The sequence below is a fragment of the Pholis gunnellus genome (genome assembly GCF_910591455.1).
Source record: "Pholis gunnellus genome assembly, chromosome: 5".
NCBI lineage: Eukaryota > Metazoa > Chordata > Actinopteri > Perciformes > Pholidae > Pholis > Pholis gunnellus.
Genome location: NC_136531.1, coordinates 12,922,701 through 13,475,115, shown reverse-complemented (window position 1 = coordinate 13,475,115; position 552,415 = coordinate 12,922,701). Strand labels below are relative to the sequence as shown.

General features: G+C 41.5%; 33 protein-coding genes across 55 annotated transcripts in view; 20 read left to right on the top strand and 13 right to left on the bottom strand.

Annotated features, from left to right (window-relative positions):
• Nucleotides 1–22,016, top strand: part of LOC306696270 (endonuclease V-like) — a 63,209-nt gene extending 41,193 nt beyond the window's left edge. The window contains exon 9 of the mRNA XM_079159848.1: nucleotides 21,696–22,016. The gene's annotated coding sequence lies outside the window, so the exon portion shown is untranslated. The remainder of the gene's footprint in view (nucleotides 1–21,695) is intronic.
• A 19,962-nt stretch (nucleotides 22,017–41,978) lies between these two features.
• On the bottom strand, nucleotides 41,979–45,319 carry LOC306695959 (neuronal pentraxin-1-like; the record flags this gene model as incomplete). Its single annotated transcript, XM_079159406.1, has 5 exons — nucleotides 41,979–42,200; nucleotides 42,833–43,012; nucleotides 43,401–43,642; nucleotides 44,306–44,513; nucleotides 44,891–45,319. The coding sequence occupies 5 exons, from the start codon at nucleotides 45,317–45,319 to the stop codon at nucleotides 41,979–41,981; spliced, it is 1,281 nt and encodes a 426-aa protein (XP_079015532.1).
• Nucleotides 45,320–65,743: 20,424 nt separating this feature from the next.
• Nucleotides 65,744–198,835, top strand: rptor (regulatory associated protein of MTOR, complex 1). 3 transcript variants are annotated; one of them, XM_079159845.1, is made up of 36 exons: nucleotides 65,744–65,829; nucleotides 67,167–67,341; nucleotides 78,241–78,343; nucleotides 79,892–79,974; nucleotides 106,571–106,729; nucleotides 107,309–107,455; nucleotides 113,922–114,097; nucleotides 125,393–125,452; nucleotides 134,843–134,943; nucleotides 136,778–136,922; nucleotides 142,706–142,781; nucleotides 144,557–144,658; nucleotides 149,228–149,311; nucleotides 150,394–150,504; nucleotides 151,618–151,692; nucleotides 151,853–151,918; nucleotides 154,529–154,720; nucleotides 156,986–157,126; nucleotides 158,074–158,194; nucleotides 158,431–158,571; nucleotides 161,336–161,491; nucleotides 167,511–167,629; nucleotides 172,350–172,453; nucleotides 173,064–173,241; nucleotides 173,340–173,450; nucleotides 177,352–177,457; nucleotides 180,463–180,577; nucleotides 180,717–180,841; nucleotides 181,868–181,969; nucleotides 185,132–185,179; nucleotides 191,115–191,221; nucleotides 192,742–192,869; nucleotides 194,246–194,332; nucleotides 194,420–194,536; nucleotides 195,222–195,351; nucleotides 196,075–198,835. In XM_079159845.1, exons 2-36 carry the CDS (start codon nucleotides 67,174–67,176, stop codon nucleotides 196,141–196,143), a joined length of 4,053 nt encoding a protein of 1,350 aa, XP_079015971.1. In that variant the 5' UTR covers nucleotides 65,744–65,829; nucleotides 67,167–67,173; the 3' UTR covers nucleotides 196,144–198,835. The 3 variants fall into 3 exon arrangements, with proteins under 3 accessions (XP_079015971.1, XP_079015970.1, XP_079015972.1); XM_079159844.1 differs by having other exon boundaries at nucleotides 181,868–181,993; XM_079159846.1 differs by lacking the exon at nucleotides 185,132–185,179 and having other exon boundaries at nucleotides 181,868–181,993.
• A 1,491-nt stretch (nucleotides 198,836–200,326) lies between these two features.
• On the top strand, nucleotides 200,327–215,935 carry pecam1b (platelet and endothelial cell adhesion molecule 1b). Of its 6 annotated transcripts, XM_079159066.1 has the most exons (16): nucleotides 200,327–200,462; nucleotides 200,578–200,613; nucleotides 203,523–203,822; nucleotides 204,047–204,328; nucleotides 204,415–204,684; nucleotides 205,150–205,422; nucleotides 206,128–206,406; nucleotides 207,148–207,426; nucleotides 208,504–208,605; nucleotides 208,726–208,759; nucleotides 209,777–209,856; nucleotides 212,143–212,196; nucleotides 213,259–213,348; nucleotides 213,839–213,895; nucleotides 214,557–214,579; nucleotides 215,786–215,935. In XM_079159066.1, exons 1-16 carry the CDS (start codon nucleotides 200,420–200,422, stop codon nucleotides 215,885–215,887), a joined length of 2,304 nt encoding a protein of 767 aa, XP_079015192.1. In that variant the 5' UTR covers nucleotides 200,327–200,419; the 3' UTR covers nucleotides 215,888–215,935. The 6 variants fall into 6 exon arrangements, with proteins under 6 accessions (XP_079015192.1, XP_079015194.1, XP_079015191.1 ...); XM_079159068.1 differs by lacking the exons at nucleotides 208,726–208,759; nucleotides 209,777–209,856; XM_079159065.1 differs by lacking the exons at nucleotides 213,839–213,895; nucleotides 214,557–214,579; nucleotides 215,786–215,935 and having other exon boundaries at nucleotides 213,259–213,553.
• Nucleotides 215,936–224,640: 8,705 nt separating this feature from the next.
• p4hb (prolyl 4-hydroxylase, beta polypeptide) lies at nucleotides 224,641–236,007 on the top strand. Its single transcript, XM_079159441.1, has 11 exons — nucleotides 224,641–224,988; nucleotides 226,752–226,958; nucleotides 228,912–229,045; nucleotides 229,430–229,567; nucleotides 231,163–231,267; nucleotides 231,372–231,497; nucleotides 231,660–231,860; nucleotides 231,948–232,068; nucleotides 232,600–232,781; nucleotides 233,570–233,683; nucleotides 234,494–236,007. Exons 1-11 carry the CDS (start codon nucleotides 224,850–224,852, stop codon nucleotides 234,563–234,565), a joined length of 1,539 nt encoding a protein of 512 aa, XP_079015567.1. The 5' UTR covers nucleotides 224,641–224,849; the 3' UTR covers nucleotides 234,566–236,007.
• Nucleotides 236,008–237,551: 1,544 nt separating this feature from the next.
• On the top strand, nucleotides 237,552–239,035 carry ppp1r27b (protein phosphatase 1, regulatory subunit 27b). Its single transcript, XM_079159877.1, has 3 exons — nucleotides 237,552–237,947; nucleotides 238,076–238,226; nucleotides 238,480–239,035. The coding sequence occupies exons 1-3, from the start codon at nucleotides 237,725–237,727 to the stop codon at nucleotides 238,601–238,603; spliced, it is 498 nt and encodes a 165-aa protein (XP_079016003.1). The 5' UTR covers nucleotides 237,552–237,724; the 3' UTR covers nucleotides 238,604–239,035.
• Nucleotides 239,036–239,573: 538 nt separating this feature from the next.
• On the bottom strand, nucleotides 239,574–240,710 carry anapc11 (APC11 anaphase promoting complex subunit 11 homolog (yeast)). The gene is made up of 3 exons (XM_079159582.1): nucleotides 240,560–240,710; nucleotides 240,317–240,434; nucleotides 239,574–239,853 (listed from the first exon to the last, which is right to left on the bottom strand). The coding sequence occupies exons 2-3, from the start codon at nucleotides 240,423–240,425 to the stop codon at nucleotides 239,708–239,710; spliced, it is 255 nt and encodes an 84-aa protein (XP_079015708.1). The 5' UTR covers nucleotides 240,426–240,434; nucleotides 240,560–240,710; the 3' UTR covers nucleotides 239,574–239,707.
• Nucleotides 240,711–242,699: 1,989 nt separating this feature from the next.
• LOC306695922 (THO complex subunit 4-like) lies at nucleotides 242,700–245,889 on the top strand. Its single transcript, XM_079159360.1, has 6 exons — nucleotides 242,700–242,981; nucleotides 243,570–243,731; nucleotides 243,816–243,963; nucleotides 244,068–244,134; nucleotides 244,524–244,791; nucleotides 244,885–245,889. The coding sequence occupies exons 1-6, from the start codon at nucleotides 242,787–242,789 to the stop codon at nucleotides 244,897–244,899; spliced, it is 855 nt and encodes a 284-aa protein (XP_079015486.1). The 5' UTR covers nucleotides 242,700–242,786; the 3' UTR covers nucleotides 244,900–245,889.
• A 593-nt stretch (nucleotides 245,890–246,482) lies between these two features.
• Nucleotides 246,483–253,750, top strand: LOC306695982 (rho GDP-dissociation inhibitor 1-like). 4 transcript variants are annotated; one of them, XM_079159446.1, is made up of 7 exons: nucleotides 246,498–246,567; nucleotides 246,764–246,814; nucleotides 249,250–249,438; nucleotides 250,372–250,455; nucleotides 251,131–251,207; nucleotides 251,544–251,607; nucleotides 251,882–253,750. In XM_079159446.1, exons 3-7 carry the CDS (start codon nucleotides 249,252–249,254, stop codon nucleotides 252,079–252,081), a joined length of 612 nt encoding a protein of 203 aa, XP_079015572.1. In that variant the 5' UTR covers nucleotides 246,498–246,567; nucleotides 246,764–246,814; nucleotides 249,250–249,251; the 3' UTR covers nucleotides 252,082–253,750. The 4 variants fall into 4 exon arrangements, with proteins under 4 accessions (XP_079015571.1, XP_079015572.1, XP_079015573.1 ...); XM_079159447.1 differs by having other exon boundaries at nucleotides 246,499–246,567; nucleotides 246,729–246,814; XM_079159445.1 differs by lacking the exon at nucleotides 246,764–246,814 and having other exon boundaries at nucleotides 246,483–246,567.
• A 629-nt stretch (nucleotides 253,751–254,379) lies between these two features.
• Nucleotides 254,380–266,801, bottom strand: ppp1r12c (protein phosphatase 1, regulatory subunit 12C). 2 transcript variants are annotated; one of them, XM_079160339.1, is made up of 20 exons: nucleotides 266,463–266,801; nucleotides 265,202–265,376; nucleotides 264,955–265,085; nucleotides 264,459–264,577; nucleotides 263,543–263,702; nucleotides 263,279–263,423; nucleotides 263,009–263,083; nucleotides 262,853–262,917; nucleotides 262,482–262,594; nucleotides 262,331–262,392; nucleotides 261,516–261,646; nucleotides 261,257–261,344; nucleotides 260,426–260,540; nucleotides 259,643–259,758; nucleotides 258,125–258,177; nucleotides 257,676–257,715; nucleotides 257,290–257,403; nucleotides 256,784–256,834; nucleotides 256,412–256,462; nucleotides 254,380–255,511 (listed from the first exon to the last, which is right to left on the bottom strand). In XM_079160339.1, the coding sequence occupies exons 1-20, from the start codon at nucleotides 266,669–266,671 to the stop codon at nucleotides 255,425–255,427; spliced, it is 2,100 nt and encodes a 699-aa protein (XP_079016465.1). In that variant the 5' UTR covers nucleotides 266,672–266,801; the 3' UTR covers nucleotides 254,380–255,424. The 2 variants fall into 2 exon arrangements, with proteins under 2 accessions (XP_079016465.1, XP_079016466.1); XM_079160340.1 differs by having other exon boundaries at nucleotides 257,299–257,403.
• Nucleotides 266,802–268,128: 1,327 nt separating this feature from the next.
• On the top strand, nucleotides 268,129–271,865 carry LOC306696296 (nicotinate-nucleotide pyrophosphorylase [carboxylating]-like). Its single transcript, XM_079159878.1, has 5 exons — nucleotides 268,129–268,185; nucleotides 268,820–269,073; nucleotides 270,349–270,659; nucleotides 271,208–271,339; nucleotides 271,453–271,865. The coding sequence occupies exons 2-5, from the start codon at nucleotides 268,821–268,823 to the stop codon at nucleotides 271,660–271,662; spliced, it is 906 nt and encodes a 301-aa protein (XP_079016004.1). The 5' UTR covers nucleotides 268,129–268,185; nucleotide 268,820; the 3' UTR covers nucleotides 271,663–271,865.
• A 1,570-nt stretch (nucleotides 271,866–273,435) lies between these two features.
• On the top strand, nucleotides 273,436–288,512 carry LOC306695907 (integrin alpha-L). The gene is made up of 31 exons (XM_079159340.1): nucleotides 273,436–273,485; nucleotides 275,454–275,571; nucleotides 275,919–276,010; nucleotides 276,151–276,218; nucleotides 276,345–276,459; nucleotides 276,592–276,722; nucleotides 276,823–276,965; nucleotides 277,130–277,277; nucleotides 277,552–277,687; nucleotides 277,802–277,875; nucleotides 278,953–279,070; nucleotides 279,258–279,400; nucleotides 280,006–280,152; nucleotides 280,528–280,725; nucleotides 281,166–281,296; nucleotides 281,836–281,993; nucleotides 282,084–282,250; nucleotides 282,861–282,977; nucleotides 283,667–283,737; nucleotides 283,814–283,955; nucleotides 284,354–284,452; nucleotides 284,615–284,694; nucleotides 284,838–284,918; nucleotides 285,038–285,113; nucleotides 285,350–285,457; nucleotides 285,561–285,602; nucleotides 285,696–285,821; nucleotides 285,915–286,025; nucleotides 286,166–286,198; nucleotides 286,314–286,424; nucleotides 286,599–288,512. Exons 1-31 carry the CDS (start codon nucleotides 273,437–273,439, stop codon nucleotides 286,821–286,823), a joined length of 3,558 nt encoding a protein of 1,185 aa, XP_079015466.1. The 5' UTR covers nucleotide 273,436; the 3' UTR covers nucleotides 286,824–288,512.
• Nucleotides 288,513–290,045: 1,533 nt separating this feature from the next.
• Nucleotides 290,046–296,664, bottom strand: LOC306695908 (uncharacterized protein). Its single transcript, XM_079159341.1, has 10 exons — nucleotides 296,277–296,664; nucleotides 296,113–296,191; nucleotides 294,551–294,925; nucleotides 294,103–294,216; nucleotides 293,861–293,975; nucleotides 293,625–293,734; nucleotides 293,386–293,522; nucleotides 291,457–293,234; nucleotides 291,256–291,360; nucleotides 290,046–290,652 (listed from the first exon to the last, which is right to left on the bottom strand). Exons 1-10 carry the CDS (start codon nucleotides 296,357–296,359, stop codon nucleotides 290,324–290,326), a joined length of 3,225 nt encoding a protein of 1,074 aa, XP_079015467.1. The 5' UTR covers nucleotides 296,360–296,664; the 3' UTR covers nucleotides 290,046–290,323.
• A 1,391-nt stretch (nucleotides 296,665–298,055) lies between these two features.
• LOC306695552 (group XIIB secretory phospholipase A2-like protein) lies at nucleotides 298,056–300,455 on the top strand. Its single transcript, XM_079158813.1, has 4 exons — nucleotides 298,056–298,422; nucleotides 299,314–299,402; nucleotides 299,675–299,840; nucleotides 299,972–300,455. The coding sequence occupies exons 1-4, from the start codon at nucleotides 298,149–298,151 to the stop codon at nucleotides 300,088–300,090; spliced, it is 648 nt and encodes a 215-aa protein (XP_079014939.1). The 5' UTR covers nucleotides 298,056–298,148; the 3' UTR covers nucleotides 300,091–300,455.
• A 966-nt stretch (nucleotides 300,456–301,421) lies between these two features.
• On the bottom strand, nucleotides 301,422–307,380 carry LOC306695758 (uncharacterized protein). The gene is made up of 7 exons (XM_079159092.1): nucleotides 307,237–307,380; nucleotides 306,580–307,104; nucleotides 306,293–306,436; nucleotides 304,116–305,609; nucleotides 302,310–302,909; nucleotides 302,050–302,152; nucleotides 301,422–301,765 (listed from the first exon to the last, which is right to left on the bottom strand). Exons 2-6 carry the CDS (start codon nucleotides 307,060–307,062, stop codon nucleotides 302,078–302,080), a joined length of 2,796 nt encoding a protein of 931 aa, XP_079015218.1. The 5' UTR covers nucleotides 307,063–307,104; nucleotides 307,237–307,380; the 3' UTR covers nucleotides 301,422–301,765; nucleotides 302,050–302,077.
• A 1,007-nt stretch (nucleotides 307,381–308,387) lies between these two features.
• On the bottom strand, nucleotides 308,388–312,399 carry LOC306696741 (uncharacterized protein). Its single transcript, XM_079160424.1, has 4 exons — nucleotides 312,277–312,399; nucleotides 310,811–311,471; nucleotides 310,621–310,722; nucleotides 308,388–310,166 (listed from the first exon to the last, which is right to left on the bottom strand). Exons 2-4 carry the CDS (start codon nucleotides 311,429–311,431, stop codon nucleotides 308,964–308,966), a joined length of 1,926 nt encoding a protein of 641 aa, XP_079016550.1. The 5' UTR covers nucleotides 311,432–311,471; nucleotides 312,277–312,399; the 3' UTR covers nucleotides 308,388–308,963.
• Nucleotides 312,400–313,261: 862 nt separating this feature from the next.
• scrn2 (secernin 2) lies at nucleotides 313,262–342,594 on the bottom strand. Of its 3 annotated transcripts, none has more exons than XM_079159881.1 (8): nucleotides 342,489–342,594; nucleotides 321,207–321,369; nucleotides 319,901–320,082; nucleotides 319,297–319,496; nucleotides 318,051–318,266; nucleotides 317,738–317,903; nucleotides 315,718–315,898; nucleotides 313,262–314,610 (listed from the first exon to the last, which is right to left on the bottom strand). In XM_079159881.1, exons 2-8 carry the CDS (start codon nucleotides 321,366–321,368, stop codon nucleotides 314,458–314,460), a joined length of 1,260 nt encoding a protein of 419 aa, XP_079016007.1. In that variant the 5' UTR covers nucleotide 321,369; nucleotides 342,489–342,594; the 3' UTR covers nucleotides 313,262–314,457. The 3 variants fall into 3 exon arrangements, with proteins under 3 accessions (XP_079016007.1, XP_079016008.1, XP_079016006.1); XM_079159882.1 differs by lacking the exon at nucleotides 342,489–342,594 and adding an exon at nucleotides 324,485–324,503; XM_079159880.1 differs by lacking the exon at nucleotides 342,489–342,594 and adding an exon at nucleotides 322,078–322,144.
• sp6 (Sp6 transcription factor) lies at nucleotides 330,567–338,107 on the top strand. Its single transcript, XM_079159645.1, has 2 exons — nucleotides 330,567–330,716; nucleotides 334,910–338,107. The coding sequence occupies exon 2, from the start codon at nucleotides 335,029–335,031 to the stop codon at nucleotides 335,950–335,952; it is 924 nt and encodes a 307-aa protein (XP_079015771.1). The 5' UTR covers nucleotides 330,567–330,716; nucleotides 334,910–335,028; the 3' UTR covers nucleotides 335,953–338,107.
• cwc25 (CWC25 spliceosome associated protein homolog) lies at nucleotides 339,357–343,048 on the top strand. The gene is made up of 9 exons (XM_079159884.1): nucleotides 339,357–339,495; nucleotides 340,170–340,342; nucleotides 340,438–340,674; nucleotides 340,765–340,834; nucleotides 341,015–341,166; nucleotides 341,269–341,341; nucleotides 341,462–341,667; nucleotides 342,155–342,322; nucleotides 342,504–343,048. The coding sequence occupies exons 1-9, from the start codon at nucleotides 339,478–339,480 to the stop codon at nucleotides 342,613–342,615; spliced, it is 1,209 nt and encodes a 402-aa protein (XP_079016010.1). The 5' UTR covers nucleotides 339,357–339,477; the 3' UTR covers nucleotides 342,616–343,048.
• A 741-nt stretch (nucleotides 343,049–343,789) lies between these two features.
• On the top strand, nucleotides 343,790–346,755 carry psmb3 (proteasome 20S subunit beta 3). The gene is made up of 6 exons (XM_079159610.1): nucleotides 343,790–343,906; nucleotides 345,038–345,222; nucleotides 345,500–345,607; nucleotides 345,750–345,927; nucleotides 346,352–346,446; nucleotides 346,527–346,755. The coding sequence occupies exons 1-6, from the start codon at nucleotides 343,904–343,906 to the stop codon at nucleotides 346,573–346,575; spliced, it is 618 nt and encodes a 205-aa protein (XP_079015736.1). The 5' UTR covers nucleotides 343,790–343,903; the 3' UTR covers nucleotides 346,576–346,755.
• A 707-nt stretch (nucleotides 346,756–347,462) lies between these two features.
• Nucleotides 347,463–358,489, bottom strand: LOC306696098 (phosphatidylinositol 5-phosphate 4-kinase type-2 beta-like). The gene is made up of 10 exons (XM_079159608.1): nucleotides 357,885–358,489; nucleotides 354,819–354,916; nucleotides 353,519–353,615; nucleotides 353,250–353,402; nucleotides 352,756–352,902; nucleotides 351,815–351,853; nucleotides 351,286–351,399; nucleotides 350,096–350,357; nucleotides 349,746–349,849; nucleotides 347,463–348,661 (listed from the first exon to the last, which is right to left on the bottom strand). Exons 1-10 carry the CDS (start codon nucleotides 358,026–358,028, stop codon nucleotides 348,581–348,583), a joined length of 1,239 nt encoding a protein of 412 aa, XP_079015734.1. The 5' UTR covers nucleotides 358,029–358,489; the 3' UTR covers nucleotides 347,463–348,580.
• A 2,875-nt stretch (nucleotides 358,490–361,364) lies between these two features.
• On the top strand, nucleotides 361,365–367,968 carry LOC306695619 (polycomb complex protein BMI-1-like). Of its 2 annotated transcripts, none has more exons than XM_079158912.1 (9): nucleotides 361,365–361,479; nucleotides 361,661–362,256; nucleotides 362,691–362,787; nucleotides 362,884–362,939; nucleotides 363,034–363,163; nucleotides 363,418–363,457; nucleotides 363,554–363,652; nucleotides 365,440–365,520; nucleotides 366,789–367,968. In XM_079158912.1, the coding sequence occupies exons 2-9, from the start codon at nucleotides 362,025–362,027 to the stop codon at nucleotides 367,167–367,169; spliced, it is 1,116 nt and encodes a 371-aa protein (XP_079015038.1). In that variant the 5' UTR covers nucleotides 361,365–361,479; nucleotides 361,661–362,024; the 3' UTR covers nucleotides 367,170–367,968. The 2 variants fall into 2 exon arrangements, with proteins under 2 accessions (XP_079015038.1, XP_079015039.1); XM_079158913.1 differs by having other exon boundaries at nucleotides 361,381–361,479; nucleotides 362,129–362,256.
• Nucleotides 367,969–368,303: 335 nt separating this feature from the next.
• Nucleotides 368,304–370,489, bottom strand: LOC306696085 (uncharacterized protein). The gene is made up of 3 exons (XM_079159583.1): nucleotides 370,210–370,489; nucleotides 369,451–369,567; nucleotides 368,304–369,366 (listed from the first exon to the last, which is right to left on the bottom strand). The coding sequence occupies exons 1-3, from the start codon at nucleotides 370,294–370,296 to the stop codon at nucleotides 369,181–369,183; spliced, it is 390 nt and encodes a 129-aa protein (XP_079015709.1). The 5' UTR covers nucleotides 370,297–370,489; the 3' UTR covers nucleotides 368,304–369,180.
• Nucleotides 370,490–371,405: 916 nt separating this feature from the next.
• Nucleotides 371,406–373,574, bottom strand: LOC306695714 (uncharacterized protein). The gene is made up of 3 exons (XM_079159022.1): nucleotides 373,389–373,574; nucleotides 372,777–372,893; nucleotides 371,406–371,765 (listed from the first exon to the last, which is right to left on the bottom strand). The coding sequence occupies exons 1-3, from the start codon at nucleotides 373,464–373,466 to the stop codon at nucleotides 371,577–371,579; spliced, it is 384 nt and encodes a 127-aa protein (XP_079015148.1). The 5' UTR covers nucleotides 373,467–373,574; the 3' UTR covers nucleotides 371,406–371,576.
• A 304-nt stretch (nucleotides 373,575–373,878) lies between these two features.
• On the bottom strand, nucleotides 373,879–394,045 carry LOC306695637 (protein AF-17-like; the record flags this gene model as incomplete). The annotated part of the gene is made up of 20 exons (XM_079158936.1): nucleotides 373,879–376,653; nucleotides 376,742–376,936; nucleotides 378,044–378,143; nucleotides 378,320–378,690; nucleotides 379,329–379,405; nucleotides 380,210–380,410; nucleotides 384,068–384,216; nucleotides 384,581–384,647; nucleotides 384,862–384,979; nucleotides 385,495–385,694; nucleotides 386,164–386,973; nucleotides 387,078–387,225; nucleotides 387,322–387,411; nucleotides 387,769–387,876; nucleotides 388,326–388,419; nucleotides 389,073–389,176; nucleotides 392,467–392,576; nucleotides 392,680–392,734; nucleotides 392,850–392,929; nucleotides 393,937–394,045. 20 exons carry the CDS (start codon nucleotides 394,043–394,045, stop codon nucleotides 376,618–376,620), a joined length of 3,222 nt encoding a protein of 1,073 aa, XP_079015062.1. The 3' UTR covers nucleotides 373,879–376,617.
• Nucleotides 394,046–396,659: 2,614 nt separating this feature from the next.
• On the bottom strand, nucleotides 396,660–405,867 carry LOC306696731 (zinc finger protein Aiolos-like). Of its 2 annotated transcripts, XM_079160412.1 has the most exons (9): nucleotides 405,820–405,867; nucleotides 405,588–405,714; nucleotides 404,632–404,696; nucleotides 404,201–404,311; nucleotides 401,851–402,267; nucleotides 400,757–400,924; nucleotides 400,229–400,345; nucleotides 399,104–399,214; nucleotides 396,660–397,823 (listed from the first exon to the last, which is right to left on the bottom strand). In XM_079160412.1, the coding sequence occupies exons 3-9, from the start codon at nucleotides 404,681–404,683 to the stop codon at nucleotides 397,195–397,197; spliced, it is 1,605 nt and encodes a 534-aa protein (XP_079016538.1). In that variant the 5' UTR covers nucleotides 404,684–404,696; nucleotides 405,588–405,714; nucleotides 405,820–405,867; the 3' UTR covers nucleotides 396,660–397,194. The 2 variants fall into 2 exon arrangements, with proteins under 2 accessions (XP_079016538.1, XP_079016537.1); XM_079160411.1 differs by lacking the exons at nucleotides 405,588–405,714; nucleotides 405,820–405,867 and adding an exon at nucleotides 404,955–405,053 and having other exon boundaries at nucleotides 399,104–399,217.
• A 2,809-nt stretch (nucleotides 405,868–408,676) lies between these two features.
• LOC306695477 (insulin-like growth factor-binding protein 4) lies at nucleotides 408,677–423,454 on the top strand. The gene is made up of 4 exons (XM_079158731.1): nucleotides 408,677–409,565; nucleotides 417,007–417,170; nucleotides 418,296–418,421; nucleotides 419,957–423,454. Exons 1-4 carry the CDS (start codon nucleotides 409,208–409,210, stop codon nucleotides 420,092–420,094), a joined length of 786 nt encoding a protein of 261 aa, XP_079014857.1. The 5' UTR covers nucleotides 408,677–409,207; the 3' UTR covers nucleotides 420,095–423,454.
• Nucleotides 423,455–425,648: 2,194 nt separating this feature from the next.
• On the top strand, nucleotides 425,649–432,231 carry LOC306696690 (SWI/SNF-related matrix-associated actin-dependent regulator of chromatin subfamily E member 1-like). The gene is made up of 11 exons (XM_079160360.1): nucleotides 425,649–425,713; nucleotides 426,492–426,542; nucleotides 426,839–426,882; nucleotides 427,149–427,253; nucleotides 428,105–428,185; nucleotides 428,517–428,648; nucleotides 428,872–429,043; nucleotides 430,736–430,908; nucleotides 431,029–431,130; nucleotides 431,593–431,854; nucleotides 431,949–432,231. The coding sequence occupies exons 2-11, from the start codon at nucleotides 426,536–426,538 to the stop codon at nucleotides 432,152–432,154; spliced, it is 1,284 nt and encodes a 427-aa protein (XP_079016486.1). The 5' UTR covers nucleotides 425,649–425,713; nucleotides 426,492–426,535; the 3' UTR covers nucleotides 432,155–432,231.
• A 2,269-nt stretch (nucleotides 432,232–434,500) lies between these two features.
• On the top strand, nucleotides 434,501–437,293 carry ccr7 (chemokine (C-C motif) receptor 7). The gene is made up of 3 exons (XM_079160231.1): nucleotides 434,501–434,522; nucleotides 435,554–435,603; nucleotides 435,885–437,293. The coding sequence occupies exons 1-3, from the start codon at nucleotides 434,507–434,509 to the stop codon at nucleotides 436,977–436,979; spliced, it is 1,161 nt and encodes a 386-aa protein (XP_079016357.1). The 5' UTR covers nucleotides 434,501–434,506; the 3' UTR covers nucleotides 436,980–437,293.
• A 1,512-nt stretch (nucleotides 437,294–438,805) lies between these two features.
• Nucleotides 438,806–448,943, top strand: LOC306695655 (tensin-4-like). Its single transcript, XM_079158958.1, has 13 exons — nucleotides 438,806–438,861; nucleotides 440,307–440,592; nucleotides 441,700–442,030; nucleotides 442,287–442,597; nucleotides 442,693–442,788; nucleotides 442,979–443,110; nucleotides 444,364–444,456; nucleotides 445,145–445,222; nucleotides 445,339–445,401; nucleotides 445,961–446,132; nucleotides 446,250–446,318; nucleotides 446,996–447,025; nucleotides 448,017–448,943. The coding sequence occupies exons 2-13, from the start codon at nucleotides 440,337–440,339 to the stop codon at nucleotides 448,147–448,149; spliced, it is 1,764 nt and encodes a 587-aa protein (XP_079015084.1). The 5' UTR covers nucleotides 438,806–438,861; nucleotides 440,307–440,336; the 3' UTR covers nucleotides 448,150–448,943.
• An 80-nt stretch (nucleotides 448,944–449,023) lies between these two features.
• krt222 (keratin 222) lies at nucleotides 449,024–466,660 on the bottom strand. Its single transcript, XM_079159527.1, has 10 exons — nucleotides 466,399–466,660; nucleotides 465,957–466,160; nucleotides 462,515–462,597; nucleotides 460,922–461,075; nucleotides 458,242–458,529; nucleotides 455,498–455,623; nucleotides 454,977–455,197; nucleotides 453,275–453,495; nucleotides 453,088–453,190; nucleotides 449,024–450,808 (listed from the first exon to the last, which is right to left on the bottom strand). Exons 2-10 carry the CDS (start codon nucleotides 466,152–466,154, stop codon nucleotides 450,595–450,597), a joined length of 1,608 nt encoding a protein of 535 aa, XP_079015653.1. The 5' UTR covers nucleotides 466,155–466,160; nucleotides 466,399–466,660; the 3' UTR covers nucleotides 449,024–450,594.
• A 7,788-nt stretch (nucleotides 466,661–474,448) lies between these two features.
• Nucleotides 474,449–479,076, top strand: krt97 (keratin 97). Its single transcript, XM_079158910.1, has 8 exons — nucleotides 474,449–474,928; nucleotides 475,274–475,356; nucleotides 475,643–475,799; nucleotides 476,381–476,545; nucleotides 476,646–476,771; nucleotides 477,066–477,280; nucleotides 477,881–477,945; nucleotides 478,035–479,076. Exons 1-8 carry the CDS (start codon nucleotides 474,524–474,526, stop codon nucleotides 478,148–478,150), a joined length of 1,332 nt encoding a protein of 443 aa, XP_079015036.1. The 5' UTR covers nucleotides 474,449–474,523; the 3' UTR covers nucleotides 478,151–479,076.
• Nucleotides 479,077–482,921: 3,845 nt separating this feature from the next.
• On the top strand, nucleotides 482,922–551,225 carry rims1b (regulating synaptic membrane exocytosis 1b). 8 transcript variants are annotated; one of them, XM_079159593.1, is made up of 35 exons: nucleotides 482,922–483,280; nucleotides 500,433–500,646; nucleotides 505,507–505,527; nucleotides 513,204–513,499; nucleotides 514,046–514,950; nucleotides 520,906–520,946; nucleotides 521,168–521,278; nucleotides 522,132–522,231; nucleotides 523,154–523,277; nucleotides 523,377–523,433; nucleotides 523,746–523,792; nucleotides 523,968–524,083; nucleotides 524,727–524,857; nucleotides 525,087–525,258; nucleotides 526,002–526,155; nucleotides 526,396–526,452; nucleotides 528,219–528,372; nucleotides 529,828–529,944; nucleotides 530,935–530,997; nucleotides 531,507–531,584; nucleotides 534,136–534,255; nucleotides 535,077–535,166; nucleotides 536,260–536,337; nucleotides 536,852–536,917; nucleotides 538,302–538,415; nucleotides 538,951–539,057; nucleotides 539,644–539,747; nucleotides 539,863–540,023; nucleotides 540,267–540,419; nucleotides 543,024–543,241; nucleotides 546,260–546,404; nucleotides 547,026–547,138; nucleotides 547,870–547,971; nucleotides 548,237–548,376; nucleotides 548,506–551,225. In XM_079159593.1, the coding sequence occupies exons 1-35, from the start codon at nucleotides 483,114–483,116 to the stop codon at nucleotides 548,722–548,724; spliced, it is 5,055 nt and encodes a 1,684-aa protein (XP_079015719.1). In that variant the 5' UTR covers nucleotides 482,922–483,113; the 3' UTR covers nucleotides 548,725–551,225. The 8 variants fall into 8 exon arrangements, with proteins under 8 accessions (XP_079015719.1, XP_079015721.1, XP_079015720.1 ...); XM_079159595.1 differs by lacking the exons at nucleotides 523,377–523,433; nucleotides 534,136–534,255; XM_079159594.1 differs by lacking the exons at nucleotides 523,377–523,433; nucleotides 536,260–536,337.
• Nucleotides 551,226–552,415: the final 1,190 nt, after the last annotated feature.

Genomic DNA, 552,415 nt, shown 5'->3' with positions numbered 1-552,415 from the left:
TCAGCAGTGTTAGTTAAAGTTGGCTAACATCAGCCACCATAAGCTTCACCAGACCACATACGACTATGACAGCAACACCCCTAAGAAGTTAGAACGGTTAGTTTTATTGCTTATGAATTCAACTTTTAATTTCTAAGAGAAGTAATGTTTTAATTTAGATTTAAAAATGTAAAAGGGTAGAATTGATTGATTATGGTTAAATACTTACTATAAGTCAACCCAGTATCTCAAAGTCTACTAAAGCATTTTGTGTGTGCGTGCGTGGCCCAGGTGCTCGGCCCAGACTGACCCAGACTGTGGAGCAAACCGTACGGATGCCAATTCTGTATCAAAGGGACAGTAAATAAAACATGTCCAGGTGACTCAGGGGCACAAAGCTTTAATAATATTTTCGCTCTCCGTCTCTCTGTTCTCCACTCCCGTTTTTGTCTCAAACAGCTCAGATGAGAGTCAGTACCTCCAAGTATGTGGCCATGGTTCTCTGCCGGAGAACGGTGGTTTGTACCCGCTGTGTTGGGAGTGAGTCACTGCCCAGAGCAAGGGCGTTCCAATTTCCCTTGGTCTTGTTCATGAGTGAGGGTAAAATGGAGCGTGAGATGGACAGGCCGTTTAGTGTGGCTCCACCAGTGATGTGGGTGTTTTACCGGACCGTACGGCAAAGCTCTCGATTTACCAGTCTATCTACTTTCCGCCCCTCACCTATGGTCATGAGCTTTGGGTAGTGACTGAAAGAATGGGATTGCGGATACAACAAGTCAAAATGAGCTTCCTTCGGTGGCGGGGCTTAGCCTTAGAGATAGGGTGAGGAGCTCAGGAGCAGAGCCACTGCTCCCTTGTGTCAAAAGGGGCCAGCTGAGGTGTTTTGGGCATCTGATCAGGATGCTTCCTGAACGCCTCTCTTCAGAGTTTTTATTATATGTGAGTCAGATTCGAATACCATTGTCACATAGTCCCAAAGTCAGAACACGCTGGAGGGATTGTATATCTCGTCTGGCCTGGGAAACGCCTCCGGGTTCCCAAAGAAAAGCTGGAAAGCGTTGCTGGGAAGAGGGGTGTTACCCTGCTAAGCCTAATGCCCCTGTGACCCAGCCTCGAATAAACGGAAAGATGATGGATGGATGGATGGATGGATGGATGGATGGATGGATTGGGGAACAATGAAAAAAATAACAGTAGATCAAATGACTACATATCAAGTGAACAAGGTCATTCGTAGTGACGAACCTACAGAGAATCATCACAGAGCTTTGTGATTCTCCACAGGTCTCCCAGGACCCTATTTCCAGCAGCAACACGCAGCTATGTTCGTCGAAACAACTTTATAAAGCCAAACGTTTGTGGTATGTGAAGCTTTTGGTGGCAAAAAACACTAATTAATGTTGCTTTGAAATAATTTTATTCAAGGGAACATTTCTGCCATTGAAAGTCAATTTTTGTTTGTTAGTTGTTCTTTTTGGAGTCTCTTGAATTAAAAAGCAAAAACATGGAGAGTCCATTTATTCTGGCAGTATCAAATCAAACAGTTTTATATGCTGCAGTAGCAACACTGTAGCAAGACAGCACAGCTTGTCGTTGGAAGAGCCCTTTGCTTTTTCCTTAGACCCCGGGATCCTTGTGTGAAATGCATTTTATCACATGCTGTTTGTGCGCCATGTGCAAAGTTGTTTTTTTGTTATTTTATCATAACTGTTTGCTGTGCTGTTTCCTCCACAGTTATCTTGTTCTCGTTCTCTCTGTATGTGCATAAACATAATGCAGAAAATGCTCCTTGTTTCATTTGGTGTCGAAATCGAAGCTGGAGCTACGATAAAGCCGTTTTCTCCACTTAAGAATCATCCTGTGTGTTATCTATTGTTCTCTGGTTTGCGTTTCTTACTTGTCCTTGTTATACCTTCTTCACCTATTGTTTCCCCGGTTGTTCCCGTTTCACTTCCTCGGCTTCAACAAAACATGTCTGTGCTTTGTATATATTCAGCCCTCTTTAAACAGTTGTGTGTGGCTCCTCCCTTATCTGGCAGCAAGATAAAATGTTTGGCACATTATGCTTTCTGTTGAGATATTAACAGATGGAGTCATCAGTAATTTTGAACTGGTGAAGGACAACTTTCAGCCAAGAGGATTTTTGTTTTTTTATTAATCAGCTCCCCGGGAATTTTGGTGTCCATGTTTTTGTCCTTTTTTTTTTTGCAGCTTTTTATCACTTGCCATGATGCATCTTTCCCACCATGTGTCCCTCCCAGTGGAGAGAGCTCCACAGTGTGCCTGAGGCAGCTGCAGGCAACGAGTGGGGGGCCGGCATAGTACAGCTACTCTGTTTGTGTGTGTGTGTGTGTGTGTGTACACGATATCTGTGTGTACTTGTGTGTTTATGCAATGAAGAGGTGGTTTGGGAGAGGAGATGATATGGAAGGAGGTATATTGCAAAAAGGTCAGAAATCATAGGGGCGGCAAGAGGGTTTGTGCGTGTGTGTGCTGATTTAGGGGGTTGAGAGCACAGGTAATAAATAGGGAGGAAGATTAATCAAGAGATGGTTTGAAAGTTAAAGGAGCGAGGGGGAGTGTTGACATGGCATCATTGGACTGTGAAAGGGTTTCATTCCCTGTTTCGGCATTCTGTCATCTGTTTCCACGCCAACAACAATACAAATTACACAGGAAAGATACAAAAAATAAAAAATAAATGTGTGCTGCAAGAGCAAACCCTTTAAAGATGGACTCCCTAGGATGAGAGGGGAAGGAGGAGGGAGATGGGGATGATGTGGAAGGAGTAGCTGCGGGAGAAAATCCCAATGCTTGATGTGGAAGTGGAAGCCTGCAGATACAGGAAAGACCCTTCCCCCTCCCCTCCCCTCTCTTTTTCCCTCTTCATCTATCCTCCCTACTGTCTGTCTGAGGCAGCGGAGGAGAAACCGCATCCATTTCATCATGCCCGGCCTCACACAAACCCTCAGTGTCGTGTTTTGCGCGGCCTCGCCTCCCTCTGCCAGAACGCCGCTCAAGTGTTGATGAATTGCCACCAACTGCCTCATTTTTCACCAGCGCAGCCTCGTCGTCAAACACATACGCACTGACACAAAACCCCCGTGCACTCCTCAGCGATAACAAGAACAATCGCTGAGCCCCAGGAATGAGAGATGGGAAGACAGAGGGAAGGTAAACCGGGTGGGTGGGGTCTGGTGAGTGGGCAGATGGAGAAAACAAGCGGCAGCAAACATTGCTTCATTTAGCTTTTGACAGACGGGTAGATGCAGTTTGCCAATGAGAAAATCACTGTGCGCTGAAGAATAAGAGCTAATCAGTTTTATTTCAGTGGAATAAAGTTTAAACTCATTTTCAGTTCAATATACTGACAGATACTTATTCCTTCAGAAGGATTCCAGTAAACCTCAAGTAGTCATGCTGAGACTCAGGTATGAAAAAGGTGGAAAGCAAGAGTATTACAATCATTTCTTTTTTAATCCCTTTAGCTGCTCATAGGCAGTAGAAATGGTGTCTCTGTTTCCCACCAGCACCCCATCACAATGATGCCGTCATTTCCTGCAGCCTTGACTGTAACCACTGTGAGGCAGCTAGGGTTAGGGTTAGGGTTAGGGTTAACCCTAACCCTAACCCTAACCCTAACAGCCTAACTCCCGGCTAATCCAAAAACAGGCAAAGAGGTGGTCAGTGGAGCTTAGGCGGCTTGGGTGCAGCAGAGCAGACAACTAGCGACCTGTGACAGCCCCCACCTGTCACTCAAAACGGCCACACGCTAATTATGCCTAACTTTAAGCCTCAAATATAATTTCAAGCCCTGTACAGTTGCCATGAACGGGGAAATTAGCTATAGAGACTCAACCCATTTTTATTTCTGCTGTTAAGTTGGGCATGGGGGTCTATAAACTGCAGTTTTTGTCACTCATTTGTTGGCTTCGTCTCTCAGCACCGAGGGTTGCCACTTAATTAAAAACAATTCTAATTCCCATTTCTTTTTTTGTTACATTTCCAAAGTTCACTTAAAATTGGCTTGACAGTGACATCACTACAGCAGGAGAAGTGTCTGTAGATGACTCAAAGCTGTAGAAAGACACATGGATGAGTTAATCAATACAGTGTTCACTTTGTCTGCACTCCCATCATGCATTGACCTTTTCCTCATGACTTTTGTATCCTGCTGGCAGATGATGTCAGTGAGGGGTAGTCATGCTTGGCCTGGAGCTTTATGTACTGATGAACCACTCTTTCCATTTATTGAGGGGAAAAATCTTAATTGTCTGTTGAAGTAAAAGATGGATTATTATATCGCACCAACATGATTTACTTCAGCCATATTCAGCATCCTGTCATTTGCTCCTGTCTCCCAAAAACAATAGTTTCAGAGCCAATAATCTCCAGAGTGGGTTTAATTATAACTGAGAAACTCTAAACAGTTGAGAGAAACAAGCTGTAATATTGTCAAAAAGTTGTTACACTAGGCTGAAGTGGAGAAATTGGCATTTAGAGAAAGAGATGTAGTTATAGTTGGCCACAGCAGATTTTTCTAATACACTTTGACGTTATGGTCTAACTGCTTCTGCTCACTGTACTGTAGACAAAGCATGAATGTCATGTAGCCACTCACCGTTACGTACCTCAACTTTGCCACAGAGTATAAAGAAGAAAGAATCCAGGACAAAGAGGGTCCCTTGTTACATGACACCCCTGTCATAACCATAGCGGCTGACAAAAACAACACAACAGTGACATTCATTTATAAAACATAAGGTGTGAAGCAGCAATGAAACGCTTTGATGCATCAGAGTTTCTGGTTAAATATGTCATCTTGTCACCTCCAATATATTCTATAAAGGTGTACTTGATGGAAACGCAATGATTCACTTTTTAGTGGTTAACAAACAGGCAACCTAATTGATTTAATTTGATTGTAGGCAGTGGTCGCATGTTTGTTACTGTATTATTTACAGTAATATTTGCAGTACATACTGTATATCCTTAACATGACAAACTCCTTTCATGTTAAGAAAGGCATATTTTTAGAGCAGTTTTTTGTCAAATGAAAGGGTCAATCCACATTTTAAACGTGAAGGTCAAGGTGTGAGAACAGTTGTATAATGTTGTATAATGTGTCCTGTGGCTCTGAGAGAGCTTTGATTTTTCTGAGAAAATGAAGTCATCAGGGTTTTCTTAAGTTAGGCTTGAGAAATCCTGTGCTATAAACTAGGGGCATGGAGAGAAAGATGAGGATATTTTAGAGTAGGGGAAAGTCTAATGTTTCTCAAAGTTTCTGTTGAGTTGCATCATGATTTTATGGGATTGTGATTTCAGTATTCAACAAACCGGTCGTGATGATCTGTTTAGCTATTACTGCTCAGTCCCTCACAAGGGAACTGATGCTTCGGTACTAAGTCAATGCCAAAATTCAGAAAACGTAACTGTTCTCATTGTTCTATGGTACCACAGGTACAGTAGGCATCAGGGCTAGAGACTAATGGTGTAGCCTTCTGTCTTCATAGAACATTTCTCTGATGCTACATTGTAAACAACAGATCTCTTTTAAAAATCGGCAGGAAGAGAGCTGGTTAACGTCAGTTGTTAGTGGTTGGTGGGCAGCACAGTCCTGCTTGGCTAAATAACAGAGCTAACCAATATACAGAGGTTGCATTGAGTTATATTATGATGCATTCAAGCTCTATTCAGTGATTGTGAGTATTGAGTGAAGGTAAATTACCACATTATCATGTTCAAATTTAATGAAATGTAAATAATTTAGTTTTTCGAAAGAAACTTGAGGCACATCATCAGGGATTAATAATACATTATGCAAAGTATGCAAACGGTAATAAAGGGGTTGATGTACGTGTTATTTATTGTTTTCTTTTTGTTTGTAACTTGGCTGTGAACTGATTGGCTTTCGAGAGTTTTGGAATTTCATTGGTATTGGTATTTACTACTAACTTTCTGGTATTGTGACATCACTAGTCCTTCCCAATAACTTCCATACTGATGCAGTTGTTGTGTTCAATGTCATGTCACTCTGGCAAGAACCTTAGTCGCAGTTGCAACAGAATGATGATGCAAATGTAAATGTGTATTGGAGTAAGGTTAAATTGAAGCTTAGCATTCATTCATACACTTTGAGGCACTTTCTGCAAGGTTAAATCTGAACAGAAGCACTGTGTGTGTGTTTTGTATTTCTATTCACTCTAAAACTGACAAAATGTGTCTCCGGCGACGGTGTATCTTCACCTTTTGTCAGCAGCGCCTTGTTCTGTTGTGGCATCCTGACATGTGTGATTGATAGATGACCGTGCCGACACCGCCTGGCACTTGAGTTATAATGACAGGTGAGCCGCTGCAGTACCAGACAAATGGCCTTGTTTATCTCCAATAGAAGCCCTGGCACAAAGCACACCCATTTAAACCATCAAACTTGTGTGTCCTTCCCACTGCAAACAAGCTGAACAGGTGTCTTTGCATCCACAAACTTCTTAAATGCCCTCGCTGTAAACCAGAAAATCAATGGGGCCTTTTTTTCTGTGAGGCTCCTAAAGATAAATCAATTGGGGCCGATCTATTGTAATAAGGACGCGTCATCCTTGGACGAGGCAGAGGAGATGCTGCGAACATCGGTTATTAGATTTTTCTGCAAGAAGAGAGTCTCAGCATTCTGGGCCAGGGCTTTTGTTTTCATTGAGTGGCTGTTATGTGAAGTCTACCCCTGCTCAGTAACTCCATCGTCGCTGCCAGCGGGCCACTGCGCTCCCGCTTGTGAGGGGCTTTAGTCAGCAGCGATGCTCGGCTTCGTCAGGAGTGGGATTAACGCTCTCAGAAGCCTTTCCCACTGGCTGGAGTGTTAAGCCATTAATGACCAGCTTCTTTGTGTAATGTTTAACTGTGTGTGAAAGCTTGGCCAGATCTGAATTGTAACCATGATCGGAGTGTTAAATTCATTTTTATAGGAACTGATAGTATGTAGGGTGTAACAAAGGGTACACAGTCCGTGTATTGAGTCTAAATCAACACTTTAGTCCACAGCAGGATGTCCTCATTGCTTGACTAACCTGTTGGGGGGGGCCCTGGGGCAAAACATGTGCTGCTGGGCCCCCACAACCCAGATCAGAAAATAGTCTAATATCATTGTAATTCTAAATGTTTCCCCCAGGATTCTGTGAGAATGCGGTGGGTGAACCTCTGACCCTCTATGAGGTTCTCTGGGTAGAAAATATTGCACATTTTAAAGTTAAATGAATCAATCTGGTGCACTTTGGGAGCAAAATTAGGTGGCTAGATCTATGTACTTATTGCACTTGTTCTAGCAGTGGTGGTATATAACTAAGTACTTTACGCTTCTCAAGTGTTGTACTTAAATACAATTTTGAGGTACTTTAATATTTTAATTTCTTGCTACTTTATATTTCTAGTCCGCTACATCTCAGAGGGAAATATTGTACTTGTAACTTCACTACATTTATTTATTATCTACTAGTTAGGCTATGACGTATCTGTCAGAAGGATATCATTATAAAGTAGTTAAAGTAGCTTCACTTTTAACAGCTGCAACAATAAAGTCATGCATCAATAATTATACGTAACATTTTGAAAGCAGGACTTTTACTTTCAAAGGAGTATTTTTACTTTTACTTAAATAAAAGATCTGAGTACTTCTACCACCATTGTGCTCTAGTAAACAGTTTAATCATAAACCTATTGATTGTCTAAATATGAAAGGTGATGACGCGAATGATGAATTAATGGAAAACACTGCACTGTATTCCAATGATGAAATATTACATGACTCCAGATTTGTCGTGTCTTAATTTGACAATATACCACATTTAAGCACAAAACAAAAATATAGGACGTCTTAAAACTGTGACTCAGTGGTGCTTTTCCCAAACAAAGTTACAATTACCTCAGTTGCTACACAATGAACCTGTGGCTTCTGGGGATCTGGGGTATCCAGGGCAGTTGGCCTCTTTGCCTTATTGGTAATCCAGCCTTGAAGAAGAAGAAACCCCACAGCTACAGGCAATATTGTGATTCTGGTGTAATTGGTTCCCACTTTCATTTTGATTTTGGTTACCTCCAGGCCTTTTCCTCAAGTACCACCCTCAGGAAAACTTAATTAATTAATTAACTTTATTTCATCCAAAAAATAATTGTGGTGTTTAATAAAGCCAAGGAACTGTTAGCAAGAGTTTTTGTTGATACAGTATCCTCCCTCAAACTGCTTTGGTTTGAGAATTGTCAGACACCATGATCCATTAGGATTGCTCAGGATTCTTCAAAGCCCTGTTTCTGCTTTTTGTTCCATGAAAAGTAATCAGCTTCTCTTTTAAACTCCCAGGCTCATTCACAAAAATAATAACTGGAAAGATGATTTGTTTATCTTCATGCGTATGTTTGTGTAGGTGTGTATTTGTGCAAATTGATCAGAGTTGGCTGATGCTGTTGAATACTAATAATCCTACAGAGAGCATTAGATAGACATCTGCCCAGAGCACTTCAGAGCGCCTTAACACAGTGAACTGAGCCAAGCATCACTCACTGAATAAAGTACTGTTTGTCTATTCATCTGGTTTTCTAGTCATGTTTTTCTTTCTGTCTGGTGGAGGTTTGCTCAACTAGTCGAGTAGACGAGTGCTAAAATCACTGGTCTGCATTGTGGGCAGTGGTCCCTACTTGTGTTTAATATCATTATTATATTAGCTAATATCAACCAGATTTACAGTAGTTGTAAACACAGTAATTTGTTTTTTCGCTACGTTTATAACAATTCTTTGTGCATAATATTACCTAATTTATCAGTATTATAAACATTGTATGGAATGAAATGGATCACTTTTGGATTTATGACAAAGCATGATTCAGTTAATTTCAATTCAACTTTATTTGTATAGCTCAATATCACAAATGTTCCTAAGTGGGCTTTACAATCTGTACATTTTCAGTTATTATGGCCACAATTAAGTTTTTACTGCAGTAAAAAATAGTATATTAGAGCTATGTTGACTAGCCTACTGCTTCAAAACCTCGCGACTAGTCAAACATGTCTGTTACGAGCCCTGGGTTGGTCTGTCTCGGTCTTTTTCAGGCTGTCTTTGTGTCTGTGTAGCATCTAAATACGTTTCTAATTCAGATCAACAAATTGTTGAAAATAGCACACTTATATTGTTGTATTGTTAAGTGAAAGCAGTCATCAATAATTTGACTAAAACATAGCTTGACCATGTCATGATTTCCTACAGAAAACTGCAGATGAATATTTATTTACCAAAAATACATGCAAAAACGGTTATTTTACAGGCTTATTCCGGTATTCTTAGGCAAAAAAAACTATTGTGTAAAATGTATCTAAAAACATTATAGCTATATAATTGAACAGTCAAGTGAAGGCATAATGAATATATTTGGAATCTGGTCAGAATTGTCTGAGGGAAGTGGTGCATTGTGACCTCAGTATGACCTGGCAAGCTCTCTGTCTAGCTATTCCACAATCTGCAGTTGCTTTTCTTTTTTTGTTCTGGATACCTGACTTATGTCTGTCATATTTATCCAAAGACACACCCACGCACTTCATTGTACTATTCCTACTGCACATTAAAGCACACACGCTTATGGCCACAAACACACATGATAACCCCAGAGCAAATAATGAATGCAGCTCACAGCAGGTTCAAGCCCTGGAATAATCCCATGCTGATCTGCAGCATCAGCCTCTTATCTCACCCCTCCATCAGCAGCTCCAGTGTCGTTATTCCCCTCACACGTGTGCTCATTCACTCGCCTTTCACACTCTGTATGTATGTGTGCGCTCACGGGTATGTTTTTTTTTTGACAATATGCTTCTCACTCATTACTGGAGGAAAACCAGCAACTCCTACTCACAAAGACCTCCCCTCACTCACTCACATAATTAATCACTGCAAAGAACCAAGGGCCTCTGGGCTCTTTCACCGCAGCCCTCCGTAATGCCTCGTCTCCCAGGCCATTCATAAGCATTAATGGGCATATTTGTGCAGTGTAGATTGACATGAGTGGCGCAGGCTTGTATCGCCTGCGAGTTTTCCCGAAGATACTCCATCCAATTCCATGCCTCACACCCGCTACAGCTCATTTGCATCGGAGTAATATGGTGTCTTACTACAGGCGAGGCAAGACTGTGATTCGTTGGCGAGATGAGCTGTGAATCAGTGATGTTGATATTTGACTTCAAACTCAAATGTCACACGAATCTGTTTATTTTTTTCTCAGTGCATGCAAACATGTGCTGTGTTCATACATTTATGAATGACACCCTGGCATAATGTTACGTAGTTATAGAGCATACGACTGTACACAAGGATTAATCTTGGCTGCTGAGAAGGCAGTGGTGCAGATTGTTAGGTGCACAGATTGTACTATTCGTTATGTCAATTCTCTTCACTGGCGGGGTTTAACAAAGGGACCTTGCATCTCGTCACCCCTTCCTCCTCCTCATCCCACCCTACGGTGTCGAGGCTCAGCTGCCTTTGAAAGCCTGCACTTTAATGTCAGGCAGCTTCAAACATCCTTTCTTTCTCTTTCTGATGTTCTAATCCCATCTGCCTTTCTCTCATTCTGAACATCTCTTTATTCTTGCTTCATTTTCCTCTCTTCCTCCACTTTGGTTCACTCCTTCTGTCATCACACCTTGCTCTTTTTTGGACTCCTGCCCCCCACCCCCGGAGCTGCTTTAATTACTTTATAAATTGTTGGATAACTAAAATACGTATTGTATAAGCAGATCATATACATATTTGATGTTAAATCAGTGTACCTTATACAGTGATTTAGTTGTACTTTATTACTTGAGTAAATGTACTTGCATCTACTGCTACCCTTAGTATTACTGCTCCTATAAATGTCTGTCATAAATGTTCGGCAAAAGCGTCAGCTCCTATAAAATGTGCTGTGGATGTCATGTTGAATCATGAAGGCACAATTTCTTAAAAACTCACCCTGTGATCTTGACTTTCGGCCTGTCACCACACTGCAGATGTTGCCCATAAATGTAAGTGTTTCCGTGTTTTTTTCTCTCCAGAAGTAGAGCAGCAGTTTGCGTAGGTAGCAAGTGTCTCTGTCCCTGTCACCCTGCCATGTCCTCATCAGTCAGGTCACTGCTAACGTCACACGGTATAAGTCGGGGAATTGATGCTGAATCTGATACACTCATAAATTCTATTTCATTAAGGTTGGCGTCTCAGTGGTCCCCGCACTTTAATTTGCATGCGTAGTTAAACCAAAGATGTGACAAATCAAGAGTTTTTCACATTCTTAGTCTTCATATATTTATGATTCAACCCAATATTATGTTTGATGTGGTTTTGGGCAACGTAAATCTACTGCTGTTATAAAAACTGATAAAAAAAACTTTGAAAAGGTGCATGTGAATATGAGACCAAACCAGCCGCCTGCATTTTCATGAGATTCTGTTTCATCAGACTGCTCTCAGATGAAGCAATGAAAGAATATAGATCGCAGAAGGAACTCACTGTGAGTTAGGTTTACTCAACTTATTTCATTAGTTGAAGGTTGAATAAAAAAAATGGTGAACTTTGATGAAAGGGGAAAGGTTTTGGAATTGTATGAAAGGAAAAGACCTTGAGGTCAAACCCTGCTGTGTGTGTTGTATGAATCCACCAACTCAGACACACAAATGCAGAGATGCAGATCTGTGCAATACACGCATACATTTTATTTAAACCCCAGGTAAAGAAGGAGCCTGGTTGCACTTTGAACGTCAGTGTGAATCCTAGCGAGATGCCACTTAATATTCTGTTGTGCAGCAGAGCCACGGTTTGGTTTGCACATATATTATGTATGTTCCATGTAGTTGGAAATAGTAATTCTTTTTGTATGAAATTCACAAGAGGAGTAAGAACACAACAATAATAATACATTATCCGATCTGAAAGATCAGATTCTTAAAAGTACTGTATTCTTTTTTACAGACAGACATTTATCGCCTTTACTTGAACAGTAAAATATCAGCCTTGAAAAGGGCTTGTTAATCAAATTTCAAGGTATGTTTTTGTTATTTTCCTTCACCTTTTAGTTGTACATAAAACGCTGTGAATCCAGGGTAACCTCGTCTGCGTCAGTATAAACAGCTTTGCACCTTCGGTCTGCTGACAATGTTTGAATAAGATCCTTGGCCTCTCTCTCTGCACCGCTGAATCCACACACACACACACACACACACACACACACACACACACACACAAAGGGACACACACACTCACACACCCAAGGGCCATAAAAGCTAGCCTTCGCATGGCACATCAGGGCCCCTTTCCCCTCTCTCACACACAGTGACACCATCCACCATGATTCATCTCTCTGGCAGTATGAAGTGTAAAGGAGATTATTACCAGTGAAGGGCTCAGCCCCCCCTGAAGATCTACTGCTCTCCCGTCTGCCCTGCAGAGGAAATGGGAAAATATTGCTAATGTTTACAGCCCCGTGAGCGTGTGTGTGTGGCTTCATGTTATGTGCACTAGTAATGCCTGAAGCCTGACCAGCATGGCTAAGCAGTTCCCAGGCTTGTTTACCATCTAGAAATGTGCTGACTTCAGGGGGTTTTGTGTGCAAATGTTTCTGTATGCATGCATTTGCAGAAGTAGCTGTGTGTGTTTGTGTCCATGGGTGTGTCATCATGTGTAAATTGAGTTTTGCACATCAATAAATCCAGAAGCCAGCTGCTGTTGAGGCCTGTACAGTATGTTGCACAGGGTTTCTTTGTGTTTCCTCCTGTGTGTTGGCCTCACATTTGCTATTCCGAAATAGGACTGAGGCCCATTTGAAATGACCAAACAAAGAGTAGCCTAATGATTTTGTCATGATTAGTAACTGTGCTCACTGACTAATATGCTAATCTAAATGAAAGCCTATTTGCACATATCATGTAAATTATCCTGTAGGTCACTCTCATTATTTCTTAATGAGTTGTATGGAAGGGGCATTTAAATCAAGACTGCACCAAGTTCACCGATTAGCATAAAGATTTTGCAGAAGTACTCCGTACAGAACAGTTGCTATGAGTGTAGCTGCATGCAGGTGGTGCAAGGAGGTATGTGCAGAAAAGGATTTGCATACATTCTTACAATTGACATTTGATGTGTAAGACACTAAAACCAATGCAAGTCACCATCTCAACTTAATCTTATCGATTATAAAAATCCCCATATCAGCACCTTTAGTGAGATTTGAGTTTCTTGGCCATGTATGCAGACAAGTAATTTGACTCAGGTTTTTACTTTGCTCTCAACGTACATACACAGAATATACAAATTGTGTCATTTGAAAGGACCATTGCTTAAAAGTTTTCATACATTAAAAGAAAAGGTCATCCATCCATTGTCTGTAACTGCTTATCTTCAGAGGGTTGAAGGGGGCTGGAGCCAAACCCTGGCAGCTGACATTGAGCGAGAGGCGGGGCACGTCCTGGAGAGGTCGACAGTCGATCACAGGGCTAGCACAAGGAAACAGACAACCATCGACGCTAGGTAAAGACTTTATAACCACGCTAGTGGCTTTATGAGGCGGAACTTTGAGCGCAAACATCAGCAAGCTAATATGCTCATTATGACAATCTTTACATGTTGATGTTTAGCAAGTATAATGTTTACCACTGTCACCATCTTAGTTTAATTTAATTTAATTGTGTAATTAGCGCGAGACACAAAGTACAGCTGAGGCTGATGTCATTAGTTTTATATTACTTCAAGGTATAAACTACATTACACACAAAAGGAAATCACAAGTGCTCTTATGGGAAAAGTAGATATCTGTACCAAATTTCATGGCAAACAAAAAATGGCGACTTCCCAAAGAAGAAATACTGGCACACTACCGTCTTTTTCCCACTTCTTTTATTTAATGTGGAAATGAAATTTGAATCACAGATGGTCCACTTCAGGTTAAGTGAACGTACTCCTGTATTTGTGCTCAGTCTGATTCGATGATCTGCTACACATCCACCTCCAAAACGTCCTAAATCTGAAATCCTATTTGATCTCAGTTTATGTTTTTATGTGTTATATTTTTGGTATTACAGAAACAGGTTTCCTAAGTGCTATTAGGAAAACCTAGTTGCTACTCAAACTGCATGATGATGTTTTAAATTTCCCAGACCATGTAATAATGGGTTTGTATTGACTGCCGAGACGTGCCAAGACGTGCCAAGAGTATAGGAATTGATGAGTTAATAGGAAGATTGAATTTTTCCTATCTTTGAAACAAGCAGTGAGGACATTTTTATATAATATAATATAATATATAATATAATTAAGGGCGTGGCCGCTTTGAGTGACAGGTGGATGCCGTCTCAGCGGCTAGCTGACTGCAAGGTGTCACCTCAGCTAATTCGAGTCACTAATCTTGGCTTCTCTGCCATGTTTGGGTTTTTGCTGCCTTTTTGAGACTTTCCATGCAATATTGGACATGGTATGGCATGCTGAGGGGTTAATGTACACATTTCATTCTGCCGGCCAATGTGCCGGCGTTGCATGATGATCTGGATGACCTCCGTGCCCGCATCAGTTTCTAACAAGATAGCAGGAACTGCTAATAGACAGACGTTAATAGACTGTGCCATTGGACACATGCTCTAAATACCAATCTGACAGATCAGAGGAATTTGGAGAAGGCTGTGCTTCATGGTGAATAATGCACAAGTTGAAGTAGCTGGCGGGATTGTGTTTCACTGGAGTTGTACCTTGTAAGATTTCATACAACAAATGAATTGTTTGATTGATTGAACGTTCTAGTATTTTATTTATAAAAGGGAACATTACTAATTGTCAGGTTTTGGTGTCTGCCCTCACCATACATGGCTTGTTAGCTTAGGTTGTTGTAACATTACTAAAAGACATTCTAAGGAGGAGGCTGTTCTTTTTTGTGTGTTTTCCGCTATAGCCATATAAGTTGAGCTGAGCTGCTTTCTCTCTCGGTTACATGTCCATGTGGTCTGATGGACAGTTGGACTGTAGCAGATGAAAGCAGAGCTGACCGTGGCTGTCCAACACAGACACACGGGTCATGATAGTGCACCTGACTGCTGAGGGTCAGAGGTCAACCCTTTCTTCACTTTCTCTGCTTCCACAAGCCTCCAGGACTGCTTCATGAAAGTTAACTCTAATCCTCCAAGTGTCTGAAACTATCTTGGAAAGGTTTAACAGCGTCTTTTAATATTGTATTTTTCAATTTAAAGTTATTTTTAATAAGCACAATTTAATTCAAATGCAATTAAAAGTACATTTGTGGGAAATAACACAATAAAAGGACAATACAACAAAATACATAAACAAGATAAATAATGCTTAATTGTACTTTATGTGAACAATAAACTGAATAAAAGGGTTGCTTTTTTTGTAAATGGACTTCAACACAAGACAAGATAAAATGCATACTGTACATACAATCTGGCCTATTGTAGTCTAAATCTTAAACTCAAACTCTGCATATAGGATCAAAAAGGATGCTATTAAATCATTTAAGCTGGTAAAATTGCTTTCTTGGTGAAAATGTGAGACTTCAAGCAGTTTTTAAATATTGTTCAAGCTCCTCTAAGCTCGATGCTAAATGCTCTCATCAGTTTAGTAGAAAGCTCTAGTTAGACTAAGAAGATTGGTAACTTGAGACCTGAAAGATCTGCTGGGTTCATAAACTAAGAGCTTGTCTGATATGAGGTGTCGGGCGAGGCCATTCAGAGCTTTGAACATTGAATTGAATACTGAAACAAGTTTATAAGTTTATAAGATAACTCTAAATTAGCTGCGGTCCATGAGTGTTTTTAGTTGGAAAATGAATTAAGAAGGAAATGCAGTAATCCAACCTATTCTAATCAGGCATTGTTAGTTTTCGGTGTCAGATTAGGCGTAAGAAATACTTCCTAGCAGTGATGCTATTAGGGTGAGATCATACATTTTAAATTACTGTATTTCCTGTCTTTGCAACCACAACCAGAGATGCAATAGCAGTTAAATAGAGAGTCTATGGGATTCTTACCATTAGGGAACAGTGAAACAAAACGTTGGATGTTGCAGCATAAGCATGAACTGATGTGATACAAGGGTTAGTGCATACAAAGTAGTGCCGGGAAAATCTAGTGTTACAAAATGAATACACCATAGCAAAGGATCTGAAACTAAGGATCGCAGTGTTTTTGTCATTTATATCTACATAGAGGGAGCGGGTCGTCTTTGTTTCTACATGTTTCTAGCAGCCCAGAACGGACACTGGCTCTGATAAGAGCCGTTCGCATTTTACATTATCTTTGCGAAACCCGATATTAAACAGGCCCTGGTGCTAAATTACCAGAGTATTGATAAACCCCAATGTTACTGGTGCTTTAATTAGTACTGTTGAATGTTTTGATGTCATTTATCATCACGCTGCAGCGCGCATTTGTTCTGCTCTCTCTGTCGGGCTGAGCTCCTCCAACGATACTCACACACACACACACACACACAGGCATAAAACACACACACTTTATCAATACATCTGTTCAACAAGAACAGACAAGTAAACAAAAGTGAAACCTAAGTCAATCGGCCACCTCCGCTGTTTACACAAGCACAGCACGCACATCCGGCCAAAAGCTATTTTTATTGTTAACGTTTCTGCTTTCTGAGACAAAGCAGCCAGGAGGACAGAATGACTGATATTGACTGATGTCTGTGTTCTTCATTCTTTATAAACTTCACTCAGAAGTGTCATTTATTTTATTAACATTTTACAGCTGTTTCCAGTGAGATATGATTTATATAGTGACTTTGTTGTTGTATAACACAACCGTTCCTGCTTTATAAACAATATTTACATATATCTAAAATATATAATAATTCAGATCTTAATGTATTTGTTTGGAAAAGGAGGGGTGAGCAGAGGGGTATTTAGTTGGTTTGCAATCTGCATCACACCACAAATGCCAGTAAATCGTACACACTGGGCCTTTTAAGGCGAGCTCTACGTGGACAATCAGCTTGGTATGTTTCTAGGACTCGTTATTTCAGAAGTCACCTGTAGCTCCGACATCAATATTTTGGGACTCAAGTTGTCCACCTCCTTCATCCATTAAGAAACAAGAGGCCTGCCTTTTAGAGGAATGGTACAATATGGCTTGACACTGAGCTCATGGTGTGACAGTAGAGTGAGGAGTGGAGCAAAAAATACAGAAACAAGACTAATGACTGAATGTGAACATGGCCCCAAAGCTTTTCATTATCAATCGGCTGAATCCCTTGGGACTGAAAAAACTCCTGTAAGAAACTAACATTCACATATATGAGTTTGTAAATACGTAAACCTTGAATATATTTCTAGAAATTGAAATGTTCCCTGTTTATAATTATAGTTGCGTCCCTGCAGTACCACCATCATGTATCATTATGTCTTAAAGCTAATTAGAAAAGATGCATAATAGCCTGTTAGAGAAACACTCCGCAACTCTAATTGCCTGAGTCATAAGCCATCAAATCCCCACTGTGAACTCTATTGGTTCCAAACTCTTTTATTAACAATAGGCTTATAATAGCAGCAATGTCAAAATGTGTTGTAGGAAGCAGTGGGGGTACTATACTATTTTAATGTTTTAATATAAATACTGATCATTTTAAGGGAGACCAGATAGGACTGCAGGGAAATATAAATTGGAATGGGTAACATCCATTTGTTTAACTTGTTGGTGCCAATCTCACATTATTTGTTCCGCACATTTAAAAGCAACGATTTGCAACATAGTCTCTAAAAAATTATAATACATCGGTTACAACATATTGAGTTGAAAAGTAAAACATTACATGTAGTTCTTCTATGAAATGTACAGATCTCTTTTAAAAAAAACACACATCCTTGGTCTCTGATCACGTCAGATTCATATTTCACAGAGGAAGAGCAGGAAATGATGCCTTCGCCTTTATTTTCCACTTTGTACTTTCTCCTCCTGCATTCTGTCAGTTCAGATGCAGATCAGCTGCAGTGTCTTTATTCTTTGACAACAGGAATTGTTTGGGGAAACCACTACAAAGGAACAATTCCCCTCATAAAGTATTAATCACCTTTGACAGAAGTTAGTGTATTTTCGTTTAAAGATCTATGCTATTTGCTTGATTGTTTACGAAAACATTTGTGGTGACGAAGGCCTTAAAGGATCATTCTGGTTTAGTACTTCCTGTTTTATAGTTCTAGTTATTCTTCTTAGCGGTTGCGATAACGCCGTACTTATGAATGTAACGGATAACAACTGGTGTAATCCCAGAGACAGTTAAACTCTCTCCTCCCGCTCACCTGGCTTTGGGGGTCTGACAATCTCACTCCGTCCATTTGGCCTTCCTCAGGAGTTCATTTTGGTTATCATCTCAGCTGTGTACATGTTTCCAATACAGCTCTGACAACATCAGTGAAATCAAAGCAGCGCTGGTCAACTATAACATCCCTATGGTGACTGTACAGTCATTCCTGAACCAGAAACCAAAGGTTGATGGATCCATCCTGCTGTCAGATGTGTGGAGGAATGCAATGCGCCGTCCTACATGGGCTGTTTATACAACCCGTTCTACCTCCAAGCTCGTCATATATCAACACTTGGTCAGTTGCCCGTGGCATCGGATACAAAGGCACTAAGGACCCCTATCGGATTTGAATGCGACGATCCTGGTTTGAAACCAATTCCAACGTAAATCCATCCACATCATCATTAGACAGTCAGAGCAACTGACAAAGTATAAAGAGTGAGAAAGATCACGTAGGGATGACACAATGTTTCACCCATGTGTCCACTGTTGTGTCTCATGTGAAACCAAGTCAGCGTTGACTTATTTTACCTCACTTTTGTTACATTCCGTGTTTTTGTTTAAAAATCAGCTCAAGGTATACCTGTTTAGTCTGGTGTTTGGACTTTTAATCTGTTTCAATTGTGCACTTTCTGTTTATTGTGCTTTCTTAAATACGTTTCATGTTTTACAATCTGTTCTTGTAAATTATTGGCCATTGTATGGTCACATTGTGCTGTTTATGTTTGAAATTCCGCTCCTGTTAAGCACTTTGTGACTTTTGTCTGTGAAAAGCGCTTTATAAATAAATCTTACTTACTTACATAATTTACATAATTTTAGTGCTAAGTAACAAGCGTACTTATTAGGTATTATTTATCTAACATACTTATTTGAACTCTAACCACAATCTTTTCCTAAACCTGATAAAGAAGTAAACCTAAAAGCTAAGTGAACCTACGTTGGAAGTTCATTTTGGATAGACACCAATCACACCATGCACGTAACGAGCAGAAAGTGTCACGCCATCGCGGACATGTCCAAACGTCGTAGCGCAGAGCCTCTGACTAAAATGCAGTATTTGATAAGTTGGGTTGGTTTATAAGCAAACTATTAGTTTTTATTATTATTATTATTGAACACTAGCACTTTACCACATCCTCCAGTATGCTCTGCCCCCACATTTCACTGCACATATTGAGAAACATGAGTATGTGAAGAATAAATCACTGAATATTGAATCAGATTGGTTGTAAACAAGCCAATTTAACCATGTTATCTAAAATACTTTATTTGATGGAACAGTAAAACTGAAAGTAAGTGCACCCAAAATGTTGGTACGAGCTCCTCGTTGTTCAGAAAAACTGTGCATGCCCAGCTATGGCAAGTTTGGTGGGTCCACGTTGAAATATAAACTATTTACAACTAGAGTTTGTGCGTTAACTTTACTGTACACTTTTGTTTTCACTTCGGAATACGTTTGGTTAACACGGGGATCTGGATGTCTTCCTGCTGGTGGTTCTTGTTATTATTACTCAAAGAGACGATGGCCAAAGCCAGTAAAGACCCTGGTTACAGTAAACTGGAATTATCTTTTAATCCCGGCATTGAACAACCCAGATCAACCGACTGAGTTGCATTGTCATACAAGGCAAACCAAAACAGCCCTAATTGACTTTTTCCTACAAAGCTTGCGCAAACCATCAGTTCTGCACATAAAATCCCACCAGCAGAACTGATACCTCTCCACAATGACCAGCCATGACATAGTGTGTCCATATCTAATAACTAATATTAGATATGGACACCTTACGGCTGCACAGGAGGACACGGCCGGGGGCCTCATCTCCTTTCCTCTAAAACTGATCCTGAGTCAGCCTTAATGTAAAGTCCGCTCTCTTGCCATTACAACTCTATTATGCTGTCCTTTTATTGCCCATTCAGCACCTTGAACGGCACTGTGGCCGCCTGTAACATGGTAATAGCTTGTCATCTCATTCTCCATCTGGCTCTTTTAAAAAAATATTTATCCGTCTTTCTCACGAATTTCCTGATTCTAGTTTCTCCCCGCTGCTCTGTCGCTCAGTGTTGCTCTCCTCCAGTTTACGTGCTGTTGCTGATTGCTTCGGTAATGCACTGACTATATCCTGGGTGGCTATTCAGCGCAAATTGCTTTGTGTTCTGTTGCTGTAGGGCCCAAACTAACTGGACTGGGGAGGCAGACTGGGGCCTCCACAGTTTGGGGTAAAATAATGAGGGAGGCTGCTAATGGGCCTTGCTGTTAGGCTTTAGTTCTTACTACTACGGCACAGAAATAGCAGTGGCGTGATAGTATGATGTGTCTAGTACTGCGTTGATGAAGCCCCTTGGTGTAAACTCAACTCTGAGTTAAAATGCATCTTCTATGCCGTCAGATCTGTATGCTTTCCCGTTAACGGATCAAGGCCCGTATTTATCAAACGCCTCAGCATAGGAAAAAACTTCTAACTGGCCAAAGATCCTCAGAGTGAGGCATGTTTCAACCGGGACTAAGAGCATTTTATCAACTTTCCTCATCAAGGAAAACACTCCTATCTCTGCTGATATGTTTCATGGAGATGGTGTTCTATGAGAGGAGAGATGTTTTGGGGATTTGAGACCCTGTGCAAGATGTAGAGGAGAACTCATGCTCCCCTTGGCTGCGTCCTCACAATGTTGCACTTTATTGGAACAGTGATGATGCTGTCAAGGCCAACAAAACTATAAATAAAAGTATAGTCATAAATCAAACTTTGATCACACACCATAAAGAGAATGTGCACGGCGAGGGTCCTTAGTGACAGCAGATTTTAATGTCTCCCTGGCTGGTAATGAAGGATATCGCACTTAATTACAACAGGTAAAATATTTTTATAGGGTCTTATATCCTGTTATTTTTTAATCCGGCTATTTCAAATAATAGCAGAGCTATAATATTTGAGAGAAGAGGATGCATTGTAACAATATCTGGTCAAATTATTTATTTTAAGTAACACATTTTCCTCTCCTGTAGAGCACCGAAGTTAACAAAGAGTGAACTTGAAAAGGACAGTGGAAGAGGATATTTCATGTTCTTCAGGGATTTGCAGCATGTGCCTGTGAAATATGTGCAAGAGGCAGCACCATAATAAGAGCTGTACATGTTGTGGTTGGATGAGGCTGATTTTACTCAGCTGAGTCTAATTTTCTTATTTTAAACCACTTAATAGGCTAAAATAACCTGGGACCCATAGAACAAGACCCGACCTGGACCCGATTCTAGGGCTCGGGTGAACTTGTGAAGACCTCTAACACAGACTTAGGCTTGATTTTGTGTCTCTGAATGCTAAATAAATGCCATTTTCAGGTGACTTTGTCCTTGAATACTGTTGACAGTGTTATATGTATCCTCTTCTCATGTTTCAGGCTGAAAAAGATGCAACGAACGATCTCAAGAACTCTGAAGACCAGCAAGTACAGAAGACCACTAAAAGTCTGTCGTGTGTGTGTGTGTGTGTGTGTGTGTGTGTGTGTGTGTGTGTGTGTGTGTAGGAGAGAGAGAGTCTGGGCTGTTTTAGTCTGGGCCAATATTAAAACAACAAGATAGAGTTAATCTATCTTTTTATGTACTTGCCCCATATTCAGACTGGATATGGGTCGGACCGTTCCTTTTTATACACTGTTCTCATTACATTTTTGGGTCACTCAGGTTTTTACACTGGCAGCCTCATGAATAAATCATAAATGTCCCTGGTATGCTCCAGAGTGCTGGTCATCTGTGAATATCTCTTGGTTGTGTGAATTGTGCTTCATTTTTAATTATACAGTGAGCTGTATGGGAAAGGGAAACAACATAACACACACACAGTCCCAGGCCATATTGTGTCCAATGTGTTGTCACTGAGTGTCTCTCTTTAAGTGAGTCAGACTTGGCAGAGGGCGCCGATGTGCCAGGCTCCCAGCAAGGCGAGCGGAAAAAGAAGGGCAGGGGGGGGGGAAGGGGGCTGACTCTGCAGGGATGGTGGCCAGGAATAGAAGTGGTCAGATGGGGCAGTACTGATCAGCAGGAGGGGTCAAAGATCAGCTGGTAGAAACCGCAGACTGGCCCCACGTCAGAGGGATGTACAGAGCGTAGGACACTCTGCAGATACTTTAGATACAGTACAGTAGGGACAGATTGATACTGCTGAAAGCACAAAAGATGTTTAGTAACTGATACAAAATAGAGACTAAGAATACTCTCATCAGGCATTTTTTTACGACCATCACCCATCACCAGATACCTTGTGAACACTTTAGCATTCTTCACAAGTCATACAAAGCGAATGAATAAGCAGTATTAACACGACAGGATTCTACCTCACTGGTCTGGCAGCTTCTTCCTCCTCTGCTGTTCTCTGTTTGCACCACAGTTTTACCCTCTGCAATCCCTCAATCTTCTCCTCCATCTCGCCTTTCACTCTCTGACTTTCAGAGGCCCTGAGCAGTTGAAACTTTGGTGGACATCTTTGCTTTTTTGCTTTTTAGAGCCTGAAGACTCTGACAGAGGGCAGCGATCCGGCTACCCTCCTCTGACAGCTCTGCCTCTGTTCTATCAGCAGCCTCTCTGTATCCTCCCTTCTCTCCCCCTTCTTTAAAAAAACAGGCTTATTTTGGTTCACCATCAACTCTGACCTGCTTTTATCTTGTTACAATGTTCTTAGCTTTATAATTGTTGTTTCTTTTCCCCCAGGTTTCGTTTGGTGTTGCAAAACGTTGATTTTCCCATATTGTGTTTTACAAAGCTGTGGTCCTGTAACTTGCTGTAAAAAAGAATGAGAGTCATTTAACACTTTATACAAGAACAAGCATCACAGGTTTGACATTTAGTTTCTCACTTTTGGAGTTGAATTCACCAACATAGATTTATCTATATAGATATATAACATTAATGATTGTAAAACAGTGATGTCCTTAATTAAACTAGCCAAGTAGTCGTCTCCCATGGCCAGACCTACCTCCACAGCGCTGTGTCAGCGCTAAAGAAAGGTCTGTCTCCTCACATCATCATTCTGGTAAAGGGGGAATAAACGCTCTGGCTTGTTTGTATTTCTTGAAACCAATCAAAATCGGCTCGCAAAGCTCAGGATGTAGCGACTTTAAAAATAGATAGCGGAGATGGCGGAAGGGGAGGAGAATGCCGGCCGATACCAACAATCTGGAGAGTCAAAATGATTCTGCATTGTTGACGATTGCTTCTTGGCTTAAGTAAACAGACTTTTTATAGCTGCTTCTTTACATTATGTTACATATTGGACATTAAGACATATTGAAATATAGCAAAAGAAGAGGCAGAACAATAATAAAGTGTGTTTTCTCAAGGGAAAAACAATGTTTGCCTTTGCAAAGAGAGAAAGAAGCAAGAAAGAGAACATGAGGGAGAAACTGAATGTGCTGGACCATTATTGTCTTCATCATTGGGAGCAGTGACATCTCCCATCTGTATCATTCCTGAACATCATGAGAAGAAGAAAAAGTCTGAAAGCATGGAACGAGAATCAAAGAAACGCTGAAGAAATCCATCAGTTAAACTCTTGAAGCTCTGACCAGGTCAAATGAGAAGATGCTCCACAGTGTGGCTGCCCTTGAGACATTTCTCTGAGCAGATGTGTAGCAAAGCCAAAGGACGACGAGCGAAACGTCCGAGGGCCATGATAATCTGTAAAGAGAAGAGCAAAGTGTCGTCTTTTGATTGGAGTCGACGAGCTCCAGAGATGGACAGAGAGAATTTAAAGAGGAGTCCACAGCTGGATGACGAATTTCTTTAGCTCTTTAAAGAGACGCAACAACAATGTGGAGACACAGAGGAGAATTTAAAGAATTACAGAAGGTACGTTGTAATTAATCTCTCAATGCTCTTTCTTTGTGAATTGTTGCTTCCAGTATTTCTGCATCAGTTTGTGATTTCTTACATTATACACAATGGCCTGATAATCCCTATAAAAGGGGCAACAACTGAATGTATACTGTATACCGCTAGCTGGCTAACTCTGGATAGCTAGTTCATGAACATATTAACATGTCTCTGTGTGCAACTGTGTGTATTTGAACATTTACCATTCAAAGCATGTGTTTATGGTGCTTTTCTCCATATCTATGACAAAGTCCTTTCAGTACAGTAGGCCTAATCATTTCATATTTAAGATGTGTGGCTATGCAAGTCAGACTGGCCTTGTTCTAAATCTGACTCAAGTCTCAATGCAACGCTAAGTCCCAGACATTTGATCCTGTATAACAGATGGGATTCACCTGTTTGTAGCTTAGTTTGATGAGTTTTTTTATGAAACACAAACAAAACGTATCCACGATATGTAAGTAAGTATGTAAGCAGACACATTGTCACAGATACTAGACTGCACAGAATCACAGGGGCAACGTACAGGTTTACAATTTCCCTTTTTTGTGCTCCAAAACGATCTCCTATTCTCTCAGATGAATACTTCCAAGAGAAATAAGAGACAAAGTGCCTTCGGTCCCTTTCATCTCAGGGGTTTCCTCCAGCTGATTTCTCACTACTTGGTTTAACCATCAAACAGTGTTTCATGTGGTCCCAAACTCTTCGTGAGCTGAAAGTCTCTGAAGGCATGAAATATTAACTGTATGTCTGTCTGTGTCTCCCTCCTGGATAAGCAACAGTATACCTGGGCCCTGTGGTGGTTTTCAGCTGGATGGAGATTAAAGGGGCCAAGGCACAAATCCCGTCATACAGAGCTTCAGAGAAGATGAACAGAAAGAATACGTTTCCTCTGTAATTTGCCTTCCTGACTGAAGGTAACTCTCTTTGATGCGTTAGGGACACCGTGTGATCATGTACAGGTGAGTTTGTGTCTTTGTGTGTATTGGTGTGTGTGCTGGAGCGGCTGAGAATCCCCCAAGGTAACGTCAATCAACAACAATCAACTCAATCATTTTTGGACCTCATCCGGAATCTCCATCCAACCTACTTCCAATGCAGAAAGAGTTGTGCCTCACAGTGAAGCGGAGCGTTTGGGAGGTTGGGTTGATGGATGTGCATGCTGTGCATCTGACTTCCATGCAGGAAACCAGAGTTCTTGTTTTGTCATAAACTTGCAATATACGTTGACTTTTTGATTATCAGTAGCAATATTTTCCCCTAACTTTAATAAAGTATTTAGTTGCCTAACCTTAACCAAACCCAAGATCTATTTAAAAAAGTTCTGCACAATTTTCCCATATCAGTGATCTTGTCCATTACAAAATGACTGTCACAAAATGATCTATATGACAGTTTGCAGATTTGCCACATCTTTGGTAAAGCATCAAATGATTTCATGGCCATCAGGGAGCAGCGGAAAACAAACTGTAAACACGACAAATATTCCCAGTCGATCCATCACCATCTTTTAAGTTGAGATGGTAAATGTATCAGCAGAGAGTTGCTTATTTGCACGACCAGCAGATACTATGTCCATTATAAGTAATTAATCGATACCCTGCAGCCAATAGGAATAGAGTATTCAGTCAGTCCATGGTATAATGCTCGTTTCATTGGAACTGGGAACTCTGAAATTCCAACTTCCCAGTTGGAAATTTAAATTGGAAACTAATCACATTCAATAGAGTTGCATTAATACGCCTGTGTTTTTCCTGCTCTGACAATTGAAAATGGACACTTTTGAAATCCCTCTTAAGGAATATTATAATATATTGGCTAAGTTTGATATTTCACCATCTTTGCACTTGTTTCTTATTGCATGTATTACTTTTTATAGTTAAGTTTATGCCAAGACTTCTCATTACTCACATAAGAACTCACTGAGCTGCAAAAAAATGTGCCCTGCTAAAACAGTACATGACAAAATGTGTGTTGAATGGTGGTGGATGCCCTCATAAGGTGACTCCTTTGCCTGTTCTTCAATGTCCACGTCAGTTTTTTTGTACCAGTTAAATGAAACAGGGAGGAGAAGAGATTCTCAGAAGTCCCTTAGGGGAGACGTGCACATGAGAGAAGAACAGAAGAAGGGTTTTTAATGAATCTCTGAGTTACCTGTGTGTGATTAGAGGGAAGCGAGGGATTTCTGCAGTGTGCATATAGGGCTCAAGTTGTCTTTCTTTGGGACATCAGTGCAGTAATTGGTAAGCGGGTCTGGGAGGAAGCCACAGGGAATGGGTTGGCCTTTATCCCATGAGGTCATATTCTACTGCAGAGCATCAACACACTTCGTTTTTCCCTGAAGGACGATTGCAACATGACTGGATCTTTTTTCTTTTTTAGGATTTCAGTCCATTTGATTTCAATCTGAAATCTTTACATGCACCACAGTTAAAGATATTTCACTGATAGATGGATGGATGGATGGATAGAAGGGTTCCTATGATCTGCAGGACCCCTCTATACAATGGGCACATACCATACTTGACTTAACTTTGACTGTCATGAGGTCTCTTGGGTCCTTCGCTTTTGAGTGATCAGGAGGGTCATAGTAACCGCACATGTAAATCTCAATTATAAATATTTCAAACAATAGCAAATGTCCACACCAATACCCTTTGATTAAAGGATAAAGACGTGGAATCGTGACGAGGAATCTTTTATACTCTGTGCAGGTTTGCTTGGTCGTGTTTGGTCCGACCGATTTGGGTTGGTAGTCGGAAGATGCCATGGGCGGTGATCGTCTGATGGTTCGCCGCACTTATTCCAGTACGTTTCCTTTTCCGATGTTGATTAGTGTGCATCTCTCATATGCCATATTTGCTCCAGTAATAAACACAAAAAGATAACGGATTAAAACAAAAAGAAAATGTAGGGAGGGTCATGGGCCGCATCTACATGCAACGCCACCAACTTCCCTGGCTGATCTTTTTGTACTGAGCCCCAAGGCCATTGGTTCATGAGAAAGCAAATGTTTAAAATCCGGCCACAGATATATAACTAACTTTCTTTGAAGGCCAAATAATGTAATAACAATTTTAAGCAAACGTTACCCAAACAGGAGTTAACAGTGCTTTTTGTGGACTATTTTCATACGCGGATTAATACACATTGATCAAACTACAGTGCCCATGTTTATCTTAATGTAGTAACATGGCCCCTAGCGCAGCTGTGTGACTCACTGATGTGTTTTTAATAGTTTTTGGACAACAATGGCGCTCAATGGCACAGAGGAGTCAAGGCTTTGGCTACAGAGGAAATACTTCAGGATCAGTTCATTGTTAGTCATTACAGTGAGATACAAAGTGTTTGCTGAGAAATGCTGAAGCATCTTGAAAACAATATTCTCTAGTTACAGTGATGTAAAGCACTAATGAACTGCAAAGATCTCACTGTAAAAGACTATTTCCCTCTCCATCATCTTATGCTGCCTCAAATCAACTTGTCATACATGCAGCAATGTTGTTTACAGAATAGCACGCACGCGATAGAAGGCACACATCAGTATAACATCACTAGTTTCCACTTCAACTTTTCTGCGTTCCTCTTTATTTTCTCTCCTCTCATGTTTCCATCTCTCTCCCAGCATGAAGCTCATCTAACGCAGGAGAACCCGGGTCCTTTCCTCCTGGTTGCATTTGAAGTCTTCTCTCTCTCTCTCTCTCTCTCTCTCTCTCTCTCTCTCTCTCTGCCTTGTCATCGTGAGCTTCGCAGCCACAAGCCTTCTGCTTAGCTTTCACTCAGCTGCTGAATCATTGCTTTGATTCTCTGCTTTCTATCTGTTTCCCTCCATCATCCGCCAGCTCTCAGTCCCCAGCCGCTGATTCGAGAAAAAGTTGCTGCCTCTCTGTGCTTGCTTATGTAATTCAAACTTATTTATATGTTATATTATGTAATGTTTTTTTGCTGCAGTAGCAACACTCAAAACAGTGTCCCTGCCAGTAAGGCTTTATGCAGAATGGTGTGAATGATGTGGACCAAATGGTCCTTACTACTAATGAGTAGGCTAATCAGCAATGTGCTTGTTTATGGCCGTGAGGGCATTCATTAGCATTATAACAGCACTGGTGGGCTAGCTCTCTTGGCTCTGCTATTTTGATTAAGCTTGCTAGCATGCAGCCAGCATTTAGCGGCAGAGATTTTGCTTTCATTTCCCTAATTGTTGGCCTTGCGTTACCATTTAAACACAACAGATGTCTGATTTAGAGTTACATCTGTAGTTGCGGTGTTGCTTTACACTTTAATGCAGCACCTTCTGTTCAGTTTACATTCCTAAAAGGACCAAAAGAAAAGGACCAAAAGAAAAGGGACTCAGTTATATTTGTGTTCACATCCTCAGTTTATTTGAAAGAGGACTCAGTTCTGTTTCTGGTCCACCTCAGCTCTGTTGGGACCTCAGCCCTCTTTATGTTCACACTATAGTTCCTACCTTCATCACTCTGCTGGTCAATGCTTTTCCCTTCAATTACATTTCTAGGGTTGGCTCCGGCGCTTCCACACAGAGTACTATCCAGTTCGTTGTAAAAGGGGCATTTGTGTCTTTTAGGTCAGCAGATTCTCTGCTTTTTCTAATTCACTCCCTCTGAAATATCTATTTTATATTATTGTGAAAACATCACCTTCAAAAAACTGTATTTATTCAAGTTTCTTGCCAAAAACTTTTTTATTTTTTACATTTGAACAAATCATGGTAACCTTATAACTTTCACTTTCTGAATAGAGCCTGAATGCATCATAATGTATCTTAATGCTCCTCCTGCAGATTTCAGCATTATCAGGAAGTGGCGAAGAGAAAGCATTAATGCTGATTTCCCGAACGCATCATTTTACTGAATATTGGGTGATAACAGTCGGTGGCTGATTCAACGGAGCATCCCTAATAGCAATTCGGAGCTTGTAGTGTTCACAATACACAGGTTAATCGAACCGCATCGCAGACTTGAAGCGAAGGACCACCTCCCGTCTTTTGTCTGCCTTCTAATTACGATTAGAAGTGAATAGGATCCTTTCATCTTTCTCTTGCAAGGCCCCCTACTTCATGAATGTGCAGTTCTACATTCTTTGAGAGACCCTTTAAGACCTGTGGGCTATACTTTTTTCCACTGTGTGTATTACAAAGTTCATGTATATCATTAAGTCCGATCGACAGGTGTGTACAATCAAAAACTGTGACTGTGAAGAAAACAAAGAAACTTGCACACAGTTGATCACATGTACTCACTTTTAATAAAGTTACGATCCTCTGAACTTCATCGGGTAAAATTCGTATCGTCTAATAGCAGGTTTCAAAGGTATGCAAGTAAAATGTTAGTCATGAAGGAGTGTGTGTTAGTGTATACCATATGTATATGGATTAAACAATTCAAGGTTGACCCAATTATTTTCTGCACGTTCGTTGGCTTTGTTCCCAGATGGAGGCACGGGGTGTGTGTGTGTGTGTGTGTGTGTGTGTGTGTGTGAGAGAGAATGTACGAGATTAATATGTCACTTATGTTGCTTCTCTCCCCGGAGGCCACATGGAGGGGCGAGAAACAGGGCCTCACAGAATGGCAGATTTGGGCCAATTAAACTGGAAGTGGAGCATATATACACAAATTCAGACACGCGCGTGCCGTAGCTGTGGCTCTGGCCCGATCTGACAACACCCAGTGGATACACCCTCCTGCTCTTTCATACACACACAGTCACAGTTCCCTTCTGTTCCACATCTCACAGGCACTTAAACAGGTACTCTGTACACACACACACAAACACACACACACACACACACAATTACACACAGACTAAGTATACACATCTACTGCAGCTCTCTGTCCCTCCCTCACACACACACACACACACACACACACACACACTCACATCCACTGCAGCACTCCTGTCTCTTCTTTCCTCTCCCAATCAAAACACACATATGTCTTTCAGTACATGTCTAACTTTTGTCCTCCTTTTCTCTCTCTCTCTCCATTAGAAAAAACGAATTGATTCGATTCATTCATGGAATTCCCTTCCGTGGAAGTCTGCTCGTGAATATTCATATCAAACATTCCCTGTTCTCTCTTGCTCTCAGACTGTGACTCTGAACACCAGCTCAATGTCATACAGTACAAGGCTGAGAAAGGCTCCGGTACATCTGTAGCTGAATATTCTCTTCTTTACTCAAATCCCCACAGCGAAACAGCAACACGGGCTACTTACTCTGATCTAGCCGTGTGCATTAGATAGCGTGTGCGCGCTTATGTGACACAAGTGTACTCTCACATTCATTCTGATGCAAAGAGGAAAGTCAGGGATTGTGTTTGTATGTTTTTTTATTTAGTTTGTCTCATGAATGCCTTCATGCCTGCCGCACCAGCAGACACAACCGCAACAGAAATTCTCAATCCCAATTCAGGCTCGTTCAATTATTCATACTGCTATTGCGGTGCTCTGGCAGAGAGAGAGAGAGAGAGAAGGAGGGGGGGTATCAGTGTTTCCATGTGTGCACCCATGTGGCAGCATCTACTCTGTTTCACTACCGTCCCGTATTGCTGCGCCTGCCTTTCATAACCTCCCCCGTCTCGTTACTTTCCTGCCTCTGTCTTTTGTCTGCTTCACTTTGCTTCATTTGATCTGTCTTTCTCTTTCACGACTACCCGTTTTTATTTCCCTTCTTCTTTTCCAGCATCTTTCCTGTTCACCTCATCTGTCGCTCTCTATCTACTTTATTTGCAGATCTCTCTTCCACCTTCTTCCTCTGTGACACTGTATCTCTTCCCCTCCTCTGGGCATTGATCACAGGACGAGCCTTACCATTAGAGTCCTCAAAACTCAAGGGAGAGTCGCGGTGTTAATCTTGATTAGGCTGCAAAACCATCCACTTACTACAGTGCTAATATTGCTGACCTTAAATATGTGATCAGTCCCTATACTTAGCCCCCTCCCCCCAGGAGGTTACGTCATCCCATTTGCAGTTCTCTCTCACTTCACTGGACCCTGTGGGGGGTGGGGGGGTCTTTAAAAGACATGTCCTGGACCTATATTTGGACCAAATGCTTTTTTTAAAACCTTTTGACCTGCTCGTCTCCAGGTGACTCATTTTCTTTCTCTTGTCACCTATGCTTTTACTTTGTATCCCCTCTGTGATGTTCTTGTCCACACCCTTTCTTCTCGTAGGGTTTCTCAATGCAGCAGACCTCCATGAGCTCCCGCCCCTGCCTCCCCCCCCGTTATGGAAATCACTGGCCTCCTCTGGTGGATGGCCCGTTTCTGTGAGATATCGGCTGTAACTGGCTCCCCAGAGACGGGGAGGGAGAGAGAAGGAAAAGAAAAAGGCAGTGAGGGAGGAAAACGAGAGCGAGAGATAGAGAGAGAGAATGCTTAACGGCAAAATAAAGAAAAAGCATACGCCTGCTGAGTTGGGTTCACAGTGAGAGTAATAAAGATGATGAAGGACGAGGGAATATGAGAGAGAAGGCTGGAAAAAGAAAACCATGGGATACAGGCTTATGAAGAACACAGTGCAGAGGAACATTTGGAGGAACCAAAAGCAGTGTGACTCCTTAAACTGTGCTACTCTATCCTTCTACCACCACCCTTTACAAATGGGGTGTTTGCTTTATTATGGGTTAATACATCACTTACTAATTTTAAATACATCACTTATAACCCATTTAAAGCACCCAAAAACGTTTTGAGGCCACGTTACTTTACTTTTCTTTTAAATCACAAAAACATCTAAAACACATTTGACTATACATTTTCCATTGACAACAAGGAAGCATAAAAAAAGATCCTGTTCCATTAAAGTGCTAAATATTTAACGCTCCTCTAGCATGACGCTTTGTTTTTCTAGTTAACAGGAAAATTCATTTATTATTTGTTATTTTACAGCAATTTAATAACATTATGACGTAGAATTGAGGGATTATTGTAAAAACTCCTTCATTAATTACTTGCTAAAACTGCAGACTTGGTTGTTAATTAGAAAATTAGACACTCATGACCTATTATTAATGACAGCATCCAAACAGCAGTGTTACTTGATTGTTAGAAAGGGAGACCCCCATGTGCATTTATTAATGACCAACATTTATAACTGCAGACTTGATGGCTTGTAACTGATTTTTACCGACCTGGCAACCCAAAGTTGTTCTTATTAATGGCCTATAAATAAGAATATATCAAATGATGTATTAACCATTGACAATGCCATTATTTACAAGAGATTAAGTCAGCTATAAATCTTTCAAAAGAGTTTCTTTCTGAGAATGTATTCTATTAAAGCTAATTATCAATTATTTAGGCCATATAAATGAAACAATGTAATATTAAACAGTGCCACGTACCGAAGTTCTCTCAGAAGAAAGGTAATGCTTTGCCACCTTCTCACCTGAATCACTCATTTACACTACAACCTAAGAATTGACTTGACTTTGTCTCCTGCATTAAGACAATTTCACAACGTACCACCATTGACAATAAGCACAGAGCCAGGGTCAGTCCGGCTCTTATTTTATGATTGTACCTTAAAAACAATGTTTCGGACAGGTGTACCGGATTTTATTAAATCTGCCAGTTATAAGTCGGGGGGGGGGACATGTGTCTGTCTCTCCAGAGTTAATCTAGCACACTACTGGACCCATCCGCTTCATACTTGTTGTGATCATTTATGACTTTATGCTCAAGGAACTCTCAAGGTTGCAGTGATCCACACTTTTTGAAAAACATATTTTATTGACGTTTATTTTATACCGTCATTGACTGCTGACTCCTCACTCCTCTTAACCACATCTGCTTGAGTTGCAAAAGGCATTTCTGGCTATCGGCTAAGCTTAAAAGAAAAGCCTCAGCTAGTCTGTCTCCGGCCTTTGCTGTGGCTCAAAAACTGACATCCGTGGAAAAGTGTTGTCACATTTTGAGATATCTGCAGATAAATTCCATACCTGATGTGTTGGGATCCACACAGCAAGATACGAGATGAATAAATCCCTGTTTTTGTTATCTTTGCCTGTATCTTTGACTGTAAAGGAGCTGAGGGGGGCAATTGAGTAAGATGCTTTGTTGTGGGAAAGGGAGATCATCATACATTTAATTAGTAAATGTAAGTCACAAAAAAGTGTACATACATTACTGTATAATGCAAAGTTGTTTGGTGAGTCCTCCGAACAATTTCAAGTTCTTCTTTTACTTGTTTATTTAGTCTCTTGTAAGTTGTAAGTATACTTGTTTTATATTACTTCTATATAACCATTTTTAATGTAAAGTATTCAATTATTTTCATTTGAATAAAGCCTTCTGGTGAATCCGTCACATTTGTCTGCCTCACAGATTCTGATTTCCACGTGGGAGTTCACCCGGGACAAACCTTTAAATGAGATCAGGCCTCCTGGCGACCATGACTCCTCCCTTCACCTTCCTCAGTGTTGCCCCAGCTTCCTCTTTCACATCCTGCTGTCGTGCGTCAGCCATACATATTTCATTGAGGATTCAGCGAGGGGTAAGTGGCAGTAGGTTAGGGCTAGGCACATTAATAAATCAAAGCAGAACAGAAGTGGCGTGGGATTTCATACAGGGTCGGTGTTGATATATCAGCGGGCATGTGTGCTGAAGTCGTGGTTGTTTTTATTTTCTGTTTGATTGAAATGAAACTTTATGTTTGTTTAATAACCCTTGCACACTTAAACCTAGCTGAAATAAATTTCAAAATGACATAATCAAGTGTAAAATAAGCACCCATTCATGTCAAACACACTTACTATAGAGAGGTCCAGTGGCCGGGACGGAAGCCTGGAATCACCTGCTCATCAGAAACAGAGAGAGGAAACACCTGAGAGCCCCCAGAGCCACAGACAAGAGCATCCAACTGTGGGTTATAACTCGGCAGGGTTTCAGATCAAACGCACACTTCAAAAGGCTTCTGCATCACGAAAAAGGGCCAGAATTAACAGGATATTCCAGACTTGTTTGGGATGAAGACACACTCACATACTGTAGATACCGATACCTCAAAGAATTGCTTATTCCTCATCCACACAGTTTGCTTGTGGATTATTAAATGAGGGAGGCAGCACTCCCGCTTGCAACACTATGAATGGTCTTAATGAAAAAGAAGCACAGCTTGATACAATAATATGAGGTGTAAAGTTTAATCAAACCAATAGATAAATGCTCTGACAAGTATAAAATAATATTGGTGGCAGAAAGACCAACCACAGTGAAGCTGTCTGGAGCTACAATGTTGACTACAGACCAAGTCATCCAAAGTGAACACATTTAAAGTTAGATTAAACACTCTTGTATTCCTGTGCCTTTGACTGAATCACCTATCTTCTGCACTGTTAATTCATTTATACATCTTTGGCTATTCATTATTAAAGTCCGAGTTCATCGTGTGTGTTTTTAGTTGTCAGGCTTGTGGTCAACCCCCTGTGGGGATAGTGGAGGCCGTGAGTCTCTGGCATCAGGGTCGGAGACAGAGGGGTAACATTGGATCAATTGTCCAGGGGCCCGAGCAATACACATGGCGGGGCTGTCTGGCATCATTATTTCAAACTGAAAACTTTGAGCTTTGACTTGGCTCGTCTATGACATGATGGACGTTTCTCAGACATTTCTCAGACATTTCTCGGCTCTCGGCTGAGATGGACGGCGTAGGGCTGCAACACATATCTTGTTTCATCATAGACATTCATTTAAAAATGTTGAATGCTAATGGTAAAATGGACGTGCATTTATATAGTGCCTTTCTACTCTTCCAACCGCTCAAAGTGATTTACACTGCTTGTCAACATACACACACACACACGCGTTCATTGATTGATGGCAGAGGCTGCCATGCAAGGTGCCACCTGCCCATCAGGATGTGAACTAAATATGAATTTACGCACACTCTCACACAGCAATGGCACAGCTTTTGGGAGCAATTTGGGGTTCAGTATCTTGCCCAAGGACACTTATTAGATATAGGGAGTGGAAGAGCCGGGTATCAACCCCCCCCGGTTTTCCGCTTAGAGGACAAACAGCATCTGTTGTTTTCCATTATTGTTGTGTACCATTATTTGTAATCAATGAGAAGCATTTTAAAAAAAAAGCATATACAAAAAAAACCCACGGCCGTTTTAAAGGGACGTTTTTGTTTGTCTTCCCGGCCTGGTTAGTGAATTGCTGATGCTGCCCATGAAGCCCACTGAGACGTGTGTGTGTTTGTGTGTGTGTGTCTGTGTGTGATATTCAGGTTATATTTAGAGAGAAATAACACCTTCTTTGTTCAAAGTAACAAGTAGTGAAAAAGGAGTGGGTCCTGTCTGTATAAGGCCTTGACAGGTCTTCGTTTAGTGGAGCGTTTTCATCCCACACTGAGACATGACCAGTGAAGCGGCCTCCTGTCATGGCCTACATTGACCTTGATCCCAGCCTGCCCAGGAAGCCCCGTTATCCTCCCTGCATCCCTCCTGGAAGCTTCTGCTGATCGGTAAATGCCACGAGTTCCACTCCCTGCTGTCTGTGGGAGCTCTCACCATAGGAGGAGAACGGAGAGGAGGAGAGCAGAGGAAGTAGACGAGACTCTTTTCTTTCTTTCTCACTCCTCTCTCAGGAGGAAACTTAATGTTGACGCTCCACTTTCAGGTATCTGCTGTGAGGCAAATCCATGAGACCATTTCAAGTCTTGGAGCTCAATGAAACAGCTCCAGTGACAGAATTAAGCAGGCTGTCAATAGTCCAAAGGCTTCACCATTTTGCTGATCTTCGAAGGAACACTCTTTCAGCAGGCGTTCTCCTCAAGTTTTATTAGTTGAGCATGGCACCCCCAAACTCTCATTACACGGTGCTACTTTGTCGCCACAATGTTAACGAGAGAAATTGCTGCAGTTCTTAACTGAAGCATTATTCCTGTCTTGTCTCAGCCACTAGGGACAGCTTATGAATTAATGAGATGTCAGCAGAGATGTCATGTCTTTATTCACTCAATCTCTCCAAAAGAAAGAAAACACCTCCATGGAGGAATTGATGTAACGTAGCACCATGATTCTTGTCTGTCTCTGGTGGCTTGACTCAGGGGGCCCATCTTTAAAAGTGCTCGCTCCTTCTGTTTTGTTACGGCAGATATACATCCTCAATAAAAGAAACAGGAAGGAATCAGTGGATCCCACTTATTTTAGTATCAGAATCGAATAAATCCCTGAAGGAGATTGGATTTGGTTTAATGTGTAGCAGCTCTTTGTGTAGTTGTTGAAAGGGTTTGTTGTCATTTTAGCCATAGAGCCTGCTGTGTGCGGCTAGAAAACCTGGCCTACTTGGTTGTTGTTTGTTGCATGTCTTTCCTTATAATCATGGCTTGTTTAACCTTCATGAGTCCACAATGGACTCGCTGTTGATGCTCAATGTGCGTAAGGTTTGCTTATTTAACAGTATGTCTCAGACATATTTCCTTAGCTTAAACGTTTAAAGTCAAGATGAAATAAAAAATGCATTTGTAACTCGTTAGGATCATATCCACGGTCATATTGTGAACCTATTTCACAATACAGTATATGCCAATGTTTTTTACAAATATCTATTTGTATTTTGATACTAAAATCGAGTCAACTTTTCCTCCTGCAAAACAAAATATAAAGTACACTTATTGAAGCTACTACCAACCAATTTCAACCAATAATATTATGACATCCATCCATAAGTCAACTTTTAGCGACGAGGGAGGTGTGTGTGAAGCCACAGTGCTCTGTAGCTCCGCACTGCGCTACACTCCCGCCCACTTGTAAATGTACACCGCTTCAATATTCAGTTTCGCTGGGTAATACTCACAGTACATAAACTAAAGACGCCTTAACTTCCATTCAGTGTGACTTTAAGTTGTTTTATTGCTGATATTTAACAGGAAGGTTGAGAAAAGGAAAATGAAGAGGTGCTGGTAGGTAGGACAATTCCTCACATGTTAGTGAACTTTAGAGGTGTCGGTCAATGGAATTTGTTATCTTTGTTATCTTTGGACATAGCCAGGCTAGCTACAGAGGTGGTATCGACCTTCTAACTCTTAAAAGCTAAGGTATTTCCCAAAATGTCGAACTTTTCTTTTGAAGCACTGTTCAGACCACACCTGTCTGTTATTTGAGTAATGTAGCATGTATTAGAGATGGCAATGTCGGTTGGTCAGTCCGCTTCTTTGGTCGAGACTCCTGACTGAAATATCTCCACTACTAAGCGACTGAATGGATCAAGTCAAAATGTATTGTTGTCCAATACTTTGTTTCGGTGGTAATCAGCAAATATTGGTCAACACTCTAACCTGAGATGGTGAACATGGTAAACATTATACCTGCTAAACATCAACGTTATAGTATTATCATTGAGGGCATGTTGGCATGCTGGCATTAGCATTTAGCTAGTCTACAGCATAGCTCTTAGTCTTGTTGAAAACTTCCTCAAGATATTAGTTGATGTGAAAAAAATAAACCAGGACACCGTCTCCTAATTTCCATCATGAACCTCCACGTCTGTTTACATTGCCAGGTGAGGAGGTGCCCTAGGATATGTGCTTTGCCAGCAAAACATCATGCAGTGTGCTGTACCTTAGAAGCAGCAAATTACTAACAACCCTTCAGAGGTTGCTCTGTACTCAGTTTCCTTCAGCCCTGTGCCTTCCTTAGCGCTTATGTCAAGGCTTTATGGAACAATTACTTTGTAATTAATTTCCTTTCTGAGCCATCAAAGGTGGGTGTAACTCGAACATTTCATCATGTCATGTCAGTCAAAATTGTTCATGAAAGAGGAGGCTTGATCTTTGTGTCTTATGTATAATCAAGAGTAAGATCATCCTTCAGGCTGCCTGGATCTATTTTAGTCCGTCCGCTTCAATGCAAAGCTTGTTCTGGAGCACAAATGCATTTGCACTGCAGAAATATATTCGGTCAGGATTAGCAGCACTTCGCCGGGAGGGTATTAGCTGAGTGTAGTAAGCAGACCACCTACTGATCATGACTGTGTGCCCATTGACGGATGTTGTGTTTGGTGGCGTCAAAATAAGATGCAGGATTATCTGGCCATGGTTGCTCCCCTTCCTGGCTGAAGCAGTCGTAGAATAACCTGCTGGTCTCAAAGGGACACAAAATAAGGTTCATCAAAACAGTTAAACTTCTTAGTTAAAAGACTTTTACACTTTTTTCTTCAAAACTTTTCTTGTAAATCACGAATATAGTTGGAAAGTTCTTCTACAATGACAGCCACTTTGGCAAACACCTCCACTCATCTTTCAGCTGTCCTGGTATTTTCTATAAATATAATTGGCTGATATACCCAAGTGTTTTGGGACCCATCTGCCAACGTGGCTAAGGGATAGAATAAATTGTTTTCTGCCTCTGTTTTTCATGCTGCTACAGGAATTGTATTGATGCCTTGTATTAATGCCATGTCATTCTTTTAAAATGTTCCTGACCCTGGCTGCGTTCTGCTGTGCATCATGGGAGATTAAGGTGATGCAGACTCTCTCTCTCTCTCTCAGCTAAAGAAAATCCCCTTCAAGGTCAAGTTAAGATCAACATTTATTGAACAGAACAAGGGAAAACAATTTTGCCTTTCCCCAATAATGTTTCAGTCACGGCTCAATGAATGTATTCATGAGCTAACCACATTAAGGAGTGGAATTTCATTCCATAAAATGGATGGCAAAAGCTAAACTTGCTGCTGAATATCGCAGGTGCAAACACAGGAAACAAATTGAAATTTCTTTAAAAATGAGTAAACGATAAAAGTTTGCATAAGATGTTGTCTGGGAGTTGCAGTGTAAAGGAACTATATAAGATAGTCAGCATTAATAAAGCAGCAAACTATTTTCTATGTAAAGATATAGTGGAGTAATGTATACCTGAGCAGAGAAAGAAGTCACTCTCCATCTGTGTGTTATCTCAGCTTCTCTGTGCTATGTGTTTAAGCCGGTGTGGCTGTACGTCCATGTTAGTGCATGTGAGTCCCTGTGTGTGTGTGTGTGTGTGTGTGTGTGTGTGTGTGTGTGTGTGTGTGTGTGTGTGTGTGTGTGTGTGTGTGTGTGTGTGTGTGTGTGTGTGTGTGTGTGTGTGTGTGTGTTGTGTGTGTGTGTGTGTGTGTCCCACTGCCTTCCTAATCGCCACCACTGCACTAGCACAACGCCCAGACCCTCTGGTTCTCCCTCAGGGGAACACTGTTAGCTCTGTCAGTACGGCTGTCAATGTTAGCACCGCCGGCTCAGCCATCTCCATGTTGAGAGCCATGTGGATGCAATCCTGGCTCAGAATCTGAATCATGGATGCTCTGTATATGTATACTACCCCTTTAAGTTGAGGTAATTATATAAGTTGAAGTGTCAGATGAATTTGAGGTACGGAAAAAAATAAAGTGTTGAATGGGAAGAGTTGAAAGCAGTTGAAATGTTAGTTTTAAATTGAAGCCCGGTAGTCAGTTGAATTTTCAGTGTTGTATCTGAACATTGAAAGCGGTTGAACTACACATGAAAGAGTAAGCTATGAGAGTTGCTAACATGTCAGATGAACAACAATGAAAGCAATTTAAAGCAATCAAAATTGCAGTTGAAATGTGTGTACTGTAAACAATCAAAGTAGTCCAGACAGCTGGAAAATGAATATCGGTTGAAGTGTCAGTTGACATGTTGATGCTGAAAGTAGCTTAGGAAGTCAGTTGAAGAAGAAGTTCTCAAAGCAGTTGAGTTATTGTTTAAAGCATTAAGAATGTAATTCCTCCTGAGCCAAACAAAGCCCACAGTGAGGTTTCTAAAGAGCAGTTTCAGCAGTTGAAGCGTCGGTTGGATTTGAGTTTCTATCAAAGTGTAAGAGTTGACAGCTGTTGGAATTGTAGTTGTATGTCGATGCACTGTATGCAAATGAATTGTCCGCTTGTATGTAAACACTAAACTAAGTCAGGCATGAGTCAAACCTGCGAAGACCTACAACTTCATCTTTCCCCAGTAATATTTCAGTCAAAGGTCAATAAATTTATTCAAAGGAAATGTGGTGTTTATGAGCAGAAATTATTCGGCACAACATGACTTAGAGGTTTTCTTGATAAAGAAAATATGAGTTGAAAAACAAAGACAACAGCTGCACACTGTGAGGACCTTTTCTAAAGTGTCTCATGGTGAGGAAAGAAAGGTGTTCTAATAGCAGGAGAACAAATCGTGTTCTTCTGATTTATTATTCTTTCACCACTTGACGCTTGAGTAAGGGATTAAGTGTCTCATTTAGATGCAGGAACAGCCCCATCTCTTCAATGCTAATGTTTGGTGCTCCAGCAACAAGTCAACTGAGCTCGAATTGCTGTAGTTTTAGTTCAGGCTACTCTCCGATGAACTGAGCCACTGAAAGCATGATATGACGAAGCACTTTTCCCCTTTGACAGCCTCGCTGTCTTTAGTGCACGGCACTGCATCTAAGAACAGCAGCAACAAAGCAGCAAGTGGGTTATCTTCTGCAGTCAGCTTAAAAAGAGTCAGAGCACACAAACACACAGGGACCCACGCAGTTTCATCTCTTTTCTCAAGCGCCCTCTTTGTGACCTTCACTGCCTTTGGATATTTCACTTATCTGGCAGTTAGCTTTCTGTCTTTACTGTTTGACCATGGTTAAAATGTACTATCTGATCTCCTGCACCCACTCGCTCTGCATCACCTTTCCCAGTGCTCTCGCAGCTTCACATATTTCGATACACATAACCAAAGCCAGGAATGCACTGTGACATTAAGTATCACAATTTTATTACAAAAATTAAATTCTTCATCTCTCAGTTTTGCCATGCTTGGAGCATATAACAATACAGTAAAAAACCCAGACCCAGAGAAGATAGTAAAGCAGATTTCAACAATGCTTTCACAGCACTCTGTCATTCATGCTGTTACTATACACACACTGTAACATTCCTAATACAGAGTAGTACAAACACCTGCCGAAACACGTCATGTCAGATAACAAACTGTAATTAAATAACATTTACCAGAGAAACAAGAAACTAAACCCAGCTCAGAAAGGAAAACATAAACCAGTAAACATTGAATTTGCAACTTAAAACATACTGAATGTGCTGAATATTTGTACCAGCCCAAGGCACCCAGGCTTTGTAGCAATGTTGGCAAGTTAACGACATTCTTACAGGAACACTTGAAGCGAAACAACAATTACAAATTGACTTGTACCAAAGCCTGACTTTGCAATGTCCTTCAACATACCCTCCTCTCCTGGCGATCTCTTAGTCAGTCACAGTGCAAGTTCCGGAGGGGCAGGGCAGAATGAAAGAGAGGTAGGGGGGGGGGGGGGGGGGGGGGGGGGGGGGGGGGGGGGGCAGGGAGCTGTACCGCGCCAGACATCACTTCACAGCGCCAAACACTGATAAGAATTGGATGGACAGCGTAATCTCCCACTTTCCAGAGGGAAGGGGGGTGGGAGCGGTTATGTAATTCCTCACTTGGATTGTGAATCGTCCAAACATAAGGCGCAGATTGCCAGCTGCCAGTCCAAGTAGAGATAAGCCAAACGAAAAGCTTAGGTGTGCTTTCAACTGAACGTCCAAGAAAAAAAAAATGAGAAACAGATACCGAAACAAATACCACCACTTTCTCTCTGAGGTTTCCATGATGATTTCTGTTTTTTTTCCTCAAGATGAAAAGTGTCGTTTTGCACATAAATATCTAAGAAAGATAGAAATCCCAGATTTAAGCTTACCAACAACTCAAATAGTCTCTAACAAACGTCAAATGAAGACATGAACGACAAAAGCTCAGAAACACAGAGTGGCCTTTCTTGGACGGATGAAATTGCAGTTCAGTTGAGCGAACGGCAAGGCTCGAAGGTCCATTTGGTCGCTCCGCCAAATATTTCGATGTTGCTCTCCGTCCAGACGAAGACGATGCCAGCCGTCGGTTTGCTGTTGCAGGTCGCCAAGTTGTAGATCTCTGTGACAGAAAGTTTCCTATTCCAGATGTTCAAGTTTGCTAGTTCACCAACAAAAGCTTGTGTCGCATCAAAGCCTCCTCCCAACGTGTCCTGTCAAACAATGCAGACAAGTGTCAATCGTCACCACTTCAAGTGCACATCAAAGTGTTAAGTGGTCAGAGAAGTTGGAACAACTTCGTACTTTGTCCTTTGGAGAAGTCTTAGATGTATGTGCATTTGAGCAGAGGACTAAATATGATCACATTTTATTATAAGTCGCATCAACTGAGAGAACTTTTGTTCTTAGATTAGTTAAAAAATGTGTTTTTAATTTTGATTTTACTGAACTCCAGTCTGGGAAACATTTCATTTATGTTTGCATACATGATATCATTTGATTTAGTAGTGTCATTTGGCAGAATGCTTGATTATATACAGGTCTCATCATAGTAGATATGTCTTGCTCTGTGCAACAAAGGGATTTTCTTTGTAAAATCTCAAATGTTTCCCTGTCAATATTCACACCAAATGACTGAAGCACTGTTATTTTTTCCAATCCTGGGATGATCTTTTTTCTAAATTGACTTGAAAGCCTCAATTGGCAACCTCTGCAATGTCTTCACAGTCTCATTTCATAGCAATCTTTGTCCAAAATTAAATGCATAATTCTCAGGATTATTTCCCAATTTGTGAGGGATTAAAGTGCAAAAGTTGCAATTGCTGATTTGAAAATGAATATCCACCTGCTCTTGTCCCAGGACCAGCACTCCATCTGGTTTGATGGGATGGTATGGTGCCAGATTTTCTCCGCTCCCCCGCATCACTCCATCCTGGAAGGCTTCCCACATCCCGTCACGGGTGGTCCACGTGATGCAGAGGTGATGCCATTTCCCGTCATTGATGAGGAACGGCAGCTTTGCAACCTGCAGCAGAGACATTGCAACAAAAAAAAATCACATCCTTCTCTATATTTCACACTTAAGTAGCAGAATCAAAACGCATCGCTTCCACACCTTCTCTTCCTGCCGAGTCACTTCCCCAATCACACATCGATTCCTCTATAATAAGGCCTCTGTTGCACACCTCAGCATCTATTTTTATTCCATTTCCTTCTGGCGCATGAGAAATTGTCTGGTTACTCTGAGTCATCCCAGCACAAAGTATTGTAACTTTTTCCTACCGTTGCACCCACTGTAATTTATTCTGAATATTTACATGACACATGTAAATGCAAAAAGCCATTATGACGCCCTGCAAATGTAAACAATGTGTGAAATCCATCTTTATCCATGATAATCACTTTATCATTACCTTGTCGTTGATAAGAATCTCCATAGGGTTGTTCCCCCACTCGATCAGCACCAGCTCGTTGGCCTGGCCCGGGACAGCGTACGAGAAGGATGTCCCCACGCCAGGCGAGGCGTTGGACTTGATCCACAGACACACGCTGAAGGAGTACATCTCAGGAAGGCTCTTCTTGGCTTTGGCGTACATGTAGTTGGTTCTCAGGGGAAAGGTGAGCTGAAACGTATCTGTCGGCCTGCCGTCTTTACCTGTAGATGTAGATGTTATTATAGAGGATAAGTGATAAACCCACATATGGTTTTACATGAAGTCATGATTACGATTAAGGGATTTATATGATTAAGTACAAGTCAGTTAATGGAAGAAATAAAAAAAAAAAGCTTGTCTTTGTACCATTTTAAAATTACAACCATCTCTAATTAAAGATGAAACACTGTGTTTTCAATGATTTTCGGTCTTTTGCTTGTGTATTTGGGCTCTGTCTCCCAGCTCTCTCGTGCATTCAACGTACGCACCCACATTTGCAAGTGTTGAAAAGCGCCAATGCGAGGTGCACCCTGCAAAGTTTCTCTGCCTATGACCTCTGCATTTGCAATAAGGATCCCATGCAAGTTAGGTGCTCTGGTTTTGCCTTTGAAAAACATAAACTCAGCGAAGCAAAGTGCTAACAGGTCTTGAGATATGCAAAGCAATGCAGCTCTCCTCTCCTCCCTCACACACACTCTGTGCGCAACGTGATGATTGCGGCATTGTGAACGCTTCCACAACATGAGCGATGCTGAAGATTTCAGCTTTTTTCTAAAGACTTAGGCACCCTTGAGCTTAAAAAACAATTAAATTATACCTAATCATGTTTAGAGCTCCCGTAGAGTGCAAAGTGGAAGTCTTGTGCGCGCACAATTCAAACGCACCTTTCTCCAGGTCCGTGATCCGATGGTGCAGAGTGGTGAGCGTGGACTCCACTCTGTTCCGCTGGTCGGTGTCATTCCTGGTGCCGGGTTTGGTCTCCTCTATCGTGTTGACCCGGGACAAAACCTGCTTCTCCATGTCGTCTATCTTGTTTTGGAGCAGATCTTTCAGACTGTTCGCTTGCACGGTGTTGTTCCCTCGGCTGTACTGCTGCATCGGACAGAGGGAGACAGACACTGGGTTAAAAGGGCACAATTAATACTTTCTGTGGTGTTAAACTCCCTGAAATATGTTCCTTTAAAGCCTATGTGAAGCCTTCAGTCTGGTCCCACTGCACTGCCTGTTTATGTGTATGCTCTGCGCCACATTATTCAAAAGGATGCTGGTTTACTTTCTATGATGCTTCTTTCTCACTGTCAATTAAAAGATTAACTAAAACACATGTGGCTCCAAGCAGGGACTTCACACAGCCAGAAAAATATTGCAGCAGTATATTAGAAGGGTAACCCTCATTCAGATGAACAACCGGGGAAGCTACAATTTAATTAACTTTTGACCTGCTGCGCTGCTCTCCTCTGCTTGCCTACCTCGAGATTCTCCAGTCTCTGTTTCAACGTCTGTAAAGTCTGTCCCAGCTGGGTCAGAGTGTCCGTGGTGCCCCGTGATACATCCCCCATCGTGTTCTTCGACCCCGGCCGTCTCCCACCGGGTCCCGCCGCCGGGAGGCTCTGGCTCTCGCAGCGGCTCAACTTGGACGTTAGTTCCCTGATTGTCTCCTTTTGGTTCATAATTGTCTCTTTTTGCTGTAGCACGGTCTCCCGCAGCTGCATGACCGTAGTCTTCAGGTCCTCCGCCGGACCGCTGTTCTGCATCGTGGCCGCGCACAAGTCCATATCCTTGGGCACCGACGTGCAAATAAACTGCGTCTGTCCGAAGTCTTGCGCAGAGCTCTCCACAACAACCAGGCAAGAAAGTAGAAAAAGTTTCCACGAGAATCCGTCCATGGTTCCAGTCATGTCTCGCAGCTTGAGGGAGTTGGTGAGTGAGTGATCGTTCTGAGATTTCAGCACCACGGAGCTGTCCACTGAAGTTGTGAGCTCCGATCGCTGTGTGCAGTTTATATAGCGGACATAACGCAGAGCAGATTCACTGCATCACTGGGGGGAGGCAGCGGGTTCTGCTGTACCTACATAGTCCAGCCCCTTATTTAAGGTCGTCCTCACTGTTTGCAAAGCACCCAAGCAGTCAGCCTCTACAGTGACAGAGAGCAATTCTGTATAGTTGAGTCCTAAAATTCATATTTGGCTGCACACAACGTTTTTGTAAGTTCAAAGCAGGCCCTAGAGTTATGAAAAGTTTCTTTTTTAGGAAATTACACCGAAATCACTTTAATTTGATGAAATTAGGTTGAAAGGACCCCAGTCTAATGACTTGATGGATGCCTAATAATTTAGAAGCTGATTTTATGTAAATCATTCCCCAATATATAGAAAATAGCGAGAACTGTTAAATTGGATGGAATTAAGTTTTTGTTGAGTGTGATGTTTCTTTGTGTAAAAGCCTAAAGTAGCCACTCAGCATAAAAATAGAAATGCTCAAGGCACCTCAAAATTGTACTGTGTACATTTTGAAATAAGAATTAAGAAGTGAAAAGTATTCTTGAACGATAAAAATGTCCACTTGTTGGATTCAATACACTCAGAGGATTTACTGCTACAGCCGTGGTCTGATAGGCTGTAGCTTATGGTGGCTAATGTTAGCCAACTTTAGTAAAGTTTTGGTATATCCTAAATATTGCTCCCTAACTCAAGTTTACGATCAGAACTTTTGCCATCATCAGGTACAGTAATTGACCCTTGGCTAAGCCACGCCCCCCGCTGGTACTCCGTCAAGCTGTCAGAGTTACCATAGAGCCCACACTGTCATGAAAAGCACTCCCGGAATAAATATTATCTACATTTTGGAACTGTATTCACTGTTTGAATTATTTAAAGCTAAAGCAGCATATACATTCAGTATACCTTCAGTAGCTAGCGCAGCATAGAAGTCAGTCTGGATCACTTTAAGTAGGCCATTAGGTGCACTTGAGTACATGTTTATTGAGTTTCTGAGTTTTCTACCACAAATGGAGTTTATATGACAAATTTGGTTAGTTCAAATGATTTGGTGAAATTATTGGTCCACCTTAAATGAAATACAATCCCCATCCTCCAGCGAAGCCTGTCCCATGGTCGGACTGCCATTATCATCTCTCTCTCTCTCTCTCTCTCTCTCTCGTTCTCTCTCTCTCTCGCTCTCTCTCTTTCGTTCTCTCTCGTTCTCTCTCTCTCTCTCTCTCTCTCTCTCTCTCTTTCTCTCTCATTCTCTCTCTCTCTCTTTCTCTCTCTCTCTCTTTCTCTCTCATTCTCTCTCTCTCTCTTTGTCTCTCTCTCTCTCTCTTTCTCTCTCGTTCTCTCTCTCTCTCTTTCTCTCTCTCTCTCTCTCTCTCTCTTTCTCTCTCGTTCACTCTCTCTCTCTCTCTCTCTCTTTCTCTCTCTCTCTCTTTCTCTCTCATTCTCTCTCTCTCTCTTTCTCTCTCTCTCTCTCTCTCTCTCTCTTTCTCTCTCGTTCACTCTCTCTCTCTCTCTCTCTCTCTCTCTCTCTCTCTCTTGCTTTTCGCTCCACTCATAAGTCTTTGAATGTATAGACTTGTGTGTTTTCTTCCACACTTTTGAGTGCAGCAGTGAAAGGTGTTGATTGTCAAAGAAGAACCAACTCCGTAACGCAGTGCACGCAGCCTTATAGAGATGCTTTGCCCTGGTAGAAACCATTACAAGACAGAGGAGCTAAAAGGAAAGAGAAACATTTCCAAATAACTAAACAGACTGTTTTGTAACTACCCCTGCGGCTCTCGCATTAATAAATAAGACAGAATACACAGTGAGGGAAGGGTGGCAACACTCTGACATATATCATGTTAGGATAACAAATCACCAAAGATGGCAGTGACATAGGAAGGACACACAGCTGCGTGGAAACAGTTTGACCTAAAGTGAAGTGGATATAAACTTCAGTAAGACTTTTTTTTACCATTGCAGTGCAGGGTAAAGAAAGGGCAAAAAAAACAACAGAAATCAGTAATCATCTCTGAAATAAAACATTTTATGGTGCATTCAGGTCCAAAGTTTCCCCTGAAGCAGTATCTCAGACAGTAACTAAGACTAATGGTAAGAAACTAAATGTATATCTGCAATACAAGATGTTTTCCCACAGATTTTCTTAAATCTTTTCACTGTGAAATACTGAGAGCCGGCTGTAATAGCAGTAAAGAGTGCTGCAGGGATGAAGTATATTTGCAGACCAATCCGGAAGTTAGTGTCGCCCTGCTTCCCTCAACAAAAGGAACATTAGCTCTGCGGCAAACACAAGTTTATGATACTTACACGTACTTACACATGCTTACATAATCTTCACAAATGAACCCCGCTGTTACTACACCATGGTCGCATGACTTCAACGTCACCACGACTAAGTTAAAGACAGACTAGGGGTCGTCATGATGATGTATAGTCTCATTTAGACACTTGTTAGCAACCTTCTTTTTAATACACATAAAAGCTTCAAAATTCACCAGAGGGGTATTTAGTGAACAAAACATTAAAACCATAGACCTTACTTCAGGCATCTCACCAAAAGCCCGTTCAAAGAACCCACTGACTTCGAGTAAAAAGAACAGAGGTAGAATTGCTGACTCATTTCCAGGCTCAGCGGTGGGGGCCCCAAATGAGGGAAGAAAACGCATATCCTTTACTCATACTATTTAATTACAATCATTTAGAAATATTTTCAAAAAGTCCACAACAACATAACTACGTATTTGCCTGAGTTGCCCAAAGCATCACCGATGCAAGTTCACTTTAAATTACATTATAGGTGGTGTGTGATGTCTTTTCTTTTTACATTTTTCAAATTAGGTACAGGTAAGAAATGTTGGACTTGTTATGGAGTTATAAAACCCCATAAACTCTCCACATATACTTAGTATTTTCTGTGTATTCTTGCTACTTGAACCCTTATATAAGTAAAAAAGTAGCTTAGAAAATGCAAAAATTGTGTCGTGAGTGTCGTCCATTGTCTTTTTCCATTTCTGCCAGTAACAGCAGACCATGTTAACAGTGGCCAAAGTGTGCAGTGCTTGTCCGAGAACAGAGTCTTTACATAAAAGTCACAGGTTTAAAGCCAACTGAAGGGTTACCGCCTGCTTTGAGACACATTACGTCTCCCTCCCTGTCGCATCAGTGTGGCGGAGTGCTGCATAGAACTGTGTCATCAAATACAACCCTGCAAACAAGTGTGCAGTCCAAACATTTTAGCAAGCCCTTCTTTTTGTGCTGTTGCATTTCAAGAGGGCTTTTTTTATTAGTTGTGCATGACGTCGCTGCAGCCAGTGGCTAAGATGGGATGAAAATTGACCCAGCAGTCCGCTTTAATTTGTTTAATTATCGATCCAGTGTGTTGTAATCAGCAAGGTGCCAAGCTGAAGGCGAGAAACAGCGGATATAACAAATGATTAACGGCAGAGCGTAATTGCTGGGCCCAAGACAGGAATGTAACAAATGTTCCTTATCTCAGCACATGTCCATTAAAAACTGTGCATAGTCCGAACAGATTAACAAGCAAAGCCATTCATTATCTTCAGCAGACAAACAGTGATACAGTGCTTGTTTAGCAAATGGAGCAGTTTTCAATGCCTTTGATGTGCAGAATGTAACGTTAATGATCAAGCTTAGCAGTGGGAGAGAGCCCACCTTTAGGGTTGTAAAAGGGGCGACTGTGGCTGAGTGGAGAGCAGGGCTGTCTTTCAATCAGAGGGTTGGTTGTTCAAACTCTGGCTCTGGCTCCGGCACCACTAGTTGCAAGTCGATGTGTCCTTGAGCAAGACACTTAACCCTGAAAATTGCTCCCGTAGCTGTGCCTACGGTATGATAGCATCTAAAATGTAAGTCGCTTTGGATAAAATCGTCAGCTAAATGACTGTAATGTAATGTAACGGAATATTATGTTGATGACGGTTTTCATACCGTGTACATTTGCTCATACGGTAGTAATAAGAAAGGGACATAAGTGAGTGTGTGTGAGTTAACGGTGCAGACAGGAGCAGTGTGGCTGCGCTATCACGCACCTAAAGTACATGTTAACTGTTAATAATCATAGGACATTATTTTAAAAGCTCACAGCTGATGTAATTTTTTATTTAGTAGTTCATTTAACATATAGTGCTGCTTACTTGTAAACTGCTTCAATCCTTTAAGGATCACTCTAACTAATAATAATAATAATGATAATAATAATAATTACATAAAATACCGTGAAACCATGATACATTCTGAGACAACTATCGCACCGTGCAAATCGCATACCGTTACAACCATACCTCCGATGCAGTCAGGTGACAGTAAGGGATGAGCAGCTGCCAGATCCAGCATTTCTATTCAATATTCATCTCCCATACGACTCATAAAAGAGTGCTGCACAACTGTATGTTCAGCCATGATCTCTCACACCATGTTGGTGCCAGTCAGTCTGCTATTTCACATCCAACTCTGACGGAACTTTGGAAACGAGGGCACTGTTGCAGGCATATTGTTGACTTTGTTATTAACGAACCCCTTCTGTCTTTCTGAAGGCAAAGTATGCTGGTGGGACTTAATGGTTTTTTTAGTCATACTCTGGTATGTTCTGCTTTAATGTTTGACGAGAAATTCACACGCAGTCTCGAGCTGACCCCTACCCTCTCACTCAGCGTGTTTGGAGTGCAAGGTCAGATCTACTGTACGCATGCATCAGCCAGCAGGCAGAGCTGGACTCTAGGGGCTGGTGTGGAAAAGGGCTGAAATCCATAATGATCAGTCTCTCAGGCTCACTGAATAATGCAAAGCTTTATAATAGAACCCACTCTCTAACGGCAGAGATACATAAGGACAATTTCACACACTGGCAGCAAACGACTTGTTATTTACTCAGCATCTGAGAAAGAAATGATGTGGTGGTATGGTTTGTCTTCAGATATACCACCACAATTTGTTTGTTTTTTTAATATTCACTGCTGTACTACATTTAAGAAAAAATACTATTCTGCTTTTCAATAATCCAAATCCCATTGTATTCTCTTTTTACAGTTTAATTGTTAAACCTACTAACTTGCTTTCTTAATTTTCTCTGTCCAGGTTCCACAAAGCTTTTACTTTTACCCCGTGCATAAACTTCCCTGCTTCACTTCTGACTGCTGAGAATCAAGATGTGCTGCCAGGTAACCAAAGCGTCGGCGCAGCAGCTTTGCTGCACTGACGTCTCCATTTCAACCATCCTACAGAGAAGAGATGAAGGGGGAGTGAGGAGGGAGTTGTCCTACGGGACGCCTGCACTGTGGAGCGGTCTGCTGCTATGCATGTATTCCCACTGGGGACAGCACTGAAAGAGAGGAGGAATGAAGAGCAGAAAAAGATTAAAGTGTATCCATTCATACATGCACACAGACAGTCCTCCAGTCTTATGAGCAGTAGTTTCAACTCAAGTACGAACAAACACAAGCATTGTAAATCACTTCATCTGGGGCTATTATTTCCCTCGACATGTTTGTAGATGCGTAGGAAGATAACTTCTCAGACCAGAACATTGTTTTATTGGTGTCCAGTCATACCAGAGAATCATTCACTAACTTATTCCCATCTCATTAAAACCCAAAGTGACATAAACAAATACCGTTGGCATTATGTGTTCCACTGGGCCCTAATCTAACCTCATCATAATTCTCTAAAGCCTGCACATTAAGGCTTTTGCTACGACAGCGCTGTTCATCAAGCAGCTTGTGTTGGCCTTGTTGGACTCCCTCCAGAAACGACATTTTCCCATTAGGCCTTTGCCTCAACAAGTTTACAGCCAAATTGTGTCCAAAAGAGGAAGTGGGTTAGCATCAGACTTGAAGTGATGGTTCTGTTTTTCAGAAGGCCTGTGTGAAAGATTTGTGGGAAATGAGATGTTTAAGTCGCTGGGTGCTCTTGTGCTTCCTGCGCTGTATGATTTTGGGAAGAGCAGTGACAGCATGTCCTGCCTATCAATTCATAAAACAGCATGTATTCCAAAAAGACTAAAACCCAGTCACCAGAAAAAAATATTAGCATTGTGCCTTTCTGCAAACCACAGGATACGTTAAATGGCGACGTTTCTTTTATTCGCACGGTTCATCTCTGCTTTGCATCATGCTTGCAGAAAAGCTCAATGCCACGTAGTAGTTGATGTTGTGAAAAGATTGTTTAGGTTTCGGCAACAAAACTACTTGGTTGAGGTTAGAAAAAAGCTCATGTTGTTAAAATAATAATGTCAAAACATGACAATGTAACTAACATAAATAAATAACAACTGGCCTTAAAGGACATTCTTGCATAACATTACATACAAATGTAACAACGTTAAAGTGTATAACAACCGTACATTTCTTTTGTTTCACATGAGACACAAACAGCGGTATCCTGGGTGAAAGTCCTGTGTTTGCTTTATTTATTCATTTCTCTTTTGTGGACTTTCTTGCACTTTATACTCGTTACCATACCGCGTAGCTTTCAATAACGATTGCTCCGTATACCATTTCACTTGCTCTGAACTTGTTTAAAGAATCAGCAAAACATTGGGGGTGTGACCTAAAGCACAAAACAGAAACTGGGATGATGTGTTTGTCTTGTCGCACTTGTTTGTGTTCGCAAACGTGATCATGCCAACTGCAGCCTCGCCCGGTGTGCCTCGTGCTTACTGGTGATCTGGCAGACGATGTCTATTTAGAGATAGTAAAAAAAATGTATAAGAGCCCTAGAAATAAGAGAAAAAGGGAGTTTCCATCGATTACTGGGGGACAATTGGTGAATCTGACAGTTTATTTTTCCATCCAGAGAAAACCCTTCGTTCATGCAGAGCTCTCTCGGTCCCTACGCCGCGCTGCCTTCAGGAGTCCGACTCTTCTTGCTTTGAACAGCTGGCACAGAATGAGACGGGGGTTCAGCGAATGTTGGAGATCATCCTGTTTACACTCAAACCGCTGAGAGAGATGCTGTTAACTCAAGGTAACAAAGATCACTTGTCCCCTGCTCTTGAAAATGTCACAGTTTGTGTTGACTATTAAACACACACACACACACACACACACACACACCTAAATCAGGCCCATTTGAGATGTACTACATCATCCAGACAGAAATAAACATTAAGCCTTCTAACATTTTATATAGTGCTATAATGGAGCAAAGGTTCCCATGGAGCTTGCGGTCTTAAAGACAAGCATGAGCACTTAGCGTTTCGTGGCAGAGCGAGGCCGTTGCACTGTGGGAGCAGGTGTGTTTTTAGGACTCAATAACAATGTGAAGGTGAAACCCTGTAAAGCAAGAGGGTCTGGAGTGGAAGAAAGAAATAGGGAGAGTGAGCTCTCTGCACATCCCCTCTCAATTACATCAAGTGACCAAAGCTTCCTTGTAAAATACAACTCTCTCTGCCGCAGCCCTCCTTTGTGCTGGATTATTTCTCCCAAAAGGAGATTACATTTTGACAGAGGTTGAAGTGAATTTAGTTTAGATAGAAGGATAGAAGTGGGGGACATGGTTAAAAAATGTTGTACCTGTTCTAGTTTCAATATTTTTGAATAGACGGTTACTGTAACATTTCTCTTGATTAAGCCATGTTTTCTGTCACTTTGGTGATGATTGTCTCGTAGTAAATGTGGCTCTTTTTCATCTGTGTTTCTAAGAGGAAGTGGGATATTTCATTATATCCGTGTCAATGAAATGTCACATTATGCTCACAGTTAATTAAAGCACAGTTTTGTCGTCATGCACATTTGTTTTGGGGGCATTTCTTAAAGGTCTACATTATTCATAATGTTGGAGCAAAGCTTGGGGATCTCAGTGTTGTACTACACAGTTTATTTATATACAACAAATGAGGAGCAGCAGCAATGAACTGCACATCAATAATACAGATGCAAAGGGTTTCTTGATGAGTCTGTAATTGTAGGCATGTTTGGGCTTTTAAACTCACCGCTTAATAACCACAATGTTCTCAGTGATAATAATGTGAGATCTCCAGATGCTTTTGGTTTTCTTTGGAATCACACCGTTAGGGATTATTTATCATAGCAATCCTTTTTATAGACAGTACGTGCCAATTCTACTTCAAATGTCTCACATTTTACGCTCAAGTGTCCTGATAGATCTTTACTTGTCAAGTTGTGTGTCTGAATGTGTGAGCATTTCATATTTACTGTTGACAAGCAGTAGCATAAAGCTAGCTATATTTAAATGAATGTGAAACATTTGTTAAATGTAGATCAGTTAGTGGATATGAAACATCCTGTCATCCAAATGAGCTTAACAGTCGGTTGTTAAAGAATCTAACTTCTACTATGAAAGCTTGTTCGAATCAGAAAACCCTCTTCTGTGATATTGTATCTAATACCCCTTTTCACACCTAATTAGCACATAAATGCAGGTTTTTTTTAAACAAAAGAAAACTCACTAACAGAAAGGCGATAGACTCCTTTACCATTGCCAGTAGAGGAGTATGCCCTTCTGTTGTTTTTGTTGTTGTCATAAACGCGTTAGAAAACAGAGTTAGTAAATAAGGAAAATGTTACTTCTTTACTTTGGTTCTCTCAGCGTAAAGCTGTCGTGGCGATTGCTGGAACAGTGGAATGACTAAAGATGGTTTTCATGAGTTTTATTCTTTTTCTATCCAGTTGAATCAAGTTTGTAATTGCAAAGTTGGAATGAGCCACAGTCTTATCAACATCTGGACAGGTTTTGTGTTTTTTTTTATTATTGTATGTGCTGAACTCATTGTTAATTTGTTATACACACCTGTGCTTTTCCTACTGTGACATCAAAATAATCCATCCATCCATCTGTCTGTCTGTCTTTCTGTCTTTCTGTCCCTCCCTCCATCCGTCTATCTATCTATTATCCATCCATTACAGTTAATCTATACAGTTGATCATTTAATACTGGCTATTCTTTCATAACATAATAAATAAAACAAAAAGCTTCTCAGTCAGCTACAGTGGTCTGTGCTCGTTTGCTCTCAGAACCAGGCACTCCACATCGCCCACAAGCTCTCAGTGTGTTCGGAAAGGTGAACAGCGGCAGCAGCAGCTTTTCAGTGTTCTGGTTAAATGCTCCTCACGCTTGTAGTGCAGGCTCTTTCAGTTAATGAGTGTGATCACATGGCTCCAGTCTTCTTTAAGGGACAAAGGCTGGGCGCCGGCCTCATCACATTGCCTGTATGTCTGTTGTGACAAGAGCTGAGCCTGATGTGTGACAAATCCTTCCAGCGTCTGCCTTGTCAAATACAAAGTGACATCACCATTATAGAGGACATCACTTCAGAACTCAATGTCACTCCTCTTCCTCTTCTCCTCCCCCACGAGCTCTCTTTCATGTGTGTGTTCAGGCAAAATGGGAGATCAGTGGAAATAGGGCTGTTTCTAATAATATAATAATAATAAAAAATGCTACCTTACAGTAAGGAAGTGAGTTTATGAATAAAAAACAAACACATTTTGCCTCCCTTCCCTAACATGCTGACGCTGTGGTAGGTAATCTCTCAGTGAGCATCATACACATTCATTTTGCTGGGAAGTAGACACCCACATTCATTCAATTGACTGGGTGTCGTCTAGTCTCACATGAACTCATTGATCAACAGTAAATGGAGACATGTCTGGAGGATGTGTGCTCCATGGTGCCTGTACGGTCATGAATGAATAGGTACCTGTGTAAGTGGCTATCGATTATCTTGTCAGGAGAAGCTGCTAGCGATTACAGAGGAATTGCATGAACACAGAAGTAATTTACACATCTCTCAAAGCCAATTATTGACAAAGCTTTTTAGTTTTAATAAGAGCGCGGTTGTCAGATACGGTTGTGATTTAAAATCTGTGCTGAAAGCATTTCTGTGGCTTCTGCATGTTGATGGAATATTCCACAATGCAACAGCAAAGTCATCATGGACATTACATGATTGTATTACATTTATTTAGCAACTTACAATAAATGTATTCATCCAGTCGCAAGAATCATTGAAGAACATCAACTTCAGTGAAAAGTGACACTTCTAGAAAAAAACAAGAGATGCAGTGGGAACAGATATGTTTTCAGTCTTTGTGTACAGTTTCAAACAGGTTTTGTTGAGAGTTAGCTGGGCCTCCCGGCTCGTAGTGAGCCTGAGCCATTTGCAGCACGGTAGGCAAGTGTCAATGTCTAGAATCTAATTTGAGTAGCCGGTGCAGAGGAGCGGCATGTTGGAAACTTGTGAAGGTCAAAGATCAGCCAGGCTGCTGCATTCTAGATGAGCTGAAGAGGTTGCATGGCGCATGCAGGCACACCAGCCCGGAGCGAGCTGCTGTAGTCTCAACAAGAGATGAGCGACATTGGCCTTCATTTATTTTCGTGCTTCTGTCCCAACCGTATGCTGTCTCCATCGAGGCCCACAACTGATTTCTGCCCAGAGGCCCCCGAGTGAATTATACCAGCTCTGCTCATGTGTTTTGAAAAGTTCATATATGCTTTGTCAGTGTTGCACTGTCCTGCTATTCTGCCAATTCATATTAAAAAAGAACCTCAAAAAATGTTTAAGAATGAAATCAACTTCAATCTTTGATTGACTTTAAAACGTGATCCTCTTGTGTCTAACATCAGTGTTTCTTTTTCATTATTTAGCTTTTTTTCTGAAGAGGAAAATTACAATGTTTACAACAATAATATTGATAATTATCATAATAGTAATAACTAGAATAATAGTTTTCAAATGAAAAGATCCGTTGAATTCAGATTTCACACATTTAGTCTCATTTGAAAACTAACCTGCTAACTGCATGGACCTTAGCTTTGTCCCATTTGTTGTGAACACAAAATTAAAACACCATAAAGGCAAACTATGTTTTTTGCACCTCCATACATCGACGAATGCTACGAGATGTGGCCGAAAGCTTCGGAAACAACAAGTAAGTCTGGGAAATGACTTAGAATTGATCTGATGAAACATCGGATCAATGTTGAGTATTACAGCTGCAGGTGTTATCAGAGTGAACCTGAGGTTCCGTGTTGCTATGCTTTGTCTCCAGGTGTATCATTTTGACACGTCCACATTCAAACATAAATAAAACCTCAAGTCCCGACTGGTGAAGAAAACCGGTGTTTATTTGTTATCACATTGTATTTTGCCATTGATAGTGACCGCCATGAAAACCAGGTCTATTTGTTCATGGTATTGATCAAACTTGGCAGCGTTTTATCAAACTACATCCTGTAAAACCCTCAACTCTTTACACATGGCTTTACAACAAGAGCAATATCTGCGACGCCTCAGCTCAATATTTCTGTTGCCTGAAGCTGGGACTATGGATGGAAAATGTTATTCCCATATATTTGAGCCTTTTTGTCAATTAATATAAGATGTAATATCCAGCCTGTAAACTAAACATTAGTTCTCCATTAATGTGGATTTGTTTTTATGCAAAACAAGCACAAGATTTTTAGCAATTTAATTAACAATGTAGCTACATTTTCCTCTGGGAGGCAACCAAGTGAGCTTTCTTTGGTGAGATGTGGGTGTTGGTCAGACCAGGGCTGTTCAATTGTTCAATCGTATGTTAGTGTAACTTCATTAAGCACAAATTAAAATTCAAGTGAAATGCACAGGGTAAACTCTAAATACTGAAACTGAATTATTAAAAGCCTCAAAGCTAGATTTTAGATCAGGGCCCCTCTATAAGATGGGGCCTTGAAATCATACAGGTGTTGACTTGAGACCCCAACACTTATAGTTTCAAACAGTAAAAACAAACTAATTAGCAAATTATTAAGTCATCACAAACTAATTGTACCACTGAGGCTCTGAGGCTCCAGGGCAGCAGCCTAATTATTACATTTATGTTTTTCCTAAAAATGCGTAAAAGCAGTTAAATGAATGCCATGCTGGAAATGATGCGTTCCTTTGCTGTTTAAAAAATATTTATCACAACTATATAAAAAATATGTGTGGCATCGCATATGAAGATATTGTGAGTATAAGTTAAAGTACAATGAGTACGATTTTTCAAAATGATGTATGAATTCAAAGTTATTCCTCTCATTCATCACTTGAACAACTGGAAGTGCAGAGACTGCCCTCTGCCTGTATTTTGTTATTTGACTTTGTTCGGGATATTTCTGGGCGTCAGCCTCTATAAAATAGTAGCAATCAGGTGCCAGATCATAAGCATGCAGACAAGGGGAAGGTACAAAAATGGTGGAATGTTGTGTTTACGAACTGCAACAGACAAATCCTACTCATTCTGCCTTTAAGTGCTTGCTCTCAGTTATTTCCAGCAGATGCACATAACTGTGTATATATGACATGTTTATGTCATGCAAAATAATGCATGTCCAAATGTTTGCAGAAAATAGTGAATTAAATTCACGTTCTACCTTATTTGTGCCTCAGTCTACCATGTATACTCTATGTATTGTTACAGTGTTGCATGCCTGTTAACATGGAGGGTAAGACTCCAAGGAAGAGGAGGAGGATGAGCCTGCGTCTGGATAAACCGGCAGGCTGCAGTTACCAGGTAAAATGTCATGGACATATTGTGCATTGAAGTAACAAGGCCCTTAGTGAATAGAAATGTATCTAAATTTAAATGCACTTACATGTAGCCTACTCATACAGGTTGTGGAGTGGAACAAATGTCATTGAATATAAATGGCTGTCCCTGTAAAATGGACAGAAGCAGTGAGCAGTGAGTCTTTTTCATTTTACCCAGTTTTTCCTCTACAATGTGTCAGATACACAATTACTGTAAATGATGCTGTTAAAAGTGTGCCAGAGCCTGACATCTCTCCAACAGCAACTCTATGCTTCTCACCTACCATAGGTCCAGGATTTCATTTCCTGGTCCCAGCCTTCAAGCCCTACTTTTAAAGCCTGAGGTTTGACCCTGACTCCCCCAGCCTTCCATCGCTACTCCCAAACATGTGCCAGTCCAAGAATTCATCCCCAAGCCTGAACCATCGACCACTTCTCCTGACTTTTCCCCAGGTCCAGGGATTGGACCACATTCCAGTCAGCCAGCAGCAGCCAACCCCTCCTGCATGCAGGTCCAGTTATCTAACTGCAACCACAGCCTCAGCCTGCAGCTCCATCCTCAGCATCTGACAGCTAATGCCTTCAGTCTCTGGCAGCAATCTTCAGCTCTACAGCCTCAGCCTGTAAGTTTATCTCCATAGCACCTTTCAACAACACCGCTGTTCAAAGTGCTTTACATAAGTCATAACAGGCATTACCACAAGGTATAAAAGAAACACAAGGCAATGTGTGTGTGTGTGTGTGTGTGTGTGTGTGTGTGTGTGTGTGTGTGTGTGTGTGTGTGTGTGTGTGTGTGTGTGTGTGTGTGTGTGTGTGTGTGTGTGCGTGTGTGTGTGCGTGTGTGTGTGTTTGTGGAACACGAGAGCAGTGGTTATTAATGATTGTATGACATTTTAACGGTGGCACTCATGATTCTATAGCGGTGGTGCCCCGAACATAGGGGAAACACTGCAATTGGAATTCCATTCACTTCCACTGTATTGAGTTGGTGGGTAGCCAGTCGGGCTTGCGCACTTGCATTATGAAAACCATTCTCAGCCCTAGCATCCACCTACAGGCTCAGGCACTCGGCCTCAGCTTCAACCATGCAGCTATCACAAGCCCCGACTGCAGCTTCTGGCATCCAGCCAGTGTTTGCAGCCTCTGCAAGCATTAAATCAAACCTGCAATTTCTGTCAATCAACAACAGCCACAGCATCTCCCTGCAGCTGATTGACAGCAAAAAAAGGTATAGTATTGACCTTAATGCCATTGAAAGCATATTGCAGCAATCATTATCTTACAGGTTTTCGTTGGGGACTTGATATATTTACAATTCATATTCTCAGTCAACCTTGAGTGTGAGTTATGCAGTCTCATGCTTGCATTGGATAAATACTGATCATCATTATCCAATGGTGAACAAAACATTAATCACTGCAGCAGTGTTTTTATCGATGTACTGTAAACTTGGCTTGGAAACAGCAAAGGGATGCATGATTAGGGCAGAAGACAAAAAAAAGCTCAGAATAACCTTTTGTCATTCTTGAAACTTTCTCAGAAGAGTTTGAATGAGTGTTTTATGGGTTTTAGCTTTAAGTATCTAATTGTAAAACATTTAAATTCTTGTTGAATTTGATTTATTATGGTGGTGAGTAGAAATAAGTTTCTAAATGAGAAGGTTCCTGTAAAACATTATCTTCATGAAAAATGAGAGTAGAGAAGAGGATTAATGCTCCTTCACAGCTCGTATGTCTCCAGTTTCCTTCTTGAGAGGAGTCACTGGCATGCCTACGTTTTTATAGAAATGTGTATGAAAAGCCTGACTTAAACCAGACAACACCCCATCTATAGAAGAAGGGTTTGAAAGAATTCATGAAATCTTTGCAATAGAAAGAATCACCTTCTCCATGAGGCTTCTGGAAATTACATTTTAAGAAATTTGGGAGAAACTGAAAATGTTTAATTCCTAGAAACACAGCCTATGTTTTATTTTAGTGTTTTATAACTACATTGTAAAAAGCCTAAAATAAAATGGATCATTTTGTAACTAATCTATCAGAAAGATAAATGTGTGAACTGCTGCTGTAATGGGAACCCAAATAAAGAAATCCATCCATCCGTCTCTTTTCTCTCGTGCCTTTTCTCATGCTTTGTTGCAATCAATCCATAGAAACAGGATTTTGAGCATTTTCCTGCCCCTGTCTGATTTCACTCTGGGAGCAGCTCCAGCTTGCAGGATCCAGCCCAGTTGATCATGTCATCCTGTTCCCTACATGACGGAACGGCGGACGAGAAGGAAAAAGTAGATTAATCTTCCCTTTCTTGTCCTCTTTCTGTTAGCCATCAGCAGTCGCAGGGTCCCAACCTTGATCACACCTAGGAGATTGGATTTGTTCCCCCCCCCCCCCTGTAGTGGACACTGGGACTGGGAGGCGAGAGGAACAAATTTAGTCAGATGTGAGTTTCTCCAGATTGCTCCGGTGCTGTGAGTGCGGCAAGAGGCCACAGCGATGACTGCTGCGCTGCTGGATGCACTGAGCAACCCTGCCTCCTACAAAATCACGTTCCCATACAACTTAACGGCATTCTCAATTACCTTTCGAAGTAAACAGATTTTCTCCTGGATAACGGGGTGTGAGAAAAAATGTTGCACTTGAGTTTTTGGCATTATGTTTTGGGATACTTTTTTGATTCGATCAGCAATAAATCGCCTTACTTACAGTATCACAATATAGTGAATCGTAACCCTTGTATCATGATGCTTATTGTATCACCAGATTCTCGCCAATACAAAGCCCTACAGATTACAGTTGCAGTTTTAAACATGTGATTAACGATGTCAATTTACACAAAACAAAACAAAAATGTACGATAACTACTTGGTTAGGTTTAGCTAAAAACATCAAGCAAATAAGTTATTTAAGTAACTGAAGTAAATCAAAATAAGTCAACGTTGACTTTTGGATTCACACGGCACACAAACAGCCTCCTGGGTGAAAGTGTTTGTTTGACCCGTCCTCATCCCTATACAGACTATGAAGAGAAACCTTTTTTTGATATGTCAAAAACAAAAGTAATCCGGGTGAAAAAATTGAATTGACAATGGATCCATCCATCTGGTCTAACATTTCATGTTTTGGTTGTTGTTCTGTTGGTCATCTCAGCACAGCATTGTTCTTCGTGCCTGAGGCAGAACGTGTTGTGCTTGATTTAAGTCATAAAGGCCCGACAGCAAATCTCTTTGTTGACCAAGAACAAACTGGTAAACATGTTGATTGTACTCTCCCAATTAAACGGCTCTCAGTAATGTCACGGCCGCGTGTTTGAATGAATACACGCAGACTGGTGTTAGATTTTGTCTCGGGGACATATGGGACAGCTTTTTCTCTCTGTGACTGTGCTTTCAAAAACAAACCTGTAGCTCCTGCTGTTTGAGAAATGAGTGTGAAGCCTGACAGCAAAGGATGTTGAGGACAAATTACTTCAATCTATACTCTTGACTCATGCAGGCGCTGAGAAAAGCAAGGCTGTACACAGCAAACGTCACCATATTGTTGGACAAGAACATGTGGAAATCATATTATTCAAAGTAGCCATCATCCATTTATATTTTGGCTTTGTTTCAAAGAAGACACTTGTTGTTAAAACGGCAATAATCAATATTCTTGTAATATCAAATTATTACAATGTGAAAACAATGTGACAAAATGAATGGGGTCAGTGATGAACCAACAGAGATTAATGACCTGAATCTGCCGTACCGGCTTTACTAGTGAGTTTCAGCTCACTTTTTAGCTGTCTGGCCCACAACTTTACCGTTCTGGTTCACTTGCACTGCTCTCAAAGTGTTGTTTTCTGTGAAAACGTTCTGAAAACCCACTGTACACTACTTGCTCAGCAGCAAGCGACAGACAGATAAATTTAGCAACTAGCCGGTTAACATAATGAAGCTTTTAGCAGCTGGAGAGCCAGATATTTCCCTCAGGACTTGGTAGAGTCAGAGCTAAAAGAGAGTGACTATCGGACTTATTCACAAGGTGAATAGACTCATGACTCTAATTTAATGGTAATGTTGCTCTGTATCTGCTGGATGCAACTGTTTGCTAACAAGTTCACATTAACTTAAAAACAGGAATCACATGTCCATCAGGACTGCCGTCTCTCCTGCACTGACTGTGAGACCCACAAAATTAAAACATTTTCCTCATATTTTAACTGTAAAAAAAAAAGAAAATCTATAGGTTTGCTGAACCGGGTAGCCTATAGGGACTACGGGAGTAAAAGCTCTTCTCCCAGGCCTGTCTAGTGGCACCCGGTTAGCGTCATAGCTATGATGATAAATGCCCTTCGAGACAGTTTAGTCTCTCCCAGTTCAACCAGCCTGGACTGGCTGTTAGTCCAGCAGAAAAAACAAGTCCACCACCCAGCAGTAGCCTATTTAAACCATACATTTACATAGAGTATCTTTCTCACTTTCCAAATATTTTTTTACACCAGCACTTAAATGCAGCATACATTTGTCTGAAGCTGGAGACCGTGAAAATAGTTGCGAAATAACTCCATACGCAAATGCAACCTTATCCGTGCGTATCAGGTGATCCGTATGCACACTTTTAACAATCTGTAAATAAATACAAAAGAATGTCACAAATATGTTTTGACATTTGCATGATCAGATCTGTGAAGTGTAAAATCTGATTGTGATGTGTGCATTTGTAAAACTGTTTTACACATGTTCACATGTCTTGGTATTTGTGTGTAGATTGTAACACTGTTCTGGAATTCACAGTGTTCTGTGTTCTGCGTTCTGTTCTGTTTTAAGTGAACTTTAGTTTTTTTACATCTGCAGTAGCGTTACTACTGTGTTAATTTTGCTATCTTGTCGTTTTTATGATATGGTTAATATTGTTTCCTCTGATGTGAATAATATTTGAATGGTGCCCTCGAGTGTGTGGCGGAATGTGTGTTTTAGCGCTGCAGTTTTGCTGGAATGTGCAGATAAACCCATAAACATGAGTTCTGTTGAATCATGTTTATAGGTTTTATGTTATTCTACCTGCTTTGTTGTCATATAAATATATGTGACTGGTTCTTGTGAGTTTGTTCTTGTGTGTTAATTACATAGACTTTGACTATATGCATTGTCCGTTAATGACGAAGCATCCCGTCATGCTGGAGTCATAATGAGGTTATTAGGAGGTGGTTCAACTGTAGTAGCACAGCACTGAAGGCCCAGGTAAAATTCATGGCCTGCCACTGCATTTGGACCATATTGAGACGAATGTCACTCCATACTGACACAACCCTCAAAGTAATGCTGGGGTCACGCTGCTCCGTATTTGATTGATATGTTAATAGGCAACTGTTAAGAAATGTATTCATAAACTTAATAGATGATAATATGTCAGATGCTCTGTTCATTGCACCTAAGTTTAAAGGTTCTCTATACAATAATCAGAGCATTGATTGAACAGCAACAAACAAGTATTTGTAATGTAAAGATATAATGGAGTAATTTCTAAATGAGCACTCTATGTTTGTTGCAATCAAAGCTTCTCTGTGCTTTCTTGACACAGTGAGGGCCTTTTAGTGCATGTTTGTACACGTGAGCATGCCCCACTGGTTAGCTCATGGCGGGTGCTCTGCACTGCTCTTATATGGCTGTTACAGCTGATAACGTCACCACGGAGTGGTGGAAGCAATAGAAATGCTCTGAATCTGGAATTTAGCACCTTTAATAGTTTAATAAAGGTAATTATAAATGCATAAGAATGGCCCTGAAGAACAGTGTATTATTTTAAGATTGTGAAAATGTCAGAATTCCTAAAATTTGGGCCAACATCTGTTTTTTACAGACCCTCATCTGGTGTTACTGGGACACCATTGTGAGGGCACATCTGCATCTTAAATAAAGCACAGGCTACTTTTAAAACACTCCCACATGCAGTGAGGGATTTTAGAACAGCTGCTCGCCGGCTATTTTTTGATGGATGCAGCTTTCAGATGAACTGGCTCAGAATCCAACACATCACACAGAGGGGAGACATTGTGCATCTCTTCACTTTGCTATTAAATCAGCCAAACTCCATATACTTGGCACTAACGATAATGCTGCTCCATGATTAGTACCAATCATGAAACGACAACTGTGGAATACATTCTGTGGAATATCACAGCAATATGTAATGTCATTTTGTATAATGTTTCCTGATGCTGAACTTTTGTTAGAACAGTGACAGTAAACTTTGGCATAAAATGTGACATTCAAAAAGACCTGAACTGAAAATGGAAACATTGGCATCGAAACAAGTTTCACTAAAAAATAAAACACAGGCATTACAAATGATTTCATTATATTTTTTGCATCGGGATGTGTTTTTCACTCACAAAATTCTGTTGTAATGTTAAAAATAAATCCTTTGAAGTGACTTTAATGTGGAGTGAAGCTTTTCAAATTCTATATGGTCAAAGGAACTACCTGGGGGACATGGCCATAAGTCCAGAAAACACATGTAGACTGGATCGGCAAAGCCCCGTAACCCCCCAGCAACTCTGCAAGGGTAAAGAGGTGATCCACTGGCCAGAACGGGATTCCATGTTGCTCCTCCTGGATCTAAGGGTTGGAGTCGATCGGAGCCTCCTTTCCTGCACCCTGGAAGGAGCTTTCCCCGGGGAGGCTGAGCAGTGTGATTTTTATTTAAAAAATAGGAACCACCCCTGCCAATGATTCTGCCACTCTCAACTGTAAATAGGCTTTATGTATATGCAAATTTGCAGTATTTATCGACAGGCAACATTTACTTGGGCAGCTTCTAATGGGACACAAAAAACACAAAACAACAACAACATTTAAATATGCGGTGACATATTATGGCTAGTTGTATATAATTGTGTCGATACTATTGTTTAATGCAATTTTGAAGAGTTCCACAAATGTCAAGTCATTGTAAAATATTAGTTTTAATCGGTGTATAAAATAATTACTCATTCAGATTATTACAGTAACAAAAATATCTCTGGGTCCCATTTTCATACTTTTAACCAAAAACTAGCAATACAATTTAAAATGTTAATTTTCAGAATTTACATCCATATTAGTAAAGAGTCAAAATATCAGTAGATATAAGATATACTTTAATGTTAACTAAGGTTTGAAAAACATTTAAATATACAAACATTGCAGTCATGAACTCAATGGTACAGAGAAACTGGAATATCTATTTAGATAAATAATAACAACACCAATAATAATAATAAAGAATTGGGATAAATAAACTTCAATGATATAAGATCACAATAAGAAAAAAAAGCATTATTATTCTGGAAAGAGTTCGCCGCACGGTTGAACAGTTTAATTACATGTTTAGTGTTTATACGTTGAAGTTAGTATGTGTTTCGGTGTGTGACAGGAACAGGCCGGTGACGTTTCATGACAGCCTCGTCGCCCCAACAGTGCATTCTGGGTGCAACCCAAGATGGCTGCGCCCTTGCAGAAGTGCTGAAAAAGTGCCTCTCCGGAGAAATTCTCGGGATTGTGTGTGATTTCCAAGAAAACCGTCGCACCAAATCAGCTACCAGGGTCGCTGGTTTGTAGAAGAAGACCCCACGATCCCAGTCATCGATAAGTGTGGCCGGTGCTTCGTGTGGCTGTGGCAGACTGTCTGCGTGAAGATGGGCCTCGTCTCCAGCCCCTTCCCATAGCGAAGAGCCGTGGGGAGAGGAGCCGCAGATTCCCCTGCAAACACTCACCCGTCCAACTCGGACTTGACGGGTTTGACATACTATACAGGTTGTGGACGCTGCCCTACAATTTTCTGACCAGGATTGTTTGTGCGACCGTATCTGTCATCGTCCGGAGACGAAGAGGTTCTGCTGCCCGGGTTGATAATCCCACCGCACCAAGGTCTCGCACGCATCTGCACACTTCTATGCCACAACTAGCGCCATTTCTGCACATCTGCCCGGTTTCACTTATCTTATATTATCAGGCTCTGTTCATGTGGCTTCGCTTTAAATAGCACTAGCTTCTCCTGCAGTGTGACTGCTGACTGCAATAGCCAGAGCCAGCTGTCAAATGAGAGCCGCGGTAGTGTAGCTAGCATTGAGCTAGCTGGGCTAACGTTAACTGTCCCGCCGGTTGCTCGCTAGCAAAGAGCTCCAGCTGTGAACCAAGTTAATCACAGCATATCCGTATTTACATGGTTGTAGGCGCACGCAACACTTAACCAAACTAGCTCCCCATCTGTGGCTGGAGCAGTGCTCACGTGGTCAGCGGTTAGCCCCACCATGACATCATCCAGGTGTTGTTCTCTCCGTGACGGAGTGATAGTAAGCGGGATACTACACTGCAGAGCTCCAGAGAGTGGGTTTGGTTTCAGTTGTTGTTGTTGTGATTCTCCTTCATGCAGCAGATTTACAGCGGTGCATTAAACGTGACTCATAACCACCATCACATGACCTGACGGGACTATTTTTGGTTTAAGGTCATAACACTGGAAGCTCAGCAGCCATTGTGGTTTTTCAGATAATCAATTTTCAGTATTGCAACTTGTCCACTGGTGTCTTTTTGCTTCTACAGTTACTAAGTACATGCTTCACCAGTATTGTAATATCTGCACACTTACATTGGTTGAAGCATTTCAAAGCTCACTTTCTCTGCAGGAAGACTCTTATGCTCGAAACATCACAACGGCACAAAAAGCTCTTTAGGTGGAAGTTAGGTAATGTGTTGTTTAAGGCCTGTGAACCTACTTTTTTTTTTTTATATCCTTTAAGGATCAGAGAAAATTCAAAACCCAAGCAGCACCACTTTTATTAGTCTATTTTTACCATTTTATTAAAAATGATGTCAGTAAATAAGGTTACTGTCATTACATGGTAAGGTGTCCAGTATGTAGTTTTCACTCTCATGGATTATTTGTGATCCACCACCACATTTAAGTGTCTCATGTTGGTCGAGTCCCTGTAGCGTGGCTACACAGACTCTTTGGTTCTGCCAATGCCTTCCTTATGTATACACATGCTTTCAGGTGGTCTTTTATTTTCAGGTTTATGTTACACTGATAACAGTTGAGTAGTGAGGGACAAATGTATCGGTCATTTTCTTTGTTATTGTGAGAGTAAAGTACGAGCCGCAGCTAAAGTTATCATATTGTTGGTTAGCTTACCAACACGACTGCACAGCATGGAGCGACGGAAATTCATCAAATGTGTGTTACTAACGAGAGCTCTCCCCTGCAGGGCCCTGATGAAAATGGACTCGGATATACTTCATTCTCCGGCCGTGGGCCTCGCCGAGGAAGAGGAGGCCGACATGAATGACTGGAAACTTCCCCTGGCCTTCATGAAGAAACGGCACTCTGAGAAGATTGAGGGCTCCAAGGCTTTAGCACAGAGCTGGAGGATGAAGGACAGGGTAATGTTTCTGCTCATCTATGGAGTAGTTCAGCATGTTAAGGATGTGTGTTGTGGAGGCTGTGGCTCTCTTTGTGCTGGTTCGCCCTATTTTCAGTCTCAATGCTAAACTAAGCTTACCGACGTCTGGCTGTAGCTTCATATGTACCGTACAGATGTGAGAGATATGTGGTTTGTAATGTTCCTGTGGGAGCTGAGCAGCCAAGACACCAGTGTTGATAGATGACTGAGGTCATCCCAGTTGGTGCTTGATTGTGTAAGGTAAAGGGTGACGCTTAGGATTGGTAAATTGGCCATCCACAGTGTCACTTCTCTCAAATCTCAATCCATTAAAGAAACAAATCAAATGCACCAATTCTTCACACTTCACTTTAAGGCAACATCATTCTTTTAACAGCCAGGACGCAGCGACAAATCATTGCCTACCCTCGTCTTTATTATAGTGCCAATTCATTTCATTCAGCTGGAGGCTACCCGCACTACGCTTCGACAGGGGAACCTCAAAGCTGAGTCCCATGAATGGTCACAGTGTGTTTCAGCTCTCATAAAGCTGTCGTTTCATTCACCGCAGTGCTACCAACCTGATTCTTTCATTGCCTCGTGGCTACAGAGCACTACCATTATAATGATGGCAAAGGCTACGCTGTCGTACGTTACCCGAACAAACTCTGCACTTATTGTAAAAATTCACCAAACGGAAATGTATCACCTCGCTGCTGTTAAGACACGAGTGGAATTACATCACAGTGCCTGGCAGTGTGAAGCTTCTGGCAAATGTTTAATAAGACGACATCATTAAATGTGACCCTGGTGGTGATTTAAGGGGTAATAGGAGCCGGCTGAAATGGGCCTTTTTGTCAGGAAGTCATGCTAAATCAATGGAGTAACATTTTTCATTGCTCAGAGCATTTCCAGGGCCGTAGACCCTCATTTGTACACTTATAGAAGAATGCGTCCTTCAACATTTCTATGCTCAAAGAGCTGCGACAAAAGAGAGCTTTTTGTGTTTTATACAGGTAGAGTTTAGCTTTGAATGTAATGCTGGCATGGGTTCTAATCCATTGTTTAAGATGGTGGTAATTGCAAAATGATGGATTTGAATGTTGTTCTTTTTTCATTATTATCTTTTGTTGAATAATATGAATGGCCATGGATGCAGAACCAGCTTGTTGTTGACTTATTTTTGTTGCACTTTTTAGCACAAATAATCACTAGTAAGAAAATTGAGGGTGGTTCTTAGGATTAGTGTTTAGTTGTGTTGTCATCAATCTCTGCATCGGCTATTAGTGTTGAGACAGATTATTTCTGTTTTTATTTGTCTTGGCCAGCGCATATCCAGGCCAAGACTTCCTTTTCCATTTGCTGCTCATTGTTTACAGTCCTATTGCCAACTTGAGACGCTAGACTGGAGTTGGAGTTGAGAATCAACAGGATTACTTCTGAAGTAGTCGGTTTACAAGCTCATTTTTAAACCCCCCAAAAAAGCGAAATCATCATCAAACGATAGCGCACCTCTTTTGCTCTCCTGCATGCAACCAAAGCCTGTTCTAACGTGATTGGTCAACGCTTCCCAGACGACTCACCGAAACCAGAATGCTTCCGATGCCAAAATTGCCTTGCCTGATATCTGACAAAATTGAGAACTGCTTTTCCATCTTCAGCCTGACATTGCCTCCAGGACCTTTTAGGACCTTTGAATCCGCCCACTCCAGTGTAACGACAGTTCTGTCTGTTATCAGGCAAAGAGCGGAGCGGAGCAAAGTAAAAACAAACATGTTGTGAATTATTAAATCATATCTTAACATGTGATTCAGCAGCATTTGCTTCGTAATGCATTTCGCAGAATATTATAACTGACCGGTGTGGTTTGTGTCTTTACTTTATAGCAGTCTGATTCAATGAATGTCGTGCGTAATGACACTGCACTCTGCTGCGTTAATTTACATTTTAAGCTTTATTGTGTTATTGTTGTGGGTTTGCTCCTGTTGACAAAATCAACAGAAACACCACGCAGACGGGAAGAGTAAATTTCAAGGCCCAGAATGTTATGCTGCAGTTTTATACTTTTGTTTTTCATGTGGGGATGATCACATAACTGCTTTGGATGATTTAAGGTGATGGGCAGTATCTTTCACAGTGAGGATATCGAGCACGTTGGTATGTGGACAGCTGATCGTGGTGAGAGAAGCGTGCAGCTTGAGGCTTACAAGTGGGCTGTAAATGATGTCCTGCACTGTGGGAAATCATAGGTCTTGCTCTTGTGGACATATACACGCACAATTACAATCTCACACACACTCAAAATCCCACTCAGAGTTATCTCTGGGTGAAGACAGGAGGAGAGAGGCTGTACAACTACAAGGCTCATTGATCAGAATGGTGCGTTTATTCCCCTCTTGGGCCAATGAAAGCTATTCAGATGTGTGTGTATGTGTGTGTTTGTGTTGCAACTGCTCACTGCTGTTTGTGTGTCCCGCTGTGTTTGCAGCAGGATTGTGTGTACCTTTGCTGCTCCTGCCAAGTTGAATAATAACAGTTTTTAGATGTACTGCATGAATAGCTGTCATTGTTGTACATTAGACTCAAGGTCAGGGCTTACTTCAGAAGACAAGTGGCTCCTTTCAGGAATAAAAAGCTCCCTAACTGTTGATTAGACAGCTATCAAGAGGGCATGAAGTATTATTTCTGACTGCATTGTTACGTGCAGTAAAATAAATTAAGATCAGAGGTGTGGTTCTAATTATCCTGTTGACGGCTCAATAAAGGCTGCAGTGTGGAATTAAAGCAGTCGGCTTGACGGGAAGTAAATGAGCAAGATTAGGTTTGCATTGATTTCACTTGGTATTGATTTAGTCCCCATCACGAAAAAAAACAAACACATTTGGGGTATTTAGTTGTTTGAGGCACATTTTCATTCTCAGACTCACAGTGAACATAGAACAAGATGTCACCATGGTGCTAGCAAACCAACATGAACCCGAACCTGATAAGATAAGATGATTGCAGCACAGGCTTTCACCATCGTCGATCCGCAGGTGTTACACTGGTTTTCAGCCCGATCGCCTTCATCCACTGACATTGTAGTCAGTACAAAGTTAGAACAGGAGAAACAGCCCTGTGCTGATTTATGTTGACGTCAGTGGCACCAAGTGTATTTTTTGTAATTAACAATTAAGGCTAGGTTTGGTAAATGTCTTCAAAAACATTTGACAGCCGGTATCTGTGGCTGTTAGAGGACTGTAATAAGACTACACACCTGCGCACTTGTTCCACAAGATGCTAGCGTGACAGCTGTGAGTGCGAACGTAGCCATGCTCGTTGTTTACGTCCATTATGATTATTCTGTGGGAGTGGCTCCACCCGCAGAATACCTCATCATGTTTACTAACAGAATAAAGGTCTATTCAATGTCCCAACAAAAATTATAAATCTGTGCCTCTTTATCTTTCCGAGAATATACAAATGCAAAAAAATAATCATATAAACAGAAAAATCAGAAGCTAAATCTGTAAATGTCATATCTCTAAAATAATCAAAGACTCAAAACATGGTACACTATTGTGTCTATACACATGTTGTATTCCTTTTTTTTTCTCACTATCAGACACACAACAAGGCTTTTCTTTAACTAGGATTCATAATGTTGTTATTTTAGTGTTTCAGTGGCCTCGTTGTTGCCTTTCTCTTCCCTGGTGCCCACAGCGGTGTTGTAATTACCACAGAAACAGCACATTGTTGTTGACACACTTAGTTATAGCAGAATGTTTAATTGTTTGTACAAACATGTTCTTCCCTGAGATTTTTTTTTTTTGACAAAATGGCTCAAGGCAGTCTTTTGTTTTTTTTAGCAGGACTGTGATTTTAACTCTGTTCATCTATTGAATGTTAGTTGAGTTATGATTTATCATCAGGTGGACAATCGTACTTGATTTATGGAGGCGGAGTGAGCCACTGTGGCTGCCGATGGTTCCCAGATGACCTGTAACTTGCTCTCATGCGTTGCCTGCTTGGTTTCTCCACTTAGGAAAAATGAAATCAATAAGTAATCAATATCCAAGCCCATTGTAATAATGTGGAAATGAGACGGGTGGTCTGTGCCACTTTATTGTTTACATCATTAGTTGAATTGAATCAATGTACACAGTTCATCAGGCAGAATATAGACTTTCAGCCACAGAGCCGTAAAAACAGAATGTATTTGCAAGGGACCAGAAATAATTACCAGAGGTCGACCGATAGACCAATCAACCGAAAATATATTTTACCGCCGTGGCCAGATAGTAACGCTACCAGCAGGCGCCGGTAAAATGTGTGCGGCACGGTCAGTTCGTCGCTTTTCCGTCGTGTGCGACCCTTCAGTGGCGGTGCGTCGTAAAACACACTTCATTCATACTCGACAGAAACAAAATAAAACTCGCCAACATTTTTTTCTTTCCACTGTTTCAACAATTTGATCGAAATAAACTCTTTATTCATCAAGTTAGATTTGTGCTTGTGTAGCGCTTTTCTTCAGACCACTCGAAGCGCTTTAACACTACATGTCATTCACACCCATTCATACACTGGTGATGGGGGCTACCAATTTTTGGGATAAAGTGTCTTGCCCAAGGACACATCGACATTGACTAATCGAATCACAGATCCTCTGAATGAAGGACGACCCGCTCTCCCACTGAGCCACAGTTGCTCCTTCCGTAACTTCTGCTACACGTCCCTTTACATCGTTAAATGCCACTTTAACAAACCTTTAATGTTCATGCATATTCCTGAGCTGAAGAGGTCGAGGCATCGTGTCCTAGTTGAGGCCGTTCATTTCATCGTGGCCAAGGGGAACAGAACTGGCACATAGGTTTGTCACTATTAATGCATCACTTCATTTTTCCTTTGTTTTTACATTCAATGAGAAAAGTTGTCTCGAGCACAGGGGAAATGCAGGGTTCAACGTTAATATATATTTTTTCACTTTCTAGCAAGAGGTCAAATTGCTTGAAGTCAACTTTGACTTGCCTCTCTTCAAATTGTTTTATTTCTAACACCTATGTTAATTGTAACATTATACGTTTTGCTCATTTGGAGATGATTGTCTTTCAGTATTTTAATGTGTGTAACGATGTGAGGAAGGAGTAGGGCGGTGCCTGAGAAAGTATGCAGTGTGTCTGCTGTACAGGGCCTCTCCTGGGAACTTTCATGAGCAGTCTCTCTCGGCTTTCAGCTGAAGCGTCCAATATCTGACTTGTTGCTGCCGGGCTATTTATGGCACGCCTGGAGGAGATTGATGCTCTCCACCATTTTTATGACCTTCATTTATTGTGGACCTAACAAATGGAATAATCAGGGGCCATTGATCGACGCAGCAAGCGGTGCTGGGGGCATTAAGGGAGTCCTCAAAGGGCGTAGAGGGAAAAGTCTGTAAAGTCCCCTGGAGTCCCATGCAGTTATTAATGAGAGGAGGAGGGCGACCAATTATATGCACAAACAGGAAGACATGCATCCACACCACTCGCATGCAGCACATGCATGTCTCGTGGCTCTACCTTCTTTCTACTCGCACAGATTCATTAATTACTGTAAATCCATCAGGTCTAGAATACTTTCCTTTAAGATCTGATTGGTTAAATTAACAGACTTTGATAAAATGGTCACGAGGTGTTTGTTCACAGTGGGAACCCTCGCTTTGCTCTCCTTCTACCCTGCTTAGCTTTCTTTATGTTTGCAGTCCTACTGTCTCTGGGTGCTTTTTCTAGTGCTGCAGATGATCATTTCATTGTTGATTAATCCATCAACTATATTTTTCATTGTTCAGAATAGTGAAAAAGTGTCAAAGTATTTAATTTTGTCAATCCACTAATCAATTTCGGCTCTATTTCTTTCTTTAAATTCCTTTCCAACGTTGTATAAAAGGGTAGAGAATATACAGTAGATCTGAAATCAAAGCTCTCCCAAGCAGACTTTGTACGGCTCACTTGAGAAACTAGAGAAACTAGCAGGCGTACCCTTGGTTTTTCAAAATTATCTAACTGAAAAACCCAGCCAACCCTTTCCCAATGAAAGTAGCGAGCAGCACTCGCTCCAAAAGTCACTAAATCTAGCGAGAAAGTCGCTAAGTCAGCAACACTGACACCCCATCCTTTCAGGCCTCCCTCCAAAGCCACTTTCCCAAAAATGATCATTATGGATATAACTGTATGTATGAATGTAAACAACTATTGTTAGTTGATGACACTCATGTGACAGGCAGTGAGCGCATAAGCAGAATACGTGCAGGCAGGCAGGCAGGTAGCCCGTCCAATCATTATTTGAAGGCTGAAAGGAATGATTGGAGCATTTTTTTTGTAAGAGCATTTGATTTATTGAAGGCTGTCTGGATACAAGGGGATTACCAACTGTAGCTCTAATTTCATCAATTTTACAATAAAAACAAAGTTGTTGTTTCCACAATTTTAAATTCAGTGGCTTGGGATTTATGAAGCTGTGTGCTTATCGGTTGATGTGAGTTAGCAAGATATGACTTGCAGTGAGTCAAGCAGGTCAGAGGGTTCCTAAGGTTGGCAGACGAATAAAGAACGTGTTACCTGTGTGGTAGAAGGTGAGCACTGAGACGTGTGCTGCTCACTACTCGAGCCTTCAGTAACAACAACCTGAATTCAAGTCTAATTTGAGCGAGAAAGTTCATTCTTGACCTTGGAAAATAGCAGTTTATAAAAACAAAACTCCCAAAAAAATGTAAAGTTTCCACCGACTAGCTTTAAGAGTTTTGCATCTCATGGTTTTCATCGGCGGATGAAAACCATGACAACCATTTTTTCCCACAATTTATGGGAAACACAACAACTGTGGATTGTCAATGCCCAAAATTGGAGGAAATAAACTTGACAAATAATTTGTTTATACACACGGCACATTCAAACAAAGCAGATGCATTCAAGGACACAAGCCGTCCTGTATTCCTGTTTGTATCTTTGACAACTAATCTTAAAGTGCATTAGTCTTTATTAGACAGTCTTTTAGACTACAGCAGTAAGATCTTTGTGATTTACAATCCATGGTAGTTTTGCCAACTTACTCAGTGGGAGGAATCAAGTCTGACGTGCTCGAACTAGGGAGTCAAGACTTGTTAAACACTCGACATTAGCCGTCAGTCTTATGCTTTTTAGCCCTCATTTGTAGCAGGTGACTCCAAATTACACCTCCATCGGCAAATCTCCGCTCGCAAAAACCTGACGATCCTCAGCAGGTGACGTTATGACTTAAAACATCACTCATGTGCATCAATATCAACAGTGACAGGAAGAAGGAACACTCGCACTCCACTCAATTAATGTAATTACATTCGACTTTTTCATGAATGAAGTCGCGTGGTTTGTCTTAGAGTTGTCGAGCCAGGCCGAACCGTCACGAGGGCCAGTTTTCCCTCAGGGTAGAAAGCAATTCATCGTTTACCACCTCGTAGCCAACCAGCTTTTCCCAAACCTTGTTGATAAATGAACTCCTTGTTTTTGTTTTCACTGTTTTTATTTCCATTGTGCATGAAGGTAATATGTGGAATAAACGAGCAGATAAATCAACGGGGATAATGTGGACCACATCTGTGTGCCGTCACACTCAAATGCCACGTTGCACCACGACGATAAGCTGGAATAGAAAAAAACCCTTTCCCTCATCCATCTGTATTATTCTCATGCAAATTAATATCAAATTGATTCTAAATTGCTTGTGTTGGATGCTGGTCGGAAACAAGTAATTTCATCAGGGCTGATTACGTTAAGATTTTAATTGTCCCGCCATCTTGAGTCACTTAATTGTAATCATGCTCAACACATGATGCCACTGTGGTGCCATGAGTCTCTCAAGTCACAAGTTCCACTTCTACTTAGTGAAGCCCTGATTTCTGTAGCTTTTGTGTATATTGAGTAAGAAATACAGTTTTTAAAATACACACACAAACGTCTTTCTTTGACATTTTAGCTGCCATCACCGTGACGTCTTTCCTCTGGTCTTTAGTGTAATAACTTTCCATGTCCTCTCGAGAGTCAACCGATTTCTTTGACATTTTATCTGCCAGAACAGTAACGTCTCATCTCTGGTTTAATTTTAAAGGGCAAACCTGTCCTGGTACGTTCTTCCCACTTGAGTCTGTGTCTTGGTTTTTTCCCCAAGATATTAGTGTAGATATTTTGCAGCCCCTGCACACTAATGGAGAACAGGCACACTAACATGCGCATTGCGTATTTATTCCAATGACAGATACACTGGATCTAACTACATCACACCTTTCTTTATTTGATATAAAATGGCAGTAGGGCCCCCCTTTGCCATGCAAAGAGCTCGAGTCTTCATTGAATTCTCAGTCACAGAGGTCCTGCACTGTGTGTCGGGGGATCATTCTTGAAGGAAAGCCTCCAGTTCTTTAAAGGATGAAGGAAGTGAACATCTTTAGATGTGGTGACTGGGGGGGGCCATTGATGGCTTTTAGCCTCTTTTTGGTGTTCATGAAACAACTCTTGAGCTATCATTGGATTTGCAGGTACCATTACAGATCAATAAGTTGGCAACAGACGTGTGTATCTGAGGCATCCTCTGGCTTTGCCTTGATGTGAGGGTTAAAGTACTTATCCTGCCATATAGAGTGCTGCAACGATGACATCTTTTTTATGTAGTAGAACAAACAAAGTCACTGAAGCTTGTGTTAACCACAGACCTTATGTCAGTCTTGCGTTGGCCTTCGTTGGTTTCTTTATTCCATTTCAACTATAAATGCCGTCTTTGGGAAGTAAGTTCACTGGCTTCTTGGACTATTCTTGACTAAACATCAGATGCATAAGCAGGGATTCTCAGGCCTTTGTTAAAGCACAGACTGCTAGTGCAAATCAACAATTCATTGAAAATCATATTTTCCATTGGCTGGCTGTGTTATTTTGTCCACCAACTGTAAAAGTTAGCACTTAGCTCAAAGCACTGCTCTGCCTAAGAAGAGCCTCACAGAGCTGCTAGCATGGCTGTAGACTGTTGATGTTGTTGGGGAACATCACGCTACTGTAAGCAGTGTAAGTTATGTGATGGACCGGTCACCATAGTTTCATTTTTCACAGTTACAAGCGTACGGCTTGTGCACATATAGATGTGTACCCGAGCAGAAAACGTCATTGGAATGGGTTCATGAGGTACACAATGCAGACGGGAAAAGGGTGAGGGTTGAGGAGGTCAGGTGAAAACAAAGGTGTGTGTGTGTGTGTTTGTGTATGTGTATGTGTATGTGTTTGAGTGTTTTTTGAGGATGCATGTCTTGTCCCGCCGAGTCCCACTGGCACGCTGACCTTTTACTCTGTTGGTGAGAAAGCAGAGGGCACCTTAATTACCTTCACAACAACAACTCGCCTTGCTCAGCCATGGGATGTCACGTTACCCACTGTGTACACATGTGTGCTCTATAAGTCTACATTGCACTCAGAGACGGTATCTCACACTACCTGTGAAAGGTCACTTGGCCCTCTTGCATTAACCTACGTGACAGTGTTGTACGTGTACAGTGTGTGCACAGTTGTTGTCATTTCTGAACCCCAGTATTGAGATTTTCCAACTTTGAGCTATGGACAGGGAATGCATCATTTCGACTTTTCAGCCATGTTAGCAGTGTCGCTTTCGGGATGGCTCTGTTGGTCCATCGGTCTGTCCACTGTTTGTAGTCCAGACTTAACTGAAATAAAAATTAGAATAAACTTTTGGATTGATAGCCTTTTGAAATTTGTATTGACATCACGGCCATTTCTTGTTGTCCGTCATTGGATCGGACTGAGCCACTCCGATCAGCCCTATTGGCAGTACCTAATGTCCTGTTTTGTTTCGAATTTCTTTGAATTTGACTGAGACAGCGGCACACATGGCGTCAGCGCTCGCGGTACTGTATATGTATGCGAAAACAGCGCTTCCTCCGCTCCGCTGCACCAGACCAGGTCTCCAGGCCGTCAAAAACAATATATTGATTAATCTGACGACTATTTCACCGATAGTCACGTTTAAACAACGTTTCAGATATCCCGGGAAAACGAATGTCGTGGTGTCTGGGTCCAGATCATCATCCAGAGATGTATTCACTGCATCTAGCAAGCCACATGTCGGCTGGTTTACTACAGCTGTATGAACCCAAAATAAACCGATTTTGATGTGAAGGATGTGGCAGGAGTGGATGGAGAGCTTTGTTCTGCGGTGCAGCTTCAGGCCCCGCTGCCTCAGCTGTCCGTGCTGGACCCACAGTGGCCAACGTGCTTTGTGCACTCCGCTCACCCGGGACTTTATCCTGGTAATAGGCAAGAGACTGCTGCTCTCTGCTCCCCCCTCTTTGCACCTACTAGGCTTCTAGTGACACTTTGCAACACATCTACTGTTAATCAGAAATGTTAATTTTCATGACCCGGCCCGCCTGAACCTCCTGATGATTTACAGCTTTTCTCAACGCTTCCAGTGAGAGTGGCACGACTCTTGCACACAAAAAAACAAGGTGCTGCCTGTGAAGATGAAGTAATTGCTAGCAGGACACCTGTGTTTCCTCATTATATGTGTGTGTGTGTGTGTGTGTGTGTGTGTGTGTGTGGGTGGCTGTGTCAGGACATGCCACATCACCCTTGGATCAATGGTTGAGAAAATGTGGAAGGGAAGAGAATAACTATCTTTTCAGTGACTACTGTTGAGTGTCTCTTGGGCGAGACACTTCACCTTCTCTGCTCCACTGGAGCGTGCTTCGGTTGCCAGCAGCAGCAGAGTGTAGTTTACTTTTGAATAAAGATGTAATGTGGTTTTGAAAAGCATTAAGAATGAATCCACTGGTCTGATCCACTGTTGTGATCCAGGAATGATCCACGTGAGTGATGTGAGGATAATGTGTGTTCTGTGTCTCCTCCCCCAGATGAAGACTGTGAGTGTAGCGCTGGTGTTGTGTCTCAACGTGGGAGTGGACCCTCCTGATGTGGTCAAGACCTCCCCCTGCGCCAGACTGGAGTGCTGGATAGGTGAGTCCACACAGACATGCCAACATGAATGCAAAAAGGTCGTCAGGTAACCTAAAAATGCGAAAGGCCAGTGTTTGGTTCATTTGGTTCATAACTAATACTACAAATGCAGAGTTTTTTAATAATCAAAGCAAGTATTGAAATAAAAGGCAGTCTAACAGCACCATAAATGACATTAATATAAACGCAATAACACAAAATCAGACGCATACTAGCATGTTTTAACTTTTTTATAAACGCTACAACAATGCAGTGAAGCAAAGAGAAAGCAGGAGAAAAAGAGACAAAGACTGAATATAGCGCAATATTCACAACAGGTGTCACATAATTGCATTTCCTTCTGTTATCGTGGACATGTGAGGGACCGCACCTGTTTGAGCCGTCCACCTCATCCTGAAAATACCAACATAAGCTATGCCTAGTTAGGACGTGTAGTGACTATATACCAAAGGCCTGTAAATAACAAGTGTAACAATGAGCAGGAAAGCTTAGGGTTGTTGGGTTGTGGTGAACCATGCAATACTAGTGTGAACTTAAAGTTGATAGTAAAAGTTAGCTGCTACTTTGTAACATTTAGGGACATTCTCATGGGAACTCAATTCATAAGGCCTCTGTCAACTAAGGATGAAGCAGTCTGCCCCCACCCACCAGAAGCACAACATGACACAGAACAAAAACAAAAGTAACATCTCCGTTGAATGGGAACCTCAAAACCATTGTTTAGCTCTCCTGAGACTGCTTGACTTTTTGGAGTGTGGAGAACACATGAAAGAGGGAACTCTGTTCAAAGTTTCTGAAACTTTCTCGGTGAGAACGCTGACATTGTGCAGACCTGCCACTTGGTTTTTGAGACGGTGTTTGAGACATTTAAGTGGTAAAGGCAGAGGTGATGTCCTTAAATACACCGTGTTGTTTAAGTTAATACATAAACCAACAGCTACATGTTAAGAGAAACACGCACATCTACTTTTCAGTGGCAGTGGTGTGTGTGAAAACCTTTTATATACTGGCATCGTTTAAATTTCATAATAATAATAACTGCAGTGTTATGTGCCATATATAGGAACCTTAAAGCTGCCATTTTTGATAGATCACCAAACATCTTTTCTTTTTGTTGTGATAACACATTTTCATAGGCCTTGTTCATCATAAGGGCAGTGGTTTAATGTTCAGCATACAGCTTACCAACACATTCTTCTCTGCCTGCTGAGCACAATTTGAGCTGTCCTGAATTTATATTCTGCTATTCTTTATGCCATATTGATTTACTCTCATCATTATGTCAACCTCAGAGGCTACTGCTTTTTTCTCTCTCCAAACTTACCTCTATAATCATGGCATGCAAGTGTCTTTTTACTCGAATGTTGAATATTGATAAATTGATTATTTGGATGACTTAATTTTACTGTAACCAATTGACAGCAATGGAAAGGTGTGTGGTGAATAATATTTTGATCTGTCAGCTCCAGATTGAACGAGAGTGGTTTCGCTCAGCTGTGACTGTCGTGTGCGATCGCAGTGTGTTTACACTCTGTGTTTTCTTGCCAGATCCTCTGTCGATGAGTCCACAGAAAGCCCTGGAGACCATCGGGGCCAATCTGCAGAAGCAATACGAAAACTGGCAACCCAGGGTGAGTCGGTTCACATGAACCAGCCTCCCTCCTTTTCTTGAACGTGCTTGTAATGATACATAGACCACATCCACTAACTCATTCCCACTGTATGACGCATACAGAGAATCAAATAAGGCTTCCAATAAAACACTGAGAAATTAAAAAAAATATAATTATATGCATTCCAAGACTTGACCGTGGTCATATCATATGATTACTTATGTTTTTTTGGCTTCCATTGAGCCATTCTCATGTTTTTTCAACAGTGTTTCTGAGATTGTTTTATAGATGTTGGCAGACTATCCAGAGTATCCGATTTTTGCCAACTCTGTGAACCTTACTAATGGTAGTCACCCTTCCCAGTACTTTATCATAAGGTCCTTTAACACACAGTGGCTTCTATCGATTCTAAACGTGTTTTCTTTGGATATCGCTTCAAAGGCATCTGTTTCTAGTCTCTGGGTTCAAGTGCTACAAACACAATCCCGTGCAGATCATTCCTACGTAATGCTGTGAGAACTTGGCAGACAAAACATTGTGATGTATGTGAGAAAGACAAGACAGTGACTGCAGCTGTCATGGTAACTCTGTGCCTCCTACCTTATTCCCCGTGTTTACATTTAGTAATCATTTGAAGATGTAATGGGGTGAATGGGTTTATTATAGATATTCAATTGTGTCAGCTTTAATGGACTTCCTTTATGCATTTTTCCAACAAAGCACAGATGCATCATTTGTTCTTGTAAATTCAGCTGTTAGAAGTTTATTTGTTTACATGCATTCAAATCGATGCCGGCAGTTGCAGCTGTGTTTGAGCTCAGTGTTTTCCCAGAGGCTCCTGGGTCTGTTGGAAAAGACATATTTTGCTGAAGAAAAGACTGACTTGTGCTCTAAAACTAGGGAACAAGGAAAAGAACATAACTGCTCAGGCAACAGCAAATCTTATCTATGCAGATGACTGTCCACTTTCTAAGTGGAGAGTGTTTTATAGCGCTTTTGTAGAGTGCTGCAAGAATGAGTAAATGAGTTTGCACTTACGTTAAAAAGGCTAAATCATATACGCAACATCATCGCGCTGAACACTAGCTTTGTGGTGGTGGCATTAAGGCATGCGACTGTTGACTAGTAGTTCTCTTGAATACCTATGTGGAATACACTTATTGTAAGTCGCTTTGGATAAAAGCGTCTGCTAAATGACTGTCATGTAGTGTAGTGTATTTCATTTATAGCCTAAAGTCAGCTCTTTACTTCTAACGATCGTGTTTACGCTTCAAATATCATAAAAAGTGGAGTTCATTTGTGGAGATTATTTGGCTGAACAAACTTGGAAGTTTAATAAACATTTGTTTGCCACAGAGCTACATGCCGAGGTGGCCTGGTTCACATAAAGCTCAGAACTCTGTGAGAGCTGGACAGCATACGGGTGGAATCCGAACAGTTTATCAAATGTACGTCCTGCAGCCTCTTCCTCTCCCGAGCAAGAGCAAACGGGAAGAGAGGAGAAAAACGGTTCCGATCCGGCGCATCCGATCACAAAAGTCCCATTTGAAAAGTGCCACCACAACTTTTGTCCCGCTGGCTCCTCAAATTCAAGACGTTTCTAGCTGAAGGAGAGCTTGGCAGACACACACACACACACACACACACACACACACACACACACACACACACACACACACACACACACACACACACACACGCACACACATTGTTACAAACAGCAGGGAGACCTCACTGAAGCTCCTGAGTGAATGTGAACGTTACCACTTGAGGATCCACCATGAGCATCTTAGCATTTAGTATTTAACATTAATGACAAACCATTGCGACCCGATTCACAAAACATTTTACGCCGGTATATAAAGTTAGAATGCAGAATGTATTTGTGGTTTAAGTCGATGGCGCTGCATGGTGGTGTTTACCATGTTAGCTGGTCCTGGCCTAACATTTTGACTGTCTTTCATATCCTTTTCTCTCGTCTTTTTGCTATTTAAAATATGTGTCTTGTGGGAAGTGACGGGGAAAAAAAAAAAAGCAAACACTTGAAATCTGATCCGAGCGGTTGTTGCATTTGCAGATATTGGATTTGAATTGCATTTCAAACCACCTGCGAATATGTTTTTATATCCGGTCAGAAAGGATTGGATTTAATCATGCCTTTTCTTCTGTTGAGACTTTGTAACAAAAACCTCTTATTGCTATTAGAAAGTCAGATCTCAGCTGTATGTGGGACAGGTTGATGATGATGATGGAGGGTTCTTTTAAAGCAGGTCTAGAGGCAGAGCTGAAAGGCAGAAGGTGGAAAAAGATACAAGTTTGTGAGGAAAACTATAGCGCCATCGTAGCTGGTGAGTTGTGAGATCTTGTTGCCATGTTGCTTGGAACCGTAGAACGCTCCACAGCTTATAATGAGGATGTGAAAGTAAAAAACACAAACAATGTTTGGCTGTTTGGTAAGATAGTACAGAAGTAAAACATGAGGTAAGAGGAGGTGGAGGAATGGACGTCTCTGGAGAGAGCAGCCAAAGGAATGTAGGCTCGGTTGACCCTGGAGGTCAGCAGTGAATGGTGATGGGAGTGCAGGAGGAGGAGTGGGAGGGTGAGAAAGCTGTTCCTTTTTTCAGCCTGAGGATTCACAGCTCTGCAGCATCTCACCACAGAACTGCGTTCGCCAACACACCCTTACATAAACTGATGACAAAGCAATCAATTACACAGCAGCTATTTACCTGCTTGGCCACCGCAATGAGAAATGTTGTTACAAGTTGGTTTTGGGTGGGTGGAGTTGCTCAACATTAGACCTAAGAGCAAATGTTGAATCTATTTTGTCGCATTTTCCTTGTGTCGGGATGCAGTCGAGCTGCCCAGAGAGTTAAGCTGTGCCAACCTGCCGTCACGAATCCATTTCTGAACTCTCGCATTAACTCTCATGGCCAAAAAACAGTCTTTGCTTCTGTCCATTCACTTTCTTCACCATCACTACATCACTATATCTACCTCTTGTTGGCTTGAAGTTAAGAGTTCTGACAGCAGTCCAACATACTGTCCAGCAGTCTCTGTGATGAGACCCAACTTGAATTAGCTCAGTAAACCGGATACAGCTCCTCTTCATAACACCAGAAGCTCTGTTATTTTATACTTGTTATTGGTGCAAATCACAGCATGACATGGTAATGCTGTGTGGTTATCCGTTCATAGTGTTGTTTGCAGTCAGTGTGTTAATTTATCAATACATGTTCTGTTTGAAGTGCTAAAGATTTTCATTTCAACAAACCCTATTTTTGATACTTAATTATTTATTTTTATTGATTCATCCTAACTCAAGAAAACTCCCTATGTTGGGAGTAACAAAGGCCATTTACATCATCGATAGATATGACAGAACAGTCATAATCCAGTGGACCCTTTATATCACAATTATACACTATATGTGTGTGATTGTACTGCAAAGATTCAAGAAACAAACACAAGATAAATCTAGTATTAATTAAAAAAAACAATAATAATCTAATACAAGAAAGATAGACAACTTATTGGCACTCAAAATAAAAGAATTCCTAATGTCTCCTTATGAATGACATTAGCAATCAAGATGCTGGAAAGGAAAGATGCTCCACGTAATTACTGAAGGGAAACTAGACTCGTTGACATTTTAAAGTGATACATTTAAGGCAGGGATCTCAAACTCAAGGCCCGCGGGCCGGATCGTCATTTTATGTGGCCCGCGAATCCGCCAGCAAAAAAAAAAAAAAACGTTATAAAAAAGAAAAGTTAGACTTGATAATAAAAATATCCCCATAGTCGAAATGATGATGAGATAGAAAGTCGAAGTTATGAGATAGAAAGTCAAAATTATGAGTTACTTAAACACACAGTCATAGAAGCAGCTCTCTGGCTGGTTACTCTACATTTGAAATGGAAATGTATTGAGATTACATTGCAGACAACACATGAAATACTTCACGTGGGATTGTGAAAACGCACCCTTGAAAGGATTTTAAGCATCGAACAAAGTTATTGTAATAACTTGTGTTTGATATTTGTCTTTGCTATTTTCTTTAAAAGTTCGATAGAGTAATGTGGGTTTCTTAACCCTGAATTAAAAGGATTTAAGTTATTATAACAGAAATGTGCTTACATATATTTTGACATTTATATAACTGCATGTACAATATTTTTACACTTGAATAAACAATAATCAAATGCAGAGACAGAGACGGCCCTTTGCGGGCGACCATGATGCTGATGTGGCTCAGAGTGAAAATGAGTTTGAGACCCCTGACTTAAGGTGAACCTCAATTTGAAGACGGATCATGACTTCTTTGATCTCTTGTGTCAAAGCAGGAGGACAGGCCGCCTTCCAGCAAACACAGCTGCTTCTAAATCAACCAAGAAGGGAATCTCCAGCATTCTCACTTTAAAGCAACTTAGTGCAGCTTTGAAAAGGACGCCCATGCTCTCAGCCAGCCTTAATGCTGCCTCACAATCAGGTTCTACATGGTTTGATTTTTTGATACCCAAATATCATTGTTTTTTTTTACTTTCGTGTTTGTTGTCTCCTCATTTTTCTTTTTTTTTTAACCTAATGGGCAGTGTCAGTCGGAGCGGGTCAGCATGGGTGTCATTGCTCCACAAAGGCAGCCAGATGTCTTCAGTCTCTTACTGACAAACTGCTAATGTTGCCGGTCAGAAACATGTGATTGCTAAGATGGCAACATGTGGTGAAGTTGCAACATATAAAATTAAAAAAAACAACAAAGAAAACGTGCCAAACTGGTTTTAAAAATAGCAAAACCAACACACATCCACTCATTTGTACAAGTGTTGTATTTGTGATTAAGACTACTTGCTCTGTCTTACACCTAACTATAAAGCAAAGAATCTCCTTCTATACGTGGGGTTGTCCTTCGCTGAGCACAAAGGTTGGCAACCTTTTTTTATATGAAGAGACCTTTTACAATTCAAATTGGGTGCTGTTGTACCGGAGTAGTTTTACAAGTAGGAGTCTATGAGCACAGTAACGCATTGATACTCGATATCCGATACCAATATTGGTACGTTCCCATTTCAGTGTGTATAAATTCTTCACTCAGTTTATTTGTCTTTGTTGTTGTTGTTGTTGTTGTCCAAAGACGGTCTTTTCTTTGCTGCCTGTGCACACATTACGGAGTGTGGCTGTACAGTGTTACATTATGTCCCAAACTGGATTCAACCTTGTACTGCTTTTGTTTCACACAAGACGCATCAACAAAGACGAGAAGCTATTCAGATGCTTCTCTTTGAGCTTTCCGTCTCAACAGGCCTTCTCTGCCCTCCGATTCTCTTTCAAGCGTGGCTTGTTCTCTTTCATTTTCTCTCTCTGCACGTCACCCCTTTTTTTTCTCACTCTCTTTCTGCCTTTTGTGTTATGATTGAAAGTTGTGAGTTTACAATTCTACCCTCTTGGCCTGCCAGATGTTTGGTAGTCACTGAGATGAAAAGCGGCGTGCTTGTCTTGTCAAATGGTCATTTCAAAGTCACGCAGTAGTTACTGAACATGTTTGAGCTGTCAGACAGGTTTACGCCACATCTCTGGCCATCTCTCCTTTGGTCTGTCTTTTTCTGTGTTACTGCGGTGTCCTCCATATCTCTCTATGTATCTAACTCTCATGTCTGGCTGCAGCCGGTGAACCCCTGCTGTCCACTTCACTGACTGTCTCTGCATTATGTATCGGTGAGCTGCAGCTCAAACACTTGGCTACTGATGAGCTCTGAGGTCTTCTCTTATCCCCCTGGAAACACCACGCTTCACAGCGGAGGAAGAGCACGAGTGTTATCGGTAACAAATGAAATGCATGCTTTAAGCTGGTGTAATGTGACGTAACACAGTTGTCATGCACAGGATACTGAGAGGCCATGATGACACTTTTTTTACAATGATGAACATACGTCTGTGGGCCAGCTGATGTGCCAAATGTATCAACGGTTACAATTGCCACACGCATCAGTAACATCATCCACATATTATTTTAGGGTCCAAGTACGGAGGGCGTCGAGTGCTGTGCAGATTGTAAAGCCCCCTGAGGAAAATGTGATTTTCCGTATTAGGCTTTATCAATAAATTGACTTGACTATCTGTAATGGCAGCATGTTGACACATTTTACTGTGTTTATTTGGTCTTTTTGTGTTCAACCAAATGGGGAAAGCGATAGAACTGTTGGCTACGTTCGTTTTTTATCAGTACAGGTGTTCATGAGGAGTCCTTCTCAGTGTGTGAGAATATATTAACTAATGACATTGTAGATGCACATGGATGTGAACTGCAACTTGAATGGCTGTTAAAGGCATACAACCATGAGGCGGTCATTGTAGTTCTCCCACAAAGCAAGACGCAAACAGCTGGAATTGGCAGAGGAATTTCGAGCAGTGACGCACCCGTGTGACTAAAGACGATCCCCGTCTAGAAGAGTTTGTGACTGTCTCGTGTATTGTGTATTGACCCTTTTATTTTGGACAGTGGATCCAGCAATTAACAAGGTGTCGATGAAAGTGTGACATGGAATTAGGAACACGTACACCGTGTAATGGCTGCTTGTAATATTGTAAGATTGTAATAATTATATTTTTAATGGATACTGACGCAATGATGAGATTATCATTTTAATTTCTAAAACGTATGTTTGGTGTTTTGTGTAAAGGACTGTTATATTTTTATGAAATATCACAGTCTAACAACAACGGAAGAATTTCCCAATGCCGGTCCTTGATGACAGAGATAATGATTATTGGTTGAAGTCTCTGCATCATGTGGAAAAGAAATCATGTGAGAATAATAACAACAACTGAAATTATGTGAGGATAACAATGTGTGGTCTTGTGCAGCTGTTGTCCGACCAGCAATAGGGAAATGTGGTTTACTCGCATCTAGTCAACCCGAAGATTGTCAAATTGATGTGGATCATTTTCACACATTCTTATTTCTGTTATTCATTTTGCAAAATAAAAACAATATCCTGGCTGATGCAGTAAAAAAATATGTTGATATTTTGGCGGTTCTAGAGCTTCAAGCTGAATAACCAACGCCACACTACCCACTACATTATTCCCTCGGGGGGACCCCTGACAGCTGCCAAATCACCTGAATCCCATTTGAGTTTAATTGATGACCAGCGTGTGCGGGAAGCTGCGCCGTGAATAACGCAATGCACAAACAGTCTTAATGGTCTCCCCGAACTGCTCCTCATGCCCTGAGTCCAATAGGAGCCACAGAGTAAACCATTAGCCCGCTGGAAGACTTATGGACGGCCCACCAATGCATCGATAAACAATGTGCCTTTTGGGGGGGGGGGGGGGGGGGGGGGGCTACAGGTCACCGCTGCCATATGCTGGTGTGTGTGCGCCATATGAGAGGGAGATTATTGATCAGCTCTCTCACTGCTGCTGATCACCTCCTAAATATCCCACTAAACTATTGTTTGGACGCCTCAAGCCATCTCGTGTTGATAGATGGATTGAGATTAACTCCAGTTTGTGGTGATATTGAGGTGATGCAGACCGGTTATTGTTCTGCAGTAGAGGTATATGATCCACAGGGTTTTTCCCTGTGGACCCCTGAGACATTTACTGTCCCGGGAACATAAGCACACCACTCCGGGAATCCTGGAGAATCCAGAGCATTTCGCCCTCCTTTGCTGGTGGACTATAAACAAATGTTAAGTGTGCATGCCGCGACCTATTGTTCCGCACTCCTGCTACTAACACTACTAAACAGCCCAAAGAGCTGGACAGCCTGACTCTGGGTAGTAAAAAGAGATTAATATATTACTTTTAAAACCTCATGGAGAGTTCGGTAAAAGCCTGATTCTGGACAGTAAGGGATCCCTTTAGTGCTAGCGTCACAGCGGAGCGTTGTCAAAACTAAGCAGCCTTTGTTTTGCTTGTTCAACAGTGTGATAAATGGTTATCAAACACATTCGGATACGATTTAAATTTATGTTTTTATTCTCAGTTCTTATCATGGTGCTGACTAAAACACTGCTCTACTAAGCTCGGGGTTGGGACCCAAAGTAGGCTGCAGTTTTTTTATTGTACCTAATCAATAACTGTGTGAAATGCACATTATCATGGTTAATACACAGACCTCTAAATATGGCACATCGGTATTGTACATGGCATTGTAGTCTTTGTTTGCTTTTAGTAATGTTACGAAGCGTAGAGTCTGAGGAGAGAAGTGTTATGTGTCAACGTGACTGTATCAACAGCTGCTGTGTCCACAGTGACTCACCTCTCTGTGTCTGCACTCAGCGAGCTAAAGTCTCTGCTGTGCTCAGACACTGATGGCCAGTGTTTTTCTATTATTATTATTATTATTATTCTTATTATTACTATATCCTGATGCTCCTGCGCAAATATGTTGAAGACCGTATTATATGTGTGCATGTGTTTGCATGGACCTTGTGGAGAGGATGCAGAGCAGGAGGCTAGGATGTGACTCAGCAGATAGAGATTAAAGATTCACCACCTACAATTCATTTATAATTAATTTTATTCTAGTGAAAATGTGTGGCTGCCTGACTGCAAGTGCATGCCAATCCAGCAAGCTTCCAGTTGGGCAGAGTGTGGGCACGGGTGCATTGTTGTTTTGAAGGACGTTGGTGCAAATTGGAAGCGGATCCATTCAGAATCTGACTTTCTGACTTTAAACTGTGGAGGAGCAGGGTGTCCTGGATGACAACAATTGCCCGTCCCTGCAGACATTTCTGAGTTTTATTTTTTTATTTAAAAGGGACCATGTACAGTTTAAACATAAATGTCACCATTCGATGCACTGTACCAGATTGTAGTTTAAGCTAATTAGCATCTGCAGTCCCTTGGCAGGTCAAACAAGGACAAGACAATAACACAGTAAAAGGAAAAGACATAATACAAGATATACCATACGGAACATACAAGACACTCAATACAGCGCTACACACAAATAGCATATCAGAAATTAATGTTTGTCAATAAAATCAAGTCAGGAAGACCACAAGAATTGAGGTCAGTGTGTGCAGTGTTGTGCAGCTTTTAAAATACCTTTTAAGTTGGATTTAAAAGTGCTAATAGAGCTGCAGCTCCTCACACCTTCAGGCAGGGTGTTCCACTGATGTGTTGCTTTTACAGAGAAGGCAGATTGTCCCGTCACCCCCGACACCCTGCTTTACCCTCAATGCAGTGATCGTCCAGAGCTGCATGGTTTGCATGTTTCTGTTCTTTATTTTTAAGGAAATTTGACATTCAAATTCTCTTCTCTTCTGTGCTTTGAGTTCAAATGTCTCTCAAAACTGTCCAATCCCCAGGATACCGGCCAATGAAAATGTTGGTAGTATGGTGGTATGTTGAACTTGCAACATCAAGGTCAAACTTGATTGGTCAGTTTGTTGAAATACGGACTTGTCACTAAAATGAGAAGAGCTGGCCCACCTTAAAGGTCAGTACACATTAAGTGCGTCTTAGCCGATGTTGTTAAATTTGGGGCTAACCCCCTTCTCTTAATTCAGCAGTTGGCAAGCAAGACACGGTCACTTGGCTTGGGTCTTGAGGAGTTGTAGCATCTAATTAATCAAGAAATAGCCTGAACTGTACACTGGCAGTGAGCGATAGTGACAATATGTCTGTACATCACAGGTCACCGTGAACATTTGCCCTGTCAAGGAACTGATTAGTACACACAGAAGTTTGACCTGTCCTCATTCTCTGCATATCAACCACTGAGTCAACTGTTACACATATAGATGAATGCACATGTTTTGTAGCCGGAGAGCTTCTCATTTCAGTATGATGACTTCATAAAGCCACTGCTCCACAACAAAGTAACATAAACTGTGTGAACTTATTGTCTGGTTAGTAACTAGCTAACCGTTAGCATGCCGGCTAGCTTGGTAAGCTATTGTGACTGGCTAGTGCTAGCATGTCCAGGGTTGTTGAGAATGCTAGCGGTCCCTGTCACCGGGCCTCTGACACCACCTATTTCACGAGGACATGTGGAGGAATTTTTGCCGCGCCACTTTCTGGGGCGACTAGTAATTCCTGCGTGATCTCGTGAGAATCCCATGTTCCCATTGCCAACAAAGCATCCTATAATAGGGATTAATATCCTTGCTGCACTTGCACTGACGTACAAGAGTCTGTGTAATCATTATTTATGACACTGAGTGTACTGTAGCTATACAGCAATGGCGAGCGGGATGTTAGTCCGTTTTTCCTGTTTTGACCTGAGAAAGAATTGAGAAGTAGCTTCTGCTGCTGCTGAATAGCGTGACTAATGAATTGTAAGTAATGAGCTGTTTTGTCAGTCAGCTTGATGTAGATGTGGTGTTCTTTATTGCTGTAAACAATGATTGCTGTCGACACAGCAAATGTGCAGAGGCCTCCTCCTTTTAACGGCAGTTCAAATGATCAGGCTGCACGGATTGATAATGATTAAGTCTCTCTTTTTCTTTTTAAGCCTGAAGTGGCTTCAATTAAAAGAGTGAGTTCTTCCAATTATGCACTTCGCAGATTGTGAGATCAGTCTTCGCGTCCCTCTCGAGTGCAGAATAGAAAGTCTTTATGTCACAACACTGAGACATGACGCGCTCGTTTAGCTGCTACCCAGCATCCTTCACTCCCACTGTCACTCAACTCGACTGTCCTTCACTTTGGCCCTGATTGCTAGTGAATGTGGGGACCTGCACCTCTCACTTTACACTAATTAGTAGGACAGCTGTCTGTGTAGATCATTAGTGTCCCCCTCAGTCTTCAACTAATGGCTCCACTGTCCCCCCATTCTCGTTCTAATGTCCAGCTCTCCTTTCACGCTTCCTCTCCTCGGGCCGTGTGGGATGTCTGTATCAACGACCTGACCAGCAGTGGCCTGTTAATGGGCTCATTTTATAACACGATTATCCTGCAATTAAAAAAAGAAGAAGCTTTTTTTTCATTGGCAGATGGTCACTGCTTGTGGATCCATAGATGTTGTTAGGCAGATTTCATTACTTTTTCCATGGAGGCAATCAAACACACATCTGGGAAATGTTAAATTATATGACAAGTCTGCTTGTGTATAGTGTGGATGCTCTAAGTGTTTTATTTATTATTTATTTGTATTTCACCAGCACCACACTGGAATCAATGAACATCTCTGGTCTTGGTCATTTGTTTTCCTAATAGGATTAATGTTCAAGGGAAATCTTACATGGGTTCTTATTTGTATACTTGGAAGAAAGAGTGAGTCTTGCTAATATTTGTGTGATTGTCATTCTGGAATATCCAAATTGTAAATTGTCTGGAGGGAACATTTAGGGTCACGTGAATGATCTGGCTCAGTGATCTGACTCATAGACTTGGAGTTCTGCGAGTCACCTTCCGGCCTTATGTAAACCCTTTTTAACTTACTTTAGAAACTTTTTTTTTTTTTATTGGGGGGGAACAAAAGTTTAAAACTCTTAAGAACACATTGCAACATTGATATATTGTCCGTTTCACACTATTCTGCACCATTAAGTGAAGAAGACTGACAAGTAAACAAATCAAGATGTAAATTAAAAAGAAAAGTGTCACAGGTCAGTTAGTTCCCATATTCAGAAAGACATACATTTTACCGGTTATGGAATCCATGGACTTGAATTAGCAAGGCCCTCCTGATAACATTCACTATATAACATTGATTCTTATGGTGCTGATTCAATATATATTGATTCTGTATGTGCAATTTGAAATCGAAAGTTTTTCCAGTGTTATTTCTTTCTCTTTGAAACACATTTTCATTCGGGGGATAGAAAAGAAAAACCACTGCGGATGAACTGTTGAAATGCTGAATAGACTGTGACTCACTTGACTGAATGAAATACACTGGTGAAAAGCTTTTCTCAAGTCTTTGTTCTTCCTGTAATGCTGTCATGCATGGCCTTGATTTCCAGACTCCCCACAGTCGCTGATTTAAAGTCGTGCTCAGACTACAGGAGTTTTTTTAATCACAGTTTTAGAATGAAAACCAGTTGCTGCCCATTGGTGGTGATTGTAAACAATACCCAAGTAAGATGGCGGACGATTATCCCAATAGTTCTGAATATTATCCACTGTTTTATATCTGTGGAGCGATCCACCACCTCACATGACCGCGCATGACCTCATGGGATGCAGATGTAAACAAAAAGGAGACTTCTGTGGTACAACAACTTGTGGTAGTAAAGCTTCGCAGTGAGGAAAAAACAAAAGCAAACGGCTAAGCGAGTCTGGATGAGACAATGTTTGGAGAGATGAGGGCAACACGGGTTGTCTATTCTTCAGAGAGGACTGGAGGTGAGACTTGAACAGTCGGTGTATATATTTGTCAATATCTAGCATGCCAGCTAATGCTAGCCTCAAGGGCTACAATGTTTACAGTTGTTGGGCAATACCGTCAGCTGCTCCGGCTCGTCTCTCTCATTGGCTATTGTGGTCCGGCTGTAATAATACTGACCTATCATCCAGAATAACATCGCAGACCAGATTTCTCCCCTGATTGTGGGGTAGTGGTGACGCTCCTGTAGTCTGGGCTCGGCTTAAGCCTCCTCTGCAACCTTTCCATGATAGTGTGCCTGTAGTTATGCCTTTCCTGGACATTATGCTGATTTTGTACCTAATTAAATGTGTTCACACCCAAGAAACAGCACCCTGCTGAAGAGCTCAAGTCTGTGAACCATATTAGACCTTCTTCTAACATAAGGGAGTCAGGAAAATCCTCCCCAAAACCATAAAGCCCAGCCATGCAGTGTTTTACAGGGTTTCTTTCTTCTTCCCTGTCCCTCAGCTTCATTAAAAGGAAGGGAGAGTCTTTTTAGGATTACAGGGATTTGTAGACTGCCACTGGCAGTGGACAATTGATCATTATACATCTTCTCTGCACTCCACTACTCCGCTTCCCCCTCCTCTCTCTCATTTTCTCATTGTGCTTTTCTTTTAGGCCACACACCCACTGAAACTCTCATCTTCTCTCCATTTTCTGTGACTGTGCCATCTTTTCTTCTCTGTGGAACAGCGACGGGGCTTAAAAGTATTAATGAAGTAATACATGAAGCTCAAAAATCTCAGAGGGCAAATCTCCATGAAACAACAACGCAATGCACAAAGTATTATGAAACAGTATTTGGTTTAGACGGGATGGGCTTTTCCAGTAGACATCACACTTTAAGTTATATGATGCTTTTAATTGCAATAATTATTTTTGTAGTAACATTTTTAATAATTGACAATTCTTTTAGTCAATCAGTATTCATTTTCCTAACCCTAACCACCCAGAGCACTATAGGCCTGTAAGATTTCAATGCCCTTCCAACGAATGGGAGAACTTTAGGTCAAACATTTTCTGTTTATTGAGCTTGAAAACAATCGATAAGCAGGCTAAATACAGCATGACATCATCATGAGCATTTTCAGTGTTTGATGAACAAATATTGATTTACAAATTAGAATTTTTACAGTCAGGAGAAAATATACTGCCGCAAAATCCATTACAAAGTCTCATAAAAACTAAAACATTGAATAAATTTGACTAAAATTCAAAACTGAATCTAAGCAAAAAGACAATTTTCAGAAAGTGACTAAGACGAAAAATAAATGTAAAATTTAAACCCTGGTTTCAATTCTAAATTATGTAATTTTGCTAAATTGTATTAAAGTTGTATTGAGTAAATGACAAGTAACTAGTGGCTTCCAGAGATCATATCTGCTTCATGCAACACTTAAATGATCTACGTTGTCTGAGCTGAGCCACCGACCGTCTTTCTCCTGCTTTATCGACAGATATCCATTTACAAACTGCCCTCACTCTCGTCACATGTGAGATGGGCTCAAGTCAAACCGTCAGAATTCATAATTGGCCTTAGAGTCTTGTTGCTTTAGTTCTGTGAGAAGAGCTGTTCAGCTTCAGCTCCTCCCAAGCTGTGCCGCCGTGACTCGAGGAAGTCTCATTTGTCAAACATGCCTGTCATCGGCAAAATGCCTCGTCGACCGTGTCACCCTGGTCAGTGAAACTTTGCAGTGTCTGTCAGCTGTGTGTGTTTGTGTGTGAGTGTGTGTGTGTCCTAAATAAAAACCAAAAGAAGAACCAGATAGATCTAGTTTCAGTTTCTCATCCCACATGAGTTCTACCTGAATCAAAAGATACATGATCTTTGATGTGTAACCAAAAACAAACTACATTTCATGTCTGCATGTGTGCGTGTGTCCTAACTGCTCCTCCAATGAGCCTTCTGTTCTGGTGTCGAGGTATAAATGACACGCAGCTTACGCATGGCTTCAGAAAAAGTTTGGCCTTAGAGCCAGGGGAGTTTAAAACAGTGCAATATGTCTGGCAACGTTATTTAGAAAATATATTTTGCTTCTGCCCAGCAGAAAATGGTTCTTGGCCAACATAATAAGCTGATTTCATTGGTCAGCAAGCTGGTGAAAAGGCCCCTGATAATCGTCTCAGAGTTGTCAAAACAGACATATAGGCACCTTGGTTTGATGTTCATAGAAAAAAAGTGGGATTGTGTTCCCAAAAATGAAAGCGAAGAGAAAAAAGGAGAGTACAGAGGAAGCCATTTATCACAACCAATCCAAGAGAGCAGCCAGCGTAATGAAGACAGATAGAGGCTCTAGCTGTCAACACGAGCAGCTTATCTCTATATTAAGCAGTCCAACCATTAGGAACACACTGGGCACGTGTTAGGAGATTGATCTGGAGCATTTAGCGACTGGGTGAACACCCTAATTAGGCTGAGGTGTGACACCAGGACTAGTTCTCCCCTCCCAGTGGTGAAATAACCTTATCTCTTCAGTCAGAGGAGCAGAAATAGTCCTTTTATCTCCATCGGGAAAACTCGAGATCAACTCCTCTCTCACTTGCTTAAACAGCTTTCTTGTTACTTACCTTCTACGTCTCTTCTCGTAGCTTTGTTTTTACTAGTGCAGGGCCCATTCACGGCATGGCCTCCAGGAGTGCGTGCCCGTTTGGAGAGATGTTAAAGGGTCACAGAGCACGGCTCACAGGATGATCTTTCGTATGTCTGAGTGTCCTTGGTGTCATGTGGTACTGTATTGATAGATCTGGGGCTGTTTTGGCCTGTCAGAGAGAGGTCAGAGGTCAGGTACACAATAGTGTCCTCTGCACTGGCAGGAATCCATCGTCTCGCTGCGGATAAGGGAACTTGGCGAGACGCTTAATTTCCCGTTGGCTAAAGGAGATTCATGCGGTGACCCTTTGCTCAGACCTTTCCGACAGAGGGGAAGTAGGGAAAAGACCGGTTAGGTAAAGAGAATGATAAAAAACAAAATAGTCATGGTAATGTAATGTAGATTATTTGCTATTCAGTGAGTATGGCCACATGGGTAGCAGTGCAGTTTCCAAACAAAATCAGCTAACTCTCCAAAAAGGATCCACTTTTGTGTTGAGTTCAACTTCGACATGCAAATGTGCCCCTCTGTCCAATAACGAACCGTCTTGACAGTGCTGACAGTGGCAGAAAGTCCAGCAGCTATTATAGCCTATTAGTTGTGTTGTTTTTTTAAAGCCTGCTCTGCCGGGTTGTAAACTGCTCCACAGTTGACAAATTGTTTTCAGACGAGACAAGAATCGACTGAATAAATACTTCTCTTGTTTAAAATGTAAAGTTATTGTTTTTTTTTAGCGACCACACTAGCTAGGACGTCCCCTCAAGACGCGTTTTAATGTATCTAAATATACTATTCATATTTTGCTTGGCGTTTTTCCACATAAAAAGCAAAATAAACTGGACAGTGATGTCGAACGAGTTTTTTTATCTATGGTTGTGACTCCTCTCCATCCTCTTCTCCTCTACCACCGGTTAAACGCATCATCTAATCCTCGCAGATGATCAGTTTTCTCCTTCAGGATGTTGGACGCAGAGGACGATGATTACTTTCCTCCGGTCCCTCCCTTCAACCCTCCTTTTTCCTCTTCACCTTGTAGTTTTCTCATATCTCTCTCAACTTTCTCCTTCCTTCTTTCCACCCGTTATTTGTTAGTCCAAACATCCCCCTCTGTCTGCTTTGTGCTGTGTGACTAGAATCTCTCACACACACACACACACACACACACACACACACACACACACACACACACACACACACACACACACACACACACACACACACACACACAGCCACCTTGACCAGTGGCTGCAAAATACGAAGTAAAGACCTTAACAATTTTGCTGACTTAGGCTTCCCTCTCATCTAAATTCATTTTAATTTCCTTGTTTGTCGGTCATGTGATGATAAACAAATAGGAAAATTGAAGCAACATCTTAGGTCAAACTGAAATTCATGGACAACATTAAGGATTCCTCTGCTAGACTGACCCACCATCAACCCAGAAGTCTGCTGTTGCTTAACGGATTATTGGCACAATATGAAAACTTCAGGGGATGTAAAGAAGTGTCGACCCGATAACATATTATAGCGGTAGTGTTTTTCACTAATTAAGTTTTGAGGTGGAAAATGTGCTATAATCCTAAAAGTGAAGGTAAAACCTCATGCCACCTAAACAACCAATCTTGTAAAGCTTTCTGATGAGCATAAATAGTGAGTAACTTCTGTATGCGGCGAGAGAGAGCGGTCACTCTTGCCGGTTTATTGCTGTGCCTTTTGTTCACAACACACTCTCTCCTAAAGGTCAACAATGCACCAGTAGTTGTTTTATAATCTGCAATTCACACAGAGCTTGGTGGCTGTTTTTATTTTTTTGTTTGGCTGCGGGTCATATAATATAAAATTGCGGAACAAGCTGTCCAGGGGTCCGTGAGAAATGTCCTGTGAATGCTTTAACGCTCTTTTCCTGACGTAACACAGTGCCAATCCAATAAAGTCATCTTGAGCCTTTTGCGCTATGCAATTGCACTTAATGCAATATGAATGGAGCCTCCTATGCAACCATTACTCCAATGAATGGAGAGAAATGCTCTCGCACTCATTGCTGTAACACTATAGCAACATCTAAAAACGCTATTAGATTTGATGATGTGGGAACTATTTTAGTGATAGATTCCGCCTTCAGTTTTCCAGGAATAAGGCAGGAAGGTAGTAAATAGACTTTAATGTCCATTTCCCAGTGTGGTAGGCCTCCGGGCAGGCGTGCGTGGAAGTCGGGGAGTGTAGTCCAGAGCAACATGTGTACACACACACACACACACACACAACCTCTTCCTCCTCCTGCATCGCTAGCTATCGCTGCCAATGCCTTCTAACCTGATGCCGGTGACCTCCCGTCCTGTCGCATGATCCGGCCACAGTCACATAACGTGGCTTCTCGCAAGCAAACGTCCGTAGACTGTAGAGCGGCGCTATGTGATCCCGACTCACCCACTCATGATGGACGTAGCAGTGTTGTGCCCAGGGTTTACGAAGCGGTGACGAAACGTGTCAAAACATGGCTCCGCCCTGCAGAGAGAGAGAGAGAGTAGCCCTGGCGTGGGATGTTAAGACGACTAGACCACCAAGTCGAATGTTATTAGTACGTCACACCACATCACGACACCACAACACGAGAGCCGTACAGGCGGAGCTACTAATAACGTAACCTGGAGGAATGGGACATAGTGACTGACAACTTTATTTAATGCACTTTATTTCACATGATGTTTATGGCATCTACTTGAAAGTTAAGAGTGGTCAGTGACAAAATAAGAAAAGAATACAGCATGTGTTTCATTTTCAAATTAATTTATGGCAAGTGCATTTTAGTAAAACGTCTTAACGCGTTTGTATTTAAGCTTGTCGCGCGAAAAGCACAAGGCTGGACATTAGACGGGTAGGTCTGTAATGTAGAGAGTTGTTGGATCAAAAATCTGGCTTGTAACTTGATTGACATTAACATTGTCCCTCAGTAGCTACGATCAAAGTGCTCTTCAGCGTCACACTGAGCACCAGATTGCTCCGGTGCAGATATGTCGAGTAGCGTTAAAGGAGCATTCCAGGACACCATGAGTTACCCGTTTGTAATAGCCCTGTTTGTAACAGAATAACAAAAACATCTCTCAATAGAATGCTAGTCAATACAAAACACTGACTGCAGCCCAATGACTGTTACTTAATAAAGTCTTTTGTCAGTGTAGACAAAGACTTTACCTCAGGTGGTGACGCATGCTGAGCCATTGACACTGTGAGTGAGGTGGTGACGCATGCTGAGCCATTGACACTGTGAGTGGGAGCGCGAATACGGACACTGGGGAAACACACATGCAGGCACAGATTACAAATGCACTCGCACAGTAAAGAGAAAAATAAACAATGAACAAATGCACACAAACGGGCACAGATTAGAAAATGTGTGTGTTGTAGCTGTATTCATTCTGCAGTTATGTCGGTACCTACATGAATGAGTGTGTATGTGTCTGTGTGCATCAGTGACAGAAATCCTACCACACTCCAGATGACACCTGGGATTGAGAAAATGCATCTTTTACTGGAGCTACGACTTGACAGACTTCCTCTGTGTGCCTTATGTCATTTGTCCTATTCACTACATTGTTGTATTAATGAATCACTCCTCGTAACTCTTTAGCTTATTTATTCTTTCAGAAATTCTTTATTATGCATACCAGGTACAGCTGAAATCAGGACTCTGGATGATAATGAAAAGATTTTAATAGAACTTAAATTTGACTCAGTAGATCCCCTGACTAGAAGTACATAGACACACGCTGTCACGACATCACAGTCAGAGACAGCAGCAGTCCCTATGCTCTGTCTCCAGGCTAATGGTCTGTGGCATGCTTGCCCGCTCCGATCCTTCCTCAATCACCGACTGGTGTAACTCTCCCTGCAGGGGGCTGGAAATGAGGGCAGCAGTTGATTAGAGCAGAGGAGAGCGCTGTAATAGGCAGCCGGCTGCGGGACGAGAATAGCTGCTTCAGTGCATCAATTGGACCACAGGTTACTGTGACTTACTGACACTTTGAGTATTTCCACCAGCACTTCAAGAAACATTCAACATCTAATGTGTGCCCTTCTAGTAGTAGTATAATCGTGTGCAAATTCAAAAATCTATTACATGTGTATATATTTTGGATATTGAGACGACCTCACCTCGTCTGACACGCAGACTTGTGACAGAAAACTAGGGATGCCCCCCGAAACCCGGTTCTAAGCGGGAACCGTCTCTAAATGAGTAAAACCCAGAGTATGGATGAGGTCAGGAGTTAACGGTTCTGCTATCGGTACTTTATAGGTTACGGAGTGAGATAGCAGCATAACAAGCCTCCTCACTCTGTCTCTGTGCCTGTGTTTGCACGAGGGGCGGAGTCTGACGCGCACACACACACACAAACACACACACACACACACACACACACACACACTCTGACATACACACACACACACACACACACACACACACACACACACACACACTGACATACACACTCTGACACACACACTCTGACACACACACACACACAGACTCCGGCTCAGTACAGCGTGAGACACACATCATGTCGGAGAGGAAAAAAAGATCCACAGTGTGGCTTCATTTTCCTCGAGTAGATGCTGATCACTCTCGTTTTCACAAATGAAATAAACCCTCACAAGTACAGTTGGTAATACCAGCAGTTTATGACTGTTTGGCGGACAGCCGTCCATCCTCGTCCACTGCAGGTAACGTTAGCGATGACGTGCGGAGTTTGCTGATAAGAATAGGCGTTTAAATGAAAACTAATCTCTTAGCTAATTGTTAAGCTGCAAATGTATTTTAAAGATTTTGGAACTTCTTGTGTTGCTGCTCAAGACAGACTATTTGTATACATACAAGAATAATAAAGCAAAGTTAATCGTCTTCTTACAATATAATCAAAAAGAACCGTTAAGAGTATCGATAAGAAACCAAACTGATAAGCAGTATCAATAAGAGTACTAGTATCGCTAAAGTCCTAACGATACCCATCCCGACAGAAAACGTAGTATTTCTTTTATAAAAGCTTAATGTGTCACATTGTAATGAAAACAGACGTAGCAAATAAATCATGACGGACATCAAAGAGATGGAAAGTGAGCGTAGACGAGCACATCAGGTCTGTGTGAAACTGAGCTTTGCTGCATTTTTAATCTAATGTGTTAGAGCCAAACCAAAAGATAAAGTGTCAAAGAGATATCCCCCCCCCCCCCCCCCCCCCCCCCCAGATACGGTAAAATGACCAAATTTCAAATACACACACACACACACACACACACACACACACACACACACACACACACACACACACACACACACACACACACACACACACACACACACACACACACACACACACACACACACACACCTGGGAGAGCTGCTGGGAACTCAGCTTTTAATTGGACTGGCGCTTTAGAGGTCTCTCTGCCCCTTCTCTATCACACACATGAACACTACATACACAAACACAAGCACACACAACATGTTCACAGAGCTTTTAATCTAATACAGCCTATTAAAGCTTCCCGGATCTGGTACTGAATCAGTCGCGTATGACCACTGTGAACATATTACAGCCTCATTTGTTTCGTGCTTTTTATCAGTTTTGGTGTCTGTAATTACTCTGAAATATGAGCTGAATGTGCTGAATGTGTATTTTTCAGAAAGACACATTTTTTGGTTGTGAAGAATGAGTCACAGGACATAGTGTGGATAGAAATAGAGAGGCATGATGTGACAAAGGTCCCTGACTTGAACACAGAACTTAAAGGTAATATATGCAACATTGTTTTACCTATGTTGTATATTTTGTTACGTTGTGTGCTTAGATTATCTCCAACAATGTTCAAACCGAAAGAAATCTGTACATTTGTTCAATTTAGTGTGTTTCATTTGGTCACCTGCCAATGGCATCCTAGCCCCTCTAGTTGCTCTAACTTCTGGGGAAACATCAGATCATACGTCAGTTAAATAGTTCCACGTTCCCTAAGGTACCACACAGCCTACCTTTTCATTAATCGCATGTCATCTTACAGCGCAGTAATCCAGCAGAGACTCAATGTTTTGATATATTTCAATACGTTAAGGGGCATGTGGGTGTGATTGGATGTGTAAAGGAAACGTCAGAAGAGGAAGGGAAGGCAGCATGAAAGCATGCAATGTCATACAAGTTTTCGGGAAGTGAGTTTTGTTCCCGTCAGAAGAGAGGAAGCCTCATAAAAAAAACAAAGTCTGAACACGGAGAAAGATTTGAGAGTAAGGGTGCGTTTCAATAGTTCTCAATAAGTCTTATGATACAGTTTCTTCACTCGTGTTTGAAGCTATTTGGATTTTTTTGTATTATCTCGTCCTGTTTAACGTACAGTACACAAGCACTTAGTGTATTTGGACCTTCTGCCAGTTACATAACCCATGTCACTTAGTCAGCTGTGGCAGCAGTGTTCTGGCTCCTGCTGCTCGCTTCCAGCATCAGACTCGTCCTAAACACAAGAACAGATGAAGAAAACATTAAGTCGTGAGTGTTTCTGTACCGTTACATATCCGACATTTGGAACACGCGATGCCTTTACAAAGTATCAGCAGGTCAATTTGTTCTTTTCTTGACAACATCATTCAACTTATTCAAATGTCTCTGTGGTGTTTTTGACTGAAACTCCTCAGATGTGCAAGCATTGATGCTTCTAAATCCACCGTTTTGTGACTGATAAATGGCTGAATGGGTAACATAGTCAGGAGGGGTGTGCTGGCAGAAGAAAGGAGACGTGTCATCGCTCCCTCTGCTCCATCCGACCTGCTGGGAACTGACTCAGCCGGACACACTGGCCCCAGCGGGACTGCTGTAACTGGGGAAACGACTACCGCCGCACAGGCCTGCTATTTATCAGACTGGCTTTCTCAGCTAAATTTGAATAAGTATACTTTATTGATCCCTGTGGAGAAGCTGTCTTTTTGCTCGCCTCCTTTCCAGATCAGATTGCTTTGCTGACTGTAGATTAGTATTGTTGGAATCTGTAAGGTTTAATATCATACATAAATCCCCAAGCTGTGTACTTTTTTTTTTTTAAATGAATGAGATTGAACAAATGTAGAGAAATCCTCTCCATTTCTGTCCGTCTTATGTATTTTCCCTCCATGTCTTCATTTTGCTCTCTTTTCCTTTCTATCTAAACAAGCACAGTGTTACAGGTTGGTTAATGACTTAGAGGCCAGAGGTTGACTTTACTCATTTCCTCTCTTTGACAACAAGTGGCCGGTGCTGTCATCCAAGTTCACATTTAAGTTTTTTTGTTTTTTTTTAACCTTCAGCTTAAAAAGATTGCCTGCATTCCATTAAGCTAAACTCCCTATTACATTGCATACTTCAAGATTATTAAAACATTCAAGGTTATTTATTGTCATTGTACAACAGGGTTGCACAACAAAATGCAGATCTTAGTCACATTTTGCAACATGAGAAAAACGCACACACACGCACATACAAAAAACCCAATAATATATGAATTAAGGAGCCTCGCAGCCTAAAAAAGGAAGAAGCTTCTCTGAGGTTTGGTGGTATCCGTCTGTTTCTCTTGTCAGATGGCAGCAGGGTGTGGCTGGGTGGGTATTGTTTTTTGAATATCTTTTGGTCTCTTCGCAGGCGCGTCTTCTCACCAATATCACTGATGCTCAGTAGATGGGTACCAATCATGTTCTGTGCGGTTTTAACCTCCCACTGTAGAGCCCTCCTGTCCTGGGTCGTGCACATCCCATGACAGATTGTAACGTTGATGATCGTATTTCGTAGTTCGGAGACAAGCTATCAGAGTATTAGTTTTCCATGGAAATCTCCAAATGATGAAGAGAGATCGAATGTATGTCCACAGGCGGATTTTACCTTTAAATAAACAAGTGCTCTGTCACAATGGTAACTCTAAATGTTTCCAACTTGCGTATTGATTCTAGTTGTTTGCTGTCACCACAGACATTACCTTTTGTGTTGTCTAAAATGTAGCCTGATGTGTGTGTGTGTGTGACAGCCAGAGAGGCTCCAACTGGACCTTACGACTTAACAGTCTGTATTTTAATTGCATTCTGAATGCTTACGGTACTTTGAAAAGGTCGCCTGCTCTCAGGATGTGACATGATGATAAATGGCGACGGAGCGAGCACAGAGCACACCTTTTTAAAAAGAGTTTGTTTCCAGTGGCCTTGATGGGTATAATGGAGGTGTTTCATATTGGCGGTGTGAGGTAAAGAAGAGACAGGTAGACGGCTATAGATTGCATCAACCTCTTGAGGGAGGTGGTCCCCGCAGGAGGCTGGAGCTCCCCCCTCAGGTCAAGGCGTTTAATGTTAGGAGATCAGTCGAGTCACACAAACTCAAGCCTCCTTCTCCCAGAATATTGTGATTGGTATATATATATTTAAATTACTCCTAAGTGTCTTATACATATGAATCTGTCTTAATCTCTGTATGCCACTTTAATTAAATATGCCTGACTGTCATGAATGTAAATAAAAAGCATCACCAAAGCATCTTAAGACAATTGGGATTCGTCTGAACTAACTACTACAAGCAGGTAGTGGAAACACTTGTCCCACCTGCCTGTTTCCCTCTGCCTTTCCCCCTCTCTCCTTTCTCTTTCTCTTTCTTCATTTAATTTGGCACTCTACTTCCCAAATGATACCCCCCCCCACCCCCCAATACAAGCTCTGATTTCAAATGCTATACCTCCATCACTGCAGGTCCCTCAGTAACCCCATTATATTGTCAGAATGAGTGCTGAGTCTCTTGGCATTCAGATGCTCCTATCTGATTATGCCCAAATTGAATCAGCCTGTCAGCTCTGCTATCACGCTGCAACTCAAAACTCATGTAGGTACGGGAAGCTGAAATATGGCGTCTTTGATCACGGTGATCTGTTCAGCTTGGCCTCTGTAGGATGTGTGATGTTAAGAACAATAAGCAAGTGATAGTTTTATTCCGCAAATCAGGATTAAGAATTAGCATCATTTAGATAATGATCCCACAGCTGTGGCATTTAAACACCAGGATCATAAAGTACTGTATAGCTCAAAGAGTCATGAATACAGCCTTGATGGATACAAATCTGTTGTTCTATAAATTCTATGCATTGGACACAGGGAAGACTGACTCTTACAGGACGGTTTGTTCTTGGTATACGTTGTATACTGTAAATTCTCAAATATAAGCCAGTATTTAATGTCGCGAATAATCTCAAACTAGAGACCATCTTTCGATGCGATCACACGGGCAGATAGTTCATTCCTATTATCACATTTCGATTTGATGGATAAACTGTTCTCTCAAAACTGTCGAGATTCAAGGCTGTGTTTTTGTCTTGTTAGTTTTCATCAGTTTGAGAAGTTGGAAGTTTTGCAAGTTGAGGTTAAAATATGGCTTCTCCTGTGATTCAAAGCCATTTGTCAGCAGGCCGGCTGTTTAGTAAAAGGCATGTTAGTTATGTAACAGAAGGGCCTTGGTGAGTGTGATAATGATTCAGACTGGTCTAACCGGGTGCCTTTCTGTTGCATAACTAGTTGACACCTCTATGTCCCTTCCATGCACACACACACACACACACCTCTTCATTTAATGAAGGCGAAGGAACACAAACAATGCACACGTCCTCCGTCTCCCACACTTATCCATTTACAATTTCTCCAGCAGCTCACACACACGCACGCACGCGCACACGCGCACGCACACTCGCACGCGCACGCACACGCACACCCGGCTACAGGCACGAGTATCACGCTGACTTGACTCTTATAAAATCACTGAAACTGGTGAAGTATGATCTAAAGTAAGAAGTAACAAGTTGACAGCAGTAAAGCAACAAGTAGCAGCACCTAAAGTCAGCGTTCTGTGTTTGTTTACGTGTAGAGTATCGGCTTCAAATCTGCACTCAAAAAGCGCTGCTCTGCCTGATTTGTAAAACAGAATTATACAAGAGATTTGCACGACTGGTACTATATGTTACATCCTTCATAACAGCTTGTTTAAAGTTCACACTCTGAGGTGTAAAAGCGTCCTTGTTTACCCTCAAATTACACTTTGCTTTTGTTACATTTCAGTCTATCCTACAAAAGCTATCAGCCTGTTGTTTGAAGTCTGGAGTTTTTCAATCATTATTTTTCAAAAAAAATGTTCAGGCTTTTAAAAGGTTTGACATCTTTCAAAGCACAGCGTCTTTGTATCAGTCAACATAATATTGGATCATTGCAAACAAAATGTCTCTATCAGCTCTGCCAGCTCCTCATGAATGAGTCAGATCCTTATTTTTGGGATGCTCAAATAGAATGCTTAAAACCTCCAAGAAACAAACGGCTTAATGTGTAACAATGTAGTTTATTGGTGAAATATTTAGAGACATGGCCTGGGTAACTGTAAATCATTTAGGATTTCACAGTGGTACATAGTAATGAGTACAGATTGGTGGCAAATTTCTGGAAAACCCAACCTAAAGTATTTTGAAAAGATTTTGTTCATTCCTTCTTGTCCGATAGTCTCCAATCTGAAGAACTCTACAGGAGGGAACAACAATATTCTTCCTAATAATCTTCCTTCATTTGGTGTTTTTTAACCGTGGTACCACATTTGTACATATTTTGTGTCATTGTCCGTTTGCAGTTTTAAATTCCAGTTCAGTGCTGCCGAATGAGTCTCTTCAGTTTGGCAGAGGGTTGCTTTCTCCTCTGTTGTTTACTTCAATTATGGGATATCTGAGCAAGAAGAACATCTTATTCGCCTCTTAGCTGCATGCAGGTCAGCTTGACATGTCAAGCCGTTAACCTTACTCACCACTTGACTGACAATTAACGTCATACTGTACCGTTCAACTTAAGAATGTATAAATAATGTGACGTGTCAAAAATAAAAATAAAATCATTTTTCTTTATATTGTAGAGCCATGGTTAAAGTGTAAACCAAGGACCATTGTCCTCAAAGGAAGTCGGTTCTCCTGCCTGTTTCCAAGTTGTTGATCATTGAAATGACTGTTAGAATCAGAACTGTTTATTGCCAAGTATGTTTCACATACAAGGTATTTGAGTTAGTGAATGGTGCACAACAAGAAACAAGACATCATTTAAAAATAGAAAAATATTAAAATGTACAATAAAATATGGTAAACAAACTGATAGCAGTACGTTAAATTAAGTATATTATAAAAGCGGCAAGTTTATTTTATTGTAGAAAGGATGTGCGGGCCGTGTGTTTATGTAGAACACAGTTGGATCACGCTGACGTACCCGCTCTCATAAGAAGCCTTGTGATGCACACAACATGAAGCCATCCAGCCTCGTGTCTCATAGATGTTTGTACTCTTCCAAGTATTTCTCTTTTCCCGTGGCATTATTTGCTGTATGTTACATTAATTTAAACGCCACCAATACCAGCAGGTTTTGCATCATTCAACATGATGAATAGGGATGCAATGCTTGGTCTGCTCTTCTCTGATGATCAGCAGGCATGATAGGTCAATGTGTAAATATATTATGTGATTAGTTTTTATTAAACGCCTTTTGCTATCTGAGCACAATGGCCAAATGTTAATATGGAATGGAAAACACTACGTCACATAAAGTCAAGCTTGTTAGACAGAACGTAGTTCCTACTCCCGTATGTAAGTGTAAAACGATCATGCTGACGCCCTCCTCTCTTCCTCCCTGCTTTCCAGGCGCGTTACAAACAGAGTCTGGACCCCACGGTGGACGAGGTGAAGAAGCTGTGCACGTCGCTGAGACGCAACGCCAAAGAGGAGCGAGTCCTCTTCCACTACAACGGCCACGGGGTGCCACGGCCCACTGTCAACGGAGAGATCTGGGTTTTTAATAAGGTACCACACACAGACAAGAAATATGCTCCCACATTCATATACAGTAGCCGTGGACTTCTAGACCTTTACTGCAACAAGGTTCCAACGAAAACTTCATCATCTGTTGCTGAGATGCTATAGGCCGTTTACAGTGAGTGGGATTAAAGGGACTCATGGACGAGGCTGGTGTTTGTGACATCTCAAGATGTAAACATTAACAGCGTCCTCCTCGGCTGAGCTGTAAGGTTAGCGAGCTCAGTGGTGCTAGGTGAGCTAGCAGTATCTGTTAGCTATCGTCCATAATTAAGCATTCCTTTAGAGCATTTTAGAGTTGATTTTGCAATGTAATTATGAACGCAAACAAGTATAACACCTTTATAGCATCAAGATTATTAGTTTTATTACTCATTGCCTCTGTATGTTTCTGACCATCTCACCCTCCCTCGTTATATTTTTCTCTTTTCAACTATTTCTCTCCCCCTCTCTTCTGCTCACGCTCTTCATCAAACAGATGACTGGTTAATAATTAAACACAAATCTATAAAATGTGAGTTTTCAGCAATAACATCTCATCTCTCTCTCCCTCTTTTTCTCTTTCAGAACTACACCCAGTACATCCCGCTGTCCATCTACGACCTGCAGACGTGGATGGGGAGCCCGTCCATTTTTGTCTACGACTGCTCCAACGCGGGAATCATTGTCAAGTCGTTTAAACAGTTCGCCCTGCAGAGAGAGCAGGAACTGGAGGTGGGCAGCTGCACCGACAACACACACGCGTGGTTTACGGCATGTCACAACACAGCAGCCAGGAAATTGTAGTTGGGTTGTAATAAAAAAACAAAACACTTTTAGGTTAGTCAAACAAACGCGCACTGTGTGCAGGCAAACATAGTCATTCATTGAAAAGTGGGAGATTTCTCTTTTGCCCACACACACACACTTATATATGCTGTATTGATAAAGGAGACCTAAGTGGTGTCACTGAGTGTCCAGTCATGATTCTCCGCTTGAATCCTCTCCATGAAAAATACAGGGTGTCATCAGTGCTGCGATTCAGCCAATCAAATGGGCAGCTGGCTCTAAATTGAGTTTTGGTTTAGTCTTTCAAGTACATGCACGCACACACACACACACACACACCCTATCAAACAGATACATACCTCTTCCAGCCCCAGTCCCTTCCCCGCTTCATCTTTTTATTACGTTTTCTCTCTCTTTCTCCCTCCCAGCTATGGAATGTTATGTGAATCCCTAATGAGATGGCGCTGTCATTCATCTCAATTATTCATGGTGAAGCTTCAGCCAGGAGAGAGAGGGAGCGAGAGTGGGGGAGAGAGGGTGGGAGAGAGGGAGAGGGAGAGGGAGAGGGAGAGGGAGAGAGAAAGAGAGAGAGAGAGGGAGAGAGAGAGAGGGAGAGAGAGAGAGAGAGAGAGAGAGAGGGAGAGAGAGAGAGAGAGAGAGAGAGAGAGAGAGAGAGAGAGAGAGAGAGATGCGTTACCTGTTAAAGTAAAGGTGAAGGCAGCAGCTAAACTGCTGAGTTGCCGCAGTGTTCGACAGAGTTCGTCTCTCCATCTTCAGCTCGTGCTGCTCTTTCTGTTAGCAGTTTGTAACGGGTGACTTCGGGGCTAAAATCACTGCTCTTATTTTGCTAATTATCAAGATTTCTTTAACTGCTTTCAGGAAACAAAAGTAATTAATTGTGCCTTTGACCATATATTTTGAGTTTGGTCATTTTTTATTCTATATTTTTATTCTTGACATGGTTTTAACCTATTTCCGGTTCTTTGCATCAAAGACACATGGTTCTTTATGAAATTGTATACTAATTTCAGTATAAAATAAAATTATACTTTTCATTTTAGTTTTCATCATTGAAATACCTAACAAACAATGGTAGCTCACCTGTCACTGAACTATACTTTAGAATCTAAACAAAACAAAAACGTATTTAAAAGGCAAAATATATATTTATTAGTATTACTATTCGAATATGTATTCAAATGATATAGTATTATAGAGTATTTATTTTCAGCCCTGCAGTAAAATCCCTGTCTGGGCGCTGCTCCGGAATGTGACCCAGTGGCACCATGGCAAGCTTTAAGAATAACTACATAGAAATAGACAATCATCTCGCTAATGGTCTCGTTTACTTATGTATGTCATAGGCATCAGTATTAAATTGAGACAGTTTCATAACCAGTAAAAAAGTTCTTCGAAGTCACTTTAAAGGTGGGAACGTCAGGGTTTAACTTTAGTGTTTTGTTAGTGATGTAAACAGAGGAAGTGCCCCAGATAAATGCAGAGGGAAGTTGCATAACATCCATGAGGAATTCCACTTTTCCACCTGAGTGCTTGCACTTCTCACCACCTCACACAGGAAGTGTATAATGGGGGGGGAGGTAATGGAAAGATAAAGAGAGAGGCGATGCCTTCCAGAGACTTTTTAATCATGCAGGATATAATCCAAGCAGGGAGTCCCCCACCTTGCCAACACACTCTTGCACCTGCATCCCTCTGTCGCGACACGACACACACACACACACACACACACACACACACACGCCCCCCGCACACACACTTTGTCAGCCACTTTTAAATAGACACACTTGCAGGGTGAGCACGATTCACATAGCACGACAGGCCTGATCTCACCAGGGATTATTATTTGGAGATGCAGATGAAGACCAGAACATGTAGACGACGGCTGAGGAGGAGGAGGAGGAGGTGTTTTATCACTCCTCCACACCGTATCAACCTCCTCCTGCAGTCCATTCATTCAGTTAGTCAGTCGGTTAGTGTGGGGGTGGGTTGGGGGGTGTCTGTTCTGAGTGCTCTATTATAGGGCCACCTGCTTCCTTTTAAATATCTAATCACTTCCTGTGTGCACTCAGCAAACATGTTCACTGCATTAGCTGCAAGGCTTAAAGAGATGTGCATGTATACTGCACCCTGCAGCACTCACAGCTACAACACGCAGGACTGTGAGAGCTTGTGTGTGTGTGTGTGGTTTGTGTGTGTGTTATAGCTTAGATGTTTGTGTTGGTGGCGTTTCCAGGATGCTCACATCAAGCCTCCATCAGGTCCTTCTATCATATTAATGAATAATTAATGCTAAGGCTGTAGAATGTATTGCTCGAATAGTAGCTGTCAGTGCACGTGCATAACTGCATATGATTATTTTACCATCTGAAATCCCCCCCGTAATATTAGTCTCATCAATTAGTGTCACTTTTTGAAAAAGAAAGGAATTCTCAGCATTTAGATCACACCCTGGTATTCCCAGTGGAAAAGAGAGAAAACAACGCTGTCATGGTGATTTTCATGGTAATTTGCGAGATTACAGTATGCTAATGTTATAATTACAGTGGATGCTTGGCATTAATCAGTTTCTGTTGGCAATGTTGTCGTCGTATTTACCGTTCGGATTACTGCGGCGCGCCGTCACCCACTTGATTCATGGTTTCTTTCAGGAGACAATGTTCTTCTTAGGTTGACATGACGAGAGGCTTTAGAAACGCACGCTGCTTTGTTTGTGATGTCTGCCTCTGCGCGCGATTCGACATTTTCCTCATTAGAGAGAGAGAGAGAGAGAGAGAGAGAGAGAGAGAGAGAGAGAGGAATTATGTTCCAGGAAGATTGGCACAGATCCATCTGCACGGCAAGAAGCAGGCAGCCGCAAACGCCTGCTAGCATTTCAAAGAGAAATAAAATATGCATGTTGATAGAAAAAAAGACACATGCACACGTCCTCCGACCCTCCCCATTAATTAGACTATTCTTCTGTATTTTTAATATCATGATTTATTCATGTGTGTGCAGAGCTTCTTATAGAAGCGTTTCCGTAAGTACATAATGTCTCACACTGAGATCTGAGCTTCAGCTGCTGCTGCCTTTTTTCCGCCACTTATTATAGAGTCAGCTAATGAGCTATTGGACTAGCAGAGAGCAGGATGGCTGTGCAGTATATACAGGAGTAGGGAGACGTTACATAAATCTACAGTGCCTCAACACAAGCCACTTTTTTCAGTTTGATTAACTTAACTGGAAACCTTTTTGAACATTTGAATCGGGTCACGGCAGTTTTATGAAATAGATACTGATGCTTTCTTTACTTTCTTTGTTGCTTTTTCTTTTTTTTCCCAAGATCTGCAGTAGAAATGGGACATTTTCTTGTTCTGTTTCCTGTTTTGATCCGGGCTGCCTGCTGGATCTCTTGTTGTATTTGTTTTCTTGTCTCATCCTCTTCATTGACTCGACTTGCCCTCTGGATGCAGAAAGACGAGGATGTCCCCTCAGTGCTTGCCTCGGGTAGTGGGGGTTTACCCCAACTTGCATCAGATGCTGAGCTGCAACACACAGCGCGCTGGGAGGCCAAAGGAGTAGTTTCCATTCAGGAGCTCTGTTGTGTCACTGCTGTGCTTGTGGTTGTCTTTTGGTTGTTTTGTTGGGTCTACTTTTATATGAAAGTAGTGCTCATGTGCTTGTCTGTGTTTGTTCTTACACACGTGCATCATGATTATATGATCGCATGTGTTCTTTTGACAGTGTACATTGATTGCCAGGGCTTTTAGTGTACTCTAGCGCACTCTGTGCCAGACGGTTTGAAGGTGTCTCGCACTCTCTCTCCTTCTGCTCAGCCTTCGTGCCTGTAGCCCCAAAAGTGTTTGCAAACACAGAAAGAGTTTTAGCACTTGAAACAGAATTTTCCGCTGCAGTACTCATCTTTTCAGGGTGTCAACAGGTCTTTCAGTATATATATATATATATATATATATATATATACTGTATATATATATATATATACAGTATATATATATATATATACTGTATATATATACAGTATATATATATATATACGTGTGTGTGTGATCTCAGCCAATTAAAAGAAAAACGTTATCACAATGGTCATATACATACTGGTACATAGATGAGCAGTGGGGTGCTGTCACCCAGGGAGCAACTTGGGTTTCAGTGTCTCGATCAAGAAGGAGATCAAACTGCCAACCATGCGGATAAGGGACGACCCAAAAGTTTCACAACAAACCAAATTTGGCACATTGCAACTGTTGCAGGGAGCATCAATGGTAGGACTGAGTCTTGAAAACGGATTCCGCCTCAGAACCGGTTCCAAATTTTCCAACTCAAAGAATAAGTTAAAAGAACAGAAGTGGACGCAAAATAAATATAATCCAAGTACTGCCCAAAATTGTCGGCCACACAATCGAGTACAGTGTCTTGATAGACAGAGCAAAGACAAAACACAGTAGAGTACAGTAAAGAAAGGACCTGCATTTTATCGGCTTTATATTTGCCATTGTTGAGGGCAGCAGAATTAATCGAATATTAATTGCGATCATATTGACGTTTAAAGTGTGCGCTACGCTCATAGAAAACTCTGCTGCGTATCAAATCAAGCACTTCTTAAACTCACAGCCAGCCACCCGGAGGCGATCGGGATGTTTTGGCTTCACTTTTGGGGAGCTAGCCTGTGTAAAGATTTACTGAACGTTGCAGCTGTAGTCCAGAGTAGAAGAGTAATATACTTTATATTACTTCTTTTATCAGAGAACAGACAGGCAAAAAGAAAATGCACTGAATTGTTAATGTATTCCTTTAATGTCATCACTGTGAAAGATACATGTTGCTGCAGTCAATAAAATAATAACACGGTTAAAAATGGATGAGCAGCATGATGCAAGGTTTCATGGAATGAGTGTTTTGCAGAAAAGAGGCGTTGATAACAATAATGATATGATAATCTCCTTCCCTAATTTCATACTAAAATTGGGCAGAACTGCAAAATGAACACAGATTATTAAAGTCCTCTCCGCAAACCACAGAAGCGGTATAGAACTCCCAGAAACAAATCAACAGTACATCAGCAAAATGAGCACATAAATAGTCCAGGGCTCCAAATGTAATTAAAGTTTCACATCATATGCAAGCCTCCTCAATTTTTCCATTTTCATATTTGCAAGTATCGCTCCAAGATAACATCTAATTCTGTATTTAGAATGGACAAGATGATTGTTTACCACTAAAGACCGCCTGCTTAGGGAGCAAGCGAGAGGATCGATGGACTATCACATTATCATTTGGCTCGTAGTACAAGGTGGCAAACCTGCAAAATGCAATGATTTGTATCTTCTGCATTCACATTTTCCTCTTTTTGTTCTGCACCAGATAGAAAACAAGGGGGGAGGGGTCCATTTTTTAATGTGATACACACACTACAGCAGCTTATGAAGATTAAATAACATCTCGATGATGTACAGCAGATACCTTGTTTAAATACAAAAAACAATGCATTTCTGATCTCAGTGAAGTCTGTTACTGAAAGTTGAAAAGTGACCATAATGAATAGCAGATTAGCCTTTTGTAGAAAAGTTTTCTGGGGGCGATGATTCAACGCCAAATCTGAAGAGCATCAACAGCTTGCAAAACAGTACGAGCAGGCTTGTGTAGGTGGTACCAGGGTGCTAATGCCTTCACCTGGACATTTGCACACACTCACACTGTAACAGATTAGTTTTCAGACTTGTTTTTACTTTAAGTATGAAGGTAACAAAGAGGTCTCCTTCGGCTTTGTATTTTGTCCGACTTGCTTCACTTCATATCTTTTACATCAGCCTTGAAGTGGCTGCTCTTTAATCTGTCCCTGACCTTTTATTCCACGTCTTATCTGGTCTTCAGCTCAAGTACATCATCCTGTCTGCTTCTGTCGTCCTCCCTCTAGTACTGCCACAATACCGAGACTTTCATTTGTGACGATGCTAATTTCAATTCCTGGCTCGTATAATATTAGAGCAAACAAGAAACGGCAGTCTCCGTCAAAGGGAAACACTTTGAAAACCGCTCAGCTCAAACACATCTTTCTATGTGTTTCGACAAATTTGTCTGTGGCAAAGGGATGCTCTCCACGTCTGGTGTGTCGCCTCTTTAAAGTCAGATCGTCTGTCACCCAGCTCCTCATCTCTTTCTGACCCTCCGTCATTCATCTCTCTAGACAATAGGCCAGGTTTCAATAATTTAATGTTTTGGGTCTGAAATCCAGATTTATAATGAGGTCACTTGCTGTGGTTGCTGCAGTCTCCAGATATTTTAAACCGTATTCTTTTACACACACACATTTTAGTTTACATATCTGGCTCAGGGTGTTGTTGCGGTCCCCAATGAATGTGAACAAAAACACTGTGATGTTTTGTCTGTTCAGGTCGCAGCCATTAACCCCAGCCACCCGCTCGCTCAGATGCCACTGCCGCCCTCCATGAAGAACTGCATCCAGCTGGCTGCCTGTGAGGCCAGCGAGCTGCTGCCCATGAACCCTGACCTCCCAGCTGACCTCTTCACCTCCTGCCTCACCACGCCCATCAAGATCGCCCTCAGATGGTAATGTTTCTCTCACACTTTTATTTCCCTTCTCTCTGCCAAACTGTTTCCCATCAAGCATTAAAAGTCTGAAACAATCCAGATGGTAGATTTAGGTTGTGTCTTATATTTATGCTGAAGTAAGCTGGGATTTTTGTCACCGAACTGTGAACACTTAAGCAGTGTTTTCCAATAATGAATCCAAACAGCCTTTAAACAGAGGCAGGAGAGACTTTCTTATGGGCTTTCTTAGCAGGTAAGAAAAGGTTTCTACTCTGGAAGGATTTAAATAACTTTTCTGCTCATGATTGGTTCAATTTTGCGTTCCAGCTGAAGGTACAGTCCGGCTCACTGTAGACTAGCTGTATCACTCTCTGTAACACATAATGCGCTGACACTCACACACAGGAAAAGAGAGGGGAAGGGAGAGAAGCACCGTACCTTTACATTCGTCAGTCGCCTCTCACTCTTCACTCTTTCAGTCAGTCAGTAAAAGAAACCGATGTACAACTGCCAGAAAGTTTTATTGTACCACACAAAGTCAAGCAGGATTTTCTTTCTCCTCGTGAATTTGATTTATTCGTTTCCTCCCGGAAGCTACTCGGCCCTTTTATGTCGTCAGGCCATCGGGCAAACCTGTTCTTGGTGGGCATTAAAGGTAGAAAAGGGGCGGGGCGGGCTGGGGCAACGACGACAACACAAGCTGTCCTACTTTCCTCAAAGAAGCGGACATTATTTACTTATTCTGTACTTTACTTTCCTATTGATCAGCTGCTTTGCTGATGACCAAGGAATTTCCTTTTCATAAAAAATAATTACAGCAATAGCCCGTAAAAACTAATGTGCTCATACGTTGGCCTGTAAACAAATGAATGACTAAATGTACTGTAGCCTTTGCCAACATATAAAATAAAAGACCCGACTTTTGTTGAGATTGTCCGTCTATCCATCTCCTCTGCTGTGTTTCAACACAACAAACATTGCCATCCGGGCTAATGCATAGCCTATAATAATAATAATTAAAAAACAAAACACTATGCATTTGAATACCTTTTGGACATCATTTAGCATGGCAACGATAATCGGAGCCTCGAAGCATTCGAGTCATTCTCAGCAGAGACCAAACCTTGCTCTGAAATCCGACCCTGCTCAGTATTCAGCTATGATGAAACATGTAAACCGACGTCATCCACAGCTATGCAAGCATGATGATCCCCGCAGAGGACGCGTCGGTAAAATTCAGAAGAAATGCGTTCGGACTTGGCTGATACAGTGGCCTGATGTAAAAGCAGCATGATGCATCATTCAGAGGACTGTACTGATGGAGCTTGGAGCTGAACCACGGCGGGAGCACTCGGGTTGCATCAGACAGTCAGCTGTGTTTTGGGGGGGGGGGGGGGGGGGGGGGGCATACTGAGCGTGTGGGGCTTGCACACCGAGGCATAGGTGATTGCATCACCGCTCTCCTGTCAACACAAAACACACACGCACACAGATGTCATCCATATTTTCGACATACACATGTGCTGTAACTTCACATCCTGTATGTACGGCAATTTGTCAGAAGCAACAAGTATCAAAGTCATATTCTTAGTCTGTACTTATTCTTGCTAGTTACCAGCCGCTGTGGCTGGTATTGGTTTCACCTTGTGAGTCTGTGTGTCATTATGGCAAAAACTACCACAGAATTTGTTTCCAGTACTAGTTACCCAGGTGTTAGTATTTCTGTCGCCCTGTCTGTTGTCCGTCTGTGGCAGAATTTGTCGATATGGTAGTGTCACAATTGTGCGAGATGCAGTCACAAAACCTTTGTTGTTTGGTTGAAGGTGCTTGAGGTTTAGGGGTAGGAAGCGGAGAAGGGTCTGTATGCCTCTGACACGATGGTCTCTCGTCTTAGACGGTATTTTAGGGCTTTTCCTCGGTCAAAATGAGGCGGAGGTGGCACCATCCTGATCATGTTCACTCGCGTGCATGTGCACCTCTCCTGGGCCGTGTACACTCAACCAGCCAAATGACAGGTTGTTGTTCTGTAGTGGTTTCATTAGTGTACTGAAGTAGCTTGTCACATGACATGTTTAAAACTGAGAATATGCAAATACTGATACTAAATATCTTGAAAACTATTTGATTCTACTGGCAAACTATTTTTCACACAAAGGTAGCTTTCCTCCTGTTTTTGAACATTAATTATTTAAAAAAATCTAATATTTGTATTTGAAGTATGAACCACGCTCACACATTTCTCAGGCACAAAGCCGTTCCTTGTTTTGTGATATATGGAAGATGTAGGTGAGCAGCTTAGCTTCCATGGACCGAACAGATATCTGTGCAGGTAGTGTAGTCCGTGGTGCCATGAATCATTACTTACCTGCACAGTTCTTTGCATTTTAATGACTTAATTTACTATGCACACACTAAAAGTCACAGGGAGGATTTAAGAAACTTTCATCTATAATTTTGAAAGAGGATAACAATTTTTTAAAGTCTGTAAGTGATAATGGCAGGTTGTCTTCGGGAGGTGTCCTACAGCTAGATGAATGTTTTTTCTCTGCCAGATATGTTGAAGAGTTTCATTTATCTTCCTCCTCTCTAAATCCATAGCCCACCATGACCTTCAGCATAATGAGGTCTCAGTATTACACCATTAATATTGATATCTCTTACCAACATTCCATTTTCGGAGAACAAGTTACTAAAAGCCTGCTGAATAGTATTGACGGAGCTATTCCTTAATACCCTCTGCCTTCAAAAAAGGGATGTTATGGATTGCGTGGGGAAACGTCAAGCTTCAGTATTAATTCATTTAATTTGCTGGTTGGTTATGAATCAGGAAATTAAGTCATGTATTACTGTGTATATAAGCATTATATATGACTTTTCCTTACATAGCTCACATAGTTGAGTTTGATACGCTTCTTTAGCATAAATGTTACTTGAACTCCAACGCTTCCAAGGAGAATATTCATTCTGATGAGTTATTTATTCATTAATTCATTCAGCCTTTAACCTCTTCTACAGTTTTAGAGCTAGTGGAGGTATTGATCATTTAAAACTGGAACCGAAGGATCCATTGGTACCAATTATGCTACGCTCACTTATCCTGAGCTGCATCTCAAATGAATCTTACAGCTTTCAGATGATGTATACCACTTCAATGTGGCATGTACTGTAGACCTGCTACCCCCCCCCCCCCCCCCCCCCCCTAAAAATCCCCTGTACCCCCTAAAATAATGGTTTATGGTAAAGACAGGTGGAGTGGAAGAGGTTTATTACACTTGGAAAGAATGGTATATAAAAGTAGAATAAATACAGATAATTGGAATAATAAGAACAAAAACATATATCTATCTCCGTCCATGTTGGATGGATGCATGCCACAAATCCAATCGGTTTTACCTTGGAGGAGGCAACACTGTGTTTGAAATTAGCTACATCCCTCTCAGAAACACATAATGTACATATGCGTTCTGCCAGCTTTGGTAGAGAATAACAATTTGATTAAAAACACCCAGCGCTCAAGAAACCTCTCCACCAGATTAAACATACCAGCTGCAGCCTGCATCTACATCAACCTGCCCTCCAGATTTCCCTGAGACCCAAAACTCTCCTCAAGTCTCCAAAGATGCTGCAGCTTCTTCCTCTTCCGGATCTTCCAATAATTTGTTGCCGTCTCTCCTCTTATTATGTTCTAAATATAGACATGCCGAGCTGTCTTTTCCTTAATTTTACACAGCCCCAGAGGGAGACACGGTGAGAAAATGAGGACGGGATGGGCTGGAGTTTGGCTGAGTTAGAGTGGGTGGATGGAGGGATTCACTGATGTGCTGGCTTACCTTGGCTTTAAAACTTTAATGAGATGCATTGAGGGATGGATGATGGGGTTTACACAGAGAGAGAGAGAGAGAGAGAGAGAGAGTTAGGTAGAGCAAGGCAGAGTGAGTGCATGTGTACCTTTCATTGCTCAGCTGAGCAGAAAATCATTACTGATGGAGCGCCATCTTCAAGGGATTTCCCCGCCGCTGCTCTGGATGGGAAGGAATGGAGGTGGTGAGCATCTGAAAATAGAGACATCAGGGGTTTGCAGGGGAAGGAAGAAAAATAAACTATGGATGAAGAAAGAAAAGTGCGGGGTGTGCACTTTTAGCCATGAGGCCCTCTACAGTCAGCAGGGTCAGTCAGTCTGATGGTGCAGTTGTTCTGTCCAGAGAGAAATATCACAAACTATTGTATGTAGTGAAATAAAGTGCAGTGGTCAAAATCCATTCAAATCCAGATATACTCAGTTATGGGTTGTAGTTATGTGTTTTATAAGCTGTCCGTTTTTCCCATGTAAAAACATTTTAAATGTAAAAAAAAAGATATTCCAGCTGATGTCCATGTGATATAACAGAATTAGAAATTGTGTATCATCCATGATGCACTTTGATGAATGATACAAATAGAAAAGAGGTGACGCACCAGCGTCTAGTGGTTCATCTTTTTGTAGCGAGTTGAAAACAGATGGATGACGTACAAATGGAGAAACCAACAATAGTTTGGAGCACCACAACCCTCCAAAACAGCTCCAGTGCTCTTTCACGTAGATTCTCTAAACCTTACTGGAAGAATGAAAACCATATTTTTAAAGAAATATTCCCTCGTGTGGTGTTTTGATGATTATGGCTGAGAGTGCAGTCCAACATGTTGCTCAGAAATCTTCCATAGATTTTAAACTGGGCGGAGGTCTGGAGACAGGGAAGGGCATGACCTATATGTCACATCATTTTAATCAAACCATTAAGTGGGACATGTTTATTATATTTACTAAGGTTTTTCCTTTGATTTGTCACCCGTGTGTGTGTATATATATATATTAATATATATTTAAATAAATTAAATCCATTGTCTACCTCATTATATCAGTCTCTACAGACACATACACAATCTACCTAAATATACCTAATGATGTCATTTCAGTAGGTGACACCTGCTGATTACCGTTTATCCAAATGAGCTTTAATTGAATGTCAGGCTTCCAGCTGTGAGTTCAGAGATTCTGCTCCCAATCCGGTAAAATCACAGCGGCAGCTGTAAACCGCTGTTCTCTCAACAGTTGTTCCATGATTCACTGCCGGAGCCGCTCCAGCATCTTTCTCTGTCGGTGACATCATCACTTGCAGTCCTTCTCCGTGCTGTTCAGTTGAAAGAGAAACTTGATCAAGTTCACAAATTAAAATGGGGTACAAATGTGAATTATTTAGGCTGTAATATTTCTTTAAACTGAATTGTGCTGTTAGGAAGTATCTTTTAATTAGCATAATGTCTCCAGTATACCACTAGCAGGGCACTTTGATGTAAATTTAAAGTGGTAGCCGTAATGAAGCATGCTTCTATGCTGATCGGACAGCACCTTCTAATTTGTCTTATTCATGATCAAGCAGAGCACATTCATCATAATTTATTATCGTTGGAAATGTTGCTTTGAAAGAAGAGCCGTTGTACCAAAGCGTAGCAGCCTGCTGCCGCTTAATGAGCTGCTTATTATGACCTTATGTAACAATGAGCAATGTGGTAAGAAGCAGTTGAAATGCAAATATTCTTTTGTTCTCATAGTCATTATATATGCTTCTACAAAACGGACTTCACATCTACTGACCATGCAGCATTTAAAGTGAAGACATTGTCTTGTGCTCATTAGCTGTAAGAGTTCTTTACTCTAAAGCACATGTGTCAAACTCAAGGCCCGCGGGCCAAATCCGGCCCGCCACGTCATTTTATGTGGCCCGCGAATCCGCCAGCAAAAAAAAAAGAAGAATTTTAAAATCAGACTTGATACAAATTACAATTATCCACTGCTCTCTGTAACACGCACAGCGGAGGTCCTACCCGATCCGCTCGAGCACACCTCCACCAGCGGATGCGGTGGAGACGCAACAGTCGCTCTCCTGCACCGCTCTCCCGCAAGCCGTTCACGTCTCTGATTTGTTCCAGTAGGTCTCATGTTGTTCATTGAGAACTGTGTTGGATATTTAAACCACTTGGAGCATTGTAGGCGGGAAGTATGGCGACATCATTTTCCTATATTGCTAATATTTTCATTTGTTTCGTTTTTTATTATTGATGTTATTATTTATTTCTATTATGTATTCCATTTTAAAGTTTAGGATTGTTTTTATTTATTTGATTATCATTTTTTGTACACAGCTGCACAAGTTATAAGTACAATTTGACCCACAGAACTGCTAATAACGGCTACCAAAGCTTTTGTGTCAACTGGCTCGAACATGCAGCTTGTTGATGTTTGGTTAGAGCAAACAAATCAACAACAACAACAACATTAAGGTTAATGTTCAGGTTAATTTAAGCGAGCATAATCACATAATGAGGGAGAACGCTGTGGTATTCACATTCGTTGTCTACAACATCAGGAGGATACGTCCGTTCCTCACCATGGATGCAATTCAGGTTGTGGAGTAGTCGAGACGCTTTCTCTCTCTCTCAAAGGGGAAGAACACTGTCATATTCATATTTTAGATGATTTCATGGAACATACTGAGTGTGATATGTGTCATGATTATTGTAGGTCAGTGACAGAGCAGATCCACTTTGAGACCACCCAGCAGTCCCCCCCCCCCCCCCTGTACATGACTGATAGAGAAGGTGACTTGGGACAGAAGGCTGATTGAAGGAGTAATGAGCTGTGGAAGACAGCTGGCTCCTCAGGGACCAGAGGGGAAACCCTGCTCCGCCGGTTCCTCCTCCTCCAAGCACCAAGGGAGCGGTGTAGTTGTTTCTCCGCAAAAGATCCACTTAATTTCCATCATCAAAGTTTAATATGTTCATGGCACTTTACCTTCTCCTCTCTGCACACTCTCGCTTTCTCCTACTTACCGATCCAATTAAAGTTTGGCCACCTTGCTGTCGTAATAATCCTTCAATTTCCTCTTCATCTCTGAACTCCAGCCGTCCTGTACTTCTGTCAGCATCCATAGTCATTGGTGCATCCCAACGTTTGACTAGTTTCCTCAATAAAAAAAAGCTAACTTACGATTTATTACTCTGAGGGTGCTCCGATCAATATCTTTGGGACCCATCACCGATCTCTGGGAGCAGTATCGGCCGATAACGATTGGAGCAGAAGAGAAACTAGCAGTAAACTTGTCAAGCGGCAGTAAATGTACAGCGTATATTGCAGTTTGTCCATGAAAAGCTCCTCGATGTGCTTGAGACGCGAGCATGTACAGAGCCGGTGCAGACACATGCATAGATTAAAATGAGTGTACAGGTTGCGTGAGAAGTGCGAATAAAAAACGTGTGGTACACTTGCGTGGTAAATCCATTTTAATAGCACGTAGATAAATGATCTCGCAAGTTTTGCGTCATCTGATCGGTTCTTCTGATCGGCCTTTATAGAGTCCAACGATTAAACTATTTAAGATGGATGTTGGCCGATAAGAATCAGTGGCTGATCCATTGGAGAACCGTTATTATTGTCAAAACAGTTAAAGGTGAAATGATCCACTTGGAAAGTTGTAGTACGTCTCACCTCAACCATCCATTGACCATATGACTTGCAGGTATTTTCTTCCCTGAGTCGTATACGAAAGGATTATTTTCTTTTAAAACATATATCCTGTTCAAATTTACATTTTTGTGCTGAGAATTCGTAGCCACACAAGCAGACTTGTTTCTAGGGATAGCGATGTCAATTGGTCAGCCGGTTGTTTCACCACTTTGTTCCGGCCTAAAATATCATCAAGAACTATTTGTTTAAATTTCCATGACATTTTGAACAGACATTTGTGATTCCCAAAGGAGGGATGACTTTGGTGATCCCTTGACTTTTCAGGTAGAGGCACCAGCAGGTTGACGTGTTTGGTTTGGAGTAAAATATCTAACTATTCCTCTATAGCATTACCAGAAGTTTTCAGCTGTCCGGGGAAATATTTCAACTTTTTACGAGATCGATCGGCACAAACCATGGTCTCCAGAGGATGAACCCGTTACTACCAGGCAGATTTGAGGATACTTCTGCAATTCAGCCCTTTAGGACAGACCTGTAAAACCTTTTTCACAACACAAACAAACTGGCTTTAGCTACCATTCCAGACTTGGGGCCCTATTTTTTGGGGGGGCTGTAACGATCAGTGCTGTTTGGTATTTTGCGGATGTTGAAATTTGCTTCGCCTCTCTGTGTGGTATTTTATTGCTCAGTGCAAATGCCTTTAGAGTCAAACAGCTGGGAGGTTTTTTCAAATGAGGTTCCACAAAGACAGAGTTTTGGTATTTTATTGAAAATTGACTTTATTGTGAGAACAGACTTTTCAGAATCACATCTGTTTTGGACACAAATCACTTTAACAACATGAGCAAACAAAATACAAAAATACATATCATTGTTTCACACTCGCCAGCAGTAGATACATTTAAATTGGCATTAAAAAATACAGATTATTGTGGTTAAAGCAGTCTGCATGTATTTATATATGAAGGATTCTTACAGTATCTGTTGTCCACATCTGCTTTATACCGTGTAAAAAGCTTGTCCTTCAGTTCATTAAATCCCTGCAGGCATCTGATGGCAGCAGGACACATATGTTGATAAATCTGCAGCTAAAACTGTAAGAAGTGACGCACCAGAGCGCAGTGTCATTACGCACGACCGTCCACCATGTTTACCGTCATTAGATCAGGCCGCTACCTCTACAAACACCAGACTGCTCTGTTATAATTTGGTATTCTGTTGTTTATGCAAGAAACATTGGATTTTTGGAGCCCATTAATCCTGTGTGTCACTGCCTCCTTTCCAACTTTCTTATTGGCCAAAGTGAAATTACATGCTTTATTCTTGAAACGCTGCTGTGTCACATTTTACGATATGACGTCACTATTTATGACGTGAGTTACAGAACAAATAAAACTGAAATGGCACAGGAATGATAAAAAGCTGTATGTCCCCTATAACTACTGGCAGACTGATTCTTTTTAGAATTATTTTCCAAGCTTGACTCATTTCTAAAAAGAGCTATTGTTTGTTTGGCAGTGTCGTCCTTTGGGTTGTTAGAATTTACCCCTGAAGTGACATATTTTTCCTTTGGATGGTATGAATGCAGCTCTAATTAGCAAATACTAGATTGAAAGCCTTCTTAGGCTGAAGTGCATTCAGCAGGTATTTGACAAAGGCTAGTGGGTTTTAGGTGAGACCAGAGTGAGGACAGATCTAACAAAGATACCGCACAAGCCTCCATAAAAGCTCTCTCAACCGACCTCACCACTCATTCAGCCTCAGCACTTATATCCTGTTGGAATGCACTGAGGTCTGTGAATTTATACATGCACACATCTGCATCGCCGTCTGATTCCCCTCTTGAGTCCATCACAGGGATGCATTTTAGCTTCTAGCTGCATACCATGGATTGATACCAATTGTATACATCGTTCGCATATTCTTCATGGACAACACATTTTTCATTTTATTTACTTGCGCTACTTTAGTGTCATTGCTAAGCTGTAAACGTATTCACTTGCTGTATGTTTTGGTGTCGGACAACTTTGTAGCCCGAGTAGTATTGACCGATCACGGTTGAACAGTCCACATGGAGAGCACAAGGGCCGGAACGCATTGGCCGAAATGCAGTTTTGCAATTTAGTTTTTAATTAGCTCTCTAGTAAACTGTTTATTGAGTAAAATGGCTCCTTGTCAAACAGACCGGTTGTAGAACTCGTCTCTCAACTCCGTCTCCATTCTTGGATCTCAAGTTGCTAATCGGACAGTGAACAATGACCGGCACACGGAAGAGGAAGACTCGGCCCAGATAGCCGATGGGTTCATAGATTGGATGTGACCAAACACTCCTCTCTCCTCCTCTTTCTTATCATTCTATCTTCAACATCTCCTTACACAGAGGTTGGGTGGAAACACGCTCTCACTGATGCAACCTCATGCTTGGTCTGTGGTCTGTTTACTTCGGCTCGTCTGTTTCTGCCAGACTCCATTTTGAGTCAATCGTCTCTTCTTATGTTGGGGAATTCCCCGAAAGACAAAAACATAATTCATAATTCAAATGAAATTCAAAAGTAAACTATCTTGGATTGTTTTGTATTTGAGAAATGATGAAATACGAGGTGCTGGCACATATCAATGCAGATTATGTGCATTATGGCAGTTTCTGATGATTAAGACTTTAGAACAAGTTGTCCTGGATACAGACTCTGTTCCTAGAGTGCCTTGCACACTCGGGGCCCATGCTGTTCTTATAGGAGACAGTAAGTCTCTCTGGTGTCATGTTTTCTAACGTAAATTCCCCTCCAGGCATGATGGTGGCTTCAATTGTTGGTGGAGAAAACTGAATCACTTATACTCCATAACCTCATGATGCTTTATACATGACGAGCTGAATTTGAAAGCTTTGGGACAAGTGTCAACAGAAGAGATTTTAGTTTTATGCCATTTTATTTTAACTAACTAATTTAATTAAATCCACTGATCACTAAATTCAGTCAGGTCATATTTTCTGCTTCCTACAGTCAGAACTATTTCAGATATCATAATCGTGACTTAAATTAGAATTGTTACAGACATGGGGGCCGAACACACCGAAACAAGTCGCTAGACAGGCTTCCCTTGCAAAACCATTGGTTTCCTATGTTACGGCTCGCCTGGTGGGTGCTCCTCTCTCGCGCCGCATTTTTCAGGCGTTTTTTTAGTGGCTTATTAAAGTTAAAATATTCTCAACTTTTCAGCGTCAGGCGAGGAGAATGAAACAAAGCGTTCAGTAAAGGTCAGTTAAGTCAAACATTAAAGGTAGCCCGGTAACTCGTGTGTTAAGCGGTGGTTCTCAAACCTTTTCTGTCAGTCCCCCCTTCAGAGGAAGAAAAACATTTAACTACTCAGTTAAAGTAACTTTTTTTTAAAATGTTAATCTCCAACGCTCCAACGTACATGCACACTCAGAGACGCACGCCTTCTCTCCTCCAGGCCTCCAAGCAGCAACCTGCTGTGACTTACAGCTGGCCCGACCTGTCAGAGCTATCCATGCACAGTAAACAATAACCCCCGTGCCAGACGTTTCAGAAATATATGACTGTGTTTCCTGTTGCCCGCCTCCTCCCCTTTGACTGTAATTCACCCAAAATACACTTATCAAAGTGCTCAGTGGTTGTAATCTTTAAAGCTCTCATTTTTCATTTGAGTGTTTTATCTGTTGATTGTCTCTCGTAGGTCGTAAAATCTGTACTGTAGAGGCCAAACGTTTTTATTGCTGTAGTCTGTGAGCACCTCTTGTTTTCTGTCCAACTCTTATCAGCAGCTTTTCTTTGTCTGGCTTTCTCCCCCAGGTTTTGTATGCAGAAGAGTGCCAAGCTGGTGCCAGGGGTGACGTTAGACCTCATCGAGAAGTAAGTGGCATTCCACCGCCATCCTAAATGAACAAAAAACCGCTGTCGCAAGTCTTTGCCTCTTTCTGTCTCTCTCTCAGGAAGGTGAAGTCGAGAGAGATCATTATCCTGGTTTCCTCGTGTCTGTCTCTCTGTCTGTTGTTTTCCATCCTGCAGGTCCAATTCTCTGCCTTTTTGTTTTCCCCTTCACAGCCAAAGCAGCAGTAGTTTGGCAGATTTAAAGCTCCGCATTTCTTCTATAAACCTCCGGGTGCCAAGCGGCTGAGCGTGGAACATCTCTTGCTCTTAGGCACACACTCTGAGTGATATTAGTGCTTAATATGGATTTCCTATCTAAACTTCCAGTAGTTTCACACAATCATCGGGGGTCGTTTTTTCTTAGCCATAAGAGCGATGAAAGGTAAAATGACTCCCATAAACTAAGTTGGTTGAGGAGGTTTAAGAAGTAGTTAGTAATTCAGAAGCAGACTGTCATATCTCTCTTTTTAGAAAAGACCTTGAGGTGCTAAACTTGAAAGTGGCTCAGCAGTCTCTTAACGTTTGCTGAAAGGTGAATCATTTTTTGTCACATGCTCGGACACAGTTTGTTAGTGCATGTACACACACATGACACACACACACATGCACACACAGAACATACACATCCGTACTTTCCACTAGAATTTAATTAGTTTTTGGCTGAGGGTTTGTGCAGAGACACCGTGAGCCTGTCCTGTGTTACCTCAAGTGTTTGTGTGAATGTGTGTGGTTCTTCGGACTAACAGTGGTGCACTTTTACTTTCCTGTCCAAACTTGTGTTTTATGTGCTCTACTTTGGAGAGAATACTTCAAATCTAGTGCTGTAAATTCTCAAATACAAGCCTATATAGTACCTGAAGCACAGCCTATTTGTTGGGGGGAACAGGCTGTTATTAGAGTTCTTTATTTCAAATGGTCCCATTTTTTATATGTCGTATCGTAAGAAACCTCCCCATTTTTCCTTTGATTTTTTTCCTGCTCCGGTTTAGATTTGCTGTTGTTTGCAACAGCAAATCTTTTTTTATCAGTTTTCTTGATCAATTCAGTATAATTTACATTTTGCAGCATTAACTAGACAGCACAACATTAGAGTTATGTCATACTCACCAGTCGGCTGCTCTGAGTTTCCCTTTTTTTCCACTTACCAGCTAATTCCAGTCACTTTTACTTTGCAGTTTTTTCATCCTGTAATAAGCTGCTGCCAGTAAAACGTAACATTTTCTGTACAGATGTTTTACATTTTAACAAATCCGTCCACAGGCTGAAAGGGAGAAACAATTTCCCCCATCAATGTGTTTTTAGCTGTTTATTAAGGACCAACTGTCATTTATTCATTCTAGACAGGATTATTCTGTATGTGCCTTGTCCATTTATTTGAATACCACCTTTTATTGCAAAATATGCGGCCAGTTGTTTTTTTTTGCCCAGATTTACAATTTGCAAATTCATGTTTTATTTGTGTCTTTTTTTATGGTTTGTTTTTGTTTTCAACGCTTTGTCCATCAAATGCCAAATCTCCAAAAACGGCAGGTCATATTTTGGATTAATAAGGAATGAAGGGACTCACTATTGGTTTCCTCGTTACATTTAACATCTCAGAAACCGATTATTGGAGAAGTAATACATCTACTTACTTTGATTTAAGGCTTTTCAAAATCATACTAATTGATCTAATTGATTAAGCGGATCATTTTTGGGGAGTTAACATGTTGACTCTCACATATTTCCTATGTTTCAACAACATTCACGAGGATTATTCATGAATTGAACAACATCTCTCACCTCTCCGCGTCTTATTTGTCACCGTTCTTCCCTTTTTTAATTATCTTTAACAATGGAAACTTCCTTTGATTTTCTTTTAACCCCATTCTGCCGATTCCTTCTCCATTCCTCCATTCCTTCTGTCAAACACCACTTTTGTCCAGGAGATAAGCATTGCACAGAAAATGCCTTAGTACTGTACATAAACCTACTGCAGGATGGGAAACCACTAGAGCGATGACGAACGCCTTTGAAGATTTTTTTGCCTTCTCAACCTCGCCAACATCAGTCGTTGGGTTTGACATCATTGAAGCTCGCCATTCATGCTCAAGTTCTCATGTCCTCTTCAACTATTATTACTTGGATCACCAGAATAAAGAATGGGCTTCTGTGGCGAGGGGGAAAAGTAATTTATGAACCGTTTGCTGTAAGGGGAGTTTTAGCACCCACAGACGTCACACTAGTTTACGGCAGAGACGGCGCTGGGGAAAGAATGCTCACCGTATCTCATCTATTCTTCCGTTAGGCATGAATAACACTGAATAGAAACATCAGACGTGTTTAACAATGGTTTGAAATCAGTTTGACATCAAAAGAAAAAAGCAAACATGGTGTCTTACAAGGACAAACAAACTGTGATCTGAATTCAAAGCTACAGTCACCAATCCATCAATCATTCAATCAATCAATCTTTATTTATATGGAACAAGTCATACATCAAATGAACTTCCGAGTTCTGAACATAAACAGTCAAAAAGAACAAACATTTAATCAATAAAACATTTCAATGAATAAAGACATTTAAAAGAGTAAAATAAAGTATAATAAAAGTATTAACTATTAACTCAGGCTTTCAGGCAGGCCGTTGGATAAGCAGGGGCCAGAGTGGCTAAAAGTGGCCTCAGACCCAAAGAACAACTAAGAGACAACTATCAGAGGACTTGAGGGATTTAGTGGGTACATAATCTCTATAAACAGATTCTGCATTCACATGTAGAATTTGTAGGCAACGGACACGATTTTGGCATCGTAAGCGATCTGGTTTCCGTTTTAAGTCTGCGTAGTATTGACCGATCACATTTCAAGCAGTCTTTGGTTGAATGCAGCTAAACAGTCTGTGTGGTGAGCAAAAGAGGCAGCATACATTGGCCTAAATATAATCTCCAACAGGTATCCAGTGCAGCAATTTCAGAGCAGGTGTAACGTGTGCTCCCCTTCTGGCCCTGCTCAACACACAAGCAACTGAATTTTGCATGAGTTGAAGTTGATCTACGGCTTTTTAGGAAGGCAAGAAGGTAGAGAATTACAATAGTCGAGTCTACGAGTGTTAAACCGTGCACACATTTCGCAGTATTCGCCTGAGAGAGGAACAGTTACACTGGCAATACTTTTCAAGTGATAAAAGGCAGTTTTGGTCATGTTCTGGGCATTGAAAGGTAAAGAAGAGTCCATGATGAGACATAGGTTGTTATCCTTGTGCCTGGGACTGAGTGCTAGTGACTTTAATTTAGAGGTCCGTTTCTTTCTCAGAGCCTTTGCTCAAGTACCTCAGGTTTGTCCAGGATGAGCTGATCGCTCTGATTCATCCAAGCATTCTCAAAGCGTCTCCAATACATTTGTGGTGGGCTCGTTACCTAGTCATACACAGGCTGTGTTTTATAGAAGCCCGTGCACTGCTCTTTGTGTTAGCTGACTGCTTCAGACATAGCAGGTTTGTATGTTAATAAGAAGCCTGTAAGGTTAAGAGAAAGAGTTGAGCAGCAAAAAAGTGCTGACCTGTCGGTATGCTCCGCCGAAATTGGATTTGAGAAGTTGCCAATTCCAAACGGCATTGAAAAACTAATAAAATGTCAAATTAATTTGATGGATGACCTCGAATTGAAGTACAAATGCGGAAATATGAAAGGTGGGATTTCATACAACAATATGAAAGCAAATTGAGATTCTGACAAAAATATTTCCCAATATAATAAAACCCACCACCATGTATCTTACATGTGAGTCCATGCAGATTCAACAGCACTCTCAAAACCACATCTATTTCATAAACAGAACCATAAACACATGGGAATGTTAGTACATATATGCATTGATACATCAGTAAGTGCAGCGGTACATGATTAGCAGAAATCAGTATGGAATAAGCCGTGTGTTATGGTGAGGATACAGCAGCAGTGTTGATCGCTTTTGGCTTTTTAAAATGTTCTCTCTAGCAACTAAAAGGCACTAATTTGGACGTATTGGACCTTTCAGAAAACTCTCTCTTGTTATGTGGACTTGGATGTTTACAACCGCATTTACAAGTGAGAAACTGTTAATCACGGTGACTCTGACGTGACATGAACGCAGCATTACATCTGACTAGAATAGAACACGTAATTCACTAAAATGTCCCAATTCAGTGCTTTACTTCCTGCCCGTGATGTCTCAGCCCTGAACATGACTGAAGAAGGTCTTTTCGTTTTTAATCAGTGGGGGTTGGTGGGGTCCATGATGCTTAAGTTGCGTTTTTTTTTTTTTTTCCATTGCATGTCGTCCAGAGGGCTAAATGTTGACTCAGCTGAAATCCCACTGAGATAAATAATGGATGGTCTCAGAGCTCATAAAATGGAACCAAACACACTTTCCATCTCACCTCTCTGCTCTATGAAGCCAAGTCAAACATGTTTTCAGGGAATGCTTCATCACAAAAGGAAATATCACAGAAACGGCAGTTTGAACAATGATTATATTCTAATGATATTAAAGCTTCTTGCTCAGGCACAAACTTAAACCGCTCTGATGCTGCCTTCAAATCCCTCTTGTGGTATTCTGAAAAAACTCAGAGTTCATGAGTTCTGATATGTTTGCTGATGTTTTCAAAAATAGCGGCGGCCATGAAAGGTACATTTCTGTAGCTGGTTAGTTCATATATCGTCGTATAGAATTTCTCTTTATGATTCTATAAGTCTGAGGAACACATTGATGTACCCAATGGCCTCATCTTTTTCCTCTGCCATTGGGACTTTACATTTCCTGCACTACGTTACCTACTAGCTCGCTTGCTAAATTGTTGGCCTGGGTGGCTTCTAGATGCCAACGGTAGCGTCCGTGATGCCGTTGTCTTGTCAAGACTTAACCATTTGAACACCAGGCCTATTGTAGACACAACTTTGCATGCTGTAACCACACGTTCTATGTATGTTTCCTAAAGTGCAATCAACTAAAAATGTTTTTGTTAACTTAAAATGAGACCTTCGTATCTACATAGCGAGCAGGTCCACTTCACGGAGCTGGTCGCCATATTTCTACAGCAAACCAGAACAGACAAACCAAACATTGACTCTTGATAGGGCCATTCACAGCCTGCCACATTACTTCTCTTACACACTTGCCTCAGGGGAGAACTTCAAGGTAGTAGTTCTGCAACCTCATCGCAAGATGCTGCCAAATAGTATACACTGCACCTTTAAGAATACTTTCAAAAGTTGACACAAGATGTATAAATATTAAATTGTGTAATCCTGAATAATTCCAGGTAGTCAGTCATCTACTCTAGGGAATATTTCACCGAAGTATGAGTCCAGCCCATTTTTAAACCGCATGTATATCAGCATCATGATAGCAATTTGTTAATTTTTAAGAGAAAAAGATGCAATTACAAATTCATCTGCTACTTGAGCACAACGGACAGCCCCCATCAAATACTACAGTTTATGTCTTTTTGGAGGATCACCTTAAACACACCAGCTTCTGGTACACTGCCACAGTTTGACATAATAAGTTAGCTGTAGCTACAACAATAATTTACTTGTCAGGTGACTTTGTAGTATCCTAGCAGCAACAACAACAACACAAGAATCACACAAATTGACTTTCTTTGGAGGCTGCAACAGAGAGATGCAGGGCAGCTGGTTATTAGTCAGCCTTTAAAACATATCTGGGGTGATTGGTCTCAAATAGAATTCAAAGCATCTTTTCCTTTCCTCGGTCATCATTTTCTGTGTCCAAATTGCACATGTGTGCATGAGCTAATGGCTAATGGGCCGTACACTCACTGACCATTTCTCATTGGCCACGGGGTCACACCGTCTAAAGGTCAAACACAGTTGGAAAGCATGTATCGAACACTCACCGCCCTGGAACTATTACAAACATTTGTTGCAAAATGTATTCAACATAATGTCAGTATTGAGTTAGTCGTGTGCTTTTTGATTTGTTTATTAATTTGATTATTCCTCTGTCTATCCTCCATCTGTGCATCCATCTGTCTCCGCTTCCCACATACATCCAACACACATTCTGGTCGTATCCAATCGATAAAAAGCCTTTTAGAAAAGAGAGTCACGACGCACAGAGCGTGTGGATTCTACCTGCTTACAATACGCTCCATCTCCCTCAAGCTGCAGCAGCTCTCACTGTTTCCCTCACATTCGATCGCTCACAGTCTCTCTTTTGCACACACTCATCCCTTCTTTTTCATCTCTCATGGGGCTGACACAAGTGTGGTTGGTTGATCCCTATTCACAGCCTTCCCCTGAGTCTTCCACAGCGAGTCCCCATCACCCAGGTGGGCAGGGCCGTCCCCTTAGTGTCTGACATTGTGTGGAGCCCTGCTGTGCTCGCTCACCGGGGGGGTGTCTCTAAAGTTAGACTCCATTATTGAAGGAATCATATAACTGTGATTGCATCTCAGCATTAATAATGCCGAGGAGATCCTCTATTGATCCTGTAAGGAAATACTTTATCTCTCACAGAGAGATGTTGGACAAAGCGTCGGCTATAAAGCAGAAACCATCGGGGGAGGTAGACATCTTTGGAGCAACAGCGTTTCCCTTGTATAGAGGACTTTGTGACCCTGTTCTTGTATCCAGACATATTCAGATTGTTTATTGATCCAGCTGAGGTGAGAGTTGGGAGTAAGGCATTAGGCGCTATAAAGCACCTTTTTATATTTCTGCCCCGTCACTATCCCTGGTATCGAACAGGACACAACCAGTAAAAGCAAAGCCGGTGCCCCACAAGCAGTTACAATGCAGCTCACTATATGAGGCTGTATTTACTCACATGCCCACGAGCTTGCTTAATGTCCTACATCACATAAAACAGCTGACCAGCAGCGCTGCACTGTGGCAGACATTAAGACCTCTGATGGTCTCGCTTACGTAAGTAGGTCATATAGACTCCAGAGGCGTCAGTTTTAAATTGAGACTGTTTCATAACCAGTTAAGAGTTCCTTTCAGTAACTTTAAGTGTTTTCTTCAGCGCCACGTTTAACAGGATAAATGAGTATAAAACACACTGCCCTGTTCACACATACAGGGAGATGAATTGTCATTTCATCATAAATAAATACAGTTGTAAGTTCTTTAACTTTAACCCATGTTTTTTTAGTAAATACTTTTGTACTCTTACTCAAGTAGTTATTTTTCTGACTACCGTTTCCTCTAATTGAGTACTTTTTAGCCTATGTTGACTGAGAGAGTTCATCAATGTGAATGAAGTGTAAGTTTTAGTTTCGGAGAAACACCTCCCACTAAAACATACTGCATCATTGACTAATAGACCAATAATAGTAACTAATACATATAGACTAGTATTCTAAAATGAGAAATACAAGTTGCTTTGCAAAATATATAATTACTTTGAATAACTATCACCTTAACTATTAATAAAACAGGATAAAATAGGACAAGAATCCTTGCAGGTGTTTTGATGGATTGACTCAAGTCTGGACATCTTTTCCATCAATCAACAGTATTTGACCATCCATTTACCAATTCACCATCCATTTACCAAGTCACCATCCATTTACCAATTCACCATCCCTTTGCCTCCTCAAATATATTACACTGGATACTGAGCAAGGATATGAACTGCTGAGTGTTCCTCCTTAGTGCTGACTTGCCAAACACCTTTGGCAAGCACTCAAAAGCGCTCAGACGCTGGCTAGCCCTCATGGTTATACAGTGGGCTGGTACCTGCCAGGAGTTTCACAGCGTGCTATTATTTGTCACTTAGAGGTGGAAATGGGAGGTTGAGGGCAGGAAAAGGTCAGACTCTCTGGGTGTAGTTATAAGTCATTTATTGGGCTGCTGATCAACTTTACGTGCCAGCTGCCGGACTTTGGTGGTGATTACACGCTGTAGAGGTATTTTCTAATTAAGCAAGTCATGTATTATTGTATAGTAGCATATTGTGAGTTATTGTTCGATAATGTATACAACTATATTTAATGCTTCTATCTCAAAACAAAGACATGTTCTTGGCAGTGCTCCGGTGCACCAGCTAATGATAATCAAACCACAGTGGAGACAAAATGTTTGACAGTGGGTGATGACATTTCTGGGATGTGGAGAAAATTGTAAGAAAATACTGAAATATGTCAATGTTCTGCAATGAATGCAACAATTTCGACCCAATCATACCAGGCCTCTATTATTTAACAATCACAAGGTAGCCACGCCCGAAAGCAAACCACGCTCTACTCTAAATGGGACCATCATTTACTAAATGAACTTCATGCTACAGTAGCTTGTAATATGTGTGAGCCAGCTGGTGTTTTGCCCTCATCCTCCCATCTTATCTCACAGCTTTACATAATGTTCGTTAAAAGGAAGACGTCAAGATGTGGTAACGGGGATTTTCTTGGCTTTGCAACAGTGTTTACTGTCATGTTGTTTTGGGGTCTGTCTGAAACGCATTCTCCTGCTCTCATTTCCAAAGTGCTCCTTCTCTCGGGTCCCGGAATAACTACAGTCTGATTTGAAGTGCAAGACTATGAGCGGTGGTTTTCGTACAACTATTAATAAGACCACTATTTGCTCGTTTTTTCAACAATTTGTCACTTGACTTCACTCTATTATGTTCTTCTCCAGCCTCTCTTTCCAACTTATAGAATATGACTCGAGCAAACTGGAACCAAAGATGTTCCATGTTGTAAAAGGATAGCAGCTGTGTCTTGAGTTGACCTTCTCCCCAGTTGTTGTTGTTTTTTATTTATTAAAATGCATCCATTTTGATGCTATTTTCCACACTAGCAAATCATTACGTTGCAAATATAATTAACTTTTTTAAAAGTGCAAATAAATCGATCATTTATATATTGATTAGATTATAATGCCTGAGGGAAAAAAAGGATCTTGAGTCATTCAGGTTATGGGAAGAGCTACTGGATGAGTTTCTTACAAAACAAGTAATGGCCAGATGACCGTTGGTAGTTTGCTGAACTGCAATACAGAATTTGTTAGCAGAGGTGGTAAATGCTGTTGGTAAGACAGAGTTGCAGTAAGTATTGCTCTATTTAGCCGCTGCTTCTGGGATCAGTTTATCTCTGTACTTACATCTCAGATATATCTAAACGAAATACTACATTCTTTCTCTACCTGATGTTGCTCTGTGTCTCAACTCTTGCCCTACAGTACCTCTTGTGTGTATAAGTACACATGAATATTCAAACTTGCACTCATTGTTGGTCTCTCTGAGTAAGAGCCTAAGTGCCTGTAAAAGTAAATTTAATCAGATGTGTTGTGATAATACTACTGGGCACTTTGTGCTCTGAGTCAACTCTGAGACATACAGTGAGTGCGGCTGACACACTGCCATCTGTGTTGTGTTGTGTGTGTGGTGCAGGATCCCCGGCAGGCTCAACGACAGACGCACTCCCCTCGGAGAGCTCAACTGGATCTTCACAGCCATCACTGACACAATTGCCTGGAATGTGCTGCCTAGAGGTGAGGCTTTACATATGCGACTTGTTTGAATAAATATCATGATTTTATTTTCCATAGTTGCCAATCTGACAAAAAAAACAACTGTTTACTACAACTTGGGTTTTATTTTTGTAATACGACGAGTACTAGCCAATGAGAGGCAGAGTAGAACGGGTCTTCATGGAATGCAAATGGGGGAAAATACAAATTAAACTCTCCTAAATAACTCGCTGCGCAACAGTCAATGGCTTTGACAGAGGTAATTTGGCATGCAGATGATAGGGCACTTCAAAAAACGTTCTTACTTACTGCTAATGTGCATTTGGTTAAGCTATTAGCAAGCACGCCTCAGGTTGCCTACCCCCAGGTAAAGAGGATTCTGTGTCGAATTTAGTGTTGAATTAGTCCGTAGCGGGCTCATACGGAGGAGGAATGGACCAGTTCTAGAAGATGGTCCCGCTGACCAATAGATGTAGAGACAAATACATTTGTTTCCAGATCCAGTTACTCGGTATTTCAGGTGTGGATAAGGAGACTCGCCCCGCCTCGGCTCCACTTTTTAATCAAGAATCCACTGTTTCATGGCACGATGCCAGACAAATCAGTCGACCTGAACTCAAACTGAAGTGAAGTGGTCTGGACCCAGGTCAACACTTACTGTATGCTCCTCAGAAACCTATGGAAGACATCCCGAAGACTACGTCCATGTTTTATACAAGCTATGGTAAAGACACACCAAAGTTTTGAAAACAATCTTTATTTCAACATTTCAAAAATGAAATGACCGCCGTGTTTCAGCTCACAGGGAGTCCAAATTAGGGCACCTTATAAAACCAGTAGTGAAGCATCAGCAATACTAAAACTTTGAGACGATCCCTAGTGGTTGAAAATAGCAAAGGTGTTGATATAATAAGCCAGTAGTGCAGGTCGGCTCCTCAAATGGAGATTCATTGTGTTTAGAGTGTCTAGCACAGTAACGGGGGGTATCATTTTCACTGTGACTTTGAGTCCGTAAGAGCAAGTATGCTCACACACACATACACACACGACTAACCATTACCCACAGACCCTGCTTGCCCTGTTAACAATACTGAATACTGAAATACTCTTCTTTTCTGACATGCAGTTATCTTTTGCATGCAGCCCATACACTTTCTCTCATCGCTCACCTGTCTCTTGTATGCAGCACACATCCACACACAAGGAGGCACACACACACACATGCACACTCAGACTCCCCTGAGACAAACTGTACCCCAACTAGAATAGAAATGTGACAATGCTGATGGCTGCCAAAGCCTTTTAAACCCTCGTGGCTCTGCTGTTAATGAAGCAGCCCACATCAGAGAAAATCCCTGTAATATAGGCACTGCACACTTAATCCACACATACACACTGTTGCCTCACACACACACACACACACACACACACACACACAATAGCACAAATACTTCAACATTTAAACAGCAGAACATTAACAGCAGGCACAGGAGTTGTCAGACACTGTCTCTCATATAATATCCCGACTCTCACACACACGCACACACACACACACACACACACTGACTTCCTCACACAAACAGGGGAATCACAATCATAAGCCAGAGATTGGCATGGCAGTGGCCCGGCCCCATTAAAGAGAATTAGTGAATGCATTAATGAGCTGATGGAAATGTGAGCACAACCCATCTGCATATCACCGTCCTCTCTATTCTGTAAGCATACACACAAGCTGACCAGTTTGCTGTAATTAAACTTCTCTCTGTTACTGCAGTTTGATTTTCATTCACTCACTCACTTCAGTACCTCTTGTGAGCCATGATGGATCATTTCTTGTCTGTTTTTCTGTCCTTAGATTTGTTCCAGAAGCTGTTTCGCCAGGACCTGCTGGTGGCCAGCTTGTTCCGCAATTTCCTGTTAGCAGAGAGAATAATGAGGTCGTACAACTGTACCCCGGTCAGCAGTCCCCGTCTGCCCCCTACATACATGCACGCCATGTGGTAAGACACACAAGCAGAGCCCGGTGCTTGATTTCCTCCACACAGATGCCATGGTCTTGTAGTTAGTGGTGTTTTCTAAATGGTTACTTTTAAACAGCCATGTAGAGATGAAAAAATGCATTTAACTTGGCCACTTATGCTCAATTTGCTAATGTGCCTTATTAGCCCAAAAGTTATGGCCTTATTTATTGTATGACAACGTAGTTTGTGTTTCTGTGGACATTTGGTTTGGTTTTGTAATTTGTCTTATTTCCAGAGGTAATTAGAAGAACAGACCATGTTTTGCCAGTGTGACATATTTATACCAGTGCTTGCAAATCTGCTTTACAAAGCTCAGTAATACACGTACTCACAGATATGAATATCAATCTTGACGTTTAGCCTAGCTTAGCATCTGGAAGCAGAGGAAGCCAGATACATTTTTTAAGTTACCTTTTGTTATTTTACAACATTGCAAAACATACCAATTTTAACAGTTGAAAGGTGTAGTCTTCCTCATTTACACCGATCGATTCAAGTGAAACAAGGACAAAAATGGTCCATCACCCATTTAAACACACACGCCAGTGTATTACGGTACACTTTCCCCCATATTTCAAGCCACATTTTTCATACTAAACAGAAAAACTAAATTAACTGCTTTAATTATTCTCACAACTCAAAATAAATGCCGTTGAGGAAATGTGAGCCAAAAGATGTAGGTGTTTTATTTGCTTCTGCAAAGCATATGCATACACCTCGTTCATGCTAAGTATAATTTCCATGATTTAGTTTCCTGGTTATCTCTGTATCTTGACTGCCAGTGTTGCTGTGTGTGTGTTGCAGTCTGCTCACATAGCAGAGGCAGATATTGCAGTGTCTTCACTAACAGCCTCAGTCAACCTGAATGCCATGAATACACACACAAGACAATATGGAGTAACAGCATTGCTGTTTCTTCAACCGCCCACACACACACACACACACACACGCATAACCCGCAGCCAAATATGTCCACCTTTGACTGAAAGCTACAAAATAACACCTGGCGTATATTAAAAGACTCTGTGAGGAATGTTGGTAATCTCTAGCTGTGGTAGACATGTCAGATTTAGCTTATAAACAGTGGTTGAACAAAATATAAAACTGTACCAGTCAACAAGAAATCTAATATTTGTATGAGTAAACAATAGAAATCTAAGAGTTACAGTGTTCCTTTTACTCTCACAGTTTTTAAGTTACTTTTTGTTCAATTGTGAAAAAGAAATATCAACTTAACTTGCTAACACGCAATACAGTACCTTGTGCTTAGAGTGCATACAAACTCACCTGGAACATTTTTATTATTATTATAACAAACACTTTGACACAATTATCCTGACGGGAAAAAACAAACAAAATGTACCTGGCAAAACTATTTTTTCCCACCGGTTTCAAAGATAAAGAAAACGCTAGGGTTGGTAATGTATATTTTTAAAAATATATACATTATTTACATTTACATCCCGACAGCAATCAATAAATCTAATGCTCTGACAAAAAAAGAGGAAGAAATTGGATGCCTGTTGCTGTCTAAGGACTGTAATAAGCCCTTCCAATCATTTAATTTGTCCCGAGTGAAATTGTTGGATGGACTACAGGCCTACTTAGCTGCCTTCCTGTCTAACTCAAAGGACTCTGGCCGTGCCCTCACTGCCCGTTGCAGGAGTCTTCCACAAGCTGCTGGCTTGACAGCTGTGAGTACTAACAATAGTTCATTGTTTACGTTCATAATGATAATTTTAGAGAGTGGCTTTGAAGGACGGGCTGTCAGTGTTGCTGACATTCTTGCTAGAGTCTTTAGGAGCTAGTGCTGCTTGCTACGTTCATTGGAAAAGAGTTGGCATCCCCAGGCTGGGTTTTTTGGTTGGATACTTTCAAAACATGGGATACTCTTGCTGGTTTCTCCAATGTTGCCAACCCCAGATTTAAGGCACTTAGAAAGGTTTGCTGGCGAAAACCTTTTTCACTTTTTCACCTGTTCTTAGGTCATAAACACCGGAGAGAAAACCATTTACATCGGACTTAGAAAATGGATCACCAGACTTATTTGTTCTCACTTCCGTAGAGGTTCTTGCACTGTTTTACATTTTACTACCATCTCTGATTTGACCTCAATGTATTCCCATTACTAGATGTGTATACAGACTCACAGAGGTGCTGAAAAGCCAACATTATCTCATCATCTATCTCCCTTTAGTTACGCATATAATTCTCCCACTATCTATTGTTTCTCTTCTTGGTCGTCTATAAATGCATTCCTCCATCTCTCCCACTCATTATCTGGCTCCTGGAAAAAAACCAAATAAATAAATAAAGAAGCTCTCTTCGCCTCGAGGAGCGACTTGTTGTGTAACACCCTGGCGTCACTCGTTATAAAGAACACTGCTCCTTGCTCCTTGAACAAGGGGCTCTCTTTCTTGCTCTTACCCATTATTTTAGATTGTGGGTATATTGCAGTGTTTACCGCCAAAGAAATTGGGAGTTGCACTTTGTTTCACAGCAGCACATGCAGTATTAAGGTGGACAGAATAACGACAGAGAGGTGTTTTAAGAGGGTTGGAAACAAGACTGAGAGAACGATAAAAACAAGGATGGAGAGGGTGTATTAAGCAATTTGGGGGCTCGTTGATCGATGCTAGTGCCCAAACACAAACAGCAATTGTTATTCAAATGGAGCAGAATAGCGGAGAGCTTATAAAGCCCGGGCTGATTACTCCCTTGTGGGCAGTTAAAGTGTGGGTGTGCATCTATTTTATACGTGTGTTTGTGAGTGTGCGTCGCTGCACCACTCTCTGCATGCAACAAGGAAAAGAGCTTAGTCAGCCACCAACTGGTCCCCCACACTCCTCTGTTGTCGGCCGTCCCCTCATCTCACACACCATGCACACGAAGACAGACAGGTTTTGGTGATGAGTTACTCATTCGTATTGGCAGGCTCATTCCAGTTAATGCTGTCATCACGAATGGTGCAGCAGCCTCCTCCCTGTGAGCGTGTCTTTGCTGATTTGGCTCCTCTATCTGCTTGTTTCCTCATCGTTGGATTACATAAGCTCCAATACGGATTGGATATCTGTTTGCAAAATTTCTACACAGGTTCCAATTTCAGTACTTCAAGTTTTGAAACCCCCAAAAAATACCTTTGTAATATTTTGTTGTTGAAGGAAAGCACTTTTGGAGATTTCTTTTTAATTATCTATTAATGACCTTTTTTTTCCTGTCATCTTGATTTTGTAATGTAAATGTAAAGGCTTATTTTAAGATTTCATTATTTCAGTGTTTTCTATATCTGTGGATATCTCGATATGACCTAAACATTTACTGTGGTACAAAATAGGAAAAAGATAAGATCATTCTTCAACATCCAGTTCTACCTCCAACTGTTAAATAAAATGTACGTATTTCAGTAGGTAACGTACTTAACCTACAAACTAGGTAGTTTTGTTTCGATTCATAATGTTAACTGCATGTCTAAAGCTGCGACCGTAATTCTGGAGAAAATAGGCTTCCCTTGAAACATTATTGAGAATGCAGCTTTGTTGTTTGGGAATGTACATTTTAGGAGACAGGGTTGTAAAAGAATAAAATGCAACATAAAATAAATGCAGGCCAAAAGAGAACAAACTGATAAAAGGTAAAACCAAAAGAACAAAGTAAGACCGAGTGACAAAAGGTATTTTACTAGAGGATGGACACAGAATCAGCAGCTATAAAAGTTCAGTATTATATATATATATATAAGTGGCACCACTAGTTCATCACGTAGAAAAGCTCCACGACATGTGATGGAGAGATAACAGGTTTCCTTTGAGAGGAAATTATTTGCTTGGCAGTGGTCAATCCAGACAACACAACATGATGTGGGCACCATCACAGACAACGTCTAAGATATTTGAATCTGACACTGTGTGTTTCTTTTCTAATCAGCCTTCAGCTAATATTGGAGGAGTATAACCACCACACCCTTTCATATGTTGTTCCCACACCATAAACCTACCAAAGGGTTACTGAGTCCAGTGTGTAAATTACTTTCCCTCTCAATAAACAACTACCAAATAGACGATATAGAGTAAATTGGCATGTTAGTGATTTTGATGCAATGCCGTATGCAAGCACTTCCTGTAGCAGATGCTCAGCAAAAATGTTACGCAATATCACGCAAAATACTACACTGGCTTTGCATCTAGAAGTAGCATGCATCCTTAATGTGTTTTAAAGATGAATGCAATGAAAAAATATACAACATGAATACAAATACAAGCACTGATCTTTGCTTCAAATCTGTTGGATAATCTTTGGTTCAACCAATGTGTATTTTCTCTAAAGTCAAACCGCTATATGCATAAAGAGTAGCACCTGTTTTTAATAATGCAGTAATGTCTGTTTAGCACTGTTGACATTTTTTTCTGGAATACCTGCTGCAGTGGCAGCTGAATTTATAATTTCTCCCATTTAGCCTGAACTTGTACCAGATGACAACTTCCAAGTTGCTGGAATGAATTGCCTCTTTGTTGACTTTCAGAACAGTTTAAGTGGTTGATGGAGTAAACTTTCCGTCTACTTTTTCAGTTAGACAGCAATGTTTTTTTCAGCCACATAGTGTTCTATATTTATATTGAGTGACAGCAGTTGATCAATTGTAGCTTTAAATATTAAATTGCACCCTATTTTCCCATGTTCTTTTGGTCTAAGTAACTAATGGGGACACCGACTTTTAGAAATTGGTCCAGTATTGAGAGAGTACACTGCAGCTAGCAGCCGCTAAACTTCTGAGTGAAGCCTATAAAGTACAAAGAACAAAGACATTCCTTCTGTCCTCTGTCCTAATAGAAACACCAGTAACATTGGGGCTTATCAATACTCCCTGGTAATTTAGCACCAGGGCCTGTTTAATACCGGGTTTCGATACGCATCCCAACCTTAAAATAACGAAAAAATGCAAATGGCTCTCGCCAGAGAGAGTGTCCGTTCTGGGCTGCTGTAGAAACATGGCGGTGCAAGACGGCGGACTCCGTGTAGGAGGACCATCTCCACGTAAACGAAAACCCTACGATTCTTAGTTTCAGGGGATTATACACTAATTAATTCATAGTTATGAATATTCTATTCCAATGCGGTCAATTAATCCCCCTTAATGTTACACACTGTTCCTTTAACACTAATAAACTCTATTATATTGCTCACAGCTTATGGGGAAAGCTGTTTAAGCAACAGAAAGAGTCTCTGTGAACTCCATGACATTCGTTCAGCATCACATTAGTGCATCTACTCTGCGAACGTGACTCAAACTCTGACTTATACTAACCGAGAGGCAAAAGCCCTATCGAGGCCCCCGAGCTTAATGTTCTAAAAGAAAAAAGAGCGAGGGAAGTGGAAGGAAAGAGAGAAAGACGGAAGGACTTGAAAAGCTGTGAAAAGGTTTGTTACAAGTTACATAACCCCATGAATTAAATATGATGACCATGAGAGAACGCTGGTGTTTAGAAAGGGATTAAAGGCTTCTTGCTGCCCTCTCCAGGACCTCGAACTGGGAATTTAAAGAGACGTGTGTGCACAGGGAAGATGCGAGGAAGCAAACGTGAGCTGAGGGGAATGAGAGTGGGAAAGGGAAAGTCGTGACCAAGGGTCATAGTGCTGGAATGCATTTGTTTCTGTTTCTTCGGGTCATAATGTAATAATAGCAACAAATGTGTTTGGTCTTGAGGTTATTCCTTATGGTAAATGTCGTAATCTTGATGAAGTTTATGTGTATCACCTCTCTACAGGCAAGCGTGGGACCTGGCCGTGGACATATGCCTCTCTCAGCTGCCTACCATCATTGAGGAGGGCACCGCCTTCAGAGTAAGTGTGTGCGTGCGTGCGTGCGTGCGTGCGTGTGTGTGCGTGCGTGTGTGAAAATCCACCCTGCAGAGCTTTTCAGCTTTTCTTGAAAGGTGTAAAGTTGTTCCCTGGTTATCTAGCATTGATGAATGGCTCTTATCTTGGACCTGTCCACCGCTCGACGCCTGTAAACATCAACAGTTCTTGTTTGCACTGCAAGTTCTCCCCCACCAGCATCTACAGCATCTCTACTAATCTCTCAAACACACACACACACACACTCATTCCCAGTGGATAACATTGTGAAACATCAGGTCTAATAATTCAAGTGTAAGTGCCAAATAAAAAATAGTTGCTAAAACCACTGGCCCCTGCACTTTCAGCCAGTTTATTGTTATATGTACTGACACGGCAGGGGACTGTGATGGAGATGCTGAGTGTAATGGAAACACGCCGCGGGAGGCTGATTGAACTGATGATGACTTAATATATCTGGGTCAACAGAAGACATTTTTTTGTGCGTGAGCTTGTGCAGACACGCACTCAGCAGATGCTAGACGGACCAGAGAGCACCAACATGTGCTTTGTAATCAGAAAACTCTGACAACAGAGAAAGTGGGACCAGAGCGGCTTTCCTTGATGTAGCACTTTTATCTGGGCCTTTTCTCTCCTCCACCCCGGCCCTCAGAGGTGGACATCTTCTCCATTGCTCCCCTGGGGGCAGTTTTCCATCCCCTACCCTCCTCCCCTTTTTCCTGCCCTCGGACCGAAAACACTTACCGGCACCGTAATTGAGCCTCTGTGGATCACTAAAAGAAATCTTCCTTCTCTGTCTTGCTCCATCTTTCAGGAGCCTTTAATCCTTCTCTGATGTGCTTCAACTGTTTACTTGATTTTCTTGGTCTTTGTCACAACTGATTTAAGTCAACAGAAGATTTTACAGATTCAGTTTTATGTTCTTCTTTTGACGATTGAGTATTAGCAGCACTGCACCCTTACTATCCCTTAAACCTACTTTTCTTTCGCCATGTTGATATAAAAACTGAAAATAAATGTAGAAAAACATATATATGTTCCTTGTTTCTCTTAATATAGCCTCCAGAAACCTTGATTAACTCATATTTTCATTTAAAGTTAATAGAGATGCTGGAATTGAGTTTTAAATGAATCCGTAAAGCACAAGCCCTTTGTAATAAAGATGCCAATACACCATTATGTATCATAAAGCATCAACTAAAGATGATTTTAAGTAGGCTTAGTGAATCAATACAGAGTTTACATCCCAAAATGCAACATAATACCAACTATCTGAGGCAGCAGCTCAATCTCTAAACTCAACTTATCTCCACCACACAGCACTTGTTTTATGAAACCCTGAGTATGTGAGTGCGTTGGTTTGATTATGCATAAATTAATTTAGCAATTCAGCCGCAAAGCGTTGATATTTTCCCACTCTGCATCAATCAACAGTCTATACAACGCTGTTGTAATAACTATTGCAATATTAACACTCGACATGATCGAAAACTCTGCGGCCAGCAACCAATCAATCAGGCAAACTGCCGTGGCAGCGGAGAGAGGGGGCGGGAAGGTGATCATGATAGATCAGGATTTATGTCGTTACTGCAATGCAGTGTCACTTCTGAGCTCATTGTGTCAGAGCTCTCATGAAAGGATAAGCTAGTCACTGCAGACTGGTTCATTACCACCTGTGAGTGTGTGTGTGAGAGAGAGAGAATGACTAAGCACGATAAATTCTTTAAATCATTTTGTGTGTGTGTGTTTCGTGTCCTCAGCACAGTCCCTTCTTCGCGGAGCAGCTGACAGCGTTTCAGGTGTGGTTGACGATGGGCGTGGAGAACAGAAACCCTCCTGAGCAGCTCCCAATCGTACTGCAGGTACACACACACGCACGCACGCACGCACGCACGCACGCACGCACGCACGCACGCACGCACGCACGCACGCACACAAACCTCCAGTCTCTTTCTCTACTTTGATTATATTTTCATTTCATTAGCATGACCTGTAAATACATAAATGCAAAGCTTACAAAGAGAGAAACAGGAGATAAAGGGGGGAAAAAAGCGATCATGATTTTAATATTTGAATGTTTAAAATGAATTCTAAACAGTGAACTTGAAAGAAAATGATTATAATCAGAATGTGACCTGGGGCGGTTTGCAGCCGAGTGTGAAGAGGTCGAGATGAGAATCGGTACCTCCAAGTTGGAGGCCGTGGTTCTCTGCCGGAAAACGATGGCTTGCATGCTCCAGGTTGGGAGTGAGTCACTGCCCCAAGCGAGGGGAGTTCAAGTATCTCGGGGTGTTGTTCACGAGTGAGGGTAGACTGGAGCGTGAGATGAACAGGCGGTTCGGTGCGGCGTCCCTAGTGCTGTGGCCGCTTTATCAGACCGTTGTGATGAAGAGGGAGCTGAGCCGGAAGGCAAAGCTCTCGATTTACCAGTCCATCTACTTTCCGCCGCTCACCTATGGTCATGAGCTTTGGGTAGTGACCAAAGGAATTAGTTTGTGGATATAAGCGGCCAAAATGAGCTTCCTTCGTAGGGTGGCTGGGCTCAGCCTTAGAGATAGGATGAGGAGCTCAGACGTCTGGAGGGAGCTCAGAATAATATCAAAAGGGGCCAGCTGCGGTGGTTCAGGCATCTGATCAGGATGCCTCCTGGAGGCCTCCCTTTAGAGGTTTTCCAGTCACGTCCAACTGGTAAGAGGCCTCGGGTTAGACCCAGAACACGCTGGAGAGATTACATATCTCGTCTGGCCTGGGAACGCCTCGCTGTTCCCCAGGAGGATCTGGAAAGCGTTGCTGGGTGGATGGACGTCTGGAACACCCTCCTAAGCCTGCTGCCCCTGCAACACGGCCCCAGATAAGCGGAAGCAAATGGATGGATGGATGGGCGGACGGATGGATGGATTATAATCGTCAGATATCTATGATGGTGAACTAGGGCCATTGTATTGCCGATCATAGACTTACATTTGTTCCAAACAGATAAAACATGAATAAGAAAACTGCGTAACTGTTCCCTGGAATAGATGGTCTGTTTAAAGTGTATAAGAATATTTCTGACGTTTTCTTTAAACATTCGTCCCGGACCTCATCTTTTGTTTCTACATTCATCTCGTCCGCCCACGCCTGTTTAAGTCCGACCCCGGAGTAACCGGATCAAATATATTTATGGCTTAAAGGGACTCATCCTCGTTCAAGATTTCAAAGATAGGCATCTGCTTCCTGACATGGTCACAAATTATAATAATAACTTTTAAATCAACTTTGAAAACTTTTAGGATATATGGGATATTGTAAATAGCTCGTAACTGTACAAATGATGGAAACCTCCCTTTAAAAATATAGGTCCCATATGTTACCGAAACCTCCAAGTGAGGAAAAACCAATATCATTCAGGGCAGATCCACACAAATTTGTGTTGAAATCTGCAGGAGGAGAGCTCGTTACCACTGAGCAGCACAGTCCTGCTTGACTAAATAATGGAGCCGACGGCTGTTATCAGAAGTTTGATTGATGCTTTCAAGCTCTGCAGAGAACCAAACACTGAAGAATTTAGCCATCCTAAAGCAATCCTTGTTGATTCTGTGGTAATTCAGCATTATAATTATGATTCACTGTGCACTATGAAAACAATTTTTAGTCGTAGTCAATATTGATGGCTTTAGGACCCCTGATTACAGATTTCCATAAAACCAAAATAGACAAACTAAAGTGAATTGTAGAGAGTAAATATGAAATACAGAATAAACACATTTGATTAAAGAAAGTGCCCAGCTGTTTTGCTTTCTTCACTCTGTCTCATATGTCTCATATCTCTATGTTTTGTATCATTACGTTTGTCAGTATTCACACTCCAATACACTCCTCTCTTTATTCTGTTGTGCTCTGTCAGTAGCCAACAATCATTAAGGTAATTGAAGCCTATATATGAATGCTGAAATGACGTTTCTTTATCAGGTAGATGAAGCCACCAATGTTGCAGATTCCATGTTTGAAAGGGGCTTCATTCTCCAAACTCGAACCTTTATTAACCACAAACGTCACCTGCCAAGAGATTAGCATACTACCATTACAGCAATACTTTTAATACTGTTAACTCTCTTCTTTATTTATCCTCATCCCTCTCCTTTATTAAAGACACACTCTACTCCAAGTTTCCACTTTAGGTCTTCCAGTAGAAAAGTGAGCTATGTACTGCAAAGTCCTTGCTGTAAATTGAGCTCAACATTTGCAGGCCTATTTCCTTCATTACAACACTGCAACAAAACCTGTGACAAGAACAGTGCTGTGTTTCCTGTAGTGGTGTTAGATGAGTTTGGGATGCTTTAATTGCCACATGCTTTAGCTGTTGAGCTACAGCAGTTGGATGTTTCTCTCCTCCCTTTTCCTCCTCCTCCTCCTACCACCACCAACATCCCGTGGGGTTGTACAGTTGTGGTGTTGCATTATATCGCAGCGTGGTGGTGGTGCGCCGCTGTCCGTGTTGGATGTTAATTTCCTGCTTACTCAGCGCACTTCGAGCCGCAGTCCGTCCATATAGCAGTTCTGTCGGGACCCGTTAAGAGCCGAGGAAAAGGCAGACTGATCGGGGAGAGCTGGATGGGGTGTGAAGGCGTGTGTGTGTGTGTGTGTGTGTGTGTGTGTGTGTGTGTGTGTGTGTGTGTGTGTGTGTGTGTGTGTGTGTGTGTGTGTGTGTGTGTGTGTGTGTGTGTGTGTGTGTGTGTGTGTGTGTGTGTGTGTGTGTGTGTGTGTGTGCAGTTGATGTGGATTTGAAGAGCGAGAGAGGAAGCAAAGCAGCAATAGCCTTTAAGATTACGCAACATTATGCAGCTTTACACCGTGAGGGCAGCGTAATCTCAAGGCTCCTTCATGCTCTCTGATGTAACGGACGGACACATAAACAGGTTTTATACCCGATTAAGCACACAGATTCATGAGAATGAAGTTTAAAAAAGGAGGGTATTCTTGGAGGATTTACGATTTATTGCCAAAATATATAATCTGGCTCCATTTGAAAGATGCAATGAGCAACAAGAAATGGGCAACAGAGTACTCCATCAATAATGCTCTTTAATGAAATGAGCAAAGGGAGGACAACGAAGCTCAGGGATGAGCGATACGGTGCGGCGTTGTCTTGACAACTGGCATTTCATCCAGGAAGGATTAACCGATTTTGCAAAAAGGATTACAACGTCTCATAAATTATGATGTTACGGTAACAGCGGCACATTTGGCATTAGGCCTCCGTGACGTGATTGAGGCATGAATGTGCGTCGTACAACAACATGACGGTGTGTGTCGTATGCTCATAAACACACAGCGTGATGATGGAAAGTGCTTACTCATCGCACTGAAGGAGATTGCAGTCAAGGTGTTACGCGGATAAGGAAGTGAGACAAATATTCACACGCATGCATTCAAACGTATTTTTAATATTGCAGCATTGCTCAGGGATACTCAGCCCTATTATGATGTAATGAACATATATGTCAATGTGCTAATTTAATCATGTGCAGAAAATGAGCTTGTGTGTCTACAGAAGACCTAAGAGGCAAGTGGCGAGCCATTTTATAAGTCTGATTGAAATTGTTTTCTCTCCTGTTTATGACTTGAGAAAACAAAAGGGGTTATACACACACACCTACGTCACACACACAAGTGTGCATGTTCCCACGCTCTTCTTTAGAGCAGGAGGTAACCCTGGGCCGGTCTTCCCCCGGCCGCCTCCTCTTTGTGTGGTCACGCACACCAGGGTAAAGTCACGGAGAACGCTGATAATACATAATGTGTTGGTGGAAATGTTAGAATGTGTGTGTGTGTGTGTGTGTGTGTGTGTGTGTGTGTGTGTGTGGACCTGTATTCCTCCATATGCTTGTTCCCACACACACTGTGGGACAGTCACATGGGCGTGGACCGGTGTCCAGCCCTCACACAGAATCTTTGCTGCACTGAGCTTAATGCTGCATAAACTACACACACACACACACACACATACATTTTTAGCACCTACCATATGCCTCCTTAAAATAGTTCTCCTTGGCCCAAACTGTTACATCGTGATTCCATTTGGCATCCCTGTCATACACGTAAACCAAAATGTACACGCATGCACTATTGTATTGACCGAAGCATGAGTCTTCTTAAGAAGCCAAGTGAAATGTCAGCCAAGGACGCACCCAATCGCCCACACATGTACGCTTGTGCACAGACTTACAAAGTGAACAAGTGCGACCTGGTGCCAGTGTGCGACCAGTAGTGGTGTGAGAGCCACCTGTTTCACTCCACCTCCTCAACCTCTCTGCAGTTTCTCCTGCTGTCCTTCCTCCTCCCCCCCCCCCCCCCCCCCCCCTCCTCCTCCTCTCCTTCCTCCTTTAATCTCGGGCTTCCTCTTGGTTTGGAGGCAGCACAGTTGACCTCTGACCTCTGCTCTCTTTCAGGTCCTCCTTAGTCAGGTTCATCGGCTGCGAGCACTAGACCTGCTCGGACGGTTTCTGGATCTTGGTCCCTGGGCCGTCAGTCTGGTACGTTAGTTTGTGTCCCTGTTTTTTAATGTAATTCATTCAAAAGAACTCTCTACTTCTTCCATAACAATAAACAGACATTAGAGCTGGGGTAGACTTGTAGAGTAATATTAATGATAATATTATTAATAAGTAATATTGTTAATAGTTTGCCCTTCTGCTTAGTGTAGCCATGAACTCACAGAATTGCAGCATTGTCACATACAATGAAAACTGCATTGCTAGATACAAGGAACCAAAGAAGTGAGATGATATGTCCCTTTGATGTGGAGTCGCTGCAAGATGTTCCTAAAGCATAGGTTGACCAGTTATTTCAGGCCTAAAACAATAGTCAGGTATCCATATGAATGTTGAAGCAGGTTTTGCATGCTGTAATCATTCCCTTTGTACGTGCTGGCCATTAACAGATCCCTACTTAATGTACTTTCAATGTAAGTCATGGGGGACAACATCCACAATCCTCCTTTTGTGCAACGAAAATGTATTCAACAATGTATCTGTAGCCAACATGAGGCTTCAGCTTCCTGACTTGCATAAATCATGAGTATCTTAGTATACTATCTGTTTCCCCTTGCCTCCAGTCTTTATACTAAGCTAATATAAACTGCTTGTTTCCTCAATCCAGCTCCATACTGAATGCACAGACATGAGTGGTATCAATCTTCTCAGCAAAGTCCTGTTTTAAAAGGAATGAAATCAAATAACCTGTCAAGCCAGAATAATGCCACTGATCTGCGTTTCTTTGTAACACACTGAGCCAGTTCCAGCTCTTACTTCCTTGTGCTGTCACTCACAGTCCAAGTTGGAAGCATACTGAATGCTCCAAAAGTCAAACTCAGCTTATTGACAAAGCAGAAAAAAAGGACATTTGAACTCAAGTCAGTCACATTTGAGACTAATCCTCCCAGCTCCTTCTTCAGCTAAATTACATTCCTGTGTACGTGTTTACATTTCAGACCACAGGTGTGTCTTGGTGGCCAAACACATTCAGCCGCAAGGCCTGGATCATAAACTGCAATATCAATACTGCTTTATTAACATCAGTGCTGTGTGTGTGTGTGTGTGTGTGTGTGTGTTTTCAGGCCCTGTCTGTGGGGATCTTCCCCTACGTGTTAAAGCTGCTCCAGAGCTCAGCCAGAGAGCTGCGGCCTCTGCTGGTTTTCATCTGGGCTAAAATCCTCGCCGTAGACAGTGTAAGTTATGTAAAAACACTCACAAAAATTTAAATCATGCTGCCTCATCTTTTCAAAACCCTTAATGTCTTTTTTGTTTCATCAGCTTTTTTACGTCACAGGTTTACTGTTGTTATATAAATTCTATTGCACATATTGCAATAGAATTTAAGGACAAGAAATAAAGGAAAAAAACAAATGTATTTGGTGGAGATGCACCGATCGATCGGATGCCGATCAAAACCGAATGGTTCACCTTGAGAAGTATTTAAAAAATCCTATTCATTTGAATTGCATTTTTTCTGCAAATAACAACTTTAGATGACAATAAAAAAAGTAAACCGATAACATTTAGTATTTTTGACGGTTTACAATGACTTCAGGACGGTTGATATAATTTTTCGGCCCAGTTCCAGGATGGTGGTGAAAGTAGTCATCCTACAGCTTTACTGTCGATTACAATTACACTCATTACTTAGAAAGAAAATCTGAATCTTTTTAGATTATTTAAAATGAATTAATATCATTTAAATTACTATGTTAAACTTAAAGGGATATTTCAGATTTTTAATGTGGGGACTTATGAGGTTATTATCATAAGTCAGTGTATCTACAGTCGGCACGCCTCCAGGCTTCAGTTCCCTGTTGGAAAGGCCCGTCTGACGGCGATGTAAAGCTGTGAAAATATTGTAAATACAGCGTACACTTAATCTGTTAATGATTTTTTTAGGTGTACGTTTTGTTAAGGGTGCTAAAATACATTTTGCCCCCATTCACAGCAGTACATTGCTTTGCTCCAGTGCTGGTATACATGTCTGTTTCTCTGAACTGGGGGCATACAAGCCCATTTAAAAAACCTGCGAGTGATATTCCATATTGCAGCACACTGAGAAACGTGAATAAATCCAAGAGCACGCAGGAGTAAATCACATCATTTTTTTAAGTCTTGATTCTTTCACTAAAAACACTCAACAGTGTGACATTAGTCTGCATTCATGGTTTGGAGGTGCCACCATGGGAGAAATGAAAAATACTCGCTATGACATGCTGTATGAGTGGAAACTGACCTTAAGCAACAGAGTGAACCCTCTTCCTTGTCTCCCCTCCGATCTCGCTCCCTATCTGTCTCTGCAGTCATGTCAAGCTGACCTGGTGAAAGACAACGGACACAAGTACTTCCTGTCGGTGCTAGCCGACAGTTACATGCCAGTGAGTGTCGACCATGAATGTAATATAAAGGAATATATCTCTTTTCTTTTGGTTTTGACACTTGGCTGAACTTAACTGAAAGGAGTTGAGCAGAACATCGTCAGACAGTAGAGACACACTGACACAAGATATGATCTCACAGTTCTTTTCTTTGTTACAGGCTGAGCATCGAACCATGGCTGTCTTCATACTGGCTGTTATCGTCAACAGCTACAACACAGGGCAGGTACGGATGTGTGTCTAAGCATGTTTGGTTATGTGTGTATTTCTGAACCGCTGTCTGTGTGTTTGCTCGAAGCCCAAAGGGACAACGTACCGAATTGTTGATTTACTTTCCTCACCGGTACCTCAGCGGGTTCTTCTGGGGCCAGACATCACTTTGAGAAATGACTCTTATCGCCCATCCTGTTTTTCCGGAAGATATTTGTTGTGTGGCAGTTTTCTCACCAACGGTCACCTCTGTAATCTCCATTTCCATCCCAGCCACCTCCATGGTGACACTTTATCACTGCAAGTGTCACTTCGGCCTGTTCCTGGCCTCCTGTGTTCAATCCCAGAAGCCTTTTGTGCCGGATGCTGATCAAACGTCCGCGGGTGGGGTGTTGGAATGATGTAGCTTGTCATTTCATGAACTACACACACTGACACACTGTTCCACAAAGAAATATCCCACCATTACTCCCTTTTGCTTTTTCTCTCGTGCTCTCTGCAGTTATTTTTCTGTCTAGCTCTGAATGTAATGTGACTGACATATTTTTTCTTCGTTCACCTGACAGTACTGCTCTCACTTAACATGATATAAATGTGACAAATCAGAGAAGCTATTTGTGCTCTCAAGCTCAGAAACAGCTATTCTTCTTCCACTACCACTGTTCCTAAATGCTCCTGCCTCTCTCAAAGGCCTGTAAATAATAGATGCTCCCAACATTACAGAGACTCTCAGCCTGCTCCACGTCTCTATTATTTATCCCTCTTACTTTCAACAACAGCACTCATTACTGCGGTAAGGTTGTTGCAAACATACACGCAGACCACTGTCGTCGTAATATTCCAGCTCTTGGAGTTCAGCGGGGAGGCTCGCTCAGAGCGCAGTGGATGGCGCAGTAGCAATCTGTGGCACATGAAGAAAGTGAGAGGAGGCACATTGTGTCTGTGCTGGTAATGATTGTGACGCCTTAATCTGTAGTAGACAAAGACACATTCTCAGCACACTAAAATAGGTCCATTTGTTGTGGTTCATGTTGGTAGGAGTTGTTGCGTTAAAGGCTTTTATGTTCACATGTTGTCACACAGAAATTACTGCAAAATAAACCAGACTAGAAGTATATATTTGTTGTGCACTTCCGCTATGTCTACTGGTTGCCTTGATAAATTCAAGACTTTGTAGGCAAACATTCACACAGCACTAATGTCATACTTTGCTCTTTCATTCATTCCACTTTCAATTCTTTTGATCGGTGATGAGCTACTCTCAATTAAAGTTAGTGAATGCTTGCAGGTGTTTGGCATTGCAATATAGGGAAAGGGAGCAACTGCAAGGTTTTTACTATAAAACATCTACAGAGGAAGTGTTGCATCTCAACAGCATCTTAACACGGATAAAAGAAATCTGCTAAATGGAACAGACTGGAATTAATTAACAAATATACACAACACTCCCTCTGCATTGTTTACAGTGGTAAAGATGTGCAGTAGATTATTGCCTCCCTTTCCTGGTATGCTTTGGATGTGAAGTACTTCTGCATTGAGTTTATTGAGTCGTTTAACACAGATTGAAAAAGATGGCCAGGTTCAACAGCCTGAAATCAACTAACCAATGAAAACTTTGAGAATTGAGAATAGTTTAACATAGATTTTGAAAAATAGCAAAGTAGAAAAGAGTGGAATTAATTAAACACATCACCTCATGTTTCACAGTAAAAGCCTCAGTGTCTCATAATGTAAAACCTCTCACTGTTTTGTATGTGAAACATATGCAGGAAGTGTGTTGTTTTATTGACAGTAGACCAAAATAGAAGTGATTGGAATTAAAAAGTAAGTCTGTTCAAAAGAGAAGCTGTCAGTGATGACAGCGTAACTCTGTGGTTGTGCTGATGGAATTACTGCCATTAAAATATACATTATGCTCACTTTACCATGTGAGCCATTCGTATTACAGTTGATTCCAACCAGGCCTTTATTTTTGTAATGCTTGGCAAACACATTGTTTTACTTTTCACAAAGTTCATCCTCCTTTACAGTCAGTCAGTCTTTTTGTTTCATCATGAAAAGAAGAAACACAAAGGAAACAGAAAAGCAGAACAGTCCCCGTTATTGCTCTGCACAAATTGATTCAATCAAAAGTAAAGTTTTACGAGGATTTTGAATAGAGGACTTTAGACTGCCTCAAACCTTGATGGACAAATTACCCTTTGTTCACAAAAAAAGGGGCTGAAGGGGTTCAAAGGAATGAAGTCATACTGCTGCACACCTCATAACCTGTTTGTCCATCACAGTGTGAAGTTACAGGTTAGATATAATGAACTGACTAATGATGTACAAGTGTAAGCCTGGAGCCTCTGTGCTGCTCAGGATGGTTCAGACTTTAATAAGACCAGTGTGTTTTTAATAGGTGGTGACTCATGGGAAATGATGCTTTGCTCAAATGGCCTTGCCACTGTTGCTATTACTTCATACCTCACAGTCCTTAAAATCCTCTTGCATGTCTTGAATGTATGTAGGCATCCCCCCGCATTTAAAACCTGAAAGTAAAAAGTGCACATATGGACAACTGATCTCTCACACTCTTCATTTTGCATCACTCCTTCTCCTCTCACTCTCCTTCTCCCCCCACCAGGAGGCCTGTCTGCAGGGCAACCTAATAGCCAACTGCCTGGAGCAGCTGTCGGACCCCCACCCCCTGCTCCGCCAGTGGGTGGCCATTTGCCTGGGCCGCATCTGGCAGAACTTTGACCCGGCACGCTGGTGTGGAGTTCGGGACAGCGCCCACGAGAAGCTCTACACTCTGCTGTCGGATCCCATCCCTGAGGTGAGAGAGAGGTTCATACCGGAGTTCAGGTACATTTGACAAAGTAGGAGGAGATGTTTTTGATCATTTTCACTGCCAAAAGGGCAATTCAAGAATATCTTGTATTGCAAATGATTAAGTAGCGCATGGTCATCAATGGATTACCTGTTTAGGTTCTTCTTCCGAACAGATAGTTCTTTTTTCCAAGTAGCCGATCATTACCATGAAGTGCAAATGAAGCACAAGTGTCTCCAAATAATTTGCTGTCAGGTCACAAACACACACTTAACAGTCTCTTTAAATATAAAGTTTTAAAATAATGTAAAGTTCACATTTGAGGTATTCCTAGATATTACGCAGGTCTAACCTGTGCACACCCAACCCCACGCACACGGAGCAGACTCCCGGTGTTCAAACAGGACGCTCAGCATCTGACTGGGTCGTGTGTGGACCAGAGGGACAGCGAGACAGAGTTTGGTCTGAAGTTCACCCAGAGACTCGGTGCCCTCGCTCAGACATGGCACATATTTGCATGTGTTCACACATGCACCTACAAGGAACATCTGTTTCCAGAAGTAAATTCCTCCTTCCCTTGGAAAGACAGCTGCTTTGGCCGTAGGGTTGAAACTGAGGTCTGCGCGCACACACACACACACACACACGCACACACACACACACACACACACACACACACACACACACACACACACAGAGCACTTTTTCAGCTGCATTTCCAGGTTGTACATTTATTTTACATTAGGAGTTTTCAGAGTATGTGTTAATTTTTAGGGCCACTAGAGACAGACAAACTAGATGACTGGATTTTAAATTTCTCTTTGGGTGTTCAATTGAGACTATTCACACAGCGTCACATTGTCAACCTTAATGTCACTGAACAGAGAGAAAAGGAAAACGCTTTTAGAAATGCTGCCATTCTCTGTTTTTACTCTGGGTGAATTCAAGCTGATTTTAAAGGATCCATTTATATAGCTGTTTTTTTGACAACTAAAATGCCAGCATGTTTATCTTGTATATATTTATGCAGTGTGTGACGGTTGTCGGCCTCTTGTTTGTAATGTATTTATTGGGGTAACTTTTTTTTATCTCGCTATCTTGAGTAGTTTTCTCATGAAAAAGAGATTTTAATCTTCATGAGGCACAATATCATAAACACCTTTACAGTCCAGCATAAATACAACAGATACAATTTTTGTGAAGTTTATAGTGTTCAGGGATGCCCTAGAGTCCAGTCAGGGGATTTTTATTTTGTTTGTTGTTAAAAGCATAAAATGCCTCCAAAAAATATTTAATTGGTTCCAACTGTCTATATACACATGTGAACTGTTGCACACCAAAAACACTTTGTCAAACACTTGTCAAAAAGTCCATTCCACAAAAGAGAAGATGCAATACAGGCTGAAGAGACGCTGCTGTATTCAAGTTATCTGTTGTTGGGGTGTACAGAACTACAATGACCTGTATTTCATATATATATATATATATATATATATATATATATATATCTCACTACCATGGCTTCTAAAAATAGCATAGATTTAAATCAACACATCTTGGTGTAGATGGTAGAATTGACTGAAGGCTGTTTGTAGACTGCCTGAGTGAAGTTGGCACATTAAGATGCTTTCTTGTATTAAAGTCTTTTGTTTTAATTTTGTTTCAAGTCACAGGGATTTTTTTTATTTTTTTATTCCAGGTTTCAGAATTTTTCTTTTAATCTGACACGTTTCAGCTGATCATTTTTAATTGGAGCGAAGCATAATTTATCAAAGCAACATCTGGGTAAAGCTTCATTGCATGATTAAAAAGTAGCGGCGATGATGATGATGATCATTCATATTGGTGCTTCCAATGAAAAACAAAATGTTTTCTCTTGGCTCAACAAACAATACAACCACATATTCATTCTTGTGCTGTAATTTGGTTCTGTCCCCTGATGGTAAATTCCTTCTGTGAGATGGCAAATTTGGATGAAACAGCCAATGAAGCGGGCAGAGAAAGTGATGAGTTATAGTGACAAAAAGCAGCTCGCTGGAGCACGTAGCACTGATCATCTCCGGGGCATTTCCTGGTGTTACATTGAAAGAAAATTGCACCATAATTACCTCTAAAACTTTCAACATTTTTGTTGTCTGCTGAACACGCTGTCTTCAGACAGTTAAAAGGAGCAGAGCTGCTCATCGATGAAGGAAGATCGGACTGACAAAACATCCAAACCCCATCAAAAAAAAGCTTTAACCTTGTGTTTTAATTTAATAACCACTGCAGGTGAGGTGTGCGGCTGTCTTTGCTCTGGGCACGTTTGTTGGAAACTCTGCTGAGAGGACGGACCACTCCACCACCATCGACCACAACGTGGCCATGATGCTGGCCCAGCTCATCAACGATGGCAGCCCTGTGGTCCGCAAGGTCACTGCAGCACAATAACACTCACATAAAGCACGTAGTTGATTATTTTATTATATGCACGTCACATTAAGACGATCCAGTAAAATGCCAGAGGCAAGTAGAAACTATGGCTCCAAAATCTATGAAAACAGTTGATAAGTGTGGGCTTGTCCTTGTCCTTAGTCCTTGTCCTATGAGTACTAGACTGCACTGCAGTGCAGGTAGATGATTTGTTCGCTATTCGATGCAGTGAAAACAGTTAAATTCCCCAGCACAGTCTATATTGAGTGATGACGAGATTATTATCTAGATAAAACAAATAAATGGCCGTGTTGCCCTCAGGACACAGTTAAAGGAGTCGTAAAAAAATGTTAGCATTGAGTCTAATCTAATTTTTTCTGAGTTAGACGAGAGGATCGATACCTCTCATGTCTGTATGTTCTACACTTCATGATTGTCAGAGTTCAATATAAAATAACTATTAATACTGAATATATTTCAACTGTCGGTGTGGGCATCCAACTAAGGATTACGATTGATTACAATTTGCCTTTCAGGTCTTTGGATTTATTTAAAGTGTCCATCATGACTCTGTTTACAAATTGATCCAAGCTCATCTTTGTAATAATGTTAATTACAAACGACAAAGGTCAGTCACTTTATGAGGTTGTGACGCTATCATAGTGACAAAATCTGTCCACAGACAGTAATAGAAACACCTGGTAAAGTACTCAAAACCGCCCCGTTGGTAGTTCCCACTACAGCAGTTGTCTCGAGGACCACATGTTCTTCATGATGACACACACTGGTAAATTGATCCTTCCTTAAGAGATAAGAGATGTATTACTCATTTGTCACCATTGTACCTGGAAATATACTGCTTGGCTTGAAGATATTAAGACGTGAAGTGAAAGAAAATCCAAACCTGTGAAAGTGAATGATCTTTTATTTCCGTATGCGTTTGACAGGAGCTGGTAGTAGCACTGAGTCACCTGGTGGTCCAATATGAAAGCAACTTCTGTACAGTTGCCCTCCAGTTTATAGAAGAGGAGAAGAACTATACAGTACCGTCACCGGCCAACACCTCAGGTACTGCAGACACAAACACTAACGCGCGATTTATAATTGCACAGCAACTTGATTTTAGTCCAAGAATGCACATCATTTGAGGAAAGCTTATATTATACAGTGCTATAAGTAGATTATAACACATTTTAAGTCTGTTTATAATGTATTATAGACATGGGCGTAGAAACATTTATTTTCATTTGTTGGGGATCATCCTGCCTCTGATCTGATGTACACTCTGCTGTGTTGACGTCCAGAGCCTGGTAACTTGACTCCAGTGAGGGACAGCCCGGCCATCCCACGCCTGCGATCGGTCAACTCCTACACCAACATTCGAGCTGCTACCACTGCCCGCAACCTGAACAAGAGCCTGCAGAACCTCAACCTCAATGAAGAAGGTAGGAGGGGAAGAGAATGCTGGGAAATGGCGCAAAAGAGAAAATAAGGCAGATGGGAGAGATATAAATAAGATGAAGCAGAAATTTAGATGAATTTCTAGGAGGACAGAATGAAGACAAAGAAGACAATTTAGTCAGCTGAATGACAGAAATTAATCCGAGGAGAGACCATGAGCACATTTCATAAGGTCTTCAGCTTTGGGCCGTAGATCTAACAGTTCCCAGACTTACTTATTCATTCTGTCATTGCCATTACCGAGACGTACTCTGTAATAAGAGTGTTTTACAACCAGCAGAGAGATTCAGACCATTTGGCCAGTTTGTGTTGTGTTATTTATTCATATCTGGCAATCCTTGGCACTCGTGTCTTACAATTGTGTGATGTAGATAAATGCCAGAACACACATGGACCATTTATTGTAATTGCACAATTTAGTTGTGTTATATGCAAGATCAAGGTGTTTGGCTTCCAAAATGATGCTCCCTCTTCAGTGGTGACCCTTGGCCCTTTCTCAAAACAATCCCTATCTGCTTTCACCTCGGTTCAAATGTCTCTACACAATAAGTAACACTTGCGGCTGTAGAGGGCACATCTACATTCAGGAGGTCAAGCAGCAGTACCCATCAAAACGAATGTTATGTAGTTAAACATGTCAGTTTTACTTAAATTAAGTATATTTTGTCAATAACCGCTTCACAGTCCAAAAACCTTTTAAAAAGGAAAATCCTCCAACTTTTTTGTGGATGTCCAATCAGTGTTGATGGTAAATGTAGTCAATTGACGCAATGATTTCCTCAGTACCAGGATGCATTACACAAACCCGAAGGGTCTCCACGCCTCTCACACGACTGATGCAGCCGCAGCCTTTCAACGCTGCACTTCTTCTGCCGTTACTCTGGCTTAAATAAATACGACTGAATATCCAAGTCATTTAAAACACGGTAAAATGTATCCTCGTCCATAACATCCTCTGCACGCATATTTTGGGATGACATTTTCGCTGTTGGAAATGTAACTAGTTTGCAATTCAAGCAAAAAGAACAAGAAAGTTCTGTTATTGAGCGGCACTTGGAGCATCCAAGACTACAAATCCAAGCTAAAAAAAGCAGCCTGTAGTTCTTCAAATGACGACGCTGGATGCAGAAAGGACAACAGAGTTTTCAAAATCATCTTTCTGAGTCAATGTAGCCCACTCTGAGGAGTTTATTGCTTCAATGGACTACATTTACCATCAACACTGATTGGACTTCGACAGTAAAAGTGACAAATTTTGCCTTCAATTGGCTAATATCTCCTGAGAATATTCAATTACAAATTTGAGCAGTTTCATAGCAGGGTTCAAAATGCCCTGGCTCTGATTTGAGCATGAATCCCAGTTTTATCGTCAATAACTCTACATTGGGTTCTGCTTCATCCAGCTCCTCTGTGATATTGGCCTCAGGTTTCATAGTTGCTGCTCAAACTGTTCTTCTGGCTTGTTGCTTCGCCATGGTCCCACAGATATTAGATTAGATTGACTTTTTGGCTCTGGCCTTTGGGACCCTAAATGGACGGCCAGACTGGAGAAGCTCAAACTCTAAATGTAGTGGATGTGAGGTATCTGCAGTTCGGTTTAATTATATGTTTCTATAACTCTCCTCATCACCTTACCTGCAAAAACTATCTTGCAGAACTTGTTTTTGCTCTTTGCACTCAAGTGACAAACTAATTGGCACTTTGGTAGATTCAGTAAAAACAGAAGTTCTTGCGGTTTATTTACATATTTACTAAAAAGGAGGAGGGAGCCAACAGGGACAAGAAACATGCCTCCGCACAGATCAGTCCAGTGAATGTGCGGATCTCACTGAGCCTGGCTGAGTACCAGTGGGGACAAGGAGCTCTCCATGGTGCTGAAGTGTGGGCCTGAGCTCATACAGGGGCAGGGATTACACTGTGGGACACACTCCCTACTCTGAACCATGGATACTGATAGAGGGCTAGCTCACTGAGCTGTTACGTTGTGTTATGTGGTTTCATTGTAGATGTGTTATACCTACAAAACAAAGAGCGCTGGCTACAAATGTTCCTTCTTTAATTTATGCAAATACTTAAGATTTCTACGATTTGTTTTCCATTCTCTGCCACGTGCCATTCTGTAGGGGTAGTGCAGTGTGGTAAGTTGCACCAGTGTCTAACTGGTCTGACTGTTTAACACTGCCAGTAATGCATAAGCCCTGAGCGAAGTTAAATCCGTCACTGTGAAGCGTGCAATCTACTGTCGACACCATTCCTAATTCACATATTCTCGGTGCTTACGCCAATGTGCAGCGGTGTTTATCATCAATAAGCATCGAGCAGAGCGTATTTCCACTCTCTTCCAATCTCCAGTTCCACATTTCAGCCTGCAGTCAGTTTGGAGGATGCATGGCGTTTGGGTTTTGTTTGAGTCACGAGTAATGTTGAGATCAGGAGAATTGCAGCAGGAGGTGACTGAGCCTGACATCTGAAATTAAGTTATGAGCAAGTTCTTGTGTCGGCATGTAACCTCCAAGTGTAAGTACGGCTCAGACCTTGTTGGGTGTTGATTTGGCGAGTGGTTTACAACAATGATTACAATCATAAACTTTATTTATACAGTACTTTTAGAGCGGCTAAACTGCTTTCTAGACAAAACAAGAGGCTCTTTTTCTTCCTCTTCAACTCGTATTACATTTGTGATGGTCATGATTTTGTTGCCGATTGGGTCAGACGGTTTTGTGTGTACGTGTCTGTTTCTTCATTCAGGTGGCCCAGCAGCCTTCTCTCCTGGTAACCTGAGCACCAGCAGCAGCGCCAGCAGCACCCTGGGGAGCCCCGACAATGACGAGTACATCCTCTCCTTTGAGACCATCGACAAAATGAGACGGGTGTCCTCCTATTCTTCGCTCAACTCCCTTATAGGTAAAAACCTAACAAAACCATTGGTCATTGGCCATTGCTCAAAAATTCATGCCAATTACGTCAAATTCACATAAATATCTGAGCCCTAGCATCTTTTTTTTATTGTTCCCAATGAGGAGAGAGCTTATGCGGCTGCCTTGAGAAAAGGCGCTGCACCCAGCGTCTTTTTTCTCAGCGCGTCGACTTTCTTATGGGGCCACTCCGAGCAAGTTGTAAATCTCTGATCTTTTCAAAAAAGCATACAACAGTGAGGTGGTCATTCTAGTTTAAATCTATCTCCTACTAGTCCCGTCAGCTTTATAAAAGTGCAGCTTAGTCGATACGTTGAAAGCCAACATTTCTGAGCTAAAATACGTTACGATACGTTTCATATCACATTTGCAGAAATGCACAATGCCGCATGGTTGAAACAATTGGTTAGGTTGAGGCAACAACACGGTTAACAAAAAAAAACGTGTTTTTTGCTGTATTAATAATGTAAGAACGTAATGTAAGAACTGTAACATTGTAAACACACACCATTCAAAGTCCTCGTCCCCGGCTCAACGAGTGAGCGAGGGAGAGAGAGCAGGACGGTCGAGCAAGCTGCAGAAAGAATGAAGAGAGGAAGCAGCGTTAGTGAGAACGAGGCAGTGAAAACTGATTTCCCATGACTCTCCCTTGAGGACTAAGCTTGAGAGAAAAAACCAGGAGAACGCGATGGCACCAGAGAGGAAGACCTCGGGCTAGACGTTAAGAGGGTGAAACCCCTCAGACGAGGGAGGTGACATAGAAGAAAGCTCCCAGTCCTAGAATATAAGAAGTGTAAAAAAAGGTTTGCAGATGTGTAAAGGACAGTAGAGAGGAAGATCGGTTAGACTCTGTGAGCCACCTGAGGCCATTTAAGTCCTTTTCCTCGTACGCTGAACTGGAAACCGCTCACTTACCCTTGTTTTTAGGTGATTGGCAGGCTCCACCATGCGTCATGACGGCCAGTTTGTGTGCGAGCAGGAAAACCATTAACTCCCTCCCGCCCCTTCGGGAATAGAAACTGGGGTTTCCCGTCCTCCGCTCGCTCTCTCTCTCTCTCTCTCTCTCTCTCTCTCTCTCTCTCTCTCCTCACATTGTTGCATTTAATTTCCCAGCTGCCCTGTCACGTCCCAGTATGTGATTTTTGCCCGGCACGATGGTAAATGAGTTGAAATGGAAATCAAATGGAAAAGAAAATGGAGCTATGGAGAGCAGTGAAATTGACTTGGCATGAAAGTAGGTTCAGGTACTATAATGACATTTCCTTTTCAGCGGGTTTTCTTTGACTTGTTCGTTAAATGAATGCTACCTTATTTTAAGTGTGTCTGACTCAATCGAGCTCAGCTTCATAGCGGCCTTTTGAGGAAACAGACTAATTTCCTCTGCTCATAAATTCAGCTTTAACACAATATGCTGTGTAAATCTGGATTGAGTTGCACTCATATGCACGTACAAATGTAGTTTTTAAGTCCCATGTACATATTTCTCTCTCACACACGGACAAAGTAAAGGTGATCTAATGTGTTGTCTGCCCTTTCTTCTTTATAGGAAGTTACAGGTCATTTCTTTCATCCACTTCTCTTTTTTATATATAGTGGAGCATTTCTACAATTAATTTTTAAGGTGCAGGTACAATGGGACACCAAAGCTCGGGAGTTAATGTTTGATGAAAAAAACAAAACAATAAAAACAGCCTGGCCCAGCGCTTGTTCTCATTACCCTTTTATCCGACAAATTTAGCATTTGATGTCCGGTTAAACCTTTCTGAAGCTGCATAATGCTGGCGCTAGGCCCCCCCTGGTACACAGGTTAAGAAACATATTGGCCCCCTCGCCCACTAGGTCCCAGCCTCCCAGCGCGCTTGTTTATAACTTCCACCTCGCAGTGTGCTGCATGTATCAGCAAGCAAGGCAGGGCAGATGAATAGATGTTGGTAACAATATTCAGAGGTATAAAGAAACGACTGAAATACATACTTGAATGCAGATGAGTGTCAAATTCCATGTTGTGTTGGCATTTACGTTTTTCTTGTCACTTGTATTCGGTTATCTAATTCAGCCGAGACTTCACACGTCTTTTTTTTTTTATTGTTTTCTTATTTGCCTCTCTCTTTTGTCTGGTTTGAAGTTTTATTCATACGACCCTTGGGGCTTTGTTTTTTTTAATCTCGCCTTAAAAATGTATGAACTTGTTTTTCTCTTTCTGGAATACAGCAGCATACATTCTCAGTTTCATCACATCTATGTTTTAACACTGCAAACAAACAGAAGCAAATGTCGACAGGTAAAGTGGCCTTAGTATTATGTTGTCGAAAACAAATTGAAACCATAAATGCTAAATGCAGCAGTTGCTGCACACTGGCCTGCAAGGAAACCAGCAGGAGAGCAAAACTGTGTGGGAGTCTCGGTAGAGTAGTGATTTACATTTTATACGTTTGTTCTTTTCCTTGTTTGTCTTCTTTGCCTTCTTACTATAGTTTGTACAAATCCTACTTGATCTAATGATGGTGCTAAATGATAAGTTAAAGATCACTAAAATCTATTTGGATCACCCCATTTGAAAAGAAATTGAAATTTTATTATAGTCGTCATATACATTAGTTACATAAATATATATATTTATGTAACTTCTGCATTTAACCCATCCCTAGCTTATTGGGAGCTGCTGAGAAGCGCCCAGGGAGCGGTTAGGGGTTTAGTGTCTTGCTCAGGGACACTTCGGCACTTTGACTCGTAGTAAGGATCGAACGGCCTACATGAGAACATGAGTGTCTGAACCAAATTGTGTTGATCTTGTAGATGTTTTGACATTTTGACCACCACATAAGGCCACAATGAGCTCCCTCTAGCGTCCCCTATTCCTGGCAACATGTTTATATCCCCCCAAGTTGTCTAACATTTTAGTTTATTTTTACTTCCAAACATACAGTATTATTACCTTTACTTATTAGTAACCAAAGACCCATTATAATAAAAACAACCAAAATAAACGTATAAGAAATACAGCACTTCAACCAGTTCATCAGTGTCCTAATAAAGTGTCACCCTCGTCATTGACTCTGTGTTCTTATGAAATTATTTCAGACATAGGTTCCATCAATTTTATTTTTATATAATATCTTCAGAGGATGTATTTTTCCATTATCTAAATGTGACAACCCCTAACTTTAACACTGTAAAGTCATATTTTTATATATTGGCAATTCTGTTTGGTCCCCCAATTAGCATAGACTTGGCGATACAGAACCCTAACCACTTCCTAATGTTTTATATATATTATTATAATATTAATACATTTTCAAATAAATGTATTAACTTACACTGAGTACATTTTCCCCCAGTCTCTTTTATATACTCCCGGTATTTTATAGTATTCGAAACCATTCCTAATCGCCACCAGCTCGTTTTTGGTGTTCCAAGTTTTCTTTTGCTCAGAGCAATATTTAGGACTTGATCTGCCTCCAGGCAGATGGCCCAGCCATCACTGTCATTTGCCTTCTCGGGGGAACACCAAAGTCAGTCTGATGTATCCTCTGGTGAACATGAATGTCTTAGCAAAATATCATGGCAATCCATCCAGTAGTTAAAATATTTCATTGGTACAAGGCCAGCTATGGCTCAGGCTGTCTACTAATCACACGGTTGGCGGTTAGATCCCCAACTCCTATCCACAAGGCAATGTGTCCTTGAGCAAGACATTCAACCTCAAACTACTCCTGATGGTGAGACCAGCACGTTGCATGCTGTCTCGCTGCCGGTGTGTGAAACGAGAGGCAAAATGGTAATGCGCTTTGGATGAGCGCACTATATAGCTCCATTAAATGCCTGATTAAGGTGTCTAAAGTAACGCCGTGCTTAACATTTCCTGTATCTGCATTGACATTTATATTTTGTCACTTCATGGGCTTTGATTCACTTCTATCTGTGTCGGTGTATTTTAGGTACTCTCCCATTTGAAGAGCATCACAGAAATGATTTGGTGCTGCTTGCGCTGCTTACATCCCTCTGTAAAATATATTATAAACTATTATAGAGGAATTTCTTCTTTGCTTTGAAATGTTCAGATGCAGTTTGTATGCCTCAAGCATTCACAGCTCCAGAAATCACTCAGCAGAGTCAAAGGTATTTTATGTCACCTGCCAAAATTGAGAAGGCCATAAAACAGTGATGCAGTGGTTGATTTAGCCAATAATTAACATCTTTACTACTGTACATCCATTCCACTGTGAGCAAGTCTCGTGTCAAGTCAGGACAAGTCACTGGTGCCGCATTCAGCCAGTGAGTAATGTAAGATGTCACGTTCCCTCATGTGGACTATGTAGAGGCGGTGCAATGGTAATTTGTGTGCACTCGTAATGTAGCGCAGCAGTTAAATGGGAAAGGAACCATATTTCATATTTATCAACTGGCAGTTTACTGCAGCAAGTAGCGCTCTAGCTAGCCATCGCTAATCATATTCTGCCCCTTAGGCTGCAGCCTAATCACCTCTTTAACTCCATCAGTTGCCTTCGCTTCGCTTTCATCTCTTTTCTCTTCCTTCTTCTCTTGGTTTCCTGTCTTTTTCCGACTCTGTCTTCTCTCTCCATCTCTTTTTGCCTTTCTTACCCGTCTTTGTTGTATCTCGCCGCACACAGGCTTCTGAAATATTGTATCTCTCCCTGTTCCCTTGTTTTTTCCCCCCTCTCTATCTTTACTCCTTCTGGCCTCTCTGCTCCTCACTTTTTCCAGATTTCTCCTTGTGTGTGTATTGTATCCTTCTGTCCCCAAGCTGTAGCCCTCTATCCTCCTCCCCTCCTCTGTCTCCTGTCTTTTGAAGCTTAGGCCCATTGAACCCTCTTGTCTCTCTCTTAAGAGGAGCTATAAGAGGACCCAGGCTTCAGTCATTCCCACATCTCCACAGCACCCTTAGGAGTTTGCAGCTCCAGGGCTTGGCACGCCTGCCTCGTCAAAAAGTGAGGACGGGGAAGCAGTGAGATGATAAAAGGAAATGAGATAAAAGTGGTCATCCTCACAGGTCAAATTCACAGGACCACCTGCATGGTTGACAAGATCTGAGGAGAAGAAGGAAAGAGGGGAGGAAACTGAAAAAGTGGAGGAGAAACTGTATGAAACTAATACTGCTCAGTGTCCCCGTGGCTGACACTGAGGGAGGAGAGAAAGACGACAGATTGATGCTGACAGACAAAGGGCCAAAGCAGAAAAGGCACAGCAACAGGGAAGGAGGCTCAGTGCGATGCAGAGACAACGTGCTAAAGTTGTTACGCACAGAATTAGGGAGGGTGTGGGGAAAAGATGAAGGTTTGTTGCCAACACAAACCGATGCACATCTGGCAGGTTGAGGTCCTTAACAAACTGATGTCGGGGAGTAGCTCTCGAAAAATCAAAGGAAAGGGCGAGAGAAGATGGCTAATGGGCAAACAAGCAGTCAGAGGTTAGTTTAAAATCACAAGTTCAGAGAACGATAAGTAAGAGTGAAATTGAGTGAAAACTCTCCCACTTCACTGTAAAAACAATGCTGAAAATTAGAATTGCGAACAAAAACACCTGAGAGTGAAGAGACTTTGTTCATTTGTATTCATGATAACAGCGACAGTTGACAGCAACGAAGCTCCAGTGGATTAGAAGAACCAGCTGTTTGTAGTGTGTGTGTGTGTGTGTGTGTGTGTGTGTGTGTGTGTGTGTGTGTGTGTGTGTGTGTGTGTGTGTGTGCGGGTGCGTGTTGATTAATGATGTACATTACCTCACACTGGAGGTCACGTTCCCCCTGCCACCTCAACACATCCAACAACTGCAGGAGGGGAAATGGCAGGCCTCATGATGCTAATGTGATGATTGTACATCACCACTTAGCTGTGAGCTCTGCTGTGTTAATGAACTAGAATGGGAGTGATGAGGGTTACACAAAGAGTAAGATGTGTTGCTGGGTGTATTGTGTGTGTATTCGTCTCGTACGTATGTATGAACAAATTCAAAATATCTTTCACTTAATTGTTTGCTTGCGTCTGTTCCAGGTGTGTCCTTCAACAGTGTATACACTCAGATCTGGAGAGTGCTGCTACACCTCGCTGCAGACCCTTTTCCTGAAGTGTCAGATCTGGCCATGAAGGTGCTCAACAGCATAGCATACAAGGTATGTTGTGTTTGACCCTTTAAAAGCTATGTTGTAGAATATTTCAATGTTAATCGGGAGAAGAGAGTGTTATTCGCAAATCAAAATAATACAAGTCTTCTAATCATTCAAAGTTGTCTTGTTCCATTTAATTCTCTTGCAAGAGGGAAAATACTCAATACAGCTCTTCACGCAGAGTCTGTGTTGGAAGCATTCTCAACATCCGTTCAAATCTTCACAAACTATATACTAAAGCAGAAAACCGTCTCCGCTTTTAGATAATTCTCACACTGGCTTTTCAGTCTTCCATGATCTCATGCCAAATGCATTCACGTGAACCTAAACATTTCCGTATTAGGAAGAACCCACAGTGAGTCTCTTTCTCACCCTCCTGTGTCTGAATGTATGGCCCGCTAAAGTAAACAGTAACACTTCATACCTGTTCTGGCAGGAAACCATGTTTAGACAAAGATACATGTTTCTAACTCTGTTATTCTAAGCCGTACAGTATTTATAAACATTTAAAATACTGAGATATATTTTTTCCCATTACAGCTACTGGACCTTGTTCTTTGAAATAGCATGACTACGTCACACACTCATGTTCAAGGCAGAGCTTATTGTTAGAGCTGTTGTTAGTGTTGTGCTCTTTAGTGCTTGCTTTAAAAATATTGGGGATCCAAGATTTGTAGCTGTTGCACTGCCCATACGCATTGTAAGTCATTTTGTAGATGAATGTCAGCATTGTTTTTGAGAGTTTAATGGGGTGGTGTCTCTGTCTCAGTATGTCAGTTCTTTTCATGACATGGTTATGCGAGGGGGGGGGGGGGGGGGGGGGGTCTGTTTCCAGCACACACGCCCCACCCTCCCACTGGCATTTTCTTCCTCCTAAAGGCCATTACTTTTGTGCAAATGCAGTTAAGGGCCAATGACTCCCCCAGGCTTGGCAGAGCAGAGAGGCTGCCGTAACTTGAGGAGCCATAATAGCCACTATAGTCCACCACCCATCCTAACCCTCCGGCTAAATGTCTTCTGTTTCCTACCACCAACACCAATTGCCCCCTCAATTACCTTCAGCGGAGCAGCATCTCCGCAGTGAGACTCCCTACTGGACTGCAATAATAAACACCAGGACATTATTTATGATATATATCGCAAAGGAGTTCTCTTTTACCAGCTAACAAACATGTTTTCAGCAATTCTATAACCAGAGGGCAGACGACAACAAATACAGACACAATTCAACCAAGCGGTGCACTCGCCCCCAGACCTTCTGCGTCATCTTTACGGGTCTGTTAATTGTCAGAGCTGTCGATTTTAGGTTTGAGACGTGATACAAGTCAGACGTGATTGATAAAATAGGGGACTTGACTTTTTCACTGTCTCGAGACTTCACTTGAAACCTGAGAGCAAACGCATTACGTTCTCACTCTCCTTCCATTGCCACACAGCTTGATCATGTAATTTGTAGGCCTCAGCTTCATAAATAACTGTGAACGCAGCTTTTAAAGGAAAATATTTAAATGCTTTGTCATGTTAATGGTCAGCATTCGTAGATCTGAAAAACTCACAAATGAAAAAGTGTAACTTGACTTTATTTACTCTCAAGGTCTTGCGACTTGACTTGAACTTCTCTCCACTGACTTGAGACTTGGGCTTAAACAGAGAAGACTTGAACGTGTCTTAATTGACATGAGCTCTTAATTGATTTTTTCTTGATGGGCTTGAGTGTAGACTTGAACTTGTCTCCTTTGACTTCACTCGAACGCTTGACTATGACTTCACTCGGTTGACTTGAGACTTGACTTGTCCTGATTGATTTGAGACTTGACTTGAATTTGTTTAAATTAAATTCATATTTGACTTGTGCTGATTTTGACTGAACTGAAATCATCTGACTGGGATGAGATCACACACTCCTCTTTGGCTCTGGTTATCACAACAGGTTACAATGAGTCCAGCAATGTGGCACTAGTGTCATTCATGTCATACATTTAATGTGGTGTACTCATACTATGTACGAGGGATTTAAGCTCTACCTGTCTTCTCTGTATACCTGGAAAAAATTAGATATAGTTTGACATTTTAAAGAAGACAATCTAAACACCTTTAAATGCCTACTTTCTGAAGTTAATGAGTTATCATAGATTACCACATTATTATTATTTTTCTTGCAGAGAGCTCATCAGAGACAGCTTAATCAGAGAACATCCATCTCAAGTTCACAAGTGTTAACATTAGCCTAACTGGGAATCCAGCTCTTTTAATTAGGATTTTAAATGTCAAATGTTATTGATTTGTAACAAAGTGAACAAGGTTAGCAGCTAATTAAAATTCACTTGCTTCTCAAAGATGAAAGCAGTAAATGCTTTTTAATCGTCCCCTTTTGCTGCATGATGCTGGGGTGAAGGTCTTTTTTAAATCCTGGTCCTGGCCTTTTGTCTGTATGTTTGACTAGTGAGGTTGCAGGACAAAAGAAGATGTCTGCCCTTTTTTTTTAAATTGAAACCTGATTGTTTTCACTTGACAAGGAGGTGCAAAAAAAAAACGTGACCATATAAAATCCTTGAATGTTTGAATGGACCTTGGAAAGACTCGACTCTCCTTCTCGCTTTATTTCTCCATATTTTGTTGAGATTATAACTTGAGAGCCGCAAATCTTCTTAATTCCCTCACCTGACGCAGCAGATAATCTCTTTTCACATACTTATCTCATGTTAATAATCCAACCACACCTTCCCTCATCGATTCACCGACTCTGCCTTTACCAATCCTCTCTCACCTTCACCACTTCCATGTCATCATCATACATCAAGGCATTGTTTCCTTCAATAATTAAACAGGAGCAGTCAGGTTTTTCTGAGACGTCAGAGCCCTCTCTAATAGCGTGCTCTGTGTACATGCACTACTTCCTTTGCTCAGTTGACTCACTTTCCAGCCAGTTAATGATGGAGAACCTGAGGGGAAGCGGGTTGAACCAGGAGATCAAGTAGTTTCCCAGCCTGGAGAGAAGCAGCTGGTAGAACCGATTACCCCCGTTTCCTGCTAATGTGGGAGTTTTGCATATCGCATTTTGTGGAAAGCTTGTCAGCAGATAAGACGTGTGGCCTCCTGGGTTAGCATGATGTTTGTTTACCACATGTTGATGATCTGCAAATGTTGATGAATAATCCATGAACATGTTGCATAATTGAGTCGTTTATACTGATGAGCTTGCAACTTCACATTCATACCAGCATCTGGTAAAAGGTATCTTTTATGTTTCCTTTCCTTAAAGGGACAGCTCACCCCAAAAACTAAAATACAGATTTCCCTTCTTACCTGTAGTGCTATTTATCAATATATATTGTTTTGGTGTTAGTGGCTTAGTTTCAGAGCTATTGGTCGGAGAGATGTCTACTTCTCTCAAATATATAGGAACTAGACGGCACTCGGCTTGGGTTTTCAAAGCGCCAAAAAAATACATTTGAAAAACTCAACAGCAATGTCTCGTTCCAGAAGTCATGACCTGGTTACTCAAGATAATCCACAGACCTTGTTGTGAGCAGTTTCATGTCGGAACTATTTTCTTTCTAACAAACTACGGCCACTACTACACCCACCAATCAAAAAGGAACCGTGCATCACACTTGATACTGCTATCTATACTGTCAACTGAGGAGGACTCCATTAATGTTTACATCTCGTGCTGTCACGAGCCTCTTGTCCGTGAGTAGATACACGCTTCCTTCTGAGCGGAGATACAGCTGGCGGGTGTAGATCGGTAGAAAGAAAATAGTTTGCGAGTGCGTGAATAAAACCTTCTAACGCAGGACTGGATGATTATTGTTTGAACTTTTACTCATTTACAACTGCGCTTTGCTGCAACCTTTTTCTAACTCTCCAGTGAGCTCCAGATGGATTTATGCTGCAGTGTGGAGCCCAGTTTTGCCATATAATCTAGTTTATTTGTAATACTGCCTTCACACATAAACTACTACAATCATCTTTTTCAAAAAGAAATCTGCGTCTCCTGACATTTTTATAAACTGCTTTTCTTTGTTTATGTCCTTCTCATCATATTGATTTTGTGCTTGAGTAGAAAGGGTACTTAGATTACTGACTGAGCTATTTCCATAATAGTCCTTTCAGCCAGTTTTACTGCCGTTTTGTTCCATTTCCAATTGCCTCTTATTGAAGCACTAACGGCTAACCCTAGTAACCGCAGTGGATTGAAGGTGTGCAAACTTTGCATTGAAAACTTTTCCCCCTCAGCCTTTTAAACACAAGCACAAACAAAAGATACCTGCCGCAATTTTGTAATTAGCATCGAAATGAAGTCAACGGTAGTAAAATGCGTTTGCCTGTGTTAACTAGATTTAGGCTGCACACAGTTTTCTCTCCGCCTGGCCTGAGTAAACAACAACTCCTGCAATTCATCAATGATGCTTTGCCTGTATTGTCTTTATTACGTTAGCCCCTCCCTTGTGAGCAGCCATTAGACAACTCGCAATGAAGAGGTTATATTACCTGCTCAGCCTGATGAGATAAAGTTCTGGAAATTCAGGCAAACTTCGTAAAGTTGCACTTTTCACGCGCCATTACAGTGAAACGAGTATCCCAATTTTAGGTATTGCTTCTAATCCTGATCTCAGGCGTGTCTTCCTGTCTCTTCCTCCCTTTTTGATCTCTGATTTCACGATTGCATTTGGATGACTTGATTAAACGACAGGATTTTAACCGACGGTTTCTTTGTCGCCAGGCAACGATGAACGCTCGGCCCCAGAGGATCCTGGACTCTGGATCGCTCACACAGTCGGCCCCAGCCAGCCCCACCAGCAAGGGCACGCACATCCACCAGGCTGGGTGAGGAAAGATATCACACACACACACACACACACACACACACACACACACACACACACACACACACACACACACACACACACACACACACACACGAACATCCACAAATACAGAAAACTCATTACAGTAAAGCCCCAAAACATACGCATCATGCATACAGCAGCCTTCCCTCTAGCAAGAGGTAAACACAATTTCATTTAATAGTCAGCGTGAGGAAGAAAACGCCTAAGAAAAGGATAAAACCCGTAATATTTTGTTTTCAAGAGGGTTCTGACAAATGTTACCACGAGGCTGGCAACAAAACGAGAGGCAACACACACAGTCAGAATAAATTACATTACATCAAATATTCTAATGTGGATTGTGCCTGAACAAGAGCATACAATAAACCAGAGAGAAAATAATGAAGAAAAAAGACCAACTTAATGAGAAAATGATCACACAAAATCCTGGATATACAAATAAATATGTGATTAATATGAAATATGAAGCCAACTAGTTTTCTTCACTGTTTTCTGGAGACACTAAGAGAATGAAAAGGCAAAGCTGATAAAGTCTAAGTCCTGCCACTTTGTTTCCTGTCCTCATGTTCATTTCTCTGCTTGTCCAGTGGGTCTCCTCCCATGCCGAGCACCAGCAGCTCCAGTCTGACCAACGAGGTGCCCAAACCCCCCGCCAGAGAGCAGCCGGCTACACGACCTCCCTACACCCCCACGTTGGGAGGACAGGCGCCTCACTCCCATCAGTTCCCCCGCACCCGTAAGATGTTTGACAAGGGACCTGAGCAGGTAGAGGAACGCCCTACTAGTATTTGTGGTTGGTGTTGTTTTTTGTGAAGTTTAACTCTTTGAATCACTAAAATGTATGCGTGTGTGTGTGTGTGCAGGGAGCTGAGGATGGTGACGAGCCGGGCGGTCACAGGAACTACATCAGTGCAGCCCTCCAGACGGGCCTGTGTGATTGGAGCGCCAAGTATTTTGCTCAACCTGTCATGAAGGTAGTGTCCCAGTCTCTCTTCTCTTTTTCCACCCGTCATGACTTTTTACCATCTTTGCCTTCACCTTTCACTCTGCCCCGCCAGTGTGAGTCATCTGATCCTTTATGTATGTGTGTGTGTGTGTGTGTGTGTTCTGTACCTCTGTGTCGGCCACCGCAGAGTTGTCCGTCCGCCCGTACATCCCCTTCTCAATAAAAACGTGATTTCTCTGCAATGCCATGAGAGAATTACTTCAAATTTGGCTCAAGCGTCCTCTTGCTCTCAAGGAGACGGAGGCGTACAAACGCAAGGTGGTAATTGTAGTTGACAATAACTCAAGAATTCATATCCTATTGTGACAATTTCACACAAATGTCTAATAAAATGATGACATTTTGGACAGACATGAAGGTAAACTTTGACTGGTTGGTGACGGCAAACAGCAGCGAGGTGGTAATTCTAGTTTCATTTGACGATAAACTTCAAGGTATTGCTTCACTGGGCTCCACGCAGAGGCTTAAAGCAACATGCTAGTTGAGTTATTGCTTTGATAACATTCCTGCAAATATACACTTTCTTTAATGAATCATTTAAAAACTTGTTCTTATTCTTCCTTCGCCGAGAAATCTAGTTCTTTAACAGCAGCTTAGGGTGGTTGCTAAGCAACACAAAAGTACCATGACAGGTAATATGAGTTTTCACATGAATATTAATGTAAAGTTGTGTCATAGGTGCACTTTGTTATGCATTTTACAATAGCTTCAGGAGTTACTGAGCCATCTGAGGACATGAACTGTTAAAGAACGGCGTATGGGAAACAGCAGGTGAGGGACCATTCGCAGTGTGAGATACCTGCTGCTGGTACAAGATGGCTTAGCCGAATAATTGAGCTCTCCGAGATCCTTGACTTAACATCCTCCAGAGGGAAATTTAAGATTAAAAGAAGTGCTTTTTACCGTGCACAGTAGTTGGTGCAGAGGTTTTGTAATATTAAATCAGGCTTCCGTCTGTTAAAACAGCCTCAACGTGCCATCCTCCCTGCAGAAGAAGAGGTAAAACAAATGGTGTCAGCACATTTGGTTGAGATTTAACAAAGAACAAAGCGGCTGATACAGAAAGAGAGTGAAGAGGAAAAGCTGATTTTAGTCAAGTACAATATTTACGACACAAAGACATTTGGGGGCAAATAGAGGAGTGAAGGAGATTGAGAGAGAGAGAGCAAAGAAGTAATAGATAGGTGGAAGGAAGAAAAAACAGAGGTGTTGAAAGTGAAGTAAAACTCATAAAGAGTAAGGCAGGATGAAAGTGAGATGACTGGATGGGAAGAGAGAAGAATGAGTGAAAGAGCAGCCGGAGAGGAGAAGGGTTTTGCCGTAGCGCGAATCAGAATGCTGTGTTGGCAAAATGTTGAGTGCTGCCATAAAACTCCCCTCCATTACAAAGCTGTGTGTGTGTGTGTGTGTGTGTGTGTGTGTGTGTGTGTGTGTGTGTGTGTGTGTGTGTGTGTGTGTGTGTGTGTGTGTGTGTGTGTGTGTGTGTGTGTGTGTGTGTGTGTGTGTGTGTGTGTGTGTGTGTGAGTGTGTGTGTGAGTGTGTGACTGAGTCTCAAAGTCTGCACACGGGTTATCATATCACTGTGTCAGCAGCATGAGAGCAAAGTGTGTGTGTGTGTGTGTGTGGGTGGGTGTTTCAGAGAGAGTGTATCCCCACCTACAACTTTAGGGGTGTGTGAGGAGCAAGGTCAGTGAAGACTCTATTCACATGAGAGAGTGTGATTAAAAAGAAACAAAGATGTTTAAAGCTACAGGTTAATATTTGAGAGAGACGAAGTTAAAGAGAGAGCAAGAGCAGTGGTTACAAACACAGTTGACCAATAGTATGGGGACAGCCCTGTCCATGCAAATAAGTTCTGGCGCAATGTGAGCGATGACCAGGAGAAAGACAATCACATTCTTGTTTTGTGTGCAGTAACTGTAGCAGTTAACTGCTGCTTACTACAGTATCTGTGTGTGTGAACACAGCGTTGGATCATCAGGAGGAGGATACGGTGTAAATGATAAATAAGACCTCAACTATATTCTTTGGAAATGTATAGAAACCTCTTTTGCCAGCTGAAATCCAAACACGCTCTTTAAAGATCTTCCTGACAAACCCTTTTTTTTCTTTTTTTTACCAACCCCAAAAAAATGATCCCGGCAAAAAACCTTGTTCACCCGTTCTTAATTCATAAACATAGGAGATAAAACCATTTAGATCAGACTAGGAAAATGGATCACCAGGGAAGGGCCACAACCCTGTGAACCACAATATATACACACACACACACACACTCTTTACTGTGATAACAGCTGCCTCCTCACAGGCTCAGTCAGGAACCATAATTAGAGACACTGCGTGTGATATACAGATAAACCTGACTTGACAGCACTCACAATCTCCATTCAGAGGTGTTAAAATGTGTGTTGTGTTTCCCTTAAAGCAACCTAAGCAGAGCAAGGATATTACATGAATATTGATTACACACAGTAGTAGTATGGTCACGTGTGTGTGTGTGTGTGTGTGTGTGTGTGTGTGTGTGTGTGTGTGTGTGTGTGTGTGTGTGTGTGTGTGTGTGTGTGTGCGTGTGTGCATGCGTGTGTCAGGCTGTTTAGCATTCAGTGGGCATTGGATGCCTTGTAGAAATGTGCTTAATAAGCACACACTGGCAACCAGCTCTTAAACACACACACACACACACTTCTTTCTCCGTTGTTTACACTCTGTTGTTTATTTATTCATCTGTCAAATATGCACATAATAGCAAAGTAATATAAAGTTTTAAATGACGCTTTTAATATTTTAAATCTTATACATCCTGCATATTGAATGTCATGTTAAAAAGGGAGTCATTAAATAATGCTGGGACCAAATCTCTTGGGGCATTTTGTCACAAAGTATTAAAAATACTTTTAATATCGTCCCTCAGCTCAACAGATGTGATCAGATGTAATTGAACAAAGTGAACTTGATGACTGGACTCATTACCTGAGTAACAGTGTGAGCTTCACTCTACATTCTAGTCAGCAAAGTTATCAGGCCTGTAATGTGATGCGACAAGTTGGTAACGTTTGTATTATCAATGAGCCCGCTGGTGCCGTCTGAGAGCATGCTGTGACCTGAAACCGGTCTAAGGCTTAAAGGAGTAGTTCAGCCTTTTGAGGAATATGCTTACATGATGTGTAACGTGACATCTTGTGTCTGTGTGTTTTGTGTTGAGTCAAAACACCCGCCAGCACCTCTAGAGCTCACTAAATACCATCTTGTATCTCATTTGTTTGCTCCATACACAATCCCACATGTAAAAATAACTATTTGCGGGTTTTTAGCAGGAGTTACTCGCTGGAACTTCTTGTTGGCAAACAGCAGCAGGGCCTTCACTGTGCTCGCTGACCCCATGTGACAACTGCAGCTAGCTGTAGACACTACACAGAAGTGTTTGTCAAGAAATTGTTTCAGGATGCATTCAATACTTGTGTTAAAGGGACAGTTCACCCAAAGAAATACATGTTCTCCCTCTCACCTATAGTGCTATGTATCTATCTATGTGCTATGTATCTAAATTGTTTTGGTGTGAGTTGCGTAGTTTTGGAGAGATCAGCTGTAAAGATGTCTGCCGCCAATATGGCACCCGGCTTGTGGAGCTCAACGCACCGAAAAACCATATTTAAAAAAATCAAGAGCAATGTCTCTTTCCAGGAATGATGAGCTGGTTACTCAAGATACTCCTCAGACCTTAACTGCTCACAACAAAGTCTGTTTGTATCTCGAGTAACCCAAGTGTTTATCTAATGAGGGTGCAATGTATTTAAATCATGTGCTTTTTCTTGATTGTGGATTGATCAGGTGAATCTCTCTCCGTCCTTTTTTTTAATTCACTCTTTCAGATCCCAGAGGAGCATGACGTGGAGAGTCAGGTGAGGATGGAGCGGCAATGGAGGTTCTTGAGAAACACTCGCGTGAGAAAACAGAGCCGATGCATCACACAAAAGGGTTAGTGACACACACACACACACACACACACACACACACACACACACACACACACACACAGACAGACATGATGTGCACAGTGGGGCTCAACTTGTGTTATTTTGTGAAATACTATTGGCTTGTTATATTAACGCTACCAATAGACAATATTTTGGCAGATTGATATTTTTCTACCGACAGTCTGAGGTCCAAGAATCAAACCTTGGGTGATTGGACGGATATTGGCAATCTGCTGAGCATGCTCAGCAGATTGGTCTAATTGTTGTGCAAATGAGTAGTGTTAGAATTTTTTGCCTGGACTACATGTTTGCAGAGGCAGTTGCAGAACCAAAATAGGTGATTTTGTATTATTCGCAAGGGAAAATAGTCCCGGTCGTAGAGGATAGGATTCTTATCATTTCAGAAGAGTTCTTTCTGATTAGCAGCTCTATCACCAGCAGTGTCAAATGCAGCGCTAAGATCACAGAGCATGAGCAATGAGATTTTGCCAGGATCATGTTTAATGGAATGGTTTTGTAGCCTTGATGAGAGTTTGGTAAAAATCCAGACTGTCCAGAAAAGGACAGACTGAGACACACGGTAGGTGTAGATGGTGCAGCTTTGTTTTAGACATGCGAGACATCCATAGTCCCCCTTATGAGTCACAGGACTCCCCTCACACACACACACACACACACACACACACACTCAAACGTAGACCCAGAAACCCACACACTATATAGCCCCGGGGTGCCAGCACACACACACACACACACACACACAGACTCCCCAGGTGAAGTCAGCGCCTCTCAAACAGAATAGCTAACACCTCCAACGTCATTCGCAGCCCCCTCCCCACACACAAACACACACACACGCAGAGTCACGAGGAGATTGGCGTCAGAGCTGAGGTTTGCGCCCGCACGTGTCCGCTTCCTAAATCATTGAATTCCCCTCTATGCTCCATTTTTTTTATTTTTTTTTTTTTGGAAAGAGAGAGAAATAGTAGGGTTGCCCTCATTCAGTCTGTTCACTCCAGAGAGAAACGAGATGAGAGGAGGAGAAGGAGGAGTGAGGGAGGGTGGGATGGAGGGCAAAGAAGGCTGAGGACGGAGGAGGCGAGACGGAGGCAGGGAAGCTAGAAACGAGAGAAGAAGAAAAAAATGTGTTCGAGATATATTTTGGCTTGTAAACCTCGATTTGGTCGTTCGTGATTTGAGAAATGCACACACATCACCACCACGCAGTTGGAAAGTCCTCGGGGTAGTTTCAGTACTTCCACAATCGAATGTGCCGTCAAAACGGCACGAACAAAAGCAAATGGATGGCGACGATCTCGCTCATCTTTTAACCAAAGGCCTCAGCTTTTCTCCCTCCAACACATCAGTGATCAATTCATGATGGATTCCGCCTCACTCTTTCTCATCTCGTTATGCCTCCAGAGTGAGCTCAGGTAGCCAAGGACAGGCTTGTGGTAACGATATGTGTTGTTGCCATGACAACGTGTGGTGAGGCAGTGAATTTCTTTTTAGTCGGTGTCTGTGCGCGTTGGCACTGTATTATGGACTCCATTAAAATCTGACAAAGAGGTAGACAAAACAGACTTTTTCTTCTGCCTTGAATCTGCGACCATGGATGTTTTTGTTTCTCTTGCTTTGCCTCAAGTCCTACAATTACTGTTTTGTAACCTTACAATGCTGTAAAACTTTATTTTTATCGATACGCAGTCATTCATTCCAGCATGTTCTGGTTTTAAAATGCTCTTATAAAGGCCTGGTTGCTACTTAGTTCTGTCCTGTCAATATAAACAGCTATACCCAAGATTACATTATCACAAATGTATTACTAATATATAGTCCACGGAAGAAGGTTGTATGGCAACATTATTTTGTGGCTTTAAGTTGCAAGATACAAGATTGGGATCATTTCGATTGCCTCTCAGCGGCCCTGAACATGGCAGCTCGTAGCTAACGGTGCTCACAGTCTCCCTGACGGGGAACCGGAGGGTTTAGGCTACGCTAACGCGACAGCGCCCTCGATCGAGGAAGAGTTTGTCACAACCGGCCAAGAGCTGGCGAGCTGGCGTGAATGAAACTTTCAACGGGAGAAAGAGAGACGCAAGCCGCTAACAGCTGCTATAGACCTATGCGCCTCCCCCAGCTGAATTTTGTGAATAATATATGTTTCTCTCTATGTTCTTATGTGAGTGTTTTCATGAACAAATGAAGGCCTAATCGTTATTTATGAATGATAAATGATTCTTTGTTTCCCGTCTCTGCAACGATTCGACCGTGAGATTGGGAGTCTAATCAGGCTTCTTTGAGCAAATCGTTGAATATTTGACTATTCGGGTTCACCCTTGGTATCTAGGAAATAGGGAGGAATTTTATAAACAGTCTATATTTCAGCAGAACATTCTTCATCAAAAAGACCAAAATCAACCCTATATTTCATCTATTGTCTTGTGTGCCTTAGAGCACCTTTGTTGTCCACAAACGGATGAAACGCACTGTTGGACTGGATGACATATTCTTTCATACCATCAATATGGGCACTGTAGTTGTTTTAACTTAGTCCCACATACGCCACCCTGCTGCCTGAAATACCCACTCGCACAACAACTAATCTAACAATCCACAGGTGAAACTGTCCAGTCCAAAATGAATAACTTCAGCACCCATCTGTTTGAGGAAATGACTGGGGCCTTTTTAAAAAGGAAAACATGTATTCAGAGTAAATATTTACATCTTTACTATGAACAAATGGGCTACGGATAACAAAAGCAGAGTACGCAGGAGATGATGAGAGCTTTCTTCAGTGTTGGACTCAGAGTGCGAGGTTGTGGCTATATCCTAGAAGCAGTACGTACCGTCAAAAGGGTAGAAAAGATTATTTTTGCTCAGTTTTTGCAAGAGCCTCTTGTGTCAAAGCTGAAAGATTTCACAGGTTCAACAGAAATCTAACCTGGGATTTTCCAGTTTCAAGAACTCCTTTTCCATTCTGGCTTGTCTCCCCCCCAATTACAGGTGTTTCCCGTCTGGATGATCAAATATTCATCAACCGCAACCCTGGAGTACCATCTGTTGTGAAGTTTCACCCCTTCAACACCTGCATCGCTGTGGCTGACAAAGACAGCATCTGGTCAGAGAGCACACAGAATGAAAACCAACAAATCAGCTTGAAGACCATTCTGCAAATAGTTGAGTTTCATACTCGACGGTCTTGCATGTGAAACAGATCGAATCATTAATTGGAGTGCATGTGTGTATGTTTGCTGCAGCTTCTGGGACTGGGAGAAGGGCGAGAGGTTGGACTACTTCTACAACGGAAACCCTCGGTACACTCGCATCACAGCCATGGAGTACCTGAACGGACACGACTGTTCGTTACTGCTCACTGCAACAGGTGTGAAACACACGCACGCACACACACACGCACACATGCACATGTATGAATACACTCACGCAGAAGACTCGGAGAACTGCAACGAGTACAAATTAAAGTTCATCATTTGTAATATTTTCCTTGAGTGAGCAGCTTAATTAAATGTGTGCGCCCACCAGCACAGTGGAAATCTCAACGAGACTCATTTGTAGCAGCAACGAGCCTGAAACACTTGACTCTTAGCCCCGAAAACACACATGCGCCCAAAGCTGCACTCGTGTGTATTCATTACCATTCATCAACCCCCCCCCCCCCATGGCTTTTACCATCGCAACCCAGAGGAACTGTAGAAAACTATTCTAGATTAAAACACACACAGAGACACACACTTATTTATTTATTTATATATGTATCAGTAAACCATTAAACTAAGAACAATGCTGTATTTCATTGCACACCTCCTATTAAACCTGATAAAGCCCTGGGATTAATACATTTAGATCTCATCAAAATGTAATGTGCACGTGTAGAAAATGTACAGCGTTAAAAAGAGTAAAACACGGAATGTAAATCGAGTGGAGGCTTTTTACGGGTTGCAAAATCGCTCTCTAAAGAGTGCATGGACATGTTTTATGTTTCGCTCAGTGTCTTACTGCAGCTACGCCGGTCAGACAGGTTTGTAAGGTTAGAGACTCCGGCCTCACTTTGTTTCATACTGAAGAGACGCTTTCAGGCAATAAGCCTTTTAAGATGCTGCTCTACATTCTCTATTGATTGTTTTGAGAAGTGTGTGTTTCTGTGTGTTGCATACTTTGAACGAGTCTTCAAGGTTTTCATCAAATCTCCCGCACAAGTTCAACATGCACTTCCAAATCCATTAAGATTCCAAAAGCGTGTGCTGCACCTTCCTTCTGGCCTTAGCCTTTGTGCCTCACTGCATCTCTTTATCCATATTTTCTTTTCTGACTCTTAACTTCCCTCTCTGTATCTCTCTGCCTCTATGCCCCCCCCCCCCCCCCCCCCCCCCCACACCCTTCCACTCTCCAGACGATGGAGCGCTACGTATTTGGAAGAACTTTGCCGACCAGAAGAACCCGGAGATGGTGACGGCGTGGCAGGGCCTCTCCGACATGCTGCCCACTACCAGAGGTCAGCCCACCTCCAGCGCTCACAGTAAAGATCAACACTCTATTTTACCGTCTCCCCCCCCCCCCCACCCACCCACCCACCCACCCATACTCCCACTGTACATACCTGTAGTAACTCGCCGACTGCCTCCCTGTCACACGTCCACTCCTCCACACACACAGAGCAGCCAGGTGGCACCAGTTTTTAATGCCTCAACTTTCAACTGCAGTAGCTTTGTGGACTATATAAGCAGACAGTGAAGTAACACTTTCTATGATGCCTATGTCTTTATTGCATTATAAACATACATATACTTATGTGTTATAATCTGCTTGTAGCACTATATAATCATAGCTATACAGTTATTAATAAAGCATTTCATAATGAGTAGGTCAAGTATCATAATCATGATTAATGGTCACTCAATGGATCATATTCTATAGTAATTCCCATAGTTTTGATACATTATAATCTTTTTATATTGCATTGTAATGTTATAAGTTACTGTGGCTGAAGTATTCCTTTCAGTAAAATACAAAAATACCATTAAATATATTGAAATCTATTTATTTTACTAAAAGAAGAGTAACCACAACTTATAACAACATTATAATGCATTATAAAAAGAGTATAATGTATCACAGTTATGGGAATTATAATCCACTAACCACTATGAAAAACAACTTAACTTAAGAATCTTATGTAAGTTAAAACAACAAGTTCCCTCTACGACACCATGGTACAACAGCATAAAGCCTAAAAAACATCTGATTAGCAACTTGAGACGTGAGAGTGGAGTTGGAATTGAGAGGCAACGTCTACGGCTCATCTCTTAAAACAGATATGTATCTGCTTATGAATGCAGATAAATTATTTTTAAAAGCTAATGAAAAGTTAAATCATCGTCAGACCATAGACGATGAGTTCCGAGATCACATTTGGACCAATGCACGGACTGTTTGCCTGCAAACGGAAACCAGAATGCCTCCGATATCAAATTCTGGTTTCATTGCCTGCAGATTCTGCATTCATAAGCAGATATCTGTCATAGAGTTTGGTGTTTTTAAAGTCAGAATTTTCTCTCGGAGTAAAAGGTGACACTAATGAGAGTTTTTGAGTGGCAGAAACCTCAACGCATTGGCACAGTAATTATGGAGTCATTGGACAAGATCACTAACCCTATCAAACCCTGCCAAAAGTATAATGATCACTCACTGCAATAGCAAAGCATATGTCCTCATTACCATAGATGTGCACTTTTAATAGTAACACATTTTGATGCTGAAATTGCCCAGAGTGATGCAAAAAAGAGAAAGAAAATGTCATCATTGTCATGAAGCCAAATCCAGGAGAGTGTCACATATGGTCCTTACAATAATTGATTTGACCTGATGTAATGAAATGGAAACTGACTCCAGAGTTCAACTTCCACACTGTTGCATATTTTGGATTGTGAGTCAGGTTCCATCACTCAAAACTAATGTAACGCAAACTTAAAGCCGGTTCTCAGCCTCGCCTGTCTTACTCTGTCACATATGTGATATTCATGAAATATCTGACAAAGATGGAGGAAAGTTGACATTCAAAGTGTATTTAAGAACACAATATTAATCTTAAAATGGTAGATTTTTGGTCAGGGGGTTGCTTAAATTTAATGAATCATTTTAAACTTGGACTGTGGACGTTGCCATGTTTACGTTCTGTGTTGACACACTTCCATAGTTCATAACTCTGTGCAGAGAAGTGGACCGCACACTGTGTGCACATATGTGTCTCCATCAATACAAAGCTGCAGAATCACTGCACTGGACCTCCAAGGAGGCGACACACTTAACTAGCATCACTGTCCGTCTGAATTCCCCTGAGAGACTCCCCCGCAGCGAGCCACAGCCATGTTTTCACTCAGACTTTAACATTTAATGATGTGCTTGCTTTCCTGGATGGGTTTTTAGTGACAGTGTTGGCTCTGCATTCAGACTACAGTTGAGGCATCCATTTTTATATAAACAGCCACTCCACCGAGAGCTTTCCTAGTAAAGTTTTACTGAAGAGTCCAGCTTCAACTTGTGGTGGGTTTTTTTTTTACTTGGCAAGAAACTTCAAAAACATCTGCTCTCTTATTCTCTGTCTCTCACACAGACACACGCACACACACACACACACATACACACACACAGTTTCCCCTATTGCAGTCATACACCACTTTCCCTCCTGACCCAATAATCAGTTAAGTGATATTACCATTGCTTGGAATGTCTTCCAGATAAAGTACAGTAATTATATGCTGTTGTGAGACTTTTAGATTTTCAGCATTGCCTCAGTGGCATTAATAATGTAAAACCCAATGAAATATTACACGAGTATGTCTTTGTGCTGCCAAAAAACGACTCTACCTCTGTAGGTTGTTGTTGCTACAAGACTGTAGCTCAAGAAGACGCAGACACACACACACACACACACACACCAGTCCCTACACAACCTGTCCTCACTCATCCCCATCCCTGTTGTCCAACAACAGGCTTTTGTACTGTTCTTCGTCAGTGAACCATCTCTGTAGTCTGTGTTTGTCTGGCTTGTTGTTACTTTTCTGGTTCTCTGACATTGTTTTGTGTTTTCCCCCACGTCTCGAGAGAGAGAGAGGCTGAACAAGGCAAGCGAGCAGTTTTCTTTTTGACCTCCAGAACAACAAATCTCGTCATTTTGTGTGAACGAATTAATGGATGTATTGAATCACACACACCTTCAACCCAGTTGAATTATTTCACTATGTCATTTGCACATATACACACAGAGTTCAGCAGCGACTCCACCCTGCCTGCTTTGCGGTCTGTGGAGAAAAGATTTGAGATTCGGTGTCCTGCAGACTTGGAGGTTGTGCACCCTGTGCAGCCTCCACAGCCCCTGTTTGTAATGCAGAGGCAGCGACTCAGCTCTTGCCTCCCTCGCGCTTTGATCCGCACATATCGCTGTTAATCATTTGGGAGATGCCACTATGAGAAAAAGCAGCCTTGTTCACCCCTCTGCTGTTTGATTGCATGTGAAGTATACTCCTGAAGTCTTACTTTTAAGTGTGTGTAAGATTGCGTTGGTCCGCATGCATGGGGGGGGTCCTTGCTAATGTGTCGCTTGCATTCCTGCTCTCCTTCCTCCCCCTTTCCATTTGCTCCCTCCCCCTGCTCGCAGGTCTGGCCAGAAGGGTGTCCATCTATCTTGACAGGAGTAAGCAAGGAGGTGAGTGACGGCATCCTCTTTCACGTCCAGAGCTACGGTGCTGCACTAAATAGCCGGCAGTGTGCCTCTTTTTTTGTTTTCTTTTATCCCCTGACCCCTAATCCCTTCATTTGTCCGGTGTTGCTCCATCACTTTATCTTTATGTATTTAATACAATGCTAAGCTCTGCTGCCTTTAATTACTGTTGTTATACCTTTCAATTCTAGTGTGACACTAACTGTGTGCAGTTTACATTGATAATGGGGGCAAAGTTATCACTCAATGCTTGATCACAACTTCACATACTTGTTTGTATTTTTCAAACCGTACGTTTTCAGAGTAACATTATGTTAATACTGCAGTAGGGAGACCAGACGCCCTTAAAAATTTGGGACAGTCCCAAATTACAAACAGTTGTCCTGAATCCTCTTTTTTTGTGACAAAGATTAGATTAAACCCAGGTTTTAAATAGTTATAGCCTAGTAAAACATTAAATACTGATCGTTGTAAAACATTATTTTGCTGTTTCCCACAGCTGGGTACTGTTACGTCTCCAGTTTACATAAATTATGGCTGTTAGAGTTTGGGGGGTTTTTTTGTGCCGTGTTCAGTAGTGCAGCGAATTGATGAATAAATATGCGTCGCTATGACGTTGTTGAATTAAAACATTTACAGAGGGAAATTAAAACATCCATCACTGACATGGAGCCCGATGTCCCGGGACCCGGTGAACATCCAGTCAAAAAGCAAAAACGTTACTGCAGTTACTGGGAAAAGTCGTGAGGGAACTATCCATGGATCTTTGCAGCCTTTCGATATCCAGATGTTTTGCAAAGACTGCAAGAAAGAATACTACTATTATTATTATTATTAATACTGTTTGTTGACACTGTATGTAATGTACTGGAGGCCATGCCCTCCCTCGACTCACCTTTGCCTGATTTCACCCATTCTCATCTGGTCGCCCTATACTGCAGGTACATGCTAACATTTGCAGCTTACATTCGAGAGGACAAACACTGTGGAGAATACCCCGACCGGACAAACATGCCGTGCCCAGATTCTGCTGCTATGCTATTATTGGACAATCGCTGTTTTGGGCGATCTGTCCAGTTGCAGTGAAAATTTGCAATTTGGCTTATATCCACAAACCAAACAACATTCAAGTAGATGCTTATTTAAAGAAGGAAAAAATAGCTTTTGCCTTTGGTGAGGCAGAGGTCTTTCTTCAAACGGACTCCATAATTGGGAGTGTGCCGGTGCTTTGTGATTCTAATAGCATAGAGCCACCCAGTCCGTCTCGCTGGAGGGATTTGCCTGTTAAACTCCGGGGGAACTGGTGAAATTAGGGGACCGTGGCTGGCAGAGACTGGAGAAACTATTCCTGCGGCTGCTGCACAGAACAGCACTCTTCACATCTCTACAGATTAGATTGAGAGTCAATCTAATTAAGTTCAGATTATAATACTGTTAATAATGTCCTTCTTCATTTACCCCCGTCCCTCGACTCATTCCTACCCCTGCAGTCGCTCAATATTAGGGACTGTTTTTCCTCTTCGTCCCTTTTCTTTTGGTTGCGTAAGTGAAAGTAGGGCAGCCCTCTCTTCTTTGGCTTTAGAAAGGCAGACGCTGTGTCCTGTACTACATTTGGCTGCACTGCCTTTTTGCCTTGTTAACATTGGGGCTCTGGGAACTTGCTAAATCCAGAGCTCGGGTCTCTCTATGAAGTTAGAGAGAAGCACATGACTTGGAGGTTTCAGGGAAATGAGACAAAAAGCCTCAAGGCGCACACAGTTTTTTGGTCTACAGCATTTACTGGGAAGATCTAAGAATAACGCCAAGTACATGATTGACAGTGCTAATGTCATGTAGGTTATGCCTCATTTCACAAGGTCTTTGTCAACAAGGCAGGTCAAAGCTTTTTACCTCCCCAAATGTCAAGCCTCGGCCTTCAAAGGTTATGATGACCAATTGATCATGCACGGCCGGACAGAGCATTTACATAGATGGCATCACCTTCTCTTAGAGGTACATGCATGCTGGGCAAGGCCCTGGTAATCCTGGAGACAGTTTATTACCGGAGTCCTGGAGGACCTTTTCAAAGCAAACACGATGCAGGGAAGAGAGGGGATGACTCTCAGGGGTAGAAGAACCAGAAAGGCTGCAGCAGTGGGTTAATGAGCTGCAGTGTGGGGGAGAGCTAGTTCATCAATGAGGATAACCACATAGAACAAGGAGAGGACAGCGTATTATTCCAGAGAGAAAGAGGATGGTATTTATGCAAAGGAATAGATGGATATATCTAAAATTAGGTTAGATTGTCTTGGCTCACTGGCACAGGAACAAGATGATCTACCACGACTGTTAGTGGTGTTAAAAGTAGCTCCCCCACCCCCTGTTTAAGATTCATCAAAGGAAAAGCCATTTTCCTTTGATGAAAACATTACTGTTTTTTGAAATCGTCATTCGGGGGAGAACATTTGATCTCCAGAATCAAATGAAAGAGATGAGGCCCAAAGTGAAAATGCTAAATCTAAATCTAAGCAATCTATACCTCCACCTCTGTGGTAAGATGTACAGCTGAGGAAACATTGCCCACACTGCTTTGCTCCTTCTCACATCCCTATTCTCCATGTCCCTATTGATTTCTGTGTGGGTAACTAAGACCTGCTCAGGCCCACAAAGGTTTCCTCTAAGGCAGAATTGCTGAGCAGAGTGTTGACCGTGTGATACAAAACTGAAGGGTGGGATTTAAGGTTGCAGATTTGTGAGCTGTGACCCCCTGAACTCCCAGCAAACTGCTTTTGATTAGAGTCAGGGAGTAGAGAAGGAAAGAGGAGAAAATAATGAAGGAAAGAGTTGGGATGAAGTGAGTTTGGGGTGAGAAGAAGTGCTGGATGGAGATCCAGAGAGGAATGGAAAGGCTGAAATGGGCTAAGGGGGCAAGTATCCTGACCCCCAGAACTCCAGGAGCCCATTAACCCAAGGTTTACTGTGTGTCTACTGGTTTGTGTAAACATAATGGACCATTTCTTATGCACCATTGAAGCACTGCATCAACTGCAGCGTTTCCGCCAGAAACGTTGTTAGTCCTGGCAGCCGAGGGTCCGCTTTGTGCTGAGCAAGTCTCAGCGGAGCAGTTAGTCACTGAAATGAGAATAGCCGGTCCACCTTAACATCCCACCTTAAGTGCACCTCGTACCACAAAGCAAACAGTGGAAGGAAGAAGGGGTCTGTAGGGGCCCAGCATCTTATTTGTGCTCCAGGGCAACCGAGCAGGTCCATCTGGCAATGCTTAAGATAGAAACAAAAACACAGAGACAATTAGACCATTACAGTGCTTAGTCTTGTGGGGATCTTCACTCATGCACTTTATATTTATCCACAATTGATTTCTCATCATGGGATGGGATGACACAGGGGAACATAAAGACGGATCAAACTGAATCTCAATCCTGCGAAGGTTTGGTGTCACGTGTGCTCCTTATTTTAGAGGAAATACATGCGCACGCTTTTGTGTGTTGGGGGAATCTTCGTTCTCCTGCGCTCTCATTGTAACCCAGATTTCCTCATCACAGAGCTGCCAGCTTCAAAGGGAATGCCCCCTCTCTCTTCTCACAGCTTCTAAAATGAGCCAGCATCAAGCGTGTGACTGCGATCGCGTCACTGAATGAGCGCAGTCCTGTGAAAGTGGTTTTCCTATGTGCCCGCGCTACCCGGCAGTGTGACGCCGTGACGCCTGAGCGAGCACGATGACGTCACAGGGAAGGATGTGAAGCCTGCCCCCCGGGGGCCTGGGTTTTCCTGACAACCCAAGCCAAGTAGCACAGTGGAAAGCCCAACACGGATGGCTGAGTGGAAGAACGACTCATAAATTAGGCACACGGAGGAGATGAGCAGTGGGACAGGATCACAAATGATGCAAAGGTTCACTATTGTTGCAGAGTGAAGAGCAAAGAGATGGAGTCCTTTTCCTTCGCTCTTCACTTAAAAATTGTGCGAAACGAGCCAATTAGGATGAAAAAGACACTGGGTTTAAGAATGATGTGAATGTATGAAGCAAGGTGGTGACATAGGTGGGTGAGCTGGAGCTGATTATCGATTGTGAAAAAACAGGAGGAGGAAGTGACTCAGAGAGGAGGAGGAGGATGAAGGGGAGGAGATGAAGCACGGTGTAATGACTTTCAAGAGGAGGGGAAAGGATGCTGTTCCTGTCGCGCTTGTGGTAAAAGCATCCTTTTAAGAGATGTTAACTGAAGGTCCACTGTCATCTCTCCATTACCGAATGTCAATGAAGACATGAAAGGCCCCAAAAATACTTTACTGGGGGGAAAAAAGACGGTAGATGCGATGGATCCAACCGGGAGATGTTGAATGCTGTCTAACAAGCTAGAAAGGCTTTCAAATTGTTGGAGGATGTTGTAGGTTGCTCACTTGCATAATTTTTCAACAACTCAGCTACTCGCCAGCTTGTAAGTGTTAATGGGCCCAACAGCAATGCAACGAGCAGAAAGTGGATCTGTTCACCTGCAGAGGGAGCGAGATGTGATGAATTGTACAGATGGGGGATAAGGGTGCACACTTTCTCCTCAATGACATTCATAGTGTTGCCCTCTGTGGTACGATACAAACAAAAGGGATTGTGTGAAGAATGAATAAAGTGAGCTGAAAGTGGAAACGGACACCTTTTCGTCTGTTCCCTTAGCGTTTCTGAATGGTGTTATTGTTGGCGTTACTGTCGCAAAGACAACCTTTTATTACTTCAAGTAGATTGAATGCCAACTGAATGGCTGTTCGAAAACCTCCCAAGTCCTGGAGCGCTCTCCATTGAGTGAATGCCTCTTCTTCTTCGCCTTCTTCAACTTGCCGGGTATTGTTTCCACACTTATTCAGGTTGGCCCACCGGGAGATAGCTACCGATAGATATCAGGGGAAAACAAAAGCGTTTTCCTATTCCTGTTTTGGTTGTGCCAAATGATTAACTTACTTACTTTTTGCCGTGAACGGAGCCTTCATTTTCCCGGTAGATCGTTTCTGGTACCAGACGTCCAGCATTAGACAGTTGTGGTGCCGGGGGCGTTTCAGACACTAATCTCTAATACGTTAAGCACTTTATTTTAAGCGTAAGGATGCCCTTCGGCTGCAGGCACAGGCCTCTGCCAGGCATCACTGAGCCAGCAGGGCAAGTGTGACATGGCACTGCTCGCTTCATTCCTGCCATGACTGCCAACACTCAAAGAGTCTTGCTGTCTTCAGCTTCTTCCCTCCTCACTTCGTCACTTGAGTGCCATTTGACTCATCTAAGCCAGAATCTGCTGACAGGCTCTGCTCCAGGGTCAGTGTCTGCATCTCCCCCGGGTCGTCTCCATGGGAAGGATGCAAAATGCTAAACAATGCTTCCATCTGCATAAACTGCAAGTTTATACACTAAGGAATAAGGGACGTTTATCAAAAACATTGACTTGGTGACAATGTTTGATATATAACTTTATAAGTTGACTTAAAAAGTTATTATTTATTCACTTGCAGTCTCTGCAGAAAGCCGTTTCTGGTTTTGCACTAATCCATCATGTGACAGCATGAGCCTTCTGAAACCCCGACAGATTGTGTGTGTTGTGTATTAGCGGGATCAACACATGCTCGGTGTGTTTAACAGCTGTGTTTGTGTGGGTTTGTGTCGTGAGAGTTCACTTATGAATAAAATTAACTTGGTTAAAAAAAAAACATTAATTTAAACTGCAGTTCACATATTCACACAAATTATTCTCAGTAATTTAATATGTTACGCTCATATTTCAGCTACCTTTTGAAACTTTCTTCAGTATTATTGTAAAAAAAAAAAAATGTTACGTCTTCCGTTTCGTTTTATTTGAAGGACCTGATGTCGGTCTAATAACAACGCACAGCACTGCTTTATGTGTTCATATATCTTCATCTGTGTCATCCTGTGCTGTAGGTGCAGGCATGGTCGTCGACTGGGAGCAGGAGACGGGTCTCCTCATGACGTCTGGAGATGTCCGAGTCGTAAGGATCTGGGACACCGACAGGGAGATGAAGGTCCAGGTATTGTACTCGGTGCATCTGGTTGCAAGTCTGATTTTCTCCGAAAGCTCACAGTGAATACAGCTGAGACTTGGAACTGTGTAGAAACGTGGCATTCGGGCCTTGTAAGTCTGTTTCTAAAGATCCTTATGTTTGATGAATCAATCCTATAACAATGAAGGGATTCATTATGTTGGCAAATAGTTGCTGTCTACTTTCCTTCTAGTCTCTCCTCCAGTTTGATTTATTCAGTAAAGAGTTGGGTTTTACAGACAGGTTCTGTTTCCAAAACTCAATGAGGGGTTGCCGAAAATGCTCTTCAATAAAACAGGTGAACTTTTTTAAGTCGAGGCATTTGATGAAGTTATGACCCATTTTAAAATATGAGCCTGCCACGGCCGTGGCTTAAATTCTGATTGGCTTTGTGTGTCAGGCTATCCCCAGAAGATTACTCCGGAGATCCATTGACTTGATTTATCAGCTTAAAGCTACTACAACAGGATTTAGCTGGTTATGAAACAGTCTCAATTTAATACCGGTAGCTCTATGTGACCTATATAAGTAAACCACACCATCAGCGAGAAGATTGGCCATTTTTATATTGTTATTCTGGATGCTTCTCATCGGATCCGAATCATTGCGAAGTCGGACAAAGCGATTTACGGCACGAAGGTTCTGCGCTCTGGTGGGCGATGGAGAGCTCAACAGCAGCGGCTCCTCTTCTGGCCGAGAGGAGCAGAGCTTTGCCTCGCTGCTTTGCCGGTATTTTTGCATTTTGCAGAACATCTTAATTAAATGTGTAGCACCAAATTGAGCCTCTGTGACTGTTCTGTACACCACTACAATAGCATTCAACTTAAAACACAGCATAAGTAAAGCTGAAGCTAAAAAGTAGAGCTTAGAATGCTGAACCATCTTAAGATGTCTTCAACATTATCTGAATAATGTGCAATATTGGAATCCTTGAAAACGAAAATATTGTTTTGTAGTGTTGGGTAGCATTTTACTTTACAACATGTAATTTAACATTGGACTGAAGGTAGAGCTGAATGTATGCATTTCTGCATAAAAGGTGGTCACACTCTAAGGTAAACCGGTCCAAGCTATTTGAAAATCAGGGAAAAGGAATAATATAATAAATAATAATTAATGATAAATACTAAAACATGAATAAGTCTGATACATTCGACTTATTGTGCACAGTGTACTCGTGCTGTTGTCTGTTTTAGGGCACTAATGGAAGTCTGTGGCAGAGCTACTACCATTAGTGCAGTTTCCTCTTTTTCTTTGTTTTTAACACATCTAATGGTCCCTCGTGTGCTAATCACGGTCTTGATGGATGGACTAATACAAATACAAATGACCCAGCCTCGCCTGTGGCTACATATTGACGCTGGGTCCAACTTCAAACACTAAACAGAGCACATGATTGATGATTTCAAAGAAGGTTTAATGTGTAATGAGTGTTGTATTGACAGTGGTACCTTGTTAGTTTGCTTTTACAAGCCATTGATGGGGATTCTTGTTTGTATGTCCACCAGGACATCCCGACCGGAGCAGACAGCTGTGTGACCAGCCTGTCCTGTGATTCCCAGCGTTCACTCATCGTAGCCGGTCTTGGTGACGGATCCGTACGCGTATTCGACAGGAGGATGGGTCCAAATGAATGGTAGCTCTCTGTCTCTCTCTCTCTCTGTCTCTCTCTCTCTCTGTCTCTCTCTCTCTCTGTCTCTCTCTCTCTCAATCTGACCATATCATTGTTTTATTGCACAGAAGTTTACATTGATTATTAATTTAAATTCCCACCTCTTTTTTTCTTTTACTGTCTCACCGCTATTTAAATTCATTGAAGAACACCTACACAGCAGTTTATGTGGGCATTAACTCCTACACCGTCCTACATTATTCACCTCTCTAATCTATACTTATTATATACAGCGTGCTGTAAATCTCCCTTTGGGGGTAGCCGCCTCTTTTAATGGACCCTGGTGGCACCGTATCCCCCCCAGTTGGTTAAACATTATTTTAATTTCAGTCCCAGAGGGCAAAAACAAAGCAGTTAAACCACGGAGTGGCCCATAAATCTATAAGTAATTGAATAGTTTCCCTCAGGCATGGAGTTACATCTTTCAACAACTATGTTGCTCCCCCTGAGATTAGTCCTGGACCAGTAGACAGACACACACAGGTCATCGTGTGTGGAATAGTCTTTGTTTTGCATGCCTCGTGTGCGCAGCAGCTTACAAATTGTTTCTTACAATCTGGAATTACTGTTGATTGTTGTAAATTCATGTTTAGTGTTTGTCCTTGAAATGTCTGGAGATTAAATCCACTCCCTGTCTCACACCTGTAGTTGTTATTTGATCAAGTTTAATGGAGTGCATTATGGATATTGGGTGTTCAAATGCAGCTCAGTTCCAAAAAGATGGTTGTAGGGTTTTATTTTTTAGCTCTAATGCCACTTCAGTCTCTGCGATAGACGGTTGCTTATTTCAGTCATGGTCCCGTGATGCCACCCAGTGGTTTTTCACCTTTATTACATGTTGCAGCAGAAAGACACACGCTTTTGTACTTTATAGTTTATACTGCTGTTTTTTCTTTTCACTGGAGCTTTCTTTTACTTGGTTAGAAGGTTATCGCCCTATTTTGCATGACACACAAGAGGAATGGCTTCAGACGCTGTTTAAATCAATTAAAAAGAACACACGGACGCCTTCATTCCAAAATAAAATTCCTCCAAATCATTCCAGTCTTCTTGGAAACTTTAGGCCACAGTTTATTTGTGATCTAAAATCCAACTCTTTCGTTGTAGCCATTTTAATTTCACTCCCTTATTGAATGTCAAAGTATGTTTTCATGATACACCTTTTGGCTTCATGATTGTTGTATTAATATTTTTCATTTGTTTTCTTTGAGCATACTGAAGCTCATGTTCACAGACTCGCAGCTCCGGTGTTATTTTCCTGTGTTTCCTGTCAGCGAAGAAACGCGCTGTTAAATGTTTCCTTAGCTGACATTTGTTCTGTCTTTTGTGTGTTTCTGCAGTCGGGTGATGACCTACAGGGAGCACGGAGCCTGGGTGGTCAAAGCTCATCTACAGAAGGAGACTGACGGACATATTATCAGTGTCAGGTATGCTCTCTCTTTGTCTGTTTGTCTTTGATTTTTTTTTATTACATTTTTTTTATGCCTGTACTAACTTAGTTGTTTCCTCCCCAGTGTTAACGGGGATGTTCGATTCTTTGAGCCGCGGGCGCCAGACTCCGTCAACGTGCTGCAGACAGTGAAGGGGTTAACAGCCCTGGACATACACCCACAGGCCAACTTGTTCGCCTGGTGAGTTCGTATGTGTAGATGCAGGTTTTAGCACCCAAAAAAGCTCATCAAGTGTCCACAATATTTAGGTCAGATCCGTTCATTCTTCCTTTTCTGTCTTCTACGGGCGCCCAGAGGGGCAAGTGAGGAAAACAATCCTTCTGTGGTCCGTTGTCTTAGTCTCATCTGAAGTGTTTTCTCTCCTGTGTTTATGACTCGAGAGCAGGTGAAAACGTGTTTGCCATGATAATTGTTCAATGTTCCTTAAATCTTCTTATCTGTGAAACATGGGGGAAGGTTGGTTTTCTTTGGAAGGTGAAAACTTTTCTTTGTTGGGGATAATTTTGTAGATGTTTGTTGTTGTTTGTTGTTGTTGTTGTTGTAACACACATTTCAGCCACAAAAGGCTCACGTGCACCTCTACCCTTATTATCCTGGCAAACCTTTTTCTCCACCGGTTCTTAAGTCATAAACAGGAAGAAAACAATTCCTTATTTTGTTCCATTTGTCTAAATAAGAAGAGTAAATTATTGTTGTTACGTTTGTATTTGGCTTGACAAACAAAACTAATAGAACTGGACAAAGCAGCTGACATCCCTACAGGAGGTTACATGTCACCACAAAAGAAATAAATGCAGTACACCCAGCGTATGATTGATATGATGTTATCTCTCTCTCTCTCTCTCTCTCATCCTCTGCTCTCCAGTGGGTCGATGAACCAGTTCATAGCGGTCTACAACGCTAACGGCGATGTGATCAGCAACATAAAGTATTATGACGGCTTCATGGGACAAAGGATTGGGGCCATCAGCTGTTTAGCCTTCCATCCTCACTGGGTAAACCAACAATTAAATTGGGTTCATGCAGTCGTACATCTGGGCCAGTCGTTATTAAATATTGCAGAGTTTGGGTTCGGGATGTTGCTAACAACTTATTTCCCTGATGAACATCAAGAAAACAGTCAAATTGATTTAGTCTGTAAGGTTAAACATTGTGTATAAGAGCCATTTGAAATCATTAGTCACATTAGTCACAACCAAATCGTATTTTAAGTGCCACTGAAATCAATATATCCCCAGTGTCCGCTCCGGTATGGTTAATACTTTATTTATCACCTGGAGGGAATTGGGTTGTATTTACATTACAACATTTAAATTACAAAAAATTCTATTATCTATGGTAACACATGTTATTCTGTTATGTGTTAAAAATCTTAAAGTAACTTGTAACTACACTACGGTGTCATATAAATGTAGTGGTGTATATTTAAATGAGGTACCTCACAATTATAGCCTTTTAAGCTGCACTTTTTATAAACAATTGAAGAAATGACTGTGTAGTGTGAAGGGGTCCCTTGTAGTGATGAACCCACACAAATGATCACCTGACTCTGCAGTTCCCCTCAACTCTACACAGCTTTTTAGCCTCCTTTAGCACATTTTAAGGGTTTTCTGGCCTGCGATTTCACTCTCATCAACCTCATTTTCAGTGAAAAGACTGTTAAAAAACAACAACCATTCAACCTGTAATTAACAAGACTTGTCTTTGTCTCCCTCCAGCCCCACTTGGCGGTAGGCAGCAACGACTACTACATGTCCATCTATTCAGCAGAGAAGAGGCTCAGATAACACACCAGCATTCATCAACAACACTTCCCCAACAAATCTACTACATATGACTTCTGACCCACAGCCTCGAGCTCTGGGATGTAAATGACGTTTTTGTTGTACATATGCAATTACCACCCTGAATGTTCTAGTGATGGCTGCTGACAAAAACTCATGCTACGAACGAATATATATAGGTATGTATGTATATATATATATATGTATGTATATATATATATATATATATATATATATATATATATACATATATATATAATTATTATTATTCTCACTGTTTATTCATATTCTTATTATGATGCTAATGATTGTAGACTTGGCTGTGCTGAGGAGTGTGTATATTTAAATAGCGTATACAGAAGATTAGAGGTTCTATTTTAAAGAAGTGGTACCCACCGATCGTTGGGTCTGCTCCTCGCCGCACAGCGAGCATCTCTACCTGAACGAACTGTGACCCCTGCGAAACTAGAAGTGGCGTGGTGGGGGGGGTGGGTCATCCGGAGTACAACACGCTCTGTTAAAACACATTCACTGGTGCAGGAAACACAAACTCGCCCTCCGCTGGACCCCAGCGTGTTTATGAATTATTTGTAATGGCCGCCTCGCGGCCAAAGGACACAGTGTTTTTGCTACTTTGCTGCTCCGCTGGAAAGACGTTTGTAGGGACGGACCCAGAGATGGAGGACTGTGCTCATTCTGACGCCTCGACCAGGCTGTCTTGATGAGTGTTTGTGCGTGCGTGCGTGTGTGTGTGTGTGTGTGTTAAAAGTGGATTATAGCACAGATGTGCCCCACAGTGGGCCTTCAAGCCTTGGACTTAATTGATGCCCAAAAAAGATGCTCCCATGCTAGATCTCTCCTTCTTGCTTCCCTGACCCCAGTGTGCCAAAACATAATCATATTTTCCATGTAAGCCCTTTTGTTGTCACTAAGGGGATGTTTTTGTTTGTTTATTTGTTTTTTTTATGTAACGCCTGTAAAAGGGAAAAACCTCCATTGCCCCTAGGATGATACACGTTCTCATATCTAGCACAGTGAGAAGAGGGATAAATAGGTTAATGCTGAGCACCCAGTCCTCCAGGGAGCCTGCCCGCCTGCCCTGCAAAGCAATAAAAACCTCACATGATTCAGTGTCAAACTCCTCCCCTGACGTTTCTGATAAAATGCTTCAGTTTAAGGGTGATTGCAGCATCAATAGCTTAAGACTGTGATACTCACCTAAAACCCGACCTACAGCATCCAAAGGGGCCACAATATACAAATACACCAATTTCCGGGTTAGAATTTCTTTTTATACACTTACAGTACTGGATGGGGGGGGTAACTACCCCATCTACACACACCAATGACAGGAAAGATATCAGATAAATACAGTTTCCTGTGATTGACTACTTCTAGTTAATAGGTCCTCCCCAATCAGAAGATTACTGAAGAAGCCCTGAAAATACATTTTGACCTGCTTTACCTCCTTTTATGCCATTCCATCGTTTTCTGGCTCCATAAGCAGAAGTTCCCCCTGCTTGCTTATCTCACCACAGTGAGGGGCAGCTTGTTCTAATTTCCAAAACAACCTTTCGAGATGTTTTTAGGTTATGGGATTCATCACACCAGGGATCACTTGCTCGCCCCACTGTTTGTATCCTCTTTCGTTTTGATAACACCTTCTGTCATTTGTTGTTTTTTGTTTTCCCCCATCGTTGAGTTTTGATTTTACTGCCAGGCTTGTTTGGTTGCATGTTAATCGGTGGCGTCGGAGCTGTGACACTCTCCCTGTACCTGTATGTGCTCACTGTGTCAAGTTTCAGTCCGAGTCCTAAATCTCGCTCAGGTACTTTATGAGCCGCCTCAAACCAACGTCGAGCAACTGCCAGCCTCCCCAGTGTCTGCAGCATGATGGACCGAGTGCGTTGTCACTCCAGAGATCATGGACATTTCTGACATAAATGTCATTGTGGTGCTGTTTGGTAAGGATGCCTCTCTTATTCAAAGGGAAGCTCTGCGTTTGTCTATTCTGTGCAGTATCGCCATCGACGTGCCTCTCCCTCGGGGCTGCTGCTTTGCTTATTTAGCTTTTTTAAATCTTTTTTTCTGTTTTGTAATTTTCTGTTTTTAAATCTGCTGGCATTTTGTTTGCCTTAACCTCAGTGAGGTGGAATGAAAAAAAAAAGTGGGAGACAGCCTTACCCTCACACACAAACAAACACACACACACACACACTACCATGCCCCGTCTCATCGCCAATTTACCCCAAACAGCCGCTCCCTCCTTTCTTTCCTGCCATGCCCACCTCACCCCTCTGCATCAGTTGTCCAGAGCTTTGCTTTTCCCCAAAGAAGGATTGGGCTTGTGAACTGGGAACAAACACCATCCAGTCTGCATTTAAGCGGCTGCAGTTGCAGTCACCACATTAGTCCCCACCATCACCCCGTCACTGAGCTCTTTAGCGCTCTGCATGGTTTGGCAGGCCTCACCTGCTTCACCGGCTCAGCCATAATTATGTATTTTGGCGCCGGGCCATTTGCTCAGAATCACATTCATCTCTAAGTATCCTGCTTTGAGTTTTAAGATTTTAGATCTGGAGAAAAAGAAGAGAACAAAGTAGTAAAAGAAACAATGGAAACAATCAGGTCTGTCTCTGTGACTGCTTTGCTGACTGTGGTTTATAAGTCAGGAGATAAAATAAACCAAATACAACACCGGATTGTGTCTGTTCCTGACATTTTACACATTATCATGCTTTGGTCCACTCATCTTAATCTCAAACAGTTCATATGTGTATCAGTATATCAAAGCGCAAAGGGGAATTCTTCTTTAGAAGAAACAACAAAACAGAATGTTGTGCTGCGCTGAAGCCTCTGTTGGGAACAATAAAGCACACCCCGAGTGTGATTTATGATTGCCACATCCGCAGGGGTCCCGAGAGTCAGCACGGCAAAAATGACCCCGGCCCTTGCGCGGGGGTTCCATGCAGCAGGTCTTCACCTATCCATGAAGACCCACTATTTTAACTATTCAGATAAAATGGAGAACTTTGAAGGTGCTTTGAATGTTAAATCGTCACGAGGGGAAACCCGTACGCAGTATGAAAGATGCAAACATTTCCACGTCGGCTAATGTCAGTGCGACCCTCCTTGTGGAGAGTATAATTTATTTAATATCTTTAAATACTACTAATACTAATTTAAACATCTATCAAAATAATGACACAGAATTTAACTGGTTATTTTAAATATGTGTAGATTTATATATATTACAATGTATCTTGCTTTTGGTTAAGTGTTTGGTAGTGCTCTTCCATGTCGAAAGGAGCTCACAAAAGACAATGAAAGAAGTAGTCAAAAGTCGAGGCAGGAGAGGTGACTGGAGGATCGCCCCGAGATGACATAACTGTGTCCCAGGCTGAGTAGTACTGAACATTGCTATTTGTCAACATTTACTTTAAGTTTCACAAGGGACATGAACAGCGTTCTGGACGAAAACTGTGTTTGTTTGACCCCCCCCCCCTGCACAGTGTGGAGTATCTCGCTCTTTATACTACGCCAGTTGCTCCGCCCGTCTAATAACGAAGCAGGTGGGTTTACATTGGAGATAGTTCAAAGCCCGGTGCGCCGCATACGGACGCTAAAGGGCGCCTCTGTTTGTCAGTTGCTGATCCAATTCTCAGTAGTTGGCGAGGGGTTCTCCTGGGCCAGTCATGAAGAGAAGAATGTGTACCAGTAGCAATAGCTCCACCTACATGTGTCCTGAAGGAGCCAGCTGAGATTTATGTCTGTGAAAACACACTCAGTAGCTGAGACTAAACCATTATCTTCCCTTCAGGAAATGGGCGTTGCTCCACAATGACTGTTTCTCCCGTCTTGTTCGTCTCTCTACCTGCACCGACCCAGCCAGCCGAGGTCAGAGGTCAAAGGCCTGACTGTGCTACTGCAGCCCAAGTAATACATTATTGTGACCATTTAAAACACACAAAATACACATACATGAAGGAGACCGCAGAAGAACATTCCACAACAGCAAAGAGCCGGGTGGCACGAACTTCCTGAGGAAACAACACTCACTTCCTGGCAAATTAAGCCAAACCGACGGCTGCTCGGGTTGATAACCGCCGCTGCTGGCTGACCACTGAGTGGCCGAGGTAGAGCACCACCGTTGTGTCCGCTCCCGCCCACCCGATTCAGATCTGCCCCCCACGCACCACCCATCAGCCAGCATAGTCACAAGTCTGTTAACCACCAGGACAGCCAGCAGCGTTGGGAGCCTCAGTGTTCCTCAGACAGGATGGGCCCTCTACTACTGCTCACCTCCACGCTCCTGTCCAGCTGTAAGACCACTGACCTTCTGTCTTCTTCTTTAATAACTCGTTGGACTTGTCTTTGTGGAGGTGGTTGAAAGATTTTTCTCTAACCTGGTGCTTTACTTTCTTATCTCGCTCCAAGACTACCTTCCAGGGAGAGTGGTGAACGCACAGCGCTGTAAGTATAATCTAAGATAAATTACACTTTACATAGAGACAGTTTACTGAATGTCTTCCACAGAAAGGCCCAGTGTTTATGGAACATCATTCCTTTATTTTCCATTTGGGCTTTGAGTTGGAAGACTTTTCAATCAGTTGTCATTCACTAAAAAACACTCCTAAACACGAAGCCAAGAGAGACACATGGTCAGTCAGTGGAAACGGTCGTGTTTGTTATCAGAGCTTTGTGATCGCTGGTGTTTTGTGAAGCGCTGGGAACATGTTAGTGAGCAGTGTCACACGCCTCCCTGTGCTCGTGTGTTCATTGGTGATTAAAGGCATGAGTCAGCCCAAAGGATGGAGGCATTGTCCAGACTTGAAGAAAGACGAGCGTTTCCATTGGTTTGTGTTTTTCCTGAATAGAAATTATAGAAAGAAATATCTTTCATTTTAGTGAAGAAGTGCTCGATCCTTTCAGTAAAAGTAACAAAATCCTGATTTATAAATGCTCTGTTACAATTAAAAGTCCTGCATTTAAATTATGTCTTAAGTAAAAGTAAACCGGCAGAAGTATTATCAGTAAGTTGTACCCCCAGCATCAAAAGTAAAAGTGCTCATTCTGCAGAAAAATGGCGATTTTTAGCACATTCATCAATGTGTAAGCATCATTTTATTGCTTTAGCTGATGGAGGTCATTTATATATAGTTTAGTCCAGTGGTTTCTCTTTGCTTTTTCATAAAATGTTGGATAATTTTACCTCATTGGGCCTCAAACTGCTATAAATATAACCATCTATGAAGTTTAGAGGAGATGTCACTCTTTGGTGGAACTGATATACTTTTGTGTAACGGAGAAACTGAACACTTAGAAGTGTTTTTGGAGGTGTAAACTAAATCATTTGGCTGTACTTTGAACACATCAATGCTGCTGTTAATATTGATATTTCTTACCAAATTTATAAAGCTCTGCATTTCATGGATTGAAAATGTAGCTCTTGAATCAGCCCTGAACCTCTCAAGGCCGATGCGGACGTAGAGTCGACTTGTTGGAACTTATCTATGTCATGACATTTATATAAATAAAAAAAAAAGATTAACATCAGCATGCACGTCACCCTCCTGTCAGCCGTTTGCCAACTTTTTTAGCATTTTAAAAAGATGCAAGCTTATCAAATGTATTTTTTATGTAAAATGTTAATCTGAAGAGTAATTATAGCTGTTATAAATCGAGTAAAACGCACATTATTTCACTCTGAAATGAAGTGGAATAGAAGTATAAACTAGCATAAAATGGAAATAGTTAAGTACAAGTATCTCAAAATTGTACCGAAGTACAGTACTTGAGTAAATGTCCGTTGTTAGATTTTCTACCACTGGCTCAGCAGGTACCTGCCATCACTCACGCGGCGTATCGAGAGCCCAGAGCAAATCTCTGCCCTGCACGCCTGAGCTTTCTCATCATCAGCCCTGCCAGGTCCTGCTGAATGATGCTGGGTGTGGGCCAGATTCCGCAGGCTCTGAAATGGTGATGGGTCCCCCGGGTGGCCTGTTTGTCTGACAAAGTGCTTTTCCTGCCCATTTTTTCCCTTGTTTTCCAGGTTTGTTTACTGCCTCACAACGCCCTCGTCTGAGCCACAACAGCAGCCTGTTGTCTCTAATACTCGACCAGATGGGTGATCTGGTGGAGAGGCTTGACGTACGTGTACAGATGCTTTCTGTCTGGTTACACTGGGGAGCAGTTTTAAAATGTACTTCTTAAAGACAAAATGTTTCTCCTCGGTCTTGGACAGTCGCTTCGACATTTGTGAATATGACAACAAATCTCTCCTGTGGATCATTGATTACTTTCAGCCTGTTCGTGCCTGTGGATCACAGGAGTATTTGAAGCGATTCACGGCTTTGGGAGCCGTTCAGGTGATCATCAGAGCAATGTGGCCGTATGAATGACGCAGTCTGGCTGCTGTAATTAATCCAGAGACAATGGAGCTGGGAACAAACCATTGTTGATAACTGTGAAGAGATTGAACGAGTTTTGTTATAGAAAAGAAATGAGTGACTCCTGAGGTTTGATCGCTCCGTAGCTGTCACGTAGAAAAGCCACAGGGTCGGCTGTCCCTTCTTGTCAGCTGAACCATTTCATACCTGTAAGATCAGTGAACACATCGGCCCATCAACGTCACATCCCTTAGTGAGGCGGTTGGAAGATGCCAAACCCTGAGGCCTACCAATGACACGCATCAAGCCCTCTTTACCTCATCTGCAAACAGATCAGCTCCAACAAAGCATCAAAGCAGATCCGGCTGCATATAGACGGAAGATGCTCTTTCTTATCTAATTCTATTCAATCCACTTTAATTATGACTGAGAACTCTACACGTCAACATGTGTTGGTGTTAAAGCTCAAAGGAAGGAGGGGAAGGCTGCTCACTCATGACTTTTAATGCAGTCGTCAATGTTTGAATTTAGGCGTTGCCCTCTTCAGGATAAAAAACTGTAATCATATGACATATATAGTGTACAGGACATGTGTCAAGGAATCAAGATGAACATGGGAATGTACTTTTGAAAAATCTTAAATAAATAAATAATAAATAAATCATAGAAAATAAAGATTTCACCTCACTAACCTAGTTGTGTACATGCAGTGAGCCTCTCTCCACAAGAAGATACATGAATGCATCCCTGTCAATGTAACACACATTAATGCCACGTACAAAACTTTACAACCAAGTAGAAAGTAAAGAGATAAGGATGTATTTTATATTGTCCTTGACTCGCTATATAGAAGGAAACCATAGTGAAAAAGATGGAATTTCTATCTTTCAAGTTATCATCTCACAATGAAGCAAAACCATTTTAAAGCTCTGTCAGTGCTGTAGATTAGCTTGTCTATTAAAATTGATTAGTTTTTCTGCATTCACTCCCTAGTGTTCACGATAAGAGACGTCACCCTGTCCATCGAGCCCAGTAATGACGTGACCCGCGACACCAATGTGACCCTGAGATGCCAGGCCACTGTCAGCAGCAGCCTTGGGCTGGAGGCGCTGAGTCGTGAGTACACTATATACAAGGACAGCAAAACAGTCTACACCAAGACCTCCAGCACCTCGGAGGATCTTCTGTACCCTCTGTCCGAGGCCAGAGTCTCCAACACCGGCAAATACACGTGCAAGATCAACATTGAGGGGAAAGAAATTACCTCCGGAGCCAAGAAACTCACAGTAACAGGTTGGTTTGTTGTTATGGATTCAGCAGGACTATTATCTGTTAATGTGGACGGATCCTTAATAATGAACATGCATGATTTTAAATCCGAAAAATGTAAGTGATGAGAGGGACGTGGGAGAATTACTCCAACTTTGGCAGACGGTGGTGCTCTTTTATATTTGTTCACTTTTTGTCAGCACGGCTGGATTCAATCTGAGCACATTTCTCACATATTGGGTTTTCAGGCCTGTCAAAACCAGTTCTCCACCTAAACAAGGGTGTGGTCACTGAAGGGGAGGAGATAACGGCCAAGTGTACGGCGCCCGGCGAGACGGGCTCCTTCTACTTCTACTTCTACGAGGACTCCACAGAGATCCTGGATAAGCAGGTCAACTCTAACCAGGCAGAGGCCAAGCTACACTTCAGCAGCGCTGGCATCCACAAGATTCACTGTGGCTATACTGTCCTCATAACGCCAGACTCCTTTAAGTCGGAGCCAAGCAACACTGTCACTGTTTCAGTCAAGGGTAAGTGGCATTTTGAAATGTCTTTTATTTTTCAAAGCATTTTGAGCCGTCTCAGGGCTTTTTCTTCATTGGCTGTGTCTCCTTAGAGCTTCCTATCAACGCCGTTTTGGAGATCTTCCCTCAGTCCAAGATCTATGAAGGAGACCAACTCTTCATCTCGTGCACCGTCAGAAACACTCTGCGCACCTTTAGGAGTAGTCATCTCTACCTGAGCCGGGGGAACCAGCTTCTCAGCAGGGGAGACACCAAAGTCAACCACAGCAGCGTTGCCCTGGCCAAGGACCCTGGGGAGTTTGAGTGCAGATTAGAGATGGGAGATGTAGTGAAATTCGACACAAAGACGATTTCAGTGACTGGTGAGTGGACAGAGGAAAGATGACCTGTGTGTGCACACTGTACATATATACATCTGTGTTCTTACTACTGATTTGTTTTTATTATTTAATATAATAAGAGGTTATGAGACGAGTCAAAAACGTAACTAAAAACATCAGTGAATAAAACCTGTTAATTAATTCAAATTGAGTTCCTTAGATCATACTATTACAAGAGTCTGTACAGTGAATGTTTGTTGTGAATGCAGCCGAACGCAGCATCTTACTGGAAGCGCTTCAATCCAGGAAGAGTGCAAAGCTTTTTATCCAATTTAACCTTCATTTTAATAATCTAATTAAGAGTATTAATGGTTAATTGTTTTTGACTTGTCGGACAATCTTTGACTACATTTTGTCGGTTTTAAGCTCCATACATATCAGCATTTACACTATTAAGTAACGTCAATGTAGATGACGACTTGCCATGTTTTTGAAATCTTTCCTCAGAGCTGTTTTCGGTGCCCACTCTCACCGTGTCTCCTGCTGAAGTCTTTCAAAGGGAATATATGACGTTAACCTGTAAAAGTGAGAGCTCTGCCTCTGAAAGACTCGACAGGGAGGAGTTGACTTACACTCTTGATCCACCCGGAAGCCAACTGATCTCCAAAGGCACTGGAATATTTTCTGGCACTGCCCTGCTGTATGATTTCAACTATACCTGTGTCGCTCAAGCCAAGGGCATCGTGAAGCACAGTGAAACCCTGACTGTACGTCCTAAAGGTAAGCTTACTTGATCTCTTTCAGAGTTTTTCCTGTACTGATGTGAGGGTCCCGGGACACATTTGTTTTTTTCCTCCATGTCCCTTTCGGGGCTCCATACAAATCTGAATTGATTAACCTAAAGTAAATGCTGCTATAGCATAAAACCAATGAAATGATTGATACCACAGTCAGAGTGATTGCAATTTCTCATCCGAATTTTCTCTGAGGGGAATAAAACAAGAGCATTTCATTCAAATATTAAAAATGTTATATCTCATTTATCATCTCATAATCACAACATATGCAAAACGCGGGCAGTGTTTTTCATCACAGTGTGAGAAAAACAGCTAGAAAAAAGAAACTTGTGCAACCGCAATAATAATCAGACCGCATCGCTTCATTTTTTATTATCTTTACTCATTCTGTGGATGTGTGACTGAATATCCAGCGCTTGATTCACATAAATAAGAATTAAATCCCAAATCAAAGCGGCTATCGTGAGTACTTCTATATTAGCAATGGAACAAATATCTGTGTATAATGTGATGAGTCAGTGATGAGAAAGGCAAAATAGGATTAAAGGTCATCAACCTGTGAACTGTACTCACTGAATAAAGCATTATCATAAAACCCCCCCCCCATGTCTGAATGGCTTTAGTTTTTGCTTCATATGGATTTGCCCTCAGGAAAGTCGGTGTGTTATATTTTCTCTCTCCTCTCTAGTTCCTGTCTCCACTCCAAAGATCTCGGTGGTTGGCAGAGCAGTCCTAGGACAGCCCTTCAAGATCCTCTGTCAGTCGGACATTGGCAGCCTGCCAATAAACTACACCCTGCTGAGGGGGTACGACCAAGTGAGCACTCGCATTGTCAAGCAGCCCTTTCAACAAGCTCTCTTCACAGTCAGCCTCAACAAGCCTGATGAAATAAGCAAGTACATGTGCGAGGCAAAGAATCGGAACAAGGAAGCCCCGCTCAGTAAAAGACTCAACGCTACCGTCATAGGTAAATGTTTAACGCTAGTATGTTTCTCCTTTTTTACATGGTTAGTATATTCTTAATTTACCTCATCACCACTGCTCAAAAAGTCCCGATCATTCAATGGATTACCATGTGTAAGTAGTGTTGGATGAGCCACTGCAGAGCCCTATAAGTCCTACAAAACTATTGACATTGACATAACACTCTTACCTCAAGGTCCATCTAGTAGCTGTTCTGGAGCTTTCAGATCATATCACATGACCTTCCTCAGCTGATGGAGTTTGTCCAGTTGTGGATGCGGATGCTCAAATTGTCATTTTTCTGAACACTTAAAAAACTTCTGATTCATTTTAGCTAAACAGTTGAGTTTCAAGGGTCACTCCTGACCTCTGAGCCAGCAGTTAACAGAATGTTCCTGAAGTTGTTCTGGTGCTTTCTATTGTGTCACATGATCCTCAGTAGATTGTTGTGGATTGCTCACTTGTCATTAAATGTTTTTCCAGCTGCTGTTTCCAAGGTCAAGATTGAACTTTGAAACTACGTTATTATTTTATAGTGTAATTTAATAGATACAAACACTCCCCCATTCCTCTGTAACACATTATGGTATAACTTTGAGTTGAGGAAATAGGTGGACATTTTTGGAAATACGCTTGTTTGCTTTCTTACCGAGAGTTAGCTGGATTGATACCACACTCGTGTCTGTCCGGTATGTTAAGTTATATTGACTAATGTCTACTCTTTTCCTCCACTTCCCTCTCTCAGTGCCTCTGACGCAGCCAATTCTTGTTGTCATCCCCGACCTACCGGAAATATCTGAGGGAGATGATCTCTTCCTCATATGTGCTGTTAAAGGCACACCGCCGGTCACCTTTAAGTTCTACCGTGTTGGCAACGAACAGCCGCTGTACACCATCACATCCAACAAGAACAACTCGGACTACCAGGTCCACAGTTTGTCCAAAGAGCACAGCGGCGTGTACTACTGCGAGGCTGTCAACTACGCCAACAATGTCGTCATCAGTGACCATGTCACCATAGAGGGTGAGACTGATGGGTATTCATGCTCAGTAGGGACTCCACCTGCTTCAGACCGGCCGCTCTGGGACTGACCCCGACCTCTGGGGCATGCAAATACAACTGAAATGAAATAAGAAGTAAAGAAATATAGTTATGGCCCAGAAACTAATTAGGCTTATTTGCATTCCCACCATCTTTGTCAAAGAGAACTATTTTAGTATGATTTTATGAAAACAAGTCAATGAAAACAGTTTGAGTCGTCAGATTATATTGAACATTTCAGTAAATTTAGCCAAAATATCTCATTGCTTCTTTCTCCCAAGCCATCCATCCATCCATCCATCTATTGTCTTCCGCTTATCTGGGATCGGGTCGCGGTGGCAGCAGGCCAAGCAGGCTAGGAAGAGAGGACGTCAGATTTTGTAGGCGAGGAAATATCTCGGGGAGTACCATTGTTTGGTTCCAGAGCTTTATTTTATTTATAAATTTAGATGGAGCCTGGTTCAAAGATTGCTTTCGTATGAGCAGGACACAGTTTCAAGTGTTGCTCCAAAAAAGGTTCCTGAAAAAACCTTCCATTTCAAGGAGAGACACAAAGTATTGTGAGGCCATCCGCTCGGAGACCTCCTGACTCAACTCATTGTGTGTTGCCGGTGTAGTCCAGATATAGCGAGCAGCACAGAAAATTGAACTTTCTTTTTGCAGTTTGTTCTTATTCACCACAAGCAGCCAAAACTCAGACCGCCCAGATGTTAGCAACAGATACAAAAAAAGACGAAATAAAAGAGAGGCTAAAAATCCATGATGGTGGACGGGTTATGGTGTCAGTGCGTCAGAATTTAAAGAAAGAGGGACTAATTAGAGAAATGATTAAAGCTTTGCTAAAAAGCAAGCAGAAGTTTGATCTTTGTGCCTTTTTTTTGTAACTTTTTAAAACTTTTTTAGTTTTTACTTTCTTTTTCTGTCTGAAACAACCTTTGCCATCATGTCCCATTTTATTCTTTCACCTTTGTGTTCTTGTTTGTAACTGACTTTCCTTTCTTTCTGTTTTTCTCTCTCTCTCCCCCCCTCCCCCCTCCCTCTCCCTCTCTCTCTCCATAGTGCGCCTGGCGTTGTGGAAAAAAGTGGTGATCGGTGGTTTCTGTCTTCTGGCGGTGTCTGTGTTGGTGGTTGTGTGTGTGCTGTGCTTCAGATCCAAGAGAGGTAGAGAGACCTACAGTCCTCCAGCAACTCAGCCTTCTTATGTCTAACTATGTATGAAAACCAACCATCCTCCTCCTACTTCCTCCTGCTCTTCTTCTCACATCTCCTCTCTTATTGTAGGTAAAAGCACAGAAGCAGCTGCTGAATTGTCAGTGTGAGTTGTCTCGACTACTTGCCTCCTCTGAATGTGACAGATACTGTCGAAGGTAGTGACAGTGTAGATGAGGGTGTATCAGTGTCATGTTTCTGTTATTTTTAGCCTTCACAAAACCATACTGGTTGTTTTCCATGTTTGTACTCTAGCCCTGGCCAAGAATTAGTCACATAACTCTCCATTAAACCACAAATTATTATTTATTTTTTTACTCCTATTAGTAAGGACTAAACAAACGAGACTTAACATAGTTAATTGGTGAAATTCATAGGTGTCCTGTCTCCTGTTGGAGCAATTACGCATATTTATTATTATATAATAAATGTAATTTCATAATCCCTAAGGGAAATTTCATTGTTACAGTAGCCAAGTCAACCAATAAATCGCTAAAAAGTAAATAGGTAGGTGAGAAGCTAAATACAACACATAAAAACGACTCATTCTAAGGTAATGAAAACACAACCATTCTTAGTTTCCGGTGATTATACACTAATAAAAACAAAGTTATGAATATTTTATTCCATTTCTGCCAATAAATCCTCCTAAATCCTACGATGTTAAATTGTGTCCGTGGTGGGGGCATGACATTTTACACCACCATCACATAATGCGCTCAGATGTCGTGGTCATTTGACGTATATCTGTGAGATCACTTTGATTTTGTGAGAAATGTTTTTTATATACTGTACGATGGTAGTGTCCAGTACTAGCGCACATTAGAGAACTGCAACTAATGTTAGAGGTGCTTGGATATTTAAATATAATGAACTGTACATGTATACTCACTGGTAGAGTGGTATGTTCTGTACTAAATAAAAATAGTAATAAGAAAAGTTCAGGAAAACATAAAAAAGTAAAAGAAATCACAAACCTAAAGGCCACCAGTATGGTTATTAAAGTGCATTGTTAGCTTGTATCAGATTTTATTGCACATAGTTTTCATGCTTTAGATCATTTTGGCATTTAGTCGATTTTTCTCACTGCTGCAGAGTTGACTTTATTTTTACCATCTCTCAGAAAGCCTGCGAGCCCTAAATCAGATGACTCTTTAGCAGTGAATCTAACCCACGACACAGAGGTTTATAACGCAGCAACAGGTAGCTTGGTTTTACTATTCTCTGTTTGTACCACTGACTGTCCTCATTAGTCATCATCTTAACAGCCATGAGTCATTTCTCTGGCCTTAACAGTCATAGCATGTTTCCTGTTGTAGCCACAGCAATCCATTTCCATCCCATGATGTTCTAACATGCATGCAGGGCCTATGTTGTGGTGAACCTGGCGACGTCTGTTTATCTTTATCTTTCCAGTTGATATCCTGTTCAAGTTTATGTGTTTGTTTGAGCTCATTTTCTTCGTCTGTCTCTGACTTCTTTTGCATGTACGTACATTGTGCTTGTGTCTTAAGTATGTATTTGCAGAGGCAGGAAAAGTAGGATATTGTTAGAAAACAGTTGTTGTAGGACCTAAACTCGACGAGGTTAAAGCTGTTTTTACGCTGGAAGAAGCTGCTTAAGTAGTTAAATCAAAGTACATGACATTGATTGTCAATTTTTGCAAACTGCTCAGAGCACCCATTATCATCTTCTTCCAGGAGCAGCGCCACTCTATGATGGCATGGAGGGGAGAGGGACCAATGGGGCGCGAGATAGCGTGGCGTCGCTTCCCGTTGACATCAGCAACAGGAGCAGCTACAGTATCCCAGCAACAGTGTAGAGATGCCCCACAACGGGCGGGACTTGAATTATATTTTTTATGAACTTTCAAAGCAAAAAATGAAGTTCGATGAAAGGACTTTGAGAGCAAGAATGGAAAAGAACACGAGAGGCAGTAATGTGTGTGATGTCGAGTGCTGTAGGATTTGGACACTTTTTTTTCACTGATGTGTTTTGTCAGTGAAAAGGAGGGGCGTGTTATGAAACAATACAAACCAGGACCTGCTGCTCCCTCTCCCCTCCTCCTGCAATTTAGATGGCCTTTGATTTTATACTCAACATTACTGTCTTTGTCCTTTGTTTCTTCCATCGTCCGTGTGATTTTTGTGTCCTTTTATGTTTGCAACTGCTCTGTTTGTCTGATGTGCATGTCTATATGGCCTTGGTGACAGATTGATTAATTTGTATATACATTTAATCACCATCACAGGAAATGTGTGTATATATTTTTGGTTTATCCCCTGACCGGTTGGACACTTGTAGAATAAAGACGTTGGTTTTATTTAGAAGTGTGTCAGTACCATTCATTTTGCTTTATACTGCACAAAAAGCAGTCCAAGAGAACATTATTATTATTATCACGCCTGTATTAATCTCCCACTACAGTAACCATACTAAGCACAGATCCAAGACAAGAATACCAACATAACATGAAGTTGATTCATTTCCTTAAAAAAAGGAACGCGCAACAGAGACTTCCTTGAAATGTTGAAACAATAGAGTCCGCAACAAGTCTGTTGGCACAGAGCAGGTCAGAGTTGATAACACTGGTGGTGGAGGGTGGGGCTTATCTTGTTTCAAGCCAGGCAAGTTTGAATGCATGCAGCAGGTGGAGGAAATGAATCACATGCGGCTTGCTTGAGCCGTGTGTGAGATTACATTACCAACTGGGAAGTTGTTTTAGCCAGAACGTATTGTGCTGAATTAACATCCTAATGTGCACAAGGCAGTAGCAGATTTCTCTATTTACCAGACTAGTTTCATTTTAAGAGCAATAATGCCTCCACTAAAGCCACACAAAGTGTCTCCCATCTCTCCGTTGTTGCTTTATGAACAGAATATAATCTTGATATTTGACTTTTGCTCGTGTGTAATATGCTTATTCACTTGCTTGCGGAGAGTAATGTGAGAAGACTGTTACCACTCTAACGGCTGACTATTTAACATGAAGCTACAGCCAGGAGACAGTTAGCTTAGCTTAGCTAAAGTTAGCATGAAGACTGGCACTGTGAAAAAGGTTTTAAAATAATAATTAAAAAACAAAATCAAATTCTAAAAATGACAAATGACCCTTCTGTAAACCCGCATACATTTTTACACTTTGGTTTTCGTATGGGTTAACCAAACAGAGGTTCAGAGATTTTTTTTAACCTTTGGACAGAACTGGTCAGTCCGTTTCCAGACTTTATGCTAAGCTAAGCTAACTGGTTGCTGGCAGTAGCTTCATATTTAACAGTGGTAACGTTTTTACCGTATAACTCTCAGCAATAAAGCAAATATGCATGTTTCCTCAAAGTTCCTCTAAGACACTTCATAGATATCAGCTGACATCATACATGTGGCTTGGCAATGTGTCGTTTTACTGTTCTTTATTAAGGTATATTTCTTATTCTAATTAGTGCAGAATTCTTACAACATAATTAAAGTTTGTCTTTCTGTGTTTCACAGTGAGGGTGGACGGAGCTGCAGTCAGTGTGTGGAGCGAGCGACCACCTGAAGAAGGTGAGCTGGGCTTGTAATAAGTAGCCTACCATTATATTAATGCTTTTACTAAAAATGCCTTACAGTTCCATGGAAGCATGTCTATTTGACATGGATGGACCTATTGAGAACTACGCACAGACAGCTTTAACTTGTTTTTTCTCAAAATACGCCTATACGAGTTTCGCTGAACAGCAGCAACTGGCAACAAATTGCATTTTGAGCTTATAGTTAATGCCAAAGTGTAAAGTTGCACAAGTAGAGAAGAGTCATGAAGTTGCTGATTCAGTAATGTCAGTAGCACAACAATAGTGGATGTAGCTTTCAGTACATTACATACAAGTGTTGACGAATAGTAATAATATTTTAGTATATTTTCTCGCAGACTTTACAAAACACTTCTTTTGGATCTCGTAAGGCAGCAATGATCCATGGTTGTTTCCCTCCCAGCTCCTCCCGGTAACTTTAGTAATATTTTGGGCTTTTTGGCTGGATGGTCACCATGTCCCAGGACACCGGGCCCACCCCCGGATGGTTTATTTTTACTCTGTAATTGTTTTTATTCAACAACATCAAAGCTATGTATCACTGCTATGCCTTGCGGCACTAGTGTACATGGTTTAAAAAAGAAACCTACAACAGCCAAAATGTGTGTTGACTAACTAACAGTGCACATCTGTGACCAAAATAACATTTCACACCAATCAGCATTTAATGGTTTATGAGGTTATAACTAATCAAAACTCCCGTTTAGTCAAATTTTTGGGACAAATCGGTCAGGATTCAGGAAAAATAATTTTGGGACGTTTGGTCACCCTACATGAAGGGTCATACTTGATCTTGTTAATAACTACAGTAAAACTAACACAACTCAAGGCCTCTAGCACATACAGTAGTCATATGGTTGAAAGCTCTGGATAAGACAAGCGGGTGGACCTCGAGCTGGGATTGTTTTGTCAAACTTTTATTTCCAAGGTCAACAATGAACTTTTCATGCTTGAGAAAACCGTACACTCATAGATGAAGTCATGCAGAGGGTTTAGCCCATTTTAAAGAGAATCTTGTTCATGTATTTGCGTACAGCCAATGACGAGGAGAGCAGCGTGGTGTCCAACGAGCCTGATGTGGAGTACACTGAGGTGGTGCATCCCCGGCCAGTAGATCCTGCCAGAGGTGAACAAAAAAGAAAAGATGTTGTTTTGAGTCCATCTCCCTTTGACAACTTTTTGTCCCTCTTTTTTTCTTTATTCTGCACATTCTCTCCCCTCCATTACAAACCTCCCAAAAAACATGTTTTAGTCTGCTTTGCCCACATCCCTTTACAGTTGATAATACAGACCAACACTTCCTGGGAGGGGCATAATTACCCATAATTAACACATCTCCAAGTTGCTCTAACTGCAGGGATTTCCAGAACCATTGCAGACCTCATAAACAGGAAGGGTTGAGCTAATTGCCTGGCTGGTTTCTGATACTGGCTCCTTCTTCGTTATGGTTCTCTGTGCTCAAGGTCCCGACGGGCTGAAGATGGCCGTTACAGAATGTGACACAACCCGCCTACTTTTAGATCTCTGCTCATGATAGATCTAACAGACAGTTATCAGCTAAGAAATGTGTCTTTGATGTTCAAGCAGGCTAATGTGTTGCTTTTTATTATCAACAGTCCCCGTGAGAAAAGGCACAGACACAGTGTATAGCGAGCTCCAAAACTCTCCACATGGTGAGTTTAACATCTTGAAAGTTGCACTGATGACGATTTTTATACGGACAGTGGATTAAGTTACTGTGTGAAGTTGCGAAAGGGGTTGCTCGAGGTGACAAATCCAAATCATCGCCCAACTCGGCAGAGTGTTTTAGCTTTTTTCAGCTCATTTTTACTGTTTTGGTTTCCTCTCATCGCTCCTCATCAGCCTTGTGGCTGATTATCCCACTGCACACTACCTGCCCACAAAGTTAGCCACAAGTGAACCTCGTGGATCATTTCGCACTTAACGAGCCAGTTAATTGGATGGCCAGCTACAGAGCCGTTACTGTATCCTGTTACTGCTGGCAGGAACCTCCTGCTATTAAAACAGCAGCCAGACGCTGGATGTGTCTATTAAGCAATTTATCGGAGTCTTAATGTTTCCTGTTCAACAGTGACAAAAGAATAATTAGTTGAGAGAAGCATCTGAAGAGTAAGAGGGAATGTTCTCGATATTGACTCAGACATCAGGGACAGAACTTAATGGCTGAAACAAAGGCCTCTGCAGAGGAAGAACAAGTGAGTCAGCAAGCTCGGTCATGTCGTCATAACATTCAAATGACTAATGCATAACTGTGAGGTGAGCCAGTGAGTGAGCGGGATACACACATGTAACCTGTGATGCTTTTGCCTTTAGGTGCTGCTGACCATCATGACTATGTAAGTTATTATCTGCACAATCACACTCATGTTCTTCCTGCTACTTATCATTATAGTTAGGTGTCTTTTGCTTCGCCTGCAGCACTAAATATATTAATCAAATGCTGTATGTTTATTCATAATATATATGCGTAGTTGAAGATGGGTGCTATGACTTTTCTTAGATAACTTTTTTTATTAATTGCATTTTACAAACAAAGAAACATTAATATATAAGTAGAAGCAAGCAAGACTGTATGTAGTATTCAAATTAAATGATAAGTAATATTAGAATCCTTTTGACCATATGTTTAGTGGTGAAACAATTGTTCTTCACCATTAACTTGAGCAAAGACTTAAACAAAGACTTTTATACGGTAGCATTACTCATGTATGGGATTTGTATACCAAATGCCTAAAATCACCCGTGTGTCCCTGCGCTGGCCGCCTCCTGGTCACAAAGATATCTTGCAGGCCGATAATCCAGAGCGAGAGGAAAACAGCCGTCAATGTTTCCAGACAAGAACAAAGGCACTTGGGCTGGGGCTTCCTTCCCTATCGCCCGATCAGATCAGCGCAGTGGCCCAGTCAAATTACCTCAAAGCCCATCTCAGCCAGCAAACTGTCCCCCAGCATGCCTTAATCACTGCCGCTCCTTACTGCGCTGATTGTCCCTACATGGTGTTAGAGGCAGCTAAAGAGAGGAATGTGGAATAATACACCAAAGGATGTGAAATCGGGATCTAAAAATGGGTGATTCATTCATCAGTGTATCTTCTTGATGGGAGATTATGCGGTTTGGTCTGACACTAGTCTTACTATGGTCTGTCTGCTCCACAGGAAACTAATGTTCAGTAGACATTTAGGAGTTTGTATTATGGGGGAAAACAGAGCATCCTCTGAGAGTTTGTTATTCAGTTTTGCTCCATTAAAAATGAGGATTAGCACTTAGGTAGTTAGGAAGATGGATGAAAACACAGTTTAAAATCAGATTTGCACCCATGCAGGAGCAATTGTTTTGCACATTACCAGGAGCCACAAAAGCGTTTTTGTTTTTTTATAACCTTATCCTGCCATGTTTTTAAATAGTACTTAGCGACCGCACCAATGTGTGCTTTAGTCTTAACTGCTTTGTGTGTGTGTGTGCCAGTGTTGAAGGATCAGGATCAAGATAATAAATGAATCAGCCCCGTTAGTGTTTAATTGCTCTGCTTTGTGTGTCAGCAGGGTTCAGTAGAGTACGCTGAGCTCAACAGTGAACAACCTGAGATCAATGGCTACGGTCTAGAGGTCAACAACCACCAGGACCTGCCAGTGCCGGTGGACTAGTGGATTATCGCCTTGTCTCCACTCCCATCTCTTATCCACACTTTTTGTACAGCTATAAATATTGTTGTATATCAATAAAAGCATGAAGTCACGAATCCTTACTGTGCTTGTTGGTGTGTTTTTTCTTTCGTGTGACAACGGGCCTTTATATTACAGCTGCACAGAGATCTGATAAGCAGAAAATAACTCTGCTGTCAATGTCATTAGAAAGATCATCTTTTTAGTGTTTTTCACAGTAACACAACTCAACAAGTGACTTTGTTTTCCATTTGAATAAGTTAGAGTTCAAACTTACTTCTACTAGAACATGTTTATATGCTTTAATGTTAAAAACACATTATTGTTCTCATACTGTCTGTCTTAATATACCTGTATTCACCCTCTGCTGCTCGAAACGCTCTGTTTTAGCTTCTCTTTAAAGCGACTGTTTTTGTGTGACTTGTGTGAGTTTTGGAGGTATCGGCTGTAGAGATGTCTGCCTTCTCTTGAATATAATTTAGATCTACTAGATGGCATTCAAAGTCAACAGCAATGTCTCTTTCAAGAAATCCTGACCAGTTTTAATCCACAGACCTTGTTGTGAGCAGTTTATTATAGTTCCTACATGAAACTGCTCACCACAACTGCTGAACTGTCCCATTAAGCCCCCCTCCCAAAAAAGCCCAGTCTAGTCTGATTAGCATGCGAGAACATTCTGGTGTACATTTGCAAAGTCTGCAAGTCGTGGATGGAGACTCAGATTGGGGACTGTATATTCTAATGAGACTGCATTTGACATAGGAAGGGAAGCCAAATCAGTCTTGTTGAAACACATATTTTCTGATCTAGACATGGAAAATAACTGACTGGGTTAGTCGACACTCCAGATACCCAAAATAAATGTAACCAATATTGCACTTTTTACTCCACTACATTTATTTGACAACATTAGTTACTTTTCAGATCCTGATTATTAATACAACATATAATTACGTTACATATAACTTATCATGGATACCTATAAGTATAAAGTAAATTAGCCCCTCCTTTACCAGCCACAGCTTTAGTGATGCTTACACATGAATATATCAATGATTATAATCCAGTGATATTAAAGTTATCATGAAATGGGCCATTTGGACCACAAAAGGTGTGTTTCCGTAGTGTTTTAGTTACAGTATAGTGTGATTTCACTAGTATGTACCACTAGGGGGCGCCCTTGCATCGATAATATTCAGCAAGCAATTCATCCCCCTCACTGTTTTAAGTGGTCGTTGGTGGTAAATGGAAACCATTTTGTGGCGGAAAGGTGATATTTACAGGGCAACAGGGTAGATCAAATCTGTTCTCATAATATAACATGTACTTAACATTGAAAATGAGGCAAAGATTGCAATTAGCAGAAATTAATACCAAAGAAGATGAAAGTTTTAGAGGAAAAATATAATCCCTAAGTAAGGCCAGGACATTTATTTCAATTACATCACGGTGACGCGTGCAACAAAAAGAAAAAATATTAACATCAGTGTCTGGCTGGTACTGTTTTCACCTGACCAAACTTCCTGGAGATAACTACTGTAGTGGGAACTACCACAGACGTGGTTTTGAGTAATTTGCCAGGTGTTATTATCTTTAGTCCGATTTTGTCAGCGCAAAAATGTCCCAGTCAAAATCTAATTGTGCAACTAACTTTGAACTTTCTTCCTAAAACGGATCACGTGTATGTATAACCCACCCTCATTCAGGATTTCCACACCTTTAAACCAGAAAAAAACAGTCTAATTCAGTGCCCCTTTAACCTGCTGCCACTCCCTGTGTGGTTGTCTCCCTGTTTGCTTGATTGTCTGCAGGTGTGCTGGAGTCAGAGCAGAGCCACATCAGCTGCACCTCATATTCGTAATCAAGCCTCTACAAATACTCAGCCCTGCCACTTCCACTCTGCAAGATCGTGGACTCTGCTACTAGTCAGTGGTGCTACGCTTTGAGCCAATTACCTACCGGTGGTGCTTTAGTTGCTTGTTGTTAGATTTCCTGTACTCATCCGGTTCTCTGTATGCAGTCAGATCACTGGTCCTTGTTTCCTGCCTGGTCAAGCCCCGCTGCTCTGCCCTGGAACCCTGCATCACTCAGTCTCCTCGGATGTCCCTCAGGTTTAAAATCCATACCTGACTTCATCTGTTCTGCAGCCCCATGTAACCGTAAGATCTGCGTACAAACATGAACTCAGCAGATGCAACATCTCCCCCTCTGGATCGCCTCCACCAAGCCGTCGCTGATCAAGGCGTCGTACTCGGACAACACGGCCAAATGCTGAAAGACCTGTTGAGTCAGGTAACGGAGTTGTCACAGACCTTGTTGAACCTGCAGAGCCAACTCGCAGGCCTGAGCTCACAACTTGCCCCCGGCCCTTCGCAGCCAGCCAGCAGCCCCTCTCCTCTGCCCCGTGAGCTCTTTGTCCCTGCTCCTGTGACTTACGGCAGTGAACTCAGAGCTTTCAAAGCTTTTTTGCATCAGTGTTCACTGGTATTTGAGCAACAGCCCCATACATATGCCAGTGAACGAGCAAAAATATCTTACCTGATGAGCTGCCTCAATGGAGCTGCGCTTTCCTGGGCTTTGGCGGTGTGGGAAAAACAGTCCTCCCTCTGCTTCAACTATTCCAGCTTCACGGAGGAGATGAAAAAAGCCTTTGATCATCCTGTCCACGGTGAGAATCCTGGCAAAAGACTTTTTGCCCTCCGTCAAGGCTCACGCAGTGTCGCCAAAATGACAATTGAATTCCGCGCCCTTGCAGCTGAGAGCGGCTGGAATGAGGAGGCCCTCAAGGCAGTTTTTCAGAATGCCCTAAGTGAGAGCATTAAGGATAAGTTGGTGTTTAGGGATGAGCCCAGTGGGCTTGATGAACTCATATCTCTAGCCACCCGTGTTGACAACCGTCTCCGTGAGCGTCAGAGGGAGAGGGCAGGTAAGAGTGCGTTCCCCACAACACCAGCTTTCCTGCCTTGTTCCTCTCTCCCGACTACCTCTTCTCCCAAGTCTCTTCCAAAACCTGAACCGATGCAGCTCAGCCGGGCTTGTCTCTCTCCAGAGAAAGGACCGCAGTGGATGAACACTAGGAGCTGTTTTTATTGTGGCCAGGCTGGTCATTTTCTTTCCACCTGTCCCTTGGGTCCAGTAAAAAAGGAGGCTTGGCAGTAGTGGGTGATATACTACTTAGCCAAATGGGCTGCCCATCTCCCTCCAGGTTTTTGTTATACAGCACTCTAATGAGTCAGTCCATTACCCTGCCCCCTCTCATGGACTCGGGCGCCGAAGAGTTTCATAGACCGAATGGTAGCTACTCAGACCGGTCTGTGAGTGAACAGTCCCTGTGATTCTGTGTCTCTCAGGTACCCATCAAGAAAAATGTTTCCCAGATTTAAACCTGTCTCCTTTTGCTGCAGCTCCTCCACCTCCTCGGATTATCTGACATCCTGAATTTACAGTCTCTGGCTTGTGGATGAGCGGCATTGGGGCTGTGGCTTGCATTACCTGCTGGATCAGGAAGGACACAGGCCTGAAGAGTGCTGCTGGGTGTCCTGACATCAGATTCTGGACCCCATCCTCATGCAGGATTTTAAGTCTGAAGCCGGGGACATCATCTGTCATGCTTTCTACGTCTAATCCAATGCCCGACACCCCCCCCCCCCCCCCCCCCCCCCCCCCCCCCCCTTGCCGGAGTTGGAGTAGAGCTATACAGACTCCGGTCCTTGTTTCTGCCCTCTTGTTGCCTCAGCTTTGCACTGGAACCCTGCAATACTTAGTCTCCTCTGCTCGCCCTCAGCACCTGCTTCCTTGGCCCCAAACTGCCCATGCTCCAGCCTCAGTTCATGACTCTCAGCTACTTGCTCAAGCTTCCCCTATCCTGCAGCCATCAAACCTGTGCTCTGCAATAAAATCCTTTTTCACATTATTCCTGTTTCCTTGCCTGTGTCTGCAACGGAGTTCACTTGTTCTGCAGCCCCACGAAACCTGAGAAATGTAATAATTATCTGGTGAACATGGAGTATTTAGCATCTTAAGAACAAGATATTTCGTTCAGGAGTTGGTGGAGACCAAAGCAGAGCTAAAGGAGGGTCATTTTTTAACTGCCAAATTAATTATAATGTTGTTCTACAGCACAATGACCTGAATAACATAAGGGGATGATATCAGAATATGTGCAAAATACTTCATTATAAGCACCTTGTTCTGTAGGAAGCGACTGTGGCTCGTAAGTTAGAGTGGGTGGTCCTCTAAGGTTGGGGGTACAATCCCCAAGTGTCTTTGAGCGAGACACTGAACCACAAGTTTCAGCCTGGGAACGTCACTGCAGCCCATCGCTCCTGAATGTTTAGGATGGGATACATGTAGAGGCCGTATTTCATGTATGACAATTGTAGTAAAGTTTAAGTTAATTGCATACATTACATGGTAGTTTTTCTATCATACATAGGATCTAATGTTGTCATCACCGTTGCGCAAACTTGGAGCAAAAAGCAGAAGAAGCTCACAGATATTTATCTCAGTTCTGTATAATGTGACTTTGCCGGATGTCTTTGGTGATGACTTGGTGACTCTAATGGCACTGCATGTCTAGTATGCAGCTATAATAAGCTACACTCATGAAAAACATTTTCATCACCCGTATGTCTAATTTGTGAACACACGCACCTCTGATACTCTCCAACACAGTGCATGTACATAACCTCGTGTGTTATTCCAATGTCTTGTTGAAAATACAAACTTGTGCTGTCAGACACATTCACAAATGTCTGAATGTTTTATTTTAAATAAAATAATAGTTTAATATATGCATTACTTGGATGTTTCTAAAGTTAAATGTCAGTGGCATCCTCTTACATGGTACACATTATGAATGGAACACCCTGGCACACGTTAGTTTCGGTTATGACATCAGCGTCCACATTGTTTATTATAAACTTGCATCATATTCAGAGTTTCCAGTAATTGAATGTCCTGCCTTCGATGGCCTCGAGGACTCCAGGGGCCTGCACTGGTAGCGTTGGCATGGCAACTGCACATGGCCTTTTTCTTTTCAATAAATGTATTTAGAGGTGAACTTTTTTTCACTCTCTCTCTCCTCTCTGTCTGTCTCTGCCAACATCCTTATTAAAATGCCATTAAGCTTTAATGACCTTAAGTCATCCATATTGGTCAAAACATGAGCTGAAGCGCTGCGTACATGGATCAGCGTGTCCTCGTCTCTCATTCTGTCCTCCTGCTTTGAATTCATCGTGCTTATTACGGAACTTCCTGGTGCAGTCGTTTATGAACAATTAAATTTCCTCTTTGCAAGCTTTTTATGTCCTTCTGGTTCAGTGCAGCTCAGATACCCCCCTGTTATTCAGGAACAAAACAAAGAGATGTTAAATATTTTGAACTCGCAGAGGTAGAGGAATAAGATTTTAACTGCTAAACATATGTTATGAAATATGTTGCCTTTTTAGCCATATGGCATGGCTTTTAGCTCTCAATCCATCTGTTGCTTGGTCAGTTGGTCAGTCAGTCCACAACTTTGGTTCAGTCTGAAATATCTCAACTAACAGAGCTCCTATTGTGGCTCTAAGTATTACATTGAACTAAAGTAGCTGTACCTCAACCAGCTAACATGCTGGTTACATATTAATTCATCACAAAATAATAATCAAATAATAATTTTGCATGAAGAGTACTTTTGATACGTTAAATACGTTTTGCTGGTGGAACTATATTTTTACTGAAAGTGGCTACAATCACACAATACAATGTTAATATTATTTGATCACATGATTACTTGCTAGTGAAACTCTGCAGTTCCCCTCAGCTCAACGGAGAGTTATAACGTCTTTCAGCTCATTGTTTTGGCTTTTCCGTCTGCAACTTTACTGGTTTGGTTCAGTGTTAGCGCTCTCTAAAGCCTCGTCCTGTGCCGCAGACGGCTGTTTTCAGTGAAAACGCTTTAAAAACTCACTGTACACTACCTACTTAGCACCAAACAGTAGACAAACACAGTTATTGGCTGGGGAACATACTGTTGTGGAATATTTATCAGCATTAGAGCCAGATATTTCCCTCAGGAGTTAATGGAGACCAAAACAGGGCAAACAAGCTAAATGGCGATAACAATGTTGGGGTTGTATTCACAGCTTGTTTCTGCTGAATGCAGGATTTTCACTTATATTTTGTATTGTCCCTGCTACTTTTTATTCGTTTCCTGGATTCTGGATTTGATTATCTTAATATTCGGTCCACTCAGTGCACATCTCTAATCTGTAGGTCTCTGACATGATTATGCAAACCTCCAACACTTATTAAAAGAACTTTATTGTGACACGTTTTGGCCTGTGGCCTTCATCGGGTCACATTGGTCTTTATACTACAACTGATAATGGAATTTTGACCCCGATACCGACATAGTATTTGCTTTCTTTAATCTTCTCAATTTCTTATCATTACACAGCAGACTGATTGGGTTTGACCTGCCTGCTTCATAAAAGATGAACAAAAAATAAAAAGGAGATAACATTTTCTGCTGTTAATATTGGCACTTAAAAACCACCCTTGACAAAATAAACAGATAGCTTCTCTCTTTTCCAGAGTTAATTGTTTCATGTCTTGCATGTAATGAAACTACAACAAAAAGAACATGAAGAACTAGTATTCATTTCATTGTATCAACCACTTGATATCATTCTATAAATGACTTATGCGCAGTATTTTGGCAAGAGCACATTTTGGTTTCTCTTCAGTAACAGAATGGAGGACGTGGTCAAAGCAAGTACCAATGTGACAAACTGTTAAATTGCTTCGGCCAATCGGCTCGCAGAGCTCGCTGCTTTGTCAAACCGAGGAGTGCCAGGCGTGATTTTTGTCATTGTACGTCATTTGTCTTTTTGTCCTTGCTGGAAAGAAAATGTAAAGCTGTCACTAAGACATTAAGGTGCTACAGTATTTGTTTTAGATACACTATTACTGCATTAGTCTACACCAACCCTGTTATCTTCTGTGAAATATTGACAGAATCTAGTAGAGTAAACACCAGTCCACAAAGCACTGCAGTCATTTCCTGAGCACCTTGGGTACAAGGACTGTAGGCTAACTTTAACTTATCATATAATTCTATGGCAACCATATCATATTACATTTCATAGCAGCTCCAAATATAGAGATGTAGAATTAAGAGAGCTAAGGATGAATATTAACTTGCCTTAACATTGGCTTTGTTGCCAGGAAACTGAACCAACTTTTGATCGACAGTCTCACTTTGCAGCCCAACTGCATGAAATCTGACCAAATATTGCCTGGTGCGTTACAGCTGGTACAGAGTTTAATGGTTTAAAAATGCAGTTAATTCCATTAGCAAAGAGATCATCTTGGAGTGAACTTGTGGTGCAGTAATAATAGGGTCAGTCAGTCTCCACCTTTATCTTGTGGGATAACAGGAGCCAGTTTCTAAATACTGGAGACAATGCTATATGCAATGTAAATATTGACTATATAATACCTTATATAATATCAATCAAGTTTTCGGACCTTTCGTACATCAGTAATTAAAGCAAACAGAGAGCGGCTGCTGTTTGCTGGAGAAGTCCCTGAGTTATCTCACTCTGTCATCTGTCAGATTTTTATTTTCAATGAATCTGACTGCCTTACGGGATTTAACAGGGTGTGAGTATGAGCTTCTACGTCTTTGTATCCTAACTTGACTGTTCTAACCGCAGTTTTGCATTATGCCCACACACTGAGCAGCTGGTTGGATATCCTCCACTAAGTCAGCAGTAGACAAGGTGGTTGTCTAAGTGTTTTTAAAGGCGTTTGATTTACCCATGCAGAGACTAAAAGCTTATCAAGATCAGTATCTTTTAATTTGTCTCTACAGTGTGATTTATAAAGGCCAAACTACGATACCGTATACTTTACACACAAAAATGTATAGTAGATTACTGTGACAATAGGGGCCTTCAGGGTATTCCGTCATACATCCCCTGAAACATCAGCACTGTTCACTGACAGTATCTCTTTGTTTCACTCCATTCTGAACATAGCCTCTGTTCCTAGTCTTTGACTACCTACGGTGTGCAGAGGCCTTGGATCAAAGCATCCTTTCCCTTCTGTATGTCTGTGAGAAGGTCTTATCTTTTCTCTCTGCTCAGATAAATTAGAAAACTCTGTCTCTTGGAGGAAGGAGGGAAGATAAGACCGCCACAACCAGACTGACTTGTGCACAGCTGAATTCAAGATAAAGAGGACTAACGGAGGAGTTGGGTCACTCAATATCCCCTTCTAAACAAAACATTGACCAGTCCCCTTGTCCTCTTAACATCCCTAATTGTCACCTTTTCCAACACTTTTTCTTGAGTCCCCTTTGCAAACACATTTCCAAAACAACTCCCCCCCCACATAGTTGCATCAGTTACAGTTATATGCATATCCCAGAGTCAGAAAACCATTGTAAATACCCAAGTTACAACATAGTTTACTCATTATATTTGTGGAACATTTGTACAAACATAAATAATATTGCATTATGTAAGCCACAGTACGATTAAAATGGTGCTTCAACATGGATTACATTGCCTAAATAGTGTAAGTGCTTAAAAATCGTGTTTTTTCCACGATCCCTACGTGTGTTATCGCTCAGGGCTGATGTGCAGCAATGCCAGCAGATAGCAGGGAGCGCCGCTCATTCACTTCCAGGTGCAGTCCGCAGCGGTCCAGTCACAATTCAACACGAACTGCTTTCGGCCTGATAAATGCGCATGCGCACTACGGCTGACCCCCTCCGGTTTCTGCGTGCGATGCCACGTTAGTAGCGGTAGACACAAAATACCAGCTACTCTCCCAACCTGAAACAACGACAAATACCACAACTAAGGACCAAATCTCGCAGCTAAAACCTTAGCCGACTGTTGTCTCACAGCTCTCTCGTCTCTCTGTCAAGAAGAACACTCGACGGGCAACTATGCTGAAGTTTCTGCTCATCTGCACACTGGCGGTGGCCAGCAGAGCTGAGGTCGGCGAGGAAGAAGATGTCCTGGTGCTGAAGAAAAGTAACATCGATGAGGCTCTGCAGGCTCACCCTGACATCTTGGTTGAATTCTGTAAGTAACCGTCGCTACAGAATCCCTCCAGCTAGCGTTAGCCGTTAGTAGCAGGCTCACCGGCGTTCCTGCTAGCTAGCTACACTCAGCCTGGGTTGCCGTTAGCATCAAACTTTGACACTTCTGGCGACTCGCTGCTGTTAGTGGCTAACTTACTGGTGTCGTGCGTGATTGTGCGTGAATCTACTTCATCTTGTTTCCCCACCAGCTATTTCACATTGTTTATCAGACTGCGTTTTCTCTTTGTCAGACTATTTTCCAGTAAGTCTGACTCACTAGCATCGAGTATCTTCAAGGTTTTAAACGGTTTTTGATGAGGACACGAAACCTGGTACTTGTTTTACTACCGACGTTAAACATATTGCAACTTCAGTTTAGCTGCTTGTTTTAACTTTGCTACAGCGGCAGGATTTCATAGATGACGTTAGCTAACAGCACCAGGGCCAGGGGCGTGCATTATCCCCTAAATAATGCAGTAATAACATAATCATTAACGAGTTATTTGAACCAGTAAATGTTTGGGGCTAGTACGTTTCGATTGCCTGCTGTGGTTTCATATTGTACAGGCCGGACGTCTCGTTCACTGTCGCTTTCATGCCGTTCCTGACTTATGTTCACTAATAAAATTATTAGTTTGCGTGTCATTGCACAGGGTTTATTGAGCCACTTCTTCGTAGCCTGCAGGCCCACCCCGCTATACTTTTGTCAAGATTGTTGACTTGCTCACATTGTACGTGACAAATCAGTGGGCCAGTCAAGAGAAATGGCTGTGGGGAGATTCACCAATGAGCTCAAGATGGGAGGGATGAAGGCTTTTCCTTTTCCTTTTTTTTTTTTTTTTTTTGCCCACGTATTCGTCAACTGGGCGGGATCTGAGTGGGACGTGGAGCTAGGTTGACGTGTACTTAACAAAAGTTCATCTGTGTATTCATGTGGACTGGATTGCACCAAGGACTTTTTATTGTTTGTCAAGAATTTAAGGTCATTTTATGTGACGTGTCATTTATGATCAGGAGATGATCTGTCCAGACTTTTACGTGTATGACTGGACACCGTGGCTTACAAATTACACGGTAGCAATTCAACTATCCCGCATTTTATGGTGCTTTGCTCCAGTCATAAACAAACTTAAGTTTATCAAAAGCTGTCCGAGAAGCATGTTTCTTTATTTGAACTGGGGCAATGCACAAAGGAAATTAAACATTTATATAATAACAAGGGATGTAATGAACTGTTTTTTCAGTCTGTATTCCCTGGGCAGGTAGGTAGAATAATAAAATACGGCCACTTAGTTATTTTCATCATCAATTAATCTGTTAATTAAATTTTTTTCTTTCCTGACCAGCAGTCCATAATCTTAGTTACAATTAAATACAATGAAGAAAAGCAGCAAATCCTCACATTGGAGTAGCTTAGCTAAAAAAAGAAAGTGCATGGTTGGTGAACAAGTAATCATTTATCAAAACAGTTGGTAATTATTTTGATCAACTAATAATTTCCTCCATTATATTCTGCTCTGTATAAGTTATACATTGTTTTTTTTTATGGATGATCTTTCAATCTGGTGATCATTTTTGACGACAATAGCTTGTTGGTGCTCCTTATTTGCCATGTTGCATTTGTTTATAAACCTGATGTTTTCCCAGCAATATTATAAGATAGAACTTTTGTGCCAAAAAGGACCAACCCTCTAGATCAGGTTTACTTCTCAGCAAACATTTTGTATATGTGCCTTGCTAAATGTCCCCCTGACACTCCTCCAGATGCCCCATGGTGTGGTCACTGCAAGGCCCTGGGCCCAGAGTTCGCCAAGGCCGCCGGCATGCTGAAGGCCGAGGGTTCGGCGGTGCGCCTGGGTAAGGTGGACGCCACAGAGGAGACCGAGCTGGCCCAAGAGTACGGCGTCCGGGGATACCCCACCATCAAGTTCTTTAAGGGCGGAGAGAAGGAGTCACCCAAAGAGTACTCTGGTGAGCATTACTGTCATTTTTATTCTCACAGACTCGCTTGCACGAGATGTATTACCTAAAACTTAGAGGCAGTGGTGGTAAATGTATATACTGCAGACAAGATGTGGTGTTCCTATACTTGTATGTTACATGACGGTTTTATAGTGTGCTTATTCTCCCCAATTACATCATATATCTCTCTGTTTGTATTAAGTCATACCCAAATCTCTTTTTCACCCATCCACCATGCAACTAAATGTAACCTTAATTGAGGGGAGGTTTATTTCTTCACAAAGTGATGTAATCCTGAGTAACTCCTGTCATAGGAAAGTGAGCGGATATTATTTCATAATGTGATCTCATGAGAGGCTTCATAGATGCCATAAAGAATCCGTTCTAAAACTGAAGGCAAAACATCCATTGACTTTCATCATCCAGGTAATATGATCTGCACAGCAGCATGAACTGTAAATTAGCCAATCAGCTTTGAGCAACAAGCCTGAGACAGAATGTGGGTTGGGCCTTCCCTGCACCTTCCCCTCATGCTGACTCTGAGCCAGCAGAGAGATGTGCAGTTCATCACGTTGCCTCTTCCCTGCTGGCCGGGGCCAGGCTAAGTTTGGAAAGGGGGGGTTGGGTTGGGTTGGGTTGGGAATAGTCTACAAAGCTTTTTTTGCCACCGTCCCAAAAATACATTTCAACCACTCTGATTTCATTGTAAACCATCAAAAATTCTAAATGTTATCCTTTTTTTACTTTGTTTTAGTAATTTATGGTTTTTTTCTTCCTAAAAACACACAATTCAAATAAGGAAATAAAAGATTGTATTTTTTTTTTTTTAACAGTAGTTTTAATGATGTATTATAATCTGTTTAGTGTCAACAGGTCATAATTCATCTCTAATATAATTTATGTTGTAAAAACATCTCCTTCAAACTGGATTTATTGAAGTTTCTCACCAAAACTACATTTTACAGATTCCATGTGAACACATCATAATGTTATAATTTACCTTCGCCCATTACTCATTTTCACTGAAGAGCCTGAACGCATCATGATGTAACTGAACTGAATCATCGTTCTCCTCGTGTCAATTTAAACACGGATTGGTTGTTTATGATCTAACGTTATCAGAGATCTGCGACTAGAGAAGCATAAATGATGTCCTGATCACATATTTGACTGAATATCGGCGGATGACGATCGTCAGTAAATCTTTATTTTACACTGTGATGGTTAACGGTAAACTGTGTAATTTATTTGTGGTTCACGTGCGTGCCAAACCGTGAGGGGGCATCCGTACGGATCACAGATCAACAATGGTCCGTTACACCACTTGTTGGGAAGTCTTTTTATTTTATTTTGTGGAAATGAAAACCACAAAACCTCCCAGCACCACTCAAAGGCTATGTGCTTCATCAACATGTTTCTAAATGAAATTGCTACGGTGTTGCATCACCGGTTCAGTCTGACAGCAAAGTCTATCTTAAGTCAAGTTTAATTGCAACAGTCTTACTCCAAAAAAAGGGTAGACATGTTTTTGCAGCCTCAGAAAGTTGGCATAATGATTTTTATTTTTATAATTCACTCACGGTGCTTGGATTTGAAAGTGAAAACAAATGAGCACTGTTGTGAATTGCCATTTTGAAGTAAGGGCTGTTAACCAGAGGTTTTCAGAAAAGCAGAAGCTTTAAATGTCATGCTAGAAAAGGGCGTCTCTGTGCCTACACACATTCAGTCTGACCACAGTATAGGCAGTGTACGTTTACTTAAACATCTGCACCACCGAGGCGCTGCAGTGTTTAATTAAGTTGAGGTCCAGTATATCCAGATCTGTCTCTGTTCAACTGCTGAGAAACCTGTATCCCACTAAAGAGCATGAAGCTGATCACATTGTTGCGCATATTTCATGTAAATCGTTAAAGTTTAGCATTTGTGCGAGTGCTTGAGTTATTGTATTGTGTTGTGTTGCAGCTGGCAGACAGGCCGACGACATCGTCGCCTGGCTGAAGAAGCGCACTGGCCCAGCTGTCGCCAGTCTCGTCGGAGTCACTGAGGCAGAGTCTCTGATCGCTGACAATGAAGTGGCAGTCATCGGATTCTTTAAGGTGATGTTCTGATCTCTCACGGTCCAAGTCTAGATTAAATATAAGTCAGTCTTGTAGTAAAGCTCATTCCTTTTTGTTTTTATTGTGATGTATACACATCTTTTGCTCAGATCCTTCAATGGTTGATGTAATACGACTTTCCTATATGCAACAGTATAAATTCATTGTTCAGTTTATAGTTTGGCATTGCCAACATCTCAAAAGCTAAATTAAAACATTTTGGGCCATTTAGTACCTTCATTATTCAAATGTATATATTTTTTTATGCTTTTGTTGCTTTTAAAGCATGAGAAGAGAATAGTGCAGGTTAGATTTTAAGTTTGAGTCATTGGAGATGACTTGCACACCACTGTATCTAAAGGGAAGTGTTTTATGTTTCTGTAGGATGCTAACTCCGACGGTGCTAAGGCCTACGAAAAAGCAGCAGAGACCACAGACGACATTCCTTTCTCCATCACCAGTGACGATGCTGTTTTCTCCAAGTTCGAGGTGACCAAGGACAGCGTTGTCCTCTTCAAGAAGGTGACTTCCAAGTTCTTCACTTTATTTCTTCGCCGTTCCGTGATAATTCTTTTTAGATGTCATTGTGACACACGAGGTGCATGTTGCATAAAACTAACACAAATATGACACAGATCTACATTCAAACAAATGAGCACGTTGTGTTTCCATGACATTTCATGAGCTACAAATTCCTAATTGGTTGACTTGTGAGAGTGTTTAGCCACTGCCCCAGTTCTGGTCACATTATATTGTAAACACACCGCATGTGAAAGCGTTGGCAGACAAGCTGCTGGAGACTCCCCAGTGCTTTTGATCTACGCTCTGGTAATGTGATGCTGTCGACCTCACAGTGTCCGCTCTCCATTGCTAATCTCTGCTTTTCTGAGGTGCTTCAGTTCGTGTGAGACGTGTGCCTGCCTTTGGGCCTCAGCCTCAGCATGTTGAGCTCATGGTGGTGAATTGTGAAGAGCTGTATTGGGTGATTATACGTCTTTCAAGTAGCCTCATTGGCTCTGAGCAGAGGCTGAATGAATGGCATCTGTCTCGCCCAAATAGACGTCTTTCCTTCTTCCCATGTTGTAGCTTATTGAAATATACACAAGATGTGTTTTTTAGTTTTTTAACCGAGGACTACAACTGTCCTCTGGCAAAATAGAGCAGGAGTCACTTAGCTTGCTTATCAGCACAACAGTATCTCATTCGGCGCATGGATTTGTCAAATTGGGTCCGTCATTACAAAAATCAAGCCAGAGCAAATTCACAACGGTAAATATCCCCTCATCCTACAGTGTAGCCTAAGACTACGATGATTGCTCTACTCGGAAGCAGTTCAGCATTAGGAGAAAAATCAATCTCATTTGTGCTCACAATGCTCAGAGGTGCATTCGCTTAAATACGACCACATCTGAGTGTTCTTGTAACCGGATTGATTTTAGTAATTTTATATATTTATTTAAAAGTAACACTTTTTGTTCTGGTACCTCTTGATGGGCATAATTGTTTGACACATATTTGCAGTAGATCAGTAATGAAATAATCATTTTATGCAGCCCCAGCTGCTTCAGCAAGAAAAAGCTGACTCTCTACATCCCAGTGCTTTTCTGCTCTCGGCCCTTTGAGTTCTGGATGCTCTTCTTTCATTTTTGCACATGGACCAAGGCTCAGCCGTCCCACCGCCATTGTCTGGCCTCTGATCCATGTTGGTAACTCTACCCTGATATAAACACCACTGACGTGGGGTTGTTGTCTACATTTAGGCAAACCCTTCCCAAAGCTGGGGCTTAGTCTCAATAAACAGCTGGGGTCTTTCACTTGTTTACTGCAACAGAGTGTGAGGCTTAAGTTTCACCGCCTCGGTCAGTGCCCATGAGGCTGGCGGCATGCCACTGGCCAAATGTCCTTTTTCCTATTGTATGCCAGTAAGGGTTGCTTAGCACAGCAGTGCCGCTGCCATTCTTAACACTTTATAAAAGTCTATTTGGGCTGCTGGCTCTTTCGTCCGTTGGGGGCTACCATGGGGATATTGAAGTGGTTTGTCTGGTAAATCTATGTTTGGTGTTCACAGGCAGACTAGGTGGGTGGATAATATGTGAATCTAAACGTTTCCTTTACAGTTTGATGAAGGGCGCAATACCTTTGATGGAGAGCTGACCAAAGAAAACCTCCTGGCTTTTGTCAAGACCAACCAGCTGCCTCTGGTTATCGAGTTCACAGAGCAGGTAGTGACTGAGGCCACATCAACGTGACCATTCACACTACTGTCCATTAACCATAAGAAGTACTATCCCCACATGTCAAACTTTTATTTTTCTGTTGTCTGCAGACTGCACCTAAAATCTTCGGAGGAGAAATCAAGTCCCACATTCTCATGTTCCTGCCCAAAACTGCTTCAGACTTCCAGGACAAAATGGACCAGTTTAAGAAAGCCGCAGAGGGATTCAAGGGTCAGGTAGGTGAACCGTCTGAAAGCACCTCCCAATGCACTTGTCCTTAACTTGTCAATTGCAAGTAATGTATACAGAATGCACGTCAGTATGACTTCGACAGGATATTTTGAATGATCCGTGAAGACGGAATCAGTTACTGACCTCCGACCGTCTCTCCTGTCCAGATCCTGTTCATTTTCATCGACAGCGATGTGGACGACAACCAGCGCATCCTGGAGTTCTTCGGCCTGAAGAAAGAGGAATGCCCCGCCATCCGCCTCATCACCCTGGAGGACGAGATGACCAAGTACAAGCCAGAGAATGACGCCATCACAGCAGAGGCCATCGTCGGTTTCTGCAATCTGTTCATCGACGGCAAACTCAAGGTAAAGAGGGAGCAGTGGTCAGTTATGGCAGCACATGTATGTTGTAAATCTACGTTATTGATGCAGAGTTAATTTTTTCTCTCTCAGGCCCACCTCATGAGTCAAGATATCCCCGAAGACTGGGACAAAACCCCTGTCAAGATTTTGGTTGGCAAGAACTTTGAGGAGATCGCCTTCCATCCTTCTAAGAACGTCTTTATTGAATTCTGTAAGATCCTCGTCTTTATTATTTTCGCAATCAAAAGCTCAGTTGCTCATAGGTGGGAGATTTGGCATCACTTCTGATTATGAAACTCGAGTCTTGCCATTCCTCACTTTTCCCAGTACTGAGCCATTTTCAAATACCAAGAGTTGATACCAGGCTCACCCCCCCCCCCCCCCCCCCCCCCCTCTGCAAATTTATTTGTAACCAGATGCTGAAGTTTAAAAGATTCTGTAAATATAGCTGTTGGATTATTGTTTACTGCGATCCACATCCAAATTTGTACTATTTTTGGAGGAATTTTCCATCGCTGGCTATTAAAACAAATGCACAGCTGGGTAGGCCCGTGTTCCCCGACAGGTGATGAGACACCCCATTGAACAGAGCTGGTTTCAATGGACGAAAATAAAACGCATGACCTGATATTGTATTCAAATGTCTTCACTGGTCTATATGTAAATGAGCTCAAGCTAATCCACGTGTACTGTATATTGTGTCTGAAATGATAATCAACTACTTTTTTTTGTGGTATTCCAGATGCACCTTGGTGTGGACACTGCAAACAGCTGACTCCCATCTGGGAGAAGCTGGGAGAGAAGTATAAGGACAGCGCTGACATCATCGTGGCTAAGATGGACTCCACAGCCAATGAGATCGACTCAGTCAAAGTCCACAGCTTCCCCACTCTTAAGTTCTTCCCTGCAGGAGACGAGCGCAAAGTGAGTTACTAAATGTCTCCACAATATTTTCTTTCTCCATTACATTTGATCCACAAGCGGAGAGAGAGAGAAGAAATATTTGATTGGCATCATCATGCATATCTTCAGGAATTAACATCTCTATTTGTGTTGACTGCTCTATAATCCTTCTATCACCTTTCCGCCCATAATAATCCTCTTATTCATTACATGGCTTTGCGATTGTGAGTTGTATCGATCTGGGTGATTATTTGGATCCAAAATCATTCCCGATCATCATTAGTGCCTCTTGATTTAGCAGCAGAAGCCTGAGCTTGCTGGCCTCTTGAGTTTCTGCACCAATATGTTGGTGTGTGGATCATATAGATTGCTGCTCAATGTCGTCACTCACGTTTAGACTCTCCGCTCGGCCTGCATCAGCCTCCAAAGCGCCCTCTCGTTGACCAGGCTTCCACGTGCCAGCCTTCAGTTTAGCAATCTTAAATTGGTGGTGGGACCACCTCCTAGTAAGTCTGAGGATTAGCCCATGACCCTACTTAACATGCAGAAGACCCAAGAGAAGGCCAAGGGTGGAGCTAAAGCTAAAGTGGCAGCTATGAGGTGCTGTGAAGCAGGTCATTATGGCCAGATTAAATGGCTAAAAACTAAAATGTTTACTTTGCAGATTTCCTTTGATTGTCAGTTTATTGGCTGCTTTTAAATGACCGTTGTTTCTGCAACTTAACGCATGCATTAATGTCTGCATTTTCTCTACCTTTTCTGGGGTGGAGATGAGACATTTATCAGAAATCTGTTTGTCTGATCAACAGGTGATTGATTACAACGGAGAGAGAACACTTGAAGGCTTCACCAAGTTCCTCGAGAGTGGCGGTAAGGATGGCGGCGCCCCTGCAGGAGACGACGATGACGATCTGGACGCAGAGGTAAGATCTTAACTGAGAGATTCATTCACGCACTTTGCGAAAGCAGAAGAAGCTTATGAAAGAAGCTGCCTGCGCGTTAATGAATGTAGCTAGTTGGATCCACTCGTATTATTCTTTGGAAACCACATAAAAGAAGCCGTATACTTTGTATGCTGTGCTCCTTTGTACCGTGTAATGACTTCAGACACATGTGTTCATAGAGCTTTGTTTAGTTTCTGTACTACCTAATACCTTTTTTGAAAGTCCTGAATTTTATATTTTTGAAAATAGAATAGGGGCAGAAAATAAACCCATAATATGTTGGGAAAATCTGCTGCATATCTACTGAACCATGGGCTCATTTTAATGACTGGTGCATAGTTATTCTTAATATTATTTTGCCATTCCTTTCTGGAGTCGAGCACCAATATATGGAACTGTGAAAGTAGACGAGATCAGATCCAGGTGCTCTGGATCTGATCCCCTGGGTTTCTCACTGAGCCCCGGGGCTTTTTGGAGGCAGATTTGGCATCATGTCTGGAAAAATGGGACCAACCAAAGCAGGCTTTAACTGTAATCTTAGAGCTGACCCACTTGACCTTTTTGAGAGGGGGGATGGCATAACTGGTGCAAAATGGACAATTGAGCGATCTGCCGAAGATGCTTATTACCATATCTTTGTTAAAGATGTAGAGGATGCACCTCCCAGACCTTTCTGTCTGCTACAACTCTTCTGCATCCAGCGCACATTTGCTGTTAAGTAGACCTGCATGCTTGACAGATTGTGAGATTCAGTCTTAATCAACAGCCCTCTCCTCCTCTGCTCTCCAGGATTTGGATGATGTGGACGAAGGACAGGACACTGACTCGGATGGTGAGGACGATGGACATGACGAGTTGTAAGAGCTGGCAGAGGTGAGAGAGAGAGAGGAGACGAGTCCCGCCCCAACCCTTCCAACCAGTCACCATCACTTCCTTGTGGACCTTCCCTGTCCTGTGAACATTAATACTTCCCCTTAAACTGTCAGTCAGCCTGCCTGCTGGCCAGCCCGCCAGTTGGTCAGTCAGTCCATCAGTGGCGTGGCATGGCCTTTTTTGCCAGCCACATCTCCAAACCTCGCAACTTCTGGCCAGACTCGTCTTGTCCCACCTTGGGGGACTCTGTGGAACAGCGCAACACCTCTATCGAAGACCTCAATGCCTTCTCTACAAAGCTCCACGTCAGCTGTTTGCCTTGTATATTTTAAACCAAATGTAAAAATGGCATTGAGATACAGTTTTCAAAAAGGTTTGGGATTTTTTTCTGTTGAATTTGCTCCCCTCTTTAAAAGAATTGTTCAGTGTGGATATGAGCTAACCTGTTGTAACCTGTATTTTTGGGTAAGGGGGGGGCTGCCGATGTTCTTTTCCCTCTGATGGGAATCCAGAGGATTTGTGTGATTGGGGACAAGGGGCCATCCTATAGATGTGTTTATTTTGCAATGTCTTCACTAAGATAAACCCCACAGAGCTTGTCGAGTGTAGCACAAAGGACCCACCCCACCTGTAGCTGAGACCAATTATTTTCTTCCTTACGGTGAGGAGAACTCTACTTTGTTTTCATTTCTTCATTCCCAAATAATTTCTCTCGGTTCAGTCTTCATATTTCAGCACGGCTACTGACTTTTTTTTCTAAAAGGAAGAGGTTCACTTTTTTTTAGGGAGAATCCCATTTTATTTAATTGCTTTCACGATGAGCTTTTCTTTTTTTATTATTATTTAGGACTCATTGATTTTAATGGTGTGCCCAGCTGTAGCCAGCTGGCCTTGTTGACCCTTGGACACACTCTCAGACGTGGGATGTTTTTTGGAGCCAGTTCTGATAGGTCGCACTGCATTCATGCCTAATCAGAGATTCACTGTGGTTGCTGAAGAAGACAAGAGATTGGTACAGTTTACTGGTCAGGTTGGTTTGAGAGAAATGTGTTATATCTGAAGTGGGAGGGAACAATTGCACAGCCCCACCCCTCACCTGTACTGTACCTCCTGCACCCCTTTGGCTCTACCCAACACCCTTGTTGCCACAGCAGTGTGTGCGTGTGTGCGAGTGTGTGTGCGCGTGTGTATGTATGGTGTAGAAAGTGTGTGAGTTGAATGACTGGTTCATATTTTCTGGTCGTCCATGAACGGGAGAATAAATGTACTGGGTGTGTGTGTGTTGTTAGGCAGGGAGGGGAGGCTTGAGTAGAGCAAGGTGATGGGTTAGACAGCTACAGCGGTGGGGGAAACTTAATATAGCATTCCATCATATCCAAATTGATGTGGAAAACGTAAAATGGTGGCCAATAAATAAATAAAAAAATTGGAAAAAATATGATTGTCTTAATTTCTGTTTGTTTTTTTGCTGAAGTGCACCTCCAGATTGACAACTGCATTATTGCACACATGAACCTTGGAAGGGAAACATTACACTACACTGCTACTCAGGATGAACAGTTCTTCAACAAAAGTGAAAGAAAAGAATGTGTACTGTAATGCTGAAACTGACTAAGTGACTGCTCGAACTACTTCAAATACCTTCTTTTTGTGTATAACATGTTGGATTGACAAATGGTCCAAAATGTGTTCAGTTTTCTATCATTTAAGGCGAAGAAATGCAGCAAATGTTCATGCTTGCTAGCGACCTGCCCCTGGGGTGTCTGTCTGTTAGCATTTTTGTTCCACAACTATTGGGATGGATTGCCATGAAATATTAGACATTCATGGTGCCCAGAGGATGAATCCCACTGACTTTTGTGATCCCTTAACTTTTCATCAAGTGCCATTATCATGTCCTTTGACTTATGACCAAATACCTGTGAAACTAATCCTAACAATTTTAGAAATACTAGTCCAACATCGCCCAATGCAACCTCATCAGAAAAAGTTGATGAGAAAAAGGTTCTCCAAATTTCTAGTTGAAATTAATATATTGTTTAGTCAGTTTATTTGCTCTATGAATGCTGTCAAAGCTCCAAACTACCAGTAGGAGTGTAATTTTTAAACTTGTAGAATGTAAACCCTCCAAAGTACATGGCCCCTGTGTTCTCAATTGAAGTATTCTTTATTGTCACTCTAGGATTTAGTGTTGTGGCACATGACAATGCAAATCAGGGCTGAAACTAACAATATTTTTTGTTTTTCAGTTGACATGTAAATCATTTTATTCTCAATCATTAGTCTATAAAATGTCAGAAGAAAATGACCAACATTTCCCTGAGCCGAAGTATTTTTGTCTTAACAGTCAAAAAAGAAATCATTTAAATGTAAGCTATAAATATTCACATGTGAGAAGCCTGAACCTGTCAATATTTGGCATTTGTGCTACATTAATCTTTTTTATATATATATATATATATATATAGTTTAATTACTGATTTCCCACCAGTGATAAAGATGATCTTGCAAACCTGTCATTTGGAAATTACCCATCCTGTGTCTCACAGCAGTGATTAAAATAGAATATGACTATGAAGACAGGAGCCTTTCTTGACTGTCTGTCAGTGCAGTTAATGGTCAACAGCCCACACATGGCACCGAAACTCACCGAAAGTAAAACACTTTTATCCTGCGTAGTGTTTATGAGAAGCTACCAGCCTCCCCCTCCCTCTCATCTCTTGGTGTGTCACTGCTATCTTTAAGTGGGCAGCATCTGGGAGTGTGAGGGTGACAACACAGGCAGAGGCTACTGGAGTTGTGAGTTGTATTAGAGGCTTGTGACATGCTAGTAGGAGTTATCTGACCAGATTGCTTCTCATCTTCCAAAATTTTGCCACTGGATCTGTGTGGTGTGGTGTCTTAAAATAGCCCGACAGAGAGTATAAAGAGACCCACACCGGGAGGCTTGTTGATACACAGGGAGACACTAGACTGCAAGGGAGCCACACCGAGAAGCACCACTTCATCTTTCTGCGGGAGTACGATTGGGCTCTTTTAAGAAGATCTGCTCAGATTGTTAAGACTTGAAGGAAGTCAAACTTAATATTTGTGAGGGTGTTGCTGGATTTTCAGCAAGGTCAAAGGTAAATTTAACTTCTTACCAGGATGAAATACTACCAGTGCCCCATATCCCAGACTCTGGGAATCGAGGCCCAGGACTGTGGCATCCCAGTCAGCTGCAAGAGCTCTGCTCCTCTGAAGTCTCTCCGCAATGTGCACTTCCCCAATGACACTCTTTTCCTGGACTATGTACGACACGGGGAGCTGGAGAGGATTGGACTTTTCATACGAGCCAGAAGAGTCAACCTGGACACCATCTACCACTCCGGTGAGAGCCCATGAAACATTTACAGCACCCTGATCTAGTAAACGTGTGTGCAGTTGCATATCTTACTAAACCACAAAATGATGCGATGCTGAACTGATGGGTTATTTTTCACTGCCCTCTCATTGCAGGCATGGCCGCCATCCACGAGGCTGTCCTGTCTGGGAACCTGGAGTGTGTGAAGCTGCTGGTAAACCACGGAGCAGATGTCCACCAGAGGGACGAGGAGGGATGGACCCCACTGCACATGGCCTGTAGTGACGGCTTCCCACACATTGCACGGTCAGCATATACACTAGTCTTTTTATATATATATATATATATATATACCCTGTATATATATATATATATATTACACAGGCAAAAGGTGACGAGACAATCTAGTATCTATTTTAGTTTAAAGCGTGATTGAGTAACTGTTGTTGAACAGAAGCCACTGTTTAGAAAGTGACAATTACAGGATAATAGTAAAAGCTAAAACACAGTGCAGGAAAAGTGCCCTTTTAGTAAGCAGGTTATATTGTGTTTCTTCCAGATACCTTCTCAAGCTGGGTGCCAACCCTGAGCTGGAGAACGACTGCGGGGAGAAACCGTCTGACCTCATTGACCTGGACAACAAGGAGCTGCTGGAGCTCTTTGGGCCGGCTATCAATGACTGAGAACATGTTGCTTTTTAAAGTCACAAACCCGTCGGAAACCTAGTCTCCAGTCAATCGACTGTTCTGCAGGGATGGACAGAAATGGCCACGTCAGTTCAGCAACCTGATTTTGTGAGCTGGCTAAGCTCTGGAGGTCAAAGACTTGATGTCTGGAGGAAAGAGGGCTGCTGGAGCCAGTCGGCTGCGTCCTCACTGGAGTGAACTTTTGCTGGTAGGGGCTTCCCCCTGAACTCCAGCAGTGCAGATTCACTGTGTCCTATAAGAGCTTCTGATCTTTTTGTACTGCAATGAAGTGAATCATATATTTTTTTATATTGGGATGTTGCTTGAATTGCAGCTTCTGAAACTGTTTCACTGTCTGCTCATTTGCACCTCTCAGAAAGCTAAGATTAGCTTGTGATGACTGCCTTTGGTGACTGTTTTTTTATTCTTGCCTTCTGAACACTTAACTTTATTCATTAGTTTGTACAGTATGACTTTACTTTTTTAAATAAAGATTATCAAACAATTTCAGTTCATCTGCCATTTGCTTTTGCACTGTGTGAGAGCAAACCATTTGCTATCAATGTTGTGTTTTCAGCTTGCTCCACTGCCTTCAAGTGGCCCAAAAAAAATTCTACTATTTAATCTTTAAAAGATACAAAAGTTATTCTGAATGGATATGTTTTATACAATTATAAATTCTCTAATTTCATTTCAAATGGAACTCTTACATAAACTAGTTATAAAAGCATGTGGACGCCGATTACTGGAAACACAAAACAATCTGGTTAATCTCATCAAGAGGGATTAAAGTCAGAATCAGTCAGCAGCACACTGACATTTAGGCTGCTTCAAAAGCGCTGCCAGAGGCCTCTGGGGCAATCAACCATACTGATGAAACACCATGTCGCTAAGGGTACCGTGCAAAGCAAGAGGCATACAGTGCACGTGAAGTAGGTTTTATTCTATTTACTCACGTACAACAGGTTCCAAATATCCTTTAAATTACATCAGATGAGGAATACAAAAACAGTTATGTACAGCCGATATAAAATTGAAATCCAAGAGCAGGCCTCTGTGAGGTTCTCTGTCTCTCTCTGAGTCTCTGCAGCCGCCACAGGTTCATTCTTTGAACTTCCACTCCTGTCGGCACATGGGGCACTGCTGCTGGACCTGCTGCGAGTTCAGCCACTTCAAGATGCAATGCATGTGGAAACAGTGGGAGCACTGACCCCAGACCAGCGGGCAGTCATCCCCCGGCACTTTACCTGCGAAATAAGTTTAATATTACAACTCAAGTTACAATAGTGAGAAAAGAATGTTAACCATCAACACTCATAATTTAATTTACTGCATATCATGCTTTTGCTGCGGCATCAGTTTTACTGTTACAGCTCAATAAATGAGCTGCAAGGACAAAAAAAAAATATTGGATGGATTGAAATTTGCATCACCTGTTATTACTACACAACGTTACATGATCTCATTTATGTTCTGCAGTGCTTTTCCAACCAACTGTAACTAATTATGCAAAGATATTGATTTATTTAGTTTCTAAAAATACATTGTAAACCATGGAAAAGCCTCAAGCATGCATATACAACTAACTGCTTGCGTTGCCGTAGCAGGAAGTTCGAGACATCTCAAGAAGAAGCAGCTGCCCGGAACCGGTACTCTTAATGCCAGACACCTTAACGGTATGCACAACATCACGTTAGCTTGGCTACTCACAGTCTGGGCAGCAGCCATTGAAAGGCATCCTGCAGATCCCACAGTTTTCATCATTAGCCACCCATAACCAAGAGGCCACTCCGTTCCACTGTCGGATCTTTACCTTCATCCTGCGTGTCTGACAACAGCAGAAACACTCAATGACACACTGCCATAAAAACCACAGCAGCTAACGTTAGCATGTGAGCTAAAGCTAACAGATGACTTGTGTAGCTAGCTGTGCAGAGATATTAGCCAACGTACTAGTCAGCGTCCAACGTCTCCTTCAGATATCCATTATTAAGTTCAAATTAAGTTATAATGTTTCTTTGTAATCTAGAAATCATGTTGTGCCCAGTTTGATGCTAGTCAACAACATGCAGCTAGCACTGGAGGAACCCGGGGAGAATTTCTTCTTCGCCTGTTGAAATTCCAGCCGGCTGTACGCTTGGAGGCGAAACTCTGCCCTCCACAGTCAATTTAGGTAGAGCGCAAATAAATGAGATAACAAGGTCGTTTTGTTTTTTGTCAGGAAAACAACGTTTTAAAAGAAAAGTTAAATGTGTTACCTGTCAACACACTGTCAAGTCTGGAAATGTACAACACCTTTACATGAATACCTAAAAGTAGTTATTATTGTTTGTTTAAAGAGGAGAATCAGGAGAACTATGCAGTCCCTCGCACGTGTTTACGTGTCCATGAGTGTGCATGTCTGTGTCTGCCCACGGCTAATCTTGCATTTTACAAACTGCATATTATTTTGGGTGCCTAGTAGTTCTTTAGTTTACTTTGCGAGGGACTGTTTTATCAGCGACTACATTGAACACGAGTATTATGTGACAACAAATCTGTAAGACGCTCAACTCTGGAGATAATTTAGAAACGTTGCAAACTGCCTCCCTCTCTGTCAATTATCATTTATTAACACAAAACAACTATGATGTTGGGAAAAAAATATATATTTCTTAGAATAGCACAAAATGTGATCCAATTCAGTTCACCTCAAAGAAATTAAATTAATCAGATTGATGGCATATATTCAAAAAGTATATTCAATTCAGTACCTAAATCTGTCACATCCATTAGTACATCTATCAAAGGTATCTGCATTACTTACAAATCCAAAATGAAATAAATGTGATACTAAAGTCATATTTTTTTTAAATAATACGAAATTAAAGAGATTTTCTTTCTGCACTCAAGATCTTAAGTCGCTCCTCACAACATTGTAAAGTGAGTGTCAGTGTGGCAGAGCTTGGAGAAGCACAAGGTAATCCTTTGTTTGTACACTTCTCATATGAAAATATTCAAAATGTGAATCTCTCAAAAATGCTACTTGGCTCGGTTAGTTCTGATGATGAATGTACTAATAAGCAGTGATCATAAACTCACAGATCTCTGTGCTACATCATCTTACCTGGACGAGTTGAGGAATGCAGCCATTAAGGCAGGAACACCTTGATGACAGCACAGGGGTCATGTCTCACATAAATACATCAGTGGTAAAACTAATGTTCCATGGATTATAAGACTGAAACACTTGTGATATAGTTAAAGGAAAACACATGATTTTCACAGTTTTATCTCTCCACTAGGTGGAGACTATTTCATTGCAGAACAGATCTTGTGGCTCACTCTCCTGTGTCTGATACTCAGATACTGACTTCCTGTCAAATAATGACAAGCTGATTAAACCAGATGATTAAATCCTAATACAAACTCATTGTAAAACGACTTTTGTTGCAACTGTGTTAATGTGGGAGACGGTACACATTCATCATTCTTATTGGTCCATGAAGTTTGGTGACGTCACATAATTTGATTCAACATCGCTCTGCCACCCTCTACTTGAGCAGCAGTCTAATTAGCCACCGGGTGAAAACACCTTTGTGGGCTTAGTAGCTGCACTGTGGCTCTTTGTGACCACAAACAAACTCACTACTACTTTGTTGTTGTCCTTGTTTTCTATTTTATATATTTTTCCTGTTTATTTGTAAATTCTGTGTATGAACGTGCGAGAGCAACGAAAACCCAGAGTCAAATTCCTTATATGCGTACGCATAAAAAGCCAATAAAGCTGATTATGATTCTGATCTTTTAGTTTTTATCTGCTTCTTCTTACAAATGATAAGTGGTTTGTCTTCGGGTAAAATATCATATTTATTAATTAGGACCACAAACCAACAACTAACGATGTTCTCGATTGATGTGGAAGAAAAACACATTCACTAAACAATCAAAATGCTTTATTTACAAGTTCACAGATTCACACGATATGTATGCAGATCCTTGTTGCAAATTGTCAATAAAGTTTTGTTTTTTTTTTAAGAGGAAAGGGCGGGGCATATGGTAGATCGTCACTTCCTCAAAGTATTTACGCAACTTCCGCTAGCTTTAACACCGCGCCACCGGAGAAAGCAGCCGATAAACAACCCGCGTCTCGACACCGAAAGTTCTTTGTTCGGCATTAGCTTAACGCGTAGCCACCACGATGGCCGATAAGATGAGCATGTCTCTGGACGACATCATCAAGCTCAACAAGAAAGGAGGCAGCGGCCGCGGAGGACGATCGTCTGGCGGGCAGGGTGGAAGTTCAGGTCGGGCCGGTGGATCGTCGAGGCCAGTGCGGAGTCGAGAGAATAACTTCAACCGCGAGAGGAACAACAGATCCACACCGTACACCCGGGTATGAGCGAGACGCAGTTAAAATGGAGCGAAAAACGGAAATGAAATTGGCGCGTTCTTCGTGCCTTTTTTTGTCGAGGGTTTTGGATGGTTAGCATTTTGGGTTGAGTGGAGAAGCTAAATAGCGTCAATTACCAGTTACCCGAAATACCCCACACGGATTGTTACATCATATGTCTGAATTTAGTTTTTGTCGGTGCTCTTAACTTCAGCGTTGTTCCGAAACTATAGGTTGATAAATTCATCGTCAATGAGTCCTCATGTGTGGATGGAGCTTTGCGCAACATGGCTGCTTTGTGTCTGAGGCTGTGCCTTAAAAGTTGGCCTTTGAATTGTCATGTGAGGAGGATCAGCTGCGGGTCGCCATTTCTTTACCAAAAAATATCCCGCAATTTAAAAAAAATACATTGGAATTATTTTCTGATAAAGTTTTGAGTTAGCACGTGTCAGCGCGTAATTTAGACAATGTAATTGTGTATCATATCTCCTCGTTTCTTGTATCACGATATGACTCTATTAAAAGACGATTAATTATCATATTTTCACCAAATCTAGCTGAAGACATGACCGTTTTTTCCCCTCTTCACAGCCCAGAGAGTTACCAGACAAATGGCAGCACGACATGTTCGAGGAGCACGCCGGTGGTGGTGGGCACAGAGGACAAAGTGCAGGAGCCGACAGAGGTGTAGAACATAATGGCAAGCTGCTGGTTTCCAATCTGGACTTTGGCGTCTCCGACTTGGATATCAAGGTAATTTATATAAACCTGCGGAATCCACTTTTGCTGTCATCAACGTGTTGTGAACGAGACTGATGTTCCTACTTTGATCCCCAGGAGTTGTTTGCGGAGTTCGGGACATTACAGAAAGCATCTGTACACTACGACCGGTCTGGTCGCAGTAAAGGATCAGCAGATGTCCACTTTGAGACCAAGGCAGAAGCACTCAAAGCCATGAAGCACTATAACGGTGTCCCGCTTGATGGTGAGGTTACCATTCTCGTTCTACAATAGCATTGTCGTACCGTGGTTGCTTGTTCAGAAGTACTCAGGTAAAATGTTCTCTTGTTTCTTTTCTATTTTTTTTAGGCCACCCCATGAAAATCCAGCAAATGACTTCAGACGTCGACACTGAGAGTAGACCTTCTACACAAAGGTGAGTCATGTGGAAAGGACGATGCGGTTTAAGTTTGGGAAGATAAGTAATTGGGAATAATGGCGGGAGAACGGTCAAACAATTATAAACAAAAGCTTGCTTTGCTAACGAGAAGGGTCTGGCTCCAGAGCTCTGGGTTACCTCGTCGGTTAGACCCTGCCCAGTCCTGAACTAGTAGAAGGAAGTGACAGACATTTGTGTTACTATCATCAAGATACGATGTTATGTGTTTTTTCCACCACGGACGTGCCAAAGTCTGGAGCTGGAGCTCTGCAACGGGATGCTATTGTCTATTTTATATATGTGTGACAGTGAATGGAGGTTATTTTACTGTAAATATCTGACTGCATCTGAAAATGTCGTTTTGTTTTTTGTTTTTTTGTTTGCAGTTCAAACGGAGGGTTTGACCGCAGCAGGCTTGGACAGCCCAAGTTTGAAAGGAGTGACAGGGGTGATCGTGGTGACAGAGGTGATCGGGGAGATAGGGGTGATCGAGGTGAAAGGAGGCAAGGTGGCGGTGATCGAGGTGAAAGGAGGCAAGGTGGAGGAGGCTTCAGGGGTCGTGGAAGAGGAGGTGGAAGAGGAAGAGGAGGTGGAAACAGACCCCAACTTTCTGCAGAGGAGCTGGATGCCCAGTTGGATGCTTACAATGCCAAGGTGTGTACCTGGCTAGCATGAAATACTGATTCTATATTTTGACCAGACTGTGTATATTTTATTATAATTATGTTTCTCCTGTTTGAGTTTCAGATGGACACCAGTTAAAGGCGCTCAAAGGATGATGCTTCTGTCCCCTTTTTCTTTTAATCAATTGGATGTGATTGATCGGACTTTATTACTTTTTTTTTTTTAAACCATTTTATTGTATGGACCATTATATTATGTTGGTTTTAATATTCTGTGTATTTTTTTTTTTTTTTTATTTTTTTAGCCATGCTTCAGTTTTATGTTTTGGGGATTTTTCTCCTGGGCCACCGGCTCCTGAGCTTTTTCCACATGTATGGACAATTGCCGTAAACATACATGATTTTTTTTTTTTTCTTTCAATCTCACAAACATGGTTCAGTGGTTTGCCAGACTGTAATGTTAAACATGTTAATGTAACACAGGTCTGTCATTTGGTACTGTATACTTGACATATTTCAAAGGGTTTTGTACATAAATAATTATATGGAATTCTTTCTGGCGTTTGTTTATTTGGAGATTTCGTCTCCTGAGACAAAGTTGAGTTGCTCTTCACTGCGACAGTTTTTTTTTTTTAAGAAAAATGAAAACAAGAGTTGTCATATTTTACCTATTCTGTATATTTCTTAATAAATCAGTCACTGCAACTTAAGCTATTGAGATGTCTTAAGTAGATCAAAATGTCAAAGCAAGACCACTTTACTGAATGTGGCCACAAGGGACAATTATGGGATAATGCTGAAACGGTGTGGCACAAGTAGCAATCAGTAATGTCAGTGACACAGCTCTCCTACCTTGCAATAGCCGCTGTAACCTGCTGGTAATACCAGACCAAATGGCTGAAGTAGAGCTTCATTCGTGACAGGAGGATTGTTACCATTCCACTTTTAAGTTACTGAGTCCCATTCTCACTTAAACCAATGTCAGATTATTATTTAGATGTCTTTATTATGGACAATCTTAGGAATCCCTAATCAAGTCACCAAGAATAAAATAAAAAACCTGTACTATAAAAGAATTTGTAGAGTATTACGTTAATGATTTTAACGTAATTGTTTATTTGACGTCATAGATACCCAAACTATTATTGCTGACCAGACTGCAGCTATAACCAAATAAATGTATTGATCTATGTCAGACTCTCCTTGGTGAGTTAACGTTACATTCATGCTCATCTAGCCTATATTATTGGCTAGAGCACACCTAAATTATGACTGCAATTAAACTAGAGAAGTTGTAACAGTCACCAACACTGCATCTCCCTGTCTGTTTCTTTTACACCTTCACGTGGATCGTTTCTACTAAATGAAACTGTTTGATCTCCAAATTAATGTAGGACGTCTCTACAGACATGTTGCATGCAACATCAGCTTAATGTGAAGAACTAACACATTTACCACATAGAAAGTCCCAGATTTCTAGAGGTATATGACAATAATAGGAAACATGATCGAGAGTGCCGACTAAAGATATAATACAAAAATATCAGTTTGATAGTTGATTGGTTATTGATAACGACATTTAAATAGAGTACCGGCTTGACACCTATGTGAGTTGAGTGACGTAATGACGTAGGTGACCTTTTATAGGTTCTTAGACCTGTTCCCGGAACAGAGTTGCGTGCGCAGCGCACTGGGCGGCGCCGCCGTTCCCTTGTTCGCCATACTCGCTCAGGAGCGCAGAGTAACCGACGCACCTTAGCGCCACTGCAAAGGCACCTGAAATCACAACTGCATTAAAAAAAAAAAGGTAAGTGAGCAGTCGTTTCAAGGGCAGCTAATAACGACGTGTCTAGGGTAATCCTAACCGTCATCCTAACTGTTTTAATGTCACTCCTGATGGTAACTTGTGAGGCTAATGTTAGCCACAGTCTCTGGTTAGCTTGGCTGAATTGTTCCTGATTGTTCCAGCTCCAGCTCCTAGCCACTTGTCTCTCTCTCTCCAGTCCCACCCTGTGTATGAGAGGGTCTGCGCTAAGACAAGTTTAGCCACATTAGTGAGTATAATTCCTTTTCAATCACGCACGTTGGTTAACTTAACTGCAGCCGGCAGTGTGCTGTCTATAGCGGCATTTTATCCGGTTTCATGATGAGATGGAGATGAGAAAAGCGGTGATGGTTAGCTAGCTAACGGTACCACTGTCATGGCATAAAGGGTGGTTTTTATCACTACTGTAGCTGCGTTTAGCCTCTTCATAGCAATTTTGACATCTTGACATTTTAATGTAGTAATGTTATTGATTTCTTATTGCTGTGATTTGCACAAAGAGAAAACATGTATTTTATTTACATCTCTTTCATATAAATCTGTATTATTTGACATGCACTCAGTGTATCAGGCCTGCAGGAGACTGGGTGGGTAGTGCTGTTTGCCCTGCAGTTAGTTTTTGTTTAATACTGAAATAGATTGACTCAGCTCAGAGAGAAGAGGTACACTTAAGTGAGTTATCAGGGTTCCAGCCTCCTGGGCATTTTCCTCTTTGTGTGGATTTTAAGTTGGCTTCCTGTGTTGTTCAGGCCGTTTCTTCCTCTCTGGGTGGGTGGGTGGGCCTGTCATGTTGGATTCCAGTAAAATCCTGACTTTTCTTAATGTTGACGTTTCACATGATGGGGCTTGACAAGGCCTCTCGTATTAGATTTGGTCAACTCCTCCTTAGCGCGTGTCCTTTTGAACCCATTTGAGCTGCAGAATCAAATAACGCGCCATCAAGCTAAGGATGATCAAGAAATCCTATTTCCTTTTCTAAGTGGAACGTCAAATATAAATATTAATCATAAACTTCTCCTATGAAGACAGACTTCTTCTCACTGCAGCCATGTACATGAAGACTTTGTGCCTAAAGAGGACATTCTTGGTTTTTTTTCACTGGAGTGACCGAGAGTTTAATGTCAGCAGTTGCATAATGCCTTCACTTTGAAGCCCCTCCCCCACCAGCACCTCTTCTGTCATTACAAACAGTCTCCATCCAAAATGTTTGTCTCTTGCGGATCTCAAATCTAGTTAAGCGAAGCACCGGAGTGCATTTTGAGATCAGAGGAATGTTCAGTAAAACTAGCCTGAAGTGTTTTGCTGCAGTGTTTGGTTTGATTACCCGTCCTCCACTGGGTCCACACTTACATTCCTGTTATCCAAAGGTACCAGGGTACAAGCCTCAACTAAACCATCATGTGTTCTTTAAAAGAAACTTATTCAAATCATAGAAAATCTGTGCAGCCAGTTCAGGTTAAATTTCAGCGTGTTTATATTTTACGTTGCTTCTTTGTCACTTGTTATTGGTTCCTTCATGTTTTGTGTGTTGTGATGGAATGGTACGTTTTATGGATCCTGCTCAGGCACGTTTATTTGACTGCAGAGTTCATTCCTTTACCGCTTCCTCTGACGCCTGCTAGTTTGGGCAGGTCAGAGGATAGACTGGAAAGGTATGTTAAGAGATTCTCACTTCAAACCAGATGGAGGAATCTGTGTGGTGATAAACACCGCTGCCTTTACAGATGTTCACAGGAGCATTGTGAGTTCAAGTTATGATTTTATATATATATATATATATATATATATATATATATCAAAATAATATGAATGACTGATACTGAAGGATATCTGTGTTCTTCATTCTTTACACATCATGATAACGTTGTAATTTACTTTCGACCAATACAAATTTTTAGCGTTTGGAGCTGGAATGCACCGTAATGTAGCTGAAGAGATCATTAGCTGTTAGCTTAGCTATGAGCAGGACTGTGCTAGAGAGAGACCCTGTGCTGTAGAGCAGCATGCATGTCAATGAATGAATATAATTCATGTCTGATTTAGTTAGTTGTTCCAAATGTTGCTAAGCTCTTAGCCATGATGCTGGCCAAGCAGGACTGTGCTGCTAGCCGGTTGCTCACGTTTACCAGCTCTCCTGCAGATTTCAATAAAGATCACATTGATTTTTCCCTTGCAGACAACCGCATGAGGCATTTCACTTGTCCAAACGCATAGTTTACTTGCCCCTGGCAAGTGGTTCTGTCCATCCCTGCTTTTGGTGTGACCTAAATAGTGTCTGGGCCCGTGAGGGGCCATACCCGCCCCTGGAATGGTTTTGTATCATGTGATGCCTCATTCATTTCTCTCCTAGTGGTGGTGATGTAATTTCAGAGAAATGTGTTAAGATGATATCACTCAGCAGACAAGAGTTGGGTCCCCAACAGCAGCAGGAGTGGAAGGAGAATTGCTGCTGCGGCAGCCGCCTTATCAGCACATTTCTCACTTGCATTATTGTTGTGGTCATCTGTTTGTCCAGTGATTTACAACCTCTTCCCCAAGAGACGAGTGTCCATTCTGAATACTGGAGGAATTCTCTGCATTCTGTGTGTTCGACTAAAGTCTTTTTCTTTGTTTTCCTCAACCCTACCTGCTTCCCCCCTCCCCTTGTACCCACCCTGTCTCCAGACATGGCCGATGATGAGGTGACTCCAGAGCAGCTCACAGCCATCGCAGCTGAAAACGAAGAGCCAGAGCTGGTGAACTACAAGCCACCAGCCCAAAAGTCAATGAAAGAGATCCAGGAGTTGGATAAGGATGATGAGAGCCTACGCAAATATAAGCAAGCTCTGCTTGGCCAAGGGAACTCTGATGCTGGTAATGCTGTGTGTGTGGTTAGACAGTTTAAGAAGCGTATATACATGAATCCTAGATCTATCTTTCTGTTGAACATCATCTTTGCTTTGCTAATGAGTCAGGAAGGATGGGTCGAGTTAGTTTCAGGAAAGTCAACTTCTAAATAAATGTAAATGTAACAAATTCTATGATATTGTAAACTGTGACCTAGAGTTTTACAGCACGTTGAAACACTGATAAATCAGAAGTGAAGAGATACGGTTGCTTCGGTGGGACTTAGAATAATCTAAATTCTAATTAATGTCGAGGCTGTCCCAACTACAGCTTAGCTGTCCTGTATTCACGTCCTGAGACCGCTCACTCAGACAGCTGCGTGTTATAGGACACATCAGCAGGCATCATGTGAAGGCCTCTTATTTGGTCTAAGCTGTCCTGTTATGTCACAACAAATACCCGTGTGTGTGTGTGTGTGTGTGTGTGTGTGTGTGTGTGTGTGTGTGTGTGTGTGTGTGTGTGTGTGTGTGTGTGTGTGTGTGTGTGTGTGTGTGTGTGTGTGTGTGTGTGTGTGTGTGTGTGTGTGTGTAACTTGTATTACACATAGAACAGGAATAATACCTTTCTTTTTTTTGCCAATGGGCTAATGTATTATAGCACAACTTAACTGTGTTGGTTTCACTGTCTGGTGGACTGTAAAGGACTCTGGTTGGTTTTTCTGTGTAATGGTCAGCGGTTAGACCTGCTGGCCACCAGCCCGCTGTGAACCCCGGCGTCGGGGTTTGCAACGGGCGCATTTGAGTTAGAAGGTCCGTCTCCAGAGCCGACGTCCGCTCTCCTCCCGGCAGAGTAGTCCCAGCAGCGGGGAGTGAGGCGGAGGGACCGTGGGGTATCTTAGCGAACTCATTCATTAAACAAATATCTGCATTGAAGCAACCTGTTTCTTTGATCCGGCCTCAGATCCTGAAGTTCCAAATGTCCAAGTGACCCGGATGTCTCTGATCTGTGAAACCGCCCCAAACCCCCTGGTGCTGGACCTGCAAGGTGAGTTCCTGTTCCAGAGATTACTCACTTGTTAAATATAATGTCTCTACTCTAAACACATTACACATGTTAATACAAAATAATGGCTGAAAAGACTGTAAACTATATAGTTGTTGTCATAGATCGTTTTATCCAACGCACGTAGGTTCCGTTAGATTATGATGCGTTCAGACACTGTTCGGTGAAAATAAGTATTTGCTGAAGGTAAATCACAACGTCATCATGAGGACTTCACATGTAATCTCGTAATATGGAGTTTTGGTGAGAAACTTGAATAAATACACACAAACTCTGTGCGTGGAGAAAAGAGGCGCACAACTCTGCAGTTCGCTAACTTGTTTCTCTTCCAATATTAGCCGCTCTGTTTCAACAAAAAAAAAGTGCATGCTGGCTGAAATTCAACCGTGGTGTTGGTTCTGTCGGGAGATGCGGTGACTTAAACCAAGTAAGACTAGAAGAGCTGTGAGTTAGCAAAGGTCTGCTAGCTGCTTGGCTAATTCATAGAAAATGTAAGATTTGATACATTCAGAAGCATCAAGAATAGTTTAAATCGTTGAGGGGTGAATTGTAATCATAATCTCAATTGTGAGGCCAGTTAAGATTCACACCTCAACTAGTCACTGTAGTTATCATGAAGACAATATTGATGCCTGTGCATTTTCCCTCTTGTAACAGGAGACCTGGAAGCCTTTAAGAAGCAGGCGTTCGTTCTGAAGGAGGGCGTCGAATACAAAATAAAGATCAGCTTTAAGGTGAGATCTGTGAAATGGATTTTAAGGCCAGGAAAAGACATTTAGGCTGTATCACACTACTAACAGCCACATGTCATTATATGTATTAAGTTCATTCATGATATTGATTTAGTATGAATCCAGCTCAGTGTGGAGCAGGGCGTATTAATAAAAAGCGACACAGTCGTGAGTTATCTTTTGATATTTCAATGAGAGAAACGGGTCAGATGCTAAACGGGATACTCAGCATTTGTCCTCCATCCTATTAATAAGTTAAAATTGTTAATTTCTTATCCCTGTTATTTTACAAGCAGAACATACCTGTTGATGTCTTTAACAATGTTTGTGTCTCCGCAGGTGAACAAGGAGATTGTTTCGGGACTGAAGTATGTGCAGCAGACATTCAGGAAAGGAATTAAGAGTGAGTGAACAATTTTTGTTGACCTGTCCCACAAAAACACCAGCTCTTCCTCTAAAACACTCAGTATTTATAAAGTGTGTGTGTGTGTGTGTGTGTGTGTGTGTGTGTGTGTGTGTGTGTGTGTGTGTGTGTGTGTGTGTGTGTGTGTGTGTGTGTGTGTGTGTGTGTGTGTGTGTGTGTGTGTGTGTGTGTGTGTGTGTGTGTGTGTGTGTGTGTGTGTGTGTGTGTGTGTCGATATGATCTCACCATAATGTCCATTCTCATCTATTAACAGTTGATAAATCAGACTACATGGTGGGGAGCTATGGGCCTCGTCTCGCTGAATATGACTTCCTGACCGTGGTGGAGGAAGCTCCTACCGGCGTGTTTGCCCGCGGCAACTACGCAATCAAATCCAAGTTTACTGACGACGACAAGCACGACCACCTGTCCTGGGAGTGGAACCTCAATATAAAGAAAGACTGGAAAGACTAAAAGAGGCCTTTGTGTTCGGGGGGCTAGGGAATCAAGAATCCCCCAGTCCTGTGCGTTCCTCAGCCGCTCCCCTCCATCCCCACCCTGTGTCCGCCATTTATGCCTTCTTTGTGTTTTCTTTGTTGTGCATTTCACGTCTTAGTTACTGCCGCGCTGTCTTAAAACCCCCCCGCCATCCTTCCCACCTCCGTCAGCATCCGTAGCAGCATCCGTAGCAGCAGTCCCCCCGTCACCACATCCGTCCACCCAGCACCTCCCCTTTTGCCTGACGTTTTATTTCTTGCACACAAGTTCACTAACCTGCCATCCTCACTCACTCTGCCCTCCCACTGAGCTGTTTCATGTAGCACCTTATTTCCTCACCCCCCCCCCCCCCCCGTTTTATTTTGATTCTGGACTTTTGCAGCTTGAAGAGATTAACCCCGCCTTCCACCTCTCCAGAATGGTGTCTTCCTCTCTCACTATGAAGTATGTGGAAAAGCAACTGTACAATCAACTTTTGTTTGCCTTTTTTTTTATATAATTGTATCAATGGTTGTGTAATGTGACTGTATTCACATCACAGTTAATCAGCTGTAGTGTCCATAGCAGGCCCCACCACCACATCATCCACCCCTCCTCCACCACACAGCTTTTGTTTGCTGTCTTTTGATAGAATTACCAATACCTGCCTTGTAAAAACAATTCATTGAGAGCTGCTGTACAGCGCCTCTGTCCCTTCCCTAAATGTATTCACCCACTCCCCTTCAAATGGGGACTGGGGCCAAAGTGAGCAAGGAAGTAAAAAGGTTAAAAAGCTGCCTTATGTATCGACTAATGTCTAAACCTATTGTCTATTGCCTTGCGAGTACAGGCGGTGCTTGCTATCAGGTAGTCTGTATATCAAGGGCTTACTCTCGCTACCAACCAGTAACCACCTGTAGCCCTGTTGTAGTGGAGAATGTTTATACATATACTCGGATACAGGCTCTGCAAAATACACTGACCTTGTGATTCAAGGGGACTGAATGTTAAAAGAATTGGAGAACTGGTACAAAAACCCAGTGACAAATCCGTATTGTTGAATCTTGGCCCTCTTGTTTCTTTTAGCCATGAGGCCTTAGCACAAACTATAATTATGTGGAGAAAAACACACATTTCTAATTGAGCATTACTTTTTTTTTTAGTTCCCCTTTGCCTTAATGTACATCATCCCCTCCCTCGCTCATTCAGATTGCTTCATCATTTGTAGCCTCAGTCAGGGCATCCCAGAGAAAGCACAGGAGGAGGCTGAGCCAGGCACCGTCTGCTGCTGGAGACCTCGGCGGTGTCTGGTCTCGCCCACAGACCGACACTGGTAGTGAAGAGAGAAAGCTGACCACCCTTTTGACCCTCTCAGAAAGAAAGCAGGTCATGTGACACTACCAACGAAACGTGCTCAATATTTATTGAGAGGGTTTTTAAACGCAACTGACCAGAAACATTTCATTGAAATCAACTCGTACTGTACCAGAACCTATGGATGTAAAACTTTTGTTTGTTTCTTCTGATAATGACGACTATGTATTTCTGCTCCATACATTCCTTCACATTGTACAGTTTCTATGAAAACACTGGCATGCTGGTGGGGTTGTATATTCTATCATTTGTGATTGCTCTTCTCGGCCAATAAAGATTTTGCTCAACTTGGCCTCCAGCACTGGTGTTTTGCAAATAAGTAGTACTGCTTTTACTTCTATTTTACTGTGCGAATGAAGGGACGTTACACACTAACTTTAACTTAACCATCTTGAGGAGGACTCTGCCGGTGAAAACAGCTCGATAATGTTTTCTGTCTCTTTAGAGGAGTCTGATCTAAGAAAATGACCATGATGATGTCATCAGGGTTGTCTGAGCTTGGTCTTTAACACTAAACATTTATAACTGAAAGCCTGTTACAAGCTGGAAGCGTGGTGTTTGAAGGATGTGGGCATTAATAACAGGGACGATCTAACAAAAGGTGCTGTTGTGTTTCATTATAGTATATCATCACATTTTTTGTCATTATACTAAGACTTTTTTTGAGGACAGACATTTCAGTAATGCAACTCTCATTACTTATTGGCCGACATACTCGCCAAAAATATATATCTGCAATAAACTAAAATCAGCAAATATATTGTCCGGGCTATAGAGCCAAGCAATAGTTCTTATCTCCACACTAAGTTCTTTACATACTGTATGCTGCTCTATCAACTTAAAAAAAAACATACTACCCTTTGAGAAAAAAAGTCAAAGACAAGTTACAGTAATTTGTAAAAGAAAAAAACAGAGCCTTAATAAATTTATACCCAGCCTGTATTTTATACTTAACAGTGTATGTTTGCCAAAGCAAAATAGAAATATTACTAAAAATGTATATTGAAAGGCACAGCATCAAAATACAATTTGACATGCAAGTTTTTTCTTTAAAATTGGAGTAAACATTCAAATGTTGACCCATCTGGCCTGTCTGTTGAATACTAACAGCCGTCCGTCACAGGGTGAATACTTAGCTTAGGGGTCGTTGCTTTCAGAGGCGTCCAGTCAAAATGGTGAAGCAAAATTACTACTGACTTACAGTACTAAGGATAGCGGGATAAGGCTATGCATTCTCCTCAAGCTCTTGAAAAGATCTGACATTTGTAACAAACATATTCTGTAAAAATCCCTCTGAACATGAGCTGCACCTGACTTCTATGATAAGCACCCAGAACCGTCCTTTGTACAACAGAGTCCACAACTACTTCCTTTACATCACTGTCAGAACAGATGGCCCCTGTACATAAATATACATATTAAATATACATTCAGAGGAGCAGGGAGAAATGAGCATGCAAATTTGGTCCACTAGTAGTCAGCCAAAACAGAAAGCATCCACCCAAGACTCATCCTGAGAAACAACACTGACCACCTGGAGTTTTCTCCAAAGGACATGCAAAACTGGGGCTGTTTTTGGCACATTTACGGTAAGTCTAGCACTGTGCATGGCTTAAAGTCTCTTGATACAGATTTTATACAAAGTTTCGGAGGAGCAAAGCACATTACAATATTCCAGTTAAAAAAATACAACAATGAAGACTGAATATAAAAGTGGCTGTAAACAGGAATGTCCCGTCAGTCCACAGGCGGTGCAGTTCAGCTTGTTATACAGTAGATCTGCCAAAACAAAAAGGCCCAAACACAGGCTAATAACCCTGAAATCTATACTTGTTCCAGTTACTGTAGAACGTGATGTGCAGGTGTTCGATGCTGCCGTCTCCATTCCCGATTTGTGTCTTCTGAGTTTGGCAAAAGAAGAAATCCAGTAATACTATTTATTTCCATGTAGTTTTTTTTTGAAGATTTATCTTGAGAGTTTGCTGATGACTCGAATGAGGGCGGCGTTCTCATCCTTGAGCCTCTGGTTGTCTGATCTGAGATCCCCCAGAACCTACAGAAACATTGGAGTTTTTAGCTTCAGCACTCCTTCAAATATAACAGTATCACAGCGTTCTGCTCTTGTACCATGAAACTGAACGTTCTACTTCATTCAAGAGAAGCCATTCCTATGCTGGAAGATCGTTACCACGATAATGTTGCCTTTGTTGGATCATACATGGTGAAAGATTTGGATTTAAAAAAAAAATGAATACAATTAGTATTGTTTTAATGTGGGATTGTATGAGGTACTTATCCAAAGTCAGTGTATTTCCTACACTTTGGAGAAATACATGAGTTTAGTTTGGTTAGTTAGTTAGTGGCTTTGAAGATAGATATAACATCTTTAGTTGCCCAGGAGAAAGAGCCGACGGCATGGTAAATCTGTGAAAATATTCTTAATATAGCATACCCTTGAACTGATATTGATTATTTTCGGTGGTTAAAATAAGTTTAGCTGCTGCATCAAGTACAAAAGGTGCCCAACATCGATGGGCCACAATATGCTGCAGTGAGGTGATGGGAATACTGATCAGTACCAAGGTCACCAATACTTTTGGCACCCAGTTTGTCTCGTAATTTGCTTTAGAGCAAAAAGGTTTATTTTCCATTTAATTTTACAACTCCTCAAAGATAGCGAGTGACTGGGTACCGAGGACATGAATGCCCTGTAATGGTCTAAATGTCCTGCTGCAGTTGGCTTGCCGCTACTTATGCAAGGCTTAAGATGATGTTCACGTAACGCACACAATAAATATATTTTTCAAAACCCTTCTTTTTGGTTATTTGCTCTGAAGTTTTCATCTGAAAGCAGAATTGCTTGTGCAACTTGGAATCATTTGGGAATAAGAGCATCAAATCATTACACTAAAGATAAGTCAGTACAGTACGTAATCAGTGTTGATGTCTGTACCTTCAGCTCATCCTCCAGTTCCACTGCTTTCCTCTGGAGGGCCAACTTCTCCTGTGAACAACGGTTTGAACATCACAAACTGACAAAAGTTGCCAGAGCAAACGTTTTGCCAGAAAGCCCATTCATTGTTTATGACTCCTTGGCTTCAGGCTCGGCTGAACTTGTAGCGCTATAAACATGCAATCCTTCTCTGGTCATTTATTTTATCAGCTTCTCAGTGACCAGGAAATAAAAGCTTCTAAAACTAACTGTTACAACTCTTTTGTGATACAGAAATATATGTTCTGTATATATATAAAATAGTATTTATGTATACAGTACAGGAGGTTTGTTCCTAGAAGAACAGATGCAGAAAAAAAAAAACAGACTTACGAATCTCTCCAGTTCCAGGAGAGCCGGTCTGTCTGTGCTGCACTCTTCACTCTGCCACACAGAGAAACAGTATTCAAACAGCTGATCGTAGAACTACACAACTGTTGCAATCTATGGCAACTAAAACAGACACGGATTTAGTTTGTTATTTAAAAACATTTCCACCTCACCTAAATTCTCAAATTGTATGCTCATGAAATAATATAACGTGTAAAAGTTTCTGATTGACAAATCCAAACATAAAAGACTTTTACAGAGGGGCTGTGTTTTGTGCTGGATGTGCAGCTGCTGTTCAATAAAAATGAAACATAAACATCTATCAAAGGGATAATTTGTGCACGTGCACACACACACACACACACACACACACACACACACACACACACACACACACACACACACACACACACACACACACACACACACACACACACACACACACACACACACACACACACACACACACACACACACACACTCTTAAAAAGGTAAGATGTAGCAGCAACCATCTGAACCTGTTGGAGTCTCTCCAGCTCCACTTTGTTTTGGCTGAGCAGCAGCTCCTTTTCTTGCAGCTCATCCTTAAGCGCCAGGTTCTCCTGCAGAACTTTTAAGTACAGCTAGAGGGAAATACACAAAACACACACACAAAGATATTCAAACTACAACAACCTGAAGATAAAAGCTCACATGTGCAGGTGGAAATAGCATGGGTGATGCTGCAGCACGGCCTGCTGGGGGGGGGGGTTCTGTTCATTTCTCCCTACAGCTTGCTGGGCATCACTCCTGTTCTGGCTGGTTTAGATATCAGCTATAATTCACTCTCAGCCCTCAGGTGTGTTTTATTTAGAAATATGTGAGCTGTTCTGTGAGAAAAGGGTCAGACACATACCGTTCTGTAGTCAGCTGACAAGTCCCCCAGTTGACTCTCACTGCAGAGACACACAAGAGACTTTTAAACACCCAACAGAAAATCCTTTACACAAACAACGGCTATACATTGATGAAACTAAGAATTCACCTTTATGTCCTGAAAATAACACTACATACAAGTAGCAGGCCAAACCAGCTGGTGCACATACAAACTCAGAGCACACAGTCAAACATGTTTAAACAATCTTCCCCTGCGGCCGTCGTTTCAGACATTAACCACAACTTAAAAGAACTGAACATAAGTCATAACATGACTAAAATCCAGCTTGTTTTATAAAAAAAGGGAAAGAAATAAGCAAAAAGTAAAAATGTATATATATATATATATATATATATGCTGTTATCTTGGTTTGTCTCTGAAATGTATGAAATTACAATAAAATGTCACTGAGAGGAAAAACCACTCACTTGTAGGTACTGTTACTGTTTGTATCCTCCAAATGATCATCGTCATTTTCATTCTGAAAAACAAAAAGGCTCACGCTGTCAGCTGCACGACACTACTAATGTCAGAATTTGCATGTCTAATCTGAAATAATACACACAACAGGGAAGATCACTTAGTTCCTCAAGCCCGTTTCTTTCATTAAGCCTTCTTCTATTTGGTTTCCCCCTTTAATAACTTTCATTCTTCTACACTGTCTGACAGTAGAATCTGTATCAGCTTGTTCCAGCATTTTATTAACCCGTCTTATCTTAATAAGGACATTTTGGCTGTTAATGCATATGGCATACAATTAGGCAAGGGTGCGAGTTCAACCTGAGCTCCTATGATAAGTCTATAATGAAACGTGTAGCCAAAATACAAAATACAAAAATGTCCCCATTGAAACCACAGCTTTTGATCTCATGGCCGTTACAGTCGATTATATGAAGCTTTTAATCTAGAGCTTGGGATGCAAAATAGTAGTTCTACCATTTTCCACCAGATTGAGCCATTTTCTCATGATTACACCTTGGGACAAATACACTGCTGTGTATGATGGAATGCATCCTAATCATTGACATTTTGTTTATTTGATTTTTTTGTGCTGCCTTGAGTCAGGGTCCTGTTCACTGTCGTGGTTCATTTCGCAATAATGCGGCCTGCTGTACATTGTCCCTCGGTTATTATGAGTGTAGAGGGAGAGTGTGTTTGTGCTGGACCGGGTGCTGAAATGTAGTGGAGAAGATCAATAGACAGACAAACAACAAAGCAAGATATGTTATTTTAGGCCTATATGTTGGCTACAGTTTTTATGGGTTTTTGCTGCAATGTATCCTATGAGATTATTGCACATTTTGTAGCCTTTTTTGTTTCAATCAAAATACTTAAAGTCCAGCATAAATATATAATGACCGCAAGTATGAGGAAAGTATGACAGCTTGTGTTTTTGCTGTGGTCTCCCCCCCTCCCACCGCTGTATTCATGTACAGGCTTCCGGGGTTCAAGCTCGATGGCTGCAACCGGATGCTCTGCACGTTAAGGTGCAGTGGGGTTTTTTTTAACAGCTGTATAACTGACTAAGATCTGTTTCTCTTACTGAGTGAAAAGTGAGAAGTAACATACGCTTGTAAAGGAAGGAAGTTCTCTCACTTTACCCCTGTGTGTGTTTGTGTAAGCGTGTATTATGTGAGAGATGCAGTTACACAGCCTACACTCCTTTACAGCCTTAAGTGTCAGTCTGTACCTTCTGGTGAAGCAATTTTTATGAATATTGTAAATACAAATTCAGAAATAACTTGTGCTTTCAATGAATCTCCTTAATACGAGTGAATAAATCACCATAAGTTGCACTATTTTGCACAAATATGCAGGTTAATTATGAAACTCTGGCGGGGTAGAATATACTCTGACAGGCCGCCACAGTCTAGGTAATCAATGGGAAACACTGCGGTGAGCTCTCTGCCACGTTCGCGATGATGTAAGGTTGTTTTCTTTCTTACCTCTCCGCCTGGCTGAACGATGCCAGTGGAGCGTCGCTCCCTCCTCCCTCTCCTCCTGTCCTTCACTCCCAGACGCTTCTCTCCCTCCTGCTCCACCTCGTTCACCAGGTCTGTATCTGAAACAACAGTCAACAATCTAACTAACCACGTCCCACGACAGTGTAAAGATCCAAAGAAGAATGAATAACATGTAACAGACACGGCTAGAACACAAAAGGTGCTTGACAGACGCGTCACTGGAGCTCAGTTCAGGATTAATCTAAGCGACTATGCAATCAGGTAGATTAGCTTCCAAATGTAACTTTCTGTGAAACCGGAAGTTGTCACATCTTTGATCTCAGTTTCTACTTCTATGCAGAAGAGTAGCTAAGTTGAGAGTAGCGAGATCAGTTAACATGAACAAAATGCTCTGTTTGGCTTTGTGATCTTTAAAAAAGTGACCTGATGCATTTTACTGATTTATGTAAACATGGTGTCACCGGATATATCAGACGAGGAAATGCTTAGTTCCCCATTAAAAAAAAATAGCATTGAGTGTGGGAAAGGGTGACCAAAACATAGAAAAGAAGAAGTACACTACCCACGACGACATGAATATATGGTAGCCACCCTGCCAGATAAACCACACCTAACCCTCCACACCAGCAGCAGTAGCCCTTACAACCCATGTGAAAAAACCTCAACCTCTCAAAACTATCCGGAAGAGCACTCCACCCACAATGTACAGCACGTATCTAGTATTACATTAAATAGAAATGGCTCTAGCGTTTCAGCCTCACTCACCCCTTTCAGCAGGTGTGACAGTAACAATGGGGCTGACAGGCTGGATGTTGCGAGGCGGTGGATCAGCTTTAGGCACAGTCTTCTCTGCTTCTTTCAGGTCTGTCAGAGTCACACCCTGCCAGCACAGCAGAAACAAATCACTCACAGGCCTTATATTACAGTCCGAACTCAACAGTCTTCTTGGTGAAAATACACTGTCCCAAAGAATGAAAGGGGGGGCAGCATGATGCTGCACTTACAGTCACTCATGTCCTGGAATAATAAAGTTAACCACAGCATTACTCAGCCAATGTCAGTGGTTCCACTTGTCTTTTCAGTGCAACTTTTTGTTTATCCGATCATGCCGGCACACATTAACTGTCGAGTCTGTAGGGCTGGCCCCTCTTAGACCACTAAATAGTTGATAGGTCTTCTTTAGTTGAGGTTCTTTATCAACTTTATGCTTTTCTTTATGCTGAATGAATGGTGTTCACAAAACTGATTAGCACATCTTTAGTAAACACAAGACTTTAAGTGGTGCCTTTGTGGAAAAACTCAGTTTTACAGATCGGATGATTATATAGTCAACTGGTGTTAGCTGCTGCCTCAAAATAAAATATTTTAAATTTCAAAATAAGGGGCACTTTTATTATGAAGAATTTTTAGGACATGAAATTTGTTTATCACCAAATTAGAGGAGCTCGGTGAGCGGCTATTCTTCAATAAAACGGGTCCACTCATACTCCATGTGTTGTTAACACTGCTCTAGAAACATGTTTTTGTATATTGAAACAATTATATTGCCTGTTACAAACTTTTTTTGCACATAATAAAACCGATAAGAAGCAGTACCTGTGTGGAGCGACGAGACCGCCGCATCAGCCGAGAGCGAGCTTTCCTCTGAGACTCAGACTCTTCGTCTCTGACTGGAGCCTGGAACCTAAACACACCAACAAACACAAATGAGATGCTCCATAAACAGTATTATACACACTTTAACCATGATCATAACTCACATTTTTTACAATCAGAGAACCATTTGGGGACGGCATTTTTCATTTATCTGTATGTTTTGTGTTCATGCTCCAAACACTGTGTTGTTGTTTCTTACTTGCGCCTGTCAGTGTTGGGGGTGTTGGGGCTCTCGGCCGCGGCCTCCCTCGTCTGAGGGGTTGGTTGGACTCTGGCAGTGCGGTTCGCCTTGTCCTGCTCATGCTCCTCCTCGCCTTTCTCCTCTGGTGTCTGAACCAAGTAAGACACAAGAAACAAAGCCATAGGCTTCACTGTAATCAACTGTCCCCAATTTAATGGGCCCATCGTTAAATTCATGGCCCCAACTTCAGCATACTGTTCAAATGACTTTAAGTCAACATTCTTTAAAAGGTTAGTTAGGATTTTTTTAAGTGGGCAGCAACTCCTGTGTACTGCGAGGTAAAGTTACCGATTTTGTCAATGGAGTCTTGTTCTTTTGAAAAGAGCATAGATGTTTATAACAGCTTCAGTTCCGTCAGTAAAGGCTGTCTGACGCCAAGGATAAGCGATGAAAAATCACCCCCGACCACAGCAGTACATTGCTTTGCTCTTGTGTCTGTTCTCCTGCCTGCATCTCCAAACTGGGGGCTGGCTGACCGCCATCTACTGTCGGTAACACACTGACTATGGATGAGTAATTAATGCAACTAAAATATCTGTTGAACGAGTTAGGGTTAGGGTAGGCAGTCAGGTAGGCGGAAAGTATTGAACTATACGTTCTTTCCCATTCGGAATATCACTGCAGTTTGTTTTTAAATTGCTGGAACATTAGACATACCACATTATGGCTTTTTTCCCTCTAATTTGCAATATCAAGGATGTTTTATCACATTTTGTCTTTTTTATGATGTACTTCATATAAAACACTTGGCTGATGTGCACTGTAATTTGTACCTTGTCAGCAGGGCTTGCTGTGGAGGTGGTCACACTCTCTGGACTGGACACGGTGTAGCTTTCTGGGAAGAGAGAACCAGCATCTTTTGGAATCACAGGTATTTACAGAGTTTGTAGTTCTTCTATCAACACAGCAGGTTGCACAGCTTACCAGGACTGCTCTCTTTCTCCTCACTCATCTCCATGCTTCCCGAAACACCCCTCTCTTTAGACTGGTCCTGCACATTCATCTTGTCTTTACTACTCATCCTGCACACTGAGCTCCTGGAAGACATGATATGGGGACAGATGTTGGCACCGAGGGACCTTATTGGATGACACTGCTCAAAGAAACTTTTCAGAGCTCCTGCGTTGATTACATGGCAATGTCTGTGGACGAAGGTGTTACTGGCATGTTCATTTGTTTTTAGTTTACACTTAATACCTGTCAGGGAACCCTGCCCTATGTGTTCACAGCAGGGAACAATTAAAAAGTTGTTTTAAACATATTTAATCCAGGATATGTTACAGATGGACACTAACCTCCGCGGTTTGTTTTGTGCGTTTGCAGTGGTGGAGCCTTGTTGGTATTGCGTGTCCAATATGGACTGTGGAGAGAGAGAGACAGCGGTCAGTGCTTTTGGTTAAAATCACATAAAGTAAATGGATATAATACCGGGTAAAGACAAACTCTCTCACATTTGCTCGTTTCTGTGATAACTCCTCCAGGAGCTCCTCAATGCTTTCATCAGCTACATCAAATGGTGTCTGACCCTACAAAGTGAGAAACAACATGACAAAAATGAAACATTAAATAATAAAAAAAAGAATAATGAATACGCACGTTACATTTATAGTACCAAGTTCTTCTCCAAATTATCTAAATGTCATGGTGAATGCTGCTTCTGTAAATGACAGAAGACGCTCAACACAGAAGAATGATGTTTTTGTAAATACTTTGGGTCATACCGCATTACTTCGAGCCTCCATATTGCACAGCTGTTCAGCAAGGATGCAACAGGCCTCCCCCTGACCCCAGTGTGCTGCAGCATGGAGAGGCGTCCAGCCATCAAAGTCCATAGCTGACACTTCCAGCCCACACTGACACAGTATCCTAAACAACACAACCGCAGAACTGCATGATACACTATATGACAAAATATAGACTCCCTGGAAAAGAAAAAAACATTTCTAAGTTCAAATGTTAAACTATATCCATTCGGAGATGCTTACTTGAGAGCCTCGAGATAGCCTTTGGCTGCAGCCACATGCAGTGGGGTGGCCCCGGTCCTGGGGTGTCTTACATCAGCGGGTGGGCCCTCAGTTAGCCAGATCCGGGCGTCCGTCATTATCTGTTCCTCCTCCAGCCGCTTGGCTGCCTCCAAGTCCACACCTGGACACAGACAGAAAATGTCAAACACATGGTCTCTTCTTTTATCTATGAGGCATTCCATTTGGGTAGTTATTAAGGATGCATCAGTAATAAAATCATTGTTATTGTTCCGGTAATGAAATATCAGTCGATACTTCCATCCAGTAATGCTGAGGACTGGAGATGCCATATAAAACCATGTTCTGAGTGTGCATTTTTGTCTCACAAAGGGAGAACCACACCTGTATTCATGGGGCAGTCTAGCAGCAATCTAACAGGACCATAAACTACATTTAGATAACCACAATAACAAAACAAATTGTTTCCCTTTTTTGGGGTGATGACGTCATAAAGTAAGACAGCAGACATTTGAAGCTTTGTTCAAAAATCACAATAGAAGCTTTGAATTTGAGCAAAAAATAAAAAGTACATTTGGTATAGCCCTACAGATTACATTACATTACAGTCATTTAGCAGACGCTTTAATCCAATGCGACTTACAATTCAGATTCTATCATATTTCTAAACCGTAGGCATTTTTGGGGTTAAGTGTCTTGCTCAAGGACACATCGACTGCGGCTAGCGGAGCCGGGGTTCGAACCGCCGATCCTCTGATTGAAGGACGGCCCTGCTCTCCACTTAGCACAGTCGCCTCCTCAGATCATTAGTGCATCTCTACTAATTAGGCTTCCTCTTAGAATTGTGTAGGATTTAAACCTCCTCTCATATCAAGAAACACAAACACATGTGCGCTAGCTGTTAAAGGACATCACTCACCCTGTCTCAGTGTGTAACCCTGAAGGAGGGACTCAGTGCTCTCGTCCAGAGCAATGTCCAGTGGAACGTCACCATCACAGTTCACAGCAGAGAGAGATGCACCTTCCAGCATAAGAAAACTGTCAAAACAAACATGGACACAGTCAGAATCCATTTAACTACAGAAACATTTGCACAGTCTACACAAACACAACCAATTCTAGATAGAAACACCTAATCCCATCACCTTCAAAGCGACGCCAAAAGGCATTATTCACAGAACAAAAGACTGTAGGGAAAAAAAATGGTGCATCAACTGCTAAATCATTTGAGCTGCATGCATTTGTGTGCCAGGCCAGCCCACTCATGCTTCAGTGCCAAACAGGAAAACAATGATAGTATTGTTGAATGCACAAATACTCTGGCACCCACGCTGCATTCTGACGTCTCCAAAGTGTCAAAGAGTACTGTACCACCCAGCTGTAGTCTGCTAACTGTAGAGACGTATACTACTCACTCTGCAATGTCACGGTACCCACAGGAGGCAGCAACATGCAGCGGTGTCCATCCCTCACTATCAACCTGGTTCACGTTGGCACCGTGTTCCAACAGGAAGGACACTATCTCCATGGTGCCATCTATGCAGGACTGTGTAGAAGAGAGCAAAACAAAAAGTAAAAAAAAGAATGCAACTATAAATGTTTCATTCATCTCAGCATCAACCAGGAATTTCGATTAAACCCTAGGAGGAGAAACTGCCTCACCTGGTGGAGAGCAGTTATTCCATCGGCATTGGAACAGTTGATAATTTCTGCCACATCCTCCCCATTCCTTGTTTTGGTTTCTTTGGCCTCCTTCAGCATCAGCTGGGCCTCTTCTGTGTCTCCGCTGGCACAGGCGGCCAGGAACTCTGCAGCCCTGTCAAACCTCACCCGTTTCCTACAGACAGAGGATTACAGTTAGCTAGATGACCTCTCTTATTAGCAGTTTTGGCCAATTTAAAGAAGAAACATGCCTTGTAGCACCAGTGAGATTCATACAGGGAATAAAAACACTTTTCAACACAGTTGCAGTAGCCTTGTAGGAAAAGTCAATGTGATTTGATACGACTGTTAAAGGGTTTTAATTACAGGATGAGGCTGGCGATATTCTATGACTTTGTTCCTGTCAACAAATCCAATGAAAATACTTCAGCCAACAATGCATTTCTCCATCTCTTCATACTTTCAGGCATCCCTACCCTAACAGTGGATCTGTGCAGCCCCAAGGCCAGCTGCACTGAAGCCTTACATCTTTAGAGATGTCATAAATACAAAGTCTATTTTTACATAATTCCCTAAAACAGCCGGGCATTTCTTGCAAACAACACTCAAACAAGAGCAAAATATGTATTTCTTTAGGACTTTCGCCAATTGTGGATTTTGGTGGGATAGGTGGAACTGATTCAAAGTTAACCATAGTAGCCTAGTTTAAGTTAGGACCATGTCACCCAATTCAACAGTCGGGCTCCCTAACAATTGAAGTCTTTGGGGGGAAAAACAAGCAAGACCAGGCTTTAAATACGAAGGCAATACTTGCTTTATGATCAGTTCATTGGTGGTTTTGGTCTTCTTGTGGGATTTGTTGACAATAAGACAAAAAGGAACAACATTAAAAAGAGATTGCCACTGCCTGTATTGGCAGCACTGCAATACAAAAGTGAATAAGCAACACGGTGCTTGACAAGCAGACCCTCAGCAGGACTGACTGTTGAGAAGTGCTAGCTGGCTAGCTAGCTAGCTAACACAAACACTACAACCTATGGCCACATACATAATGACCGTTGGCCACTGACAGTTGAGTGGATGTTATTTAGCTGAAGGGGGCTAGAATATTGTACTTAAAGACATATGGGTCGTGTTATTTTGTCCACCCCCCTGCCCAAGCACAACATTCCTCCTTTAGCATATCTTTAGATGTTAAGCTAAGCTAGCTGGGTGTTAGCCGGCCGTTATTGTAAAACGTTTCGACGAGACGTTTCCTCACCGTCGTTTGAGAAGGGGACTGATTTCATCTATGCCTACACACACTGGCTGGTCCCTAGGCGGGTCGCTAAACTGGGCCTCCGGCTCCCCTGCTCCGTTCTCGGCATCGCCCCGCCACCTCCGCCTGGGCACGGCCGACGCTTTGTTGGTGCATGAGCCGGCCCAGCGCTTCAGTTGCTCCCGCCGCTTGGTCCTCGCCGAGTCTCCCATTATTTATCCGAGGAGGAGGACTGTGTTTTTAAAAATAAAACATTCACTGGCAGGGAACGACACACCCTCCATGTGTATACTTCCTGGTTCTTGCTCTAGCTCTGTATGTGGAGGACGCCTCGGCTCGTGTTCGTTGGCGTCGGGAGCGCGCAAAGCTGCTCAGGCTTGTCGTCTGTCTGACGTCAGCGCCACTGTTCTTTAGTAGACCATAGAGTCTATGGTTGTTGTCTACTCAACACACAGTCTATGCCATAGACTGTGTGTTGAGTAGACAACTGACTGAATTTAGGAAGTATTAGACCATAGACTGTACATAGAATATACCACAGACTGATTTTAGGAAGGATTAGACCATTAGACCTGTATGGTGGAGGGGAAATGCAGTAAAGCTCCATGTATGGGAATTGTGCACATGATAATGCACACACAGTTAGCAGAACACTTCCTGATGTATTTTGAAATGATATCCACAATAAAGGTAATTAAAAAGGTCCAAAGCGAATCAATAACAAGACAATATGAGCCACTACTACAACTTGTTACCCCTTTTTAAATGGTGCCCTATAGAAAGTGGGACTGAACTATTAAAGGATCTGGCTTAAGCTTTGAGGATATTGACCATGCATGACTAATCAAAGTTCCTCCTGTCCGCTTCCCCATATGGAGACAGCAGGGCTATTTATTGAGATTACATAAACCGCACAACCTGTATAATATTTAGTTTGAAGATGGAATATGCAACCTTTTGCCTTAAGGCAGTAAGTGCTGTGCGAGTCCTCCCACTTTGCTGGGCATGTCTCCATCTAGCACTGCTCATCCTCATGGGCTGTCTACCTTGCAGTGGCTGCTAGCCTGAGGCTGGGATAACCAGCATTCATAAAGCCACAATAGGGGTTTAGAAAGAAGCAGTCTGTCTCAGTAAAAGCAATGCGGTTCTTAATCTGATGTGCTGCAGGTTGAGTTGTTTTTATTGCTGTGTGATGTAGTTGGTGTTGCAATAACTTCCCTGAACATATTAGCACAATGCTGCTGATCACATCCGTGGGGCACATAATGAGAGCAACAGAGGCCCAAAATGAATCACTGGTGTAAAGCCTGTTTTAGAAAAGAAGCAGGTAAAGATTTGTATGGAAAGTGCCATGGACAAAAAAAGTTGTGCATAATATATCCAATTTATCACGTATCCTTAATACAAAAGAGTTGTATATTGTAGTTTGTCATGCAATGCCTGTGGGTTAGCAGGCCTACAGCAAGTTATGTATATATTTTGCTCAGCTGCATGGACTTAAAACGTGAATTTACCTCCATTCATTTTTCTAAATATGCATTCTGACCTGTGAATCAGCATTGATTTAAACAATCAATGTTAAATCCTAACTCTTAGATAGCTTGTAAACATTCCAATGTGAACACAGGGTCAAATTCCATGTCACGTTTTTCCTGTGGCTCTTTGTGCTCAGCAGTACAACTCTACAGTCTGTGACCGACAGAAAGCGGACAGTCATTGAAGGAAAGTAAGTATATATCTCATTTGCATTTATTTGTGCTTTTCAATCGTGGACTGGTGAACTAGTCCATGTGTGACAGAATATGCTGTGGTTGTAATAAAGTTGTATAAATCCTTAAACTCTACCTAGTTGTAGGTTATAATACAGCACTGACTTCTTAAGTGAAAACGTAAAGTTTTCCTTTAATTTGTCAGTATAGCTTAACATGAAAAAGGAATTTGGTGGGTGGGGTGCTGTGAAACTGATTGGTTGAATGTAGTCTCAACATACAGGCTTCTTATTTTTCTACTCATGCTTATGAGACTTTATAATAAATAATCCCTAGGATGTTTTTTGTTTTTGCCACTCAGGCATTAAGTCTGTCAGAGTGTAATATCTGCTTTGGTGTTCTTGCAGTTGTTGCTTTGCTCCACTGTCATTCTCTTATGGAAACAGAGTGAGAGGAACAATACTATAGGAATGTATCATTAAACTTTTAAAGTGTCATCTACAGCACATAGCACAGAATTTTCAGAATTTCACAGTCATTATGAGACAAGAAAGCACCTTGGGTTACTTCACTTTATTATCTATTAGTTTCCTCTTTCATGTTCAAGTGGAACAACAAGTTACTAGTTTCCTCCATTTACGCATGTATCAGAATGTCTCAGCCCTCGCAAAAAGCAGCACACTGCATCCCACCTCACACGCTGACCCGGCTGGCACGAGAGTGGCTGGCAGAGGACACACCAAACTTTGACCTGGCAGGAGTGTGCGTGGGGTCACAGGAGGTCGAGGCACGGTTGCTGTGTAAAACACCACACAGTGTCCTGGCAGGGAGCCCCTTCTTCACAGCAGTGTTCACTGAGGTCGGATGCACCGTGGACTGGATTCATCCAGAGGGAGCTGAGATTGGTAGGTATTACACATTGTCTTCCAAAGCACCAAGATATTAGATCAGATAAATGTATAAATCCCTAGAGGGGAAACTAGTTTTGTCGTTTGGACAAAAGATGCACCAGTCGGACAGCAGTCCACATATCAAAGACATACTGCCACTACTAACAATAAATCACAAACTAGCACAATCAGCAGATAGAGTCTGCTTTGTCCCTTTTTGTATAGTGCCTTTGTGTTGTCTGTCCAGTCCAGTTCACTGTTCAGGTGAACACCCAGGTACTTGTAAGATATCACCATCTCAATGTCCATTCCCTGGATGTTGACTGGTGCAGGGGGAGAGTGCTCACACCGGCGACAGTTCACCACCAGCTCTTTGGTTTTCCCAGAGTTGATCTGGAGGCGGTTCTGCTGGCACCAGCCTATAAAGTCCTGGTTCAGTTCTCTGTATTCCCTGTCATCCCCGTCCGTGATGAGGTCGACGATTGCAGAGTCGTCAGAGAACTTTTGCAGGTGACAAAATATCTCAGAAAACAAGCAAATATGACAAGACACAATTTTCACATGAAGGTCAGTTAACTCAGCCAGAGAAAAAAGTTGCCTTCAGAACGTTTTAGAGTTTGAGGAAATGAAACTTATGTCATCATGGGGCTCCACCGTGCACAGAGTTCAACAAAAGATGCTACAGTATTGAGTTCCATTATGGAAATGTTCCAGCGTGTTGACTAAAAAGTCAGGATATCTCAGTTTCTGCTGCATCAGTTTTAAATATTATTATTTTTTTTTTTAAATCTGTCTCTTGTGAGTCTACCAACTTAATGACAGTGCAACACAAAATAGTTGGGTCATCCTTTAATCCTGTTCCTATCGTTTGTTGTTACTGCAGCATTAAACAAGGAACTGGCCCCAAGATATTTGTAAGAGCAGTGGAAATGATTTCAACCTCCTGACATGTGGTGAAAACTCAAGATGCGTCGAGTTTCTTTTTCAAAGATCAATGACTAGCTCCTTCATCTTGCACATATTAAGGTTCATGTAATTTAAATCACTTAAGATCAATTCCCCACCCAGAATGTGGGCAGTATATTACTGGAACTTGTTCCTGGAGGCACCATCCAACCTCTGCCGTTCGTCCAGAATGCAGCAGTCTTCCACCTAGCCAAGTTCTCCCGCACAACACCGTTACTCCGTACCCTGCATTGGTTACAAGTGGCTGCTAGAATCCGATGGTTATAGTCATGGTCAAACTCTCTGAACTCTAAATTCTCCAATGTCTTTGTCTCCCCTCAACAGGTCCAAATGCCATCACGCTGACTGCTGTGGTGAGAGGCCCAGCAAGGTGCCTCCTCCTCGGGGAAAGGCCGGCTCTCAACTGCCTAGCCCGGGCCTCGGGGATCGCCACACGCTGTTCTCAGCTCCAGGCAATGGCAACAGTGAGAGGCTGGCATGGAGAAGTGGCTGGCACACGCAAAACCACTCCGGGCTTTCGTCTGGTGGAAAAGTACGCCATGCTGGTTGGCAGTGTGTCCATGCATAGACAGGACTTGAGTGGAATGGTGATGCTGAAGGACAACCATGTCTGGGCATCAGGAAGTATCACACAGGTGGGCGGCTGCACCATAGATCGGACAATGGCTCGTACAATGTTTGTTCTCACATCTCATTGAAAAAGAAACACCACAAAACTCTACAAGTTAAGCATGTTCAAAAGAAAAAAAAACATTGAAAAAGTTTAAATATAATTACCCCTGTTTATAGCATTCAAATATTTTACTTTCAAAATGGTCAATTTTAATTTATGTGGGTTCCATTTACCACATTTTAAGGGCAATTTAAAAAAAACGTGGTTAACAGGGTTTCCTATGCTCATGAAAGTATTTACTTCTATACATTTTCAAAAAGCATTAAAATATGAAGACCATTAATCCAAATATGCTATATTAATTATCCTCCTTTAAAAGTTGTCTCATTTTAAACAGTCTTTTAGGGTTCACAAATTATGTTTATAATAAATTGTACAGTATAAAACTCTATTCAAGTTAGGAAGTTAGTCAACAGACAATGTTCGACAAAGAATGACATCTGTCCTAAAGTCAGATGTGCTTACAATACAATATGTACAACAACAAAATCCACCATGTTTGTTCTCCAGGCTGTGAAAGCTGCCCGGTCAGTGTCTGGCTTCAGCAGTAAGATCGAGGTGGAGTGCCGCTCTGCAGAGGAGGGCAGAGAGGCAGCTGGAGCTGGAGCAGACATTGTTATGCTGGACAACTTTCAACCTCAGGTAAAGATTATGAAAATAACACAAGGCCCGATCACTTCTTTTAATTGCCTGGTTTGAACTCACCTTGCCACTTAACCACTATATGAGACAACACATCCCTTCTCTCACCATAGGAGCTCCATGGTGCAGCTCATGCACTGAAGGAGGAGTTCCCAACACTACTGATCGAGGCCAGTGGAGGAGTGACTCCAGAGAACTTGGCTATGTATTTGTCCCCACATGTGGACATCATTTCTCTGGGCTGCATAACACAGGGATGCCCAGTTGTGGACTTTTCTCTCAAGGTTCAAAAGCCTGTTGTTAACTCAAGCCTGCAAAAATGATGACCATCACAACACAATGTACACAGTGGCCCACTGATTGAATGAGAACATGGTGTGAGACATTGTTCTGAGAAATAGAGGAGACTTCTTTTTAGTGTGTTCAGTTTTTTCCCAGAACAGCTACGATTACAGTTATCTTCTGTTTCTGTTGAAAAACAATTCACATCCTGTTTGCTCACTGTGTTGTTGGTCATTTAATAAAATGAAAAGAGAAACAAGCTTGAACTTGCTTCTTTGCCAGGGCCATGTAGGTTCAATGAAGATTTTATAGTTCTTCGAAAAGCTAAATATGCAAAGTTGCATTGCCATAGAGAAACAGCAGTTATAAGTTAAAATTAATCAGCAGAGATATCAAAGACATACAGAATGAAAGGACAATTAAGGAAATTATAGGTTAGCAGGCACCCTATAATATGTCCCAACCAAACATTTTTGTTCTCACTTGAAATATTTTCTAATAGTGGTGTCCAGCCACGCATATCATTTTGTTTTAGTTTTCCTGGTTTTGAGGTTTAACATCTGCTGCCACCCCACACACAATGGAGGTGAATGGTGTTCACATCATTGAAAAATACAACAGCCTCATTTCTTTCTCGAAAATATGTCCAGATAATTTTTGTATAATCTACAGACATCACAGGCAGCCAAAGTGAAACCGGAACCTCCAGGTTCTTTTCCAGAGGTAAAAAAAATCAACATAACTTTACTCAAAGTATGTTGTGAGCTGTTGGTGTATGTTTAAATATGCAAATAAGGCATTATCGTATCAAATGTATGCTAATCTGATTACATTTCAAGAACACAAATCTGAAAATGGGATAAAGCCATGGTTCAAGTTTGGGATTTCTCTTTGTTTCACTTCATAAATCAGAAAATACTGTCAACAGCATTAAAAACAATACATATTTCCCATGTTTTTAAGAATACAATGTTCTACAAATCATGAATGACTATGAATGATATCGTAAAAAACAATGTAAAAATGTATATACCTATAGATAGGAATGAATGGTTAGGGGTTTAATTCCTGTTCCTACTGTCTGTATGCTGTAGCTGGTAGCAGATTTAATAAATAATAATTAATGAATATCAATTTATGTCACTATTATTAGTAATTAAATTATGATTTATGAACCCATAAATTATTATAAAAGAATGATGGTACCCAGCTTACGCCATAAGCCACCACTAGTTTGACAAACAGAATTTAACATAAGATAACATTTTGGACAAATTTGATATTAATCAATTTAATCTTAATCTCAGGAGTTCAATATTATATAAGTCTTTCATCTTGAAGTCTTTTCGTTTTAGAGTCTCTTGCTCTTAAAAGTTGCTGGAATATATCTTCAGCACGTTGGTGCAACGCTGGTTAGAGCTGCATGGCAGTGGAGTTAAGTCTTTAATTGTCCTAAGCACAACAATTACAGTGAAGCAGTCTTGTTCTCAGTAAATCCTTCGTATTATAGTGTATACATGTTGTGAAAGTTGAGCAAAATGTGTGTTTTGGGGTCCAGGCTAATTTAAAGATGTTAAACCAATATGACAGACGCCTGTGCTAACAATAACAATAACAATACGGTGCAAAATGAGGGATTTAGGAATTACAAAAGAAAGGCGAAGAATGAGGAAAAAGCTGAGAACATTGCTGTGCGAGCAGAAGTGTCGTAACCACCTGCAACGGAAACACCCTAATTTTAAAAAACAATACAGGAAGTATTGCACATTCACATGTCTCAACAGGAGCAGCGGCTTTGTTAGTCTAGAGAGAATGATGCATGGGCAGCGTCGGATCTTCCTGCTCACCTACATGGTGGCTGTTGGTAAGATCTCAAATTTTGCTACATGTCGATTAATTGATGAGACAATATTTATCTACAAAAGGAAAGATAGGGATGTTTTATGTGTGTAGGGTAAGACTTGAAGGTGATTTTGAGGCTAAAACCCTTGAGAGATGTTGTGTGAGCTCCTTTTGGGAGGTAAAATAACAAAAAATAGTTGCATTTTTTTTGCAACGTTGGAAAACCTTATAATGGGTGTTTTTTCTTTTTTTTACTTAAATGTTCACTATACAGATGTTATCATATTCAATCATTTAAGTTTCAACACTCAGTTTGATGTGTGCTGATTGCAAAGGTTCAGGAAATCCATCGTGTGTGAAACTACTTCAGATTTTAAAATGTAATTTTTAAAATGTTTATGAGCAGCACACACTTTGAAAAAATGCAGAGGGGAATATTTCAAAACCTCAGCACAAAAAAACTAAACAAAGCTATCAATACAAGAGGAATTGTGATGTGATTTAGGTGAACTGACCCTCTAAATCCAAACAATATGTTAAAAAAACAAACATATAATGGCTGACAGAGCTGAGCACACTGAAGGTTTTTCCTGCATTAAGTGACTTTTTTTTACACAAAATCACTATATGGGTGTGATGGCAAAGTTGTTTGTAAAGTTGGCTATTTACACATCCAGCAGATACGGAGCATCTTGCCTTCTTTAGATTTTTGGTTATGTGTGCCCTCAGAATAATGCCACAGATCTGCATAATGCAATTAAGCACTTGAATGTGCGTAGCACACCAGAATTTGAAGTTAAGTTCAACAACAATGGCAGAAAGGTTTGTGAAGTGAGATGTTTTTTTTAGTGTAGTATATTTTGGCTCCAGAGGACGTGTGTGACATCTGATAAACTCAGTTGGGTCTGAAGATTGAACATTTCAAAAATCTGGATGTGTGGACTTAGAAAGAAGTAAGCTTTCCAGACCTCTGTAACCTCCTCCTCATCTTCGCTTAAGGCTAGCAGCTTAAGCAATAGCCACTACTGCACATCACACACAGATCTCTGACCAAATTGTTGCAAACGAGTGGCATTGTGGGTAATGCAGTCACTGGGTTTTGTCAAGTGGCAACCTTCTGGTCTGAAAAGGTAAAAAAGATAAAGTCAATGCAGAAGTTTGTTAAACTTGCATTCTCTCTACTGGCCAACAGGGGGCGACTATCTGGTTACAAAAATATGTCTGATTGCATAGAAGTCTATGAGAAAACGGCAGTCCATAAATCAATGGGTGACGTCACGGTGTCAACGTCCACTTCTTGCATACAATCTATGGGTTTGACATGAGGAAGTTTAAATTTTGCTGCATCAAATTTGATCCTTTTTTAAACAGTCCATCCTGAAGCTGATGATGTATTAGGAGTGCAATGCTAGATCGGTGGAGTTAAGAAGAACACTGTAGCAACCACCTTGAGTGTCACAATGTGTAGTTATGTTTAAAGTTTATAAAATCTGACGTTCTCAAATAATATATTCTGGTGTCAACTGGGCTTGATTTGGCCCTGATCTGTCCCCTAGTTAGATATGTTTATTAATGTGAACGATGGCGCTCTTGATGCAGCCACACGTCTACATGTATAAAGTAAGAAAAAGGCTTTGGCATTATTTTACACATTAGCTACATTTCCTATATTTGAACTGCATTTATAATTTTCTTTTTCTAGAAATATATTCTTAAATGTAAAAAGTGGGTTGTGCAGACCTAAACAATATATTAATGATTAATTATCTTAAAGAACAACTGTAGTGATGAATGCTTGGCAACGTTAGATTACTAGCCAATCTTTAAAATATAACTATTTCTAAAACAGTAATGTTATTTCATATTTCTCAAATTCTGATTGTTTATAAATTTCAAATTAGTTGCCACCTATTTTGATTAAGATAGAGCGAAACAAATCAAGTCCATTTACCAAAACTTGAATATGTGGTCTTTTTCTCACAAATTGCAGCCATCCCTGTCTCTTTGACTTTCAACATTGATATGACAACTCCAGATGTCTATAATGGGGAACAAAAGGATTTCTTTGGATACAAAGTGCTTCAATACATGTCTGGCACGGGCAAAGGGTAAGTTTCCATTTGCAGCTTGGTGGTTCAGTTGATATGTCGTGTTGTTGTAACTGAAATTGTCAAAATCGTGATTACTCATAAAGTGAAAGTAATCAGATTTCTATTAGCCATCCATGGTTTCCTTTTATATATACTTTAAGTGTAAGGTAGATCATTCCGGTTTACTTTATCAGAAGCTCCTCTGAACACTTTGTAGTTCATTACCTTGAATGATATTGCTTGCTGTTACTCACCTTCCTGTTGCATTACATAATGCTGACAACAGCAGAAGCCTTGTACTTCCTCTAGTTAAAGCTGTGGCGCTCATGGAAGCCTGGCCACTAAAATGATTAACCACTTCACAGGATAATCGTAACTGCACCGCTGCAGCTAAATGGCTCTGGCAGCATATGTAAGGCCGACCAAAACCGAAAGATCCAGTGCTTCAACCCTGAAAGTATGTAAATCCCTATTTTTTTTTTCAATAATATTCAATGAATCCTTTAATAAAAAAACATGAAAACATACAGTGTGCAACAATGCCGAAATATGAAATGTCAAATTAAATGCTAACTGTCGCCGATATTTCTTTTGCAGACACAACAATACCAGTCAAGCACTTTGGCCTGTCGATAGCCGAAGACTCCAAACGCTCCGAATTCACTGTGAGAAAAATCACAAAGCTCGATAAGCTCGATAAAACCGCAAATACACTTTCTCTGTGACAAGTTCTGAGCAAAATAAATCAGTATGATGAATCAATTTCTTTCACCTCATATGTTCTGATCTAGGTGTGCAGTCCAAGTGTAGTCCATGAATGCAATGGGAACCCCTATGTGAACAGCGAGTGCTACAACATCACAAATGAACTTCAGCCAATCTCCTCTTTCAGACCTGCTTTCCAAGGTAAAAGACACCTGGAGAGTGTAAACTTCTACAACTCTGTGGTTATTACAACTTATTCTTCCTGCACTGAAATAACATTCTCAATGCCCTTGTCTTGACTACATATCCTTTACAAATTTTAACTTTTTTCAGAATGCACAAAAAAGACAGTGGACCTTGTCTTTCTATTTGACGGATCAAGGAGTATGACCGAAGCAGAGTTCAAAACAAATAAACATTTTATAGTGGATATAATGAACAGCCTTAAGAACACATCAATCAAGGTCTGTGTGCTACTGCAAAATTAAAGTGTTCATAGCATTTGTTTGTTGAATTATATGCACATAACATTCCATACTATATGATCTTGTCTGCTTTTTTCAGTTTGCAGCAGTTCAGTTCTCCACTACACATCGAACTGTTTTTGACTTCAAAGACTACATAGCTGGTACCGATCGCAATAAACTTATGAAAGAACCCCATATGAGGTCTCTGACCAATACACACGGAGCCCTCAAATTTGTGTTGTAAGTTTTCAAATTCTAACTGAATAACATTTCAAAAACATTTAAAGAACTTGCACAGTACAACTATACTTATGAGCATCTTACTTGTTGAAATAATAAATGTTAATTTATGGATGAAGGGTTATTTATTTATTTTCTTAATGCTACTTTTACATTTGTTTCAGGGATGATATCTTGGAAAACCCAAAGGCAGGTGCTTCTCCTGATGCAACTAAAGTCGTGGTACTAATTACAGATGGAGTTCCCAGCGATTCAGACGGAGGCATTATTAAAAGATATGATGATAAAAACATAATTCGCTTTGTCATTGGGGTAAGCTGTGATGTGATATACATGTCTCATTACTCTGTCTGTCTGATAAATCTATTTATTCAGCTAAAACAGTCAGACGTGTAATTCCTCAGGAATCAAGTCTGTACCACTATGCAGATAATACACAGTCATACTTCTCAGACAAACACAACATCAGAACATTTAAAAAATATTTTGTCTAGTAAAACTGTCCAAGATTGTACACAATTATATTGTTTATCTAGCTGACGTTGTACTCTGGATACATTTTTTTCAAGAAGTATTCTGGTTTCAGGTCAAAACTGTTGACATGGCTTTATTCAGAGCCATTGCTTCAGAACCAAAAGAGAAAAATGCCTTCAAAATTGAGAACTATGACGGACTGAAAGGAATACTGGAAACATTTCAGAAAAAGATTTTTGAGATGGAAGGTGATGTTCAATTCAGTTGTTTTTCCTCCCGTACAATAGTGTTACAAAAATCCTTTTTATCTCCCTGGTGAACCTCTGCAATAGCAACATTAATTGCTAATGGTTTCTGTTTAGGCTCAAAAGTGTCTCGGGCAGGCGTAATGACCAATGAAATGTCTCAGAGTGGATTCAGTGCTGCCTTCCACAACGTGAGTAAAGTCAAAAATCTGTAAAGGGTCAGGTAAACAGTATCTTTAAACAGCAATATTTGATCTAGTTAATAAAAAGCATTTATGTCTAGAGACCATCTAGGCAATACCAATTTGGGCCAATACACAAAGTGGGGGCCCAGTGGTCCCTTCCCCACTTCCTATTCCCTCATACTTCCGGCGCCCTTGATCTGACCACAATCGGCCTTCATTTTGAACTCAACTATACACCTGTAAAGATTGGTGACTGCATCTTGTACAATTGTCTCATAATATATGAATTAAGTTGCTGTGCCACATCCCGAATGGCCTGTTATCTTCTACTTTTCTGTCGTGGCAAGTGAAGGTGTGATGTTTGATACAGACAATTTAAGTTGAAAATAAACACTGGTAGGAGTTTTGATAATACAGGTTTCAGATTTATATTCGTTATCAAAAAAGTATTGGCAGCAAACATGCCTTGAGCAGCTTACTTTATCAGAAATGCATCAGAAAAAGTCACACTTGTTTCCAGGAGAGTGTTATTTATGTAGAAATGATAATCATAAAAAATACATAGAGAGGTAATTAGTGAATCGAAATACATGGAATGGTTATTAAAATAAGGCTAAAAAGCAGTGTCCTGTAGACTTCTTTGACACATGTAGCATCCATCCAGTACCCTAACTGGGTAAACCTTGGGCCAATGGAAGAACTCAGCAGAAGTGTGGCAATAAAAGGTAAATAGTGGCCTGAGCATGATGCTAGCTACCTAAAACAAAAAGACTCAAAGGCGCCATTATAAATCTGTAAAACTGCTTTCAGTAATCGTCAAACTAAACAAGCAAACAAACCATGAATATTAAATACCATGTACAACAGAAGTGTGACATCGTCTTAATGTTAACTGCTCATAACCCCCTCAATTCAATGTTGCTCCACTTTAGCATGGAGATTCCATGTTTTGTTGCTTATTTGGATGTCTGTTAAATGATTTCTTCTCTGACACAGTTGATCTGTCTCCTCACAACATAATTACTGTTGGTAATTCCACTCCTCTCTGTGCTCTGACTGGACCTGCACATTTCTGTTTAACAGGATAAATTGATTCTGGGTTCAGTGGGATCAAACAGCTGGCGTGGTTCTCTCCAAGAACGTCATGAACAAAAAGAAACACAAATTGAAGATCCACAAATGCTGATGGACTCCTACATGGGTACTGAACATAAAGTTGTTTCTTTCTTTTAAGATTTTTGCTTCTTTATTTCAGAAAATATATTTTTATTTGGTTAAAGATGTTGATGATCTATTTTATTTGAGGTGATGCTTGGCAAAAACACATGCCTCAGTAAATGACCTCTATCCGTTTCCAATCTGACCATATGTGACTGACACTGTTGCAGGATACTCACTTTCTGTTGGAGAGAAGAATAGTGTTCCTCTATATTTCACGGGGGCACCAAGATTTGAGCACATAGGACGGGTCGTACTTTTCAGACACGATGGCAAAAACTGGAACGTGGCCCAAAGAATAGATGGGGAGCAGGTCGGTAACTGTCTTGAGAATATATTTATTGTTAAAAATCTGGTTTGCTATACACATTCCAAACAAAAAAAGTTTTCAGCTTTAAGGGTGCTATGCTCATGTTTTCCTGAATCTGTCATTGCCTTTTTGTTATTCCATTAGAGCTAGCGTCCTTCCTTTTTAGGACATTTCTCATGAACCTACTTTGTACTCAAAGAACAGCAGCCTGTCACAAAAGGAAGGTTCATATTTTGACCTTTGAGATAACTCAGTAAAACTTGTAAACCCCAGACTCAGAAAACTAAACTGAAGGGCTTCTTTTTCCCTTAAAGTAATTATGTATATTTGTTTGATCAAATGCATTTAGAGATGCATCTTTATGTAAATGTGCAAATGTGCGTAAATGTGCATATGTGCATGTAAATGTGCATATCATGCCTGTGGTTGCAGGGAGGAAACCAGAGCACTTCCTTGCACTGGCACCACCTAGTTTTGCTCAAAGAAAAACTGTGAGAAGATGACAGTTGTTCGAAGAACAATAAACGTTCATACATGTAGGCTTTTCAAAAATGGTTAAGGGATATACATTTTTTTTTAACATAATTGATATAAACTTCCCTTTTCAGATTGGTTCCTACTTTGGTGCAGAGCTGTGCTCAGTAGATGTCAACTCAGATGGTGACACCGATTTCTTGTTGGTGGGAGCTCCACTGTTTTACCAGCATCAAGAAAAGAAAGAAGGACGGATTTACATCTACAAACTGACTGATGAGGTGGGCAGTGATAAATGGCTACTATGTGATTGACAGCTCGCTACGATGGCGTTGTACGATCTGGGAGTTCACCATGTTTTGGTCTTTACAACTTTAACCATTTAACAGTGTCTTTTCAGTTCATGAAAGTTAATTGTAACATTTTGTTTGCCTAAAAAAGTTGTACTTAGCTCCAACCTCTTGTGTCACTTCTTGTTCCCACAAAAAATAAATAAACGTAGTCCCCAAACCAATGGGTGAGGTCACAGTAAATACAGCTACTTCCTATATACAGTCTATGGTTCAGAACCAGTGTTTGAATATTAATGAGGTTCCTGGGAGCTAATAAATGCATTATTCTCTTAACAAATTAACATATGTTCGTATTTCCAACAGATGCAACTGATAAGTGAACTGAATGTGACTGCACGATTCATGGGGAGATTTGGTTCCACCATATCCAGTCTTGCAGATTTAAACGGAGATCAACTCCGAGACGTAGCTGTTGGAGCCCCCCTTGAGAATGATAACACCGGGACTGTGTACATCTACCTGGGTGACAGACACAGAGGGATACGCAGCACTTTCAGCCAGGTGAGACAGAGAAAAACATTGTCTTTTTTTGTTTTGTTGTATTTTTTAGATAAACGTAGTTGGCCCTATACATGAACAAAACAGCCACAGATTTGGTGAGTGGTCACTCTGCCTAGAGCAGGTGTTTTTTTAGTGCATTAACATTATGAGGGTTCGACAAATGAGTTTGTCTGCCAATACACCAGACATAAACTGGCTTTTGAATAAAACTAACAAAGACATCCTTTAAATAATACGGCTTAGTAGAGAATAAGATTATCATCAGTGTATTTTTCAGTGATATTGGTATTTAGCTTTAAAAACCTGTATCTGTCTCACACTGGGCATCTATCAAAATAACTAAACACACAGCATTTGACGCCACCCCCTCTCTAATGAACGTCTTTTCATATGTGTGCAAATCATGCACTGTTTCAGTTGTCCAATCCCTATTATTCCAGAGAATCATGGGACAGAAAATAAAGCCGGGGCTGAGATTCTTTGGACAAGCCATTGATGGGGACATTGACCTCGGAGAGGATGGACTCCCAGATATTGTTGTCGGATCACAGGGCTCTGCTGTTGTCTTAAGGTATGGATACTGTGGACATTATGTTGTACAATTGCTAACTCCTTCCCTTTCAATGCTGAGTTTTCACAACAAAAGAGTTGAGCACATCGACCGAGAATCTACCAAGCACCATGCGACAATGTACGGACCAGAGCACTCACCATGTACTGTTAATGGTACATGATGAGTGTTTACATGAAGTGTCTTGTCTCTTTTTAAAACCGTAAAACTTCATGAACATCAACTAGATGATTTTCTACTAAACAAAAGAATAACACGTTTTTTGCCTGATTCCAAAATAAAGTTGAGATGAAATTTGGTGTTTTCAACCAATCAGGTGTAAGGACTCTTATTGGTGTCTGAATGAAGGAGAGAACTGTCGATCATTTGCTATACAAGCAACTTAAATGGCTGACTCAATGGATGAATCAGAAGCCACAATTCAAATTCATGTACTGAGATCTTGTTAAACCATCCTTCACGCATAAGTAAACAATCAGCCTACAGAAAATATCATGTGCAAAGTCTGATCATCCATCTTTGTGATGAATGTCTTTCAGGTCCAGGGCCGTCTTTGATGTCACTGCCCATCTGTCTTTTCAACCCAATATGATAAGTACTGATAAAATTGACTGTCTGGGCAACACAGATGAAACTTTACCAATGGTTACCCTAACAGCCTGCTTTGAAATGGTCGAAACAACAAACAGCAAATCAGGTACGGGCCTGACCCAATAATGGGATTCATTAGCAGCTGCTGATAAAACACACCCTATCAATATTTTAATCCTGATGTATGCCTTTGCAGCGGGAATGAGCTCCAGCCTGAACATCTCTTACATGCTCTATGTGGATCCAATGAGACAAACAATTCGAGGTTTCTTCAGTCAAACCAACAAGAAAGCTAGAAATCTTACCTCTACCTACGAACTGATGGATGAAAATACCTGCTTCAACTACTCCGTCTTCATGCCAGTATGGAGATTAATTGATAATATTCACCCTCCCATATGCAGCTATGACCAACTGTACATCTATACATTTCATCCATGTCTCTATACCTCAGCTAGTTCATTCCTAGATATTCCCACACAACACACTTTAAATCCACAAAAGTTTTGTCAAATTTATTGATTAACTTTTTTTGGTTACGGTGATTAAGATGCCAAAATGAATGCTTTGGGCATGTGTTCTAAGGGCTCTTTATGCTACAGATTCCTCAAAATTGTGTTCAATTTTGTCTTCACAGATAAGAACATTTTCTGATAATGACTTCCGTTAAAACGTCTACACTTGTTATATATATAACAATAGAAAATATTCGCACCAACCTACCTGCCCGTGTAGCAACACCTTTTCTGTCACATTATCATAAATTTAGTTTGTAAAACCAGATGCTGACTTATTCGTCAGCTTAATCACCAAAAAACAAAACAGTAATAATAATAATAATAATAATTGTAATACACTAATGGATTATATAGTACTGTAGCTTAATATTGAAATCCAATTTTCAAAATATAAGTGCCTGCTTTTTGTCTGTGCTTCAACAATAAGCAGATGACTCTTCTTTTTTTTCTTGCAGCAATGTGTGAAAGACACATTATCACCCATCCTCATCAAATTAAAATTCTCCCAAGTTGACAGTGAGAGTGCGATTGCCGTCCTGAATATGGACAGCAAAATGCAGGCTGTTGTTGAGGTATGTACAGTGACTTCAGCAAAAGGCTGCAGGCAGTCACATTCATTTGAATCCTGGCTGATTTTCTTTTTACATGTGCCAAAATCAATCTGTGAGACATTTGTGAAAACATAAAGAAAAGGATCTAGGAGGTGAAATGGAATTTGGTTTTTACGGATGCAACTATGACTTTTGTCAATTTGTCTTTTGTTTCACTTTTCCAAGTCGGAAGTTACCTTTGACACAGACAGCAAAGACTGCCTTGAGTTACTAAAGATCTGAATTAGCCAGATAGTGGTATCTTTTCCAGGCTAGCTAGAAACTTAAAATGTAAAACTTTTGTATCTTACTTTTTTTGTCGTTATATATAGGATTTTGAAATTACTTCTCTGATTAATTCAAACATCTGTGCAAAATTTATATCCAAAATTTGTTGAGAAATTTTAGTTGTGACCAAAGTGGTGGAGCGGTAAACTACCATTGCCAGCCTTAGAGTCTGGCACATTAATTGTGGTGGTAGATCAGTGCAGATCAGCTTGTCACGGCATTCCTGTTACGTTTCAGTCATATCATCATCAAAATCATCTGTGACTAATAATGAATTTGTCTGGTAACAAGGTCTGGTTTGTTTATTGTGTTCCAAAGGAATCCTGTGTCTTTGTTAGCATTGTTTTCTGAATGACCTGAACAGACATTTCCTTTAATTACAGATTCCCTTTGAAAAGCATTGTAGAAAAAATGACACCTGCATTGCCGAACTTGACGTGGATTTCAACTTCACGTATGTATAAATTATAAACACAGCACACAACTGTAACATTAACATCATATGACCAAATTTACTCTCTTTCTCTCAGGACTCCAACATTATTGGTGGCAATAGACAATTACTTCAACGTGTCTGTTAAACTGTCCAATCATGGTGATGACTCCTACCAGACCAGCCTAACAATGCACTATCCCAGAGGCCTCTCCTTCTCTAGGATGACTCTTACAGAGGTAACTTTAAAGTTAAACTTTTATGTCTACAACTGCACATCTGCTTGTTCCAACTTTACTGCTTATTAGAAGTTATGATACTAATTTTAAATTATATCACAAATAACATGTCAGAAAGACATTCATTTAATTAACCTCCCCTGATGTCAAGTGGAAAACTACTGCAATGCTGTCTTTCACAAGTTTTGTGCCAGAAATAGATTAAATGAAGAAAACCTATTCAGGATGTGTGTCAGACGTGTTACTGATCAAAAGATCAGACTGTAAGAACGGATGTTTGCAATTTTTAGACTTATCGGAAAGCTTGAACTAAAACATCACAAACGTGACAGCATTGAATTCAAACTAAAATATTTTATTCCAGAGTGTCTCAGTTCATATTTTTTCTCCTAAAACAGGCAACACGACCAACAGTCCACAGCTGTCAAGATCAAGAGGGAGTACTTGACCACACTACATGTGGTGTCAGCCGCCCTGTGTTTCGCAGCAGATCAGCCGTGAGTCTTTTTGCACCCAGACGCCCTCGTTCCAGACATTCACAAATCAAGAAGTGTGACCAACTGCCTGAACCTGTGACAGTTACAACCGTGGAAACTTCTCTCATTTAGATAGTTTCTCTTTCACTCACATCTAACATTATTGTCTTTTTTCCTGTGAAGGCAACATTCATAACTTCTTTCCACATCATGAATGAGTACGAGTGGGAGGACACAATTACGATAAACATTACTGGTGAAAGGTAGCGGCCTTCTCATACAATCCGACACACAGACCGTAGCCAAACATTGTCTATGTATTACTAAAATATGATTGATTACTATATCATTACATATTTCCTGTTTAATATTCACAAGAAATGTTTTTTTACGTCCATCTTTACAGCGATAATACAAACTCCACCAGGATTGCTTTCCTGACCAAAAGCATCCCAGTGCAACTTGAAATAAAAATGGCAGTAATAGTGTAAGTTGAGAACTGTAGTTCTTATATATGCCTAGTCATTTTTATAATGTATTATCCAGTCAGTGGTAATATTATCCTACAGCTACCTGCATGTTGTGATTATCCTGTACACTTTTCAGGAAAGAAGACCCTATGAACTATCTGAACTTCACAACAGAGGATAGTGGAACAAAACAAATAGTTGCTATATACAAGGTGAGGCAGTACATTATTGTGCAACAAGCAACCATTAAAGCAAATTTCAACTAATCATTAAGTAGCTTACTGATCAAGATGAAATTTCAGACCTGCCTTTGCTGATTGTTTGGCTACATGAGAGGAGCTGCATGGTGGTGCAGTGGCTAGCACTGTTGCCGCACAGCAAGAGGGTGTAATTCCCAAAATGTCAAACTATTCTTTTAAAATGGAGCAACTGTCTCTCACTCTTGCAGATAGAAAATCTTGGTTTCAAGAACTTTCCTGTCAACGTGTCCCTGTTCTTCCCAACTGAACTGGAACATAACTTTGAAATGACAAACTATCAAGTCTTCGTCCAGCAGGTAACTCAGCGACTGACAGAACGCTACTTTTACCTGATTATACGCCTGCTTTCTATAGAATTACTAATCCTTAATGTGTCCTTAATTACCTTTTTATTTTTAGAACAAAACTCAATGCACAGGCATCACTGAGACAAAATCTGAAGTAAGTAAAACATGTTCAGTATCAAAATATTCTAACTGAACATGTTGTGGAATTACAAATCCCTTAATTAAATTAACTGTTGCTGTGTTACAGTACTGTTCGCCAGAAAAACATTGTAAAATGATAGTGTGTGACAGTTTCGTCCTGGAGAAAGAATCACCCACTGAGTTCACGTTGTCAGGAGACGTACAATTCAGGGATCTCAAACAGCATGCAGCGGTACGTAGCAATGCACACACACAGAGTATACATACCACATATACCATTGAACGTGGTGAATATATCATGAACTGACACACTCTTACTTTGCAGAATATTGCCTTTCTTAAACGATATGTTGGAGATGGCGGAGAGGTTAAATTTAAAAGCTTTATACATGTCAACTATGACAAGCAACGATATGTGCTGGACTCTCATAAACAGGTATGTTCACGTTTGACCACAGTTATGCCATTTTAAAGATATTGCTTTTTATGTTTTTCAGGATAATATACTGTATATATATATATATATATATATATATATATATATATATTAACAAAATAAATATGGTTTTTACGCAGGAGAAGTCCAACAACGATCCAACGGTGAAATGGGTAAATTCAGTCTACAAATGAGCAGCCAAAAATATTTTATCTACAAGACATTTTAGATCCTCATTCAAATATATCGAGGCCCCACTTTGAACACTTGTATATTCTCTGCTAACAGACTGAAGTTCGGGTTGAGTTCATAATCCCCCCGAATAAACTGCTGATCATTTTAACTGGAGTTGGACTGGGACTGTTGATTCTGATCATAATCACTGTCATCATGTTTAAGGTGAGTGTCGATTTCCAAATTTAATTAATACAAGAAAAACTTCTATCCAAGACAAACTTCGAGCTGTTGCTTGAATGTTAGTAACTGATCAAATAACATTTAAATTATACTTCTCTGCTGCAAAATGGGCCTCTGTGGCATTTGGTCTAATGATATTCTTGTGTCTGTCATAAGTTGGGTTGCTTTAAGAGGAAAACGCTCGAGTATTATCAAGAGCAGGACGACGACGCTGCTGCTCTTCAGGCGGACACCCCTAGACAGTCCACATCTGCCCCCACCATGGGAATGGTCAGCCAATCGGAGACTAATGGCAAATGTGACGAACCTTCAGAGGAAGATACGTTTCTTAATGATGGTGAGGCAAACGACAGCACCCCACCGGCTGATACAGAGGAATGACTGGATTAGTGGGCTGACTGAATTATAGTGCATGCAGCATGCACAGGAGGTCATTATAGAGTGCTGCAGGAATGAGTTGCCAGGAAATCAGTTAGAATTTTTGCACTTCCAGTTCTTAGCCTAACGTTAGCTTTTGTATTCTGCCAATTGCCAAAGGTGTTCACTTGTTCTTGCTGAAGAAAATGTGTAAGTGTCATGAACTTGTGTTTGCCACAGAGCTTATTTTCTGCAATAATCCAGAATCCAATGGAAAAGTCCTTTTCTGTTTTAGTCAAGGGAACCACTGCGATGCTAACTTCCGGTATGGCCTGCAAAAATACTTCATCCCCGCAGCGCTTTGTTGGCGAATAACATTGTTAAAGAAACAGTTTGACATTTTTGGCTTTCTTGCTGAGAGTTGGATAAGATTGATACCTTTCATGTCTGTCTGTTAAATATTAAGCTGGAGCGAGGAGATTATTATCTTTCTGCGGTGCTGTCAACTGCATCTCAGTCTCCCTCAGCAAGTAGCATTTGTTCAGTTATAAGTGAGGTGGCCGAGTATGAAACTTTGGTCACATGGTAAGTGCTGGTCTGGTATCATGGGGGAGATCAAAACTGTTATGACAAGGTTCCCCTGGGGGAAAAAAAAAATGCATGATGTATTTCATCACACGCAATAACTGTAAAACAGCAAGGACGCTGAACAAGTGACTGAGTGAACACCAGAAACATCAGCTCAAAGTCAAAGTCAGCTTTATTGTCAATTTCTCAGTACTTTACATACAGAGGAGTTGAAAAACCATTTCTCTCTAGTCCAACATATAAGTGAATACAGATAATAAAGTGCAAACAGATCAAACAGAAAAAAACATTTGAGACAACATATATATTAAGAAAAAACTTCTGTATTTAGCAGTCTGCAAACGTGGTCACACAGCGCCAACTGGGAAAACCAGGGGTCAGTGGACATTCACATCAGATGCCAGACTTTTAACAGAGACAAAGATTATAATCTCCCCTCTACATCATGTCCATCATGTGACCGACGTTCCATAGCTACAGCGGGTAGAGGTAGAGGCACCGGATCAAACGAAATCTGAAAAAGTTTTTTGTTCTTTTTTTTGTCAAATCATAGCATGGTGAAATGCTTTTATATATAGTATTAATATTAAAGAGGCGCTGCACACATAAGCATGTTTTTTGAGCTATTCACTAAATGATATGACTGAGCTGTGATGATTCACATCAATTGACATTTCATGTGTTGAAAATGACTCAACAATGCAACTGTTTTAAATCAGCCCTGAACCCCCCCGCACAGTATTTATTGAGCAAATGTGAGTTCTACTTGTATTATAGCCGAGTGCTTCTGAAAATGTATAACTTTTTGATAATTTGTGTGAATGCAGGTGGTAAGTTTAATGCATTGTTAATTAGAGAGCCTGCAGCAGCAGCAGTCATTTGGTTTGTACCACTTTACAACAAAGTACACAAAATTGTAAACCTTCAAATAACATTTTACATTTCAGACCACAGGGAAAAAACAGGTATAATGTTGTGTTAACAGGAGCAGTATGATAAACTTTGGGTTAAAATAGTTTGGCCTTCCATTGTGTGTGTGTACAGTGTATATATTTTTCTTATGCCCTTAGATTATCTTGTTGGGGCAGTGTTTATGCTCTCTATTAATAAAAACCCTCAACAAACCCACTGTGTCTGTGAGAGATTGAATACTGTATTGAAGTATTATCTTGTATTTGTCATGCATCATTCTAGGATGCGCCAGTTTTAAACAAAACACACAAAACACCCTTTTACTTGCAAGAGATAGTAAAAAAAAAAGGAAAAATATATTATCTTTTCACTGACAACGTGTCCAGAAACATGGCATCTCATATATGTTGTCATTTTTATACAGAAATGCAGCTGCAAAAAAACAAGTAGTAAAAACAAATAAACGCAAGGAAGCCTTTATACATATATCTTGATGATTTAAACATATTTCTTTAAATGCGTTTGTGACGTTTGCTTCAGTTAGCTGTGGTTTGCCCTTCAGTGTGTTGGCAAAGCACTAAGCGCTTTGCACACTAGCATCAGTGTGACCGAAGCCTCAGAGCAGCTCATTCATCACACATGCTGGCTATGCCATCAGTTGCATAAGATACACTGACATTGAGAAAGTAACAATAAAACTGCTGTGTTGTTGAGGGGGAAACTTTAAGTCTATGGTCTGAAAGAAGAATTCAACATAACTCTAACACTATACCATGAAAAATAATGATTAGAATCTTTCAGAATTCCAAGGCGAGACTTCAGACCTTAATCATTAATGTACAATAAATGCTGAGAGGTTGATCTTGGATCCTGTAACTAATCGCAGGGCGTTTTTCCTGATGGTTTACGGCAGAATACACAATGACAACACCTGTTAGGTCCAAAAGTCAGCATGTTCGGTGAAGTCGAGACATTTGGATTCAGCCACGTTTCTTACTGCAGTTGAATGTTGGTATTCTTTGTAGAGTTCTCATCAAATGCTACTACGGTCACAGAAATCTTACTGACACACAACACCATGTAACCAAAGACACTAAGATGATGATTACATTTTTCTCAGTTTAATATGATTTTTCTGGATGAATTGAAACAAAACAAAATTGTAAAAGATTTGTGAACTTTTTTTTACCAAAATTCCCTTTGTTTGTTGCGTGCATGGCCATTTATTCTGACTTTTTTTTCAAGTGACCTGAACATAAACAATAACTGTTTTACAGGTTACTACCTTTTAAAAGTAACTTTGAGCCAATGACACTGGTTTTACTGAACTTGAGATCAATTTCAATGTATGAATTTCAATATGCACATCTGAAAAGCAGTAAGAGACAAACATGCGTGGAAGAATGAGTCAGTAGGACGAGAACTGAAATTACAATAATAAAATTATAACTGTGTTTTAAAATAAATCAGAAATAATGAGAATATTGTTCTTCCACATCAATCGTTTGTCTAGTTCTACAGTGCACCAACTTCTGTGATTTATGATCAAGGCTGATGCTCATGATGAAGTTGTGAGTACTATTTTTTAAATTCTGTTTAATAAACCAGCAGAAATCCTTATTTAAGTCTAGAGTTGTTTGTATCTGTGATACCTGGGAAACATGAACATTGAAAACAAATATAAGTGGAAGATTGTGCCATCAATTTGTGGTACAACTACAAACATTAAAAGACAAATCAGAAGGCAATTTTTGCATGAAGTTTATTAATGCAGCACCACTGCAGAAATATTGTATTATTATTCTAAGTAAAATGGAAAATAAACTTAAAATATTGTAAATATCATTACAATGTTGTAAGTCCTAAAACTGCACAAAAAAACAATAAATTCAAAGAAGACTGTAGATGTTAAATAAAGAACAAGATTTAAATATGTGCGCTCTCATAACACGGTTATTATGACTGACCACAAGGCAAAATTAATAAAGATCATGAGTAAGATTTAACATAAAAGTAATCCAACGTTAATGTCCGAAATGGAAAACATTGGTTTCTAAAGTCTTGAAAAGGTCCTTTAGTGGTGTGACCACCGCGCCCCCATTTAACCGCGGTACTTCCTCTGATGCGCGCTTCGGTCTTGGTCGGGTGTGATGCTGCATCAGCGGCGCCACTGGTTTGCGCGGCATGTTGTGTGCGCCCGAGTTTCTCACCTGAAGTTCAGTTGTTCCTCGACTGCTGGGGGGAGATCCAACCGTTGCCTCCAAGGGGATTTGGAGAGTTTGGAGAGACGACTGGTGCTCTGTTGAGTGTGCAACTGTTTTCTCAGTGGACAGTTGGACTGGGAGGCTTGAGTCTGCAAATTACAAACAATAGCAGGAGAAAGAGGCACAAAGTTATGAGCAGCCACACATCATCCAGAGAAATGTGGGATACTACACAACTAGAACTATAGAGCTTGACAGTGACCAATGGAAAGTCCAAAAATCTAAAATTCACTAAGTGTGTTTCACCGATGTTTCTGAATGCAAGTAACCACGACTTGGGTGTGTATTTCCTATTAATACTGAGCAGTAAATGTCATGCATTCAAACATTTGAAGTGATTTTTGAGTTGTATTAAGAGCCTTTTTTGTAATTGATTTCAAGGTACATTGACTTACAATAATAATAAATGAATAATAATTTCAGATTTCTCATATCTAAACACCAGAGTAAATCAATAGCTGTCGGGGGTCCCAAAGAGTTGCTCACATTAACGGATAAGTCTGCCCATGGTGTTTTTATCCTGAACCAGAGTGTATTTCACTGTTTCTGACCGTGAGCAGCAGAGCACAGTGCTGAGTGTGACGTTGTTTGTATGAGCAGAAACACAACAGGCCAAGCATTCAGGGCACGTTTTCAAAGAGCCTGAACTAGTTAATATAAATATCTTCAACAGGAATGAGTAAACCGCATACCTGAAGTGACACCGATCTGAAAACGGTCCCGTTGCTCTTCATCCTGTTGGTACGGGCTCAGGCACAGGAAGAGAGTCTTCAGAACTGAATTTGCAGTGTCTGCAACTTCAGATCCAACGAAATGAGGCATAAACAACATATTTCAGTCGTGCAAGTCAGAATTTCACACCGGTATTTGTAAGCAGTGTGGAGCATGTTTACCTTTGTGGGATGCGATGTCGGGCAGCTGCTGATGAGCATGAGTTCTAGATGGACTGTTACCACAAGGAGCTGGACTGGCAGATATCTCACAGAGAGAATCAAAGCTACACACAGGATTAAGCAGCTGCTTTGTAGGTTTATTTATGTGCTCCGTTGAGTCTTCATTCTCTATTTTTTTAGGATTAGGAGAGAAATAGGAGGATCTTGTCGCACAAGAGATTTCTTTGACAGGTCTAAGCCGGTGTTGGAGAGGCGTCTCTACATCAGAAGCTCTTGGTTTGGAGTTTGATAAAGGAGATGTATTATCAACTGACTGGTTGGACTGTTGAGAGCAGGAGGAAGGCCTTGAACAATCTGGTTGAGATTGGATGCACGGGAGAGGCGCAGCACTGGGAGGGGCAGCGAAAAGGCTGAGGAAGGACCTGGCAGGGGCTTTGTCAGGTTCAACTGCACTTTGAACACGATTACTTCTGCAACCTGCAGGCTGCGGAGCAGGACAGGAAGATTGGATGAAGCCTTGAGGACAAGGGGAACCTGGTCCAGAATCGTCTATTGGCTGCAGAGTGTCAGTAATGGGGCTTGCGAAAAGGCTATGAAAGGGTCTTTTCAGGGTCTTTTTATATCCAACTGCCAAATCACCACAATGTGCCGTTTTACTGCTGCACTCCGCTGTGATGACAGTTGAATAAGGCGTGTCGTGGTTGAGGACAGATTGTGTCTTTTTGGAGTGCAGGTGGATCTCAGTGGGTTGTTTTTCTACAAAATGACGACTGCCGGAGCTTTCAGAAGCACTTGTCTTAAAGGAGCCGGTGACAGGTTCAACAGGAACAGCAGCTCCAACTTTGAAGTCGGTGAAACCTGAAGGAGGAGAAAAAGGCTTTGTTGAGGCTGGTGAGTCAGACGTCAGAACAGAGAGATGTGGCCTCAGCTGTGTAGGATGTTTGGAAGTAGACGTCTGACTTGATGGGCTTGAAAAAATACTTTTGCGATTAGTGCGTCCAAAAGGAAGAACACCTTCACTTTTACAGGTGTCAGAGCGCGTAATATCCAAAGGCAGGCGCATGCATCCTTTCATATCTCCTTTGGAGAACACAGACTTCTCTGCTACAGTAACAGGAGAATGCAGCAACTCTAACTTGACTTCATGAGCAGCTCTTTGAGCAGGTTTCATCGACTCTGGCATATTGCCACCTCGTGTCTTATTATCCCTGGAGGCCAGAGTAAGACTAGGGCAGTTCTTTGAAAGCAGCCCGGTGTGCACATGGAGGGATGACAGGCTCTTGAATACTTTTTCCTGGGAATTGTTCACTCCATTTCTGGTATTTACCGAATGCAAGACCTTCTCATCTTGGGTTTCTGAGCTTAGCAGGGGCTCAGTAAACTCTTCAAAGTCAGTTCTTGGGGTATAGGACACAGTTTGTGCAGTAGGAGGGGTAGGTGAGGGTCTAAAGGTAGAATCTTCCACTGATTTAAAAGACCTGAGAACAGCATCCACAGAGTAGGGAACTTTGCTTTGGTTTGCAGAGACTGAACTGACAGACTCATGACTTCCTGGAGTTGTAAAGAAACTAGGGAAAGGTTTGAATAGTTGAGGTCCAAGCACTGCTGCAACTGAATAACAAACTGGCTCCTCATGTTCAAGGTCACTTGACGGGGGGAGGTGAGGTTGGGCAGCATCTGATGCATTTGGTGGGACAGCTTCCTCCATATCATCAGCCAGCTCTTTAGTCTGACCATCCTTCTCAACATTTGTTTCTCCGCTGTTGTAAAAGTTAGGCCTAAAAAAAGAAAGAAAAAAAAGAAAGCAAATCAGCATGTTACTTACTCGTATCATAACTGGTATCAATGATTGATTACTAGATGAATTCCAATGCAAGAATTACATTGATGTATTTACAGAATGACAAGTTAACGTTTGTATGTGCATACCTGAGTGGTTGCAGGAGTGCATCAGAAGTCCTACTTGCTTCTGTAATTTCTGGCTCATCTGTGTTTTCTGGCTGTCCGGACGACTCCTGTTCAGCTTTTTTTGAAAGTGCATGGAGTTCATCATCACGTTTGAATGCCTGCAGTGAGAAGAAGGGAAGACATGCAATTGTTTTCAGCACACAGCAATGCCTATAAAACATTGTAGGAACTTTTTCATGAGTGGATTCTTACATACACACCTCATGCAACAGTTGGTTTGTGAGGTCATTAAGTGGCTCGTGGGAAAACTTGCAATCCGCTCCTTGAGAACATTTTCCTTTTCTGTGGAAGAACTTGCAAGGAAATGACTGTGCAGCTTAGTAAAGGAAATATTAGATATCTAATAACCCTAAGTTTCTGACAAATAGTACAAGACCTATAACTGCAATGGGTTTATGAAAAATGTACAGATCATTGCTGTTCAACCAAAGGATATTATGCATGTATGGGCAGCTCTCCTCCTTTGAGCAGTGTCCTTGAACGTAGAACTTGCACACTTCTTTGACGAGATTGTTGTATCCCTTAACATGTTCCAGTTGGCAGTCGTCCTCCTGTGTGCAGTTATAATGACACTCAATAAAGGCCAGAATAATGATACATTGTTCTATCCAATAAGTTACTTAGAAATTTGGTATTATATAACTTTTTAATTACATATACATGTTTAACATAACCTGCCTTGATGCACCTTCCCCAAAGGAAATGTCGACAAATTAACCGCCCATCCACCAACATGCCATTCTGGTCCTTGAACTCCTGTGACATTGTCTTTGGACGTTTCACTTGGACGTCCTGAGAGGAAAGACGAGCATAACGTTAAGATTCACAAACATTTTTAATTAATACATGATTAAAACGTTGACCCCTTGAACTAATATCAGTGGTGTATTCAAACTTTTAACTGGTTATGAACCAGTCTCACTTTTATACTGATGCCTCTATATGAACTACATAAGTAAACGAGACCATCAGCAAGTAGATTGGCTATCAAAAGCCTTTTAGCTCTGTGACCTTTCATCCTATCATATGACCCTGTTTTTTTGGCTTTGATTTTTGACAATATACAGTCGGCCCTGTTTTCATTAGACATGCAAAAGGACTCTGCAAGGCTGACACTCTTGCTTACCTGCTTGTTATTTCTATTTTGTCTGTATCTTCCACCCTGTCCCCAAGTAGGTTGAGTCTGATGACTTCCACCTCTATTAGCAGGTCTTTGTCTATTCTTCTGATGATGATGATGATGGTGATTTTTCGGCCCCTCCAGCTTGTTTTTCTGTTGCTGCTGCTTGTTCACATTACGGTTATTTTTAGTTGTGTAATTCTGACCTTTGTTATTGTGGCCAGATTCATAACTATGATTATGCATCACTTCTTTGGTGAAGCCAGCACTTGCACGTTCGCCATCAGTGTTACGGCTATGGTAGTGTATGGCCTGGTAGTCATCTTCTCTGAAGGATGCAGCATTACAACTTCTGGTTGTCTGGACTCCGTGACATAGCTTCTGTGGAAAGAAAACGCAAAGAAATCAAATGTCATGGACATGCCTGTTAATATTGTAAGACAACCTTTTTAAGTTTGGGAAGTACAAATACGAATACATGTTGTGCAGACAAGCAGCACAAACCCCGCATCTAAACGAATGCTTACAATATTACATTTCTGCACTAAAATATGTAGTTGAAGTGAAGGCTACAGTTTGTGAGGCTGTTGACGTGTATTGCATTGCATTATACTGGGAGGAGTTACAAATATTTTGTCCAATAAACAATATCAATGACGGAACACTAAATAAAGTTGTGCGTAATATTTGACTATGAACATCAGATTTCCTTAATAGTAATTGATTATTTTTTCCTCATCAATTCATTGATTTAATTTTGGCCATATCGCTTTGCCTTCTTTCAATGATCCTGTTTGAAATGCCAATCTCATCTTTATTTTCCTCTTTCATTTGTGTTCGATTGAGTTCTGCTGTTCGTCTCATTTAAAAAGAAAAAAACAAAACAATTATTGATTGATGTAAGTGACTCAAGTGTTGATTTGATCTTTCATATTGTGAATTTGACAGATGACAAAAACCTACATTACAGAAACGTATCTCCAATAAACTAAGCCGCCAGGGTGAAAGAATTCAACTCTTTCTCTTGCATTAGCCAACACTGAAATGTTACAGCATTACAACCTTCACGGGTGTCAGGATTATTGCAGGGCTGTTGTTGCATTAGTATTAGCTGGGTGCATCACATAAACTGGAAACTGAGTGTATCTACAACGATGCCGAAATCTAGAATTTTCCCTGTGAAATCACTTTCACAAAATGTGACATAAATCTTTTGCAAGTTTTGCAACAAGGACCTAACTCTCTTTAATAAAGAGATAGAACATAATAAATAGAAAGCATCCTGATTGGAAACATTACAAACTGGCATGAGATGTGCACAGTGAAGGACAGGAGGGCTCTACTGCGGGTCATTTAAGCTGCTCAGAACATCATTGGTGCCCATTATCTACCCAGCATCAGTGATATTGGTGACAAGAGGTGCCTGCGAAGATCCCAACGGATTAAAAAGAATGCGAGACCCCTTGATTAACCCTCCACATATAATGTTTTTGTTTTTCCTATGTCGCAAAATGGCACTACAAACAATGACAATAAAATAAGTTAATATTAGTTAAAGTTCATCTCACCTTTTTATAAGGGCCAGTCTGCTCAACCTGGATTTTCCTCTTTCTGGCATTGCCTCTTTGACCACTCCCAGTCTCGTTCCTGCAAAACAAAATAAATATTTAATTAATAATGACCACAACATGCAGATCACAGCTAATGGTTGACTACAGTTAAATACCGTCACCTGTGCGTAAAGGCGGGTGGACCAGGGCTCTTGACACCTTCTTCGACAGCAGCTAGTCCCGTGAACAGGTTTGCGAAAGCCATTTTATTTTGCTCGTCATTAGTTATTCGTTTCTTCTGGTGGAAAGACTAGCAAGATGTGGATGTGACCACCTAGTCAGAAGTTATTTAAGTAGAAAACTAAATGTTTAACAGCCACCTGCAGAGGGGGGTTATGCTGCCTCGCGCTCAGAAAACAAGAACTAAAACAAAGCTGCTTTAGTCTCCCCCAGGTATCACCTATCCTAACCTGCTTTCCTGTTCAGGCCTGAAATGCCAAACACACGTTTAAGTTTGATTTGCGGTCCAGTAAATGTGTGCTTCACATGGCTCACGCCATCGTTCACCTCTTCTTCCGTGTTTGAGAAAGACGTCATGTCCCTGGACTCTACCAAGTACGGACAGAGGGGGGCGTCGAGTGAAGACCCTGATACTTGGAGACATCCAGCGGTAGAATTATATATCGCAGGATATATTTGGTACATAATGTATGATGAACTTTAGGATTATAACAAGTACATATACGCTGTTGCTGATTTTTAGAACAAAATGTGTTTTGTGATGCAGCTGTGGGTTGAGTTGAAGGACTTGATGGTCCATTATAATAGCAAATTCCACAAAGATCTGTCAGTTAACGGAAGACATTTTGACATGTCACGGCAGGAAAAGCAGAGATGTAAATAACTAAATTAATGATGGCTGAGTTCCAATTATCTGCTCCAGTTTCAGGGCCCTGGTATTATGTGTGCTGGCTCATTGTCACACTGTCGTGGCGTATTGGGACACTTGAATTAAACAGAGTCATTATAATTGTTAATGTTATCAGTAGCACCTGTGCTTTTCCTACTATAATGATTCAAAACGTCTGCTGTGAAAAAAGCCTATAGTATTAGGCTACTTGGTAAATATCATATCCAATTAGGAAATGGAAAGAGACTCACTTAAACTTTACACACTTTAATAATGACTTTAAATTGTAGCCAACAAAAGTGCCAAGAAACTACATTGTTTTATATCTCAGTTTTTATTATTTTGATGAGTATGTTGCATGTTATTTTATCCGTCTTTTTGTTTATGTAGCCTTTATTCGACTCCCATTCCTATCTCTGACTCTCTACCTGTGTTAAGTGATTATTTTATGTTTATTATTGTATTCCCCGATTTGAATTGTGCATGTTCCATTGAGAACATAAACCATGCTCTTTGTGAAAATCAATGGTTGTAGAGGAGAAGTATATCTGCTGTTCTGTCTTCCTTGTCAACTATCAAATTTAGCCCAAATATAACCTTTGTTGTCCCGTGAGTTGTCACATTACAATTAACTTAATTTCTCGTTGTCCCGTGATGAAATACCTTGAGATTTGGTTTGGCTACAGACTTGATAGACTAATATACTGAACTGGAAATATAATAGACTGTGGTCTGTACTACAACACCCACAACACAGTCTCTCATTTAAATGCTTCAGCAAATACACTGATGTATATTTAACAGAAAAAGTTGGGTCTATGGTTTTGGGTTAGAATAAATCAAATCCACTCTATCCAGGTTGCTTCTCTTTGTTACTGTCAAGAGCAATTCAATCTTAAACGAATGGGATTAAAATGTAATTGAATCCCCTCGGCTGAATGGTGAACAAGCACACTCTGCCTATCGTTAATCAAAGAGATAGCGATAGAGGCTGGACTTTGTTCCTCCACATAGAAGGCCGTCCCTGTGTCGGGCTCAAAGTTCAGGTCACACAGACACTTTGGTTTTGCCTCTGAGTTGTGTTTGTGTTTCCCTTCAGTCTCTGAACTCTTAACTGTCCATATTGAGCTGTTTGAGCGACAGAATGACCCGTTGGGCTCTTATTGCTCCCCTCCTGCTGGGCCTGTTCATCCACAGTGCTGTCAGTCAAGATGCTGAGGACCCTGCTGCAACCACACCACCACCACCACCACCACCACAGGACCAGGCCTCTGATGTCACACAGGCGGAGGACGAGGACGCAGAATGGGGAATGAACTCCCTCAGAGACGGCTTTGAGTCAGTCGGCGGATACTTTGATTCGATGCTGGAGTTCATGGGTGGACGTGATGGAGTGTGCCAATACCACTGTCGATATGGTAAGTCGGTTAAATGGATGAGTAAGTATAGTTTAGCGTTAGAATAATACTGATATTGATCAGCCGCTGTGGACCACCACTGATATATCATTTTAGAGCTTCAAAATATTTTACATTTTAATTGAAAGGAGGAGATGTATTACTGTATCCCCTTAATACTGATTACGTGCAGTGGGAAGGGTTAGTCTAAGGGTTGGGTGTCCTATGCTCCAGTTGATAGTGTTTCCACCCCAATAACAATAAAGTCCTTCAAGGGAAAAAGAAAAAGAAAACATGTCTTCCTTTTTGGAATCAAATTGTTAAATTCATAGATATTGAATAATTGCAAAAAATCATGCCTCTTAAAAAATGCATAAACAGAACATATAGGTCTCAAATCAACGCATTTTAATTGCCATCTTTCTCACAATAAAAGTGTTCATTTGATTACACTTCACCACATTGAATATATCATCAATGATATCTTATATCTAGCAATGATTTGAAATTTGATTTTTAAATGGTTTAAATATTCAATAGTGTATGCAATACCTAATCTATCTCTGCACAAATGCGCCTCTGTTGCTCTTATGAATGGTAACTGACATTACATTATAAACTGTGTAATGTGGTTACTAGTCTGTATGGAACAGCAATGCAACAATGTAAACCCAATAACAATAATGCACTGATACTTATCATATCACCACTTATCATAGCTGTTATCATCTGGAAATGGACTGTGACCCCATAATGATTCATGCAGTGACTGGGGAAGGTTACTAATAACACGTGAACCACATAAGTAACCTTTGTCTATCTATGTGCATGGGTCAACTATAAACCCATGTGGTTTTCTAACCGCTGTAATACATGACCTACATCTGGTATTTTGTCTGCTTCCCCTTTCAGGTAAAGATCCCATTCCTCGTCCTGGCTACCAGATGCCAGAGCCTGATGGATGTAGCTCCTACTTCTTCGGTCTTCCTGTTCCAGAGGGGGTATGCTTCTTCTGTCTGTTCAGGGCAAAGTCATGGGGATTTATGGGACCTGGAAATTTGATTGATAAACAAAGCTGAAACTACATGTGCAGCAAAAAAACATCCTTCGGCAAAAAGAACATAATGTATAACCTTTCGTCCTTAATAATCATCATACAGTCCCTAAACGTCTTTACTTGACTGCATAGTGGAATACATTTTGAGTTTACAGCAAAACTAACCACATGTGAATGCCACATACCGATACATGTATCACCTGTGTTGTGTACCAGATGGACATGGGCATCCCTGCCATGACCAAGTGCTGCAATCAGCTGGATATGTGTTACGACACCTGCGGCTCCAACAAGTACCGCTGTGACTCCAAGTTCCGCTGGTGCCTCCACAGCATCTGCTCGGACCTCAAGAAGAGTCTTGGCTTTGTGTCAAAAGTTGAAGGTTGGTTGTTTTAACGCATCTTTTACGCAGGACTGAGTTACTGAGCCCATCCCTGTTTATCAGCACCATTCTGCCTCAACTTCAGCTTTAATAATTCTGCCATTCCTGCTTCTGTCACTTTCTCTCCTCAGCATGTGAAGCAGTAGCAGACACCTTGTTCAACACAGTGTGGACTCTGGGCTGCAGACCCTACATGAACGGCCAGAGAGCGTCATGCCTCTGTCAGGGAGAGGAGAAGGATGAACTTTAAAGCATGAAACGCTCTCCTATTTATAACAGTGTCAACTAGGGCAGCTGTTGCAAAGACTGCTGTGTGGACTACTTGAGTAATTTATTTGGAAGTTATTGTTCTGGTCATTACATTACTTCAATCAAAATGTAGATGTTATTGTTAAAAGTTCAACTTTGTTGCAAGCCAAAACTTGTTTTTGTTTATTTGTCAATAGTGTTTGTGTATTAGCACCAATACAGTTGGCAAAGGCATGTGATTTAGGAAAAGCAAAAATATTGTGGCGTGAACAACACATATAGATAGCCTCTTGTGCTTCATACTTTTGGGTATGTATTACCATGTTCGACTTATTATACAGTATGAATAAATGTTATGGACACATGCATGGACGTGATTTTTTCATTTCATGGTTTCACTACTGACACCATTCAACACCTACAAGCAGAGATGGTCAAAAGTATTTTTTGCAAGTCTCTTATGGTTGTAATAAACAATCTGTCATGTAAGTCTGCTTAGAACAGAGCATAGCTATATCTAAGGAAGTCAGAGCATGTACTGTATCATCACTATCTATTGGCAGTATCAGCATTGATTCATATTTTGGTACACAATCACTTTAAGAGGTTTGCAAACTTTCCTTTAAAGTAAATGACTATTTTTGCCCCTAAAAATGGATATAGACTAACTGTATTGTATAGTTACACTAAATCTCCTACTAATGACAGTTTATAATATACTGTTACTTAAAGGAGCAGTTCACCCCAAAATCAAAAATACATATTCTTCCTATTTATCAATAGATTGTTTTAGTGTTAGTTGCCTTGTTTTGGAGATATCGGCTGTAGATGTCTGTCTTCTCTTGAATATAACGGGACTATATGGCACTCGGCTTGTGGTGCTCAAAGCTCCAAAAAAAACATTTGAAAGACGGAAATCACAATTTCTGGAAAGAGACATTGCCGCTGAGTCTCAAGCCTGTGAAGGGTAAGTCCAAAGTGGTGAGAAAGTTCAGGCTGTGTTGACTCAAAGGGTCTAAAATAAAAGGCTCATACTGTACACTGAACATTTCACAAATAAAGACTTCAGGTTCGTTTTAGCGGTCCTTTGTCTGCCGAAACTTTACTTACAGCTAAATGCTAACACGTGTTAAAGAGCTAATATTTACAGTGTTGAGCTGGTCAGAATGACCTCGAAAGAGAACTGCACCGATTTAGTATCGACTACCAACGTTTCAATATTTTTTGGAAGACTTCACTTGGAAAAGCATTTTGAATGCAAAATACACTTTTAATATAAAAATATATATATATATATATATTCATCAACAGATTAAGACAGAGCCTGCAACACATACTTTGTTTAATCAAATGTATACAGCACCAAGAAAAAAAGGCCGTTTATAAACAGAGTTAAAAAGTAGTAAAATTCACAGTAATGTGGAGCTGATACGGGTAATACCCGTCTCAACCCAAACCGGCAATTTAACGGCACAAAAATATTCTTTTGAGAAAGACACAATTTACTTGTTAAGAGTTTGAGGATGATTCAGTACAAAACTGGAAATATGACTAAACACTAAATGGCGCTGTAACACCATTAACTGCATGTGTAAATAATGAATGTTGAACATGAGCCACATGGTCCGTCGGGGCTCACAGCAGGTTCAAATGATCCGTCATGACGATCCACACATCTACGGAGAAAAGAGAAAAAAATGTAAAACACGTGAAACCGAATGACAGTTACTCAATGCTGCTGACAAAGTTCCTTTTTTTCATTGTGCATTTAATAAAGACTTAATTTCTTCATTTTTAATGGACATTTAACTAACTAAGTATTACAATTTGATTTAAGTGAGACAGAAAAAGACATTCTGTGACGTTTTGTTGGTTGGAATTTGTTTTTACCCCTCAAATGGAGCATCATAACATAACTTAACGTATTTCATGTTAAATTGGTAGAATCATAAATAGGTACCGATGAATCATTGCAGTGGAAAAACATTTTATTCAGTCTGAGAGGTGAGGGAGTAGGCTGGCTGTGTGACTTTCTGCTTCATCTTCTGGTTGAATGCTTCAAGCTTGAAATAAAAGAATAGAAGTGGTTGAACAATACAGAACATGGTTCATGTTTTACATTTTTGTAGCAGCATACAGACGAACGGGACAAAACCTCCATTATCTAACCTCCCGCAATTAGATGCATTAGGAAGCTGATAAAACCAACATTCCACCAACCTTTTTCCTCAAGTTCGCTTTAATTTCCTCCTCCGTTGGCGGTCGTTTTTCTTCCGACTGCTCGGCTTCAGTGTCATCTTCTTTAAGCTGTGGAGCCTCCACCTTCTCCACCTTTTCCACCTTCTCCACCTTCATCATCTTCTCCACCTTCATCATCTTCTCCATCTTCACCATATTCTCCACCGTTTCCATCATCTGTTTTGCTGCCATTTCTTGTTGTTTCCTTGCGGCTCCAATCCTCTGGCGTTCTGTGAGACCGGGTTTAGCGGTCGGCTGCTCAGTGCTGATGACCTGCAGGGAGCGACTGTCTGAAACAGATCCAGTTTGGTCTTCACTCTTAGAAAGATCTGGATTCACAGATACGTTGATGTCAATAGAGTCGCGCTGGTGTGGGTAATCCACGTTAGGTGCCACTACAGAGCCAGGAACGTGTTTGTAGGGGTTTTGTGGAATAGGACACCCGCTAGTATAAAATGAGGGAGGAATGGCTTCCTGAGAAGGTTCCCAGTAACAATTTGAAGCAGCGCTGTAGGTGTGGGAGTTGAGGGAGTTGAATGGCTGTGTGACTTTCGGCTTCATCTTCGGGTTAGATGCTTCAAGCTTGAAATAAAAGAATAGAAGAGGTTGAACAATACAGAACATAATTCATGTTTTACATTTTTGTAGCAGTAACGGCATATACAAGAACAGGATATATGTGTAGGGAAAAGATCTCATACGAATGTGCGGTACTCCATGAGAAAACATTAAATTCCCTTTCTGAAAATGTTGAGAAATCCTAAAGGTTGATCAAGCATCTCAGAACCTCCTGCCTCACAGCAGGACTTGAGTAATTTATGAAGCTCCCTACCGTACACTGACTTTCTGTGACATCGCTGTTTTACAAATCTTTTAGCAGCAAAGTTAAAAATATGATCACATGTCGTAGTTTTTCGTACAGTTTCAATTTCAAATACCAATGGAAACATTCTTTAAGCAGAAAACAGCACCACTCTTTTGTGTATAGGTTCTATATGTTCATATTATCTATGATGATAATATATTGTAGACAATAGATAACCGAGTGATTGAGCTGACGTACGCAACAATATGATGCCACGTTTTCTAAGTGGCTTATCTAACATCATCAAATTAACCAAAAATACATTTGAGGCTATAAACACTGGCAAGTGTTCATGATTTAAACAAATATATACAATATAAACTTGTAGACGAGATCATTTGATTCAGCTCAGTAACATACACTAGTCAGCTCTATCCATAGTTTTACAATGCCTATATCAGCGCTTCATTTTGCATGTATTGTGCATATTGCGCACACAGCGATGGTTTTGCTTGGGAGTGTGGGCACATCGTCATTAAATGCTTTCTTAATGATAATGGTCATAGAATGGAAAGTGAAAAATAGGCGTAATCATAGAAGCTAGTCTCTATTCAGACATGGTGTAATTTGAATACTATTTAATGAAATGAACATCTCTGATGAACACATGTAGCAGCTCCTTGTACTAGGAAGCTTTATGGATACGACGCCTGGTCCTAAAGATATGAAAAACATTTACATCACTAAGAATCATTGGTGATTTCCTACTCTGAGACTTGATAAATATGGGCCCTGATCCACAAAGGAAACGCATCAATTGTTGTTCAGCTCATCATGGCCCAACTTTTCAGCAGATTTAACTGAAATACTCCTTTGGTATATCTTGATAACAAGCATACAGACGAACGGGACAAAACCTCCATTATCTAACCTCCCACAATTAGATGCATTAGGAAGCTGATAAAAACCAACATTCCACCAACCTTTTTCCTCAAGTTCGCTTTAATTTCCTCCTCCGTTGGCGGTCGTTTTTCTTCCGACTGCTTGGTTTTAGTGTCATCTTCTTTAAGCTGTGGAGCCTCTACCTCTTCCACCTTCTCCACCTTCTCCGCCTCTTCCGCCTCTTCCGCCTCTTCCGCCTCTTCCGCCATCTGTTTTGCTTCCATTTTTCGTTGCTTCCGTGTAGCCTGAACCTTTGCCCAATATAAACGATATTTCTTCCTGTTCCTCTTGTTCCTCTTGCTCTTCTTGCGGGGTTTAGCGGTCGGCTCAGTGCTGATGACCTGCAGGCAGCGACTGCCTGAAACAGATCCAGTTTGGCCTTCACTCTTAGAAAGATCTGGATTCACAGATAGGTTGATGTCAATAGGGTCGCGCTGATGTGGGTAATTCACTTTAGGTGCCACTACAGAGCCAGGAAAGTGTTGGTAGGTGTTTTGTGGATAAGGACACCCGCTAGTATAAAATGAGGGAGGAATGGCTTCCTGAGTAGGTGCCCAGTGATAGTTTGAAGCAGCGCTGTAGGTGCCACTGTGGTAGGCAGTGTACTGTGAGTCTTGGGACAAACTGTTATCTGGAAATGCAGAAAGAGCAGCAGGCTGGGTATACGTATGGTTTTGTTGATACGGATGTTGATAAGAAGAGATTTCTTTGGGGTATTTCTCGTCTTCGTCCCTGTACCTCTGTTCTTCCCTGCTGTCCTCGGTACCGTCATGGCGTGTCGGTCCATCTCCCCTTCTGTCTCTCGAGCGGCTGTGTTCAGACCTTTGTTTCGGTTCTCTGCTGCGCGAGCGCCGACGGCGAGAGGGGCTTGGACTGTTGCTTCTAGAGCTTGATCTTGAGGAGGAGGATGAGGAGGAGGAAGAGGAGTTACTGTCATGTCTTTGAGAGCCCCTCTGCCGACTCTCCTGCTCTACTCTTGCGTCTTCATGCTTCTTCCCATACAGCCTCTCCTGAGTCCGTTCTGCTAATTTGCTCATCTCTTCCACTTCCATGCTCAACCCCAGAGATTTAAGAATGTTCTGGAGCTGTTCACGCTGCTCGTCCACCTTTGGTTTTTCTTCTTCTTTCTTCATCTTCTTCTTCACTGCGGGGGGAGACTTGGATCGACTCCGGTCATTCTTCTTCTCGTCATCATCAGGTGGGGAAAGTCTCTCACTGAGGGATCTCTCCTGACTGGGCGGGTCAGATTTCCTCTCTCCACAGCTGCCCGGCAGCGAGGCTCCACTCTCCGATTGCTGGCTCTCTCTCCTGAGGGTTGGATCTGACTTGTTCTCTACGGCAGGAACCGGAATGTTGAGGAGCTCCTCACCCAAAGGAAGATCCACACTGTCATCGTTGACAATCCTATTGAGGAAGTCCATGTCCACTCCTTTGTTGAGAACGCTGAGGAAGCGCTGGAAACCCTCGTTGACGCCGTTCTCGTTGTCTGGTGAAGTAACGCTTGGGCTGGAAGGAGGTGGTGTGAGGTCAGGGACCTGGGACAAGTCAGGTAAACAGAAGTATTACTCTTTGTTAAAAACAATTCATGAAGACATAAACTAATTAAAACCAGACGATCAACTCCTGAAAGTTTGAATGTTTTTATCCACGTTCCAAGTTTTTTACCAACAACAATAATTGATCAAATAATCAAAACCTCCTATTGTAGCATCACTAAAGTAAACAACCCAATAACTTATTTTGATTTATAGAAGGCACCGTCTGTTAAGAAATCTTGACTTCAGTGTGAGATTATTTATGACATCAAATATCATCAATTATTTTGGTCCTTTTGGACGGAAGGTATAGCTAGTACAAAAACTACAATTTGGGATTAAACCCTCCATCTCGTTCACATCATCAAGCTTACGGTGCCCCGGGAGGATGCAGTGGAGGAGGCCTAGGAGCGCAAGAAACTGAGATACGCTGAGCTTGCAGCCGGCGCTCAACAACATGGCTGGAAAGCAATGGTGTGACTGGAGCTGAGGGAGAGTGCTGAGGGATCATAGCCACGTCAACATCAAGGCTACTCTGGGAGATGTGAGTCTGAGGCAAGGCCCACCGGCAAGCAGTCAAAAGGCTCCCTCTACCCCCTTTGACATCTTTATCTATGTGTGGGTAAAGATGTGCTTAATCAGACAGAAGACCAACCAAAATTGCAAAAAAAAACATTACAAACCTCGATGCTTGCTGGCAAAACAAATGGATCGCTACATCTCCGCTTCATTAGTGCCTTCACTCTGAGCTTCAGAGGATGGTCGTCCTGCAGCAGACCGTCTTTCCTCAGGCGGGATGAGTTCATTCTCTCTTTGGGTGAACGGACCTGAGAATTAAAAAAAACGAGGCAAAACAATAAACTATAATATCATCTGGAAAACAGTTGAAGCTGCAAACACTCATTCTCAAAGTAAAATAATGATCTAAAACAGCTGATTGGTGAAGCTGATCCAACAATCTGTTACTCACCTTTGACAGACAGCTGGCAGGATGTTGTTGCTGTAAAATCAAATTCACCCTGTCTCTAAGAGTGCATGATGCTGATTCATGACAGGAAAAGTCTGGAGACGTTGTGCTCTTCACAAACGGGTCAACTGATTTCAAGGCAATAGCAGCTTTCTTAAGTAGTATCCGCTCCTCTATCTCTCTCAGCTCTTTCCGCTTTCTTGCCAGCTCTGGATCCTCTTCATCCATTTCAAGGGCTTCTCCATCTGCGTCCTCAACTTCTGAGTCCTGAGTGTAAACGTTGTGCAGGGGAAGACTGGCTTCCTTCCATCCCATGCTGCTTTGAGCTTCATCAGCAGTCCGCCTTGCATATTTGCAGAAAGTGTGCCACTCCTCGTGGGTGATTGGAGCATCCTCCATGCTGTTGTTGACATCGTTCTGGTGATTTGGACTCAGACATCTCTGGAATGAGCGAACAGCACCGTGATCCCAGTCGAGTGGATTCATCCTTCGGCCACTTTCTCTCACGGTGTATGCAGTCAGTGCACTCTGCAGAGTAGAAACAGTGTGGAGAGATTACTGTGGGATACTCACAACAGACCTGTGTGTGCATATAACAGGTAACGATAAGTTAAACACTGTGTTTAGATAGCTTAGGCTCGCAGCTAGCAGATTGTTTACCTACTACTGCGACTCAAACTGCCCGTTCCTCTGTCCCATCGCGGTCAACGGGTTATTTTAGGGGATGATACTTCGAAACCGATGTTCTTGAAAAGCAAAATGTCAAAACTGACCTTTAGTAAGCTTCAGGGATAGGTAACGACACTCGTTAGTGTTGAAAAATTAGCTTGAAGTAAAGAAGAGTGGCTAAGAATGTTGTTACTGCTTCGGTGGTGATGAAAAGTGGATGTTAACGGCGCCCCCTGCTGGAGGGAGTACCGACACCACAGAAATAACTCTGCTAATGAGTACATTACATTAGTCATTTAGCAGACGCTTTTATCCAAAGCGACTTACAATAAGTGTATACTACTAGTCACCATAAGTCGTAAGTGCATCTCCTTTTTTAAACAAGCATATAAGAGCATAAACCAGAGCAAAAGTACAGTGCAGAAACAAACTAATACAATAAGTGCAACAAACTTGATCTTCTGGGAGCCGATGTAGAGCCCCGTCATGTGCACATCCCATACTGGTTTCCAGTCAGGATGCCTTCTATTGATCCTCTGTAAAAGTTGACAAGAATTTGGCACAGGAGCTTTGCCGTCTTACGTTTCCTCAAGAAATACAGCCCTTTATGAGCTTTCTTCACAATGATGGAGATGTGTGATGACCATGTCATGTTGTTTGTGACGCCGATTCCCAGGAAGTTAAAACTATTCATTTGCTCCGGGTCAGCTCCATTGATGTAGAGGTGTGTGTTCTCATGTTCCTCTCACCAAAGTTTAAAATTCATTACCATGTCCTACCCTCAACGTTTGTCAAGAATGGTATCTATACAAACTATGCGATAAGATGTAGATCATATATGTAATGAATAGAAATGGATCAATTAAAATGAAACAATTTTCCTAACCATGCTGTGTTTTCCAAGATCCTGATTCGTCCCACTCTGATGTTGCAGTCTTCTGTGCAATGTACTGTCTCAATAACTGAATGTACTGTGCAGCCTGCCATGGAGGGTCACTTTAAAATGTTGTACGTGGCGGTCCCATCCAACGTTTCCTTCTTCTGAGAACTGCTTTTTTTCTTCACACTATAGTCAAAAGTTGGTGCAATTAAACGGCTCAGTAATTTACTTAGAATCATTGCATTTAATATTATGCTATTCAAATATTTACATCATTTTCTGCATGTGTACAAAAAAAAATAAAAGAAATAGCTTAACTAAGAGTACAGCACATTTTATAGATCATGTGTTGGGCAAAACCCTCTGAAGACTGAAATATCATGATGCCATTTCATGAGGATAATTCAGACAAAGACTTCTGTTGACAAATATAACCTCAGCAACAATTATAACGTATCAAATCATAGTGTTTTAAAAACAAAATCAAGAAAACAAAATGTTAGATCAATAAACACTTTCTTCACACGCTGTTTCTCGTTGGAGTGACATTGTGTTTCGGGTGTAAGAACAATAGGCGGGCAATGGACAGAGCTCCAGGTATGTCAATAAACCTGAGGCCTTGTCCGTGTTATTTATTGCCTTGTTTGTTGCTGTTGGACATGATGCTTGCAAATGTTCAATATTCATTTTATCAATGGGTGTTTCGTGTTTGTTTTTTTGGTGAACTCTGTGAAGGCCCAGCTGTTTATTTTATGAAGATCTTTTACTATTCTCCGGAGAGAAAAGACAATGTTTTTTTTTGCTATATCAGTCAGATTTTCCCCCTATGCAGCCGTCTTCATCCAGGCTGTTTGGTTTCAATGACTTGCAAACAGCGGGGCCTTGACAGTGGTTTTGATTTGTGCGTGAAGTTCAGTGGCTGAACTGGGTTCATACCCGGCAAGTAAGAAAAGGGAGGATTACTCATGTGCTGTGGGAGTAGGTGCCTTGTTTGAGCCAGTACTGCTGGAAAGATGCTTACAGGTGGGACCTGGGGGGAGGGGAAGAAGGGAGGCATGGGAGGCCAGAAAAGCCCGGGTCCAAGGTGAGGCAAGTTAGGAGGAGGTTGGTATGGCAGTGATGAACAGTTTACTGGAGGGTACATCGGCATTACAGGTGTAGGAGATGGCTTTAAGAAAGTGTACGCTGAATTTTGAGGAAATGCTTGATGTGCAGTCGTGCTTTCCTTGGAGTAAGTTTCACATTCGTCACTCTGCTGTAAAGTGCTACTGGTGCTATTCTGGCCATATTCAACACCCTCGTGCACCTGTACTTGGTGTACCTCGGTTACATCAGTCTGAGCGCTATAGGAGTCTTTTTTCTTGTAATATTCCTGATTTAACGGGCTGGAACTAGATCTGCTGGATGACGATGATGATCTGCTGTGTGGTCGTGGTGAAAACGCTTGCCTGGTATCTCTTTCCCTGCTTCCTCTACGATGGCGGTCACTTTCCTTCTTTCCATATAACCGCTCTTGGATCCGATGGGACATTTGGCCCAGTTCCTCGGATCCTAAATTCATGCCAATGGCCTGCAAAACATCCTGCATTTGCCTGTGCTTGTGCTCATCTTCAGGTGTCAGTGTTGTCTTTTCTTCTTCTGAGGGAGATCTGGATCTACTGTTGGAGTAGCTTTGCTCTCCGTCTCTCTTTTGCAGAGACTTCTCATCAGACAGAGACCTCTCCTTTGGGCTGAAGGACCTGTGACGAAGCTGTGAAGAAGCCCGTCTCTGAAATCCTTCGCTCTCACTCCAGTGGCTGGGATTCTGGTGGCTTCCCTGTTGCCCTCCGGGATAACCGGGAGACCAGGGATGATCAGTGTTCACGAAAGAAGATGTAGAACTCGGTCGATCGCCCACTTCTGTGGAGGTCTGAGTCACTATCTTGGTGAGCGTGGCGACGTTCACGCCCTTGTTGAGCACATTGAGGAAGCGCTGGAAACCCATGGTGGACTTCTGCTCAGGCACAGCAGGACTTTGGTTGGTGACGTCACTCTCAAAAGACTGATGGGAAACACACAGAAGCAAACTCAGTTTATGGAAACACTATCTGCATTATTTATTTGACAAATAAATGTGTAGAATATGGAACTACCACCTGTGAGAAACTAAACACACACACACACACGATTGTACTTGAGTAAAACGTACAAAAAGTATTAGCATCAAAATATACTTAAAAGTACCAAAAGTAAAAGTACTCATTATTTGGAATGGGCCATTTCAGAATAACATGTATCATATTATGATATTATTTAATAAATGTGTTTATCACTTTAATTTTGCAGCTGGTAAAGGCGGACTTAGTTTTATTCACTGTATTTAATGCGGGGTAGCTTATGAATTTGTAAAGTGTGTGTGTGTTGAATGCATTTCCTTCCTTGCAAAACCACCTATTTTTATTCTTTGTACCCCAAGTGAAATCTGGTGCACATGATGATAAAGGTAACAAACCCACCTGTCCACAAGATCCATTCAATGGAAACCTTGCTGTGTTTTGAAGATGCTCCTCATGATCCGTAGAGGGGCTGTCATTCCTCTCTCTAGGTTTGACATAACTCTGTTTGACATGGAAAAACACTTTATTAAACTACATTAAAAATAAGCTTTCACCGTCCTTACAGTGACACTGATACATTGTGACTAACCTTAGAGCGATCTCGCGATCGTTTCCTCTCTTGTGAACAGTCTCGGCTCCTTTCACGACCCACTCTATCTTTGTAATATCCAGACGATTGTCTGTCATGTTGTTGCTTATAGGTGAACTCCTCATGCACATATTTGTGTCTGGAGTCTTGAGGTGTTTTCCTGTATTTGAAATCCTCTTCCTGTGGTAGCATTTGTTTAAAGTCCTTGGTCACATGTGCGTGTGAAAAACGGTCGGGTGACAGTCTGTTTGTATTATCCTCAGGCTCAAGCCTGTATCTGTTATCATCTCTATCCTCCTCTGTAAACCTTTGCCTTTTCTTTTCAAAAGTACCCCAATCAGGGGAAGACATGAGTCTCCTCGCTGAGCTCTTTCTGCTCAAGTCTCTGTTACACGAGTCTTTGCTGTACAGCATCTTAGGCGAGTCACTGTACTCTCTACTTCTGCTTGTCCTCTCTTTGCTACTCTGTCCATTTCCACCATATTTCTGGTAGGAATCCTGCGGTACATCTCTGTGAGGTTCATGCCTTTCTTCCCGTCTGTGATCGTAGTCGTCCCACGGCCTTGAACTTCTGTCGCTGTATTGCCGCCTGTGACTGTGCTCAGATCTGTTTGACTGCATAATCTCACAGCAACTCTAGCAGCGGAGTGGATGTCAAAGCCTGCAGCGGGGAAATAAAGACAATAAAATGAAAAATAGCTTTGAAATCATGAATTAAAGAGTTCCGAAAGATTAATATGTCAAACCTAGATAATACATATTAAATAATCACACAGAGGACCAACAACAGTATAGAACTGAATCATACTTAATGTAGGCTTAAGTGACACCATGGATGTGCACACCCTAACTTGCTCTCGCCACCGTTTAATCCCAAAACTCTCCGTCACACTGGCTCATAAAGGAATCCCTAAAAGTAATATAACATATTCAAGCATATAGAACTATTATGCGATTCATAGAGGGGACCAAAAGTAAAATGTGTCGAGATGTTGCAGGTAGAAACATGAACAGTTATTATCGTCAGCAGGTGTCACAAGTCATGAACTAACGTTAGCTAAAATGTGAGTAGATTTTCACTCCACATTACAGAAACAACGATTGACTTCAACTACAGGCGTATAATTCAGTACAATTATCCGCCGTCCAGTGTTGAAACATAAGCTTTTAATGGAGAAGTCAGTCTCAGTAGCTTCAGATCTAACGTTAACATTAGCTTGGCTGGCTAGCTCTACTGGTTGTTTGCTAGTAGGTCAGCTAGTGTATCTTGCTTGCGTTAGTTAGCTTTTGATACTATACAAATAGGAACAATCACAATTTATTATCATCAAAAAGGGAATTATTTCCATCTAGAATAAACACATTTACCCTCTTGTCCTGGTGTAACTGTTACATGGAAGCTACGGTGCAGGGAGCAGCGTTTGGTTAGCAATCATCAATACAGCGTTAGCATCCCGTTACATTACCTTTTCCGTTGGACGACTCCACTTTCTTTAAGGGGGTGGACAGGTGAAAATGCTGAAACTAGGCTCGGCAATACGACAAAGGCCTGACAACAAAAAAATAGTTTAGCACTTGGCTAACATTTGTCGCCAAGTTGGTGTACCTCGCTCATCACCAAGCCGTTATGGTACCCGCCTAGACAGTTACAGAGATTTAAACTACCGCCACCTCCTGGATGGAGTGTGAACAACAATGGGTTCATCCATTGGCGACTGGTAAACTAGCTTATAGGCGCATTGGCGCCACCTATTGGTCTGGAGTGTCAAACAGCAGATCGGCTGGAAAACAACCTAATGCTACAGGGGAAATCCACCCAAAAATCCCCCTGCAAGTTAAATAAAGAAACGCAAATTAGCCATTACGGCTGCTGTCATACAGCTCCAGGGTTTTTCACCGTTTTTATGGTTAAAAAAAGGAGTTACATTTTACAATTTAAACAGAGCAGCACATTATTATTGAAGTAATGTGTAACTGTCTATCGGCCTGTTTGTATTTAGTCACATTAGGAAAAGCACAAGTGTAAATCATAAACTCAATGATGGCCGAATGCCTTTTAGCAGTTTTATGTTCAGGTCCATGGTAACTGACTATTATACTGGCATGGCTTGAATGGGACACTTGAATACAATACATAAAGCAGTTGGACGAATTATAAAATTAAATAAAACACTTTATATCACTTTGCAATTAATGTCAGGGAGGTAGTAGTGACATAAATCTCCCAAATAATGCATACTCCACTTCTCTTTCAAGCAAGGCAGAGAAATGATAACATTAAATAGTAGGATGGAGACAGAAGTTGAATAATATTAATATTAATGCTGTGTATTGCTTGCAAGAGGGCTGAGACAGAGAAAATGTAAAGGAGACGTACTCCAGCATTACCAATACCAACAGCCGTACAAATACAGTGGCCAGGAAGCTCACAACACACACAGAATAGGCTATGCACATTCTTTATTAGATATTTCCCTACAGGCAGCCATCAAATGACATCCCATTCATTTGCAACAACACACAAAATGTTGCACAAATGCCACACTGCATTTGTGCAACTTCACACAGCTCTACATAGGCGCTTGCGTGGTCTACATCATTATACTCACTAATAAAAGGTGCACTCATTGCTCCCTGGGTGATACAGATAATACATTTGCTCCAATCAGAGCAATTTCGACATTTAGTCTGTGTTAATGATGGACGTGTGTTGTGTGAGTGAGGCAGAGCGCAATCAGATGAAGAACACAGGGTTTTTAACAAACCCAGGGGCCTTCTCCTGCCACTCTGCTAGCGTTAGGGATGTCCACCTGAGGGCGCTGTAAAACACAACAGTTAAACACAGCACACAGGATAAGCACTTAATGAGCTTTGCTGGGAACACAGTCACATTTCCACACAGGGCTATTTCTATTTCTGCACGCAAAAATGGCAGAGGTGTTAAAGCAGCAGAAACACACTGAGACACCAGAAACTTCACAACTTTCAAGTTCTCAAAAGGGCTTCAACCCTCTTGACCTTACTGCAGAAAGGTCTGTTAGTCTCTTATGTTTGTTTTACGTGCTTTACTCCAAGAACATTGTCAAAGAATTGCTGGACAAAAACACACACGATAGCTGTTACAATACTGCAGGATCATGGTCAGGCCTGTCCCAGGTTCAGCAGTAAAGTTCATTGTGATGACTCTCACTGCTCTCATACTCAGTTAGGAGACGATATATTTTATTCCTCTGTACCTGCATAGTCAGTTCTTTATCCACAGACGAATACAGACTTTCCATGATCTTAAAAATCATCATGTGATTGTGTTTGATTCAGATGTTATCTAGTGTGTTCTTAAGTTATGTAAGGTCCCTACATAAGTTAACACAACACATGGAAATGACTGACTTTAGCTCAACTCTTCCTACTTTTACACCATTTTTTCCAGGTTTATGTCCAGACACAATGTATTCCTTAATCCATATTGCTAGTGAAACTCTATTCTATCATAGTCATGGATATTTATCACTATATTACAGTAATCGTCTCTTCAGGGTTTGAGTTTCTCCGCTCTCAAGTTGCAGTCTAAAGTTTTCCCTTCACAAGAAGGAACACATTCATGCACGATACAACACCACATATAGCTCCTGAAGCCTCCCACCTCCTCACTGGTAGAACTTTATTTCTGTGTCCACGGAATCAAAAAACAAGTCCCCCAGTTCTTCTCCTGATATCTCTCCACTCAGTATGGCTGAAATCTCGCTCAGACACTGCGACTCCAGTTCCCTCAGAATCTCAAAGACAGCTGAACCCTCGTCCTGACACACAGAGAGGAAAAGACAGAGAGATGTCAGAATAACCGTGAGAACAAACAGTATTTGCATATTGTATGTTTTAACATGCTTAAGCAATGGAGTCATTGATCTGAATCCTTAACTATGGCTAAGTCCCCGTATTTAATATCGCGTACATTTACGAGAATCTAAATCTCAGTCTTAGCCTTTTGAAAGTCCTGAGTGAAATTCAACCAGGCGTCTGTGGTGGGAGATGCAGACTAAATGACAGTAGTTGAGCACCAGCTATCACGCACCTCCATTTACTCGACAGGCTAATCTGGGTGTCTACATACTCTTGTTGCTCACCAACACAGCAGGCAACAGTCGTGTTTCAATTCCACACTACATACTGATGATGTACAAAATGTATGGACTAATTGCCTGAGTATACTGTTCCGCAGTTAGTTTGAAACATATCTATCCACTTAACTGCTTTGTAAAATATACCAAAATACATCGACCAAACGTTGAAATGCCACAGCCAATCAAACTTCACTAACTTTACAAAATGACAGACGCCCTGAGAGGCAAGTGAGTGAATAACCTGGTGGTCCAAAGTCTGATCTAAATAGACTTATCTCCTGTCTATGACTCAGGAACAGGTTACTTTTCTTTCATCTGGGTAAGCAGGTGAAAATAAATCAATTTGACAGGTGAAAAAAAGTGTTGGTTGTTGTAATACTCACACTAATATTACGTGTTCACAAGTTATGTAACATTACTGTCATATCTTTCTATTGGCTGGAAATGTATTTGCTTTGCATTTGTTTTGAAGTACTAATACCTCCCGTGAGGTCGTGAACCCTGCTCTTTGGTTTTGAATGTGTACTTGTAGTGTGTTCATGTTTAGTCTACACTCTGTGTCTTGTGTGCACTAACTGTGAGGTCCTGTTGTGTTTTGCTCTGCTCTGGGAGTGTCAGTGTGTCAGTGTGCGACTCGCCTGTAATTTATCACCAACAACTGACCAACTTCCACTCTTAATAAAATTGATTCTGCTTTGGATGTATTTTTGAAATGAAAATGAGCTTCCAACTTCGCCAGGATCTGCACATCACAATCATTGACCTAGGTCATCCATCAGTGCCCACCGGGTTGGTCGCCATGGTGCTGAGCGCCACCTGGTGGGCCTTGTACAGGTCATGTCTTCGGTCCACCTGGCTCTGAAAGCGAGGCTGCTTCCTGACAGGGTCGTCTGGGCCAAACTGTGGGGAGACCACCCTCAGCACAGGGGTAGAAAAGTCCGAGAAGATAAAAGGCTTGAATACAGACCTACCAGGGTAAGAGTAGGGACAGGAAAGAGAAAAAGACAGATATAGAAACTCCGTTCGACCCAAAGTGGAGACAGAATGCAGGAGAAGCTACAGATGGGGAGGGAAAGAATATTAGCATTGAAACCCCTTTTACAATGTCTGTGTTTAAAATTGAAATTACATTTCAATGAAAGGAAATTTAACGTGAATACCTTTTGCTTCAACTGATCAATCAGTTGAAGCTTTTATGAAGATGAGTTATTTTTCTTAGCCTTTCACTGTCTTTTCTATGTACCTATTGCTGCTCGTGCCAACAGCTTTGTTTCCGATGCCATAAAGTTAAAACATATTGCTTCCATCTTTCCCCAGACAGAACCCACCACACACCAGGAATACACTCAAAATGTAGAATATATAACAATGTGGCAGGTGGAAAAAGGGACTTTTCTCTAAATAGTGACGTTTGCAGATATAGAGCTACCTGCAGGAAGAATGCAGTTTGCGCGTGGTTCAGGCTGGTGGAGTGATGCGTGTGTCATGTTGGCGTGGAGGGAAGACAAAAGGTGCAAGAAACAAATTGGTAGGCTTAAGGCTGTTTTCTTTGTGTTCAATCCTGTTGAATGTTTGATGTTAATTGCTTCCTTGTATTTCAGACCCGCCTTCCCTGCTGGGTTGAAGGCGATTGGTAGTCGGTAGGAAAGTAGACCCGACGTTTCAGGTATTCTTAAGTTCAGTCATGTAATATTTAACATCTAATCTGTATGTCATATATTATTATGAAGCGTTTTTTAAGATTGTTAATATTTGTTTCTCTGCAGAGCATCAGTGGTCCATTAGCTGCTCTTGCCGTGGGACTTTATTTGTTGTTTGCTTGTTGTTTTTTGGGAGGGTTCTTTTGAGCGAGCCAATAGATATGGATTTTGCCATTGGGGCAAAATAGTTTTCATTTTGATTGTTTGTTTGTTTTGTTTTCCTAACCGTACTCAGGTCAAATCCCAGTCAGGCAGTCAGGGTGTGTTTCAGGTTTGACGTGATTGTTAATTGTTTGCAGTGAAAATAATCATGCCTGTAAACTTTGGAATGTGTTAACTCACTAAGTAGACGTTACAATGTGCACTGGCGTGGCATTTGAACCCAGTCCTTGCCCTGTTAGTGAAAGCTGGAAAGTCAACTGTGAGAAGGTTAAGATGAGTGAATATAAACCGCAAAGCTGAACCTCCATAATAAAAACATTCTACTCTTGTCATTCCTTATAATGTCATGCAGTGGGTGTAACAATAGCAATTTAAACTTTTAGAACATGTTTGTTTCCTTTTGCTGGGAGTGCCTGACGTGAAACAGCAGTGTCTAAACAGCCACTGAGGCACTGTGAAACACATTTTGCAACATTTAAAAGATATACATAACATTGGAACAAAGCTTTGAAAAATATATTGTAGTTAGGTCAATCAGTTGCGTTGAGTTTATCATTATTTTTGGCCAGATGTAAACATAAAATAATGCGTTATTACCCTTTTGTTTCCCTGATCTTTGAGAATTTCTAACGAACAGCACACAGAACAGCGCACACGCAAATACAGTATGAATCAGTGCTAAAACCTTTCAACAAGAGTTCAATTTGCTACAGTTTGTGATACAGAGGTTTTCCTACATTCTAAAAGTGTTGCATACGACACAAGTTATTTAGAGCAGCACATTTAAAAGCTGTCATGTGAAGGGACTACTACAGCATTGTGTTTCCAGTAGGTGGCTATAAAGTGTGGCAGAATAGATTAACTATAATTTCATTTCTGAATATGTTCTGATATACATGGTTTACTATAGTCTTAACAGATGTTTCTAATCTAGTTAGACATACCGGGAGGGGTCTGGGGTGGCAGTGAAGAAGTGGATGCAGGGCATGCTGGTGTCTCTGGGCAGGACAGATACCATGCTGCCTGTGGTGCAGAAACCTCCAGAATCCATGCAGATACCACTGGGCTTGTCCCTCAGAATGGACATCATCACCGCTGCCGTCACTGAGCCTGAGACCAGAGATAACGCAGGAGAGACACAGAAACTGTAACTAATCACGGCTGTCTATACCTATCACTGAATGCTACATGGACAGTAATGTTGAAAGCGGGGTGTCCACAAGCATTCTGGGAAATGTAGGACTTGACCACCCTCACCGTCATGTTGCTGGAGTAGCTCTGTGCCTCCCTTATAGCGTTGTTTTGCCAGCTCCATCCTGGCAGGCGGGTTCTCGGGACTGAACACCTGAGAAAAGTTGAACTCCCCCTCACCGTCCCACCAGCCCTGAGCCTGGGCCACGCTCCGCAGCTCTGGGTGCTCTGCGGTGACCTCAGTCCCGATGGTCAGCTGGTTGGAGATGTTCTTCACACCCTCTGAGAAGAGAGAGTGGCTGTTAGCATGTAAAGATGCAAGTCTCCTGCTTACGAGTGCAATGTGTTGTGAGTGATGGTCTGAGTGACCATCCGAGCACCGCATGCATCATTTTTGTCTGGTTTAGTCTTTGTCCTGAAAATGCTTTTAGCCATGCTAGAGGTCCACAACTGAGATCTGGACTGAAAAATCTCAACTACTGGATGCATTGCCATGACTGATTTTGGTGATCTGTGACTCCAGAAAATCTTTAATTTGTCTTTGGTTTATTGCCACAGCCAGATCAGTAATTTGGTAATAGAGATGGGCACTGTAGTTTTTGCAAATGTTACTCAAACAAGACTAAATAGTGCATTTACTTTAACTATTTTCAACCCTGGATTAATACATATTTGAGGCTACAGTGACTCTGGACTTGTTTAGATGGGTTACAAATTTCACCCCATTTTGCTAATGCAAAACAAGCCTTTGATTTAATCATTGATCTGTCTCAGTCAGTGTTTCAGCTGTTGGTTGTACAGTGTACTGTGTACTCTGTATTCTGAGTGCTTTGTAGCTGCATATTGTAATTCACATGTATATATTGTAACTCGTTTCTTGTTGCTTTTGTCTACTGCACAAGTGGTACCTATTGCGTTTTATGTCCCTTGCTATTCCTGAGGTTTCACTCAGTGAATAGCTAAAAGATGTCACGTGCTGTAAAATCTTGCATGCTACAGCATCCAATCAAGTTGCAGGAGAGAACCATGAAGAACTAACGTTATGTTACTGAGCGGCAGTTGGTAAAACATAATTCCAAAACGTGTGGGTCGAAAATTACAGATGGAGACGCAAATGGCATTACATTTGGTTGTAGAGCACATTATGACTTCTTTAGGACTCAAAACTTAAAGTTTAAGACTTAACTTGGGATTTTGGGGGGAAGACTTGAAATGTAGTAACTTGTAACTTGCAAAACAATAACTTGGCCCCACCTCTGCTATACATGTACCCTTCACTCTGCACCCTAGATTTTTAACCCTCCATGCTTACTTGTGACCTTCTGCGCCACCCACAGCCTTCCAGCTGTTTCCAGGACCCAGGCCTCATTGCGGTCCACCAGGAGGAACGTGTTGTGGTAGCTGAAGGGCACAGGGTCCTCCCTGCACTGCCCCCCCTGGCCATGCTGCTCCAGGAGGCTGGTGATCACTGTCAGAGCCGACCAGGCGCTGTCACCACGCTCCAACCCCAGTCTGATGATCACAAGTCATGCAGGATTACTTCAAAGAATAAAGTCTTTCTCTACGGGGCATTAGTTATGTAGTTATAAATGTTATTCTTTCATTTTCAAGCATTTATCTACTTTGATCTATGCATTTATTGTATCTTTTTAACTATCAGTGAAGACCAGTTTAGCTTGTAGGCCATGCTTACACGCTCCTCTGCCATGTATTTTAGAGGCAATGATACTGCTATCTTTATATACAGAGATGAATAGATAAGCGATACTGTGCTATGCTTCAACAGTATTTACTACACCTGTCCTACAAAATCCAAACTGTATTTAATTAGGATGCGGTCGATAGTTGCTTCCAGTCTGCCCTGAAGATTTTTGTATTTATTTTTTTATTGCTGAGATTGGGTTTTCTGTGCTCACCTGACAAAGTCCATGCCCAGCAGAGCCTCTCCGGGGACGACGGGCTCTCGGGTCCAGATAGCCTCATTCCCAATGCAGACTCCCTGGTCATTGGCTCCCATTTCAGCGCCCCACATCCAGGCAGGTTTGCTGAGGACGACGGCGCACGTCTGCTTCACTTGAGGAATCTGGATGTATGTGCACTGCAGACAAAAAAAAACGGAGACTGAGAAAAAAAGAATGCTGTTGTTTAAATTAAGGTCCCTTTCTGCACAAACAATTTCAGTGAAATATGTAGCTTATATGCAAAGCGGACACAGATGTATTGGGTAAACACTTTCACCATCAGTGAAACTCAAAAAGTCAAAATGACTTTCTATTGCTGTACATAAATGAATCTTATCAGCTCCTGCTTCACACAACTCTATGCAGCAATACCATCAGATATATGGCCTTTCTACGATATATTAACGCATCCATTAGTCCCATTCAGAATGAAAAGTACTGACAGGGAGACAAAGGTTCCTGGTATTATGATGTTTGAAGTCAGATTTCATTTTAAGAACAGATATTGGTGAATTTGTGCATGAATTTACATCACAACTGGGTTGCAAATTGAAACCATTCCCCTGATTAGAATATTTTTTTATTTACTAGAGACGATGTTATTTGTCTTTTTTATTTTCTATTTTAATTTAATTTAGTTTACCAAACATAATAACCTTCACCTCCACTGTATTTAGGCAGAAATCTCAGAGACAGATATGTTAAAACCTGGACAATTAAAGCCCAAACTGCAGGACTAGATGCCATTATATCAACTCTGAAATTATTAGTACCAGTGCATTCCAAGATGAAGGTTTTGGGGTTTTCCTCTTTTTTTTTACTCAACAGAAAAGCCAAAAGAGCTGTTGGAGAAAAACCAGAAGCCAATTAACACATCTGGACAGAACATGGTCCTATATAGTATCATTGCACCAACATCGGTACCAAGTCTGATCTGATAGTGTATCGGTCAGTATTTTTTACACTAACAGTGCAACACCAGTGGGAGGTGGAAAGGAGAAAGTATTTAATCAGTGGGTTAAAACTTGTAGTTCCTTTCCCGCACACATTAACAGGAATGAATGTTTCTCCATCAAGTCTCCTGTATAATATTGTACCATGTTCAGACAGGGTTATCGTGAATAGCAGCGTATTATGAGCAAAGATATGATTTGAATCTGTTAAACGTGTGTATTTCTTCCAATGATTCATGAGGCCTGTTGTCAGTCAGTTGTGCATCAGATGTGGTGTGTGGGACTGCAGGGGTGCAGGACTGCTTTACCTCCAGCATGGAGCCTGGAGGGTGAGATTCTGCAGGGTAGTGGGCCACCTCTTGCACCTCATCCCGGGGACGGTCTGCGTTCTTCGCAAAAATAACATGGTCATCGCGAGAGCCAGGAGGCAAAGAAACAAAACAATCACATGACATGGGAACCTCTGCCATCCTGCAATAAAGAAACAACACACAAAAAAATAAAACCGTTAGACGTGTGGATGGCTCTTAGGGGGAGAGTTTAAAGTGGTGGCATGTGAAATACGCACCGATGCAGCCAAGTAACTGTTGACACAACCGGACTTCGAACTAATCATACGAGTCTGACAGCGCGTTTGACATTCAACCCAAGTGAGACTACACCCTGTTGACCATAATGTGCATGTGTGGAGTCGAGAGGAAAAGTCTCCCTCCATTCCCCACCCAGCTTTTAGCAGAAAGTCAGATTCCGCCGGTGCACTGCCCATCCCTTTCACACAGGGATTAGGAGGCAGCCTTGTGCACAGCACTTTATTGACTGTAATCTTCACAAATCCGACCGCCACGTTGGTCTATTGTAGCTCTCGTCGCGCATTTGCGAATCGCATATAATCTGGAAATAATGTCGCCAAAACGTGCGCCGATCGTGGATGAAGCTAATTGGGGAGGAGGAGTTAAAAGCTCGGTTTGTGATCAGTGTTTAATACATATAAGGCCTGAATGAGCAAAGTGCCCACACCGAGCGTCACTCCCCGTCTCTCTCCGGAGCAGCGACGCGCCTCTAGCTTCGTGTCATTCCGCCTTTTTTTATGGGGGTTTAGTAGGCTACACCCGTGAAGTTCTGGGCTAAGAGTCCGTGAACTAGATCTAGTCTGCGAATGCTGCTGTAGAATTTGTTTACCTTTTTTATTCAATGGTGAGAGCGGGCGGCCGGCTGTGAGAAGGCAGGCTGTAGATACAGAGTCACGTGACCGAGCTAAGGTATGTACTTAAAGGTCTCGTCTCGTCTGGCCACAAGCTCAGCTCACCGTCTCACACAGGAGTCCAGTCCACACCTGTGAACGGCTCCCTGACTCGTGATGTAGTTCTTCATCAGGAGTCTGCCTCCCCTTCGCCTAGTTTGTCAGGGCTGCAAACCCCCAGCCAATACTATTCACTCCAGTTCACGGGGAGCCCTCCATGATGCACGTTTTTATAACCCAGTGTTACTACCAAGACGTTTTCCCACTTCAGTTTTACCCTGTCACCACATTCATTGTATATGAAAATTAAATAGTAAGGAGAAAAATATTGCAAAATATTGCTTCATATAATCATAGCATGAGTTCATGTATGTGTGACTCAAGAGGATGAGCTGATCAAACGTCTAGCATTCACATTTTCACAAGAAACACTACCAAGAGCTGAAGTTCTGTGTGCTGCATTTACAATGGCCACCTTATCATAGTTATTGTAGTTTTGTCTTTTAAAGATATGAGGTATGTGATCCAGTTGCAGAACTACGGTGGCCTTCAGGTATTGTGAAAATGTGTACAGCTCTCTCTAGAGTCAGTGTTTGGTTTGTCCGTTCTGGGCTACTGTAGAAACATGGTTATGATTATTATGTTCCATTTCTGCTAATAAATTAATCCTAAATCCTACACACGGTTGCTTTAACTTCATCAAAGTCATGGATGACTGTTTACCGAGGTGTATACTGTTTTTTTGTATCTATGTTACTTTATATTATACTAATCTATGTAACTTTTACCCATCTCTGTTTACTATGTTACTTGTAACATTTTGAGTCGACTCACCTAATTCACTTATATCTTTGTTATTGTAAGTATTAGTAGATTATAATCCTTTACTCCGAATAAATAAAAAGCTAACTAAAAAGACAAAGCATGTGGTCTATAAAGACAGGACTTTTCATAACCTGGCAACCAAAAAGTTGTTCATATTAATGGATTTTAAGTGATCAACAAAGTATTAGTAAAACATGTTTGCTGTATTGTTCGCCATTGTAGTATAGTGGAAGTAAAATGTCACAAAGTAAGTAAGTAAAGTACCTCAAAAACAGTTGTAGGCAGGTGCTGGACCAAAAGAATTCCGCCTTTCTCTTCGGCATATAAGCCAAAGAGCGTCATAACAACAGCCTTGACAACGACATATTGAGTAACACACATACAGACAAGTCAGTGTTGAATTCAGAGGTGTGGTGCATTACTTATAAATGAGTGAGACAGAACAAGATAAACATTTATGTAAGCGCTGAAAACAATAAGTATATTGTTACTATTTTAATTTTGGTGAAAAGTGTGACAATCCTGGACAAACCGTGACGTCTGGTCACCATAAACTAGATAGTACAGTAAATATAATGGCGTATTTAGCTGCTAAAGTGCTACCATTTCACTCAGGAGTTGGTGGAGACCAAAACAGAGCTAAAAAGCAGGTGGATAACTATTGGACAGGTGACAGAAACACAACACAAGGCTATTCTGGATGTGTAAATAGGCAACTGTTTGCTAACAAGTTTGTCTTATCAACTATTGATCTCTTACTGTAAGAAATTATATATCAATTTTGTGTTTACAGCTTGTTGAGCTGCCCCCAAGTAGCCAACAATTGCTAAATAATCTTTACGTTAACTGTTCCTAACCGCTAGCTAAAGCTAGCTGCTGATGTGTCTGCTGAAAATGACATCCATAGAATAGATGTGTCACTCGGTGGTTAGGGCAAAGCGACGGCTGATGTTCACAAGAATTCCATCGATTGAACAGTAAACAGACAACATGGAGTTAAACTAATAACTTCCCCTGTGCCAACAAGAGATGAGACAATAGAGAAAGTCAACAATGTGGTGGCAGTAAGTAATAACTCTAATAACCTAAACCTGCCTGACTGCATTGCAGTGACTTACAGCATTATATGTCAACGTCCAAATCAGACTGTCGTGTCAGTAGCTATTGCTCATCAATATGCATGTCGGTAAAGGCCCCATTCTTAAAACTGACTCATGGCGTGTCTCTTGGTGATGCAATCAGTTTTATGGCAGTAGAGTAATAACAGCTCACACGCACACCTGAGCCCATAGGGAACAAGGAGCGCCATCCAATCTGCTCCGAAATGTTTGACTAATGTTTGTGTTTTGAGATCGAGCACCTGGACCTTACTGGCATTCAGTTATGGCCAGATTTGTAGGAGGTGTTGAGTTATTTTTTGAAGCAGCTTGGTGGTGAGTGGTGCTCACTCGTGGCTCACTAGGAATGCTGAAGGCAACAGGACTAAATACTTGAGAGATTTCTGTAAAGACAACCTGTTACCTGAACGGCACTCGGCTTCTTCCACACCCTCTCCGGCCTTTCATCTCCTAGAGCATGCTGACAAGCACCGCACATCCTGTCTGCCCTTGCACACAAACAGTAAAAACACCATGAGAAGTAAACACCCACCTGAGCCAAAGGCAGACACACCCAAAAGAGACCTCGCACACATATACAGTACGCACACACACACACACACACACACACACACACACACACACACACACGCTTGAGCACAGAAACAAGCACAGACACAGTGAAACTATAACAGACTAGTGGAGGAAAAAAAGCTTGTAAATACACCAATAAATCAAATCACGTTGTCAACAAACAGTGGTGTTGAGTGATGAACTGATGAAAATGGATATAACACACAGATTCCTGGGCTTTGCTAGTTCTGTAAAAACGTATATTTTTAACTGCAGTTCGAGTGTGGAGAAGTGGCTGCACCATTAGTAAAAAACTTCTAGACAACAAATCCAGATAATGCATCAAATTAAGGCTGTCTGTGTTTGTCCTGCTTTAAGTGGCTGTTTTCAGTTGCGTGGACAAGAGATCCTGCCTTCATCCCGCTTGATGAACTCACATATCAACACACACACACACACACACACACACACACACACACACACACACACACACACACACACACACACACACACACACACACACACACACACACACACACACACACACACACTATGCTAACCCAAAGACCTCTCCTAGAGCCACGCAAGCATTGTGGCTCAGTTTGTAAGCCCTGCCATGTGAAGTGGAGGGCCGGCTGGAGGAAGATGAGGGGTGTTACGGGACGGAAACAGCTGGTGAGAAGCCCAGAGGATATTAATCTGAGGGGGGAGACAGGATGGCAGGAGAGGCCGTCTAATAAAGCATGGTATTACTGCTGCAAAGGTGTGTGTAAGTGTCTGTCTGTCTGTCTGTCTGTCTTCCTGGAGGATTACTGGTATGTAGTGAGTCTGTGTCCATCTGGCTACTACCAACTTTAAGCTCTGAATTTAAAAAGAACATTCTGGTTCAAGTTCTCTGTTTATAGCTGGTGGGAAATCTGTGATCATCTCCAGTTCATCCGGTAAATCCAGCAAGGCACATTTAAAGTTTTACAACCCTTCACACACACACACACACACACACAAAAGGGTTTTTGAAAATTAGATAAAATAAAGCATCCAAATTTTCTCTGAGCAATTAACGTTATGGTTAAAAGGCAGGGGAGGGGAAGCTGGGCGGCATCAGTCGCACAGACAGTAATGACGGCGCCACTGCTGTTTAACAATCAAAGATCGGAGGCGGGGGCTCACAAGGAAGTCTCTCCTCGAAAAATACAGGTGTTTGGTACAATCAAAGCGCAGCTTGCAGAAATGACTGGGTTTGAAGTTGAAAGGGGAGGCAGGAGGAGAGGGGGGGGCCGTCGTGGTGAGTGAGTGAGTGAGTGCCTGTATGAGAAAAAAAGTGACTCAGTCAGAAGACAACTGTGGGCCGGTCTCTCCTCCGGGATTTTGAATAATTAACCAGGATAAGGAAGTTGACTACTAGGTGCTCACTGTTTACTTTGTTGGGATTTTTTTCTGCCTCTGGAAGGGAAGTGAGGCTTTAGCCGGCCTAGCTCTCTGGAGGCTGGCGTGTTGGCAGGAGGATTTGTCTGGGACAGCGGTGTGGTTCCCGTGGGACTAGAGACAAGTCAAACCAGCCAAAGGCCAGTGAACCAGAACCAACTTTATACGGTGGGAATCTTGTATACAAAACACCTGTCCTTTAAGGAAAGACCCAAGTTGTACACACAGAAATACAATCACACACAAACTGTGAGCTTCTGAATACAGACTGATGTCCTGACTAATTACTGTAATTAAAAGTACATGTTTAGGGTGTGTAGGACTTGGGACATTTTTTTTTTTTTTATTCCAGCAATAAAAAGTGTTGAGTGAAATGAATAGCTTTACATTCTTGGAATGACACTTATGTGCTTTACTGCCGAAAGATTGATACAACTCTCATGTACCTTCGTTAACTGAACGTCTCTGTCCAACGGTAATACAAATCTACCTGCAGCACTAAAGCTCACTAATGAACACATTGAATCTTGTGTGTTAAATCTGTACAAAGTGAAGAAATAACACATTGTGTTATGTGCTGAACTATGGCTTGGCTGGTCACAGTGGTCGTCGGTTTTACTCTTCATTGTTGTTGTTGTATGAATTAAACAAAGAAGATATGACATGTAGGTACATTTTATTACATTTCCACTAGTTTCCAGTCCTCTGTTTGTCAGACGAACATGAGAGTGGTGTTCTCATCTAACATTCAGCGGAAAAGCAAATAAGCATAATTCCCAGAATGTTGGACTATTTCTTAAATGAATGAATGTAAAAGTCCATTCTTGACCTTGTAAATAGTAGTAGACCAAAATAATCGTACTTACTTACTAAACCTACTGTAGCGGGAGCTACCACAGATTTTTTCTGTCCGTGATAGCGTCAAGACCGTGCAAGATGCAGTCACGAAACTACATGTTAATTTGAATCGGAACTACAGGTTTGTAGCTGAGATTAAGGATGTTCGAAGATGGGTGGGGTCCGTGCAAGGGGGCCGCAAGTAGGCGGGAAGGAAGTAGTCGCAAAATGGTCTGTAGTTAAAATATATCAAATCAGATGGGTGAAGCTTTTCACCATTCTGCTCCTATAAAGGGCCTCACACAGAATATGACCATTCTTTTTCAATGGCTTTTCGCTGCGTTGAGCAAAGAGTGGGCACGCCGTGCAAACCGTGCCGTGTGAGAAAGACACTTAATGCCGTGTCCTGATTGTACACACATATATAAATTCACACTGGAAAAGTTACAAAATGTAATGAAGGTATACCGAATCTGGTGTTGCTAAACACTGTTGTCCTGCCGTACAACTTACAAAATTAAAATAGTTAGAAAAAAAACAACAAAAAGAGCACGCTGGCTTGAGGAGCAAGCTCAAAAACATTTCCACTAGTATTTATGACGCTTTCAAAATTTAATTTGTTCCAAATGCAGCTTGATCTGTCGGCACATGCCCTGTATCATTTACTCTTGGTACAAAACTGTATCCAGCATTTAAGTCTTTATACTAAGTGCCAAGCGTTGACATTTACTTTGACATTTACATTTACTGACATTGATTGATTAGTACATTGTGTGTGCTTTCTATTGATGAGAAGTAACCAGTGTAGGTGGAAGGGTTTTATCTGAAAAGAGCCGCCTTAACACGTAAAGGTCAACGGTGCTGCAGTTATATAAATAGATGTTATTTCACCACATTGGCATGACAGGGATTTTGCTGGATTGATGACAAGAGTACATGCCAGTACTTCAGAACAAAACGTCCTTCTTACAAGAGTGTTTAAAGAACCACAAACATTTTCAAGTACATAGCGAACAACTCCTGTACAAAAAAATATGCAAGCAGTGACAGACACACAAAAAAACTGTCAAACAAGCTATCTAAACACATCTAAATCATTAGGAGAATTTGTAAGCCCCTACTTGAATTTGCACTGTAATTAAATGTTAGGCAGTGTATTTCTGATTGTGCTGCATTGTATTCATGAGGAAATATGCTTGACTATTTAAAGATGTCTGTAAACAGCATTTAAACGTGGTGTGTGGTCTTCCTTCGGGAGCCCTGATCTCTATGTGTACAAGTACATTGTACTGAAAGGTATGAGATACCGAGACATTACACCTATTTCATTTTGAATAAGTAAGCAACACATTTGTCATGTTTTAAGTTTTCTGTCTGTCCTTGAAATTATATCAGAATGCTCTTTGATGTGCTACACTCCAATCAGCGGTCTGGTACCTAAAGTTGCTGGCCAAGAACTGTGCTCCTGGAAAGAACATTTCCTGATTAGTGTGATGACTCTTTGTGACTTGAAGGTGTCTATAAATCTTCCAAGGCGCGTGCTGAATCAAGACTTTGTCAATATTTGCTGATCGCCCGGTGTTTCCATTATATGACTGTCGTGTAAACCAGTTCAAACTCAGCGCTTGCTTCAGAGAAAGAGGAGCAGAGAGGGTAGGAAGTCACTTCCCGCCGGCCTGTCTGTGGTTTATGTTTGTCAGTTGATTTGAAGCTGCTCCACCAACATGCTGTGACAGGAACGGAATTAACTCAGTGAGGAGACAAAATAAAAAAAGCCCTCAAAGGAAGATGATGTTAAAAACTATTAAATGTGTGATGCCCATTCAAAGCCACTGCAGTCAATTAAACTCTGACATGTTCAACATTTGGCACGTACAAGAAGCCTTTTGTAGCAGTTCAATCGTTATATCAAACACAGTTCATACTAACGGGAGATACACATGCTGTTTCTCTGAGTGGGTCGGGACGTTTAATAAGTAGAACCAGTGCACTGTTTTCTGCAAAGTAAGATCTGAAGATTTGCGTATTGCGCCTGTGTTTTGGCTCGAGCCAAACCACCTCTCAGGAGTGTCCGCAATCAAAGGATTTCCTGGTCTCAACTATATCTGATTCACAGGCTGCAGTCGCTTTACTGACCAGGTTACTGCACCAATGCGTCACAGTTTGTAAAGGTTCATCTAGATTTGGTACACTACCGTAACCGCGACAGTGTCATGTAAGACATTACTATGAGGTTCCAAATCGCTTGAGTTTGTATTTGTTTGTGTTTGGTATTAAATGGTTTACTGTTTTGAAAGAAAAGTGCTGCAAAAATAAAGTAGAATACTTCTGAGTGGACCATTTATTTCTTAGACCAGATACCAACCTCTCGTGTTGACTTGGAAACAGTAAAAACAGAAGTTGTAATTTAACCCCCAAAACATGTTATTTAAATGGAAAAAGCTTAAGTAAACTTTATGAAACTGGTTGCAAAGTTGCAGTAACTATGTTTTACCTAGTTGCTAAATCTTTATATAGATATGTACATAATGATAAAAAAATATATATATATGATTCAGAGCAGGGGTATTTCAACTCTCACGTCATGATCTCAGCCCTGCTTCTGTTTAAAGAGCCCACTGTTTAAGATTTTGTTCTATGGATATTTTTGTTGTTGAATCGATCATTTACTTGACGAAAAGTATACCAAACTACAGAAAAATATTCCATCACAAGTTAAAGTCTTGAATTGAACATGTTTACTTCAGCAGAGGTTATAGCAACTAAATGCACTTGAAGTTGTAAAAGTAAAAGCACTTGTTATGCAGAATTACTGAATGATATTCAGTTATGAATATAATATTGTCATAATTATGGAGGCAATAACATTTAAGTGGTAGACTAATGTTGCAGATTGTCATGGTGGAACTAATTTGAATGACTTAATGTGCTGTTGGTTTGTTGAATCTACCATGGGAGGACAAAAACGTGCCACCTGTATTTTTTCTTCTCTTCTTCAAACCCCCTCCCCCCAATTTGCATTTCGCATTCGCCTCTCATTACTTCAACTTTTTAACTTCAAAATATTTTTGGCTGACTTCTGATTTTTACGTAATGAGTTGATCATATGTTTTTTCTGTAAAATCTTAATCTAAAAAGTAACATTAACGACAGCTGTCAAATACATGTGGTGGTGAAGAAATAAGTAGAATATGTCCTAAAATTGGAGTAGATGTATAAAGTAAAATGAGTTGAAAACTATACTGTGTATAGCTGTAGCAGTTACTCTCCACCACTGATTGTTGTATGATACAGAATCACACATTTGCCTGAACTGCAGCGGAATGAAACTTATTAATTATCTTATTTTTTTAAACGTATAATAAGAAGCCTAAAATTGGTACTTCATCAGATAGGGACCCGGGCCAAACTTTAGAAAACTATTGGATATTTGGCAACTCTAACAGACTGTCCCATTGAGCCTCGTGTACGTTGAAGCGAGCCGTTTCCTCACCTCCAGCTTCAGAGGGCGCATCTTCAAAGGGGAGACGGCACAGCGGCAGAGGGCGGAGCCTGGAGGGACTCAAGACGCACAGCCTATCATAAAGTTTGTCACTACTGCGAGCGCTGCTTACCTGTGCGCCAAAAAGCCGATATTGCCTCAGTTGGACCGTCTGCGATGAAGAAAATCAGATGAAATATGATGATGAGGATAATATTTTTCTGCGCACGTTTTTCGACGAAAGGAGGAAGCAGCAGAGCTGAGCTGAGATAAAGTGTATCCAACCAAAGTGCATTTATTCCAAAAAGAAAATAACAGCAGTAGCTCCAACGACAAACAGGTAAATCGGGATTCTTTTTCTTTGCCATCACTGCTACTATGCCTGATAACATGACTTGATTATTGATCTTCAATAACATTAAGACATTGTTATATTAGCCTACTCATTTATTAGACTGGAACTATAGATCAATATATGAGAAAATCACAGTAATTTCATATTGAACGCAGACAAAATAAATAAAAAAACAATGTTACTGTAAGTTTTGAATAAAACTTTTAGATGGTCTAAGAACATTTAGTAGATTATACATACGTAGATAAATACACACATTTCCCACAAAGAGACTACAGGAGCTGCCACTAAACCTAAACATTTTGTAATTTAAGTTTTAATTATTGTCCTTGTCTGTTGTATTTTGGAGAATGTCGTTAAAGCATTCTCCAAAACACAACAGACAATTTTCAGAAAAATTAAATGTTATCAGATAAAACAAAAATATGTGTAAGATATATAGTCCAGGTCTTCAGGTATAATAAATAGTGGATACGTGTGGATTATATTTAACTGACAGTTTTCTGCACCATAAAGTCAACAAGCTGACCTGTAAGTGTGAAGGGTCAGTGTCAATGGGATGTAACCTAATGTATTGTTCACTCAAATAAATAATTATGCAGATTTGATGTCTTAAAATGTTAGTTTGAATAATGTTTCACAGGAAAATTATCAACAAACGATGGAGAATCAGACCTGTATATTGTTTTCTGTCTGCACATTAATGCAGTTGAGAAGATTTGCCAATACTCATTGTTGCTATTTATTTTAAATGATGGTCTAATGTCATTATCCTTTTGTCCCTGCGAAGTAGACTGCTTTAATGTTTTCATGTTTCCGATAGGACCGATTCTGCAGGGACCCTGTGAAACGTATTAAAACTGGAGAATAAAGAAAGAGTTCCTGGATGTACAATAAAAGACAAATATGTAGTACATGCAACAAAGGGAGAAGATTTTGAATTAAGATTATCTAGCACAAACAGGAAATTTACAAAGTGTACATGATGGGATTTGATATGAAATTAGTGTGTTACATGTGCATCGATCTGGACTGTCTGATTGGAGTTTTAATTCATTATCTTTGTTATTCAAAAATGCCATGGCTTATTCCATGCTGACTTACGAAGTGATAGTCTTTCTTTTTTAATAAATAAAAAATATATTTTGGGGCATTTTATGCCCTTATTTGATAGTGGAGAAAGAAATGAAATGTGGGGAAAGAGAGGAGGGGACTGACATGCAGCAAATGATCCGGCCAGCTGGGAATCGAACCCGCAGACTTGCTGCTCAGGGTTTTTACACATATGGTGCAGATCAAATAAGACATATCTTATACAAACATATATAAGGTACGATATATGTACAGTTGTGGAAGAAGTATTCAAATAATTTACTTCAGTAAAAGTAGCAATGCCACAAAGTAAAATCATAAAATCAATGAATCAGTAAAGTCATGCATTCAAATCATCACCAAGTATTAGCAAAAACATTTTCTAAAAAATAAAAGTACCAATATGCAGAATGGCCCATGTAAATGTTATATTATCATATTATTGGATCATTATTGTTAATGTTTGAAGATGTAAGTGGTACTTTAATGCTGTAAATGCTCAAGATGAAGCGACTTATACTGTAGTTTAATCGAAACAATGCAGTTTTCTTTAATAAACTTAACCCTTCACTCAGCTGTGCAACTGACATTTTAATTCATAAGCCAGTCAAAGCATTTTATAAATTCTAAAATCTAAAATAAATCAATTTTGTTCCTCCTCATTATTGCACCCACCAGATTTGTTACCGGTGTGGAGTCGGACTTTGGGCAATACACCGCATCTTTGCGTTTGTTTTAGTATGTTTTTGAGTTGATCACAAGTATTTTCCCACACATGGTCACATAGAAAAGGTCAGAAAGGTTTGGTTGTAACAGAAAAGTGTTTGAAGTTCATCGTGGTACACTGACAGTTGACCTGACCCCTGTCGAATTGGTGTGCTCCATCTACTCCATCCATTTTGTCCTCTAAGCAGGTTAAAACAAACTTCTTGTAAAAGCCATTTGACCCAAACTGGTTTGTCTAGACTAGAGCGTTACTGTTTTAACTGGGCCATTCTACGTCTGGGATGAGATAGAATGGGGGACTTGTGGCGGGTAGAACGAGGATTAAATTGGGCCTGTAAATAATTCTGAAAGTGGAACTCAAAATGTATTAATGGAAAAGTTTAAACGAGCAGGTTATCAGTTTGAAATAAGCATCTTATGTTGGAAAACCCAAATCATTAGGTTCTCATATGAGAACAAAGAGTGTAAAAAGGTTTCTCAAAAACTGCACTCATTGTTAGTGTCTATATTTAAAAAATCAAGAGTAAAGTTTTCTCCCTCTCTGTGCCTCTCCCAAATGGCAGGCTTGTAAACCGGGGTCTGAGCTGGGTCTTGGTCGGGCAGGTTTTATTACCAGAGCTCTGTCATTGCTCTGTACCATCCTCCTCCTCCCAAGCTGCCGTCCCCCTGGGGGCCTCCCTATGCCAGCTGTTTCCCTTAGGAGCCCGTAGCGCTCCCAGCACTTTGGCGAACGGAGGAGGATGCTGCTGTCTTCGCTTGTTTACGGTTATGTCAGGAAGAGCAGAGTGGGCCATTCCGTAGTGCGTCTGAGTCGCATTCCCAAAAGATTAGAGAGCAGCAACTCTGGCTCCAGGCCGACATAAAAATAAATCAGCTTGACCCTTAACACCAGGCCTTTCATTAGGGAATTCCAAACTAATTGCTTTACAATTTCATTGCAACTAGAAGCATCTTCTAGTTGGTTTGAGTGAACCTTTGCGAATGATGTGTAATCCTCTTGGTTTGGCCGTATTGACTCAACAAATTGAGATCTACTGAGGGGATCCTTCAATGTCAGTCAGAGTGACACCACCTGTGTGCTGAAGCACATGCATGCTCCATCAGCCTCTAATGGATCTACCCAACAGACAGGATGTCTTCTAATGGAGCTTGACCTCTTTCTTGGCAACCTTGTGCAACCTTTTGCTATGTCAGATATGTTTCACAGCAAGTGATCTCACGAGTTAGACACCAACCTCTGAAGCTTCAGCCTTCTTTCCTATTTCCTGCTGTAAAGATAATTGTAGATGTTCGAGGATGGGGGTGTGGCGGAAGTCAACAAGATTGTTTGGGGCTAGGACATGTTTGGAGCCGAGCACAGGTCTTGCAGGCTGCTAGCTTCTTGGCATATATTTCCACAGACTTGTCCAACTTTAACAAGCTTCGTGTCACCTTTAGAATCAGAGGCCCTCCTCTCGCTGACTGACGTTGTTGAGGTGTGCACTAGTGTACTGTACATACCTGGAGTGTGTTGGGGACAGGATTCTGTTTTGGAGCGTGTGCCCATAATTATACACATAAAGTAATTGTTCTCATGTCATTGCTGGTCTCCCATTCTCAGGCTCCTGAATGCCGTCAGTCTGCAACTGTTGATGCTTTCTGCCGCCAGTGTGTAAGAGGCGGGCCGTTTTACGGGGCTCCTTTTGTAACTTGCCTGGAGGGCTGTTGTTGTAAATCATGTGTGATTCATAAAAAACAGGTTCCGCTGTCTGCCAGGTTTCACAAACCTCAGAGACGTACAAATAGACTTTGGCCTGCAGCCATACCTCCCTGGAACTTCTTCTTTTACCAAACTGCTCTCCTGTCAACACTCCTCTTCACTCTCGTCGTCCCTCCCCCATCTCACCAGCATTTACCCCCCCCCCCCCCCCCCCCCCCCCCCCCGCTGCCTTTGCCTCTGCACAGGGCCAATGATGTTGTTTTCTTTGCGCTTGACTTTGACTGTCCTCCATGGGAAGTACCTGGCAGCGGATGCATGTGGCAGGCTTCTGCCTGGACACGTCTGTCTCCCCCTCTCTTCTGTCTCCTCGGCCACGCAGCGTGAGAACTGCAGTATCCATGGCGATGAAGGAGGTGTGCTCGGGGTTTAAATGTTGTAGACGGGAGGATTTAGGCCTGAATGGCTCACTTCTGAAGTTCAGAAACGTTAGATCAGCAGAAGCTGAGTAATTTCAAAGCCTTTCAGACTGGGGGAAAAAAAAATGACCTCAAGGCTTCAAAGTCCTTGCATGTGGTTCAGTGAAGTCACTGAGAGAGAAAGAGTGAGAAAGTTGATACCAGATTTGGAGAGATAACAGTTTGTCTGTTCTTTCTTTCTGCAGGTTTTCTTGATGCATCACCATCCTACCATGTGCTAATATTTTCAGCGTTACCCAGAAAATAGTCAACACTTTGAGCGGCCGACCTCATCAGCAGTCTTGCACCTGCACCAGCTTCTATCATGGCCCACCCTTACGAGCCTTGGTTAAGGACAGCACCACCAAGTGGCAGCCCAGAAGACATGAACATCCCCTCCTGGTGGGACCTCCACAGGGACATCCAGTCAGGGAGCTGGATAGACCTGCAGACAGGGCAGGGTGTCAGCTTGCCTTCAGTAAATCCAGGGAGCTCCATGGGTTTGCAGCACTCTTTAGGGCCCTACGGATCTGACCCGCAGCTGTGCAACCTGCCTCCAGCTCAACTCGCTCAAGCCTCGCACTCATCTCACCTCTTCCCCCAGGATGGCTTCAAGATGGAGCCACTGGCCCCTGAAATGCTGCAGCAAGAATCGTTCTCCCTGGAGGAACCACAGGAGAACGCCGTCTCAGCCCGCCCCAAGCCCCAGCGCCGCGCCTCTTCCAGAGGTGGCGGCCAGGCTGCGTGTCGCTGCCCTAACTGCGTCCATGCTGAACAGCTGGGCCAGAGCGCTGACGACAGGAGGAAGCACATGCACAACTGCCACATCCCTGGTTGCGGCAAAGCATACGCCAAGACCTCCCATCTGAAGGCTCACCTAAGATGGCACAGCGGGGACCGGCCATTTGTCTGCAACTGGCTCTTCTGCGGCAAGAGATTCACACGCTCTGATGAACTGCAGCGCCACCTTCAGACACACACTGGTGCTAAGAAGTTCAGCTGCTCATTATGTCCTAGAGTGTTTATGCGTAATGACCACCTGGCCAAGCACATGCGCACACATGAGTCCCCGCCAGGACATGGGGAGGAGAGGGTAAATGGAGACGGGAGGATGGATAAGGGCTTTGATACGCCTAAACCTCCTCAGTCCTCCTCCAATGTGTCTGCGTCTGACACCACAGAGCCTCCGCTGAAGCTGAAATGTGAGACAGACCCCTCAGTCTCAAGCGTGACAGGGCAGTCTGGCTAATTTCATCACTTTTAGAAGAGTTGTATTGCAGTTAAAGGTGAACATTTGTTCCCCTCTCTGTCATTGAGGCGTAATAGTTTTACAATAGAATAGGGAATAGAAAAAAGGTTTGGACAAACTTTCTCTGATGAAAGTTGGATGGAACAGAGTGTGTTCATCTGTCGTCCTGTGAATTTATCAACTGGGCTAACTCAGTGATAATCTAAATGTTATAGTACACAGAAAAAAAAGGAATTTTACCTATTTTGTGGATACAACTTTACTCTGTTTACTTAAAATGGAAGGTGGCTAAAGGATTGCTAAAGGAAAGCAGACCAAGAGACTGGGATGAGATTAACTGAAGGTGGCTTGTTAACTCGTTTCCAATGAAATTAATCAAATGTGTTACTGGAAGTTTTGGAGAAATGTTTGACTCCAACACAGTTTAATATAACAATTTCAAAGGCAGCATGCTTTTGAACGGAGAAAAGAGACAGTGATACTTAGTTTTTGTCTCAAACTATCACCATATGTGTGTGTAGCCTACTGTGCAAGTTGTGATAAGACACTGGAATATAATACAGCATTTTGTCATTTTAAAAAGGACAGTAGCTATTTGGAAGGTTGAAGGTTCATGCCACAAAACTGTGTGTATGTTGGTATGCAATGATAATATGATAATATAATAACAAAACGCTCGTATTTACCAAAGAATTGTGCGTTTCTGTTGCCACCGTAGTTATGATGGTAAAACACTTATTAATAAGAATAATCACACAGTGGGAGAATGTGAACGTTGGTTTTAGGTTACCAGACGGACCACAACAATGCAAAGAAACAGGAATTTAGTGTGATGATGATGTGAAAAGAGTAAACTCACAGATCACAACTAATTGAACCTAAAAATGAAAAGTGGTCAGAGCCGCTGAGGACATAATGTGATGCCCTCCACTTCTGGCACGTAAGAACAAGAGAGAAAGCTGAGATGCATGATCATTAATGCTGGACATGGAGAAAAAATGCTGTATGGGCAAATTAATCTTTTTGCTACAAACACGACTCCACAGGTCCGTCAGCAGGCTGCTGGTGCAGCTGAATGAAACGCAGTTGGGTTGTTTACTACAGTGGCCTCTGCAGTCACAAGATGTAAAGCTGCGCTAATCACAATTTTAATATTAACAAAGGAAAACAATTGCCTGAGTGATGAACTCTCAGAGCATTATCACTAAACTCCGCAGCTCTACTGAGTACACTATTTACCGTTTTAGTTCAGTCTCACCGTTCTCATCTAAATCTTTACATGGTGATGAAATGTCAAAGTTTTATACACAGTTAGTTCTGCTGCCATCAAGTGGCCAAAAAGAAAATCTGCTTTTAATATCCCAAATGTGCAACAGAAAATCTTGAAAGAGCGATCCTTAAATTCATGCCTGAAAAGGTTCAGGCGGTGGTTGAAGCAGTAGCTTTGTCCTATGAATACTATCTAGGTGTACCTCATTAAATGGGTTTATACAGTTCTTCCAAATTCCATCAGCTAGATAACTATTTGCATGTCTGATCAAGCTGTAGTCCCAATCATCAACAAACAATGTGTGAAGGGCTTGTCTCTCAACACATTTCATGCTGGTGTGTCTGCAGTTTTTCCATGTTCACTGACACTCAACTCATTCAACAAAACACTTTTTGAAACATGTCTCTGAATTAACAGAGAACGACTGTGTTTGCATTGTAGTTAATGGAAGAAAATACAGTTTAACAACACACGCATCAGAATTTGTTTAGCTTACTTGTTTGGAATAGTCAACTTTCATAATCAATAATATGTGATCAATAGTTCTGTAGCAAGCAGTGTAGGCAGCTTTACAGTTTAAAACACTATTAGGATGTATGTAACCCATCACAGACACTAGGCTGAGATTTCTATATATTTAGGGAGTTTGCATTATTGGAGGCTCACAATTGCTGTATTTATGTATAGGAGATAAGAAATGGAAGACTGCTTAAACATTAGTCAATTATTGTGTTTGACTGTTTCTATTATTTCTAATAATAGAAATAGTCTTCTTTTATGTTGGTCGGTAGAACAAAATGGACAACTTTGTTTTAATTTGTTGATGTAGTGAATGTTTAGTTGACTGTTATAAAATATGTTCTAAAACTTTTAATAAGTTAAGTATCATGGTGTTATAACTTGTATTTAATCTATTATTGTCCTTTAAATAAAAAAAACTATATTCTGTGCCCATGTTGAACCTTTTTTTTAACCAAAGATGTGCTAATTGTCAATTATTCTTTCCAGTATAATTTGTACTTACAACAGCATCATTATTATTATTATTATTATTATTATTATTATTACTACCAGTAGTAGTAGTAGTAGTAGCAGAATAACAACAAGTAAGTTGGATTTCTTTAGACCCTGTAAATGTTTGTTTCATATATCAGATATTACATAAAATGTTTTACACAATTAGATGTGGTGTTAGAATCCCAAGTTAAAAACATAAGTGTGGTCTAAGAGTGGTCTGCTGGGGCAGCAGCATCTCGACAGCCGACAGGAAGAGACTGAACAAACTCATCAAGAAGGCCAGCAGTGTGCTGGGATGTCCACTGGATATGGTGGAGGTGGTGGGAGACAAGAGGATGATGGCTAAGATATCATCCCTGATGGACAACACCTCCCACCCCATGCGGGACGACCTGGCAGCTCCTTCAGCCACCGGCTGATTCACCCCCGGTGTGTGAAGGAGAGGTACCGCAGGTCCTTCCTTCCTGCTGCTGTCAGGCTGCACAACCAGCTGTGCTCCCAGTAAACCACACAACACTAAACATCTTTGCAATATAAATACACCGTGCAATACAACAATTATTCTGTCTGTGTATATAATATTTTTAGTTTTTAGTTATAGTAATATTTTAGTTATTTTGGATTTTTACTTTTTTACTTAGATAATATTCTTTACTGTTTGAATGGAATCATATATAACCTCGTTTGAATTATATATATATAAATAAAACCTTGATAGTTGATGAGGCGCCTACTATTTATTTACTTATTTATAATACTTGTTTTGATACATTGTTTTTTACTATGCATCTTGTTTGCACTATCCACTATGCTGCTGTAAACCTGTACATTTCCCCCACTAATAAAGGATTATCTTATCTTATAAGGATGATCCATACAGTATGCGGAAATAATTAACAATCATCAAAGCACGTACATTGACATAAAGCTCATTTTTACAAACTGCAACCATAACAACTAGAAAGTCACGTCGAGACATATCGCTGACTGTTTATTCCGGTTTACTCGCGACGATGACGCTGTAATGTCAGGACCTGACGATAGGCGCGTGAAGGCACTGCGAGCTGGAACCGGAAATAGAATTGTACAAAAAAGGAAATATACAAAACACATAACACACACGTCTCGGTGGCTCCATTTTCTTGCTAGCGTCGATCTTTCGTTGTTCCACCTTTTATAGTATAGACAGATTTGTCTTTTTCCATTTATTGCTGGATTGAAACAACGAATTTTCCAAGATGGGGGGAGGCGATCTGGTAAGTTTGAGCTAAGTTATCCAGAACAGCTTTCTGTTTAGAGATGGTTGATACCAAACTGTTCAGAATATGAGTGTTTAAAGATGTTCGCTTGCTTACTGTTTTCTACATAGCTGTTACAACATGAAGTGATACTTACTAGGAATAGTTACGAGCCACAGTTCAGCAATACTCACTTTAACTTCGGTCTTATCTTATTCTTTTTATTTGAATAGCTGTTGCAATAGCTAATAGCAAGTAGCATAACGGCTAGTTTGCGTTAGCTTAAGGTCAACTGACTGAGCAGCTAAAACAGTTTACTTTGAGTCGTATGTATGTATGTATGTTAACACAAGGCTAACGGTACAATGACATGTATTTGACGAGTGAACGGGTCTGCTTACCAATAACAAGTAACCGTAGTTGCAACAGAAGCACCCGTCATATACAGACACATATATATGTATATATATGTATATATTCTGTTTCATAATAAATTATTTCCACGCCTAATGTACCAGAAGATGATATTTGATCAGGTAGATCATTATTAATTGTATGTATTTGTCTGTTATAGTCAGTCTACATGAATGATCATGTTAAACCCTTTCAAGTCCAACTTGTACATTAAAGCCTGTACCTGATGGTTTTCACGGTTACAGCTACTAAATGTCTTCACTCTTGTCTTCTGTCAGAACTTGAAAAAGAGCTGGCATCCCCAGACTATGAAAAATATTGAGCGCGTTTGGAAAGCTGAACAGAAACACGAGGCTGAATGCAAGAAGATCGAGGAGCTCCAGAAAGAGCTGAAAGACGAACGAGCTCGAGAAGAAATAACAAGATTTGCACAGCAAGCGGGTTCCATCAAGTTAGTGCTCTGATATTATCATTAAAGTTATTTTGTGGTTTAAGACACACAAAAAAGTAGTGTCTAAGTCAAAATATCCTGTTTTATGGTGACAGGAAGAAAGATGACCGCCTGGACTGGATGTACCAGGGCCCTGCTGGTCAGGTCTCCAGAGATGAGTATCTCATGGGACGTGCCATTGACAAGCAGATCACCGACCAATTCGAGGAGCCAGAGAGCGGTCCATCAGCTGAGACCGGCCTCCTGCCTGGGTCCATTTTCAACCCCGCCACTCCTGCCTCAAACCTCGACCTGGCTGCCAAGATCAGGGAAGATCCCCTATTTGAAATCAGGTCAGTGTGTCCCTTATCTTTTGTAATTTTGTTCTAAAAATACGACACAAGTTGCAATTGTTTAATTTCTGTTTTGTTGGTTTTCTGAAGGAAACGTGAGGAAGAAAAGAAGAGAGAAGTTTTGAGTAATCCAGTGAAGATGAAGAAAATCAAAGAAATGGTAAAATTTCTATTTTTATGTATTGGTTTGTAGCGGATTCTATTTACATATATTTTCCTTCTTTGCATCTTTCAGCGAAGTTTACACTAACTTCATTATGAAAAACAACTGCATGCGTGTTTGAAAGTGGTACAGTGTCAGGTGGGGGAGATTGTAAAGTATTTTTTATTTCTCGCACAGCTGCGCCAGAATCTCAACAAGAAAGACAAGAAAAAGAAGAGGAAGAAGGGAAAAAAAGAGAAGAAGGCAGACAAAGAGAGAAGAAAGGAGAAGAAGCATAAGAGAAGGAGTTCAAGTTCAAGCTCAGTTGAGGAAGACGAGAAGAAATACAGGTATGTAAGGAGATTGTTAATGAAATAATTATAATTTCTATAGATATGTGCTCAACCGGCAAAAAATATCACCGATCATTATTATCTTTTATCTATATTTAGGTCACATTCCCGAGATGAATCTCCAGCAGATACCAAAAAGCGTTCCCATCATCATTCAGGCTATGGCCTACAGGTCAGTAAGCAGCAAGGCAGTATTTCATTACACCAATATTATCTATTTTTCAATTTCAATTATTAATTTTGCTCTGGGCCAGAACCCTTAAGTCTTTACAATTTATGTCTTCCCTCTTAGCTCCCCGCTGGCAGACATCACCAGTCCTCCGCTCCATCCAATCACTCAGGGCGCCGTGGGAGGAGCCGCTCCCAGTCGCCCCACAGAAACAACAGAGAAAGTCACGTCAACTCTTCTTCCTCACACAAAGGCGACAAGAAGGTTGAGCCCAGAGTTTCCAGCCAACAAGGAGAGCGTTACCAGAGACCGAGACACCCCGTGTCCAAGTAAGGGACTCCAGAAAGTATAGATGTTGCACTTGTGAAAGATGGCTATAGTCCAAATTCTAACATTATTCTAATTTACGCAGATTAAGATTCATTACCGGCTTGCTTATAAGTATGTCAACCATCGTTAAAATATGTGCTGATAATGACATAAGTCACCCATTCCTGAGTAAAATACAATGTTGGAGTATTTAATCCACTATCATGTGCTGCCACGGTATATATCCCTCTCTCTAACTTTATACATATTTTGCAGAATAACTGCTTTGAGTTATTCTCCTCAGGTATATTTGAAATGCAAGTAAACTTGTCATAAAACAGTTGGGTAGCTGTACCATTTCTGTCTCAAATCACTCCCCTTTTTAATTGTATTATGCTTACTCTATGGGTTAGCTGGAGAAAGCATGAAAAAAATCAGTTTTTCAGAGCATTGCCTTAATCTCCACCCGCACTGAATAGATTCCTGTTTATTTCCTGTCTGCTGTAGGAAGCTCTCTTCAGATGAGCTGGAGCGCAAGAGGAGGGAGATGATGGACGAGGCCAAGCAGAGGGATGAGGACAGGGAGAATAACGTGAAGAGATACAAGAAGCAAGATGAGCAGGAAAAGCAGCGAGAACTAAATGTCAAGCATGACCGCTATGCTGGCTTCATTCAGTAAGTTTCTGAGCAACTCTGACACAGAGATAATCTGAGGGTGTGACACACATTACCACTATTATTATTATAAATATGTCTTAAATCCACAAATATATTCTTCCTGATGTCTCTTTAGTTTTCACCTTTCTTGCATGATTAAATGTTTAGCTCCAGTAACACTCACCTTTCCCTCTTGCAGTAACATGAAGCTGGACAGTGCTGCAAGCTCTACTGTAGAGGACAGAGTGAAGAGGAACATCCACTCCATTCAGAGGACGGCAGCCTCGCTGGACAACTTCATGAAGAGATGAAGACACAACACATGTATATTACAGATGATCTAAATGAAAAGGCTTGGCTAGAGTATGCCACCCATTTCATTTCATATTAATGTATTGAAGCAGATGTGCATTTATTAATGCAGTGAGGATGGATAGTGTGGTGGGAGTCTGTCATGCCTTCAAACAAGGAATTACAGGCTCCATGCCAACTAGTTGCTTTTATTTTGAAAAGTATTTTCCACAATGGTAACAATTTATATTTCTGACTATCATGGCTGATATGTTCTAGTTACCTTCGTAAAAGCTAATACCCCTTTAATGTTCATGTAATCAGAATGTTGTACAGTAAATTGTTTTAGTTTTTACAGTATAATAGGACCTGCTTTTAAGGTTTTTGTAATATGTTTGTTACTTAGTGGTGTTACTCCTGTGAGTGGCAAATTAAATAAAAACATGTTTCAACTCTGGTGTTAAGATACTGATCGAAACACACCTTCAAACATAAACATGGCCAAATATTCACATCAACACGCTCTTTATCGATGGAACAATTTCATAATTAACGTTAACTCACATGACCGATCAGCTGTTTCTGCAGTTGTCTTCCTGGATAATCTGTTTTATGTCTTGGTCTCCGGACACCATGACGCATGGCAAATACCAGCTGTCATGAAAGCAAATAAAACGTAGTCAATTAAATCAAATGCATGAAGAACTCCTCAATGTTTCATTGTTACAAGAGTTAGAACATGTATGGGTTTAGTTGCTGCTCAGCCGTCTTGTTTTGTTTCCGTATTGCAACCTCTACTTCTTCTACTAACTTTATTGCCGTATTACAGCCATGCCTATAGCGCCGACTCCTGACAACTACACTATAACTGAGTTAATTTGCTCCAGATCAGTTGATGGAAACGCACCTAACTCATTTATTGTTTTTTGCAACATTTCAAATATTTAATACAAATACGCCTAACAATTGAATGGAAACTGCAAATTGCAATCCAGTATTAAAAAGCATCTTTAACAATTGAAAGACACCTCCCGGTTTTAATTTCACTTTAAAACGCCTCGAACAAACTAGGCATGCACCGTTCTCCTTTGCCGATATCCTCCAATGACAGCAGCGCTTTGCACCCGGTACTGTTCATCCAGCCAATAGGCTTCTGTGAAAGCGATGACGTGAGAGAATCACGTTACTCTGATCTCTGTTTCTAAATCGTGTAGTCACTCTTGGAAACCAACGAGCTGTTCATAATAGTGAAGAAGAAGTGGAGTTTGCAAGTTCTAGCATTTAGGAATATACCGCAACACCTTCACGATGGTAAGAGCGCCATACATCAGATCACGTGCGAATGGTTTTGAGGTCAAAATCGTCCAATTAACCAGTTAATAAGGCTAAGAGAACAAGAGCTTGGCTAAGCTAATGTTCTTAGCTAACAGTTAGCGCATACACATCTCTAGCATGCTAACAATTCTCTGGAAACACATTTAACGCGTAACGACTATAAAGAGACAATGATTGTGTTTGATTAATGAATTATGTAGTTTCAGAAGAATACATTGTTATAGTAGCGGACGATAGCTGTGCAGCTAAATAACGTTACTTAGTTAAACAGCTACCTAACATAACGTTAGCTGCACACGAGCTAATGTTGAGTTGTGTACAGTGCCGGTGGCTTACCATGCTGTCCTTAATTAACTTTAAAGACATCTTGATTGTATACCCAGGGTAAGCTTAAACCGTTGTAGTTCCGTCTGTGTCAACATCAGCTAACGTGTTGATGGAACAGTGTCATCTTCATGAGCTGAACCGTCAACTTAATATGGCTAACGCTAGCTAGTTAGCATTGGATAAGGTGGAGCTACTGTCACAACAGTGACAATCCAGTAACGTTTTTCATCTAAATATTGCATTCACAAAAGTCTCACGCGCGATATTTCAGACATCTGTCCATTGTTGGTCCTATAACTACACCTTTTATTTTACAATTACTACTTTTGTTAGTTAACGTTATTTTAAAGTACTTCTACATGCTTACTTGCACATGTGGGTAAGACGTAACCCTGATTAATTAAATGTGCACGTGCTCTATTTAAAACCTAATGAAATCAATTTGAATCATGATGTATTTTGAAAACAAAAATATATTTCACATTATTTGTATAATAGACATGGGCCTACAGAATATATTTACAGTATTCTTACAAATACCTCGGTCCTGTGGTTGAGGTTCTTATTTTCTTTATGATTCTTGTATTTTTAAACCTCTCTTTGCCTCATAGCATCAATTGATTGTTTGGTCAGTTAAATGTCAGAACAAGTGTAAAATTGTTTTGTCTTTTTAGCTGAAAATGACAATTGAAAATAAATTGATTCATCACAATGGTTGCTGATTAAAATGTTTGTCAATTGACGAATCTATTGATCTTACGTTTGTCCTTTTTCATCCAGTCTATTATGTCCTATAACGGAGGGGCCGTCATGGCCATGCGGGGGAAGAACTGTGTGGCAATAGCAGCAGACCGGAGATTTGGCATTCAGGCTCAGATGGTCACTACGGATTTCCAGAAGATCTTCCCCATGGGAGAGAAGCTGTACATCGGGCTGGCTGGACTGGCCACTGACGTTCAGACAGTGTGAGTGTTTTTAACCTTCACGTCTTTCTCTCAAAGTGGCAAAACAGTTCTTCCACCACCAGGGCATGACTATGACGCGTATACGAAAGTACTTTGACTACTTTCAGATCTTATGTATTGGCATAACGAAATATTAAGGGGAAACTGTGGTATTAGTTATGCGGTTAGTCACCGCTAGGAAGTAAGTTAAATTTGTGTTCTTTGTGATTATTAAAAAAAAGTTTATCATTTGTTGTAAAATGTCTCGGGAACAATGGTGTCTTTGCTTTTTGTGTAGATCCCAGAGGCTGAAATTCAGACTGAACCTGTATGAGCTGAAGGAGGGTCGCCAGATCAAGCCCAAGACCTTCATGAGCATGGTGTCCAACCTGCTGTATGAAAAGAGGTGAGAGCACCAAAGTTAATATAGACCCATTAAACAAGACCCATGTCCAACTTGTAAGCTTCAGACAGACGGCATACCGTTGGCATAATTACCTCCATGGAAGGTCAAAGAATATCTGGTTAATATGTGATGTTCTCATTAGGTTTGGGCCATACTACATCGAGCCTGTGATTGCCGGACTTGATCCCAAAACCTCAGAGCCGTTCATCTGCTCCTTGGATTTGATTGGCTGCCCCATGGTGACAGAAGACTTTGTTGTCAGTGGCACCTGCTCAGAGCAGATGTACGGCATGTGTGAGTCTTTGTGGGAGCCAGACATGGTAAGTAGTGAGTGAAGTTTGAGGTCACTGTTAAGGTCCCTTGCTGGACACAAACAACAGTTACTACCACTTTGCTAATGTGCAAATGAGTATTGCCCATCGCAAAGTATATGTTTGCAGGATCCCACATGATAATAGGAAACCTTGTGTAAATGTAGTTACTAGTAGCTTCCATTTACGGTTTTGGTAAATTGTTCGTTCTAACTTTTGGGGCAGAGATAAACAAGATCACAATGTTGTCTTTACACAGCTGACAATTTCATCAAGAAGTTCAACTTGGAGTAGAAATCGTCATTGTCTGTTTATTTTGTTTGCACTGTAGAGGCTAATGCATAGCTATGTATGTGAGTTCTACCTAGAATTCAGATATTCTTCAGTTAAACATTCATGAGTGTTTATTTGAGAAATGTGTTTGATCACGCAGGAACCAGAGGACCTGTTTGAGACCATCTCACAGGCGATGCTGAATGCCGTTGATAGAGATGCAGTGTCTGGTATGGGAGTCGTTGTACATGTCATGTAAGTACAGTGTGCATCGGTTAGGGTTGGGTGGAATGAGAGGTGTTCAGGGATTGACAGCCTTTTCTTGTCTCTTACAGTGAGAAAGACAAGATCACCACACGAACCCTGAAAGCCAGGATGGACTAGAGCTTCTGTTTCTCCCCACACTTCACCAACACAAATGTTTTGTATACAAATGATAAACAATGCTTGTATTGTCTTTTTTTTTTTCTTCAATAAATAAATGAATGAACATAGGTTTAAACAAAGAACTTGACTGATATTATTGATGGAAGAAATTGCACTACATTGTCATCACTTTTCAGATCTTTGATTCACGTTACATATCGTGTTAAGTCACCGGTTCTGCACCAAACCAGGACATGCTTGGCAACTGAAATAAAAATTCAAGGGAGACTACATCAGCAAGGTTTGCTGCCCTGAAAATACTTAAAACCTTTCTTTATACTTTTTATGACAGCTAGCTTGGACTGTACACCAGTTTGAAAACTAAGAGTAGTGAGATTACAGAAACCATTAAATGGTTCTCGACATGTCCCACTGCAGAGAACACTTGTCCAGAAAACGATGTAGCGATCGTTCAAACGTTCTTTCAAAGAAAAGCCTGAAAGGGGCCAGTCATGTCAATTCTGAGCCCTCAGACCATGCAGGGGATGAAAATGAAAAAAATGCATTATGGGAAATGTAGAATACTGCATTTATGGAGTTTGACCCATACTTTATTTCTAAAATCTCTTGGGAGCCCCTGAAGTATATCAATAACCTTATAACTGTTCAGGGAAATGTTATTGCGTAAAGAGATGTTTTCTGGTGTTTGGACAAAAAGCCTAACCCCGGGTCCACTTACACGCCTTTTCCAAAGTTTGTAACTGCGTCTCACTGTCTGCCTTTGTAGATTGAGTTTGGTCAGTTGCCATGGAGATAGCTCAGTTATCTTGTGACCTAAATAAAACCCTTTTTGTCAAACAGTGAGGTACATAGTCACTGAAGAAATCAGCATAGCCAAACAAAAACAAGATAAAACTCCCTTTAATATGCAATGAATCATTTTCAAGTAACCTTTTTTTTCTTTTCTAATGTCTGTTGGTAACAAAACAATACTGTATACAAACACAAAATTGCTACATTAATGTAAACAAGATATAAAAATGATCATTATGGTAATAAAACAAGTATTTGCTGCAGAATTCCCCTTTTTATGTGAATTTTTTTTTTTCTTTGACCAACCTCCACCAAGCTCACGGTTCAAATTTCAAAAATAGTCATAAACAATATGGCAACGTAACATTCAAACACCAATTTTTTTTCTTTTTTTTTTTAAAGTCATAACACTCAGACGCTAAGTTCAGTGGTTTGATGTTTCAACTTACTGGTGGAGTCTCATGTACACATCAGCCATGCATTTTTGATATTGCATTCATTTACTTAATACACCATTATATATTAAAGTGTTTACCCCCTGTTCCAATTTGTCAGCAGTGCTTTTGATTCTTTTGTTGGTACTGTGAGAGAAGCCTGATAGCAACTGTCAAAGTGTTTGTCATGCAATCTGACCATTCAGCATCTGTGCAAGTTGTTTACATCGGTGTGTGTGTGTGTGTGTGTGTATGTGTGTGTGTCTAATAGAAATTATAATAACAACAACGACATGAACAGAAACCAAAGAGACTGTACTGACGGACTGTTAACTGCTGAAGCTGACACACTCATTCAAGGCATTAGTGAGACAGTTTCCGTGCTGGCGTGAGGATTAATAAGGTGGCTGAGGAGAACCGGGAGGCAGAATATTTAAAAAAAAAAAGAACAGGGAGATTATCGGGATGTCATTCCGAATTCAGTGAGTGGTTTCATGAGTTTTTGCAGTCAGCTAGTAGATGAGGGAGCCGGGGAGGTGATGGTGGGGTGTGTGTGTGTGTGTGTGTGGGACAATGTAACAGGCGCGGTGCATCCTTCCTGCCAGACTCATGCTGGCTGTGGGAGGACACTGGTAGTTGTTGGTTTTTTCTGGGCGTAGAGAGGTGGAGGGGGGGGGGGGAGATGGACCTACACTGATGTGAAGGAGAAAAGAAATAAGTGCGTGGCATTTGACAGATCTATGACAGAAAGTGACTGGCTGGACTGGGAGATGAGTCTATGATAAGATGTTGGACATGAACTCGTAGAATCGTTTCGAGTACTGCTCCGGGTTCACCGTCGATATTTCGGCCCCCGCCTAAGAAACACAAACAAAAAGGTACAACATTAGATAGATGGAGCGACGAACATGCAATGTAAGATCATTCATACTTTTGATTTCCATACATTTTTGTGTTACATGGAGTAAAATGCACTTTCAGGGGCCGTATAATAATAATAATAATTAAAACTTAATTCATGATTATGAAAACCACACTAATTGTTATGAAATTTGATTCATTTTTACTTCTTTATGGAATAGTTTATTAATTGTCAATCACATTCTTCCAGTCTCTCTAAACAAGCTCAGCCACCAAACTGTAGCCAGCTAAATCCTGTTAATATTGTTAAAGTTATTCTCAATCAAAAACTAGACGCTGCTGCTGAAACAAACACAACTAGAGACCATCTTGTGATGATCACAGCAGAAAAATAACCTTTTCTGTGGTAGTTCCTGCTACAGAAGGCTTCTACAGGAACACGTTTTACCACAATGAGTCACACACAGTCAAAACAATACCAGCCACAAACAGGTACAACACAATAACTGGCTTCTCCTTTTATTAAGCTCAACAATGCTACACATGCTACCTCACCAGCCTGTCAATGAGCTTAGATGTATTACTTAGCATTAAATTGAAGAGCCAGCGTTGGCAGTAGCAGCTCGCTAGTTAATTCAGATGCATGTCCTGCTGCTTCCGGTCGCATTTTGACGTACGCAAGCATGCATGCTTATCTGGCTCAATGTTTTCACGAAGTAGTATGTCCCAATTGAATGCATACTTGCAGTACATACTTTCTAATGGCAGAGGCAGTATGTACTAAAATTGAAAAGAAAAAGTACAAGATTTGGAACGCAGCCACCGTCTTTCTCTTTAGTTGTTGTAGCTAGCTGGACCTAGCTAGCTAGCCAGCCGGTTGGTTGGTTAGCTGGCTGGGAGGCTGAGGTCACATGTGATTGTATTGAGTTTTAATGATTAAATAAATATGAAATTATTCAATAATGTATTGCTTTACAGAAGGTATTTTGCATAAAGTATTATTGAATAATTTAAATGATTCTCTGTAATCTGAATGTGTAGCCATAGAGGGATGGAGCATGATGTAGTATTGACACTCACCCCGTGTTTCACAGTTTTGGCAGCATGTGCAGCTTTTTTCTTCGCGTCATAGTGAGTGAGGATGTCGATGATAGCCATGAAGTACACCTCCTTCTTCACAGCACCTAGCACAAGAACACCACATCACAAGGTTTTACTTTCACCTGAAAATAGATAACGGCTGATCTGTGACACACATTTCTTCTATTGTACGAGGACGGCAGCTTTGACTGACTACTCCTTAGTTTTGAGGGCTCTTAATCAAACTAAACAAATAGAAATTCTTTCTTCCTTTACAGACAAGTTGTCATCTAATTAGCTGCCAATGCTTAATATAAAGCGAAGTTAATTGAGTCAAAGGCGACCCTCACTGTCGTGGCTCTTGATTGCGTAAACGTCCACAGAGGGGTCGAACTCCCCGGGGCCGAAGAATCCTCCACAGTTGAGAGGGTTTCCGGGGCTGTCGGGGGGCGTGCCGAAGGAGCCGGTGAGCACGCCTCCGCCCATCCCGTCGTTCTCGTACTCCTCGTCCTCTCCCACGCCCTCCACATCCATCTCCTCCTGCTCGGCCCGATCCACATCGTGGATTCCCACCAGGAGACTGTAGTCCATGATCTTTAGAGTGGCCAGGAACTGACACACACACACACACACACAACACACACATAACACTCAATGTAATGCCTCGTTGTCACGTCTGTATTTTGGGTGTTTCTCGGTCATACAGGTCTGAAGAACATTTGTTTATGAATAAAATAACAGATTGAAGCTTCATTCATATCGTTGACATTCAAATTCTAAATTGACATTTGAATGCTGACCAGCTTTTCTTTGAGTGGTGGCTGCGTAGAATTGTTTCAGACTTGAGTGATCCGAACATTTCAAAAAACGCCAGAGCGTTGTGAAGTCCGAAAGTCAAAATGTTTTGATAAAATCTGCCAGCACCATAAATTACATTTATAGAATTATTTTATGTTTCCACTGTTTTACGGGCGATGACGTCATAAACAGCGACGACAGACATTCAAAGCTTTATTTGAAAACCTCAATAGAAGCTTTGAATGTAAAAAAAAGAAAATTCTGAGTAGCCCTAGATTGAAATAGCAAGCAATATGGCACATGTATGCAAAGGAACATGTTAAATAAACAAATCATTTATGTAATAATGGGTATCATATCTATAATTAGGCAGCATTAAAATTTCGTTCAGCTTGCTGTGGACAATAGATCTGTGTATTGCAGTACAACCAGTCATTTGTACAAAATGTTTCAATACCTGAGTTACCAAGATGTTTTTTTTAATATATTTTACTTCAAGGAATATAAATGTTTAAAGAAAATAGCGTAGTCTAGTTAGTACAGTAAACATTTCTAATGGAAATCAAAGAACAAATCCCACCTTTTGTATTTGACGATTGTCAATGCTCGGTGCAACCGACACAAAAGTTTTAAGGTTTGATAACCATCTCGACCCAAATTAATTAAATAATAATTAAAAACAATAACAACAAGATGCACATTTTTACAGCTGACAAGATGAAAACCCGGATGCGTTTCTTACCTCTACATCACGTTTTAGCTTCTCCAAAAAGTACTTCTTGTTGTCGTCTCCTATCTGCAGCTTCTGGCCTTCATTCAGAAAGTCGTTGTCTTTAAAAGTCGGGAGTTCTTTTGCCTGAAGAGAGGAGAAGTCGTTAATCAGCAAACAGTAGGAAAAATGTTGTTAATGAGGATGATTAGAGGTCACATGCAAGTGTTACAATTACAGTCATAAATGTAATATTATGACAAATACATCGAGATAAAGTCAAAATAAATGGTCTTCCAATGATGACAGATAACGTCCCATTCCAACAAATCAGAGTGAATAGTTGTCAGTGCTCTACAGCGCATACTAACAAACAAAACAAGTACAACGACACACTGACCACACAAGGCCAGTGCAAAAGGGTACTAATAGAATAAATCTGCTTACTTAAAACTTGCTTAATTTAGCTGTCATTGGACAGGTTTGCCTTTGGGGTGAGCTAAGGGAGTTTATATTTGTCCCATCATGTCAGCAGCCGTCACTGCACAGAAATAAAACGCACCTTCTCCTTGTCGCTGGCTTCCCTTGAGACCGTAGAACCCTACAAAAGGAGAGAAAATGAGAATAAAAATAGAATTCATCGAAAGCAGCTCAAGACACATCAGAGGCATTGGTGCATTTTACCCACTTTATCTCAGACAGCGTCTTTCTAAACTGTCAGTATTGGAGCGGTAAGATTTTCTCCAGAGAATACTTAACAGGAGAAGAGGCTTATTCCATGAGGCATTTATTTAGGATCACTGTAACATTCAGCACAAACCCAGAATTCTTTATAGATGAGCTGGATTTGTAATCTTCTGCTAATTATACCACGAGAGTATTTAAATTTAATAGCATGCCCATTTCCTTCCTCGTGCAGAATCACAGCAAAATCAGGCGTTTGAGCAGTAAATTGAACAAACAATTTTTATTTTATAAAAACTAAATAAAATCGACAAAAATTGCAGTGCCCTGACTCTACTTTTAATTTAATCGATTTTCATAGCCAAAAATCAGAAGATATTAAAGTCACAATTATATAAACAGAGAAAGCTGGAATGAGAAAATGTTTAGCAATGTTTGCTTGACTTGTACAAATAATCGATTATTAAACTCGTTAGTGATTTTCACTACGGAATAATCAACTAATTGTTTCAGCAGTAAAATGATTTCTTAAACTTAACCTAATTTAATTTTCTCTTTATTATAATTCCTTTTCAAGTTATGTTGTGATCTTTTTTCCATTTATTCCTTGCTTACATGCTTTACATGTCAGACATTGCTTCAATTAAATTGATAATGTATTTATACATTTTCCCTTCATTAAATAATTCAAAGAGCGGTTACAGATGTACAGAGAGACAGATGTTGTTGCACACATGTGTGATTCAAGTCTTAATAGTATTCAGTTGTATGTGTGTGTGTGTGTGTGGTTTATCCTGGAAACATTTTTGATGTTTGTACCTTCAGGTCGTATTTGCGGTGTACGGTGAGGCGATGGCTGAATACATTCCGGGTCACCACCATGTACGTCTCCACCCCGTCCACTGTTAGCCTGTACATGCCCAGGAACTGTGGGAGCAGCGTGTTGCCATGACACTCCACTATAAACTGGAGACAATGAAGGGAGGAGAGCCGAAGCCGAGAGAGTGGGAGTCAGGAATCAAATCTACAGCATGATGAAAACTGATTAAAACCGGACACAGCACTGCTCTACAGTCACACCATTTCAACACTTCTGCATCATTTACATGCATGAGTAACGTTAGATTCAAATGAAGGAAGCACATCTTAATGCTCCGAAATGTCTTTCCTACACTCCATCGATACAAACAGTAAACATTTAGATTAAATAGTGTCTGAAATAACTAATACTCAAACCCAACATCTAAGCACATTACAGATATCTAAGGCATTTGATTCTGGATGTCCCGTGTGGTGGGACAAGGGACCTCTACCTGGTGATATTTCTTTAGGATGTTGTGCATCTCAGCGATGTCCTCGCTCGACACCGTTTTAATTACAAAGCGGTGGTCGTAGCTGGACAGGAAGCGGTTGCCGAAGCGACCCTGGGAGTCGCTGTTGAGTGGGGCGCTCCTCGTTAGAGAGTTCTGCCCAAAAAAAACAACAACAAGATCATCCAGTTATATTCTCACGTCAAAGTAGAAATTACCCAAGAGCTCTTTCCTCTGAAATAATTTAGATTTCATTCATCGCAGTGACTTACCTGGTAGTCCTGGTCATCAATGCAGAACCTCTCCCTCAGGTTTCTGAACACCATGGGACAGTACTCTTTGAACTTAAAGCGACTAGGCAGGTTTTCTCTGACAAGTAAAAGACACAACCAGTCAGTCAACAAAACAGGAGCTCAGAGGCTCTTTACTGAAAATGAGAAGACTGATTGTTAAGTTTGCAAAATGTTGTAAAACATTTCTGCTGTTGTGTGCACAGACAATAATACAATTCAGAGATGACATTTACAGCTTGGAGCTACTTTTTAAATGCATTTGTTCTACTTTTAGATGCTGCCTATTTGCAGGATGAGAACATTTTAAAGTGCATAAAATAGTAAAGTAAACATCTGGCTTTTTAATCAACACCTCATTTAAATATATGACATTTTTCCCGACATGTGAGGCTGAAGACAGATGTGTAAAAATCGTGTGTAAATAGTCACTTTACGGAACTTGCATCCATACTGCCAACCGAAACCCTTAAATCACCCCAAAAATATTATCGCGCTAGAATGTGAAATTGGATTTGCAGCCAAAATCACAAATTCAGTTTGGCCATATCGGTTGCTTTTATGCTGAAAAAGCAATTTGCAATGCAAGTTAAATTTCTCATCATATCATATGGAACAGATTTGGGTTGCTGTTATTGTTGTTTGACTTTGATATGCACGTTCTCAAAGCAACTGTAAATGGGCAACAGACCAAACCACTATAGATGCATTAATCAAAGAAGCTACAGGATTATCTAATGTGTAAAGAGAGCAGATACGTTGTATGAACAAAAAGTGAGAATAGCCGACAGTGCTGTGATCAACACATAGACAACTACCACTAAATGTCATGCAACCTAATAGGACTCACCTTTGTAGCAGAGTCCGCTACGGTGACCGCGCTAACCTCAGACTACAAACACTACTGCTTATCTATTGTTCACGTTATTTTGTCCACTCCTGTGTACAGTTCGGGACCAAAAGGGTAAGTTTCTCTGATTGTTGGAGGTCATCACGCGCTACTCTCTGCCTTAGCAATGATTTGTATTGCTAGGACTCCTGGTGAAGTCATTGCCATGTTATTTGTTAGTGACATCCATTCTGAATACAACATATTAGGGCCATTCAGAGCAAGTCTCAATTTGTATTGTGATGGGATTTGATGAGTGCAAAATAATCTGTAGTTTGAGCGTTTGAGCAAAGAGATGGAAAGTGGACTTTCAGGAGTTACATCAGGTGTTTTGAACTCTGCCGTTGGGTTTAACGGACGGAGCTGACAGTGCATAAGCTGTGATGTACCTACTTGTTAAATAGGTGGTTGTCCACTTTGATCTTACTGTAGGCTTTAAAGTCATCTGGCATCAGCATTACTGGTACAGGCACATTACTTAACTCGTTAATCTGAGGGAGAGAAGAGAGAAAAAAGAGAGAGAGAGATCAGACAAGAGCCCGAAGCTGATATTCCCACTTTACAGACTCTGTGATTAAGAAATCAAAGCAGCAATATGGACTTTTGCGATTTCACAGTTTGAAATTATGCTCAAAACAGACACGAAATACTAAAATCCAGATGTGCCTTTAAACATATGATAAAGATACAACTGTGAAAAATATGTACAGCATCTCATTTTGCCCTCAAGTACTGAACATGCTCATCATAAGAGCAGAGCTGTGAATACCTGCAACACGCTCCAGTATTCAAAAACAATATCTTATCGTCAGTCGCATGAGACCCAACGAGCACTACTAGCACCAACCATTAACTCTGCATTCTAATCAATAACATTATTATAAATTAAGAATGGGACATTAACAAAAATGCTGACAATGTGATCATCACAACCTAACTAATGTAAAAAAATCTATTATTTATACATTCTTGTACAGAGGGCTTTTGAAGAAGCAAACTATGAACACTTATTAAACAATGTCACAATAAAAGCTGATCTTCAAAGTGTTTCCATAGTTGTATAGTTATAATTCTACATGGATATGATGCTTTCCCATTAGAATTACTTTAAGATAATCCATATAAAATAAGACAGCCATTAGGCTAAATATGGGAATACTAGGTGTTGTATTGCGCATCCATCCACGTACAACTCTGATCTTATCTGCTGACACTCATCCCGGGCAAAAGCTCACGCTGAAGGAGCGCTAAGATGAAATGTCCTTGAAGATTATCGCGTAAACAGCAATACAAGCCTAAAGAAACAGCACGACCCCAGAGCCTGCGAGTAACTGTGAAGTGATACTAAAATGGGCAGTAAAGGGGCAGTACACGGTCCTGGCAGGGCTGTTTGGCAATTTAATATATGTTCTTCTCAAACTCCTAATGGTGCATTAATGCAGTTTAAATATGCTACCGGTATAACAGCTGCTTGATAGAATATTTAGCGAGCGCACTTACACACAAATAAATTCATAAACAGCCAACCCGACTTAAATATCATCTGATTCCAAGCTGTAACTTCCCCATTCACAATGTAAACAACAACAAAAGAATCTTCTTTATACTTTTTTTAAACCATTTCATTCCAAACGGTTGTTGTTTGTACACTAGGAGTATAGTTAATATACTATATAATATAGTAGTTAAGTTGTCATAAAGGAAACAGTCAGTCAGGTAGCTTCCTAGTGGAGGCCTGTTCATTTGCATGAATTGAACGCATCTAAAAATAACTTTGAGAAGTATGAAAACAAGCAGTTATTGAATTTCTAATGTAAGGTTTTCTATGAACACATTGTGTCCTTTATAAACATCAGATTACGTTATCCTAAAGCTCTGATGAACCTCATTGGGCGATAATTTGTGGACATAAAAAAAAAAAAAAACTAAGGGATAAGCCGCATCAGACAGGTAGTGTACAGCAGTACATCATCCAAACACTAACTGACACTGTGTGGAAGTGAAGTCTTGCAGCATAACAGCGAGGGCACTATTAAAAATGCATACAACTCCTGACTGGAAGAAGAGGACTTTGATGAGAAGTCTGTTTGATGTCTTGAATCGGCTTCCCACCCACACCTCAAATCACCAGGCCGATGAGCTGCACCCACACGCCCACTGCCAAAGTTCACCCACTGGAGATGCTGCAGCGATAACCATATCATTAGCTGCTTCCCTAATCCCTTGGTTGTTTGCAGTATATCGCCATCTCGTTTAATAACAGGCTAGCTAGTGTTTGGGATCACGTCTTGCAGGAAACAGCGTGGTTTGATCCAGACACACAAACACATTCCCAGTGTCACAGTTTCACATCTGCAGTGGCTGTTACGCACCTTTGAATTATTACCAATTACATAAAGACGACATTAATGTTTGGAAGAGGAGTCAGTTCACCACACAACACTGTAACTTCATCAAAACAGCGCCAGTGTGCTTTAAAAACAAACTACACCTGACTGTGTGCTATAAACTCATACAGGTGTGCTTTTACTCAGAGCAGATCAAAAAAAGTTTCAACCCTGGATGTAAAGTTCTCACACCTGAGAAGCTGCTTTTTCATGCATCAATCAAACTGTGTGACAGAGTGTGACCAAACAGTTACTATGTGTATTGCACATTAGGGAAGAGCAAGCTGCTGCTGGTGCAACTCAACATCCATCCACTGACGTCGAATCTGACCCTCACCGTGCTTTACATAGCCCATAGGCAGTCTCGGCCAAAAGTGAATGTGATATATATATGTTTTTTTTTTTTTTTTTTACTGCTGGCTATTTATAGGGAGATTGTGTGATGCAACTAACTTGCATCAGTTGGATGCATGCGCCGACCATCGGAGCAGGTTTATTTAAACAATGGGGCAGGCTGCTGTCTGCAGCTGTGGGAGCTGAAAATCTGTGTAACCTGCTGCTCCAGCTGCCTGGCTGGTGGCACACCCCTCCCACTCCATGCCTGCGCTACAGCAACCGCAGCTCACGACTTGGCTCCAAAAAAAAAAAAAACACCAAATGGTGGCAGATTGTTAACGTTACGCTGTCAGTGAAAACGCACAACCTGCCCGAGCCTGATATTCACTCCACAGCTGCAGGGACTTAAAAAAAAAAAAACGATACACATCAAAATCCCCTGCAAAACGCACGCTTCAGGCAAAGCAATCCGCTGCTAGCTATCGAAGAAATCAGCAGTTAGCCGCACACTGTACGACAACGAGCAGCTCGGTACAGAGCCCGGCCAGCAGGTCTCTGACCAAGCTACACTACTAATATCCGTGGAACGAGACATTTAACGTGGTCGACTGAGAGCATCAGACCTGGCTTGACAGATGAGGGCAGCTGGCTAACAAGCTAGCAGGCTAGCTAAATCAAAACAGCAGCATAAACAAACCGCTCACTGGCGACCACGAGACATTTAAGACGCACTTACCGTATGGTTGACACCCCACATTAAAACGCTGAGAATGGGCTCACTCGCACGGAATAATTTCACTTTCTGTCCTATAAAATGCTTCTTTTTCGTCTTGGTTTTGCTAGCGCTGACAGGCGCTGCGCTGGTGCAGTTGGATGACATGTCTCAGGCTGGGAATTCAGGGTACGCAAGACGGGCACTCACTGTCGTTCGCAGCCGCTACACACAACACAAAGATTCGGAAAAAGTTTAAGGACGTCTAAAAAAAAATCTATAAGTGCATCGTGCTCGTCGTCCAACTCGCAGCGAGTCTCTGGGTCTTGTTGGGAGTCAGCGGTAGAGCATTGTGCGCCGTCACCACCCTTCCTCCTCCCGAGCAGGCCGCGGTGGAGTCCAGAGAGCAGCTAGCCGGCCATCAGGCTACACAGCAGCCTCTCTCGTTAAAAAAAAAAAATTAAAATAAAAAACCTGGAGAGTTGAACACACGCCGGACAGCTCCTCTCCTTTCCCTTTAACGCGCGCAACGCGGAACTGATGTGATGCTGTTTTACTTGTTGGTGCGTAATCCCATCATGATGCGCCTGAGATTGTTGTCAGTCACCAACCAGTTCGGGGTCTCCTCAAGATGGCGTCTGTGTTGCTCTTAACGGTCAACAGCGCGCCCAGCAGGCCGCCGCTGGAACTACAGGGGTTCCCACACCTCAATCTGGACCAGGACCTGGAGGGTAGATGGGTTGTATAGCCAAGGGTTGAGGGCTAAGATACCGAGACCAAGTCTGTCCAAATCCCCAATCTGATAAATGTTTGTTGGTTGGAGTTTTCATATTTTATTCATTCACTTAACTGTTATTTTTAATCCAAGTCAACTACCAAGATAAGGGTGTGAATGCTGGTTGTACACACCACGAGGAATACATTTTAGTGGGGAAATACTGGCTTTAAATAGTATAAAAACGGCTAAATATCACTGTAAAAACACTAACTGTTGATTTTACTTACCAATTTTGTTGTTTTATCTCCCCCAGGTTGCCAAAACTCCCTTTTTATTTGATTTTAATTTATATTTAGTTATTTTTACTGAGTTGATATTCTTTACTGTTTATTGCTTATTTATCATACATGCTGCTTTGTTTCTTCTTTTTTTTACCATGTACATTGTTTGCACTGTCCACTTTGCTGCTGTGATCCTGTAAATGTCCCCACTGCGGGACTAATAAAGGATTATCTCTTATCTTATCTTATAAAAATAAATACAGCAGACATGAACCCAGTATCTTCAATGGTAGGAATGTCCCTGGTTGTAACAGCTGTTGCACTAAAACATGTAACCTGTCAGATTCTAAGTCACCAGAGATTCAACTTTAAAGGTACTGTTGGGTTGATCAAAGATTGACAGGTGAGGTGTGAGTGCTTTGAAGACAAATTGATAACAGCTGATCTCCTGTTTCTATCTGTAGTAGTTAGAATGGGGCATCCATCTAAGCTGTTACAGATTTTACCACCACTATTTGATAACAGGTCACAATAAATGATGTTGCCTTGGTTAAAACTGTTGGCACACTAGCTGAAATTCCTCATCGGGTCACCTGATGGTTAACAGGAACCCCTCACAGTGTCACATACAAATAAATGAGAAATATATGTGTGATTCTAATTTCAGTGAGATTTGTCTTAATTTACGTTAAAAAAAAGAAACACAGAAAAGTGTAGGACACAATGTATTTCCCCAAGGCCACCCACCACAGGTTCTGGTCTGACAACACTGAGGCCGTAGGTTCACTCATGCACTGCATTGTCAGCAATATTCTGTAGAATTACACAAATTTCAAATGGTTCAATATGATGATATCAAGACATTTTCAGGGTAAATCTAAAACAGGTGATTTGATAAGTTACAGCAAGAAAAGAAAACAGTGTTAGTGTCAAACTTTCTTCTGATTCATTGGAAAATAAATGATTCTTTCTTCACCAACTCTTTATTGCCAATAGTTCCATCACTGTTTGATGATATGATGAAACTAATTGTATATATAAAGCTCAAATTACTTGTCATGGTTAGTGCTACATTTGTGTGGAGAGCTGTGTCAAGTCTGACAAAATAAACCCATATGATGTCATCAGGGTTATCTCAGCTTCAGCTTGGAGATTACAAATCTATTTAAAAGACTATGCGTAACAAACAGAGGACATGAACAAGACAAGGGCAGGGTGAGCCTTACGAACAGATACTGAGTTGCATTACGGAAGCATCCGTGTCTCTTCAGCTGGACCCATTTTTGGGACTACAAGTCAGGATATCTGGCTCCAGCTGCTTTAAATTTGACCAGTTATTATTTTTTAATTCTGACACTTTTGAGTCTCACAACTTTATGGAAGAGAAATATTAAATTGCTGGGGTACTAAAACATGAATACATCCATACAACCATCCAAAATCACAGGAATAAAATTCCCTCCAGCATGTTTTTTCTTCTTCCCTTAATGAAACGATTTTTCTTGCATTTCCTAATTATCAAAGAACTATTCTGGAACAACGCAATTTATTTCTTCCTTTGCTTCTAGCATGCAATCACCATGTACCACACTGTGTTTTCCCTGTCAAATGTGCAGTCATTCTGAAGGATTTTATTATAATACACTATGTTTACATCACTCACAGTATTCATTTGTGTAAGCTGACCCCAGGGCTGTCACAAAAGCTTTGATGTTCTCTGCATGTTACCAAAGGGTATGCTGACTGTCTATTAGTACAGTATTGTTAGTCAGTATTATTAGGCTGCCCTTTTAAACTGTAGTTATATTTTTGTCTTTAAATATGTGCTGCTTTTATTGGTTACAAGGTTAGCTGGAAAAGGAGATCTCCAATCTCAGATTTAAATGGATAAACATTAATTTGATACATGATATAAATTAATAAAAAATATTTCACTTTGTATTTCACTGGATTATAGTAATACTTCTTCAGAATGTATGTATTTGATAAGGGCTGTATAACTTTTCCGGTGGGTATAAATCTATTAATTTTCTTACCATGTAGCCTAAATCATTTTAACATTTTTTTATTTTATTTATTACTATCCATTGATTTATAGCTTTACCCATAATTTAGTCTATTAGTATATGACATAAAAATAATATGTTTTATAATAAATGTAAAAAATGTAATTGGAGCAAGATTTGCACATTTCCAATTAAATTCCACACGTCTTTGTGGGACAACCCATAGCCCGGGCCCCGGGACACGAGGCCTTGCAGGGCCTCTCAGACAAAATCATTTAGAATTTAGACGAGCAGAGGGCGTGGCCGATGCCTCTCCTGTGCAACGTATTGCAATAAAAAAAATAATAAACAAAGGTAAAACAACAATAAAAAAAACACGAATGTGATGTCGGGCCCATGCAGGGTGAGTGAACGTGTAAAAAAGTCAGCAGGGCCTGATACCCAGTGTGCCCCGTGAACGAGGCGACAAAATAATATCACGTGATCCAAAATGGGCAGTCCTCTGACGGTGCTGAAAAAAGCCATTTTCTGGCGCTGCTGCAAATTCTGTCCAAGTCCAAATAATTTACCTGGATCCTCGCTGGGAGGAGAGGGAAACTTTTATGTCTAACCAGGTAGGAACGAAGCGTCGGCGATCGCTCTTTATCGGGCACGTCGCGCCGCTGTTTGCTGAGGCGCACACAAAGTGCACGGTGTCACATTTTGAGTCTCTCTTGTTCGCCTCCTGATACAGCCCTGTCAGTGAATTTAAGATGGCTGCTTTGTGTACCAGTGTGATTTTCTGTGGCTCTGCAGCCCCATCAGTGTCGGCGTTGCCTCTGGATGTGTTTGGTTGTGGTGCCCGGTCGGACGGCGGAGCTCCGGGAGAAATGGAAACGCTCTTTGTTGGTCCGCTGGTCGAGGGGGCAGAGCTGATGCACAAGATGAGGCCACTACAGGGGCGATTCAGTAGTCGGCTGCTGTGTACCAGCACACAGCCCCCCGCATTTAGCTGCACGACTCCCGGCTCTCCACACGTTATTCGTCGCTACAACATGTCATCGCAGTTGTATTTCGTTGGCCACGAGCTCTCTTTGTTGTGGTTTCACAACCTGCTGTCCCAAGGACGAGCTGCAGACATTGTCTGAGGGGAGCACTGTGGCAGCCACTCATTGAGCATATGGGGAAAGCCCTAATTGTCTTTAACAAGCACATTCACAGAGGCTCCTGTGCCCCACTGTGGAACCAGAACCTCTCATTGTTGTTGTTTGTTTCCCACCGCAGATCTGTCCAGATGGATAAAATGCAGCCCAACCGGATTAAAATCACAGATCTGAATCCTCACCTCACATGCCCGCTGTGCGCTGGTTACTTAATTGATGCTACAACCATTGTAGAGTGCCTGCACTCCTGTAAGTTCCTTCACAGTGAAAGCATTGCATTGCATGCATATTGTGTTGATTAACCCGCAGCATGACATTAGCACAGACCCGTACGACTGTATGCACACCCAGCAGAGCTCCTGCTAGTGAGGAGGGGATGTTGACTCACACACTGTGACTCCACCGTAATGTTCATTTTTAGAATCTAGGCCTATAAGAAGTCTACTTCAGGGGAACATCTGTGTGCACACAATAATAATGTACCGCATGTGAAACAATTCACATTTTATGTTGGCACCGTGAATGAGATGGAGAGTCTCCTCTGATGTAGAATCAACAGTGGTTTTGTATGAATGTTTTACATTGAATTGAAAGTGCCCATGATACGGAGTCCACTCCATGTACATTAATGTACAGAGCAATGTTTTATAATGCGTCTGTGTCCTTTCTCTCTCTCCGTACAGTTTGTAAAACTTGCATCGTTGCCTTCCTGGAGACAAATAAGTTCTGCCCTCGATGTGACGTTCAGGTCCACAAGACATGTCCACAGCTCAGCATCAGGTAAGTTTTGATGGTTTATGAAGGGTGTTTTCTGAAAATACTTCTGGCTGCAAGGAGTATCATGCTTATAAACAGGGGATTTCTTTTCTTTTCCAGGGCAGACAAAACTCTACAAGATATTGTTTATAAGCTCGTACCGGGGCTATTCAAAGGTAAGACCGTGTTTCTCGAAGCCAGCGCTTGTCATAAGTTACCGTTTTTATGGTGCATTTCTTTGCCAATGGACACGTGTATTTCTGAACCCAGATGAGATGAAACGGAGGCGGGACTTCTACGCAGAGAATCGTGTGCTGGAACCGGGGGAAGTGGTGGAGACGTTTAACATAGCAGAGGATGAAATCATCAGTCTGTCCATACAGTTCTACGAGAGGAACAAGTGAGTCAATCATTTCTCTGTTTTTTACAACAAAAAAAACAGCAGTGTGGAATCTTAGACAGATTTAAAAACAATGCAATTTAGCTATAGCAAACAATAGAGAATAACTACTTAAATATACAACTAAGATAAAAGTAGTGACATTCCATTCACACCTGCTGTATGTCTCTCTGAATTTGGTTTTCTCTCTGTGTGGAAAGAATTGTTGCTTTAATATTTAACACCTTTTCTTTGTATTTAAAATTCCCCTGCAGAAATAATGAGAGGCAGCATTCAGAGTTGGAAGGAGACAAGGTAAAGCCAGATTTTTGGTTGGTTAAAGCAGTAGTTGAAGCCTACACTCTTCATGTTTAATGTGGTTTTCTTCTCCGCTCTTGTCTTTGTTCTCAGTCCAACGGTAAACGCTTCCTCCAGTGCCCAGCAGCCATGTCCGTCATGCACTTGGCAAAGTTCCTCCGAAGCAAGATGGATATTCCCAACAACTATCGGGTAAGTGGACTCTACCCGTACACAGCAACTCTCGCCGTATCGATTGTGTGGCAAATTTCAGGCTTTCAACACAATAATATAATTGCCTTGTTTTAAAATGAATTTGAACTCTGAAGTAATGTGATCACAGTCGTTAACACTGTAACAAAGGTGGGTCGAATTCGGTTGCATGCTTTTTAAAGAGACCAAATCACATGTGCCCAAACTGAGTGGCATGGCTGCAAAATCATTAAAGCGGCACCGATTTCAGCCCAAAACGTCACTGTTGCGGGTCGCTTCCACTGCTCTCCCCTTGTTTTCAGCCGCAGCAGCTGTTTTTAGTGGAAAAAGCTCCGATAAACGTATTAAGCACAACCTTCCCTGCAATCGTACGGAGGACAAAGTTAGCGACTAGCTGGTGAACACAGTGGAGCGCTTGGCAGCTAAAGAGCCAGATATTGTTCTCAGGAGTTCGTGGAGACTAAACCAGAGCTAAAGGGTGAACATTGGACTTCTGTTCATACGGTGGAAACGAGCAAGACTCCAAAATGAATGCTAATTTAGCTTCATATCTGTCACCATAACAACTTTGTGAGGTGATGATACGTCATTGTTGTACAGCACGTTCCACTACCATTGAGCCGAAGAAAAACCCCCAACCTATTATTATTATTATTATTATTGCTTTTAAATATTTCAAGGTAAAGGATTTGATGGGTCATAGCAGAAAAAGCACAGGTGTGACTAATAATGATGGCGCTGTTCCATTAAGTGTCCCAGTGAGACCGCATTCACAATAGCAGAGCCCTGGAACTCAGTCAGTATTATTACTTTATTAATTACAACTGTGCTTTTCTTGCTGCAGCATGTCAACGCGACAAAGGTCTACAACAGGCGCATCTATTGACTAATTTGACTAATTTGTTTGCATTCAACAACTGTAGCTGACTTTAGTCTTTAGAGATGCTGTTGTTCAAAGCTAAAACGTAATAAAATCCCTTTCACACATGCAGTCTGTCCCTAAAATGCTCACACATTTCCTGCATGGGGTCATGTGTGAGTGGGATCATGGATGAATATCCAGGGAGATCTGTGCCGACAATTTTCCACCTCCACGACCTCGTAACATTTCAGGGAAAATGCTGGTACGACTACGCTTTGAATGACGGCAGTAACATTGCGAGGATGAGCACATACAGGGTCACGTCCGCTTTGACGAAAGATGCTTTCCCGTGCAGCGAGCCAATCGCAAGGCTCCAGCTGATGTCGTATTTGAATCCACGACTTGTTTACGGTTTAAAAAACGTACACCAATGCTTTTGCGGGTGATTTGACTTGTCTCACAAACTGTATTGAATACATTACAAGAACATTGGCACTGGGCAAAAACAGCTCGCCCGCCAGGTTCCTGAAAATAATCGGAGATGTCTTCTGCTGCTTACCCGTAAATGAGGCTGACGATATTGCATGCTGACAACACAAGGCACACCTCTGTTCAAATAACGGGGTACTCAAAGTACGCAGTGCCAGTTTTCTGGAGGTAGAAACACAAAACTTAACCTTTCAACTTTTATGCCAACGTAATTAAGGCCAGTGGAACAAACGTTCGCCTTGAACGGGCATTGCACTAGTTTGAGTTAAGCCGGGATAACGGCCCCGTTATGTGCACCCTGTTGATGATGATTTCAATGGAGGCTTTGTATTGTATTGTAGAGTAGATATAAACTTCCAAATGAAGAAAACCAAACATTTTAAAATGTTTCCTGCTGGTCACACTGTGTTAAGTGTTTTTGAAATGTGTGTTACAGGTGGAGGTGTTGTATGGAGACGAGCCCTTGAAGGACTACTACACACTAATGGATATTGCCTACTTTTACGAGTGGAGACGAGTGAGTGGCAGCTTTCATACTTTTCACTGTGGACCACAAATGTATTACGATTATCACCACTCTTGTGTTTCCTGCAGCTAGCATGATTTCATTTTCATTGCCCTCTTTGCAGTGTCTCCAGGACGTTTAAATACTAAAAATCCCTTGACATTACCGCTGACAATTTTCTTGCGCAATCTATATGTTCTTACATTTATTATGTAACGGGCAGCCAATGGGAGCTGTTCATGGATGGATGCATGATACCAAGTCTTTAGATTTAGAGGGAGATACTTTAAAACACACTTTGTCTCAATGGGTTAAAACACAAGTTTGTTATTTCATTATGCTGACGTTGTTGAAAACAAATATTTTTTAGTCTGAGTTTAGCCTTTTCCATTTTCTGCTGTTATTGTCGTTTAAAGTCAATGTTGATCATTCTTTGACCATTTGCTATAATCTTCCTTTTTATATGGACGTGCTCTCAGCTTGTAACTGTGATATTTAGACACGGGTATGTTAAAGGATGCGGCTGGTGGTATGTTTTTGTTATTGTCAACAAATCCCATGAAATGTCCAAAATACACTCCGACCTTCCCATCCAACCCTCTCTGTGGCTCTCAGACCAGGCCCAATCATTTTTTATTGAATATGTGATTCTTTGATAACTGGTCAAACTATATTTTATATATATGGAAAAAGAAGGCTGAGTAATTTCCTAAAACAGGTGGCGTGTTTTGTTTGGGCAGCTGGACAGCGTTTGTGGGATTGAGTCCAAATAAACTACGGTGCCGATAAATGAACTACGGTGCCCATGTTAATGTTACTGAAGGATCACGTCACCCAGTGCAGCACTCATGCTCATTTATGTGTTTTTAATAGTTTTTTTTTTTAATTCTGTAAAATAATCTCTCTGGCAAACGTTTATGACACTTAAATGTTTTGTTCAGCAAAATAATCTTCACAAATTAACGCCACTTTTATGATTTTGAAAGCGTATATGCAATCTCAAGAAGTAAAACGCGAACGTTACGCCAGAAACAAACAACACGATGCATGACTTCACGACACCACCACAAAGCTAAAGGCGGACTAGTATTCAGCGTGATGAAGTTTTGTAGTCTTATTTAGCCACTTAATTGCAACCGCCTTTTTTAAGGACACGTAAACGCTTAAAAATTCACGTTTGGGGTATTTACTGAGGCATTTAATGTTTATCGATGTCATTGATGACTAATAAAACCTGAGCTCCTATCCACGGTCCTAACGATGTGTGTACCTCTGTGCAGACTGGACCCATCCCCCTGCAGTATCTCGTCAAACCCACCCGGAAGCGCAGGAGGCCACCCCAGTCTGCCGCCCAGGGCCACTCTGACGGCGTCAACACCAGCCCGACGTCCGAGAGCGACTCCCAGAGCGACAAGGTCCACAGTCCCGCTGCAGCCCAGCCGCCCCGAGCCTCCTCACAATCCAGCCCCGCGTCCCACAACGTCTCTCCCGCCATCCAAAGCTCCAACGGTACCACTGTGACCAACAACACTCAGCGACACACTCTGGCCTCCAAACAGGGCGCCAACGCTCGGAAGGTGACTGTCAACGGCACGAGCTCTGGGGCTGGCAAAGAGGAGGCGAGGGGAGGCGACAAAAGTGGTTTGCCTCCGACGACCTAACGTGTATACAGGGCAGCGGGGAGGACAGTGTTTGAATTGCTCCCTTCTTTCTCTCCAAGTAGAGAGAAAAGACAAGCTGGAGTCTTCTGGACAAAACAGGAGGCAGATTACTGTTTCAATCTTTCAACAGGAAAGACTGAAAAGTGCAGCCAAATAGACACTTGTATGTATGTGCGTGCGTGTGTTTATGTGTGTTAGACTAGAACAGTGCACACATACAAACTGTACAGTATGTATCAAACGTGAGCATGTGTGCATACATATGTATAAACTTATCTTTTATACAAGATATTGTAATCGTTTTGTATTGTATATGCAGTGGGTCTGTTTCATTTCCATACTGTAGTTGCGTCAACATTGATTTGGCTCCGTAACACTTGGGACAAAATGCTAAAAAGGCATTGCAGTGCTCATCACTGCGGGAGTTTGATGTAAAGACAAAAACAGTCATGTTAATAACCGCTGTGTAAGTGTCCATTATAAGCAACTGCTCATCAGGTAACACAGGTACATTACATTAAACTGTTGATGCACTTTGTCGAGGTATTTTCCAACAGGAGAAGGAATTTATATTTACAAAGTTCCAAGCACTACCACGCTCATAAGAAGAGGTTTGTCAGCAGACTATGTTCTTTCTCTCATGGCAGTCGAAGAGCTCAAAAGGGATTTGAATATTTGGCCATGTATGTTGTAGTTCCATAAATTTCAACATTCCTGTTTCTTTTCAACAAAAAATGATACTTTTTTTTATCAGCCATATGTGCATGTTTTAGGTCAATAAAAATGTTTACTTACTAGGTTTTTCTGACCTGACTGTCCTGTTTATGACTCCCTGAATGTGATAGGTTGTAAAGCATGTTGCAAGAATAGAGCTTATAAAAAAAAAAGCTTTGCTTGACATTTGATATAAACAGCTTATTTTCTGTGGTTTCTCAGTGAGATAACCTGTGTGCAATAGAGTGAACAGACACACAAGTCATGTGATCCATAAAAGGCCAAACCCCCTGCCTACCAGGATGAGTTTGAAACGGTTGTTGGAGATGAAAGACAGTGAAATATCAGCACAAACCACAAACATTTCAGTTACTTAAGTTTTACTCAAGCAGCCTGTTCTGAATCTGAACACATGATTTTAGCAGATCTTCACTGTGCATGTACAGCAAAATGTCAGCAGCTCACAAGCACAGCCACCTGCTGGATGATACATACAGTTGAAGAGTGTCTTCTCTCAAAGCATTGAGAGAAGATTGTTTTTCAAAGCATTTCTACATGCAGTATATCACATTCTCACTATCAAGGCTCTGTGTAGAGGAAAGTCTGTCTACAATATCACCACACTTTTTTAAAGTTTGTTTTTATTTGACAGACAAGTCAACGCAACTGGCAACTCAAGTGACTGTTTATTTAAATTAAGAAATAAACAAAGTAAGTTAAACAGGAAGAGAAAGTGGCATTTTATGGAGAAGAAGCTCACTCTGGCCCTGACAGATTGTAGTTGTTTCACACCATCACACCGATTATAGGATGAAATTACACATTGCTTTATGAACACACTTCAGTGTACCATTTCTACACAAAACCATTCTATAGATCTTCAAAATCTTAGCCATACTACTAGTCAACCCCTCTTTATATGGACTTCAAGTACCGTGTATGTGCAACAGTGCCCACAATGGCTTAATAGAACAAAGACCTCAGAGCCACCTCAGTATAAACCGCATGGTGAAATCTCTCAGTACACAAACCTCTATTATATCACAGATCATCATCATATCCCTGTTAATGCAACATTGTCTCTCCCACAGAAAAGACAAAGCAAGGACAATTACAGTTGTTGGCTGTGGTGTTAACCACAATCGGCACTCTCTTCCCAAGCACAGAGGAATACTGACAAGACAGGATTCAAGCACTTGATTAGTTTACATGCGCTGCTTTAATAGAGTGCAATGATTTACAAATATGTGCAACAGCAACATAAATACTCAGTTCAAATTCATCTCTGCCGTCCTTTTCAAGAGTCTGTTTGTTCATGTAATGTGGCAGAAACAATGAAGTCCTGCTTGTGCGTGCCGTCACAGTAAGGTGGGTTGTTTGAATACTTGCAACCACACAACCAAACTGTGGCGTCTTTCTCGGGGACGAAGCGTAGCGGGGACAAGCCTTGGGCTTTGGTCTTGTGGGCTCCGTCGCAGAAAGGCTGAAAGATAAAAGATGTGATCAGGGGGAATATACAGGACTTTAGACAGGAGCGATGCAAGATAGAGTCAAAGGGTGGTTTTACCTGATTCTTGCTGTGTCCACAGGTGCACCACGAGTAACGCTTTCCGCCAACTACCTCCACCTTGAAAGGCTTCTTAGAGGGGACGACAGGTTCTGGAGGAAGTGTGGAGAGCTGGACCTGTGGACAGAGGAACATAAGAGTACTCAGTTGTGTTTAAAAGATACGTAGTAATGCTGTAGGGTGCAAATACTACACTTAAAACTACATGTTCCGCATTGTAAAAGTTGGTTCAAGTAAAAGTAAATACATATTAACTCTGAATTATTCTTTGTGAGTAATGGTCAAAGTTTAATAATGAGTTAAGCATTAAAGCCCTTACATACCATCACTTCTCTTGCCTGATTAGACTTCTTCTCAGGACTATGTGGGCATGTACAGACTCTCTGGTCTGTTTTGTTACACCAGTCTAATCAGGCTCTGATTACAAACAGCTGTGCAGTGCTTAGCTGTAACAAGGTGGGTGGCACTGTTATGAGTGTTATGTTTTATATATTACAATGAAACTATCAGTCAGAAAATATTGATACAAGAGGGGAAGGTACAGTGTTTTTCTCTGAAATTTGTTGTGGTAGAAATTAAGTCTGGAGGTACTAATTAAGTGACTCAAAATGGTACCCATGTCTACAAATAATACTTCGTCGGTCGTTTGTTAAACACAATACAAGATGATTTCACAACCCAGCTAACGTTAGTGCAGAAACGTTAGCCCCAAAATATCCTATTTACAAAGACATGGGCAAATATTAGTGGTTCATTTACCTTGGAACCGGCCATAGCTGTTTTCCAAGGTTGCCGCAGGGTTAAACTTATCCATTTGTGGTCTAATTTGGTCACCAACGTGTTCATGTTTCCAAAGACTGTTTACTTCATGTCAACCTCAGCTGCTCAGAGTAGCGCGCGATTAAAACCACCGTGGACGTAAAGTCACAATTACTTTAGGAAATAGAAAAGGTAAAAAAAAAGAAAGAGAAAAAGCTCTGAGAAACAGAAAAGGAGTATCGATGCAAATTCTTTGGGAATAGTGCTACATATGACAGAGTAAAAACGGACCAAGGTGATTTGAGGAATCACTTCCTGTTTGGTCACGTGTCCGAAGCTGAACTAATCCTGAGGTCACCCGCAGATTGAACTGAATTGATTTATAATCCAAAAACACTGCAGGACCTGCAAGAGCTACTGTTGAAAACCACAACACACAGAGGTAATTCCCTCAGTAATTATTTGTCTCTTGGAATTTGGGAACCTGTAGTGCAGTTTACATTTTATATTTGAGGGGCACGTACCAATACATTTTAGATAGTGTCCAGAAATGTGACAAATTACAACACAATACAAATACTGTAATTAAACATTTAAGAGCATAAAATAGAGAAACTCTGGGACATATGACTTTAAAAATCAATAAATAGAAATCAGATATTATAGTCAGCTGTCACTGCTCTGTTAAGGTAGCTTCTATAATTGACAATTAATATACTTGCTTAAGTGGTGTGGAAAAGACAGAGAAATCAGCTGCCACCATATAATTATATTTGTGTGTGTGTCTGTGTGTTTTTCTTATGTACCATGACAATAAATTAACCTTGAATGAACACAACCCACAATTGCCATAACAGATACGTTCTCATTTTAACCTGTGCAGGTCTGTGTTGCGCTGACATCTTTGTTGGTCTTCCACATCTTGCCCTGACTTCAACTGTTCCAGTTATCCAGTTGTCTGATATTGTTTCAGACAGTTGAAATAGGTAGTTTGAAATGTTTTTTGTAGCCTTCTGCTTGTTGGTGGAAGTCAACTATCTTGATTCTGACATCCTTGGACAACTGTTCAGAGGAACCTATGTGATAAATAATAATTATAATTTGAACACCAGACCGAACTACTTTAGACTTAAAGCACTTACTTAAATAAGCATTTAAAAAAAACATTCATCGTCACAACCTATTCGTTTTTTTTCAGGCATGTTTTAATGGTTATACAACATTGTGTTAAAATCATATATAAAAAAAACAATGTAATTCATACAGACAAAAATATCAGTCTGACAAGTATGAAGAGGACAAAATTACACTATTTATCTTACATTTACTGCACTTTGAGCTCCCAGGGCAGACACTCTGAATGTTGTTCATTTAAAGACGCCTTTCATCGACTTCACTAAATCCTGGAAGATGACCTTGAAGTGTGAGCCGTCACAGTATGGTGCGTCTTTGGTTTGCTTACAGGCACACAGCGCGACCGTCCTGTCTTTGTCAGGGGTGAAGCGTAGAGGAGAGATACTCGGAGCTTTTGACTTGTGAGCGCCGTCACAGAAAGGCTGACAGAAAGAGAAAAAAGGTGGGAGGACTGTAAAAATCAGTCTCAGGTAATGACTTAATTTAGTATCCTCCTGTCCATTTTGAAGTTTTATTCTATTGTAATGTTAACTAATTCAGGTGCGTCAGTTACAGGGCCCTACTTAAAGGGATAGGTCAGATTTGTGGGGTTGTATGAGTTCCTTAACCATAGTCAGTGTTTTACCTAGAGCAGATGACGACCAGTACGCCCCCAGTTTGGGAAAACAGACAGGAGTAGCAGCACAGAAGCAAAGCAACATCCTGATAAGGACGGGGCAGCAGCAAAACGGATTATAGACACCTGAAAAAAGGCCCACCTGTGTGGTTAAATTACTGCTTTTGTCAATTTGACAGGAGCGTAGATGACTGCTTCAGTTCCCCGTCAGAATAGGCAGTCTGACGGCAACGTAAAGTGGTGAAAGTATTCTACATATAGTGTACACTTTTATTAGGTGGCTAAAATGTGTTGTCCATGGCAGTACATTGCTTTGATCCCGTGCTGGTACCCCTGTCCGTTTCTCCAAACTGAGACAAGTAAATAGAACAAGACCATTGATAACGTGAGTGGTTACACCTGTGCTTTTCATGCTATGACGAGTCCAAAATCTGTCATGAAAAAACAAACAAAAAACGTACAACCCTGTTGGCTGTTCATACTGATCTTATGTGTTACATTAACCAGGATTTAGGTAATAAAGTCAAATGGTTACTTTACTGGACTCATCAGACTACTTTGAAGTGATGTATGAAGTGTGAAAATGTAAAAAAAATGACCTCAGCTATCAGTTTGTGATGTTTATTGTGTTCAGTCAAAAGAGGAAATTTAAGTCTCCACCAGAAAACTGCCTCACAGAAGGCCTCTTTCAAACTGGTGGGAATGTAAACACGACACAGACCGCAGTAAATGAGCTGTGACGCTACACGACCGGCTTCCTGCTTTTAGCCCAGGTGCTTCTGAAAGTTGAACCCTATGAGACGCCATACTTACTCACCTGTTTCTTACTGTGTCCACAAGCACACCAGGCGTAGCGTTTCCCAGCAGACACCTTCACTCTGTAGGGCAGCCGGGCTGCAGCGACAGGCTGTGTGGACTGCAGGCAGCGCTGAACCTGCAGACAGAATGAATCATCAGAACACGTGACACAGCACAGAGAACTGCGTAATCACTACAGAGAAATATTTGTGAGCATATATTTATATATATATAAATAAATGTATACATATATATATAATAAATGTATGTATATATATAATAATAAATGTATATATATATAAAATAAATGTATATATAATAAATGTATGTATATATATATATATAATAAATATATATATACACATGTATATATATATATGTACATAAATGCATATATATAAATAAATATTTTCAGAATAGTTCTAGACAGCTCACTATTTAACCAGTAGGTGTCGTGTTTTGTGCATTAAAAAGGAAAGGTAGCCTTTCGATTTATTGTCGTGACTGAGCACTCTGAAATACTCCACTAAATATCATCAGTAAATATTATAGGAAAGTGACCCACTAACAGCTAATAAACAATGCATAGAGTGAGACTTTCAGTTTGTAACATTAGACAATGATCGCTCACCATCGACGAGGGAACAGGTCGTCTGACGGTCTGCGTCCATCCTCTCCGTACTGCGACTAGAAAGCCGCTCGTGTTCATTTCAAGTTCACGTGGCAAAATCGTAATATACTGAACTGTCAATACCCCAGGATTTAACAAAAAGCTTCCTCACAAAACTTGGGCGGACTTCAGTAGAAGTTACAACATGGCTTCTGCCCCTTGGTTGACTGTAAACAGCTGCTGAAGCCACTCCTCCATAATTTCTACCTCATCCCGCTTCCTTACTTTCATTCATTACATTTAAAAGGTATAATTCGCTTGTCAGAACTGTTAAGAAGAAAAACCTTGTGAACTTAAACTGCTGTAACAGAGTATTTTCTTCTAATATTAGTAACTAAAAAGGTATGAATTAACTTCCTCGTTCCTCTCTACTCAAGTACACAAACTAATAAACAGGTAAGTCATTCAACACCAGAGAGAAAATGTAAAACAACTCAGTAAAATACATTTATTGACAAAAAAAGTCTTAATCCATCCTTTTAATTTTACACACAAAAATATCAAAATACTTTACAGGGTTTTTAATCTGAATAATGTCAAATTAGTTTTGATCAATTCTCTCAAACAAATACACTGTACAATGACAACATGCTTGTCCTTTTTTAAAATTCAGTGCTCATTGCAGTTAATTTCATTTTTTTTTTCAGGGAACAATGCATTCAAAATTATGCATAGTTATTACTTGGTATTTAGCAACACATCTGAGAGACGTCACTGCATTTCATGCAATTCATATCCCAATAGGTAACTCGCTCTCCATCATACCTCGTTCAGAGCCAGGTGCTTAAATGTTAGAATACATAAAAGATACACAGTACGACATTCAGAACATGGATTATCTTGGTTACCCAAACTTCAAAGCTTAAAAGAATGAATGTTTTTTTACACAAACATATTAAAGTATACAACTCTTATTCCAACAAAATTCGAAAAGGTACTAAAAACGATTTACAAATGGGCCCAAAGCGCCCCAGTGCAACATGAGAAAGAAACCGCTTCAGAAATCCTTCGCACCACTCTTCAGTCAAACTCTTGGACGTCGTGTGTCTGGACTTCGCCTCAACTGAGAGGTGAATCATACGGACATACTTGGTCAATTGCAGACCTCCCACATGGAGTCATGTCAACTCGTTGGCTCATGTCTTTATCAACAGAATCAACATTCTCCTTTTGTCATTGCTACAGTATTTATCACAGACTAGTGAGCTGCTAGAAGTTCCTTTATGACGTCTACATTAGCTGCTAACAAAATAATCTAGCACTCAAGATATCACATGTAAGGGAGATCATGTTCAAGATTGCAAACAAGTGAGAAACACAGGAGAAAATAAAATAAAACAATCCCTTACTTTGAGAGTAGCCTTTGTTAGTAAAACTGAGCCAAACAGAGGCATCATATGATAAAGTGAAGTGAAAGGAAAGACACGCTTATCTCTACATTTGCTTAAATTATGAAATGGGCTTAAACGGCCCTGCAGTGAAGGTCAACAGTAACGACACCGGCAATTCACCGTCTGATAACAGCTACACTATGCATCACACACCGCTGCGACAGCACTTTAATAACAGTTTACATCTTGGCCGTCCCCAGCCGTCTCCTATGACACCGCTGTGCAGGCTACACTGTCAGATTCTCCTTAAGTCCTCGTTTCTCAGTTCTGTGAAGCACAAACAACGAAAGAACATTGCATCTGAACACAAAAATTACAATAGAAAATGATTTGACACTTCAGTTACCACTATACGGTTATTCACACATTTCAACTTTTGAAATCATCAGTTAGCTATCAAAAGTATAAATGGGTTTTTTAGGAAGAGTGCTTTCAGTTTACTAATATACCTCTCCTTGTACCCCAAGATAAAAAAACACTATAGAAGAAAGACGACAAGAGAGTATAAGCCTTTGGGCTCATGGTTTCCTCTGTAAATCTAGCATCATTAAGGCATTATCTATCCAGTATTGCTAAAAGAACAACTAGTTGGTGAACATGAAAGGAATATATATGTATGGAAGTAAGGTAAAAAACTGACACTTCAGGAGGAGGAGGAGTGCAAAATATTCACATAAATCAAAGCCTGTCAGTCCCTGGTGGCCTAGTAAGTACCGAGCGTCCTTCATAAAGGTACTGTGTTGATGGCTAATTTGCTTGGTTAGCTACTAACATGCAAAGTGCACACTTGTTTACGAAAAAAAAAACAAGTCATTTCTTACTTACAATTTCCAAATGTTTGGTTTCGTCTGCTTAATCTCGATAGCAACTGGGAAGATATAAAAATCTTTCGGTGGTTTTGAATAAAATCTGGTGCGCAACATTCTTGTTGAGGCCAGTCTCTCGTGGACCACGGCGCCATTTTGGACACGTGGGCTTAGTGCCATTTTTACATTTACATGGGTCAATACCTTTGAATTAACATCAAGATTTTTGGTGGGCATTTATATCCAGTGAAGGCTATTGCGGCAATGACTCAGCACAAATTTTTAACAATGGAAAATGGGTGGCAGAAACATCTGAGGTAAGAACTAGCTTAATGTTGAAATGCCACTAACCATACATCAGAAATGACAGTAAATGTATCCTTTACATAATAAGTGCCTGCGAGAGGCTGCAACATATCGAAGATCTGGATGAAGATTTGGGTGGGGTGAACACAAAGGGAAGACACAATATCAAGGAAGACAGTGGAGGTTGCAAGAAGTGCCAGACGTCTGTGTTTCTCACGGACAGAATGGAAACTCTGGCTCGAGCCACGGTGGGAAACCGTGAACGCTCAGCGCTTGAGAAGTCAGGAAAGAAGCGCTCTGACCTCGAGTTCACACTTCAACCCAAAAGCCTCCACAGCACCTGCAGGGATGAGCAGGAGCTCTGGCTCTGCCTTCATAAGCAGCCCCATTGGTCTAGTTAACAAATTAGTGCAATTTAAGAAGAGACCACTGTATTCATGCTCTCTGAAAGCTGCCTACACAAAAAAACCTATGAGAAGAACCTCTGATATGAAGAATTTCAAAACACGAAAAACTTCACCTTGACGTTTAAGTCCATCCTGTTATACATTCATAAAAGAGGGTGGAAGGTAAAGATGACAGAGAAGGGAACACGTTCAGAAGTCATGTAAGTTGACCTTAGTTCTTCAAGTGGGCTGTGTTGCCCCAATATCTTCATTTGAGCTGCTCCTGTGAAATCAAGAAACGTCACCCAGTCTTGTCTCCACCTTTCTCCCCCGCAGCCTGAAAGTACAATCACACAATGGCTCTTCAATTTCACAACACTTTAATATAATTGGATCACAATTAGAAGTCCTGCAGTACTACTCACCCCAGGCTTGTGAAGTGCACTGTCCTGCAGGCCAAAGAGGCTGCCGCCCTGTAGTGGTGAGGCTGACAGCAGGTTGGGTGACTGGGTGATCATGGGTGAGTTTGGGGTGGAGGTGAGTGCTCCCGTCAGCGTGAGGCGCTGCAGCTCCCTCTGCCTCTGCTGCTGCAGCATCTGGCACACCATCACCTGCTGCTCCTGGTGGATGTAGGTGGAGAAAACAGCCAGTTTATGGGACATTCAGGAACCCTGGGAAAGGTTTTAACATTAACATTAATCTATCTGTAAACTTTAGTAATCTTGTTTACTAAAAAGTAGCATTTCAACTGTTTCATCTCCCCAAAATGTTACAAAAAAACCCTACAAAAACTGGTCCAAAGCCGCTGAACAAGTGCAACTTTCATTGGGTCATCAACACTTGTATAGTGAAACGTCTTGAATGTACCAGAACATGATCTCAAATAAACCCTAAAACACCAGCCACCAAAGAAAGAAGCAGTTTTATGTTTACCAGATGTCCACAGTGTCTGATTGGCTCCAAACTCTACCAGACTTTTACCAGTTTGCAAGTCAAATAGGAACCCTCATGGTGGCTAGTTTCCTGTTGTTCAAAAGGAGTCACACAGTGACTCATAACATCAGCAGCTAGTTAACCTCGAACTACTGGGTACACTGTTACCCCAATGTTAACCCTAAAATGTCATTGCTATGAATTGACAATATTTCACATCCATTTATCATTACCCTTTTGTATAGTTAATATTTAAGCATTGTGCTTCTTATCATTAGCGTCACATGTTTGACGATACATTTTGTCGAAACACTAATGAGAGGAAGTTTCTTAGAGTAAGAAGAAATAAGAAGGAGCACTACTTTTGTATATAGACAAATTACTCCTAATTCTGATTAATTATTTAGAGATTCAGACACAGGTTCAATTTACTTTCATTAAAAGGAATAGTTTGACATTTTGGGAAATACACTTATTGCTGATTGTTAGATGAGAAGATCAGTATTGCTCTCAATTCTGTATATTAAATGTGAAGCTAGAGCCAGCATACAGTTCGCTTAGCTTAGCAAAAAGACTGCAAAGAGGAGGAAACCTCTAGCCTCTGTCCAAAAGTAACAAAATCTGCCTATGGACATTTTTGTCTTCCTGAGTTTATGTAAATCAAATAATGCCAGAATACTCTCAATCACCAGTGTATCAAAAGAGAGAACTCTTGCAGATTCTATGAGAAAATGTACATTGTGAAAAAAACGGGTGAGAATATGACGTGTGAATCATGAAGCGTGAATCATTACAGGAGTGAAGTTCTGTGAGGTGAGGAACTGCTGGAGCTGCTGCTGTTGCTGCTGCTGCTCGAGAAGAAGCTGCTTCTGCTGCTCTGTCAGGAGAGAAGACCTGAAACAAAAGCAACGACACACGGCCACATTACACACCACACGATGCAACACTGATCAGTCCAAACAATTACATTACTTATCCCGGACAGAATGTCAACGCCTTGAACCAAAACAAGAATGTATCTCAAAGTGGATTTCTCCCTCGGCTGATTTAAAGACAGACTTGGTACATACGGGCTCACACTCTTGGGCAGCTGAAAGCCCTGTGCCAGTGCCTGGGGGTTGAGCGGTGGAGGCTGGGGGCGCAAAGCGGGGAGTGTGGGCTGAGGGGCGTTCTGCACAGGAGACTGGATCACACCGTTCAGACTGCCCAGCACGCCGTTCATATTCAGCTGAGGACTTCCTGCCAGGGACGACATGAACCCGCCCACCATGGGCAAAGAGGAGCCGACAGCCTGACCGATTGGCCCAAAGCCATCGCTCAAACCTCGACTCAGGCCGTTCAGCAGGGGCTGGCCGAAGGAGGCGGGGCTCTGCTGAGGAGGAGGAGTACTTTGGAAGGAGAGGGAGGAGCTACTGCGGGACGGACTACCAGAGTGGAGCTCCTGAAACAAACACATGAAAAAGCATTGTAGCAATTTAGCAATTTAGCGCTGAGCTTTTGCTTTTGATGTGAATTCAGTGCTGTTGCAAAGCTTCTATTCCGGTTTTCAAATGAAGCTTCGAATGTCTATCGTCCTATCTTATGACGTCATCGAATGAAAACAATAGTTTGTTTTATTGTGGTTATGAAAATATAATTAATGCCGCTCTTAGTTTGCTGCTAGATTGTCCCGTTAATACAGGTGCGTGCCTCCCTTTGTGTGCATCAAGAAGGAGAGCATTGTTTATGAAAGGCTAAATGCCAACAAATATGGATTTTAGCAGAATATTTTGTTCAATAAAAACAAGTGAATTTTGGAAATGATTACATTTATCTTTTTTAAATGCATTTTTACAGCACTCTGTAGGTATTGGAAATATTTGGATCACACAAGTCAGAAACCCGTACAACGCAGCCACAACTGGAATCTAATTTAAACATCTAAACAGTAAAATACTAATAATATTAGTGTAGCCTGATCTTTATTTTCAACTGTGCAGAAATGCCAGATCTAAACAGAATAAATAGTTGAGGCTTGGAACTACTCAGTACAGTTTTGAATGGTGTGTTCAAGGTAAGAAAGGGTCTACAGGTTCTCACCTCAGACGAGGTAACAAAGGAGGTGTCATTCAGGAAGCAGCTTTTGGACAGGGGACTCTTATTGGTGCTCAGGGGGTCTAAGGAAAAGAGAGGCACAAAGACAGGGTGAAAACTACAAATTGATTCTTTTAATTGATTAATTAGTTTAAATTCCTTACATATCACATTTCCACATCCACAAATAATCACAACATCTTTTCTTTGAATAATTTCTTTGTCCTCTACACTGGATTTTACAACATGTGTTATTTTTGTGCTGCCAGGCATGATTTCATGGGAAATCTGCTGCATTGATTTATGGGATTGCGGGACATTGCTTTAGTTATTAAAATCAGAAAACGTGCCAATTTCCAGTGCAGAAGTTAACAGTCAGTTGTTGTGTCAGTGGAAGGAAAGTTTATTTCTCAAACATCTGCCATTCACTCCTCTCACGCATGTTCACTCATCATTTCCTTGCTGTCATTGTTTGGGGCTGTCAATCATGATATCAGCTGTTCTGATGAGCTGGTCTCCTTTATCCAATGCCACAACGACACAATTACATCGTTAGCCTATCATCCGGCTGCTGTCTCTTTTCATCAGCTTCACCACCAGTGTCTGGACATTTTATTGAACAAGTGTTGCAACTATTGCAAATTTGCATCGCTGCCGGAATGAATAGTTTTGATGCAAAATATTCAGGGAAGAGTATTTTGCACTTTTGCGTTGTATATTTGTCACACCCCCCGGCCTTAATACAGTGATGTTTAAAAATGCTACATACAGGTGACTGTTTTGAGGGGAGGAAGGAGAATAGTAGAGTGTACTACCTGACATCACAGTAATGGTGTGTGTCCTAAGGTTTTGATATGAAAGTGGGTAGAGGAGATAAAGAATCTGACCTTGGGAGGATGACAGGAAGTTGAGCTGGGCAGAGGTGTGCATGGGGCCGTGGGCGGAGTGAAAGTGTGGAGGGAAAGACACGGCCAGATCCGTGTTGAGCAGCTGCAGCCGCTCTTTCTTTGCCGTCAGGCTGAGGATCTGGTCCTGGAGGCGCTGGTTCTCCTGCTGCAGGGAGTGGAGCGACTGGAGCATCTCCACAACTACAAGAAGCAGGGAGGACAGACGTGTCATCTTACAGAAACCGCATTTCAGTGGAGGTCCGCCTCCATTATTTGACTGCATTTTGGGGTGGCATGTGATGCGGACAAGAAGCATCCAAATGAGTTGGACTACAACGTGCATGGGAAGACCACTATATACTAAGTGTGAGTTGCTGTGCTCATCATTTTGAGCTGTCACAAAAAAATTCAACTGAATGATGGATGATGTCAGCCATCAGGACAGAGCAGGATGTCTACTTACTCATCTATACTTGCATCTATGAATCATAGTGACACTAAAGTATTATGAAATGTATTGTATAGCAGATGTTAACCAGTTGTGATGACTGGAATATTATTTATTATGAAATATCCACTTAATACATTCAGCTTTTTCCAGGGGGTCAAAGTAATCGGTAATTAACATAAAATACGGGACTATTTATTTTTCTGTAAATATGTTAACAATTCTAAATATGTCAGTATCTGTCCTAATTGAAAGTATGTTGTTAAAGTCAATAAACAGAGTACTCAGAACTGAATTAATAATTTTCCCATTCATTTAATGTATGCATCAGGATAAATTAGTTATGGTTAAACAACCTAATGCATGGGGGAATGTCTATCCCAAAGAGGGGACAGCCCTACAAATGATGATTGCTAAGTGTCTGACATGTCAATTTATTGCTCACTAGAAACTAATTAGTGTTTATTTCGTCGGCCTACTCATTCGGCCCGCAGAATATTGATGGAAAATAATGCGTTCCGATATTTTGAATATCTAGCAATTCTTCTTTGTATATTGAAGCAACCGTAAACAATTGAGAAACAAATCATAATATTAGGAAGATTTATCAACCCCAAATATGTGCGTAAGACCCTACTAAAGACATACAAATCTGTCAGCGTATTATTAGCAAGGAGCCTACACAACCCGATGCAGGAGTCCGGCCTCACTCACTCACAAAGCTGTGGGTGCTTCGTTGGTTGTGCACTGAGTAACAGTGGCCTAGGATATGTGAAGCTAATATATATTATAAATGGAATGCAGGCGGTGCCTTATCTTCATGCAAGGATGGCAACTAACTCGTAGCTCTTATTTAACATCTTGTTTCATTTCTTTTTTTGTCCCAATTACAGATTTTAACCATCGGTCCTCAGTGGTCTGCCTCCTTGGCGGAGGTTTGAGAGTATTTTCTAGTTAAGGGTCTAGTTATCATTATGGATTTCCCAGGTTTTTTAGGAGTCTGTTTACACCGATATGGGCTAATGAAAATAACATTAAAGATATATTTTAAAGTCCCATCCCCACTGTGTCTGCTTGGAAGAATTCTAGCCCTTAGACAAATATAGTTGATGACCCCTGATGTAATGGAGTCCTAAGATGTCCCACCTTAACAGGTTGAAGAAAAGATAACAAGAGAATGAGGGAGACGTCAATCGCTTTGAGTGTGAACACACCCACACAGTCCTTTTCTGGATTAGGGGTCTAATCAAGAAGAATGTGTAGAAAGACCTAGTTATAATGGTGGACTACAGGTATATGAGGGCTTTAAAAGGTTGGCAGTTTCAATGCAATACCAGTATTACACGCTTACAGTTGCTGCTATTGGAGTTCATTTTAAAATAATATTTGAGAAAATCCTACATGTTTAACTTAGATAAAATAGTTCTGAAACAAACATTTCTAACTCCACCACATTTTTCTATAAACTATTGGCAAAGATGTACAATTTACAGAAATTACACTTCAACCCGGAATAGAAAGTGCTGACATTAACTGGTGGTTCCTGGACTTGCTCTTAGACCTAGTGTTACTTCACAGCAGTGCCATCAGGTCTGAACTAGGAATTCAACCCCATCCTCTAAATGCTTTCGTAATTGATTTTCTATGGAGCCATCAGTGCAGCGTGCCCTGCATCACAGACTGGGAGAACAAACACACTTCGCTTTCATTTCTGCAGAGTGGAAGAGCAGTTAACACTCGTTAGTCGAAAGTGAACTCTCCCTGAGGTACAGAGAAATATATTTAGGTGCAGACTGCAGGGCCTTTCCGTTTACAGAGGATGGGAGGCTAAGATGCATTAAAATGTACATAGTTAAGAGCTGTTACGAGGGATGGGGAGGAAAGAAGGGTCCAAGACAGAGCTCGGGAGAGGCAACAGTGGTAAAACAGAAAGATAACGGTAGAAAAGAATAGGACAAGTAAAAGAAGTATGAGGGAAAATGGAAACAGTGTGACATCACTGGGTGGAGAAACAAAACAGAGCGAAAATAGATTTAAAAAAAAGCAAGGGTCAGCAGATGATGTCCCCAGAGAAAAGTCTGAGTCTGAGCAAGAGTCAGTGAGCAGCCAGGTTCAGGAGACAGCACAACAGAAAGTAGATAAGGAACATGAGATACAAAGCTGCTAGAGCAACGTGCCATCTCTTGCTGTGCTATCGTTTGTCCCCAACAGCGTCTACAGGCACATTCAGTAGTAGTGCTGTACCGAATGTCATTTTGTTTTTACATTCAAAGCGTCTATTGAGGTTTTCTAAAGAAGCTTGGCGTCATAGAATTAACCTCCTCGCGGCTGCATGAACGGACTGGACTGACACATGCACGTGCGAATCACAGACCGTATGTATAAAGATAGATACAGTCTGTGGTGTGGACTGAGCAGAGAGACACAGAGAGAGGGGAAGAGACAGTTGCGTGCAATAGTCCACCTTCCACCTCTCTAAGTTATTAATAACTTACTCAGAACTTTACTTTATCAACCGCCAGCCTAAACACGTGATAAAAAGTCATCGCATCACTAACACACAGCACTGGAATGTAAATCTACAAATGGTAAAAGACTCAGGGTTCCCACAGCTGAATGCAAGTTAGATTTAAGACTTTTTCATGCTACTTCGAAATAAATTTAAGACCAACTTTACAATTACAAAAATGTTTATTGTTATGCTTTCTTGATCTGTGTGACATTAATACGAGAGGCAATCTGTAAATTAAGTAAAAGATAGATGTTACCAATTGGTTTGAGATTTTGAAATTGCAATGTCAGAAAAAAGGAATTAATAAAATCCTACTTCCGAAGTCTTAGCATTTTTGAAAGATTTATTTAAGATATTTTAATACCAATTAAGGCCTTATTTTTAGATTAATGAATTTGAGGCCTTTTTTAGATTTTCTTTTAAAAGGATTCGCGGTAACCCTGAATACTAATATTAGAGTAGACTAATCTTTATCTGCAACTGTGCTGAAATACCGGTTTTAAACAGAATGAATAGACATGCAAAAAACAAAACAATCAAACAAACTGCGCAGCATTGAAATGTTGATTCAGAAATTGAATGTCAACGTTATGAATGAAGCTTCAAACTATTCGGTACAGCCCAACTAAATAGTACCAGGTCACAGAGAGAACTGCACACTGAGAGCAGGTAAACAGAATCTTGTCCAGATTATAAATGCTATTTTTGGTTTTTTTTACCACGTTGAGTGTGACCACTAGCTGTGAGGTGATTTCCCCTTCTCACATTGTTTAATTCAAATGATTGTTTTAAGAGACCTGACAAGATGAAAGTACCCCGTAATTTAGGCAAAATAACCAAATCATTTTTTGAGTTTTGTCTTGGAACCACGTGGTAACCACTGGTTCATGTGACTCACTGTTAACTCCCATCTCTCCATTGCCATGTTTCTCCAGCAGGAGCTCAATGTGGGAGCTGGCTGGAGGGACGTTCTCGGGACGGGCTCTGACTCCTGCACTCAACCCGTCCCTCTGGTCAAACAGAAGAGGAAGACAGCTCATAGGAGACCTACGTGTGGAGGAGGAGAAGAAACAAGGAGTCAGAAAGACATAAGAAGTCATCGCTGCAGCAAAGCTGGGAAACTACCAGCAAAACCCTGTGGCTGTGGTTACTATTTCTTTCTAATCCCCTCAGTCACATTATTCGTTAACCAGCTGCTATTTGCCTTCTTTTCCTGTTACTGGTTACAGAAATAGAAACTGATCTGACAACAGGCTACAGTACAGGGAAACTTTATCCAAATGATGTTTCCTTTGATGAATCAAAGAGACGTGTTTTACTACTCGCTCACACATTTTCAGTAAGGATTTAAAATGGTGTAATGTCCACGACTTAGCATTCAAAATACCAATAAAGATGAAATGAGACATACTGTGAAGAAAAACTCTCTCTTGGTGAGTTCCCCTGACACGGGAAGCGACAGTCGTCGAGGTCGGACTCTGAAAATTAGGACAAAGAGTTGTGAACTTTACCTCCATTCAATGAAAGGTGGTACAAATTGAAGAGATTTAATGCATGCCGGATTCTGACAATGGTGGGAATATATGTGTCAGAAGAGGCATCTTTTAAAGGAAGCTAATCTAAAACTAGCTTCAGTTTCTCAACAAATGCAAATAAATCATGTTGACCTCTGAACCCTGATTTCCCGCTCACCTGGGAGTGAGGACTGGGCTTGGGTCAGTAGTGGTGGCAGTGTCGGGGCTGTGGAGAGACAGCTGGCGAAGGACTGAGTGGAGGTCAGGCTATAGCTGGTGCTGGAACCTGGATGGACCTACGAGACAGTGAACGTCAACATCTGGCCAAAAAATAAATCTCTTTATGCGACTGATACAGGTGAAAAAAAAAGAAAAGGTCAAATAAGAACAGCAGGTGCACAAAATGAGTAAGAAAATAAAATGTCTTGATGTATTAAATTGTTTTGTCTACGGGAATAAATAATTAATAATAATAATAATCAAAAAAAAAAGAAAGAAAGTCAGACAACTGTTACTTCACAGACATATATGACAAGGAAAAGCAGTAAATCCTCACAATTGATAAGCTGGAACTGTGCTTGAAAAATAACTAAATGATGATTATCAATTGTCAAAGTAGTTGCAGATTCTTTTTCTGCGGATCAGCTAAATAATTAGTTGACTAATAGTTTCACCTCTATAATTATGTCGTACTAACAATAACACAACAAGTAGATATAGTCCCAGACAGATAAACACCAGACATGGCAGCTCTGCAGTGGTGCTGATAACAGTTCCCCCTGTGACCCTTCATGCTGACTCTCTGAAATACCTGTGTGTTTGAGACAGCGTTGACTGACGGAAGTGAGAGTGAGGACACGTGGGAAGTAAGAAGTCCTGAGGAGAGAGGGGTGCTACACATGCCCCCTCCCAGGGACAAGGAGGTGTTACACACCCCTCCACCCAGGGAGAGAGGGGTACTGCAGACACCCCCGCCCAGTGCAAGAGGGTCCTTTAGACTGGAGTAGATACCTGAGGGATGGCAAAGATACATTTAGGTAAAAATATATTCATTAATACTTTCATCTCAGAAGTTAGAAGACCCCCCAAAAGACAACAACACATGGCAGCCGAGCGCTCGTGCACACGAGAGAATCAATCTGTAAGTAGGGCAGGAAATCTAGCACTCAGCGATATGTGCAGCACACACAAAAACCACTATCTAGGACAATATTCTGAATTTTAAAACCCTGTGTATGGAAACAGTGGCATGTACTTTAACAGTATCCGATTGCTTATTACAATACACTCTGAGGTTCTGATGTACAGATAAGCTGCAACAGTGGTGCTGACATAGCACATGTGAAATGGAAACATTGCACCACTTTAAAAGCAAGCTGCAAATGAACACAACAAAGTCATTTTTTTTTACACACGCTCGCTCTCACACACACAGGAAGCTAGAGAGCTACCACACACCCACTCACTCACTTAGACTCACCAGAGTTGAGCAGAGAGTTGCCACGGCTGGTGGAAAAAACGCCGGCAGATGAGGAGGAGGAAGAGGAGGAGAAAGAAGAGGACGAAGAGATGGCTGTGGGAGGCAGCGTGGAGGGGAAGGCGGGGTGAGGGATGGAAGATGGGCTCGGGTATAGCGAGGAGGTTAAGGCTGGAGGAGGCGGCACTGCGCGGTGATGGTGGTGGTGGTGCTCCTCTTCCCTCCTCTCTCGGTTCTTGCTGCCCCGTGGCCGCCCTGGGCCGTGGCTGCTCTTCTTGTTGCCGCGGTGCCGCCTCTCTCTGGGCAGCGGCGGAGGCGTGGCTTTGTCCTCCTGGGCCGCCTCCTCCAGGATGGGCGGCGTGCTCAGTTGAGACGGCTTACAAAGACTCTTGGAGGGCTTGTAGTCCCCGGAGGAGGAGATCTTCCGGATCTTGCTACTGCTGCCCAGCCCCGACGAAGAGGTGATGCGCATGATGGACCCAAAGGTGGAAATAGTGACCTTGTTCTCGAAAGGGCTCGAGTTGCCCTCCGACCTGTCGTGACCCTGTGACCCTGCCAGTGGGCCATCAGCAGGAGTCAAAGCTGGTGGCTTGTGGTATTTACTGTCGTCCTCCTCATCTTTGTCCACATCCTTTTCATTGTCCTCTTCGTTCTCCTCCTCCTCCTCCTCCTCCTCCTCCTGGACTGCTGGCCTCCTGTGGCGCTCCTTACGCTCCTCACCACTGTGGTCGTCGGCCCCTTGGTCCTGTTCACGCTCCAGGCGCGAGGATGATGAGAACGAATGGAAATCCTGAGCGGAAGACAGTGAGCCACCTCCAATAGAAACACAAAGTGATAGTCAAATTTAAATACACTGCTATACTTAGACTTGATGTCAACATTTCACTCTGTCTCCTCTTTCATTCTGCACATTGTACCCGTGTTGAATGGACTGGAGGAGCAGGAGGAGGAGGAGCAGCTCTTGCCAGTGCTTCCCGTCTTCTTACTGCGATGACCGTGACTGTGTGAGCTCAGCTTCTTGGACTTTCCTTCACTGTCCTTGCTGCTGTGGTGACTGGAGGATATCTTTACCAAAACACACAGGTTATAACTAGATTAGCTCGACTACTTGTCAAAGTGCCCAGCATGTCACAAGTCATCCTGTGGGTTGGCTTTTCATACCTTTTCGATACTGCTGGTCGTCACTGAAGAGCCCAGGCTGTCAGAGGACTTCTTGTGGCGCTCTTTTTGCCGAATCTTGTCCTTATGACTCTGAACAGACATAAATACACAGGGCTAAGGCATGTTAAGACTCAAACCAGATCCTACGAGGAGTTATTTTATTTTTTTTAATGCTATTTTTGTACCAAATCTCCATTTCAAAAACCTTACAATTTTAAACCACAAAACACTTTAAAAAAAAAATTAACAGCAATAGTTCTGAAATGATATTGTTACTCTAACACAAGCGGACAGACAAGAACTTCACCTCTGTAAAATTGTTGAACGTTTAAATTTACATTAGAAGCTTACTGGTCAAAGAATGTGTAAAACCACATATTCAATGCAAACCTTTGGTAATTAGCACACTTGGCCCTTACAGTTACACCCATCAACACAAGCGCTTACCTTCCTCTGTCTGTGGTGATAATGTTTGTCTAGTGGTGGAGAACTTGAGCGACCCCGGAGATGACTGAAGGAGCTACTGGTATTTTCACTGGAGCGTAACTTCTTCTGCTGTAAAATCCAAAAGGAAAAAGTAAGCAAACAAATAAAACCTAAAAGCTGCGGGGCGTCCTTCACCCCCGGCCTTTTCAAGCTGAAATAGAGCCGGTCGTGGCGCACAAGGGTATCCTCCAACACCGAGCGGCCAACTAAACTAAAGTTTAGTTGGCTCAATTTGATTATTAGGCTGCTGAGACTCAAACATACAAATAAACTACTCGTTTGAGGACGTGGTAATAAAAAGTTTAGCAGTTATGTTTACTGTTAGCTGGCAGAGTTAACACTTCACAGTGCATTTAAGAGGGGATTATGGGTAAGGACTTTTATCTCTGATGTTTGTAGCTGATACCATTTTCTCATCAATAATTGTTAAAACTTCAATAACTCTTTAATTTCTTGATTTATGCGATGTGTTGTGCGATGATATTAGTTTGCAGCCTTTAGACTGTTGTCCATCTTACCATTTTGTTGTAGTGGTGCTTGCAGTAGCCGCAATACTTCACGTTGTCAGCTTCTGGGCCTTCCTCCTCGCACAGCAGACCTGCCATCTGAGCACTGAACGCAGGGTGTCACAGGGTCAGACAGGAGAGGAAACAGGAGAGCACACACAGACACACACACACACACACACACACACACACACACACCTGAGTCACCTGAGAGCTTTTGTCATTGATCCAGACAGGATGGATCAAATGTCGGATCTCTGCACACAGAAATCTGTGCTGTACAATATTCCAGGATTGATTTTAGCCTCGAGTTTTCAACTTCTGCATTGTGATAGGAATTAGCTGCAGCTTACACATTATAATATATTTAATAATAATAATTAAGGCACAAAGCAAAGAAATAGAAATGTAAGGAGATAGGGTGGTAGAGTGGGAAAAGTAGTGCAGACAAATACAGCTCAGGGAAACGCATATCAGCATCTTGAGGCCACCTGTGGACGGCAGCAGGCCATTCATTCTGGGGCTGTTTCACAACTAATTGCATCAGTCAACAAGTAAAATCAATCATGTGCATCTAAAATCACATTACGCCTTGATCGTAGTTTTTTGTTATTGTGCGACTTTGGTGAAATTTGAAATCCGCACCGGTACATTACTTTGCTTCCGTGCTCGTGTCTGTTTTTCAAAACTGGGAGTGTGCGGAGGTAATACACTGAAGTACCTCATACAACCCCACTGAACTATCCCTTTAAGACTCACCAGGTGACGTGGAAAGCTTGTCTGCAGCCCTGTCTGTTGCAGGTCATGCAGGCTCCGCAGGCCGCCTTGCTCTCTCTCCCGTGGTCCTCACAGATGTAACAGGTCTGGTGAAGAGGGAACAGAGACATATCAGTTATTAGCATTATTAACAGGTGCTACATTGCCCTGTAGATGAACTAAGTGCACACAAAGCCCTTGCCATTTCAAAAAACTAAAATGCAGATTCATGTGGAAAGCTGAGTAACGCTCATTCATTCATGTTATTTGGCTATTCAAGAGAACCATTGTGATTTAATTCCACAAAGTTTCATTCTCCTTACTTTGAGTCCAGAGGCAGCTATACTGTAAACGATTAGGACGTTTTGCTTGACAACAGATGGAGCTTTCCAACAGAACGCAGTTTGCTCAGTGCTTCCAGCTTTGCACAGCAAAACTGTTAACCAGATGTTTGGGAACGTCGAATGAAAAAAAAGCTGACACTGAAGAGCTCGTGGCTTGTCGTGCATTTGTTTTCAAAACAGAGCTTTTACTTTTGTATCAGGATGGTACTCAAATCTAAAAATGTATTTCCTCCATCATTTCCTTCTAGTTGGTATACAATTGGTTTCACGATAAACTGCGGGGGAACTTGCATTGATGCAGCAAAACAAAAACAAACAAAAAAAGATTTTTGGAAATTATTCATTTTAGAGCTCAAGGCTGGAATCCTTGCCTCCAGCATGACAGCAGCATCAGTCTTCACTGACATGTTAATGTGCACACAAAACACATGCAAGCATACACATGTGATCACACACACAAGCAGACAAACGCATGCACGCACACACACACACACACACACAGCTTTTGTACTTCTTCCTCAGCTTGTCCCCAGTGAGCGGGGCAGACTGCTGGTGGGGGGGGCAGAAGAGGCCTAGCAACAGGTGCAGGACAAAGGAACAGCGGGCTCTTTACCTTTTTTGCTTCAGCCCTTTCTCTTCCCTTTCCTCGGTCTTCCTCTACTCCCGACATCCTTACTCTGCTCCCTGTTCCCCTCGGAGGATGTCGGCTATGTAATGAAAGGCCGGAGACATAACTACACCAAGCGTGTAAAAGGAAGAGTGGCTTCTCAAGTTTTCCCTGTCCATTGTAACGCTGTCTAGGAATGCAGGCAGCAAAATCTGGATGAATGGCTCCGACAGGGAAAGCTGCATGCAATTTACTGTAGCTGACACAGTAATATGACACCAGGCACTCAAACACTCACATGTGTACATTTATATGCAGGCATGCACACAGACACGCTCACATTACATACACACAGCACGTCAGCCGCTGGCTGCTAAGACTAATGAGTACATGCGTTAAATATTGATTTATTTGTAATGTGCATGGCTTTGAAAAGGCCTGCTCTGATGCATGCTGGATACACCAGCGCTCACTACTTCTGCTAAACACAGTCTGCCAAAGGCTAAACAGACAATAAAAAAAACTAAATGTATGTAAGTAATGTATGCTAATGCTATAATGGTCTTAAACTAGTTTGTGGTTTAACGGTTTGCTTTAAAAAGTGAAATAAATACACATAAGCGGAATATTTCAGTCTATCTAAGCATGACTGCATATATGATGAAGGATATGTTCAGTCTTTTGTCCATATGTGGTGTTACTCTGCACGTTAGGACTCTGTGTGAGGTCCTATCTTTGGGTTTTGTCTGTCAGTATGCAGAATGAAACCGTTTCATCATTGTTCATTTGTTTTACAAACACACACATTACATGATTAGACCTGGAGATGCTTCTTTGTCAGATACTAACAATTCATGACGCTCTGTACTACTTCACTAATGATTATTTTTATGAACTGTTTTTTAATAATCAATTCAGCATTTTGGTGCCCTGGTGTATTTTGTGATGAACTGTTACACTTACGTTTTTGTTGTTCCTCTCACTCGTCTCATCCATTTTCTACTTAAAAAGGGACAGTTTCATGGAACTATGGCTGAAAGCAAATAGCTCCTACGTGAAACTGCTCACACAAGGTCTGTGGATTATCTCGAGCAATCGGGTCAAATGTATTTTTTATTTTGCCGCTTTAAGCTCCACAAGCCGAGTGCCATCTAGTCCCATTTTATTGGAGAGAAGGCAGAAATCTCTAAGGCCAATATCTCCAAAACTAGACGACTCAAGATCAAAACAATCTAGATTGATAAACAGCAACACAGGTAAGAGGAAGAATATGTATTTTTGATTTTGAAGTGAACTGTCCCTTTAAGATGAAAATCTCCCACGTTTCCCAGAATGACTTTTAACAACCTCCAGAGAGCAGACGCGACCTTGTGGGTTTGTACGGAGCATGTAGGTGGAGTGATGGTGATGTGGTGGAGAAAAACATTTTTTTTCCGGTTAAAGGAGAAATAAGAGTTGTGCCGTTTCCCGGATGACTTAAAGCTGCCTTTGTTGTAGCTTCTGTCGTTGGTGGAGAGTTTATGATGGATTTCTCTCTGTGGGATTTGTGACACTGCAGAAAAAAGTGTTTCCTAAAACAAAGGCACTGCTCTGTTTTTCAGGAACTGACACCAAAGCTGATATTTTCAGTTCTATTTCCAACTGATCGTGAAAGTGGCAATAGACATGGTCTAGACAACGTTTTTTTTATTTAATTCATCACTATGAAATAAATGATGAATATAGATAGCTATAGAATAATGACAACATCTGCGTTTAGATTGGTTTCCATAATCCTTGGTTTCACGATGCAATTCTCTCTGGAAAAATAAAGGCTCGATTTAGGGCACAAAGGAACTGTGTCAACAAAAGCAGGAAGAGCAGAGCACTTTTGTTTTCCCCGCTAGCTATTCCCACTCTAAGTGAAGAAAGGTTTATTTCAATTGCTCTGAAATTAGACCAAGTTTGAGTTCAGATACCAAGACTTTACGTTTTCCAAAACCTTACTTCTAAAACAAACGTTCAACAGAAATATCACTGAGAAAAATAATAATAATCAAACATCTGTATGAGAACATTGCCGAAATAAACTTCAAGAGGGAACAGGTAGAGCAAATATGAATCGGACCAATCATTTGGTGCAATTTGGTGCAGATTTTTTCAAAACAAACCTCGTTTGGTTGGAAAGTATCGATGTTCGATACCCGGTCATAGATGCTTGTCTGCTAAAGGGTGTTTATATGTGTGTACAGCCGCTCCAGATGACATGTGGACACCATTCTCTGGCCATCCAGAAATACAAACACCTTTCAGAATATCCTTAATATAAGTTTAGAGACAGGGCACCACACCCCGAGGAAGTCCTGTAGACTAAAAACTGTTCACTTCACAATGTGTTACAGGTTTTATCCAGTCAACAGTGTGTGTGTGTGTGTGTGTGTGTGTGTGTGTGTGTGTGTGTCAGTACCTTGATGTATCTGTCATGCGGGACGTACTGCAGGATGATGGGCTCCATGGTGAGGACGTTGGCAAACTGAACCTCCGGGATGTAGAGCGCGCACACAACGTGTGCCCAGCCTGACGGAGAGATTGGCAGTAGATCAATGACACTATGAGGTTTCTTATGAATGAAGCGGAAATCTGTTCAGTGCACTGAGAGAAACAGCAGGGTGTGATTTACCTCCGCTGTCTGTCCTCTTGAGGGCACCATCTTTGTGGGGACACAGCTCACACCTCTGAGGCAGGACAGGAGAGAGCAGAGCTTGTAGTGAGCGTGGCATCGATCCTAACGGGTGAAGCAGGAACGGATGGGTGTGCTTCGTGTCGTGTCGTGTGTGTTGGCATACTCACCACGCGTGCCGCCCTCTCCTGTGATTCGCACTTCCGACAGAACCACGGACCGGTGGGAACCTGGACAATGCCATAACATGCTGGGATGGAGAAAAACACACACACACACACACACACACACACACACACACACACACACACACACACACACACACACACACACACACACACACACACACACACACACACACACACACACACACACACACACACACACACACACAGGTTAATGGTACTATTTTGATACATATTCCATTTTCTACCACAACGTATTTTACACACATCTCTTATATTGTGTTGTTGCATCAGTACCGTTAAGTGCTGCTGGCACCTTGGTCAGGTAATATTTGAAAGAAGAAATGTAGCCAGTTGGAACTTCAATTTAAGATTGAATATGAAATAAATGGACCCTATGAAGACAGCTCTCAACTCAGCCTGCTGTGTCAGCTTCTAACTAATCTTTCTTTATTACATTTTATAGCACTTTCGCTGACTTTACGGGAACAAAGTCATCTCTACTTCAAAAAAAAAAAAAATCAACCTGCAGATGAGGAAAGTCCGCCAGGCACAAATCTACAGCAGCCTCCGAGAGAGTTGGTCCAACAATCAGTGGCAGGGCTGATTTCTGCTCAGAAACACGAGCCTAGAAGTTAAAACTGCTACACTTGTTTTGTCTCCTTAAAAAGCAACAAAGCAAGTGGACACAAGGCAACATAATGTCCAAACCGGCGGGCCTCGCCGGGGCTGTTTTTGTCGCAAAAACACGCCTCTTGCAGTGTGTCGTGAATCCAAACCGGGCCAGACACGCACGCACGCACGCGCGCACGTACGTACACGGACCTGAAGTGCCATCAAGGCGCCATCCAGACTCGGTGTCACACTCTGCTGCTTGGCCCTGTGTGTTTAATCATGTGTGCGGAGAGGAAACAACAAACAGCACGCCTACCTACCCCTCCCACACACACACACCACACGCACGTAGACAGCGATGGACCTACTAAGAAACCTACCGACCTTCCAGCACCTCTGGCTGCCTCCAGCCGCCACAGCTACCCAGTAATTACGCTCTATCGGCGGCTAACGTTACCTTGGTGAACGGCGACGCTGCAGCCGTGTCCATCACAGTAAACAAGAGGGTTCTCTGCCCAGCCTCGCTCGTCTGAACACACGCAGCAACCTCCAACCATTTCCCGCATGCTGCTCCCATACGAAGAAATGTATTTCCCCTCCCGGTAACGGCTCAGACCTCACCCAGGCCTGTCAAGTGGACGTCCCGCACTTTAACGCCGCGCCGGGCATAGCCGTGGGCCGCTTTCGTCGCGCACTTTTAGCGCTGCGGAGAGGCGAAATCTCGGCGTGGGGTTTGTGGTGCTGCTGCTGCTGCTACGTTTTTTCCGTGATGTCCTCCCCGTCCCCATAGAACCGATGCAGTGCGCATGCTCAGACTTGCTCTTTTGGTTCGGAATAAGTCACAGCAAAAGGTAGCAAGTTATTGTTATTTTGTGGACACGAAGCCCCTTTTTCGCCGCGTGTTTTCAGACTGCAACATTATTTTTGAAATTCTCATCAATGTGACAATATGTTGTACCTAAAGGCGTGGAATAGTTCTATAAATTAGATTAGTAAAACATGTCGAGCAATTCAGTCAAAACCGCTGGCTGCACTGTGTTTCTCTATCAAGTTTGTTTCAACAGCACCATCTTCAGGATTTCCACAGAATAACGGGAACAAGATTACAAGCTATTTCACCATCCGATGTGCTGACCTAAAATGCAAAACATCCAGTGTGAATGATACACCTGTGTGTATATGAACATTTCATTTGACTTTTTTCAGATTCGTTCCATTTTGGTGTAAGGTTAAAATGACCCACAAACAGTTATCTAAATGAATCTTGTATTCTTCCTCTATTTGTGGGCATCACTCTTTCCAGTTACAGCCAAAACAATAGGAATACATTTAGATTCAAATTCCAGTTTGTCAAACTGACCCGTAGCTTACTGAGGTTTCATGACTCAAACTTTATTTGATTCCTTGGTTGCTCTTAAGGTCAGTGCACAACAGTGTGTTGTTGTTCCAGTTAAACTACATCAGCATGGATCTCATTCAGATTTTTGGCTAATAAGTTGGCTTCTATAATTCAGTCAGCAGATGTCACTAGAAGCCTCTCGTTTTGACTGGACTGCTTTATGACTTCTGTCTCGACTGGCTGAGTAAACTCTGTCTGACAGGCCGGTTTTATGGTGGATACTCCAGAAACACACACAATTTGGAAAAAAACAGGGCCGTTTGAACATAGTGCAATTCCCCCTTTTGTTCTTTTTGTTCAGGGGTGATGTGTCAAAATAATATCCTATATGAGTCCTTAGGTTTTTTCTTATCCTCCTACATTAGCACAAACTTGCCTGACTTCCATTTTAGCTTTACACTTCAGCACTTCTTACTCAACAAACTACTCAGAAGAAAAATACCCTGAAGTCAACCTCTTATTACAGCTAGAAAAAAAAGAGAAGCAGCAAATGGATGACTGGGCTTTTTAATCTAAAGTATGGACATGAAGCTGTCATGACAGTTTGCCTCACAAGTGTCACTTCTCATCAAACCCAAAGAGAGAAAAGGGAACTGGCACTGATGGAGAGGACAGATAGCGGGGTGGCAGCTGGATGAAGCTAACACCCTGTTCTGGTCGGAAAGGCAGCAAAGCGTGACCGATTCCCTGCAAGCTGACATGTGGGCGTAGTGCATCCACACACGGCCCCATGCACTGACTTAGTTGCTATGTCAGAACCCATTTTGTGTGTTCACCTAAACTTCTTCCAATAACAGCTGTCAACGGAGATTCCTGAAGTCTGTCATATCAAAAATGACCACATACCCTCCATTTGAAGCTACATTTTCCCATCACACACATATAAATTCCCATGTGTTGAGTTTTACTGGCAGACGTCACTTACTACCACCTGTTCTGTGGGTGAAGTGAGAGTTAGTGGGAAGAGTGAAACTATTGATTAGAATAATTCTCTCATGGAGTTTTCTTCAAGTTAAAGAAATAATAAACGCATTGCGCTATTCTTTGTTTAGTTTGGGAGCCCCCTGTACCATTTTAAAGGGCCCCAAGTGGATAATAGAAACCACTTTGGGACTCACTGCTTAGGAGAGATACTGTGTAAGGAGAACACATCAAAAGTAAGTCACTGTCGTGCAGTACCACACTTCTCCCAGCAGATGGGGGCTGGTGTGAAGAGATTTGTGATCCACTGCCATTCATTTCTTCACCATCCGGGTGGGAAGGAAGAAACGGTGACGTCGATTGACAATCCCACATCACAAGACAAGAGACATTTGCTAATTTACCCTCATTTGATCATTTTTTCCAGATAATACCAATTGTATATACTGCAGTGGCTCATATTCTTTGTTCCTGAATTAATGTAAAAGTTTTAATATGCTTTCGGAGAAATCTTTAACAGCACCTGACATTTAATTTAGACCTACCTCAACTTTCATTTATACCCCTGTTACTTTCTAAGTCCTAAATATATACATCTCTATTTCGTGCGACAACAACGTCTCTGTGAGCCCTTTCTAACTTTCAGTGTATAATATTGTGAGAAACCAACACATGGTGCAGAGCGAAGGGATGTCTTTTGAAGCTGTGAACTGCACTTCTCTCAAACCACAGCCTAAAAGGAGACATGTGACCTTCTAGATAATAGGATTTTTTTTTTCTGCAGTCTTGAATTGGCAAGTGCTTTTAAGAGAAGATAAACTTCTCTCAACAAGGTGCAGGTCTACGTGTTATGAAGGAAAAGGAGTGGTTATCTTTTATTTTTACATCTTTACACGTATGACAGTAAAAGAACGACAGCAGATACACAATAAATTCATTCATTTTTGCTATCTTGTTGAACATTTGAATGTATATATGGCTGACTATATCATATAAACAGTGGCTACAGCAGTGATCATTAAGTACTAATGTAACGTATGAAAGGAAGTAGAATTACTCCTGCATAGACACTTTACAGGCCATCTTTTCAGATGAGTACAGTATGACTAAGAACACTCTGACACCCGCCGCACTCCTATAACGTCTCTCTCAATAGCTCTCTGTTACACACACACACACACACACACACGCACACACGCATACACACACGCACACACACGTGCACACACACACACACACACACACACACACACATAAAAGACTACTACTTCATGCTTTCATTTCTGATACTACCAGCTACTTATATGAGTAAATCTGTGTGTTCTTATACAGCTTTATCTATCGGAGCATATGTGTGTGTGTGTGTGAAAGCATGAATGTCTGCAGGAATGAAAGCTACTTCAGTTCTAGGCGGTGCTCGCCGCGGGCTATGTGGGACGAGAACTCGTAACGGTCCCGACTGCGGTGGCCGCACACGTTGCACTCAAGCGGGTCGCGGAAGCCGTGGCACCCCATGTGGATGGTGAACATGACATAGTCCAGGAAGATCACCCTGCAGTGGCCACAGGGGTACACCGCCCCGGGCAGCGCTCCGCCCTCCCCGTCTACCCGCACCACCCGTAAAGCCTCCAGCGGCGACACGGGGATGGACTGGGCGTGTGGGTGAGGGATGCCGTTCTGATGATTCAGCCCCCCCAGCAGGTGCCCTAAGCTGTACATTACAGGCTGGGACATCTGGGAGCCGTCAGTGTGGAACGAGTCCACGCCGAGGGGTGGCTGGGTGGCGTGGGGGTGGCCAAGAACCGGCATGCCCATCTTGTGGCCGTTAGTGAGGCCCATGGGGCTGATGTCGCTGCGGCCCAACTGGATGGGGTAGGGCCTGCGGGAGGGAGCTGGGTTACTGTCTGGCCTTGTGGGTTGTTGGTGCGTGTCGGGCCCTGGGGAGCCTGGCGGAGGATCCTTGACGTCAGTTCGGTAGACCAGCTCCCTGTTAAAGCTCAGGTCCAGGCAGACACCATTGTCGCCTAGACCGGCAGCATGAGAAAAAAAGAGCACTGAAGACTCCGCAGGAAGACGTTTCACATACTTCATCCAACAGCAGACCCAGAGAAATAGCACAAGCAGCAGTTAAAACAGTTTTTGCTTATAGATGGGAAAAGATCTACTAAAGATCCTTATAGGACTCTAAGGGGTCGTCACTTTGGTGTTGACTAAAGACAAATAGAACAATGTGCACCCACGGGTAGACACAAAGGAAACCTGGAACATGCCCGGATCCCAGGACAGAAGAAGCTTTAAAGCATTAGAGGACCCTGAGCCAGCAGTTGAGCTTGGCGGCATGAGAGGACAGAGGGCTGAGAGGAAGCAGACGACACAGACGAAGGCCTCTAGTGCAGCTGTACCACAGAGAATAGGCAGAGAGGCACCTGCTCACGTTTCTCGCCTCCCGCCTGTTCTCTCTCTCTCTGTGGTTGCAGACATTACTTCTCTTTTCCCCCCTGTGGTTGTCATATTGAAAGATCTCACTTCATTTGTCAACCTGATAGAGACATGTCGGAGTTTTTTTCTCCTTTTGTGAGCAGCTTGAGGTATGATTTACGTAACTACAACCCAATGTTCAAGCTTAAGAGCAAACTGAAAATCATTGTGTGTGTGTGTGTGTAGGACCCCAAGGTCAGCTATTCACTTAAACTCGTATCTTTAGATCATTCATCCCTCAAAAAAAGCATCTGAGTTTGAAGTGCATGTTTCTATCTCTGTCACTCTCTCTTTTTTTTTTAACATGTAGCCATTCATTTAACCATGCATGGTTACCAATACCCACCTACGGCACATTTCTCGCAGAGAATTTAGGACAGTGGAGGCCACTCTGTGGTGTGTGCAGGTATGAGGCAGGTATTCTGCCCTCAATTCCTGTTCGGCAAGAGATGAAGGCCAGCAAAGACAAATAGACAGACAAACAAGTAGCTTATACAGACAACTTGAAATCATCTACAAAGCATAAATGCATAGCAAAAAAGCACAAACAATGTAAAAATGTCAAAAAGACAACAGCATCTTATAGCTGCACAACATGATAAAGTTTCAAAAATACAGAGGTCAGTAAACAAATGTGCATTAACATATACAAATATTAATTAGCAATTAGGTAGATGAACATGTCAATCAAACTTAGAAAATGTAGGCATTCATAATCTTTTGTTTTAATCTTAAGACATTTTAAAACTTCAACAATCTCTTTCATCTACTTGAAGTCATTGCCTCTACTCGGCCCCTGCGTGTCTGTGTGTTCAGCTGCTCTTACCGGTGAACTTCTGTGGCATTGAGCTCTTCCGTTTGGCTACGTTGCTGGCGAGCCTGTCGAGCAGCAGAGCGCGCTCAGTGCCCATTTGAGTCCTGGATGTCTGGCTGTCCTCTGCTTGACAGCAAGAGAGTGAGAGAGTAAGTGCAACAAAGAAATGAGGACCTCTTCTCGATCAAGCAGTGTCAAAAGTAAAGGCAGTGCACTGAGCTGCAGCTGTCCACCTGTCAAAGCTTTTGAGGTTGTAAAGTGAAGTAAAAAAAAAAAAAAAAAATACCCTGCAAGACACACCAGCTGCTCGAAGCTGAGTCACACTGGGAGGAACAAGATATTAATTTGAGATCATAAGCTCCTTTGACTTAACTTCCTGGTGGGTTTTTACTTCACCAGTGCAGGAGAGGAGACCACAGGATGAGGATGTACTTCCTCACCACTACGGCACTATCAGGCATAAACTTACGACATTTGGTGACCACAGAAGCAGAGCATTGTGTGTTGCAACCGTGCAACTGTCCTGTACGTAGAGGCATTTTTGGGGGGAAGGTTATGTACATAGTGTCAATTTAACCTCTTCTGTTGATGCGTGGATTTGTTTACTCTGTATTGTATTGTTTTGATATATTATATGCATGAAATCAATGTTTAACTTTGCTGCCTTCCTGGCCAGATAAGATTTTTTATCAGTGGATATTATTTGGTTAAATAACAGTTGAATAAAGTCAATTTAGAGGGTTGGTGTGTGTGTGTGCGTGTGTTGAGCGGCTGGGTTGAAACATTTGCCCTACATATTTGGCTTCCCCTTTGCCGCTCCAGACATTAGAAGCGGTCTTCATACGCTGTGCCTCCAAACCACAGCAGCCATAACCTATTTAGCTGTAATGATGGGGTAACAGTCATAAGCTCATTAATTTAACGAGGCTATAAAAACAGGATCTGCTAGAAATAACAGCTGTAATTTTGCGCTCCATATGTGCAAATGAGCTTATGTGAACTGTGCAGTGGTCAGATTACATTAGCAGTTATGTGAGCATATGTGAAGTGTGTCCTGTGAAGACATGTAGGAGTTTCAAAGATGTTGCCCGATGCAGCGAGTGTCAGAAAGTGGCTGAGTTCGTACTGTGTGCTCACCTCTCTCAGCGGGGCCTTTGCTCTGAATGTACACATGGCACCTCTCTCTGTGCTCCTCGAGGGAGCTGCGCTGCTTATAGCTGCGACTGCAGTGGTTGCACTTGAAGGGTTTCTCCACTGTGAGCAGAAGTTTCAGTTAATCACCAACACATGAAACATCAACACTGTCTAAGTGTTACAGCAAGTATTATTTCCTTAAGTACGCAGTTTCACACAAAACTGATGATGAGCACATTGAGAGGCTGTGCAGCGTGTCTGCAGGTAAAACACGTGAACTGAAAGTGAGTGAGTAAGTTTCCAGAGGTAAATGAGTAAGACGTCATATGTGATGAGCGTAACCGAATGAGAGTACATGGCAGGTTGTTACTGGAAAAGCAATGCAGGCTCAGCAGACCTCATGTGATTCAAAAGGAGTGAGAAACCAACACCAAGGAGTGACAAACCAACCAACATGACACCGTGCACAGGTGCATACAGTATCAGTGCATATCAGCTCTACATGTGAGTGAGTATGTGGCTGGCTGGTACCAGAATGGGTGCGCAGGTGCCCGCTCAGAGCATCACGTCGACGGCAGGCGTAGCTGCACATGGGGCATTTGAAAGGCTTCTCCCCGGAGTGCAGTTTGATGTGGCGCAGCAGGTTTCCCTTCTGGGTGAAGGAGGCCCCGCACTGAGTGCAGTGGAATGGCCTCTCACCTAGGTGAGGAAGAAAAACACACCATGAAAAACAAGCCTGCAGGATGACATCTGCTTCTTTTGATCACACCACTGCAAATTATCTGTTGCTGCAGATTCACTGTGTTGGGCTGGGTTACTGTTGAACAACGCATTGATGTGCTGTTCAAAACTTATTAAGTGGAAATCTTTTTATACTCCGATATTGATATCTTATTGTTTTATTTTTTATGATTTACTAATGTTGAACGACACTCTTCTTGTCCCTAGTATTACAGTGAATTGCAAAAAACACATAATCATTCACCATCTTTGAAAAGGGAACAAGGCAACATCCACTTCGATTGCCAGAAACCTAGAAACAAATGTTCTCACGATTCAAACCACGCAAATGCCAAGAATATTGTGCACCTCACTCCCCATGTCAAAAACACATCCTCGTGAGTTCCATCTGAAGGCTTCTACTAGTCGACTGTACTCATCAGTAAAATGACGAGTGCGTGTTAATAGACGACGTGTGTTCATGTGGCTGACAACCACTCTGCACAGTGATAAGTATTACAACATGTGGACAGACAAAAAGCATGCACCATATATACTCGTGAGTTCATTAATTACAGGAATTGCATAATTCAGGGGAAAAAAATGACTGTAGATGTACTACGATATGTTGTGTGTTTACACACACATCACAAAGTTATTGCATGTGCTTCATATTTTAACAACAACAGAGGATATTTCACCACCTCCTGCTGTCACTGCAGCACTGGTTAGGACACGTGCGTCATGTACGATGCAGACTTGTGCGTTCTTAATCGTAGTTACGCGATCAAACATCTTGACCTAGTCAATACAAGGCGGTATCCACTAGTGCTATCAACAGAGAGACGATTGCGCAACTGTTGTGTTTGAGGTCAGGTGCTTTAGGCTGTGTTCCTGTGCTTTACCCGTGTGGCTGCGTTTGTGCACCAGCAGTACGTTGATGCTGACGCAGGACAGGCCACAGATGTCACAGTTGAGCTTGCCTGTCGTCTGGATGCGAGGGGCCACGGCTCCAGGCACGTAGGTCCCTTCTGCACCAGCCGCTGCTCCTGCGTGGGCGTCTGGCAGGGCCGCGCTGTCGTAACGCGAGTAGTCCACCAGCGACAGGTCCTGTGGCTCATTCAGGGTATCTCCCTCTTCATCACCCTCCCCGTCCCTCTCTTCATCATCGTCCTCCTCTGTCCTCTCCTCATCGAATCCTTCCTCCGTCCCGTCCTCACTGGCCCCCTCCATTTCCTCTTTTAGCGATATCTCTCTTTCTTTTTCAGCCTGAGGGTACTGCTCATCGTCTTCCATCTCCTCTGCCTCAATCTTTATCACATCTAAGCAAGGAGGAAGCAAGGGAGAATATATTTGGAGTGACATCGGATGCAAACACACATGCAGTGACTGAAACGTGATAAGGAAGAGATAAGACATGTGAAGTGATGTGTAGTCCATATACAACAGTTTGTTCTCATTTCCAAATAAGGCACTAAATAGGCTTGATGAGACTCCACTCCAACCAGAATGTAAAACGCTGTCACATCTTTACTTCTACATTTGTATTTATAGCTGATAGTTTCATATTAGTACTAGCTCATCTCCAATGTGTGGGTATCTTAATTTGGGCTTATGTGAAGTGTCACAAAGAGATTCAGAAGATGTGTACACGAGATAAGGGGGAAGGCATTTCCTCTGAATACACAGAAACTAGAACCAGGGCAGGAGACAAAGAGAGCAGGCGCCTCACACAGACACCACCAATTCCTCATCTGCTTATAAAAAGAGATTTCAGATTGATTGTTTACTGCCTGTATCACTGACGCTGAAACACATTAATCTGCACCAAAGCCAGCAGTGCACTGCTGTAATTCTAGTCCAATTCTAGCATATACAAGTTGTTCCTGTTCTTTTTTTCTTGACCATTTTATCTTAGCCACAAGTCCTTACCCACTAGAGGTCAAACTTCCACACCTTACAGGATCTGCCCAACTGTATTTAAATTTCTCAACCCCACAGCTGTTGACACGCACAGTCCCGAGGCCTGGTTTGCGGGACCTCTCACCTTAACGCTTGCTTAGTGTCAATGTACTCAGTTCCATCCAGAAACCACACTGTGGTCTTGGCGGCGACTGGTGATGAGCTGAAGAGCGGCGCCTTGTATTGTGGAAAGCGTTGAGAGGTACAATGGAAACTTTGCACATGCAGAGCTCCGAGAGGCCCGATATAGAGTCCAGGGTCTCAGAGAGTGAACCGCAGGCTACTCATCAGATGCAGAGCAGGGCTTTAGGAAGTGCACCCAGTGGAGCAGATGGGTGGCAGTCAGAAAAAAAATAGGAGAGCTGTCTGTAACACCACGTTCTTTTTGTGACAAAGGAGACGCTAAGGCCACAAGTCTGAGTGACAACATTTCCGCACTGAAAATATTGTGTTTGAAACACACTCACAGTTTAGAAAACATGTTTCTGACTGGTGTGAGTGTAAACTGCTGATGAAGAAATATCTGACATGTCACATTTAAGATGAATTAAGATGAATTAAGATGAATTAAGATGAATTAAGATGTAAGTTTCATCGGACAATACATGACACTGCAATGAGCAACAAAACCAGACTGGGGTTGATCTCATGTTCATGCTCTGGATGTCCCTGAACAGTGTTCAAAGCAGATTGAATCAAATTCTGAGAATGATTTTCTCATTCATTTGCATTGAATAAAACCTAATGATGAGCTCCAGTGCAGGAGCGTTTAACTCTACCCCAGGATACAAGACCTTCATGATGCCTTTCCTGTCTAATCCGTTGGAGGACATACAGATGGCTCTTACTTCATGCACTTGTCCATCATATGTAATCTGTCACTAGTTGATCATATTTAATTACATTTTTTAAATATTATTATTATTTTAACTGAGGCGAAAGGATAAAACTCCCCCTTGTTTCTATGGGTTTAGAAAATTATATCACACTTTGAGATACCAAACTATTATCAGCCTTCAGGTAAACATGGAGATGATAGAAATGAGAACATTTTTTTAGTTACTTTGCTAGACTTTTACTACTAAAATGTGTTTCCAAACAGCAGCGCTTCATTGTATTAATTCACACGGTTTGTAGCGGTTCGTACCTCAAACTTTTTCCAACGCTTCGGAATGTCAGCGGACAAAAAAGTAAGTGTTTGCTGATGGACGGTGTGAGCTCGATGGCTAAAATGCAAAGCGTAATGGAAAGATGTCAATTGTGTGTGTGTGTGTGTTGGGGGGGTGTACATACGTGAAGCCATCACACCTTCAGCACACTGCATTCCATTCTCACTGAATGAATTATCTTCCCTCTCTTCTTCCTCCTCCTGTGGCTTCACATCTGCAACATCACTGCAAACGTCTGAAAAAGTGACACGTTGTGCATGTGCCAATACTCTGTGTTACTTTTTGTTTCATTTAGAGAACTTCAAACCAGTAAGCCACAGCTATCTGTTAGAATAATGGAATTTTAAAATCCCTTAGACAATAAATGTTCAGGAACAAAGAAAACGTATGGTCTGTTATCATATGCAGCCTGCACACATCCAGCTTCAGCTTTCAATACTTTTGAGTCATGTGTGCTGAGGCAGTGCGGTAAGCAGGATGGTGGCAGCTCTGGAGAAACGTGTTCAGCCTGATCACGTACACCCTCACACTAAAGACAAGGAATCAGATACTCACCCATCCCGTTTCCCTCTGGGGTGGTAAATTCAGGATCTTTGTCTGTGTTCATGATAAAAAATGTTCTGTGGAGAGGAATTACAACATTCATCAATAAGAGACAGTTTGGAATCCAAATGAATGTAATCAGGTCAAGCCACATTACTTCTTATAGTGTTTTCAGAACTAGATCTAAGTTTACACAGCAATACGGAGAGAGCACATCTAGCACATTATAAAAATGATATTTGCTGCATATATTCAAAGTGTGACCTTTTATCTTGACACATCGATACGAATATACCTTTCTTAAGGGTTTCGACACTATTAAAAGCCTCCCTTACTATTTCGAAAAAGCAGGTGAAGAAATAGAAGCAACATGTGCATCTCACTGTTCCTGTTGGTTGGACAGCATACAAAGAAGTTTATTTAAAAAAGATGTGGGTAAAAGCCCACGGTTGATTGCTCAACCCTGTCACTACATTTAGCCTTATGAGAAAGAGATGATGTTCACTGCACATGCACTTCCTGCCAGGTCTGTACATAGGAGCAAGGGTAAAAGCGCTTTCACCACCAACAGACAGTGAGTCTCCCAACACTCTTAGCTAAAGTTTGAAAATTTATTTGGAAATAAAAGATCCAGATCCGCTTTAGAGACACTTATGTCACTTTTCATTGAACTAATCAAAATTCCCAGAGCATGACTTTTACAATGGATATTACATGTAAACGTAATTAGAATAAAACCTGCGTAGTTATGTAGAACAGTTTTTTTTTTTATCATTTAGAGAGCTGCAACTACTCTTACATCACATTCAGTGAGGAAAATACAGCAATAACAAACTTTCTCACACGCTCCAAATGAAATGAAATTGAGGAGCGCATGTCAAAACGTGACAATTAATGCCACGGCACTTTTTGTGTTTTATAGTTTGTTGGACGTAGCAAAGATTGGAGTAAAGATGAAATGATCTGACCTGCTTTTTGCTCAGCACCTGGAGGAGACTGCTATGGCAGTAGGAGATTCCACACTCCGCCACTGGACTTTCTCTGAATATGGAATATACTGCGCGCAACGTCACTACGGTGAAGTTGGAGAGATCCCTTAAAGGAACAGGAACATGTTTTGAACAAGGTTGAGCAACAAAGGCCAGAGCATGTTCACACAGCAGAGTAGCAACACCAATGATTTAGATTAATCGTCCTTACCGGTTCCATGATCGTTACACAAACACTGCTTCACTAAAACGTAACAAGTAGGGTCTGTAACACTGTACGTTTAGGAGTGAAACAAAGACCTGATTATGGGTTCTGTATCGATTCAGGCGGTCCACATGGTTCCTGACCATTTAAGGAGCTACCACTCCATCTTGTGGCCAAACTACAACACTACTTTTCATTCGAACTTTTCTCTCCCCAATCAATAAAATAAGACTGTACACACGTTTTAAAAGACCCTATAAGCACTTGTACTGTAGCTATTTGAACACATTTTTATCTATTGTTTATGTTGAGGTTAATGTACTTAGGTTGCTTTGGAAAAGAGCATCTGCCAAATGAGTGCAATGTAAAAATGTAGCGTCCAAAGAATATCTTTACTTCAACTAGGCCCAAACTTTAGGCATCATTTTAAGTTAAATATAAATCAACTGAGGAACTCATGTCTTAAAATAACATCACACTATCTGAGCTATTTTGAGTATTGGATAATGTGGCACTGGAAGAGCGCCAAACAAACCTTTCCCATAGACTTACATTGGGAAAGAGACGTCTGTGAATCAGTGGCTCTTGTTCTCTGTTTTTTGAGGTACATCAACTTCCCAGTACAAATGCATGAATAGCCCTGGTTTAAATCAATATGTCCTAAAAGTTGTCAAATGCACTAATAGCTGTTCATGTATATGAGGCAGAGACTGAGGCTGGACCGAGGGCTGGGAGTCAGGGTTAAAAGAAACGCACAGGAAGATCCGGACAACTTTATACTCCAGCACAAGTGCCAGGCTTTGAAGCAAATGTAACATAGTGGTTAAAATGTGGAATTACAACCTTCGGGTCAAATCCTTGCGTGTTTACCTTTGTGTGCTTGCACTTATTCTATAAGCCACATAATACGGAAGATTGCAAGAAGATCCAAGTATTTTCCTCTGAATTCTATACTGCAATGTCAGACTTTTTTTGCTTCATGCACCACTGCTCAACTTTCATAACATGCATTCCCCATCTCTCTCTCCCCTCATTTCGTAACATCTCTCTGTACTTTGCTAATCTAATACAGGCAAATACAGCCCGAAAATAACACCCACAGATTTATTCACATCTATCTTAGTTCTGTTAGTCTGTTTCAGCAATTTACAATTTACAAACTACAGACACACAATAAAATACAGCTCATTGGCACACATCATACACCTACAGAACAGCAGGGCTAAGCTCTCAGTAATCACCCCGAATGCCCCAGACTACATTTCATTGTGCAATGTTGTATTGTAAAATGACAGTGATAAATCCTTGAAACACACACACACACACACACACACACACACACACACACACACACACACACACACACACACACACACACACACACACACACACACACACACACTGTAAAACACCTCATAAATGACACATAATGAAACTGCTGGTTCTCTTATGAGCTCCAGGACCAGAGAGCCGCTCCTCTAACTACCAACTGTTTTAGTACATTGTCATTGCATTCTGTCAAGCTATTTACTTTATGTTGACCAGATGTAGTGTTTCTTCTCAAATATTTGACTTGCAATTCAGAAAGTGGATGAATTACAGCGAGGAGCTTGACTAATTCCTGATGATTTACCGAGGGACAGATGAGGAATCTGGGTGCAGTGTATCAAACAAACACCCACTGCAGCACCCACCTGAGTGGTGAACGGCCTTGTAAGGCTTGGCTGCGGCCCATGGCCCGCCTATGGCAACCAGCTACCAGACGGAAGAAAAAAGCTGAAAGAAAGCACACTCACAAAGGCATTACAATACATGCTGGGTTTCCATGGCAAAACGGAGGCAAAGGAACACAGGGAAAAAAAAAAGAGACGTCGACCAATAAAAGCCATGATTCAAAACCTTAAAAGCTGGGTGCAGGGCCATATCTGCACACACGGGCAAACAAGAACAAAGTAACACACTGATTTACATACTCTTTCATGATCGGAAACACACACATATATAATAAACTGCCCCGGTTTGCAGCGTTGTTAAAACTTATCTTGCAATCTCACTGGTTGGAGGCTTTTTTAGGACCGGTGGGGGTAGGGCGGCAGCAAGGAGGGGGGGATGGGGGTGGGGTGGGGGGGGTTAGACTGTCCGTTTGCCTTTTATAGCTGCCCATTCCAGTTGGTAGCAAGAGAGAGAGAGAGAGAGAGAGATTTGGGGGAGGACATGATGAGGGGGGTCAACAGCAAAGACTGGACTGAACACTGGACGCACACGTATGCAAACACACATAAACACACACTGAGATCTTGTTGAGGGGGCAGGCATGAGGCTGCTTTGTTATTTGAACAATGTTTCGACCCCAGAGGCACACGCGTGTGTGTGTGAGTGTGTGTGTGTGTGTGTGTGTGTGTGAGTGTGAGTGTGTGTGTGTGTGTGTGTGTGTGTGTTGGGCATTCGGGGGTCAACACCTCGATATGTTCTTTTTTATGGACACCAAATGTTTCATCAAATCAATATATCCGAGTAATTGTGACATGAAATAAGTCAGACGTGTATGACTGACGAGAACAATAATAAGAGGGTGGAGAGAGAGGATGTAGTGTAATCAGTGTGTGAACAAGTGAGCGGGCAATTCAGCTGTTTTGTCTCCCTGCGTGCACTCAGGATTGAGAAAGGACAAGTGAGAGAGTGTGTATATAAGCTTGTGTGTCTGTCTAAGCGAGCTAGAGAGTAAGACAGAGGGAGAGAGCTTTAGCTTGGCTTTTCTCTGCTGTGCTTTTCAGCTCCTCTCTCACTGGAGAAAGAGGCGTGTCCATGGACCAGTATAAAGTCCAAGGAGAGCCACTCGTGTTGAGCCATTCTCAGGAGCGAGTCCTTTACACTGCACACCGGCAAGAGGAGGAAACTGCAGCTGTTACTTAAAACGCTGCCTTTTGATGACCTGCTTTGCATTTGGACACTTGTAGACCAGATTTTTTGGTGTTTCATTTAGAGGGCGGGCGAGCCTCCGGACTCAAACCTCGAAGAGAGAGCAAGACACACCTGAACACAGTGGTGGATATCCTTCCTGCAACTGTTCATTCCAACATAACAAAAACTAGTTCTTATCACCACTACATTCGCCAGCCGAGCAGATCAAGAGCAGGCTCCAATTTCTGCGCTGTGAAATTGAATCAGAGGAACAGAGAGGCAATACAGCAGAGGCTTTGTATCTCTGCAACTGAAACACTAACCAGCTGAAAATATCAAAGACTATCCTGGACAAACTTCAAACCTCCCTTGCAGGTCTAACATCTGCTGTTGAAGTAGAAAGTGATCAAAAGCTGCACAACACTCAGAGGAGAGGGAAGCAAAGGGGAGCATATACGCGGGCGAAGGACTGCGTGCAGGTGCCGGGGCTGTCATGGTGCGTGGAGGTGGCGTGGCAGTAGCTCCGTCCTGCTGGGGCCTTTGGGCATTTGGCACCCTGTCGCTGGTGGCACTGTGCTTGTCGGACCAAGCCATCCGTTGCCCGGTGTGCTCCGAGGAGAGGTTAGCCAGCTGTCGTCTGCCGGATGGCTGTGAGGAGACCGTGCGGGAGCCCGGCTGTGGCTGCTGCCCCACCTGCGCCCTGCCAAAAGGGGCTCACTGTGGCGTCTACTCGCCCCGTTGTGGCACGGGCCTCCGCTGCTTCCCGCCACGTGGCGTGGATAGGCCACTGCACTCACTGATGCACGGCCAGGGGGTGTGCACTGATGAGAGAGAGGTGGAGGACAACTCAGGTGAGAGCGAAGGGGTCAGAGTCTGTGTGTGAACTTCTTTACACTGGGCACTTTTTTTTTCCTTTTAGTAATTGTCAATTATAATTAAACTCACAGCACCAAAGCATTTACACCGGATTTAGAATCTGCAGATTAGTATGTCAAGATGCTCTCATAGTATGCTGACCAGGTCTCTCCAAACCTGGACTGGCCGTCTCTGTGTTCCTCCTGCTCTGTGGACCCGAGCAGACCAGAATATTTTTTCTGTCTCCGCTCCCTGGGCCTTACCTTAGGCAGGGTCAGAGTTAGGGCTGGGGGGGGGGGGGTGACAATGTGCTGCTTGTTTACCCTAATCTCGGCTAAGCCCTGAACCAGAGGGTGGACACACACCAGCTCCTCACGCATGGCCTGATGGGAGAGCGCACACAGTCCCTCTGCTGTCTTGCGGCCGCTCGCTGTGAAAGGGGCCCTGATGTAAGACGCAGAGCAGGCTTCAGAGAGGAGAGCGCTGTGGTGATAGCTGAGGTGGGCGTGTGTGCATACTCGTGTGCATGAGGACTCATTCTACTGTATGTGTCTGCTGCATGTGTCTGCACTCTTTATAACTGTTTAGCGTGCAGGTTAGTTACCTGTTTTAGTGAGAGGGAATAGCCACACTAAAAATGTCCTTTCCCAGAAACCCTTGGGTGTGCAATTACCTCATCAGGCCAATGTTAAACCGAGAACCTGCAGGTAGTCGTGTAGTGCAGGCAGTGAATTGAAATGCATTGTGGTGGTACTGGGAACGTGAGAGTCTGAGTGTGTGTGGGGAAGTGAATATGTGTGTGTGTGTTTGTAATGGGAGGAGGTAATAAAAGCTTCTGTATGAAATGACTGTAATGGAGTGTGGCCAGCCTGGGGCTATTAGAGCTCTCAGTAATTCACTTGGTGCTCTTTCACGGACGCCCCCATTCCTCCTGCTGCTGCTGCTGCAGATGTCTTACTCTTCTTCTACTGCTGATGTCTCTATCACACTCTTTTGGTGTGGCTTCTTGTTCCCCTCTTTATTGCTGCATTCCTCTTGCAAAGAACAAAGTCTGTTTCCACTTTCACACAGTGGGATGTCTAATGCTGGATGTCTTATCTGAAGATCCAGTTCCAGTTCACTGCTTTGACGTTAACTTCTTGTTTGTCTTCCTCTGCTCTCCACAAAGGGAGTGGTGTTGATTTCCATTATGCCATATGAGACAATTGTTATAGTGTGTCGCAGACAAGTTGGTTCTTGCATTTGTTTCAGATTATCAACTAACTGAGCCCAGGCTCCCAGATAGTTACTATTGATGGCAGTTGGCTAACACCAAAGATTTGGATAAACTTAGCCAATATAAAACTCCCAGGACTCTCATCTTCATTGCAGCATCTGCTTCCCCTGGAGCCCCCCCCCTTCCCACCCCCACCCCAACAAGCCTTCGAGCGCATCGCCCACCACGACAAGCTCCTTCATGAGGATGAGCTCATCGGCACTCTTGCTGCCAGAGCTGAAATGAGAGCCTTCTGCTCTCTGTGCAGGGCCAGCATAGGTTAGGCCGGCACATAGCATGACTAAATGGAATCAGAAAGAGGAAAGCTTTTCACAGCACGATACAAACGGAGGGCTGTCTTAGCTTGGCCTGGCTCTGTCCATCCATATCACTTTATCTTTCAGAATATTCAATATTTCTGCTCTTTGATGGTGTGTTGTCCGATCCGCTGGCCCAGAATTGGGTTATCGTGCACTGGGGGGAGTCTCGGGTCCCTTCTCAGGGGATGGACGGCAGTAGACGGAAGATTCTTGGAAAGTTTTGTTTTTTGGTGTTCTGTAATCTGAGTGCTGAGTTTTGTTTACCTCCACACTCCTTCTCACCCCTGGAGTCTGTCATAACAAAGTGGGGAAGGTGCTGCCCAATAAATCTCACTGTAAATCAATTCTTCTGGGCAGCAGCTCAGAACCGCTGTATAAGAATGTTCTATGTAAACCATGGCAGCAGAGAGACAATCAGAAAGGCGTGGGGGAGAGGCGAGCTCCAGTCACAAGCAGGAGATTTCCTTTGTGGCGCATTCACCGTACTTATGCATTATTAAACAAGGGGGTGCATCTCCTAAATACATGTCTGACACTGCCCCACTCCTAGCAACAGTGAACATGCTAGATAAAAATAGAAGAGGGTTTTGAAAATCCTAGAGAATTCATGATAAAAAGGACCCTAGGATAGAGGCAGATCTCAGCAGCCCATTAAAGGGAACTTAGGCGAATAGTTACAGCTCCGCATCAACATAATGCAACATAACACTTGTATCACAAAGATTTGTGCTGACATATTTTTGGCTGACTTTCTGCTAACTACCAATGAAAGAAGTAGCGAAGTAACGGTAATTCATGAAACCAGGCTGGCAAGAGTTATGAGACATTAGTCCATTTTCTTTGGTTCTAAACTGTGTTTTTCTCTCAAAAATGTATCAACCTGAAGGCTAACCTTGAACCAAATTTCTACAGCAACAATACATAATACCCTGCATCTTATGACAAGGTCTGAGACAGGCTTTAGTGCATCTTAATATCCAATCCTTAGAAAACCCTCTCTATCTCAATACTTGTCATTCAATCTGCTTTGAATACTAATCATCATGCGTGTGTTGGCATCTGTTACTGCATTCCTGCAGAGTCTGCCTTGGTGTCGTATGCAAATGCTTCCCTCTTGCAGTGAAACGGATATTATTTACAAACCGATACAGATGTCAGATATGAAAAGTCCTACACCTACAGGCACCGAAGGAGTTGCATGAATGAAGATGTCGATGGAGCCAGACTCTGTCCAACTACGCCCCAGTTTACTGTGACGCACACAGGTCGTTATGAAAGCAGCATGCTAACCTAGATTTTCCTCTCTCCCATGAGCGAGGACTCCTCGGTATGTTTTGGGAGTTGTATTTAAGATGTGGACATATTTGCAGAGTGCTACATCAAGATTTTCCCCAAACCTCTTTCAGCAGATGTCACTTAATGTTGTGTATTTGCTTTCTTTGGGTTGTGCAGCACGTTTGTACAGCTGGGGCTCTCGTGCCGGATTAACTGTGATTAGCCCCCTTCTAGTGTTGGGGTTGAGAGATACATCAACAACCCAACATTGCCACGAAACAGGCCTAATCTAAGGAGGACAGTTAATCCTCATAAACTGAGATTTTAGACATGAACCTATTAATTCGGCAATAAAAACAATGCAGTAATCTACAAGTCAAAATCTATATTAATGATGAATTTTATTGACAATTCTATTTTCTGAGCAGTGGTCATTACTGTTAATCCATGACTTTCATCAAGATTAAATATTGTATCTGTTACAAATATTCCATGTATAACATCCCTTCACTGGCCTGTAGAAATACTGCAGTGTTAATCATTTCCTCTCCTGGCACTTCCACCCAAAACCCTGATTCTGTGCATATATTAAAACAAGAGCAATCCAGTCAAAATTAAGTTCATGATGTAACTCAAAATAGATTGACCTAATTCACTGCAGCTGCAGGTTTCTCTCTATTCCTACATGCATTCATCACATGTAGAACTAGCATAAGTGCATCAACAAGTGATGGATGGCCAAGATTACCCCACCTTGCTGTGACAGAATTTACTCACAGATCTGCTCGCAAATAAATCTATAAAACTGCCTATGGAGTTATGTCACTGAGGTTTAACATGACTATAATACCTCAGTTTAGTTTATATTGTTGGATAAGTGACACAGATGACATGTGTTTATATAAATTGAAAAACAGGACTCTCAGAGGAGGCAGTGAATGTAGGGGAAACCTCAAACTGCACTCCAGTTTGCGAAACGTGATTTCTTTCCATCATGCAGGCAAATGTTTGATCCAAAAGATTTCTGTCAGGATAAAAAATATTTATTCTGATGATGATCCATCTGGAAGACTTTCTGCTCTTTCCTTTGTTCATATTTTGTGGCTCTCTTGATAGGGGCTGTTAATGATTCTCTATATTCAGAGCATTAATATAGCAGCAAACAGCTATTTTCTATGTAAAAGATTGTGTTGAAGATTTAATCAAACAGAACAGCAAACTGCTGACCGCTCTGCTCTCTTTTAATCCAACCTCGTACATGTTTCATCGTCTGTTTCATCATCAGATGAATAGCAGCATCAGACAGTACGGCCGCAGCAGCAGGTTTCACTTACACAAAGGTTGCCTTTGCGATTCAGTGTTGATTTAAATAGATTTAACTTCATTTCACATCTGTCCTTTGACAAATGACACTTTTCCAAAATTTCCATTGGCCATCTTACAGCACATTTTGGTCGTCTTTAACAGTGTTCTCAAAAGTGCACTAGACACGAACGCTAATGATTAACTGATTCAAAGAAATATCTTGCCAGGAAACTAGGATCCAGTGTTGACAGAAAAAAAACAGTTTTTTGGTAGTAAGCCTCTGTGACTTTTGAAAAGATGCTTATCAAAGTTTTACAAAACTTGTTGGAGTAGCATCCCCAAAGAGTAATACTTTTTCAGGAGATTAGTTTGTTTCAATATTGTATATAATATTCTAACTAGTGTCAAGGAGAGTTACAACATGAAACACAATGTTTTTCTGTGAAATTCCCATTTTAAGCCACACTAGGCAAGTTGTGTTTTGCATTTTGTTAAAACCAGGCTAATCCCCGTGTCTGTAATGAATAAGGCGGCAGAACAGAAATGACCCTGGCTAAGGCACAGACCTCAGTAATGGAGTTGACGCCTGGGCAGTGAGCAGTGGCTCTCCATTGCACTAAACAGTTGGGATGGATTACATGCAGAAGACAAATAGCATATATAAGATTAAAAGTTAAATTTAAGATCTCAGCAATACTGATTTCACCATTGCTCTACAATTTCTTTTCTGTTTCTTTTCTATTTTGACCCGTTACATAAACAAAGGTTTAGACTAAAGTAGCTTTACTGCCCTCTGAAGTTAAATGTTTTCAGCGTGTTTTGTCAGAAAGTGCTATGGCACTCGTGCTGCATCAAATGTAACTTTTATTACATTTGAACCTTGATTGTAAAAATGTCATTCTGTAGAGCCATACCTGTAACCATATGCACCTGTAACCAAACCCAAGAGTGATGTCACCGTGTACTGACACACCTTGAAGTACAGTCTTACATCATTGTGGCAAATTGTGACGCTAAACCACTAGAGGTCAGAAAAAGCAAGAATTTTCTTTTATAGGAATCCTTTACGTGAGTTTTTTAAAGAATTGTGACCAATATATATACTGAGTGGGACATTTGACAGTTGGAAAGCATACCTGTCAGTATTCTTACATACGTTCTCCAATTTATTGTTACGCCATAACAAATGTCATTACAGATGTATCTGTGACAAGCATATATTAGCTGATACTTCAGGCTCTATGCCCTGTAACTCAGCAGCTCCTCTTACTGTTTTCAAACTTAAATGTAACGCACCCTATAACAATACTTAGTGTATCTTAACCAAAGCACAAATGAAGATGTTATTTTGTAATGGTATTTGTTATTTTTAAATGGGTGCATCTCAGGCTTTTGTACAAATGTCTCACATAGCGGAGACTCGTTTGACTAAGACCCCATATCTGAGCGAGTGGAAGTATAAACTATAGGAAAGCACTCTGCCAATCTTACTGAGCAAAACTAAATATTTATTTGAGCAGGATATTTGTCTCTGAGGTTTACAAGTTCAGCCTTAAAGCCACAAACAGTGGAATTTGAAATCTGACGACCCCTTTAATTCCTCATGTCACTGTTTTATATAAACAGAAGATTTGGCATGGACTTGTAATAATGTAGATTAAATTATGTATTTGCAAAGAACTTGTAAAGTGATGTTTCCCGAGCCAGAAAATGTGTTCATCTGCTCTCTCTATCCCATAATGAATGATGCTCACACGGCTGGTTGCCTGAGTGATGAATACATTTGCAAGTGCGGCAGCTGATACGTGACAACAAATATTTAACTCTGAACTTGATTGAGCAACAATGGTTATATGTTTACTCGTGATCTGTCTTTATGTTTGCTGTGCACATGTGACTGGCAATGCACTACAATGCATCAGCTCTAGGGATGACAATGCACCGTAACAATTATATTTTTAAAAGCCAAGAGCTGCTCAATTGAAACCACAGAGAAGTTGCAACTTCCTCCATAGAAAACAGCAGTGGTAGCAAACAGGACATGCCACCCCTGACCCACTTCTAAATCACTTTGGCTCGCCCTACGAAAGAGCGTGGTATCGGAAAAGTGTGAACTAGCAAAAAGGGGCGAACGAACAACGTGGAACAAAGGAAACAGCTGAAACCCTGTTTGCTCTTGGGGAACGAAAATGCTGATGAGCATGCCTTTTGTGCAAAAAGATTAAAAACAGCCAAGAGACACTTCTCCCCCAGACAAACCAAGCCAAGCAAGATGACTATGAAGTTCAGAGAAACATGGTCACCTTGCAACTCCTGTCGCCAAGTTGTAAAAAAACAACAAAACAACTCACAAACTAGAACTACAAAGAAACGCTTACTGGTTTGGATTGTGTGTATGTATCCTTCATGTATTGTAGACCTGAGAAAAGGCTGCACATTGCACAAGATAGAGGAGGCCATACTGAGCCACCTTCATTGTCTCTTTGCCAACAGCAATTAACTGAATGCCTGGCAGTGACCTTAGATATTAACCAGAGCTCGCATCTGGTTCAGACCGTGAACAGCTTCAAAATGGTAAAACTGCAGCGCTTTGACTCTGGTGCCAATCTGTATAATGCCATGGGTTATGAGCAGAAAGCTCTGCCAAGTTTTACAAGCCACAGGTAAAAAGCTGCATGCATGTGCACACAGACAGGCGCGCACAACCTTTATCCTTCATTTTGCCCATCTTATGCCCCCTCAGGCCACCAACCACCTCACACACAGTTGTGCCCACTCGTGACAGTGCAAATACCCTCTAACAACCTCCATCTGGCACAGACCGAGGTTGTTGTGGAGGGGTGGAGAATGAAAAGGGAGGGGGGCATTTCCTGAGGAAGCAGCTGGCTGCCTGCCGGACCACAGCACTCCAGCTATCGTTTAAATAGCCTCCGAGCTCGTGGCATAGCTGTGGTGCGGTAGTTGAGTACCAGAGCAAGAGCCGAGATACAGATTACCCCCCAGAGCGGGGATACGGCTCTGTGTCCTTGATGGTTAATCTGGCCTCATTTTTAGCCTACATCTCTACATGCTCAGCTGTATGGGATGTTATGTAGAAGGACAAGGGGGAAAGGCAGAACAGCTCCTGCTCTGACACCCAAGCCAATCATTAAAATAATGGATGCTGCCCTAAATTATGCTCAGATATTAAATGCAAATGTATTTGACTAACTGTTTATGTAATGCTCGATGTATCCTTCTTGTTGTATTTAAGGAACTAAAGTATTATTCCTTGTCCTTCAGCAATGGACAGGCAGGATGAGATCATTCCTGACCACCCAAACAACAGCAATATCCGGTGCAGTCCACAGGACAAGCGTTGCATACAGAAGACCCTGGCGAGACATCCTCCAAAATCCACAAATCAGAGAAGCAACACCGCCAGGGAGGAGACCAAGGCAGCGCTGGTGAGACAAACCGACCTTCTGACATCTTATCAGTTTCACGGAAAACAACAAACCCAAGCAATCCCCTCTGCAGCACATGCCTCAGCCCCAGCAGGTGTTTTACATTAAGGCCTTTTAATTACAAAGCCACAAGCTTAACTGTCAGGTTGTAAATGTACAAATTTGTTATTTACGGACCATAACATTTAATTGCAGTCTTGCAAAATAAAGTACAGGTGCACATTGACATCAACATGGCAAGGCCAGGATCCTAAAATCCCCATTAAACTGTAACAGGCTGGGTGTACCACATTTTAATACATTCATTTGCTACAGAAATGTGTAGCATGAATGCACAGTAATACCACCGTCTCCCATACATAGAATGTTTTATGTTTTTAAAGGCTTTCTGGGAATGCTGTTGGCGATTGATTAAAAGAATCTGCCAGAATGATGCACTCACATGGAGTCAATACTTGGCTAGTAAATTCAACGAGGCTCACTCTTAGCACTATTTGCAAATACATCTACATGCCCGAACAATGTAAGAAAATGTCTTTGTGTCAAATCAAATCCTGTGATCTTGAGTTTCGCTATCGCCTCACTAAAGCACTTAGACTTTGATTTCAATAAAAAAAATCATGATCGCAAAATTTAAGTTGGTATTTCCCCAGTTTGCCTGCTCTGAATGTACTACTTTAAAAGGTGCTATGTGTAATATCTGTCCAGAAATTTGGTTAAAATCAATAAAAAGACAAGAATTTGAAAAAGTAATACTTTTACATACATACATACTTTTGTATATACACTTTCTGCAAGAACGGTTGCACAGACTTGAACTGACGCAGATTCGTGAAGAGGAAACATTTAGATATTTCATACTCGTTGCTCCTTGAGACAAACCAACATTCTCCTCAAAGTTTTCAATTTTCTTCGCCCATCCGCGTCTGCGTTAAAGACGATGTTTGATGTGCACTGAACCGCACTGAACCCCCACAAAGGGCCATGTCTGATGCAGACACTCACTCACTTGATTTTGACCTAAACCTCGTAACTTTCCTCTGAAAATCCGAGATAATCATTCTGCACCACAGATCTACATCTGGAGCGCTGCTGATGTCAAATTAAAAATGATTTCTCCTACAGGCTCCATGTCGTGCTGAGCTACAGAGAGCGCTGGACAGACTGGCGTCAAACAGCCGCACGCATGATGATCTCTTCACGATCCCCATACCCAACTGTGACAAGAACGGAGATTTCCACCCTAAACAGGTGTGGGAAATCAAGCACTCGTTATGAGCTTAATTGAATTACTGAGTAGACCACTATTTGGCCATGTGCAGTTGTGATCTGTTAGTCTCTATTATTAAGCCCATTAAAATAAACATGCCTATCTTTATACTTCAGTTTCTTTCAAACCAGCAATCTGTGGGCAAAAACACAAAACAGGCCTTGCAGCCGATGAACCATTTTCATTTACTACTTCAAGATCAACACAAAAGTGTCTCCAAGCAGACAGTCGTGGTAATGCCATGTCCTTATTTTTCTAAGCTCACATGAAAAGTGATTTTTCTTTTTGCCCAGGAACAAGAGTTAAACAGCGTTAAACTGTGTGAAGGAGTTTTCCGTAAGCCGTTAACGATAATCACTTTATTGCTGTGATGGATGAAATTAGCTTTTGGATGCAGTTACTTTTTTTGTCAATCTGTCTTTGCAAGATTGGGCAACTATGCAGATAAGGGTGAGAGAATCAGAGAACACAAAAACACAGATAAGACTGCTGTGACTTGTGTATGCAATCAAAGCAGCAGACACAGAGTGAGAGATAGAAAGAAAGCTCTGCTAAGGCACCAGTCATCAAGAGTCTGAGTTATGTTGATTGTGTAACATTGTTAAGTATCTCTGTCTGCTCAGAATCACAAGCATCTGTTTACTGTTTAACTAAAACTGCACTGTGATAAACCCTATTGGGAAGTAAAGCACAGGTCATGAGGGACAACTGGCAATCATTTCATGGCAGGGTTGCTCTGACATTGTTAACTGGTATTAAGTGCTTCTTGACACTGTAAAGTACTCCAAAATAACCCTATAAACCTTTTATTACATTTTTAAAATGTGTGTGCGTGCGTATTTGTGTATATATATATATATACATATATATATATAAATAAAGAGGATCAGACATACAGTCATTTGAAAACATCTCATTGAAAACATCTTTAAAAGCTGGAAGTCTGATGTTATCTCAGCGGAATATGGCCTTGCCAACAGAGCATCAACTGCTCTTCAAGATAATAGTCTGTAACCTCTTACCTAGTGCTCAGTTTTATATAAACCTGCATTCATTGATTCTCGAGGGCAGCACAACAAGCTGTAAACACAAGACAAACACAAATTATCACCTTAACCAAACATGTTCACAGTAATTGCCTATTTAGACATCCAGCAGAGACGGAGCAACATTAGAGACCAAGTCACTTCTCAAGTCTTTGAGCTACAGTAGAGACCAAGTCAAGTCTCAAGTCTTTAAACTAGAGACCAAGTCAAGTCTCAAGTCACCGTGTGTGCGACTGAAATCAACTTGAGTCCAAGTCCCCATCTGTGCTGTGTTCACCAGCTAGTAGCCAACATTGTTAGCATACCGTTAGTTGTGAGCAGTAAAACCAAAATACTGATTTAAAAAATGCCATAAAGCTTTTGTTTTGTTAATACAAAAACATTTATAACAGCAACTTTAATATTTGAAACCTGTAGTTGAAGAAGCTGTTATATGTGACTAGAGTCTTATATATGTTTTCTGGCCACAGTGTCATCCCGCACGTGACGGACTGCGGGGAAAGTGCTGGTGTGTGGATCAGAAGACGGGCATGAGGCTGCCAGGCCCACTGGAGCTTCGAGGGGATCTGGACTGCCACCAGTTAATGACTGCTACCCTGAGAGATTGAAGAGTGGCGAGGCAGTGAGGGTGCAGTACCAGCTGAATTCTACTGGCGTTTATTAGTAGAACTATACGAGGAAAGGACTTTGCTCTAAAGCCTCGCTTCACCTGAGGCCAACGGTACTTGAGCCTGTGCAACAAAAAGGAAACCAATGATTTAAGTTCTTTTGCTATTTTGTTTCTGTGTGTGAGAGTATGTGAGTCTTTTGAGCACTTGTTGTGTATTGTTTCTACTATGTGAATTTAAGGCCGTTAAGTCTTAAGACACATGTGCTTTAAAGTTACAGGTGGCAGAAAAAAACCTTCCACAGATAACAGTTGTAATTGTGACTGTTGTTAGAGAGCAAAATGTGTTGTTTTCCTGAGTCTAACAATAGGGTTTTCTTGACAAGTATGAAAATGCATCAACATACCAGATAATCAGACCTAAACTATAACAGGGTCTGTTAACATTTGTTTTAATCTCTCTGGAGCACTAGACCAGTTAGAATTACTGCATTAGGACAATCCAGAAAGATGAATTAAAGGATTGCGTACTAGTTTTTCACACAATTTGCAGAATTGGTTGTAACATATGGCTCTTATTCTACTGCCCTATATGTCTTAAATCCCACCCATCTGGTCAGAAGGTCAAAACAAAGCACAAAAAGTGTTTGCAAACACAAAGTCTAGTTCAGCGACGACACAAGAGTAGCAATAAAAGATGGGATGAGAACAGATAAAATGAAAAAAGAAACAGGGGAAACAAAGGAATGCAACAAACCCCTGCTATGAGTAACCAAATGATAAGCCATAGCTTTTCACAACATCAAGACCAAAGTGAAAAGGGATTTAGTTTGAACAACTGTATCTCTGAAAGGCCAGAATGGATGGATGTGCTTCATCTCCCGGTGGTTAACTCTGCTTCCTCTCTTTGCCGAAGAGCTCTCTCTAGCATCGAGCTCCAGAGGGACTTGCAGCATAGCGGGGCTAGAAACTCTGCACACTGCTGATAGGATAATCTCATTTCTCCAGCTGGTGCTAAAATGCCAGTGTGACTTTCATGTTTGGATGAATATGCTTCAACATACAGGATTGTTCTCCAAACAGACTGCTTGGCAGAACTTTGGTGGTGCTATATACTGATTGTGCCAAACTACAAAAAAATAACTTGTTGGGCATTTTTTAGGATTGTAACAGAAAACTGGGACTTTGAGGAAGTGGAGCAATTAGCATCAGCAAGTGCGAGGATCACCTAAATGTGTGAGCATCTGCACTAGCTATTGGAAAAGGCTGCTTTCAATGTGTGTGTTTGAATGTTATTGTTAAAATATGAAAGAAACATCCCACCTTGGTGCTGCACTATCACTGCAGCTACAACTGGCTAATTGTTTCATTGGCCAGTGTTGTAAATTGCAGGTGTGATGTGTCTCAAATATACAAGTAGAGTGTCATACTTTGAATGATTAAGCTCCTAACAGCATAGCAACTCCTAGTTAACGTGAAGCTTTGAATGGAGGAGGTGCAGCAGTAAAGATAGCATAGTGATTATGTGGAAACCAGAATTTCCTCTTTTAATTTGACAACACCAGTGTTCAGCTTTCATATCGTCTGTAGGGCATCCCACTAATAATTAAAGGAGTGTTTTACCAGTGCAAATGACGTAGCTACTCATCAAATATTTTAGATACTGTAGGCAAGACTGGCAATATTCTTATAGCAGTTTGATTGTACAGCATTGTGAGCAGAGCAGCAGGTTTAAGCTAGTGGTGGTGTTTGGACAGCCTGCTCTATCTGTTCCATGGGAGACTTTGGTTATAAATGACTCAAGCACAAATTCATCTTGTGTGGATAGACGGCCAGTATTAGTGTTGCTGTCCCACGCAGAACAGCATCAATGTCAACCTAACAAATCATCGGTGTGTAGATTACAGTGTAGTAATGTCAGATATGTTGAAAAGAAGAAAAAAAAAGATTATAACGAGACAGCTACTCTCACACAGTTTTGGTTCTTTCTGTCTCCACACACTGATATTACATCCGGTGAGCTTCAAATAGAACTATTAGAGCACAACACTCTGAAGGGAGGTCCATTCAGCTCCACACAGTTATTCAAAAGTGCCATGAAAACTATTACTGTTATCATTACTATAATGCATTTTTGCACATTTTTCCTTATTAAATTCGGTCCAACTTTTTTCCCCTAAAGTGCAGAAGTATATGCATGTATAAATAGTAGTGAGTGAGAAAAGTAAACTCCTCTAATTTTGGTGCTATTCTCATTCGGTTATCGTGCGAGGGAGAAAAACATAAAACCTTCAGCTGCGAAATGTAGTTGCTCTCACCCAGTAATCTCAACACAGCAAAGTGGGGACAGTTAGATAGTGTATGGGCAATCCCAATCCCAAAATTAACATTAGACTGAGGATTTCTTTAATGTATCTTCAGTGCATCCTGAAGCTTCATGAAGGTGACATTTTGTAAAACAATCTTTCTACTATTTTTAAACTTAAGAACTTGAATGGTGTGTTTTTAGTGCACTTTGTCTTCTATCATTTTGCTTCAAAACTCACTTAAGAAATTGGGAAGAAATAACTTAAAGAGAATTACAATTAATTTGCAATATATTCACATCCTATATGTTTATTCATTACAAACTAAACTAATAGAAATGATCTAAGGAAACAAAACTACATACAAGAAACGTAATCATACCACTGAAGCCAGTGGTCAGTTTGCTGGAAACAATGTATTGCCACCTGATGACCAATTTTGCTTGTCACTACAAAAAGAAATGTATGCAAAGGTAGTTCACCAAAACACAGAGAGATAGATAGGAGATGGTATGGATGGAGAATCATTGCTACAGCTTAAAATTGTCAAAAACCAAATATCATAAAACTTGTTCCAAAGATTACAAGCATCTGGAGACATCAATATTCATTCAGTGAACTGCATGCACAAACTCCTTCTATTCATTACCATCAACTAATAAACTGTTACTAAACGCATTTCTCTATTAATGGTAATATTTGAGAGTAAATGGCAAATGGTTTTCGGCTTTGACATTGTAAAGGCCTTCTAACTACATAAACTGTGTATTTACATAAACTATAGTACGTTGCTTGATCTCTAACAGAATAGACTGTCCCTGTTTGCCTTTGATATTATCTATTAACGTTCAGAAGATATGAATTAATGTTTGCATGCATACAAAATGGACCAGGGTTGGAAATATAGGTCTTGTGTATCTTGTCCAGAACAGGACCACTGTAATAAAACACCATGTGTGAGGAAAGAACTGACATATAGAGTTTCAACCAATGAGATGATCAGTTACATTGTAAATGTTTCCATGATGAAATTGTACACATTGTAATAAATCAATTAAAACACTTTAGAAACTACAATTGTGTTGCTGTTATTATTAGTAGCAGTAGTAATATCAGTAGTATTGGACGATTTTAGCTGATCACAGATATATTGGTACCAGTAAGTCACAGGAAGTACAAAACGTCATGCAGCTATGTTTTCTAGTAGCTTGTATCACATAGACAAAATATAAAAAGTAAACAAACATTAAGAATGTACTATTATATCAAGATGAACTAGTCATTGGTGGCTATTCTATCAAAAATGTATTTACTAGCCGTAATATAAGGTTGCACATCCAATATGACTCAGTAGTTTATTATAGTTTTATAATTGTTTTAAAGGCTTTTTTAAGAATTTGAGTCTTATTTATTTAATGCAACATATTTGTGATGTGTTTGCATTGTTATTACTGATACCAATTTAATACTCGGCAAAGCTCAGTGTTAAGTATTTGATAGGCTTTACTTTTTGGCAGTAAAATGTTCTCATCAAGTATCAATGGTATGTGACTATTTCTAAATGCTTACATGTGATTTGTTAGGCAGGAAAAAGCAACCAAAGCATCAATAGATGCTGTGCCAAAATCTAACAGTAAACACATTTGGGGATAAAAGGTTGCATGTGCTTCATTACGTAATGAGCTGTGTTGCAGGAGATACTTCACATCAGAATTTACAACCAGAGCAGAGCTTATCAGTCTATGTGTTTCTTTCAACAAAAAGTCAAAATGTTAAATTGTTGCATCAGGCCAGAGGCAGAATATTTAACATTATGGTTGACTTTTAGGAAATTATGAAACCAACCAAGTCAGAAAGAAAATGTCCCTTATGTTTCCTTGAACATATGGTGAATGCTGCTTTGAAAGACAGGTTAATGATAAAACGTAAGGCATTTGTCAAAAGAACACCTCTGGAATGATACATCATAATAATCTGACTGCAACAGCTTCTAAAAATACCTCCATCATCCACCACCAGAGTAAACTTTCAAGTCTGCTTAGTTCCACTGCCTGAGTCTATTTTGGGGAGCTCTAAAGGCTTATGAACTGGGTCTGAAGCTGCATTACATGAACAGCTTTACGTGTTTTCCTTTGATTGATTAAAAATGTCACAGGCCCTGCTGCCTCTGGGCATCCACAATCCCACAGCTGTGCCTGGGAGGCCCTGTGTGAGTGTGTGTGTTAAACCTGCACAGTAGCTTACAGGAGGCATGTGACCTCCACCCTACCTCCAGATGGACTCCACAACAACAGGTGTCCGACCCTATACAAGGTCCTCCTGCCCACGCCTTGTGTGGAATCTGCTCCCGTCCCATCCGTGCAGGTTTCTGGCCATTGCCTGGAAGAGGAAAAAAACATGAAGCACCACACCTGCAGATTGGACCACAACATTGTCTGCATGCATATTATACAAGATGCAGGTCAAGCAGAAATAAAATAATCTCTCAAGTGTGCAGTGCAAACAGACAGAAACGGGGACACAATGAACACAATCATTTGACAAATCCAAAACAAGTACTATTCAGGTTGAATGGACAGAGATGTAGGCTAAATCCTACAGGCTTTGGATTGTTATCTTTAGTGAACACACTATTACAACTATTGACCTGGGCGGCTCTCAAACAATGTGAACAAGAATGCAAAGTATTTCAGTTCTAATAACAATGGAGCAGTGAATAGGGCAACCTTCTCAAAAGCTTAGTGGCCTGTGAAGCCTCCGTAACACAATTGACGGTATGGTGACATAATGAATCATTCTTTTTTTTAAACATTATATAGCCTGAGATTTTGTAAACTGAGGAGCAGCTGCACTTGCATGGCACATTTTTGACATGAGGTGATGTAAATTTGCAGTCAAGATAACACTGTAAATCAGCTTTTGGCTCCATTATGTTTGTGACAATTCTTATGATGGTGCACATCTGCATGTCAAAGATAATGTAGGTAAAACGTGAAATCCCATTTAGCTGCGCTGTTAAGTTACCTTCTCTTTTATAAGAATGGAGTGACTGTTCTTGAGGAGAAAGATGTTTCTGCTGTCATATTGATAAGTGAGAGCTGCAGCACTGACAGTTGATGGCGATGAGCATCAGCATCGAGGCAAAGCACAGCTGTAATGAGGAGAGGGTGGGGGTGCAATTCTGGAAGATTCTGCAGGAATCTTACGAGTGGACCCCATTTCATTCGTTTATTGTGGGGACTGTTTCTAGGAGCTAGGTGGGTTAGCCTTCCCTGTCAAAGCCACAACTGTGGTGGGGGACTAAAGGTATAAGGGTGAGTTTTCTCACTTTAGTATACAAGCTTGCTTGTCACCATCAACAATCTATGGGAATTTGTATACCTCTAGATGTGTTGGTTCGACTTGACGTTGCATGCTAATTATATCTCAGATGTCATTTTTTTTCTTTTCATGTAGGTTGCTAAGCTACGTAACCAGACCAGCTAACGTTAATTCAGCTGAGGAGACAAGCTAACGATATGGTACCGAATATCTAGCTAACGTTAAAACAATATAATTACAGCTAACGCACGTTAACAAACGCTGTATTTTCTGCTGGCTTCTGCTGCATACTAGCTAACCAGGCTAAGGAGAAACAACATCCTACAGTAGCTAGCTGACGTTACATCACTAGCTACCCCGCTAGCATGAATACATGCTAACATTAGCTTGGTAGCTAAACTGCAGCACTCTCATTGAATTTCGCATAGATGTAGCGCTAGCGTCGGGTGAACGTAGTGTGCAGTCCCGACTACCAGTGCTAGTCCACCTCTCCACGTTACCATATCCGAATAGTCATAACGTCTTTGACATTTCGTGCGACCCATATCAAAATAAACGCTGTTGTTCACAACATCTCTTTGGCTAACATGAAATGTTCCTGCAAGTTATATCCAAAATATCTGCAGATAATGAGCTATTATCGTTTTCTAGCCAGCGTTACCGACGGCATCTCTTTTGTTTTGTGCCATGTAAGAACCACCCTGTCCACATAATTCAACTCATCAATACGAGATCAAACGCTATCCTGCTCTTAAAATGTGTTTATTACAGAGCCAATGACTGGAACACACTGATACCTTCTCCTCACTGCAGAGATGTCAAGTAAGGACCTGGGAGTGTTTTAGCTAACGTTATGATATTAAAGTATCACATACATCAGACTGTCTCCATGAATCCATGTTAGGTGATACAATCATAACATATTCATATCTTAAGTTTATTCATGATGAACAGAGAATTGATTTAAACTCTGATTTGTTATTGATTGTTTAGAAGTATTGTTTAAAATAAATAACTGTAAAAGGGTTAGCGAAGAGTTAATGTTGGAGAATTGGAAATAATAAAATGCTGTTTCACTTGACTGATGCTGATGTTTCATTTGGTTTCCCTCACAACAGAGAGACCATCACATGCCCCGCCCCCTCCCCCCGCCCCTACAACAGTAAGCTGATGTTGCTGTTTGGACACTTCATTTAAGTGCATGATTTTAATATATGCTTTACCATACATTTTTCAAAGAACCCTGTTAAGGATCCAGACTGACTACCGCTGCTTCTGAAATGATTGTGTCTTTATTGCCTCAGCATGAATGCAAGTTTCTTTATTTTGCATTTTCCCAGTGTTTTTCATTGGTTACTTACTTTACTTTATTTTTATTTCTTTTATGTAATTTCTCATTCATATTTCTGTCTCATTTATTTCCATCAGCAAATGCCCAACACTGCCGGGTTTGTGGGCTACAACCCGTACAGCCATCTGGCCTACAACAACTACAGACTGGGAGGGAGCCAAAGCAGCAACAGTCGGGCAACGGTATGAATATGAATAGAAAACGTAAGGTGACCAAAAATGTCAGGCAGACCCAAGTGGAGAAATTAAAATCTAAATAAAACAAAACAGTTCACTTCTATTTAAGTGTGACACCACACTAAACAGTCAGCCTGCTTAGTCAAAGGAAGACACTGCAGAAACCTCATCAAGCATCAATAGCATTGGAGCTTTCCACACGATCGACCTTTGCTTTGTTCAGTGCAAATAAGATTAGATAGATATTTAAAAGAGCAGATGCTGCAGAAAAAAAGGTCCGTATGAAAAGCCTAACTGAGAATGAACATGTAATGCGTGTCACTCTAAACTCCCTCTGCTGTCTCCATCACAGTGCAGTCTGGTTAAGAGTCCATCTGTGTGCATTCAAATTCCACCTGCCTTTCAAAGACGGCATTTCTGACAGCCATGTAAAGTAACCCATGCCACCAGTGCTGCCATGGTATCACAGACTCGCTGCATGGCTCTGGCTGCTGAGCAGTAATTCAGTCGCTGCATGCAACAGTCAGTTGGCTGACTCTAATAACGGCATTATGGGCAAATCTCAGCTTAAGTTGGGTTTTTGTATTTTCCTTTCACAGTCAGCGCTATTCCTTTGTACTCTGTAGGGCTCCTCAAACTGTCATTAATAAATCAAGTTGATTGAACTGATAAAAAGTTACTTTGACGCATCTTGTATTTGACATTTTTTTTTGGGATAGTTTTATTCCATATTACAGAACATGCACCTCTAGTTTCATGAGCTGTCCTCAGCCGAGGTAAGCAGGAGTGTTTACCGGGTTGCCTGATAACTCAACAGCAACAGTGCCTTAAGGTGACTCTTTTTCTTTGTTTACCAGAATTCCTCTGGAATAAATATCCCAAAGCCGCCCAAGCCACCTGATAAGCCATTGATGCCATATATGAGATATAGTCGTAAGGTAAGTACACAGTGTGTGATTGCTGCATTTTGCAACATGATGTGCTCTGTTGGAAGACAGGGATGCTTTGCTTTTAAGATATTCTACCGTATTAGCTAAAAAAAAGTAAGATGCACATTTTGTTTCAGACACTAATAGCTGTTTATCGAGGTAGGTATCAAGCTGAATTAAGCCAGGACTGTCCACATCACATAGTGGGATTTATCAACTTGGAGATGGAGCTTAAAGCACACGGCCTCCTCTGGTTTGTGACCTCTCTGCAAAGAGATAACCACCTAAAGCCCCTCCAACCCGACCCAACTCCACACCCATGTCTGGTTCTCATCACCAGGTTTGGGATCAAGTAAAAGCCTCCAATCCTGATCTGAAGCTATGGGAAATTGGGAAGATAATCGGTGGCATGTGGAGGGACCTCACTGATGAGGAGAAACAGGATTATTTGAATGACTACGAAGCAGAGAAGGTTGGTTGTTTAACAAGGGGTGTTTATGGGAGTTTTCTGACGGGTGACCAGTAGATGTGTCTCCAACAGTTGTGGGTCCCTCCTGTCATCATTCCTTGCTTCCTAACAGTCCTGACTAAACCTCTTTCCCTATCATGTCGTAGTTGATAGAAACGAGGGCCCACGTTGTGTCTGCTTGCCGTCTCGGTTTCCTTGTCATTCCTTTCATCTTTTCCCGCCGTAGATTGAGTATAACGAGAGCATGAAGGCCTATCACAACTCGCCAGCCTATCTGGCCTACGTCGCTGCAAAAAGCCGGGCCGAGGCCGCCCTGGAAGAGGAGAGCCGCCAGAGGCAGTCCAGACTGGACAAGGGCGATCCTTACATAAGCATTCAGCCAGCGGAGGATCCAGATGGTAAGGCCACTCAGCTAAATGCTTCGTCTCCCAAGGTTTAGAGCACTGTGACAGAGCTTTATTTACTGTAGCATGACCACACAGAGTTGACACTGTGTTATATCCCCCCCCCCCTTTCTACACCGCTACATCCACATTTTTGGTAATGCTACCTTTGAAATCCCATTTCTGCTTTTAAGCTACAAAATGGAAAAAAAACGTTTATGTTTTTGCACAATTGTTTACATTTTGTAGGTATTCCTGGCATTGGTTTAGACATAATTGCAGAATTTACATTCTTTTGTCTGTTGTTTTTAAGACTCACACAAACACAACACACACACACACACACACACACACACACACACACACACACACACACACACACACACACACACACACACACACACACACACACACACACACACACACACACACATTAAACACCCAAGCCAGAAGAAGACGTTTGAGTTACACCCACCTCAAGGAAATGATGCTTGTCTGGGGTCGGGCAGGGTTACAGTAGACGATAATGATGAACAGGAAAACTACAGATAAAACCAATTGCTATTCAGAAACACCCCAGACCATAAAAATGTGAGTTTGTATCCCAGTGGGTTATGTTCTTATAAGACTGCACGTACGTCAATGATTAAATGAGAGTAAGCTCTCCGGGTGGCTACATACTCTACATTGGCTACATTGGGCTTTATTAATAAATACAGTATTTGTTGAACGTTTGTAATGGGTGTAATGTAATCGGGACAATATTTGCCATTCAGGAGGTGCCGTGTACACGTAAAATCTAATGCAACATAACCTGAAACAACATTAATCATGCAGAGTATTGTCAAAAAATATAAGAAATACCAAGTTCAACACATTGATGAGACTGAATTCTCGCACACTAACGTCAGAATGTTTTACTTGACTGTTTCCTGTTGTGGTGTTAGACCAACTACTTGAGCACCTTTGAAACTTTCAACATGGCAGGTGAGATTCATTTCTGCTCTCTTTGAAACCCACACATGGGTGCACACACAGCAGCAACTTCACGCGATGAGAGCTTTTGCTGCATCGCACAGAGGTTCAGCAAAGTTTTGCCACAACAAAGCCAAAAAGGAGTGCCTCGCATGTAATAGTGTTGAACAACAAGTTGTAATCACTGGCAAAGATGATTCTAAAAGTTACTGTATTTTTAGTCTGAATGCATTTGTAAAATATCCAATTAAATAAAAAATCCTATTTGAATTAATCTGGACTTAATTCCTTATCACTGCAGTGTGGAAGAAGTAGCCAGGGGTAATTCTTCTTGCACCATCATCCTGTATCTAAATGTCAGCAGAGTATACATTTAAGACAAAGAAGAACATTTGCTGACGAATGGAAATTGCAGACTACATCTTGAAAGTGTCCACTTACACTGGGTTATAATTAACCGCTTGTTCCATTTGCCTTACAATAACGGTTCTGCTGTGTTTGATGTATTTTCACATAATGGCCTATACTTAAGTCTCTTTCTGTATAAATATTGAGCAATATCCTCCTCCTGTTTATAGTTTCTTGATACAGCAGTATTTGCATCATTTTGTCACGAGTGTCGTAGTTTGCCTCTCAGACTTGTGACTGTGTAACACATCTCTACTCTTTGCCTTTTGACGGGCAGGTGTGTGAATATTTATTTATAACTCTGATGTTTTTTTATTTCTTCAGATTACGACGACGGGTTTTCCATAAAGCACTCGGCTGCAGCTCGATTCCAACGCAACCACCGTCTGATCAGCGAGATCCTCAGTGAGAGCGTAGTCCCAGATGTGCGCTCAGTTGTAACCACTGCTCGCATGCAGGTCCTCAAACGCCAGGTCCAGTCTCTGATGGTGCACCAGGTACGATCCCGTTGCGGTCTTCTAATCTTCACATAACGGTGGCATTTAGCACACAGCTTTTGTTTTTTATGGGTTAATAATGTAATAATCACGTGGAACCGCGTGTGTCATGTGTCACAGAGAAAATTGGAAGCAGAGTTGCTTCAGATTGAAGACCGCCACCAGGACAAGAAAAGAAAATTCATCGACGCCACAGAGTCGTTCACGAATGAGCTCAAAAGGGTACGCCATCTTTGACATCATCGTTCTGCCCGCGCGCAAGCTTCATTTGGCATGTTTACCTGTACAATGTGCAGCTCTGGTTATGTGCCAGTGCACATCTGCCTTACAGCAATCATATAGCCGTTAGTGGTTACAATGTGTAGCCCTAATAATAACCTTTGCTCTGAAATGAGATGCAGCACCGTGCAGTTGAATGCACTGTCTACTGTTCACAACAGGCGGCGCCATTTATCCTTCACAGAATCTATTCACTGACTGCGAAGTAGTATTTTCAAACATGTACTGAAACCGTGTTGTAGTTATGAACGTAACTCATTCAGTTACATTATTTAGTTACATTATGTTACTTTGTGTTCAACCGGCACATGCATGTTCAACCGATACTAAACTTTGAACAGTAAAAAGAGTGCAGCAATCGTTTCCACCTCTCTACATTAAATTCCACTTTACTGTACTTTAAAGCTGTGCTGTCTGAAGGTGGAAGTGGACATGGAGAAGATTTCTGCGGAGATCTCTGCAGCAGAAGAGACAGCTCGCAAACGAACGGCAGAACGCGATAAGGATGTAGGAGAGAGAGGCACAAGAGATGCCCCAACCTGTGTGTTGGCAGAAGAAGAAAAACACATCTGTGCCACACATGGCAATAAGTCCCAGCAAAACTCTCAAAGTGAAAGTAGCAACAAAGAAGGCGAGGAAGCAGAATCCAGCGCCACAGATACACCAGGTGAGCCACGCTGGCTTTTATTCATGGCTTTGCTGCTATCTAGCTCTCGTCATATTTTTGAACATCATGCAATCTTCTTATTTCTTTGACTCAGGGAAGCCAAAAGCTTCAGAGGAGCTCGAGACTCATCCAGGCAGTGAGGAGGGGGCATCCGAGGACAAGGAGAGCGTCCCAGAGGGAGCCATGGAGGAGGGAACCAGCGACAGTAACACAGGCTCAGAGACCACCTCTGCTCAGACAGAAGATGCCGCGACTAGTGAGCCATCAGAGGGGTCCAGCAGGGCAAAAGCAGCCCACTGAGTCCAACAAGGTTCACCAGCTGTGACCTGTAAGGCTATCATTGCGTCTGCCGGTCTCCGGTATCACCCTCTGATAACATATATTGCACAGTATCATCTTAGTTTGTCAAAGAATATGAGGAACATTTAGATGGGCTCAATGTTTTAACACGAGAGAGGACAAGAGAGGACGTTTGAGTTGAGTTTGAAAACACCAAGGCTCGCAGACATGCGCTGAATACAAAAAAAATGATAAAAAATGTAAAGCTGACAAAGCAAAGGTCCTGTATAAAATCAATGGCTGCTAAGTGAAAGCACTATATTTCCTCCACAGGCCTCATTGCCATTTGGAAGAACCCATACGAGCCGTCTTCAGCACACACCGATACATATCTCTAGCACTCTGTCTGGCAGACGCCAGACTGTCACAAATTAAGGCTGGCTATTAGGAAAAAAAAGCTGTCACATGAAACAAACATTGTTCAGTGTTATATTTAACTTTGTCCTTTGTATTGTAATGCCCTTGTTGCTTTGATTGTTATTTTTGCATGATGCAATGTTTGAAAATAAGTTGGCGCACTTGTGAAGAGTGATGCTGTGTGACCATCTCCTTGGCAGGAGAATATTTGTTTACTCTCCGTATCAGTATTACAGTGACAGTATTGTCTCAGGAGTCTGTAATCAGTAGTGGTTATTTTTGTTATTTATTATCAGCATTTTTATTAAACTTTGTGTATCGGTTGTCCCAGTTCATCCAATAAGTATATCACACGATCATCAATGCTGTACAATGCTCGACTACCAGTGTTCTCAAGTTTGCTAGCTGTCAATCAAATCAAAAGCAGTATGCTTAGAACATGTCTGTCATGATGAATATTGCAATTTTCCGTACCGTAATTGTGTACACAGTGTAACGAGGTTTGCTTAAACATGGATTTTCATGTCGTGAAACAGCTTGAAGAACAGTCATAAACATGCAGTCTTACAATGAATTTCCTTTTTGCATATTTATACCAATAAACTTTTCTACCCTGAAGAAGTTCTCGCTTCAATTGTTTTTCACAAAAACCTTTGCTGCAAAAAGGTCACAACCAAGTACGCGGTAAACAGGTATGCAGAGGCTTGTTTCAAACATTCATTGTTGCACACAACGTGCTGTGCATTCACACAGCTATTAGTCCTTTGCACAGTATAGGTAAGGGAAGTGGGTAAGATGAGAGGGAATGGTTCTGATTTCCTGTTATCAGTGCAGAACTAGCAACCTTCCTGGAAGTTCCTTGGTGTCGTTACAAAATTCAGCATTAGAGCCTAAAGGAGAGAATTAGACCTGATAGGAGATATACGTAAGCTTTAATTAAGTGTCATGTTTTCTATGAGTCAAGCCTCCCATAGCATGGAGTAATGATCAGACTTCATAGTGCTGTAGTTTCAATGTGACAGATGTCGCCTGCAATGCAACTTGCCACATTTTGTTCCGTGCGGTTACCACTGCCTCAAGCGAAAGCAAGAAACCACAACCGCAGAGACACAGGTGTGCAGAAGCCTGTGTAGAGCTCATTGTAGGCCTCATCTGCTGTCCAGCACGACAACTGTCTCCATAAAACTACACACTGTACAATGTTGCAAAAGGAAAGAATGTTGGAAATACAAGCAAATAACTCCCGGTTTTAACAGAATTATCTTTTTAAGAACAGCAAGCTGTCTCTCTTCATATTTTATTAAATACGGTATAAAACTATATGATGACTTAATATTTACTCGTGAGGTAAAAATAACAGTTTGAATGTTAAGTGCTATAGTTGTACACACTGAAACCCCCAAAATTAGTCTGGCAAACTGGGTTAATGTGCATTGCTGCATTTCTTTTTTTTTTTTTTTTTTTTGGTGCAAAAACTAAAATAAATGGTGACTTTACAGGTACAACAATGTTAGATATAGAGATAAAATACACAAGGGCAGACAAAGAACAGGTTGATCTACAATTAACATAAGGCACACACGCGATAAGGAGCTAGAGGACCGTCGACCCCACACATATTAACGATACACACAGACCCACTCAAGGACATTTTTTCGCAAATTTACCCGAGTTACGTTGGTGTGTCATGTATGAGTGTGCGGATAACGTGTGCATGATTTGCGCATGATTAGCTTAGTCTATAAGAGTTTATTTTACCGCAAAAAAGAAGAAGTTTTTGGTTCACATTTTAGTTGGAGTCTGTGGTTTCCTCACATGATACGGGGCTGAGGAGAAAAAAGTTTCACAGAGACAGTTGTTTTTTTCATTTCAGCAAAAGGGAAACCACCATCAAACACAGACATCAACTCATCTGTGTTTAGTGGCTTTAGGTGCAGCGTACTACTCTCAGTCAACATGACTTGCGTCAGCGGTGAGTACCTTATTAGAGTTTAACTAAGATAGTTAAAAGGATGTTGTATTTACTTTTGTGAATGAATGCATGTTAAATGCAGGCTAAAATAGCTTTCTGGAATCAAATTAACTAATAGATATTGTGTCAACCATCAACTACATGTAAAGTGTCAATGGGTAAAATGATTGAACACTGGTGTCAATGTTTCAGCCTCTGTAGTAGCAGCTTTTATTTAAAGAGCAGACTGATTGATAGCCGCACACAACACGGCAACAGAGACGTGTTTTGTAGGTTAACGTGTGTGTTAATGAGTAAGAACTGTACGTCTGTAGTTGTTTATCAGCCAACATTATTTTTGGAGTAGCCCAAATCTGCCAACCGTTCTCAGCGCTAAATGGTCATATTTGCTTCTTATAATTTAAAAAAAACAAAAACAGATATCTGTCTCATCTCGTTTGCCAAATAGCAATTACCGTCATATACCCTGTAAAGAACACATATGGAAGTTTTACCAATATCACGTTATATGGAGTCTGTATTGAAGTGTAATAATGATTAACAAAAATGCAGAAATAAACTACTGACTAAAACCACATTACCACAGGAAGCATTTACAATAAGCACGGCAGTGTCACTAGTAATCTGAAAACACATTCAAAGAAGGTCAGTTTACTAGTCTGTGCTTGGACACTACACATTAACTGGGTTTATGTATTTTAAAATACGTACATGTACCAGGCAGGTAGGGGCTAATGGAGAGATGCTATATATAGCATTATGGCTAGTGTAGCAATTTTGGAGTTTAACTCATACGAGGGAGTAAAATTCAAGATATTTAGGGGTTTTTTTTCTTCAGTTTTGACCCTTCTTTTGTAAATCTGTCTCTTACGAGTACCTTGACATTATGGGATTGCAGCAGCACTTTAACTGATCATTCTATTGCTCTCTAACATTACACATAATAGTCGTCTATACAGCTTATTAAGGATATTGTCCATCATGCTATTACAGTGCTTGGTCTTCTAAAAATGTATTCATTTGTTTTTCAGATCTCCCAAACCTTCTGCCAGCTGTGCTCATACTGCTAATGAGTTTCAAGGTAAGATTAAAACACAAGTGCAGCACAATCTTATTAGAGTTATAAACATGAAAGATAACAAGATGTTAACACATTCGTAGCAATTTGTATCCACATCGTATTTGTTTGTATCAGAGGGGAAAATAGCAGGCAGCAGGTAACTAACCACGACCTCCCCCTCACAAGCAACATTTTCCTCTAAGGAAGTGGTTGAAAAGGTGTACCAAAAACAAAAAACGTGTTGGTTATTTGCTCTGCTTTACTTGCTGTTATCTGATCATTTAATCTGACTTTGATTCCAGTGTACCACGTCTCAAGATGAATTCAATAAAAGCATCACTAACCTCACAGACTATGACTTCCGCATCATGAACTACCTGGACGATAACTCCAGTGTGGATTATAATGATTATATTGAGCTCTGTGTGAAAGAATCCAACCGCCAGTTCCGCAGCTGGTTCATGCCTACCTTCTACTCCATCATCTGCTTTCTGGGGCTGGTAGGGAACCTACTTGTCATCCTCACCTTCTTCTACTTCAAGCGCCTCAAGACCATGACGGACGTGTACCTGCTCAACTTGTCCTTTGCGGACCTGCTCTTTGCTCTGTCGCTCCCCTTTTGGGCAGCCAACTCCATGACAGAATGGGTGCTGGGTCTGGCGGTGTGTAAAGCCATGCACACTATTTACAAGGTCAGCTTCTACAGCAGCATGTTCATTCTCGCTTTCATCAGCGTGGAGCGCTACTTCGTCATCGCCAAGGCCGTCTCTGCTCACCGCTACCGCACCCAAACTGTGTTTCTCAGCAAGGTGTCATCAGTTGCCATCTGGGTGATGGCACTGATCTTCTCCATACCAGAAATGAGCTACACCACAATCAACAACAACACCTGCACCCCTTACTCCAGCACTTCTGACATGCTCCGCGTCAAAATACAGGCCAGCCAGATTGTTTTGGCTTTTGGCCTCCCGCTCCTGGTCATGACCATCTGTTACAGCAGCATTGTCCAGACCCTTTGCCAGGCTCGTGGCTTTGAACGCAATAGGGCCATCAAGGTGATTCTCGCTGTGGTAGCTGTCTTCCTGTTCTGCCAATTGCCTTATAACCTGGTCTTGATTGTTAACACAGTTGTCATATCAAAAGGAGGATCCAAAGACTGCAACTATGAGAACAATGTCCTTTATGTCACCGATGTCACCCAGTGCATAGCTTTCCTGAGGTGCTGCCTGAACCCCTTCGTCTACGCCTTTATTGGCGTCAAGTTTCGTCATGACCTCCTGAAGCTACTGAAGGACTTGGGCTGCATGAGCCATGCCTGGTTCATCAGGTATACCAGGGGCAGGAGGAGGAGCTCAGGGGCCACCGAAACTGAGACCACCACCACGTTCTCTCCTTAAAGCTGTTTCAGTATAAAAAAACGCCAATTCATTCCTGCAGACCACACAGTGGACTATTGAACATTAGAATAAAAGTCTCAACTAAAACGCAAAACATCATACATGTACATAGCAGAGGTTAAATGACAATTGGGTTTTTGTTGTTTTTTGTTGTTTGTCTCTTGTTAGTGTTTATTCTCATCAGTTATGACGAAACAAGGCTTTGGTTATTTGTTTGTGTTGGTTACAGTGTACAGTATTTCAAGAAATTCACAGTGTTAATGAAAAACTCAACCATCTGAAGAACACCGAATCATGTCCAATAAACTGAACAAATCAAAGTCTCTTTTCTGTGTTCTAAACAATTTGTAATATTGAAAAACAAACCAATAAGATTAGAATCACTGAAGACTTTAAAGTGGTGCATTGACAGAATTACTATGGATTTAATAAATAAAAAAACACATTAACTTATGCTCAGAAACATCGATAAAATATAGGAAAAATTGATCCTAATATGTGTTATGAAACACAACAAGGTTTTCTGGCATAGCCCCCGTTGGGAAACTGTTTGCAGATTGCATAACAACCAGAAGACATTTCTCAAAGGACGCTAATGATTTATACTTCTACAGCAGTGCCCGTTCTGTCCGGGCCAGGAGCATGTAGTGCTGAGGCAGATGCATGTCATTTCTTTTTATTTGGATGTGCTGTTTTTAAATTTTTTAGGCAGTGATCCCACCTCCTTGTGCTCAAGTTCAATCAAACTTCTGTGGCGCCTGGCGCGTATAGGCACATTTTTTATGAGGGGCGCGGAAGCTCTGTGAAAGGTTTTTGGCCAAAGTATAAATTAGGCATAAGGCTTAAAGTTACAATGTGTAACACTAGGACACACGGAAGGTTTGCTGACCCCTTGGGGAGTCTGGGAAGTCCAGGATCGGACCCCTGGAGCTGGTATTCTTTTAATTTGAGTTGCTAAACCAAAAAGAAACACAGATTTAAGTTTGCTTCGAAGAAAAGGAATGGCAAATGCAGCATCCTGAAGTATTTTACACACCAGATATCATCATTAATCCAGAGATCACTTTAAGGTTAGAGGAGGCAGAAACTTCCAGAGCACACTGACTTGCTTTATTAAAAAAATGTACCAAGTTATCCCATGCTGTTAAACACACCAGAATGCACAGTGTGCAGGTTCACTGTAAAGAAAATTATATTTTTTACATTTAACATAAAAAAAGCTTACTTCACAGGTGCAGCTTGAGTTGGGTCATGATACATGCATGTTTACCTTCACACGGTGAATAAAATCGAAATATTCAGTAGCACTAATAAACTCACCACCATACTGGCTTTGTAAAATCTTCTACTTCAAAATCCTCTACTACATCATCAGTAAAATCAGAACAAATCTGATATAAAGCTAATTTCAGATTGTGATGATGAATGATAATGCAACACGCAGGATCAGCGGAGTTAAGCTCCTGCTTGTTTCAACGATTCCTACAACACAGCATTCTCTGCAAACACTCTCCACAGCTACTGTATGCACTCGCCAGGGTTATATTTCATCATGCTAACGTTGAAACAGCTGTGAGTAAGTGTTTACACAACATTACAATGCTGTGGAATAATGTCACATGTCTCTTTTGAAGCACTTTCTTTCGTACAGTCAAAGGTGTAAAAAAAACCCACCCCTCCAGTCATAAACTTTACACTGCTATGGTGACATCATCAGCCGGAGCCGCAGGGATTAATGATCCTCACTGCTGATAGGCTCACAGGGAAAAGGGTTGGGATTGTATTAATAAAAGCATGCAACGCACGAAATGTTGAGATAATACAGTGAACAGTCCAAGAGTAAAACATTACAACTGCAGAATCTTAACTAGAAGAAAATAAGGTAAGATGACCTTTCTTTACCTCAACTTAATAAGATATACAATCAGTTGCAGTTAAACTGTGTCTATTATTATTATCATTATTACTCCAGCAGTTATTAGCAGGGACATAAAAAGCTATTTTAAAGCAAATTAGGATGCTCCACATGTATGCTCTTGTTTCCTCAAATGAAATAAATAAATAAATGAAATGAAATGCATTCTTGTATTACAGCTCATATGCCCATTGTATTTCATGGCACGCTATGTTATTGACCAAGATGAGGAATTGTAAACCTAAGTGGGTGCTGCTCAACATTTTTGAAAAGATCTGACTATTAACTAACAAGCAGATTTTGTCTGTAGACTACTTAAAAGAAATGTTTTGGCTGTTTATGGAAAACACTATTGTAGTTACGGCAACCACGAGTCACCTGGGTGACTCATTGAGCACCACTCCTCGTCTGAAACATGGTGAGGGAGACACATTATGATCTGACCATCCCTCATATGACACACCCTTACTGAACAGCTATTCATGCTGATATCAGCATTGAATTGAGACATTTACTCAGCTTGTGTCATTATTCATCGTGTTGTTTGTTGGATGGATTGAGAAACATGAAAAGCCTTGCGCTACATGTACTGACTTATGCACCGAATCCAACTGTTTACTACTGTCAAGTTAATTTAGCTTAAAAGGGAATCTTTGACACCTTATTATGTGGAAGTCCAATCAGCGTTGGTGAATAAATGTAGTCGATTTTGACCAAAGCTGAGTTTGCAGCTGCAAAATCTGTTGTGCTTCCTGCATCCAGCGCCGTCATTTGCTGTGACAGTGACGTAGTGGAATGCAAGGAAGAGCTACAGGCTGCTATTTCAGCTTGGATTTACTGTCTGTGCCTCTGGGATATTCATTTGAGAGTATACAGCCGAAGGAATGCAGCAGTGAGAGTCCGAGGTTCTGCTCCACAGGCAGGAAAACTCAGCTTTCTCTGTCAGTATAGCACAAAGTGAGTAATTGATTGCGTTAATTGACTACATTTACCATCAGCACTAATTGGACATCCACATCATAGGTGGCGAATTTTCCTTTAAAATCCAGTGAATGAGCTAATGAAATATATGTCAATACTGAAAAAAATGTTTATCTATCACATCTATTGAAGAACATATTTTATTTAAATCTGGCAGCTGCAAATTGCTTTTCCACTGCAAATGTTGGGAAGGTGTTGATTTACTAAAATAAGGCAACAATGAAAAACTTGAGATAGGTGTTTATGCATAGTGTAACAGTGGCCAAAATGCACTAAATTATCTATAAATATGAGTATCTGGGGGGCGGGGGGGGGGGGGCTTTTAATGGGTCTGTTTTGCAAAAAAGGACAAAGGTAAGGCTATCCTTCCAGTAAAGAAGGTGTGACTGAAGGTGTAACTGATCTCCCTTCATTGTATCTCATGTCTGCAGTAGTCCCAGAAGACTGTGAGCTCTCCTAACATGATGCCTACAGCTAAATGTATGTCCCAAATGATACCCAATCACATCCTGAGAGTGGGTCAAACTATCCGTCTGGACTCGGGGCCGCAGGAGACAGTCAATCAACATCCCAGTGTCACGGAGCCCAGCAGTAACCATGGTGACACTGATCTTGATATTTCCCTGGATAATCTCAACCAGCTCATCCTGGAACTGGATCCGACATTTGAACCTCTTGACGTCAACAAAAGTCCTTTGTGCATCAGCCCTCCTACAGGTACAGTGCGGCTGTAAAGCCACTTCTCTTTGTTTCTACACTTTTCAAACTTTTATTGCCATATTATGTCTCTTACTTAAAACACATCAATGAGGTCAACAAAGGGCAACACATAACAGCCTCCAACCTACTCGGGTGTGAAAAAGAGCATGATAAACCACTGTCACCATTACAGAACAAATAGTTGCTCATATGCTGGGACTTTGGGAATGTAGCCTTCCTTTTTGAGATGGTTTTAATTTGTCTAAATCATGGGGTAATTGCACCACTTCAGCTATTCTGGGATTACTGCCCAGACTAGTACCACGCCCTGCACATGTTGGGCTGCAGACACAGAGAAGCTCACTGAAGTAGACCGAAGGTGGTACGGGGGTGTCTTCACTCAGACCTGCGCTGATCAGAAAGTGTGTACAAGAGTCAACAAAGTATAAATGGATTTCCTGTTGCTCATCTTGTCTTGAAAGATGAGACAGAGTGCTTAAAGTAAAGGAAATCAAGCAACAGAGATGAGAAATCAGATGAAGAAAGGTTCATTTCATCAGTTAAAACAGTTAAAGAGAAAAAGAATGCGCTAAGATTAGTGCTTCTTTATCATTGTTGCAAAATACAGTATTTCGCCTTTGAAACAACACTCACCACGGCCACTGCCAGTAGTCTCAGACACATTTATATATTTCTGTCTCAACATTAGTCATTAATGAGTAACTGCGGTTGCAGACGACCACCAGTCACACATTGCCCACAGGCTTCAGTGTTTTCCTGAGGGCATGAACTCACTCAGCGCCCATTCACACAGTGAGGCCGACAGATCCCTGAAGAACAAGTTGGGACTCCTCTAGGGGATTTGGTATCATTGCAACACCAGAAATGCACAATTCAAAGAACATATTTTGGAAGGAATGATCTGAGCTGTGCAAGCAAGTACCTGCATGACAAATATGGAAGTCTTTATTAGGAGATTTTGCAACTAAGCGTTTACATATGGAGGCCAAGCCCTTTTGCTGACAAAAAAAAAGACATGAAATAAGCAAAAACAAGCAACACGCAGGGTTTTTCCACATTATCCGTTTCCAGTGTGTTAGCTAACACTTCCCTCTCCATTCACAGACGACTCAGATGAAGATGTCTCCCACTGCGTGTTGGTCCCTAGGGGATGTTCTCCCTGCCCCACTGTGGTCCCATCTGTGTCACCCAGTATACCCATCCCTACATACAACAGTGCCCGCTGCAGTCCCCATGGCACACTGGTGTTCTCCAGCTCCCCTACATCCTCCCTGCCTCCGCTGCCATGTGGCAGTGCAGCCCGACGAAATCCCTCACCGAAATATGACGCAACCTTTTCCCAAGGATCCCTGCGCCTGTCATACTCCAACAGAAACAGTGGCGTCTCGCTACTCTCCATGTCAACATGCTCAGACACCAGCTACATCCTTGGCAGGTACAAATCATAATCAAAGCCAGTCCAAAAGATGAATCTCTAACATGTAGTGACTTCTAAATATGCAGCAAAACCTTAACTCTACTGTATTAAGAAGCTGACCAAACAGGAAAATGTAACCGTTTATTTCAAGAAACAATGTGGTGCCATCAATAACAGACGGTTAGAACGTTTCTCCTTCTCTGTGATGTTGAAGTTTACTAGTACACCGTGTTGATCTGTATATTTGTATTACATCCTCTTTCTCCCTGCGTAGCAACCTGTCCTTGGCCAGTGAAGACGCTGACTCCCAAGACTTCATCCAGTGGGATGGGTCCAGAACTACAGCATTTGAGAACAGGCACAGCCCAGACAAGCCCCCGCTGTTCAAGCGAGGACACCTGCAGGAGCTTCAAGCCAAAGGAGGACAGAAAAGTCCTGCTTTATTCTCTCGGTCTTTGAGTGATATTCCTGTAGTGCTAGTCAACGGTGAACCACAGCCGGATCTGCACATCCAGTCTGCTGGACAAGAAGTTGATTTAATGCAGACCGTCCACGTGTCTAACTCAAAGCCATTGTCTCCTCACAGTGAGTCACGTGTCTCACAGTAGTCTATTTTAGTGGCAGCTACCGTATGTAAAACAGTATTTGACCTCACTATCATATTTTTGTGGTTGCAAAAGGTTTCCAAGCCCGTTTTAATGGCAGCCAGCCCTCAATGAAGTTCGTCATGGACACTTCAAAGTTTTGGTTCCGTCCACATTTCAACAGAGCAGAAGGTGAGAACCTCAACACATTACTCCAGAAATAACTCTGTGAAGACGCAATAATAGCTTTACTTCAGCTCTGACGTTATCTTGCAGTATCTACACTATCATTTCCTTCAGGGGTGTAGGACTACTCTGCAGTACCGATACACACATTTGCAACTGTCTCAAGGTCTTTTCTGTGATGTTTCATTCATTCCAGCTGAAGCTCTGTTAAAGGACAAGAAAGCAGGAGCATTTGTGGTGAGAGACAGCACCTCCCACAGAGGCAGTTTCGGTCTGGCTATGAAGGTGGACCAAACGGCCGCCAACATCACGGCTACCACCAACCCAGGTAAACCTTTACTGACAGTGCAGTGGCTTGCCCTTAGGACACATTTTGAATCACATGCTGTTATAAAAGTCACAGGGGTGTTTGGTCAGATACAGCAAAGAGAAGGTCATGAATGCCACAACTACCACAATCACAGACAAACGACGTCGTGAACATAGTGTGCCATAGAGCAGCTGTCGTCATTTGCCTATAAACAGGAGTTTGGAAGGAGCAAGGAATCACTTACCCAACTGTGCTGATGTGAATGGGCATGTCTGATGACCTCCAGCTATCTGTGGTGAGGCAGGAGACAGTGCTGTTATGTTTTTCCACCCACAGTATACGCTGTGTAAACACGAAAGAAAACCCGCTGTTTATGGCACTCCAAGCAATCAAAAAGGAAACTAGAATTACTGCCTCGTGGTTGTATGCCTCCGCCAACCAGTCATGTTGCAGTTTATGTCCATGTCTGTCCAACATGTCATCACTTCATCATTTTATCCAATTAGACATTTGTGTGGGATTATCAAATCTTGAGTTATGGCCAAAAACGTGACCACCAAATTCTAAACAGTTCATCCTTGAGTCCAAGTGGACATTTAGAATTTTTTAAGAATTTCCCTCCAGGCATTCCTGAGATATTGCGTTAATGAACCAGACGGATAAACCCAAAACATAATGCATTCGCGTGGGTGGCAACTGTGGTGGGGGCAGCTCAGTGATATAATGAGGTAGAAGCTGCAAGAGCTGGCACATTGACGGGCCGATGAACACTGAGATCACAAACAAGTGCAAACTTGGAAATAACACTCAAATGAAAGAGTACTAAATAGAAACATATTTTGAATTTAATTTATAAGAGTCAACAGACACTGGCAGATGGAGTAGACGGGTATAGAGGCATTCCTGAAGAGCAGCGTTCATGTGTTTTTAGTGATCTTGGTATATTGTTCAAGATGAATTAGATTTTGTGATTCAATGCCCCATGTACAGCAACCGACAGAATCATCTTTTTGAAAAAAATGTTGGTTGTCTGAAGCTAATTTGTTATGTTGGCTTTTTAATGAGTTGGCGGTGAGATCATCTTGGTGTTTGTTGTTGTTTACAGTCTTCTCAGCCCATATGTTGCTCAGGACATTATAAATCAATAAGTTAAAATAATCAAAATCTATATATTTGAAATTGATCAGCCATAAGCCATGAAATAACTGGCAGTGCCATCACTTTTATGTATCAATATATTTTTTCTAACAATTGTCCTTTCATCTAAACAGCAGAGAGCAGCTCAGATCTCGTCAGACACTTCCTTATTGAATCATCAGCTAAGGGCGTACGTATCAAAGGCTCTTCTCAGGAACCATACTTCGGTAAGTAAAGGTCAACAACAAGACCTCTTTGTTGCACATAATCTATAAGTGATTAACTTCCTTCTCAACTCACTCAAAATGCTCAAAGTACTCAAAGTTGAGTACACACCTTGGTCTGGCTGATCATGTCTGCCACACCAGCACTGAGTCAGCCATGTCGGGCCTTTTAACATGTGGGTGGGCGGGTAGATCTTTTTCTTTATTCAGTATGAGTTCACAGGGTGTGTTCTCACACCCACAGAGCCATTATCACGGTTTATTGTGGCTCTCTTTCTTATGTGGTTCCACAGAATGATATCTCTATCGTGAAATCTATCTGCACTGGCTCTGTAAAACCACCACACAGCAATCTGAACCAGATTTAGTTTTCAATTCCACCTTAAAAGTGTATATATCATGTAAAAAAAAAAGAATCCAGATTTTTAAAACTAGATTGATCCTGGAATGAACCAATGGATTAAAATACATTTAAAAAACAACATTTCTATGCACACCAAGAAAACAACCTACAGAAAAAAACTATACAGCACTAATAATCATAAAATCTCCCCCTCCTCAATTACATGTTAAAATAATGCCATTGAAATATTACATTTTTAGTCAGACCTTTTGTATTTCAAAATAAGACAATGGTTTCTTTTTAGAACTTGTACTTAACCAAAGCAATGCTTTTGTGTTATCTCTGCAGGTAGCCTCTCTGCCCTGGTTTACCAGCACACCATTTCTGCCTATGCTTTACCTGGTAAATTACTGCTCTACACCAGAGGTAGGTCATATTGCAAGACACAGGATGTTTCTTTGTCTGTGTGTGTGTGTGTATGTGTGTGTGTGTGTGTGTGTGTGTGTAGATAAATGAAAACCCTTATCTCTTTGCCTACACAGATCTGGGCGTAGCAGAGGAGAGCGCAAATCACAAACCAGCATCAGAGGACAAGAGTAGAACAGGTGGGACAAATCAATAAATAATAAAGAATACAAACCCAAATTGTTCACATTAGCATGCACATTTTACTAGCACTAAAAAATGTAACAAAGCATTTAGTTAAAACTGATCATTTCTAACAGCCATAATAATTCCCTCACAGACTCTTCTTATCTGTGATGTGGCTCACCCAGAATCTTGAGTGGAGCGAAGCATTAGCTAATTAGTGGTATTGATTACAGCTGTGCCGCTTTACCTGTTATGATGAGTTAAGGTATTGGCTGTGAATAAGAAGAGAATAGACCTGTCCATTGGAACTGCATTGAGAAAAGGCAATTGGATCAAAAGGTTACTAAGCAACAAATATATGCTATGTACGTACATTTGGGCCAAATCATATTTCAAATGACCTGTTTATGTCTGCTTTTCTTATAAGAATTAAAAGAAAAATGCTGATTGACCAACAACCCGGGAGGGAGTTTCATTTACTTAAATGTATTACCCTACATATATAATGACATGTGCATGTGCATTCAACCTCTATTCCTAATCTAACCTCCAAAATATTTGCCTTTTCCATAGCTTGCAATTTTGTCTACCTGAATGCTGTCCACACCGAGATGCTGACGGGCCCATGTGCAGTGCAGAAAGCGGTGTGCTCTACACTTGAGAAGGCCCCGGGTTCCTTCATACCAACCATAGTCAACCTGAAGGTGTCTTTGAAGGGCGTCACACTGACAGATATCAACAGGAAGTAAGAAAACACACATCCTGTTATCCTGCTGCTGAGATTTTACTTACAGTGCACAACAAAATCGTGGTGGTTTGTGTGCAACATTTTGTCAAAACTGACATAATAATTTCCTCACAGACTCTTCTTCAGACGCCATTACCCTGCTCACCTGCTTAGCTACAGTGGTGAAGATCCAGACAATCGACTGTGAGTATACAGCAACAAGTTATGAAATCAAAGGCCTTTATTTTGAAGAAAATACACTCTTATGTGACATTCATTATGGTTGCATTGTCTTTTATGTCAGTAACATATAAAGAGCAGATCACTATTAGTACTCCTTGGTTATTTGTCTATTTGTTGTTATTATACATATGTATTTACTGTATAACAAGTAACTTATCACATTAAGGATGGCTTAGTTCTATTTTGTTGTCCCTTAAGTCAAGCAGCGAGCAAGCAAGCACAATACCAGGGCTGAAACTGGCACATCTAAATGGAGGCCAGAAGTCATTAATGTTATGCCATACATTAATGCCACAGTGGCGACTGTAGCTAAGTGGCGATCAGGGCCGTAGTTCTATCAGAAGATTGGCGGTTCGGTCCCCAGCTCTGGCTTCACTAGTCGCATGCTGAGGTGTCCTTGAGCAACACACTTAACCCGAAAATCGCTCCCGTAGCTGTGCCCACGGTGTATGGATAGAATCTGAATTGTAAGTCGCTTTGGATAAAAGCGTCTGCTAAATGACTGTAATGTATTAATTACACCTGTGCGTCTCCTTATTATGATGTCAAAATATCAGCAGTGAAAACGATACATCTGTCAAACAAAACATTTTTGTCAACATATTGTAATCTTAAACTTTCTTTTTTTACTCTTACAGGTGGTTGAAAGGCTCCAGTTTTGGTGCAAGGTAATTTTGAACTGTAATTGCTTACACAGTCAGACAAATGTTTTGTATTTAACCTTAAATTCTGCGTATTGCTCATACGACGAGCCATAGTAAAGCCTCCCAAGTTGCAGGCTCACATGCAATACTTACATTTTAGACTTTAAGGTGGCAATAGTAAAGTTTTTTGCTTTAACAGTATGAAGTAGATGTTGATTGCACAATGTAATGGCTATAGAACGATGAATCCATTGGTGTTTAGATTGGTTCCCTATAAGTCTTGCTGTCACTTTGCAATTCTGTCGGCCACCGGGAACAATCGCCCAAGAAAATGAAGGCTCCGTTTACAGCATAAAGGAAGTGCGTCAACCATTGTGCAACCAAAACAGGAAGGGGACAGAGTTTGTGTTTTCCACGGTATCGATCGGTATCTGTCTCCAGTTGCCGAAGAGTATCAACATAAGTTCTTTGCAATTTGTTGCAATCCGTTGTAGCAAAAATGACGGAACCGGAGTAATTGTGGAAAACAAAATGGAGTGTGTCCTGTGCAGTGTTGACAACTGCAATGAAAGTAGTTAGCACTAGCTCTAAAAGGCGGCAGATGACGTCATGTACTCATTTGCATATTGTTGACGTGAGCGCACATAAAGCTTATTGGTTGGCAGTGAGGGAGAGACTGCCTGTGCGTGATGCAAGAGGAGAGGGAGAGACAGCTTGCTGTTTGCAGAGAAGCTGTGGACTGCGATTATTCTGAGCAGCATTGGGAATGAATACAAATATCATATATCTGAATATACTGTATATCTTGCAGTTTCCCTGATGGTCTGAATAAATTGCTAAGTTTGTCGCTAGTATTAGCCACCGGAGGAAACCAAAAAGTAACCTTTGCAACACCAATAATACCACTTAGAAACTAAGGGGGAGTAGAAAGGTTTTCTATTGCCACTTTAAAAAAACACTTCTTTTTGAACTTTGACTAATTTAATCTAATCAAGTGTTTTTTTTGTCCCAATAGGATGTTTGGCTTCGTGGCGAAAGGTGTGGAGGCTGGCATGGAGAATGTATGCCACGTCTTTGCAGAATATGACCCTCTGCAGTCATGCAACAAAGTTATTGAGATTATTCAGGCTGCCATAGCCAAGCCTTAGACACACAAGGACGGAGACAACATGATCTTAAGACCTCACCTACACTGTTTGTCTCACACTGTACTTTTCTCAAGTAACCTGTCCAATATGGTGGTCATGGTAAGTCTCTGCTGCTGTTGTTAAACTGGATAAATTACTGTTTCTGCCAGACACAATACCATCAAAATTTGATTAAGAAGCGCTTTGGACGATACCGACTCGTACCACGGTCACCTGATTAAAGTCATATTGAAAAGACAGATGTAACTGTATATACATATATGAAGATGTACAAGACTGAACTGCTGTCAAGCAAGAACATAACAGACAAGGAACCAGCAACATATGATTGTAATTAAATGGCACACTGCTGCTGTTAAAATAATGTCCAACCAGTTTGTAAATATGTTAAAACAAATTAAACAATATTTATGTAATTTTTGATATATGAAGCTCCCAAAAAATATTTCAGTGTAAAATGTTGTAGAAAATGCTAGAAACCAACACCTACATAGAGGTTAGGGTATGGTTAACTCATTTGTGTAATCTGATGTTGAATCTGCACTAGGCGATTAATTATAGTGATGTGATGATAGTGATTTGATATGAGGGATTTTGAAGGTTCTGTTAATAGACTAGAAGAAAACTGAACAAGTGTCACGTCCTTTCATTTCAAAGCACAAATGTTACATATTCCCTATAGTTGTATTGTCCAGAATATTTATTATACGGCACTGTAAACTATTTCTTCTCTGTATATTCATGTTTTGTTTTTTTTCAAATTGTTATGATGAGAAATAAACATGTTGAACTTGGGTGTGTGCATGCTTACAAATGTTTACGTCTGAGAAAGAGAAACGGAATACATGAAAGAAAGAAAACACAACAGTCACTTTTTTATTTTTATTTTAAATGATAAAGTGTTAGATAAAAGCATAATTCTTCATTCTGAAGTTACAGAGCTCCCAAAATGAAGTGTGCTTCATGAAGCAAAGCAAAATCAAGCACAGAACTGCATAGATAATATCTTTAAATATAATATATTCTGAGGCACCCAAATGCAATTCACTATGGTCCTTTTCTTATTTTTAATATCTTTGGTGCCAACTCAAAATTTAGCATAAAAACTCTTAATCTAAGGTGTAACAGATAGCATGTGCTACACAACCCGAGTTGAGCATTGACTACAGAGTTATCTATTTACAAATACTGCCCTCCTCTGGTTGAGGCAGGGAATCTAAATTCTCTGAGACACATGGTGAGCGTTAAGAGCCTCACTGCTGTTAAGATCACAGTGAGCTGTTTTGTTGTTGTTGTTTTGCGATAATGCATCGTAAAATGAAGCTACATTATCAGCATGAGTTGTAAGATTTCTTTTTTTTCTCCACAAAAGGAATGAACTTCAATGACGAAATACCTTCAATATACACACAATCAAGGAATCTCTCAGTGCTGATGTTCTTATAAGTGCTGCGTGTGAACTGTAGGGAAATGATTAGAGTGGGAAGGGGGGAGTGCGGAACAATATGCTTTACTTTTTAAAAAGCCTGACCCTCTTCAGCATCATGACTTGACTTCCCAACAACATGTTAAAGTAATATAGGTTTATTGAATTGTTACAATTCAATTTACCATTAATAACTAACAGCACACAAAGAATATAAGATGATGTTCTTTAAACATATGGCTAATAATAGCCATATGTTGCACAGTAAAGTAAAAGGTGTAAAAAAACTTTTACTTTATGTTTACTGCAGTTCTGCTTTCTGTTGAGATGCAGAATATGGTGAAGCTCGGAGCTGCTAATGGATTGTGATAGCAGAAATTAAGTGATAACTGAAGAGATAACATTCAATTACTAAAACAAAAACCCACAATCATCTCATTTTTTCTGCACCCTTCTCCCCCTGATCATGTGTGTACAGTTTCTTAAAGAAAAAATGCAAAATAATCCACCTTTAGATAGTTCACAGCAGCTCATGGTTATCTGTGGCTCCACACCTCCAATTATCTGCATCCACCTGTGAACTCAGCCACCTGGGCCAAGTGTTGATTAGAATGAGTTAAACAGAGTCATACGGTCGATATAATCTCTTTTGTCCAGTGACCTCATACTGAAACAATCACAGTATTGAGGGACACTTTTCTTCATCTAGAGTGATGATGAAGAAATATGTTTAAATATTAAAATTGCTTTCCTCTGTCAGGTAATGGATGTTGGTCTGATATATTTGATGATGGTTTTCTGACACTATAAAAATAGCCCAAAATGCTTATGAGTCCAGATTTGATGAGAACAATTTCAGATTCAGTCGTCAGCAATGTTGATTTAAAAATACATATTAGGTATGGTGGCGATGGATGGTAATATCCTAGATGTCAATGACCCAGCTGCTATTTCTGTAACTCACCATGGTTTCCACAAACAACTGCAATGCAGTGTTGAGTCTGGCGAACCAGTTAGAGTCACTGTGTGATGGTTGGGATGCTGCGAGATCTCTTCATGATCAGACACACCTCCACGTCGGGGAGGCTGTCCTGTTTAGTCTGGGCACACCCCTCGTCTGCTGCGGCCATGTGCAGATCGAAGCGCAGTGACACCGACTTCTTCCTCAGCTTGGGATTCCCTCTGAAGAAAGAGCCCTCCCACTGCTTGATCACCTTGTCAATCTTCTCGGTCCTGGAAGGACATAGGTTCGAAGCCGTGGCAATAAAAGGTGATGTTAATGTTTTCGGTCTCTATCCGGTTTATGTGTCAAATATGTTCTGTATCTTTCATTTGAATGTGGATGTCAACTGCCGGCAGTACATTTGTTTCTCGAAAGTATTTTTGTGTGTCATGTAATCCCATGTGGAATGGGCCACTTCAATGGTACTGTGTTACAAAACTATTTTAAAATCCTTTCAGTCATTCATTTATGCTTAATGCACCTGGTTGAACAGTAACACCAGGGGGCAGTAAGAGAGAACATTTAAATTTCCTTAGATGTGACTTGGTATAGAAGCTATATCACAGAAAGTGCACAACATGCAACCAGTCTGGCACTGACTAACTGAGGATCAGGACCTAGGATCATTGTCAACCAAACCACATCCCAAATGTCTGTCTGATAAATAGAGACCCTGTCTGTGCAGAAGAGGCAAGCCCTGTATATGCAAGTGTGTCACTGCATGAACAGGGTAACCAATCAGACCAACTGATAACAGACGCAGAGCAATTCACGCTCCTTTTAGCCTGATGAAAATATCTGTCTCTTTAGCTGCTAAATGTTCCACCATGTTCACCAGCTAGCTAACTCGCTAACAGCGTCTCTCTGCTGTTTGCCGCTTGGCAGGTAGCCTACAGTGGGGTTGTTAGAGTGCGTTTGCTGAGAATAGCGGCATGCTGCGACTGGAAACAAAGTTGATAAGTGCAGCGAGAGTCAGCCAAAACAATACATTTGTCAAATCTAAACAATGCTGCGTATAGCACAGGTGAAAAGCAGAGTCGAGTAATTCTTTTCTGTGGGTTCGACACCACGAGCGACCTCTGTCATAACACAGTTACTAACATTTATTCAATTTCTAATGGAAAAAATGGACAGTTTTAACAATTAATAGTCCATACTACCACAGCAAACACCACAATGCTGTTCTGGGGTGAACATATTAATTGGGACACACACGATGTGTAGCACTCTTGCCTGTATACACACACACACACACACACACACACACACACACACACACACACACACACACACACACACACACACACAGAGAACTCTCGTTGGTGCTCTGACCATCGGGTACAATTAACCACATCTGCTGTCATTTATAACCTGCTGAAGGCTTTTACAGCGGGTTAAGAGACATCAGTGAGTAGAAAATATTGTCTAGTACCATGAATCTCAGCTCCAATATCACCAAAGATTTTGACTGTGGCTGTGATGGAAACAGCATCGATGACATGCACATTAGGAATGTTTTCAACTGTACTGGCCTGTGAGGTAGTTTTAATGGTATGGGGAACATTCAGCTGGCTAACACTGGTTCCATCAATACTTACAGATAGGTGCCTTGATGCTGGAGCATTAGTAGTAGTACGTAGTTGGTCTACCAGTAAGTAGTAGACCAACTTATTGCTTTTGACAGCATCAATAACTAATGGGAGTGTTTTACAAGGTAATGCTTCCTGTCTGACGGAAATGACAAGGATAAGGAGACAAGGAACATTCAGTTAAAAGAAATGAAATGTCCCTTGCTATCAGTAAAGAATCAATCAAGTGACAGAGGGACTTACACTGCGATCTGCTGCTCACAGACAAAGTAAATATTCTGGTTGGAGTGACTATACATGTGTAGCTCTCTTATGATATCATGCATGAGTATTGTGTGTGTGTGTGTGTGTGTGTGTGTGTGTTGCTTTTTAGATCTTTGCATTTGGCTGGTAACACCCGAAACATGACCAAAGAATTCCGCCCACGTCTCGTCCAACAATAACAGGTGTCACGCCCTGTAGATTCCACACCAGGCCTGTATCTCCACATCAAACACAACCCATGAAAGGTGGAACATTCCCATGCAGCGCTATGATGAGTTACTCATGGGAACCTGTGCGGCCAACTAAACGTTAAATGACTCGTAACTTGTTGAACGTGTAATGGTAATTCCTTTGAGAGCTTTTTACGTCTAGTCATCTGGACCAGACGTCGCCGGGGCGGGGATGAGATGGATGATTGTGTGATCGTAAACTAACGTGTCATTGAGTCAAAGCCTAAGAGATGTGAAGGTTTCAGGAGATTAAGCACGCAAGAAACTATGTTGTCCGTAGTCAAAAAAGGCATTAATCTAGGCAATGTAGCGCAGCGCTCTCTGAAGTAATTCTGTTGGTGCGCGCTACTCCAAAAGGCCTATATGTCGGACTAAACCAAAGGTGCTGACTACATGTCGGTGGGGGGAAAAACAATCAATACTTACTCAATGGTGCCGTGACCCTCAGCACTCTCCTGCACCACATTGCCCTGAAGAATCTCCTGAGTCTTCACAGTGGAGATTGGCAAGTCTTCATCTTTTTCTTGCTCTGTGAGAAGACATTGATGAGAAATCCTAACAAGATATAACTGTAGTAAGAGTATGTGTGTGTGTGTGTGTGTGTGTGTGTTACCTGTGAGTATCACAAGGCTTTGCTGTCTTTGCAGTATGCCTTTCTTTAGCCCGCTGTCTGCTGGGAGGAGTGACGGTATTTCAGGCAGGGGCTCAGACTTGGGTTCGTCTGGAGTAACTGCAGGGTCACTGAAGCCGTTCTCTAGCCCTGTATCCGTCGGCTCCTCCATGGAAAACCTCCAGGGCCGAAAACCCATTGGCTGCCCATTACGGCCCATGTATCTGCAGGCAGAAGGGCACAACATTCTGTACAGGAAATTATGACATCTATGTCCAACGGTGAGCAGGAGCCTAGAAAAGGGCTAAAAAGACCAGGGGAAGAGTTGTAAAACTCCTAGAAAAACCTGCTGGAATGTCTGACACGTCTACCCAGGCTCACTGGCTTGATGCCATCAACATTTGTGTCTCGCAGTGTGCTGGTATTCCTTTGAAGTCATTGTCATTGCTAACCTCCATGATGATAACTGAAAGAGTGAAAGTGAACAAGTTGATTCATGATCTTCTTGAAATACCATCTACTCCTCCTCGCGTCCTCCTTCTGTCCTTCTCTCATAGAGCTCTCTTTGCACTGCCTGAGGAGGACTCTGGATAAAAGATGATATAAAAGTATTGTGCACTGATCTTTTAGCATCATCTTTTGTCCCTTTCACTTGGTTAATTTGCAGACATACCCAACTCACAAACCTTTGAGCTTTTATGTGTGCAGATGCTTCAGTGAGAAAGAGTTGTTTTCACTGTATGAGGGTGGTCTCGTCTCTTTTTTTTGTCACACAGCCTTTTGTGCCTCCATTTTCTACCCACTCAGTCGCCACCCTTCTCAAATATGAACAAACAATGCAAATTTCAGATGCCACGTCCTGTCCCTCCTTGGATCAATGACATCAGTCAGCTAAATCCTGAATGAAAAGCATCCAAAGAAATTTGAAAGCACCCCAATCTGTATGTAGCCTCTATGTGTCATAAAACTAAATTACTTTAAACACTATAAAATGATAATCACATGGTTGATGCAGCCAATGTGTTAAATTGGAAAGGAGCTGAATGAGAGATGTCTACGATAATTAAAGGCCATGCCGAAAGAATGGAATATTCCCTAATAAAACAGTTTGACGATGGCAGGAAATAAGTTATGAGACCAGACCAAGACATTTTGTCTGATTCAAGACAGAGCTGCATTTCTAGGCTATGAATTGCTGGTAGAAGGTTTGTCTTTATCACTTATCGTTTATGCTTTTTTGTTTGTGCAGATAACTGGAATTTGTAATAAATTCAGTAAACTTTGACCAAACTGAAGATCTCAACACATGAAATTCTCTTTTTGACAGATATATACCCTGTTATTTGTACCATAAATGCTGCTGTAGCGAAAAATCTAAATCTAAAGGAACAAAAAAGTAATTATTTTGTTTACTTATCCCTGAAGTGGAGACATTTCTGTCTTACTCATGTCAGTGTGTGTGTAGTCTGCAATTTATATTCAGACTTTGCTATATAATATTGTGTATTAATATACTAGCCTTTCTTTTCTTTATTTGCTGCCCTGTTCATTTATTTATTTTTTTACAGTTTTTGAATATAAAGTGGCTCCATTGTTCTGGGGAAACATTTCCTGCTTGACAATAAAACCACAAAAAATGCCAACTGAATAATTTCTTCCTGCTTCCTCTAACGTTTCCTCTCCTTTCTCGGCGTCTTGCCCTAACCTGCCCTCTTCACGCTCCAGCAGACGTCGGTAAGTGCCGATCTCTCGCTCCAGCCTCATCTTGGTGTTGAGGAGCTGGCTGTGGCGCTGGCGCTGTGTCGCCAGCCCGCTCCTCACCTGCTCCAGCTCACCCTCCAGCCCAGCGATCACCTGGGAAAGGTCCTGCAGCTGGCTGGAGTACACCCGCTGAGTGTTCCGCAGGGAGCTCTCCAGGCCTTTCTCCTGAAAAACAGACCCCAGGGAGCTTTAGGATAATGACTACACAGTTATCCTTAAATTTGATTAAGCGTGTGGAAGCTAATTATGTTAGAACTTAGTCTAATAGTTATAAAAAACAAGGGCGTCATCCCTCACTGGCTTCCCACCACAAACAGTGTCAGTTGTGTTTGTTAGCTTGGTCTGGCCAAGCCCCAGGCCCTGCTGATTAATGCTACATTCTGAGCTACTAATGTATACATATTCTGTTTTTCTAAACCGGGGTGGGTTAGCCGGGGTGATACGTGATGATGTGTGATTTATTACCAAGGCATGTAGGGTCTCAATCTCCACCTGCAGTGAGTGCCACTGCCTCCTGGCCTCAGCTAGCTCGGCCCGGGCCTCCCTCAGGGCAGCGCCGCCGAGGCTCACCTGCGTCCACGCTGCCTCTTCCTGGGTGAGGAGACAGGGATCAGACATTGAAAGAGGTACAAGAACCCCAAAACCACTGCCACCATCTACAGACACACTCATTTGAACTTTTAATCCCCAGTAAACTTCATACACCTCGTGGGTGTATGAGCAGTTTTTTTCCCATTGGCACTGAGTCAGAAAGTCAGAGGAGAAGCAGCTGCAGGTGATGCTATTGGTAGTGTGTGTTTCAGCTTAGGTAAACAGACAGGAGAGCAGACACCCATACCCATGTCTGGGTGTCTGCTTGTAACAACCACAGCTGTACAAGCTGCGGTTACACTGTACAGCTGTTCGGCGCTTCACACCCTCTGTCCTCGCCCCATTCAAATGCAGTGAAGCAGTGAAGCTGTCTCAGCACAGTTCTGACAATATTTTGGAAGATAACTCAAGTTATACAAGTTATTCTCTTTCTAATGTATTACTCCAATGGTTCTTAGCTTCTGTTTCAACGCATAAAGTGTATTTCAATTAATAGGAACATTAAATGACAAGCAAATTTAGGCTGAAATCAGCTCTTCATTACTGACAACACTGGCAAACAAGATTCCTTATCTTACATAAAGTTGAATGTCAAAGGGCATTATTATCCCATCTGTCATCTCAGGCAGTGATGGATGAGACACTCATTATTTAAACTCCCCGACAAAAGTTAAAGTTACTCATTATGCAGAATGGCTCGTGTCACAATGTTATATTATTTTATATTATATTACATACTTAACATGTACTATAAGTAGCGTTTTACTAATTAATGCAGTCGAGGTGATGTCAATTTAAACTTATACTGTTGGATGGTTTGATCTATAACAATGCAACAATGCTTATTTGTTTGTACTATCATTTGTTTTGTATATAAAAGCTTGACTAATAAACTAACTATTACAATCAGATACATTTTGGAAAAAGAGAACAATTTCGATCTGAACATATTGTTACTGATTTAAAGTTTATATTATAAACCATTAGAGATATTCTAACTGAGCAAAATATAAAGGTACTCTATGTAGATTTTGACCACTAGTGTTGCTATAGAGCAATGTTTTATGAGCCCCTGTTTTGCGTGTATCGTGCATAAGTTTCAAGGCGCACATGCACGACCCAACAGTGGTTACAAATGGTTTCACACTGTTCTACTGGTCGACAGGCATTGCTATTACACTGAGAAACACAGCAATGCATCAACAAGCATAGTGAAGAGGTCTACAAGCTATAGCAACCATGGATGTAAAGAATGCAATCAGCTTTGCAAATATTTTATGTGGAAGGAAATGCATTCAACACATTCAAGGATACACTCAATGCTTTTTACACATAACTGTTTTTTGTGTACAAAAAACTTCACAGGCCACCTTTAAGTGTAAACAGGTTCACTGAACATGATTTTGTGCCTGCAAAACTAAACATGGAGAACAATATCAGGAACAAACTCCCAGATTACTGCTGCTCTCACTTCTTTTAACTCAAGGCTGAAGACTTTTCTGTTTGCTGCTGAATTATAATAAATCAAACAATTATATATTTCTTACACAGCACTGTAACCTTTATTCTTATTCTATGCTATTTTAGCTCCTTTTCTATTCTCTTGGCTTTTTTATGTTTTTTATTGTATCTGAATGTCCTTTTGTGGAGTGTTTATTTAGCACTTTGTCTCGATGCTTTTGATGTTTTATGTAAAGACCTTTGAATTATCTTGTTGCCGAACTTTGCCAACTCATGGAGGAAATAATGCAACTCTTCCCGAGAAGCACAGATTTAGTTTGTTTAATATTGTGATATAACATTGAGCTGATTGCATGTTAATATTCATAGTTCAGCACTTTTCCTTTTAAAAAGACAGAGCATTCTTTTAGATGTAAATATCATCCATGATAATTATGGACATCAAGCAGGCTTTTGACTGCAGCATTGTGTAACTCTTGTGTAACCACTGTGTTACTTTGCGGGGAAAAGAAGACGGAGAAGGTCTCATGCGAACAACAGCATTTCATAAAACCTGCTCCATTTAAGCACTGTGGTTGCTTTGCAGCGCTTGGCGAAGACACTTTATTATCGCTGTCAGACCAAAGTCATTGTTCTGTGGCAGAGGAACACTGGGATCATAAAAGGCACCCATACTGCGCCTTTTCCCGTAATAACAAAAAAGAGGACAGTTAGGCTAAAACAACAGTAGAAATGCTGCTATTACTGGATAAACAATGAAACATCTTCAAGATATATGAGAATACTCAGGTTGTAATTTGGCTCATACATTTTTTATGAAGATCAGGGATCATTCACTTAGAGAAGTAACTGATCATATGTTGTAACACAATACTGTAAAATACTGTGTAACAGTAACAAGTGAGTGAGGAGGCAATCAGGCAATAACATACACAAGCATGCAAGGCTTGAGCCCTAAACCTACAGCCTTTCACCACAGTCAACAACCACTCTGCTAAGCATTTAACTCCAGCCGAGCACAAGCATCACTCAGCCTTGCCTATGGGACAGCCTGGGGGGGGGGGTGTTGAGGGTGTGTCTGGCTGGCAGTGGGCCAGAACAACATAAGAGAGACATAAAAAAACAAAAACATGCAAGATGCAGGAGTATATGCGTACCTCCCTGAGAACTCCTCCATGTGTTCTGGATGCTGCTGCTGCCGCTCCAGAGCGACTGGGCCTGACCAAGCCGGGGGGTAGATTTGACACGGTACCCAGGCCAAGGTGTCTCTCGCCCAGGACGGGAAGTCTGCCCTGGTCACACTGCGCTCTGATTCGGTCGAGGAGCTGGGTGAGCTCCATCCCTGTGCCATCCTCCTCCTCCCCTCCTGCTACTGCTGCTGCTGTGGCCGTCGCTAACAGAGCATCGCAGGAGCCGGCCCGCTGCAGCTGCAGAGCCCGGGCTGCCTGCAAACAGCCAACCAGATGGAGCAAGACGATGGGGAGAGAAGGAGAGAGAGGGAGAGTGTAAGACAGATAAAGGGTGAGAAAGAGAGTGAGTGATGCAAAGAGTGAGAAGAGAAAAACAAGACAAGGAGGGAGAAGAAACTTGTTTGTGGATGAATAGGTGCAGAGGAGAAAAAGAGGGCAAGAGTGAGTGTGTGTATGCGTGTGTGTGGGGCAGAGAGTCCACGCAATGCAGAGGTAAGAGACAAAAGAAAAATCTGTTATTGTGCCCTACGTGTGTGCATTTGTGTGTGTAAGTGAGCATGTGTGTGCGTCTGTATGCAGGAAAAGACACTTGAAGTGAGGGAGGGAAGTATTAGTCAGCAGGAAAAAGGAAATGAGGAAGAGAGGAGGGGTGGATGAGGTCATAGTAAAGAGACAAGGCATCATTAGATGCTGTGAAATGAATCCCTTACAAATCAAATGCACACACACACATGACGCAACACTAGCGTCAGGGTTGGAAGTATAAAGTACAACAGGCTACTTATAATTCAACTGTTGTAATAACAATGATAAGTGATTTTATACTGTATTGTTCAAATACAATACATTACACACTGTTTATCATTTTATCTGCTCTTCTATAATATAACTAGTTGTCCTGGTCAGCATTAGCATCATATTAGTACCAATAACAAGATGGCAAAAGAGCAATGTCAGCTGGCGTAACACTGCATTTTCAAAAAGGACTGTGCAAAGCAAAATTAAGAGTCAACAGCTACGCTCGCAGATCTGGAAAGCTGTACTTTATTTTGGTACAATTTTTAACCAGCTTTTCCTATGATTTTGCATCTAAATGACTAAAGGGGACACATTTTTGTAAATTGGTCTGGTATTTAGCAACACTACCATGGCAGGCAGCTACTAAAAGAGCTGTTATGTAATCCTTCACTGTAATTGACCCTTTGCTAACCCACACACACACGTACACACACTGCTACTGGCATGGAGCCCACACTGTCACTAACTGCACTCCCTGAAAAAAATGCATCTAATTTTTGGGAAAATAAAAAAGCGATTTTAGAGAAAAGCACACAGAAAGGTCCTCAATAAGTGTTTGAAGGACATTATCCAGAATGTCAAACTGATTCAGCAGTGAAAACAGGTTGAAAGATAAAGATAAAGATCACAGTGTAAAAGTGAACCACCACATCACCGGGCAATGGAGACAGAAAGCAATTAAATCAAGGAACAACACTGTTCCTAGAGCTGGGTAGGTCTTTATTCACTGTTGAAATGATTATATATCAAAAGTAGCATGTGTAAACATGCTGTAAACCTTCGGTAGCTAGCGTAGCATAGAACTAGCTAACGCTAGTTAACTAGCTAACGCTAGTTAATGATGTGCTAAAACACACGCTTTTAAAGAGAAATGTAACGGACAACTTTTTAATGAGATGTACTCCCATTCTTGGATTCAAACTACCAACAAACTGGTTAAGTCAATGCAAGGATTCCCCAAACTGGCAGAGCTGGCACAACAGTATGTCTGCATTCTCGCAAAATAACATCCAAGGGGGTGTTTTCTAGGGCTGTACAGAATAGTTTGAAGCTTTATCTGTAACGTTGGGACATTCAAAATATTATTAAACATAAAACACTGAGTGCACTAGTCCACCTTCTATTCAACCTTTTCTCCCCTCCTCTCTCAAAAACAAAAAAAACACGAACATCATAGTGCTAAATCCTTGTATCTGTAATTGTCTCAGTCCTATAAAATGTATTGAATAAAAGATGAAATACATGTAACCATTTCCAAAAATGGCTAAATTCACAACATGTTTTTATTTAAGAAAATATTCTGCTTCAATCCATATTTGTTGGTGTTAAGCCTGGATTGATGGTTAATGTTACCAATAATCGATTAAAGAAAGTGCTTACAAAGGAAGACATTTTATTTCTCTGTAGGTTACTTTTCATAATGTTTTCAGACACTTGTAATAACAATCTGAGCCTGTCAGTAGCAAAAACAAGCCCGTTTAGTAGATGTTTATTGACGGTGCGGAATTGACTCTCTGCTAAGTCCTGTTATTTAGGCAGACTGGCCAATCATAGCATCAGCCAGCTCCGATGGGTCCAACCTGTGGAGCTAACATTAGCAGACATCATTACAGACGTCTTTAACTAGCATTAGCACGTCTATGCTATGCAAGCTACTGAAAACGTGTCTATTGTCACTTTAAAATAGAAAGGGTTGTAGTGTGAGACCGTGCATGCATACAGATGAAAAGATAAAGGAAGATAGACAGGCACAGTTTAAAAGGCAGAGACATGACTTTGTTAGAAAAAGGAAAAAGAAAGACAGAAAAAGATGTCATAACACGCATTTGCAGGCAGCACATTTAGTGACCTCGAACTCCTGGTGCATCTCCTGCAGATCTGACATGGAGTGCCGAAGGTCTGCCTGCAGCGTCGTGCTGCTCTGATCCGCCTTCATCTTTGACTCCCTGAGCAGAGACACCTGTTGCTCCAGACGCCCGGTGTTCCTCTCCTCAGTCTCACACCTATGAGGTGACGTCAACAGACAGGGCTTTACTGAGCCCCATTCTGTGTTTATTGTCAATCATTTAATCACGACATACATAAATAAACACAGGGAAGAAAGGGTAAAAAAGCCAAAGAAATTACATTCATTCAAATAGAGCCATTTATCAGTTTAAAGTCCAATGGAAAGTATTGACATATTCAATTCACTCAATTTAAAAGGGGATTGCTGATAATTGTAGAATTGTTCCGGGGAGTACGCTTGGTCTATGTCACTTTATCATATACATAATTAGCTCATTTACACTACACAGAAACAACAACAACACGAGTCACTCCCTTCACGAAGAATAAATTATAATCTGATGCTATCATGATGAGTTCAAATGTAATCCTGTAGAATGTAGTTTTTGGTGGGAATCCTGAATAAATACTGTTGTTTCAAGGAGATGTTTAGCACGGCAATATAAAATAGATATTATGACCTGTTTAATTTCCAAACACTAGCTCCCAGCAGCTTATAACACATGATTAAAACTGCTAATACCACGATTTGTTTATAACAATCATTTATATCCTCATCAATTGAATTGTGTTTTTACGCAATAGATATAGTATTTTTGTTGTTATTGTTGGTGTTTTTAACTCACTGGTGCAGGATCAGTACTTGGTATCAGGAAGGAAAATAGATAATAGATAATAGTGAGTATCCACTAATGGATTGAAGGTTGTGGTTTTAGCTGAAAGATCCCATTTTGGTGCGTGTCAGTGAAGGAAGGTGTTGCAGAAATCATAACTACAAGTCCAAAGGATGAAAAAGACCTTGACATCATTTAAATGTGTCATAAAAAGAGTCCAGAGTCTCACAGTCACACTCAGCAGGTCAGGAGACACATCAGGTAGAGCTGTAAATAGAACAGGTTGCCACTGTCCTTCAGGGGTTAATGGCTGACAGCGGAGGTATGGTGTTGTGGGTGTTTGTGTTGAGGCTGGTATGTGTGTGTGTGTGTGTGTGTGTGTGTGTGTGTGTGTGTGTGTGTGTGTGTGTGTGTGTGTGTGTGTGTGTCACTCTGCATCAATACATAAGTGAAAGTGCCGACGCGGCACAAAGCCCGGCCTGGATTTGTATGCAGGTTGGCTAACAGGAGCGGGAACTGGCCTGAGTCAGATAACAGACGACTGGAAAAGCATTGCAGCAGGATGAAAACAGGAAGTGTTTGGTAGTTGTTCTACATCTATGCTTCATATATTGTGATGCCTTAATGGACCAGTAATGACAATCACACGTTTTCTTCTCGCATGATACTTGTCTATCTAAAATCTGTATTTTCCTCCTCTGTGCCTGATCACTTTAGACATAAACTGTGTGAATGAGTGTACATTTTTTTGGGGATGCGACCTCATGCCTGATATGTTTAACGTTAGAGTGTGAGGAAAACTACAGCCAAATACAGCTGACCTGGCCTGGATGGCAGCAGCTCTGGACTTCATGCTGTCAGACTGTAATGCCAGCTGGGCATTCTCCATCAGTAGGTTACCAACCTGACAAAACAAAACAAAAATACAATAACATGAGTTTAGATCAGGGAAAGTACAAAACTATATGCAATTCTACAGCTTTTTCTATGAGAATGCAAGTGAAATTGGTTTAGGCTGAGACATTCGGGTGAAATCGACTGAAAACATAAAAGTAAACGACTTTATTTGAATACTGAATGTTTTATGAGCAACAAGTGATATTTTGAATTGTATGTCCTGCATCAATATATGCAGGTACTGTATTATTAATATTGTTTTATTTTGCACTTCATTATCTCTACATAATAAACTAAAAGTCCCTTTTCACAGCGGACATTTTGCCTTGTCATTGTATGAAAAAGTACAACAGGTGGAATAGGCTTGCTATCAACGACGTCTCCTTTTTCTACCATCGTAGTAATAAAAGCTTTGACGCTCGTATTGCTTGGCCTTCGGTGTTGCTGCTTGCGGCTTCCTCAAGAAACATTCATCCAAACACCTTCACACTCAACATAACGCTTCCTTGGGTCCAATACACCTGCCGTGACATAGCTGCACACATCATTTGGGTGCAAAAGCTTAAACAAACATCGACTAAGAGCAAGCTTTACATAGCAGGCCGTTAATAGAGTGCTGCAAGAATGGGTCCTAAAATCGTAAATGACTATGAGTATGAGTTAGCATTTTTACACTTCCGATATCTTCGTCTCATAGTTAATGTTTTTTTGTTTTTTGTCTGTCTGTGGTTATCACAGGTTGATGTATTTAGTTTGGGGGAAAAAACGATTCGCTTTTTGTCGAGGGAAGCAGTGCGATGATAACTTCCAGCTTGGCCTAAAGAAATACGTCCTCCCTGCAGCACTGTATTGTAGCGAGTGACAAAAGGCGAGCTGTACCCAGCGGTCCCCTCTCAATACACTACACAATGTGTACATGACAAACTCTGAATAAATATATCCCATAGATCTCTAGAGCTCGCAGTCAACACTGCACTTCCTTTGGCCCTCAGCAATACACTCGCCAAGTGTGAGGAGGATCGGATGAACGGTTGACAGACGGACAGACAGATACTCCTTCCATTTTAATTAGATTACTGTGTCATTAAACCGCAGCTGATCAAATTAGAAGAACAAGGGAACACTTGTGTATTACTAAATTAATCCACTCCCTTAAAAACTGTGATGACTCAAAGGTGTTGCACAATCCACAAAAAAACGTTTGTATTAAAATTCAGTTAGCTGACATTATTATTACAGTATCTCTTTTTAAAAAGATAATCACAACCAAGACTACATAATATATCAATTCTCTGAACTTGTAAATATTGTTCATAGCACAATAAAGTGGCTGTTACAATTCAAATGTTTTTTGAAAGTTGAAAGCGTAACAAGTAACATTCATTGATTACCTCTCAGTATGTACATAACACTGTATACATACTGTACATGGAATAAAGCTAATATCTTCAACACAGCCAACTGTATTTATGGGTTTGACATTAGCAGCAATTAGCACAATTCTTTCAAGATTCATTAGATTCTTTACAAAAAGGTGGCTCCTTGACTTTTATCTCACACTCAAAGATGCTAGCACACCCTATGACTAGACACACCCATGTTGAAGGGAAGCCAGAGAGATAACATGGAATATTCCATAACATTTACACCTCAAAGACACACTCAACAGGATGAAGATGTCTAAATACACTGTCTCGTTTTTTAGCTCTAGTGTGATGAGTAAATCTGCACTCTGACACGATCTAATATTATTGTCTTACAAGCTTAAGTCTGTGTTGAAAATAACATAATAGTTCTTAAGAAGATAAATAGAAAAGTAATCCCATAAGTTATGCATTACTGAACAATGAAACTATTAAGAGTTTGCTCATAGTCATGCGAATGCCAGCCAAAGCTCTGGAGCTATGTGACGCGGTACGCCACAAGTTATTAACATGTCTGTCAGTGTCACTTACTCATGCAGAAAGTGACTCTTACACAAGGGAGCAGTTAAAAACCATCATGTTGAGTCATGTGAAATCACCAGACCGGTTCGTATTAACATGGTCTACTAAGTGGAATGGCCTTTAAAGTAATGAAGCTATAGTGTAAGTTCGGTCAGGAAGCCTATTCTTTGGCACGCTTAGGCCTGTAGTTTGTTTCTCATACATCCTGCTCCTACTCATAATTTCCCGCTGTCATCGTCTGGGGCTGTCAATTGTGACATCATCTCTTCTCATCAGCTAGTCACATCTATACAATCACTACATTATTCGTCTATCATCTTTCAGCTGTCTCTTTTTAAATAAGCTTGTCTCTCTGCCTTTAGTATGTTTATGCTGCTGTTACGCCCGCCCCTCCACCTCCCCATCACCACTCAGTCTTCCCAGATTCATCAGCTTCATAATTTCATCAGCCTCATCATTGCTACCACCCCTCAATTACAAATCTCCTCGTAGAGTCAGAAACCTTCTGTCAAAACCTTACTACCACACATAACAGTTATCTTTACTTCATTGACTTGTCTCTCCTAAATGTATTGTTGCTCCATGGACTGACTTTTGTTACTTGTAATGCAATGCTCTGCTTTAAGAAGGTCTGTGTTGCCTGCTGCATTTTTCCATGACAAGTGACATAAAGTGTTCGGCATTCTTTCAGTGGGTGAGAGCCGGCGTCTGTCTGGCTCTCACCCAGACACAGTGACACACATTATCTGCTACTAATCCTCTGCAACAGGTTTGTTTGATGTGGAGTTACCGCTCACCTCATTGACTTACAGAACACTTTAAGTACTGACATTTTGGTCATTTACGGATTTTTCAAAATACAGATCATTCAAAGCAGCGTACTTGACCCATAGTTACGCATCGCAAATAAGCATTTCATTGCTCTTAGTTCAGTTTCAGAACAGCGTTTCTTACAGAACTAAGACATGTTTCTTTTAGCTTGATGACAAGTGAGTTTCAGTATCCCCTCGGTTTTCTATACGAAGAAGAGGTTGCCTATTCTCCCAACCCAAAACATGAAACTTGAAAATAATCAACAGCAACTTTTATAGCCTCAAACCCAGGTTTAACGTTCCAAAGAGTGTTAAAGAGTTGTTATTACATGGTGGCTTTAATCAATTAAATGTATGTTGCAAGCATTTGTCAGCAACACTAGTCTGCTGTCTTTCACAACTGCTTCTGTTGCCTGCCGGCTACTATGGCATTGAGCTGAAGTCAGGGAACATAATCTGAGCATAATCATTACACGTGAATATAAATAGTCTTGGAGCAAATCTGCAACACTTTCATATCCTTTTCTGGCAACACTTTTTAATAGTGCGAGTGACTTTGAATGATCACCTGATAGCTACAAAATCTCTAGAAACAAACAGTGTCCTACCTGAACGCGGAGCTCCTTTACAGTGTTTTCCTGCTGGGACCAGTCCCGGGAGCGTGAGGTGCTCCTGACGGACCAGTCGGCTATCTGAGCCTCCAGCCGCTGGTTGGCCTCCTGCAGCCTGTTCACCTGCTTCAGGAAGCCCTTCAAGCGAGCGTTCAGTCCCCACATAGTGTGACTGGAGTCCTGCAGCAAGTCCATGGAGACCTGAGAGAGCGCACATCCAAATGTTTACAGACGACACACACTACCAAGCGCTGACATTTCCATCAAATGACACAGCCATTGCCTATGATGGCCATAACATTTAGACTGACAGACTTCTGTTTCTTGCAGAATACATGCACAGTCCTACAAAGTTATAAAAGCAAACAGTTCGCCACCCATTTCAGATCACACGCTGCAGAGGCGTTAACCAGGTAAATGTTTACCCAGTGATACTCACTTGTGGCAACGTGGCCTTATACGAATGAAGCACACTAAGGCAGCAAAAGTCCCTCAGTCTGCTCTCCTGGTCACACTGCACCGATCCACCACTCCCTACAGATTAGCCACATTCCTCTAGAGTGATCTGGTCAACACTTTCTCCTTCCCACTGTGTCCCAGGTCATCAGCGGCAGGCCACAGAGACAGAGCAGACTGGCTGCCGTTTGCCTGCCGGTATCACCGACAGTCTGTGGTCTTCAGGGTAACCCACAACAGGGATGTTCCTCCCTGCCCCCCCCCCCCCCCCCCCCCCAGGCAGCATGTGGGAGAAGGGAGAGCAGTGGGGTAAGCGCTGGACACAGTGCTTACATCACCAGCACTCTGGGGCCCTTTGTACTGTTAGATCCAGGATTACTGAGCCGCTTTCAAACAGGCAGCAACACAAGCTGTGGAGGGAATGTTCAGGGAGACACAGTGACAGGACCTGTGTGAGTGTGTATTTGAGTGGTGCTTTAACAAGGGGTTACCAATACATGTGCTATAATTAATGTGTCCCTATACACTGATCTGAAGTCAAGTAATACACACTTTGTGCAGAGTTACCTCTTGCTCAATAACAGTCTTGGTCTGGTTTTAAAATAGCTGAGTTTGTGTCTGTCTGGGTCAAAGGTTTAATCTTCTAAATACTATAATGTTCCCTGTGTTTCAGCCATATACTTTAAGGTTTCAGCAGAGTCACATTATGGCTTCAGCGACTCTGGATTTTTTATATACACTATCTTGTAAAGCCAGCAGATGACATCACCACAGATATCAATACTGTACTGTAAATATTTAAGGTGTTATGATAAGATGTATGTTTGGTTAAGCTAGGGGCGTGACATGAAGATTGCATTGAATGTTTGACGGCACAAGCTGTGATCCAAATGTAAACAAATGGGTCGGCCCACAATTACAAAAATTAAAACCTGTAATCGTATGGCTCAGAGAATAAAACTATGCTACGACAAAATTTACTCTCCGATTCCACTAATATGAGACTTTGTAACCACCGCTGCCGTAAAAGTGGAAGTTCCAGGCTAAATGCTAAAATATAGCATCGGGGTCAGGTCACACCAACAAGTGGCACAGCGAGGTGACGTCTATATGCGCACCTTTGTGACACATAGTGATGCAAGAAGCGATTACCTTGCCGAGCAAGTATTGACTCAGTTGACGGGCTAACTGCTAACCAGTGTTGTCAGCTTCACAGCAATATTCAGCTTAAGTTTGCTAACATTAGCCAGCATAAAATATATTTATATATTATATATATTTACCATATAAGACTGAAGTGGAACAACACAAAATAAAAGCGTATACATTTTCTTAATTTTAATCTTAATTTTAATTAAAAAAAAAACTTCTTTCAAAAGTTATATAGCCTCACTTTAAAGATGCCAAATTTGAAATTCATAACATGTCTATTGTCTCCACACGGCTCTCAACATAGACCTAACAGTGTACTTAAGGGAGAACCGGAGGGTGGGTGCTACGCTAACGCGAGGCCGCCGTGAGGTGAGTTGTGGACGATGTTATCAGCTGTAAGCGGCGTATGAGAACAGTGAAGAGCAACTGCCTTGAGCTAACCAGTGGGGCACGCTCACAAATATGCACTAAAAGGCACGCGTGGCCGATCCATCCATGTAAACACAGCAAGGAGAAGCTTGGATAACATACACAGAGCGAGAGCGACTTTATTCTTCATTACTCCACTGTGTCTTTACAGAGCAAATTGTTGTTTGATGCTAATAATACTCTGAATAGAGAACCTTTAAGGGTTTGATAACATTACAAACGTGTATGAATGGTACAGTTAAATCTGAGTCTATATTAATACAGGGTTTCCCTGTTGGCAACATATTCTTTTTCTTATCTGTTTCTGTGAAACCTAATTTGCCCTCAAGGAGCCACTTTTGATAATTTGTTCTGTGTCTGAGGATTTGCTAATCATATGACTTAAAGGTGGTAAACAAGCCTGCCGGGCTGAGAGGCAGGATGTGGGGATTATTAATACTGAGCTGAGCCTGCACTTCCACCTTTGTTATTTTTGCAGAGGAGGGACGGAGGAAGAGCTGGATGACTTTCTCATGTGGTTTTGCTGACAGTGTGTCAGGGTTATGGTTTTCACCCCTGATTGATAGAGAGAGGGGGAGAAAATGTCCATTATAGACAGAAATAAATGCTAATGTGAATTTTAATAAGTAAGCAAACACAAAAGCATGCTGACTAACCAAACATGCCAGCTGGGAGACTAACCGTCATCTCACTCCCACACCCTCTCAGCAAGAGAGCAGCGATAATGATGATTATGTTGATTGTTTAACCTTGTTAGGTGATGTTTTTCCAGGAATTTAACTGTCAGGGTGTTGCAGGTAGCTCTGTTCTCAGTGTTCAGGAGAGATGATTTCTTCTGTCACTGCAAACAGGGAATGCCACCGAGCCTGTTTTTAGACGTCATGCTCCCACAAAGATCCAATAAATCTTACTCGCTCTGTCTCTCTGTCGCACGGCATTTGTGGGAGTGTTTGGCCAGGGGAATCCCGTAACTGAGGGCTACAAGGAAATGCAGGTAAATGACTTGTTAGTCAAATTTCAGGGGCAGAGGTGAAGGCATCAGAGGTGGACACTGCCTATGAGAGGATGAAAACAAAACAAGTCAGCCTCAGATTACAGGTTTAAACCGTTTTAAGAGCTCCCACATGTACCCGACCTCTGTGACTTCACATTCCTCTGCCTTTGTTGCCTGCAAGGGTGGGCGCTTGGGAGCTCTTTGATCATTTCCTTTGTGAACCCTCATTTTCTGTACAAGGACCCTTTTAGGTGAAAACAGAGAAACATCCGTTATAAAGACATACCACACTTTGATCCACTGTCTAACAATTAAAAAAAAACTCCCTGCCAGAAGGTTTTTGTCTGTACTTGATATCATTACGCACAACTCATTAGTTCATGGAGTGGAAGGTATTGTGGTGTAAATCCAAAACCGCAGGAGGGATTATCTTCACATTAACTCTTTACCAGACTATGCTGTAAGGGCTATGTTCAGCTAAAGCACGTTTCATGTGCTTTTACTTGTTGTTTAAAGGTATTGTAAGAGAAAGAAACTGCAATAACAGTAGGTCTTAAAAATGCCACATCACTCAACCTCTAATTTATATAAATCCCTTCGAGCCTGTCACAAGTTCTGATTCAAGCACTCGTGATCTATGCCTCTACTGAAAATAATCATCACGATCACTGTTCCAACCATTCAAATATCTGACGTGAAAGAAGTCGCTTGTAGTGACAAACCCAAGAGAAAACAGCCAAATCCACTGTTACCGTCCGTTCAGTTCTAGCACCTTACCGCTTATTGTTTTAGTTTTCCAGCCCTCAACTTTACTTTGGTTTAGACTTGTTGCTCAACAGCCTAATTTCACAAAAAAGCTTTAATAAAGGCACTCTATGCTAGACGTCCTGCATCAAACGGCAGACAGATAAAGTTAGTGACTAGCCCAGTGTTGGTCTCTGTAATACTTGATGCTCAAACGTAATCAAAGTTGATCGACAATGTTTTCCTGATGTCAACTTTTTTATGTTAAAATGCCGGCCATATTAACCTACCAAAGAATTCACCAATGTTTTATGTTGCTGCTGTTTACATTCCTCCTGATGCAAAGGAAAAAATGGTCTTCAGGAATGCACTTCTGTTTTTATTTGTTTTTTGTTTTGTTTTTCTTGTGTAGCATAAAGGAACACCTGTATGGACCCTTTTACAGCCGAGGTCATCGAAAAATATGCTTGCGCATGTTGGCAACGAAAGTTGTGTTTTGCCGCAGCCATCCAGACAGTTAAGTAAACTTGAAACATTGAATTAAAATCTGTTAACCTGAGCCCAAGAAGAAGAAGACACATTTCAAGTATCAATGAGCCCATTTTTTTTATCTTAGATCAAACAGCAGCTTATCAGAACCAGAAGGGGCACATTTCATTTTCAGCCAAGAACATTTCCCTCCTCTTTTAATTCTAAGTTTCCCTTCCCCTCCACACCTCAGACTTTATTGCTGATCATACCAGTGGTATGGTAATTAGTGGTTGCCGTCCATACAGACTACCAGCCACACATCATTCCATACATTTCAGTTTATAAACTATACAATAAAGGGAACGGCTAGATTCTTCTCACGCACATGCCTGGAATGCCAGGGTGTCTCCTCCTGACTGACAAGGAAAGTTGGTGGAAAGGGATGCCAAGTAACATAATTCATTAACAGTGTGTCATTATTAACTGCCGTCATTAATGCTGCTTTGTGCCATCCCAACAAGCAACAGGAAAGAAAAGTTGGAGTATTCCCCTAAGGCTGGAAAAGATCATTTAAGATCAAACATTTAAGAATTGAAAAGAAGTACTGTGACAGGGCCTGAAAAACCGTTAACGTTACCCTAATATGTTTTTGCGACGAGCCTCAGGCTTACACCATACTTTTGCTTCTCAGAAAATAATTACAATAGGAGTGCCACACTTAGCTGTCATTTAGGGACGTGTAAAACAAGGATGGGCAAATATTTTCACAGCCCAACAAGTCAAGACCGTGTTCTTGGCGTTTCCCCGATGATAAGCGGGGTCAGCAGAGAGGGTGTGTGTATGTTTGGGAAGATGATTAGGTAAAGTGAGAAGACACCTTTCTTTGATCTAACCTTCCAACATGTAATAGCGTGACAACCTGAAGAACCCAAATACCTTGTCAGACAATTTGTCACTAACAAGGCATTCTGGGACCGCAGAGGTGGTGTAGGGTGCTACAGAGACCTGATCTATGCTTTAGCACTGGTTTTCCTTATGACATGATATCTTACCTTACAGCTATAGTTCAATTAGTAAAGGAGTGATTTATTTCATTACAAATAATTTTTTATTTCCATTAAACTTGTTGAATTCAAAATTTCCCACTTTGTCTGTTTTACTTTCATGTTTCACCTCTAAATCAAACTATAAAACAGTATGAATTAGTATGACCGTGTGTCCAGCGCATATCTCGTTCATCCAATCTACTTCACACTTAGCGGGTGTATTATGGGTACCAAAGGACGTCCAGTGTTGAAATTGGTGCAATTTGAACACATGACATATCCATCCATCCATCCATTTTCCTCCTCTTATCCGGGGTCGGGTCGCGGTGGCAGCAGGCCAAGCAGGCTGACCCAGACTTCCCTCTCGCCCCCAACATTTTCCAGCTCATACTGGGGGATCCCGAGGCGTTCCCAGGCCAGCTGGGAGATATAATCCCTCCAGCGTGTTCTGGGTCTTCCCCGGGGTCTCCTCCCAGTTAGACGTGCCCGGAAAACCTCCAGTGGGAGGCGTCCAGGAGGCATCCTAATTAGATGCCCGAACCACCTCAGTTGACTCCTTTCGACCCGAAGGAGTAGCGGCTCGACTCCAAGTTCCCTCCTGATGTCCGAGCTCCTTACCCTATCTCTAAGGCTGAGCCCGGAAGACCAGTGTACTGAAGGTGTCCTAAGCATATTGAAAGTTAGCAATAGACAAAAGAAACCACAGTTTAAAAACACCTGATCAAAGCGCACCGTCCACCCATTAACTAATATAATACAACAGTGCAAGTGTCTTTTATCTGATCCCTGTCACATGGTCCACACTGGTAATAACAAATCATTTCAATGATATATAGACGCCTTTCATTGGAATTGGAACCTTTTCAGTTTTCAGTTTCAGAGTTTCTCTTTCCCATAACAGCTCCTTGGGAGTTACCTAATTGTATTCCACTATTGCTGCCAATATCAATTATTACTTTAACCGCAAAATATTTTGTTGCACAATAGATAGGCAAAGAAAGCTTTTTAGCAGATAGAAAGGAACGGATTGCTCCACGTTTTGATTGTAATGTGAACTCCAGTCATCCTGGATCCCAATTGGGGCTGGTAATCGGTACTCCATACCTTTAAGTTATCAACCAAAATCATCCAGTACCAAGTAGTTTCAAAACTTCTCCAGTCAAACAATACCTGCTTTAGATCCTTTTTATACCCAGATACAGAAGTTTTTTTATTTTTTATTTAATTCAGCATGTGATTGGCCCATTACCGCAACAGCTACAACCCATACAGTCTGTGGTGAGGTGAAGTCGAGCGCAGTGTATTTGATGGAGTTTCTACTTCAGCGTGCAGAAATGCCACGAAAACGGTCGAAGTTATGGCTTTAGTACACACCTGTGGCGGCTGTGGAGGTGGGTTAAACACAACTGAGTGCTAAGTAAAGTAGCAAAAAAAGGTACAAATAAAGTACTATATTGGTATCAGAATCACTTTAAGGCTACTGGTTATAAACAATACCCAGCCCTTATCCCACTACAACATCCCAGTCTTGTGCATCTGCCAGTGGGGGATCAGATGACACTGTTGTGTTTGTGTGACTATCTTCTGCGATACACCGGTTGCAAATTAAGGTCACTTGAATTAAAACATGCTGACAGATTGGCCGACACAGACCTGTCTGGATATCAATAAACCACAACATGGCATGAAACGATTACTATCTGAAGGAGAAATGCGGGCCTCTGTCTTTCTGTAAAAGGGGACGATTCTTGTTTTTAGTTCAATCCAAGTTCTGAGTTAGAAAGTGCATTTCAAACTGAGAAGAAGAAGAAAATCTCATCAGTTAAACTATTTAATTAAAGAACAAATAAGAAATACTGTAAATAGAAGAAAACTTTGATATAACAAGAGACATTCTCACATATCAGCAGCACTTAGGTGACATTTCAGCTTGAAAAATTACGCTTTGTTTTCAGAGCTTCAAAACGTATGAAAACATGGATGTGTTATTATAACGATCGATTAGTTGACTGAGGGCGCAGCCCTAGTACACAAGGCCAGAGTGTATGAGAACGGGTAGCTGTTCTTCAAGACATTCAACATAATTAGTTTGAGCACACAAAAGTGCAACAGCAACAGCAGCCTGAAGCAGCAAGAAAGGAACACGTAGGTATTCTGAGCAATTCACTGTGTGATCCCTGAGAATTGTGCCAACACCAACAAAGTGATCCAAAGTCATCTTAAAAAGTCCCTTGGCAGCACAGAATCATGTTGTGTAAACAGTGTTGGAGAATATTGTATGATGTAGAGCTCACAGGGGTCAATACTTTGTTTATTAGTCTACTGTTTCAACTATTGATCATATTGCCAATATTGCCTTAAACATGCATTCTTTCCAATGGCCAGCAGAGGCCGACTTCTCTGGTTGCAAAAAGAAGTCCAGTTGTATGGAAGTCTCTGAGAAATTACTTGACTACTACTTCAAACATTGTAAACATGAGTTTATAGTCTCCATTGCTAGATTCAAGTCTTCATCAATACAGCATGATGGCCATTTAATAATTTATGTTGCCATTTGGAGTAAAATAGAGGATAAAGCACGGGAGGCTTTAGGGTGTGGCTACCTTGTGATTGACAGGGTGTTTTCAGTTTATTAGCATCACTCTCATATCACTTCTGGTTCCACAACAACACACTGTCGATTATGGCCAACTTAGTTCTGAATATTTAACGAAACTGTTCAAAGTTAAAAAATGAATGCTGACAATTGTATTAATAATTGGTTATTGCTAACAGGTTGATACCTGCATGCTTGAAATTCATCACAAACATAATGATTTTTTAGCCTATGGTTGGTTTGTGGTGGGCTATTAAATGCAAAAAAAAATACAATTAGTAAGTTAGGTTTTGGGTCAGTTTTTGTTTGACAAAATGACTCTAAGGTGAGGTCATGAATTCAAAGGCTGAGGTAAATTAGCCACAGACTGCCAATAAAAGCCTGAGATTGTGTATCAGATTGAGCTAGTTTAATTAAAGGTGAAAGTTTAAGGACAATTCCTCACACACCTACGTGACCTGGCAGCGGTTATACATCCTGAATGACAACCCACCACGCCCTGTGTGGGCACACCTGTGATGGCAGGAGGCAGCATCTTTCCACCTGTTCGACCGCTCCCACCTCCGGGGAGGAGGCTATAAAAAGCATCTTCCAGCTGCCTCAGCTCCATCTCCTTCGCACCACTCTTTGGGTTTGACACTGCACCTCAGTCAGAACAGAAGTCACCATATCCACCATGTTCAGCTCTGGGTATCAGGGCTTTTCCATGTCCTCTGCGCCCAGGATGGCAAGCTCTCGGCGTGGAACGAGCGTCCACGGCGGTGCAGGTGGACGCAACGTCCGGGTGTCGTACGGCTCCAACCTTGGCTCTGGCTTTGACTTGGCTGGGGCGCTCGGAGGCGGCGGATACGGCGGGGGCGGCGCACTCGGCGGGGGCGGCGGACTCGGCGGGGGCGGCGGGGGGAAAGTGACCATGCAGAATCTCAACGACCGCCTGGCCACCTACCTGGACAAGGTGCGCTCCCTGGAGTCGGCCAATTCGAAGCTGGAGATTCAAATCCGCGAGTGGAACAATAAGCAGACCCCCTCCGTCAGGGACTACAGCAAGTATGAGGCAATCATCGAAGACCTGCGCAAAAAGGTAAACTTTCCCCTGTAAGCGTTTCCCTACTGCTGTAAAACAGTCAAACAATAACCTAAACATAATTATGATAAGTGATATTACCCGTTTCTAAACTTAGCTACAGCCATTGTTGTAAAATATATCATTACAAGATGCCATCTAGGTTCAAAGCAATTACAGTGTAATGCAAGTCAGGTGTACAGAAAACCATTGTGCTGATCAAAAAAGAAACACGGCAGCCAACATTCTAGATAATGGATCCCTAACACGCTCTTTTGGTTGTTTTACATAACACGCCCTTTCGGTTGTTTTACATGTGGTTAAGGAACTACTGCCAATGTTTCCCTTCTATCTGTTTTTCAGATCGGTGTTGCCACACAGGACAATGCCAGGCTGATGCTGCAGATCGACAATGCCAGACTGGCAGCAGAGGATTTCAGAATCAAGTGAGTGAAAAGAAGTAATCGGCACCTAATTAGCGTTATTATGGTTTATAATGGAAGACTTCTGGGACTTTACAGTTAAAATAGCCTGCAGCATTTTCACTTGACACTGTATTTGTTCAGCTGTTCGGCTTTGTTGACGTTTTGTCACGGGGGTTTAAAGGTGATCAGAGTGATTAAACCGGTGTAACTGGTTTAGGTGGAGATCCACCTTGTCGTTTTTGCTGTTGTTAGTAACACTAATTGAGCGGGTGCACCAACACGAATCTCTGTGCCTTTTTCTTGACAGGTTTGAGAATGAGATGGCACTGCGCATGTCGGTGGAGGCGGACATCGTCGGGCTGCGCAAGGTTCTGGATGAACTGACCATGGCCCGGTCTGACCTGGAGATGCAGGTGGAGGGCCTGAAGGAGGAGCTGGTCTACCTGAAGAAGAACCATGAAGAGGTGAGACTAGTACTGTTAGGAATAACATCACACCAGGAAATATAAGTGATCTCTCAAGGTTTTTAGAAAATCTTACAGGTACAGTTCCAGGGGGCAAATGCAATATTAAAATAGTTTTTCACATCTAGTCAACTATTTGCCAAACGCCTCCCAATATTATCTTTCACTTGTACAAACAACTGGTAATGTAAAACTTGTTTGGATTGGCTGCTGTGTCTTCAGGTTGTGTACTGTACTGCAAAGTCAAAAAACAATGACTGATAACAAGACATCTCAGATGTTAGTCTGATTTATAGATGCCAAAGAAAGCTCTTCTAAATGATCATCAACATGAGAGATACATAAAAACATCAAACAAGGGTTCATATAGAGAAATGTTGTATCAGTACGTTAATTAAAGTGAACAAGTTCAGAACGGTAAATTCTAAAATGAAGTGAAAGAGCAGTGCAAGTAAAAATGAGAAGCAAAGTCAGTGAACTGACTTAGGAATGTAAATTACAAAATATTTATCCATTTTAAGTTTGCTAACGCTTCATGTGGGTTTTTTCTTTGACCTTTGACTCTGTTGTGCCGCCTGTAGGAGTTGGCAGCCATGCGTGGCCAAATTACTTCCAGCTCTGTCAACGTGGAGGTGGAAACCAAGCCTCAGGCGGACATGGCCACCACCATGGAACAGATCAGAGCTCAGTATGAGGGCATCACTGAAAAGAACCGCCGCGAAATGGATGACTGGTACAAGGTCAAGGTGAGGGGAACGAGACAAATCATGTTCACATCTGTATATACTGTATAGTAGCCTGAATAGCGTTTTTGACAATTTTCATGTCCAATTTCACGTCTTCCAGTTTGACGAACTGAACAAGCAGGTGGCATCCAGAACAGAGACCCTCCAGACCTCCAAAAGTGAGATCAACGAGCTCAAGAGGACCCTGCAGTCCCTGCAGATTGAGCTGCAGTCCCAGCTCAGCCTGGTAATTCAGATCTCACATGCACATATCACTTTTCAGCCCAACACAACATCCATCTTTCTAATCTGTTGCTCAAGTCTTTCATTTCTGATCTGCGCAACATATCATAGTATATCTTGCAACATGTTTGACACAACACACTATACATAATCAGTAAGTCTGTAAACTTGTCACTCACCGTTTAAAACGGCTTTCTCACTCTGCTTTTTTTTTTTGTTTTACATCTGAGCGGAAATAAAACAAGCAATTAGGGCTCAATAAACGGATATCTCCTCCTGTGTCTTTTCTCCCGTGCAGAAATCTGCCTTGGAGGACCAGCTGGCAGAGACACAGTCCCGCTATAGTCTGGAGCTGGGCCAACTGCAGACCAGGGTCAACACCCTAGAGGAAGAGTTGAGAAATGTGAGGATGGACATCGAGAGGCAGTCCAATGACTACCAGGTGCTGTTTGATATCAAGACCAGGCTGGAGATGGAGATCGCCGAGTACAGAAGACTGCTGGATGGAGAGGCGTAAGGGAATTCTTTATTGAGATGTTTGTCACAAAAAGTCAATCAACTTGAAGTATGATTTCTCTGTAGCTGGACTTGAATAAGACAGGCAGGTGAAACGTGGGGGGAAAGTAACTTACATGGATCTGTAGTTCTCATATAGAATGAAATGTTAAATACTTGTATTCGCTTTTGCATTGACTGTAAGATTGATACCACTCTTTTATGTTTGTATGGTAAATGTGAAGCTACAACCAGGAGCCAATTAGCCTAGCTTAGCATTGAGACTGGCTAGCCTGGCTCTGTACAAAGGTGACAATATTCGTCTAACAACACATTTAAAGCTCACTAATGACCTTACTATAAACAAACAATATTTAATGTTTTAAGTGTATAACATTTCTGTATTTATATGTTTAAAAATGACTAGACCTATGTTGTATATTTGAAAAATATATACCAAGCTAACTGGCTGCCGGCTGTAGCTTCATATTTAGCATATGGATGTGAGAAGGTGTCGTTCTTCTCATCTAACTTACGATTAGAAAAGGAATATGATAAATTTCCCGAATTGTTTTAACAATCATATTATCACATTGTATTAATTGTAAATTATTGTAGGTCTTCTAGGAGAACTAATGTAGTGGAAGTCAAAACAGTGGAAGTCAAAGCAGTGGAAGTCAAAGGTAAGTTTACATCAACACTTTCTTTTTTCGGTCTTTGTTTGTAAAAAGTAAAATATGCTACAGATTTAACTTTGTTTTGATTTGTTCAGCTGTTAGAAAACCAGTCATATCCCAGAGGACGAAGGTTGTGATTGAGGAGATCATTGATGGAAAAGTGGTGTCCCGCACAGAAGATGTGAACACAGAGGTCATCAAGAAAGACTGACTGGATGCTAAAAGATCCGGGTCAAATAATAAATTGGAATAAAAGCTGTTTTCCTGTCTCTGACACCCAGCAAATGTTCCACCCGCGTCTACTGAAAAAAAAAATAATAAATAATATATTTCTCTTTCCAAATATTTGTGCAGAGTTAAGATTTAGATTTATTGTCAGAAATATTTATTCTGATGTTTTAACATGAAAAAAGATGGCAAAACCAATAAAATGTTTTAAAATATACAAGAAGATTGCATATGTGTTGGGAAGAACCTGATTACTAACTGTGCTTTCTTCGTATTATTTCACAACATTTATTAAAATCCCACTGACAACAACTTTACTGACTGTCATCTAACCTGCCTTCTGAAATACCAAATGTACACATTAGGTGACACTGTGAGCCCCTGAAAGGAAATGCACTTCTGCAAAATGGAAACCATTGATACATGGAGAGATAACAGAAACATAATGTCCTAATTTGTATTTTACATTTTATTTCCGGGAGGACATCTGTGTCTGTGTGAAAGTTTATGGAAAATATTTGAGCATTTTATGTTATGGGGAATGTTGTTATCAAATTAAATGTCATCCAAGTACAATTATCATAAAGAAATAAGACAATTTTTTAAGATGATTACCAGTCTCAAGTGATGTGAAGTGTAAAATAAGGACCACACTTGGCTGGTGGCAGTCTTTTGCATGTACTGTGTTGCGGGTATGTGGACTGGCGACAGTCTGTGTATGTAATGTATGTATGCAATATGTTATTTGTATTGTTTTAACAGCAGACACTGTACGTATGTTTCCAAGACAAATTTCCTTCTGGACAATAAAGTCTATCTTATCTTATCTTACCATACGACTTGTATTTAACTTGTTGTGAAATACATTTTTTTTTCTGCAGAGAATAAACTTCTGCCTTTTCAGCACCCTTCCAGCCTACATAATTTGCCCACAGTCCATTACTTGGTCTGGTATGACCAAAAGCTTTTGGCTGCTAAATGTTAGCTGTTGTTAGCAAACTTAAGCTAGATGCTAGATGCATGCTAAAGGCCGCACCAACTCTTATATATAAATATTATATAACAATTATATAAATTGTATCAGTCGATGATTTGTCAATTCTTAACAGGAGGGATGGCTCAATAGAAGCATATTCATAGGAATATTATAGAAAAACTACAGGCAGAAGTGCATCTCTATGATCCTCTCACTCTTCCCTTGACTATAATTGCTACTTGTCACTTTGGTAATGAAAGGTGACACTACTTTATAGATTAAATAAACTGCATGTATAGAATTGAGAATACATAGTACATAGTTTAGAGTCTATTATAGATTCAAGATTAAACTGACAGAAGGGAAGAAATGAGAGAAAAGGGTTATTTTAGATTTGTTTGGTAATTGTTTTGCCTTGCAGATACAGCCTTCTGTCAGTAGGAGGTACTGCAGCCCCCTCAGCACTCTTACTTCCATGCTCTTTGTAATCGTTCCATGTTTCATGTGTGGTAGTGTTGAGTATCTACCTGGTTGGTCCATGACTCTCTGAGTGTCATTTTGTAGGTTAAGGCCCCTGGGCCTGAGCCTGGTTGGCCCGTTCAGTAATCCATCCATGGTAACAGACATCACTGAACCAGTGTGCAGACTTTATGACCTCTCCTGTTTTTCTGATATTGCACTATGTTTAAGCATTTAGCATGATTCCGTAATTTTCACTTGCGACCACAATGGCTACTGTTCAATAAACGTAAACACACAGTCTCGCTTTCACTGACCATATACATATAGTAGCAAGGGGGAGGTTTGTGTGATCTCCCTGTACATGCAGTGTTTTAAACTGTCCACTAGGTGTCAGTAAATTATCTTCAATAAAGTCTTGGATACGGAGACGTGCACCTTTTTCTGTGGGAATGTCTTCTTTATACAGTAGCAGTACTTCCCGATCAGAATGCAACGTAACCAATATTTCTGTCATTACTGAATATTATAGTAGAGATTCGTTCCAATAGTCACTGACAGCAGAGAACCATTTCACATTAGCTTAACAAGGTGACAAATCCAACACAACCATGCCTTAAAGTGGCAAATGTTGTATTGAATGTTCTCACCAACAGCACATTTGAGAAAGTCTCTGGTTGAACCGCTGGGTAAATCATTTAAACATTTCTTTGACTTGCATTTTCCCAAATTGAAGAATTATGATATAAATGCTCAGAATTCATTTTTTGTACTTCTTCAAAACATTAAAATGTATTAAATCCACATAACCTCTCTCTGCAGAGAATGTTGTTAACCTGCAATTTGATCCTTTCCCCCCCCCAAAAAAATAACTTTGCTCAATACTCCTCGATCAAAAGTTTTAGTCAAAAATGCTTTCCAGATTGGGGTGATCATAATAAATGTAGATTCTGATAGAAGGCTTCGTGATATCCAGCAGGGAGCTCTCTTGCCAAAAACTAGTCGGCACCAACATGAACAATCCTTACTTCTCTTTTATTTTCTACATTCTTGTTTTGCACGGCGTAAAATAAATTTGTATTTTCTCAGAATCCCCTGAGAGAATGAGACAGCACACTGAAAAAAGGCTGAATTTGTGCTGATAGATACATCTGTCTTTTTTTTTTAACTCACGGAGAGTAACTATTTATTTGCAGCCTTTCAAGGTGTTTCGGTGAATTATTTGAAATGGCTATCATGGGCTTGTCTGACTCAAGTCCATACATTTGTCTTTCCCTGTCTGTCCCCGAGGAGACACGGATGTGGGGAAAGTTTTTAAACATTTGGTGTAGTTGCATGTAGTTCTACCTCTTCAGGTGCATTAAAATGATACACCTCTCATGCATTTACCTATGCCATTAATATTTCATAACCTTGCATGCATGTTATCTGTTTAGGTATCATTAAAGCTGAACACATCCTAAATCCAAAGAAAAGAGCCAATAAAGCAGGGACTTTCAGTGCTCCTACAGGCTCCAATCTGGGTTTATTTATAGTCTGATGTCTGCAGCAACGATCTGCTCTGCTGTGGCACGACTGTGTCACTCGGGGCTGGTGGTCCCGAGTCACGACACGAAATGATGACAAAATTCTGCACCACGGGAAGTTGACGTCACCGCGGTACAGTCACCTCCTCGGTGACGTCACGTGACGGAGGCTGGGTGGCAGCAGCCGGGGATGATGCCATCTGCTGGATGGACTCTGCCACTCACCCAGCATTACGTCATCGGGGAGAAACCGGTGCCAGCTCTGCTATTGGTATAGCCTGAGAGTCTGGATGTGAATGCACAACGAGCCGAGAGGTTGTCTGGCCTACAGTAACTCTGAGTGAAGCTTTTGGACAGGAGCCGTTTGATCGAGCAGGGAGCTTCAACCTTTAGGAGATTAGCTGACAACAGTATGAACACTTCTCGAAAGTTTCCCTGAAAAAGGAGATATTATCTTATACCCCATACATTTTGTTTGGCTTATCCAATGTGTCAAATAAGAATATAGGCCACAATTGTGGAATTGTAATAAAAAGTAATGAGTTAACTTTTAATAACAGCATAAATAAGACAAATACAAGAATACATACCAATAAATAAAAGGACAACATAAGATAATTACCCTTATGGCTAACAATGCCAACATTGATATTGATCAATGTGTATTGTTTCTGTAGGAATTGATAAATACATACATTTTAAATAATATAAAATAGCACAACATAACATATTATTTTAAGGTAAACGTTTTAGCTTTAGCAAAGATGAAGTTTGTGTTGCAGCCAGGTGAAACACACACACACACACACACACACACACACACACACACACACACACACACACACACACACACACACACACACACACACACACACACACACACAAGCACAGATACACGGACAAGCATATAATACAAGTGACAAGACGAAGGTATAGCAAAAATAAAAATAAAGCATAAAACTAAAAAATAAGAGGGTCATGGCTCGAGCCAGGATACTGTATGTGCTGTAGTTGGAACAGAATCTGCAACATGGTTTTGGTTTTGACGTTTAGAAAAGATTGAGCGGCCAAGATGTTCGAATAGCTCAGAAAACCATAAGAAGTAGAACATGTGTGTCTGTACAGTGTAATGTTCAGACAAGCTGCTGTCCATGGTGCTGAAACCTATGTAAGAGGACATACCAGGTCAACACGTCTATATTCAAGGGTGGGCTTCAGGTGGTTTAAAAACAGGCTGTAATATGAGATTTATTTGAATCGACAAAATGATATCGCGAGAATTGGCAATTAAGGTCGGTTATGGCTGTTAAACGCTTCCTCTTGTGTGCACTTCTGAACTTTGTGTGCATGTTTGTGTGTGTGGTGAATACAACATTAGTGTGTGTGTGTGCAGCCACAGTAAAGCCTGTGCTCTTAAGGGATGATGGTGAGGACCCCATTCTCACATGAGTAAGCGCGCCTCCGCAAACGGGAGAGGAAGAAGGGCTGCATTCCCATTGACTGAGAGAGAGAGAGAGAGAGAGAGAAAGAGAGAGAGAGAGAGAGAGAGAGAGAGAGAGAGAGAGAGAAGCAGTACACGGACTCCGCCTATACCGCCCTAACATCCAGCTCGAGTCCGACGACGGCACCACAGACCAGCCGGTGATCCAGGGCCCCCCCATCAGCTCGACTCAACTCCCGGCGTGAAAAAACGGAGATGGGCTCCCCGTGAATCCGGGCGGTGGAGGGCAGAGGCGGCCAGGCGGGGGTGGGGGGGGAACGACGACGAGCGAGTGGTGGGAGAAACACCCAGAGAGGACAAACAAAAGCACAACCGAGGGTGCCTGCAACCATGAGCGGCTTGCACTATTCGCCAGAGCTGCGGCTGCCGCTGCCTCTCTGCCCGCGGACCAAGTCGTGAGGTGTGGCTCGGAAACGCTCCGGGAAACCTGTCAGCCGAAACGACTCGCCGAGGAGGAGGAGGTGGGGTGGTGGTGGTGGAAAAGATGTCCGCCTCGGTGGGGCCCCAGGGTGGCCCTCGCCCACCCACCGTGCCGCCATCCATGCCGGATCTGCCGGACCTCAGCCATCTCACCGAGGAGGAGAGGAAAATCATCATGGCAGTGATGGCTCGGCAAAAAGAGGAAGAGGATAAAGAACAAGCCATGCTAAAGTAAGGGCAACCTTTTCTTTTCTTTTCTGTGGAAGTTATATGTCATGTAACGCATACCAATCCCCGTTCGAAAGACGCCCCTTGTACACCGAGCTACCCATTAATACCCGGTGTTGCCATCGCTGTGGTTAACACCACACACCCATCACGTCCAGTAACCAGTGTGGCTAGCCGATGCACTTGCAGCTCCGTCTCGAAGAGGTGGTGGTGTGTTTCTATATAAATGTACCCAAAGGCACACAGACTCTAAAAGAAGTCAGCGTCATGAAGGAGACAGCGGGTAGCCTTCTGAGGCTCGATGCTGTTGTAATCAATCGATACATTAAAACAATAATCAGCCACAGTCAATGGAGATGACCCGAAACAGGGTCAAACGCGTTACAGGTGTAGATAGGGCCGCGAGGATGGGGTGTGACAGTGCTGGTGGACAAGGGGCGGGGGGTTTGGGGGATGAATCATAGCTTTATTCATCCTTCACCTACTCGTTTTCATCAATGGGGACTGCACCCCATCCCTCAGTTCACACCGCTCTGATTCTCCTTTTACGCACGCACGCAGGCTGGAGTGACTTTATCACTGTAGATTTTTTTGCAACCGCGGAGTGAATGTGTGCGCCACCCCGCTCTCTGTATGTGTGTGAGAGAGATCGCTTTGACAATAATGGGAACAACAATGACATTATAGCTCATAGGCCTGCAGCGACACGATCCGTTTCATAAGCCCGACAGACCGACGGTGGAGAAGCGGTGTGGACGATCATTTGTGCTCCCCTCCGGCGGAGAGAGGAAGATGGGGTGTGGTTGGGAATCTTAGCAGCCCTGAACCGGACACGATACAGACGAGAAAAGAGCCCAGATATATTGTAGCACTTTTGAAAACCTCCTGTATGTTGATCAAATGGCGACCCATCGCCAAATCCCAAGAATCTGAGCTATAATAATAATAATAATAACCAAAAGGATGCTCTAGGCTATAGAGAAACTGTAAGCTACTAAAGAAGCATTGTTGGGAAATGACAGGAGACAGCCTTAAGTCACTTTAAACTCACTGTCTCTGTCTTATGTCACGATAGCTTGTGTGCTACAGCTGCCTTATACAAAGGGCTGGTTGCATTGCAGTTTGATGCCCCAGGGGCTTCCACCACAAGCAATGGCAGTGTGATCCACTAGAGCTGCATCCACACCTGCACTGAAACACAGTGAGGGCCCAATCTCTGGCTTCATAATGAAGGATGTTACCGTAGCAGGCGTGCAGCAGAATCCCAGAGCACTCTGGCCTGCTTCGATTCTAATGGCTGTTTTCATTTCCTGACTGCAGCGTAAAGGGAAGCGAGGTGAGAGCTGCATCGGGAGAGGAAGTGATGTATTTAATGTTCCATGAGGCACAGGCTCAGGTTCAGTCAATAATGGCTTCATCATCTGGCTAACCATCGATGGGATCAGAAAACAATGGACAAAGGAGAGATTGTGTATTAGAGAAACATGTAAATAAGGTTAAGTTAGCAGCAGTGAAGCAGTCTTCAGAAGCAGAAGAAGAAGGATTTGAAGACAATACAGATAGTTTCGCCATTTTGTTTAATTTCGGACACCTTCATGTGATCATGTCAACTTTTTTTGATTTCAATACGTTCCAGACAATGGTGATGTATTTGCTAAAATACGGCACCTGTGTCACACATGTTGCCACACCTCTGCAAGGCAGTCCACTCAAAAACAGACCTAGAAGAAATCCAAAGTCATGGACTTAGGATCTTCACACACAATTAGAAATACCAACAACCCAAATGTTGAAATCTCTGGAAGAAGTATCTTTGTGTTTCCCAGGTCACCGTCAGTGGGAGGAAGTTAACCTTTTCTGGGATCTCGTGTTATTCTTATTAGCTTTGAATTAATATTAATATCTCTGAGATAGAAGTGATCATGATCAAGAACATGCTGATTCCACGACAACCATCCAACTTTTACGTTGACATTTTCCATACACAGTATCTTGAGTGTTGACTCAAATGGCATTGTGGCAAATACATTGGTTTAAAGGTACATGCAGCAGTGTGAGCACGCATAATATCTCTGTAGAGAACATAGTTAAGTGTTTTGCATGGATTGCATACTTAATTTATCGGATTTTTAGGAAAGAATGAGCTCAGTTGTGGTATGAGAAATATAATATTTTGAGCAAAAGTGAGTTTTGTGGACCAATCTGCCACCAGAACAAATTGTTAAGTACCTATAATGCTGTATGGCGTTACAATTATGTGTAGTAGCGGGCAACAAGTGTGTTCAGAGAACCAGTTTTTTTGCCACAAACCATGTTGGATTACTGGAGAGTTTTGGTCTCCTGAACAAAAAAGATACTGGCATTGATGGGTGGTAAAGTCTTTGAATTATACACGGAGAGCATCGTATAATAAGTAAAACCATGCACACTAACAGGCTTCATTTGGACAAGAATCCTTTTTTGTCATAGTTTCCACATAGTATCCACCATCTTTATTGTTTTTTTTGCTGTCACACAAATTATCTTAGTTGACAAAGATACGTTTGGTTTCCAGACTTTTGTATCATTTGTTACAGGAGTTGGCCAGTAATTCAAATAGGTCTGGTGCTCAATGTTGGCTATTATTGCGTTGGAGAAACAATCAACATTGCGGGAGGGATTAAGAACTTCCTGCATAACTAACTAACTAGCTACATTCCTGGAAAACAGCAACAGAGAAATGGCAACAAGCATGGATTAGATCAATACATTTATAGAGGTGGTTGACTTCATGAAATATCAACTCTTAAACTGTAGCCTGGGCTCAATTACTTTTCGAATGTTTTCACCCAGCAGGCCGATGTTCCTGTCCGTGTGAAACCTAAAATGACCACATTGACTTATTTTAATTTATGTCTGCTACTTAAATAATGTAACACATATACCTTATTTAAGCAAAACCATGATGTTTTACGAAACATAACCAAGTAGTTTTGTTCCACTTTTGTTTTGATTTGTGTCAATTCACATTGTTTATCACATGTTTAAAACTGCAAAAGTAAACTGATTAAAAATAAGTTTCCCATGAAACCTAATTGATAATGCGTTTATTTATTTATTTGTAGAATACAAGGTTGTGGCGACGCTACCATGGTTCTTGTGTCGGACAGAATTGGCTAAGTAGTACAAAATCAGGCCAGATGATTGGAGATGGGCAACTAAAAATACCAAAAGTGTGTACAATTATATTCATTCATCCATTTATGTTCTATTTCTGTTGTTTTAACAAGGTCATATTACATGTATGTGTAATTTGCTACTGCCAAATATTTGTGGTTTGTCACCATATGTTTGAGTTTCTTGTAAGCAATATAATTCAAAGCAACCCCCCGATCTATGAAACTTGTTGAGCAAATTCATCTTCACTGAGAGAGTGGACTTGAATAACAGCCAACACTCACCTCCAAAGGATCATTCTGTAACTTACGTCAATACTATTCACCTGGTCAGCACGAGTGGCAGCGTTGCCTGAGACCCGAGCAGCTGGCAGTGATAAGGTTATAGTGATACAGGACTTTATCTGTCATGAGAGACTCTGAAGTGTCTAAAGAACACCTGGTTCTGGGCTAATCATTGGCTGAGAAGGCATGCACCTGGGGTCTCCTTCACTGATTCACGGCACTAACAAACACTTTGTCCATGTCTAATACACTATAGACTTCCGAGACTCCCTCCATTGACTTGCTAAACCTTCCATTGACTTCCTAATCCAGAGGATGTTAGTGGAGGGGAGCTGTCATGCTGTGGGGAGTGAACGAAATGCTGAACGCAGCAGTGACCAACCTCTTTGATGCCGTGATGTTAAGAAATCCTCCTCCTTGCACAACAGGAAATATTTTCTCTGCAACCCAACGCTCCAAGTTCCCATCTACCCATGGGAGCTTTTGAGGTTTCCAAAATGTAAATATAGAAATCATGTGTAAAATATTGATGCGCTCAGCAGCGAGGTTGTAGACATTTCAGACGGGAGTGGACGCGCAACACAGGGCCTTAAGGTTGGAGTGCCGGGTGTGGTTAATGGAGGCAGCCTCTTGTGTTGATGTTAAGGCAGAGCTAAAGCACAATTAAACACTATCCATAGTAGTTGTACTCCTTGAATTTATTGGAGCTGACATCTGGCTTTTGTATTATTTTGTTTTAACATTTATCAAACACTTTTGTGATCGGTAGCACGAAACAAGGAGTCGATTGGCTGGAGTTTGTTCCTTCACACCAGATGGACAGAAGAAGAAATCAGGACCTAGGGCACAGGGAGAGCAGGGAGGATTTAGAGGTTTTAAGGATTAGAGTGGTAGAAAGAGGGAGAAAAGGGGGAGACAGAAAGAGTGGGAGGAGCCTCTGAAAGGGGTCACACACACACACACACACACACACACACACACACACACACACACACACACACACACACACACACACACACACACACACACGTACACACTGTTAATCTCTTTACCAGGAGTCCCCGAGGCTGCAGGCTTCAGGGTGCATATAGAGGGCAGCGTAGCCCCCCCTCCCTGCCTGCTGTCTGATATGGCTGCTACTGTCCACTGACAGGTCAACTGGTAGCCAAGGTCAAGAGTAGGTTTTAATTTATTAGAGAAACAGATTGACTTCTGTTTTCATGTGGGACTTAAAAAGATAGTCAAACCTTTTGTATAGTTGCCTGTATATTTCTATTCTTTATAGAATAGATATCCGTTCTCTTGCCTGGATAATGGTCACTTGTTTGCATAGCTGAAAATTGATGCAGCTATGTCAAGTTACCAAATTGTATCTCTTGAGTATAAAAAATAAAAATAAATCTGATTCCTACTAAACTCAATTTAGTACTTTCAGCTGAGATAAAGAGAAACATTTTCCTGAGCAGACTTAAGAGTTTTAAGGTTTCTGTGAGAAAAATGCTAATGTTGAATTATGGATCAGGTCTGAAAATAGCGCACACTTGGAAGTAGTTCCTGAAATATTTAAATATTCAGTTCACTGGCTGCAGTTGATGTTCTGAACCTCATTTTTTCTTGTTAACCTCTTTCAGTTTTCACCCACTGTTGAATTCCACTAATTACAGTGTGCAATGCAGATCTATGATTGTGTGTGTAAGAATTTGATCAAAATGTAAATTAGAAAGCATGTTAATTACTATATACACATACGTGAACACATGTACTTATACAAGCTCTCTTTGTCACACACACATACACATTCCCACACTCACATAAACACACCCAGTATCTATACAGTTCGTCTGAGAGCATGTGTACTGCAGTACTTGCAGAGGACTTGCAGAGGCAGCACACAAAATGCACCACAAACCCAGATGGTGTTGCTGTTTTGTCGGTCTGTGGGTGAAAGCTTGCAGAAGGAAAGTACGTTCTTGCAAAGTACAGTTTGTACAGTTTGTCCTGTTGCTTTGCTGCCAGCCTCCACTGTTTTTCAGACAGCTGGAGATTGTGCGAATCCGTGGGCTCCATGTGTGTGTGTGTGTGTGTGTATTCAGAGTGTGCTCACTTGGAATTTTTTTTTGGATTTTGCTCTTAATTAAAAGAACTCAAAAGCAGTCGGGTGTGTCTGCAACACCTGGAGGAATGGAAGCTAGTGGGGGGGGGGGGGGAGACTGCGTGTACATGATTTGTGTTTGTGCGACACCAGTGTGTGTGTGTGTATGTGAGCACTCCTGAGTTTGTATACACGCCTGTCATCTATCTCTGCTGCCTGTCTCAAAAAGCTTCAATCTTGTGTTTGCTTCTCAGTTTTTCATTCTCAAATGTAACTGCAAAAAAACAACTAAAGAACACAATCACTAGTACACATTTCTACTTTAGTATGTGTGTGAGTGTGCTTGCATGCATGCTTGTGTACACTCTTGTACTAAATGTGGGCCAGAACGTGAGTGAAGTAGCCACAAATCGAAGCATTGATTGAAGTAAAAGTATGCAATTTGTATTGGAACACTTTAAAAAAAGACGTGCACCCATTTTGTGCACCAGTCCAAATTACATTCATGATCCTGGTTTCTTCTGAAAGGGTTACCGTCAAAAAGTCAGAATTTGTCATAAAAGTGCTAATTTTGTGCATATCTAGTGTCTCCATGCCTTCAACATGGTGACGGCTGAGCCAGTTGCTTGCAGCTAGCAGTGCTAACACTGCAAACAATGGCAACAGAGCTAATAGTCGGTCGGGACGGCGTAATCAGCTGTAACTGCCCTATGAGCGCAGTGCAGAGCACACCAAACACATTACAACACACACAGGGGGAGAGTGACTCTCTGCTCAGGTAGACATTACTCCACTATGTCTTTACCTAGCAAATAGTAGTTTGCTGCTTTATTAATGATATGAATATTGTATGGAGAACCTTTAAGTGACTCTGTAACAAATTTACTGACGCATGGCAACTTGTGAAGCGCCCTTTTCTGTTTTCTGCTTTGTTATATAAATGGCCCACTACACCCGTGCATTGAAAACAGACTTAGATCATACGCTTCATTTTCATCCAATATGATCATTTAAACATTTAGAAACCATGACAGCCCCCCCATAGAGACTTTTTAAAACCAGGTGCATAAAGAAATGGCATTCCCAATTTGGTGTAGAAGAACTCCACCGATGTGCATATAGAGCCCCTATCCTCTACCTCGACCAAGCCTTGGTCTTTTACTTTATCTTGTGCAATTTGGGAACCAGCCTTCCGTTTGTGTGTTGATACAGCTGTGCTGATTTGGTTAATCATTAGCTACAGCAGAAGAGACATAGGGGACAAAATGTGACTGAGTACCAGGACATGGCCTTTCTCACTCACAGAGGATGGGAGGAGATGGTGCGGCTGGGTGTGACTCTGAGTGAGTGTGTTGAGATTGAGAGACCTGAACGAGCCTCGGTGAGTAGCCTCTTTAGTGCTCTCAGACCTCCCCAGCATTAAAGTTTAATGAGAATGCATTCTACTTGGGCTGACCAGGCTCTCTACATCTCTCTCCTTCTCTCCTTCCATCTCTGTGTTTGTGGTCAGAAAAAGTGATGGGATTATATCATGAGCGGCCACACACAACATTGCATGGGACTCAAATTTGTACCCCTTGGTAACACCAGTCAAACATGTCTCAATGTGCTTATTTAGATAATGTTAATTGTTAAATAATGTGTCAGGAAGAGTTGAGTTGTGCCTAAATATGTGGCTGTGAGAGGGACTGTGGCACACCTGTAATGTACTGCTGCTTTATGCAGACCGTGTTTGCCTTTCACAGCTCCCTCAGAAAGCACAATACAAACACTTGTCAGGCTGTTTTGGTTCCTTAAATAGAGAACGGTAAAAGATCTTCCCTCATTTGGTGTTTTGATGATGGTGGTGGACGGTGCTAACTAATAAGTCACTCCAACATCTCCCATAGGTGTTGACATCTGGTAAATCACACCATTTTTCGTATTAATCAAAACTGTGTCCTCTACTGCTCTGAATGAAAACATCTGCATTTTTTGTGTTTATCCACTCAGGTTTTCTTCAACTCACTAGTCAACCAATAAACATGTGGCCATGGTAAACTGTAAGCACGCTCACCATCAAATACTACAGCATGTCCATCTGACTGTATATGTTGGTTTACACATATCACAGCAGTGCTGACTATTACAAAATAAACTTCAATAATAAACTTTATTAGCACCTTTAAAGGCAAATTTACAAAGTGCTTTACATTGCTTAATAAGGATTAAAACATTGAAAGACTGCAATAAAGCAATCATAGAATTAATATGATATAAAAAATAAAATAGAATAAAATACCCAACAATAATTGAAGATAAAAAAAACGATAATAATGCTCTCCTGCTCCTGTAACCACACCCACCACACCCACCGGTGATGTCACCGGACACCGACACAGCTGGTTTATAACTCAAATTTACTCATTGCAATGATACCCTAACACAATGCAAAATGTTCTATGCATGACTAGACTAGTAACCAGCAAACATCCACAAACTGCATTGAAATTCGAACAAAGAAGTCATGAATCAGCATGCGCTGTTCAAACACAACATTTTGGACATAAATAAACCGTGGTGCTAGCAGCGGATCTTGCACAGGATTAACAATCCCACTCAACAGTATATTTTATTTGTAGTTTGCTGTCTGTGGAGTCAGGTGGGGCCTGCAGAAAATTAAGTGAAGAAGAAGGAGGAGGGGGGCAGCGAAGGTGCGGGCCGAGGCTTGTGGGATGGAATGAGAGGAATAGAGGTCGCCCATGATTACTCGATAACTACTCCATCAACTAGATTCATGTCTTACGTCACCCAGCAGGCTGTGTGAGGTCAGAGGCTTTGTGTTTCAGTATTTAAGAGAGAAAGAAACATATATATATATATATAGTGATGTGGAAGATAACTTTTTTTTTTTATCAATTACTTGGCATTGTCAGAGTGGAATCCAAATTTAAAGCTAAGAGTGAGGTATGATAGGAAAAGAAATAAAGTAAATGGAGGAAGAGTAAGAGGGATATAAATGGAAAAGAAAGAAAAAATAAATATATTAGGAGGAGAGCGATAGAGTGATAGTCTCACACTAAGGATTCCATGCCAAAAAAGCACTCTGCTCCATAAATACGGGTAAAACACTCACAACATCAATAAAAAGAGTTATCAACATCCAAGCACTGGCTATGGGAGGGGCTGTTTAGTGTGATGCTATAGGTTAAAGAACTGATGGAGCATTATGAAACAGAACCAAACTCACACAAGACTTAACATCAAGTCTGTTCATTTAACCTCTTCAACAGCATGAACCCTTCCGTGACTCAATCATTACAAAAGGTGTGCCGTGCGCAGAGCTTTGAAACCTACATTACTTCATTTTAAATTCGGGTCAATATCTTATTCTTTGTAAAGATATCAAATATGTTGTAGTGAATTCAATGGAAATATGAATTGTATGATGCACATGACATCCATGATTGGTTTAAAGCTAAATGCTAAACATGAGCATGCTAACATGCTCATGTTTACCATTTTGACCATCTTAGCTTAGCGTGTTAGCATTGTAAACCCTCAAAGTACAGCTGAGGCTAATGGGATTGTCAGTAGAAGGTATTTGGTCCCTGGGTCACACTACGTCAGGGGATCAACACAAATATCACAATTCATCCTGAGGGGGGCATGTCTTCACAATATTTTAGAGTAATCCATATAATAGCTGTTTAGACATTTCACTCAAAACGGCAAAAGTAAACTTCATCTTCAAGGTCAGGAGGATTCATCCTCTGGGGACCATGAATGTCTGTTGACAATGAATGTTTAATGACAATTCATCCAGTTCCTTCACATATTTTAGTCTGGACCAAAGTCGTGGACAAACCGAGGATCAACATTGTCATCTCCGGAGGCCCGTCTACATTAATTGCAGTGTGAATAAAGGGAAACAGGGGCTCAAAGGATAGTGGCACTCCACATCAGAAGGGTTAGCTTTCAGATCGCAGAGTTAAACAATCCAATTCTGGCCCCTGTACACTTTCCTTATCTACTCCACCTTCATTTGCTTCTGTTTAGCTAAACAAGTGCAGGTGTTGAAAAATGGAGGAACCATTAAGGAAATTTAAGTCCTGTGTAGCTACTTCAGTTTATATCAACATTCATTTGTCCTACACTGGCTTGATATTGTGGATTTAGATAAAAACACTGAACAGTCAAATGAAACTAAAAGTCAAAAACATCACTTTGTCACTAAAGTCTTCATCATCTTACAATCAAAGATAGACCTACCCTACCCTACAGGTTTCAGCACACGGTTTTGTTTCTGGAGATATAATCAGGGATCAGTATGGTGGTGAAATGGTTACTTTCCATTATTGGGATGATTGTGAATATCTGTCTAGCCTGCTATTATCGTAGAGAAGGGGAAAATAGAGCCTGATTTAACAGTGATTATCATGGAAGAAAGAACAGACTCACACAGTGGCTATTTTTAAAAACATTTTCATCCTTTATTTATACAGGGGGACCCTATGATTCATAATGACCTTATTTAAGATTATTTTTCACTAAAAAAGGATATTCACTAAAAAAAGGTATTTGTCTATGATGCAATGCAAATATGTGTTCCCTAGCAAAACGTATAAGGTCAAGTGATTTTAGTATGTTTTAGTGTCATTTTAAGAGTTTTAAGCATATTTTGAAGGATAATAACTTGAATCACACTTTTCGTTTGGCCAGGATGTTGACATCGTCCCATGCCTAAACACAGTCTAGATTCTTCTCAAAATAAATGGAGGACACAACAGGTTAGATTTCATTTTACATTACTCCCTAGAGCTGTGTACTAAACCAGCAGGTTTATGTGACTACAGCAGTCAGATGTGGCTGTAACACAGGATCTTGCAAAGAATGACAGCTGGGAATCCAACCATATCAAGGCAGGGAGGACTGACCAGATTTCTTGAGAAATTGCTGCCCTATAGATAGACACACACTGGCCATCTGGGTGATATAGTTCTGCTAGCATTATGACGTTCGTACAATGTTATAGCCTTTTGACATGGATAACATCATGGCAAGGCAAACAAGAAAACAAAGAAAGTGTTTGCATTTGGTTAAGCACCCATCTGTTGCTCTCGTTCTATTCGCTGTCTCCTTCCTCCTTTTCACCACTTTCACACGCCACACTCCAGCAGGAATGTTAGATAGTTTTTGCTTTTATTTTTTGACACATCACTTCAGTCTTCATTTACAATACTGTATATTACTAAAGTTGCTTCTTTTCTTAACTGTTCCTTTTCCTTTCTCTCCACCTCTTTTTCCTCCCCTTCCTCTTTCCATCACCCTGTCTCCATCCTCTTTCCGTCAGCCTCTCCTCTTCTCAAGTGGTATTTATAGAGTGGCTCCGGATGCATCGGCTTCTCTCCTCCGCTGGTCTCTGGCCCACGCTTGTTTCCGTCTTGGCTCTCTTTGTTCATCCTTTGCTTTTCCACTTGTTCTCCTCCCATCACCTCCTCCTCACCCTGCAGACAGCCGTTTGTCTATCCATCTCTTTCTAAGATGGGAAGACTTCTGGGATTGTATATAAAGCGCTCCTCACCGGTTCTTCCTGTTTCCTTTTTTCACCCCAGGGTGTCTTCTCCCTGTTTATGTCTGCTTCCTTTCATTTACCCCTTCTGATTTTCCTGACCTCTCCTTTCCTTGCCTCCTCACAGCGTGTGCCAACATGTCTGTCATCTTCACGGTCTCTCGAGCTCCATCAGAAGCAGACTTATTTTTCTCTTTCCAGCATGCTTGTTTGGTTCTTTCAATTAAAGGGCCTTTCACACAGAATGCGACAACTGCACCACTGCGCTTTGAAACCCACTATTTCCAATGGCTTGCGTAGCACCACAAAGGCTGTTTGCTGCATCAAGCAAAGTAAGAGGATGAGTGATAACTACGTCAACTGCGTTTTTGTGTGAAAGGCCCTTAAAAGCTCCAACCACTTGTGTAGATTCACTCAACCATCCCTGCTTAGGATTTCTCCACATGTCAACGGAGGTGCTATCATATTGTAGTTTAGAGTTATAATAGTTTACACGCCAGACAATCGTGTATAGCGCTACGTGAAACTCCTTGGTTAGTCCTCATCCTCAAATCTTGAATATCGTTTGAAAATACAAATGTGAAATTGTAAATCTACTGTGTTGTTTGTCCTAATATGTTTTTCTAGTAAAGAAGTTTTGAAAACTTAGAGCAGAGCTATTGCATTTGTTGTTGCCAATAAACTAAGATGCATCTGTCCTGTGAGATGCCTGCGCTAGCACTAGCCCTGCTAGCACAGCTGATATGCCGTCTTGCTTGGAAACGTGTTTCCTAGACGGGGCCTTCCTACCGAGGTCTTGTTACAAGAGCAAACTTGTATTGTGCAGTTCAGGGATTCAGACAAATTAGTTTTTCCTCCATTTTGCCTTCCTTTTCTGGCTTGCAGTGTTGTTTCTATCAGCCATGAGTGTGTTTGTCTTTGCGCAAACTTTGTCTATAGTCGAAGCAGTAAAAAGCCATTGTGGCACGGCGCAAAGCATTGGAAATAATGGGTTTAATAATGGGCCTGAAAGGACTTTGTGTGGCTCCTCCGACTGAGGAAGAGTCTTCTGCAAAGCGTCACCAGGAATCAGCTGATGAGACAGAAATAGTACTGCCCTACACACATACACAAACACACACAGCGTTCCCCTCTTCCTTCCCCATCCTTGAGCAATGTATTCATAGCGGTGCTAATTAACAATGCCACACCAGCGACTGGTGAAGAGAGTGGAGACCCAAGAGGGAGAGATAAAGAGAACAAGAGAGAGAAAGGGAGAGAGGGGAAGGGAGTCCTTGGACATGTTGAGTTGAATGTGCGAGGCCCTAGGCAAAGGCAAACCCATACATGTGTTTATGTGGGTTTTCTGTCTGTGTCATTGTTTATATTTGCATACGTGTGAGTGTATGTAATTGTGTGCTCATTTGTATACTTGGTTTTGACAAGGCCAAAGCAGGGCTAACCCACATCTGGCTCTTTGGCTGTCCCTGCTGGCCTATGGTGTTGACTTGGAGAGAGGAGACAGCTACAGTTCAGCCGCTTCACACCACTTGGACCCCCCTGGTCAATGTCTACCACAGCCACATGCTATAGGTGTTAGATAGTAACTACTGTAGTTAATGTAGTGCCAATATGTTAATTTTTTGAGTAATGTAGCCAAATGTACCCTACTATAACAGACACGTTAGCTTAGCACTGGAGCTGTGGGACGGTCAGCATATGCCTAACCTCTGCCGAAAAAAGGACACATTCCTATAACTCTAAAGTTGTTGTATTCAAATGCAGTGTCTTCTTAGCTGTCCAGCTTGCAACCTGTACATTCAGAAATACATTTGGTTTTGTGTGGAGTTGGGTGTATGTTTGAGTGTCTCCTCAGTTAGCTAGGTTATTAGTTAGCTTAGGGGTTAGCTTAGGTTAGAGGTTGATAAATGGCTTGATACAAATGGAAAGCTATTTGGTCATCATTGGCGGTTGCTAACAAGTGGCTAAATGAGACTACTACAAGTCCGCCTTTTGCTTAGTGCTGGTGACGTGAAGTAGGCCTATGTGACCATGGTGTAGTTCATTTATAGCCTAACGTTAGCTTTTTACATGTGTCGATTGGATTTACACTTCAAGAATCATAAAAGTGGTGTTCATTTGTGAAGATTATCTTGCTAAACAAAAAGTGTATCATAAATGTTTGTTTGCCAGAGAGATTGTTTTCTGCAATAATCCAAAAGTCAATGGAAAAAGTTCTGTGGATGTGATGCATGTTCATTATGGAAAAATAACTCTTGATGCGGCTATTTGTGAAAATTACAACTTTTAGGACTTAATGATTTAAATAAGCGCTATTTAAGTGTTTGTTCTGGGAAAAAATGTTCCTCTGATTTACAGATGTTTATCAGCACATCCATGGCTGTAGACTCATTGGCGTTTTTAGTCCAAAATGGTGGCTCTGCAGCGCCATCAAGCAGCAATTGTTAAAAAGCTTCTATAACGTACTCTTAGATTTAGAGTCGTTTAAAAGTACCGATGACAGGGAAGGTAATGTGTTTGACATGTAGCATTAATTCTAGTTGTGTTAGTTACTGCTGGTGCTTTTCACAGCAATGTTTAGCCAAAAACTGCCCGGACCAGGAAATAATTCCGTTAGCAGCTTAAGGGCCAAATATTTTTCATTATTTGATTAAAATCAACTAGGCGGACAGAAACAAAACACCAATGAATGCCAATGTCTGTCCATGTGTCATGGTATGAAATTGTAGCCTACCGCTTTCCCCAGGTGACCCAGAATAAAATAATGCAGCTTTAATCACACCTGTGCATCACCCACTATAAGGCTATGACAGGTCAAAATGGCTAACATTCCAATAAAAATCCACCTAAAATATTGGTAAACACGGATAGCATGTCCTTACTTGAGAGGACATCTTTCCCTGTGTCTTCACAGAGTGATTAAGTTGGCTGATGCATCCCCTGCTGAGTCATGGTTAAGTTTAATAACATAACTCAAGATATGTATTTAGGTAGACATCATGATGGATGTGGGAACTGTGTGGTGACTCAGAGGACATGAGTCTGGACTGTCACATTGTCTATTGATAGGGTGCATATTTTAGATTTTGGATGGTGTATGTGTGTGTATGTGTGACAGTATTTGCACATGTTCTGTGAAAATACTGTATATTTTGTATACATTTTTCATTCAGTAGATGCTTTCCAGTTGAGTGTGTCAGTCATGGGCTGCCGCTTTCTCTTTGCACTGTTTGGGAGAGCATGTTGCCTTCACATGTTCTGTGCTGTTGGCATCGGGGATGATGCCAGCAGGTGAGCAACACATACATTAAAACAGGTTTAAAGCCACAATAGGTTTCCACATTAGTAGTTAAGAGTGGTGGGAAGAGTTATGCAGAAATATTTTTAAAGGTATAGGAGAAGATTATCTAATGTTGTCTGGTCCGGATTTCACTGAATGGCTTTAACTTGCTAACATTTGAGAATGATTTTTGGGTTTTGTTGCAGATGGGCAGGAAATTGTCCGGACCTGACATCAGAATTCCACCCGGCTATATCTAGAGATTCTCAGTCAAAGATGATGCTCACAGCTGCAAAGCTCCTTTTGTGACTCAGACGCAGAACACAGATTTGTTTCTACATTGAACAAGTCACCTTGAGCAGCTTTAACAGAGCATGTCTGCTAAATGTGTGGAAGTGGTAAAAATACTGCACGAAACCGTGGCTCTAAGAACAAGAACAGCTGGTGCACTGACACCCGCTGACTCCCAGTGCTTGACGCCACCACGTTACCATGACAACCGGCTGTGCACCCTCTGTTTCTGACAGCTGTTCCCATGGTGCCCGGGCTTGGCTCAGCCGCTGGACTCCCATTGGCAGGATAGATTGCTTCTCGGGGTCAGAGGTCATGTTTATGACGTTGCTGCTGTGCGGTGTCATGTTGTTTTTCCCTTTTGAATTACGTACGGATCAGTTTAGCTTAGGTTCGTGTCAACTCCAATGTCCATATATCATTATTTCTGACCGTTATCTTAAGCAAAGCCTACTTGAAATATTTTGAGTGAAAACTTGCACATGCAATTACAATTCTGTTGAGTATATTTGCATGTGCAGACCCTGTTTGTCTGGACAACTACAGTTATACAAGATAAAATCCAGTATTATCTGTTCAAAGCCTTCAAGCACAGCCTGAACTGCTGCTGGATAAAGAGACCAGAATGTGTGTAATGGTATAAAACAATGCTCTCATAGTATAGTGATGATCTTCGTTGCATTAACTTATTTGAATGAACTTCTGCATTATAGATGGCTCAGATGCTTTGATGTTGAGCCCTACGGTTATTACAGCGGGTCCCCTTCGGGCATTACACAACTTCAGCATTTGAACTTAAACATTACAAACCAAATATTTGAGAAAACTGCATAGAAGACATGAAAATATTCAAAATATCAGCCTCGAGGTTGTGGCTGTTTGTGACGGAGGATATTTCCATTTCTAACCTTGACATCAATGTGTCTTTTTCGAGAAAATATTCCTTACGATTACATCGCATTTAACATTCCACGTCACAAAATAGCTGTCCCTGTTCCAGCCTTTCCCTGTGTCAGCTGATTGGCCAAATGTGTCCCAGTTGGCCAGTCACCTCCCTGTTCCAGCTCTGTATGGTGACAGTCTGCTGTTTCTGCTCTAGCACTATTCAGAGCTAGCTAGAAAGGCACTAGTAGAAGAGGAATGTAAATTTTTTTTGTCATCTCATTTGCTGGACTTTGAAAGTTATGAAAGATTTTTTTCTTGAGACTGTAACCTTTGCGGGAATAACATAACGATTTGTTTGGACTCCTTGTTTTTAAATACAGACAAAGACAGACCTTTTTTTTCAACTGAGATGTTTTCTGGAAAGGCACAGCATCGTTCCTGGACTTTGGATAGGTCATGGTGGAGGACTGTTATCTCTTTGATCTTTCCCACCACCAAAAGTTGCTGAGCACGGATCAGGTGTTATGTTGTCTACCTGTTTCCTACCCAGCAGCTTAGCATTACAGACAGGAAGACATGGCTGCTCTCAATAGATCCAGGTGATCTAGTTTGACTAGTGATGAGAATTTTGTAAACTGAATGTCTTTGGTTTTTTTTGGACTGATGGTCAGAAAAAAAAAACTTGAATGTTGGTTTAGGTCTAGATCTTGGAACGTGTGATTTTTTTTAAAATGATCTTTTTCTTAGATTTTCTCACACTGAACCACTAATCAGCGTACAGGAGGTGTTCAGTGTCCTGCTTACCATTGGGCCTTCCACTTATTCAACTTTCTTTTTGGGGTATTTTTTGTTTCAATTTCTAATATTTAGCTCAACAAAAGTGTGATTGCCAGTGAGCTGCATTGTCTTGATGAATTTCTTTTCGGCAAACAACTCGCAGACACGACTGTAAAGTCTGTGTGCGGCCAGAGGCTTAACTAAAGTTTGTCTGCTTCCACAAATATGCAAATTGGCTGCAAACCTGTGAATGAAGCCATCTCCTTCCTCTCTGTCTCTCACTCAGCGAGGCAATTAAAGTGCCTGTCTGGGTCCCCTGTATGAGAGCCATGGAATGGTAATGCAGTATTCCTTTGAGAGTTCTGTTGAGACAAACATTGCGGGGGTTTTCACATGGCCTGATTTGCAATTCACACTCAGGTTATTTCCATCATTGGCATCCTGGGGAGCAGGGAGGGGAAAGGCTGTGAGCCACTGAGAGCAAAACTGAGCTGAAGTTTCATTTAATTGCGTGTATGATTTTTTTTTTTTTTTTTAAAGGCACCTTTCAAGTGGCGCTCTAATTGCCAGTTATTTTGGTGGCACTGAAATGTTGTTCTCAAACATGTCCAGGCATAACATCACTGTTGTTTCTTTTAGATTTGTTTATTTTAAAAATGATTCAGTTATTCAGAAATTCCGCCACGTCCTTCTGTGTTTTTGTTTTTATGAATGTACGGATATTTAAACAGGAAGGTCTGTCTGAACAGCACTGGAGGGTTACGTTTATCAAGTACGAAAAGTTTGTGAATGCATGATGTACCACTAATGGGCAATCTTCCACTTTTCTCCCCCCTCAGAACACTGCACCAGCAGTTTGAGAGCTACAAACAGGAAGTGCGTCGCATTGGGGCAGACACGCGGCATCAGCAGACCCAGCTGAAAGATGACGCGCCCACCTGCGGTATCTGTCGCAAAACCAAGTTTGCCGACGGCTGCGGCCACCTCTGCTCCTACTGCCAGACCAAATTCTGCGCTCGCTGTGGAGGGCGGGTCTCTCTGCGCTCCAACAATGTGAGAAACCTGACCTGTGACCTCCCCCTTTTCCTTTCTCCCTCTCACACTCACCTCATTCCTGCTATAGCTGATGTGCACTTGGTCGTTCTGCTTCTGTGTTTGTCCCTGTCCGCTTTGTTGCCTCCTGGTCACACTTTGGTCTCACCAAAGTGTGTTGGAAGAATGGCTTGGCACCAGTCCTTCAAGGCTCATTTCAAGTCAGAGGCTGTAGTGTTGTGGAATGGTTATAAATCGATCAAAGCACTTTAGCTCACCTGAACAGGAAATCATCTGTGTTGTCCTGTGTCTCCTGTGACGGCACTGCAGCCAATAAAACAAGCAGTGACAGGGCTGGCCTTCTCAAGCAACATGCCTAAACAAAGAAAAAAAGAAAGGTTCCGAGTTTCACAGCAAAACAAGTATCGAAATGTCCCAAAAATGTCAAACGACTCTTGCAGCATCATCCTCCTCTTTGCTGTCCATCTCTTTGCTTTCTCTGCACAGCTTCTGTTTGTTGCTAGCAAGATTAGCCGTTAAACTTCACCAGAAACTATGGCCAGTGTGCGGACACTGGTTCCAAATGGCAAATGTAAACATCTTACCTCACTAGTAACAAAGGGAAACTGTGTGATTTACTGTGTAATATTTATGAAAATAAAAGTTTTTGAACATACAGGAGACAGACAGTGGAGCTATTATTTAAGCCTACAGGCAGTAAGTGTTTGATTCTGTTGCCATTCAACATTTATTTTGTACTGTTCATTAAATTACATAGCAGTGAATGGCATTGACAGGTTGTCATGTTAGCAGTGCTGTAAGGCTGTACTTAGGCACAGCAGTGCTTTAAACTAAATGCTACGTCAGCAAGCTAACATGCTCACAATGAAAATGTTAACATGGAGATGTTTGGTAAATAATGTTTACAGTCTTAATAATCTTAGTTTAGCAGTTAAGCTTGCTACATTTGCTAATTAGCACTAAACACAAAATATAACTGGAGCTGATGGGAATGTTTTTAGTTTTGCAAGTATAGTCATGGACCAAAGTATTAAACCTGATGATGGTGCAAGAGTAACATTCAAGAAATCCTTCAAGTAATTTAAGATCATCCCATGGGGAACATGAAAATCCACGAATGTCAGAGATATTTCACTGCTGGTGGTGCTAGATTAAAAGTCAAGGGAACCCCAGAGTCTTCCGTCTCTGGGAAACATAGCATTGCTAAATAGAAACCAATAAATAAACCAACAAAACATCAGTTTACATAAACCCACGATCGACTGAAGACACTGAGGAGTGAGGAGTACCTCTAAGCTACAGGCTCTAGGGCCACACTATGATAAAACAAAGGCCCACACCAAACCACCAAATTATAACGTCCATTTGATCCAGGTTGGATTTGCGAGGCATCCACCCCTTAACCAAACATCTTTGCACTATTTTAAGACTCGGCCTTCTTCCATTCAAGCATTGTATGGGCTCCAACCCAAGAGAGAAGACCTCCCCCTGGGCATCGTACCTGACTATGGGCCCTCCATCCTTGGCCTGCTGGTCCCCAATCTGTTCAGGATCCGCCTAGCCCAGCTGGGCCTGAAGTCACACTGGCACCACACGTATGTAGAGCTCAAAGGCCAGTGAGAACAGGGGAGGAAGATAGTATCCTTGTTGGTGAAGCCATTAATATTACTTTCACAGCAGATAGGCTGTGACATGGAAATACACAGATGAGACCAGCAGGATATAAATGCAATCTAGTATAAATAACACTAAGTAAAAGATTTATTTGAAGGGAAAATGTAGTCAAATTAACGTCAATTGATATGGCCTTTTTGAAAATAAGAATAATTCATGTTTTAATGTGGAATTTAATTCCTTGAGATTATACTGAGTGTCACTTAGAAGTAGAATTCATTTTAAGGGACCTAAATTATTTAACACAGTCAAAAGAAATATATATTTTTTTATGAAACTTGGTGGAAGGGTGTAGCATCGGCCGATTAAGAACCTTTTACATTTTAAGCACAACTGAATCACATGGGCAGATACACGTATCATTTTTCACCTATCAAAAGGGCTCCTATAGTGTTGATCATTGTTTCACGTGTAACAAAATATGCCGAGTAGATTAACCCTATTAATTGATTTTTCTATGTTTGTGTGTATGTGAAAGGGTGTTTTTGTGTGTCTCTTTGACAGTGAATCAATTAATGAATTACTAAGTTTGTGTCCGGTCAAATTAACGGGGTTTACAGCCAATACAAAACATGTTAAATAGCTAGTTCCTTTACATTATCTAATTTCATTGTTTTGTACTTACGCATGGGGACGTAAATAAATGGGGAAAATTATCTCTCACATTGAATAACTTATTTTATATTTATTTATAAAAAATAAGATTTATTGTATCCCTCAACCAAATTGGATCTGAATTTCTACATTCACTGACCAATTGAATTCATAAATCCTTACAAGATGTAAGTGAAAACAACACTGTCTTCTGTTTCTTTTCTGTGTATTTGTTTGTGAAAGGTTGTGTGTGAGTGTATACTGTGTGGGTGGGATGCGTTGGAAGTGAAGCTCTTTCTGTCTCAGCGGTGCTTGCCTTTTTCCCGGGTCGTCCAGGCCGGCCAAGCAGAATAACGGGGTTAGGAAAGTGTGAGCTTTGTTTCATCACACGAAAAACCTTCTCCTGCCTACAGTGTGTTCATTTACCCCACATCAACAGCACTCTGCGTTTTGCTCTAGTTAGCAGTTTACCTTCTAAAAAGATATTAATGCAGTATAAAAATAAACGGAGTGCTGTTGTTCTGCAAAATATCTGGAGTATAAATATACTGTGTAAATGTGCTGTATGTACAACAACTTACTTCATCAGCTGTATCCATGTGGTGTATGGATGGGCTATACACAGCTGGTGAAGAGGAATGCCCAAAATACAAATGCTTTTAAACTTTCGAACATAAACTATTATCACATAAATAAACAACAACAAAAAAGCGCAACATATTTTCTGTTCAACAAAAATGACATTTTGAAATAGTACTATAGTAAACAATCAGGTCAATTAGATTTTTTAGTTAGTTCAGAAATAATAGCGTAATGGTTACCACAGTGTGTACTCCTGTGAGAGAACCTGGGAATCTGCCATCATATGTTCTAAAAGGTCAGCTTTCAGCTTTGTGTAACATCACGGTTGATATTCATTTGTGTACAACAACTGCAGCCACAAATCAAGTTGTTCACAGGTTTACAAAGGGATTACATGCAACTACGCAGGCTTTGAATTTATTTCACAAACTCAAAATATCTTACTGATCCTAATTTGAGCCTGCTAAATAGTCTGAACTCTAATGAAAGAAATTCTGAAAAGAATTAAGTTTTGAAAGACACTTTAATATCAGTTCTCAAATCACTATATACATTGCACTATAGGGGCTCTGTGAAATTGCAAAATGATTGGCTAAAAATGATAGCAAGGCAATAACCTGTTATTTGTTTTTTAGCAGCTTTGCTGTAATAATTGATCAATTCCTAATGCCGGAGCTGTGTAGTGCTGCCCTGTGCCCTGCAGAAGGCATCACAGCAACATGCTGCGTAAATGCCATCCAAACAAAGGTTTGCCCCTGCTTGACATTATAATGAACAATATTAGAGGATTAGAAAAAATAGATATTTGAATTCCTCACACTATATTTACATTTATGGACAGTATTCATGAAGCAACCTCTATAAAATATTTAGTTTGTGTCCTGAGGTTAAAACAAAGATGAAGAAATAATCAAAACACTTTTTTTTGCCCTTCCACCAACATCTGAACTGCTTTCGTTATAAATTAAGCCACGAAAAAAGCGGCATTAATGTGAATATTTGAAAATACCTGGATAGATATTATGGGAATGTATAGACAGAGAAAGGCTTGTGGAAGAATGTGCCCTGTTGCTTTTAGTGTCCCAGTTTCCTCTTCATGCTGAGGAGCTGTGACGCATCCTGATGCTGTCTCAGGTCATGAGTCATGCCAAGGTCATGGCAAGCTGGATCATGCATGTTGCTGCAGCCTCACGTCAGTGGTCATATACATTCACATACTGTTGTCCCCACCACCTCACACTCCGTCTTTGAATATGAAGTATGTGTATCGATTCTGCAGAATGTAATTAACAAATGTTTGCACCACGTCCTCTCTCCCCCTTTTCTCCTTTGCTCTTTCCCCTCTTTTCCTACAATCTGTCCGCTATCGCATTTCACGATTTCACGATTTCACCCTCTCCGCATCCCTGTTTCTTATATCTTTTATGTTCTTTAATTTCTCTCTTTTCTTCCCTCTCCTGCTCTGCTTCCACCGTCACTTTTCTCAACACTCACTGCTACCCGGACTGCATGCCACAAAGGAGGACAAAGTGGTTAGCATCTTTTTTTTGTGTTCTCTCTGTGCTGTGACTGTGATGTTTGTGCCACCTAAAAGTTCAAATGCTGGCTGTGTTCAAATCTGGTGCGGAGAGCTCTCTTGTCTGTTTACAGCATGTTGACTTCTAACCTGGAACGGTGATGTCGAATATTTCTAAGATCAGATCAGCCTAAGACCAGACCTATAATTTCCCAGCTGAAAGAAAAAAAGGGTTGAACACTAACAATATCAGATGCAAGAGAGCAAGCTATCGGATTGGAACGGAGCCAGTGTCTGTGTACAAATCCACTTATGGATTACTGACTTAACTGAACAGAGGGAGTCCCTGATAGGTCATGGTTTTTGTTAACTTTGATTTCTCAGAGCCTTACTGTACTGTGCGGGGTGGAGCTATTGTGTCCTCAGAGGAGTTTCTCCCCAGTGTAAACCCTGACTAACTCTGTGTCCGTTGTCTGTCTCCTCCCCTTGCAAAGTGTCTCATAGTGAAGGACAGGGTAAGGCTTGCTGGGTGATGGATTTTGCTGCATGGGTACACTACTATTGTCCCCCCTCACACTTGGGTCTGTGCTCATTCACAGTATCAGAACAAGAATTCAGACCCACTATCAGTTTTCTCCTCACAGATCATTGTGGTTAAGAGGTCTCAGGGCAGCTGGCTGGTGATCCTGCATCAGTACTCTAATTCTGAGAATGAATGCAGACCCTGACAGTCAACTGGCGGGCAGAGCGAGCATGAGCCATGATAAAGGGCGTCTGAACCTTCTGATCCATCCTGACCCATCCTGACCCCTCTTCCTATGGCTGTAGGCATGGCTGTGCTGAAAGGGGGCCAGTGGATACTGGTTTAAATCCTTGACAAAAATGGGGATGGGAGATTGGCATTTCAGATGGCATGCAAATAAGAAAGCACTCTACCTACAGACCATTTATCTGAATGCATAATGAACGCACACTCATGCCTGTGCATGCTTTTACCTGCCTGTGTGTTTGAGACCAGACCAGCCTTGCCATGGGGAGACGGGAGGGCCCAGGTATATGTCCTACTTTTGTCCACTTCCCCTTAATGCTTGGTCACTGCGAAATGTCACCGACGTGTTGTTACCGCTGAGCCCTGTCAAAAGTCAGGAGCGGTGAAGAGAATGGCATTGAATGTTAGTTTGGGATGTCGCTGAGCCCTTGAATTGTCAGAAAGAGGATTCATTGTTTGACTGCGCTTATGATTCCAGATGAAGCAGCAAATAAGTCAGAATCGAAAGCAGGAAAGTCGACTCATGTCCTTCGCAGGCTTTTGACGTGCTGCCCTTGGAATAGACCTGTAGGCAGTTGTGTTTTTTTTTGTGGGGAAAAAACGGTGTCGCAACTACTTTTACGGATGCAAAACCTGGCCTTAATATCATTGTTTGCTTTTAGAACATGATACACAATACGTAGTGTATTTGAACTCATACAAGCAGGATTCTTGAAATTTGATATCACATTGTCATATCATTTATCAGCTAATTTATGCTACACAGGGACAACAACACGGGTCACTCAATTCCCAATCCGTACACCCTGCCCGATTGGTACCGCAAACTAGTACTACACACCTGCGGTTAAACACTCTTGTGCACCCTATATTTTCCCTGATAATGCCACAATGTGAACAACACAGTTTTGTTGAAATCTGCAAGAGAGCTAATTAACTTGAGCTGTTAGCAGCAGCTGGGCAGTTCAGCCCTGCTTGGCTAAATAACAGAGCTAACATCTAATGTACGGCGGTTGCCTTGAGTTACATGATGATTTGTTCAGGCTCTATTCAGTAAAAGAAAGTAATGGGCGAGGGTAAATTATATTTAATATGTGCCAATGTAATCTTTTAAAATGTAGTTTTTGGCGAGAAACTTGAATAGATACAGTTTACTGAATAGAGCCTGAACAAATCATCACAGCAAAATATGATATTAGAGTATTGTATTTAACACACTGGTACATCGGATCGGCACTATATTGGCCGATTCGCACGTTCAGGTATCGGAATCAGTAAAAATTGTATTATCAGTGTTGTTAACTAAAGGTTACTTATTGAGCTAATCATTGAAGGCCAGCCGCTTCAAGTTTAAATCACTTTCAGTGTGTGATAAAAAGCTAAGCTAGCTCTGAAGTGTGTGAAGAAGGTGATTTGTATTTCATAGCCCTCTCTTGTCGAGCTGCCCTGCTATTGCTGGTGCTATAGCTTGTTAATGGCTGAGTGTTTGTTTATGTGTGTTCAACGTCAGCTCCAGATGGCTTCCAGAAACTGACCAAACCTCTGACATTCTGTCTCCTTTATAGAGGAGCACTGCCTCCCAGTGGATAGCAGGCAGGCGCTGGGTCCTAACACACACACATACACAACCTCGACTGAATATTTTCAGAATGAGCCATAAATGCTAGAAATATATTGTATTTGAAAAGCCAAGACGATCAGTTTCACTTCAATCCACAAATTACACCAGAACCCATTTTATAGTCTTTCTGTTTATTTGTATGTATTTGGTACCCTGTGTGTTTTGAAGTTGTTTAATGCCTATAACACACACAACACAGACACACAAGCTCAGATTCGCACTGATACAGCCACACAGAGTCTTGCTTGCTTACTGCATTAAGCTGACACAGCACTTTTTTACCGGAAGGGAGGATGCAGTGCATAATCTCCATCATGGTTCTCAGTACTAGATGACTAACAACTTCTCCTCACACTCCACTCCTGTCTTATCATACATCACTGTATCCGTAGTAGCCTCTGTAAACCCTTTGCTTCCTTCATCTGCCCATTGTAAAGCCTCTCCATTTAAATCACTGTCTGACGCTGTGTCTGTCTTTTCTTTTGCCCCGTCCTTCTTCCACCACCATGCACCTGCACACATTTCCTGGGCTAAAAACTAATGGGCTTATGAGCCTGACAAACATTATAGCGAAGCCTGATTTTGGGGCTGACGAATTCCCTTCACAGCCACTGCCTGTATGTCTAATAATAGCACCTCCCTTACTGGATCTTGCAAAAGCCAAGAGCAACATGCTCAAGTGTTTGATGTTTATGAAGTGCTTCGTAATGCTGTTACAGGAGCTATTATTATCTCCCTCACTGAAAAGTCATAAGTGAAAAGTGAAAGCCCACGTGTGGAGTAGAAGTTTTGGCCATGATTCTTATCAGTAAAACTAACATTGTATTCACCAAATTATTTGCTGATATCTGGGAAAGCAGGGACATCACTACATAAAAGTCTGATAAGGCAAGAGACATGCAGCCAGACCTCAAGGGTTTTCAAACAAAGTTCAACTTAATAATTTATAGAAAGTATTGATGTCACCAATATGCAAGCTCCTGTTGCAGTCTGGTATCCCCAAATGTCAAAAAACAAGTCGTTTTTTGTGTTATCATCATTACACATTTGTTGCTTTACACGTGTAATTTCACGCCGCAGCAATATTAGACGCTCAGACGCATGTGCTCCGGAAGTCAGGAGATGTAGATGTAGAAGTGGTATTATTGTTGGTGCCTCTGTCGCAAAGACAACCTGATCAATTTCCATTTTCCTCAGAGCCTAACAACTACTAACAACCATCCAACATTACCACTACTGGGGATAGTAACTGCAAAGGACGTACATTGATACTCTGATACAACTGGGGGTAGCTACTGAAGCTACTAGGGAAAACAAAAGCGCAGTCCTCTTCCTGTTTTAGTGGCGTTATAGTTGAAGCACTTCCTTTTGTTCCGAAAAGGGAGCCTTCATTTTCTGGGAAGATTCGGCAGGTGGCAAAACAGAATTGTACAGTGAAAGCAAGTCATTATTCTATAGCCATTACAATGTACAATCAACGTTTACTAAGTCAGAGCAAAAAGCTAGCCTATTGCCACTTTATCACATCATAAAAATGTCAACAGCGACATGTAACAATGTTGGAAGACTCAAACAAAAGATGTCATCCTGGTGATAGAGGAGTCAGATCAGGAAACGCTTATATGTGTCACTTTACAGGGCAGTTACATACATCTTACAGTATTTGTTGTTTAATTTGGATGACTTGTTGCTAATGTAGAGCACTACGATAAACGAGAGAGTCTTCTCCCCCGATCTTGAGCTCTGCTTTCCTTTCAGGCTTCCTCACCACTGAATGCATTTGGACTGCTTGCAGAGTTGATCTACTACCTTATTAGAGGAAATAGAGCATTATGTCTTTTGCGGTCGTCTTTCTTCCCACCATTCAGGATTTACCATTCCCTGAACGATGGCAGTTTACACCCAGCACTGCCTCATATGTCATTATGTCGAGGTGTGTGTGTGTGTGTGTGTGTGTGTGTGTGTGTGTGTGTGTGTGTTGAGGACAGGGTCACTGCACACGCTTACTGTAAGCCAAACACACCCACCCCACTGCCTCGCCACCCCCAAGGCTCCCATTTATTCTGCCCATTTATGGAAAAGCTGATGTTCACACAATTCGGGCCTAAATGAATGCTGTTCTCGTGGTGAGCTGCTGTTGAATGCTGCTGCTGTTGGCAGAGCTGCAGACGCACGCCTTCACCATTTTGTCAGCAGATGGATGGAGCAGTGCTGGGGGCGGGAGATGAAGGGAAGGGAGTATGGGATGGAGAAGTATGAGTGACAGGCGTGTGGTGTCTTCATTTGTCAAGTCAGCCAGGTGTGTCAGCTGACCTAGAGGGTGAGGAGAGATGAAAATAAGGAAATAAGAAAGGAAATGAAAGGGGAAGGGAAGGAAAGAAAGGACGAAAAGGAAGGTGAAAGAGGGAAAGAGAAGCACACAAAAGGAAAGAAAAAAAGGAGAGGAAAGGGAAGGAATGAAGGAGAGTAGATGAATTAAAGAAGAAAAATGTGAAGGGCAAGGAAGGAAAGGAAAGGAAATACATGGCAAAGAAAGGAAAGGGAAGAAGAGGAGAAGAAATCCAGGCTCAGGTTTATATCAGATAGAAAATGCAATGGTAACTTGAGGCAGTCTAAATAGTATTTGTGCAGGTTTTTATAAATATTTTCTCTGCTATTATTGTCCTTCACTGACGCTCACACTCTGTTTCTCTCTTTCTCAGTTTTACGGGCAAACAGAAACACACACACACACACACACACACACACTGCGTTGTCCCCCTTTCTCTCACTAGCTCTCCTTGATTTGGTTACCATGGAGAAGCACATTTTTTAGGCAGAAGGAGGTTGACATTATTACATGAGCGAGATGGCACTGCTTATTCTCCACACAGACACAGACACACACACACACACACACACACACACACACGTACACACATCTCGCCTGCAGGCAGTCGCCCACGCCACACTCTTCTAGGCAAGAAGGTTTCAGAAATGTCCTACATATAACTACTGTACACATATCCGCACAGACACAGAGACATTCTCACAGCACTTTGCGCTCCACAGTGAAGAGATGAACTCGAGGTGACACTGTAGCGGGCTGCCTCTGGACGGAGGGAGCCGATTGGTCGGCTTAGCTGAGAGTCTGGCGTCACGCTCCGCCTGGTCCGGCAGCTAGCACTACTGCAAATGCATCTGTCACACACACTATGGGCTTTTGCATCTTATGGACATAAACACACACACACACACACTCACACACAATTAATTCCCCCTACAATACCTTTCAGGCTATCCAGGAACATAGAGCACAATCACTCCAGTGAAGGATTATATGTATTATATCCTGTGTGTGTGCGTGTGTGCCCATGTGTTCTGTAACTTCTTTATTGTTTACTACCCTCCCCCATGCAGTGTAGGCTTTAAAGAACATAACTAACACATGGAGGCGGGCCATTAGAAAATGAGATCTGTTTTCAATGTCTCTCTTTGGTTTGAGAACACACTGAGCTATTAACAGTCGTCCTATGATGTGCCTTTCTTCTATAGGATGCTCTCATTCAAGGATTAAGCTTGTGGATTCGAGCATTTACTCCTCCTCACTGGCAGCGACTAGCAAAGCAACCTATACATACCCACAGTCTTACTTTGAGAAAAAAACATTTAATTTCACAAAAGAAGCCAAGTTCCAGTTCTGTCCAATTCCTTTCTTATTTGTTTTTTGGCACCTGATAATGCAGCCAAACTGTTGAAGAACGTTGCGTAAAAATAGTCCAAAGTGTGCAAAATGTTTAAACCAGCAACCATCTTATGAATCTGTCCAACCTATACTCACAAATACTCATAACCAGGTGCTGATTGAACCTATACTAGTTTATAATACGATAATGCGATATAATACTTAAAAATCAATAAATCAGTTTTATTTAAAGTGTCCTAATACACTTAACTATTACAACCATACACACACTAAGCACATACAATTACAGACATTGAAAGTAAAACAACCAAAGTAAAAAGTTCAGGGTAAGATGCAACGAATGCAAAGGACAAATTTTGTAAGATATGTTTGTTTTTCAAAAAATTTCCATTTTCTTTTTGGATGCGGGCTTACGATCTGGCACCTGGAATATTCTTTGTAGATACAGACACTTGTTGTGGGTCATAAGTGATGATTGAGAGGGATTATTTCTGCATGAGTCTATACATTGTTTTTTTTTAGGAAGCCTTTAGGAGTTAAAAATGGCTTCAACGGTTTCAAATTGAATAGGACATTTTGAGACTGATTTATTTCCATTGGCTGAAATTTGCTTTATCTCTAACCTGTGTTCTGCCTGAGATGGTTGATGGAGGAGGGGGATAGAAGTTGTGAATTGTAAGCTGCTATTGTCATCTGATGATGAGTTGAATAATGGCGAGGGTCTGAAAGGATTACTGGCCACTGCTAATCTGTAGCCCCTCATCTGAGGTAAAGAGGTGGAGAAAGACAGAGAGAAAGAGACTGTAGTGTGTGGCTGGGCGGCTGCCCGACAGCTGTGGGCCGTGCGGGCAGCTGATTTACTTTAGATTAGTCTGGACATGCGCCAACGAGGATTCAATCAGGCCATGATGAATGTGCTTTGGCGCGCTGAAGGCTAACTGCTAACTGCTAAACTGACTGCTAACAGTCCATCCCAGTGGCCGTCAAGGAGTAACATTTTGAGTTTTTCGGAGGTCCCAGAGGTGTTTTGTTTTGTGCCAAGGTCCTGCAGTGGAATACAAGGGACGCTATGTTTCCTCTTCACTTTGGATTTGTTCTCTAAAAAAAAACATTGGGATTATAAATACAGAGGGAGATAAATCCTGTTTATTTGCGGTCGATGTGATATTCAGTAGCCATGGCTTCATGTGAGTATTCGATGTTGTCTATAAGGTTTGATTTAGAGGATAAAGAATCAAATGTTATTATATGCTACTGTACATGGCTGTTTGTCATCAATCTTACTTTGTGATGCAGCATTTCATAGAGTCTAAATAACAGAACAGCATTGCCTGCATGTGCAAAGATGATGCACTGACTAGAATAGCGTTACTCTTTTTCCTTTTGGAATAAAAACAATACATATACAGCACAATACATTTAGAGTTCATTTTCCCTTCCTCATCTTTCACTACAGTATTACATAGTTCTTTGTAGCCCTCTAAAGAGGTATGATTTTATTTTATTACCAACATGAGCATAACAGTTCAATCCCAAAAAAGAATACATTTTATTAATGGTTTACAATGCAATAAGATTCAGAGCACTAGAACCACAGGGCAGGTGTAACATGACCTCTTAAAGGGGTTCTGTAATTTTTCTCAATAGCAGTACAGAGCTTATCGCAGTCTCCACCGAGCTGTGTTCACAGATAACGGATATGTTGAGACAGCACAGTCTGTCATGTCTGAGTGCTCTCTAATATTTGATTAGCTGCCTGTAGCAAAGGTAGGAGGGGAAAAGCATGTGTAGGGAATATCTTTTTCACAGGTGGCTTACTGACATTTATGTGAGCCGAAAAACGCTCTAAAAAGTGTTTGTGAAAGTTGATACAGATAGACATAGACCTTTTATGCCCTTAGCCAGGACTCCCTTGGAAAATAGAGATTTTAAATCTCAATGGCACTATCATGGATAAATAAAGGTTGAATAAACTTGCATTGTGTAATTTGTTCAGATTTTTTTGTCACAGGCATGCCTAACCCCTTTTTATGTTAGATGTTGCATTTTTTAAATATTATTCCTTAATGCTACCGAATCCAGCTTGCAAACACTTTTGTCCTTTCAACCCGTGTAGGTAATGTGGGTATGCAACCTGTGCCGTAAACAGCAAGAGATTCTCACCAAATCAGGAGAATGGTTTTCGGAGTCAGGGGTGCGGCCTGGGAGCCTGGGCACCTCCTTAAACAACCCAGCCACTGGAGGTGAGGCCCAACGGGACAGGAAGCTAATCCGCTCCAGGTCCCAAGCCCCGCCCTCCGACACCAACGCAGGGCCGCCCGACGGGACACAGCCAGCTGCTGGTGTCACTGCTGCCAAGGGTGCTGACACCATGCCCGGCTCCCGCTCCCAAAGTGAACCACCTAGAGAAAAGTAAAGTGTTTATTTACACACATTGAACACAACTTCTGTGAAATTTCTCATATTTATGCTGCAGTAGCTGCCACTAGAGGATGTTTTACTTTTTTTCCCCATAAAATGAAAAACAATATGAGAATGGGAAACAACATTTTTTCCAAAACCAGAAAGCTTGGACTACTTGCTGGCAAAAGCTCTTGTTGTTTTTTAATCCCTGGGGTAAAAAAAAGAATAGATCTGTGTTTGTTCTAGCTTAACCAGGGGAGAAGCTAGGTCAAAGGTTTTAGTCTTGAGAGGTCTTTGATTCAATCCCTTTGTTTTCATCCAGTGGGTGAGTTAGGTAAGAGTTGTTGGCTAGTAGAAGTTTTAATCTGTTATTAAAGATGACCAAGGTTTTGCAAATATAGAAATACATGTTCTTAGAACAGATAAAACAAAGTTTTCTCAGCCTTTGTGTTCATTTTACAAATATCTGTTGTAATGGAAAAGATGTACCTGTGTTCATTTCTGTCTCTGTAGACTATATGAAACATTGGTATAATGAATAATCTTCTCACACAGGAAAAGGCCAGTTTCCCTCCATGAACAAAATGGTAAGGGAGGCATGGGGCGTGGTAGTGGCCGAAGACCTGCTGGGAAGTTGCCATCTCAGTCATCCCTGGATGAGCGAGTGGTTCCTGGGGACAGAGGAGAGAGACGTTTGGGAGATGGACGGAGGCTGGAAAAGATCCATTCTCAGGACTACGAGGACAGGGAGGGGAACTTGGGTCGTTCGGAAACACACCGGAGACGCCCAGAGGACGAGGAGCAGAGGGAGCGGCAGCGCCGTGAGGAGGAGTTCCAGAACCGTTACCGTAGTGATCCCAACCTGGCACGATACCCGGTGAAACCACAGAAGGAGGAGCAGGAGATGCGCATGCATGCCAAGGTGTCCAAGGTCCGCCACGAACGACGACACAGTGACCTTGCGATCAACGAGGTCGGACTGGGGCCTGGTGAAGGAGGAGGTGGTGGAAGCGGAGGAGGGGAGGTGCCTGAAAACCGTCTGGCCAGGAGGGGTGGAGGTGGGGAGGGAGACCACAAGGCCGTCTTGGAGAACCACCGAGCCTTCTCTGTGGATAGGACCGTGGGGGTTGGAGGGGGAGCTCAACCTGCAGGAGGTGGAGTGAGATCAGGACCCCAACCTGGGGGACCGGTGCCTCCAGATTGGGGACCGAACAAAGGCCGCCTGGAGCCCGGCACAACACGGACACCAAGGGACAAGGGTGGGGATAGCCTGCTGAGGAAGGACTCTCAGAGCTCGGACCAGTCGGAGACTTTGCGGCCGCCCCCTCCACGGTCATACAAGAGCAAGCGCGGAGTCAACAAGAGGCAGATGTCCATCAGCAGCTCAGAGGAGGAAGGCGGCTCCACGCCCGAGTACACCAGCTGTGAGGACGTGGACATGGAAAGCGTCAGCGAGAAAGGTCAGTCAGACAGATGTGCTCACTCTACTAGCTTACAAAGCTAAATCTATCCACACTTGCATACCTTGCACTGTTTGCCGACTGCCATTTCCTTACATTAGACACTGTTCCTTATAGTAAGTCACAGCTGTCATTTTCTATGCACCAAATCTTGTTAATAAGCTGCTGCAGCTCTCAACTAGAGACCTAGCTCACATGCTTGTCCTTAATCTGCACACATGATGCTATTCTGTCTACCTGGAACATAACGCACCTTTGATCTCTGTATATGTTTTATTCTTATCTTACCTTGTTGCTGAAGACCGCTTTCAGGCCTTACCTACTGTATACCCAGTGCAGCGTGCGCAGCATTAGAGTCACAGGTTTGATGGCTAATTGTAGTGGGCAATTGACCTGCAGCTAATACTCTGTAGAATAGAAGGATCTTGATTAAATCATTGGACAAATGAACATGTACTTTTCATGAACATAAAGATTAAATTATCCTAAAACAGCTGAGTAAAATAAGTGTCATGATGAAGCTCCTTTACATTGCAGCATCTTTCCTCTTCCCACGCTTCATGGCTATCCTTTCCTAGCGTTAGCATCTAAAATAGCCTTGGTAGTAGAATTGTTATAATAAGATAAAAAAAAAAGCAGGGAGATATTTTGGCTCAGAAGATTATTCTAATACCAACACGTTCTAATTTGGGACTGTAAAACTATACGATAAGTGATAGGATGAAGGACCCACCCAGCATACAGTGAATTACTATCCCTGTGTGTCATCTACACCTCTGTACTGTGGCTAAACCCTGCCGCTCCCAGGACAGCTCTCATTTATTTGAAGAGTCCCTGTGATTTAGGCCAGCAGATTTGTGGAATTAGGTCAGTGGCTCGCATGCTATGTAATGCTTCGCAAACAGCCAGCTGCACCAGCAACCCATGGACCACCAGCTGCAATCAAGCCTCGCCGTGGTTGCATGCTGCATGGTCACCGCCGGCTTCTCGATACCTATGCATTTTGCAGCTCGCCACTGCCAGAGAAGCGATGCTAGGCTATGCTATAAGCCACAGGAGAGCGTCTAAATTCAAGAGGCAGTAGGTAGAGTTAGCTCTGCTCTGTCAGCTTATCTCTCTCACTGGTCACAGAAGGGGCCTGTTCCAGATGTTTTAATCCAGATTACTCTAACTCAGGGACTGGTAATGGGTAGATGGTGTGGATTGGGATTATTAGCTGTTTTAAACACTCTTTAGCTAGCTGGGCCTCAAAACAGGATTCCTCCTTTTACTCTCATCTATGGCATGAAGTAAGTTTTGCTGGATAATGTGCAGCGTGTTTCCCTATATAGGTTGAGTGAGATGGTAATGCAAGGACAAGTATATCTATTTTTTCAAATAAGAAATGGCATTTGAAATGGTTGGTGTCAGCTGATTACATTATTTAGGCTAGACGTGACAGTCTGACAGCAACAGAGGCTTTGGTGTCAAGAGATGGTCTGTGTGTTTATGAGATGTGATGAACAACCTCATACTATGTGACTGCAATTAAAGTGCCTTGTAATTGAAGTGTAATAGTCTCACAACTGAAAGATAGGGATATGTGTTGGACTGTAACCGACCTCAAATTAATACATCAAAATATAAATGCCATATTTCCATCACAATGGCCACATTGTTTTAGTTTTATTTGAATGGCACTTAATCTTACTTATTACTTGTTCCCAATATGTCATTTCCCTCTTCACCGGACTGGAGAAATAGCGCCATCAAATGTTTATCTCATGTGCCAACTCCTAACGTTCGCATCATGTTTGCTGATGAGAGGGCAGCTTCTATAAAGCTCTGTAAAAACCGAGAGGAGCAGCATATTCTGCTGACATTCTCTGTAGGTTTATCACTACCAGAGACCCCTTTCACATTGTCACACTGACTACCTCTACATGGACACTAATATCTGAATGTGACAATATTCCAAATTGGATTTGAGTCGTGTAAACAGCTTATTCCGTTTGGATATTCAGAATTAGGTCTTATTCTAAATGTAGCATTTTCAGATTAACACACGTGGGGTATTCAGATATTGTTCTGGTTTCAGGAGCGTTCTTTGGACATGTCTACAGTGCATTCGGAAAAGGCATCTGAATTTGGGTATTTATGGCAGTTTGCGACACACAGCCTCTTGTCTGTTTACGGCCAGCTCTGTTCGTTGTACACATGGTTGTTCGCTGGTTGTAAACCAGATAACACTTTGCATAGATGCATGCCCGAAAGAAAAGTCCACATTTCTGGTTGGAGGGAGAAATACACCTGCTTTTAAAAATAGATGAGACTGTGCACATTCCATTCGATTACAAATCACTGATATAGTAGTTAACACAAAAAGCCTAAATGCTTCACTCCAACCAGTGAACATCATAGTGTAATAACAGTAGGAGTAAACAGCCAAGCCACATTTACAGTTAAGTATTCATTAATGTTTCATATATATATGTTCCAAGAATCCTCTTAGCAGGATTATTGTAAACAGTGTTTACATTGTGGTTTCCCATTCTGCCTAATAAATTGCGTCCCACTGGTTATACAAGAGTATCTCTGAGAATGAGGCTTTAATAAAACAGCAGGTTTGACTCAGTTTGAAGTCAAATGGAAGCTTGGAGTGATTCAATGTAATTGGGTTACTTCCTTGGTGTAAAGAAGAATACCAAGGTGATAATGGTGCCAAGGAAATGGAAGAGGACGTCTGCTGTTAGGATGGCGCTGCATCCTAGTGCACTTTTACCATTATTGTGTGTGTGTGTGTGTGTGTCGAGATATTCCTACATTTACCAGAATCACTTCAAAGGTGCCCAGAGAATGAGCATGAATATGAACTTGTTGTACCATACTGTCGTGTATGTGCTGGCGCAGAGAGCATTAGCAATGATGTGGAAAGAGATTTTCTTTTACAGTTGAACGAACTTCATTCATTGCTCAATCCTAAGGCATTTTGTCTGTCTATAAATGTTTCAATCGTAACATGGCCCGTTAACTTATTGGAGAATTTGTTGTATGTCTTTTCCACAATGTGGAGCACCAGAGTAAGCCATTGCTTTAACGCTCACGCCACATTCTGGTTTTAGATTCTTTAAATCAGTTTCTGTGGTATAGCAGGAAATGTTCTTAGTTAACTAGGTGGGTAAAATAATTTACTCCAACCAGTAAAGTTATTATAAACCATTTAAAATCCAAGATAGCAAAGGGTTTGTACGAGTTATTGTGAGTACATCTTAAATACTTTATGATCTATTGCAAGTCATAGCATTAAACTAGCTAACGCTACTTAGTCTCCTCATGCCTCTATGAGTATGAATAGGACCTCATGTGGGGTTGCAGCCCCATTTGCTTTCCTCAAAAATGAAAACGATACAAACAGTATTCTATCAAATCTTATTCTCACCCCAAGGGGAAGATCAAATAAAAAATAACCTTTTACTTTCTGGTAATTGCTATCACATCCTCCTCATCCAACTCTCTCTCGGGTGACATCCAATGTGATGGGTAGGAAAATGTTCAACGACAAGAGAATATGTCAATGGCAGAGCACAGAGACTGCGATATTTATAAACCAGAAAGTCGCTCTGTCCCTGTTTGTACTGGTCTGCTGACTAACCATTCATGGTCTTACAGGCCATTCGACGATGGTACAGATCTTTGTTGTCAGCTGTGACACAGCTCTTATTCCTTAATCCTCTTTCACACATAGTTCCCCGTAAATTACTGGGATAACTTTTCATGCACCATTTGTGATTTTCACTACTCACACATGCACTACATTCAGAAACATTTCTGGACGTAACCCTATACATGATTTTACTGCTTTCATTCACAACACAGCCATACAGGCATTTTCCATGAAATGTTACGAGGTCTTGGTGTTGGAAATTAGTGTTATAGATTTTTCCTGAATAATGATCCCTGCTGTCATTTACACATGACCCCATACAGGAAATGTTTCAGGGATAGACTGTATGTGTGAAAGAGAGTTTACTCTGATTGTCAGGGTAAATCTCATGCCTGGGCCAGGATTTGTAAATTGTTTTAAGTGACACTAAAGATGTTAAAGAAATGACACCAAACTAGCCCCTTCTGTCATGTCAACCCGTTATCACTCCCAACTCGTCAAAACACAACTTGGTCAGTGCTCCTAGGTGTCTGACACCGACGCATGTTTAGCGTGTATATGTGACGCACCCACCCGCAGCATTATGGGCTGAGCAACTGACAGAATACACAGTTCAAGAAATTCCAGGCAGGACGGGCAGGAGGGGAGGGAGATGGGTCAAACAAACACAGGAATTTCATCCAGGAGACCACTTTTAGTGTCCTCTGCGAAAGTAGAATTAAAGATTACATTTTGTCAGGTGTGTTGTTAGTCAGTGACGTTAACGTCATCCACACTCTTTTCGTGGTTTCTTTTAAAGAAGGAAGTTTATTTTTAAAAGACTGACGCGTGTAACAAACTGAGGGCTAGAGGCGTAGGTGAGAATGTGTTGGTCATGAAGGTAGGTGAGCGTGTCAACAGGAGTTCAAGATCATGTGGCGTTGAGATATTTTATACAATGTTGGAGGGATTTTGTTGAGCTTGTAAAATAGCAGATTGAGCGGCAGGGGAGGACAGGCTCAATGACACATACACACACACAACACACACACACACATACACACAGTTTATCAAGAACAATACTACGTTAATACCTGCACAGAGCTGATGCTTTGATGTGGCATCATTTAGAAGAGCAGCCCAGTTTTTGTAATCTGCCCAGCGTGTTCATTCTCCAAAACAAAAAAAAAACCTACTCAGCAGTTCAAACTGTGGAGTCAGCATTTTTTTCTCTCTCTCAAGCATTCTCAATGGACTTTCAGATTTCAGATTAACAGCACTAGAGTCATGTCAACACTTTTTCAGATTTTCTGATCTCCAGAGCTGTCATTTTCATTTGATTGTTATTGAGTATTACTGAAACTGTTTTTGACAAACAGCAGTGCATGTGTTGCGTAGTTTATCACATAAAGTGTAGGCTTGATTCTATCCTTTCCTGCTCTCTTTTGCCGGAAACTTCCATTGAATCATTGAAACTGAAGTTCCCCAGAGTCTTTTAAATCCCCATCTGATGTCATCTTGCTGTTGTTTTTGTACCTGTGGTGGAAAAGTGGCCACAAATCTCACAGGCCTCTCTGGTCTGATTCTGGGCCAGTTAGTTCTTCTACTCGAGCCGACCATCTGTCAGTGTTAATGAGAGATGGGATACTCTGACAGTCACTGGTGTCTTTGTCCCTGACCAGGCTCTGGCATGAGTTTTGGAAAGGCAGTGAATAAGTTTGATTATGAATGTTTTTTTTTGCAGCTGCGGTTCTGTCATGACATTTTTAGTGGCTGCTGTTATTGTATAACTTTTATGTCTTTTTGATACTTTAGAAGTCCTAATAGATGATGTTTTTTTCTTGTGTATTTTTTTAAATTGAAACTTAATTTAGCAAGGATAATGAATCTAATTTACAACACAGATAACACACTTAAAAAACAAAACAACATTTTAAAACAACATAAGAATTTCACATAAAACACAATATGGAAAGTGCATCAACCAAAAAATTGCCATTCTTTGTCAGGACAAGTATGGTACATTCTGTACTCAAATAATCCTTAATCTTGTTTTTAAAACCTGCTTATTAGTCTAGTTTAAAAGGTCTCTGTAGCTCACACCAACATGAGGGTCCAACAATTAAAAAAAAAACATTTGCATTTTTAATGCGAGGTTTAAAGGGGGTCAAAGAGAGACAACATTGCCCCAAACTGTGTCAAAATGTTTCTTTGGTTAACATGAAAGTAATCCTTTGAAACCATAGAGTACATGTACGTCTACTGTACAGTAACGATACTGACAGAGGTCAAGTAAACCCTCTTTCTCTTTGTCTTTGTCTTTCTTCGTGCAGGTGACTGGGACTGCCATTCTTTAGATCCTACAGTGTGGCATGTAAGTTTCATAAAAACACGATAGATTCAGAGAGGATTCTTCCTCTGCTCTTTACTTCTAGTAATGTAAACACACACAAATTATTCAGTAAATTAATAAAAATCAAATCAAAAGAATAATGTTTCCATACAATTATGTTATAAGACATTTACCATTTTCTTCCCTCCTCTCTGTTTTTCTTCCCTGCCCTCCTTCACAATGTCTCATAACTTTTCCCATAGCATCCAGTCACATGGCAGCCGTCCAAAGAGGGTGACCACCTAATCGGACGCATCACACTAAGTAAGAGGTCGGCAATGCCCCGCGAGGCTGGCTCCCTCCTCGGCCTAAAAGTAAGCAGGGAATCACTTAATCATTCAGACCTGGTTCAAACCCAGCTTGCAATTAGCTTGTAATTAATGTGTTAGTGTTTGTTTTAACTTCAGTTGTGTGCTCGATGAGTTCAAACTTGAAACAAAGGGCGACAGGGATGAAATGTTTTTGGAGGCCAACCAAGAAGTTAGCATCGCACTGGTTCACTTGATGAAAAGCCGATGGGACTTTTCCTTTGGATTTTGGATCTTTGCAAAAAATAAGCTCCATGGCAAACAAACGTTTGTGATACTTAATTCCCACAAATGAAGACCACTTTTTTAGGATTTGTGAAGTGTAAATGCAATCGGCAGAAGTAAAACCACCACAAAGCTGAAGGCTGACAAATGGTGGGCATGATGACGTTTAGTAGTCTCATTTAGTCACTTGTTAGCAACCTTTTTTAAGGCACGTTAAAGCTTCAAACACCAAGAGAGGGAAATTTCCTGATGTATTTTATGTCGTAGAACAAAACATTAAAATATCTTATACTTGTGTTAACCACATACCTTATTTTAGTCATTAAAACCAAAAACCCATTAAAAAAAAACATTGACCTTGAGACGAGGGAACTGGAAGTGCATAGATGCTTACTCATTTACGGGTTTTAGGACGCACTCCTTTAGCCCTCTATAGTGATGCTTTGTAACTCCTGTAAAAGCTGTGTGGTGTACTGGCTACAAACATATACAGTTAAAGAGTATTCCACAAACAACACAACACAAATATGTAGAATATTGCCAGTTGAGCAATTACTGAATCGTGCAGAGAACAAGGAAATGCAAACATGAACCTCTGTTGCTATCCATTCTCCTTTCTCTCCTTTGTGTGCAGGTGGTAGGAGGGAAGATGACAGAGACAGGGAGACTCGGGGCCTTCATCACCAAAGTCAAGAAAGGCAGCCTTGCAGATGTTGTGGGACACCTACGAGCAGGTGCGAACTATGCAGCAGCTACTGTGCTTTACGTAGCCTATACATTGATGAATGTGGTTTAATCAAGAGGCAGATTTTTAAAGTCAAGCTGAAATTAAAGTGTACATCTGTGTCACACAGGCAGTTAACAAGACGACATTTGTTAGCCATTGTTTAGTCCTATCTGTGATTTGAGCACTCCCTATATTACTGATTAATAAAGAGTAAGCTACACTAATATTATCAATATTATACTTTTTGTAGAATTCCAGGGGTGGCTACTTAGGATTGTTATTGACTTGTGTGATCCAAACATTTCCAATAACTCCAGAGCGTTATTAATACCAAAAGCCAATATTTATTCAAAGATAGACGTAATCACTTCTAAAAATCACATTATGTTTTCATCTAACAAAATGTTCTGTTTCAGTCCATATTTGTTGGTGTTTAGCCTTTCAAAAATAACATTTTCACTGCGGTCAAAAAATGTTTGCTCTCCAGCTTGTCGCACACAAAGGGAGGCACATAACTGTGTTAACAGGGGGTAAAGACTTTCAAATATGTGGTCTTTTTGGGAAAAGTGTCTTGTATCAACGTTTGTAGGTTAAACAAGGCACAGTCTGACATTCTCCAGACGGTAGTGTGCTGGCGAAAGCAACATCAGCTTTCAGATGTCAGTCAACCACTGCGAAAGGAAGCACCCACTCAGGCTTGAAGCTGGTAATTTCCACAAACATGTCCAAAAACAGTTTGATCCTCTCGAAAAAAAAAACATGCATTATAGCTGCATTAGCATTATAGTTTTTATTGCCTGTCACGTGAGGAGAATTCAAATTTCAGTTTGAGAATTCTCCGGTAGTACCTGGCTTTTTCTAGTCAAATATGCTGCCAGATGGGCATCAAGCTGGAGCATCAACGTGTGTTTCGGCTTTCTTGGTTCCAGGTGACGAGGTGCTGCAGTGGAATGGAAAGTCGTTACCGGGTGCAACTAAGAAAGAAGTGTACAACATTATCCTTGAATCCAAGGCTGAACCTCAAGTGGAAATAGTTGTTTCAAGACCCATTGGGTAAGATTAACGTCGTCAATATATTAAAATCATCAATAAAGTACTTAAAAGTTGGCATTGACGGACGCTTTCAATATGTCTCCCTCCTTTATCTCAAAGCTCTATCAACCGAATTATGTCCAAAAACTTCTTGAGAAAAGTGTATAGAGCATATCAGTAAGTAGTGCTGGTTTAATGGGTGGAGCCCTTTCCCCTTATGCCTTCCCTGAAATCCTGAGATCCAAGAGATGAATCCCTTTTTTCCAGCTATCCTTTTCTCCTCTACTACCCTACGTGTCTGACATGTAAACGTGTATTTGATTGACTGCTCGCTCTTCTTCTACCATGCAACCGTTTGTTGGCATGAGTTTTTTACTCATTCATTTTATAAAGATGAATGCACACTAAAGTCCTGACTGTGACATTTCAAGTGTCTTGAAGTATATCATGTACATTTGAAGTTGAATAATTCACTGACTCTTTTTACAGAGACATCCCAAGAATCCCAGAGTCATCTCACCCTCCTCTAGAATCTAGTAAGTGTTAATATGTGCAGCTTTATTGGCTATATACTCTATGCTATTAACATTGTTTACTGCTAATGCAGTAGAAATACACTCTTTACATTTCAAAGTAGGCTCTGATTCTAAGTTTTGGAGTTGATTGTGTTTTTTTCCTGTGATTTCTAACAACTGGTGATCTCTATAACAGCCGGCTCCAGTTCCTTTGAGTCCCAAAAGATGGACCGACCCTCTATATCAGTGATGTCTCCTACCAGCCCGGGGACTCTTCGAGACCTTCCTCTGGTATTGCCTGGACAGCTCTCTGTGAGTATCTGAACAGGACTGAGCCACCTGTGTTCATTCCCAACTCGTTAAATACAGCAGCTTGGTCAGTGGCCAAACTATGACGCTCCACGTACCCCTCTAGCCTCAGTTTTGCTCGTGCAAGGCTGCCTTTAGATGGCGTATTAATAATGACGAGAGAAAAGAGGAAGGCAGGGGACACTAGTCTAAAGAAGAGGAACAAATACAGGATTTTCACCCAGAAGACCGTTGTTCGTGTCCCATGGGAAACTAAAAGTCAATGTTGCCTTATATAAATTTGCTTCACTTACGTAACGTACGCCACATGCTTAGTTTACATGTCATTTAAGTTACGTAACAAACTTATTTTAACCTATACCATGATTTAAAAAAAAGCCAAGTATATTTGTTGCCTAGTCCTAACCAAATAGTAACATATCTTACTGAAGCTACATGTTGTACGTCACATACTTAATCTGCATGCTGAAAAATGATGCTGAAGGGGTACCCAGTGTGTTTAGAAATCAACACCAAGGAGTCCCGACCAAGCTCCGTATATGACAAGTTGGGAGTGAGAAGGTGTTGGACTCAGACAGAGGTATGTGGTTCATGTGAATTGATACAGATATGGATAGAGGCTAACGGTCTTCACACATTTTTACAGGTGAAGCTGTGGTACGACAAAGTGGGCCATCAGTTGATCGTCAACGTCCTTCAAGCCATAGACCTGCCACCCCGATTAGACGGACGACCTCGTAACCCCTATGTCAAGATGTACTTCCTGCCTGATAGGAGGTAAGGTCATGTATCTTATGTTGGGGTCCATCCCACATGTACGGTAGTACAGTAATGACGAGCAAAAGATCACTATACCAGCAGTAAGGAATATAATCAACACGTCTGCTTGTAGTTTTGATTTGCAGCATGAATCATTTCAACATGTCATTTATTGTCTTTTAAAGTCATTTTCAGAAACATGCCTCCCTCGTGTAAGTTATACTCCGTGTGTTCACGCCTTTGTTAGTGATAAGAGTAAACGACGGACGAAAACAGTGAAGAAGAACGCTGAACCCAAGTGGAACCAGACCTTCCTGTATTCCCACGTCCACCGGCGGGACTTCAGAGAACGCATGCTAGAGATCACAGTCTGGGACCAGCCCAGAGTCCAGGAGGAGGAGAGTGAATTCATGGGAGAGGTGGGACACGCATGATATGCATACATTATATTTACAATGCAAATATTTATTGCTGGAGCTGTTGCTGCTAAATTACATTTTTTTGTAAAATTGCTAACACATTTGTGATTTTCTGGATTGGACAGTAAATTGGAATACAATGTATACTGTTATGTTACATATGTAGTATATTGTGTATCATATCATATCTGCTTTTCCAGCACTTTACTGAAGGTTCTTACATGATCACCGCCTTATAGCTCCAGAGTGTTAGATTTAGTGGCATCTAGTGGTGAGGTGGCAGATTGCAACACAATGAATAGCCCTCCACTCACCCCGCTCAGCTCAACGAGTCTAAGATCCTTTGGTGGCCTTCAGCTAAAGTAACAATGCAAAAGGCCTTCTCTAAAGCAAGTGTTTGGTTTGTCCTTAATGGGCTACTGTAGAAACATGGCAGACTTCGTGAGGAGGACCTGTTCCCTATGTAGATATGAAGGACTCATTTTAACCTTACGAAAATAAGATTCTTAGTTTCAGGGGATTATACACTAATGAAAATATATTTATAAATATTATTTTCCATTTCTGCTAACAAATCCCCCAAAATCCTACAGACTGGCCCCTTAAACCTCAAGGTCACCAAAGTGCCTCATGTCATGCACACCTTGGGACGTTGACTAGAATTTACAATAAAGCCATGGGAGTGTTAACAATGACAACATACGTTTATCATACAACCATTAAACCTCTCTATCCTCTCTCAGATCCTGATAGAGTTGGAGACGGCCCTGCTGGACGACATTCCTCATTGGTATAAACTCCAAACGCATGACATGTCCTCTATACCTCTGCCCCAGCCCTCCCCGTACCTCCCACGCAGACACGTCCATGGAGACAGCCCCAGCAAGAAACTCCAGAGTATGTCAGGTTTATATACTGTTTATTTATAGGCTGTGTGTGTATATATAAATATGTGTGTGTATGTATGATTTAATCCCTGTTTTGTGAACCTACAGTGCTACTGAGTGCGTGGTTGCTAACCTTTCCTTTGCTTAGCTTTCTCTTTTGTGTCTCTCAGTGTGGGAGACTAACAACAGAACCTCTCAACCTTACCCCGTCCTGTTTGTGTGTGTGTGTGTGTGTACTGTATGCGTACAGGGTCTCATCGCATCATTGATACAGAGTTTGATGATGGTTTGATGGTAGTGACTAAAGGTGGGTGGGGGGCATGGTTACTGAGCATTTCCTTGTATTAGCCTGTAGGGGCCCAGCACTGGGTGAGAGAGCGTCTTCTTTGCATCCTCCAGCCTCCTTTTGGCTCCGCTGTATATTTTAGAACAAATTGCACCCAAATCAAAGTAATTAACCTTTTGCAATATGATGCAATTCATCATATTGCTACTGGACTGCAGATTTTGAATTGCAGCTTTGTAGTGTGCAGCCTTTACAGCGTTGCACTTTAGCAGTGTACTGTAGTTCCCCGAGGCTGCAGTGAACAGTTTCTCCTCTTCTGCTGGGCCGTAGAAACACTGAAGCACTGAGTGCATGTTAGACTGTAGATTGTTCACTGCCATTCCACTGAGTTTCCTGCCATTCTCCTGCATGCAAAGGACACTGAACATGTACAGTAGAAGCTTAATATGTGTTATTTTGGCCAATAGAATCACTACAACTGCTTTGTTGTTTGACTGTTTCTGCTGTGGCTTAATTTCCTGTCAGATTAATGTGGACCTGGTTTGAATAGTCATACCTTTTAATACTTCGCTTTGGCGTTTTCCAAACGCCAGATGGTTTGAGGAGGTACACAATCTCCGACTTATTTGAACATCAATATGCTTATTTTTGTTCTTAAGCAAACACTGAGCTCAGATTGTAATCTTGTGAACATATTTATAATTTGTTTTGACACATTTGTGCATGTGCACTATACAACGATATGCTACATCTGATCCTTTAAACAGATAAAGTAGAGTTGGGAAGTGGGAGGAAATGTCGGTTCTGTATTTTAACCCTTTTCTCTTGCTTCTTTTAATTATATCTTTAATTCTCCTCGTCACAAAAATGTGACGATGTAATAATATAAGTAATTGAATCTCTGAAATATCATGTTGTTCCTTTAGTTTGCTATAGCAATTGGCTCTAAATATTACAATACCCATGAGCCTCTGCCACAATTGCTATGGAAAAGAAGCCAGTCAGATGTGCATTTATTAGAGCTGCTGCAAAATAAAAATTCCTCGTTGTTTCTGAACAAAACATGCCATAGTTTCTCAATTCATCCGCAATTGACCTAGAATCCAAAAGAGAGCTCATTTAAGCCACAGATTGTGTCACCATGTTTTACAACAGCGGTAGCTCTACTATTTGCTCGACGTATATTACAGAATTTTAAGCTTGGGGAGAACATTTTTGTTACCGAATAGCATCTTGGGAGGTGTAGTTTTCATGTACACAGGCTTGTTCCTTGACTTTATTTATCAAAGAAGTACATATTCTCTGTCAATGTTTCTCATCTTTTGTACTGATCAAGCAGTTTCATTTGCGACCAAGTCTGGCTCTCCAAGCAGGAACAACAACTGAGAGATGCAAATCTCACTGATCTCAGGTCTGACAGAGACATTGCAGAAACAGTCAGCTACTCAGGCTAGCTCACATGATAGCTAACCTGTTTGCTAGCTAGTCATCTGCCTGTAAAACATCCTAATGTGATGTTCTACATTCTGTCAGAGAATGGCATCTGTAGTGGTAGTCAGTAGCTGATGACAACTGGTGCATCCTTATTGAAGGACACACACCTAATGCCTGGATGTGTGTGTGTTTCTGTGTGTTTCTATGTGTGTATCCGTGAATCGACAAACCCGGTTGTATGAATGTGTGTGGGTGTATATGTGTGAATTCTGCTTTCTTTTGCCCTTGTGTGTGGGATGCATCCGTGCTGGACCTTTGTGTGTGTGTGTGTGTGTGTGTGTGTGTGTGTGTAGGTGCAGAGCGTAACTCCAGGGAGAGAGAGCGGGGCAGTACGTTGGCTGTGCCTGAGCAGCAGCGGACCGTCCAGCACCGATCCCGTTCAGTGTCTCCCCACAGAGAGGACTCCTGCAGGGCTCGGTCACGGCCTGCACACGTGCCCATGCAAAGGTCAGCAACACCTGCCAGAACAATCTGGTGAACTGTCAGTGGAGTGTGTGTTGTCTAACAATATTCTAGCATCAGTAGGTATCTAAGTGGTAGTCAGTGGGTTAGGTATAGTCAGATATATTTAATGATCTCAGTGTTTTGTAAAGGTAATATCCATGTAGAGTCTCAATAATGCATACCAGATCACTTCTCCAAACATTTAACATTCTAGCTTTTTAATCAGATTACTGTGTGGTCTGCAACAGTCTCATTCAGTGTGAGTGTTGATACTACACGGTTCCCCTGACAGGGAATTGATGCAGCTTGTTAACATGTATTTATTAAGGCTTTTAATCTCACTACTTTATGACCAAATCACTACCAAATAATACACGTCTCTGTTTATGGCTGTTGGCGTGACAATGTTATTAACTCTTCTGCCAGCTGGAGGTAGCCAAATATGTAAAAGCCAGCATGTCGATTCTTCAAATATATGTACAATACATTTGTCGATGGGTCTTCGTATGAGATGGGATGTGTCTGGGATCTACATGAATGCAGGGAAGCAGGACAGAATATAAATTAATACATTTTTCTGCTAGTATCTCTTTCCTTCGCATCTTTTTTCCCCTCTACATCACACGTCTAGTGACGTATTGTGCAGAAGTGGGTTTATCATTATTAGCTTCAGTTATATTTCTTAAGAAATATTTAATTATAGACTGAAGTTTACATATTTCAGCAAACCAGACTGAGCCATGTCAACCAAAAACAAGCAGAGGTTATGTGCTGTTATCACATTTTGCGATCAGTCTAATTTATAGAAATGCTGTCACTTCCTTAGTAGTTCTGCTTTTGGTTAGGCCTATTGTAAATGATTGTGTTGAGACGTGGCCAGCATTGTCACTAATAATGACCCAGGCAAAAAACACGAGGGTCGGATGTAGCTGTATTACAATGGCTCACATTGTTAACTTAGTACAATGTACATTACCATTGTACTACTTCCATCAGTACAACAATAGAATCATGTCATACTGACCACTTTACTAATAGAAATCCTATATTCAGAAATTATTTTCAATCATTGTGTCAGTGAATGTTGTGCTACAATCAATGAAACGCAACATTTTCTGTCTGTTTCAAATTAGAAAATTGATTAATTAATTAAATGGGAAAGGGAGCGATCATGCCCTTTGAGCCACTGGAATGATTCTAATGTTTTTTTTGTGAAGGTGTGGTTTTGCCTGTATGCTATGTAATTCTAATAACATTGACACGCTGAAATTGCATTCGTATTCTTGATGAAAACCTCACATTTCGAACTAGAATCCAGGCGAGAACACCACAACATATTGTATCAGATCAAACCAAAAGTAAGGGTGGACATATTGAATCATCAGAATCACTAACTATGGACCCAAGATTTATAAAATAAAAAAACATAACTTCATTTGATATTTTTGATTTGTTCAGGAGCCTGGATGAGATCCACCAGAACAGCCACCATTCCCACTCCACCTCCCGCTACCACGACTCCCACTTAGAGCACCAACGCTCGGGTGACTCGGACTACGAGTACTCTGAGGACAGGTAACCTGTTGTTGGTATCTGGAGGATCTGGGGATCATTGCGGTTATGGGATGGGATTATGAATATGTTTTAGTTTACTTTTTACTTGTTAAAAACTATTTCAAAGGGATAGTTTGGATTTTTTGAAGTGGGGTTGTATGAGGTTCTTAGTCAGTGGAAGCTGACTACACGTTTGGAGAAGCCTCCAAGAGTACTAGCACGAGAGCAAAGTAATTTATTGCAGCGGGGCAGCAGCAAAATATATATTAGCCAACGAAAAAAAATCACTTTAAGCGTATGATATATTTAGAATATTTTCAGCGCTTTATCTTGCCGTGAGACAGCCCTTTTCGACGAGGCACTGAAGCCGTTAAATCCATCTATGCTCTCTTCAAAGCCAAAAGACTCCATTGACAAAAACAATCATTTCACCTTGCAGAGCACAAGAGTTGCAGTTCTACCGCCGCATCCATTAGTTAGTTTGTTTGTGTTAGCATCGGTTGAAGCAGCGGTAGACCAGCAACTCCTGTGTTCTGCAAAAAAATAGCTGCTGTTGTGAGCTGAGACTGGTGGCTTTGAACAGAGCAAAGATAACAGCTTCAATTCCCTTTCAGAGAGGGCAGCTTGACGGCAAGGTAATGTGGTGGAAATATTCTAAATATAGCGTACACTTAAACTGATATTGATTTTTTTTAGGTGGCTAAAATATGTTTTGCTGATGCCTCTGTCCACAGCAGTACATTGCTTTGCTTCTGTGCTGGTACTCATGTCCGAACTTGGGTCAATGAATATGTGCAATGTGATGTTGCCAAACTAATTTCTACTAATACTACTAACAATGTGAAACTAGCCATTGCAACATGAATGCAGATTGAATTGAAATCTCAGAATTATGATTTCCTGGTTTCTCTCATTCATAAATTCACTTTGCCTGTCTGAGTTGCCATCCTCTTCTGTTGTGTTTTCTCGGGTTGTTTGTCATTTGTTCACCCATCGTCATGGCAATGACAGTGAGGTCCTGGAGATGCACAGGTCTATCCGTGGCGGGAGTGCCGAGTGCCTGCACACAAACAGGTAAAAATAATAATAAAAAAGACAACAACCACCATTCAGCTTTATTTCAATAAAATATGCCATTTTATCTCCATTTCCATTCCCACTATACTTTAACAACTTCATCTTAACACAATTAATGTTGATATTTTCAATGCAGACAGAGTGTGTTGTATCTTAAATGGACTGTAGATACTGTAGAGTGTATGTCTGCTCATGCAACCACATGAGCACAGAATTTAAAGTTCCACATCAGGATCGAGTAGTAGTAGCACACTCATAAATTCAAATTCATGTCTGACGATTGTCTATCACCACAACTGTCTCATAAAAACACACACAACATGCTGTGTGAGGGGATTAGAGACCTGCTCGGTTGACCTCAAAGAAGGCAAAGCTCTTTTGATTAATTTCTTTTATTTATTTCTTTTATTTGAATTTGATGTGTTCACTCACAGCAGTTGTATATTTTTTCCACTTTTTTTTTCTTGCCTTGCTTTACGATGCATGAACTCTACTCGTACAACCAGGGGCATAGGTAGATACAGCAACACACTACCCCCCAAAATGCCCCTGTTAGTAAATGGTATCCATAAAGACATTTACAGGTAAGCATTTAGCGTTAAAAGACTTGCATACCCTTCTCTGTGCCTCTCCAGCTTTCCCATTCTCATTTGTGGAGTTGGTGGGTCATTTAGTTGCAGCAATGTTCTCTCAATGCAATAAATGCCCATATGTTGCCCAGACCACTGTGCTGCTTGTGCTTGCTTTTGTCAGAGTGTGTGCCATGTAGCTTTGTCATGGTGCCACTTGAGCTAACTAAATGGTGTTGCTTTCCCCTCTGTGTTATACAACCCTTTAAAAGGACCATACTCATGCTCTCACATGTTGTAGTCAAATCTCATATACTTTACATCCCTTCTGACCATTTTTTAAAACATATCAGAAGTTTTTTAGACACTTTTCCTGCCTTTTGGGTAGCAGTTGAGAACAGGAAGAGAGCAATTAAAGTGTTGCTTTCCCAAATTATATTATCAAATAATCAAACCTTCAAGCTAAACAATACCGACATGATAATGAGAATATGGTCACTTCTGTTTCATTGTTAGCTGAATCTCAAGTCTGGGATGTCAAGTTACCTAGAACAACGACGAAACATTATTGCTACACAATGATTACCACACATTTTTGATGCAGTTGTTTACTAGTCAGGCTAGTGGCAAACATTTTGTTTCCCCATGGTTCCCAGGGAATGAATCCTACAGACTTTTGCTCTTGCACTACTATGAAGTTGACATTTGTGGTTTTGGTGAAACAACTATTGGATGGATTTCAATTTGTCCAACTTTGGTTTGGACCAAAAACCTGCAAAACAAATGATATTCCTATCAGTCTTAGCTGTCATTTATTTCTAGTCATAATTAGCATGCTGGCGATGGTTAACACAGTAAACACAATCCCTGCAAAACATCAGCATATTAATACTTCATTGTTAGCATGTTGCTGATGATAGCATTTAGCTCAAACGCCCCACTCTGCCTTAGTACAGTAGAGCTTCATAAGCATGGCTGTAGACTCATAGTCTTGTTTAAAGGGTACTCCACCAAATTTTCCACGTCAAGGTAAATTTACAACATAACTTGTAAAGTATGTCTCTTGTGTCTCTAGAGGACCTTTGTCACGTCCATGAAAATAACCTCAAATGAGGTATTCAGGGTTACCTTGGCGTGGCCCTATTAAAGAAGTGGAAATAGTTACCGTGACGTCACCCACTGGTTTGTGGCCTGCCATTTTGAAGCCTTGAGTTTGGCTTTTTGGCTGTCGCCATCTTGTTTTTTTGGAGCAGGAAGTGACCATATTTGGACGAGAAGCTGGAAATGTGAAGGGTCCAGCTGGGTCAAGTACCAATAGTAAAGCAAATGCTAACTTACCGGCTAAAGCTAGCTAACTAGCTTGGTTGGAAAGGTTCATACATACTTGAGGTTACGACGTTAAATGTGATATTATTTGGGATGCTAATTTTTGCTAGCAGAAAACATGCTTAAAAGAAAATGTACTCACCGCATAAAAATGAACAGCCGAGTCCTTAAGTGTCTTGTAGTGCAACCGAATGCTAAACACTGTTGTAGCAATGAATCAATCAAGAATGCAAGTTTAAGGCACTTTGGCATTGCCATCACTTTTCAGACCTTTAGTCACTAACTACGGGCTTGGCGTTTGGAAAATGTTTATTTGTATGACTATATTAGGAACTAAAGTTGAGAAGACTATCTCTTGCGAGTACCCCAGACTTTATGTAAATACAATACTAAGTTGATACTCCTTACTGTTGTAATGCCTGGAAATTTGTCAGACTTATGTAATGGTTTAGAAATGGTCAGCAAAATGTAAAGAATATGTGATTGCAGTTAATGGTCTAACATGCTAAACCACCAGTATTGCTCTTTAACGTATATGCATCAGATGTTGATCCTTGCATATTAGTGCATATTGAAATCCAGCATACTTGATGATCAGTATATAACCACCGGACAGACAGACCTCCTGTATAAGCAATTTCCTCCAGTTCTATCTGTCCTGCTCTAATCCTATTCATGGCACTCCTATACATTTTACAGATCTACTGTAGCTTGGTTTCCTTGCCACGTGCCGCCTGGACGGCTTTAGATCTGTAGATTGTGTTATATAATCAGCATTACATGTAATCTCCTCGTATATGTGTGTGGGGTCAATCCACAGGGAGGGCGAGAGGAACTATCTCTACACTCTTACATAATGAATTCCTCACTCTGAGGTCACAGATGGGAGGATGCACTTCATTCATCTCATGTGTTCGTTTAGTGACTTGCTGTGTGCGGTGTTTCCGTTGATCACCAGCTTCACGCAGCAGACACATTTCTAATCTAAAGCTATCCAATCTTTTTTTATTTTTGTGAACTGGGAGTTGAGAAGGAAACCATATTTTTTCTTGTGCCATAATGTGAGAATGTGAATGTTGCTGAATGTAGCCTGCATAGTCTCATGCTTGTGTTATCTTCCCCTTCACTTACTTTGCCTCTGCATATTTCTGTCAGTTGCATGTGTCATTTTTGTTCTCCTTTGCCTTCCTTTGCATGCGGGTTTTTCCCCACTTCTTGTGGGCGGTGCTCTGGCGCACAGCTCCACCCTCCCCGCATGCCAAAAGAGAAAGCCGCCCCTCAGGCAGGAAGGGGGCAGCACCATGCCTCGTAGCATCCTTACTCACCGTGTGCTCAGGTTCACTGATGAGGTCACGGTTAGGTAAGAACACACCCACTTCACGCACCATCTCCCCCGCTCGCCCTCCCTCCACCCAGGGCCTTATCTTTCTCCCTTTTTTGGGGATGACAATGCATAGCAAAGACTTAAGCATGTCCGTGCAGAGCAATAAACAAACACTAAATCCTAAGCCCTTGTGAGTGTGAGGCATTTGGCCTGAAAACATTAAGTGCAATGTCATGCGATGACACGGAGCCAAACATCTGTTGAGAGTAACTGTTGTCACGGTGCAGCATGACGTGGCAAGCGTAGCCGAGAGTAAACGTGAATGCTGGCTGTCTCTCTCTCCTCTTCACTCATTCACCCCCTCACACACTTGCAAGCAGGCCCCTCTCCCACTTAGACCTGGTTCCCATAGCAACTCACCAACCTTCCATCTGAGTGGTCTCACAGAGTATGGCCGCGAGGAATGACTGGCTATGATAAATCGAGATACAGCATCAGAGCCATTACATGTTACTGCACTGTCTGATGGCCTTCCTTATTCTCTCTGTGTCTCTCCCTCCATTTCCTTTCTGCCTCTTTTTCTAAACTTTACTTCACATTATCCTCTTTTTTTTCTCACTTTCTCTGCATTTTCTTTTGTCTATCTCCCACTCATCACCCTTTCGTTCTCTCACATTATTCACAATCTCTTCTTCCTGACACCTCTGCTCCCACCCTCTGTTCTTGTACATCTTGTATTCCATCTCTATTTCTTTCTCCTCTCTCTCTCTCTCTCTCTCTCTCTCTCTCTCTCTCTCTCTCTCTCTCTCTCTCTCTCTCTCTCTCTCTCTCTCTGCTGCCATGTTGTGGTGGTGCAGCGACCTGCAGCCGCCGTTGGACAGAGTGAGGAGTGCCAGCACCACTTGTCTGAGACCAGACACCAACTTTCACTCCCCTGACAGAGACAGGTATAAAAATAAATCCACACATTTTGAATGCGGGTCATGAATCAAGTGAATTTAATTTGCACAAGATTCTGATATTTTGTTTAACAGATAAATACAGAAACAGGGATTATAGACGCTGCTGAATTTCTTTTACAGATCAGTTTTTCTGGACTGCATGATTGAATCATTCAACATTTTGGGTTTAGGATGCTGCATGTCTTCACGCCAGTTCATGTCATGTGTCCCTTTCATACATAAAGGAATTTGCATTGCACACTTCCATTGGAAAACATTTACCTGCTGTTTGAATGTAGAGTTAGATGAGAAGATGTCAAGTACGGTAAAGCTGCAGCCAACAGACAGTTAGCTTAGCTTAGCACAAATATTGATGACAGTGAGTCTGGCTCCGCTTTTTAATTATTTTTATGCTAAGCTATACTGTTTCCTTGTCTCATCTGCCTTTCAGCAAGAAAGAGATAAAAATGTATTTCCCAAAATGTCACACTATTTCTTAAGATAAATAGATAAACAGCATTAATTAATTTCCAGTACATTTACCACTTTATACCAGCCAGTCTCAGTCAAATTGTCTTCTCAGACAACATAACTGCATTGTCAATCACATGTCAAGAAAAACACATTTTCTCCTAGATTACATTTGTTTTTGATGTGTCCCGTGTGAATTCACTTAAGTAACGTATATAACTTTAGTTATGTAACAGGCATACTTATTTAAACCCAAGACAGGATATTTTACTGAACCTAGCCAAGTTGTTTTGTTTAAGTTTTACAACTTTAACCACATTTTTAAAACTGACTGTAATCCAGGAGAAGATATGTTTCCCTCGAAACGTAATTGAAAATTAAGTTATGATATATCGGAACATAGTTTTTAAAATACAGGATTGCTTTGTACAGTTAGTACTTGTAATGCTCAGATTTCTAACATAACCTGAAATGTGCCATCAGTCAAATCAAGCTGATCCTTGACTGATACTGTGCCATGAAACTTAAAGAGAATTCACAATTTCAAATCCTTGACCTTCGCACACTAACAACCTCTCCCGGTGTTCCTACCTTGGGATGCTCCTCTTCCACCCTTCCGCCCCTCTAGGTGCTCCAACTCTTTGCCCCGCAAGACTCCCCCAAGCCCCAGGATCTTAGTAGAACATGTGGCCCCTGAGGAAGACAGGTACCAGGCCTGCCCCCTGCTGCTGTCCCCAGCTCTTAAAACACTACGCTACAGCTCTGCAGCTCTGCTTGCCTGCTTGTACCTTCAAAGCCCATTCTGTAGCTTAGCGCTCAATCTAAAATGATAGCGTTGCACAGATCTTGTGTCTGTTCTTTTTCCCTGTAAATATTTGTGGTCTAAAGCTGTGTAATCCCTCTTTTATTCTGCTCCACCTGCCCTTTCTGCTGTGCGCCCGTTCTGAATTTCCCCCACTTCTCTGGCTTTAAAGCGCTTTCTTTTCTGTAACACTGTTGCTGGTAGGAAAATGTTTCTGGAATGTGCAATTCTCAGCTCTGTTGCTTTTACAAACCACATAAACCAAACCATAAAGTCTCAGCTTGTGCCTTTTACATTATATCAAACACATCAGTCAGTATTCACTTTTGCCATTCTGTGGGTCGTCACTCTCCATATATTTTTTTTTTTTATTCCTCTCTACTACTCCTCTCTCTGTGGTTGCTGTTTGCTAAAACAGGCAGTGTAGCAATTCATCAAGTCCAAACTGTCACAGGGGCAGCAAAAGAAGCCTGGAAGGGGACAGGTAAGATCATTCATTCATTCATTCGTTCACTGACTCACCTTATTTAAACTCTTCTCATTACTGCTGCTTTTTCTCTCCTTGCCTGAGGGATGATATCTACCGCCTGTGACCGGTTGTTGTTATTGATTTGTTTTCCTTCTTTTAAGTCACGGCCTGTGCAGTATGTGCCCTTGAATGATAGCTGAAGACCAAAAAAGCTCCCTCTTAACACTATGCAGAAACACATTGGAAACATGATGGAGAATCTGAGGTTCTGTCTTTACATTGCAAATAGTTCTTTGCTGCTATATTCATAATCTGAATTTAACACCTTTAAAGTTAATAAGACATTTTCAACGTCCATTGTTAATAACTCAGGAGCACCAAAGGGTTGTGTGAGCTCACATCTACTCTTCACACTTGCAAACGATTGGAAGACTAATATTCCAAATACATTTATTTTGTGTGTTCAGATGATACAGCACTATTGTGTTTGTTAGGCACTAAAGAATCCGAGTATTCATCATTATTGTACTGATAGATTGGTGAAGTGATTTTATAATTATTAATCCAAAGAAGACACAAAATAATTGTTGGTCTTCCAGTGAGCTCTTATCCTCCACCTGTTGCTGTCAATAATAGCACACCGATTGAAACACTTTAATCCTATAAATATTTTAGGCATCTATGGGGACGCTGCTTTATCTTAGGGTGCACATATAGATTATATCTGTTGCAAAGTACAACAACACATTTACTTTCATTTAGACCAAACAAACAGATCCTGGTATTGTTTTTCCAACCATTAATAAGTGTTGTGCTGTATGGAATCAGGGCATGGTACAGTTGTCTCTATGTTCAGCTCAAAGTTAGACTGGCTCCACTTCTATGGATCTGCTCAATGATTGTGGGTCAAACGCTTGAGTCAAATCAGAGTTTGGGTTTTAAGAATGTAAAAGGGAGCGATTCAATATTCATCCACTTATTTGTAATGTCTGTAATATGATTTGTAGTGAGCTTTTATTTTGTTGTTTGGTTAAATGTTGTGTTTTGTTATGTATGTGAAACATTGCAAAACAGATTCTAGAGAAATATTCTGATAGTAAAGTTAAATCAAATCAAATTTAACTTAAGAAAAAATATCTATGACATAATTACTGTATTTTGCTCAGCTAAGCACTGAAGATAGTTTCTAGTATGTTGAAGCAGAGTGCCCCAGCTGTATTTGATTGATGATTGTTTGAGTTTAACATCCGTTGCACGCTCTCTGCATACACTTATCATGATGGACCTCTGCACGGTCTAAATGGCACACAAAATACGTGTTGTGATAGTTTCTTTTGATTTTATTTTGCTGTATTTATAAGGTTTTATATTTTCATTTCTTTTTATTTGCTGATGGCAGTCGTATCCAGCCCACCTCTATCCTGAGGGGCAGTAGGGGGAGAGGGGGCCCGTTGAGGCCCTTTGGCCAGACAGCCTTGGCTGGGTCCTGCCCAAACTCGCCACGGCTAGACAGGTGCATGCTACAGCCAGCACTACGCCTCCACTCCGTGTGCTGATTTCCTCTATGTCACACTGAGTGTGGTAATGCTGTATGCACAAGTATCACATCACGCTAAAAAATCATGTTAAAGTTAATTCCAAGAAAGAACTATAACAACCATGTTAACTGAGGTAGTCATGTGAATATATTATACTGTTCAACAGTGATTTATGTAGTAAATTTGGGGTTCCATCAGGTATGGAGCTGTGGATAGTAATGTTTATTTTATAGTATAGTATAGTAAAGTAACCGGGATATATAGAAATACTGAGATACTGTGCATACTGTCTTTAAACACACTCAGTGCCACTTCCTTTACATCTCCTGCTCCTTTACTTATTCCGATCTATTCCTCTCCTACCTTTGACCTACATTACTGAGCATCAGTTTATTGTCTCTGTGATTCCGTTTTTGGGCTTTACTTCAGTTAGTGATGAACACAGTTATAATGATATGTTTTTATACCTCTTCTGCTATCTTCTTGTGTCTTTATGTTCCTGTCTGTCAGAGCACACCCTCATGGCAGCCCCTCTTCTCCAACGGGGACGCCCTCATCAGGTCGCAGGGGCAGGCAGCTGCCTCAGCTCCCTGCAAAAAGCAGCAGTATAGAGCAAGGTATGTTGGGGGACACAATAAAGTCATGGCTAATGGGTGAAGTTAGCATGTTAGTCACAAAATATACATTTAGTTCTCTGTTTTTGTTTTATTTAATCTTTCCCAAAAACATAAGGCAAGAGGTTTTATTTTCTCCTTGTGTAGTCTGTCAGGATGTATTTAGCTTATTCCAATGTAATTATTCGACAGTCAGATCAACTGACATAGAATGAAGAGTGAGAAAGTCAGCATATGGTGGACGGGTCAAACAGACACAGGACTTTCAACCAAGGGACCGCTGTTGATGTCCTGTGAGAAACTTTAACTTATTTTACTTTACTCCTACGGAACTAACGTACTCAAGTAACGGCACTTACGTAACAAACAAACAATTTTCTTTCTGTCACTTGAGTGCCATCAGTGCACATCATGCTCCATCTAGTGTCAGAAACCAGATCCTGCATCTTCAGGATATTCCCTGAGGTTTCTCTTCTTGGGAACACACTGCTGTTTCTGATTTATTCTCCCTTGTTTTTCTATTTAAAATTTTTTTCTATAAGATAAGATATTCTTCATATCTGACTCGTTTTTGTCTCTTTTGTCTCAGCCCTCGCAGTAGAGGAGCGAGCCCGACAGCTGCAGATGAAAGTACATTCCTACCGGCCTTCAGCCTCCCACGACCCTGAGACGGACCTCAAGACCAAACGGGAGGTCAGCAGCTGAGTTTCCCAGTTGATTTCAGATCCTCTCCTCCGCCTCTTGCACTTGATACATTATATGTACTATATGTCTAATTCCCCCCCTTCCCTTTCGTCTCTGTCCGTAGATGTACGCAGAACAGAGGCGTAGCAGCGACAACATGTCGGCCAGATCGTCAGACAGCGATATGAGCGATGCGTCGGCCCTCTCCCGAGCCAGCAGTGCCTCCCGTCTCAGTAGCACCAGCTACATGTCTATCCAATCAGAACGACCCGGAGGACGACTCAGGTCAGTGCTCATTGGCTGTTGGTCATATGTTCAGTTAAGATGTTGAAGGTGCTGTGGATTTCACTCAGTGTTATATCAGTGTTATATGCATGCTAATCACTGTGTGTCTTTCTGTTTTATTCCTGCATGCCAACTGCTGCATGTTTCTGTCCTTGTGCATATTCTATCTCCTCTCTCCTCACACACACACACACACACACACACATACGCTGAATGTTGGAAATCAAAACAAACTGATCTCAGATCCAAATCATTAGAGGAGGAGAGGAGGGACAGGAGGATCTCGTTTGGGGTGAATGGAGAGGAGGAGAGGAGGAGGGCTGCAGGAAAGAGACGATTCTCTAATGAGTTGAAGCGCAGGAGACACACTGTAGCTGGAGACACGAGGGAGTCCAGGTAAAGATCAATAGATCACAAATGGTGAATTCACTGATGATGGCAGACGATCCATCTTCTCACTGAACAACCTGATCTGGATCCCCAAGATAGATTCCCTAATTTCCCCATTATTTTAAGACAACAAAACACAACGGAACCTTTGTAATGGCAGCAATTACAGACAATTCCTTATTGATCTCTTTATGGAAATAGTAGTATTTTGTTGTTGCTTGCAGCCTTCAAAGGGAAGTTAGAGGTCAGCTTGAACTTGTAGTCTTGCACAAGGACACTTCAGCAGAGGGGATACTCACTGACACTGGGGTTGAACTTGGATCTTCCAGCTGAAAGATGTTGAATATAATTACTCATAGATTTTTTTTTTATTTGCATGCAGCATAAAACAAGAACAAATTGTACAAATCTGAAGTCTTCACAACATTGTATTTGTTGAGGTCTATATTAATAAATTAATATCGATTTTATAAAGCACATACCTTTAAAAATTGCAAACAAAAATATAAAACTGTAATTCAAAATTAAATAAAACCAAAACTTTGAAACATTCGCAAAAATAAAAGTCAAACCGATCTAAAATAAATAATTAAAAGGTAGTTATAAATAAAAACTCACAAAAGATCCCTGCGTTCTCTTTATGTGCACACACCCTCACACACAAATGCACACACACACACACACCCCCGGCTGACCAGTAGCAGTGTGCTGACAGGGACAAACGACCCTATCCCAGTGGTCGTCAGTGGGCCAAGTGTTGATGTAGTGCAGCTTATTAGCTGGCTAATGTATTGAGGTCTGGGAGGAGAAGAGAGAGGGGCCCCAGTTTTAATGGCTTTAGCACAGATCAATCCAAGTAGGCCGTTATGAAAGCACAGCCCCACGGCCTTTGACACACTTTCTAGAGTCAGAGGTGAGAGAGAGAGGGGGGCAGAGAGAGACAGAGAGACAGTGGGTCTCTCTTTTTTATTGTTGTATTTATCAATAAAATAACAAGCCCTATCACAAACATACGGGCAAAAGTATGAGGATGCCCGAGTATAACCCTGTTTTCTAAGGCTGTCATCACACAAACAGTAAAAAAACAGATAATGGAGTCAGCAACCATTTATGAAAAGGGACTAATGTGGCTGATTTATAATTCAGACATGGGACCTGTTTTTAGAGAGGAATTGGTAATCTAGTGATGAACAAGGACGGCTGGCCTTGGGTCTGTTTTCACTCAGAGTAGCATATTATTATCTGTATTCGGTGGGTACTCACATCTGCTTCAGGCCAGTTTGATAACAGAAGTGACTGAGTACAGACAGATGAAGGAAACACTTGTACCCTTCTTACGTCTTCATGTATTACCTATGTTCTTCAACCTGTTTCCCTGCTTGATATGCCTATATTGTTGATCTACTGCTCCTCATCAATTTCATATAATTCACTGAACGCTGCTCATGTTCGCTCTTTTGCTCAAATCGAGTAAAATTAATCTTCAGATTTTCCGCCTTCATTTGTATTGGTTTGCATATACTTAGGATCTCTTGATGTTGGATGAAAAGGTTTATTTCAAAAGGTTGGCCTTTAAGAATTGAACCACAAAAACAGATTTTCAGGATCAGCAGGAACATAATTTTCCTGCTGATGTCCTTCCAACAGTTTCATGAGTATTAGTTTGGTTACATTCCTTCTTAAAATACAAAAAAACGCAAAACAACAAATATGATATGGCAAAACAATTTTGTACATTGTACATATATGCATAACCATTTACATTTTGTAAAATATTGTTTGTCATTTATATTATATTTGGCCCTTGTTTTCTGTGTATGTTTGTGCAATCCCCTCTGCATGTCTCAGATCCCTCCGATCCCTCCTTGCATGCATCCCGTGTTGTGACTGCCAGGACCCCCTCCATCCTCCAGACCTGGATCCTCCCCTCCCATCCTCTCCCGCTGCTGCACGCCCTTCTCTAACCCCCCTGCAGGGGGCGGTTGAGAGGCCTCAAACCACCCTCCCCCTTTCCAGTCGTTCACTGGTTCCCGTGGACCACTGGACTGAGGCTGTTAGGGGCCCACTGGGAGTAGGCGCTATGGGTGATAGGGGCAGCATAGCTGGGCTCTCCTGCAGCACTTTGACCCCCTCTGAGGGGATGGACATGCGATGGCTCATCCGAACCCCTCAGAGGCAGCAACGATCGCTGGTCAGCTTCTGTCCGAGTGTAGTGGCTCGTTTGAGAAGAATGAACTTTAGTACATAATATGATTATCAGCTTTGGACTGCTAGAACATTTAACCATAAACAGGCGGCTCTCTCTTTTTCTTGGCCCACATGACAGCACAATCAAAACAAGCAAATCTATTTCAAATTTTTTGTAATTTAGGAAATGTCATCCTCATTTATCTTTGGGATCCCAGGCGTATACTGTTATTTGGTCCACTTGTTGTGTGATTAAACATCACTCCTCAACAACAGGTAGTTTGAAATATTACAATCATGCACCACTTCTTGTCAATACTGCTGTTTCTGAAGGTACAGTATAGAAGACGTTACAGAGACCTTGATAATAGCTCTTCTCCATTACACCAGGTCACAGTGTCACTCAGCGTCTTCTCTCTCAAGTCGGCAGATGCGATCGTCGGTGGGCCGCAGCATGCTGAAGAGCTCCAGCGTGAGCGGAGAGATCTACACCCAGGAGCGCACTGACGGCAGCCAATCAGACACAGCGCTGGGCACGGTGGGTGGGGGCAGCAAGAAGAGACGCTCCAGCCTCAGCGCGCGGGTGGTGGCCATCGTTGGCAACCGTCGCAGTCGCAGCACTTCACAGATCAGCGGCCCAGGTGAGTTGCTTATGCCACCCTGAAATAGTCACTGGTGACTGTATATCCCACTAGCTATTTGTTATATGAATGTGGTACATTTGCTCCTAAAAAAAATAGGATAAACACTAAATATTTTGATGAAATGTTCATTATATTGGGGGATGACAACAGCTACTTTGACCTGTATGAGTCTGAGTGACGAGTTTAGAAGTAATTGAGATTATATTTAGGCCCAAAGAGGGGTTTGTTTGTGGCCACATTTGTTTGAATGACGCCCATCACACCCAAATCCTAAAAACTGTTATACAGAATTTGTTGTGTGATGTTACATCTATATACAGCAGGGGTTTCAAATGACTGGCCAGAAGGCCACGAGACAAGTTCGTGTAGCTGGAGGTATTTTATGCCTTTATTTATGGTCAAAAGTAGACACATAACAGAAAACCAGGGGAGGAAATAGATAGGGGATGAAATTCTACCCTTTCTAGATGCAAACCCAGGACACTCCAGTTAATGTTCTGTGCCTCGAGCCTTAAGGTGTTCCCAAATTTGTCCTATCTAAAACGCAGACAAAAGAGGTGGGCAGCTGATGTTAATTTAAAGGCAACTACTAGCTGTCTCATCTGCACAAGTGAAAGTTGCTTTGAAATAAATTGTAATCTGAACCAAACTTAATCCTATAAATCAGGATATCTCGGGCCTTTGCTGCATAGATTTTAACTCTTTTTTTTGTATGTGGTTTTTTTGAGCCCCTCAACTTTATGTGAAGTTCCCTGGAGTGCACAAACGCCATGCTACATTCAAACCCAAAAGCATTTACTTACTTAAAGTACGAGTTTTGTCCTGAGGAGCAGACTGTACTGAAGCACCACAAAATGCAAGTGTCCCTTTGTTGTGTAAAAGACAAACCTCTACTGCCCTAGTGCTTTTTATAAAGAAAAACAACCAAATAATATGTTTCAGAACATCTTGGCTGAGCAGCTTCACTCCCAGTCCCCAAACAGTGTCTGGCTGGTCTGACTCCAGCATGCACTTTTACCACAGGGGGGGTGAGACTCATGCTGAAAGCCAAACACTGTACTCCTCCTTCTTTGTAGTGGACATAAAAAGCTTTTAGAGAACATTAAGCCTAAAGGGGCCTCTCCTCCTGATGTAGAGAGGATAGAGAGGAAGTAGAGATTGCAAAGATAAACCTTAATTTAAAAAAAAATATATATTTTTCATGATAGATGAGAGAAAAAGCAGGTAAGAGACATGCTCAAGGATGTAAACATGTCATGCCAAGAATACACAAGGGATGAAGGGAGGCTCAGAAATGCAGCTACATTTTTCTCTTTGCGCCATTCATACCAATACTATGAGTTGCAAGTTGGACGCATCCCAGTCCAAGATGCCACACGCTGTTGTTTGGGTAGTTTTTCTGCCCAACAATTTCCTGTTTACTACTGATTACCAGATTCAGCAGGACATGGGTGTGACTTTGGCCGTGCTTCAGAAAGAGAGATCATGAAGTCCTCAACTGAAGCTCTAGGCTGCCATGTCATTTTCTACTTTTTCATTCCACTAGTGAATTGCTTGATGTGAAAAAGGCTATGCCCCATTAGTGATGTGCTCTGGAAGATAGGCAATTTCCCTACAATCTTTGTTGTTTCCTAATCACATGGGTTAAAGGAAAACTTTTTTCTTAATCTGTGATTTGTCATCTTCTAGATGACAAATGTTGTTGGGTTTAAAGGGGCACTGCACTGATTTTACACATGGAGTTCAGTTTAAATGTAATGTGGGGCGCTATGCAGCCTCTGAAAACGAGCCTCTCAAGTCTGAAAGAATAACCATCAAAAAAATGTCACTTAAAGACAGGATACCCACAACAAGGGTTAAAGGAAATCAGTTCTCTTAAACCTCAGTGATTTTCTGTTCTAAAAGAAACACTTTTTGGGGTATCAGTAGTGAAACGGTTTAAAGAAGGAGTTTGACATTTTTCAGCTGGGTTAGTTTAGAATAATATTTAGCATAAAGCCGCAGGCGTGGTAATGATCTTCTCATCTAACTGTTAGTAAGAAAGCGAATAAGCGTATTTCCCAAAATGGAGAGGAAATTTGCCACCTTTGGTGTGGAAGTCCAATCAGTGTTGATGGTAAATGTAGTCAATTGACAGTGTGTGCTATAGTGACGGAGAAAGCTGAAAAAATCGGTTGTATTTCCTGCATCCAGCGCCGTCATTTGATGTGACAGTAACATAGTTAGATGCAAAGAAGAACTACAGGCTGCTACTTGAGCTTGGATTTTGTCTATATAATATAATATAATATAGCACGCACTGAGGAGTTTATTGCTTCAATTGACTGCATGTACCATCAATACTGACTGGACATCCACATAAGAGGTGGTGAAATTTCCCTTTGAAGGACCTATATGTAGCATATCGGGGGATCAATTAGCAGAAATAGATTATGATATTCATAAATATGTTTTCATTAGTGTTTAGTCACCTGAAACTTAGAATTGTTGTGTTTTCGTTACATTAGAATGAGGCCTTCATGTCTACATAGGGAGCGGGTCCTGTTTACAGGTTCACTGGCATGTTTCTACAGTAGCCCAGAACGGACAAACCATACACTGGCCCTAGAGAGAGCCTTTTGGGTTTTTATGTTACCTGAAGGCCACTGTAGTTTGTCAACAACCTTGTGAAACTGCAACCTTGAGCAACGTGCCGCCCTATCTTACACACTGTCCCTTTAAGAATTCGACTTGAATCATAGTGTCGTCTTTTGAGGGTTTTCAAACAGACCTTTAAGGAAAAATAGTTGCTATCAAGCATTAACAATAGATTCACCTTTTGAATTTTAGGTATAACTGATTTCATCAATGCTGTTTTTCAACAGACTTGTACCTCCATGTACCCTCCTGCTACTGTAAACTGAATGAGCATGAGACACATCTGCACAATTTGTCTGTTGAAATAAAGATGAAAAATAACTACAACACCTCTGACTACAACATTGTGACGAATCCTGTCTGTACTCTTTTATCCAGAAGGGAAGAGTAAGAAGGAGAAGGGTGCACCTATCCAAAGGAGCACAGAGACCGGCATGGCAGTAGAGCTGACCAGGAACATGAGCCGCCAGCCCAGCAGAGAGTCCAACAATGGCAGCATGAACAGCTACAACTCTGAGGGGAAGTCAGTAAACCAACCACTTCCTTCTGTAATCAATCATCTACACACACTCTATACCAAACTCCCTCCCTTATCATTTTTTCTCTCTTAAAGGAGAATTCCAAATGATAGTATAATTATATCTGTTATATTTCCACCTGTGTTTTCAGGCTCCAATGTTTATATATATTTTTTTTCATTAGTTTCAAACAGCAAGTGCTACACCGTTAAAGCTACTGTAGCTGCTGTCACACCCAACTAAACCGCCCTGAATAAAATGACGTGGATGTGACAGTTTGCATGCCAGCATGTTGTGGATTATATCGAGGCGTACACTTACAAATCTCGACATGTGTGTGTCAGGCGACTGATGAGCACAGATTGAAAAAAAGCACCTGGGCTCATTTAGGCAAAGATAAAACACATGTTTTGACTGAATCAAATTGAGGCCTGGTGTTTTCTGTGATGGATTCTCTTGTTTGGGCAATTTTTGAGATTGTTTTTCATGCTTTAAATTATGAAGCAAAAGGGTTCTCCTGAACGCAGCAAAATGTATTCTGAATCCTCAAAGTATTCTGACTGTATAGGGATAATTGGCCATTGTGTTGTGATAATTAATTCACGTTTATGTGCTTTCTGTGTTAGTTTGATCTTCTCGGGAGTCAATGTGGGTGCCAGCAGTCAGTTCAGCGATTTCCTGGATGGCTTGGGACCGGCTCAGCTAGTGGGAAGACAAACACTGGCTACTCCTGCAATAGGTAAGATACTGATGATACTTTTCTCTTTTGTATTATGTATTTCTATGTTCTCTTATGTGTTTTTTCTTACAATTAATTATTCCTATTCTTTTGTATTTATAATATATATTTTGGATATTATTTTTAGTATACATATATAGCTTTTATTTTATTTTTCAATTTCCTATTTATTATATGTTATTATTTACACAGTAATTGTCTTTATTTGAAAATTATTTCATTTTTGCTTTGAATAAGACTGTTTCACACACTTGTGTGCTAGCCGTTTGATACCCAGGGAGAAAATGTGGGTGAACTCAAATATAATAATAACAATAATAATAATAACAATAGTAATAACAATAATAATAATAACAATAGCTTTAATAATAATAATAATAATATATATTAGATAACAATATTAGATTAGATATGTATTTAATGTAATGTGATATTATATGTACTATATGTAACTAGTAACTATATACTGCATCGGTACAAGATAATTGATGATGTAATAATATAGTGCAATATAATTAAATATCAAATGTGCAGTATACAAATACTGTATAATATTGTTGCGCTCATCTGTGTTAATAGAAAAATCTCTTCACACGTGTTTGTATGGGCTGAGTGTGCAGTCACTGCCACCCGTGTTGTTTATTTGTTCTGACTTGTTATACTTGTGGCAACCATTGATCTCTTGCTTTCATATGACGACAGTCTTCTTTTCACTTTTCTGTGCTTCCCAGGTGACATCCAGATTGGTATGATGGAGAAAAAGGGTCAGCTGGAGGTTGAAGTTATCAGGGCTCGAGGACTCGTACAAAAGCCAGGATCCAAATCCCTCCCTGGTGAGAACCTGACCATCCTTGAGATACTCAAAAGCAACTAATCACTCCCTCCCTCTCAATATATCAATCATGCAGTCTTCAGATTAGGATATAGTATATACACTGTACAATCGGTGAAATCCAGTAGATACACCCAGCCAAAGCTTGCTCTGTACTTTCCCTTCCCATAAAGATGCAACCAGCTGTGAGATCTGATCTAGATTATATTGGAGAGTCGCAGTGTTCCCCACTAATGGCTTTTTTATTGCTTTGTCTCTGCCTTCAGCTCCATATGTCAAGGTCTATCTGCTAAATAATGGAGCGTACGTAGCCAAAAAGAAAACCAAGATTGCACGGAAAACACTTGACCCACTGTACCAGCAAGCACTGCTATTCGAGGAAAGCCCACAGGGTAAAGTCTTACAGGTGAGCCCTCACCATGTTTCTCTTCATCACAAATGTAAATGTTTTACTCCAAATTCATAATGATTCAGTATTTTATAGTAGGAGGAACTAGACTGCTGTGTAATTTGACAGAAAATATATTTTCTTAAGGTGATTGTATGGGGCGACTACGGCCGCATGGACCATAAAAGCTTCATGGGAGTTGCACAAATCCTATTGGAGGAGCTGGACTTATCAAGCACAGTCATTGGCTGGTACAAGTTGTTCCCCCCGTCATCCTTGGTCGATCCGACACTTGCCTCCCTAACGCGACGGGCTTCCCAGTCGTCACTTGACAGCTCCTCTGGACCTCCTGGAGTCCGATCCTAGTGGACCAACAGCTCTACACCTCTCGACAAGTAACGAACTCATGAAACGTACTGTAGAGAGAAACTAACAAAAACAAAAAGATGGCGGAAATGTAGAGCAACAACAACAATCAGAAGCATCACAACCAGAAAGCTTTGTTGAGATCTGACAATCACTCCTGTCGTGGTTAATTTTGTCTGTTGTAGGGAGCGCCACATTTCAGTGTTTCATATCCATTAAGAAAATATTTTTTCTCTGTGTATGCTGAAGAAGCAGGGCTGTCGACAGACAACAAGAAGTAGCTCTCGAGACGGGAGACGACAGAGAATCAAATGAAGCAGGGTGATTTTTAACTGAATCAACAATAGCAAAGAAATGTACGTTAAGCATCGGAATGTATGGACTCGAGACAGAGGTAATCACCCTCCACACCTGCAGGTGGCACAGTGTTCTCTGCAGTGGCCTCCTCCAGAACCCCGACAGACTGCCGGCACTCCTGCCTTCAAGCAGGGCGCTTGCGCGTGGGTATTCAGTCTGGAAGCACAGGGCCTTCTTCTGGTGCCTAGACCATGGAGCCGCATCACTGGTCCCTCTCTCTGTTGAAAAATCTTCTTTTCAGTATGTTTACCGTGGCTGCTCTGAAGCCACACTGTTTTAGCGTGTTTGCTTTCTCGTCCATTTCTTTTCCCTTTGTTACTACCGGCACAAAATGTTTTTATAGTACGTGAAATGCTCATGATAATGTTGTCAGTCTGGTGTGTGCATGGAGAGAAAAAACAAAACACAAGAGAGAAAAAACTATTAAATGTCTGCAAGTCGTGCAGGGGGGGGACTAGTGATGATGACACAGCTTAGATTTTTACACTTGACAGTGAGATTAGCGTGCAGCGTTGTTTTCCTCGTTTCACCACTGGCAAACGTCCAGGCCAGTCGTCTTTGTATAGATGTATATTAAGCCTCCCAGGAGGTTGACCAATAAATACAATTTATGTCACTTTGAAATATCACAAGGGTTCAACATCACTGTAAAAAATACGAAAAAAGTCAACGCAAGAGCAAGGACCGTCTAATTTTTCACATTTTTTGGGGAGTGCATTCCCTCGCCCCAGCACGTTTTTATCCAACCCTTAGTTTACATTATTTAAAAATTTAAAGAAAAGCACAAGAGCTTGATTTTTTACAACAAAAAGTTTAACTTTTTGAAAAAAAAACTAAAACAAAACATGTAGTTAAAAAAAGAGAAAAAAAAGCAACAATCCTGTCACTGGTTCCATTCATTTCTTAGTCAAGTTGTTAGGAAACAGACAAATAAACTGAAAAATAAGAGTCACACACAGTTTCGCTTGTGCATCTCTGTGAATGTGAAAGTAACCAATCAGACTAATCTGTTGGGACACCATCACCAATGCTCATCCTCTGTTCGGCCCGCAGACTCCTCCCAGCAGTTAAAATTGCGGGGCCAGCATGACTTTGGAACCTGTTCCAAGCTGCATGCACATTTTTGTAAAACAAAACAGATACAGAAAAAAAGATGCTGAACTAGATACGTGTGTTAGTTCCACATACTGTAGGGCCGCTTGTATGTTGCATGCAGTTGTACAGTTTGCTCGTACTTGAATATTAAAGAGATAAAACCAAGAAACCGAAGCCATTCCCATTACACAAAGACATATGAACACAACTGCAGTCAATTCCACATCCCTCAGTCCGGTGCTGAATGTCTCTCAAACTAAGTCCCAAGATTACGGTGATGTCTTTCCTAGACCCTCTGCTAGATGCACAGTACTGTACAGTAGAACTGAGCAGAACGTCACAGCCCCTCCTACTGTTATTCCACATCAGAGTATACCTCCAAGGGGCTGAGATGATGTATAAATAAATATCTACCAATCAGATCCACTTATATGGAAATATGAATTATGTTTCAACATAATGATTTCAGATATGCTAACACATGAACTGTTAAGTTATATAAAGAATAAACGCAGATGCACAGAGAGTCACACACTGTAAATACTCAACAGCCATTCACTGGAATTTCATTGGGTTCAGTGATATTTGCAAAGGGGCCAAGTCATATAATGAGGAGCGATTAATACGTCACTAGGGACCATGCAGTGGGACAAAACAAGACGATGGACTTGGGCCACAAACTGGCCGCAAAAACTACAGGTGTACCACTACTCTAAAGGTTGTCGTCTGAACACTTTGTGCTTCAAACCCAATGTCTGAACCCCCCCGGCCATGTTCAGAAGAGTTGACTTTTCTTTTCATCGTCCGGTGAAGCTGGTTTTTTCCTTTTATTATTTTTCTTTGTCAGTATTAACAGGAAAAAAAATTGCTGATTGTTTACAACTTCTGTGTTCCACTGAAACAAAAAGAGAATTAGAAAAAAATTAAAGCATTCACTGCAACATTACTTGTTTGTATAACAGATGTGGCTCAAATGATGTGTATGTTTTATATTTTAAAAAAAAAGTTCATTTTTATTATTTACAAATAAAAAGAATGTGTGGAAGAAAACTGCCTCTCAAATCGCCTTTTCAGTGTCTCCCATAAATCTCGACGCTAAAGAAATCCTGTTGTTTACTATTTATTATTTTTTTCAGCCTGCATCTAAGTTTGACATAATGTCAAAAGATCAAAGTGAAAAACCTATTTCGAAAAAAACAAGACCACCATACCGTATATTTTACATGTATCACTTTACTTGAACCGGGTTTGGATTTACAGCCTGCAAATGTATTGTTTTGGTTCAGTCCCACAGCTCTCATCGACCTTGTGTCCAACAGCAGCAGGCAGCTGTTTTCAGCGAAAAATGAAGCATGCCGTTAGTTTATGGCTTGGTAGCTGCTTGGCTAAATCCAGGGAGCATTTTAAGAGCGGAGCCACCAGCGTCAAGTTGAACTGCATTTCCATTTGTTGCAATAAAAGGTTAAAAATATATGAAGAGAGTGTTCCTGACGGAAAGCTCTGATAAACCTATTGAGTGCTATACCAGCACCAAACAGCAGACATACAAAGTTAGTAACTAGCTGGTGTACATACAGTTGTGGATCATTTAGCAGCTAAGCAGCCAGAAATGTCTCACAAGACATGGTGGGCAGCAAAGAAATTAGCTAAAATGAGAGAGAAATTGACATTTGGATACAAACATGACTTAAAATGAATGATAATGTTGCTCTGTTGTCTGCAGTCAGCATGCTAAAATGGTTGTCGGAACAACCTAAAGATATGTCAATGTTGTGTTCTCAGCTTGTTGCACTGCTCCCAAACAGGGGCGCCGCCAGGGAATTTGGGCCCTATAACAATATATCACATTGGGCCCCACCATCACAGGCCAGACCCCACGGCAGACATAAATACGTGGATGGGCATTTGATTTGTGATCATGCTGATTGTACAATTGTAAGTACGCCCTCCTCATCCATACGTAGCAAATGTGTTTCTGAATTTTCACTGGTCCTGAAACAACATAGGTAAGGAGTCATTGACAGTTAACATAGCATTTTTAGCGGCTCAGTGGTAACTCGGTTTTCTGGGGCTCTGCTGAGATGTGGACCAGCAGATTGATACAGAATGAGCTGCTGACTGAGTTCACTCTGAGCAGCAAGTTGTTAAGAGGTTCTGAAAAGTCCAGCAAAAAAGTAACCAAGTTGGCAACACTATTTGTTCATGAGTTTATGTGCGTGCCCCACAGTAAAAGTGTCGG

Bases quoted from the DNA above. Each gene is read 5' to 3' on its own strand.
- rptor (XM_079159844.1), top strand. From the start codon at position 67,174: ATGAAAATGGACTCGGATATACTTCATTCTCCGGCCGTGGGCCTCGCC. The intron at 154,721-156,985 runs GTGAGAGAGAGG...TAACCACTGCAG, and splicing joins TGTCGGATCCCATCCCTGAG to GTGAGGTGTGCGGCTGTCTT. The intron at 185,180-191,114 runs GTGAGTGACGGC...CCTGTGCTGTAG, and splicing joins TGACAGGAGTAAGCAAGGAG to GTGCAGGCATGGTCGTCGAC.
- pecam1b (XM_079159065.1), top strand. From the start codon at position 200,420: ATGGGCCCTCTACTACTGCTCACCTCCACGCTCCTGTCCAGCT. The intron at 200,614-203,522 runs GTAAGTATAATC...TTCACTCCCTAG, and splicing joins AGTGGTGAACGCACAGCGCT to TGTTCACGATAAGAGACGTC. The intron at 206,407-207,147 runs GTAAATGTTTAA...TCCCTCTCTCAG, and splicing joins ACTCAACGCTACCGTCATAG to TGCCTCTGACGCAGCCAATT.
- p4hb (XM_079159441.1), top strand. From the start codon at position 224,850: ATGCTGAAGTTTCTGCTCATCTGCACACTGGCGGTGGCCAGCAGAGCT. The intron at 224,989-226,751 runs GTAAGTAACCGT...ACACTCCTCCAG, and splicing joins TGACATCTTGGTTGAATTCT to ATGCCCCATGGTGTGGTCAC. The intron at 231,498-231,659 runs GTAGGTGAACCG...TCTCCTGTCCAG, and splicing joins CAGAGGGATTCAAGGGTCAG to ATCCTGTTCATTTTCATCGA.
- ppp1r27b (XM_079159877.1), top strand. From the start codon at position 237,725: ATGAAATACTACCAGTGCCCCATATCCCAGACTCTGGGAATCGAGGCC. The intron at 237,948-238,075 runs GTGAGAGCCCAT...CTCTCATTGCAG, and splicing joins GGACACCATCTACCACTCCG to GCATGGCCGCCATCCACGAG. The intron at 238,227-238,479 runs GTCAGCATATAC...TGTTTCTTCCAG, and splicing joins GGCTTCCCACACATTGCACG to ATACCTTCTCAAGCTGGGTG.
- anapc11 (XM_079159582.1), bottom strand. From the start codon at position 240,425: ATGAAGGTAAAGATCCGACAGTGGAACGGAGTGGCCTCTTGGTTATGG. The intron at 239,854-240,316 runs GTGAGTAGCCAA...CTTATTTCGCAG, and splicing joins CAATGGCTGCTGCCCAGACT to GTAAAGTGCCGGGGGATGAC.
- LOC306695922 (XM_079159360.1), top strand. From the start codon at position 242,787: ATGGCCGATAAGATGAGCATGTCTCTGGACGACATCATCAAGCTCAAC. The intron at 242,982-243,569 runs GTATGAGCGAGA...CCCTCTTCACAG, and splicing joins GATCCACACCGTACACCCGG to CCCAGAGAGTTACCAGACAA. The intron at 243,732-243,815 runs GTAATTTATATA...TTTGATCCCCAG, and splicing joins TCTCCGACTTGGATATCAAG to GAGTTGTTTGCGGAGTTCGG.
- LOC306695982 (XM_079159445.1), top strand. From the start codon at position 249,252: ATGGCCGATGATGAGGTGACTCCAGAGCAGCTCACAGCCATCGCAGCT. The intron at 250,456-251,130 runs GTGAGTTCCTGT...CTCTTGTAACAG, and splicing joins CCTGGTGCTGGACCTGCAAG to GAGACCTGGAAGCCTTTAAG. The intron at 251,608-251,881 runs GTGAGTGAACAA...ATCTATTAACAG, and splicing joins ATTCAGGAAAGGAATTAAGA to TTGATAAATCAGACTACATG.
- ppp1r12c (XM_079160339.1), bottom strand. From the start codon at position 266,671: ATGGGAGACTCGGCGAGGACCAAGCGGCGGGAGCAACTGAAGCGCTGG. The intron at 258,178-259,642 runs GTAAGAAAGAAA...TTTGTTTTTCAG, and splicing joins TCGTTCAGCCAGGCGGAGAG to AATGAAAATGACGATGATCA. The intron at 257,716-258,124 runs GTGAGTGGTTTT...GTGTCTCTGCAG, and splicing joins AACAGTAACAGTACCTACAA to TGAGAGTCAACTGGGGGACT.
- LOC306696296 (XM_079159878.1), top strand. From the start codon at position 268,821: ATGTCTCAGCCCTCGCAAAAAGCAGCACACTGCATCCCACCTCACACG. The intron at 269,074-270,348 runs GTAGGTATTACA...TCCCCTCAACAG, and splicing joins TCCAGAGGGAGCTGAGATTG to GTCCAAATGCCATCACGCTG. The intron at 271,340-271,452 runs GTAAAGATTATG...CTCTCACCATAG, and splicing joins TGGACAACTTTCAACCTCAG to GAGCTCCATGGTGCAGCTCA.
- LOC306695907 (XM_079159340.1), top strand. From the start codon at position 273,437: ATGCATGGGCAGCGTCGGATCTTCCTGCTCACCTACATGGTGGCTGTT. The intron at 276,723-276,822 runs GTCTGTGTGCTA...TGCTTTTTTCAG, and splicing joins TTAAGAACACATCAATCAAG to TTTGCAGCAGTTCAGTTCTC. The intron at 279,401-280,005 runs GTCGGTAACTGT...TTCCCTTTTCAG, and splicing joins AAAGAATAGATGGGGAGCAG to ATTGGTTCCTACTTTGGTGC.
- LOC306695908 (XM_079159341.1), bottom strand. From the start codon at position 296,359: ATGGCTTTCGCAAACCTGTTCACGGGACTAGCTGCTGTCGAAGAAGGT. The intron at 296,192-296,276 runs GTGACGGTATTT...TTTGTTTTGCAG, and splicing joins CCACCCGCCTTTACGCACAG to GAACGAGACTGGGAGTGGTC. The intron at 293,523-293,624 runs GTGTGTATGTAA...TTCTCACTGCAG, and splicing joins CAAACCAACTGTTGCATGAG to GCATTCAAACGTGATGATGA.
- LOC306695552 (XM_079158813.1), top strand. From the start codon at position 298,149: ATGACCCGTTGGGCTCTTATTGCTCCCCTCCTGCTGGGCCTGTTCATC. The intron at 299,403-299,674 runs GTATGCTTCTTC...GTTGTGTACCAG, and splicing joins GTCTTCCTGTTCCAGAGGGG to ATGGACATGGGCATCCCTGC. The intron at 299,841-299,971 runs GTTGGTTGTTTT...TTCTCTCCTCAG, and splicing joins CTTTGTGTCAAAAGTTGAAG to CATGTGAAGCAGTAGCAGAC.
- LOC306695758 (XM_079159092.1), bottom strand. From the start codon at position 307,062: ATGAATCCACTCGACTGGGATCACGGTGCTGTTCGCTCATTCCAGAGA. The intron at 306,437-306,579 runs GTGAGTAACAGA...TTTAATTCTCAG, and splicing joins CTGCCAGCTGTCTGTCAAAG to GTCCGTTCACCCAAAGAGAG. The intron at 302,153-302,309 runs GTTGGTGGAATG...TTTTATTTCAAG, and splicing joins AAGCGAACTTGAGGAAAAAG to CTTGAAGCATTCAACCAGAA.
- LOC306696741 (XM_079160424.1), bottom strand. From the start codon at position 311,431: ATGCAGTCAAACAGATCTGAGCACAGTCACAGGCGGCAATACAGCGAC. The intron at 310,723-310,810 runs GTTAGTCACAAT...CATGTCAAACAG, and splicing joins GATCGCGAGATCGCTCTAAG to AGTTATGTCAAACCTAGAGA. The intron at 310,167-310,620 runs GTGGGTTTGTTA...GTTTCCCATCAG, and splicing joins TGAATGGATCTTGTGGACAG to TCTTTTGAGAGTGACGTCAC.
- scrn2 (XM_079159881.1), bottom strand. From the start codon at position 321,368: ATGGCAGAGGTTCCCATGTCATGTGATTGTTTTGTTTCTTTGCCTCCT. The intron at 317,904-318,050 runs GTGAGGGTGGTC...CTCTGGTCTCAG, and splicing joins GCTACTCCAGCAACATGACG to GCTCAGTGACGGCAGCGGTG. The intron at 315,899-317,737 runs GTATGTCTAACT...TTACCCTGGTAG, and splicing joins GCCACCCCAGACCCCTCCCG to GTCTGTATTCAAGCCTTTTA.
- sp6 (XM_079159645.1), top strand. From the start codon at position 335,029: ATGGCCCACCCTTACGAGCCTTGGTTAAGGACAGCACCACCAAGTGGC.
- cwc25 (XM_079159884.1), top strand. The intron at 340,343-340,437 runs GTTAGTGCTCTG...TTATGGTGACAG, and splicing joins CAGCAAGCGGGTTCCATCAA to GAAGAAAGATGACCGCCTGG. The intron at 341,167-341,268 runs GTATGTAAGGAG...ATCTATATTTAG, and splicing joins GAAGACGAGAAGAAATACAG to GTCACATTCCCGAGATGAAT.
- psmb3 (XM_079159610.1), top strand. The intron at 345,223-345,499 runs GTGAGTGTTTTT...CTTTTTGTGTAG, and splicing joins GCCACTGACGTTCAGACAGT to ATCCCAGAGGCTGAAATTCA. The intron at 345,928-346,351 runs GTAAGTAGTGAG...TTGATCACGCAG, and splicing joins CTTTGTGGGAGCCAGACATG to GAACCAGAGGACCTGTTTGA.
- LOC306696098 (XM_079159608.1), bottom strand. From the start codon at position 358,028: ATGTCATCCAACTGCACCAGCGCAGCGCCTGTCAGCGCTAGCAAAACC. The intron at 354,917-357,884 runs GTAAGTGCGTCT...TCTCTCCCTCAG, and splicing joins TGTGGGGTGTCAACCATACG to ATTAACGAGTTAAGTAATGT. The intron at 348,662-349,745 runs GTGAGTGTCAAT...TGTGTTTCTTAG, and splicing joins CCAAAACTGTGAAACACGGG to GCGGGGGCCGAAATATCGAC.
- LOC306695619 (XM_079158912.1), top strand. From the start codon at position 362,025: ATGGGGAAAGCCCTAATTGTCTTTAACAAGCACATTCACAGAGGCTCC. The intron at 362,788-362,883 runs GTAAGTTTTGAT...TTTCTTTTCCAG, and splicing joins TGTCCACAGCTCAGCATCAG to GGCAGACAAAACTCTACAAG. The intron at 365,521-366,788 runs GTGAGTGGCAGC...ACCTCTGTGCAG, and splicing joins ACTTTTACGAGTGGAGACGA to ACTGGACCCATCCCCCTGCA.
- LOC306696085 (XM_079159583.1), bottom strand. From the start codon at position 370,296: ATGAACACGTTGGTGACCAAATTAGACCACAAATGGATAAGTTTAACC. The intron at 369,568-370,209 runs GTAAATGAACCA...CTCTGTCCACAG, and splicing joins CAGCTATGGCCGGTTCCAAG to GTCCAGCTCTCCACACTTCC. The intron at 369,367-369,450 runs GTAAAACCACCC...TTTATCTTTCAG, and splicing joins GTGGACACAGCAAGAATCAG to CCTTTCTGCGACGGAGCCCA.
- LOC306695714 (XM_079159022.1), bottom strand. From the start codon at position 373,466: ATGAACACGAGCGGCTTTCTAGTCGCAGTACGGAGAGGATGGACGCAG. The intron at 372,894-373,388 runs GTGAGCGATCAT...TTCTGTCTGCAG, and splicing joins GACCTGTTCCCTCGTCGATG to GTTCAGCGCTGCCTGCAGTC. The intron at 371,766-372,776 runs GTGAGTAAGTAT...TCTTTCTGTCAG, and splicing joins GTGGACACAGTAAGAAACAG to CCTTTCTGTGACGGCGCTCA.
- LOC306696731 (XM_079160411.1), bottom strand. From the start codon at position 404,683: ATGAACACAGACAAAGATCCTGAATTTACCACCCCAGAGGGAAACGGG. The intron at 402,268-404,200 runs GTATGTACACCC...CTCCTTGCTTAG, and splicing joins TGAAGGTGTGATGGCTTCAC to ATGTGATAAAGATTGAGGCA. The intron at 400,925-401,850 runs GTAAAGCACAGG...TTCCTCACCTAG, and splicing joins GCACAAACGCAGCCACACGG to GTGAGAGGCCATTCCACTGC.
- LOC306695477 (XM_079158731.1), top strand. From the start codon at position 409,208: ATGGTGCGTGGAGGTGGCGTGGCAGTAGCTCCGTCCTGCTGGGGCCTT. The intron at 417,171-418,295 runs GTGAGACAAACC...TTTCTCCTACAG, and splicing joins AGGAGACCAAGGCAGCGCTG to GCTCCATGTCGTGCTGAGCT. The intron at 418,422-419,956 runs GTGTGGGAAATC...TTCTGGCCACAG, and splicing joins GAGATTTCCACCCTAAACAG to TGTCATCCCGCACGTGACGG.
- LOC306696690 (XM_079160360.1), top strand. The intron at 426,883-427,148 runs GTAAGCTGATGT...TATTTCCATCAG, and splicing joins CTCCCCCCGCCCCTACAACA to CAAATGCCCAACACTGCCGG. The intron at 431,131-431,592 runs GTACGCCATCTT...TGTACTTTAAAG, and splicing joins TCACGAATGAGCTCAAAAGG to CTGTGCTGTCTGAAGGTGGA.
- ccr7 (XM_079160231.1), top strand. The intron at 435,604-435,884 runs GTAAGATTAAAA...CTTTGATTCCAG, and splicing joins TACTGCTAATGAGTTTCAAG to TGTACCACGTCTCAAGATGA.
- LOC306695655 (XM_079158958.1), top strand. From the start codon at position 440,337: ATGATGCCTACAGCTAAATGTATGTCCCAAATGATACCCAATCACATC. The intron at 442,598-442,692 runs GTGAGTCACGTG...TGGTTGCAAAAG, and splicing joins AAAGCCATTGTCTCCTCACA to GTTTCCAAGCCCGTTTTAAT. The intron at 444,457-445,144 runs GTAAGTAAAGGT...TTATCTCTGCAG, and splicing joins TTCTCAGGAACCATACTTCG to GTAGCCTCTCTGCCCTGGTT.
- krt222 (XM_079159527.1), bottom strand. From the start codon at position 466,154: ATGGACTTGCTGCAGGACTCCAGTCACACTATGTGGGGACTGAACGCT. The intron at 455,624-458,241 runs GTACGCATATAC...CTCCTCACCCAG, and splicing joins ATGGAGGAGTTCTCAGGGAG to GAAGAGGCAGCGTGGACGCA. The intron at 455,198-455,497 runs GTAATAAATCAC...TCTGTTTTTCAG, and splicing joins TTGAGACCCTACATGCCTTG to GAGAAAGGCCTGGAGAGCTC.
- krt97 (XM_079158910.1), top strand. From the start codon at position 474,524: ATGTTCAGCTCTGGGTATCAGGGCTTTTCCATGTCCTCTGCGCCCAGG. The intron at 474,929-475,273 runs GTAAACTTTCCC...TCTGTTTTTCAG, and splicing joins TCGAAGACCTGCGCAAAAAG to ATCGGTGTTGCCACACAGGA. The intron at 475,357-475,642 runs GTGAGTGAAAAG...TTTTCTTGACAG, and splicing joins GCAGAGGATTTCAGAATCAA to GTTTGAGAATGAGATGGCAC.
- rims1b (XM_079159593.1), top strand. From the start codon at position 483,114: ATGTCCGCCTCGGTGGGGCCCCAGGGTGGCCCTCGCCCACCCACCGTG. The intron at 524,084-524,726 runs GTGAGTATCTGA...ACATTTTTACAG, and splicing joins TATTGCCTGGACAGCTCTCT to GTGAAGCTGTGGTACGACAA. The intron at 547,139-547,869 runs GTAAGATACTGA...TGTGCTTCCCAG, and splicing joins ACTGGCTACTCCTGCAATAG to GTGACATCCAGATTGGTATG.